Source organism: Phyllostomus hastatus, unplaced genomic scaffold (genome assembly GCF_019186645.2).
Source record: "Phyllostomus hastatus isolate PE091 unplaced genomic scaffold, TTU_PhHast_1.1 phas_scaffold_1066, whole genome shotgun sequence".
In the NCBI taxonomy this organism is placed as follows: domain Eukaryota; kingdom Metazoa; phylum Chordata; class Mammalia; order Chiroptera; family Phyllostomidae; genus Phyllostomus; species Phyllostomus hastatus.
In genome coordinates this window covers 12343618-12880086 of record NW_025334004.1, presented here as the reverse complement: position 1 = coordinate 12880086, position 536469 = coordinate 12343618, and the positions used below count along the sequence as shown (strand labels likewise).

Below are 536469 nucleotides of genomic sequence, written 5' to 3'. Positions count from 1 at the left end.
CACCAAAAGAGGAGATGGAATGAATGGAAGCTTTTAGAACATGAAGATGAGAAAGGCTGGTGGTTTCAGTTTCTTGGGACACCCCCAAACAGATAGTCAAGAAGGTCACCTAGTAGGTATTCATTAAATAATTACTTATGCAGTTAAATGGAGGCGCTTCTTTCATTGCCTCACCCCCACCCTTTAACTTCTACACCCCCACTTGTCCAAATCAGGCCTTCTTATTTTCCAAGGTCACCTGAGAGAGTCTAGTCTAAACATCCAAAGGCTTTTATCAGAACCCTTGACCTTTTACCGCCAATTGATACTGACAGTTACCATCCCTTTCTTAAACCACTTCTCCGATTTTGTGTCTTGAAAATCTTTGCTCCTCTTCTTACTATGACGCTTTCTCTCCCTTTCTAGCTCCTCTTCCTTCCCCCAACTCCTTCTTTTCTGTCTTTATTCAATCCTTTGGCCATCTCAGCTGTTCCTGTGGCCCCAATAAATACTTCTGGCTACACAATCCCCACCTCACTCTCCCCAGTCTTTATTACTCTCTCAAGCTCTAGCTCATCATCTGAGTTAGTCCCATTAACACTTGAGACTCAAAGATGCCTAAAGCTGAACTTACCAGCTTCCTTCTGAAACCTGATCCTTTTCCCTTACCTCCTTTTCCTAGTATCACTGTCCTTCCAGTTGTCCAGGTCTGAGGCCTTAGATCTACCTTGGCTTTCTCTCCCTTGCACCACACGTCCAATCAGGTGCTCATCCCAGCAGGTTTTGCCTATGAGGTGTTTCATATGACTTCCCATTCATTCCTATTCTTATTTCCCCACCATAATTCAGATGGTCATTTTCTGTCCCTAAACCAGCACAACAACCAGCTGATTTCCTTGCTTCCGATTTCCTCCCAAGCCAGCCCATTCTATTGTCAGACAATTTTTCATAAAACATTGCTTTGATTTTGTTTTCTTCAGGAGACTTCTTTGTCTTTCTGTTGCTTAATGAATTAAATGTCTGGCACTGAAGCCTTTCATATTTGCTTCTGACCCTGTTTCCAGGCTTACCTATTCTCTAGCTACAGTGGGAGTATCCACCCAAAAGAGCACGCAGTGTTCCCACCTGCCTGCCTACCCGCATGCTACTGTCTTTGTAGGTGACACAGAGGAAGTTGTTGTCCCTGTAGTCAGACAGATCTATTTTGGAAGTCTGACTTCACCCTAAGTTAACTCCGTGATCCTCAGTTTCTTCACTTGTAGATGGAAATAATAAAAATCTACCCCATAGGATGGTGTGAGAATTAGCTGAGATAATACAGTGTTTGGCGTGGGAGTGGTTAATAAATGGCAGCTATCCTTTATTTCCATCTCTACAATATTATCCATCCTTCAAAGTTCATCTCAATCAATGCCGTTCCCTTCAAAATTCCTTTTGTGACTGTCCCTCTTCCAAACCCACTCATCTTCCTTCCTCTGAACCTCTGTTAGATGCTGTACTTCTCCTGGCAGCTGTTTTCATGTTGTTTTCACATTTCATCCTTATTCTTCCCCACATGTAATCGTCAAGGAAGTGGCAACTAATGCAACGTCTTGGAGCAAGCAGATGATAGGTAAATCCTTTGCATAAATGGCTTCCAGGTCAAGAAATGAACCATGCTGATCTCTTGCTGACATGGGGATCCAGTGTGGTGGGAGTAACTAGCCACGAGGGTTCTCTGAGTCTGAGATGAAACTGAACCTCAAGTCCTTATGAAGACTTGACTCTGACCACTGGCTTTTAAAAAATAATTATTTTTCTGAACATAAAAGTACTCATAACCATAGAAAAATACGAACAACATAAAAAGCATCTGTAATCACACCACCCAGAGATACTACTACTGAATTTTATAATCTTTAATACCAGTCTCTTCTTCTGTGCTTCTACATGTAATATACACATAAAATTTGGATTCTGTAGATGTATATGCCAGAATTTTTCACATCACATGTGGGGAGCATTTTCTCATGACATTAAATATTATTTTAAAATGTTAATTTCTGCACACTAACCCATCATGTGAATGTATCCTAATTTACTTATTTTTCATTGTTGTATACTCAAGCTCCTTCTCGTTTAGCTTTTTAATACACTGTTATCAATTATGCTGATAGACATATCCAGATAAATTTCTAGATTTAGGATTAAAGGGCTGATGGAATTTTAAAAAGAAAGCTCTTTGATCTGAATTTCTGTTCGTGAAATTAAATTTTTTTTCTGAAGTATGGTTGACCTTTATGGCAGTATGATTGACATACAAAAGGTTGTATATATTTAATGTGTGAAACTTGAGTTTGGAGATAAGTTCATGTGCAAAACCATCACCCCAGGAAATTTTTAATCAATGTGGCTTCTCACTTGCTACGCCAGCTCTCTTACTAATTTCTCTCTCTTTTCCAGGCATTGAAGAGGTAACTAATTTCAGGAGTAAAAATGTGGTTGAATTCCATTTCTTAAAAAAGAATCTAATGCTGCCCTGGTCAGTGTGGCTCGGTTGGTTGGGCTTTGTCTTGCAAAGTGAAAGATTGCCAGTTCGATTCCTGGCTGGGACACATGTCTGGGTTGTGGGTTTGTTTGGTCCCCTTGGGTCAGGGAGGCAGCCCACTGATGTTTCTCTCCCTCTGTTTCTTCCTCCCTTTTCCTCTTTTTAAAAAATAAATGAATAATTTTTGGAAAAAAAAGAATCTAATGCAAGAAAGAGTTCAAGCTTAGTTCAATTCACATTTCAGGGACCATTACTTAAGTCTTAACATGTTTTTCAGTGTTGTAACTTTCTCCTTGTTTGGTCTTTTAACTCGATCTGTTTCCTTCTGCATATCAGCAGTCAGACATTTTTGAATCTCAGAAAAACTTGTTCACTGCAAGGACAAGAAGGGGGAAGAGAGGCAGAAGTGATTATTTCGTTCCTCATTAGCCCCCCAAATTCAGGTTTTCCTGCTGCACATCCTTGTACGCCCTGTTCTTCTCCCTTGAGGAACTTCTTATGATTATAAATTATGTCTGTATGTGTTTAGTGCCAATCTTCTTTAGCAGAATGCAAATTTATGATGGTTTTATTTGCCGTTTCACCCCTGGAGGTAAGCATAGTCCCAACCATATAGTTGGCATACAATAAATATCAATGGAATGAAGACTCAGGGTAGAAAAATATGTGTCTCCCATAATGAGGCCCTCAGAGGCTGGGCGAAGGAGGTGTCTCAGGCCCTTGTCCTGAGACCCTGACGGGGTGCTGGAAGGGTGAATGCCAGAGGGTCTGCCCTGGTGCTCCAATCTCCCCCCTTCACAGGGTCATTCAGTCAACCATGCCTCATGCGAAATTTGGCGAGTGGCTCTGAGGGAAAGAATCTCATTTTCTCAGGTCCTCTTCCCCAAGCCTGCCTGTCATCTCCTTTCCTCCCTCTTTCTTTCTAGCCCCATGTCTCAAACTCACTGGAGCTCTTCCTTCCCCACACCACCTCCTCCAGCAGGTGGCCTGACTTAACACTCAACAGGGGCTACAGACTCTGACTGCCACAGCTGCAGCTTTGCTGAGGGATTACTTCAGGACCACATGCTTACTCCAGTCTGGACTACACTCAGCAAGGGAACACGGTCATGGCCTCTGACCCACATTTCCGGGCCACTGAAGACGAACGTCTTCATTTTTTGTTGATGCATTGTTGGTCTCCCACCACCAGGGTTTGATTGGTTTCCTTTATCTGTCCAATCTTCTGTAGGAGGCATAGATAGATGGACATAGATGTCCAGGAGGGTCTTCCAGAAATGGGAGGAAAGCTGAGGGTCTCATTCAGAGAGGTTCTCTTTGGAGAGATGGAAGATGCAAATAGTATCCTAGCAGGACTTGTGAAATTGGTGAAGGAAGTAAAAGGCTCAAGTGAGTCATCTTGATTGGGGGTGAGTGGGTTACCTACAGTCTCTCTTTGAGGTGCCCAGTGAAATAGAACAAGAGGCCATTTTCTTGGCTTCCTGGGTCGGAACAGCTATAGTAGGACTTCATTTACTCAAGTTTTCTGGTGGATCTTTTTTGTCCATTCCTGTGCATTGAGAAGCAAGGGCTTGTGCAGGCCCCTGGTGCAGTGCTGGGGTTTCTGTTACAAGACAAGTAGCGGAGGACTCTCTTGGGCTTAGCCAACTTGGGTCTGCTTGCTTGGTCCACCATGCTTGTTGCTGAAAACTTGAGCTGCTCAAATTTCAGAATGTTTGCTATGCAGGTGACTCTGGTAGTATGTTAGTGAAGGTTAAGCTCTTATATGTAGGGTTCTTTCTTCTGGATAAATGATTTCCATTGCCTTTCCTTGAGAATCGTGGCCAAAGTGAGCCTTTATTACTTATAGAGTGTGTCCTGTTCTTTATGTTTATTGCTGTGAAAAAGGTCGAGAGTCCCCAGGTGGAATACAGAGAGTGGTTTGCAGCTTGCTTCTCCTCATAGAATCTGGACTGTAAATTACTCCAAGATTTCTTCCTCTATTAGGGATGTCCAACTTTTTGGCATCTCTAGGCCACACTGGAAGAAGAAGAGTCGTCTTGGGCCACACATTATATACACAAACACTAACAAGAACCAATGAGAAAAAAAGGTTTTAAGTAATTACGATTTTGTGTTGGGCCACATTCATAGCCATCCTGGGCCGTATGCGGCCTGCAGGCTGCGGGATGGACACCTCTGCTAGAATATGGGAGGTGACTTATCCCAGGGAAACTTATATGGTGAATTTACAGGGAGACAAACCACAGATTTTCATCCTACAGACTCTGATATCTCTGTACTCTTTGCCAGGGCTTGGTAGATCTGAATAGCACTGCAGAATCTGGCTGGGACGAGCATTGTGTGACAAGGGAGTGCACTGGTGGCCGAAATGGGGTAATTCTCTTCTCGGTGTATGAACTAGGATAGCACTAGGACCAAAAAATGTGTCCCGAAGAAACAAAGTGATCAAGACACCAAGTGGGATAACAGTCATCATGATTAAGAGGTCTTTTTGTTTTGATGGGCAACAAGGCTGGTTATGTGGTTATAAAACTCTTCTTGGAGGTGCTATCCTGCCAGGACTTACATAATACTCTCTGGCTGAAATGCCCTCCTTCCATTTCTCTGATGTCAGCTGAAGTGGGACAGGAGTGGGTGCAGAGGGTCCTGGGACTCTTGTGCCTCTGGGAAAAAAACAACGGAGTGCTGGATGAAGGTATATACCTTAAACCTGAACTGCTGTGCGTGAGAGGAATGCACAAGGATGGATGCTATGGTAAGAGAAATTTGTTTTGTGCTTTTTAGTACACTGTTTATAAAGACTTCCATGTTCTACTGTTTTAATCCTAAAACAGTCCTTAAGGTCAGCAGGGAAGGCCTTATCATCAACACTTTGCAGAGGGGTAAACTAAGCCTCAAAAGGGACTTGGCCAGAAACATACAGTCAGTAAAGTGCTAAGCCAAGAGTTACACCCCGAAGTTTTGGTTTCAAGTTCAAGCCTCTTGGGGTTCGCTGAACTGGTGAAAGGCAGCCTGAATCATTGGATTCCTCTGAAATCAGTTGTCGTCTCTAACAGGGTCTGGTCACACAAAAAAAGTCAAGCGCCAGGAGAAGCTTGACCTGGAGAACTGCCGGATACAAAATCATCAGGAGACCCCCACTTGGTTACAACATTAACAACTTCTTGAGTAAGACTAAACACGCTAGACATAAAGAGTGCCTTTTGAGAATATTTCTCAAGCCTTGTTATATGACCTGTGCTCCCAGGGGCATTGTGGGTTGATCTACCCACATGGAGAGTGCTCAAGACTGAGCAGAGAAAAGCAACATTGTCCAGGTGGGTGACCGTAAATTAAAGCAGTCCAGCTCTGGCCATCAGCTCTCAGGAGTACGGGACCTGTCACGTGTTGAACCTGTCACAGGACGAGTTCACCGAAAGCCCCCCTGATCACAGACCTCCCTCAGAATACAAAATACCCCAAAGATACCAGAAACCATCTCCTGTTCCTCTCCCCACTTCTGTGGACTACACTGCTAGCTCCCTCCCCTGTCCATTACCCCTGTCCCAATGTTCAGTTTTGCAGGCCAGGGGTCCTTTTGCAATTGTTGAACAGCTTGTGGGTAAGAGGCACAAAAATTAGCTGATATTACACAAAGTGGTCAATACTGGCACAGTTCCTTTTTTCCCCCCCGTCTTTTCAAAGAAAACAAGCACCATGGAATGTGTCTTACTAGCCAGTAAAGTGGAGAGATGGGAACTCCTCCATCTTGGAAGGCCCACAGAGAGGACTTCGCTGCCCCTCAGGCACAGCGTTAGTTCTCTTCACAGTGTCTGGGCTGTGGCAGGAGACCCAGACAGCAGACCCAGTGGGAGGACAGCGCTGCTTTTTCAGCCCTGTCTCAGATGTTGGGGGGCACTTATTCACCAAGGAGCTGAGCCCAGCCCTGGGTTGTCTGGCATCGGGATCTCTTTATGAGGACATTCAAGACTGGTGACTTGCACCAGACTGACATTATACTGAGTGTGAAACTGGAGGGCTCCAGGCCAGTGCACAGATGGGGAGCCAGGAACTGGAGAAAGGGCAGCCCCTGCTCCAGCCATCAAGACAGAGGTAACCACCTGCCCTTGTGGGGCCAGCCCCATTCTGGGCCACAGCCCACACCAGTTCAGTTCGTGAAGCAGGGCAGGTTATCAGAGGCCAGAGCTGGGCATAGTCAGACATGTGCCTGAGGGCTTATGCCAGGGTTTAAATTCATAGACCTGAGACTAGAAAGAGTGCATATCAGTCCTAATATCTCTCGTATTTCTGTTTTGTTCTCATGCTTGTGGTTCCAGGTCCAGTACTAAGCAGAGCCCCAAGACAAGGTTGTCAGCTGAGCTGGGTCCAGAAATCCCCTCCCCTTAAGGAGTCCCAAGTCACCCTGTCCTTGCCCTTTGCTCTCTGATCTGTCCCTCCCATCAGGCTCAGCCTCTTCCCCAGGTTGAGCCCCACACCCGCGAGGAGGACCTTTCTACTGGTATAGCTCAATCCAAGCCATGAACATAGCTGGGAAATGGGAACTTTATATCGTGACCTCAGAAGAAAGGATACAGGTCTGAAACTGTAGACCTTCTCCCCCCTCATCAGCAGTTGGAGAGCCTGCCCCTTAGGTATCTGAAACAGGGGGTCCTCCTGCCACTATTCTTTCCCCCAGCAATGGAGTGAAGTGAGGGAGGGGAGGTCTCCTTCTGCATCCCCCAAGGGTCAGCTCAAGGTGAGACAGTAAAGCTGCCCCAGACACCACGCCACCCGCTGAGCCTGGTAGGGAGGCAGCACTTTTCAGGCTCCCTGGCCTCCCTCCCCACCCCAATCTATGTCGGCCCTTTCAGGGGCTTTTAGTGGAAATGAGCTCAGACCAGCGATGGAGTCTGCCAGCCTCCTCTCCCCCCAGCTCCTCCCATTGCTCTTTTATCACCTCTTCAGTCTCACTTGACTCAGGACCATCCCTCCATCAGGCTGTGTCTGCAAGCAGCTCTCTCCTCCCTGCCGCACTCACCTCTTTCACCCCTCCTTCCTCCCCCGCCCCCACCTCTCCACAGTGTCCTCATTTCCCCCTTTTCCCCTTTCTCCCTGCTCAAACCCCTGCCTCACAGTGCCATCCCACCCCTTTCTTCTTGTCTCCACAGCAGAAGGGAGAGAAAGAGAGGCCCTTGGCAGGATTGATGGTCATCCCCACCTCCTCCTCCTCATCTGTTCCCTCCCCCAAGCGGCCAGAGTCCCCTACAAAAGGCAGGAGCAGAGGCCCTGCAAGACCAGCTGCTCTCAGACTCCCTTTGCCCTCTGCTGGTTTGGCTGGACTGGGCCTTTGCTTCCTCTTTCTCCAGGTGAGAGTGGGTACCTGAGGTGTCAGGTCCCCCACCTTATTCCCCATGAGCACTGTGGAAAGTCCCGAGGGGCAGGAACTGCAAAATCTGGGGAGAGAAGCCTGGGACAACCCTGCTTACAGTGGCCCTCCCTCTCCACATGGGACGCTGAGGATCTGCACCATCTCCAGTGCGGTGCGCCCCCAGCCCCAGCCCAAGAAGCCTGAAGACGGACCCCAGGAGAAGGCACACAGGATCCTGGTGTCCAGCTGCTGCCTCCAGATTTTTCGAGGCATCAGAGGTAGCTTGTGGGGGTGGGGGAGTAGGAGGAGGGCTCTCCTAGGATACTGGAGTCAGGAGAAGGAATCACCAAAAGCTGGCTTTTTTTGGTGGGGATGGGGGAATGTGATCTGAAGAAGAGGTGGCATCTCAGTGTCTCTTTGGGGTGTGTGAACCACCTGTGTAGAGCTGCAGGCCCTGGTACACAGAAGCCAGTCTGTGTTGCCCAGAGGGGAAGCCTGGCAAGGTCATCGCTTGGGAGCCCAGAGGGGTATGCAGGAGCTAGTTTGAGGAAAGATATGGATGTGATGATGCTTTAGACGGCCCCATCTGGAACAAGAACCTCCTTTCCATGCCTCCATCCATGCCTTTGATGGAGGAGGGGAGGCATGGTTAGAGTAGCTAGATTCAGCCAAGAGATAAGGTGATGGGTAAGGAACGGGGCTGGAGTGGAAGAGAGTAAAATCTAGGGACTGATGGGTGGGGAGAACTGGGAGGGACCCTGCTATTGGAGATCTTGGGCAACTCTCCAATGCTTCTTAGGACTTTGGGGAACAACCCTGACGGAGAACACAGCTGAGAACCGAGAACTTTATGTCAAGACCACCCTGCGGGAGCTTTTGGTGTACATAGTGTTCCTGGTGGACATCTGCCTCTGTGAGTAACAACTGTCTCTGTGTACAGTAACATCTGTCCGTCAGAAGCATCTACATGTGCAACATCTGTGCACATACTTCTGCAGGCAACATCTGTATGAGCAGACTGTGTCCTGGGACCTTGATATCAGTAATAAAATTCTATTTATTACCTATTAGAAAGGTGTTAGTAGAAGTCGCTTTGTCCAGAGTTACAAGGGGAGCCCAGTTTTTAAATTCAAGCTCCTGACACCTATTCACCAGCCACTGTTTTCTATTGGCAGGTGGAAGTTTTTACCCTTCTGTAAAGAGTGGATGACCACTCCTTTCTGTTTGGAAAAATATACTTTGGTGGGTTTCACATAGTAATTATACTATGTCTGTTCCATGTATTTCTTCAGAGGCAGAAAGAAAAAGATTCAGCAGGTCTTAGGGCTCATACCCCTGAAAAAAAAAAGGGGTTGGAGATGTAAATGACATGGTGATGGTCAATGCAGGTAAAGTTCTCCCCTGTGAGGGACAGCCGTGCCACAGGCATTGAGGGAAAATGTGAAGCTTTAGCTACAGACAACAGACTTGGAAGACTTGGTCTCCAAGCTGAGAGAAGCCCGCAAAAAGATAGAATGGTAAACCATGAGAAGATACAAACAAGGAACTGTAGATAATAATAAAGTTGGACCTAACAGATTCTATAGGGCCTATAGATAGATAAGGGTGCTTTGTACTCAGGTAGTTCTTCAAAAACTTGCACAACAGGTGCAGTTTGGCTAGTTTCATAGAATTGTGTGTACGTGTGCAGGTTGATTCAAAGCTGCAGTTTGGATCATATGACTAAGGTAGCTCCCTTACTAGGTGGACTTATGCCCCACAGAAGGCTCTGTTTTTAGGATGCATGATTCTTTCGAAAGTGGAATCTGAAGGTCTGGTAACTGGTCTTGATGGAAAATTTTATCTTTGTGAGCCACCCACATTTGTGTTTTCCCTGTAGGAAAGTTGAGCAGAAAGCACTTGCATCTGACTGAACTCTGTTGAAACGCACTGCATGGGGACAGAGGGGACAATTCTGAGTGTTTACCATGGGCCATCAGTGTGGACTGACAAGAGACAGCGCATGTGGGGAACAACAGTCAACCCAGTGTGCATTTTATGGGGCCCATTTGATTCCTTTCAGCAAACGACTGTCAGAAATGTATTTGTTGACATATTCATTTTTTGTTTTCACCATCTGCTAGGAGTGCTCCTCTTCTTTTTCAGATCTCATGACAGCAGCTGAAACCCACAGGCTGAGCCTTCTCTATAAATGATTCGAAGGTCTATATCTCCAAATTAGCCTTTGGAGCACAATTGGGAGGTTTCTAGCCCCCCAGAGTTCCAGTGAACCACTTTTGACTCCTCTGTAAGGGGCTGGAAGGGGTAGACGTGTGGGTTCTGAAAGCCTGGAGGTCCCATATACCCATGTTCTCCACTTTTGAAGATCTTAATGCACTGCTGAATGTGAGATTATCTGTGATTTCCCAAAGCCTGAGTCAGAGACTCAGTCTCATAATTACAGAATCCTTGAGATTTAGAGGTCACCAAGTTTAAGGATGCAAAATTCCCATCTCTATGATCCTGCCTATAGTGCTCTACCAAGTGTCAAACCAGCTCTGTTCTGGAGAGTATCCATGGGGATCTCACTGATTCATGGGGAATCCATTTCACTGCTGGGAAGCTCTATTTCCATTCATCCATAGAGCCCCATCCAAGTTTTGCACAGTGGCAGTATCGTAGCCAATGAGGTTTATCTGAGGCGTGATTATTGCTAATTGAAAACTTTTCCCATAGAGCCCCATCCTCTGTGCCAGATTTTGGACTGAGGGATATGGAGATACTGATTCTTTAGACTATTCAGGGGCCTGCCTACCTTCTCCTTTTAGAACTTTCTTTCTCAAGCCATTTACTTCCATGTTACTCTCTGAAGCCCTAGTGGGTTCAAGGTCTGGTGCTTCCAATTGTCAGCTATGTGATCTGGGGCAAGTTTGCTAACCTTGCTTAGGCTTGGATAATAATCATACCCACCTAACAGTATTGTTGTAAAGGTTAAATAAAATGGCTCACTTATATGCTTAGTGCAGTACCCAGCACATGATAAATAATACCTATTATTATTTTCAACTCACAACAAACACTATAAAGCTATCGTGTTTATAACACTATAAATGCAGTGTCATGAACCCAACAAGTAATGGAGGGTGATGGAGAATTAACCTGATACCTCTAAACCTCTGAAAACCTCCAGTTCCTATGGAGTTGGGCTCTTAGTAAAGACCTTGAAACCATTAAATTACCTGAAAATGTGCCATTCACTGCTTTTGACATTGAATGCCCACAAAGTGTCAGCCCTCTCAAGAAATTTCTTATACAAAAGAAATTGGAGGCTTTCACATCCTGATGGTTCCATTAGTACAAGAGAACGAATAGTAGTTTCCTAGCCCCAGCCTCTGCAAGCCTTTTCCTTCTTTGAGGAAAATCAGACAACATCCAGTCTTGGACATGGTCACAGTAGGGCTACTTTGGCGCTCTCCAAGGTCCTGACCACACATCGCTGGCATCCTATCACCTTGTCAGCCTCTCTGAACTTGGGCCATCTGCAAGTTAACTATGCATTCTAGAGGATGATATAGCCTCTAAAGAGGATGAAAATAGGTTCCTCAAGAGAAACAAACAAACAGACAAACAAACAAACAAACAAAACCCCTTAGGTTTTATAATAGTTTTTGGCCAAAGTTTTTTACAATGCTTCTAGACTGGCTGTAAAAAATACCTTTCAAGAAAGAAGCCAACGTGAAAAGGCTACATACTGAATGATTCTAACTATATGACATTCTGGAAAAGGCAAAACTATGAAGACAGCCATTGCCATGGGTCAAAGGAGGGAGAGATGGATAAACGGATCATAGAAGATTTTTAGGGTAGTGAAATTACTTGTGTGACACTATGATGATGGATACAGGTTGAACTTTTGTCAAAACCCATAAGATGTTCAACATTAAGAGTGAACCCCGATTTAAAAATTATGGACTCCAGGTGATAATGATGTAGGTTCATGGACTGTAACAAATGTGTCCCTCTGGTGTGGAGTTTGAACATTGGAGGAGGTTGTGTTATGTAGGGGCAAAGGGTATATAGGAAATCTCTACAACTCCCACTAAATTTTGCCTTGAACCAAAACTGTTGAAAAGGTAAAGTCTATTTTAAAAATACCTCCCAAAGTTTGTAGTTAGCTCCACATATAGGGGTCATGCCATTTGAGCAGTATCCACTTCTGACATTAGACCTTTATGTTAAGGCATTTCTTCCAGAAAACCTCAGTTCATCACCACAACCACCACTATTATTAACAGCACAAACAACAAAGCTTTAGTGAATGAGTTTTCAATGTGCCTAGCACTATACTACCTACATTATCTCATCAATTACTCCTGATGATTCTATGAAATTGGTTCTATTGTCACTCGCATTTTCCAAATCAGGAAAAGTTTAGATATGTCAAATAGCTTGCCAAAGGCCACACAGCAAATACATGGCAGAAGCACGAATCCAACTCAGTGATTGTTGGCTTAACTCAAAATCTGAGGCTTTGATCTGCTGAAGTCTCCTACAGCCTCTCTGCATCAAGATATGTTTGTTACACATTAATTTTCAACAACCATCAAAATCTTAACAAGAACAACTCCCTGCCCTACCCTACCAGAAGCAGAATCTTGATAGAATTCTACTAGCTGATTACTTTCCTGTCTTTGTATTGCTGTATTTAAAAGCTGATATAAACATTAAAGAACATCTTGAAATATAATCCACCTATAATTCACCACAACACCAAAGATATTTTATGTGTATTTTTTCCATTACCACTCTTTATTCATATATTTACATATTTCATCTAGCTGTATATTTTACACTTTCACTTACAATTATATCACAAACATTTTTCATGTTTGGAAGTAGTTTTTATATTTTCATTTTAATGATTACAGTCACACCACAATTAACTAAAACATTTCTCTTGTTATTTCAATATTTGCCTATTATTGGTTAATATCTTTATCCTTGATACTCTCCCCCCACTTTTGTTGAATTATTTCCTTGAAAATTTCTAGGAAGAGAGATTATTAGGCCAAAAGATAGAAATATCTTCTCAGTGCTTTCCATGTGTTGTCATTTTACCTCCGTAAGGGATCACACAAATTCATTATGCTGCTAGCACTGTAAGACCAAACCAATTTAGTCACAACCTCACCAACATTGGATATTCTCATTTATAATTTTAATTGTTAAATAGGCATAAAATGGTACAATTTGCTTTAATTTACTTGTGCTGATCACTACCAAGGATAGAAACTTCCCTCATGTTTTAATTTATTATGTGTATTTATTCTTTTTTTAATTGCATAAAAAAGATTTTTTTATTGCTGTTGTTCAGTTACAGTTTTCTTGACTTCTTCTACCCCCGTTGCTATCCCCTGCCCCGTCCAACCCTCACTCCCAAAGACAATCCCCATCCCATTGTCCTTGACCATGGGTCCTTTGTACATATTCTTTGATTTGACCCTTCCCCTTCTTTACCCAGTTATCCCCCTCCCCTCTCCCCTCTGGTCACTGTCAGTTTATTCCTTATTTCCAAGTCTCTGGGGGGTTTTTTCTCATTTGTTTTGTTGATTAGATTCCACTTATAGGTGAGATCATATGGTATTTGTCTTTCACCACCTGGCTTATTTCACTTAGCATAATAGTTTCCAATTCTAACCATGCTCTTGTGAAGGGTAGGAGTTCCTTCTTTCTTTCTGCTGCAAAAAATGTTTTAAGATGGGCAAGGGGGCAGTTGGGGGATGAAGATTGGAGCTTTAGACCCTAGGTGAAGGATCAACTGCTAGGGTCATTTTCAGGTTCTGGATTCCTGGGGCTGAAAAGAACACCTGTGCAAGGGATGGGCCCTTGAAAACTATAGTGGTCAGCTATACTGCCCACATTTCCTTTCCCATATGCTTTATTCAGGAACTGGGTGGACTTAGACACCAGGGCTATTTGGAGTCTCATCTAGCCCAAACAGCACTATCTTTTTTAACACAGGCAGGGTGGGTGAATCATCAATCTTCTCATAATAACCATATCAGTCGTGCAACCCTTTAAACCTTACGAAGAGCTTTCACACCTTTTATCTGATTTGATCCTGACAGTAGTCCTGTAAGGGATAGATATTATTATTATTTTTGTTCCACAGATTAGGAAGCTGTTATTATGGTTACTATGAATACCTGAGAAATGATCAGTAATTCAGAATGGCCCCTGAAGGGTGGAGCTGCTCCTATTCCTAGGCAGAGAAAGTGCTGGAGATGATCTTTCTGCCTCCATCCCTCCCCTCTCACCATCATGATATTTATAAAACAGCTTCCAGCCTTTTGTCTTCTTGGCAGGATGGCTGTAGCCTTTTGTTGATGGAGGAAACATTGAAGGTCTTTGTGTGGAAACAATAGTTGTTTGTTTTAGGAGACAGTATTGTTATCTCAAAGGTGCACCTGGGACCGGCCCTGTATAGGAGAGGCCGTGAGCCAGGACAAGGCTGGGTCTGGTCATCTTGGAGTTGGGGGAGGAAGGCAGAGACCCTTGGCCTTTGGTGACTTGTGTCTACATGCCAATTTATATTAATTGGATGCTCTTTATCCATCACTGGTTATGAGGAAATGCCTGGTTCTGATCACTCTGCTTTCTTTTAGTGGATTTTAAGGTTTTGTCTATAGATTGGTGGAATCTTGCATTAACAGGAGAGGTTGAAGTAAGCTAAGAGATTGGGAAAAAATATCTTTCTTTTTTTATTGAGCTATAATTGACATATAATACTGTATTAGTTTTAGGTGTACAATATAACTTAACATAAGTGGGTATTGCAAAATTATTACCATAATAAGTTAATGTCTATCAGCATGCATAATTACAAATTTTTGTCATGAGAACTTTTAAGATTTATTCTCTTGGCCCTGGCTGCTGTGTCTCAGAGGACTGAGAGCTGGCCTACAGACTGAAAGGTTGCCAGTTCAATTCCTGGTCAGGGCACATGCCTGGGCTGCAGGCTGGTCCCCAGTTGGGGGCCTGCAAGAGGTTGATCAATGTTTCTCTCGCACATCCATGTTTCTTTCCTCCTCTTTCTCCCTCCTTTCCCATCTCTCTGAAAAAGTAATAAACAAAATCTTTTTGAAAAATTTACTCTCTTAGCAACTTTCAAATATACAATGCAGTATTGTTAACAGTAGTCACCATGATGTATGTTACATCCCCAGGACTTATTCATCTTATAGCTGGAAGTTTGTACCTTTGGGCCATCTTCACTGCTTCACCCACCCACCTCACCCTCAGCCTTTGACAACCATCAATCTGATCTCTGCATCTAGGGGTTTTGTGTGTGTTTAGATTCCACATGTAAGTGAAATCATACAGTATCTGTCTTTCTCTGACTTACTTTACTTAACACAACACCCTCAGGATCCATCCATGTTGTTGAAAATGGCAAGATTTCCTTTTCTGATGGCTGAATAATATTCCATTGCATTTATATACAGCATATTTTCTTTATCCATTCATGTGTGGATGGATACATAGGTGGTTTCCTTGTCTTAGTTATTGTAAAAAAATGCTGCAGTGAACATAGGCATACAGATATCAAGATAGTGATTTTATTTTCTTTGAATAACTACCCAGCAGTAGAATTGATGGATCATATTAGTTCTCTTTTTAATTTTTGAGGAACCTTCATAGAAGTTGTCTTTCTCAATTGAGAACTTGACAAGGGAGTAGAACAGAAGTATATTGGAAGTTCAGGAAACAGCAGGAGAGCTCCTGTTTCTTATGAGGTATGGCTACATAATGATGCTAGAAAATAATTGGTCACATAGAACTATGACATTAATGAAGGCACAATGGTGATGGAGAGAGCATGGAACCTGGAATAAGATGGCTTGGTTTATTTGACAGTAAAACTAGTTGTTAGCCATGTGCCTTCAGCATGATGGGTCAAGATACTTAAATCTCTGGAAGCCTTTATTTCTTTATCTATCAAATGAGGAAAATCTCTGCCTTTGTGAGATATGTGGAAAACAAATACGGCACTTAGTACAGTGCCTGGCATACAGTGGGCTTTCAATAAGTATCAGTTGTCATTCCACATCAAGGTAGAAATTTTAAAAATATTAAAATATAAAGTTTAACCCACTGGAAGACAGATCTATTTGAAAGCATCTGGATAACATTTATCAAGGGTCAGAAAAACTAGGCCTCTAGAAGGGGTTGCCAGAGATTAAGAATGGCCATAAGATGATGATTTCATGCCTTTCCTGGCATCCTCAGTTACCTGTGGCCCATCCAAACACAGAGAGTTACAAAGTCTTTTTGGTACCAGTATGAAGTGATCTGAGCCAGCTCCACCTCAATAATAGGGATTTAATGGATGGTACCATAGACACAATTACTTAGACTATATTCTATTTAATACTGACATATTTTATATATTTTCAGAAGGAAATAGTAATGTGATTCCACTTGATCATCAGTTGATGCTACTATGTTTTTACTCCCAGTATGTGTCTGAAATAATAGGGTTGATTTTTGCTTCCTTAAATACCTGTGAGCTCTTGTATATTAAGTGAGTGACTCTCATATCTACTTTTCCATGGAAAATGGAGGAGGTTGCAATGCACAATCTATAAAGAAAATCTAAATGGAGATGTTGTTTGTGGTTGACTTACAATGTTGTATGTCACCATGAAGGGCTTCTGTTTTTTGCATTAGTGTAATATGGTGAACTACTATGAATTTTGGCTACTTTTACCATTTACTTTTTAAGAAACATATGGTGGCAGTTTATTAAATTCCTGATGTATCTTCATAGTAGACATAGCTAAAAGTGATGAACATTACTTGATGTGGTTGAAATAAAAGAGTGATGAGAAATATCTGAGGAAGTACAGGCAACTCATTTCTAAGAACATAAAATTCTTGTACATCTGTGTTTGTAAAATCACTAGCCTCCATTGTGGAACAAAGAAAACATAGCTATTAGATCACTATATCACAAACAGGAACACTTATTGAATATTTGTAATGTATATTTTGACAAATGGTCACATAGGATTTGTCATGCTTTATTTAGACCATGTGTGAACTTAATATTATTTTCATGAATAAAGGTGAATGAATTTGAAAAAATAATAAGGATTTAGGCCACATGAGCCCACTTGTCATATATTTTCTGTAGCACAATTTCCTGGTGTCCCAGAATTCCCAGGGCCTTGGATTGTCCAATGCTAAGTGATAGTCTGATGTTTAGTTTTCTCCCATGCAGGGCTGTCACTGGTCTCTAGAATTACAGTGGTACATTTAAGTGCTAGGTGTTGGTATCAGGGAAAAAGTTTTTACCAAGAACTATGCTTTGTTCAAGTACAGAAGAACAGGCTGCATTAGGTGACAAAATTTAGATAGTCTAGATTCTTGTAGATGAGATCAGGCTGGGGCACTGCCAGTGTAAGTGGCCAAGGAAAGGACACGTAGCTCCTCCTATTCATAAGGTGTGAGTCTGAGTGCTGACTCTGCCTCTGGCCAGCTGAATGACTCTGAGCCAATCAAGTACACTCTGAACTTTGTGATTATAGGAAACTACTCATGGGTAAGGTGGAACAATTAAGCCATACTGGACAGGCTACTGGAAAACATTGTATGCAAAAGCTCTTTGAATACCATGAACTGTGATAAAAGGTAAGGAAGGGATTATGATAATACTGGCAACAATCTCTTATGAGATTGGGTGGTGGGAGTAGAAAGTGAGGGCTTTCAGTTCGGGTAGATCCTCAGAAATGGGCAGAGTTTCCAGTCCCAGAAATAAGGCATAGGGCAATGGTTCTCAAAGGTAAGGTCCAAGGGCTCCTGGAGCTCCTGATACTGATTTAGGGTGTTTCTGAGACTCTCCCTTACCCAACTACATATTTTGACAGGTCATTATTTTTTTTTGTAAGATTTTATTTATTTATTTTCAGAGAACAGAAGGGAGGGAGAAGGGAGGGAGAAAGAGAGTGAGAGAAACATCAATGTGTGGTTGTCCCTCATGTGTCCCCAACCGGGGACCTGGCCTACAACCCAGGCATGTGCCCTGACTGGGAATCAAACCTGTGACTATTTGGTTCACAGGCCGGCACTCAATCCATGGAGCCACACCAGCCAGGGTTCATTATTTCTTAATATACTTCAACCAAAACAATATATCGCAACAGATTGCTAAAACAGATATGAAAATCTAGCTGTCTTCTATTAAAGCCAGACATTAAAGAGACTTGTAAAAATATAAACAATGCCACTTTTCTCACTAACTTGTTTTGCTTTGTTTTAGAAAATATAGCTGTATTTCATAAAAACACTATTTATATTGCCCTGGCTGGTGTGGCCCAGTGGATTGAACTCGGGCCTGCAAACCAAAGGGTCACCAGTTTGATTCCCTGCCAGGGCACATGCCAGGGTTGTGGGCCAGGTCCCCAGCTGGGGGAATGTGAGAGGCAACCACACATTGATATTTCTCTTTCTTTCTTTCTCCTTCCCTTCCTCTCTCTCTAAATAAATAAAAATAATTTTTAAAAATGCTATTTATGTTTACATGTATTGGGTTTGTTATGGTAATTATTTGTAAGAGGTACAAAGGGGTTCTGAGGACAAAATGTTTTAAGAACCACTGGCTTTGATAATGAGTCTGATCTGATCCAATCAGATTATTTCACAGCATGGAAGAAAAGGACAGATAAGATGATAAGAGTTTATTAGCAAAAGGTTCAAACTAAGTGCAGGATTCTGAGTATTCCCAGGTTTATTCACTCAAACATGTATGAAGTCCCACTGTGTGTCAGACCCTAAGCCAACTATTAGAGGCTATGAAATACATAAGACACAATGCCTTCAAGGAGCAAAGGAGGCCGCCATGTAAAACCGGTGACATGCAGCATTGACATTTGCTTATGGTGGAGGGGTGCTCTGGGACCATGGCAATATGTGGGGAACAAAATGGTCAGGGAGACAACCATTCAAGTGTAAGGAGGCCAAAAGTCATTGTCATTTGCTTGCTTGCTTTAACATCATTGGCTGTCAGCCTGAAGGAGGCAGGGATTGGAGTTAGCAGGCATCAGGGCTTTGCCAGAATCAGAGTCTTGAAGGTCAAGTATGAGGGAAAAATACAAAAGAGAATATCCCCTTATTCCACTAGAAAACAATTCTACCTCTTCCCCGCAAAACCCTGGGGTTATCTTTAATTACAATTTTAACTAATACATAGTCCTTGTTTTTTAAAAAAATCTAAATAATTTAGAGAATGTTAAAGGTCACTGCTAAGCACTGTTCATACTTTGGTGTATATCATTTAGCCATTTTTAGGCACATATAAATATATATGAATTTTAGAGAGGAGCTGTTGGACAGTTTTCACAAGAAAGTTGTGTGAAGTCACACGAATACTGTCTAAGACACGAAGAGTCCCCTGATGGGAACACAACCAGTGTAGGATGGCCGATGGAACAAAGTCAGTGGGAGGACGTCTTGGATCCCTGTGTGGGAAATAACTCATCCATCAAAACAGTTGCAAGGAACTGCCTACGGGCTGTGGCAAAGGCAGGCTGGGCTCTGAGACAATGCGTCTTCCAGATGCTTCCACCTAGGCCTTCTGCCCTACCCCTGCTGGCACTTCCTTTCTCTCCTCCTCCACCTCCGGTACTTCGCTGTCTTTTCACCTGCACCTGCCCACAGGTTTGGACTCTTCTTTCCCCTATGGTCCACTGTCTCATAGCCTTTCTGTCAAGAACAACGACAAACAATTTCTTAACTGGGGACTTCTATGAAGAAAAACAAAGGGGTCCTGTGTAACCACTACGTGGTTTTAGCCAAGAGATCTGTGATTAGATTCGACCGTGCTTAAGATAGGAATTTCGTGTTATGGGTTTGTTGGCTTTGACTTTTATTTCCCTCTATGCCTATTTTAATTTTCTTAGAAAAGTGCCTTTTGCAACTTACCCATCTGATAACAGATACAGTCACATGAAATGCTTCAGTTGGGATAATGATTTACCTGCTATCACAGTGATATTTAGAATAACAGTGATAAAACTTTATTTCTCTTTCACGTAACAATCTGAGGTCTGGGTATAAGAAGTCCTGAACTAACAAGGGGCTCCACAGTCAGGGTCCTTCTACCCTATTGTTTTGCTATCTTCAACGGTTGGCTTCTATTTCAGGTTTCAGGTCCTGCTCTTACATCCGTACACCAGCTCACGGAAGTAGGAAAGTAGAAGGGAAAGCATGTTCCTTCCTTTTAAGGACAGGAGCCAGAAGTTGTAAGTGGAAGCGTATCACTCCACTCATATTTCATTGGCCAAAATTTACTCAAGGGGTCACTGTACCTAGTTGCAGGGGATGCTGGGTAATGTGATTTTTAGTTGAGCAGAAACGTCATCTCCAATAAAATTACATTGTTTTGTAAAGACAGAAGGAGAGATATTGAAGAATAACCAGCAGTCTGTATCAGAGAGAAGGATAAAAAATCTTGTTCATAGTTGGGATCAGGTGCAGCAAAAATTAATAGAACTCAGAGAAATCAAGTCGCTTATAACTTCCCTGACACAAAATCATCAGGGAAGCTGATGAGACCTGATTCTTTTCCACCAGGAGTATTAAAGTGTGTAGCTAGGCTATTGTGAAACCATCATCGGAGGCTGTCAAAGAGACATAAGAAGGGACAGTTTCAGGGCATTGTATTCTGTTTAACTAGAAAGTAGAATTGTCTTGCAGAGATACCTCTAGAACTTCCCTTCCTCCTCAAATTCTTTATATGACCAAAGCCAAACTGGCTCACGTGTCGAGAAATAGGTAGAGATGTTTCAGAAAGCTTCTCAGCAAGCCAGGCAATAAAAGGAGCTCAGGAAGAGGCTGTTACATTTCCAGACTTGGTAAAGGCAGGGAACCTCCCCCTCTTCGATAGGTGGAGGATTGGTGGGACAGGGGAAGTTCTGTTCACAGAATGGCTGCCAGGGCTGCGCCTGGGGGTTAAAGAGACCATACTTTCTAATGAAACATCCTCATTCCCTTTTCTTAGATCTGTCAATCTTAGGAAGGAGCAATTGGCTTCTGAATGAAAAAAAAACTGGACGGCAGAGTTTCCCTCAGAGGAATGGTATAGACACGTGAAGGAATTACACGCTTGCTGGCAGAAGCACTCCACCTTTCCAAGGTTCTTTGTCAGTTAGTGGGGAGAAGAAACCTCATTCCTGTCTAAGGACTGTTAGAAATGAACTCCTATGTTCCATTAAATAGTAGTTAAGAAGAGGGAAGGGGCTCAGTAGCACATGATGGCCTACATCACCTGGGGAAGGAGACACACAAAACAACTGCTGACTTCTTGTTATAGCTCTGATCTGGGAAGGCTCTCCAGCAGTTCAAAAGACAGGATGACAATATTCAATCATTACTTAACATTGGAAAGGATAAAATCAAGTAATTATCCAAGCCTGTGATGATGATGATTAAAAAAACTATTATAGTCATACTTCTTTAATAACAATATATTTGAGCACCACCTATGTAAAGAGACCTGAGCCAATTTACTTTAAAAAGCCCAGGTACAGTAAAATATAGCCCATTAAACTATAATAAAAAGACACAGCAAAAGAAGGTGGAAAAGATAGTGCAGGAAGATAAATTACAACAGAAAACTTAAGATAAACAAAAGCATTGCCAATGAGAACAAAAGCCCGAGGTTTCTGGCAGCCAAAGCAAAGAGGAGAACACAGATCACACGTGTCTCCTCGAGAGAGAGAAAAAGCAGACTAGTTAATAAGGAGATGCTAACTCTGGGAAGAATTGGCCTTCTTGGGTTTTGTGTAAAAGACATGAAGTATCATATGGGTAAAAGCAAAGCCAAAAAATTGAAGCTCTTTTTCTTTGGACTGTTTCTTATATCTGCCTCCCTTAAAATCCACATTAATCCTCATTCTATAAGGGAAAATTTTAGGAGTAGAGACACAAAAGTTTATTAATACATAGATACATACCTAGCTGCAATATGTGAATGTATATATGTATATATTCTAGAATATACATTTCATTATATCCTAGAGATCTGCTTTATCCAGAAATAAAGCTTGGAGAGCCTTGAAGAATTAATGGTAGATATGTTCCTATAATATTATATCATCATCATTTGGCTTGGTCACCAAGCTCCCTTTAATATAGGGTAATAATGTTAATTATAGAGTGATAATTTAATATATGGTGATAACTTTAATTAATGTAGACTTTGGCACACATACTAAAGTTATCCACTGCCCTCTGGAGATGTACAGGCAGTAGCAGAAGCTTTTTTAGCTCCATTTTCCTTAGAAATAATGCAATCTTTTTGAAAATGTCATGGCTTCCATATAACTGAGAGCCATGTTACAATGAAGTAAAATTCAGTGAAAACTGGCTTAAACAATAATAGATTTATTGTCTAGGTCAGCGATTTTCAACTGATGTGCCGTGGCACACTGGTGGATCACAAGAATTCTTAAAACATGCAATACCTGACTATCTAATCAAGAGCACTGACCTCTTTTCCCTTAGACTGTCAAATTAAAAAAGAAATGACAACAGCCAACACTATAATAGACATCCAGTGTGAAGGAATAAAAATTATAGCTAAATTTTTGTCAGACTGGCAAAAAATGTATTTTTGGCAAAGCCATAGAATTTTAGTAACTTTATGAGCCAGGAGATGAGAAGGGTCGAAACTCGCAGCCTGGGTGATGGAAGTCCAAGGAGCCCAGTGCTCAGGGCTGATCAACCCAGGGGCTTAGCCACATCACAAAAGACTGGGCTGTTTGTTACCATGTTCTGCCAGCTGCACTATCACCTTCATCCTAAGGCTGATCCTCTGGGGCTTTCTTTTTTCTGTGTTGCTCAAGTACAGTTGTCTCCATTTCCGCCCCTTGACTCTTCCCCTGCTCCGCCCACCCCCACCTCCCACTCTCAATCCTACCCCCCTTAGGCTTTGTCCATGGGTCCTTTATATGTGTTCCTCCACAACCCTTCCCCTTCAGTCCCCATCATCCCTGTGCCCCCTCTCCTCTGGTTTCATATCTGAGAGAAAAGATCCTAAAAGGTCCCAGAAATCTCTTCGTGACTCCTTGTTCTGAAATGGCTTATATACACACTCCTGTAATGGTGTCAAGGGAGGGGCTTTTGTGGATTAGTGAAGCCAGGTTGGAGTCAGCTTCTAGCAACATACCTGAGATGATCCACAGAGGAGCAACACCTCAAATAAAACCTCGGGATTAGTCCAGAGAGGATCTTAGACAAGCAGTGACAAAGTTCAGTGCAGCATTCAGCACCTGGAAATTTCAGCCTGTAACTTGGAAACAAATAGGTAGAAAGATTTTTTAAATGATTTTATTACTTTTATATTATTATTATTATAGAATTAATTGAACTCCATGGCAATGAAGAGAAATAAAATCTACTTATTATAATACTAGTTGACAAGTTTATTTTTTTCCTTCAAGTTTTTACATTCTTAGTATTTGAAAAAATACTTAATTGTAACAATAGTGTTGGAACAATTTTGCATTCTGTTTTTATAGCCATTTCAATGGCTGTATCATAGTCCATTAAGTGGCTCAATGATATCATAGTTTATTTAACCATTGCCTCTCTGTAGGATATTTAGGCTATTTGCAATTTTTTGATGTTATAAATGACCTACATACCACTTTTGTGCATGTGACATTTTTTCCTCCTTTGGGACTCATCTGTGTCTGAATATGATTCTTGATACAGATTTCTATACAATTATCCATTTACACCCAGAATAAACAAATTGAAACTTCTTTAAGATGGTGATCTTCTAAATTCACCAAGTGCTGTTGCAATTCAGATATTAAACACTTCAAGCAGAGTTTTCTTTTTTTTTTAAGATTTTATTTAATTATTTTTAGACAGAGAAGAAGGGAGGGAGAAAGAGAGGGAGAGAAATGTCAGTGTGTGTTTGCCTCTTGCATGCCCCCAACTGGGGACCTGGCTCACAACCCAGGCATGTGCCCTGACTAGGAATTGAACTGACCACCATTTGGTTCACAGGCCAGTGCTCAATCCACTGAGCCACACCAGCCAAGGTCCAAGTAGAGTTTTCTTATAAGAACATCTTATAAACTTGCATGATCCTGACCATTCAGATTGATTTTTCTGAAGGAGAGCCAAAGTCCCTACTCAAAGTGATACATGGGTATAATGGAGAGTGGTGGCTAAATTCAGCCCTTAGAGGAAGGCGGACCTGAGTTTGAAATCAACTTTACTTGCTGCTATATGATCTTTGGACAAGTTATTTAGCAACATTCTGGATGTCAGTTATCTGCACAAAATGCAAATAGCAGTTCCTACTTTATGAGAGTTTTTTTTCCCCTCAGGATTGTGAGAGACAATGTATGCAAAACCTGGTGAATAGTAAGTATCAATAAATAGTAAATAATTGTTATTATTCAGTAACTGTCAATGTGATGTGAGGCCAAGGTTAAAAGGCATGCTTTGGTGTGTCTAGGAGAACTCAACTTCTGTCCAAGAGGAGAGAAAAAAGCAGATGCTCTGTGTTGGATGGTGACACCATCACCTGATCTCTGAGTCCCCCTCAGAGCACCCCCATGCAGTCATTGCCCAGTGTCTGGGCATGTCCTGGAGTGAGGCCCTAAGTACATACACGAGGTAGAAATATACAGACAGACAGACATCTCACATGGTGACTCAAATTCTAACTCTTTCCAGCTCCCACCCATTCTCCGGTCTAGTGTCACATTTTGAAATACGAAGAGCAATTCCACTCCTTCACTGGATCTGAAAGGAAGGAACCAGGAAGGCCAGCCACTGCCCATTGCAGGAACCCCCTCCATGCGCTCCTCAGTCCTTTGATGAGACTCTCAGAAGTGAGGTGGATGTCTGTGAGGGGTCTGTTTCATAATCAAAAGCACGAGTGCTCAGGAAGTTCAGTTATCTGAGACTGGAAAATGGAATGATAATAGTAGCATCTAACACACAGGATTAAACAAAATAGGCATGTCAAGCATGCAATAGGTCTTCTGCATGCCAGTGGGCATTTGACCAGGTGATTCATAGCCTTTACTGTCTTGGGTAATAATCAGAGATGTTATGCCTCCATAAAGGGTTGACAGGCAGTTTAGACCCATGTTAATTCTGAGCAGTAACAGGTTTGGAGAATTAGAGGAGAGAAAAAGCTATGGCGATGGGTACCACCTAGTGGACACCCAGAAGTGCAACAATGTAACTAGATTAGGTCATCAGGGAAAGTTCAGATCACTGACCTTCACCTCTAACTGTAACAAAATGGCTCTTAGCATACAGAAATTTGTTTTCCTGGCCATTTTCCAGAACCAGAAAAGTTGAATCTGAGTCTTCCCAATACTTAGGATAGGTAACCACCAATTTGGGTTAAAGAGAAGTAAAGCCGTTGGTTGCACTTCCTTGACCGGAAATGGGGAAATTGAAGGAACAAGCTTTCTCCTTGGCTGATTTCCCCCTGGAGAGAGTGATGTGGCTTGTGTCTGACGTGAGGTCCCCGTGGCCCTCTTTTCCTACAAGTCATGCCCTTTCCAGATGGGGTGCTGGGAAAAAGTACAGCCTAAGATTTGAAAAGAAAAATTCTTAAAGGGAATTGCTTGTAAGAGGCCAAACAAACCCTGCTTAAAGTTTTCCTGATGGAATTACAGACTTACAGAAAAGTTGCAAGAGCAATACAAAGAATTCTTATACACCTTCACCCAGATTTCCCAAATAAGAACATTTTTACCATGCTTGCTTTTCTTTTTTCCTTCTCTGTATCTACACACACATACAACTGTTTGTCAGTAAATTGCAGACAAAATACCCCCTTATTCTTATACTTTAATGTGTATTTTCTGAAAATAAGAACATCCTTTTATCAAAGTCAAAAAATTATCACTGATTCAGTACTATCATATAATGGGAAGATATTATTACAATTTCACCAATTATTCCACTAATAGTTTTTATAGCAAAAGGAAAAAATTATGGTCTGGGATATAATCCTAAGTGTACATACTGCATTTATGTTTCATGTTTTTAAATCTCTTTTAATCTACAACAATTCTCTAGTCTTTCATTGTCTTTCATGACCTAGCAAAAATATTTAGTAATAAATCACAATATTAGCAAATTATAAACTACAGAAGAAAAGAATCCACAAGTTTATACTGACATGCGTAAGTGAATAAATAAATGAGGAATAAGGGAAAACCCTGTTGGGAGTGCCAACCAATCAGTGCAGGAAGGATGATGAAATGAGCAAATCCCAACGTGACGCCCATAAGGCAAAAGCCATCAGTGGGTGCTAACACTAGTAGGATGAAGGCTGGTGAGTAACAGGACATTTGCATAGTTTCAAAGTGTCTTCCCACAACATGTGTATTAATTACAAAGAGAACAAACAATGATTTTACACTGAAGACAGCTGGAAGACCCTGCCCTAACAGGAGTCAAAATTAATGTTAAATATTAGTGCCTTTGATATTCCTCACAAAAATGCATAATCTGGATTGAAACACAAGGAAACATCAGACGAATCTAAATTGAGGGACAGTCTATAAAATAAATGGCTTATAATCTTCAAATTCTGCCTTTGAGCTAGAGAACTTATACCTTCCCTTGCCAGCCCTACTTTAGACTCTGGGTGTCTGTTTTAGGAAGGTTGAGGGAGATCCAGTTCTTCAGGGCAAAGGCCAGGTCTTCTTTGATCTGGGGATGCTTTGAGTTCCTCTCTCAGGAGACACCTGTGCCCGTCAGGATGCACCGGGGCCAGAGGTACCATGCTTTCCTCCTACTCCCGTGACTGCAGCGTCACTGACTCCAGGGTCTGGGAAACCACATTTCTGCTATGAGGTGTGTGGCCAGGGCCTCGGAGTGCCCTAGAATTTGGAGGCACTTCCCAAGGGCATAAATATAAGGCAAATAAAAGGAAGCACTACCTGACATAGAAGGTGAAATTTTCTTGGCTCTGGGGGGTAAGAACTAGGAAGTTAAGCTGGCTCAGGAAGAGAAAAGTGAATTTTCAGAATGACAATGTCAAGAGACAATTACTGAGTGGAGTTCAATCTTTCTGAGGTGAGTTGGAAGGAAAGGAGACCTGATAGCCACAACTCTTCCTTAATGCAGTCCCTGGTTTCCCTAATGCCACCATCATCCTCCCCATAAACTCCAGGGGGTGGGTCCGATGGGCTCCCATCTAGATAGCATCTCTAGCCCCAGGGCAATGGGATTTCTGGGGGGGGGGTTTCCTGGAGAATGGAGATGGGAACAATGAGCAAGACACAGCCTCTTGGGTTGGTTTCTAGTGACCTACGGAATGACAAGCTCCAGCGCCTATTACTACACCAAAGTGATGTCTGAGCTCTTCTTACATACCTCATCAGATACCAGAGTCTCCTTCCAGGCCATCAGCAGCATGGCAGACTTCTGGAACGTGAGTATGAGGCCACCTCTGCCCTTCCCCTGTCCTTCTCAATGGCCTGAAGGATGGGGCCACAGGCCAGGGTTCAGGGATGTCAGACAGTGGATCAGGTCATATCCAGAGACCAGGTCATTCTAGGATTAGGCTGAGTTAAAGGGTCAGGAAAGAATTAATGGGTCACACTAGAGTTAGGGTGGAGTTAGGCAAGAGACCAGGATGATGATCAGAGTGTCAAGCCAGCAGTTAGACCAGTATTGGAAGTCAGGGGTAGGATTGAACTAAATACATTTTAAATAAAGAGTAGGTCAAGATCTGTCAAGGTTCATGGGTCACCTGAAGAATCCAACAGAAGCAACCCGGAGACAAGCTGGGAGGGGTGGCCAGGGAGTAAGAGCAAAGGTCATTCTGAGGGTAGGGGTCAGGATGAGGCAGGGTCAAGCCCAATTCTGCTTGTGGTCTAGTTTGCCCAGGGCCCACTACTGGACAGTTTGTATTGGACCAAATGGTACAACAATCAGAGCCTGGGCCACGGCTCCCACTCCTTCATCTACTATGAGAACATGCTGCTGGGGGTTCCAAGGCTGCGGCAGCTGAGGGTCCGCAATGACTCCTGTGTGGTACACAAGGACTTCCGCGAGGACATTTTGAGCTGCTATGACGTCTACTCTCCGGACAAGGAAGAGCAGCTCCCCTTCGGGCCCCTCAATGGCACAGCGTGAGTGAACCCCCAGTACAATCACGGAGCTTGCCCCTCCAGCCTGACACCATCCCAAGGTTTGGAAACTGCTTCTACAGAGCCTTAGGGAGAAGTAGAGGAGAGCCTGAGGGGCTCAGGGGCAGTGGGGTGATGGTCTGGGTCATTCAGGAGCAGAGAAGGTCCATTAACAGACAGAGCCATGGCCTCAGGACTGGTTTTCACACACAGGCCACAAGCCCTCTGTTCTACTCTGGAGGCAGTCCTGCCAGAGAAAGCATTTTTCTCTTGCCCAGCAGTCCCTTGGGGCTGGGAGCATTGATGATGCATCAACACTGCTGGGAGTCATGGTTGGAAGTCTAACCCTTGGGACGGATAGGAGAGCAGCAAGGGGTCCAGTGTGAATGACGTTAGGGAGGAAAGGGGAAAAGGATGGCTAGGATGCACTAGGATGGGAGAGAAGGGGAAAAAAGGGCCCAGGGCAGAAAGTTTGTGGTCAGAACAGTGATGGGGCTGCGTAGCCTGGTGCACGGCCTCAAGAGCAGAAAGGGTCTTTGCTGGGTTGTATGGGCCAGGTGCTTCCCTTATGGGGACTACTCAGGCTGGGGTCAAAAGTGGGGCTTGGGCTTGTCATCCATAGTCTTGTCTGACATCATGAAAAATGAGATTTACATTTGAGTTTCAGTTTGGCCACTAACAAGCTGGAGAATCTCACGTATCTCTGAGTCTTGGTTTCCTCACTTGCAAAATGTGGATAATGGTCACTTGTAGTTCCCAAACAATTGTTAACATTAAATAAGATAATATATATGAAATATACATATATGTGATATGTATATATAATGCATGTGAAACTGTAAAGCCCAGATAATCATCAAGTATTGCTATTGCCTTGGGCCATCAGCTTTAGGTTGGCTCAGACCTCTGCTCAGAAGGCTTCTTCCTTGGCAGGTGGACATACCACTCACAGAATGAACTGGGGGGCTCCTCTCACTGGGGCCAGCTCACAAGCTACAGTGGAGGTGGCTACTACCTGGACCTTCCGGGATCCCGACAGGGCAGTGCAGAGGCACTCCGGGAACTTCAGGAGGCCCTGTGGCTAGACAGGGGCACTCGGGTGGTTTTCATCGACTTCTCAGTCTACAATGCCAACATCAATCTTTTCTGTGTTCTGAGGTGGGTCCCCTTTTCCTACTGCATCCCTCCATCCATGGTTCTTGGTTTCCTTCTCCTCTGCTTGAGACCCTTTCCTAAACATGTACCCTGTGGTGGGGATGGGGAGAGATGGGGATGGGAGGAAGTGTCCCAGCCCAGGCCCTACCAAACATCCGCCCCTCCTCCCACAGACTGGTGGTGGAGTTTCCAGCTACAGGAGGTGCCATCCCATCCTGGCAAATTCGCACAGTTAAGCTGATTCGCTATGTCAGCAACTGGGACTTCTTTATTGTTGGCTGTGAGATCATCTTCTGCATCTTCATCTTCTACTATGTGGTGGAGGAGATCCTGGAGCTCCATATCCACCGACTTCGCTACCTCAGCAGCATCTGGAACATTCTGGACCTGGTGGTCATCTTGGTGAGGAACAGATTATCTTGGACTTGGCACGTATTTGGAGGAGATGGGGGAATCTACCCTCATAGGCGCTCCGAGCTATTCCTTTCAGAGTCCCAAGTCCACCTTTTGACATCTAGTCAAATCCCTGTATCAGCCTCTCTAAGCAAGAGGCTGATATTTCCCTGGCTCAGCACTGGGAAAGCCTTATCTCCCATGTCCCTTCTCCCTCTAGTCTGTGACCCAGGCTCTGCTCCTTTCTTTATGTACTTGACGCTTTGTTCCTCCTCTGTCTCTTGCCCTTATGATCTCTCTATCTCTTTGAAGTTCCTGTCTTTTCTCTTGTATTAAAATAACCTGCCTTTTAATCTTTGTCTCCTTCCCATTAAAAGGACACACTAATTTCCTGACCAAGGCTGGGAAGTGGTGGGGGAAATAAAATTACTTGGCTCCAGTTCTCTATGGCCCTTTACAACCCAGCTATTTACAACTGGCCCCAGAGCCTTCTCTTGGGCTTTAAGACATTGCCCAATAATCCCACCGAGTTCCATCTGAACCTGGATAGTCAACAACTCAGCAGCTAAGGAGGTTTTTTTCCCCCACCTGTCTTACCTACCCCTGTGACTTCACTGTTGAACTTCCCTTGGGATCCCCTTGACTCCTCTGACCCCTCAACTCCTGTGATGACAGCTCTCCATTTTGGCTGTGGGCTTCCACATATTCCGGACCCTGGAGGTGAATCGGCTGATGGGGAAGCTCCTGCAGCAGCCAAACACGTATGCTGACTTCGAGTTCCTCGCCTTCTGGCAGACGCAGTACAATAACATGAACGCTGTCAACCTGTTCTTTGCCTGGATCAAGGTACTCTGGGACTCCTCGCTCCCAGCTTCTCCTCGGGCACTCATTCTCCCTTCCTCAAAACTTGCCTCATTTTCCTTGTCTGGTTTGGCAACCCTGGGGCTTCCATAGTCTGGAGCAGACTGTTTAAAGTTTTCCTGTTTTCTTCCTTAATTGCCCGGTTCAACATGGTCCTGCCAGATCTTCAAGTACATCAGCTTCAACAAAACCATGACTCAGCTCTCCTCCACGCTGGCCCGCTGTGCCAAGGACATCCTGGGCTTCGCTGTCATGTTCTTCATTGTTTTTTTCGCCTACGCCCAGCTTGGCTACCTGCTTTTTGGGACCCAAGTGGAAAACTTTAGCACTTTCATCAAGTGCATGTGTGTGTCCTGTCCCTTTCACTCCTCCCTGGCCCCTTACCCTCCAGCTCCATGGGTGTAGGTATCCTTGGGGTACATTCATATGGGCGCATCTGTGCTTAGAGCATCTGTGTGAGAGTCTTTGGAGGCCCTGATGTGTGTGCTCAAGCATCTGTGCATCCTGCTCTGTCTCTATCAGATGGGCTGGAGGTGCAGTGAGGGGTCTTTCTGAGTCCATGAAAAAGCAGTTAAGAAAGTGGGATCAGGGTGTGGGCTGGGGTTGGGGTTACGGTTAGGCTCTGGGTGAAGCCCAGTCCCCGGTCTCTCAGTTTCACTCAGTTCCGGATCATCCTTGGGGACTTCGACTACAATGCTATCGACAATGCCAACCGCATCCTGGGCCCTGCCTACTTTGTCACCTACGTCTTTTTTGTCTTCTTTGTGCTCTTGGTAAGGGTCTTTCTGAGAAGTGGGAATTTGGAATCTGAGGGGAGAGATGTAGAGGGCCTTCAGGGTGGGTTCTTTACACCCCAACCCTGTTCTTCATTCAGGATTACAATGGGTTTCTTAAATCAAGGATGGGGAGTGTGTGTGTGGCGGGGGTGTGGATCTTCTGAGAGCCAGCTAATATGGTTGGTCAGTGTGGTCAGCACAGTCAAGTATTTTGCACAGTATAAGGGACTCTGCAGGCTCCCTCACTAACATCAAACCCCTCTCCTCCAAGGGTGGAAAGGGAGAGAAAAATGCCTCATGAGAAGTGGCTGCCCCTGGAAGCTTCTATGTCTGTCCTTCAAACCTCCCCTTCCTCTGGGGAATGATGGCTATTTATACAACCACTGCTTTGTATTTATTCTCTCTTCCTGTCAACCATGAGAGATCAGGGTTTCATTTCTATTAACAAAGTAGCAGGTTTCTTTATTTGATTAATGAATGGGGGCATAAATATAGATTAGAGATAGATGATTAAGAGAGCACAATTATATTAACACCTTGAAAAAGTTTCTGGCTTCAGTGCTTGGTGGGCCCTTATATGAAAGGGATCTGCGACATATGCCGAGGTATTTTTCTGATCAGGTTACTATAGCAAATGAGTGAGGACACCAGGTTGATGAGTAAGCATGGTCCATCACTAACAGAACTGTGCTGAAAGGCAGGGCTCTGGGGACCCTGAGATATAGGAGTTAGTGGGCTGCAGGTCTGGGCTTGAAAGCTTTGACCCCTTTAGAACATGTGTCTAGAATATTAATAGCATCAGTGGGCTCGGTGCTGTGGATCTGGGGGTGAGGACCCAAATCCCCACATTATCTTCTAGAATATGTTCCTTGCCATCATCAATGACACATATTCAGAGGTCAAAGAGGAGTTGGCTGGACAGAAGGATGAGTTACAGATTTCTGACCTCCTGAAGCAGGTAACTACTCAATCTCCTTGAGCTGCATATTTACATCAGGGCCCAGTTCCAAGGCTCTGTGTCCTGGTCTGTTCCTGACTAGCACAGGGGACTGTGTCCTTGTGTACCTTCAATTTACCCCTGGAAGCCTGGCATCCTGGGGGTGGAGGTGGGGGTAAGGGATGATGAGGAGGCTGTGGGACTTGTGCTTGTTTCCTTTCCCCTTCCAGGGCTACAACAAGACCCTAATGAGGCTGCGTCTCAGGAAGGAACAGGTTTCGGATGTGCAGAAGGTCCTGCAGGGTGGGGAGCAGGAGGTCCAGTTTGAGGATTTCACCAACACCTTAAGGGAGTGAGCAATCAGAGATCTAAATTTCTCTGATTTTAGTCTATAAGTCCTTGATCTTCAACCACGCAGACATCCTTTATCTATAAGCCTCTGATTTTGACCTATGAACCTCTGACTTTGGCTAATAGGCCTTTAGCCTTCACCTATAGGTCTCTGATCCTGTCTTTCAGAATCATGCCTGTAGTTTAAAGGTCTCTGACCATTGTGGGGGGGCACTCCACCCGCACAGCCCCCAGCCTACCATGGATGAGAATAAATCTACCAAGACATGATCTGCTTGGGGATGAAAGGTGGACAACCTCTCAAAGGAGAAGGGCCTTGAACCTGTTCCTCAATGGGTTTTTATTGGGTTTAATCTGCATAGGAATACAGAGTGTATACATAAATCTCATTAATCATTGTCAGGTAGTAACGATCAAACAATAGATAACATTCCAATAACTATGAGGGCTTATTCTGAGTCAGGGTCAGATAGCTAAAGGGCTATAAAACTTTGGGAAACAAACTCATTTTATGCTTGGACCCTTATCATTTAAATTGAGGGCATTCTTAGCAAAGCACGTTTCACAAAACTTTATGCCTGATTGTCCCAGGGAATGCCCATTCCAGCACAGGGCCACACCCACCTCCAGCATTGTTTCAGGCTTAAGTAAGGCCGCCAAAATATTAGGAGACGTTTTGCAGATAGAATGAGAACTCAGGCCCTTGAAAAGCCAAGGGGTGAGGATCCATCACTCCTTTTCTATAGTCCCCTAAGTCCTTCCCTGAGGGCCCCTTTATGACTGTGCCCGTCTTAGGTCATCCCTCCCTTGAGGAATCTTACCCATCATTGGCTAACCAGTCATCTGTCCAGGGCCAAACAAGGTGAAGCAAAGGGGGCAGAGGCTGCACCCCTGCCAGGAGGATAAGCTTTGTCTCCTTAGTGGCTTATGGTCCCAAGGTCTTTTTACTCAGCCTTAGCCATGGGGGGTTACAGCTGCTGACACCAGGCAGGGTGGTACCCAACAGACCATGTTCTATAATGTTCTGGACCTTGTTTAACCAACTTTTAGGACTAATAATATAATTCCCTGATCTTTGTATACATCCCTCACACCCACAAAATTCTGATCTTGGTTCTTTGCTCCCCCCAAACACTGGTCTATTTCCTTAGCTATTCTCTTCCAGCTTCCCAATTAAATAAACGCTGAAGAAATATATTGTAAACACCGGCTGCGGGCCAAACACTGAGTAATAAATAGTTTATCATTGCTAAGGTATCCAGTGAAAGGTGGGACATAGCAGGAGATATGGCCACACAAATAAGCAAGGACCATGGTGGGAATAGCCTCAAACACCATTACTCTATCCAAAGAACAAGGTACCCAGGAAGCACTTTAAGCAGAGAAGGGGTATTGTATATTTAGACCTGCACTTTAGAAAGATTAATTACTCTAGTTGCATTGTAGAAAATGGATTTCAGGTAAGGAGTAAAAGGGACGCTGAGGGGCTAGGGGGCAGGTTATTTAGAGGCAAAGAGATTTTGCACTAACCCCTGTAGGAGATCACATGGGCCAAACCTAGTCAGCAAGAGACAGGGATGAAAGAAATAGATTCACGTGGTTTCTTGGGGGTAAAATTGCTAGACCCTAGAGATCCTGGCTCTCCTATGTGGTCTCCTTCTTCCCCAGAGAATGAGAGTCTTGCCAGAGTCTGGCTAAAAGAGTAGGGAGTCCATAATCAAGACATCACAGTCACAGCATGTCAGAAGGTGTTTCATCATCCTGTTCTCCTCAGACTGGGGCACGCAGAGCATGAGATCACTGAGCTCACAGCCACCTTCACCAGGTTTGACCAAGATGGGAATCGTGTCCTAGATGAGAAGGAGCAGGAACAAATGCGACAGGACCTGGAAGAGCAGAGGGTGAGCCCAGCTGGTTGGTGGAGAGGTAGTATAAGGAAATTGCTTATGCTGCCCCCATGTTAACATGCCCAGAACACAAACCCAAACTGCAAACCCTTCAACAGATGGGCAGGAAAGAGCTCTCTAGAATGGTGGTTCTCAAATTGCTGCACATTAGAATACCTGGGAGCTTTCACAAATCCTCATACTCGGGCCATAGCCCCTAGACCAGAATCTCTCTGTGGAAGGGCGGGACATGGGGTGCTAGAAATCAGTACTTTTTAAAACTCCCCAGGTGATTCCAATGTACAGCCAAGATCCCAACTGCTCTAAAACAGTTTTTAGGGCAATTTCCTTAAGAGAATTTTTTTAGAAGAGAAAGGACCAATTGCTCAAGAACCCCTGACAATTCCTTCTCCTTGGGATTTTCCAACTCTGATCCTCAGCTGCCCCTGATATGCCTGCTTTATCCCTATCTAGTGTAGACCAAAAAGTCAAGGGCAGGAGAGACAGTGCAAGGACTAGTGTCCAAGAGCAAGAACTAGTGTCCAAGAGCAAGAACTAGTGTCCAAGGCCTGTTCCCGAGAACCCATTAGAACCAGAGCTGATGGCTTCCCAGAGTTGTCTTCTCCTCTCGGAGTTCTGACTTCCTGATCAGGTGGCCCTCAATGCTGAGATTGAGAACCTGGGCCGATCCATTGTGAAGAATCCACCAGGCAAGTCGGGTCCAGAGGCTACTGGAGCAGGTGGCTGGGTTTCCGGAGAAGAATTCTACATGTAAGTGCAGCCAGGGGGCCAGGGCTATGTTTAAATCTCCTTCCTTGAGCTTCTTTCCATAATTTTCTAATCCCTTGTCCTAGCCCAGGAAGAACTTCTGTTCCCCTTTAATTCTGCCTAAAGGCTGGATCTTACCTTCCTCACTTCCATCCAGGCACACACCATCCTGTCCCCCTCCCCCCTGTAGACACTTGGTACCCCAAACACATCTTTCTGCTTCCTCGGTCTCTCTCAAAACCTGTGCAGACTCACAAGGAGAGTTCTGCAGCTGGAGACTGTCCTGGAAGGAGTCATGGCCCAGGTTGATGCTGTGGGCTCAAAGCTAAAAATGCTGGAGAGGAAGGGACAGCTGGCTCCCTCCCCAGGCAGGGTAAGTGGCTCTTCACCTGAGTCCTCGTGGCTCTCAAAAGCTGAACTCTACCATATGCTCCACTCAGTGCATGGAGGCAAAACCTTTTTGAGAGATCTGTTTTCAGGCTATTGGGGCCACACATTCTTCACAATAGTCAGTGTATAAGGGAAGGTGGGGTAGGTGGGAATGCCTAAAGGTGGTTGCTCTGGCCTGAAGGCTGCCTTGGCCTGTAAGAGATGGTCTGGGCTTGGACAGTCAGATCCAGATAGGCGGGAATTGGGACACAAAGTCCTCTTTCTAATAACCTGTCTGTCCCTTTTTCTTCCAACAGGGGGAACAGGCATTGGGGACCACCTGCAGCCAGCCTCAGCCATGACTCCAGCCCCCTGGGGATTCCAGGGTGGGCAGAACAGTGGTTGCGGAGGGGTCCTAAAGCACAAGACAGCAGGCCTCTCTCTCACTGCCTCCCCAGAGGCCCCCTCTGCATGTACCCTCCACTTCTAGGGCAACAGTTCCCACCACTGCCGTTGCTGAGTACTTCCCTGTGTTTGGCCTATCAAGCCAATGTTTTTGTGTATAACTGGGCATCATGCTTAGGCTTGTGATTCAGTGTTTCTGTGTGTAGCTATGTAACTCTGCATAGCTCTGTGAAATAATATCCCCCCCAGGCCTCTCACTCCTTGTGCTTCCAATCTCTACTGTAGTGATTAAACAAACAAAAAGGACAATAACAAACAGAATAAAGGAAGGAAGGGTAATGACTTCCTCAAGCATCTGGACAGCCATGATTTGTGAAAGAAAAGTAGAAGCCAAGAGTAGCAAAATCTAGATGTTTTCCTATTTGCCAGTGAATGTTATCCTTTGTACATCTAGAGATCAGCTGCTAGAACCTATTGGGTTTTTGTCTTCCCCATAGAGTTTTTCTGTAGAAGAGAAGGGGAAACCATATAGGAGAGGAGAGCTTCTCATGTAGGGAGATTGTAATGTTGCAGAGGAATTGGAGTGATGACCTTTCCAACCTGAAGGCTCAGTGGAGAAGCCTCCCCCCAACATTCTGCAGAACACTGGGGACTGACGAGGCTGTAAACCAAGATGAAGATGGAGCCTGAGGAGGATATGGCAGAGAAATGATCTCAGAATTCATAGATCTTTGAACTAATGTGTGTTGGGCTCTGACTCTATTCTTCTGGTGACTACGAATAAAAATCCTTAGGAAAATCAGGATGTTGCACTTTCTTCTGGGATTGTAAGGGGAAGAAGAGAGGTGGAACTGAGCCATCCTTGTACTTGGGCTAGGGAGAGCTCATCCCTGCTGGGAGGTCAGGAATGAAGGCAGTGACAATGTGAAGAGCTGACCTGCCCTAGGAGTCCTGAAATAAGAACTTCTGGCCCACAGGAATGGTTAGAACCACTGGACACTCTGATTATACCATTAGGAACTAGAGACGCTGCCCTAAGGAAATCTGGTTCTCAGGATGAAGTGAGTAAGGTCATGCCCTTACTCTGAGGTAGAGGACAGCTGGTGTGTATGGGAGCAGGAGAGGGTACAGGTGGAGGATAACCAGGAAGCGATAAGATAAAAAACCTCACCTGATTTTGGGTGTACAGGTCTACATTACAAGACCTGCTAGCTATATTCCCTTTCCTTCCTCTGTGATCTTTATCCCTTCCTCATTATGCACCTTCCATTGTTTCCCAGTTGCTTTTTCTCGCCTATTCCCTTCACCCACCCCTGTTCTTCCATCCCATCAAGTACACTCTATACACCCAGAGGACTTGTGAAATAGCTAAATGCAGTTAAGATAACCAGTGTATCCTCAGCCCTGAAAAAGTTATGATCCAAGCTTTCTTATAGAAAGGCTGTATCAACAGAAGAAAAGTAGGTGCCAGCCTACAGCTAAGAAACAGGGGCGGAAGTGTGGGGGTTAGTCCAGGACAGGAAGGGAGAGTTTTCAGCCTACGGAATCAATGCCTGAAGATTCCCCTATGTTTGAATAAGACTACTTTCAAAAGCGTGGATTCCCTGAGTAGATTCTGGCGACTTAGCTTGGGTGCAGAGTCCCTGGGGAGGGGGTAAAAACTGTCTCCTGTGCCTTTGGTCAGCAGACCAACCCCAGATAGGTCCTGAGTCCTACTAGACTAGTGACCCCCTCTAGGGCAGCGATCCTCAACTTTTTTGGCACCAGGGACTGGTTTCGTGGGAGACAATTTTTCTATGGGGGTGGGAGGGATGGTTTTGGGATGATTTAGGCACATTTCATTCAAGCTCACCTCCTGCTGTGAGTCCCTGTTCCTAACAAGCCCTGACCAGAACTGGTTCTCGGCCCAGAGTTTGGGGACCCTTGCTTTAGGGGATGGCTACAGGGATGAGTGCATCCTCAGTACCAGACGCCGCGACTCTTGGCAGTGGATCGTCTCTCTACAACCTTTCTTAGCTTCAACTTCGGCTCCTTACTTACACTTTATCACTCTGTATTGAGCGGCAAGACAGAGGAACTACAGCGTCAGGAACCTAAACTGTGGTCGGGAAGAGTAGGGGGCGCACTCCTGGTGCGCATGCGCACCCATCGCAGAACCGGAAGCAGTGCGGGGCCGAGCATGGCGGCGGCGGCGGCGGCTGAAAGTGTGCTGGCGAGCCAACGAGAGGAGCCAGTTAGAGGTACGCGGAGTGGATGGAGTAGAAGTGTCCAGAGGGAAGCCCGGGGCTCCGGCTGGGACCCAGGATGCCGGGGCTTGCCTGACAGGAGCGGGCCTGTGGGAGGGGCGTACCTGTGTTTGTGCAAGTGTTCATTCTGTCCCGGCGAGTGAGATGGCTTGGCCGCGGACTCTGGCGTGAGCTGAAGCCAGTAGAGGCGAGCAGAGGTGCTGTGTCAGGTGGGGCAAGGACGACGTGAGGGACTTGAAATTATGATACGTGGAGAATTCAGCCGACTTGATCGAATGAAGACAGGTGGAGGGTTGTGGGGAGCAGATGCTGTGGCTGGATTAGGACCGGGTGTGGGGCAGGACACTTAACTCATTCTCCTCTGATCCAGACGATGCCGCGGTGGAAACAGCTGAGGAAGCAAAGGAGCCCGCTGAGGCTGACATCACTGAGCTCTGCCGGGACATGTTCTCTAAAATGGCAACTTACCTGACTGGGGAACTGACGGGTGAGGCGGGGTCTGGGTTGATTCGGGTAATTGGGTGCACCCCTCGCTGGAGCTGTGGTTCGGCTTGGGAAGACCCGGGAGGTGCTCCCTAACCCCGCCTGCCCAGAAACTTGCCTGTTGGAAGTTTGGAACCATCCTGAATGGGAAGGAAAAAGGTCCATTTCTTCCCTGGAGAGGATCACGAACTACCTTAATACATAAGAATACTTAATACAACTCTACAGGCCTCCGTATTGCAGACTAATGTTGAGAAAACAAAACATAATTTATCAAAAAGTTTTTCCTTGGGAGAGGTGTACTTTGAGTAGGGTTGTGAAGAGAATGATGGGCCACAAGGGAGAGAAACGACTAGTAAGTGAAGTGGTATGTATAAGCGAGTAGTTTGTTTGGCTGAAACAGCAGTATTTACTGGTGCAAAGAGAAAAGGGATTGGGGGAGGGAGAGAGACCTGCAGATTTAGCGACCTGTTAGGTTGGTCTCAGGATTTGGTGACTCACTCCTTGGGAGATGATTAAGTGTTTGGTTCATGCTGTATTTCCAGGTGAACGCATGATGTGTGTGTGTGTGTGTGTGTGTGTGTGTGTGTGTGTGGAGGAGGGTCCAGAAGGTGAAGTCTGGTCCAGTGTGGCCTCTCATAAGCAGTTATTGTATTGTTTTACTTCCACAGGAGATTGCTGTGAGCTAGATTTGGGAGACAGTATCTATGAGAACAGGCTTGATGTACAATAGAAGAGCTTGTGAGTCTCTCTCAGTCTGATTTGTTGTCTATCTCTGAGCAAGAGAGACCAAGTAACGGAATCTAAATTTTTTGGCTTTTCTTTAAAAATTCCAAAGATTTGGCAATACCAGTCCCGCATTCTTATTAGCCTGTGATTCTTTGGAGCTGAACAGCTGTATCCTTTAAATGGACTAGTCCTCTGCAGTTTGTCCCTGTCACTCTGTTTTCTCCCTTTTACTGAGACCTAGGCTCGGTTGCCATTTACCACTGTTCTTACACTGTTGTATTTTTAGTAATGGGTTTCTGCACTAATATCTCTATAAAAATTGCTAAACTAAATGATAAACTAAGAGGACCACATATTCCGAGAAGTGGGAGAGAGCATATTTCTTTGTGAAAGTTGAGTTATCGTATGTGTTTAATATGCAAACACCTGACTTGCTTCACTCATTGACACATTCTGGCCCGCTTCCAAGTATTTGAGTGTCTGTTTTAAAGACACTCATTTGGTAGTAGAGAATATAGGTATGGAGGAAAGAAAGATCAATGAACAGCATTCCAGATGAAAAGTAATGGTGGTCTGTGATGGTATCAGAAAAAGGAATGGAAAGGAGGGCATGGCACAAGAACATTACAGAAGTGGAATTTATGGGACTTAAAGTGAGTATTGAGGGATGGGAGCAGCCTGAGATGGATGTGTTTGGGCCATTAAGCCTGGGTTGTACCAGCAGCCAACATAGGGAAGTTGGAAAGAGGAACCATGTTTAGTGTGAAAACAGTATTTTCAGTTTTGGCTTGGTTGATTTTAGATTTTAAGAGGACACTCAGTTGACAGTTATTAAGACACTCAGGTGAGTTGCATGCGAGTCCAGAGCTCAAAGAGTGGTGAGAGCAGGAGAAACAGACTTGGGAGTTTAACCTGTATGGTGCTGTGAACTGGGGCTATGCAAGATGAGATTGGGAAGGAAGAGCTTAGAGGTAGATAAGAGGGCCTTGGCTAAAATCTCAGGGAATGCTGGTATGGGGCAATTAATTTCTTTTTAATAACAGTATTTGAAGCACCTAGGCTTCCAAATGATTAGTTAATAAAATTAATTTCAGGCAGGTTGTAATTCCCCCTAATTGTTATTCTTACTTGCACAAATGCTCTTGTGAGTTTGAAAGGGAATGCCGCTGTTGAGAAAAGTTGAGAAGTGATAGGTAAGGAGGTTGGATGAAAAAAGATCTGTCATAGAAACCTAAAAAGAACAGTTAGAAGGAGATTAAAAAATCAGTGTAATGCAGTATACAGTGCTATAGCAGCCAAGGGAGAATTGCATAAAAAGAGGGAGATCACAGTGTCGGATACTATAGAGAGGTTCAGGAGAATAACTATGGATTTCATATGGTTAGGAGAGCACTGGTAACCTTGGAGCATATAATTTCTCTGGATGGTGGGGACAGAGGGCAGACTGCAAGTGTTCACATGAGTGAACAGTGAGGACAAGAAAGCAGTGAGTGTAACCTACTCCTTCAAGAGGGTTATCAGTGAAAGTCCTTTGCTTTTCTGAGCAAATGAGGGTGAGTGGAGGGTGTGCTTTTGGGCTGGAGGAAACCTGAATCTGTTTCTAGATAGAGTGTTTGGAAATGCAAAAGGAGATGATTGAAGAGAGGCTTTGAAAAGGTAGAAGGTTTGGGGATCCAGAGCACAAAAGGAGGAGTTGCCTTGGCAGGAGTAAGAGCAGCTTATGTCAGTGGGCTTGGCTTTCGGGAAAAGTGGAGTAGGAGCCATGTGCTTTGAGTAGGGGTGGGGAAGGGAATTGAGGATATGAGAAGGAGGCAAATGGTTTTGAAAAGTCAGTGCATAAAATGCAATATAGAATCAATCATACAGTAATAAATGAGTTACTAAGGAGCAGGGAGATCCTAGTTGATTTTATATATACTTATGATGCAATCCCTAATTTACATGTTTTCACACTGTAAGAATACCAAGACTATTTCACTTCCCTTTTCTTTGGGCAGGGGTGTCAAACTCCATTTCACCCGGGGGTCACATCAGCCTCAAGGTTGCCTTCAAAGTGCTGAATGTAACTTTAGGACTGTATAAAAGTAACTATTCCTTAACTAGGGGCAAGGAGCTGACACTGCTGCTGGGTAGAAACAAGGTGCTGGGCTCGGTAGAAACAAGGTGCTGGGCCGGGTAAAACAAGGTGGAGGCTGGAGACAGCCCGAGGGCCTTGTGTTTGCCACCTGTGTCTTAGGGCATAAGTTTATTATATCCCTTTCTAACCCAGGTCCTGAAGTTTCTGGATCTTAATTGGTTTAAATACTTTGCTGATTGTTGCCTGAGTTTCTACTTAGACATTCAGAACACACAACCTGAGTATAAATGTCTTGCTCTGTTGACATTCCCTAGATCCTGCCTTGAACACATTTCTGTGATATAAGACAAACATTAAAGGCATTGTTTTCTTCTGTTTGTTTTAAAGCCACCAGTGAGGATTATAAGCTCCTGGAAAATATGAATAAGTTAACCAGCCTGAAGTATCTTGAAATGAAAGATATTGCTATAAACATTAGTAGAAACTTAAAGGACTTAAACCAGAAGTGTAAGTAATAACCCTTATAATCAAACATGTTTATAATAAATGTTCTTTTGTGCTTGGGGCCATGGAGAAGGGGAGGGAAAAGGCCCCTGTACTCAGGGAGCTCATTTTCTGAAAGCGAATTAAGTCAAGGTGGACTTCTTTCATTCTGAGGTGTAGCATGTTCTGGTGATACAGTTATTTTGGCTTCTGAATCTTGATTTGATCAGTTTATTCCTGGAAAGGGGTGGGAGACTGACAGGGTGGCCAGATTCTGATTTAACAATGAAATCAATGAGTTGATTTAACAGTGAAATCCATAAGGGACTACTGTAGACCCTGGCTGGGTAGTCCAGTTGATTAGAGGGTTGTCCGCATATGTCAAGGTTGCAGATTGGTCCCCTGGTCAGGGCACATACAAGGATCAACCAATGAATCCATCAATAAGTGGATCAACACATTTCCCTCTCTCTCTCCACTCCCCTCTAAAATCAATAAATTAAAAAAAGAAGAAAAAGGACTACTCGATAAACAGAAAATCCAGAACATTTATAAATGGAAAATGCTAATTTAGACTGGTAGAATATATTTTTCTAGTAACATATTTGTGTTCCCTGTCTCCTTGGTCTGGGAGACCAAGAAATGGAATCACTAATGGAAAGATTGCTTGAAGAGCAAGGAATTTAAAAGAGACAGAGTTAATGGATGAGAGAAGACCTGCTTTGTCTAGGTCACAGTCATGCCTGATCAGCTAAAGATCTGCTTGTCCTGTTCATGACCAGAATCATGCACCCCTCCCCATGTGTCTTAGGCAGAGCTGGAGAGAAACCGGCAGGCTTAATTTTTCACTCTTTTCTATTCAACTTGTTGAGGCCATATAATCATGTGGTCTGTTTCTGTTTTTAAAGATGCTGAACTACAGCCTTATCTGGATCAAATCAATGTTATTGAGGAGCAAGTAGCAGCTCTTGAGCAGGCAGCCTACAAGTTGGATGCATATTCAAAAAAACTGGGTAACCATTTTTATTTCTGTCTTGATTTAATCAGAGTACCTGCCAGTATGACTGTAGTTAATATAATTAACATTTATGATTTGCCCACAATGATCTATTTTAATCTTCACAAAAATGTAGTGAGAATAATTTTTTTATTAGTAGTAGTAATAAAAAGAACATTTCCCATGTACTTGATCTATCAGGAGCTGTTCTTAGTGCTTTACCTACATTATGTTTTTTATCCTCCCAATAACCTATGAGGTAAGTACATGGTTTTAATCTCCTTTCTATAGAGGAAGTATTCCAAACCAGGTCTGACTGATTACAAAGCTTAAGCTCTTAATTGTGGTTCTGCAGGCGAAAGCATCTTTAATAATATAGCTACAAATGTCTTAAAAAACAGAATAGTCAGTTAAAGGGCTTCATGAAGGATTACTTTTTCTTTAAGGGAGAAACTGTACTTTTAGTTTTGATAGCTTGCTAACTAGTTCTGGCTCATATATCCACAACTAAAAATAACAAAACTGTTTTTATCCTAAATATAATTTACAGGTTATTTTATTTTTGTTGTTGACAGTTGACTACTTCAAGAGAGTAGTTTGTAGCAGATGGAATTTTGATGTGGGTGGTGATTAACAGTTTCATTGACCACAATTTTTTTTAATTCTTCTTTGTTTTTTAAAGATTTTATTTATTTATTTTTAGAGAGAGGGGAAGGGAGGGAGAAAGAGAAGGAAAGAAACATCAATGTGTGGTTGCCTCCCATACTGGGAACCTGGCCAGCAACCCAGGCAGGTGCCCTGGACTAGAAATCAAACCTGTGACATTTTGGTTCACAGGCTGGCACTCAATCCACTGAGCCACACCGGCCAGGGCTCACTGACCACAATTTAATTTACTGAATAGTCACTGTGAGCCTTACTATGTAGAAGGCATTGTACCAAGGTGTTTACAAGGTATTAAAGAAAAAGGGAATCCATTCCATTAAGAGGCCCATTTGATGGTCTTTTTAAATCTTTGTGCCTTTCAAAATTGCTTTCCAGGGATAAGGAAATAAAAGGTGAAATATACCTTTATACTCCCTGAGAGCTCCAGCCTCGCTCCCAGAGGGGGCTGGCACAGTGCCTGGAGAGGCAATTTCCTGTGCTCCCGGTGGCTCAGGGGCCAGTAGATCTGCTTACTCCTCCTGGTGGAGCTATCTGAGCAGGCGCTGTTGGCAGGGTTAGAACATAGTGAACTTGTGTTAGGTTCTCTATTCTGTGTGTGTGTTTCACTTCTTACCTTAGGCTGTGCCTATCAGTGAGATTCGGACAGATATCCAAATATGTCCTTAGCCAATGTGGTGGTTAACCTTCATGGTGTGCCTACAGTTTGCACAGTTTGGACAGTTGATGAAATTGAAACTGATGTATTTTAAAGAAATGCAATAGATATTTTTGAATTTGTTTGGAAATGCTAACTAAGAATATCTTTGTAAGAGCCAGTTTTAAATACTACTCCTTCTCCCTCTCCCCGCCCCCTACAGAAGCCAAGTACAAGAAGCTGGAGAAGCGATGAAAACTTGATTCCTGTGGGATAAAGTCTTGTTTAATGTGGAAGAATGTTTTATAAGACCTGAGTCTGAGGCTGATGAGTTGTCAAAACTTCTTAAAAGGAAACCATGTTGGCCATCCCAGAAACATCCTACCGTTGGAGTTAAACTGGGGAATTGTGGCTACTCCTGAATTTCTCTTGGGGCAGTATCCCTCAGAAACTCACACTTATAACCTCTTACCTTTTACTTGAATGCTTAATTATCCATTTAGGACACAGAGTCTCTCCAAGTTCAGGATAAACCTGGGCTTTTCAGTCGAAAATGAGAGGGCTTATTTTCTCTACATTATTTTCTTAAGTGGCTGGATTTTGAGTTACTGTGTAAATGGTTTTTTCTATTGATGCTAATGTATTGCTAACAAGATTCTCAAATAAAAAAGGAAAACAAAACAAAGTTCTCTACAGTCTGTCATCTTGTAAGTCAGTAATTTACTTTTCCATAACATTGCAAATAATAAAAAATCTGACAGTAATTTCAGGCCGAGTCTTCTCGATTGAACAGAAACACTGAGAGGAGTATTGCGATAGCTGGGTATACGTGATGGGCCCTCCTGTCCCTTCTTCATGAGAGTCATGTCAGAGGATGGATGGCATCTCACCGTGTACTCCCTTTTGGAAATGTGATAAAGACAGGATGTGTATGTGTGAGGTGGGGAGGTGGGCCGCCGCTCATACAATAAAGCATTTTATAAAATATCTTTCTACTTGTGTCTGCAGGGTCAGGGGCGTTCTGGGCTCTATTTGTTTTCCTTGCAGACCAAAGACATCAGTGGATGGAAGATACTGACTGACCAGTTTAGTTTAGAAGGCACACAGCCTTACCCAGAGTTGGGTGTTAGCAGCTAGAAAGGTACCTGAAGTCCCCAGTTCCATCTCTAAATTAACTTTGTTTCTGTCATTTCCCACTGTCTCTGCTCCAGACCCCAACTGTTTACCCTGTCTTCCTCTTGATTATTTCATTTATTTCTGCTTTAATTTTCATTATTCCCTGCCTTCTGACTTTGGGATTAGTTTGCTCTTTTTCTGGTTCACGGAGGTGTGCTGTTCCTTGATATAATTTTCTGTTATAATGAAATTATTACTTTGTTCTTGATAATTCTTTTAGAAGTTTTTATAGTTTGTCTACCATTGAATAACAGTCCTCTGTTAATAATAGTTTCTTCAGGTCAGAAATAAGTCTGCTTTGAGAGTATATAATTTCTCTTGCAAAGATATTCCCTTGGTTTTGGAGTTCTTTTTTTTATAGTTTTTTTAAAGATTTTATTTATTTATTTTTAGAGAGAGAAGGGAGGGAAAAAGAGAGGGAGAGAGAAACATCAATGCGCGGTTGCCGGGGCCTGTGGCCTGCAAACCCAGGCATGTGCCCTTACTGGGAATTGAACCTGCGGTATTTTGGTTTGCAGCCTGCGCTCAATCCACTGAGCTACGCCAGCCAGAGCGGTTTTGAAGTTCTTAAGACCCAAGATATATTTTTTTAAGATTTTATGCATTTACTTTTAGAGAGAGAAGGGAGGGAGCAAGAGAGGGATAGAAACATCAATGTGTAAGAGATACATTGATAGGTTGCCTCTCCCATACCCCTAACTGGGGAACCAACCTGCAACCCAGGCTTGTTCCCTGACTGGGAATCAAACCTGTGACCTTTGGGTTTACAGGCTGGCACTTAATCCACTGAACCATACCAGCCAGGGTGAGAGATACTTTTTTTTAATACAGACATGTATAGCTATAAACTTCCTTTTTAGAACTGCTTTTGCTACATCCACAAGTTTTGGTATGTTGTGTTTCCATTTCCATTTGTCTCAAGATATTTTTTTACTTTCTTTTTTACATTTCTTTTTTGGTACATTGGTTGTTCAGGAGTGTGTTGTTTAATTTCCACATATCCATCAATTTTACAGTTTTCCTCCTGGTTTTGAATTCTAGTTTCACACCATTGCAGTTGGAAAAGATACTTGATACAATTTCTATTTTCTTGAATTTGTTGAGGCTTGTTTTGTGGCCTAACATATGACCATCCCAGAGAACGTTCCATGTGCACTTGAGAAGAATGTATTCTAAAGCCAGACTGGCATGCGTGTAAGTTTTCTGTGTTTTCCTTTTTTTCAGTTTCCTTTTTTGTTACTCTGACACGTGGTGTTCAGCTATCTTGATCTACCTTAATTCTCATGGATGAGTTTTCATAAACTTTCTACTTTAGAATAGTTACAGGTTTGCATAAAAGTCTTAAAGATAGTACAGAATTCCATGGATGAATTTCATTTCTTACTGTTTTTCCCTCTTCCTGAAATTATTACCCATCTTTTCCACTGTTCTTCAAGGTTCAGTCTTGATCTGTTTCCACTCCTGTGCTGTGTTGTATTACCTCAAAGTGGAAAAACACATGCTTAGTTTGCCAGCAAAGGAGGGCATCAATATTCATGAGGCAGGGAACACGATACTTACCAAAAAAGTACTGCAGAAGTTGTAAGGAAAACAACTTTTTTGTTCTCCCTTACACTTATTTTTAGTTAATTTTGAGTTGCTTGGGGTGTTTTCCATGCCCCTCAGTTGCCAGGAACTCCGGCACTCATCTTTGTTTCAATTTCTGTAAACACTGTTGTCTCCTACCAACTGGCCTGAACTCTCCAAAAAGTCAATGTCATGAAAAATAAAACCAAAAACGCAGGTGGGCTCTTGTAGATTAAAAGCAACTAGAGAGAATCGAATGCAAGTGTGAAACTTGTTTGGATTCCGAATGAAAGCCAATGAAGATATAAAATTGAGGGAGGAGGGACCAAGGAGATGTATGTTGTTAGGTGGTATTTCTGAAGTAATGTCAGTTTTCTTAGGTGTGTGAATGGTGTTATGGTTATGTCCTTATTTCTAAGAATAAGGAGGGTGGTCTTTATTTTTAGGGAATGCACTCAGAGGTATTCTCGATGTCTCCACATTACTTTGAAATGATTCAGAATAAAAGTGATTGTGCACCTTGAAGGCAACAGCCATTTTTAAAAAACTTTTGACAGGTTCAACACCTATAAAAATGACGTGTGGAGGAAGTGTCTTGCTTACTAGCATAATGTTGTTAGGCTTTAGGATAGGCCCAACATTGTGCTGGGAACTTTCTAGCAACTCAGTCACTTCAGTTGTCCCGAGATAAAAAATCAAAATGGGATTCTTTTTTGTCATTTCTCCTTTCCACTTAATTCCGCCTTGAGAAGAAACTGATTGCGAGAGGCTGCGGGCCCTCGGCGCTCTCCGTAGATAACTAAGCCTTCGTTGGTCGAGGTGTGCTGACGTCTTCATTGTGCTGCGGGCGCATCTTTCGGAGGAGTGCGGCTTCGGCGTCCTAGTTTTCGGTGGTGGTCGCAAACGTGTTTCGGGGTTACCGATGGCTGAGAAACCGCTGCGCCTGTGAGTGACTCCGAATCGGAAGCCTCTGTGTGTGCGCCTGCGTCTACCCATCGGGCGTTTTCTCCAGACGGGAAGGGAGCGGGGAAGGGCGGGGGTGGGAGCGCGGCGGAGGCTTGAGAGCTCGGTTCGCATCTTTGCGGGCTGCGGTGTCCGATCACATCTTCACCTGGCCGGGCCGGCCTCTGTCCCCTGCCGTTTTTTCGCTCCCGAGCGGGGACTCGCGGAGATACTCGCTGAGGGAAGCGGAAGTTCCCGGTGTTAGGCCTCTTCCCTGTCAAGCCATGCTGGGTTCTGCCCTGACCCATCCTTTACCCTTCTTTTCTTCCTGCACCCCATTTACCTAACCAGAGTTTCTAGGCGCGGGGCCGATTGGTAGGCCCCGGGCAGAGGGAGACGGGGTGGATGAATAGGGCCTCCGCCTTGACGCACACTTGTGGAGGGAGGAGGGAGGGGAGGCGTTAGGATCGCGGAGATGACTTCCATTCATCCGACAAGTATTGAACAATTGCGGCGTGCGAGACCTTGCATCGGTGGAGTTCCTGCCTCAGTGGAGCTTATAGTGAAGAAAAACACAGTAATCAGATAACCCAGATATGTGTAAAATTACAGTAATGATGAATATCAGGAAGAAAAAGTTAACAGTGCTGAGTGGGTGTACGGTAGGAGTATTTGGCCTAATGCGAGAAGTGAGGATTGAGCCTTACATAATATTTTTGTCTTTATCCTAAAAAAAAGTCATTGAAATGTTTAATATCAGCTTGGCATGATCAACTTTTTGTTTTGGAAAGTGATTCTGACTGCAATGTGGAGAACACATTAGAGCCAAAGTAGCGGACAGCTAGGATTAGATAGAGTGATGACAGAAGAAAAGTGCAGGGATTCATGTTTTTTTTTTTCCTTTCTTAAAAAATATTTATTTTAGAGGGGAGAGGAAAAAGCGAAACATCAATGTGTGGTTGCCCGTCGCGTGCCCCCTACTGGGGACCTGCCTCCTAACCCAGGCATGTGCCCTGACTGGGAATCAAACCCTGGATCCTTTGGTTCACAGGCAGGCACTCAATCCACTGAGCCACACCTGCCAGAGAGATTCATGGTTTATTAAGGAGATGAACTCAACAAGGCTTGAAATATTTTGGTTCATAAGAAGAGGTCAGCACTGCTGGGGTCCAAGATTTCTTCTTTCTTCAGTGGAATAGGAAACACCGGAAAAAGGGCCCAGATGAGATGATGAATTTTGAGGTGTCTTGTGATGTCACAAACTGAACCATTGGCTCACCCAGAAATAATTGTAATTCCATGTGAGAACTACTATGATAGAGGAAGAGCAGGATTCTGTGGGAGCACCAGAAATTGGTGACTGATAGGGACTGGAGGGCTTCCTAAAAGAGGTAGTGCTCAACAGATAAAAAATGCTTACTAGGTTATTACAGAGCTTGCTCTGAAATGCTGTATAGGTTTCTGAAGTTTTGAGAGTGACTTCTGCCCCAGCCAGGAAGACTTGAGAGATGTGCCGGGATTTGAAACATGGGAAAAATTTAGACTCAGGATGGGTAGGGTGGGACTGATAGAAGAAGTAACTACCCCAGGGAATGGCAGAGACAGAAGTGATCAGATCGACAGGAAGGCATCTCGGAGGGAAACTTGGAGAAACTCTGGGAAGAGATTAGGGGATTTGTGGAAGGCTGTGCCTCTGCACACAGTAGAGTGAGTTCTCTTAATGTTTTTGAGGAAGGAACATTGTTGGCTTTATGTAAGATGGACAGGAAGAAGAGAAGGCATTCGAGGAGATGTGAGTGGATTCTGTACTTTGTATCCAGTACCAGATTCATTATATTTCTCGCCCCTGCCTTATTTCTCGCCCTTTTCTCATTATATTTCTGCCCCTGCCTTATCACAGGGCTGTCTGTCACTCAGCCTTGCAGCTCTCCTCCATTCCTCCTCCTCCATTTCCCATCCTCCTCTGCCATTTGTATTCAGGCCTTCAGAATTCTAAATTTCCCATGTGTCCTTTTCTTCCCCAATGGCATTTGACATTGCCCTTTTCACTGATAACTTTGCTTATAGGCAGTCGTTCCTCCAGACCACCTTTCACTCTGTTACTAAAACGATCTTTCTAGAACAGATGTGCTCACGCCACTACCCAGCTTGAAAATGTTTGGTGATGTGGACAATAAAAGCACACCAGAAAGACATAATGACAAAACAATAAGAAATATGTTTCAAGATGAGTTAAAAGACATTAAGAAAACAGTATAGGTGGAAAAACAATATAAATCAGAATTAGTAAAACTCAGAAATGAAATAATAGGACAAGTTACTTCACAACTTAGTGCCAGTCTGCCTCATGAACCTTAGCTCTTGCCACTTCCTCCCTCCCTGCCCGATAACACTTTACACATACCTCCTATTTATAGCCATTTTTAAGCAAGATGAGGTAAAACTAGGTTTACAGTTGTGAGTTTGCAAAGCACAGAGTAACATTCTTGTAATATTATTTATTAATTATTGCATTATTTTCCATACCAACAACTATAAACCTACTTTTGCCCCACCCTGTATAAATTTATGATGATCAGAATACCTCCCCTTCCTTGATTGTAAACTCTGAGGCTTGAACTGTTTTCCTCCTCTTTGTACTCCTGACACATTCTTAGCACAGTGCTTGGCTTACTGCACATAGCATATGTCAGAGTTCAGGATGTGTTTGTTCAGTGGATGATTGAAGCCCTGTACTAAGGTAATGACAGTGGAAATAAAGAGAACAGAGGGGATGTGTATGATGTTTGGACAAAGGGATCCATGGGATTTGGTAACTGGAGGGGAGAGTTTTGACTGTCTGTGACCATGTTGGTGATAGACCAATCCACAAAACTGGGGAAGTGAGAGGAGGATGCTGGTTCAACTTTGGGGGAAATGATAAGGTACATTTTAGATATGATAGGTTGAAGGTCTTGGTGAGATCTTTAGGTGAAGTGCCCAGTGGTCAGGAGCGGTTCACACGCACTGTACCTCTCAGGTAACATAAGAGAGACTGGATCACGTATCTGCGTGACCCAGGAAGGCCTGGCAGGCTCGTTCACGTTTCCTGAATTGCCTTAATGTTTATCTCTTGTTTGCAGCTTGGCTTGTGGAGATGTTGAAGGAAAGTTTGATGTTTTATTCAATAGAGTTCGAGCAATTCAGAAGAAAAGTGGAAACTTTGACGTAAGATGTTTCCTTTTTCTGAATTTAATTTTATTGTCAGCATATTAAAATAAAATTGGGCTCCTTTTTTCATTTCTTGATTGAACACATAACTCTTTTTTTGTTGTTGTTAGATTGGGTACCTTTTGTGAGCATAGGAACTTAGCAGCTGCAGAGTAGTGGGGTAAGGGAGACCTGTTTACCTTTTTATACTTTTAAAATTTCAATCTTGTTACATTAATACTGTAGACAAATGTGAAAGCAGACTAGCAGAACATCCCTAAGTGATTCTCACCACTGGGTTTGAGAAGCACAGGTGTATTTCATGAGTGTCTGGTGTAGATTAGATTAAGTCTGATGACATGAACAAATGCTTCACAAACCAAAGCACCTTAAATGTTGTGTGTGGTTGCCACCTAGACTGTAAACTCCTAGAGTACAGAAGAATATTCTAAGTATGGGGATCATGTGTTCCCTGGGTTAAAGGTTGAATACAGACAATAGGCAGGAAATGTTTTTTTATGCCCTGTATTTCTCAAGGTATCTAATATTTAAAGTTTTATATTTCACAGAGGGCTTCTTCAAGGTTGATTTCTCCATCTTTCCCTGGACCCCCCTTGTCCCCACCCCAACTTGAATTTGACAGTCACTGAGACAAAATTTAGTAATTTCTACAATTGTTACTAAAGAATTATGCAAACTGATTAAGGAAAAAACTTGGTTTGAGACCATTACTTAGGATAATTAGTTGAATAATGTTACTATGAATTATGCACTATTTGATATAAATGAATCTCATATATCTGTTTAAAAAACTCATTTTAGCTGCTGTTGTGTGTAGGAAATTTCTTTGGCTCTGCTCCAGATGCTGAATGGGAGGAATATAAAACTGGCATCAAAAAAGGTATAGAAATTATTTTTGTTTAACAAATGATTTCTAATACAGTTTCAAGACTACACAGTTTTTTCTGGGTTGTTTTCACATGTGTTAGTCATTTAACAATTTCCCTTTGAGCTCTGCATTGGTCTCAGAAGGATGCATACGCATCTAAATGTTCACCTTTTGAATTTGGTTGGAATTAGTTCCAGAAAACTCATTATTTTGTAAGTAGGCAGGAATTGAAAAAAATGAAACCATATACAAGGTCTGTCCAGAAAAATTCCAGCCATTGTCAATATAATGAGAGCAGTTTTGCGCAACATCTATGTAACCTGGCAGCCAAGGAGAGTGGACTGGAATGTGCATGCAGAAACAATGGCGACCCCACTGTACTAGTTAGTGGGGGCGGTAGACACCACTGAGTAAGCATGTGTACTGTGTGGCCATCCCATTCAAAATGATCAAGTAGGGCAACAAATCTGCATTCGATTTTGTGTTAAGCTTAAACATTCCTCTGTGGAAACAATTCAGATGATTCAGAAGACTGCAGCTATGGGCAACAGGTGATTGACAGCTTCTTCATGACAGTGCACTCACTCGTGCATCACATCTCGTGTAGAGTTTTTGATACAAAACATCAAATCACCCAGGTGACTCAGCCCCCATACAGGCCAGATTTGTAACCGTGAGACTTCTGGCTTTTCCAAAAACTAAAATCACCATTGAAAGGGAAGAGATTTCAGACCATTGAGATTCAGGAAAATATAACAGGGCAGCTGAGGTGACTGAGAGAACTGGGTGAGATCCCAGTGTCCTACTTTGAAGGGGACTGAGGCGTCATTGTCCTGTATATAGTGTTTCTTGTATCTTGTATCTTCACTAAATGTCTGTATTTTTCAAATTACATGGCTGGTTACCTTCTAGACAGACCTTGTATGTTCTTTCATTTTTCCAGTATTAGTGTTTTTTTTTAATTAAACTTTTTAGGGTCTATGTTTTCGTAATTATACATTGACTATCCTTTTTAAGGTGTCACTTCATCATCTTGGTGATATCATTTAATAATCAGACCATAAGGTTGGGTGTAGGATATCCTAACAGGTGATCATATTCCAGTTTTTCCTATGATTATTTTTCCTATGGGGAAGCATTTCTCAAGTTCCTAAGCAAATCTGGTAACTCTGGTGTCATGTCTGCTTCTCTCATTAGCTCCTATTCAGACATATGTGCTGGGTGCCAATAACCAGGAGACAGTAAAGTATTTCCAAGATGCTGATGGGTGTGAATTAGCTGAAAACATTACTTACCTAGGTAAGTTGATATTTTTGGTGTTTTTAATGAATATAATCAAAGCTCTTAGGAAACTTGTGGCTGGATTCTCCTGCCATTACTACCTGAGAGAATGGGGGTCAGGAGGGTTCTTTCCCAAAGTCTGTGCCTATACCCTTAAGACCACAGCATTTTTTCCCTTTGTGGTCTGGCCTTCCTCCTTCCAGCCTCCTTGTGTTCCCACAACCAGATGTATACTCTTTCAGCCAAACAGAGGAATAAATTGACTTGACTACAGGGTATATATAATTTAAGGTATAAATTATGTTTAAAAAGATCTATGTCTGTGGTCTCACCATATAACATGCAGCTTACTTACTAGGTTCCTAACTAGCTGTAGCTGTAGGTCTCACTGAGCTTTTGCAAACCGACATTTTTTGTGCTGATCCTTGAGTTTTTCACTCCCTTGTCCTTTTCCTATTCCAGGTCTGCTCTTCTAATTCCAGATTAAAGTTGTTCCCTCCCACCTGCCCTGCATCTCTCTCAGTGGTTTTTCTCATCATTTTGCCATTTCGTTTTCCCTTTACCCGTTGTCAGCCTGCGGCCTCTTGGATCACTCAGCTCACTTTTCCCTAAAATGGCTCCACCGCTCTCATATTTCCCCCTTTCTGGCCTCTCAGTTCTCTGGAAAGCTCTTACATTTTCTCTGTTGTAAGTGTTCTCCTTCTCCCTCCCTGCCCTAGTCTGTCTTTGCCTTTATTGGATTCTCTTCGTCTGACTGTGGCCATCCTATAAGCATTTTCATCGTATTTCAGTTGTCTTGGGCTCTTCTAGGCAAAAAATTGAGGACAGATTTTTGTTTTTAACCACAGTAGTGAGATACACATTTGGAAATCCCTTTGCTGTAGCTTAACATGGGCGTGACTGACTGCAGCTCTCGCTGTAATTACTAGATTTGGATTGAGACCACTGCTGTAGATATTTGCGACAGCCGTTTTCCCATGCAGATTTAGTGCCAGGAGTGGAAAGGGCGGCTGAGGTATTTGGGTTATTTCTGGGAAAGATTTTTTGGGATCCAGTAGGAGGAGTGAACAATGAACTTAATAGTGAATGTGTAATACTGAGCTTGAAGTGCTGGCAGAACATCCAGCATATAGTGGGACGTGGTCTCCCCAGAGTGTATAAACAAGTTGGTGCTGAAGAGTGTAGATTTTTGGGAACCGGTCTCATAAGGAGGAGAAAAGAAGCTGAGAAGAGGATTGGGTTGTTGAGTAAGAAACATGAGAAGGGAAGCAGGCAGATGATAGCATCTTGTGGTGGGGGCATATATCTTCACCTAGGAGCAGGCAGGGAGGTGACAGTAATTCGAGGAGGCTTGGGAGAGGTAAAGATTCTATCTAGTTCATAGACTAAGTTAGGAGAGAACAGTTCCCTGAATAGAGAGACCACTGGTGATTAGTGGCCTTTAAGAGAATGATGGGAGAGGGAAACTCTTAGATTGCAGGGGGTTAAGGAGCTAAGAGGTAAACACTTAGGACAGACTACTCTTGAAACTGAAGATTTGAAACTGAAGAGGAGGACGTTTCATTATAGTTAGTATGTGTGTTCCTTTATTAGTATGTATGTTTATTAATCAGCATGTGCCTTTATTAGTATGTATATTAATTAGTATGTTTAATATTCTATTTCCTGAATGGAAAGAAGCAGTTGCAGAGACTCTGTAGATGACAGGAAGGCGAAAATTGATGGAGCAAGGTCTTGAAGGCACAAGCCGGGAATGAATTTAGAAAAGGGTAGAGTCTCTGATTTTTCCCTTTGAAATGTTCTCCTTCAGTTGGTAGCTGCTGCCTGCATGAAGAGCATACCTATTCTAGACTCTACCTTCCTCCGAACTGCAGTCATTATTTTCTTTTAATTGCCTCTCCCTATATCCAGGTGTCTGGGTTTCTTTTAATCCGTGTAGAATCTCCTCTAGAAGGCAGAAAGCCTTTCTCTTAATCAGTGCTTTCCAGCTGTTTCCATTAGCACCGGGGTAAATAGGCCAGCTCGGGGCTCCAGCTGTCTCCGAGTGAGGGCTGCTGTACTGAGCAGGAATACTGCTGTAGCCTCCAACACAGGGCCTAGCAGCCAGAAGGGGGATCTGGGAGTTTCCACGCATTCAGACACATAGGGAGGCATGGAGGTGGGAGAGTCCTGGCCTGCAGAGAGATGTTCACCACCATATTGACATTTCCTTTTGCAGTTTTGACTAAAACTTGTCCATTTTTCTTTGAACCCAGGTCGGAAAGGTGTCTTTACTGGAAGCTCGGGGCTGCAGATTGTGTACCTGAGCGGAACAGAGTCCTCAAATGAGCCCGTTCCAGGTTACAGTTTCAGTCCCAAGGATGTGTCTTCTCTGAGAACAATGCTGTGTGCCATACCCCAGTTTAAGGGTGTTGATATCTTGCTCACCTCCCCTTGGCCCAAGTATGTGGGGAACTTTGGGAATTCTTCTGTGAGTAGTACTTGTTCAGCTGGCACTTTTACAAGCAAATTGCACTGGCTTAATTTGAGCTTTTTTGTTCTTTGTATTAAGTATTTCAGCTCTTAAAACTTTTCAGTAGAAATATTTTTGTGAATTTTTTCAAGATATTTAAAGCTATATTAACTGATCAAAGCAAAAGTCGATCTTATAAAAGCTTGATTCACAGCTGAGATTGCTGAAATCTTAATTATAAATTAATGGTTCTTTAAATTATATTTTCTGCTTCAGGTTCCCTTGCTCATGCCTCCTGTCAATATGTTTTGAGGTTCACTAATTTTCAACAAAAAGATTTATATCATGTGGCAGCTCTGCAGTTGTATTTTCTTTCCTTCCATTCCAGATTATAACTTTTTGGCTATTAAAGTATTTTTTTACATGGAATCATTATGGGATCAAAGAATGTGATCTAAAAACCTAAAGATAGGAAATGAGATGTTGAAAACTTGGTACTTCTCTAATGTGAAACCTTTAATGTGAAACCCAGTGAGCATTGGGGCTCACTGTAGCATTTGATCTTAATATTTAAAAAAAAATTTTATATCTTTTTATTTATTTGTAGAGAGAGAGGAAGGGAGGGAGAAAGAGAGGGAGAGAAACATCAATGTGTGGTTGCCTCTCACGTGGCCTCCACTGGGGACCTGACCTGCAACCCAGGCATGTGCCCTGACTGGGAATTGAACTGGCGATCCTTTGGTTCGCAGCCCATGCTCAATCCACTGAGCTACACCAACCAGGGCTTGATCTTAACATTTTTATAAGCAGTGTAGAAGAGGGTGTACCCCAGGTTGGTGAGTAATAGCTATCATGAGTTAGAAAATACTGTATCGGTGGAAAGAAGCCTAAGGAAGACCTGGAATGGTTTGTGTGTGGGGCGGAAATCATCAGCTGACCTTCAGTGAAGGGAAATGTCAGAACGCATTTAGAGGCGAATACCAGTCAATGGATGCAGAGTTCTCAGTGATGATCCAGAAAAGGGTCTTGTAGAGCACTCCCTGCCACTTCAGCACAGTGTGTCTATGACCAAACAGGCCGGGAAGATTCCAGGCATTGTCAGGAAGGATGTTGTAAGGAAAAAGGACAAAGTTCTCTCCCCCTTCCACAAACCCAGGGTTATTCTTCACCTAGAACACGAGGGACAGTGCTGATTGCAGCACAAAGAACAGACAGCGAAGCTAGGGAAGATCCAGAAGACTGCTTAGCTGATGATGGAAGGGAGAAAGACATGTGATGCTCTGTAAGGAAGGAGGAGAAGAAAGAGCCTCCTTTATTTTGGGGGTGCTAAAAAAGATTTTGTTCAAAGTTTATAAGTAACCTTACAAGACACTTAATAGGGAAAAGAAAACAGTATAGTTCACCACTACATAAGATAACACAACTAATCTCAAGGCCCAATTTCTTGGCCTTCAGAATCCAGAAGGAGGCAAGTTAAGGCACAAGGGAGTTCTTGCTTTGCTTAGTGGAAAGTTAACCTTGGTAATTGATTTCCAGCTAGTACCTTCTCTTAGAGTCCATGATTAACATTATGGATGAGAGATCACATAATTGATTGTTCATGGAAGCTGGAGATGGTCTGGAAACAAGCCTAACTTTTGGCAGACTTTATAACAAGGGCATGGTGTGCCCTTCCACAAACCTCAGCTTCTTGAACTGAAGCAAAATAAAGGATTGCATGCTTATGTGATAAAGGCCTTGACTATTCCACACCAAGTATTCTGTAGGTCCTAGGGGCTCTGAAAGCTAGCTTTAAGTTCTGTTTTGTGCATTGACAATCTGCATTGTACAAACTGGAGGTGCACAACAAAGCATATTATAGAAGCACAGTCTCTGGGCTTCAGAAAGAGAGCTTATTTTCCAAAAAGCATTGTAATGGGTTTAATAAACCCCATTTTGGGTATTAGTATGGAGGACTGGCCTTTTAACCTCTGGCTTCTGGCCGTTGTTCCTATTTTTGCATTCACAATAGCCCAGTTTTCCTGTATGTTTGAGATTCTCCGACTGCCATAGTGTGGAACCTGCTGTGCAAATTCTGCCCATGTTTGTATCCACATACAGATTTTGAAGACATTTCAAAGTGTCTTTTTTTTTTCCCCATTTCTTGGTTACTCTTAGGTTTGTTAGGATGACTTTTGTTTGTTAAGAGTTTCTCTTTACTAGGGAGAAGTAGATACCAAAAAATGTGGCTCTGCTTTGGTCTCCAGTCTTGCCACAGGCTTGAAACCAAGATACCATTTTGCTGCTTTGGAAAAGACATACTATGAAAGGCTTCCATATCGGTGAGTAGCACTGTGTTCTTTTTGACTTTTTGAAGAATTTGCATTGAATCTTCTGTGGTAACTTCTCATGTTCATTTTGGCCATATACCATCTTGGTTCTTTTTAGTTATTCAGGCCTGAAATGAGTGACTCTCAAATCATTCAACTTCTCTTAGATTATTTTTCCTAATTTGAAATATAAGGGATCGCACTATGTAGAGCCCCTTAAAGGTTTGAGGGTCTGAAGTAGCAATGCTGTTTAATCATCATAGCTTGATGTAACACAGTAACTCTTGCTTTGTTCAGGTCAAAAAGTACTCTGTATAGTCTTAATCTCAGTATAATCATTTTAGAAGTATTTCAATTTGAGAATCAAGAACTTGTATTGATTGATACTTTTTTTAGTTTGAGTTTGAAGGTGGAGTTTTAAAGGATGTATTGCAGAAAAATAAAACCAGTGACTTATAAGTGATAGAGTTAAGTTAAATAATTTATAAAAAAAATTTTGATACAGCTCAGTGGATTGAGCACGGGCTGTGAACTAAAGGGACGCTAGTTAATTCCCAGTCAGGGCACATGCCTGGGTTGCAGGCCACGTCTCCAGTAGGGGCCACATGAGAGGCAACCACATATTGATGTTTCTCTCCCTCTCTTTCTCCCTCCCTACTCCTCTTCCTAAAAATGAATAAATAAAATCTTAAAAACATTTTTTTGACACAAAAGTAATGTATGTGTTGTTGAAAGTTCAAAAAATATAGCTGAGCAAAAAGAAAATAATATGCCCTTTTCCCATAGTACCACAGTGTAAGATATAACTATAGGTAATACGGATTTTTCTGTTATCTCCATATGTGTGTTCCAGAAAAATCTTCTTGTCCTCTGAAAACCATGCACAAAAAACAGAGGTTATGGGAACAAACCACTAAAAACCTATTCAGCTTTTAAGGATCTGAATACACATTTCTCTGCAGGACATGTACCAGTGGCCAGTGGACACGTAAAAAGATGCTCATGTCATTGGCTCTTAGGGTAATCCAAATCAGAACCACTTCACGTCCACTAGGATGACTGTAATCAAAGAGGCAAATAATAACAAGTGATGGCAAGGCACAGTGGCGGAATTGAACCCTCCTCATACATTGCTGGTGGGAATGTAAAATGGTGCAGCTGCTTTGCAGAACTCTTCGGCACTTTCTTAAAAGGTTAAGCATAGCGTTACCATAGATCCAGAAATTCCACTCCTATTCCTAGCAAAATGAAAACACAAAAGTTACACACCAGTGACTATAACAGCATTACTCATAATTATTTTTTTAAAGATTTATTTATTTATTTTAGAGAGGGAAGGGAGGGAGAAAGAGAGAGAGAGAGAAACATGAATGTGCGGTTGCTGGGGGCCGTGGCCTGCAACCCTGGCATGTGTCCTGGCTGGGAATCGAACCTGTGATAATTTGGTTTGCAGCCCATGCTCAATCCACTGAGCTATGCCAGCCAGGGCCCATAATTATTCATAGCAGCCAAAAAGTGGCAACAACCCAAATGTCCATCACTAATGAATGGGTAAATACAAAGAGGGACTCCATACTAATGGGGAGTTGCTCAGGAAGAAAAAGGAATGGAATATTGATATATGCTATAGCATGAGTGAACCTTGAAAACATTACTCTGAGTGAAAGAAGCCAGACACAGAAGATCACATATGATTCCATTGAAATGTAATGTCCAGGATAGGCAGATCCGTAGAGAGAGTAGGTAAGTGGTCACGAGGGGATAGTTGGAGGGAAATGGTGAGTGACTGCTAATAGGTACAGGGTTCCTTCTTTAGTAATGAAAATGTCCTAAAACTAGATTGGTGATGTTGATAGCTTTGTGAATATGCTAAAAACTATTGAATTGCATACTTTAAATGTGTGAATTGTACTTGAATTAACTCTTAATAAAGCTGTTTAAAAAAAAACAAAAACAAAAAACCCTGTATAATTTTTAACCAGAGCTATACCAAAACCCCATATATTTATAATAATAAAAATATAGTTAAACCTCCACTAACATTTGCACCTAGAATTATGTCAGTCCATGATTTATATTCCTGTATTTTTTTTTTTTTTAGATTTTATTTATCTTGAGAGACGGGAAGAGAGGGAGTAACATAGATGTGTGAGAGATACATCTATCAGTCGCCTCTCACATGCCCTGGCCCACAACCCAGGTCTGTACCCTGACTGGGAAGTGAACTGGTGACCCTTTGGTTTGCAGGCCAGCACTCAGTCCACTGAGCCACACCAGCCAGACCTGTATTGTGAGTCTTATGCTTCTTTGAGGAGCTACTTACCATGATTAAAAACATCAGAGGTAGCATCCTGCATCAACCATTTTTATTTGAAAATAATGAGGGAAACATCTTCCCAACTTTTTTATCTGTACTTGTAGTTTCCCTGTGGTATTAGTTTTCTATTGCTGCTCTAACAAACTACCACAAACTTCGTAGCTTAAAACAATACAGATTCACTATCCTGCAGGTCAGAAGTTTGGCACAGAAATCATTGGCCGGTTCGTGTTTGTTTCTGGAGGTTCTAGGGGATAGTCAGTTTCCTTGCCTTTTTCAGCATCTAGAAACCACCTACCTTGGCTCATGGCCCCCCCTGCTCCATCTTAAAGCCAGCAACTCTGGTTGAATCCTTCTTACCTTCTTCTATAGCCATTTCCCTCTGACTGTCTTCTGTTCCCCTCTTCCACTGTTAACGACCTGTGTGGTTATGCTGGGTCTACCCAGGTAATCCAGGGTCACCTCCCTATCTTAAGCTCAGTTCATTAGCAAGTGACTAAATCTGTCATCTTAATTTCCCTTTGCTGTATAAGCTAACATTCATAGGCTGTGGGATTAGGACATGGACTTTTTGGCAGGGGTGGGGGGGGGTGTCATTATTTTGCCTACTACATCTGTATGTAGCTTAATAGTGGAAAGTGTTAGCAGTTCTTGAGGTCACTGCACTAGTCACTGCTTGCACTAAGAAAGACATTTGCAGGATATTCCTTACTGTCTTTTATGTATTGTTAAAGATTCCATTTCATTATGAATAAACGTGTTTGAACCATTTTGAAAGTGGGAGAAAGTTACACATGAGACAGCATGATGCTCACTGTATATTGACATTCCCATTTACCAAATATGAATGTGCTTATTCTCTTTAAAACAAGTTGTCACAGACAGACTGTATTTTGGTTTATTTCTTTCAATAATGTGAGCATAAAACATGTATCTGTGTATTTATATAAAGTGGTGTACGTGATTTTAAAATAAAGTTATATTATGTGATAGATTCAGGAAATATCTACAATATGAAGAAAGAACTCTTAAGCATTGGCATTTATATTAATGGTCACCTCATGAAAAAGAAAAAATATGTATGTCATAATTTTTAAAAAATTAAAAATAATAAATTGATTAATGTAGAATACTTATAAACATACAAAAGATCAAAAAAATTTTGGTATGCCCTAGCTGGTGTAGCTCAGTGGATTGTGTGCCGACCTGCAAACCTGGGGTCACGAGTTCAATTCCCCTTCCACTCACATGCCTGGGTTGCGGGCCAGGTCCACAGTAGGGGGTGCTCAAGAGGAAACCACACATTGTCTTTCTCCTTCCCTCCTGCTCTCTCTAAAAGTAAATAAATAAAATCTTTAAAAAGATATATTTTGGCATATGCAGTACTGATATTTTTTCAATGAAAAATAAACACTCATACTTTCATATTTCTCCTAGAAAAATAAAATCCTACATGTGACTATTTGAAATGTGTTTTTTATAACTTTTTATTGCACAAAAGAAGAGAGAACAGTATAATGAACCTTCCTGTACCTATCACCTAGCCTTAGCAATTATCAACATGATGCCAGTTTTACAACTCTTTTAAAATCAAAAGTTGGAGTTCTTACTCTTTTCAGATTTTTGATGTCATTTTCCCCTAACAACAGCTCTGGGAGGTAGGGATGATTACCCTGTTGGATGGACAAGTAACATCTGAGATTATGTTACTGGTGGTGATGGACCCAGGACCCTTTCACAGCCCCATGGAGTCCACACAGTTTATCATTGTGAGAAGTAAAGTTTGTTGGTAACCTGTTACCTCTCAACTGTATTGCAGAAACCACATCGTTCTGCAAGAAAATGCACAGCATGCAACCAGGTTCATAGCTTTGGCAAATGTTGGAAATCCAGAAAAGAAAAAGGTAAAAGATTTGAATATTTAGGGGTAGATTGATAATCATTGCCTGCTTGGTAGATGTTTCTCTTTCCCAGTTTAGCATTCAGATCTCTTCTCAGCCGCAGTGCCGCGGCTCCTCTGTAAAGATGTGGTAGTAAAAGGTCAGGTTTTCTTGGGTTCTTTGTAGGAGATTTTAGACAAGTGTTTGGAAAAATAGGCCCAGTGGAACAAAGGCAAAATTTCAAATGAATGATATTTTTTCCCATGTCCATGTGGTTGTCTCTGCAGGTGTTCATGAGTTTGCCCTCAGAAGGTAATCTTACATTGCTTATTTTAGCAACTTTATTTAGCAGAAATAATAAAATCCTCCCAAGGATTCACTTAAGCCCTCCTTGGCTTTGAGATATCTTAGTGATACCTGGAATCTTGTCTTTGTCCTGGAAAACAGTACAGGTGAATGAAAGAGACTATTACCAAAAAAGTGCACTGTTTTTCTTACTTCACTGAGAGTGCCTCTGATTTCTGTAGGGCCCAAAGCAGGATATTGTGGATTAAGACAGCTAATAAGATCAGAACAATTGGTCAAGCAGGAAAATGGATAAATAATCTGGAGATTTTTTTCACTGTAACATGCCATAAGCAATGTACATGCAAAAGATAAGCAAATACATATTTTGTCTTTTCCATAGTATCTTAAGCTTTTAACCCCAAAGCATTCTTAGCAAGTTTAGGTTTCTATTTTTTTTTTTTTTACTGCCTTTTAAAGACTGAATATCACTTATAGTATTTGCAGTCTTGCCTTACTTTCAGGGATGTGTTGGCCTCAGCCCTAAGCAATTTATATACTTCAGTCAGAGAATATGCACATTTTGAACTATGGGAAGCATTATTAAATTCATCTCGAAATTTTGTTCCAGTGTACATCCCCACCAGCAGTGTATGTATGAGTTTGTTTTCTATCCACATTCTCACTAGGTGGTGTAAAATTTTTGTTAGAGTGATAGATGAAGATGGTGTATCATTCTCAGTTAGTTGCATTTCCTTGATCAATAGTGAGGTTAAGCATCTTTACATTTCATCTAAAGTTCTCAATTACTATATAATTAGTCTGAGATTATAGGTATTCATATAACCACTTACCTCTTTGCTACCAGTCCCTAAGAAAATTTACCAGCATAGACAGCAGAAATTGTATCATGCCAGAGGGAAATGCTAAGTTGTCCGGTGTAGGTTTCATTAGAAAAAGGAATGGCAGTGCCGTGATTCTGCTGACGAAGTACAGGAAGGTACCGGACTCAGAGTCGGAGCAGTTTGTCTTCAAAGCTTATGGAGCAGTTCCTTCTGGGCTTTGTGGTGATGGTTGTTTTGTGGAAGGGTGGGAACTTTGGTTTGTTGCTTATTACTTGCCAGCCCTTGGTTAGCTCCTGCAGAGATCACTGAATTGGCATTTGATTTACTAGGAATTCTCTGAGCCACAGATGGCCAGTTGCTGCTTTTTAAATTTTGCTTAGTTTCAGAAGCTTCTGTGAAATCTTTACAATAAAATAGATCTACATTTGGATAAACAGTATTTCCATTAATGTTATTGTATTGTTTTTTTTTCCAAAGTACCTTTATGCATTTAGTATTGTCCCCATGAAACTAATGGATGCCGCAGAACTGGTAAAACAGCCTCCAGATGTCACTGAAAACCCTTACAGAAAATCTGGGAAGGAAGCATTTGTGGGAAGACAAACTCCTGCCCCCGAGGTATGTTGTGATTGAGAGGTGGCAGTTCTGGGCAGGACTGCTCCTTACATGTGTTATAGTTTAATTTGTGAGACAAGTTTAATTCCTAGAATCTAAATACTCCCCGCCCTACCCCCCGGGAAATCATGGTGGTGTTTAGAAAGCCTTAAATTTTAAGTAAGCTCAGTATTTTGTTGTTACTGTTTTTAATTGTAGTTTGGGCTTAACAGTTTTATAGTTTGTCTTTTTTTATTTTTTAAATCCAAAGTTGATTCTCTATTTCTAGCTTTTCAGTCAGGGATCCAGATTCACAGATTCAGGGATCCAGGGATCACAGATTCAACTGCTTGGCAGCAGTGTAATCTGCGATTTTACAGGGAGTGCTAGTAGGTGAAGAGGGTTCACTCTGAAGAAATTTCTGAATAGCACACTTTCCTGAAATTAATTTCCCCCTCACTACTACAAGGGATGTCAAATGAGGGGGAAATTAGTGTGCTTTCTGAGACTTTTTCTCTTTATGAGCAATCTTCTTATCTTTTAATTAAATCTCAGTTAGAGTTCTTTGAGCTGTGAAGCATAGGACTGCATTGAGAGAGAAAGGGAAAGGAATTTGGATGAATTGATACTGTTGTTTTAGGCAAGAATTGCTCTATAACTTGGACTTTAACTTGCTTTTCCAAAGAGATGATTTTGGTGGCAGTTCGGATAAGTGTTGAGAAGTATGACTGAGAATCCAGACATCTTTGCCAAAATAGGCAGAAACGGCTGGGAGAAAAGATAGACATTACATTGGCCGGAATGTTCCTTTGGATGTGAATGTTTTGTACTTGTCTAGAGGTTAGTTTAGTAACATCTACTCTTCTACCTTTGGCCATTCCAGGAAGAGTCAGCCTGTCAATTTTTCTTTGACTTAAATGAAAGGCAGGGGAGGAAGCGTTCATCCACAGGCAGAGAGAGCAAGTCTTCCCCTCACCCAAAGCAGCCTCGCAAACCTCGTAAGTACCCCGGCTCCAGGGTTCTCCTGTGTCAGCGACCACTCTCATTTTGGGTCTTGTTTGGGAAGCAGCATCACTAAGAGAGCCTCTTCTGGCAGTGGGAATTGTGCAGCGAGTCATTAGGACAGTAACAACAATGAAATAATACAAAGACAACTTGATTTTGAGGCTGTCTGAGACTGTTCTATGAGAATTACGGGCCCAGCTCCTTTCATGTCTGTAAAACGTGAGCTAAAGAGCCTATGAAAACTAATGTAGGTTCATAAAGTAATAGCATAATCAAAATGGTGGAAAAGACTTTAAGACTATTTCATTGAGATTTTTTTTATCCACCCCCTCATTTCAAAGATGAAGGAGCTGACCTTGGGGAAACTTACTACCCAGTCATGCGGCTAGCTAGTGGCAAAGCTGAGACTAAGATTGGGGTTCCTGACACCCAGTTCAGTGTTCTTTCATTGCAGCCTGTTGCCAGTTACGTGCTACTTCAGTCAATGTGTGGTTGTCACTTGTGGATCACCTACATGTGGAATGGTTACAAATTCAAGATTTTTCTAACGAAGGTTTAGTTTCATCGATAGTGTTAATGGGGTAGGAGGTGTAGTGGGAGCACAGCAGGCCCAGCCCCCTGCGACTGTGCTGTACTGGTATACAGTCTTTGCAGGGCAAGAAGATCAGACCAGGGTGGTTATATGCTGGAGTGTTTGGACTGTAATAACATCTGGCTTTCTTCCATCTGAAGCTCAGCCTCCAGGACCCTGCTGGTTTTGCCTTGCCAGCCCTGAAGTGGAAAAGCATTTGGTGGTCAACATTGGCACACACGTAAGTTACTTTCATGGATCTTTTACAGAGGAGGAGACACCGTTTGTTTTCTGTGACTTTATCAAGTCAGTATACATATTGTGAAATTTACCCACTGTAAGTGTACGATTCAGTAGTTGTCAGTGAGCTCACCAAGGTGTGCACCCATCACAGTTTCAGAACAGGCCTCTCACTCCCGTAAGTTCCCACGTGTCCTTTTCCAGTTACTCCCCATTTCAGCCCCAGGTGACCACTAGTCTGCGCTCTGTTTCCATGGGTGTACCTTGTTCAGACAGTTCATACAAGTGGAATTGTATAATACGTGATCTTTGTGTCTGGCTTCTTTACGTAATATTCTTGCGGCTCATCCATGTTGTAGCATCTATCAGTATTCCATTCCTTTTTACTGTTAAGTAATATTCCATCATGTAGACATATGCTACTTTTTGTCTGTATATTTCTCAGTAAGTGGACATTTGGCTTATTTCCACCTTATGGCCGGTAGGAATAACGCTGCCACGAACATTTGCATGCATGTCTTTGTGTGGACGTTCATATTCATTTCTCTTGAAGGGAAACCTAGGAATGGAATTAAGTTTTAATCTTTTACGATACTGCCATGCTATTTTCCAAAGTGATTGTTCCACCTTATATTCACACCAGCAGGTATATATGGGGTCCTGTTTTTCCGTCTTCTCACCAGTTGTTGTTATCCGTCTTTTTCATTATGGCAGTTCTGTGGTTTATAGTGCCAGTTTCACAAGGCTGCTCCCCGCCTTCCTCCCTGTCTGATAAATAGGTGTGGATCTCCGAAGGTGATGCTTTTAGATACTTTTGAACTCTATATTTTTATTACATACTACTAAAAAGCAAGAAATTCTCACTGTTGCCTAGTAGTAGCAGATACAGCTTCCTAGTGACAGGAATCCCCGTATCCACGTTCCTGGTGTGAGTGTCTGGGAACCAAGTAATAATTACAAGGTTGCTCGGTAAGCATTGAGTCAGACTATGAGAACTGGGTGATCTTGAGGATAATCTTACTTAGGCTGTGGACTTGGATGAAGCGTGCATGTCTCACAGTAAAGTTATTCTATTTCAGATTTCTCTAGGTACTTTTCCTTGAGCAGACCTCAGTTTGGTACTGAATTTAATGCTAGTCTTTGATCCACATTCCACTGGGATCCATACAGACTTAGGTCCCCTTTCATTCGCTTAGAATGAAAAAGGCTTGATTTTCAGGGTTACAGTTACACCCGTCACTCATGGCCAGAATTAACTGTTTGCTGAGGCTCCTGAGGTGGATATTTACAACCAGTTCTCAGTGCGTGGTGCTTCGACAGACAGAAACTTTAGTCCGTTTTTGGTTGATTTATTTTAATTTTGGTCTCTGAGTGTGACCTTTTCCTCAACTTACCCTGACAGTCTGAGGGTCCTTTATTGTGTGTGGCCTTCTATATATACTGACCAACTAGAATCTCAGTTTCATCTTACACTTTAGGTCACATCCCTTTCCTGCCTTTGTTGTTTGAGATTGAATAGCCCCAGTCTTTTACTTTTAATTTTTATGTTGTTACTGGCACACTTCTGTCTCCTGGGGGAGCGCTGATGGGCTGACACAGTTGGACAGTGGAAACTGTGGATGAACTCTTCAGTGAGAAGAGCAGACTTGAAAGCTCTTGCTTTTATAAGAATGCCCTTTTTGGGTTCTCTCTTTTGGCCCTTGTTTTCCTCTGTGGATTAGTTTATGCCATTCTTCTCTTCCTCACACATTGAATGGTAAGTCAGGCTCAAGACCGCCTTCTCTTTTGGAAGCTTCAGTAGGTTCAAAATGCCATGCAGGGTAAAAGAGGTGCTTGCTTTAGGCCTTGGGGAGAAATGACCTTTCTCTTCCCGTCACCTTTCTGCCACCCAGGACATGAGCCTAGGGGATAATGGAGGAAACCTGTTTGTTTCTCACCTAGCCCTGAAGCTAGAGGAGCAGAAAGCATCCTAGGTCTTAATTGTGGCCCAGCCCAGCCCCCCCAAGTAGGAGGCCACATGAGTATTTTACCACCTACCTAGTAATCCAGTCTACACTTCCCTACACTGTCCTTTGTCTGGGGGAAACCTGTTGGGAACCTCTGGTGATCTTTGGTGTCTGGCAGAGGACTTGGAGTCCTCTCTCTACATCCATTCCTCTTCATCTCCTTTCATTACTTTCCCCCTCTGGCGTTCCTCAAGGGACACACATTAGAACTATGCCAATGGCCTGTGGCCACAAATGGGTAAAAGGAGGGGAAGGCTGCTAAGAGTCCAAAGTAACTTTTTCCGAGTCCACACATTTTAGTATAGTGGAAGCATTCATTCAGGGCCTATTCATACATTTGAGATGACAGAGATAATTCAAGTACAGAACAGATTAGGTGAGAGTTTGAAAGGGAGGAAGGAGATTGCTAGTTAGTCTAGACCAGAAAGCTTCAGTTACCTCAATGTATATCATAAAAACTGCTGTTTATGGCGGTGACCCTCTGACATAAAGAAAAGTCTAGAAGACACAGGCTTCCTAGAGTAAGCTTTTAAAAGAAACAATAAAAAATGGTTGTTGTAAAAATTAAGAAAATGCTTTAGTGCTTACGAAGTTTAGATGAACTTTAGTCATCTGGAAAATTAGCTTTGTGGATGTGCTCAATCCTTTCTGCCAAGCAGGGCACAGGTGGTCCTGCCTTCATTCGTTCCCATGCCTGTGCTGTCGTTCTGTTGAACTTTTTCAGTGCAGATAAAAAATAAATGGCTCTTTCCTTCAGCCTTAACTTGGCACCCACCACACTAATAGTATATTTCAGATTGTTCTTTCGGAAGCTCTGGTACCTTCACGGGCCCGAATTGGTGTACATTGGCTTTTCTCTACTTACCGTGTTTTTTCCTTCAACGAATGTCTGAGGGTAGAGCAGTCTTACATGTTTGGGTTTTAACAGAAATGATTTTAGTTGCTATTTAGCTGCCACCATGGTTCCACTGTTGGAACCATAATTATCTACCTTATTGGATATACTTGAGTTTGAGGTTTCTCTTTCTTGAAGTTTGGTATGTTGCTTCCACTTTGTAGAGGTTAGTCAGCAGGTTAAGGTGTAGGGACGTTGTATGCCAGTCATGTCACCTTAGTCCTTTTTGTGAGTTGGGGATGTATTTGGGGTTAGACTGGATGTTACTGTAGGGAGAGTGGTCATTTTGAAATCAGAATTGATATCTTTCTGTGGCTGACGGTAATAGTAACTGAAAAACTGTTTTCAAGTTCAGAGTCTGTTTGTTGTCTTGGTCCCTTTCAGCTCTGGTGTTTGAAGCCAAAAGGCTATTTTTCATTTGCTCCCAAATCATTTGATGCTCATAAAGAAATTTGTTGCATCTAATCTCATTCTTCAGCAGGTACTTGAGAACACTGTTGTGGTAATCTTTAAATCAGACTTTTAAAAGTTGGAGAATTTCTATTAATGGCCTCTTCAGCTCTTCTCCACTCCCCCTCCCCCTAACTTGTTCTTTGTATAAGCTTCTCGCCTTGAAGGATCACATGTGCAGTATTGATGTTTCGCTGCTGTGTGCTCCATCTTCAGTGCTACCTTGCCCTGGCCAAAGGAGGCCTGTCTGATGACCATGTCCTTATCCTGCCCATTGGACACTACCAGTCAGTGGTGGACCTTTCAGCAGAGGTGGTGGAAGAGGTGGAGAAATACAAAGCTACACTGAGGAGGTTCTTTAAGAGCCGAGGGAAACGGTGTATTCTATTTGAGAGAAATTATAAGAGCCATCACCTCCAGCTCCAGGTAGGTGGTCTCTGCTGAAGAACTTGGAAAGGGCCCTAGGGGGGGCCTACATAATGTTAATTTCAGTAATTTGATTAATATTTGAGTGTTTGATTCCAATAAAAAACTAAATATTTTACTTACTTTTTAAAAAAGTATTTTATTGTTCAATTATAGTTGTCTGCATTTATGCCCACCACTCCCCCCAAAACTAAATATTTTATATTTTAAAATTTTAACATGAATTTTCATGTTAGTATTTAAACAATGTTTGTTTAAAAGGTTAGAGCATCTAGTGGTAACTCCGGAGATTTCACAGGAACGTGTGTTGTCAGTATAAGTGAACTGCGCATACAGTAAGTGCTTTGTTTTAGAAAAGGAATGGGTAGTTGAGGAGGGTTTCAAGAAAGATTTAGGCCTTGATAGGTAGAGTTTGGAAGAGATTGGGTGTTCTGTGTGAAGCCCAGCGTCAGTGAATGGGGCTAGCAGCTCAGCCATTTGGAGGTTGTTATGGTTAATTTGTTGTGATTGTGGTGGTTTTCTTTTGGCACATTTGTTAAGTTTTCAAATGGGCCTGACTCTGCCACAGATATTGTACAGGAGCCGGCAGAGGCTTGATGACCAAGCGACCGCTCTCTAGCCTTCCCGGCGTGTGGAAGTTGGCTCCCACATGTGGCAGGCTGTCTCATAAGTTTAAGTCCTTACAGACAGGCTGACGGGGCCTGTCTGGCCTGAGGAGAGTCTCTGCTGAGGGGTATTTCTCCACCCCTGTGATGGATTTGCTCCTTCTCAGGAACTACAGGAGGCACGACCTCCCTGGGACCTGCATGAAGAATTTCTCTCATCTCCCCCCCCACCCCGCCCCCCAGGTCATTCCTGTGCCACTCAGCCGCTGCGCCACTGATGACATTAAGGACGCCTTCATTACCCAGGCACAGGAGCAACAGATAGAATTGCTGGAGATCCCAGAGCACTCTGACATCAAGCAGGTAAAACAGGAGGGCAGGGATGTTCAGGGAGAAGTGAAAACCTGCTTTCTGACCCGTGAGCCTGAGGTACTGTCAAGGCATTCCAAAAATGTTGAATAGACAGGTGACAATTTGGAACAAGAGCTTGGAGTATTGATTATATTGGAGACAAAGATGGCGTTATAGCAATGCCTCAGTGTTGTCTGGGGAAGAGCAAGAAATTAGACACTTCCTAAGGCAGGAACTTAGAAGGACGGGTGCCACTGGGAGGGCCTTTGTAGTATCTGCCAGTCGGCTTCTTAAACTCTAGTTCCCCTGAGTGGCTTGGGGCCTATAGCTACCGGTGTCCTCTGTGTTTCTACTCTGAATTCTTTACCAAATTGAGGCTTTTAAGAGATGGGCAGGATTTTAGATTTTTAAAGCACTATCGTGTGTCCTCATGCAGCTCTGTTTACTTTAGATTGCACAGCCAGGAGCAGCATACTTTTATGTTGAACTTGACACAGGAGAGAAGCTTTTCCACAGAATTAAAAAGAATTTTCCTTTGCAGTTTGGAAGGTTTGTATAGTTTTCTTATTTTGTTTTTATTTATTATTATTATTTATCCTCACCTGAGGACATGATTATCGATTTTAGAGAGAAGGGAAGGGAGGGAGAAAGAGAGGGAAGGAAACATAGATGTGGGAGAGAAACATTGATCGGTTGCCTCTCGTACATGTCCGGATGGGGGACCAAACCCACAACCTAGGCATGTGCCCTGACCTGGAATCGAGCCTTTGACCTTTTGATTTTCAGGATGATGCTCCAGTCAACTGAGTCACACTGGCCAGGGTGTAGTTTTCTTATTTTAAATATATTTGTACTAGACCTTCTCTGAACAAAATAGTGGGCTGAGTGGACAGTTAAATAAAAAGCCAAATAAGAAACAGTTTTTGCCCCAAGGAAGCAATAGTCTTAGGGCAAGTCAGATATTTACATATATGACAGTAATGTGAAAAGTACCCTAACAGTTTTGAGGAGCAGTGTATTTTGGAAATTCAGAGAAGGAAGATCTTATGTCGGATAGATGAAAGGCTTCAGGTTGGCCTGAGAGAGAGATTTAGAGGGCAGACATTGGACTGTCGGAGTAGTATCCTGGGGAATGGAGAGCTACCCTTAAACAGATGTTCTGTGTCTGACACTGTGCCAAGAACTTCCTATGCATTGCCTCATCCAATCTCCCCGCTCTGTAAGGTAGGTACTGTCATCTCAGTTTACCAGTATGGAAGATGAGGCTTTAGAACAGTACCCAACAGAACTTTCCCCAGTGATGGAAATGCCCCATGAATCTGCACTGTCCTGTGCAGTAATCACTAGCCACAAGTGGCCACTAAGCACTTGAAATGTGGCTAATGTGAGTGAGGAACTGAATTTTTAATTTATATTAATTTGGATTAAAATGTAAATGTCTGTATATGAGTACTGGCTCCTAGAGCATGGCTTGAGAGTGGTTAGGTAGTTTGTCCATGGTCACACAGTGGTGGGTGCAAATCCAGGACTGTTGGACCACAAAATGTGAGGCCTTACCATCATTGTTTTGGATGCGTATTCATTTCTTCTCCTATCAGGCAGAACGTAACAGCAACACCATACAGGGAGTGGTATGAACTAGGCAAAGACTGAAGACAGGAATTTGGTGACTAGAAGAGATTGAGTATTGAAGGGAATCAAAATACTGTAGAGCAGATTATCTGATGCTGGTGTCTGTGGTCTGCAGCTATTTTTTCACCCTAGTTGGAACTGAGCTTTGAGTCAACCTTGCGCCCTTTTCTTGGTCTAATTTGGAAAGCCTCCAAGAGATTCCCACCGTTGGATAAGTCCAATAGATGTAGTTATCTACATTTTCAGAAAGATAATTGACAAACGAACAACTGTATTGAAAGCTTCAAACATTTGACATTATCTTTGCTGTTGCCTCAGCAACAGATGCAGACGTGAACACTGATGATAGGCAGGTGATAACAGATACACACAGGCACATAAGCCTGCAAAAGAGAGATTCTTTGATACTATGCTCAGGATGGCTGAGTGTTTTTGTAAATGTGCTAACTTACAGTTAGTATTTTGTAGTTAACAAAATACATGAAAAGACTCCCCCTGCTGCTGTACAAGAAAGGTAGTTCTGTCTTCATTTTACAGGCAAAGAAGTAGGTTCAAGCCTTGCCCAGGCAGCTAGAAATTACACTCAGGTCCTATGACTTTAGAAAACTCATGTGATTTGTTTTCAGCTCTTCTATTTATTGTAGCTGTAAAGTGGGAAATGATCCATATAGATGTGCAAACAGTTACATCTAATATAGCAGAATAAGTAAAAATTAATAAATATAAAGCAGTGGCAATTAAAAGCTAGCTTGTATATGTGTCTGTATGTAACTTCTTGTTTTTGTTTCTCTCTCTTTTTTTTATACTGAGCCTGTGCTGTTGTGCCTGTGTAGCCCTAAATTCCCTAAAAGTAGAGGCAGAAAGTCGGTGGATTATGGTACTAGATGCCTGACTGCACTACGCCCTTAGCTAACTCATGCTCTAATTGGGATGATGAAACTAGAGTTAAGGCAGGATGTAATCACAGCTGATTGGTGCTTTGTGTTATCTCCATATCTCACAAAACTGTTCTTTTGTATTTCATAAGCAAGACTCAGATGTAATCACCTATGCTAGTCATAGACAGCTAGTGGCAGAGCTAGGAATGGAATCATCTCTGATCATTCTGTCCCGGGGCCTGTCCTCATTCTCCCGAGCCACGTTGCCTCTCTAAGTACCAATAAATGTAGTTTCAGGTTGTTCAGAGAAGTAACTGGGATGTAGGGGGTTAAGAAGAAGTAGGCCCTGACTGTCAGGTGTGGCTCAGTGGGTTGTGAGTGTGTTGTCCCACAAACCAAAAGGGTTTGTAGGCTAGGTCCTTGGTTGGGGGCATGAAGCAGCAACCATTCTATGTTTATCTTGCATGTTGATGTTTCTCTCTCTTTTTCCTTCCCTTCCCCTCTCTCTAAAAACAAATAAATACAATCTTTAAAAAAAAAAAAAGAAACAGAGGTAGGATCTGAGCTGGTCACTTAAAATGGGTATGATCTTGATAGAATGGCAGAGATGGCACTCAGGGAAGAGAAGATGGTATGAGTAGAGGTGGAGGAAGTCGCATGCCTTCTTCGGGTGACATTGAGGAGAGCTCTCTGAAGAGGACGGCACGAGAGGGTGGTTTCAGACTAATGCTGTCCATGTTGACTTCCTCGTGTTTTTTCCGCAGGGAGGTCCTGGCAAGTGAAGCCATCCTCAATATTCCTGACAAGTCTGACTGGCGGCAGTGCCAGACCAGTAAGGAAGAGGAGGAGGCCCTGGCTCGCCGCTTCCGGAAAGACTTTGAGCCCTTTGACTTCACTGTGGATGAGTGAAGTTTTTTAAAGAAATTACAGTCTCCTGTGGGGACTGTTTTCCTGCCTCTTTTTGGTACATTCCCATGGAACCTGTCTGCACCAAGAGGCCTAAAGCTGAATGTTTTTCAGAAAAAGTCACATTCTAGGATGGAAATCCTACGTTAAAAGCATGTTTGTCATCTAGCTCCTAGTATCGCTTTTGTTTATCCACATTTTCAAAAACATTTAAATTATCAAATAAAATCTACATGCTTTTCCATGGTTGGGAGGTGCCTTATCTTTATGTTGCCTATAACCATCAAAATGAAGTAGTGTGTGTGTGTGGTAGGAGGAACCAGGGCTTTAGGCCCAGCCGTTATCCAAGCATCTCACAGGTGCCTTCCCCCTAGGCAACTTAAGATGGAGAAGGGACCCAGGACCTTTGCCATTTTTATAGCATTCAACTTATTGATACATAAAAAAGCTCATTCAGTCTTTCAGCAAATATTTAACTCCTACTTGCCAGGGCTTTTTTCAGACTCCAGGAGTATAGCTATGTCCCAACATGGTTTCTATTGTCCCAGTTTACAGAATTGGGAAGAAAAGGGATGGATTTAAGAGATTTCTGCTTTAGATATGTTGAGTTTTAGTGTGCTGTTGGATTGTTAAACTCTTGGAGATCTGGATTGGTGATAGGGTTTGGGGGATTGTCAGGGTATTGGCCATAGGTGAAATTATGAGAATGAATGAAAATAAGATAGAGTGAATACAGTCATAAGCCAAAGATGACTCTTTTGGAAATAGAGTGATCATGCATGTATATGGAGGAGCAGAAAGAGACATCACGGGAGAATGCCATATCTTGGAAGCCAAAAGAAAAATAATTGCTCCTACATATTGGGCACTTGTGGCCCAGACACTTATTTCATTTAATCCTCACAAAATATCTATGAGGTAGGCATTGCTACCTCCATTTTACACATGAAAAAACAGACTGGCAAACTTAAAGATTATGGAGCCTGGGGTCGACCAGCCCAGATTTAAAAAAAAAACAAACTATGCAATGTTCATGTGAATGGGGAGCAATGAGAAACAACCAGTTTCCTGCAAAGGTGGCCATACAGAGTCAGCCAGTCATCAGAATCCTGAGGTCTTCAGCATGTCTCCAAGAGAGAATTAGATTTCAGTCCCATCTGTGGAGGTCAGACACTCGAGCACTAGCTATGCTGTACACCCTAGCAAGTGAGGGCTTCTTCATACTATTAGTATAATCCGCGTGCCAATCATCACTGCAGTCTGCCCAGCTCTAAGGGATGTGTTCTTGGAGGTACTGTTTACAATCACCTCCAAGTCTGACACTCCAGTTCCATGGTATGGGAAACCAGAATTTCCAATACTGCACACATTACCAGTGACCTATAGCATGACTCGCTTTTTATCATGCATGGTTAACAATCTGATTGCAGTATTCAAGGAGGTGACAATAGATGTATTTGCTCTGCCAAGAGCAGGTACAGTGCTTTCAAAGCAGCCAGAGACATTGCTGTGGTGCAGACACTATCGATTTTTAAACGGCTTACATGTTACATCTGAGGTGGCACAGTGTTAGTAGGAATTCCGAGTACTGACTTCACAACCTGAGCTGGTCCAAGTTCTCACAATCTCAAAGGAGACGCCAATGAATCTGCTTAACGAGACTGACACACTTCTTCAGAGAATTTGATTCCGTGGTGATTGAGGAGATCCCCCAATTCTGATGAAAATGTATGACTGACTCAAAGGGAAACCAGGTGAGCTGGTTCCCCTGTGCTAGGCAATCTGCCACTGGAATTACTTTAAAAAAAAAATATTTTCAGAGAGGAGAAGGGAGGGAAGTAAGAGAGAAAGAGAAACATCGATGTGCGAGAGAAACATCAGTTGATTGCCTCTGGCAAACTCCAAACCTGAGCCCCACCCCTGCCTCCTGAAAACCAGGACTGTGCCCTGAGGGAATCAGCACCGACCAGCCGGCTGACGCTCAATCCACTGAGCCACACCAGCCAAGGCTGGAAGCACTTGATGTATCAACAGTATTCCCCAAGCTTGCCTCCGTAGCCCTGCATCACCCATGAGACGATTCCCATAATGAGGAAACCCGTAACTAGGTTTCCCCATCGCCAGTGCGATGAGATAGGAAACTAGCTTTCCTACCACGCTGGCAAACCCATAACTCGACCACTTGTCAGCAAGCTCTGAAACTTTTGGGGAAAAGCTCCTGAAGTCTGGGGGAACATTACTTACTCTTGAACAGCATCACATCCTTGAGTCGTTTGGGAAAATAGGGGATGTCCTGAAACAGGTGTATAGGAAGTCAAACAAAAGAAGAGCTGAGCCTGACTCGTCCATGGAAGATGATTAATCACTTAAGGGGAAAAAAAGTGAACTATGAAGGCCAATTAATGCATCAGTGGGCCTGTTAGCGCAGGATTCTTTCTAGTTCTTTACATTCTGCAATATTTAAATCATTGATGGCCTTTGGCAGTGCCAGCTCAGTGGGTGGTGAGGTTGGCGCGTAGATGGTAGAGGTCTGGAGGTGAGGTGGAGATAGGGGTGGAGACGTTTGAAGCTTAGAGAAGACCAATACGGGACAGACCGGTTTTGAAAGTGATCTGGAGAGAATGTGCGGCCTGGGGAGATCTTTCATTTTTGAAGGCTGGAAAAAACATGTGAGTTCTCAGCTAGGAAAATGCCCACGGTACTTTGCAGATTGAAAGCGCCCTCCTTCTTTTCCCCCACCTTCGCGGCCACTGGGCCACTGCGGCCCCCAGGGAAAACTTGGGGCGGGGCTTTTCCTGGGACAGTCATCGGAAGTGACGCATCCGTATCGCGAGAAGAAAGACGCGCGATCCTCGACGGCCCGGAACCGGCCTTGGGTCGGTGGTGGAACTTGAGAACGCTTGCCCTCCCGCCCAATGGAGCGGCCCCCGGGGCTGCGGCCGGGCGAGGGCGGGCCCTGGGAAATGCGTGAGCGCCTGGGCACCGGCGGCTTCGGGAACGTCTGCCTGTACCAGCATCGGGTGAGGCGGGGCGCGAGGGGGAGCGGTGCTGGGTGTTTGTCGGAGCGCCTGTGGAGTACAGCGACTGTCAGTCTGTGAAACACTGTTGGTGAGATCGTGGGCAGTATTGTGGACCAGTGAGCCTCTGTGTATGTGCGTGTGTGTATGTGTGTGTCTGAGAGAGCGAGAGAGATCCTGGCAATCGAGGTCCTAGGTCAGTGTGTGTGAGATAGAGTTATTAAGGAGAACTAGTATTATGTCAAGATGTGACAAAGTGTTCACCGAGTGTGACAGTGCCTGTGTGACCCAGTGAATGTAGAGTGTCAGGGGGTGTGAAGCAGGTGCACATCAGAGTGTGTATTGTGAGTACGAGTGGGTGAGAAAATGGGCTGAAGAGGGGGCTTCCTGTTGGAATCTGTGTGTACTTGTGTGTGCTTCGAAACCATGTGATGTCAATGGGGCTGGGGTAGGCAGCGACGGTTTAGTGGTGGGTCTGCTGCTAAGCTTTTGGAAACGTTGGAGAGGCTTTGGATTTGGGAATTGGTTCCAGGTAGGAAACAGTATGAAGATCCGCTGTTGAAAATGATCATGGCTTCACAAGGGAAGGAGATAGATGGGGTGTGGGTGTCGGGCGGGGGTGAGGTCCTCTAGTCTTGGAAGACAGCTAACATCCTACTCAGGAATTTTGTGTAGGTTTAATTAAAAATGTTTAAATAGTGTAGTGGAAGTTAATAATGTTAACTTATTAACTTAAATGTTTGAGCTATGCACTCCTTTATATAAATGCTATGAACCCTTTCCCCAGGAAAATTCACGGAGGCACATCCTTGCAACCTCATGCATTGCCATTTGAGGAAGTTCTTGCTTTCTTGAAGGATGCTCACCGACCTTTTTTAGATGTATGGACTCTGGACCAATAACCCCTGCAGTATAGCCTTTGTTTTGGCATCTGTAAAATGGCTGTAATAATGTATATGAGTCTGTTTGACAATTAAATAAGATCATGTGTGTAGCTAAGTACAATACCTGGTCCCAGGGGTGTCCAACCTGTGGCCTGCAGGCCACATGTGACTCAGGATGGCTATGAATGCAGCCCAACAGAAAATCGTACGTTTACTTAAAACATGATGAGATTTTTTTTGTGATTACATGTCGCAGTGTATCTAATGCGTCACCCAAGACAACTCTTCTTCCACTGTGGCCCAGAGATGCCAAAAGGTTGGACACCCCTGGTCCAACCTGGTAAGATCCAACCAGGACCTGATCCTGGCCCATAGTAAGCCCTCAGATGTTAGCTCCTGCTGTTGCTGTGTTGTTGGTATTATCATCATCATTAATTGATTTTAAAAAAGGAAATGCCAAGATAAAAGTGATGTTCTTGTAAGAATTTTTTGTGAAAGATAAATCTGAGTGGTAAACATAGGGGACAAGGTGAACAGTTAAGATAATACTAAAATGCTTGCAATTGGCCTGTGAATTGAGAAGTGAATTCAAGAGGACAAATCATGATTTGCTGTCTCAAGATATACAGGTGTGGGTAGAGAGCCCATAATATAGGGTGGGAGGTAGGGGAGATGGGATTGTACCTGGAATAGGCATGTTTGTGTGGCAATTAACAATGACTAACATCACTGATAGAACTGAGGAAATTTGTGAGGTAGATTTTCAGATAGAGCATAGGAGGAAATCTTGGACAGAAGGAGAATGGAAGGTGAGGACTAAGGCATTAAGTACTTTGACTGCCAGACAAATAGTAAATTTAGTAATTCTCACCATCAGAGAGGACAGAAAATCTCTCTAAAGAGAAAGAGGGGGAGCCGAATACTTCCAGCAGATGTTGCCTGTGCCTTTTTATCTAAGCCTGACCATCAGCCTGGTCATAAGAACAAAAAGTATGCATGCTGGCATGCTTTTGTGACTTTTCTTGGTCCTTGGCTGGGGATGCATGAGTATATCACTTTTAAAAAACTGTGGTAAGATATATATGTATATGTATATGTATGTGTATATATATGTATATAAAATTTACCATTTTAACCATTTTGAGTGTACAGCTCAGTGGCATTTAGTCTATTCACATTGTCATGCAACCATCACCATTCATTTCCAGAACGTTTTCATCTTCTGAAACTGAAACTCTATACCCATTAAACAGTAACTCCTCATTTCCTCTTCCCAGGAGCCTCTGTCAACCACTGTTCTACTTTCTGTTTCTATCAAATTTATCACTTTTTAAATGGAAGAGGTTTGGGTTCTCTAAAATCTCAGAACTCTTTCAGGAGCTTTCCAGGTATCCAGAGTGGACTTCCCCAAGACTGGGACGTTTGACAGCTGGACCCATACTGAGAAGAGAAGAAATACCCTTGTCATAAGACTTGGAGAGAGCATCCTTACTCTTCCAAGCCTGACTTGGTGTTTGCATTTACAGCCTTCAAGATCCTTGTGTTTTAGTGGAAGGCATGTCCCAATATTTCATTTACACCTCTTTAGTCATAATGAGGAAGAGAAAAGGACATGAGGTGGTTTATTTAGCTGGTTACTATGCTGGGGGTTGATGGTCCCAAGTCAACGAAAACAGTATTTTCTGTGGTCAAGGAGATTTCAAGTCTAGTGGGAGAGGTACACACAGAAACACTTTCTTTTTTTTTTTAAGATTTGATTTATTTATTTTTAGAGAGAGGGGGAGGGAGGGAGAAAGAAAGGGAGAGAAACATCACTGTGTGGTTGCCTCTTGCACACCCTCTATGGGACCTGGCCTGCAACCCAGGCATGTGCCCTGATTGGGAATCAAACCGGCAACCTTTTGGTTTGCAGGCCAGCACTCAATCCACTGAGCCACACCAGCAGGGCACAGAAACATTTTTAAGTATAATCTGGTAACCTATTAATGATTGTATTTCTAAAGTAAGGTGGAAGCATGGCAAAATAACCAAAAAACTCTTCCTAGAGGACAGGGTAACACTTCTCTAAGTGTGTTCTCTAATCCAGTGAAACATTTTTAAAAAAGGATACTATGGTCAAATACATTGGGTAAATGCTGCATACATAACCTTCTTTCATTTGAAGAGTCATAACCCACATTAGCATAATAAAAGCTCTGAGAACTCCTATAGTAAAGAAACTAATTGAACTTAATATTTTTTATTGTGGTAAAATATACATAACATTTATCATTTTAATTATTTTTCAAGATTTTATATATTTATTTATTTATTTATTTATTTTTAGATAGAGGGAAAGAGAGAGAGAAAAAGGAGAGAAACATTGGTCAGTTGCCTCTCATATGTGCCCCTACCAGGGACCAAATCCACAACCTAGGCATGTGCCCTGACAGGGAATTGAACCGGCAACCTTTTGCTTTGCTGGATGACACTCAACCAACTGAGCCACACTGGTCAGGGCCATTTTAACTATTTTTAAGTGTACAGTTCTGTGGCATTAAGTACATTTACATTGTTGTATAACCATCACTCTCCATCTCTAGAATGTTCCTTCTTTTAAATCCTCACTTGAGGGTATTGTTATTGATTTTGAGAGAGAGAGAGAGAGAAACATTGATCTGTTGCCTCCAGTACATGCTCTGACCAGGGATTGAACCAGCAACCTAGGTATGTGCCCTCACTGGGAATTGAACCTGCAACCTTTTGGTGTATGGGACGACACTCCAACCAACCCAGCTTCCAGGGCTATTGCCGTTTTTTCAACATAGAACTTAAAAAAAATTTTTTTTTGCTGAACATCTACAGGCTTTCCACAGAGCATTCTTTGTGAAAAGGTAGAGTGAGGAAGGCCTTTAGGAGTAGGTAAAATAGAAACTGAGGAGCTGAAGGATCACACAGAATGGGGTCTTTTTGATATAGCTTCCTGCCTTATCACATGAGATTTTGGGTTTAATGTTCATGGATATACCAGATTATTTCCGTGGTGGTAAAAGCTTACTTGGGACCTAACTAAATGAGGTACCTGCTGTAAAACAAAAGAAAGGTCGAAAGGTGTGAGGACTCTGGTTAGACTAGTTTGTAGTCATAGTTCCTTTCTTTTCTGTCTCTATATCTACTCTCTTATCTCTTATCTTCTTCCTCCCACCTTCCATCCCCACTCCATTTAGACTATCCCATACAAATTATGTTTTGCTTCCTCATTTCAGTCAGAATTGGGTAAATTACTAGTCATAGGTGAAATGCGTTAGGTTCATTTTTATAGATATGGAAACAAGTACAATTATTGTAGGATTTTATGTCATTTGAAATGTAAAGAAATCAGGACTAATTTGGAGTTTTTTGTATTAGGTTTGGTCACATTATAACTATTTCTTGCTATTGAGGCCAGGGAGCCCTGAGTTATCCTCTTCATTCTAGTTCTACTAGAGGCTGGTACCTTTGTTAGCTTTCTTGCTCAAAAAGGGGTTTCTTGGGGCTTTTCATAAAGACGACTGCCAAAGCAAAGAAGGAAGGACCTGCTCCTCCCAAAGTTGAAGCCAAGGCAAAGGCTTTGAAGGCAAAGAAAGCAGTGCTAAAACGTGTCCACAGTGACACACACAAAGAAGATCCGCAGGTCAGCCACCTTCCGGAGGCCTAAGACTGTGCGGCTCCTAAGGCAGCCTAAATATCCTCAGAAGAGCGCCCCCAGGAAAAACAAACTTGACCACTATGCTAACATCAGGTTTCCCCTGAGTACCGAGTCAGCCATGAAGAAGATGGAAGACAGCAATACACTTGTGTTCATTGTGGATGTCAGGGCCAACAAGCACCAGATCAAACAGGGTGTGAAGAAGCTCTGTGGCTTTGATGTGGCCAAGGTCAACGCCCTGATCAGGCCTGATGGAGAGAAGGCCTGTGTTCAGCTGGCTCCAGGCTATGATGCTTTGAATGTTGTGAACAAAATTGAGATCATTTAAACCGAATCCAGCTGGCTAATTCTAAACATGAAAATTTTATACTATAAAAAATGAGGGGGGTTATTGGGGAGATAGGGTCTTTGTATTTTCCAGCAGTGTATTATGAGACAGTGTTCTGAAGAGACCTGTTGTTATAGGATTAGCCTCAGTCACTTTTTGTTTGTGTGCTTTGAGGTGTTCAGTCAGTTTAAAAGCATTGGTTCTCGTGGTTTACCTAGCCAAAGCATTGGTTCAGGAGAGCTGTGATAAATGTTCATTGGTAGAGCTAACGAGTTTTGTTTTTGCAGGTTGACATTTCTTTGATAGCAAGTAAATCTGCGCAAGAACCTAATTTATATTTTTTTCTGTTGATTTTCTGTTTTGGTAGGAACTTGATCTCAAAATAGCAATTAAGTCTTGTCGCCTAGAGCTGAGTACCAAAAACAGAGAACGATGGTGCCATGAAATCCAGATCATGAAAAAGTAAGTCCTTGACTTGTTGCCCAAGTCTGCAGCCCATCCTGATGTCATCATGAAGGTGGAGGCTAGGAATCCATTCTTTTTAGCATCTTTCTGGGATTTTATTTTTCTCTTTGTCACTAAGTAGATGTGTTCCATTTCAGATACCAACATCACATTATGATTAATTAGGTTTAGTTTAAAATGTCAGCTAGGTGTTACCAAATTCAGCTCTATGAGGGCCAGATCTGTTTCTTCTGAATCTTGGCCCATGCTCATCTACTTATTTTCTAGTTAAATAGCAGTAACTATGTATTCTCATTTCTAACTTTCACCTACTTTTGTTAAATAGTATATCTAGTGCTTTGTAAAATATTACTCCAACACTCAATTGGCTTAAAACAACAAACATTTAGAATCTCACAGTTTCTGTGGTTTGAGAATTTGGGGATGACTTACCTGGGTGCTTTTAATGCCGATCTCTCCTGAAACATCTCAGAACATTGACTGGAGCTGTAGTCTTTCAGAGGCTTTAGTGGGACACTCATTTAAATGGCCGTTGGCTAGAGGTGTCAGTTTGTCATCTGGACCTTTTTATAGGGAGCTTGAATGTCTTCATGTCATGGCAGCTAGCTTTCTTCAGAGTGAGTGAGCTGAGAGAGAAATCAAGATGAAAACTGATGTATCTTTTATGATCTTTCTTGGAAGTTGTACTCCATCCTTTCTGCCGCATTCTACTTGTTAGAAATGAGACAGTTAGTACAGCCATACTCAAGGGGAGGAGAATTCAGTTTTTTAAAGATGTTATTCATTTATTTTTAGAGAGGATGCAGGAGAAGGGAAAAGATAAGGAGAGAATCATCAGTGTGTAGTTGTCTCGCATGCACCTACCTCCAGCTGGGGACCTGGTCTGCATCCCATGCAGGTGCCCTGACTGGGAATCGAACCGGCAATCCTTCTTTCACAGGCCAGTGCTCAATCAACAGAGGAACACCAGGCAGGGCTATGTTAACCCACAGTGGGAGAATTCAGTTCTTGATGGGAGAAGTGAACATATTTTAAAACCTCCACGGGTAGTGTGCTAAGTGTGTTACAGGTAATTCTTCTGGTTTACACAGCAACCCTGTGTTTAGGTATCATTCCTATTTTATAGATGAATTTATAGGAAGTTGAAGCTGACCGAGTCATAAAATTGGTAGGTGAAGGAGCCTGGCTTTGAAATAAACACTTTTTGACTTCAGTATCTGTTTTCAGTTCACTTTAAAGTTTCTCAAACTTGGCTTTATGGCAGAATCACCAGGAAAGCTTGACAACAATGTAAATTTTCAGGTCCTACATGAGAGATTATGTTTCTGTAGGTCCCTAAGTCCTGGGAATCTACACCAGTTTTGAGATCTACTGCATAGTGATGATGATGATGATGTTTGGGATGGTACATTTTAAGTTTAAAAAGATGTTAGAAAACAATATATAGCATGATGTAGTATTTATTGAGAAGTATATTTGTGCACAGATTAAAAGGTGGAAGGAAATACGCCAAAATTTTAAAAGTATTTACCTCTGGGTAATTCTGTGATTATGGGTGGGGCAGTATGATACAGGCTTTGGAGCAAGACTGCCAGATTTTAATCCTTAATTGACCACCTGCTTGCTGTGTGATCTTATGTTACTTAACCAATTTGTGTTTCAATTTCCTCCTGTGTGATGAGACTTTTAAGCTACATATAGTAGGGTTATTTTAACAAGTAAGTGAGTTAATGTATAGAAGGTGGTTATTGTGTGGCATACAGAAATATAATTGTAGTAATGATGATAGTATTTTTGTTTGTATTTTCTTTTTAAAAATTATTACTTTTTAATTATACAAACAAGAAATTAGAATATTACAAATAATGCCAGCCTTTCTTCTCTAACTGCCCCTCAATTAACTACTATTCCCAACCTAGTCCCTTTTCATTGGGAACTTTTTTTTTTAAATTTGTATTGTTGTTCAAGTACAGTTTTCTGCCTCCCCCTCCCCTACTCCTCCCCACCACCCCAGCCTTCCGGGAAAAATTTTTTTCATTATAATGTTTTCTCTTTTTTGTTAGGTTGAACCACTCCAATGTTGTAAAGGCCTGCGATGTTCCTGAGGAACTGAATTGTTTGATTAACGATGTGCCTCTTCTAGCAATGGAATATTGTTCTGGTGGAGATCTCCGGAAGGTAGTGTGGATGTTTGAGATGATGAGATAGTAAATCATGAACTTTAACAGAGTTTGGGTCACGTTCAATACGATAATCTAGAATCACGGTCATTAAACTGTAGCCTATTAACTGTTTTTATGGCTGCTTTTTTACCACAGCGGCAGCATTGAGTAGTTAGTTGTGACAGACACGATAATGGCCTGGAAAGCCTAAAGTATTTATTTTCTGTCTCTTCACAGGGAACATTCACTGACCCCTGATTTAGACCGTGCGTTCTTTTGTTGGTGGTGGTGTTTGCAGGAGGGGACTGTATTGGTAGCGTTAGATAAAAATACCAATGTGTAATGTGTTTATTAAACAGCTTTTTCGATTATAGTTTACTTTCAATATTATTTTGTTTGGTTTTAGGTGTACAGCATAGTGGTTAGACAGTTGTATACTTTTCGTAGTGATTCCCTAGATATTTCCAGCACCCAACTGGCACAGTACATAGTCATTACAATATTATTGTCTGTATTCCCTATACTTTACATCCCTGTGACTGTTTTGTAACTGCCAATTTTTACTTCTTAATCCTTTCACCTCTTTTTCCAAATCCTCCAACCCCCTCCCCAAAAAGTATTTTTCTGTCTTGCAAATCTGTCCCATCTTATTTTGAATCTGCTATATGGATTTTACACACACACGCACACATACACACACACATGCATGCATGCCTTTTCAACCTTTTTCAATGACAAATACTTTCTCCATTCACCTTGTGTAAGCCTTGTCGTGAAATTTACACATTCTCTGAGTGGACTTGGTAATTTTAAGTTTGACTATTGTCATAAGGTTTAGTGATTAATGTGTGGCTGTTACTGCCCAGCAACATTAAGAGTATACTTTTTTTTCTTTTAGCTACTCAACAAACCAGAAAATTGCTGTGGACTTAAAGAAAGCCAGATACTTTCTTTACTGAGTGATATAGGTATGTAATCAATATGAAAAAACCCATCATAATTTAATGCCCCCTTGGTCTGTAGAAGATTCTGTATACTACTATAAAGCATAGATTTTTAGCCCCTATAAGAAATCGTCAGAAAAATTTAACTGTTATTGTTGGTGCTAAGTTAAACTAGGATATTCTGTTATTTTTTGGTTTTGGCTAGAAGTCAGTTTTTGGCTAATAGATGCTCCAGTTGCTGACCAAAAAAAAGGGGTGGTGGTGTTAAATGACCTGATTTAATTTTATTCTTCTTTCCTCCTTGATTAGTACAGTAGTTTTATTTAACAGTGGCATTGCATCTGCTGAATAGGTTCTCAAGTCAACTGTAAGAGTGAAATCTCTTTTTACTCAGAATAACTCCTGAAAACTCCTTGAAATAATCCTTATGTGGATGCCTGGAGCGAGCTGAAATCCAAGAGTGTGTTTCCCTATGCATGTGGCTTTGCTGCTTTTCCGGGGTCGTGGAGGCCAAAGCCTAGTTGAAGGGGGAGAGAAAGGCTACAAGCATAAATATGGGTTTTTTCTAAAATGTTGTTCCATTTCTTTTTAATGTTAATTCTCTTTCATTAAATAGGCATATATTATTATTCTGCAGTATTTGTTAAATGTTATTGGATTTTCTGTGGAGAAAACTTGAACTGCTGTAATATAAGTTGAGTAGTTATGATAGTCCATGTAAATCTGAACATTAGAGAAGTATAAAATGTGAAGTGAAATTTAAAAAAAAATTCACTGCTTTCTCTTACCTCAAAACGCCTTTTAAATTTTATTTAGGGTCTGGGATCCGATATTTGCATGAAAACAAAATTATACATCGTGACCTAAAGCCAGAAAACATAGTTCTTCAGGATGTTGGTGGAAAGGTAGGTGAAAACTGAAGAAATGCTCCGTGCTGGCTGAACACAGTATCCCTGAGCTGGTCAGTCTGTGCGGTTTGGTGCCCCTCGTAGCGCTCTTCCTTTTTCTGCACAGCCCTCCCTACCCTGAGCTGGTTTTGTGTTTGGTTTTCTGTCTCCTCTGCCAACACGGTAGCTCTGTTGTAGAAGGAGTTGCTTCTGTCTTGTTCACTTCTGTTTTCCCAGCATAATATCTAGCAGAAATAGTAGGCAGTGAGTAAATAATCTGTCCTTATGAAGCACATTAAAAAAAAACCACACATGCATCCTGGGTGTGCTATACTTCAAGGAAAAAAAGTACATTTACTTAAGTATTGGGTTGGCCAAAAAGTATTGGGTTAGCCAAAAAGTTCATTTGATGTTTTGCTTAAGATGGTTTTAGTGGTGCTTAGTTATATTTAACTTCATTTGAAACAATTTTGTTAGATTGTATGGTGACGGCTGTCACATCAGCATGCATTTAAAAAAAATTACCAAAATTGGTGAACTTTTGTGTAGCCATTTTAATATTGAAGTTGGAAGAAAATTTGCAATATTTTCAGTGTACTATACTTTATTATTTCAAGAAAGGTCAAAACTCAAGTGAAATGCAAAAAATGATTTGTGCAATGTATGGAGAAAGTGCTATGAGTGATTGAATGTGTCAAAAGTGGTTTGCAAAGATTCGTGCTGGAGATTTCTTACTGGACGATGCTCCACGGTCGGGTAGACCCATTGAAGTTGATAGCAATGAAATTGAGACTTTAGTTGAGATCAGTCAACATTATACCACACAAGAGATAGCCAACATACTCAGAATATCCAAATCAGTAAACTTATTGGTGGAAATGAAAAATGTGTCTATTTTACAGAAAAAACCATATAGACTTTTTGGCCAACCCCATATATTTTATATTAAAAACAAACCTCATTCTCCTCCACAAAGGTCTTAAGTTCTATATTTAATTAAGATTCAAAACCTTGATTTCTTAGATTCTTAAATGAGTCATCTTGAGAAGAACCAGAAATCATGAATTGACTCCTAAAGTATTTGTTTTTATCAGAATAATTTGAGTGCTTTTCTTGCTTTTAGCACTGAAGTTCCATCCCAACAAAGACATACAGCCCAGACTCTGAACTTTGTGTTGGATTATGTGGTCTTGTGGTTAGTTAAGATGCTGGTCAGTTGGAAGCGATGAAACCTTGATGATGCTTCTTAGGAGGCTTTCATGTGTGCTTAACTTCAACTTCTCTCCCCCTTTTTATATCCAAAGACTTCAGCATATTTCTTTTTATTTATTTATTTTAAAGATTTTATTAATTTATTTTTAGACAGAGGGGTACAGAAAGAAAAAGAGAGGGAGAGAAACATGAGTGTGTGGTTGCCTCTCACGTGCCCCCCCACACTGGGGATCTGGCTTGCTACCCAGGCATGTGCCCTGACCAGGAATTGAACCAGTGACCCTTTGGTTCACAGGCCAGCGCTCAATTCACTGAGCCACACTGGCCAGGGCAACTTCAGGATATTTCTGAAGTCAGATAGGTATTTACTCACATCGATACCCTGTAACAAGATATGCTGCTGCTTCAAATTTGGGAGTCACCTTTACCTTTGCCTTTCAGTATAATGGATCGAGTTTATTCTGAATATACCAAAATAAAATTAATAACCAAATTATATTTAGTTTTTAGCATATACCAGGCATTGTGTTAAATCCTTTTCTTTGGCTGTTTGCCAGTAGCAGTTCTGTGAAGTAGGTATTGTTAATAATTTCATTATATGGGAAACCAAGCGAAGTTAAGTAACTTGATCAAGAGCACAAGGCTAGTTAAGTGGTGGAGGTCAGGACTGAATCACATTTGTGTTATGACAGAGCCCAGGTCTTTGCCACCACCCTCTTCAGATCCTTGCTGGAACACTGTTGCCTTTCCATTTCAAATTTCTCAACCATCTAATGCTTATTATTTTGTAGATTATACATAAAATAATTGATCTGGGATATGCCAAAGATGTTGACCAAGGAAGTCTGTGTACATCTTTTGTGGGAACATTGCAGTATCTGGTAAGACATGTATTGTTTCTTTGAATTTAAGTGTACAAGACTCTCTTTATTTCTGAAGGTCATGATATACAGGGGTGGGCAAAAGTAGGTTTATAGTTGTGAGTATGCAAAATAGTTTATTATTGTATTGTATTATTATTTATTAATTGTATTTTTGTATTATTTCCATACGAATAACTGTAAAACCTGCTTTCGATCACCCCCGTAATAGCTCAAAAATAAAGTAGCTTTTCTCTTTATTGTATGACATTTAAAGCATTTTTTCTTTTTAAGGCCCCAGAGCTCTTTGAGAATAAGCCTTACACAGCCACTGTTGATTATTGGAGCTTTGGGACCATGGTGTTTGAATGTATTGCTGGATATAGGCCTTTTTTACATCATCTCCAGCCATTTACCTGGTAAGAAATGGAAGAGAACTTTGGTATGCCCAATGGGAATGAAAAATTTCAGTTGCCTGCTTTGTCTCCCCTTTTTTCCCTCTCTTTTTAAGGGGTGTAATTGCCTTTTAAACACATAATAGAATTAATTTTTTCCAGTTATATGACTTTTTTTAGTATATTTTATTGATTATGCTATTATAGTTGTCCCAATTTTTCCCCCTTTGTCCCCCTTCACCCGGTAACTGCCTTCACTCCAGTGATCCAGTTCATGTCCGTGGGTCATGCGTATAGGTTCTTTGGCTTCTTTCCTTTCCCTAAACGGTTCTTAACATCCCCCTATCTATTTTGTAATTATGCTGCTGCTCTGGTTGTGGTTCCCAGAGTGAGTGGGTTTGCATACGTTCCGGGCTCTCCTGAGAAACTGGCAGTTTCTTCTGCCACCTCAACCCCGCTGGATTTTACCGCCAGAAGTTGAGGCTTAATTTTCCTGGCACTAGAACCTGGGGCTTCACAGTCTGGCCAGGGGCTGGGATTACTTGCTCACAAGGTATCCCCTGATTTTTATCCACTACATTTGCATGTGGGACCCCATGTTCCACCAGCCACCGCCACACCGTGTCCTCTCTGCCCTGACTCTGTCCCTCCTACCCATCTGGATGAATGTAGCTTCTTTAAATTCTTGGTTTGTTGGACTTCCGTACAGTTCAGTTTGGGGGCAGTTTTGTGTAGTTTTCATTTTGAAATCAGTTGTGATCCTTCTTATGGTTGTGTAGTGAGGTAAAGTATATCTACCTATGCCTTCATCTTGACCTGAAGTCCATAACTGAATGAAATTAAATGGCAAAAATCTTTAGAATTATTTGTGAGTCAGGTTGCCTACTGAGGTAGCTTTTGTTTTTTATAGGCATGAGAAGATTAAGAAGAAGGATCCCAAGTGTATATTTGCCTGTGAAGAGATGACAGGAGAAGTTCGGTTCAGTAGTCATTTACCTCAACCAAATAACCTTTGTAGGTAAGAGTATTTCAGTGCAGGAAGTTCACCTCCGTTTCTTCAGGGCTCTAAAAGGACGATAGGGTTGTTGCCTGTTTTAAGTAGCATCATCCAGTAGAACTTTCTGTGGTGATGGAAATGTCTTTTATCTGCTGAGCACATGTGGCTGTTGAGCACTGAAAGGTGAGTAGTGTGACGGAAGCTAAATTTTAAATTTAATTTTAATTAAATTAAGTGTAAATTCAAATAGCCACTTGTGACTAGTGGCTCCCATGTTGGACAGCACAAGTCTAGTGGAAACAGTAGCTGCTGCCATTCAGCTGATTGACTTCGGTGCTGAGAAGGCTCTTAGGTTCCTTGGAGAATGGAATTGGACTTGGCTCTTGGAGTTGCCAGTAACTAACTTACATGTGTGGGTTTTGGGTTGTTTTTAATGGAAGTTTGTCCCCTATCATTTTATGAATTATTTGAAAGTAAGATACAAAATGGTACAGATAAGTAATGAGAAAGGAAATGGACAGCCTATAAAATTACCTTTTTTACAGTACTAAAGAAAAATTGGAATAAGTGTTTTCACCCTATTTTTATGTGTTTTTTAGTTTAATAGTAGAACCCATGGAAAACTGGCTACAATTAATGCTGAATTGGGATCCTCAGCAGAGAGGAGGACCTGTTGATCTTACTTTGAAGCAGCCAAGATGTTTTGTCTTAATGGATCACATTCTGAATTTGAAGGTTGGTTTCTTATGAATGAGGTTTATTTCATAAGACTTGCATTGGGGTTAACAATTTATTTGGAAAATTAGCATAAATATATTTTAATAATCTTTTCCTGATGCTTATTTGAAAAAGAAAATTATATTTTTAGAGTAGATATGTTTTTATTTTTTATTTTTTAATAGCATGTGAAAAAAAGATTTTATTTATTTATTCAAGGTGGGGAGGGAGAAGGAGAGGGAGAGAAACATTGATTGGTTGCCTCTTTCACACCCCACACTGGGGACCTGGCCTGCAACCCAGGCATGTGCCCTGACTGGGAATTGAACTGGTGACCTTTTGGTTCTCAGGCCGGCACTCAGTCCACTGAGCCAAACTAGCCAGGGATGTTTTTATTTTTTTAGTAACCCTTCTCAGTTTTACTTTTAACTAATCTCTGTTGATTATTCCTCTGAAGCATCTTTTGCATTTTCTCCTTCCTCAGATTGGTGCCATTATCACCTCATTCATTTAGGTGTGGATTTTGTTTGGTGAGAAAGGTTTCTACTGCCTTTCATGTCCCTGTAGTTCAACTCATCTCATCTTCTGAAAATACTTTTTTATTTCCCTCTCCAAGAAACCAACATAGTTCTTCTTGCCTACCAAGTCAAGTCTAAACTGATCTCCCTTGCTTTTGGGGGTCTTTCTTAATGTAGGTCCATCCCAACCAGTAAAGGGCTTTTCTTACCCTTTACTTCATTCAGGACCAGCTTGTGACTGCTTCTTAGACCATCAAGTTCGTTTTCCATTCTGTGCTTTACAGCTGCTATCGTTCTGCTCAGAATGATCTCTATCTCTGTGTACCTCCTCACCTACACTGGCACATATTCAACTCTCCTTTCTCTTAACGGTCTCTGCCACAGTTTGTCATTTAATCATACTTACCATATTCTCTCATTGTTTCTTGTCTTCCACTGACTCCTCTCCTTATAGATTGTTTTCTTCTTTAATACTGGGATTGTGCTACTAATTTTATTAACAATGCCCACTCTACCACCATGCCATCCCTACCCCGGCATTCTGCATAAAGCAGGGGATGTGTCAGGCTCTCAGTAAATCTCCAGTGACATCATTGAGAGGTTCTTTTATGCTGTATCCCCAGAAACGACTCCCATCTGCAAGGTGCAGTTTTTCCGTATTTGCTGGTTGCCTGTAGTAGATAGGGTTTCTAAAATAAAATGAGAAAATATAATCATAAGGTTTTTATGCTAGTCTTGGAATACTTTTTCTAAAAAAAATAATGTATTATTTATTTTTGGAGGGAGTGTAAGAGAGAGAGAGAGAGAGAGAGAGAAACATCAATCGGTTACCTCTTGCCCGCACCTGAACTGGTGACCAGGCCTGCAACCCAGGCATGTGCCCTGATAGGGAATCAAACTGGTGGCCTTGCACTTTGCGGGACGATGCTCAACCAAGTGAGCCATGCAGGTCAGGGCTTGGAATGCTTTTTTAAAATAGGGACTTCAGGCCATGTTGATGTCACTTATGACTAACATTGAAAAGATATTTGGCTGCTTGATTTGGTTTTCTTCTACTGTGCCAAGGAATAATTCGTCCTTCCATATGTTAGCCAAGCAGGACTTGGTGATACCTTTTAGTTCTCTGTGGCCTCCAGTAAATTTTGGTTTTTATCTCAGACTTTTTTCAGCCTTGTCATGGTAATTGTAACATCATTTCTATTGTACTTTGGAGGGGGTCTGTGCTCATTTGCTTGTCACAGAGTGTGGGAAAGGGTCCTCCCTATGTGTTTTGTGGTCTGTAAACTTTAGTGCAGTTTTTAGCACCACTGCCCTGGCTGGGTGGCTTGGTTGGTTGGAGCATCATCCGGTATACTAAAAAAGGTTGTGGGTTTGATCCCCCATCTGGACACATTCCTAAGTTACAGGTTCGATCCCTGGTTGGGGCACATCCAGGAGGCCGATCCATGTTTCTCTCTCCCTTCCTTTCTCTCTAAAAAGCAATTAAAAAAAATAGCCTCAGGTGAAGATTGCAAAAAGAGAAAAATTTGTAGCACCATTATTTATCTATTTGTGAATTTATTTACTTACTTGTTTATTTATTTAAGCTTGCATTCAGTAATACCTTCTTTAAAGGATCAGTGTTATTGTGAGGTTGTGCAGGGTACTAAGGTATGCATAGGGTACTATTCATAGTAGTTCAGGCATGCTTCTAGACATGATAATAGGACTGAATTTTGAAGGACAAGGAAGAGATAAGCAGGGGAATGGGCAGGGGACTATCATGGACTGCAAAATAGCTTGATGTTATTGTAGGGCATTCTTCTAAGGTGTTTATTATATTGTTTAACGAGGGAATGATGTCTCTTTGATTTTTGCTCAAAAATAAACCAACAAAACAGTTACTCAGATATTTCTTTTTCTTTAAAAAATAGTTTAGAGCCATGGCTGGTGTGGCTCAGTGGATTGAGTGCTGGCCTGTGAATCAAAGGGTCACCAATTTGATTCCCAGTCAGGGAGCATGCCTGGGTTGCAGGCCAGGTCCCCAGTTAGGGGCATGCAAGAGGCAACCAATCAATGTTTCTCTCCCTCTATTTCTCCCTCCTTTCCCCTCTTTCTAAGAATAAATAAATCTTTAAAAAATAAAAAATAGTTTATAGAGGCCGATTGCATATTTTCCAACTATTCTGCAAAAGTTGATATTTGTAGAAAAGTTTTTAAAAGTATACTGAACTTGCCACTGAAGATAAGGTGAAACAGAAGTATTTAATTATTCCTTCTTTACCTCCTCTTATTATGCCTCTAACTATATCCTAAGAGTCTCTTCTTGGTTTTATCTTTTTCCACATTACTTTTTCTTCCTTTCCTTTGGAAATTTCTCCAGTTATGTAACTTTAACTATAAACCGAATATGCATAACTCCCAAATTTTCTCCTCAGTTAGGATTTTTCTGCAGAGTACTTATAACTGCTATATCTCTATACCTAGTGGTACCACTGGCACCCAAGACTTAATTTTTTTTTAAATGGAACACAATTTGGCTTCATTAAATCTATTTCTACATCTTTTCCTGTGCCTCTTGTTTTCACTATCTCCTTTTGAGTTACCTTGTTTGGAAACTTTGTCTGTCTGAATATTCCTTCTTTTTCAATCTGCATATTCAGTTATTTTATCAGATTTATCTTTTGAATATCTTAACAATTCTGAACTTGTCAGGTGAATTTAGAAAGTTTTTCTGTAGTTTACCCTGGCTGGTGTGGCACCGTTGGTTGGAGTCTTGTCCCTTGCAGTTGCGGGTTCTCTTCTCGGTCAGGGCACGCACCTAGGTTGTAGGTGCCTTCCCCGGTGTGGGTGCAGGTGTGTATGATCCCGGGTCTGGGCACACACACTCCCAGTGCTGGTGGGTACAGGAGGCAGCTGGTTGATGCCTCTCTCTCTGTCTCTCCAATTGATGTTTCTCTTTCTCCCATCTTCTCTCTCTAAGAAAAGCAATGAAAAATTGTCCTCTGATGAGGATAAAAAAAAGAAAGTTTTCTACAGTTCTTTTTCACTTATTGAATGAAGTCCAAACCCTTACATTGGTATTCAGAATCTATCTTGGTCTCACTTCATCCTGTACTTCCAGTCATAGTTCATATTAGGCCCTAAGGGGGCATTGTTTCAGGTGCCATTAAACTGGATTATTTATATTCTGTGATTACGCTTATCATTTCCTATTCTCTGCCTACCTTATTTTCTGCCTAAAGGAACCTTTCTTTTTTCAGTTATTTCTCATTTTAATCTTTCTTCCTTTTGAAAGTTTAGCTCAAATAGTGCCTCTTTTATAAAGCATCCCTTTCATCCTTACCAAGTAATCTCCTTTGGAATCTGCATAATACTTTATTATAGTACTTATCGCATTTTGCCTTGTATTTTAGTTCTGTTAACATTTCTTAATATATTCTGTTTTACTGTTACCCTATTGAGGGCAAAGTTCATATGTTACTCTATTTGCATATCCACTGTCACCACAACACACTTAATACTGTATACTGTAGTAGGCACTCATTAAAGTATTTGAGTGAGCAGAAGGGTAAATTTAAGTTATATTTCTGTTCCCTTTCTTTTGCTGTCTTCTGCCTCAGCTTTGGTAGTGGGATTCTGTGATCACTTACCCTAGTTTAACACATACCCTGTATAAAAGTAAATGTTCACCTTAGGATTTTTATAATTGTATTGTATGTACATCCATGTCAACTTGGAAGATTTCCTTCTCTTCTCCCCACCTTTTTTAAACATAAAATTTATTATGTGTTAAAGCAAAGTTAATGCTTTACCTCTGTACTAAGCATTTTCAGTAGAGATAATTTTAATCATTTGTATACACAGGTGGACAAAATTAGGTTTACAGTTGGGAGTATGCAAAGTTTATTCTTTTATTATTTATTAGTTACTGTATTATTATTTTTTAAAAATATTTTTTTATTGATTATGCTATTACAGTTGTCCCATTTGTTTTCTCCCTTCTATTACCCTCTGCTCTGCACCCCCACCAGCATTCCCCACCCTTTAGTTCATGTCCATGGGTCATACATACAAGTTCTTTGGCTTCTCTGTTTCCTATACTATTCTTAACCTCCTCCTTTCTATTTTGTACCTACTATTTGTGCTTCTTATTTCATGTACCTTCCCCCATTTCCCCTCTCCCCCTCCCTGCTGATAACCCTCCATGTGATGTCCATTACTGTGATTCTGTTCCTGTTCTAGTTGTTTGCTTAGATTGATTTTGATTTTGTTGTAGTTTTTTATTTTAGGTTCAGCTGTTGATAGTTGTGAATTTGTTATCATTTTACTGTACATAGTTTTGATCATCTTCTTTTTCTTACATAAGTCCCTTTAACATTTCATAGAATAAGGGCTTGGTGATGTGATGATGAACTCCTTTAACTTGACCTTATCTGAGAAGCACTTTATCTGCCCTTCCATTCTAAATGATAGCTTTGAGGGATAGAGTAATCTTGGATGGAGGTCCTTGCTTTTCATTACTTTGAATACTTCTTTCCAGCCCCTTCTTACCCTCAAAGTTTCTTTTGAGAAATCAGCTGATAGTCTTATGGGAACTCCTTTGTCGGCAACTGTCTCCTTTTCTGTTGCTGCTTTTAAGATTCTCTCCTTATCTTTATTCTTGGGTAATGCAGTTATGATGTGCTATGGTGTGTCCTTCCTTAGGTCCAAATTCTTGGGGACTCTCTGGGCTTCCTAGACTTCCTCGAAGTTTATTTCCTTTGCCAGATTGGGGGAATTCTCCTTCATTATTTTTTCAAATAAGTTTTCAATTTGTTGCTCTTCCTCTTCGCCTTCTGGCACCCCTGTGATTCGGATGTCAGAAGGTTTAAAGTTGTCCCAGAGGTTCCCAAGCCTCTCCTCATATTTTTGAAATCTTGTTTCTTCCTTTTGTTCCAGTTAAACATTTATTTCTTTCTTCTGTTCCAAACCATTGGTTTGAGTCACCATTTCCTTACCTTCAGTGTTGGCTTCTTGTATATTTTCCTTTATTTCGCTTTGTATAACCTTCACTTCTTCCTTTATTTTGCATCCATACAGCCAGAGGTTTTGAGGCTTTATTTCCCCTGGCTGGAACCCTGAGTAGTGTGGTCTGTCTCACTCCCCAGTTGTACCTCCCTGTTTATCCGCCTGCCAGTGTGGGACTGCCCGGTCCTCCAGCCGCTGCCTTGCAGTGCATCCTCTCTGCCTCGCCTGCCCCTCTCTGCCCCTCCTGCCCGTCTGGATGAATGTTTCTTCTTTAACTCCTTGGTTGTTGGAATTCCATACAACCATACAATTTGATTTTCTGGCATTTCTGGTAACTTCTTGTTTTTAAATTTGCTGTTGTACTTCTTTTGGTTGTGTGAGGAGGCAGAGTGTATCTACCTACACCTCCGTCTTGGCTGAATGTCCAATTATTGTATTATTTACTATTATTATTATTAACCTACTCTGCCCATTCCTGTCCTCTGTCAACGTGAGACACTGGAGAAACATAGCTTATTCATTTTGTATAGCTTATCCAAGCTGTAGTGGAGGGGAGGAGAATTTAAAATCATGTTATTCAAAAGACTGACCATTAACTGAGTGGCCATCTGTAGTTATCTGTGTAGAGCCCCACCTAACTCAGTTTCACACTTAAGTTGGCCTGTATTAGACTGCCTACTTTCTGTGGGTCTTTAGGTAAAACTAATACAACTATTTATTTTCTTAACTAACTTTGGGCCCTTAGGCAGATCACTGCTCTGGGATTTGGTTTTGTTATCTGAAAAATGAGGATAACAATGCTACTTCCTGTTTAAAGAGAGGCCTAGCTCTTCTATCATGATTATTTTTTGGAACAATGTAAGGTAGTTAGACAGACTGGAGTTCAGATCTAAGCTTTACCAGTTATCAGCTATGTGATCCCTCAGAGCTCTGAATTTTTTTTGCTAAAATGGAGATTAGAAGATCTGATTACAGGGTGTTATGTTAAATATAACTAAACTATTTAAGGGGATGTTACATTATACTTAAAGCACTTAACTCTGTAGTTGGCATCTACTAGGCACTTCATGAATGGGAATGTTTCCTTCCAGGTCTGAGATATGCTTCTCAGAATAAATGTGTTGGGTTTGTTTGTTTATTTGTTTTTGTTTTGATTTTTTAATATATTTTTCATTTATCCCCCTTATACCATCTTCCACCTCTACCCACCCACTTCTCGTTTTGTTTTTTAATTGGGGTTTTTGTGCATCCCTAGAACTTCAAAATTTTACTTCTTGGAATTAACATCTCTTGTAGTAGGAAAGTAAACTTTTCCATTTCCAGATGTCATTTTATAATTATAAAAGGAGATTTCAATTTGGAAAATGATTGAACCTGTATAGTACAGAGATAATGCCTTTTGCTCATAATCCATTTGGTATCTAACATTGAATCTTTTTATGTAGCAGATGGTTAATATCATGTCTCTTTTTTTCTTGTTTATACAGATAGTACACATCCTAAATATGACTTCTGCAAAGATAATTTCTTTTCTTTTACCACCTGATGAAAGTCTTCATTCACTGCAGTCTCGTATTGAGCGTGAAACTGGAATAAACACTGCTTCCCAAGAGCTTCTTTCAGAGACGGGAATTTCTCTTGATCCTCGGAAACCAGCCTCTCAATGTGTACTAGATGGAGTAGTAAGAAAATTCTAGTATACTTAGAAGAATATAAGAAATCTGTTTGCATGGAGGGGTTGCATACTCTGCATGTTTGGATGTACATTTGGAATTCTTTGGGGGGTGATACACATCTTATAATTCTTTTAGTTTTATTCTACTCATTTCTCTTAACTGCTTTACCAGGTGAACAAAATAGAAGTGAAACATTTGTTATTTTAAACTTGGTATGACTTTCTCTTTGGTGCTAGTTCTCTCCTTCCTCTTTTTTTCCCTTTTTGTAGTTGAAGCCTAAAATCTTGAAATTAGATCAGCGGTCTCATAGGCTTTGCCAGAGGATAGATGGATGGTAAAATATGACTGTGGTCGACTCATTTTTTTATTTGACTTTATTGAGTCGTATTTTGTATGTTATATAATTTACCCATTTCAAGTGTACAATTCGGTGTTTTGTTTTAGTAAATTTACCTACTTGTGTGTCCATCACCATAAATCAGTTTTAAAACATTTCCATCTCAGTAAGGTTGTTCATGTCCTTTAACTATTAATCTCCACTCCACCCACCCTGCCTTAAATCAGGCAGTCACTGATTTACTTTCCATATCTGTAGATTTTCCTTTTCTGAACATTTCCTATAAATGACCCTTATAGCCTGTAGTCCCTTGTGTCAGACTGTCTGCACGCAGGGTTATGTTTCTGAGGTTCATCCTTGTCGTAGCGTGTATCTATACTTCATTCCTTCGGATTACTGAGTGTGTTCCCATTGTGTGCATATACATTGTTACGACTTTTTTTGGTTTTGTCCTCTTGCATCTGGTGATTGTTTTTCATTTTAGCCCATATCAAAGTTATTTATTTTTTCTAAACAAAAGCTTAGACCTTAAATCTGTAAGAGGTAGGCTGATGAACATTGACTTTGTTCATTTGCATTTCAGAGAAGGAAATTTGGTACTTAACTACTTGGGGAATTTTCAAGGATGTTTTTAAAAGTTGTTTCTTTCTTTTTTAGAGAGGCTGTGATAGCTATATGGTTTATTTGTTTGATAAAAGTAAGACTGTGTATGAAGGACCATTTGCTTCCAGAAGTTTATCTGATTGTGTAAATTATATTGGTAAGTCTACTCCATTACTGACCGAGATTTAACCTGAAGTAATATAATTTGATTTAACATGATTAGTGGAAATGGTCCTTGGTGGTTTTTTTTTTCTATATCTCATACTTCAGCTATTTGTGGTGAAAAATGGATTTCTATAGTTTGAAAGGTGAAAAGGTAGGTTTTAAATTACCACCAGATCCCACATGTGGGAAAAGACAGCTTTCTTGAGGATAGGCCTCTCACAGATAAAAGAATGAGTCTCCATTATTCATTAAGCCTACTTTTTAGTTTCTCCTCCATTATTTAAGCATGTTCAAGTATTTCATTTTATCCTATGAATACTGCTTCATGTTCAAGTGTTTTCATTTATCCTGTGAGAATTATTCTTTTCTTTTGAAGAAGGTAGTGGTCAGTCTCTGTCTACCTCAAACTAAAATCAGGCATAAAATTGTAAAATCAAGAACAAAATTGTGTATAAGGGCTAAAATTATTTAATCTTTTCTCTGTTACCTTTTTGTTAGTTTTTTTTTAGGACAGATTTACAGAAAAAATGAGCAAGGGTAATGCAGAGTTCTCATGTTATCCTCTCGCCCACACACATAGTTTTCCCCATTTCTAACATACTAGTATAGTACATTTTGTTACCATACATAAACCGCTACTTACTATTAACTGCAGTCTGTCCTTTATTCAGATCTCCTTAGTTTTCCCCTGGTGGTGTGTTTTTTGTTCCAGGATCTCATCCTAGGTACCACATTGCATTTAGTTGTCGTGTCTCCGTAGGCTTCTCTCCACTGTGACAGTTTCTCAGACTTTGCTTGTTTTTGATTACTTTGACTGTTTTGAGGAGTACCGGTCAAGTATTTTGTAGCAACACCCCACTGTTGCAGTTTATCTGATTTTTTTCCCCTCATGATGAGATGAGGATTATGGGTTTTTGAGAGAAAGATCACGGAAGCGCCATTTTCGTTACATTTTATGAAGGGTGCGCACTGTCGGCATGGCGCATGACTGCTGGTGTGGTCCTCGACTGCTTGTCAGGTTTCTCCGCCATGCAGGTTAGTCTCCCTGCCCTTCCCCGTCCATGCCGTACTCCTTGCAAGGAGGTCACTATGTCAAAGCCACAATGAAGGAGTGGGAAGTGATGCTTCCCTTCTGTTAAGATGTTCCTTTGAACATCTACATAATTTATTTGGAATTCTTGTGCACATGAGATTTGTCTCTTGTCTTTCACGTATTAACTTATTCAATTATTATATCAGTATAGATTCATGGATTTTATTTTATATTTTGGATTATAATCCAATACTAGTTTATTTATTTTGTTCAAACTGTTGCAGCTTTGGCCATTAGGAGATCTTTTATTTGGCTTCCTGTGCCTCTTACTCGCCTCATCAATGTGGGTTTTCTTTTTTTAGCACTTCCTTACTTCATAGCACTACAATGTACTCCAGGCCCATCTTGTATATTTCCTGCCCAGTCCTAAAATCAGCCCTTTTTCTAAGGCTCTGGTTCCTTTATCGGAGAACAGTATTAGAAACCAAGATCTGGACAGTAGGTGTGCTTCTTGCTACTGTGATATAATTTCTTAGGCCCTTTCAGACTTCATTTTTTCAGAGTGTGTTTGTGTATTTTGGTCAGGCTTCCCTCCCAGACTCTTTTTAAAAAGTGTTTTATGTTTTTGTTTTGGCTATTGTAGGAAGCTTCAGGAGCAAGTGTGGATATATAAAAAGAAAATTAATTGACGCTATTAATAATTATTAGAGGAGGCAAAGATTTTTCTAGATATGTATGTAACTTTATATTTTTGAAGTCTGCTTCAAATAATTTGTTTTCTCATTATGACCCCTACTTTACCAACCTTTCTCTGAAGGTTTGCATTGGAAAAGAATAACAATATAATTGCCTCCTTAAAGTACAGGATGACTCTCTTTCATTCTTGGAGAAAATCCACATAATTTCATAATTACTGAAATTTTAATCATATTAAAATGGGATTTCATTGCACTTAACATATATACGTGTCATGATTTTAGACAGTAGCATTCTCTTTACCAAAGAAAGAGCAAGAAAATCATAAATAGATAATTTTATAAGTTTGGCATTGAAAGAAGCATATCTTATTAAAATGCTGTTTACCTCTTATGCTTTCCTGAAGTTTGGCTGGTAGTGCAGGAGATAAAATTTATTATTCAGAATCAGCAGAGGCTGTAGTAGATTGTGGAAGAGATGGGACTTGATTTAAAAATGGAAATACATAAATAATTTATATTAGAGAGATAAAAAACAGTGTTCCACGTTGGAGGAAAGCAGGACAAAAAAAGACAGATACAGGAATAATCCCAGCTTTGTGATTATGTGGTGATTATGTCTTACTCATTTTTATTTCCCCTTGTATCTGGAACAGAGTTAATGTATTGCAGGAGCTCAGTAAATGTGTATTGAACTGAATAAAACTGTAACAAGTGGTTTTTCTAGCATCTGTGGGAATGGTATTTGCAAGGACTGGAAATCACAAGAGTGATTATTGAACTCTAAAATCTTAAAAATAACTCCTGTCTTTTTTCCATCTTCCTACATATAGTACGAGACAGCAAAATACAGCTTCCAGTTATACAGCTGCGTAAAGTATGGGCTGAAGCAGTGCACTATGTGTCTGGGCTGAAAGAAGACTACAGCAGACTCTTTCAGGGGCAGAGAGCAGCAATGTAAGCTGATTCTGTTGTTTACAGGGGCAGTGTCATGCACGTTAATGTTCAGGAATTTGTTTTGCCAGTTTACACTAATCAGTGTTCCATGCAATACTAAAATATCAGAACAATTTGAAATATAATATTCTGGTCCGACTTGTAGAATTCTTATTAATGGTCTGAAACTACCCAATTCCAATGGCTTGAAAGTAGTTCCTGAGCAGAACATCCTATTATAAAGGAAATTGTTACCACAGGCAGAAAGCCTTTAGGGACCAGGTTCTAGAGATCAGCCCTTTCTCATAGATTGATAATAGAAACTTAGGCTTTGGGCCAATGTCAACTTAAGTTTTTAAATTTTTGTCCAGTGTTTATGAAATGTTGATTTTTGTTTGTTTGTTTGTGGTTTAGGTTAAGTCTTCTGAGATATAATACTAACTTGACAAAAATGAAGAATGCTTTGATCTCAGCATCTCAGCAACTGAAGGCTAAACTGGAGTTTTTTCACAAAAGCATTCAGCTTGACTTGGAAAGATACAGTGAGCAGATGACTTACGGGATATGTAAGTTTCTGGGTAATGTGTTTGAAAGAAGTATCTAGTCTTTTGAAGCCACCTGCTACTTTACCTTCTGCCTCACAGCCTGTCGTTTCTCTATGTTCAACATGAGAACAAGAGACAGGGCACCTCAAATCTTCATAAACCATGTTTGTTTTGAATGTCAGCTTTTTTTTTAACCTTTACCTGAGCAACTTTACAGGGTCTTCACCCCTGCACACCCCACCCCCCCGCAATTGGACTAAAGCTGGTTAGCTCCAGAAAATTACAAAAATGATTTAAGAATTTGTGATTTTCTTCCTTTTTTTTTTTAAACATATTTTTAGAGAAAGAGGACAGGAGGGAGGGAGAAAGGTAGAGAAACATCGATGTGCAAAGACAAATGTTGCTTGGTTGCCTCTCGCGTGCCCCCAAGTGGGGATCTGGTCCGTAACCCAGGCATGCGCCCTAACTGGGACTCAAACTGGTGACCTTCTGGTTTGCAGGCCGGCATTCAATCCACTGAACTGCACCAGCTAGGACAGAACATGTGATTTTCAAGCTACTAGAAAAACAGATACAAAATCCATATTGGGATGACTTCATAGCCAGGGAAATACCAAACTACTTACCTTTTTGTAAATAATAACACAAATAATTCTGTGTTTTTTTTTCCCAAACCACCTACTGTGTAGTCCCACTACTTATTGTACACAGCCTCCAGTTTTTCATATTTCACTTCAAGCTATCTCCTTTCAGATATACTAAACAAATGTAAAAAGCAGACCTAAAATCAAATAAACTGAAGAGGTCACCACAAACATTTCTGATTTTTTTCATTGAAATAAATCCTTTTGGGGGGGAAACAAATCCTGTTTGTATACTTGTCTTGAACAGGGTACATTTATCTTAGAACAAATGATCAGCAGTGTCCAGTTGTGTGAGTAAAGTTACCTATTAAACCTGGTTGTGATTAGTGTTTTATGTCTAGTTGTGTATATTATGGGCATTCTGGTGAATGGCAAAACATAATTATTTCAGCAAATTATCTTTCACTTGTTAATTGTATATATTATATGGCTGTTTAAAAAGACTGAAGTTAGATCATCTGGATTTTCAGTGGCAGTGATGTTTTAAGTTGGGAAAGAAAGAAAGGTAAGTATAGATGGTCTCATTTCTGAAGGAAAGGGTATGTGTCTTTATAACAGATGATTAAACAAGATCCCATAGGGTGGAGAGGAGGAAGAGAGGGTTTTCTTTTTATATCCTTTCATACTGTTTGATTTTTTAAAAATATCATTTTCATGTGTCACTTGAATAATTTTCTTTTTTAAAAAGGGAAAACCATCTGTGTTAGTGTCCTAGGGCTGCCATAACAATTTACTGTAAACTGGGTGGTTTAATATAACAGAAATTTATCATTTCACAGTTCCATAGGCTAAAAGTCTAATATCAAGGTGTGTGCAAGGCCATGATTCCTCTGAACCTGTGGAGAGGAATCCTCCCTTGCTTCTTCCTGGCCTCTTGGTGGTTTATTAGCAGTCCTTGCCATTTCCTGGCTTGCAGCTGTAGCACCTTACCCCCTGCCTCTGTTGTCGAATGGAGCTCTGCCTTCATATGTCTGTGTCCCTGTGTCTCTTCTGGGGACACTAGTCCTACTGGACTAAGGGTCCACCTACTCCAGAATGACCTCATCTTAATACAGCCAACTATCTGCACTGACCCTATTTCCAAATAAGGGCACATTCTGATGCACTTACTGCTTTAGGACTTCAACATAACTTTTGGGGAGAACAATTCAACCCATAACACTATTTTTTGATGTCGGTATGGCAAGGAGGTGGGTAGGTCGTAATTAAAATTATGACTGTTTCTGAGGTAACTAATTAGGACTTTTTTTTTCAGCTTCAGAAAAAATGTTAAAAGCATGGAAGGAAATGGAAGAAAAGGCTATCCACTATGCTGAGGTAAAGTTACTAAGTTCATTCTACGTGTTTGTTTATTTCTGAAGTCTCCCTTAGAAACTTCCTTTGGCTTTGGTATGTAGAGTATTTTTCATGTCATTTCAGTATCAGACAAATATCTAGTAGATGTTTTGTGTATCTGGAGGGAAGTACCATAGTGGGTAAAAATAAGGGTGTTGGACAAATGAGAGTGAACTGAAACCTCAGTGAGCTTCATTTTCTTATTATATTATGAGGACTCTACCTTTTTATAGTAAGGGGTGCAGATTAAATGGGGATAAATAATAAACGGCAATTATCATTGATATTTTTATGTCTGGTTTAGATAGTATGGCCCCACATCCTGGTTTACCTAGGAAAGTGTGTTTATACCTGTCTTCATAATTATCAACAGTACTATCCTTCACTCTCAAAATTATGCAGGTTTGACAATAAACATATAGTCGTGCTAGGTAGAGGTTATTCTCTCTAACAAATTCCTTCCTTACATCTGTCCCACTAAATTGTTCCTGTCCTTGGTGTCAGAACTTACTCTGAGGACACAGGTGGGGCAATTGGTATCCTGGGGTGGGAAATCCAGTATCTTTATCTTTCTGCATCTGTATTTCAAGGCAGTCAGGAACAGGAGGCAACGAAAATCACAGAACTGAGATGCCGTGGTTTTATGGCCATTTTTTCCTTAGTCTTGTTAGTGACACATATCTTTTTGCTTCTCAGGAGGAAAAAGCAAATGCTAGTAGTCTTATCATGAGAGAAAAGTGAGAAGCATAGGAATAAGTATGTTCTCATGTGAAAGATTATAGAATCTGAAAGATAAAAAAGGCTTGAACAAAGTCACTGTTTTGTATTAAATTATTTAGTTCTCCTCCTGCAGCAGCAAGTCGTTCTTTGTCTGAGTTCTTCTCTGTGTCGTATGATGGCGAGCCTGTCATTTCTGTTATGTTTCATCATTTTGTAGATAGGTGTCATTGGATATCTGGAGGATCAGATCATGTGCCTGCACACTGAAATCATGGAGCTACAGAAAAGCCCTTACGGAAGACGTCAGGGAGACTTGATGGAAACTTTGTAAGGGCATATTCATGTCGTTGGTATTGGTCTTTATAATTTTTTGCAGCAGAGTGTTCTTTCTGTGTACATCTGGCACATCAAGCCTATATGTAGTTATAGTCTGTAGTTCTCCTTTTCTCAAATACTTAAAAAGGAAGGCCCTGGCTGGTGTGGCTCAGTGGTTTGAGCGCTGGACTATGAACCGAAGGGTCGCCAGTTTGATTCCCAGTCAGGGCACATGCCTGGGTTGCAGGCCAGGTCCCCAGTAGGGGGCGCAGGAGAGGCAGCCACACATTGAATTTTCTCTCCCTCTTTCTGTCCCTTCCCTTCTCTCTAAAAATAAATAAAATCTTAAAAAATAATAATAATAAAAAAATAAAAACTAAATAAAAAGGAAGTATTTTCTTAGTCACCAGCAATCTTAGAAATAACTCTTTGAGTTAACCTTTGCTGTTTTAATCAAAGAATTTTCATGTGTGTGTTAAGAATGTTTTAAGTATTCTAACTTATAAACTGTTTCCCTACTTCTGGCCTAAGGTATTGTCTGGTAAATGCTCTAAATGAGTAAGTGAGGTTAACTTCCTAAATGTTTGGATTAGAAATTTCAGATTTTTTTATCCAATCGCAGGCCATAATTTTTGTCTTAGTTTCTGGTGCAAGCATCAGATAGGATTTGTGGTGGTAGACCACAGCAGATAAGAAGTATACTAAATTTTGCATTTTAAGATCTTGCTTATTATTCAATGAAATTCTGTGTTAAATATTCATTGGCAATGTGTACTTGCTTTAAAATTGGATCATTACTCTCTTCAAATAATATTGTTCAAGTTGTGGATTATTGGAGTCATTAAATTATCTTCACATAGAAACATGTTTTCTCTTTTGTCCAGGGAACAGAGCGCCATTGATCTATATAAGCAGTTAAAGCACAGACCTTCAGGTAAGACACTTCCATCGCAGTACTCAAAGGCATTTTAGGAAACCATCATTAGCCTCACAGATCCTGGGGACTGGATTTTTTTATTTATTTAATCTTTATTGTATTTTTTTCCAATTACCATTTAGTTCTTTTATACTCCCGTCTGCCCCTAGGGATTAGATTTTAAACAAGCTGCAGAAGAAATTCCAGTTTTGGTATTTCCATTGAGATGTTTATGGTCTGACAGCTTTTAGTTTGTGAGAATTTAAGAGATTAGGAAGGCAAAGTTGCAAGAAAATTGAGATGGAAAATATTTTGAAGAGAAATGAAAGGAAGGAATGAAACAGAAAAAAAAAGAACTCAAAGAAGGGGAAGGGGAAGCAAGAAAATGTGTGGAAAGGTGGAAAAAAATAACTGCTGCTTAAGATTAGAGAGGTTGGTAGGAAGGAAGGTGATGCTACAGGTTCAGGTGTGGAATGGTCAAAGAGAAGGCCCATGTGCTAGGCTGAAGCAGCTTACCTTGAAAATGTTGCTTTCATCTACACCTGGTCACTGATTGCTTATGTCTTTGGCAAAACAATTCCTTTTGAACATCTGCTAAATATAGAGCATGGTCAGCCGAAAAGAGCACTGGATTGAGAATTGAAAGGCTTGACTTCCAGACTGGGCATTTTACTGTCCAAGTGACTTTGGCAAATTACCTAATCTCTTTCCATCTCCTTTCTATTTTCTGCAAAGTGGGGTTGAAATCTAGCTTTCTTAACTCAGTGAACGCATGTGGAATTGTATTTGAGAGGATGTTTATGAAAATGCTTTATAAACTATAAAGTATTATGTACCTGCAAGATTATCCTTCAGTTAAAAACTGATTTGTTTTGGAGCACCAACTTACACCTTATGCAAAAATAAATTCAAGATAGATAAAAGACTTAAATATGAAACGTGACACCATTAAAGTCTTAGAGGAGAACGTAGGTAGGAAAATCTCAGATATTTCACGCAGAAACTTTTTTACTGACCTGTCCCATAGAGCAAGGGACATAAAGGAAAGAATAAACAAACGGGACCTCATCAAAATAAAAAGCTTCTGCACAGCTAAAGAAAACAGTATCAAAATAAAAAGAGAACCAACTGTATGGGAAAACATATTTGCCAATGATACCTCAGACAAGGGTTTAATCTCCAAAATATATAAAGAACTTACACGACTGCACTCTAAGAAGACAAGGAACCCAATTAAAAAATGGGCAAAGGACTTGAACAGATACTTCTCCAAGGAGGACATACAGAAAATCCAAAGACACATGAAACGATGTTCAATATCGCTAGCTATCAGAGAGATGCAAATTAAAACCACAATGAGATATCACTTCACACCAGTCAGAATGGCCATCATAAACAAAGCAACAAACAACAAGTGTTGGAGAGCTTGTGGAGAAAAGGGGACCCTAGTGCACTGTTGGTGGGACTGCAGACTGGTACAACCACTATGGAAAGCAGTATGGAACTTCCTCAGAAAACTAAAAATGGATCTGCCTTCTAACCCAGCAATTCCACTGCTGGGACTATATCCTAAGAACACTAAAACACCAATCCAAAAGAACCTATGCACCCCAAAATGTTCATAGCAGCACAATTTACAATAGCTAGGTGCTGGAAGCAACCTAGATGCCCATCAGTAAATGAATGGATCAAAAAACTATGGTACATTTACACAATGGAATTCTATGCAGCAGAAAGAAAGAAGGAGCTCCTACCCTTTGTAACAGCATGGATGGATCTGGAGAGCATTATGCTAAGCAAAATAAGCCAGGCAGTGAAAGACAAATACCACATGATCTCACCTTTAACAGGAACCTAAACAACAAAACAAAGAAACAAGCGAAATATAACCAAAGACACTGAAATAGAGGACAGGCTGATAGTGACCAGAGGGGAGAGAAGAGGGAATTTCAGGGGAGAATGGGAAGGGTTTAGAGGAACAAATTTAAAGGACACATGGACAAAAACTAGGGGGGGGGTGGTAATGGGAGGGAAGTGGGGAGGGTTGGTGGGTGGACTGGATTGGGAGTAAAAGGGAGAAAACTGTACTTGAACAATGATTAGAATAAAATTAAAAAAAAGAAAAAATTACCATATCTCAAAAAAAACCTGATTTGATTTGAAGGGTTATAGGAAAAAAAATAATAAAAGGGGAAGTCTGTGCCCTAATTTGTTATATATTTAAATTGTAAAAACAAAACAAAACCCACAATAATTTATGCTTTAAAATTTACAAACATACAAATATATATATGAAGTTATATTTAACAAGTAACATGATCTTTTCTACATAGTTTTTATTGTAGGGGAGTTTGTTCAATTTATTTCTACAAACATTTATGAAGTACATGCAAACTAGGCACCTCTCCCCCGACTAGGGTGAGGGATGGTTAGAGGAGATGTCCTGTAGGAGATGAAGTATGAGATGAGCCTTGAAGGCCTTAAAGGATCAGTCGTAGTGGCTAGGTGAAAGGAGGTCAGCTCTTGATATACAAGTATAACAGATGAGGACACGCACGTGTAGCACTTAGTGTGTTTGAGGAAGCGCCTTGTGACTGGATTGTAGTTTCATGAGGAGAAAGATATGGCTGGATCATAAAGGATCCGGTGTGTCATGGTAGTGAGTTTGGATTTCATCATGATGGTAAAGAGAACCCTTAAAAAATTTTAAAGCAAGGGAATGGCATGATCAGATCAGCATTTTAGAAATACTTCTCTGGTAGCGTGTTGATAATGGATTAAACTGTGGTTAAATTAGGCTAGAGACGGGAGCATTGGTTACAAGGTGATGAAATAATCATAGCTCAGTATAGAATCGGCCATGAGCTAAGGCAGAAAGGCTACACTGTGACAGTGGGGCAAAGAGGATGGTAAGGGCAAGAGATATTTAGGAGGTAGAACTGATAGTGTGGGTTGATGGTTTGAACATAGGTGCTGCAGATGGAGTTAAGGAGTCATGGATGCCCCCTAAGGTTCTGGATAGGGTAGCTGGGTGCGTGGTAGGGCCACTTACCATAATAGGAAGTAAAGGAAGGGTGGCAGACTTGATGGGGAAAGATGAGTTCATTTTCATACATGTTGATATTAAGGTGTCAGTGGAACATTTAAGTGTGATGTCTAATAAACAGTATCAGATACATAGATGTATATATGTACAGGAAAGCCTCAATGTCATCAGTAGGTTCTGTGACTTTAAGCAAAATGACATATAATGAAACCTATTTTACCATAGGCTGCTTGACTGAAACAAAAGTTAATTTTCTATGGCATCTTAATCAACTTTATAATGAAATGATGTTGAATGAAACTACATTATTTAAGGACCTGCACACACACACACATATATACACACATATATATGTATGCATGTGGATTTAGTAGAGTAGTCCGAGCTAGATATTTAGCTATTATGAGAGTAATTAGCCATAGAAATAAAGTCATCATCCTGAAAAAGTAGGTTGAATAAGAAAGACAAGAATGAATGGAATCCTAGGGAATACCAACATTCAAGAAATGGATAGAAGCAGAGAGCCTTCAAAGAAGATTGAGAAATGTCAGACTATGTAGAGGGAATGGATGATATTATAGGAATAAGACGGTTTCAAAAAGAAGGTAATCAGTAGGATGAAATGCTACAGAAGTGTAGGTAATAAAAATGATAATTAAAATATTTATTGGTCTAAGCAGTTTGGACATCATTGTGATTTTGGTGAAATATATGTGATCTTGGCCTATTGGTAACAGAAACCAGATTGTAGTGAGCTCAGGAGGAAATGGAGAAGTCATTCTAGACCAACAGTTCACAAAGTATGGCTCATGATCTCTGAAACCTTTTCTTGGAGTCAGTGATGTCAAAACTGTTTTCATAATACTACAGTGTTTTTTGCCTTTTTCACTATGTTGACATTTTCACTGATGCTGCAAAGCATTTGATGGGTAAATGGCTTGCACCTTAATTGTCATGAATCAAGGCGCTAGCACCAAACTATGCTAGAAGTTATTATACTTTTCACAACCAAGCAGTTACAGTTTTTAAAAAATGCCAGTTTCATTTAAGTGTCCTTGATAAAGCATTAAAAATTTTATTTAACTCTCAGCCCTTGAGTACATGTCTTTTTAATCTTCTGTGTGATGAAATGGAAGGTTTCGTAAGTGCTTCTGCTACATACTGAGGTATGATGGTTGTCTTAAGGAAAAGCACTTCAGCAATTGTTTACATTGCTGATGGACTGACTTTAATAGAACACCATTTTTACTTAAACAAATGACTGTCAGACAAACTGGTTATTCAGATTTAGGTATGAGGCAGATATTTTCTCAAAAATTAATGAAACATAACTGTCACTTTAAGGAAAGAAAGTGGCAGTGTTAGCTATCAATGATAAAATTCCATGTTTCAAGCAAAGAATCAGAATTTAAGAAAACTCATATCCATAACTAAAATTTGTCAGCTTCTGAATGCTTAAGACTTTTCTGGTGAGATCAGTAGTGACACTAAAATAATTTGAAAAAATGTAAAACAATGCCAGTATTCTCACTAGTTATTTTTTTTTAGGAAACTAGTTATTTTTAATGAAAATGTTAATAGTTTGTTCTTATTTTTAAATGAATAAATGTTTGAAAAAGGTTTCTCAGCTTAATTCCTGAAAAGCACTTTGGTGTTACTAAGAATTTTTTAGTGTAAAGGGGTCCTGAGATCAAAAGTGTAAGAACTGTTTATCTAGGCTATTCTGTAGAAGCCTGGCTGTTAAAGAACAGAGGTGATGAGGAGCTATGTATGGGGAGACATAGAATCAAGAAAGGTCACTTTTCATAAGGAATACTTGAGCATATTTATGTGCTTTGGGCCAAAAGCCTGTGAACATGGAGTTCCCTGAACAAGCTTGAGGGTCTGACTCCAGAGAATAGTGGAGGGATTCGGCTTACTGCCACTGGTATTAGAGGGAGGATGGGTGTGAATACAGACACTTGTGTGCGTATAGGGGTTGGGAGGTGAGGGTCTGATGGCCGCCTATCCTGAATGAGAAGTGGGGTTAACTGTAACATAAGAGGTGATGACCTCATAGATTTGAAGAGTATGCTAAAGATTTTTAAAAACTGGTATGTGCAATGGAAGACGTTGCCGACCCAGAATACTTATGAAGAATCTATAGCAGAAATGAAAACCTGTGAATTAGTAGTTGACAACAGAGGGAATGGTAGTATAATTTTCTTGTTGGTAGTGTTTAGTGGCTTGGATACAGCAACTGATAGAGCAAATGGTCAGATCAATCCAGGGCTAGAATTGTACTGATAGAATAAGAGGACAAAGAAGTTGAAGATATTGACAAAAAGTGATGTAAGTGATAGAAATTGCGGTTAGAGTAAAATATTGAAATTTAAGATATCAAATAGAGAACTCTGAATCTCCTTTCTTTAATCATTACTCATTGCTCCCAGTCTTCTGGCCAATGAATTAGATATTATAAATAAAGAGATATAAAATTCCATTAATTGACTCAGGCAAATTAACTTTCCTGTCAGTGATAGCATTTATTTTTCTTTAAAAAAAAAACTTAACAGAACCCATATAAGCATATCAGCATAGGGCTGAGAAATAAAAGTACAATCCAAGTAGTTTCTTTGAACTAATGGTCCCCTTGAGTGACAAACTAGGTAGCTGCAACAAGTTTTGTCTACTGTTGTGGATTATATAATCATACTTGATATATATTCTGGTGTACTTTCTAGCTTAGAATTGACTTGAGACTCATGTTCAGCGGAGAATAGTCAAAACCAACTTTCTTCCTTGTCTACATTGGAGAAGGTTAAAGCTCTGAGGTCTTTGACCATCTGAAAGAATTCGTTCTATGAGAAAGCTGTTGGGCTTCATCTGTGGGGTTGAGAAAGGAGTGCTGTCTGGAGAGGAGCCTTTATGGAGCCTCCATATCGAGCTGTTGGTGAGGGAGAGACAGGGATGTGTGGGGAATAAAGCTGAACTATGGGGGAGGTCTTTGCAGTGATGACAAAGGACACTGAACTTTTTTAAACCTCTTTTAATACCCACATAGTAAAATGTGGGTAGCAGTAGTAGCCATCTCACAGGAGTCCTGTGAGAGTTAAATGAGAAGATTGTACGTAGCTGAGAGCAAATAATAATATTTTTGTATTTGAGATTAATTATTGTTTAAGGAAATACCAGCATGATCCATGAGCAGCCTTCCAATTTTTTAAAACTTAGCCATTTTGAGGCACTTCTGCTCCTGATGCCAGAGGAACTGGAAGATGTTTCTGACCTGGAAAAGTATTGTGAGACCCAAAGTCACACCAGCATCACAACTGAAGGAAAAACTGACCAGGCTAAGATGACTCATTTGCTTGAGGCAGAGCAGGAAAAGACTGCTGAACAAGTCGCTGGTTTCAAGAAAGTAAAGAGTAAGCTAGATGCTGAGATTGACACATAGGATGATACAAGCAGTGATGTAATTGTTCTGGCTAAGAAGATGTGTATGATCATGATAGACATGACAGTCTTCACAGGGAATAAACAATTGGTGATAATCTGTGTCCCAAACCAATAGTCCAGTGAGTTTAAAAATAACCAATTTTAAAAAAAGAAGTAGAGAATGATGTCAGAGGAATGGCAGCATGAAAGATTCCCTCGGTCTGTTCAGCCCACAAACATTTCTGAGAGATTGGCGAATAGTAACATCTAAAGATGGTTAAGTGAGAAGAAACAGGGGAGACGAGAAGGGAAAAGAGCTAAAATGATTCATAGATTCAGCCCTGCAGTCAGGAGCTCACAGCAGGCTCAGCTGGGAAACGGGTGGAATCTGGTTGTAGCCTGCACTCCCTTCACCTGGGCATTCCCACAAGCGTGAGCATCGAGCGCTGCAGCTGAGCACAGAGATCTGGACAAGGACACAGCATGGTGATGCCCCCACAGTTGTTGGGTGGTCAGCATTCCAGACAGAGAAACAAAGCCACAGAACCCTGCCACCCCATAGCCTTCCTTTGCCTTGGGTGTTGGATGTGGAGCACATTATCTGCAAACCTGAGAACTGGTATTACAGAATCACACTTTTCCCTGAGCAAAGGGTAAACTCTGTGACTGGTCCTGGGGTCAGGACACACAGTGGACCCTGTGGATATCTGAGATCACCATTTCCTTGAGGGCAAAACAACAAAGAAGCCAGCGGGTTCCCCCAGGCTGCCCCACCCCTAAGCATTGCAGGTACACTGGGCAGCACTGCTGGGAACCCCTGGGATTTCACAGAACTAAAAAATTCATGATTCAGTGCCACATATGGGAAAAGAATAGAAAGACCTTTTTGTATTAATCTGCTAGAGAAGTGCCACTCATACATAGATCCTTAGGCAGAGAAGGAACCTTCAAATACCATGAATAACAAGGTAGTGAGGCATTTCAGGAAGAAAATGCATCTCCAGCAAACATACTTAAAGGCATGGAAATATATGCTATAAATGACAGAAAAGTCAAGATTGCAGTTCTGAAAATGCTCAACGAGGTACAGAAATACAGATGGGTAATTTAATGAGCTCAGAAAACAAATCAACGAACAAAATGACTACTTTACCAAAGAGATTGGAACTTTAAAAAAGAACCAAACAGAAACTCTGGAGATAAAGAACTCAGTACAAGAGATCAAGAATGAACCAGTGAGCATAGCAAATAGAGCTGACCAAGTGGAGGAACAAAGATAGTGATGTCGAAGACAGACATCTAGAAATGATGCAGAGGGAAGGAGAGAGAGGCTTGAGCATTAAAAAAATGAAAGTACTTTACAAGAACTATCTGATTTCATCAGAAAGAGCAATATAAGGATAATAGGCATAACAGAAGAAGAAGAAGAGAGGGATAAGGGAATGGAGAGCCTATTCAAACAAATAGTTAATAAGAACTTCACAAACCTATGGAAAGAAATAGATCCTTGAATCCAAGAAGCAAACAGAACACCTATTTTCCTCAATCCAAAGGTGTCTTTTCCAAGGCACATTGTATTAAAACTGTCAAAATTTAATGACAGAGAAAGAATTCTCATCCTGACTGGTGTGGCTCAGTTGTTGGGCATCATCCCATAGAGCGAGAGGTCATTGGTTCAATTCCCTGTCAGGGCACATGGCTGGGTTGTGTGTTTGGTTCCTGATTGGGGCTCACAGAGAGGCAACTGATGGATGTTTCTCACATCAGTGTTTCTCTCCATCTCTCCCTCCTTTCCCCTCTCTTTCTAAAAATAAATAATTCTTTTAAAAAACGAAAGAATTCTCAAGGCAGCCAGGGAAAAGAAGAAAGTAACCTATAAAGGAAAGCCCATTAGGTTGTCATTGGGCTTCTCAGCAGAAACACTGCAAGCCAGAAGAGAGTGGAACCAAATATTCAGACCACTGAAAGAGAGAAATCACCAGCCAAGAAAACTGTACCCAGCAAAGTTATCCTTTAGATGTGAAAGAGAAGTAAAGACTTTTCCAGACATACAGAAGCTGAGGGAATTTATCACCAGAAGACCTCTATTGCAAGAAATACTCAAGGGGCTTATACTTTCTGACACAAAAAGCAAAAGTCACGAAACTATGAGTAAGATCACCAAAAAACAGCATAAAAAGGGATAATTTTGTGACAATGAAAACATAAAAGGGGTGGGAGTAAAGGCCTGAATTTGCAAAGAAGGATGGAGATCAGATGCATTCAAATGAAAAAACACTACTGTATATATGAAACTTTCTTTTTCATAAACCTAATGGTAACCACAGCAAAACAAACAAACAAACAAATCCCCAGACACATAGTTTTTTAAAAAAAGAGGAAATAGAAGAAAGAAGATTGGAATACCACCAAACAAAAACAACAGACGGAACATAAAGGAATAGAACCAACAGAGTCACAGAGCTACTAGAAAACAAAAGATAAAAGGGTTATAAGAAATCTTCACACATCAAAAATTACCCTACGTGTAAATGGACTAAATTCACCAATAAGGAAACACAGAGTAGCAAATTAGATAAAAAACCAAACCTAATCATATGCTGCCTTTAGGAGACACATCTAAGCTGCAAAAACAAAGAAAGTGAAAGGGTGGAAAATGATTCTCCAAGAAAATAACACCCACAGAAAAGCAGGTATAGCCATACTTACATGTGACAAAATAGATCTCAAAATAACAAAGGTAATGAGACAAAGATGGACATTTTATAGTAAAAAAGGCAATAAAATACATCCAGGAAACAGAACACTTCTTAATATATATGCACCCAACTAGGGAGCACTGAAATCTGTAAAGCAACTAAAGAACTAAAGGGAGAAACAGACAAAAACACAATCATAGTTGGGGAACCTTAATACTACATTGATTGCTCTAGATATATCATCCAAACAAAATCAGTAAAGAAATATTGGCCTTAAATGGCACATTAGACCAAATGGACATTAGCATCTACAGAGCCTTTTATCCCAGAATATCAGATTATACACTCCTATCCAGTGCACATGGAATATTCTCAAGGTTCAACCAGATGTTGAATCACAAGACCAGCCTCAACAAATTCAGGAAGACTGAAATCATATCAAGCATATTCTCTGACCACTGTGCTTTGAAATTATGAATCAACTGCAAAAAGTAAAGAAACCTATAAACATGTGGAGATTAAACAACATATTACTAAAAAAGAATGACTGTCAAAGAAGAAATAAAAAGTGAGATCAAAAGATATATATAGGCCCTGGCTGGTGTAGCTCAGTGGATTGAGCGCAGGCCTGTGAACCAAAGCATTGCCGGTTTGATTCCCAGTCAGGGCACATGCCTGGGTTGCAGGCCAGGTCCCCAGTATGGGGTGTGCTAGAGGCAACCATACATTGGTGTTCCACTCCCTCTCTTTCTCCCTCCCTTCCCCATCTCTCTAAAATAAGTAAAATCTTTAAAAAAATTTTTAAAAACACATATAGACAAATGAGAGTAACAATACAACATATCAAAACTTCTGGGAAGCGGCAAAAGCAATAATAAGAGGAAAGTTTATATCATTACAGGCCTATCTCAGGAAACAAGAGAGTGCCCTTGGTGGTCCCCAGGATCTGTCTCTTGCTTCAACAGGGTTTGGACAGAACAGATTCAGGGATGTCCCTTTGTTCAGCCTTCGACCACCCTCCAACCTCTTTTCTAGTCACCACCTCAGACATCATCAGCCTGAGACCAGCCAACACCATTTTTTGACCTTGACTCCTCATTGCTGAACAATCATGAGCTCCCAGATTTGTCAGAATGATTCCACTGAGGTGGAGGCTGCTGTCAGCCATCTGGCCAACCTGCATCTGTGGGCCTCCTACACCTACCTCTCTCTGGGCTTCTATTTTGACATTGATGATGTGGCTCTGCAGGGCATTGGCCACTTCTGAGAACTGGCTGAGAAGAAGTGCAAGGGCACTAAGCATCTCTTAAATCTGCAAAACCAGCATGGTGGCCACATTCTCTTCCAGGATGTGCTAAATACTTCTCAAGATGAGTGGGGTAAAACTCAGGACACCATGGAAGCCACCTTGGCCTTGGAGAAGAACCTGAACCAGGCCCTTTTGAATCTGCATGCCCTGGGTTCAACCCGCACAGACGCTCATCCCTGTGACTTCCTCGGAGAACCACTTCCTCAGTGAGGGGGTAAAACTCATTAAGACATGGGTAACCACTTGACTAACATCTGCAGTCTGGCCAGCCCCAAGGCTGAGCTGGGTGAGTATTTCATTGAAAGGCTCACCTTCAATCACGTTTAGGAACCCTTGGAACTCAGAGGCCTTTGAGGGTCCCCTCTGCATTTCCTTGCTGTCTGGCTTTTGCTTGAACCTCTCCCTAAAACCACTAGGCATCCTTTTAACCACCCGGGAGCCCTCTTCCATTCCTTGGAGCAAATGGAAACAATAAAGTTTTTTGCAGCAAAAAGGAAGGAAAGAAGGAAAAGAAACAAGAAATTCCAAGTAAATAATCTAACATTACATCTTAAAGAACTAGAGAAAAAAAAACAAAAGCAATCCAAAGTCAGCAGAAGAAAGGAAGTAATAAAAATTAGAGAATTGAATGAGATAGAAAACAAAAAGACTATACACTAAATGAATACAACAAAGAGCTGGTTTTTTAAAACGATTAATGAAATAGACACGCCCCTGGCTAGACTCACTAGGGAAAAAAGACAAAAGACTCTAATGAACAAAATTAGAAATGAAGGTTACCACAGACATCACAGATATACAGAGTATTATACCAGAATACTATGAAAGACTGTATGCCACCAAATTCAATGACTGAGAAGAAAAGAGTAAGTTCCTAGAAATATATAACCTTTCTAGACTGAATCATGAAGAACTAGAAGATCTAAACGGACTGATAAACAGTGAGGAAATTGAAAAAACCATCAAAAACCCATTCAAAAAATAAAGTCCAGGACCAGATGACTTCATCGGTGGATTATACCAAGCATTTAAAGAAGACTTGATACCTATCCTTCTCAAACTCTTCTGAAAAAATGAACAAGAGACAGTATTTCCTAACATATTTTATGAGGCCAACATAACCCTATACCAAAACCTGTCAAGGATAACACACACACACACACACACACACAGAACTACAGATTAATATCTCTGATGAATATAGATGTACACATACTAAACAAAATACTAGCAAATCAAATACAACAACACATTAAAAAAATAACACATCATAATCAAGTGGAATTCATTCCAGGGGCACAAGGATGGTTCAACATATGCAAATCAATCAATGTAATACACCACATTAAAAAACTAAAAGTCATATCAATAGACAGAAAAAGCATTTAAAAAGATACAACATCCATTTATGATTAAAACATTTAACTAAAATGGGTACAGAAGTAAGGGACCTAAACATGATAAAGGCCATATATAACAAACCTTCAGCCAATATACTCAATGGTGAAAAACTGAAAGCTTTTCTTCTAAAATCAGGAACACAACAAGGATGCCCACTCCACCACTTTTACTCAGCATAGTTCTGGAAGTCCTAGCTAGAGCAGTCAGGCAAGAGAAAGAAATAAAAGGCATCCAAATAGGGAAGAGAGAAGTAAAAGTGTCACTTTCTGCAGATGACATGATTACCCTAAAAAACCCTAGAAATACATAGAAAACCCTAAAGACTTCACAAAAAAAAACTTTAGAAACAATAAACAGATATATATACTAAAGTTGCAAGATACAAAATGTATAAAAATACACTGTTTTCCTGTATACTAATGATGAAAGTTCAGAAAAAGAATGGGAAAAAAACCTATTCAGTTTGTAATTGCAACCAAATGAATAAAATACCTAGGAATAAGCTTAACAAAGGATGTGAAGGACCTGTGAACTGAAAATGACAAAGCATTATTTTTTGGAAAGATTTTATTTTTAGAGAGAGGGGAAGGGAGAGAGGAAGAGGTAGAGAAACATCAGTGTGTGGTTGCCCCTCACACCCCCTACTGGGGATCTGGCCTGCAACCCAGGTATGTGCCTTGATTGAGAATCGAACTGGCGACCCTTTGGTTCACAGGCCGGCACTCAATCCACTGAGACACACTAGCCAGGGCTACAAAGCATTATTAAAAGAGATAGAAAAAGACACAATGAAATGGAAAGATATTCTTTGTTCATGAATTGGAAGAATGAACATAGTTAAAATGACCATATTACCATTACCCAAAGCAATATACTGATTTAATGCAATCTCCATCAAAAGTCCAGTGTCAGTTTTTAAAGAAATAGAACAAAAAACATCAGATTTGTATAGAACTGCAAAAGACCCCAAATAGCCAAAGCAGTTGTGAGACAAAAGGGCAAAGCCAAATGCATCACAGTACCTGATTTCAAAGTATACGTCAGAGCTACAATAATTAAACAGCATAATATTGGAAGAAGAACAGATACACAAGCTGGTGGAACAGAATTGAGACCTCAGAAATAAAACCACAGGTATATGGGCAAATATTTTTTGACAAAGGAGCCACCAGAAACACAATGGAAAAAAGAAAGCCTCTTCAATAAATGAGGTGCTGGGAAAATGGGAAAGCCACATGCAAAAGTGTGAAACTAGATTACAGGTTGTCTCCATATACAAAAAGTAATTGAAAATGATTCAAAGAGCTAAATATAAGATCTGAAACAATAATATTACATAGAAGAAAATACAGGTACTAAACTTAGGGACCTTGGCCATAGAGAACATTTTATGAATTTGACCCCAAAGGCAAGGGAAGTAAAGGAAAAATAAATGAATGGGACTATATCAAACCAAAAGCTTCTGCACAGCAAAAGAAACTGACAGCAAAATAAAAAGGCAGCCAACTGAATGGAAGATGTTAACTGCAAACAGCAGCTCTGATAGGGGGTTAATATCTAAAATATATAAATAACTCCTACAACTCACACAAACAGTCCAATGAAGAAATAGGCAGAGGACCTGAACAGACACCTCTCCTAAGAGATACAAAAGGCCAACAGATAGATGAAAAGGTGTTTAACTTCACTATTAGGAAATTGCAAATCAAAGCTACAGTGAGATACCATTTCATACCTGTTAGAATGGCTATTATCAACAAGACAGGTAACAAATGTTGGAGGGGTTGTGGAAAAAAAGGAACCCTCATTCATTGCTGGTGGGAATGTAAACTGGTACAGCCACTATGGAAAACAGTATGATGGTTCCTCAAAAAATGAATAGAGTTACCATATGACCCAGCAATCCTTCTTCTCGCTATCTATCCCCAAAACTCAAAGACATTTATGCACAAAGATATATGCACCCCTATGTTCATTGCGGCACTGTTCATGGTGGCCAAGACATGGAAACAACCAAGGTGTTTTCAACAGAGAATCGAATAAAGAAGATATGGCACATACATACCATGGAATACTACTTAGCCATACGAAAAGATGAAATACTGCCATTTGTGACAACGTGGATGGACCTTGAGAATATTATCCTGAACAAAGTCAGAGAAAACAAAGAACCATATAGTTTCACTTATATGTGGGATATAAAGCTGAAACTCATATGCACTGATAGCAGTATGGCGGTTACCACAGAGAAGGAGGTTAGGGGGTAGTAAAGAGTAAAGGGGGCCAAATATATGGTGATGGAAGATGATTTTTGACTTTGGGTGGTGGACACACAATGCAGTATTAGATTATTTGTCATGGAAATGCACACTTGAAACCTATATGGCCATCTTGACCAGTGTCACCCCCAATTCATTTAATTAAAAAATAAAAATAGAATTTTGCCATTTTCTGAAATACAACAATTAATACTAGTTATTTTTTAATTGAGGTAACATTTCCTAAAAACTGAAGAACTCACTGTGACCACATAACCATCCATTTGAGGACATTTGTTAGCTACCAGTTTGCTTTAAGATGTCATACTATCCTCAAACTGCACTTTCAGAGTGTCTACAGGTTCTTTTATTAGTGTATAAGATTTGGCTTAAGTCTATCGGCTTTTTCGAAGGTTTTATGGGGTGTGAACAGATAGACAAACGTGAAATTCCAAACAACGTAGTTGGAGCAAGGGCCTCCTTTAAGGCAGTGAAAGGTTGATGAATTGTCCTATTGTTTCTAAATAAATAATGTTACTCATCTGAGGACAATTGATTTCTTAGCTAAGAGGGTGCATATATGTCTGGGGATTAGGTTAGTATGGGTTAAAGATAGCTAAAGCTGTTCTCAAAACAGGCAACTAAGGTTTCTGAAGTTACAATGATAAATATCAGTATATATAATATATGCAAACACATACTTTCAGTATATAATTAGAGATATAGAATCTTAAAGTTTTAAGTGAAGATGTCATTAATTAAAACTAGTTTCAAAAAACAAGCAATCAGAACAACAAGAAGAAAAAACAGCCCTGGCTGGTGTGGCTCAGTGGATTGAACACCTGCCTGTGAACCAAAAAAAGGTTGCTGGTTTGATTCCCAGTCAGGGCATGAGCCTGGGTTGCATGCCAGGTCCCCCGCTGAGGGTATGCAAGAGGCAAACGATTGATGTATCTCTTGCACAGTGATGTTTCTCTCCCTCCTTTCCCCTCTCTAAAAGTAAATAAATAAATAAAATTTTAAAAGGAAAGAAAAAAACCCCAAAATGAACATAGTGTAAGCAGCCTCTGGGACATCTTCAAGTGTATTAACATTCACATCTTAGGGGTAAGCAACAGGAGAAGAGAAACAGCAAGAAATTGGAAATCTATTTGAAAAAATAATGAAGGAAAAATTCTCTAATTTGGTGAAGGAAATAGTCCAGGAAGCACAGAGAGCCCCAAACAAGATGGATGCAAAGAGGCCCACTCCAAGACACATGATAATTAAAATGCCAACGTTTACAGGTGAAAGAATCTTAAAAGCAGCAAGAGAAGGGGAGCTCCCATAAGACTGTCAGCTGATTTCCCAAAAGAAACTTTGCAAGCTAGAAGGGATTGGCAAGAAATATTCAAAGTGATGAAAAGCAAGGACCTACAGCTAAGATGGCTCTACCCAGCAAGGCCATCATTTAGAATCAAAGGGCAGATAAAGCTTCCCAGATAAGAAAAAACTAGAGGAGTTCATCATCACCAAATCATTATTATATGAAATGTTAAAAGGACTTATTTAAGAAAAAGAAGATGTTCAAAACTATGAACAATAAAATGGCAAAAAATACAAATCTAGCAACAATTGAATCTAAAAAAACAAGCAAACTAGAACAGAAGCAGCTGAATCATGGATTCGGAGAGTGTTTCGATGGTTGCCAGATGGGAGGGGGTTGTGGAGGAATGGGTGAAGAGGTGAGGGGATTAAGAAGAATAGGTGGTTACAGAGTAGCCATGGGGATGTAAAGTCCAGTATAGGAAATGGAGTAGCCAAAGAACTTATACACATGACCCATGGACATAAACAATGGTGTGGGGATGGCCTGAGGGAGTGGCCTGTACAGGAGAGGGGTAAAGGGGCAAAATTGGGATAATCAATAAAATACAATTTTTAAAAGAACTAGTTTCAGATTTTCAGTGCTTTTTTGTTTGGAGGCTGACATGTTTGTGGAGAAGAGGTTATGCCCACTGACTGAGGTTCTTTTGTAGATCACTCCTACGGTGACAGCACGGAGATGGTGAAGACCATTGTGCATACTGTGCAGAGTCAGGACCGGGTTCTGAAGGAGCTTTTTGGTCATCTGAGGTAAAAAAAAAAAAAAAAAAAGTTACTTTATTTCCTATTGAAAAGCCAGAGTATTTTTATCATCTTCCTTTCAAAATGTACTACCCCTTTTTGGTAAACATAACAGAACTAGGAAGAGTTCTGGCAGAACCTTGAGTAGCTTGACCACAGCTGTATGCCTGTAGGTGTCCTGTTCGTGTGCACTGCTTTGGAGAGCAGTCATTAAATCTGGCTCTGAGTGTGGGTTATTTCCCCAGCTGGGTTTGAGCGTATGGTGTATGTTCTTGTGGGTTGTCTAAGTGCCTGACACTGATTTCATCTCTCCAGCAAGTTGTTGGGCTGTAAGCAGAAGATTATTGACCTACTGCCCAAGGTGGAAATAGCACTCAGTAACATCAAAGAAGCTGACAGTGCTGTCATGTTTATGCAGGGAAAGAGGCAGAAAGAAATATGGCATCTTCTTAAAATTGCTTGTGTAAGTAACTTTTAATGAATTATTTTTATTTTTATCCTCACCCAGGGACTTGCTTATTGATTTTACAAAGAGGGGGAGGGAGGGAGAGAAACATTGATCAGTTGCCACTCATACGCCACCTGGCCAGGGATAGAACTTGCAATCTAGGCATATGCCCTCACCAGGAATCAAACCCATGACTTTTCAGTCTACAGGACAACAGTCCAACCAAAAGGGCTACACTGGCCAGAGCATGAATTATTTCATGCGACACTGATTTGTTATTGTTACCTGTAAAAGGGATTTTTGTCAGCATGATCTGGGTCCTCTTGAAGAGAAGTATTTTTGCGTTGGGTTGATGCTTGCATTCTTTGCTGGGTGTCTGACTAGCAGTTCAGATGCAGGACTTCGTGATCACCCTTCATTATCTTTCCTTTCCAGTCTCCTGTTTTTATACTTTTCCCAGCTCTGGACCACTGTGGTATCCCACCCTGATTTGGGGATAGGTGTGCCTGACTAGTTAATAAAACCCTTTGTTCAAACGGGTTTTTTCCCTCCAACTAAAGTGGAAATAGATGGGTAGACATTTGGTTTTAGTCAATGAAGGAAGGGCCTGGGGATAGGTAATTAGTAGTGGTATGTAATACACACTACTGAGGAGTTTTGTGCAGAGATATTCTTGTTGTGCAAACAAGTTGTGATAAAAATATAAGTCTTAGGAATATGGTAGGAAATTGTATGAATCAGTGGAGATACTTGCCTGTAATTTTACTTTTATATTCCTTCAGACACAGAGTTCGGCTCGGTCCCCTGTAGGATCCAGTCTAGAAGGTGCAGTAACTACCCCTCAGGCATCAGCTTGGATGCCCCCAACTTCAGTAGAACGTGAACATCCTCTGTCATGCGTGGTAACTCCTCAAGATGGGTGGGTCCACTTTGTAACAACAGATAGTTGTTTTCTGTGAGCAGTGATAGGAATGAGGCAGTAGTACATGGTGGTTAAGGCATAGTCTTCAGTGCCCTATAGAATAGGGTTGAGTCCTAACTGTCCCTTTGTAATAACCTTGCACAATTAACTTGACTCTTTCCTGTTCACATTTCCTCATCTGTAAAATGGGAACTGCTGTGAATATTCAGTTAGTCAACATGTAAAGTACTGGGAAGTAAATATTCAGCAAATGTCACTTATTATTAGCTCAATCCAAGTTGTAAGTTTTCTTTCTATTATTGGCTTATCAGTTCTTTTACCCAAACTTTATTCTTTCCTTAACCATTTATCTCTGAGAAATTATGCTTTTTGTGTTTATCATTTTGGGGTCTTGATCACCCCTGTAATGAATTGTTGAGTTTAATCTATCACTTAGTATTTCTAATATCAGACTGTAATGCCTTAAATCATTTTTGCAAATAAGAACTGAAGTTTGAAGCCCTATATATTTTTTATTAATTCCTACTCTTCTGCTAAAAGCTGAATGACTATCCATTTCTGTTATTTTTCTCAGCATAAGATGTGCCGTATCCAGAGCCAGTGGCTCTTTGCTAGCTTGTGTCTTGTCTCTTTTCTCACAACTCGTGGAGACCTCTACAGAACCAACCTTTCCTGGAAGCTCTGCCCATAATTAGTTTTGCAGAAGTGCAGCCATGTTACATCACTGCTCAGGAGGTCGTGCAGTTTGCACACCCTGTACTCTGCTTTTATGAGAGAAAAGCACATGGCAGGAAGGCAAGCTGATAACAGGTATTTTATTGTTTTAAAGAAAGCAAGTTCCAGGTTATATCTTGGGGTCATTATAAATTTGGCCCAGTGTAATACATCCACGGCTACAGCACAGGCAATAATTAATTATATAGGCTTTAGGAAATAATTCCATTAATCAGAATTAAATCAAATAAAATTTAATACATTACTAACCTTTTTGCTTTCATTGAAAGGCATTTGGGTTTCTCAGGGGATGCAAATGCTTGCACACGTCACCTCTATACAGTTAATTTCCGATTTAAAGTTGTGGTTGTTTGTGAAAGTGTTTAAATGTTTTCCAGTAGGAATACATTATAAAGGAAAACTGATTTCAATTATTACGTACCTGTGATACCTAACTAGCAAGGATTGGGAACTGTTGGCTTCAATTTTTCTATCTGTTGACTAAGAGCTGAATTAGAATTAGTTCTAAGCTAAAGTGGCTATAAACCATGCCCAGAACTGATTCTAATAGGGTAGGGACTCAGAGGGGTGGTAAAAGGTGAGGACAGAGGCCGCACCGAAGAGGAAAGCGTGGAAGGCAGAAACCAGATCAGGATTTCCTTCAAACACAAATTTCCAGGACTCTTCCTGGTTCTGGGCAGCTCGCCGATCACACTGTTTTCTTCTGCTGTCTTTAGTAATCAGCTTGCTTGTTTCGTTTTTCATTGCTGCCATCTGTGGTTTCCAACCAGACTTTTTCACCTTTCTGATCTTCGCAGAACAAATTTTACTTTTGTATGTCCTCCCCTATATTTGTGTCTCTGAAAAGTAACCATGCTAGTGGTCTTACTACTTGTAAGGAAAGGGGAATATTTCAGAAACAAAAAGAGATCTTTTGTCTGTCTGTGTCACAAGGATCTCCCTCCCTCCCGCCCATCCAGTTAGCATTTTCAGGGGGAAGAAGTTATATATAAGTGCCAGTTTTATTTCCAAGAAAAATAAGATTGGAGTTATTATGGACTTATTAAGCTGGGCAGAGGCAACAGATGGAATGACAAGCAGCACTGTGCCTCTGGGTGGGAAGGATGAGGACACTGAAGACCACAGGAACCAGCTGATTGGGATACAGGGTTGCAGAAAGGGCAGTGATCATCTGACCCTTAAAACCAAAAACTAGAGGAAATTCATATGCCCCTTTGCTGAATTTGGAAAGGATATTTTTTTTTCCTTCTCACAGGGAGACTTTGGCACAAATGATAGAAGAAAATTTGAACTGTCTTGGCCATTTAAGCACTATTATTCATGAAGTAAATGAGGAACAGAGTGGTAGGATGATGGTAAGTTTTATATGGATATGGATGTGTGTTTTAGGTATACAGGGGCAAAGGGTTTAACTTTCCATGCTAGCCTTACCCGGCATTTGGGGTGTGTGTGGGGAATAGAAGAACTCAGAGGAAAGAGAAGGCTTTTGAGGAATATCCTTGACCTCAAATCCCCATCCTCTCTTACTCATGGATGTAGTAGGATTATGTCATCAGTAATCTTCAACAGTAGCACTTGTGGTCAAATTAAATGATTGGTGAGCTTTCTTTGTGACCACTGAAATTGAATGGTTTATACCTTTTTGCTTCGACAATCAATTTTCTCCAGTAAGATCAGGCAGGATTTATATCATAATTCCAATTCATTAACTGCTGTGTATAAAATGAATATTGTTAATATAGTTTTAATTAATTACTGTGAATTACCAATTTGTTAAAACTTGGAGAAACAACAAAATTAAAAAGCTGGATTAACTTCTCTACATTTAGTCTCAATGTCAACTCTTTGTATCTCCTTTTCCATTATTACTTCAAATATTTATGAAAACTCTTTGAAATATTTTTTAATTAGCAGAAAATAAGGTAAACTCAACTCTAATTGCAACTTACGCTCTTAATGGTTTAACTTTTGACTATAAAATGTCCAAACATACAGAAAACTTACAAAAATTAAGACTTACAAACCTACCACTTACAGTCAACATCTAATTGTAATCTTTTCATGCCTGGTTTTAGAATCTTGATTGGAGTTGGTTAACAGAATGACTTGCCACTTATTCACTGTCCCCAAACCAATGGAAGTTGTTGCTGTACATGTTCGAAATTTGTTTTCTCCCATGAAACCATTCTTCAGACACCATTCATTGGAAGAAATGGCTGTGATCAAAAACTACTCATGGTTTTACAATGGCAATATTTTGGCTTTGGGTAATTTTAACCCCTGAATAGATAGAATTTTATGTTTGTGAACTTGTTTAAATACTGCAGCTACTTAGGCAAATCATTGCAATTTATTTAACTTTAAACTTGGTTAAACATTACCTATTTAACTGACTAAAAATACCTTTTAACATTTAACTATGGCATAAGGCCAAAAGTAATATATATAGAGAAGAAAACATCCACTAACGTGTTCCAAGTAAATGTTGTCTGCCTGTGTTTCTGTGACGGAGACTGCTTGCGAGTAAAATTGTACCTCTTGAAGAATAAACCCTACCTCCTTGTATTGCACTCAGCAGTGCTCTTTCTAGCATCGTAAGGAGTTGGGTCAATCCCATTTTCAATTTCATTGCACATCTAACAGTGTTCCTTTCCTACAGAAGGGACTGTGCATCTTTGCTTTTAATACCGGTGGACTGTCAGAAGTGCACTATGTGTATATCTTAAGTGTGTTATGTGTATATGTATTTAAGATGTACATTTAGTAATATCAAAGAGAAGATGTCTGTTAATTTATAGTGTATTTGAGAGCATATATATGTCTTTTCATTTGTAAAAATGGCTCATTTGTTTCAGGAATCTTTCATGTCTCATGCAAATAATAAAGGTCTGCACTCTTACCTGTAGTTCCAAAATCCAAAAAGCTCTGAAAACAAAGTTTTTCATAAGCTTGGTGACAAAAGTCATCTGCCTGCAAATCTAATCTGAACTGACAATTCAATCTCTTTATCCCATTTAGTGTGAATATCCATTTATTTTGCTGTAGAAATATTAACATGTTTGATTATTTGGGGGCAGGAAAGGCTGCTGCCATAGACCCTGATGGGTGTTTATATAATTTGGTATATGCACTGAATTACCTTTGGGAAATCTGAAAATTTCATAATTCTGAAACATCTGGCTCTAACGATTTCACATAAAGGACTGTGGATCTGTCACCTATTAAGTAATTTAGAAGATACTTGTTTTTTAAAAATGTGAAATGCTTTTGTATTATAGTTTTTCACTTTGTGTATTAAATGATTTTTAAATTACTTTTGCCTCTCCAATCATTAAAATCAGATGAATGTAGTTGACCCTTAAACTACACAGGGGTTAGGGGCATCAACTCCCCACACAGTCAAAACTCTTTCTATCACTTTAGCCTCTATAGTTGGTCCTTCACGTCTGTAAGTTCAGCCAATGGAAGTTGGGAATGCAAAAATACTTTTTGTGGTTGGTTGAATCTGCAGACATGAAACTGCAAATAAGAAGGGCTGACAATTTTTCTTTAAAAACTATGTATAAGTAAGTGGACCTACACAGTTCAAACCTGTGTTATTCAAGAGCCACCTGTAGTTGAATGTGGTTTGGGAAAATGCGAAGGTTCCATGAAGTGGAATTGGAGCACAGAACAACACAATGACCTCCCACTGTACTTTCCTTAGGAGTTATACAGGACTTACAGTTAAGACAGTATTGGGCCTTTTTCACCTGAGATGTCCTGTCACCAATGTCCATGTCTAAAAGCCACGCTCATACCTTGCCCTAATAAACTAATGTCTTGGTCACACCATCTCCTTTTTGCTTGTAGTGTCATTTTCCTGTTCATCGAAGTTTGAAACCTTGGGCTTGTCTTCAAACTTTAGTCATCTGATACTACTGTTTAAATATAGAAATTTGACTGTCAATTGTTACAAAAGGCAGTCTCTTTCTTGCTTCTCTACTTCTAGATCATCTTAGACAAGAAACATTTATTGGGTACCTGTTGTTTGGAAGATACTGAACTACATGGCAAAATCAGAAGTAGTTAACACAGACAGTACAGTAAGAAAGAATATTTACCTGGGAGTCTGAACACAAAACTATCAAAGCATTTAAATTATTGTTAAAGGATTTTAAAAATTATGTATTTTCTAAACATTGTAACACCTGATAAAAAGGTTGGCTGTAGGGTGGGGTGACAGACAGCAAAGTAGTCTGATCAAGGTGGCATGGGCTGGTGGTGTGAGTCAGAACAGATTAGTACACTCAGATCACCTCAGACTTGCTTTTGATGCAGTAGTTGACCACTATTTTTGTTGGGTTACAGCTTTTTAGAGTTGAATGGCATTTGTGAGTTGTATACATGTCATTGTTTAAGTGAAGCAGTATGAAAAACTAAGAATCCATCCAGAGAATGGGCTAGAACAAGTTATTTTTCATTCTTTTTGCTTTTTGGAAGTTAAAATTGGTAAGCTCTGCAAATTATCATTTATGTGGAGCGGACAAGGTCCCAGACACTCCTAAGTAATAAAAGGCAAAGGTCAATACAGGTAAATGCATTTATTGAAGGCAGAGGGTAGGGTGGTCTGGGAGGGTTTGCTTTAATGAAGACAAAGCCAATTTACCACTTCCCATTTCCACAGTTTTGATGCCCATTAACCAGTTCCCATTGTAACCTTGGGCCTGCAGTTTCTAACCATTTGGCTTCTCTGCCTCTAATCTGTCTCCACTCTAAATCAGTTTGCAAAACCACTGGCCCTAAAGCACTGCTTTCCCATACTTCCCTGCCCAGGAGGTCAGAGCCCTCCAACCCTAGTCCACTTGTCCAGTCATGGTTCCACTGCTAGCCTTAGAAGGCTTCCAGTAACCATTACTGCCCAACCTACTCTAATATGCTGCCCTTATTTCCCTTGTATTCGTTCATCTCCAACCTCTACTCTTTAACTTTGTCCTTTTTGGCTTTGGTATTATTAAATGCACATGATGCATATTTTTAAAAAACATAAGAATACGCAATAAAAAAGTCTGTCTCTTCTCTAGCCATCTAGTACTCTACCTGCAGAAAAGATGCATTGAACCTTGCAGAACCTGGGCCTACTTTACCATTCCATTCTTTTCCAGCGTACCGGCTTCAGGGAAGCTCAAAAACGCTCATTGTTCTTTTTCGTTTTTCTAGAGGACCCGTTCCTGTTGCTTGGATGGCCCTCAGTAGATAAGCATTTCGACACATTAGTAGGTGCTCGGAACTTGATTGGATACCTTATTCTTTGAACTTCCACTTTACTTGGAACAATTCTAGCTGCTCCTGAAGCACATGCTTGCCACGTAGGCTTCAGTATAAACCACTAAAGCACACACACAAAAAAAATGGAACAGTTACCACAAAGTGAGGGAGTGAGTCTTTGAGCAAGAACAAATTGACCAGTCCCTTTTCCCCGGAGGCCCTCTCCTCCCTCTGCATGCCTGCTCACTCCAGATTAACGACTTCTCTTCCGGAACGGGAAACCACCAGTGCACAACTCGGAGCCCACTTACTTTCGCGGGAAGTTGCGCGTCAGGCAGCTGGGAGAATTTTGTCCCGTCTGCTCCCCGTCTCTTTAGTCGCGGAGCGAGCTCTGCGTCGGCGTGCGTGACCGCGCAGCCGCAGAGCCAGACGAGAGTGGGCAGGGCCGGCGGGTGTCCGTGGTTAGTGCGGCTGGGAGGTGGCCGCACGTGCCGGTGGGGGCGATGCGTCACTGATGTGTGCGGCGCGGCGGAGGGGTCGGCCTCCTTTCGGACCTGTAGCTGGCCCCGTTCTTAGTTAGTATCTTCTACCTGCGGGAATGGCCTTGGTGGGGGGCGCAGGTCACGACGCTTATCGAGCAGGGGTGACTTGCGGGCCTCCTCCGGTGGAGGGGTTTTCGAGGGGGAGAAGGGTTCGGCGAGGTGGAATGAAGGAGGGAAAAAGCGTATAGACTCCCCGGCTGGCGTGCGGAAGGGAGCCAGTTGTGCGGACTTAGAGGGTGGAAACCAGGGAGGGTAGGCCTGTCTCTCACGAGGTTGGGGGTCCTTTCCTCCCTTATTCAGGAGAAACAAGGATGAATATGACTCAAGTCCGGGTTCTGGTGGTTGCAGTGGTGGGTCTGGTGGTCATTCTTCTTTACGCCTCCATCCACAAGATAGAGGAAGGACACCTGGCCGTGTACTACAGGTGAGCAGCTTGTGCAGTCAGTTCAGGTTCTAGAACAGGTAGAAGGAAGACCGGTGGAATGGCGTCTGGGAAGTTGTTGCCTCTGTAGCCTTGGGGAGCCCTCTCCTAGGGAGTTTTTTTTTTCCCGTCCCAGCTCTAGGAAGAGTGCGGGGGGTTCAGACACGCTTTTGCAGGGCACCCTGCAGGTATTGGACAATTCTAGCGCTATGTATATTTTGTGCAGAGGTTGAGTCTCTGCAGTTATTTCTTGTAAACTCGATTATTTGTAGAGAAAAAAAATGAAGGAAGGCAGGCAGGCGGTGGTTCCTCCACCTGTAACTGAAGAGATAGATAAGTCGTTGTGTTCCATACAATGTACAGGGTTTCAGTTTGAGATTCATATGCTATTTAGAAACTTGGGTCATATTTGTGATGGTTCTCTAGATTTTTTTCCCCCCTTTGAAAGTACTTAGTGTTTGGGTTTGGATTATAAGACCAGGACATGATGGCCGTGACAGTTCTTATATCTCTGGACCTGGAAAAACACAGAAACAGCATTGATGGGCCACCCTTATTTTACCCTACACCAATTTTTCAGGTTGAGGAAAGGAAGGGTATGGAATGTGTTGCCCTCTAGTTGAGCTCAGATACCTTTTTCCTCATTATGGTGCCACCAGTTCCTTTTGACAGAGAGAGGACAGTCTGGAGAAATTGCTATAATGATGGAAGGGCCTCAGTTTTTAGCTTGTTTCCACCATCCCCCAAAAGTGATATTTCTACTTTTAAATCCACCCTGAATCTTAGAAACAGTCTTCTCCGTGAAACGTCAGTTTCAGATGCGATTTCAGTGACATGTGTTAGGAGATGGAGGTCTAGCAAAAAAAAATGACATATTAGTTCATATTTCCATCTAGTTCAGCATTGCCTAACAGGTAGTAAAACCAAGGAAAGAACTTTTCAAGGTAAGGATGGACCTCGAACAGTTTGTTTTTTGTTAGTTATTTGTTGTGAATACTTTGCAGACCCTTTTATATTTTCAAATACAAAACTTAAGTTCTATGAAATTACTCTTCAATAAGTAGAATAGGACTTCTTTTTAATATTTGCTCCCATAGTGCCTCTTTTTTTTTTTTTTATCACTTCCAAGATGTGCTGTCATAGTTCTTATGTTCCAGAATTTGGTGAAGAATCCATGATACTCTACTTACAGTCTTACTCTACTCCCTCCCCTCTCCCTTTATCTTTCCATGCTAATTTAAAAAATTTTTAAATATGCCCTCAGTATTTTAATTGCTTTATAGGTAGCTTAAAAGAATCTTGAACCTCAGGAATTTTCTCCTTCCTTGAAAGTTTGCGTTATCCTCTTTTAGTTTTATTTTTTATATATATTTTTTTATCGTTCAGTTACAGTTGTCCCGCCTTTTTCCCATTGGCTCTACCCTGCCCTGGTGTTATCTTCTTTTTTCAGTCTGGTGATTAAATGTATTAGGTTTTGAACTGGCTCAATTATGCACAATTAAAACACAGCGACTAAGAGCCATTAGAACTTTTTTTACAGGTATTTCTCAGACAGTTAAAGACCAACGAAAGTCCTTTGTGTTTGGAGACCCAGAGGTGAGGTTGGTCCAGCTTATGAAACAAGGTGTAACATCAGTTTAATGTGATTTTTTTTTTTTAACCTCCTTAGCTACAGCAGATATTTTGGGGATCAGCAATTGTTCATCATTAGTAATTCGTGTTAGGCTTTTATGGGTCAGTAGCATGAGTAAGAATGAATACTTATTATAGTATTTTAGATTTGAAAAGAGAATTTTTCTCCATATAATCTTGTCAAATTGAAACATCTTTTTGCAGGGGCGGAGCTTTACTAACTATCCCCAGTGGACCGGGCTATCATATCATGTTGCCTTTCATTACCACGTTCAGATCTGTGCAGGTGAGTGATTTCTAGGGAAGCCCCTACACTGGAAAGACAGGTGTGACAGGAACAGTTGCCCCATTTGTGGGTGGAGATAGATTTCCTTATTGCTTAAGGCAAAGGTGGTATTTACTTAAATGCAAGAGTTAAAGTACAGGGTACAGGTTACAATTTTGAACCACCTCACCCCCTTGAAATATATTAGAAATAAGAGCTACACAGCTTGGGAAAACTGATTTCTCACGTCTATATAGTGCTATGCAGCAAGGCTTCTGCTGTCAAAATGAAAGCAGGACTTCAGAACACAACAAGAAATACAAACCAGTGATTACTTGGTTTAGAATGGTGTTTGGTTTCCATAGAGGCAAGCTCCTGGACTACTGTGAATGTGGAGGATCTGAATTTTTATACACAGCTTTCCTGCCTCACGTTTTTGCCTGGGACATTAAGCACGATTTGATATGGACCCTTAGAGAATGGGTCCCATAGCATTCCAGAATTTTTAAAGTACCATCTTACTGAGAACAGTATTTTGGCCATGGGAGACACATAATAATTACCTGTTGACATAAGATGATGAAATAAGGTTAGGTTAAATTGTGACTACTTTTGTAAACTCAGTGTGGTCATAAATATCTGGATTTGGAGGTTTGTTTTCTATCTGCTAATTTTTCAGGACTGAGGAAAATTTAATATATTTAATCTTAAAATGTAAGTCTAGGCTTCTAAGTGAGAATTTTCGTTTCAATTTGTTTTTAGATGGTTTAGGGCAAGAATTTGTATCTTTTGAAGTGAAATGTGTTCTCCCTTTAGTCAGACTAATTTCCATATTGTTTTCCCGTATTTATTTTATCCACTCTTGCCTTGGTTCATGCTGCCACCTCTTCTCTCCCCACCTTTCCCTTCATTTCCTCTGTCCCGTCTCAATCTTTCCAGCCTTCTTAAGGCTCATTGCAAATCCCTCTTCTAATCTGTAGCTCCAAAGTCTATATTGTAAATTTTGGCCCTTGGTCTTATTCTTTCTTCTTTTAATGATGTTATCTTGTATTGTTCACTAAGTTTTTTTCATGTATTTTCTTTCCAGAAAATCTCCAAGCTTCTTGAAGGCAGGGATTGTAACCCATTTATAGTTCTGACCTTTCTAGTTGCGAGAGTTGTTAAATTGAGCTGATTTCTCAGGAAGCAGTATGGTGGAGTGAACTTGGGGCTGGAAACCTGGAGACTTAGGTCCTGGTTCTGACACCAATTAATTGCATGACTTTGCAAAAATCACTTCACTGCTGTAGACTTCAGTTATTCCTCTGTGAAAGAAGGAGTTTTAATTACATGATCTCACCAACAGCCCAAACAATTTATAATGATGTTACCAATGGCACCATCAGACCCTTAGAGATTAGGGGCTTTTTTAGATGTGTTCAGTGCCAGGCATATCTTCTCTGCCTTCTCGGAGCTTAGTATGTTAAGTCATGCTGATGCAGAGATACATAGAAGAGCTGTAGATGATAAACATTAAATAGGTTTTAGAGTTCAGTTGCACATATAACAAATATAATATATATGTACATACATATATTGTGATAAACTATAATACAAGAAATGGAAATGAAATTAGTAAAGAGTTTCAGTGTAAACAGATATACTTTGCATTTACAAAAAATTTGAATGGAGCCAGTCTGACTAAATAGGAGTATTCTTTTTTAATATGTGGAACAGTAACATTCTAGGAAAGAATTACATTAATAAGACAATTTTAAGAAATTGTTCTAATATGAATGAAACAAAAAATTTTATGTGAATTTTTGGAGCACATTAGAAGACATAGCCTTCTATGTTGTTGTAGAGTGCGGAAATTGAATTTTGTTGATGTTTCGAGGAACTGTGATAAAACGAACTCATCTCTTTGTCAGCTTCTCACTCTACCTAGAACCTGTCACTCTGTATGCCCCCACCCTAATCTCTCAACCCTAGAGTCAGAGTCTGTTTTCCTTCCTGGAATTTTATATGCAGCCAGTTATTAAATCATTTCTCTGTTATGTCTCCTGGATTGACAGCTTTTAATTTCCATGCACTTTACTAAATCAACCTAAATAAATTAATGCTTTAGCTTCCCAGCATGTTTTCTTGCCTCTTGATATGATGGGTACCGAGAAGAACACCACATATGAGCAAAGGCATTAAGGAAAAAAACATATTTTTGAAAGGTTTATTTTGTGGCTGTATACAGGATGGACTAGGGAGAGCCCAAGTTCCCTGCCCCACTCCCCCTTCCACCCACCAACATGCAGGGCCCTGTACATAATACCGTGTTGTGTGCTCAGGATTGCAACTTTATCTGTATTGTCCTTTCTGCCGTAGGCAAGCCAGCCTCCTTCCTGTCACTTGTACCAATACAGTTTATCCTCAACTTTGTGTATTTGGATAGGATATTCCTCTGCCTCATCTGTTTTTATTTCTCCTTCTCTAGACCTGGCTTATAAGTACTTCACTTCTGAGTGCTTTTCAACCTATCATTTTACATACCTAACAAATCACTTTATACTTTGTTATTTTATACCTGTTAGAGTTTGGTTTGTAAAGGTTTCATCTCCTGTGTTGGATAGTGAACTCTTTGGAAACAGGGACCATGCTTCCTTTCTCCTTTGGATTCCATAAGGTAATATGCTGCTGTGTTGCTTAATAAGGTGGTGTGTCTAGATATACTCATTAGGTATTTACCTGTTGGAGGCCTTAGAATGCAGTACAGAATCACTCTGGATCCAAACAAAGTGGCAGAGTAATTCAGTGCCAGATTGCGGGTTCACTATAAGGAAGCAGTGCTGTGGTGGCACTTCTGTTAAAAAGGAAATCGAGCAGACCATTTGGGACATCACTGGGGCCTATACTGAAATATTGACTATAACTTTTTGAGAAAAAGATTGCTATTCAGTCCAAGGTTATCTTTGAGTTGTAGGCTACTTGTATGCATTTAATACTTATCTTTTACCTTATCGTAAGCAATAATATTAGCAGTGGAATCAGAGTTCAGAGCACGGGTCTTTATAGTAGTATCCTTGTGGGTAAGCCTTGTAGTTTGTAACCCTAGGCCATCTCCAGGCAAATAAGGGACTCTGAGAGGTTGAACACTGAAACTTTCCAGCCTGAGTCAAGCATTAGCTATAAACTATTTTGTCTCAAAGCTTTCATGTCTGCCAGGATAAAAAGAAATTAACTTTGATAGCAGATCTTTGGTGACTAAAATTGTAATGGAGCTCTCCTGTACTTACCTCTGAGTAGTTCTCCAGAGGTTTTCCTCTGGGACCAGTAGTTCTTCCACACTGTGTGTCCGAAATATTGATGAGATGTTTTTTCCTCCCCAGACAACACTGCAAACCGATGAAGTTAAAAATGTGCCTTGTGGAACAAGGTAAGCTTTCCCCTCACTAACCATCCTCCCTTTAGTGCAGATGGAGTTTTTCTTCATAAGCTGTGGTCACTTTCAAAGAGACATGAAAGTATTGGGTTGACCAAAAAGTCCATTTAGGTTTCTCTGTAAAATAAAAGACACATTTTTCATTTTTCACCAATAACTTTATTGATATGGATATTTTGAGTATGTTGGCTATCTCCTGCCATTGGCTTCTAGTGGGTAGAGGCCAAGGGTGCTGCTAAACATCTTCCAATGCATAAGACAGCCCCACAGAATTATTTGGCTAGAATGTCAGTAGTACCAAGAAACTTCACAAACTACTTTTGACACATTTCATCAGTCATAACATCTTCTCTGTACACTGCACAAATCTTTTTTTAATGTTTCCATTGCATTTTTACCGTTCATAAAATAATAAAGCATAATATGCTTAAAATGTTGTGTTATCTTACGCCATCTTTGATATTAAAATGGCTGCACAAAAATTCACCAATTTTGATGGGGGCTTTTTTAAGTGCTGATGTGACAGCTGTCCCAGTACCATCTAATAAAATGTTTTTGAATGAAGTTAAAGACAGCTAAGCACTGTTAGAGCATTTGTATGGAAAAAATGTAACAAACTTTTTGGCCAACCCAATAACTCCAGGAGATTTCTCTCCTGAGCGTTATTTGAGGGAAGCCCTATATCCAAATAGGAGCTTTCCACTTTAGGAGCCATTAAGGTGTTACTGAAAAGAACCAGCAGGCCTAACTTTTTATATCAGTACTGCCACATCTGCTTTATTGAGTTTTTTTAACTGAGACTATTTTTTTTAGCACTTTTTAGGTTTATAGCTAAATTGAACAGAAATTGTAGAATTCCCATATATTCTTTGCTGCCATACATGCCTTTATTGACTTTGTTAAGCTTAGTTTCCTCCTTTGTAAATATTAGATAATAAAACCTGTCTTGCAGAGTTATTCTAAGGAATAGAATTATTCTATATAAAGTGCCTAACCCACCCAGCACTTGATCCAGAGTAAGTGCTCAGTAACTGATAGTTTGAAATGAAATGATCTCACCTGTCATCTGTAGCATTAAAAACCATCTAATTTACAGTTTCTGATTCAGTAGGTCTGGAATGAGACCTGTGAATTTGCATTTCTAGTGGAAATTCCCAGGTGATGATAATGCTACTAGTCTTAGGACCTAACTTTGAAAAGCATTGCCCTAAAGAATTTTAAGGAAGAAAGGCAAGCAAGGACCAAATTATTTCTAGAATATAATCAGTATGTTGAATTGTATCAAAACAGAATGTAAAATTGAAGGTATTTTTAAATGCTGTATTTTAAATGACTAAAGTATCTGTTATGTGTCTGTATAAAAGAGGCTTTGACATCAATGGAAGGATGGAAATGTTTTTTAAAAGGGAGCAAATTTCCTATGTTTTAAGTTAACATGTTTAATAAGTTCTCCCTGAATCTATCTATAACTCTCTTAGATGGATTCCCTTTAGAGGTGACTCAAAATTGGCAGCTGGCAAGATTTTAGGTAAATTTTACATTCATCTTCCTGCTTTCCAATTTTTTTCAGATTTTTTTTTTAAATTTAGTGAGCATGTATTACTCTTTTTTATCAGGGAAAAATGTCATTGTAAGTTGGTAGGAAGGCTTAGTTGTTCAGTTTCAAAACCTCTAACTTCATGTATCTGAAGTCAAAGTTCACATGCCCCTCAGGGTAGGCTAGGAGGTATAGGAAGCCGCTAATGAACAAGACCTGTCTTTCTAGAATGTCAGTTTGATTTCAGGGGGAAATTTTTTTAAAATTACTTTTTACTGATTATGCTATTGCTGTTGTCCCAATTTTTTCCCTTTGTCCTCTTCCATCCCCTCAGGCCATCCACACACTATTGTTCATGTCCATGGATCACACATATCAGTTCTTTGGCTTCTCCATTTCCTATACTGTACTTCGCGTGGCTATGCTGTAACCACCTATTTACACTTCCTAATCCCCTCACATTGTCACCCATTCCCTCACACCCCCTTCCCATCTGGCAGCCATCAAAACGCCTCTTGTTTCTATGATTCTGTCTCTGTTCTTGTTTGCTTAGTTTGTTTTTTAGATTCAATTTTTGATAGAATTCTATTTTTTGCCATTTTACTGTTCATAGTTTTGATCACCTTTTTCTTAAATAAGTCCCTTTAACATTTCATATAATAATGATTTGGTGATGATGAACTCTAGTTTTTTCTTGTCTGGGAAGCTTTATCTGCCCTTTGATTCTGTGGCCTTGCGGGTTAGAGCCATCTTGGCTGTAGGTCCTCACTTTTCATGACTTTGAATATTTCTTGCCAATCCTTTCTAGCCTGCAAAATTTCTGTTGAGAAATCAGCTGACAGTCCTATGGGAGCTCCCCTGTAGGTAACTAACTGCTTTTCTCTTGCTGCTTTATAAGATTCTCCCTTTATTTTTAACCTTTGGCATTTTATTTTTATTCTTTTAAAGATTTTATTTATTTTTAGACGGGGAAGGGAGGGGGAAAGAGAGGGAGAGAAACATCAGTTGTGGTCATCTCTTGTATACTTCCTGCTGGGGACCTGGCCCACGACCCAGGCATGTGCCCTGACTGGGAATCAAACTGGCGACCCTTTGATTCACAGGCCAGCACTCAACCACCGAGCCACACCAGCCAGGGCAACTTTTGGCATATTAATTATGGTGTGTCTTGAAGTGGGCCTCTGTGCATCCATCTTGTTTGGGATTCTCTGTGCTTCCTGGACTTGCATCTTTATTTCCTTCACCAAATTAGGGAAGTTTTCTTTCATTATTTTTTCAAATAGATTTCCAATTTTTTGCTCTTTTCTTCTGGCACCCCTATTACGTGAATGTTGGAATGCTTGAATTTGTCCCAGAGGCTGCTTGCACTATGCTCGTTTTAGGGGGTTCTTTTTTCTTATTCTGTTTGGTTGTTTTTGTTTCCTTATGTTTCGAATCATTGATTTGATTCTTGGCTTTATCCACTCTACTCTTGTTTCCCTGTAAATTGTTTTTTATTTCAATTAGTGTATCCTTTGTTTCTGACTGGATCTTTTTCATGTTGCTGAGGTCCTTGCTAAGTTCCTTGATCATCCTTATAACGGTGTTTTGAACTCTACATATGATAGATTACTTATCTCCATATCGTTTAGCTTTTTTCCTGGAGTTTTGATCTGTTCTTTCATGTGTGCCAGGTTTTTTTGTCTCCTTGTTTTGGCAGCCTCCCTGTGTTTCTATGTATAGGTGGAGCTACTTTGACTCCATTTCCTGGTAGTGTGGCCCAATGTAGTTAGGTGTCCTGTAGGGTCCAGTGGCACAGCCTTGCCTATTACCTAAGCTGCACCCTTTGTGTGAGTTGAGTACACCCTCCTCTTGTAGTTGATTGTTGTTGGCAGATCACTTAGAGACTTTCCCAGGCCAGTCAGCTATAGGGATTGGCTCTGACCACCTACCACCAGCCTCCAGCCTCCATAGAGGTTCATCTATGCAGGAGCAGGGTGGTGGTGCTCCATGTCTGTAGCTGCCCACAGGGTGTGCAGGCCCTGGGGTTTACTGGATGGTGCAGGCCAAGGTCAGCCCCTACCTGTGTTTTTTCCAGGGCCACCCTGCCTGAGTCATAAAGTAGTCTGAGATGGCTGCTTCCCCTGTTGGGCTTGGAGATTCCCAGGGGAAGCCAAACTGTGAATCTAGGCTGGATGCTGCTAGTCCTGGGTTTGGGGCTCACTGAGGCCAGCTGTTACTTGTTTGAGAGGATTTAAGAAAGTTGTGCAGTATGAGCTGAGACCAGCCATTCATATGGAAGAGCAGTTTGGTTGTACCCATAAGTTGGGTGGAATGGAGTCTGTGGGGATCTCCAAGGCGGGTCAAACAGTGTTAGCCAAGTTTGATGGAGTCTCAGATATGGCACCAGCTTGTCAGCTCTGTGGCTCTCGTGGGGGAGGGTTCAGAAAAGGGAAAATGGCTTCTGCTTGCCTTGATATCAGATACTTCAGCCTCTCCCAGTATACCACTGGTGCCTTCCAAGCTGCTACCCCAGTGCTGGAGCTCAGAGGGAGTAAGTCTGAGTAGATGAGTCCTGTGTGTGGGTTCTTTCAGAGGAACTGCTTGGGGCTCCAGCAGTTTCTTCCACCAGCTCAATCCCTGCTGGTTTTTGCAGCCAGAAGTTGAGAGAACTTAATCTTCCTGGCTCTGGAACCTTGGGCTGGGACTCCTCAATCCTGAGATAGCCCTCTTGAATTTTTATCCATCATATGTGGGTGAAGGACTGGCCTGTCCCACGTCTGCGCCCCTCCTACCAGTCTGGATGGATGTGGTTTCTTTAATTCTGTAGTTGTCAGACTTTCCATTCAACTCAATGTCTGATGGTGCTAAGTGATGGTTGTTCTGTGTTCTAGTTGTAGTTTTGATGTGGTTATACGAAGAGGCAAGCCATATTTGCCTATGCCTCCATCTTGACCAGAAGTCCAGAAAAATTTTCATACTAGAATAAATATGGACAAAACACAGCTAAAAGCTATGGATGAATTATTAAGATAAGACAGGAAACCAAAAGAATTTTAGACAGTGGCTTGGCTGTACCTCTTGAGGAACCATGTTCTTGGTTTCTTGAAGGGAGACTTTGAGAAGAGCACTGCTTTACCTATTGGCTTCAGTTAATAAGGGCAAAATGCTAAGTAGCTTTAGATTATAAGTTTAGTCTTCCAGTGAACAGGACAGAAGTGAACCTTTGTTACAAGAGGAACTAGGTGAGTATGCGTAGTTATTGGAGTAGTGGTTAGTGGAGTCATTTTAATCAGTATGTGCCTTAAGATTTTCCTTCTAAATTTTATCTTGTGTTATATATTTAATGTTCTGAGATTATAATAGATTTGTATTTGGCTTACACTGTTTCCTTTTTTTTTTTTTCTTTTTTAGTGGTGGGGTCATGATCTATATTGACCGAATAGAAGTGGTTAATATATTGGCTCCTTATGCAGGTAGAGTACCAATCTTTTGTTTTTTTTTTAAGTTATAATCAGAGTGTTTGTAACTTAAAACCTCATAAAGATTCCCTGGTGAATAGAAAGGTACTTTGAAAGTTTTATAATCTCATTTACTTCTGATATGTCTAAAAAAATAATCACTGGAATATTTTCCATTTCTAGGGAATGGTGGCAGAAATAGGTCACAAGTCTTGGCCAGAGATGACTTTGTGTAACTGTATGGGTTACTCTTTGTTTTTAAAGGGCAAGACAGTCAAGAATTTGTCAAAAGTAGCATTTTATGCATTCAGGATGAGATAATTTCCATGCATGCTAAAAATCTATAATTGATTAATTCCTGGTCACATTTATTTGTAACCATAGAAAAATCTTTTCTGGTTTAGATTTAGTATAATTTGTAAAGCAATCTGAAAGTTCTCGGTGTGGGGAAAACATTTTCAGGGTAGAAGATGAAAACCCACAGAGACGGAGTGAGTACTGTTAAAAAACTTAATTAGTGGTGAAGAAAATCTGCCTTTTGGTTGTTTGTTAGATTTTTCCCCCCAATTTTTTTGTGGCAAAATACACATAACTGTCTTAGCCATTTTTTAAATGTACAGTTCAGTGGTATTAATAAATGCATTTACATTGTTATGCAACTGTCACCAACTCCATCTTCATAACTCTTTTCATCTTGGCAAAACTGAAACTCTGTACCCATTGAACGGTAACTCCCCATCTCCCCTTTTCTCCAGCCCCTGGCAACCACCATGGTACTTTCTGTGTCTGAGTCTTAACTGCCCTGAGTACCTCATATAAGTGGAATCATACGGTATATGCCTTTTTGTGGCTGGCTTATTTCACTTAGCATAATGTTTTCAAGGTTCATCCATGTTGTAGCATGTATAAGAAAGTCCTTTTTAAGGCTGAAAAGTATTGCATTGTGTGTGTATACCACGTTTTATTTATCTATTCATCAGTGGGCACTTGGGTTGCCTCCACATTGTAGCTATTGTGAATAATGCTGCTCTGAACATGGGTATATGTGGGTCTCTTCAGGACCCTGTTTCCCCTGTTTATCGGCCACACATTAAACACATTGGGACACATAATCACACACAAAAAATCTCATAATATTTTAAGTAAATTTATGACTTTGTGTTGGGCCACATGCAGGCTGCGGGTTGGACACCCCTGTGGCCCTACGGGATTTTTATTTTACTTAAGATGTGATACCAAACATATACTGGAATGTAAGGTCATGCTGAATTTCATGTCACAGGACAGGCATGAAGAGCAAAAGGATTTCCGAGCAGAGAGCAAACTGTAGCATGGCCTAGTGGATCTGGATTATTTTTCAGTGATTATTTCCCTTGTCTTTTTTTATCTACTTTCCCTGGTAACAAATCAGGGGAATGGATTATGATGGAAAAATAGAAGACGGAGAGATTGCTGTTCTCTAGCCAGAGATAAAGAAGAAACTATTAGATCACCAGTTCATTTGGAAATGACCGAGCAAATGAATTAGCAACTATTTATTGATGTCTAGTCTCTCAGGGGATGGCCAGTGGAGAAAATCCTTGGGTCTAAAGGGAGAAAATAGCATGTTGTTTTTAATTTTTTACTTTTCAATTATAGCTAACGTGCAATAATTAGTTCTAGGTTTACAACCCAGTGATTAGACAGTTAGTTACATAAGTTACAAAGGGATCACCTCGATAAACCTAGGGCCCATTGACACCACACATATTACAGTCATTTCAGTATTATTGACTATTCTCCATGCTGTACTTTAAATCCTGATGACTGTTGCATAACTGCCAAGTTGTACTTAATCCCTTCACCTTTTCCAACCAACCTCCTAACCCCCATATTTTAATAGGTAAAGCACAGGTTCTGCTATGGTCCAGTATGTGCCCTTAGGCACATTTCTGAAATTCTCTGTTTCTCAGTTTCCTCAATTAGATTTTTTTGGTGAGAATTAAATGCTAATAAATGTAAATTGCCTGACACAAAGTGTGGACCAAAATATGTTAGCTTATTTCCATTTTAGCCTGATGTCTTTTTAATAGGCTTTAAAAACTGCCTTTTTGAAAATGGTCTTTTGCAGCCACTTCCTTCTTTCATTCCCACTGTTCCTCAGTTAGTTCAGGACCTCTTAGCTAATCTTTTGCTTTTTAGTGCAGTGGAACTTGCTTCATTCCAGAAGGCTGTTCAGAAGCCATTTGTTCAAAACCCGAATCTCCTTTGTTTGTCACCTGGGAGACACATGCTTGATCATGCAGACATCAGCATGAAAGGGTTGTTTAGTCGAGAACCGAAGTTTTGTTCGACAACAGGGACATTTTTTCCGTGAACATCTTGGTGGAGACTGAAGTGTTTGAGGTGTGAGATGCGTGAGAACCAAGGTTGGACTAATTGCCTCATGCATTCCTGTCTCTGGTCTCTGTGCCTCACAGTCCACCTTCACTTCGCCCCCAAAGTACAGATCTGATTGTGCCGTGCCCTTGCTTGAAAACGATCAGTTCCTTATTACCTCCAACATATGTAGACTCTTCTTAGTGTGGAAGTTGAAGCTTGCCTATTAGGATTGCAAATACAGTGATATATAGAAAATTGAGCACAAGGAACATACCAAGGTTTTTGAGTTGGGTTTCATGTCTTCACTGTTTTGTTGGCACTTTCCTGCATGTGTGTTATATCAGCATAACTTTTACCTTGGCTACATTAGAAGATACATAGCTAAACATGGATTGTACCTCTCCTTCAGTGTTGGATATCGTGAGGAACTACACTGCAGACTATGACAAGACCTTAATCTTCAATAAGATCCATCATGAACTGAACCAGTTTTGCAGCATCCACACACTTCAAGAAGTTTATATTGAATTGTTCGGTCAGTGTCTTATTTGTTTTAAATATGTAAAAACTAATTAGAAATCTTCTTCAACTCATTTATGGATGCTATAATTAGTAAACATTATGCTATTTGAACATATTTGTGAAGATTTTATTTTTTAGAGAGGGGAAGGGAGGAAGAAAGAGAGGAAGAAAAATATCAATGTGTGGTTGCCTCTCTCGAGCCCCCTACTGGGGACCTGACCCGCAACCCAGCCATGTGCCCTCACTGGGAATAGAACCAGCAACCCTTTGGTTCAAAGACGGGTGCTCAATCCATTGAGCCATACCAGCCAGGGCCTTTTTTTTTTTTTTTTTTTAATGAGAATCAGGATACATGTTAAGTAACAATACTGAGTTGGTATTCTCCAATGGAGATCTAGGAGATTCTAGGAGAATCGAAGTCAGTGAAGACCTAGATTCTCCATTTATTGGATCAACTTAATTTTTTTGATGATTCCTCATACTTTCTCCCACACAACAGGAAAAATGATATATAACATATATTTGTTTTCATATATATGTGGAGCACTTTAAGCTCTATAAAAGAACCGTGGAAATTTTAGATCTAACAATGACTGGTTTTGTTTCAGTATCAATACAGTGTAAAAATAATTTTTAAGTGTCATGAAAGCTGTTGTTTTTGGCTTCAAAAACAGATCAAATAGATGAAAACTTGAAGCAAGCTCTGCAGACAGATTTAAATGTCATGGCACCCGGCCTCACCATACAGGTAAGCCTTTTTCCTAGAGAAATTCTCTGGGTATTTGAGAGTTTTGAGTTTAATTGCCATTTCATCAGACTGTTTACTCAGCGGTTTTTTAATTAAAGTGCTGTGTGGTTTATAGAATACCTTACTCAGTTTAACTTTAGGTCTCTGCCAAAATAAAATACTCTTATACCTTATCTCAAACTCTTAGAGGGAACAGATAAGCTAAGGCTCTTAAACGGAAATAAAATCTACATACTGTGATGTGTTGAGGCATTACTGAAATACAGTGATGGTTATAAATCAGTGTAAGAGTATTCCTTGCCCTCAGTAAGATTATGAAAAAGGATTTCAAGTATAAGATTTAAACAATAGTAATTCTAGACAAAGGAAATGTCTTGAAGTATTAATTGACAAATCAGATGATTAGTGCTATAGGAGTTTGAAATTAGAGAACATTTCAAGAGGATCTGTCTAGAACAACTATGATTGAGTTGGGATTTTAGGTAGGTCTGGAATTAATAGAATGTACATGGGGGAAAGGAGTACAGGATGTATTTCAAGTGGATGGGATGGTCTGAGGAAAAGCAAGGTAGCAGATAGCAGTGGCAGTGGCGGCCGTAGCACTGGGAGATAGAACGGTGAGAGGTTATATATATCTGCTTTTTGGGGTCAGTAGTTTTTGAGATTGGCTTGAAATCCATTAGTGGATTCTAAAATCAGTTTTAGTGTCATAACCAGTGCTTTTGTAAAATGGAATTGAATAGGAAAAGAAGTTAGTGCATGCAATGTAGTAAGTTTTAAGTATCATTCTGTGAAACTTTTGTTTTATGTAAATACGAGAGTAGGTGTTTATACTGGGTGTCACTGTAAAATGTGTTTCTTACTGTGGTCATAGTCAGTAACATTTGAAAGCCATGGCTTCTCCAGTATGTTTCTCAGAGTTTCTAGATTAGTTGATGGTGGTGGTGAACATTACTGCAGCTAAAGATAAAGCTCTTTCGTGTCACATGTCTCAGTTGTCGCATTGCTACTGAAAGTGTGCATTCACTCTGAGTGATTGTGCATTATCTCATAAACAAGACTGGAAAGGCGAGTAGGGTTTTTCCTGTCCTCATTCATATTGTGCCATTGTCTCTGAAAGGTGCCTGAGGGGGAGCCTCCAAAGTTAAGGGGTCATTTGAAATATGTTCAGAGCTAACTTTGTAAAATTCTCTTGGTTGTATATTCAGCTGTGGCTGGAGTAGCTTTTCACGTTTAAATATAATAAATGTGAATGTCATCGATTCTTGGATTCTGCCATGTTGTTACTTAGAACTGTAGCTCATTCTTTTTAACAGCTGCCTAGAATCCCTTGAAAATCCCTTGCCTTTTATTTTGTAACGATTTCCCTATCAGTTTCCTTTTTTTATTTGCTGTTAGTAAACAATAATGTAGTTAACATTCCTGACACATCTCCTTTTATGTACAAATTATCTTTCAGAGTGGCTGTACAAATCTACATTTGAAGCAATCAGACATGTTAATTTTTGCTAAATAGATAGGTGTGAAGTTTTCTTTTTAATTTGCATTTCCTTAGTTATTATGTTAAGCACCTTTTCTCTTTTTTTTTCTTCACCATTTGTACTCTCTTTCAATTGTTTGCTCATATCCTTTGCCCTTTTATCTGCTGGTTTTTTTTTCTTACTGACTTGTAGTAATACTTTGTATATTCTGCATATTTTCATATACATGTTATATAGCATGTTGTAAAAAAAATTATAAGGGAGGGATGGGTGGGCGGGCTGGAATGGGAGTAAAAGGGAGAAAACCGTACTTGAACAACGATTAAAATAAAATAAAATAAAATAAACTTATTAAAAAGTTAGATATTTGGAAAAAGATGAATAACAAAGTGAAATTAACCTGTAATCTTTATATGTTTGTTTATAAGTACAATTAATGTTACAGTGTTAAACTAAAGTGGAATCATGCCATAGTCTCTTTTTTCACTAACAGTGTATGAGCATGTAAGCATCTTTTCAAGTCAAAAATACAGATTTGGGGTGTTGTCACTTTTAATGGTTTTATTTCATCTCTACGGCTTCCAGTTTTTACTGTTATGTTCATGTTGCAATGACCAAGCTTATTACAAACATCTTTTAAAATCCTTCCCTTAGGATAAATTCTTAAATGTGGGATTGATGTGTCAAAATGTATCCCCATTTGGGGACTTTTTGATGCATATTGCCAAATTGCCTTTCAGAAGAATTTGAACAGCTTATACTCGCCCATCAGCAGTGTTGGTGAACTGTAGCGTCCTACACGTTTGAGTGTGTGATTGGACCCAAATAATCAGCTGTTGCATACCTGCTCTCTTAACCATTTTGGAGAAAATTAATCTGGTCTTTTGTATTAATTACTGAGGTTGAATGCCTAGGCTATTTACTGGCTGTTTGTGTTTCATTTGTGACTTGTTTATTGTGTTTGCTCATTTTTTAGTCATTGACCTGTTTTTTCCCTTGATTTAAACAAGCTGTTTTTTTTTTTAAATGATATTTTCTACTTTAAAAAAAAATATTTTATTTAATTATTTTTGGAGAGGGAGGGGAGGGAGACAGCGAGAGAGAGAGAGAAACGTCAATGTGTGGTTGCTGGGGGTCATGGCCTGCAACCCAGGCATGTACCCTGACTGGGAGTCGAACCTGAGATACTTTGGTTCGCAGCCTGTGCTCAATCCACTGAGCTACGCCAGCCAGGGCTAAACAAGCTATTTTTAATAAGTTAATTATCACGACTCTTAAATGCATAGGAAGCGCTTTATGAAATTATTTTAGTATTTTTTTCTTTATGGGGTTTTGCACTGCTGGCATGCTTTAAGAGCTTTTCACCACTTTTAAAATACAGAACTTGAATAAAATCAGAAATTATATATTTCTTTACTTTTATAGTTGTATTTTTACCTTTAAATCTTGACTTCATCCAGAACCCATTTGAGGTCAATGGGGAGGCAGGGCTTTAATCACCCCTCCTCCAACACCATCAATTTGGTAACAACAGTAATTCTGAGTAATTTGTGCTTCTGTCTCCCCTGTGTTTGACGTGCCTTTGTGTTGTACGCCGAATTCCATTATATAGTTGGGGGGGGTTTGGACTTTATTCTGTTCCATTGATCTTTCTGTTTTCTATCCTTTGGTTAGTTATTGAGGCCTTGCTCTTTTCCCGTCAAATCTACTTATTCTCTCCCATTTTTTCCCTTCTTGTTAGTAAATGGCACCTTCTTCCCCTAAGACCAATCTAGATGCCTGGGAGGCATTTTTGACCCCCTTATCCTAACACCTGACCGGTCCCCATATCCTATCACAGGAATCCATCTAACACTGTTCACGGCTCCATCTTCAATGCCACCATCTTCACTGCCACCTCCTTAGGCTGAGTCCGTCTCCTGGACTTCTGCACTAGTCTCTCTTGTCCACACTTTCATTTCTACTCTTACCCATATCATTTTCTTCACAGCAGCAAGAAGGATCTCTTAAAGTTACATGTATTTGTTGTTTATGTAAAAAGTTATTGAGTGAGAAAAATATCACTTTATATAATACATTTTTAAACTGGTAAATCAAAGCCTTCATAGTTTTGGTTGCTTTAGTCTTGCTATAGTTTCTTATGATACTGGGAATGCATTTCTAGAACTTTTAAGCCTATTTTTCAGCCTTTCTATTTTTAACACATTACTCTATGGTTATGATAATGCAATGTTTTATTCACCTTTAAAATCCAGTAAGTTAGAGTATCTTTTTAAAACTAATGGTTGTTAATATTTCTGCCGGAAGAGTTTTCATTATTGATATTTTTAAGTTCTATCAGTTATCTCAACTGGTGTATAAATTTTAAAATTGGAAACATAGATAATGGCATTACTTAATCACATCATCATTTTTGTTTCTTTAAAAATATTTAACCCATGTGAGAAACTCCTCTCCCACATTAAATTAATATGCAAGGATTTAATGAGTTTTAATGCTGTTAAATATGTAGTAGTTTTTCTAAGCATTAAGGTATGCAAATGATTCTTGGGGAATTTATTGTATATGTACAAGTTTGCTGAATTCATTGTCTCTAATAATTTTTTGGTTAATTTCCTTAGCATGTGTTGGGGGGGCTGTTCGTGTGTGTTAAAAACACTTACTCTGCCTTCTTAACTAAGCGTATAATACATTGTCATTGACTATAGGTGAAATGTACAGCAGACCTCAAGAGCTATTTTTCTTGCTTAACTGAAACTTTGTGAATTGTCTCTGATTTTTTTTTAGTTATACAATTACACCAGAATAAAAATCTTGATTTCCCCTTCCATAGCCTAGTATTTCCCAGTCCCAAATCATCCTATTTTAATTCTTCACATAATATTTATAAGTATCTGAAATTCTCTTATTTAGTTGCTCTTTGTTGTTGTCTGATGTGTTTTCTCCCTCTTCAGTTTTAAATTCCATGACAGCAGTCTCGCCTTGTTCATTGACATATCCACAGAACAAACAGCACCTGGCACAGACTAGGCACCAATTCATATTTCTTGTTAAATGAATATTCTCTGTAACAACCATTATTTTCATTTTTCCCTTCTCTATAGCTGTACCCACGTTTTCTTGAACAACTGCTTTGGCAAATTAGAGTGGTAAAAACAGGCAATCTTGATATTTTTTTCCCATGTTATTTAGGGGAGAGACTAGATTATATGCTAGCTTTTGGTTTAAACTATATGCTTATTACTCAGGGATCAGTTTCAACAGATAAATTTATTTCATCAGCTTTTTTTTTATTCTTTCTCTAGTCACTTTGTGTGTGTGTTCATTTGGGCCATTGTTTGGGGTTTTTTAAATTTCTTACATTTCTTGTGATGCAACTTACTCATGGTATCTGTTTCCAGGTGTTTATAATTTCACATATTTGAAAATTATGAGACTTCCCAAGATTGGCAAGCATGCAGTATGTTCTTCAACCTAGTACAGCAGGATAGAAGTCTACAGAAAGCAGTTCTATTTTATGCTTCTTTTTATCCGACTAAAAAGTTAGATGGCTAGTGTCTTAAATGCAATGTGACAGTGCTTCCCTTTGAATCATATTAAAAGGTAATGGAAGTCATCTGTATTTCTTAGTCACATGGTGAAATCTGGCATTTCTCACAAATTCTGGCTCTGAATTTTTGTCTTCTGGGTATCTCCACAAGTGGTTCTTATAGTCTCACATGGTTGGCCTTCAGGGTGTAATGAGTCCCCACCTTGTGGCCCCCAGTTGCTTACTCCATTTCATTCTAATTTCTTGTATTTGTTGTAGTTATGACAGTCCTTGAAATTACATAGATTTGTTCTCTTTCATGTAGGGAAGGCTGTGTTTCTTAAACATTTTAAAAAGTCTTTTTTCAAGTGTCTTAAAACAAGGGTATATTTAAAGTCTTTGTTTCTTAAAAGTTTAGCCAGTTTTCAGAGGAAAATTAACTTTCTTCAGACCAGTAAAGTGTTTTGTGTATGTTTGCAGTACAGGAGGGGAGTAAGGGATGTTTAACTAGTAAAATCAAAAGGTTTTGAGAGATCAAATCCTAATGTACAAAAGTCAGCCTTCAAAAAAAAAATGTACTTTCAAAGGAGACAATGTAATTATTTCAAAGTTCACTGGTTAGGAAAACAAAGTTTCTAGTAAACAGTGTCTCCAAAGGGAAGTTGACTTTGCTCTTAAGTGAGATTCTAGAAAGAATATAAGTTCTTGGTTGATACTTATTTTCCTTCTGCCTTTGGCTGTTTGTTTATAGCGAGTCCTGAGTGATTGTTGGTTTAAAAAGTGGTAAATTCATTTACTGCTCACTATGTTAAGTTGCATAAAAGACCACTGTAAGTTGCATAGTGATCAGTCTGACACTGTGCAGCTGATCAGTAAGTTGCATTTACTGATCACTACGTTTAAGTTGCATATATGATTTTTGTTTTTACTGCTTTCTACTTGACAATTTAAATCTTAGAATTTTGTCTTTTATTTCTTTGGTTTGAAAATTGTAAAAGGAAACAAAAGTATCCAACTAAAGAGCTCTGCAAAGGTCTTAGAGGGGGTTGATTTCCTCCAGTGGTGGAGTGGCTTTTCCTGCAGCCAGGCTTGCTTTTGTTTTTTAGGAAACAAGAAGCAGCTTATCCTTGATTATTGGTGTAATGGCTGAAAAGTAGCTTTTCTCATGGGATCCCCATAGGCAGCTATGTCGTAGTTGTTTTGTTAGTTTAATTTGAGGAGCTCTTCTGTAGAAGATTTAGTTTGAAGATTTATTTTTCAAATATACTTTGGCTTTTTCACTTTTATTTTTTAGGCTGTGCGTGTTACAAAACCAAAAATCCCAGAAGCCATAAGAAGAAATTTTGAGTTAATGTGAGTAATATGCATGGGATCCCAATATTTTATTTAGGGCTGTCTACATAGTAATGCACCAGTCCAGAGGAAACGCATGTGAGATATTACACTCTGGGGTGTGTTGTATATCTTCTCCCATACTTTAGTTCTAGTAATACTGCCTATTCTAGTGTTGTATTTCCCACCAGACTCTTTGCTTTCTCTTTATATCATGGACATTTCAGGAGCAGCTTCAGTGGCTAAGGATGCAGCTTGCTGTAGAACTATTGTTGGAAGCCTAAGGAGCCATAATTTTGTTGTGAATAATACCTTGAATTAAATGCTAGTAGGCGAGAGAAACAGTCCTAGCTATTGAGGTTGAAGAGAGCGCCTGTATTCTATTAACTGTGTTACAGTGATAAGAAGAGACTCTTTATTGATATGACATTTGGTTTGTATGTGATTGTGTATCTAAATATAGATCTGGAGAAGCTTTTCCTGAGTTTACTCCTGGTGGTATTCTCTTTTATGTGTCCAGGGCTGACTGTATACGGGAAATTACTTGGGTGACATGTTTCTAAGTGCTTTGGAAGATCCCTGCTGGGAGAATACCTACTATAGTTCAAATGACAGTATTATTCTCATATGATAGACTGAGAAGAAACAAAAGCCTTTAGGAAATTTGATTGGCATGTTAAGAGGAAAAATGTGAAATGCTGAAAAGTAACTTTGCAAGATGTCTGAATACAAGGGGCCCAAGGTGTGATGATACTTTATGGAGTGATATACTTCTGAGTCCTGTTGTTCCCAAGTCTGTACCTTCTATTCCATTCCGTTTTATTTCCATTTTTTTTTCCTTGTAGAAAAGGAACTCTTTCGAAACTTTTAGGCACAGTGTCAGTTTGATCAGATCAGGGTCTCCTCTATTTGTAGAAAAAATACTTATTGAAGGCCATGTGTGGTCTTAGGCTTTCAATATGATGGCTTCTGGTGATGGCAAGATGAATGCTATGTGTTCTCTGCCCTCAAATTCCTCATCATATCCAGAATGTCACTTTAGATCTTTATGGATGTTGGAAGGAGGAAAGGGGAGAACTTCGGGTAAATGTTTTGGGGAAACCATTGGAGTTACTTTTCAGATAATTCTGGATCTTGCCTAGTTCTATACACTATTGGATTTCCAGAATTAAAGGCACCTTGGGATCATGGTGTCTAACCTGCCATGTGGTCATTCAGTTGCCACCTGTACATGCATAGTGCTAGGCCAGCCATTTCCATTATTAGAAAGCTCAGATTCTTAGAAAATTTTTTCTTACACTGAGCCCCAGTTCACCACCTAGTACCATAAACGGCCATCCAGTTACATCTTTTGTACAGCAAATAAGGCCACTGCACAGGGGTTTCTGTCTGAGGAGGGGCTGAAATCCAGCTTCTTTCTGCCTGTCAAACTGTGCGCCTAAGGGGGATGCATCTTCCCGGAGGTTGATACCTTTTACTAAGTGGCCCAGGTGTGCTGTATTAGCTAGCTGGAGGCCCAACAGCAAAGGAAGCATTGTATACTCCAGATACTTCCAAATCACAGGCCTTTCCATGATACAGTTAGAGGAAAAGTTCAGATTAAGATCACATGCACTAAATTTGATTCCTATCTCCGGGTGGCTTTGGGCAAATCATATAACCTTTCAAGCTCAGATTCATTATATGTAAAATAGAATAACACCCTGGTTACCCACTTAATGGGTCAAAAAGTTCTTTTTGGAGATGATTCTCTGACCCCCCCCCCCCCCCACATAGAGTCAGCATTAACTAACAGCCAATGACTGCATGTCATTTCTAATTTTTATAATATTTTGTCCACAGGGAGGCTGAGAAGACAAAACTTCTTATAGCTACCCAGAAACAGAAGGTGGTGGAGAAAGAAGCTGAGACAGAGAGGAAAAAGGCTATTATAGGTATTTGGATTTCTTTCTGAAAGGTTGTCTCTAAGTACAGGTATTGTGAGTTTGTCCTGTGCTTTGTCAGCTTCATGTTAGATATTACTAGGACTCAAATAAGATAGCATCATACATAGTTTAGAATTCTGGAAACTTCTTTATACAGTCAGGTGTCCTAAAGCCTTTAAAAGCAGAGGAGGCCAGTACCTGAGTGTTGAAGCTCTGCACCGAGTTGTGTCTTTGTCCAGGACAGGGGAAGTGGGTGGGGCTTGGGGGCAGCTCCAGCCTCTGTGGATTAGGGCTTTTGTGTATACAAATGAAGAATGGGGAAGTTTTGCGCTGAAGCCCATGATTACAATTTGCATCCTTGCTGTTGTCATGCACCTGGTTTTATCTGGATAAATAAATACAGTGATCTTGAAAGCAGCAGGATCGTTTTGAATCAGTGACTTCCCTGACACTCAGCAATGCTGTGTTACTAGACTGCCATCTTAGGCTCCCAGTTTTTTGTTCCTTGGATGCTGAAAGTTTAAGGAGTTTTTCATCAAATATTTCGGATATACAGAATGTACAGAGAACAGTATAATGAAGGCTTAACTTTTTGCCAAATTTCCTTCAGATCATACTTGCTTTAGGAAAAAATTTATCTGTTGGAAGCCTCCTCTGTACCCTTCCCTGGCCTTATTTCTTGACCTGTCCGCTCAGAGTAGCTTCCATTCTAAGGTTGATGTTTCTTTTTCTGCCCATGTTTTTACAGTTCCACTGTAAGTATGTAATAAACAATTCACAGATTATTTTAAACTGCAAAATGGCATTGAACTCTACCTTTTATTTCACAACTTGCCTTTTTAAACTCATGCTGCTTAAGTTTTATTCATATTGATACATGAAGATCTAGTTCATTTTTAACTACTGAGTATTTTCTACTATGAGCGAACCTCAAGTTTATTCTGATGGATTGATTACTAATGAAGAGTGAGGTAGTTTCTGGTTTTTCCTTATACAGAGAGTGCTGCAGCAATGCCCTTCCCAGCTCTCTGCACACACGCAGGGTTTTCGTGTTCCTGGAGTTGGGTTCCTCAGCACGTGGACGGGTCAGCGCCCTGTCACCAGCTTTTTGTTTCTGGTTCACAGCGAGAGGAGCACAGAAATGGAGAATGGGTGTTCAGAAGTTCTTAGGGAGCAGTTTTGGTGGTGGTTGTTTTTGTGTCTGTTGAACCTAATAATAAAAAACTGGAGCTTGTGCTTTTGTTATCAGACTTTTTTGAATTTATGCCAATTTGATGGTGGACATTGTATCACATTATTTCAGTTGAATTTCCCCCATTACTCTGAAGTTGAATATTGTTTATTGGTCTTTCAGGTTTCCCTCTTGTAGTGTGTGAGTTGCCTGTTAATGTCATTAGTCTATTATTTGATTACTTCTTTTGAATTGATTTGTAGAAGTTTTTTATGCTTTCTGGATATTAATCCTTTCCCAGGTTTAGGCACTGCAAATATCTTCTCTCAATTTGTGGCTTGACTTTGAACTTTATGTTTCTGACATACATGTATATTTAATTTTCAGGTAATCAGATTCATCAATTTTTTCCTTTCTCATCTGTGCTTCTCTTGTCTTGTTTAAGAATTCTTTCTTAGCCCCAAAGTAATAATTTTATTCTAAAAGTCTTATCATTTTGCTTTTCATATTTAAGTCTTGAATCAATCTGGACTTGATTTTAGTGTTCAGTGTGACATAGGAATTCAGTTTTATTTTTTTCCAGTGGCAAGCCAGCTGGCTTCATACTGTTTATTAAATAGTTCATTATTTCCTCTACTTCTTTTTTAAAATTTTTATTTATTGATTACAGAGCAGAAGGGGAGGAGAGAGAGATTTGTTGCTCCACTTATTTATGCATTCTTTGGTTGCTTCTAATATGTGCCCTGACTGGAGTTTGAACCTGAAACCTTGGTGTCTCGGGGTGACCAGCTGAACTACCCCAGGGCATTTCCTCTGTTTACATCTAGTGCCACCTTAGTTATATGACAAGATGCTGTGAATGATTTGTGCCGTTGCTCGGGTCTCTGTTTTGTTTCGATTTCTTGGTCTGTCTCCAGTATTACCTTGTTTTAATTATTGTAGCTTTTATCTTAGGTCTTACTATCTGGGAGAGCAAGTTCCTCCTTAACTATTTATCTTCATCGTTCCTAACTATTCCTAAAATTGGCTTGAACTATCCCAGGCCCATTATTCCTCCATGTACATTTTAGAACCAGCTCCTAAAGTTCTGTAAAATATGGATGTATTAAAGTTTTTATTGGAATTGCATTTTCTACATACATATTAACTTTTTGCTGTTATAAATATGCTCCTTTTTTTTAAAGATTTTATTTACTTATTTTTAGGGAGGGAGGGGGAGAGAGAGAGACAGAGGGAGAGAGAGAGAGAAAGAGAGAGAAAGAGACACATCAATGTGCAGTTGCTGGGAGTCATGGCCTGCAACCCACGCATGTACCCTGACTGGGAATCGAATCTGCGGCATTTTGGTTTGCAGCCCGCACTCAATCCACTGAGCTACACCAGCCAGGGCTTAAATATGCTCCTTTTTTGAAGAGACTTTTTCCTAACCTTTTGCTTTTGTATAAGGAATGCTGTTGTTTTTTGTTTTTTGTTGTTTTTTTGTTTTTTGTTTTTACTTAGCAGTCTTACTCAAAATGCTATTTCTAATAGTCTGTTGGATTTCCCATGTGAGCAAGCATGTTGCCTTCAGATCAGTTTTGTTTTTTTCTTCATAGTCCTATGCTTTTTAGTTCTGTCTTACTGCTTTAGGTTCTGCTTGTTGAAAAGAAAGATAGTGATTGGTATTCTTGGTTTCTTTTCTAACTTTACATAGTCCCAATGATGTTGGCTGCACTTAACTTTTGTTGAGTTAATGAAGTTTCCTTCTGCCTTTTGCTTGCCAAGGGCTGTTAAAACTTTTGCAGTGTTTTTTTATATTTGTTGAAATGACCATATGCTTTTTCTTATTAAAGCTGCTAATGTGGTGAATTATATTAATAGATTTTCTGTTACTGGATTATTTTGTCTTCCTGGGATAAACACACTTGATCATAATGTAGGAGGTTCTACCCAGTACATTTCTGTATGTAGTTTGCTGATGATTTCTGTAACATAATTTTTATTTTCATAAATGAGATTAGCTTATAAATTTTTTCTTCTACTCTTAATGTCAGAGGTATTTTTGTTTTCGTTTGTTTTGTTTTTTGTATCATGGTTACACTAGCTTTAAAATGACTTGAAGAACATTTTTTTTCTAGAACATTATGTATAAAATACATATTATTTCCTTTGTGTATATTTGGTGGAACTCACTTGTAAAAACCATTGTAGTCTCTTGGGGTTTGTGCTTTTTTTGTATGCTTGTTTTTTTTTTTATGGTAATAGTTAACCTACTGATTGATTTCTTCATTGCATTTATGTCCAGATTTGTTTTTAAGTCAGTTTTGATAGTTACGTTTTTCTAGAAAATTGTCTTTTTCATCTGCTGTTTTAAATGTGAGGACATAAATTTGTAGAGCTCTCTCTTGATTTTTAGAATCCGCTACCAAGTCTGTATGCTTCCTTTTTATTTTTAATGCTGTTTATTTGTGCCGTCTTTTTTCCTTAATCATTTTTGTCAGAGGCCTGTCTTACTCATCTTTTCAGAGAACCGGATTTTAATTTGGCTGATTCTGTTGTCACTTTCTTTTCAGTTATGTTATTTACACTGTTTTATTATTTCTTTCCTTCTACTTTTTTTGAGGTTACTTATTGGTTCTTTTATAGCTTCTTGAGTTACTTAATTCTTTAGTTTTCAGTCTCTCCTACTGTAAACATGACAGATTATGTATTTTCTTCTAAGTTCTGCTTTAGGTATATCTCAAGTTTTGAAATGTAGTTTATTACTGGTGTTCAGTTTTAATTTTTTAAAAAACATTTCCATTATGATTTCTTCTTTGACTCATGAATTATTGAAAGTATGTTTTTAATTTCTGATTGAATGAATTTTGAAGGGGCTCCATTTTAGTGTTGATTTCCATTGTTATTGCATTATAACAGAAAATATAATCTATTATATAGATCTTTAGGTATCTGTTGAAATTTGCTTTGTGGCGTATCAGTACCTGGTCTTTTTTGGTAAATGTTCTGTGTGATTAAAAAGATTGTATAGTCTCTCTGTGTTGAATGCAGGTTTCTCTATATAACCCATTAGGTCAGGTTGGCGGTGTTCACATCTTCTGTAGTCTTCTAATTTTTGCCTTCTTGGTCTGTCAGTTACTAAGAGAGGTGTGTTAAAATCTCCCACTTATGACCATGGATTTGTTCATTTATAATTTTTTTCTTGATATATTTTGGGGCTGTATCATTACAAGCATTCAGATGTAGGAGTGTTACATCTCCCTGGAAAATTGTACGTGTTATGTACTAACCCTCTTTATTTCAAACATGCTTTTTCACTTAAGGCTTATTTGATGATAATATAGCTATACCAGATTTCTCTTGATTAGTTATTTTCTTGATGTATCTTTTCACATCCTTTTACTTTCACCTTTTCTATGTCATTATGTTTTAGGTGTGTCTCTTGTAAACAGCATATAGCTGGATTTTGTTATCTTATCCAATGTGAGAATCTGTCTTTTAACTGGTGAGTTTAGTCTTTTTATATTTATTGTGGTTACTGCTATGTTTGGATTTGTTTATATCATTAATTTTGTGCTAATTACCATGCATCTTTTTCTCTGCTTATTTTTTACCTCTTTTGTGATTGGTATGGAATTGATTGAATTGTCTTTATTCTTCTTTTTACCTGATTGGAAGTTTTACATTCAATTTTGAGAATATGTAACTAGTCATGACCTGTAAAATGTTAACAAGCGTACCTTACTTGACAAAGTGTAAAGTTAATCATTCTTTCTCTCCTCTTCTTGAGTAATACCTTAGAATGCTGTAATTCTTATCACTGTTCCCCATTTTTCATACTACTAGTGTCTCATATTTTAATTTCATGTTTTTATTTTCCCATTATTATCATCATTAATTCTTACAGTAAACACTTATTTTAATTTACATGTGCTATCTCATTTTTTCTTCATTGTTTTTGGAAATCAGTTTTTTCCTGCTAGTTTTTTCAGCAGAGGCTAAATAAGGTGTGGAGACTTACCCAGTCTTCTTGATCTGAAATACTTTTGTTTCATTCTTGAATGGTAATTTAGCCTATAGTTCTAAGCCTAACTAAGTTCATTATTCTTTGTTACTTTGGCTATTTTCTGTTTTGTTTTGCCTCTTGTTTTTACTTTTAAGATTTTTCTTCTTGTCTTCAGGTGTTCTCCCGTTTCACTGTGATGTGTCTAGGTAGAGAAAAGCTTAACTTCTCACTAGGCTGGTAGGTAGTTTCTTAGTCTCACGGGAGCTGCAGCCCGTTGGCTGGCTCTGTTGTGTGCTGGAGTCTCAGTTCCCACATCTCAGGGCCTTGTCTGCTGGCCCTGCCTGCGCAGTGCCCCAAGTCCTTCTCCCGACTTGTCCATTGACCACCCCGAGGCTGCCACCATACAGGTTCTCAGCTTTTGCTTTGCTTAGGTTTCTTGAGGAGCTCCCATTCCTTCTTAGAATCTCAGCCATGCATTAAAAACAAATTCATTATATTTTATCTGTCACTTTAAAGGTAACTATTTTCAACTGATGTGCTGCAAAAATTTTTAAAACATGCATTACCTGACTGTTTAGTCAGGGGCACTGACCTCTTTCCCTTAGATCGGCAAATAAAAGAATGACAACAAACACAAACAGCTGTCCAGTATGAATGAATCAAATTTTTACCTATTTTTTGTCAGATCAGCAAAAAAATACAAGATATGTTTTGGTGTGCTGCAGAATTTTAGTAATTAGTTTTTGTGTGCCATGAGATGGAAAAGGTAGAAAATGCTGCTTGAATGTTTTGTAGTTGAAGAATTTTCTCATGAGCCTGCTCCACCATTTTTCTGAACTAGCGGTTTTGTCATGTTCTTTACTGGTTCATCCCCACACAGCAAAGAGTGGCGTGAAGTGGGGTCACAGCCCCAGTGCCTCTGTGTGAGGTACCGTTCTCTGGGTTCTAGCCGCAAGCACCAGGGCACTTCTCTTTTATCCCAGTTTTATCTTGAGTAGCTAAGTTTCTAGCCCAGTTGAGTGTAGTAGTCTTATTTTTAGGATGGTGTGGTATAGATTGATTTTATGCTGATGAGGAAATAGGGACGTATGCCCTGGAGTATAGTTGATAAAGGCTACTGTCTTCTAAAAAGAAGAAACCACTTGGAAATTTTTTTTTTTCGTTATGTACTTTCCCTACGGAAGTGCATAAAATGTGTTAAAACACTCACCCTCTTAAACTGAAAAGGAGAATTGAGAATGTTCTTCAAGAACTGCAGTGATTGAAAGTGATTGAAAGTGATCTTTCTTCCCTGGTTCTGGGTACTTTGGTTAGGCCAGAGGTTTACTAAGAGTGTTTCTTCTTTTATTTTCCTTGCCTGTCACAGCCCGCTGCAGCTAACTTGTTCACTCTCAACATTGTTTTTATATTCTCAGATATTAATTACCCTGCTTCCTCTTTTGTCTTCCACAGCAGTCAGAATGTTCCTTTTCTGATATTATTTTTGTTGTGTCATTTCCTTGATGGTAGTTTGACAGTTGATGATCCCTAATTATATTAAAGCTAAATTCCTTAGGCTGTCACTCAAGACAAGGCTCTTCTAGCCCACTTTCTATTCTTACTTTTTGTTGGATTCTCTAGTCAGCCAGCTCTGTATTACCTCTTCATTGTGACTTGTTCATTCGTACCTTCTTGTCTACCTGCTCCCGTGTCCTCCTAGGTCGTGTCCATTATTTTCTTTAAGGTTTCTTCTAGAAGGCCCTCCTCAGTGTAACTTACCTTTCTTATTCTTTCTTTCTCCTGCCATGTTATATAATTGTACCTTGCCATGCATTTATGTTGCTCTGTTTTTGTTCTGAGTATTTTCATGAAGTATCTTTTTTTCCCCCATTAGCTTAAGAACCATTGCTATTTAATCCCTTGAAGGATTGGAACTATTACTATTACCTTTTGTACTCCTCCTTCCCACAAAATTAGCGCTGTCAAAATAGAGCAGTAAAGTAGGAAAATATTCCCCCCCTTTTTTCTGTTGAGTTGTTTACAGTCTGGGTAGATAAAGCAAACAGGACACAACACCTCGTGTGGTTCAATGTTAGACTATGTGCTGCTGATTCCTATGGAACTAGAGAAGTGTTTTTGAGTGTATCTTTTTTGTATATGATTACAGAAGCAGAGAAGATGGCACAAGTGGCAAAAATTCGGTTTCAGCAGAAAGTAATGGAGAAAGAAACTGAAAAGCGCATTTCTGAAATTGAAGGTACATCAGGAAAAAAGAGGCTCTGACTACCCTATCTGCCTCTCCCCCAGGGATGGGGCTCTTGTGGGTGGGGAGGCCATAGACAATAGTCTGGAGGAAGTGGCTGACCTGATATTCCATACAAGTTTTTAAAAAACTGCCAGTACATATCTAGCTCTTGGTTTGGATTGTGATTGTTTCTAACTCAGCCTTTCCTTTTCCAACTTAGAATGGTGCATTCGCTCCCGTTTTGTTCTCAGGCAGTGTGACAATTACCCATAATCAATTGTAAAGAATGTATAAGCTGAGAAACTCCACCACAACCAGTTTTCCTACCTGTCAACAACAACAACAACAAAAAAAAAAGCTGGGGAAAAAGAAGCCCCAGAACAGAGGTTCTCAAATTCCTTGATTTCACATAGTGAGATATTGCTGTTCTTAGCTCATAGTCTTGAAGACCAAACATTGAACCCCTTAGGCTTACATACTGCTGCTTCCTATCACTCTACATTAACTGATTTTGGGTCAAATTTGGAGGGGATGGGGGGGGGCTCCACCCGCAGGCCACCCCCCCAGCTACCACAGATGAAAATAAGTCTACCAAGACATGATCTGCTTGAGGAGGAAAGGTGGCTGATCTCTCAAAAGAAGAGGGGCCAGGAAACACTTCCTCAGTGGGCTTTTATTGGGTTCATTTGCATAGAAATACAGGGCGTATATATATGTAAAGCTCATCAATCATTGTTAGGCAGTAAGGATCAAACAATAGGTAACATTCAAAGAACTGAGGGCTTATTCTGAGTCAGGGTCAGATAGCTAAAGGGCCATAAAACTTTGGGGAACAAACTCATTTCATGCTTGGGCCCTTATCATTTAAATGGAGAATATTAACAAAGTAGGTTTCAAAGGATTTTATGCATTCTTTGTTAGGCTTGATCATCCCAGGGAACCTGCCCTTTCCAGCACAGGGCTGCACCTTCCTCCAGCATTGTTTCAGGCTTAAGTCAGGCAGGGGAAATAAGGCAGCCAAGAGATTAGGAGACTTCTTCCAGACAAAATGAGGACTTAGGCTATGTCAGAGCCGAGGGGTGGGGGTCCATCATCCCCTTTTTCTATAGCCCCCCAAGTCCATCCCTGAAGGCCCCCTTGTGACCATGCCTGTCTTAGGTCATCCCTCCTTTGAGGAATCTTACCCGTCATTGGCTAACCGGTCACCCACTCTGGGCCAAGCAGGGTGAAGTAAAGGGGGCAGAGGTGGTGCCCCTGCCAGGGAGATAAGCTTTGTCTCCTTAGTGGCTTAGGGTCCCAAGGTCTCTCACTCAGCCTTAGCCATGGGGGGTTACAGCTTCTGAAACCAGGCAGGGCAGTTCCCAACAGGTGGAACCTGTGCAATAAATAGAACAGAGCTTTCATGTTTGGATGTAGTTACGTCACTCGGAGCCGACAGCCTGGGTGGGGTGTGATTGTAATACTTTGGGCGATGAGGGGTGGAAGAAAGAAAGGGCGGCATTAGGTGGAAAATGATATGGGGCAGATGAGCTGAGAGTCGTTTGACATTGACAAGAATATTCCCCTTTGAGAACAGACTGAGGACTAGGATTTAAAAACTGCTAGTATTGTAAGATGCCTTTACAGTAAAGTAAGCTGTCAAAATACCAGGCAGTGGAGAAAGGGACTACTCCTACTTAAGGTAGAGGCTGAACTTGTACCAAGCTGAGGAAATGTGTTACAGGTTTCCTTTGTTTTAAATATCCTGACTGTTGTGTTTGCTAGATGCTGCGTTCCTGGCCCGAGAGAAGGCGAAAGCAGATGCTGAGTATTATGCCGCGCAGAAATATGCCGCCTCAAACAAGGTGACCGGCTCTCCGTGCCACTCTCCCAGTAGTACAGCTTGGGGTTCTGTTTGCCCGTGTGGGGCAGCTCTGAATGTGACAGAGGTGATCTTACCCAGTGTCAGGGAGGTGTAGTTACCATCACACCCTCTACAGTCAGTCAGTTAGCAAGATACATGTCACACTTCATTGGATAGGGAATTTTACACATTTGCTTATAAAAATGGGGAGCTGTAACAAAGGCAAGCAGATTTATAAAAAGTGCCATGTAGCCATTAATTTATACTGCTATGAGCTCAACAATTAAAGTTGAGGGACTTCTGAAATGACAAGTGGGACAGGAGAGGAGTGAAGTTCACTTAGAATTGCTTCCCGCAGAAGGTAGTTTTTTTTGGGCGGTGGGGGGATTTGAGTAGTTGCTAAGCTTGTTTAAAGTGTATTTCTCATCAATCAGAGACATTCTGGGCATTTTGGAGTGAGATACTTTTTCATTGTTGAAGATAATCTTATGCATTATGGGATAATTTGGATCCCAGGCCCTTGCCTACTAAAGTCAATAGTGCCCGCCAGCTACTGTAACAGTCAACACCCCTCCTCCGACACGTTTCCAAATGCACCCAATTGAGTACTGCTTCTTTACTGGATTTGGAAAATGTTCTAGTCATGAGGAATTTCATGTGTAATAACTTGAGAAAGGAGGTTGGGTGTTACATGGGTGACCAATTTTTGTGTACAGACTTGGGTAAGTGTAGGTCTAGAGAATACATATCTAGTTAGCAGGAATTAAGAGGCAACTAGAACCCTTATGTTACTCTGAGAAGGGAAGGATATGACCAAGGTTTGTAAGGTTATTAGTTGTAGAGTCTGTTGGGATGGAGAAAGAAGATAGATGCTCAGGTATGTGATACAGTTGAAGGATTGGAATCAAGACTGAAGATGTAAACAGGGCTTAAACTTTTTTGACTTAGAAAGGAACATAATCTGTATGCAGAAGAAACTATAGGACCTGATAGGTGACAGAAAGAGGGTTGTTGGTTCTGTGAATTCCAGTATGAATTTAGAAATACACTTAACTAACGAATTGGAGGAGACAGCTCTATAGAAACAGAACATCTTTGGTCAAGATGAAGACAAGAGGAGAAACTTGAGCTTACAAAACTAACATTCCAAATCTGTCGTGGGAGAGGCTGGCCAGGCACAAATGTCCAGACCTGGTCACTGAGGTCAGTCTGATGCTGAACGGGCAGTGAGGAGCTTTAGGCCACTTTGAAAAATGCTGCTCAGAAACGGACCTATATTAATAAAGCTTTGGGAAGTGTTTGGTTGTGCACTGTGACCAGAGTTGATGCCAGTGCTGCAGCAGGGGTATGAGTCAGCTGGAAGTGGTGCAGGTCCAGGGGGTGGAAGATGTTAGAGAACTGCTAAGGACAACATGGGCTTTGGCCTGGAGGCTTGAGATGAGGAGAGAATCACTAGGAAAGGGTCTGAGGGGCCTTTGGAGTATATTTTAATGGACATTGGAAATGAATGAGTTTTAATCGAACCCAGAGAGATTGTGGTTGGATATATCATAGCATCATGATGTAAATAAAACATTGTTTATTTGTTTCATCATGAGAAAGATCTGATGATTGACAAACATCTGTCCATCATAAATAGTTTAAATACCCACCTTCTGGGTAGAGGCAAGAGGCCAGACCAGGTGATTTCTTGAGATCTTTTCCAGTTTTGGAATGTGGTCAAGAAAAGCAGAGTCACAGGTCGTTAATTATAAGGTTATGAGCCCTTCCTTTGAAGCTCTGCCACTCTCATCCATTAACCTGTTCACCTCTTAAGAGAGCCAGCACAAATTCTAAACTGATTCCAGGTTCAGTCAGCTGGATTAAATGAGAAAGTGTATATGAAAGTAACAGCCACAAGATACTATACAAACATTATTATCGTTACCTAGTGAGTTATATCATTCATTGTTCTCTAAAACAACCCCCACCCCCCCATAAAAAATGAACAGCTTCCTACCTCAGGGCAGAGCTTGTTGAGGGAACTTCAGGTCTGTAATATAGCTGTTAATGTGATAGCCACACTTCAAAGCAAGAGAGGGTCGTTGGCAACAATTCAGATACCAGTAATGATACTCACCAGAGCAACAGGGAAAACGTGTGTAAGGAAAGAGAGAGATGAATATTGCACCTGAGTGTCCTGACACCTTTGTTCTTGTTTGCACCCACACAGCACAAGCTGACCCCAGAGTACCTGGAGCTCAGAAGGTACCAGGCCATTGCTTCCAACAGTAAGATCTACTTTGGCAGCAACATTCCTAGCATGTTTGTGGACTCTTGCGCTCTGAAGTATTCAGATGTTAGGACTGGGAGGGAAAACTCTCCTCTCCTCCCTGAGGAGGCTGTCTCTGGAGAGAGCCCCGTCCAAAAGAAGGGGAACATAGGTTGATGCAAGAAGTGGAAATGTTCACCCATATCAAGATGCGGTCCAAGGGGTTCAGTGGGAACAATGGTGATACGACTCTTTGTGCTCCTGTGTTCTGCCTCTCCTGTGTAGTCCTGGCTTATCAGCCGACTGCAGGGTAGAGCCAGCTGTCTTGGCACCCCAGTGGTCTTTTCGGCTGCGGTGTTATCAAGTATTCAGTGTGTGAATTCCTTTCTAAACTGGTACTCATGAAAGAGGGAAAGCCTGATGCTAAGATACTGCCTGCACTGGAATGGTAAATACTAAATACATAACAAGCTGTGCTTTTTTAAGCTGAGATCTATTGAATAATGTTTACATTGGTCCCCGGGAAAATGTGTGCTCAGCCATTCAAGAGATAGAAGGCCAGAAAGAAGACCACCAGGATGTGGTAAGTGGAAAGAAGACTCAGTACACCTGGGACCCAGACTCTCTAGAGTCCATTCCCAGCTTTCATCCATGTGATTGGCTTCTAGTCTGCTGAAGTTCCCCAGGAAATGAGCTTCCATTGAGCAACCATTTACTTGATACGATTTATACCGTTTTGTTTTCCTACAGCCAAGTTGGTGGCCTGCTGAGACATGCCCCTTGCTACTCTACCAGATTCTTTTAGCGATTTCTAATCAGTAGTTAATTGCATTAGTAGGCTCAGAGATAGAGCTTGGTTTGAAGTTCTGGGTGAGCTGAAACCTATACTTTAAACGAGAGCTCTGGGACCTGCGTTCTCCTCCATCCGGTGGTGATGGTCTGTGTCACTGTCCCGGCTACCTGTGGCGAAGGGACCTGGTTTTTAGTCAGCTCCTTCACTGCACCTTCCAGCTCTGGCTGGCCAGGAGCAAGGCAGGGCTTTAACCAGAAACAAAAGCAGCGTACAGTTCCTAGCTGTTCACTGCATAGTATTATATCATAACTGCAGGAAGTTTTTACTTTTAAAACTGGATTTGGGGTACATTCATTTGCCCCAGTACCTCTGCCTAAAGGCTCTATTCTAGGCTGCCGTGGTTCCTGGCACGCTGATTCTCCCTCTCAGTATTGTTCATCAGGAGCCTACATAATGTTGAATGAAGAGTAACTTAGAAAGCAACCTGGGTTGTTTTTGTCTTCTTCCTTCTTGGCCCTGAGATGCTGAAATCGGAGTTGCTCTCCAGCGTCACCTTCCCTAGGAGATCAGGGTCCCACTGACTTCCTGGGCAGCCTGTGGATTTAACCTTCAGTGAGGACATCAGAGTCACTGTATTTTGCCATGTATAACGTGCACCCACAGTTTCGTGCACATCACACACGGGATTACTATGCCCTTTATGCCCACGGTGTGTAATCATTATACCCATGTATAATGTGCACCCTTATCTTCTCTCAAAGATTTGGGCAAAAGGTGTGCATTATACATGGCAAAATACGGTAGTAGCTTGTGGCTGTGGGAGACCTATTTCACCTGGACTTTTCTTCCTTTAGGGGTTAACTTTCCTGAAATAGTGTGCCTCCTAGTTAGACCTGAGTACATGCTGCTTGGTAAGACCTTTTGTGTGGACTTCGTTCCAGCCAGACAGAACAGTCAGGGGACCACGTCCGGCGAGCTTTCCGCTGACTGTCAGTCTCATGGCAGCGAGTGGGTTGTGCCAAACATGTCACATGGGAAAGGAGTCTCAGGCGTGAGTGGGTCTTCTCCCAGGGCCTTACCCTATAGAGGCGTTTGTAATCTGGAGAGAATCATTTTTTCATTTTTGCTCAATTAATTGTATACATCCTATATGAGTGAATTTTGTGTTCTCTAGCCCTCCTTGAAAGGACTTTGAAACTGTAACTCCTCACCTGTCAGAGTACTGTTGCTGCAGATAAATAATGATTGTTGTGGGAAATCTGGGTCATCGGTCTTTGCGCTCTTTCCTGGAGGTGTTTCCTGTTCCCGTGAGCTACAGAAAGCTGCTGCCCCGAGTGCGAGATGTGGGTTATTTTACAAGCCACAAGCCCCGGTGGCAGAGGTGGGGAACAGGGTGACCTCGTGAGGTGTTAAAGAAAAGACTCGTACTTGAACTCCCCCCATGGAGTGTGCTTCCCTGTGCCCACTTGAGCTGTAAGCCTGTCCCTCCTTTGGGGGTGTCCCTTTTGGCAAATATACACTGTAATCTTGAGTCTAAATTTATATGTGATATGCTACCTTTTTTAAAAAATACTAAATAAAATTATTTTATTATCAGTGACTTGTGTTTTCCTTATGTCTCCAATCTTTTATCTTAATATTCTCCCAAGGCTTCCTTGCCCGTTTCACTAAATAGCCACTTTATTTACTAGTTTTACTTAACTGTAAAGGCTTTTCTCATACTCTTCCTAGAACACCGCTTCCCTAGTATGAGAATTTTTTAATAATTTTTTTTCAATTACAGTTGACATATGTTGGTTTCAGGTGTACAACAGTGATTAGACATTTATAACTTCTGAAGTGATCACTAGTACCTGGCATAAGAATTTGGAAAGCACGGTTTCTATTCTTTTCTGACTCCGAATTTAACAAGGGATTTTCTGATTGTTTGTGGGTACAGCCAGCTTGCCGGGGAGGGAAGGGGGAGGATGGAGCAGTGTGCCCCGGAGGCTGCCTGTGAGCGGGAGGGAGGGGGCAGGCATTATCTTGCAGCAGCAGAAGGATCGGTTGTGTAAATTATAGCTGGTGATGGTATGGTATAACTACCTCACTAATTCAGTGTTAGCCCCAGAGCCAGGGTTGGATGTACCCTTCCCAGGCTCTCAACATTCCCTCCTGGGGACGATGTCACAGTGATGTGCGGGCAGCAGGGCTTGGTATTGGGAGTCTGGGGAAAGCGTGCTTTAGCTCACCTCCTGCAGTGGATGAGGCTGGGTAGGAGGAGATAGGAGGAGCTCAGGTGAGCTTCCCTGGCCCCACAGACCTACTGGTTATTTGGCCTGGAGTTTGGGGACCCCTGTCCTATAGGCTTTTGGTAGGTATTAAAATAAAGTGATTTAGAGCTAAGGGATTTTCTCTTGCTGTGGGGAAGGAATTTTGTGATTAGAAGTTGTGACCTACAATTGCTTTAGGATTAAGTCCCCCATGTGTGCATAGGAGGCTTTTTGTGATTTGCTGTCCCCACCTGACTTCTCCAGCCCAGATCCTTTGATCTGTGTATTTGCATGTGTTTTTCCATCTGCCTGGCGCACATTTTCTCCCCTGTAGCTCCATCCTTCCTTTGCTAACTCCTCCTGAGTCTTCACTTCTTCAGAGAGGCCGCGCTGCACTGCTTGCCCAGGTGAGCGCTGCACGATTCCCTGTGACTTTTCACATGCCTTGCGCTACCTGTATAATGTTTTTCCTCACAAATAACCCAGCTCTCTGGGGGCAGAGACTGACCATCGTCTTCCCCAAGGCAGTATCTATCACTCACGCCTAACGTGGTGCCTGGCCCATATGCCTTCATCATTTTTGCTGCATGAAAGAACAAAAGGATGAATGTGAAATGTAGGTTAGTGACTAGTGGGAAAAAAGAAGGATGCAGAATTTAGGCCAGAGTGTCCATGTCAGGATTTACTGTGACTTGGGCTGTCACCTATCATCTCGGACCTGTGTTTGCATCCTTGCAGGGCTCTGCAGTGGACTCAGCATCTAGCATAGTGGGGATTTGGGGGAGTGGTAGTGCACCCATCCTATATGAGTCGATACATGTTTCTGATGCTGGGTAGACTTTAAGTTCCTGTAGTGGAGAGAGCACAGGGCCTGACATATACGTGCCTCAAAGGGCACTGAATTGTAATTATATCTTTAGCAGCTGTGAGCTAAGCTACCTGGATTTTAAACCTCGACTGCAGCCATCCAGGAAAACCTCAGCAAGCTGGCCCGGCTTCTCAGCTTCCTCCTGGCCTCTCGTCCTTGAACGGGCATTTAGACGTGCAGTTGGCCCTCGAGCAACATGGGGGTTGGGGCACCAACCCTGCGTGGTCAAAAGTCTGCATATAGTTTTTGTCTCCCCAAAAGTCTTAGAGATAACAGTTAACACATGTTTTGTGTATTATATGTATTACTGTATTTCAAAAAGCTGGAGAAAAAAATGTTAAAATCATAAAGAAAATATATTGACAGTATTTATTTTTTTAAAAAATCCACATTGTACAAGGGGACCTACACAACTCAAACCCATGCTGTTCAGAGGTCAGCTGTGATTTACTGTTAATTTACTGCTTACTCCAATTGCCCGTTATTATATGGATTAAAACTCAAAGTGACATTTTACTTGTTTTCCTCACCTACCTTTCCATCGTTTATTCCTATTTTCTCTCCATTCTACTTCCCATCAGCAAAAGACTGAATGCGTCTTCCCAAAGCTCCCTCGCTGCAGCCCTGCTCCCCAGTGTGATGGTGTTTGGGGTGGGGCTTTGCGGAGGTAAACAGGTTGTGAGGGTGGAGCCCTCATAAATGGGATTGGTTCCCTACAAGATGGGCCACAAGAAAGATGCCTGTCTCTTGGCCATGTGAGGACACAGCAAGGAGGTGGCCGTCAGCAAACGAGGAAGAGGGCTCTCACCAGACAACCACATCAACGTGCTAGCGTTTTTGTCTTGCCTTCTCGGTCTCCAGAACTATGGGAAATAAGTTGTTTTAGGCCACCCCTTTTATGGTCTTTTGTTAAAACATCCTGAGCAGACTAAGGCACCATCTAATTCTATTTTTTTATCTTCAATTCTTTTTCTTTCCCTTCTTCCCATAGGTATTTATTGGGCATCTGGTATGTGCTAGTTTCTGAGGCAACGAAAAGGCGGATAGCCTTGTGTGTTGGGGATGAGGGCAAGGGTGGTGAGCGCATAAAAGGCATTTACAGTGTGGTAAGTGACTCGGCAGTGTATCCTGGATGCAAGGGGCACGAACGAGGGTCAGCCCAGCCTAGTGGTTCCTAAGAGGCAATGGAGCTTTGAGCCAGATTTTAAAGGATGGGCAGGAGTAGCCAGCCAGCTGAAGAGTGATGGGGCAATGTGTCCCAGGCAGTGGGAGCACCAGATGCTGTATCGGAATGCAGTTCACGGGTCCCCTCGCCTCAATAGTGCCACGCGTGCACTAAGCATTTTATGTTGCGCTGCAGGGATCACTCACCCTGTGGCAGCTGCAGTCCTTCTGCACATAACTCAGATGTGCACAAAACTGTCGCGGAACAGCCCTCAACTGGTGGGAGACAGGAGTGCAATGGTCAGAGAGGAGGTGGGCCCTCAAACCTTTTCAGTGGAGACAGCGACTCTCCTGACACAACAGGACAAACAGTGTGAATATCAAATTGAATACAATTCAGCAAGTGTTTGAGTGTGTGGAGTGTCCCAGGAAGCTTAAACCCATGGAAAGCAGCAGTCCTCAACTTTGGCATCAGGGACTGGTTTTGTGGAAGGCAAGTTTTCCAAGCATGGAGAGGGGTGGGCGGTGAAGGAAGATGGTTTTGGGGTGATTCAAATGCATTACATTTATTGTGTGCACTATTTCTGTTGTTATTACATTGTAATATATAACAAAATAATTATACAACTCACCATAATGCAGAATCAGTGAGAGCCCTGAGCTCGTTTTCTGCAACTAGACAGTCCCATCTGGGGGTGATGGGAGATAGTGACCCCTGAAGTGTGTTGCTTATGTCCAGTCTACTCTTCTTTTGGTTCCTGTCACTACAGAAAAAAAAAAACCCTGCCTCACAAAGACAGGATGCTGGACGTGGAAGCAGGCCTTTCAGTGCTTTCGTGGCAATCTCAGGATATTCCACCTTGACTTTTTTCCTTTTTCTTGACTACAGCAATCTTTTACTTTTTTCCTTTATGGTTACTGAAAATCTGCACTTAGACAAGGCAATTAATTCTCATAACAAATACCCCATCCACATAGCCACGGTCCCCTCCATCAGATTCCACAGTGAGCATGTGGTACATCACGCTCTGTCCCACAGGTGCATTTTTCTGTGAGTCTGTGGGGTATGATCAGTTCTTCCTGGAAACATTAGCTTCTCACAAACTGCCTCCTTGATCAGTAAATACTGTGCTACTTCACTGGGCTCCATGAGGAAGGAAGGCGAAAGATGCATTAAATGAGCAATTTCACTCTAGTGTGATGTATATTCTCGTAACATGTAGGTCTTGTCAGCCTCTGGTAAAGTTTCGTGTCATTCATTCTGATAAGCACTCCATCAATTCTCAGAAAAAACCTGCAACAGCCAGAAAAAGCTGGAAGGCGTTACTCGAATTTTCACACTTAGACTTGAAACTCCATGATCATGAAGTTGTTCATCCTCCAACAGATCTTCAAAAAACTAATCTCTTCTCTGGCTTTTAGTTTCTCTGTATCTATATGATTTGTTGTAGGTGCAACCTTTAAGTTGAGTGATTTTCTAAGTCATGTTCTTTTATAATCTGTTACATAGGTCCAGCCATACTGCTGATAACCTCCTGGGAGTGCTCACCCTCCTTCCTGCTTTCCTGCCTCTCTTGCGCACAGGCTACTTTGAGCCTCCCAAGGTAGTTGTTTACATGTCAAAGCATCTGGATCATTGAACTCGATCCCAAAGCCAGAACAGTGTTGGCTTCTTAAAACGTTGTCTCCAAGCATCACTTCAGGGAGGGATGGCATATGCAACTCGTCAGCTAACTTCTCTGCAGACTTCATGATGTGGGTCTTGGTAGCCATCAGCTTCCAGGGCCTGAAGGAGAAATCCTGGTGGCTACTCTGGAAGCCGTGAATCATCAAGGCCAGGGTGAGGTCCACGTGGTCCAGGCAGAACGGACTATAGCAGCAGCGGCAGCAGCAGAAGACACAGGTTCCCTTGCCTTGCTGGGCCCAGCACTCCCCCACCCCTCCTTGATGTTAACCCGCTCACCTCCTGCTGTGTGACCGCAGTTCCTGTACTGGTCTGTGGCCTGGGGTTGGGAACCCCTGGTGTAAAGCATTGGACCAACAGTGAATAAGACAGACACCAGCCCTGCTCTTTCAGAATCAACAGTCTCATGGGAAGGTAGACCTTAATCAAACAATTCCAACTATGTAAGCCTGTATAAATGAGAGGAATGTAGTGCTAGGTGTGTGTGAAAAAAAGGGCAGGGGGAGAAAGTATAAGAATGAGAAAGTATATTAGCCAGTTAAAGATAAGGGGATAACAATAATATAATAACAAGACAACCCAATTTTTAAATGATCAAAAGATGACGCTACTTATTCAGAAAAGATATATAAATGGCTAGCAATAACAAGAAAAATATTCAATATTATTAGTTATTAGTGAAACATCAATGAAAACTACAAGACACTTCATACCCAGTAGGATGTTTATAACAGAAAAATTCAGACTGTAACAAGTGTTGGCAAGAATGAAAAACTGGAATTCCCCTACCTTAACTATAGGAATATAAAATGGTGCAATCACTTGGAAATACATTTTTGATGGTTCCTCAAAATGTGAAACAGAGTTGCCACATGACCCAGGAATTCCACTTCTAGGCATATATGTAAAAGAATTAAAACATGTCCACAGAAACTGAACTGCATTCTTTAAAAGGCTGTATTGTATGGTATGTGAATTATATATCAATAAAGCTGTTAAAAATAAAAGCTCAGGTAATAGTGTGAAGACCTCAGTTCAAGAACCTTCCAAAAATGGAATAAAGTTTAGTACAGGCACAACATTACTCATACGAATGGGAGCATTGAAAGATGAAATGGGCAAAGTAGGTGTCAAGAAAGGTAGGCTTTCTGAGTCTTGTTACGTATCAGTGACTTCTTTTAAAAGTTAGAAACAGCCCTGGCTGGCGTAGCTCAGTGGATTGAGCGCAGGCTGCGAATCAAAGTGTCGCAGGTTTGATTCCCAGTCAGGGCACATGCCTGGGTTGCAGGCCATGACCCCCAGCAACCACACATTGATGTGTGCGTGTGTGTCTCTCCCTCCCTCCCTCCCCTCCTTTTCTAAAAATAAATAAATAAAATCTTTAAAAAAATGTTAGAAACAGACCTTTCAAGCAACAACTCTCAGAATTTAAAATTTAAAATGCAATGCCATTTACATTAGCATCCAAAAATATGAACTACTTAGGTGTAAGTCTAACAAAATACGTACAAGATTTATTTGAGAAAAACTAAAAAACTGATGAAAACAAATCAAAGAACTGGAAAAAGGGAGAGGTATTCCAAGTTCATGGATAGGAAGACTCAGTATTTTCAAGATGCTACTTCTTCCCAACTTGATTTATAGATTCTATGCAATGATCAAATCCCAATAAGTTACTTTGTAGATACCAACGAACTGATTTGAAAGTTTATATGGAGAGGCGAAAGACCCAGAATAGCCAACACAACAATGAAGGAAATAAAGTTGGAAAACTGACACCACCTCACTTCAAGACAATATACAATAGCAGTAATCAAGACAGTGTTAAACTGGGGGGTGGGGGGCGTGGGAATGGGAGGGAGACAGGGAGGGATGGGTGCGTGGGCTGGAATGGGAGTAAGGGACAGAAAACTGTACTTGAACAATGGTTAAAATTAAATTAAAAAAAAAAGAGAGACAGTGTTGTTTGGGCAAAAGAATATGCAAGTAGGTCAGTGGCTACCCTGGCTACTCAGAATAGATTGTCCAGAGAAAGAGCCACATAAATATAGTCAACTGAACTTTGACAAAGGAGCAAAGGCAATACAATGGGAAAAAGATAGTCTTTTCAACAACAGTGGTGGGAGAACTTGACATCCACTTGCAAAAAATGAATCTAAACACAGACCTTACACCCTTCACAAATATTAACTCAAAATGGATCTTAGACCTACATGTAAAACCCAAAATTAACTCCTAGAAGGTGAGGGGGGAGAAAATCTTGATGACCTTGGGTGTGGCTATGACTTTTTAGATACTTTTTTTGTTCTGCAAAAGACAATGCTAAGAGAATGAGAAGACAAGGATAGACTGTGAGAAAACATTTGCAGAAGACACATCTGAGAAAGGACTGTTACCCAAAATATACAAAGGACTTAACAATAAGAAAATAATCCAATAGAAAAACAAGCCAAAGACCTTAGGAGACACCTCACCAAAGAAGGTAACACAGACGGCAAGTAAGCACATGAAAAGATGCTCTGCATCATTGTACCAGAGCAGTGCAAATTAAAACAACAACGATTCTTATTCCCTGTATCTATTCTGCCCATTTTCCCCCTCTCCCTCCCCACTGATAACCCTCCATATGATCTCCATTTCTGTGATACTGTTCCTGTTCTAGTTGTCTGCTTAGAAGCATAATAGGTAGACATAAAATAGACTTGGGGAGGTTAAGAATAGTACAGGAAATGGAGAAGCCAAAGAACTTCTATGTATGACCCATGGGCATGAACTACGTGGGGGTGCTGCTGGGAGGGGGGGGTTGTGCAGGGCAGAGGAGGATAATGGAGAGAAAAAATTGGGACAACTGTAATAGCATAATCAATAAAATACACTTTAAAAAAATTTCTAGAGTGAAAAAACAACGAGATGACACCACACACCTATTATAGTGGCCCAAACCCAGGACGCTGACAACACCAAATACAGGTGAGGGTGCAGAGCAACAGGAACGCTCATTCATTGCTGGTGGGAATGCAGAAGGGCACAGCCACTTTACAACACAATTTTGTCTTACAGAACTACACATACGCTTACCATATGATCCAGCAAGTGTACTTGCCATTTGCTCTAATGAGTTGAAAACTTACATCTACACAGACCTGCACACAGATGCTTATAGTAGCTTTATTCATATTTGCCCAAACTTGAAAACAACTAAGATGTCCTGCAGTGAGTGAATGCATAACTAAACTGGAGTAGCTTCCAGACAATGGAATATTATTCGGTGCTAAAAAGAAAGGAGCTATCAAGCCATGAAATGACACGGAGAAACTTTAAATGCATATTACTAAGTGAAAGAAGTCAATCTGAAAAGGCCAAATGCTGTATGATTCCAACTCTGACATTGTGGAAAAGGCAAAACTATGAAAACAACAAAAAGATCAGTGGTTGTCAAGGGTTGAGTTTGGGGTTGGGATTGGGAGAGAATAAATAGGTAGAGTACAGGGGATTTTTAAGGCAGTGAAAATACTCCATAATGGGTGTCCAACCTTTTGACGTCTCTGGGCCACACTGGAAGAATTGTCTTGGGCCACACAGTAAATACACAAACACTAACGAAAACTGATAAAGAAAAAAAAAAGATTCATGATTTTGTGTTGGGCCACGTTCATAGCCATCCTGGGCCGCACGTGGCCCATGAGCTGCCACTTGGACACCCCTGCAACTATAGTGGTGCATACATGCCATTATACATTTATCAAAACCCATTGACTGTACAGCACCAGGAGTGAACAGTGATGCTGGCTGTGGACTTAGGTTCACATGTGTCTGTGCTGGTTCACTGACTGGAACAGCAACTCTGATGCAGGGTTTTGATGGTGGGGGTTGGGGGTGCATGGGAACTCCATCTTCCACTCAATTTTTCTATAAACCCAAAAGTACTCTAAAAAATGTAAAGTGTTGATAATGAAAGAAAAAGTCTTAAAAAAAATCCTTTCAAATTTTTAAGCAAGGGAATATGTTTATGTCACTTTAAATCTGTTCTCTCCCAACATGATTTTAATATCTCACTGTAGTTACTCACCTGCTTCCAAATCCAAAACTACATTAGAGCCCTAACTGTTTAAGCATTTCCAAGTCAATAATTTACCTTACTGAGAAATGTCTGCAAAAGAATCTTTGGAAACAGCAAAAACATCAGTGGACACTGGTTCCACAGAAGGTGCTGGAAGGAATACAGAAATCCACATGAGGTCTTTGAACTAATTACCGCTTCCCGGGTTCTCCAAGTGCAAACCCATCCTTGGCTGTGGCTCCATGCCAGCTTACAAGTTCTAAGGCACAGGCGGCAAACACAAGTCCCGAGGGCCAAATCCGGCCCTCCGCCTTGTTTTATCTGGCCCGGCCCCTTGTTTCTACCAGGTGGCAGCACCAAGCTCTTGAGTAGCTGTTAAGGAGTAGTTACATTTATACAGTCCTAAAATTACATTCGGCCCTTTTGAAGGCAACCCCAAGGCTGATGTGGCCCCTGGTGAAAATAAGTTTGACACCTCTGCTCTAAGGCTAATGGATACTTGAATGAAGGCTAAGAAGCAATTTTGTTTAATGGAAATAGTCTGCTGTGAGAAATGCGGAGAGAGGGCTCTGAAATCAGTGAAATAATATTTACTATAAAAAGTAATAGAGCCATGGCTAGTGTGGCTCAGTGGATTGAGTGCTGGCCTGCAGGCCAAAGGGTTGCTGGTTTGATTCCCAGTCAGGGCACATGCCTGGGTTGTGGGCTGGGTCCCCACTTGGGGGCATGTGAGAGGAGACCACACATTGATGTTTCTCTCCCTCTCCTTCTCCCTCCCTTCCCCTCTCTAAAAACAAATAAATTCTTTTTTAAAAAAGTAAGTAATAGAAAACCGCAATAGATTTCTTTTTTAAATTTTAGAAAAATATTATAGTAAAAATTTCCCATAAAATAATGTATAGACATTACTGTTAATAGTAAGACTTACCTCAAAGAATAAGTCAACAACCCTGGCTGGTGTGGCTCAGTGGACTGAGAGCCGACCTGTGAACCAAAGTGTTGTTGGTTCAATTCCCAGTCAGGGCACATGCCTGGGTTGTGGGCCAGGTCCCTGGTGGGGGGTGTGCGAGAGGCAACCACCCATTGGTGTTTTTCTCCCTCTCTTTCTCCCTCCTTTCCTCTCTTTCTCCCTCCTTTCCTCTCTCTCTAAAAATAAATAAATAAAAGCTTTTAAAAATTCTTTTAAAAAAGAATAAATCAACAAGAACATTAATTATCTTAAATGCAAATACAAATGAGAGAACATTTTTCAAATGCCACCTTAGTGAATGTTTCTTTTTCTTTACTGTAGTAAAATATACATAAAATTTACCACGTTAACAGTTTTGGGAGACAGGTCAGTGGTACCAAGGGCATTCACACTTTTGTGCAGCCATCATCATTATCCTTTTCCAGAACTTTTTCATCATCTCAAACATAAACTCTGTCCCTGTTAAACATTAACATCCCATTTCTTCCTCCCCCAGGGCCCTGGCAACCTTTGGTGTAATGTCTGCGTCCATGAACTTAACTTCTGTAGGTACCTCATTCAAGTGGAGTCACACGATGCTTGTACTTTTGTGTCTGGCTCGGTTCACTTCGTATCATGTCTTCAAAGTTCATTGATGTTGTAGCAAATATTAGAATTTCATTCCTTTTTAAAGGTAACTGATATTTTATTGTGTATATACATATACTCCCTTTTTACCCACTCATCTGCTGAGGGACACCACAGACTTCACTGATGAGAAACGTGATAAAAACTTAGGTTTGGGGAGGATGACTCTGACAGCTGTTTTTCCAAATAAGATCTCAGGATATATGATCTCTTTTTCTCAAATGTGTGAATTTAATGATTTGAACAGTTTCAGAAAGTTATGAAAACTAAAATGCAACTTTATAGTTAATAAATCATTAGTGCTGAAAGGGGAAAAGTACAATGCAATGGAGATGCTTAGAATATCAAAAGTTGCCGCTTTTGTGAATGAGAAGCTAGAAAACATGAGTCTTTCTTACCCTCAAGCTTCAGCACACTAAAGCCCAAACCAGTCCCAGGGTTTTGTTTATTTCTGAGGGTTTGTTTGTTTTTTTTTTTTTTTGCTTTTTTTTTTTTCAAACCCAAGAACTGGCAGGTCACACTCCTGCACAAGACTTTGCTTCCTAACAAGCACTCGGACATTCCTGACACCGGGAGGCTGAGATGGAGCTGCTGGAAATTATTACGCCAGTTCTTGCTATTTGTGTCATTTGCCTGGTTTTCCTTTTGGGGAGGAAAGAAAGTCACAAAGGAGAAAGCCTCCCCCTGGGCCCAACTCCCCTTCCCATCATTGGAAATCTGAGACACCTAAACTTGAAGAACATCCCTGCGTCTCTCTCCAAGGTGAGGGGGTTTCATTCTGGGGCTGGCCATCTCCACAGGAGGGGGCACTTTCCAGCTCTGCATCTGAGACCACTGCGGGCTGGCTGTCTCGCCTCCATCTTTCTTACTCTGACTCACCACTGAGGCGCGTGAGGGTGTCCATCTCTGTATCGCAAGACAGATGTCCTCTTTCTTTCTGGACTGGATCACTTTCTGATTTCTTTCTAGAGCAGGTAGGGTGAGGTATGTTGACCAGACCTGAGCTATAGGTTGCATTTTAGAGTACGAGAAAATTCTGGAATCAGAATACACTTTAGCTGAAAGGCTTCCAATCCTTTCAGCATAGAACACTTACCAAAAGGCAAGCCCAGCAAGTGTAAAAATGTGTCCAATGTCCTTCTGTATGGTTTATTATTATTACTACTACTTTATATGAGATGATCTATGGGATGCGTTGTGACCCTCACTCCCCTCCCCAACATCTTGCTCCAATATAACCCAGCTCTGCTGTCCTGATGGACATTCATTTCTTTGCAAATATGAGAAATTACCACCAGGAGTTCATTGTCCAATGACATATTCTCCAGAACAACCTAAATGTCCATCAATAGATAAATACAGAAAATGTGGGATATCTATCCCCTGTCTATCTATTTATCTGCCCATTCTCCCTCACACACTGGAATGTTATTTAGCCTTAAAAAAAAAAAAAGAAGTAAATCCTGCTATTTATAACATGGATGAATCTGGAAGACATTATCCTAAGTAATAAAAGTCAGACACAGAAAGACAAATACCGCATGATCTCATGTACATGTGGAATCTAAAATAGTCAAACTTACAGAAGTAGAAAGTAGAATGGTGTTCAAAAGCCATGCCCCAAGTGTTGGCTGTTTTAGTATTCTGTTTTTCCTCTTGGAACACCGCTATTATAAACATACAGTTTTCTTCCTTTTTTATACTTGCTTAGCAAGCTTCCCTCCAAGCCCTCGTCCTGGCTGCCCCCTTCTCATCTTTAGTTGAAACTTAAATCTTATCTCCTCATACATTCCTGACCTCTCTGCTTTATTGTTTTCCCGTCGGCATCCAACACAGCATGCTCTTTATCCCTTTCGTGGAGCTGTGCTAACTTGTACTTCAAATGCAGTTTGTTTGGCTGTTTGCTGCCCGTCACCTTCACTAGGCTCTAAGTTTGGGGGGCGCTTCTGGGCTGTGCAGGTCTGACACAGTACAGGTGCTTAGTAAACGTTCACTTAATGGTTGCCTATTACAAATGAAGGATAGAATAAATCCATGGCTGTACCCCAGGTTAAATTTCTAAAATGGCAAGGATGGGGTAAAGGCTAAGCTACATGTAAATTATTACTCAAGTCCTACCCAAGCCTCCAGTGGAGAGATTTTGCAATTGCTCTGACACAGCTGCTTGAATCTTTTTTCCAGTTAGCCCAAGAGTATGGCCCTGTTTACACGGTGTACATTGGACCCAGGCCCACCGTGGTCTTACATGGATATGAGGCGGTGAAGGAAGCTCTGATTGATCAGGGTGATACATTCCTTGGCAGAGGACCATTTCCAATTATTTCAGATATCCAAAACAGACATGGTATGTTCCAAATCAAAATATGGGTTAACTTAACAAATATAGGACTGGCTTAATAAATGTCTATTGTGCACCCAGCAACCGACCAGATGCTACAATACTGCAATGTAATTTTGATGCTATTACCCAGAGTTAGTGCAGACCCCATAGGTTAAATGCATCACCCCCAACAGCACTGCCCTTACTTCACTCGCCAGCCATATGTCCACGGGTCATCCATACTTCTAACCAACTGGAGAAAAATTCAGGGGGTTCCTGTGACCACCTCAGCTTTAATAATTGGTAGAATTATTCACAAAACTCAGGAAGAAAAGTGCTAACTTATAATTACAGTTTTATTATATAAAAGATGCAAATGAAGAGACACAGAGGGCAAGGTTTGAGGGGTCCCGGATGCAGAGCTTCTGCATCCTCTCCCTGGGAATCAGAATGTGTTACCCTCTCAGCACGTTGATACGTTTATCAACCAGGAAGCTCATCTGAGCTTCGAGTTACTCTATGGACATGATGGATTGAGTCATTGACCATACGAGTGAGCTCCATCTCTAGCTCCCTCTTCTCCCTGAAAGTTGAGAGATCAGTTGATATCCTTTGGCTCAAAGCCCCAACCTTCTAAATCCATATTTGGTCTTTCTGGCATAGCCAGACCTCTCTTTAGACTGTCTAGGGTCCCACCACAAGTCACCTCATTGTCATAAACTCAGGTGAGGTCCCAGAGGCTCACCCCAAATAACAAAGACTCTTGTAATACTTGGGAAACTCCAAGGATTTATAAGTACCCTCCCAGGAACCAAGAACCAGATACATTCTTTTATTATATAACAGATGCTCTGATAGCTCTATTGAGATGAACACCAAAAACAGTCCAGCTCTGGTCGGTGTGACTCAGTTGGTTGGAGCATCATCCATAACTGAAAGGTCGCAGGTTTGATTCCCAGTCAAGGCACTTGCCTAGGTTGCAGGTTTGATCTGTAGTCCCTGGTCCGGGTGCCTATGGGAGGCAACCAGTTGATCCTTCTCTCGCATCAATAGGTCTCTCTCTCCCCCTCCTCCCTCTAAAAACAATGAAAAAAATGTCCTCGTGTGAGGATTGAAAAAATAAACAACAGAGTCTAAGTTCTTTATAAGCTAAATATGCAAATATGATTGCGATAAAAGCAACCTGGGAAACTATTGAAATAAGTTTTCCCCTGGAAGTCTTAGGATTTAGGGAACTGGAGAAGCTATTCCTGGGGTGTCGTTTCACACATGACAAAGACTGCAGCAACAATGAACAAATGACTAGGTGCAGACATTACCGTGTTTTCCATCACAGCCTGGTTGGTGGGGGGAGGGGTGCCAGGGAGGTAGCACTCAGGGAGCCGTAATGGTCCTAGTCAGGCTCTAGGTCTTCACTTGGATTATAGGCTCACAGATATTTCTAACATAATTTATTTATTTTTTAAATACATCTTATTGATTATGCTATTATAATTGTCCCATTTTCTCTTCCCTTTATTCCCCTATGCCCTGCACCCCACCCCCCACCAGCATTCCCCCCCCCCTTAGTTCATGTTCATGGGTCATAATATGAGTTATTTGGCTTCTCCATTTCCTATACTATTCTTACCCTCCCCCTGTCTATTTTGCATCTACCATTTATGCTTCTTATTCCCTATACCTCTTCCCCCATTCTCTCCCTTCCCTCTCATTACTGATAACCCTTTTGTGTTCTCCATTTCTGTGATTCTGTTCCTGTTCTAGTTGTTTGCTTAGTTTTTATTTTTTAGGTTCGGTTGTTGATAGTTGTGTGTTGTCATTTTACTGTAGTTTTGATCATCTTCTTTTTCTTACATAAATCCCTTTAACATTTCATAGAATAAGGGCTTGGTGATAATGAACTCCTTTAATTTGACCTTATCTGGGAAGCACTTTATCTGCCCTTCCATTCTAAATGAAAGCTTTGCTGAATAGAGGAATCTTGGATGGAGGTCCTTGCCTTTCATGACTTCGAACACTTCTTTCCAGCCCCTTCTTGCCTGCAAGGTTTCTTTTGAGAAATCAGCTGACAGTCTTATGGGAACTCCTTTGTAGGCAACTGTCTCCTTTTCTCTTGCTGCTTTTTTTTTTTAAGATTTTTTTCATTTTTTTAATTTTATTTGTTTATTTTTAGAGGGCAAAGGAGGGAGATAGACAGAGAGAGACAGAAACATCAATGTGCGGTTGCTGGGGGTTATGGCCTGCAGCCCAGGCATGTGCCCTGACTGGGAATCGAACCTGGGACACTTTGGTTCCCAGTCCGTGCTCAATCCACTGAGCTACGCCAGCCAGGGCTTCTCTTGCTGCTTTTAAGATTCTCTCCTTAGCTTTAATCTTGGGTGATGTCATTATGACGTGCCTTGGTGTGTACTTCCTTGGGTACACCTTCTTTGGGACTCTCTGAGCTTCCTGGACTTCCTGGAAGTCTATTTCCTTTGCCAGATTGGGGACGTTCTCTTTCATTATTTTTTCAAATAAGTTTTCGATTTCTTGCTCTTCCTCTTCTTCTTCTGGCATCCCTATGATTCAGATGTTGGAACATTTAAAGTTGTCCCAGAGGTTCCTAAGTCTCTCCTCATGTTTTTGAATTCTTGTTTCTTCATTCTGTTTTGGTTGAATGTTTATTTCTTCTGTCTAGTCCAGACTGTTGATTTGAGTCCTGGTTTCCTTCCCTTCACTGTTGGTTCCCTGTACATTTTCCTTTATTTCACTTTTCATAGCCTTCCCTTTTTCCTCTATTTTGCGACCATACTCAACCATTTCTGTGAGCATCCTGACTACCAGTGCTTTGAACTGTGCATCTGACAGGTTGGGTATGTCTTCATCGTTTAGTTGTATTTTTGGAGCTTTGATCTGTTCTTTCATTTGGGCCATTTTTTTTTGTCTTGGCACGCCTGTTATGTAATGAGGGGCAGAGCCTTAGGCGTTTGCCAGGGTGGAACAACCCACATCACTATGTTTTGGAGCTGTATGTGGGGGAGGGGTCTGAGAGGGAACAATGTTGTTTGCTCTGCTCTTGGTTGGCTTTCAGTCACTTACCCTGTTACCCACAAACAAATTGGGCCCTTCTGGTGCTGATTCCCACATGGGTTGATTTGTGTACGTTCTAGGACCCTGTGAGTCTCTCCAACAAACTCTCCTGTGAGGCTGTGAGTTTCTCCTGCTGCCGCCTCAACCCTCACAGGTGTTTTCAGTCAGAGGTTTTGAGACTTTATTTCCCCAAGCTGGAACCCTGGGTTGCATGGTCTGTTTCCCTCCCCAGTTGTTCCTCCCAGTTTATCTGCACACAAATGTAGGACTTTCCAGTCTGCCAGCCACCACCTTGCCCACCCGGTCCTCCAGCTGCCACCTTCCATGTGTCCTCTCCACCTGGCTGCCCATTTCCACCCCTCCTTCTGGTCTGGATGAATGATTCTTCTTTAACTCCTTAATTGTCAGACTTCCATACAGTTTGACTTTTTGGCAGTTCTGGGTTTTTGTTTTTTAATTTGTTGTTGTCCTTCTTTTGGTTGCGCAAGGAGGCAAAGTGTATCTACCTACTCCTCCATCTTGGCTGGAAGTCAATTTATTTTATTATTATGTTTCAGAACTTAGGTATGGGTTACATATATTGCTTTATAGGTACAAAGGATTGTACACACACACACACACAACTACTTCAGAGAGACTGAGAAGCTCCTCCAAGCCACTTAAAATTGTAAAATTGCAAGTCCCAGGGAAATAGAAACTTAATTCTGTTAAAGAACAAAATTCAACTGAGTAAATTTGAATAAATAATTGGCTTTGTGAAGCGACTTATGAATCAGACAGCATCCCCTGTAGCAACTAGAAGAACCTCTGAGGGGTTGTGCAGAATGGAAGGTTTCACAGGCAGAAGGGTATGGTGGGGGAGCTGTTAGCAAAAGGAAATAATTATTTTTAGGCTAGATCCTCCACCTTTAGGGGAAAGGGAATAGCAGGAGTTTTACCATGCAGATTACATTGCTGGTGTAAATCCAGATTAATTGGCTTAAAATCCCACTCTTAGAAGAGGCCAACAGGTTAGTTATTAAGTGTAGGTTTGGTGATGTGGCTTAGCAAAAGTGACTCCATTTTGCCCCGTATTTCTTTTATTAACAGTTCCCCCCTTTTGATCAAACTCTGTCTAACTCAGAGATAAGATCAAATTTTAAAGCATTAGCACCACTCTCTGCTGCTGCTGCGGCTCTGTGGTTCCTGAAGATTTTGATGATCCTGTGTGATATTCACAGGTCATAGCTTTGGGTTCATAATCTTTAGACAGATGATTTTTTAAAAAAAATTTTGTAGAGAGAAGAGAAGGGAGGGACAAGGGAAGGGAAGAGAGGGAGAGAAACATGTCTGATCCCTCTCGCACGCCCCCAACTGGGGACCTGGGCTGCAACCCAGGCGTGTGCCCTGACCAGGAGTCAAACCTGCAACCAAACTGGCAACCAAAATGGCAAACTTTCGCTTCACAGGCCGGCACTCAATCCACCAAGCTGCACCAGCAAAGGCAAATATTTGTTTTCTTTTTAATGTTCCAGTCTTAGGGAGATCATTTGCTTGATGATTAACAGCAGCAAACATGTCATTGACTTTTGAGAGTCTACAACATGCTGATGGAACTGATGGTGCATTAAGAGCAATAGGAACTTCAGAATAAGTAATTGGCTTTGTACAGATGAAGAAATTAAAAGGCATTGATATGGAACATTGAGCTCCTTTGCTTCTTTTTTCTTCTTATTCAGAGGAGGCTAACATTCACTGTACTAAATTCACAGGAGAACAGAATCATAAACCCCATATTGATTCACTTTGCTTATCTTCTCACAGAAAAAAATCACAGCTAGAACTCAGCCACAAGTTAGAGGAATCTGAAGTGTAAAAACAGGCTCTCAGGAAAGGGGTTTGTGGGAACACAGGCCACTTTTGACCATTTTTAACAAAACCAGACAGAGGGCTTCCCACGCTTGGGAATATTTTCCACCCGCCAGTGATTGCCCTCCCTGCCGCATGCCATCACCTCTGCCCCCAGTTGACCAGAGCATGGGTTTTCTTCTCTTTGTGACAAGTATTTCACCCACACTCCAAAATAGGTTGTGCTCTTAAATTGCGATGTGCTGAGTCCCTGCTAAGGGGCACTGGAAACCTCTCGGGGTGGACACGAGAGAGCAGCTGTAGGAAAATCTGACTCCATGATACAAAATACTTTCCTGCTCCTCGTTTCTTTTCCTAGGAATCCTCTTCAGTAATGGAGAGACATGGAAGGAAATGCGGCGCTTCTCCCTCATGACCCTGAGGAACTTGGGGATGGGGAAGAGGAGCATTGAGGAGAGGGTCCAGGAGGAAGCTCAGTGCCTGGTGGAGGAGCTCAGAAGAACAGAGGGTGATGGCCAGTGTTCATCCCTTTGGGGGCAAGGGAACTTCCTACACACACCACCCCCAGTCAGAGCTCCTCCTTTGGGAATCACTCTGGTCCATGACCTGCTCTGTTAACCAGGGAGCTGACTAGGAAAAAAGGGTGGGAAGGAAATGATGCTTTATTTAGAACTCTCAAATCCTTTAGTTTGGGCTCACTTCTCAACTTTAGCACTTGCTAAAGTAAATTTGCCAAATGTAAATTTGGCCACGTTTTTTAAACTTCTCTAAGATGCAATTTCCACAGCTGAAAAATGGGGCTAAAAATCAAACCTCAGAGAGAGAGAGTTAAATAATATAGTTTGCAAGACTGTCACACAGTATCCAGTGTGTAGTAAATGCTCCATAATATCACCCGTTGCTCTTATGACAACTAAGTATTCATATTGATATAATCGATATTACTAGTTGCATAGTGCAAGCTGTCTAGGACCAGTATTATTAGAAGGTGCTTCCATCTTAATTTGGGGAAGGTTAAAGGAAGTACATTCTGTGTATAAATCAGAGCAGGAAGAAGGTGCCGTTAGGGTTGGAAGTTCTAAATGTTAAGAGTTATTCGTTTCTCACCTCAGCTCAGCCCTTTGATCCCTCTTCCATCCTCTCAAGTGCTGCCTGCAACGTGATCTGCTCCATCCTCTTCAAGGAGCGTTTTCAGTACCATGATGAGAAGTTCCTTTTCCTGATGGACTTGCTAAATACAAATTTTAGGGAAATAAACACTCTATGGATCCAGGTAAGGCTCAGGCATCTGCACTTGCTGTGGATGGACTAGACCCACTGGCCGCTTGCAGGCTGGGTGGAGGGCTCCCTCAGGAACAGAGTGTGACATGGACATTCATTGTCACCTTCCCTTCCACGCGTGTCGAGTGAGTGAGTGCAATGACAGTTACCCCAGCATCATTGGAAGGTTGCCCTCTGCTTGTCTCTCGGGGTCTACTCACACAAAAGAAGACAAAACATTCCTGGTTGCCTGTGTTTCTTTTAAGGCCCCCGTGCCCATGTTCCACCATATGACTGCGGGGTTGGCCAAAGCTGGGAGGAGCAAGGAGATGGGCAGGGGCCGCTCACCTCTATGTGACGGTCATCCTCCCTTCTCTTTTGCTTGGAAGTTGGAGGAAGGGATTCTACCAGGCCAGGCCACACACAGAGGTCAGGCACTCTATTCAGAAACTGTGGTTCCTCTTTACAAACTGAATTTCCAGTGTATTCTGCACCCCCTCTCCCATTTTTAGATTTACAATCTGTGGCCAAAATTCATAAAGCATCTCCCTGGAAAGCACAGATCATTTTTCAAAAAGGTTGTAGCCGTTAAACATTTCATTCTGCAAAAAGTGAAGGAGCATCAAGAATCCCTGGATCACAGTAACCCTCAAGACTACATCGATTGTTTCCTCACGAAGATGGAGCAGGTACGGTATGCACCGTCTCTCCCCGGTACCCTACCTCACCCTCGCACAGGAGTACATGAGCCTACAGTCACACCGTGGAGGTACTTCTTGATATTTCGATTTTTAGGGCAATGAGGTAGGTACACTATTATCATTACTAATAGAATTTCAAAGTGGTCCAAAGCTCACTTTTTCCTTTGTATTTCTATTTAGTTCCTACACTTGGACATTAGCCTTTGAAAGTTCTCGACACATATTTAGGCTGAACTCCATGATAGACACACATACATATAAATGCATGTTTCTGAGCATATATCTACCTTGGGATGGATAAAACACACTTGTGTTTTCTCTGCACATCCTTTAGACACACATAGTCAGCCCTTTTTTGCTACAGTGCTTTCCACATAGTCTGTTGTAGACTTCTACATTACAGAAAATGGATTGTGTTTTCTCATAGAAACAATTTCATTATTTGAAATGGGTGGTGGCTAAAGATTCTAAAGCAAAGATGCTATACATTAACCACGAATGGTATTAAAAACATTGAATAGCAACTACACATACAGCCAGCAATCCTCGGACTGTCCCGTAAAATACCGGCGTGGCTGTCCATGAGCACGTCAGGAGAGAAACAGCCAAGGTGGCGACCAGCACTGTATTGTTGGGAAAAAAAAAAAAAAAGACATTTCATGTATAAACACATATAATGACTGAAAATGTTAAAATTATCCTTTGAGTCCTATAAAACTAATAGCCTGGTTTCCTTAGAAAACATGCCCGAGAAAGGTGCGCTGAGGCCGCTGACTCAGAAGCAGCGTGGGAATGTGAGGGGTAGAAAGAAAGCCAGTGGGGCTGGGAGGGAGAGAGCGGGACAGAGCGTTGGGGGAGGGGCTGAAGCGGCGGGAGGTCAGCAGGCAGACCATTCACACAAGGCTGGTATGTTGTCATTTAGTTTACTTTTTATCCTAATGACACAATAAAAAGTGTTTCATTGTGGTACACAACGAAAATCGTGTAAGGAATGATCATATTTGTGATGTGAAGGACATACTGGAGGGGTCAATAGTAGATGTAGAGAAACCAGGAGTCGTCCAAGGGTCAGTTTCCTAGTAGCACAGCTTGAAATAGGGATTTATGTGAAAGTGATTTATTAAAGGAATTCCATTTAGAGAGACTTGTATGTGAATGAGAGAAACAGGAAGGGAATAGAAAAAAGTTAAACATTGACGCAGTTTCATGTTAAGTCTAATCTCTGCCAGATCCTACAGGGGGCGGTAGAGTATAAGTCACAGTGCAGAGTTTGTCAGACCCTGAGGGGAGAGAGCTGGGCTTTTGTACCCTTGCACCATTAGTCACTGGCGTGGCAAAGCCCCAAAGACGTGTTTGGGCTGATTAACTTGGCAATTTGCATTCCAACCAACAGAGCAGGAGGGATGCATTTTCTCCACATCCTAGCTGACACTTATTTGTTGATTTATTGATGGTAGCCATTCTGACAGGTGTGAAGTGGTATCTCATTGTGGTTTTAATGTGCATTTCTTTGATGATTAGTGATGTTGGACATTTTTTCGTATGTCTATTGGCCATCTGTACGTCCTCTGTCGAGAAGTGTCTATTCAGGTCCTTTGCCCATTTTTTAAAATGGATTGTATGTTTTTTTGCTGCTGAATTTTATAAGTTCTTTATACATTTTGGATATTAACCCCAGATCAGAAACATCAGCAAATACATTCTGCCATTCAGTGGGTTGTCTTTTTTATTTTGTTGATGGTTTCCTTTGCTGTGCAAAAACTTTTTATTTCTTTTTATTTAAAAAAAATATTTTATTGATTATGCTATTACAGGTATCCCATTTTCCTCACTTTATTCCCCTCCATCCTGCACACCCCCTCCCAACCACATTCCCCCTCTCCCTTAGTTCATGTCTGTGGGTCATACATATAAGTTCTTTGGCTTCTACATTTCCTGGACTACTCTTAACATCCCCTGTCTATTTTAACCCACCATTTATGCTTCTTATTCCCTGTACTTTTCCCCTATTCCCCCTTCCCCTTCCCCACTGATAACCCTCCATGTGATCTCCATTTCTGTGATTCTGTTCCTGTTCTAGTTGTTTGCTTTGTTCATTTTGGGTTTGTGTGTGTGTGTGTGTGTGTGTGTGTGTGTGTGTGTGTTTAGGCTCGGTTGTTGATAGTTGTGTGTTTGTTGTCATTCTACTGTTCATATTTTTTAAAGATAAGCCTCTTTAATATTTCATAGAATAAGGGCTTGGTGATGTGATGATGAATTCCTTTAACTTGACCTTATCTCGGAAGCACTTTATCTGCCCTTCCATTCTAAATGATAGTTTTGCTGAATAGAGGAATCTTGGATGGAGGTCCTTACCTTTCATGACTTGGAATACTTCTTTCCAGCCTCTTCTTGCCTGTAAGTTCTCTTTTGAGAAATCAGCTAGCAGTCTGATGGGAACTCCTTTGTAGGCAACTGTCTCCTTTTCTCTTGATGCTTTTAAGATTCTCTCCTTAGCTTTAATATTGGGTGATGTAATTATGATGTGCCTTGGTGTGTACTTCCTTGGGTACACCTTCTTTGGGACTCTCTGAGCTTCCTGGACTTCCTGGAAGTCTATTTCCTTTGCCAGATTGGGGACGTTCTCTTTCATTATTTTTTCAAGTAAGTTTTTGATTTCTTGCTCTTCCTCTTCTTCTTCTGGCATCCCTATGATTCAGATGTTGGAACATTTAAAGTTGTCCCAGAGGTTCCTAAGTCTCTCCTCATGTTTTTGAATTCTTGTTTCTTCATTCTGTTTTGGTTGAATGTTTATTTCTTCTGTCTAGTCCAGACTGTTGATTTGAGTCCTGGTTTCCTTCCCTTCACTGTTGGTTCCCTGTACATTTTCCTTTATTTCACTTTTCATAGCCTTCCCTTTTTCCTCTGTTTTGCGACCATACTCAACCATTTCTGTGAGCATCCTGACTACCAGTGCTTTGAACTGTGCATCTGACAGGTTGGGTATGTCTTCATCGTTTAGTTGTATTTTTGGAGCTTTGATCTGTTCTTTCATTTGGGCCATTTTTTTTTGTCTTGGTACCCCTGTTATGTAGTGAGGGGCAGAGCCTTAGGTGTTTGCCAGGGTGGAACAACCCACATCACTATGTTTTGGAGCTGTATGTGGGGGAGGGGTCTGAGAGGGAACAATGTTGCTTGTTCAGCTCTTGGCTGGTTTTCAGTCACTCCCCCCGCTACCCACAAGAAATTGAGCCCTTCTGGTGCTGATTCCCAGGTGGGTTGTTTTGTGTATATTCTAGGACCCTGTGAGTCTCTCCAATGAACTTTCCTGTGAGGCTGGGAGTTTATTCTTCTGCCACCTCAACCCCCAACAGGTGTTTTCAGTCAGAGTTTTTGAGACTTTATTTCCCTGTGCTGGAACCCTGGGTTGTGTGGTCTGTTTCCCTCCCCAGTTGTTCCTCCTGGTTTATCTGAACACCAGTGTGGGACCACCTGGTCTGCCAGCCACAGCCTTGCCACGAGTCCTTTTCACCCGGCTGCCCATCTTTGCTCCTCCTACCGGTCTGGGTGAATGTTTCTTCTTTAACTCCTTGGTTGTTGGACTTACATACAGTTCAATTTTCTGTCAGTTCTGGTTGTATTTTGATTTTTAAATGTGCTGTTGTCCCTCTTCTGGTTGTGTGAGGAGGCACAGTGTATCTGCTTAGGCCTGCATCTTGGCCACTGTCTGCTGTGCAAATCTTTTTAGCTGGATGTAATCCTATGGTTTAGTTTTTCTTGTTTTCCTTGCCTGAGGTGATATATCAGAAAAAATAGTGCTATAAGCAATGTCTGAGATTTTACTGGCTATGTTTTCTTCTAGGAATTTTATGGTTTTTTGTCTAACACTTACGTCATTAATCCATTTTGAATTTATTGTTGTGTGTGGCATTAGAAGGTGGTCTAGTTCCATTTTTCTGCACATATCTGTCCAATTTTCCCAACACCATTTGTTGAATAACCTGTCTTTAGCCCATTGTATGTGCTTGCTTCCTCTGTCAAATATTAATTGACTATAAAGGTGTGGATTTATTTATGGGCTCTCTATTCTGTTCCATTGATCTATGTGTCTGTTTTTATGCCAGTAACATGCTGTTTTGATTACTACGGCCTTGTAGTATAATTTAATATTAGGTGGCGTGATTTCTCCAACTTTGTTCTTCTTTCTCAAGATCACTGTTGCTATTTGGCAGCCTTTTATGGTTTGAGGGAGTTATTTTAAATGCTTAACATTCTTAATTCCCAATAAAGACAGTAAGGACTATAGGTAGGAAGTGATAATATGCCTAAAAATTTGGATTTCCACTTGCAGAAATAATTTTATTTTAAAATAAATAGGAGAGACATAATATAAAGAAATTGAGTAAAGAAAAACTTGATTTGGAGCTTTAAAAATGAAGCAATTTTTAAAAATGAATATCCCAATACTTTCCCCAAATTTAAAAACCACTAGGCAAGGGACATGTGTAAAGGACCCATGAACATGGACAAAAGGGTGAGGACTGAGTGCAGGAGCAGGGTAGGGGGTAGGGGTAGAGGTGGGCCAGGCAGGAGAGAGTAACCAGGGGAAAATTGGGACTAGTGTAGTAGAACAATAAAATAATAACAAAATAAAATAAAAAATTTAAAAATATAAAATAAAAATAAACCCAATAGTATTAAAAGCCCATAAAATAATTGGCAATGTACATAATTTAAATATAATAAAATCATTTAATCTATAAAATATAATTTTTTATTAATTAGTATAATCACATTAAATATTAATTATTTAAACAAGTGCTTAGTGCCCATTTTTATATCAGGTTCGGGGATACCTCAGCAAAGAAGACATCCCTGGCTGGTGAGGCTCAGTGGACTGAGTGCCAGCTTGTGAACCGAAGGGTCATCGGTTCGATTCCCAGTCAGGGCATATACCTGGGTTGCAGGCCAGGCCCCTGGCTGGGGGCGTGCAAAAGGCAACCAATCGATGATGTTTGTCTCCCTCTCTTTCTCCCTTCCTTCCCTTCTCTCTAAAAATAAATTTAAAAAACATTTTTTTAAAAAGAAGACAATCCCCATTATTCTTGGTGGAAGAATTTTAAAATAAAAAGCTCCCTCACTATTTTCAAGTTCTGGATCAATTTATTTTCTAAACACTTTGTAGACCTCATGTAAAAACTTACAAGTAAAAATGTCCTACAAGTACAGACTTCATATTAGAAACACCATTATAATGGTGAATGTCATGTGTGAGAGGGTGGGGCGAGAGCGTGTAAGCAGCTTATGTGAAGGAAACAGGCCAGTTATGAACCAGTGGTCTCTCTCCATGCTTGCAGAGAGTTCATCATCTGGCCTTTTTCCTTAAATGTAGTATAAGGAGATACTATTCACTGAGTATGTGTATATATACATTGTTCCATGAGCTTCCACCTGTTAACCGTTTCATCCTTGTAATAAGCCTATGGGGTGTGTTCTATTTCTTACCCCCATTTCACAGAAGATGAAACTGAGTTGAGACTAAAGTAACTAACCTGGGATTGAACCTAGGAGTATCAATTTCATGACTGACTTTTCTTTTTCAATCCACTACACTACAGTGCCCCAGATGAAGCCTGTTACTAGTCAAGGGGTGTGACTGTGGAGCATTGATAAGCTGTTGCCTTGTTTTTAACTCATGTAGCTTTTAACTCTACCATCTACAGGAGAAGCACAACCCAATGTCTGACTTTCACTTGGAGAATCTGGCTTTCTGCGGATCAAACTTGTTTGTGGGAGGAACAGAGACAATTTCGTCCACCCTGAGATACAGTATCCTGCTCCTAATGAAACACCCAGAGGTGCAAGGTACCACGATGTTCTAGTGACCAAGCAAAATGAGATCGGGCACCAGGCGAGGGTGGAAAGACACTGCATTCATTGGCTGCTTCCTTTCTCTGCACTGCCTTTTCCAGCATCATGCAAAGAGCCATCTGTGTGGTTTTGCTTTTGCAGATCAGAATTCTATCGATTCATGCTGATAAGGAAGAAACACCTTTAGGAACACGAAGGCTGTTGTTTAAGTTGAAAACAGAGGAGCTTCTGAATCCCAACTCTTCTACATGAGGTGTAATGCCAAAGAGTGAGCCCTGTTTAGACAAGGGGCCCAAGGGTCACCACGCTGCCTTCTTGTCCCAGGCCTGTCCGTTCCTGGCTGTGTGACCTCAGACAGATTATTTCATCTTTCAGGCCTCTGTTTTTCCATCCTAAAAATGGGCCACATTCTCCAAAGGGGATTTTTGGGCGTGATATAATTCAACATTCAAAAATGAAATTGTAGTAGCTCAATTTTCTCAAGCACATTCTCAGAGTACAGGTCTTACAAAGCCAATGTTTATTCTGCTGAACATAATGGCTTTACCATTCCCACAAAACGTCTAGGAACCTGGGTGAGGGTGACAAAGGAAGTGCTCCCACTAGAGAGGGTATTAAACATTTTCCCTCTACAGCTGCCTCACCAGGAATCATGGGATGAACCATAATCCCCACCGCAAAGGTCCAGCCTCACCTGTGCTTGAGAACAAACCAATGAAGCCAGGAGGCTGAGAACATGGTTAACCCAGCCTTTCTGTTTCCTTCAGCAAAGTCTCTGATATTTACAACAAAATTAAAAAAAAAAATCCATTAAGTGCAGAGGAGTGGGCTGTTTAGCAGCATCTCTTTGACCTTGGCAGCCTTTTATAGGCCGCTTTCTGTTGCACATTGTAAGCATTTCAAGTAATTTCCAGGTGTCCAGGGAACACGTCTCTGGAGTAACATTCATGATTCTTGCCTCTGCAGCCAAAGTTCATGAAGAGATCGACCGTGTGATTGGACGCAACCAGAGCCCCTCCATGACGGACAAGACGAAGATGCCTTACACAGAGGCTGTGTTGCATGAGATACAAAGATACAGCAAACTTCTTCCTTGTAGTATTCCCCATGCTGTGATCCGGGACACGAAATTCAGACAATACGTCATCCCCAAGGTCAGACGTGTTTGGGAAAACCGACTGGGATGGAAGGGGCAGCGCAATCCCTCCGCGGGTCTCTGTGGGCCTCCCAGTTCTGCTGCAGGAAGAGATGCAGTCGAACTTCAGGGATGGAAAGGCCAGAGTCAGGCGGTCTGGGAGGGTCGTGCTGGCACCTCTGTAGCCTTGTCTCTGCCTTCCTAGAGTTGGGGAGGCTGACCCGGGGCTTCCAAGGCCCCCTGCTGCTCTCACATGGAATGTATTCAGAGAGCAGTGATTTCCAATAATGAGGACCTTATGGAAACTGGAGTCTTGTTTTTCATGATCGATTATAAAAGGGGGAAATGGAAAATGTGTCTGTTCCTCTTAGGTAATCAAGCCAAATGTCAGCCTGGTTTAACTCAAATTCTCTCCTTCCAGGACTTTACCTACTAGGACATTTGAGACATTGGTGCCCCTAACAGTTAACATTTGTAGAACACATAGCATTTACCAAAACCTTTCCATGCACACTGGGGAGTCAGTCAGTCTTCTGTTGTGATTAGGGGCTTGGGTTTTACATTTAAGTAGTTCCAGAGGATAGAAGAGGAAGAAAAGGTGTCAAACCTCATCAAAATCTTTCAAAACAGAATCAAAATACTACAAAACAACACCAGTCTTACTTAAAAATAACAACACAAGTCTATTAGCACATGAGGTCTAGTATCACATGAAAAACACGATGCTACCAACAACGGGAAGTTAATTAAGAACACAGGAAAACTAACACCAAGGAATCTAGTTTAGTAACATGCACCATGTAATTAGAATTTAGGAGAAAATCACACAATAGTCTCATTTGTACAGAAGATGCATTTGATCATATTTAATGTCCATTTTTAATTAAAAATTTATTTTCTAATTACAGTTGACATTCAATATTATATTAGTTTCAGGTGTACAATATGGTGGTTAAACATTTCTGTAACTTACACAGCGATTTCCCCAATAAATCTAATGCCCACCTGGCACCACACATAGTTATTACTGCATTATTGACTATCTTCCCCATGCTGCACCTTGTACATCACTGTGTCTATTTTGTGACTGCACTCTCTATATTTAGTTTTTAATCTTTTTAACTTTAATAAAATAGAAATAGATAAATAACTCTTTAGCCAGAAAAAAACAAACTTCCCAAATGATGCTTATTGATGAATGACTAAAAGCTTTGCTAATATCAGGAATAAAGCAAGGCTATCTATCACTGCTAATATTATTCAAGTAGACTTAGAAAAAAGTAATGAGCAAAACATTTAAGAGAAAGAATCAACTTTTTAAATGATATAATTGTATCTGGAAAAATACAAGAAAATTAGCTGATATACGGTTGCAAAGATATAATTATTCAGTGGTTAGGTACAAATTTATTATTTAAAAAATCAATTGCCACTTATATAAAATAAAAACCATTTTAAAAATATAATGATGATAAGTTTTCATTGATTGATTAAAAAACAAAGATAAAATACTTAGGAATAAACTGAACAAAAAATTCAAGATCTATGGAAAGAAAGTTTTTAAATATTAATGAGACATAAAAAGTGTTTGAATAAATTACAAGACTTATTGTATGTTTGGGTAGAAAAATAGCAGTTATTCCAAAATCAATCTATACATTTATGAGATCTCAATAAAAATATCAACCAGAATTTTGGGGGAACTAAATAAACTAGCAGATCCTGAATTTGATATGGAAAAATTAAAAAAAAAATAGTCAGGGATAGTTTCAACAAATGTTAAAATATAATATAAAGTCACAGTTATTAAAGCAGTGTAATACAACTTCTTAAAAAGACAGATCAAATGAATAAAGTTGAGAAATAAACTTAATTTTACATGAAAACTTAGTATGTGGTAACGATGCCTTCCCTCTAGAGGAAAAATATGGATTATTCAATAGAGATTAGAAAATTTCTAGGGAGTTGAAAAATAATAACGGGTCCCTACTTCACACTTTCCATGAAAATTTATTCTCAGTGCCTCAAATAGATACACATAGAATATTAAACTGTAGAAATACTAGGAATAAAAGCAGTAACTTTTTGAGAATTTCAGAGTTTCAAAACACTTCTAACATCGACTCCCCCCAAAAAGGAATAAGAGGGCCATATATTTTAAAATTGATAAATTTAGCTATATGTAAATAGGAAAAATCTGCCTGGAAAATGAAACCAAATCAAAGATAAATGACAAACTGAGAGGAAATTTTGCACAGTTCATAAGAGCAAAGGGCTAATTACTGAAAAATAAAACAAACTCCTACAGTCAGTGTGAACAAACCCCAAAATGAACAGATGCAGTTAAAAAAAAAGCAAAATAAAAATTTGAGTAAAAATAATTGCAAATGTTTTTTAAATGTGTAAAAATATACTCACACAATGGAATATGATAAAAGTAAATATTATAAAGTTCTTTCACCACAATATGTTGGCAGGATATAAAAAACATAGTTTTGCTAAATTGATGTAACTTCTATGAAAGGCAATGTGATGATTTCTATCAAAATTCGAAGCACATATGCAATTTAAAGAGCAGTTCCATTACTAGGAATTTATCCTTTGTGTGTATTTTCTTCAAAATAAGAATATTTATTGAAGCAATATTTGTGACATTTGAAGAGTAGAAAATTCCCAAATGTTCATTTACAAAGGACTTTAAAAGTTCCTTTATTTCCATAAAGTGGCATACTAAGCAAGCTACAGCACACTACTTGTGTGAACATAGTGGAGGATGTGTATGCATGTCCTCTTTTTTAATCTGTAAGATATCTTCCAAAGGATATATCTTAAAATGGTAACAGTAATTACATTAAAAAAAAAAACAAAACTGGGGACTTGAGTATAAGAAGAAACTTATTTTCACTCATACCCCTTTGTACATTTTTTGATATTTTAATCCATGTGCATGTATTGCTTACTCCAATAATTCTAAAAGTAGTTTAAGAACATACAAAATAAAGTAAAAATGGAGAAAGGAAGCTTTTACTTAAATAAGGGTGTTTTATGATCACATAGAACTTGGTTCAAATTTGTAAACATGCCACTTGCTACAAGTACAACCTCAAGTCAGTTGTTTTTCCTCTCTGAATAGCAATTTCCTCACTGATACAGAGGACAGAAAGAGAGCCGACTGGATACAGCTTAAGTAAGAATTAAATACAATTCATGAGCAGCTAACTAAGCACAGTGTTAGGTAAACATAAAGCATCTAATGTAAATGGTAGTTATCAATATTACTTTGACATTTAAGCCTCACAAAAATCTTTTATAAATTAGGAAGAAAGCAAGCCTGTGTTTTTATTAGTCCCACCCTATTTTACAAGTGAGGGAAGTGAAGTCTCGTTCAATAGATTCAAGTGTTCACACCTCACTTTCTTCCAGTCACACCTGAATTTAGGAAAGAACAGGTTTCATGAACGAGGAGGCTCTTCCGCTTGAGGCGGCAGCTCCATCAACCGCATGCCTGGACCATGTGGGCCACAGGCCCCATTTACCATCAGTGACCGATCATTGCACACGGATCGTAACATCCCTTTTCCCAAAGAGAATCAGTTTATGGCTTTGATAAAATATATTGTGTGATAGCATGTGTGAAATAGCTGTAACTCGAGACAGTCACTCACCAGCCAAGCTTACAAATGTGCAGTCCTATTCAATTCACTACAATGAAGCGTCTTGGCGTCGTTTATGAAGCAAGGACAGGCATGGTGACGTACCACTCCTTCTTTCTTGGTTCCAGGGCACTACTGTGTTCCCGTTGTTGTCTTCGGTCTTGTATGATTGCAAGGAGTTCCCCAATCCAGAGAAGTTTGACCCAGGCCACTTTTTAGACGAAAATGGCGGGCTCAGGAAAACAGATCACTTCGTACCTTTCTCCCTTGGTAATACAAATAAATCCATTCAAACCATACACATGCTCATTTTGAACAACTTTTAGCTTCCCTGAATTCATGGCATAACTAAGTGATTCACTGATGATAGCCCAGGCAATCAAGTGAAACTGTTACAGTTCCGGATGTATTGTAACTCTTTGGAGCCATTTACATCCATATACCAGTAGGGTTAGGTAAGTAGCCCAGGGACTGCTTTGTTGTTGGGTGACTGAGTATAATGCCAGTTTTTATCTTTATTCATTTAAATATTTAAATATATTTCATTTCTATGCTATTACAGTTGTTCCAGTCCCCGCTCCGCGCCCCCCCGCCTTTGCCCCTCTCTGCTTGGTATTCCCATTCACTTTAGCAATCCCTGCCCCCTTAGTTCATGTCCATGGGTCATGCATGTAAATTCTTTGGCTGCTCCATTTCCTGTACTGTTCCTAACCTCCCCCTGCCTATTTTGTACCTACCAATTTGTGCTTCTCAATCCCTGCACCTTTTCCCCTGTCCTTCATCTTCCCTTTCCCCACCACCAATAACCCTCCAAATGATCTCCATATGTATGATTCTGTTTCTGTTCTGCTTGTTTCCTTAATTTCTTTTTACATTCACTTGTTGATAGTTGCGAATTTATTGCCATTTTAATGTTCATTGTTTTGATCTTCTTTTTCTTATATAATTCCCTTTAACATTTCATATAATAACTGGCTTGGTTATGATGAACTGCTTGAGTTTCACTTTATCTGGGAGGCACTTTATCTGTCCTTCCATTCTAAATGATAGCTTTTTTGGACAGAGCAATCTAGGTTGTAGGTCCTTGCTTTCTGTCACTCTGAATACTTCTTGACAATCCCTTCTAGCCTGCAAAGTTTCTTTTGAGAAATCAGTTGATAGTCTTGTGGGAACTCCTTTATAGGTAACTATCTGCTTTTCTCTCGCTGCTTTTAAGATTTTCTCTTTATCTTTATCTTTCAGCATTTTAATTATGATGTGTCTTGGTAATGCTAGTTTTTAAAGATACTAAAGTCAGTCAATCCAATCCAAATGTCCCATGTTACCAGATAACAAAGTTTGCAAACTCTTTTTCTGTTTATCTTTCCTTTGTAAAATTGACTTTTCCAAAACAAATGTACAACATTTTTTCCTTCTTTTAAAATTATCAACAATTATAAACTTTCTGATTCTTAGAGCCAGAAGCCATCAAAGAGACCTTGGCTACTTCATATTTTTTCTTACCCTCTGAAATATGAGCCCCACAAACCCTTGCCTGTTAACAAGAGCTGATTAGCTCCCAGTTACTATTTTCCATAAGGTCATAAAGACAGCTTAGGCCTGGTTAGCACACATTCTTTTTCCTTATCTTACTCAATCATTTAATAAGCACTTTCAAGAACAATAGTTAAGAGGGTTTGTTTCTAATTTCAATGATAAGTGTTCATCATAAAAGATGGAAAATGTAGAAAAGCAAAATAAAAAGAGAAATAAAAATCATCTGCAATTTCATCCTACAGAGATAATCACTGTTAATATTTTATTGTATAACTTCAAACAATTGTCTAAGTATACATAATAGATGTATATTTTTAAATGAAATTTGGTTCATTCTGGACAATCCTTTTTTTAAAAATGATTCTATTTATTTATTTTTAGAGAGGGAAGGGAGAGAGAAAGAGAGAGAGAGAAACATCAATGTGTGGTAGCTGGGGGCCATGGCCTGCAACCTAGGCATGTGCCCTGACTGGGAATCGAACCTGCAATGCCTGGCTTGCAGCCTGCACTTAATCCACTGAGCTACGCCAGCCAGGTGGACAATCCTATTTTTAAAAATTTTATTTATTTATTTATTTATTTTTAGAAAGAGGGGAAAGGAGGGAGAAAGAGAGGGAAAGAAACATTAGTGTGTGAGAGAAACATTGATCAGCTGCCTCTTGCACACCCCCAGGTGGGGACCTGGCCTGCAACCCAGGCATGTGCCCTGATGGGGAATCAAACTGGCAACCTTTTGGTCCATAGGCCAGCACTTAATCCACTGAGCCCCAACAGCCTGTATCATCTTTGAACATTTGTCTTCAAATTTTATTTTGTTGTGGTAAAAGACAGACTGTGGTATTAAATAATCTTTCACATAAACATATTTAGGTTGCATTGTATGGTAGATGCAGAAGAATTTATTTCATTAATTAATTATAGATAGATATACAGTTTGTATGTAACTCATCAATATCATAAATAACGATGCAAGTGACATCCTAATAGGTGAATCTCTCATTCCTACAGATAAATCCCCAGAAGGAGAATCACCCAATTAAGGAGTGAAAACTAGAGAGTTTAGATGTATACTGACAGATATCCCTGTGCGGACTGAGTGTCCTCCCACAGCTGATAAGCATTCCCTCTCTGAACAGCATTTTCAGTGTCTCTTAGGGGCATGTTGTTTCAGTTTTTTTTGCTGTTGTTTATTTGTTTTGGCACATTGTATTTGAATAGGAGCTACTGTATTTGAATTTGGAGTGAGCTAATGGAAATGTTTTCTCCTTCCAGGAAAACGGATCTGTATTGGGGAGGGCCTGGCCCGCATGGAGCTGTTCCTCTTCCTCACCACCATTCTGCAAAACTTTTCCCTGAAGCCCCTGGTGGAGCCCAAGGAACTACAGACCCAACCTGTTGTTACTGGGTTTCTCAACACTCCTCCACCTTTCAAACTGTGCTTTATTCCCAGATAAAAGAACTTTTCTCTTTTAACATCTTAAACCAACTGGCTGAGTAGCTCACTTTGTTAGAGACTTGTCTCCGTAGACAGGGTTGAGGGTTCAATCCCTGGGTTGGGCACATATGAGAATCAACCAATGAATGCATAAATAGGTGGAAGAAACTGATATTCCTCTTCTTCTCTTTCTCTTCCTTTCTCTAAAAATCAATCAATAAATTTGAATGAAGAAGTTCAAAGTAATTTCTTTTTCCTCTTACTCCTTGCACTCCACTCCCACCCCAATAGTCTTTCTCTTCATTTTAAGTATTTTGTAGGACAGAAACACTACTCACTATAACTTGATGGACATTTTGTAAATCTACAACTCCCTTGACAAAAAGGAGCCGGGTCCTGAAAACTCCAAGGAAACAAACAATGTATTTGCCCCCCATACAGTTCTTCCTAAGTCATGCTTTGTTGGGAACTGCCCTGCCTGGTATCAGGAGCTGTAACTGCCCGCCTCCAAGGCTAAGCCTGAGGGAATGACCTTAGACCATAAGCCACCAAGGAGACAAAGGCTTATCTCCCTGGCAGGAGCACCACTTCCGCTCCTTTTACTTCACCCTGCCTGGCTCCCAATGTTTAGTCGGTTTGCCAATGATGGGTAAGATTCCCCAAGGAGGGAATGACCTAAGACAGGCACGATCATGTGGGAGGCCCCCAAGAAAGGACTTTGGGGGCTACAGCAAAAGGGGGTGATGGACCCTCGCTCCTCAGCTTTGACATAGCCTGAGTCCTCATTGTCTGTGAGAAAATCTCCTAATCTCTTGGCTGCCTTACTTCCCTTGCTCCACCTAAGCCTGAAACAATGACAGAGGGAGTGCAGCCCTGTGCTGGAAAGGGAGGGTTCCCCGGGTGATCATGCCTAAGAAAGAATATGTAAAATCCTGTGAAACCTGCTTTGTTTAGAATGCTCTCAATTAACTGATAAGGGTCCAAGGAAGAAGTAAGTTTGTTCCTTAAAGTTTTTTACAGCTCTTTAGCCATCTGACCCTGACTCAAAATAGGCCCTCAGAGTTCCTTGCTATTTGATCCTTACTTCCCAGCAATGAGTAATGAGCTTTACCTGAATTCCTGTGTAAATGAACCCAATAAAAGCCATTGAGGAAAAGGCTCTTGGTCCTTCTTCTGTGCAAGATCGGCCACCCTTCCTCTGCAAGCAGATCATGTCTTGGTAGACTTATTCTCATCTGTGGTGGACGCGGGGCTCTGCGGACAAAGCTCCCCCATAGTGCTTCAGCAGAACAAGACCAGCCCACAGAGGGCCTTTGTCAGGGACAACCAGCAGTGTAGATGAATTTATATTCTTTATGTGGCTTTGGAGATATGCTGATTTTCTGTAGTTTTTCAAAAGAGAGAAACATAATAACCTATATGTATGATTTCTATTTCCAATTGAAAGCACCTAAGTGATTTGTGCCACATTCATAAAAGTAAATTTTTACGCCCACAATAGATTGTCTTTGTATGTTTAACTTTACATCACAAAAATGCCTTTCCTTGAGTTATGGGTTTTCTACAGTTAGGATATGATAAATAAGTGAAATTAAATGATAATCTCCTATCACAAATCTCTTTCTGTCCTACACCCTGGATTTGCAACAATTGATTTGCATGGATCTCAGAGAGCATTCTGGAGTAAGAAATCAAACCATGTCCACAGTTAGGATTCAGACACGCATAGTTGCATCTTATTCAGAAAGAGAGGAGAGGTGGGGATGGGGATTGAAGAGCAAGAGGAGTTGCAAGGGAAGAATGAGTGTTCCCAAGAAAATAGTGACCCAGAAAATAGCTGCAACTACCCCGGCAGTGGCCCAGCTGTTAGCAGCAGCTGTCACAGAAGGATGGCTCAGATACCAAGAGCCAGCCCAGCCTCCAGGGACAGTGGGAGGGAAAGGAGCTTTAAAAGTAGAGTTGAGCTTCTGGGTAAATATTCCAAATAACTGAATGCAGGGACTCAAAGAGATATTTCTACACCCATATACCTACAGCATTATTCATAAGAGCCAAAACATAGAAACAGCCCCAAAGTCTATTGATGGATGAACAGATAAACAAACTGTGACTATATTCAGGGGCCAGCATGAATAATGCCTCTTTTTTTTTTATTACAAAATCATAAAAATGTAAATCTGTAACATAATGATATCACACTGAAGCACAACATATGACATTTTAGGTCAAATGTTCAATTTAAAACTATAAATTATTACACCCATATTATCATCTTAGCAACCACACTCAAGCAGGCCTTACTTCTTCCAGACCCTAAAGTATATAACGCAATATTACTCAGCCTCAAAAAGAAAGGATATATATATATATTCTGACACATGCTACAATATGAATGAAACTTGAAAACACTGTATACTAGGTGAAAGAACCCAGACACAAAAGACTACATATTGCATGATTCCTTTATTTGAAATATTCAGAACAGGCAAATCCATTGAGACAGAACGTGGGTTAGTGGTTTCTTAGGGCTAGAAAGTGAATACAAATGAGCACACGTTTTTCTCCAGTCAGGGGCGGCGTGCTAAAAGTATTTGAAAATTAGATCACAGTGATGACTGCACACCACTGTATATTCTAAAAAAAATACTGAACTTTACCAGTAAGTGAATTTTATAGTATGTAAATTATCTTAATAAAGCTGTCCTTTCATTTTTATTTTTAATTATATTTTATTGATTATGCTATTACAGTTGTCCCATTTTTTCCCCTTTGCCCCCCTCCACCCAGCATCCTCTGTTCCCTCAGGCAATCCATACACTGTTGTCCATGTCCATTTGTCATGCATGTTAGTTCTTTGGCTACTCCATTTCCTCTATTGTACTTTACATCCCCATGGCTATTCTGTAACTACCTATTTGTGCTTCTTAATCCCCCCACCTTTTCACTCATTCCTCTACATCCCCCTTCCATCTGGCAACCATCAAAACACTCTCAGTATCTATGATTCTCTGTTCTTCTTCTTTGCTTAGTTTGTTTTTTAGACTCAATATTTGATAGATATGTGTTTATTGCCATTTTATTGTTCATAGTTTTGATCTTTTTCTTTTTCTTAAATAAGTCCCTTTAACATTTGTTAATAGTTTGGTGATGATGAACTCCTTTAGGTTGTTCTTGTCTGGGAAGCTCTGCATCTGCCCTTTGATTCTAAATGATAGCTTTGCTGGGTAGAGGAATCTTGGCTGTAGGTCCCTGCTTTTCATGACTTTGAATATTTCTTGCCAGTCTTTTCTAGCTTACGAAGTTTCTTTAGAGAAATCAGCTGACAGTCTTATGGGAACTCCTTTGTAGATAACTATCTGCTTTTCTCTTGCTGTTTTTAAGATTCTCTCTTATTTTTAACTTTTGGCATTTTAATTATGTGTCTTGGAGTGGGCTTCTTTGCATCCATATTGTTTGGGACTCTCTGTACTTCCTGGACTTGTATATCTATTTCTTTCACCAAATTAGGGAAGTTTTCTTTCATTATTTTTTCAAATAGATTTCTGATTTCTTGCTCTTTCTCTTCTCCTGCTGGTACCCCTAAGATGTGAATGTTGATACACTGTAAATTGTTCTAGAGGCTCCTTGCACTATCCCTGTTGTTTTGGATTCTTATTTCTTCTTGTTGGTTGGTTTTTGCTTCCTTATGTTCCAAATCCTTGTTTTGATTTTCAGCTTCATCCACTCTACTGTTGATTCCCTATAAATTGCTTTTTATTTCAATTAATGTATTCTTCCTTTATGCATGTATCTTTTTTATGCTGTTGCAGTCATCACTAAGTTCCTTGAGCATCCTTGTAACCAGTGTTTTGAACTCTGCATCTGGTAGATTACTTATCGCCATTTTGTTTAGCTCTTTTTTGGAGTTTTGATCTGTTCTCTCATTTGGGCCATGTTTCTTTGTCTCCTCATTTTGGTAGCCTCCCTGTGTTTGTTTCTATGTATTAGTTAGAGTTACTTTTACTCTCTGTCTTAGTCGGGTGGCCTAATGTAGTAGGTGTCCTGTAGGATTCAGTGGCACAGCTTCCTCTATCACCTAAGCTGATTACTTGAGGTACACCCTCTGTGTGGGCTGAGTACACCCTCCTTTTATAGTTGAGACTTTGTTGCTGTTGGCAGATCAATGGGAGGGATTTACCCAGGCCAGTCAGCTGCAAGGACTGGCTGTGAATACCACCAACCTCTGCCCTCTGTGGAGGGTCAGCAGTGCAGGGACAGGGTGGGGGGTTGCTCTGACATGGTCTGTAGCAGTCCACTGGGTGCATAGACTCCGGGGTTTCCTGGGTGGTGCAGGCCAAGGTCAGCTCTCACCTGTGTTCTTCCCTGGGCCATCCAGCATGAGCTACAAAACAATCTGCAGATGGCTGCTACTTGTGCTGGGCTTGGGGGATCACAGGTGAAGCCAAACTGTTATCCAAGGCTGGCTGCTTCTAGTGTTGGGCCTGGGGCCAATTGGCAAAAGGTATGGGATGTGGGGGCTCACTGAGGCTTGCTATGGCTTGTTTAAGAGGATTTAGGAAGATCTGAAGCATGAGCTGAGATAAGCCATTCATATGGAAAAGCTACTGTTACCAGCTTGGTTGGGCCCATAAGTTCAGCGGTGCAAAGCCTCAGGGAATCTCCGTGAGGGTCAAACAGTGTTAGCCAGGTTGATGGAATCAGATGTGGCACCTGCCTGTGGGCTCTGTGGCTCTGTGGGAGGAAGGCTCAGAAAAGAAATAATGGTCTCTGTCCATCTTTATGTCTGGGAGAACATTGACCCCCCAGTTCTCACTCTGATTCTGGACACTACTGTTCCTCCCTGTATGCCACTGGTGTCTTTCAAGGTGCTACTCCAGTGCTGGAGCTCAGAAGTAGTTAGTCTGAGTAAATCCATGTGTGGCCCATTTAAGAGACTGCTTGGGAATATAGTAGTTTCTTCCACAAGCTCAATCTCCACTGGTTTCTGCAGCCAGAAGTTATGGGGTCTTATTTTCCTGGCACTGGAACCCTGGGCTTGGGGGGATCTGATATAGAGCTGAGCCTGATACACAGCCCCTGCTTCCCTCCTCCCCCTCTCCCCCTTACCCCTTCCTGATTTATTCCTCCTGAATTTTTATCTACCATACATGGCTTTGGGACCAGCTCATTCCATGTCTCTACATTTCCGCCCCTCCTACAGTCTGGATGGATGTGGAAGGAAATTTAGTTCCACACTAAATTTCTAATAGTTGTTGAACTTTCATGCAACTCTGTTTCTGATTGTTCTGAGTGATGGTTGTTCTATAGTTTAGTTGTAATTTTGATGTGGTTGTGTGAGGAGGTAAGCCATGTTTACCTATGTCTCTATCTTGACTGGAACTACCTAAAGCTGTCCTTTCATTTTTTAAAAAGTATATACACAAACACAAAGTCATTAATAATTAGCACAAATTGTCCTGACAAGTAGAAACATAATGACTAGTGAGTACTTTATGATTAATAGGTATCTTTTAAACCCTGTCTCAGGGCATGCAACAGTCAAAACTCAGATTTTAGACAGCATCCCAGCTCAAGGAAATCTGGGACATCAGTATGGAAGTAGAACAGGTCAGTAAGGAGAAGGAGAAGATCATAGCACCAGGCATGACCAGAACCAGAGGGAACTGGGCCACTTATGTGGAGCAAACAACCCAATCTAGAGTTTCCAAAGGGGCTGGGCAAACTCAGGCTACATTGAGGCCAATGTTGAGATAGGAGAGAAAGAGAGGAGAGATGGATTGAGTTTCATGCGTAGGTCCTACCTGGTAAATAATAGGTATTTCCACAAATTTGCAATCACAGAAAGACAGGTTTGGAAGAAAATATCTTTAAATTAAAAAAATTATTGTTGACACTATTATAATTGGCCCCCATCTCTCCCCCTTTGCTTTCCTCCACACAGCCCTCGCCTCCCCCTCTTCCCCACCGCCTTCACTACATGGTTGTCTGTGTCCATGGACTATACATATATGTTTTTTAGCTAATCTCTTCCAGTCCCCCCTCCCTTCCCTCTGAGATTTGTCAGTTTGTTCCATGTTAGGACAAAATATCTTTGACTTCAGTGGTGTCAAATATCATCTCAAAGACCTTATTTAACATAGTCCAGTACAAAAAGTTATAAAGTATTCAGAGTGGTCAGTTTTAGCTCTAAATTTTTGGTGAAGTTGCATTCAACTTCAGATTTATAATCATTTGGGATGAAATAACCCCCATAAGTTTCCACTTGTCAGGGCTCTTACAGAGCAAGCCCAAGAAGTTTGCTCAGGCGTCTCTTTCCTATTACTCTTCTCAGGTAGTTTCTAACACATAAGAATGTGTTTGATCTTCTATGATGATCCAGTTGCCCCAAATGAAGAAAAAATTTTGGTCTTGGACAACAATTATTTCTATCTTCAGGGTCAGTGTTTGCTTCAGGGGCAAACATAGAAGAGAATAAAGCTACTAGGTTTTGAAGGCTGATTATATCTGACATTTTCTAGCTTTGTGACCTTGGGCAGGTCCAGGCTTTCTCTGATCTTCATCTAAAAAATGAAATTAATGATATTTACCATCTAGGGGTAGGGAGTTGAGGATGCATGTAGTTTCCCCAGCATTTAGGAGGGGCTCATAAATGATGCTTTTTTGTTATCAAGTCATTGAAAATTCTACCACAGTCAATGCAAATTCAATTTTTAATCTATTTATTGCTTTTTTTTAGTCTGCTTCATGGTTTAATGTGTAAAATCCCAGGCTTAGTCACTATTCAGTCAATTAATATTTGTTGTTATATTTCTCTGACACAATAGTGACACCATTGGATTTCTTTTATACTTCTTATTGTAACATTGTATTTCTCTGAATCTAAGATGCCATTTGTTTTAAGATACATTCCAGTTTCAGAGACATTAAAATGTGAAATAAACAGCACATTAGAATCAATGAAACATGGTTGCCCTTACTACATTAGGGCCTATAATCCACTAGTGGACCACTTCACAGGGCTGCTCAAAGTCTGAACCATGTTCATCCCTTCATTTCAGAAGACCAGATCCCTTTGAGTCAGACTCTTCTTTTCCATTAACCTTCTGCCTGATACCCTGATACCTACTGACATCACATCAGTAAACTTGATACCTTCTGATGTCATATCAGTAAACACTCGTTACATAAGTTTTTCAAAGTCAGAAGGAACCTCTTTACTCCCAACAAGGAGGATTACACAGGTACAGGCTATTTACAAATTAGGCAACACAGGTACACAGAATGGATTCAGAGTCCACACCGTTCATTCTTTCCATGGGCTAGAGGGCAATCTGAGTCAACATGCCACCAAACCAATGATTGCCCTGTTGGAAGTAGGGTTAGTGGGGACATGTGGAAGGGCCAGGGTTACTGGAATTCCATTTAATCATTTCCTGTCCTGTTCTAAAGTCAACAAAATGTTAATGCAGGGGAGATAGTTCATTATTTTTTATAGCTTTCAACATGTATTTAATAAATGTTATATACCAAGTACAGGAGAGACAGGGAGTCCACAAACAAATGAGATATTTCTCTGGCCTGAAGGGCCTTATATTTTAATCAGATTTCCAATGCTCTATATAAACAGGCTGTTCCTCCTGTCCAGATAAACTCATTTTAATCAGGGAAGACAGACAAACAAACAAACAAGCCAACAATTATAACACAATGCTGTGTTTGGAGAGAAGTATGTACACAGTTTTTTTGTGAAACACAACAGAGGAACACTGAAATCAGACCAGGGGTAAGTGATAGGAAAGGTTTAGACAAAATGATGCCTGAACTTAGTTTGGAAACACAAATAGAAGTTAGCTTCCAAATGGAAAGTTGGAGAAAACATGTACAGAGACTGTCAAAAGATGGCAAATTGTTTGGTGTGGGGAGCAGGAGGAAAAGAGGTTAGGAAAGAGAGGCGGTCTGGTGCTGGAGAGACCATAAACATCAGGTCATGAGGGTCTGTTGCCAGGGAGAAAAATCTGGTCTTAAGTAAGAAGAAAGGAGAACCAATAAAGAATCTGAACAGTGGAAGCGAAGGGCAAGCTGGAGACACAATGTGGCTGGCTGTGGCTGGCTGTGGCTGGCTGTGGCTGGCGCTGAAGGAAGAGCACACTGGCTGCTGTGTGGTGTGCGGTGGGAGAGGACTGAACCAAGCCAAGCAGGAACACAGATCCAGACAAGGATCAATGAGAGCAGAGCTGAGGCAGTGGCGGTGGAGTTGAGAAGGAAGGGGCAGTTATGACGATTGGCAAGAAAGGAAACTGAGCTGGCTTAGAGGCCGAGGGCATCTGGGTAATGAGTGACCAGAATTTAGAACGGCTCCCACGTTCTTGACTTGGGCAACAGGTGGTGCCATTTCCCAAGAAGAGCTGGTGGAGGGGAAGAGATGCTGCGTTTACATTCAGACAGGTTGCAGGTAAGGTCCCTGAGGAACAGGCCGAAGGAGGAACATCCTAGTCAAGGTAAGAAATAATAAATATGACTAATATATACATAGAACTCTACAGAGTGTCTGAAACTGTTATTGAAAAGTGAGGCATTTCCCTAGCTAGGGTGGCTCAGTTGGTTCATCATCCCAGCAAAGCAAATGTCACTGGTTCAATTCCAGTCAGGGCACATGCCTAGGCGGTGGTTTGGTCCTGGTTGGGGCGCGTAGAAGAGACAACCAATCCATGTTTCATTCCTTCTTTCTCTCCTTCACCTCCCCTCTCTCTAAGGGGTGGGGGGGAACAGAGAGAAGTTGTTCCATTTAAAAACAGAAAAGAAAAAGAAAAGTGAGGCATTATCAGTGAAGACAATGAGGGGGATGGTGCCCTCATGTTTCCAAAGAACTCTGCGCATACTTCTCTACAAACACAGCATTGTGCCATAATTGTTGGCTTGTTATTTTGTCTTCCCTGATTAAAATGAGTTTATCTGGACAGGAGGAGAAGTCTTCTTACAGAGAGCATTGAAAATCCAGTCCTAGAGGTTGATCTGGATTCAAGAAACAGAGAAAACCTCTGAAGGATTTACCTTCTTGGAAACCCCTGAAGGGCCGCACTCAGAGAAAAACATGTTTGAAAATATTTGTTCTGGTTGAAGATAGTGGGGATGAGGCATTTTGAATTGACTTCTAATTTAGAAACCAAGTAAAAGCAAAATAAAAGATCAAAAAAGAAAAACTTCCACCATCAACAAATAAGGAAAAAGTTATAAAAACAAAACTCTGAAGAATGACTGCCAAATGAAGATAATTTCGCCCTAAAACCTGTGGGAGCACAGAGCTGAGACAGCCCTGCACTGACCCTGGGACAGAGGTCAATTTAACCAGAGGTGGTTGTCATGCTGCTGAGCAGGAATGGAAAAATTATCCTCTAAAGATAAACTATGTGGTTGAAAAATATAGGAGCATAATAATCACCATCTCTTAATGAAATATATGCCTTTTTTAGGGCCATTAGTTGGCAATTATTATTACATCTTTTGAAGAGACATTTTTCTAAAGGTAATTACTTTAGCTTTCTTTCAACTTCTTTTTCTTCTGTTAAATATAAAAGTAATAGTTTAATTTTTATTTTAAAAGCATGAAGATGCTTTTCTGTAAAATTTTTAACCTAGCCTTCTATCTTCAAATTGATTCATTTAACAAACATTTATAGAACATCTAGTATGTGCTAAGCATTATTTTTTAAAATATTTTATTTATTTTAGAGAGGGGAAGTGAGGGAGAAAGAGAGGGAGAGAAACATCAATGTGTGGTTGCCTCTCATGTGCCCCACTGGGGACCTGGCCTGGAACCAAGGTGTGTGCCCTGACTGGGAATCAAACCAGTGACCCTTTGGTTCACAGGCCAGCCCCTAATCCACTGAGCCACACCAGCTAGGGCTGTGCTAAGTAAGCGTTATCCTAAGCATCAAGGACAAAGTAGTGGAAAAAAAACCATTGGCTTCATGCAACATACATTTTAGTGGTGAATACAAACCAACAAGAAGGAACTATACTATACTACAACAAGAAGTTCCTATACTATATAGGAACTATATAGTATAGTGAATAGAAATTATATAGTATGCCTGGAGGTAATGATAAGTGTTATGAAGAATGGGTAAAGGGTTAGAAAATGATAAGGGGTAGCAGCCAGGGACTAGTTTCGGTGGGGGAGTCTGTGCCAACCACGCTAAAATGGTAGTATTAGATTGGGGACTTAAATGACGTCAAGAGAAAAGTCACGCAAAGATTTAGAAGAGCACTTCAGGCAGGGAAAATAGCAAACGTCATGGCTTTGGAGCAGCTCTAAGCTTGGTAGGATCAAAGAATAGAAAGGACATTGTGACTACTGCTTCCCGGGCCTGTATGTCATTGCCAGAACTGTTTACTTTATTCCAAGTGTGGTGGGAAGTCACTGAAATGTTTCGAATGTGAAAGTAATTTGATTTAATGTTTTTAATTTTGCCTCAGATTGGATCAGCCGTGGTAATGATCTCTGCCAGTTTGGTAATAATCTCTGGTAGTCTGCCAGGTTTTCAGAGCCCTCCCAGTAGGACTGGTAAGAGCGGTTACTCCTAGCTGATGAGGTGTGGGGGTAATGCTACTTTTGTCCTTGCACTTCCCTCTGTTGTCTGCATTTTTACAACAAGCACCTCCATTTTTAAGTGGCACAGGAAGTCGTTTTTTAAAAGAATCATTTTTCAGGTAGCCTTAAGAATGGAAAGCCAGCCTGGAGGCAGTTTCCACGAAGTCCAGTGCGTGGGCCGAGAGACAGAGGCATGCTGGGGTAGTGGAAAGCACGCAAGCACTGGAGTCAGAAAGCTAATCTGATCTCCAGATTTACCAAATATAAATTGTATGATCTGTAAAATCCATTTACATTTTAGGGGTTCTCATAGATGTAAATCAAGAAAGATTGAGGTAAAGATAAAATGGGATTATGTGAGCAAGAGCACTTAATCATTCAGTCATCCACCACTCACCAAGTATTTATTGGTAACTTTGTGCCAGGCCCTGCTCCAGTTGCTGGAGACACATCAGAAAATAGAAGAGATCAATTCCCTACCCACGAGGTGCTTGTATGCTCAGGGGGAGAGGAGGTAATAAACAGGTAATTCAATATACGAGATGTCAGACGGTAGTAAGTGTTTTAGAGAAAGATTAAGCAGGGCAAGGTGAACAGGGAGGGCTGGGGACAGGACTGGTTTCTCCTCATCCAGTTGGCTCCTTGTCATTTGGTGCCATTTGTGGACACAGTTTGTCTCTGCACGGTTCTTTTCTGGCTCCGCGGAGGGACTGCAGGGGGATGGGTGGGTTTAGGCATGGATGCCTGTCGGACTTCCTGGTGGACATGTGACGTAGGCAGCTGGAAATACAGTTTTGGAGTTCAGAGAAGTAGAAGCAAAATAGAAAAATCTGAGGGTCATGTTATGGGTATAAGTGCAGAGAAAGAAGAAATCAAAGGCCAAAATTCTGGCAGACTCCATTAGAGTCAGTTCATATACTACTTCATTAAATTTTTAAATTTATCTAGCACACTGTACTGGGGTTAAGTGGTGAACAGTAAGATAAATTACCTTGGACTTCATTGAGTTTATCTTCTACTGGGAGGGACAGCCAATGAACGCATAAACATGAAAAGAAATAAACAAGATAATTACAGTCTGATAAGTCAAATACATACTCTGACTGAAATAAACAGGAGCTAAAATCGAGCATAACCAGGGGAGGCCTCTTTCGATGAGATGGTCCGGAAAGACCTCCATGTGTACTTGGCCATCGTGCTGACAGCGGAAGTGTAAAATGCGCTGGGAGGACCGCATTCCAGGCAGAGTTGGAAGGGGTCTGGTTTGTCCTGAGGACTGACTTTCTTTGCTCTTCCTGCTGGGCCAGGTTCCCTTTACCCTGCACACTTTCATGACACTTAAAACCCAAATGTCTCTCAGAGAGTAATTGGTGACTTGAATTGAGCTGGACTCTTGATTCATTTACAGCTCCAGTTAACTAATATTTATTAATCAGACTTAAATTACAACAAGAGTGTCCTGCAGAAACTCAGTCATTGCTGGAGGATAGAGAGAAATTTTAAAACTAAGGTAACTGGAGGTGTGGGTTGGTTCATTTGCCCAAGGGAGGCGCGCGCGCTCTCTCTCTCTCTCTCTCTCTCTCTCTCTCTCCCTCCCCACCCCCCTCCTTCCTTCTCCCTCCTTTGTCTTGGAAAGGAAGAAAGAAGATGATTATTTTCCACCTCCCTCTACCTCCTCCAACCCTTTCCAAGTTTTAAAGTACTCCCTTTTTGCTCACATTTGTCCCGAGGGTTCTTTCTCCTGCTCCATGCCTGTACTCACTAGAATTTGTTGAGTAAGATTTTGGGCTCACTGCACCAGGAGGCTCAGATTCCAGGCCCTCCTCCACTACTTACTAGTTATGTGACTCTGGGCTGTTGTGGGAGTAAATAACTAGAGCCAGCTGGTACCCTGTGAGGCACTGTGGAATTGTGAGGTATTATTCATGTTTGCCTGAGGCAGTTGGAGACTTGGTGTCCCAGGCAGAGGCAACTTTGAGGACACTGAGAAACCAGAAAGAAGGAAATGCCTAAAATTAGGGTGAGGAGAAACAGAGAAAGCCCTGAAGATGCCACTTGGCCTGAACTGATGGCCTGGTGAAGGGCTGGCTTCCCAGGATTTGAGTCAAGATCGGGGGAGGATATCAGACCAGTAAGCGTTCTGCTCTCACCTTTCCTCAAGACCCCCAGCTCTGTCCAAGACTTAAGGTATTGGGGGTGTATTGGTCTCCCATTGCTGTAGTAAAGAACTACCACAAACAACCCAAGTTCATTGTCTGATAGTGCTGGAGATCACAAGTTGGCCATGGGTCTCTCTGGACCCAGCTCTAGGTGTCGGCAGGGTTGCATTCCTTTCTGGGTGCTCCAGGGGAGAATGTGTTTCCTTGCTTTTTGCAGCTTCTAGAGGCTGCCTGCCCTTGGCTCCGTTCCTCCATCTTCGAAGCCAGCAAAGGCTGGTCAAGTCTCTCTCTCATCACTCTGACCCTCCTGCCTTCCTCTCTTACTTATAAGGACAATTGTGATTCCATTGGGCCCACCTGAATAATCCCTCCATCTCCAGATCAGCTGATTAACAAACTAAACTCCACCTACCAACTTCATTCCCCCTTGCCATGCCACATGCCATATTCACAGGTTCCAGGGATTAGGATGTGGGCATCTTTAGGGGGCCATTATTACACTTACCACAGGGAGAAGTCAGACTCTCTGGTATAGCTCTGCTCCCACATATCCTATAGCAAGCCCTCTTTGACACTCCAAAGCTTAGTCTGGGGACCCTGCTTGGTGGTCCCAAATGGTTACATCCTCTTCCCCCTGAGTTGTGCTTGTTCACTCATCTGTATCTTTGAGGATAGGAACTGCCTTTTCCACTCTTGATTGTCTGTCTCTTCACTAGAAAGTAAGCAGCACATGGGCAGGGGTCTTTATTAGTTTTATTATAGATAGAAAATAATAAAAGTAAAGGCTTTAACCTTTAGTGTGTATATATTTTTAAATATATAGTATATATATTTAGTGTGTATATATACACAATGAATTGTATATATGTATATACAGTGAATTGTATTTCCATCACCTAGCATGGTCTCTAACACAGAATAGATGCTTGATACTGCTGCTACTATTAATACTGCCAATAATATTTACTGAGCCCTTACTATGTACCAGGATCTGTGCAAAAGGCCTTACATGCATAATCTTATTTAATCCACATAACTCATGAAGAAGGAGCTGTTTTTTTCTTCATCTTATGCAAAAGGAAACTGATGTTTAAAGAAGTTAATTAATTTGTCCAAAATCAGACGACCTAAAAGGAAGTTGAACTTGTATCTAACATCATAACTCTCTGCATTATGTCAAGTGCAGTCAGTCAGACAGAGAAACACAAATACTGCATGATCTTACTTTTATGAATGGAATCCAAAAAATCAAACTCATTGAAACAGAGGTAGAATGGTGGCTGCCAAGGGCTGGGATGGGTGTGATGGGGAAATGAGACGTCTACAGACTCCCAGCTATAAGATGAGTAAGTTCTGGGTATCTCATGTACAACGTGGTGACTGTAGTTAGCAATACTGTATCATACACTTGAAAGTTGCTTAGAGAGTAGATCTTAGATGTTCTCACCACACACACACACACACACACACGCACCCCTATGTGAAGTGACACAGGTGTTGACTAGCATTATTGTTGTAATCATTTTGTAACACATACATGTGCCAAATCGTACATCGTACGATTTAATCGTACACCTTAAATGTATGTACACAATCTTATATATCAATTTTGTCTCAATGAAGCTATAATTTTTTTAAAAATATTGTATTCCTGCAACATTCAAGCTCCTCCTAGTTCTGGTTGCATTGAGAGGCATTGTGTGCCCTTGGGCTTCAGGGACATGCCCTGGTCCTCCAGGTGGAATCTGGGGAGGGAGTGCCAACCTCAGCCCTGTATACAGAAGGCACTCCCTGTTTCCAACAACTTGAAGTTCAAACAGGCAGGGAGGGTGTATTTTCCTAGGGAATGGGAGTCATCTGTTGGCATAAGCGAGGTCCTCATAAGGACTATAGGCACATTTGCCAGAGAAGTGGGAATTCTGCTAAGGAATGATTTGGGGGTTACCTGGGTTGTCTGGGGGCCACTAGGCCAAACCTTCAGGAGTGATGGTAGTAGCTGTTGTCCTAGATCAAGGTCTCATTGTGTGACAGCGTTAGTGCTGCTTTATCAGCCTTCTCTCTTGATCCTGCCTTCCCCACTGAGGGTGTCAGGATCTCATCAGCAAATTACGGGAATTTAGCAGTCGGTGTAAGCCAGTAGCCTGTGGTACTGCCAACTTGGTAGTTAGCCTCGACTGATCCTCTGGACCATCTGTGGACCAGATTGGCTTGGCTACAGAGAGTTCACCTAATATATCCAAGAGGGAATAGCTGGGTTTACTGACAGGTTATAAAAGCATAGGATTTCCTTGGGAAAGTTTGCTGAAGGTAGGGCAGCAGGATGCAAGAAGAAGCGCCACTAATGGGTTTCTTCATTCCCTCATTCAAAAAATGTGCACCTTTGCCAGGCTCTGTGCTAGAGACTGCAGATCGCCCTGGAGGGCAGGAGCAGTGCTGTCAGCAGGCTGCACTATCACTGTGCACCTGGCACGATGGCCAAGTGCATTACAGGCAAAGAAATGAGAATAGGAGATGCAAAGACTGCTTACAGCAGCAAATGCAAAAGGGTATGGGGAAGACCCAGGACTGGAGCTGGGGTAAGCTGCCTGGGCAAACAGCAGAAGCAATAGCAGGAAGGCAGGTGATGAGGGCATGTTCAGGAGACAGTAGGCGGTGAGGCAGGGCTGCACTGGAGTGAGGCGCAGAATGACAAGTCACAACTGGCCCTGGTAGAAGGACTTGGAGAGCAGGCTGAGTTTACATACCATAAAATTCACCCATTTTAAGTGCACAGTTCAATGATTTCTAGTGAATTTACCGAGTTGTGCAACCATCACCACCAGCCAGTTGTAGAACATCCTCATCACTGCACCAAGGTTCCTCATGCCCACTTATGGTGTATGTCCATCTCTACCCCCGGGCAATCACTAGTGCAGTTTGTCTCCGTGGCTTTACTTTTGCAGGAAATTTCATACAATATGTTTTGGCATCTTTCACTGAGCACAGTGTTTCTGAAGTCCATCCATGTTGTAGCTTCTTGGATTTGTATTTTATTCCTTTCTATTGCTGAACAGTGTCCAATTGTACTAATATGCCACCTTTTATTTATATACCGGTTGATGGGCATTTGGGTAGCTCCCACTTTTGGGCTATTATGAATAATGCTGCTGTGAATATTCTTGTGTAGAAGTGTTTGTGCTCTTGGGTAGGTACTCAGGAGAGAAATTGTTGTGTTGTACAATCAATTTCTAGTTAACTTTTAGGGGCTGTATTTAATTATTTTTATTTCTTTTTATAAAGTGGCTTTATTACAATATAATTAGTATGCCATAGAACTTACCTGCTCTATGTGTACAAGTCAGTGAATTCTGGTACATTGACAGAGGTGTACAGTCACCACAGTCTAACTTCAGAACATGTCTCTCATCCTGAGAAGAAACCTTGTGCTCATTCATAATGGCTCTACCTTTCCACTCCCAGCCCTTGGCAACCTCTAATTTACTTTCTGTCTCTACAGATTTGTCTTTTCTAAACATTTCATAGAAATAGGATCATATAATATGTGGTCTTTTGTATATGACTTCTTTCACTGAGCATAATATTTTGAAGGTTCATTCATATTGCACAATATATCAGTACTTCACTCCCTTTCCTGTCAATGAAATCCCGTTGTATAGATAGGCCACAGCTTCTTACTCATTCACCAGTTAATAGATATTTGGACTGGTTCCACTTTTGTCTAGTTGGAATAATATGCTATGGACATTCACAAATTTTTGTGTGGAAAACACAAATTTTGTGTTTTCACTACTTTTAGGTAGCTACCAGGAAGTGAAATTGCTGGGTTATAAAGTAAGTTTATATTTAACCTTTTAAGAAATCGCAAAACTGTTTTCCAAAGTGGCTGTACCATTTACATTCTCACTGGCAATGTATAGGGTGGGCAGAAGTAGATTTACAGCTGTAATACAAATAAATGCCAATAATTAATAAATAAAAAATACAAGAATAAGCTCTGTTTTGTGCACTCACAGCTGTGAACCGCCCTTTGCCTGCCCCTGTATGTGGGTTCCAGTTTCTCTCTATTCTCACCAGCACTTCTTATTGTATCATTTTGCTGATAGCTGTTCTAGTGGACGTGAAGTAATGTCTCATTGTGGTTTTAAGTTGCATTTCCTTAATGACCAGTGATGCTGAACATCTTTAAATGTGCTTATTAACTATTCATATATCTACTCTAATAAATTGTCTATTCAAATATTTTGCTCATTTTTAAATTGGGTTGTCTGTTTTATTGTTGTGTTGTAACGGTTCTTGATGCATTCCGGGTATGTTATCAGACACGTGATTTAAAATTGTTTACCCCCACCCTGTGGCTTCTCTTTTCGTTTTCACAGTGGTATCTGTTGAAAGATTTTTGAGGAGAAACAGGACAAGGCAGAGCTGTGCTTCAGAAAGACAAGGTCATGAGTTGGATTCCGGTCAGGGCACGTGCCTGGGTTGCAGGTCAGTCTAGGATGAGGCGTGAATGAGAGGCAACCAATTGATGTTTCTCCCTCACATTGGTGTTTATCTCCCCCTCTCTTTTTCCCTCTTTTCTGCTCTAAAGATAAATAAATACAATTAAAAACAAACAAAGAAGCCCTGGCTGGTGTAGCTCAGTGGATTGAGTGCGGGCTGCAAACCAAAGTGTCACAGGTTCAATTCCCAGTCAGGACACATGCCTGGGTTGCAGGCCATGGCCCCCAGCAACCGCGCATTGATGTTTCTCTCTCTCTCTCTGTCTCCCTCCCTTCCCTCTCTAAAAATAAATAAATAAAATCTAGAAAAACAAACAAACAAACAGAGTCTGCAGCAGTATGTGTGATGGATGGGAAGGGACAGAGAGCTCTATTTTAATACGTTTCTTTAACTTGTAACATAGGGAACAGGCATAGGCCAAGTTTCTCAAAATTCTTTGGGAATCAAAGGGTTATAAGCAGCTATTTATTGAAGCCTGTTTACAGTGCAGTTAATCAGTAAACCCGAATCAGTGAAATTACCCAATCTGGGGAAGTGCAAAAACCCTTCAAAAGGTTTTCCTGCATTCGGCAAGACAGAGAAATGAGGCAGGCAAGGTGGGCGACTATTCCAGAGCTGCATAAATAATCTCCAGCTTTGGATGGGACAGTTCCGAGCATCCTTCCCAGGTGCCATCACACCGGTGTTCACTGGCGTGAAACTGGGAAGAGCTGGTTCCCAGCCCTTGGATCTTGACTGGTGAAGAAGACAGGTTTAGGGGAGAGGCAGGACTCCTTTCAGTGGTTCTCTCTGTAAAAGCCCTGTGAGATGTCAGGCCTGCTCTCAGTCTTCCTCCACCTCCTCCTTCTCTTCAAGTTGGTTGCCGCCGTGACCTTTCGCCACCACCGCTATGAGGACCTCGTGCGGACGCTGTACAAGGTGCACAACGCGTGCCCCTACATCACGCGGCTCTACAGCATCGGGCGCAGCGTGGAGGGGAGGCACCTCTACGTGCTGGAATTCAGCGACCAGCCTGGATTCCACGAGCTCTGTAAGCCCCGAGCAGTTCTTGGAGTGTCTGGGGCAGGACCCTTGCCTACAAATGCAGGAATTGGGGTGGTTTGTGGGGAGGTCTGCGGACCCCTCCACCTGTAAAGTATCACCCCTTCCTCAGCCGGTGCCAACTAATTTTCCCCGCTTAGCTCTCCAACAGCCCTGCCTCTGGGGAGCTTCAGTCCCAATTCAGTCTCCAGTTCCTTCCCCTCTTTGGGGTTCTGGTTGCCCAAGACCTTAATGGTAGGATGAACTTCCTTCCCTGCTCCCAGCTGTCCCTTTCCTTTCCTCCCATTACCCTGTCCTTTACTAGCCTTGCTAGTCTTCTCTCTTTCTCTGCCCAAGGCCTCAGGAGACATGAACAGAAACCCTTAGCCCCTCTAATTCTGTCAGGAAACTTAGAAGGGTTTAGGAATATCTCTTTGGGGAATGACAGTGAGAAAGAGTACGGCATCTGGGAGAGGGTATTAGTTTTGTTCATTGGGTTATTTTTTGTTAGTTTGTTTCTATTATAAAAAGCATTGGATGTTTGGATTAAAGCTAGAAGTTAGAGATGGGAAAAAAACAAAAAAACTCACTCATAATCTCACCACTGACAGATGACTATTGTTAACATGTTGCTATATATTCTTCCATACTTTTTTCCTATAGTTAAACCCCGCCTTATACACAAATAATTTATTGTATAAAATTGGAGTCATACTATGACTGCATTTCTCATTTCACAGTCTTTTTTATTTATTGATTTTTTTTTTTTAGATAGAGAGAGGAAGGGGTTGGGGAGAGAGAGATTTGTTGTTCCACTTGTTTATGCATTCATTGGTTGCTTTTTGGATGTGCCCGGACCAGAGATCAAACCTGCAACCTTGGCATATCAGGATGATGCTCTAACCAACTGAGCTACTCAGTTAGGGTCCTCATTTCATAGTCTTGTACAAATGATGTCCATGTTTGTAAATGTAGATCTATATCACCATTGTTGGCTGTATAGCACTCCATTGCATGGTTGCATTTAACTGTGCATTTTTGCTGGACATTTGTTTCTAATTTCTTACTGCTTTACTTACAGCAATTGTGACATTGAAGTTATGTCAGTTCCTCCTTCAAACTGTCCACCTCAAATCTCTTCCCTGCTCCACTCCTATACCTTCCACCCTAGCCCAAACTTCATCACGACCTGCCTAACCTGGGAGTCCAACCTGCAGTCTGCCGGCCTCATGCAGCCCAGGGAGGCTGTGAATGTGGCCCAACACAAAATTGTAAATTTACTTAAAATATTATGAGATTTTTTGTGTGACTACATGTTGCAATGTATTTAATGTGTGGCCCAAGACAACTCTCCTTCCAGTGTGGTGCAGAGAAGCCAAAAGGTTAGACACCTCTGGAAACAATTGCACTAGGCTCCTAACTGACTTCCTAACTCCTACCTGCCACCACTCTAAGCCTTCCACTTAGCACAGAGATGCCAGGGTAATTTCTCTAAATACTGATATAATCTTCTTACCTCCCCCATCCCCCCACTTAAAAACCTTCAATGACAGTTCTACACGAGGTGGATTCTGTCCAAGACAGCTTCAGAATATCACATGGCCAGTGGGGAGAGAGGGAGGGTGGTGGGAAGTGGCTCAGGAAAGGCGGAGTCAGTGGTTAAGTGAGGATAAGGGCCCTGCTTTGAAGCCTTACCAGTATTGCAAGTGCCTGCTTTTACTCATGTTGTGTGTTCATTGTGGAAGGTGCTAATGGACATTGTGGGGTTAGCGCCTCCTTACTCCATGCCCCATTCTGGGAGCCCCCTCTACTTTCTAGCATTCGAACCTTTCTTGAGACTTTTTCGTTTAGGGTCGTCTTTCCTCTGATACCTATCACTTAGCCATTCATCCATTTATTCCTTTCATTTATTTGTTATTCATTCCACAAATATTATTGATTATCTACTATATGCAAGCACTTTTGTAGACTCTCAATATACAACAGAGAATAAATCAAAGACCTCGCCTTCAGGGCCTTAATTCCAGCTGGATAAGACTGGCAATAAATGGGTAAATAAGTAAATAAATATATTGTATTGATGAAAATAAGTGCTATAGGGAAAAAAAATAAACCAGGAAAGGAAGAGAACGTCATGGAGTACTGTGGATTGAATAGGGGAGAGGTCACTGCTACTTAGGAAAAGCTTCTTTGTCCAGGTGATATTTGAGCACATCATGGTCAAGAAGTTGATAATAGGAAGGAAAACGCTACAGGCAGAGAAAAGTGCAGGAGCTCAGCCTATGTGAGGAGTAGCGAGAGGGCCCCTGCAGCTCCAGCAGAATGGATGGAGGGAGAGAGAGCAAGAGACAGCTCAGGGCAGTACGGTCAGGGAAACCAGGAAGGAGAAGATGGAGTAGGGCCTTACAGGCTTTTGTAAAAATTTTGGCTTTTCCTCTGAGTGAAGTGAGAAACCACTGGAGGGTTTTAAGCAGAACAGTGACATGATCTGACACCAACAGCGTAAAGACCTCTCAGAGTGGGGTGAGCAGGCTACAGCCCTAGGGCCAGTTATCTGTTTTGGTAAGTGAAGTTGCTTTGAAACACAGTCCCGCCTCTTTGTTTTTGTACTGTCTATGGCTGCTTTTGCTTCAAGAGCTGGGTAGCTGTGACGGAGACAATACAACCCACAAATCCCAAGTATTTACTGTCTGGCCCTTTACAGAAAAAGTTTGCAGACCCCTGACTCGGGAGAATATACTTTAATGGGGCTGCACTGATGCAAGGAGTACAAGTAGGAAATGAAATAATCCTAGTGTGAGAGGGCGGGTCTTAAACCAAAATGACAGCTGTGGTTGTTATGAGAAGCAGTCATAGTCTGCAAATATTGAAAGTAGAGACAAAAGAATTTGACATTGAGCACCTACTAAGTGCAAAGCATTATGCTAGTTTCTATAGGGCAGTAGTTGCCAACTTTTGGATTCCACAGAAGTTAAAAAATATATTTTTAGTAAATAAGAGAGCTTGGAGGGGACTAAAATATATTTACCAAATTTTATTTTACTGAACAAGGATGTTGAAAATACTACCTGCCATCTGCTATCAACACCTTTTCCTACAAGAAGGGATATTTTAACACCAAGAAAAGTAAGAAAGACACAATCTAACACTAAAGACTCTACACTACAGAAAATTCACTACACGATTCTTGTGGGTTATAGGCATTTTATTGGGAAAGACTGCTGTAGGTATACTAAGATAAATAACAATGAATCATGTCCTAAGGAAAATTTAAAATTATATATAGTAAAAAAATAAAACATGCCAAATTGGGTAAAATTCAGAGTAGAAAGTGTTAAGTACCATAAAAGGGAAGTGCAATAGCAAGTTCACTCCCAGCAGGGGGAGCCCAGGATGGCTTCCCAGAGCCTACAAGGACGCAGAGGAGAATTTGGAATAGGGAGATGAAGACGTCCAGAATCAGAAAAATCATGGAGGCAGGACGGTGGGTAGAAGGGAAATCGCGGAGGGTGGAAGATAAATCACTTGGCCAGAGCTTTTCTCCTTTCTTTTAAAAGGGGGCAAATATGATTTTCTTGAAGTGGTTCCGGAGGCTCTTTTCATGACCTCAGTTCTTACTTGAACTGAGCGGTTAACACTGATTGCCGAAGATGAAGGAATGAGACATAGTTAGATTCCTTCCTACTGTGTGCCTCAAAACACAATATTCTCAGATATTAAGGAGAGATTTTAGTTTTCTAAGTAGCCGGAAAATTAAGTTTTCAATCAAGATGATTAGAAACTGTTGTGCTATAACCTAGAGAATTTTACGCGAGCAGGTGTTGGGAACATACCACCCTTCTAAAAAGATTGCCTCTGAGAAGCAGCGAACGACTGTAAACGCTCCCTGAGCTTTGGCTTCTATCGGATTAATTGGCTAGGTGACTTCTGACAAGTTAACCTCATCCCTCCCCAGTTCCCTCACCCTGAGGCTAATAATAACTACTGATTTTCGGTGAAGATTAGTAATGAGTATAAATACCTAGGACATGGTAGAGGTTCAATGAGTGGTAGTCATTACTATCCCTGGCATGGATTTTCATAGCATTCGTAATTGCAATTTTCTAAAGGGGCTCAGGGATTTTTGCAAAAGACCCAAATGAAGCATGAGATTTTCTTCGATTCCCTATTGAAAAAGAGGGAAAAGGCCCCTTTGCAAGGTTAGGAGTCAATGGCACTCGCAAGCTTTCCCCACTTTTTATCATTCTGCATGTCTTTCTCACGCTTGCAGTGGAACCTGAAGTCAAGTACGTGGGGAACATGCACGGCAACGAGGTGCTGGGCCGCGAGCTGCTGCTGCAGCTGTCGGAGTTCCTGTGCGAGGAGTTCCGGAACGGGAACCAGCGCATCGTCCAGCTGGTCCAGGGCATGCGCCTTCACATCCTGCCGTCCATGAACCCGGATGGCTACGAGGTGGCTGCCGCCCAGGTACTGAACCATACAGAGAATAAAGCCATCTTAAGGAATAAAATAAAGCCCAGTAGACAGTGTCCTCACTGTTCCACTGTAAGTATGAATTAGAAAAATAAATCCAATAGAAATATAATGAGGTAAGAAGACCCAACCCTGTACAATGAATGTGGGCTCTCTCTGAACTTCACTTCCCTCAGCATCTTTCTAGCTGAACTCCTGGTTTCATTGAGAAGGCCAGTGAGGCAGTATTTTGACAACACTTTGTAAACTGGGAAACCTATTCGTGTAGGAAGAGATATTGCAAAATAGAGCTCCTTCCCTGAACTTTCAGCCTCAATCCCTAAATGCTCCGCTTCCTCCCACAACACACTTACATTTGCATTTTGAAGCAGGAAGGAGATAGCGGAGAGATGAAGCTTCTTCCAGAACTGCAGAGTGAGGAACTCTAGATTCTTCGTACTATTTTTCTGTAGGTCTTTTTCCTTTGCTGCTATAGTTCTCTGCTACCCGGACTTTCAATTCTTTATTTTAGAGTTGCATGTGCAGGGGAGACAGAAAGAAACAAATGTCTATGGGCTTTTACTTTATTTATTAACATGAATTTAAAATGTCAGTGTGCCTAGCTCTAAAGCAGTGATTCTTTTGTGGCTGTGTGTTGGAATTGTAAGTGAATATTTTGAAATACACATTCCCAGATTCATTTTCTTCCCTTCTTGCAACTGAATTAGAATATTCAAGGGTGAAGCTTTACACAATGAATAGGTTCCTTTAAAAGGTATGTTTAAACCTGATTTGTTTTGGGGGGGAGGGGTATAAATTAAAGTATTTTTCCATTTAAAAATGTTTATTTGGGGTAGTCATTTTTTTAAATTTTTACAACTAGACTTCACTGCTGTAGTTAAAATATTTTTAATTTTACTGTGGTAAAAACACTCGAGATGAGATCTACCGTCTTGACAAAATTTTAGGTGCTCAATACAGCATAGTCAACTCCAGGTGCAATGTGGTACAGCAGGTCCCCAGCACTTACACCTCCCGCTCAGCCAAACGCCTGTCATTCAGCCGTTCCCCCTGCCTCCTCCCCATAGCCCCTGGCAGCCACCCTCCACTCTCTGATTCCATGGGTCTGACCACACTGTCTCTGTGCTTCCATGACCCAGGAGTATTTTAAACAGACTTGAGGGTAGGGTTGGGGGCTGAGTAGAGGCAGGGGTGGAATGGAGCCAAGATACTGAACTCAACACATATTTGACCCTTGCTAGCTCACAACTTCTGCTGACATGACTTAAAAAAATGAAGAAACAGAACTTCGTCCCTCTGCTGGAAATCAGAGAGGTGCCTGAAGGCTTGAGTTTCCAAAAGAGCTGGAAAATGTGAAATAGGTCAGGGGAGGGCACCCCAGCCTGCCGGCTCTCCTTCTCTGGCCTGTCCCTGTGTTGCAGTGGGGAAACTGCAGGAGCACGCAGACGTGTTCATATCTCTTGTGGGAGGAGGCAGGGGTGGGGGCAGGTGGGGAAACCCCTGCCAGCCCACTACATCCTATATGTAGCTCTGGGGAGCCAGTCCTTTCTGCTCACCTGCTCTGTGCTTGCTCAGAGGGAGCAGGTTTTGAACCTGAATCAAAGAGGACCCATCAGGTTCTCACACTCCCAGAACTACCCGCCACACCCAGAGGAAAGCTGTCTGCATGGTTACACGGGGAAGAGCCCGCCTAGCCATCCAACTTTAAAGCCAACTGGGGGTAAAGCAGAATAATGCCCCCTCCTGCTCCATCAAAGATGTCCAAGTCCTGACCCCTGGAACCTGTGAATATGTCATCATGTTACATGATGGCAAGGGGGAACTACGGTTGCAGGTGGAAGTAAGCTGCTAATCAACTGACTTTAACATATCCTGGGCTATTTGGGTGGGGCCGTTGTAATTGATCGAAAGTCCTTTCGATGTGTAAGAAGGAGGCAGAAGGTCGGAGTTGGAGAGATTTGAAGGTGTCGAGCTGCTGCCTTTGAAGATTAAAAGGATCATGAGCGAAGGAGTGTGAGCGGCCTCCAGATGCTGGAACAGATTCCTCTAAAACCTGTGGGAGAAACACAGCCGTCGTAACACCTTGATTTCAGTCCTGTGAGACCCATTTCAGTCTCCTGCTCTCCCAAACTCCAAAAGATAATGAACTTGTGCTGTTGTAAGCCACCCAGTTTGTGGTAATTTGTTACAGCAGTAATGGAAAACTAACACACCACCAACCCTGTTTATGGGAACCTTCTGTTGGGGAATTCCTTACCTGTCTGCCTAACTACTGACCCAGTGTAGGTGGTCATACTGATAGGTAAATTAAATATCTGTTAATATGAACAGGTAAGAGCTAGTTGATACAAATAGGCAAGTAGTGAAAAACCCCTAGAAGCGTAAGAAAAAGTCATTATCTCATAGAAGTGAAAAATCAAACTCCAAGCTAAAAAATCAGATAAGTGTTTTTCACTGGACAGAATTGATGTAGAAAATATAAGGTAACTTCAAAAATATTATGTCGTCAATGATATCTAAGAATACAATATGAGCAGGACCCCTTGACAAATGAGGAAATCTGAGAAAAATAAAGACTTCTTAGGGCCCTGGCTGGCGTAGCTCAGTGTCCCAGGTTCGATTCCCAGCCAGGGTACATTCCTGGGTTGCAGGCCAGAACCCCCAGCAACCGCACATTGATGTTTCTCTCTCTCTCTCTCTATCTCCCTCCCTTCCCTCTCTAAAAATAAATAAATAAAATCTTAAAAAAAAAGTAATGTTCTAAATTAAGGAAAAGACAAATTGAAAAAAAAAAAGGCTTCTTAGGAAAATATGAGACTGGTAGGATGTGTGAGTTTTTAGCCTCTCAGCATCAAACCAGCTGCCCTACTTCTGGGCACGGCCGCAGACGGGGCTCCACTCTCCCGGGGCACAGGGCTACGGAGGGCGCTGCTCCCCTGCTCCAGTGGAGCTTCCGTTTTGCAAGGGACTGTGAACATGTCTCTATTCCACTGCTTTATATATTTTACTTATTTATATAAGCATCTGTCTCCCTGTATATACTAGGAATTCTTAGAATGCTGGAATCATGTCTCATTATCTTTCCTCAGTGTCTGTCAGAGGCTCTATCGGAGATGGACTTGAGTAAATAAAAATGCTGGTTAACTAAATGGGCGAGTGAGTGAATGAATGAATGAATGAATGAATACATGGCCAAATAAATGGTAACAGTTGAAGTGTGAGCAGAGAAATTTGAAGTGTAAGCATGAGGTTGATATTACTCAGAAGAAAGATAAGCAAGGATACTAAGTTTTAAAAAGTGGCGGTGGGGTTTTCCTGGTGTAGCCACTTTGGAAAAAAGTTTAGCTATTTCTGAAAAAGTTAAACATAGGCTTACCTTATAACCCAGCAGTTCCACTACCAGGTGTCTACCCAAGAGAAATGAAAACATACGCCCACACAAAGACTTGTACGTGAATGTTCACAGCAGCATTATCCACAATAGCCAAAAAAGTGGAAGCAACTCAGATGTCCATGTACTGGGTTGAAATAGTATCCTCCCAAATTCATGTCTACCTGGAATCTGTGATTGTGACCGTATTTGGATATAGGGTTTTGCATATGTAATCAAGTTAAGATAAAGTCATACTGGATTAGGGTGGACCCTAAATCAAATATGCTTGTTGTCCTTATAAGAAGAAAGAAACTTATACAGAGATACAAACAGATGGAGGAGAAGGCCACACAAAGATGGAAGCGAAACTAGAGTGATTTATCTGCAAGCTAGGGAGCACCACGGATTTCTGGCAGCCACCAGAGGCTAGGAGAGATAAAGAAGGATCTTCCCTAGAATGTTTAATGAGCACGGACCTGCCAATACATTGATTTCGAGCTTCTAGCTTCCAGAATTGTGGGAGAACAAATTTCTGTTGTTACAAGCCATCTAGTTTGTGGTAACTTGTTACGGCAGCCCTAGAAACTAATAGTCTATTACCTGGAAAATGGATAAACAACATGGGATAAATTCATACAATGAAACTCTTCATCAATAAAAAGGAAGGAAGTGCTGATATTTGCTACAATGTGGAAGAACCCTGAAAACATTGTCAAAAAAGCCAAACACATACTATATGGTCCCACATATGTGACATGTCCAGAAAAGGCAAACCTACAGAGACCAGTGATTTCCTAGGGCTGGAGTAAAAATGAGGAGTGGCTGTAAGTGGGCCTGAGGTTTCTTTTTAGAGTGATAGAAATGTTCTCCAATTAGATTGTGGTGAAGGTTGTACAACTCTGTCGGCATCCCAGAATTCATTGAATCGTAGACTTCAAATGAGTGAATTTTATGGCATATAAGTTATATCTCAATAAAGTCATTTTAAAAAAATAGAGGTCCTCCTTATCCTGAAACACCCTATTCTTGTTAGAGCTTCTCCAGAATCTGTGCCTCCAGCACTTGGTCTACAGGAAACTTGAACCATACCACTGAGTCTTTGGATAAGTTAAAGAGAAAAATGCTGTATCATTGGATGATAGATTAAGCTAATACCTAAAAAGAACTATACAGTGTTCTTCAAATTTAGGATTCAGTCTGGAACTTTCACTTTTCATCTCTCCTTTCTTCCCCTAGGACTCAAACATTTCTAAAAACTTGGTTGGCAGGAACAACGCAAATGGAGTGGACCTGAACCGCAACTTCCCCGACCTCAATACCTACATCTACTACAATGAGAAGTACGGAGGCCCCAACCACCACCTGCCCCTTCCAGACAACTGGAAAAATCAGGTATGAAGAGAAATTTGCATAAAGAAATAGGAAAATTAGCATCTGGACTTTCTTCTGGCAATTTTCAGATCAACTACCTAAGCAAGAATTAGGCATCAACCCTACTCCATATCAATGTGTCCAGAGCAATAATAACTGTGTCTTATGCCTCCCTGTATTTATTCCCTCCCCCAGTGTAGGACCCCCCATGGGGCGCCTGCTCACAAGATGTTTGGTGTTCGTGGCCGTGGTAGTGAGGGAGGTGAAAGCAGTATCATACAGTTGCGCAGTATTTTGTAAAATTCTTTTTTAGCCAGCATTTCAGTTGATTATCAGTGCTATCTATCCTTGTTTTATAGATGCTATGCTTATAAAAATAACTTAAATTCACACAGCTATAATTGATGGAATCAGGGTTAAAACCCCGGTCTTCTGAATCCTAATCAATGTTCTTTCTGCTGCACTGAACTGTTGACAAAGACCTCCGGGATTCTATAGAGAAATCTCTCTTACATGCAAACTACATGCTCATCAATTAACTATAGAAAGTTCAGAGTCTCCCCCTTATGTACAGTTTTTCCTCTTCCGTTTCTACATGAGCTGAACTACTCTACCGTACTCTCATGTCCCTTACTCTCCCAGTCAGACGATCCTGTTCGCTGTTCCCCTGCCTTTCTCCTCGGGAGACCTCTAATGTCACCCCGGTAAGGTGACTGGTTTTGTCCTACCAGTGGGCCTGCTCCCGAGAATAACCACTGTCATCCTGAGAGCATCCCCACCACCCTGTTTTTCACACTGTGTGGGACAGTTTTAAACATTCTCTTTGTGAATATCTGGACTTACAGACGGGGGAGAGAAAGATAACACAGGTGTAAGGCTTTCTATTGGGAGTTTTCTAGACAGAATTGTCTCCGTTGGAAATGAAGCAAAAGTCACGCTGATGTGTTTAGGTTTCAGAGAGCAGCTATGCTCTTGGCTCAAGTACATACTAAATCAAAAGAACTTTGTACTAGTCAGCATAGCCGGTCAGAACGATGCTCTGATTTATTAATTTATTGAAGTAAAATAAGCTCAAAGAGCCAAAAATAATTAGACTCCTACTGCTCCTCTGTCTGAATCTTAGAAGATCAAAAAGAGAATGAGGAGTAAGTCTTCATTGCACCCGGTGGGACAGGCTTGAGGGAGAGGAATAGTGAGAAGCTGGCTTTGTTCGGATGGAGAGAGGCTTAGGACATGGAGAAAGGATTGCTTCAAAGGGGTGAGTCCTGGTCACAGAGTAGGACTGGTGTCTTTGGTGTTACACCCATTCTGACTGGGTACAACTCAACCATATTCATCGACTTCCTCTTGGGATGGAAAAGATGGGGCCATCACAGCTGACCCTTGGTCTGGGAGGAGCCATTAACACAGTAACACCACGCAACCTCCAAACACCCTAAGAGGAGGAAAAACACTGAAGACTGTAAATCGTTTACTTCTAATGCAAGTCCAAGTGGACTCATAGCTTTCCTGAAGCACCATCACTCACTAGCACTGTAATGTGAATCAAAATGGCGGAATTTCACTACTTAGCCAAAATTGACCCATATTATAGTATTTCTAATCCACAAAATGTGAGTATGGACACATATTGACATTGCAGTAGATGCGCTGGGGAAAGGAATAGGTTGAAAACTGTTACTGCAAAACAGCATTTTCCACAGTTATTTATCAGAGCTCTAAATTTCAGCAAAGGTGCCTCAGAAGCCACGGAAGCAGTGCAGTGGGTAAGTTGGAGAATGCTTTCCCAGGGGCCAGAGATGCCAAGCTTGGGCTTCTCTCTCTCTCTCTCTCTCTCTCTCTCTCTCTCTCTCTCTCTCTCTCTCTCTCTCTCCCCCCCTCTCTTCACTCCCCCCCATAGATCTTATTCCTTAGGTCAGTTTTGGGTTCACAACACAATTGAGTGGAAAGTACAGAGACTTCCCCTATACTGCCTGCTTCCCATCATCAACATCCAGCACCATAGTGGTGTGTTACAAGAGATGAACCTGCGTTGACTCATCCTTATTACACAAAGCCTGTCATTTACATTAGCGGTCATTCTATGGGCTTGGACAAATGTATCATGACATGTATCATGCACAATGGTTTCACTGTCCTCAATGCTCTCTTTTCATCTGTTTTATGCATTAGGATTACACATAAGATTTCATTTTGAAAAAGGGTTCCATCCCCTTAATTTTTAAAACCATCATGCAAAAGATAAAAATTTCCCCATCCACACTTCTCATGTCTGGTAAGACCTGTCTTATTCAGATGTGCTATCTCCTCAGGCCACTTCCCAACAAACTTTTTCTAGTGGCTCTCATCTCTCCTCAGGTGGAACCCGAGACCCGAGCCGTGATCCAGTGGATACGCTCCTTCAACTTTGTCCTGTCAGCCAACCTCCACGGAGGGGCAGTGGTGGCCAATTACCCATATGACAAGTCTCTGGAGCAGCGGGTCCGAGGTTCCCGCCGTGCTGCCAGCACCCCCACTCCTGACGACAAGCTTTTCCAGAAGGTATGCAGAATGGGGGCTCTTCCAGCTGGCAACTCGGGGCTCAGGAGAGGAACACGGGCCAAGTCAGTGATGCAGGACCCTGTTATGCACCAGTCCACAGAAAGTAATGGAAACACCGCTTGCTCATCAGGAGCTTACAGTCTAGTAAATGACATTTTGTTTTGAGTGATAAGCCAAAAATTCATGAAAAAGTAAATGTATAGAAAAACTTTTACAATCACCACAGTGTAAAAACGTTCTTAAGCTAATGACTAGCAAGAAATATGCCAAGAGACGGATTGTGCTGGTGGTAAGCAAGCGGCATTATATGTGATTTGGGGGGCTCTGATTTGCAATTTTATGGTGGTAAGGCTATGTTAGTGGAAAATGTACATACATACACATGCACATACAAATATTTACATGATAGGTCAAACAGCAATAGAATAAAATGAACAGATTATTTTATAGTTAATATATTATTAGCAACATGTAATTTATATAAATAATTACTACAATAACATTAATTATAAATTAACCACTAAATGAATTGCAGAGAGAATAATACCAGTTGTTGCTTTGCAAAGCATGCACATTTCATTTTGTTCACTGTTAAAAACAGTAATGACAGGGAATTAATAGACATTCTAAATATGTTCCTCTCTGCCCCACACACAACTCACACCCCCAAAACACAGTTCTTTCTCTAGTGAAGGCCTATTGCCCTTGCTCCTTTCTTTTACAAAACTTTGCTACAAAATATCCCACTTAGAAGAAGATTGAGAAGTACAAATTGCCAGTTATAAAAATAGTCACAGGGATGTACAGCATAGGGAATATGGTCAATAATATTTTAATAACCATGTGTGGGGTCAGATGAGTACTAGACTTACCAGGGTGTTCACTTCATAAGGTATATAAATGTCTCATCATTATGTTACATATTTTGTAATATATTATTACATATAATATAATAGATTATATTACATATAATATAATATATTGTTACCAATAATTATTATCAATATGTTAATAACCATTACATAATGATATATTAGTGATATTAATAGTATATTATAATATGACATGTAATTATATGTGATATAGTACATATATTATATGTAATATGTACTGTGTTATATATTATTTGAAATATAATATTGCATGTCAACTATAATTTAAAAATAAATTTGAATAATACAAATAAGTAAATTTTTTTAAAAAGAAGATGGTACACCTAACAAGGAGTTTATATATCATCTAGTGCCACCTCTCTATTTGTACTTAAAGAAATTTAGTCCCAAGACAGTGGAAAAATCAGAATACAGGTTTCTCAACTCTACTCTAGTACATACACACACACCCATCTCTGTCTTTGCTGGTATCTTCTTTCACTAAAGCAAATAATCAGTTGTTTACACCTAGTGGGGTTTCTTGGCTTTACCCTCCTTCTGAGTATGAACATTGCCATGAGTTGGGAACACACAAGGTCATTTCTGCCCACTTTCCCTACAGCTGGCCAAGGTCTACTCCTATGCACATGGATGGATGTACCATGGTGGGAACTGCGGGGACTACTTCCAGGACGGCATCACCAATGGGGCCTCCTGGTATTCTCTCAGCAAGGGTAAGGGGAGGTCTGGGCACACAGCACTGCTGCCTGAAGTAGGGTGGGGCTCATTTCTCCTTCTGAATTATCTTTTTTTCCTCAGAGAAATGACAAGAATACTATAGCATTTTGCATTCAAGTAGAGATCTGAAAATGACAGTCTTAAGCTAGTATTAATGGCATTTTGTAGTTTAAGAAAATGACAGGGACACCTTGTGGCCTTTTAGAACTGGTGGTTTACAAGGAATGTTGGGACATGGGAGGGAAATAATGTAGTCAAGTGGTTAAGTGTGGGCTTCAGGGGTACTTTGGGTTGAAACCCCGGCTTGCCCATTTACCAGCTATGTGGCTTCAGGCTAATTACATAACTTCTCTGAGCTTTGGTTTCCTTATCTGTACATTAAGAATAACAATACTTGCCCCATCAATTTGGTGTAAGTATTGGATAAAATAAAAAAGCATTTGAAGATGCCCGATATAAATGTTAGGTTGTTTTTAACCAGCATAGGGTTGTGCCTCACATAAAAACAGGTGAACAGAGGAGCTGGCCAGGACAAGAGCAGCTCTTCTGGTGTATGCTCTGTACCCTGCCTGCCCATCTCCCATAAGCAGGAGTTTGCCTGGATATTGGCCACTGATATTGGCCAACTTTTTGTAACAGGTGCTTGCACACATTAGCACAAACCTCCAGTAAGAGGCTTCTCTCTCTACTCCCTGGGCTCTCCCCATCACGGGGAGTTGATATAGAATCTCTGTTTATGAGGATACTATCAGTAGAGGAAACCTAAGATACAGAAGAGGCTGAAGCAGGAAGCTGGGATCTCTTAGGAATCCATTTTACCAGTTGTCTTTTCCTCTCCTCTCAGATCCGACCTGGCCAGAGCCCAGGCAGCAGAAAGCTTATATCCTAGTGAGGACTGAGCTGATAGCTGGCCCTGTAGAGACTGAGGGGGAGGAAGCTGGGGGAGTCACCATGGACAGGGAAAGTGGCTGAAAATTCACTTCAACACAAAGCAAGAGGATGTTGTTGAACTTCCTTTAGTTTGCCTTAAGAAAGCAATAGTTCTTTCCCCAAAATATAAAATATCAAATATACTTTTTCAAATTATACTTGTTCCTTCCTTTCTATCATCCTCTGGGAAAGCATGGCCCATGCCTCCACTGGGAATCATTGCCCCAAATTAAACTCATACAATTTCAAGGTCATTAAGTTCACTAAAACAATTGTTCCAACAGTGTGGTCCCTGGCCAGCATCATCAGCATTGCCTAGTACTCATTAGAAAAGCAAATTTGGGGGCCCCACCCCATACCTACTGAATCAGAAACTCTGGGGCTAAAGCCTAGTGACCTGTATTTGGCTGGAAGATGCAGCCTTCTAGATGATTCTGATGCTGAGAGAGAAGAGACATAACAGTGTGCAGTTGTTTTCCAACTTTTTGTAACAGGTGCTTGCACACATTAGCTCAGAGAGCAGGTGAAAGTTGAGTAAATAGGTATTTTTTCAAGTTACTGCCATTTTATTGTGGAGAGAATAAATATACATGGAAAACAATTACAGAACAACAAATAATGTACAAAATAGTGTCACATACTATGACTATGTGGTGGATCACTAAATAATCAGAGTTTTCTAAGTTTCCATCAGTTGCCAGAATTTTATTTATTTTTAAATATATTTTCTTGATTATGTTATTACAATTGTCTGATTCCCCCCGCCCCCTTTATTCCTCTCCACCCTGCACACTGCCTCCCACCTGCACTGCCCGCCTTTAGTTCATGTCCATGGGTCATACATATAAGCTATTTGGCTTCTACCTTTCCTATACTATTTTTACTTCCCTCTGTCTATTTTCTACCTACTATTTATGCTACTTATTCTCTATACCTTTTCTGCCTCTCTCCCCCTCCCACTCCCCTGATGATAACCCTCCTTGTGCTCTCTGTTTCTGTGATTCTATTCCTGTTCTAGTTATTTGCTTAGTTTGTTTTTGTTTTTGTTTTAGGTTCAGTTGTTAATAACTATGAGTTTGTTGTCATTTTACTGTTCATATTTTTTATCTTCTTTTTCTTCGATAAGTCCCTTGAATATTTCATAGAATAAGGGTTTGATGATGATGAATTCCTTTAATTTGGCCTTATCTGGGAAGCACTTTATCTGTCCTTCCATTCTAAATGATAGCTTTGCTGGATAGAGTAATCTTGGATATAGGTCCATGTTTTTCATGGTTTTGAATACTTCTTTCCAACCCCTTCTTGCCTGCAAGGTTTCTTTTGAGAAATCAGCTGACAGTCTGATGGGAACTCCTTTGTAGGTAACTGTCTCCTTATCTCTTGCTGGTTCTAGAATTCTCTCCTTCATTTTTATCTTGGGTAATGTAATTATGATGTGCCTTGGTGTGTTCCTCCTTGGGTCCAAGTTCTTTGGGACTCTCTGAGCTTCCTGGACTTCCTGGAAGTTTATTTCCTTTGCCAGATTGGGGAAGTTCTCCATTATTTTTTCAAATAAGTTTTCAATTTGTTGCTCTTCCTCTTCTCCTTCTGGTACCCCTATGAATCAGATGTTGGAACATTTAAAGATGTCCCAGAGGTTCCTAAGCCTCTCCTCATTTTTTTTGACTTCTTGTTTCTTCATTGTGTTCCGGTTGAATGTTATATCTTCCTTCTGGTCCAAACCGTTGGTTCGAGTCCCAGTTTCCTTCTCATCACTGTTGGTTCCCTGTACATTTTTTTTTTATTTCCCTTAGCATAGCCTTCATTTTTTTCCTCTATTTTACAACCATACTCAACCAGTTCTGTAAGCATCCTGATTGCCAGTGTTTTGAACTGTGCATCTGATAGGTTGGCTATTTCTTCATCGCTTAGTTGTATTTTTCCTGGAGCTTTGATCTGTTCTTTTATTTGGGCCATTTTTTTTGTTCAGTTGCCAGAATTTTAAAACTAAAAGATTTAACATAGAAGTGTGGATTTCCATCTTAACTTGATAAATTAGATATAGGGGTTTTCCTGTGACCCCTCACAGTAGGGGACCTGTTTTCCTACAGGGTATAAATGGATAATTTTTTTACCCAAATAAATTTGTGATATAAACACCATTCTAATAATCAGAAACACGCTTTAAAATAATTAACCCAATTGCATAATATAGGAGATAGAAGCAAGCCAGCATTTAATGGAGGCAAAATATAGCTGCCTTCTGCTTTATCAGGTTCCTGTGTCCTTGGATGACTATTTTTCAGGTTAGTGTTGTGTTCTTGAGTAGGAGGGATGTGAAAGCAAGATATTTGTCTCATCTCTAACCTCCCAGGCCTGAAGGACATCACGGTCCAAAAAGGAAATCTGCCCCCCAGAAAGCAGTGCGTGTGCATAGTCTAATGCTAAAGCATCACCAATGAGCAGACTTTGGACATGCTAATGGAGACAAGATGTGAATTTAAGTCATTAAATGAAAAAAAAAGTTGAGTGTAGAGATGACAAAAATGGGCATTTATGAAGAGAGAAAACTGGAACAATAGAAAGACATGTGATCTGGGATATTGGGGAAAGATGTCATGGAGGGGAAATAAGTGGAGATCAAGAGTAGAATAGAAGGTAATGAAGTGTGTATGGAGAAATTGTGATTAAAGAGAGTTGAGATGGGGCATCGATTGCATGGGAACCTGGCTGTAAAAATCAGCCACTGCTCTCTTTCCCCTAGGAATGCAAGACTTTAATTATCTCCATACCAACTGCTTTGAGATCACCTTGGAATTGAGTTGTGACAAATTTCCCAACGAAGACAGGTTACAGCATGAGTGGCTGGGTAATCGGGAGGCCCTAATCCAATTCTTGGAACAGGTAAAGTTGAATTCTTTAACCTTCATGGTTATAGAAGGAGAAGACTTGCCCAGTGGTAGGTAAGGTTTTCTGTGTGGCTCAGGTCTGACTTGTGCTCTGACCCATCAATCAATCTGGGCTGCTTCTACCAATGGCATGTGTGCATTCAACATTATCGAGCATAACTATCTGTCAGAAACTGGACAACATCCTGGGGATTATGAATATAAACAAATATCTGTCCATATGGAGTTTATATTCTAGTCCGAAAAGATAGACAGACAATAAACAAAGTAATAAATTGTATGAACTGTTAAATACTATGAAGAAGGCCAAACAGAGGAACTGATATTTAAACAGACTTAGAGGAGGTAAGGAAGAGAGCCATGCACATATCTAGAGAAAAGGTGTTCCTCATTGAGGACACAAAAGCAACTGCAAGGCCAACAACACACACATGAAAGATGCTCAACATCGCCAGTCATTAGGGAACCACAAATCAAAACCACAGTGAGATACCACCTCACACCGGTTAGGATGGCTGCTATTAAAAAACAAGCCCTGACTGCTGTGGCTCAGTTGGTTGGGCACCGTCCCACAAAGTGAAAGGTAGCTGGTACAATTCCTGGTTATGGTGCATGCCTGGGTTATGGGTTTAGTCCCCAGTTAGGGCACATGCAAAAGGCAACCAATTGATGTATCTCTCTCACTTCAATGTTTCTCTCCCTCTCTTTCTCCCTCCCTTCCCCTCTCCCTAAAAATAAATAAATGAAATATTTTAAAATGATAGAAAATAACAAATATTGGCAAGGATGTGGAGAATTGGAACCCTTGTACATTATTGGTGGAGATGTAAAATGGTACAGATGCTATGAAAAACAGTACTACAGTTCCTCAGAAAATTAAAAATAGAATTCTTGCATGAGCCAACAACCTACTTCTAGGTGTATACCCCCCAAACCGAAAGCAGAACTCCAAAGAGATATTTTTTTCATAGTGGCAGCATTCACAAAAGCCAACAGATGGAAACAATCCAAGTATTCAACAAGAGATAAATGGATAAACAAAATATAATATATATATATTATGGAATATTATTTTTTCTTTAAAAAGAAGGAAGTTCTGCCACATGCTACAATATAAATAAACCCCGTGGACATTACACCAAGTGAAATAAGCCAATCACAAAAGGAGAAATACCCTATAATTTTACTTATACAACGTACCAAGAGTACTCAGATTCATAGACAGAAAGTAGAATGGTAGTTGCCTGGGTCTGAGGAGAGAAGGAAATGAGACTTATATAACGGGTAGAGAGTTTTAGGTGTTTTTTTTTAATTTAATCTTTATTGTATTTTTAGAGTTTCAGTTTTGCAGGATGAGAAAGTTCTGGAGATTGGTTATACAACAATATGAATATACTGAACACTACTGAACTGTATACTTAAAATGGTTAAAATAGTACATTGCACATTGTGTGTATTTTATCACAGGACACCAGTGTGGCAGGAATACCCACAGGAGGATGGGACAGGGTAGCAGGCTGGGGCGAGCTCAGTCAGCTGAGCAAGGCTGTGGCTTTATAGACCATGGTAAAAAAACAAAAACAAATAAACTGTAGCTTTTGCTCTGAGTTGTGTTTTGAGTAGACCGATGACATGATTTGACTTAGATTTTAATAGGATCATTCTGGCCAATTCAGGGGTTATTAGGACAATCTGTGCGAAAATCAAATGTAAAAGCACATGAGACAGGGCTGTGGGGACCCTAATACACTGTGTACTGTTCTATGGTCATAGTTCCACTGTAACTTTTTTCCTACAGGTACACCATGGCATCAAGGGGATGGTGCTTGATGAGAATAATAATAATGTCCCTGAGGCTGTCATTTCTGTCAGTGGGATTAACCATGATGTCACTTCAAGTAGGTGGCCATTACCCAGTGGGGTAAGAAGGAAGCTTCCACTCCCTCTTCTTGTTCAGCCTAATCAGGAGGCCAAATCATAGCCAATGAGATTAGCAGGGACACCAAGGCCACTGCGGGGTCGGGGACTGGAGGGAGGAAGGGTAATAGAAATGGGAGCATCAAATGAAGAGGCAAGGACCAGGAAGATGCAAATGCAACATCCCTCTCAGCATTCAGGAGCCACTTCCTCATATCCCTTTGTTAGGGGTGTTTTCTGGGTTTAAAGTTACTATGAAGTTGGGTAGAAAGAAAGGGACTGTAAAACGGATGTTTAGACTTGTCCCTGCCCCAGCGCCTCACTATACCTGCATTCAGGGCCAGGTTAGCAAGATGCATTGTGTGAACTTGTTGCAGAGCAAGACTGACAGAACCTCTTAGAATGGTGCAGAATATCTCATGGCACAACGGTGCTGCAAACTGCCCCTGCCCAGTTTGATCATACATGATCGTAGGGGTTTCTGATTGTTTTGTTAAAGTAAAGCAGTAGCTACCAATGGTTAGGGGCAGTGAGATCTGCCTGCCTCCCTCCCACAACCTTGAGACCAGCATGGCTCAGCCCCGTTCGACCACACCAAGCAAGCATCTTACAGTTCAGTCTGTTTAAACTAGAGGAAATCTCAGCGTGAAGGAGATAACTTATGTTCAAGATGACCCCAACACATCTTGCATGAAAGATTCATTGAAGGCAAAGGCAGTGTATTCTAAAGGCAAAATTCTGTAGCCTCACAGTTAACTATCAGACTACTGGCTGGACCCAGGACTGTTGAGGGACCAAAACTCAGGCATCCCTAAGAGCTTCAGGGCTGCTAGATTCTTACCCCTTATTCACACAAGGATAGGGAATGACTCTGAAACATCTAGCCAATCAACATATATTGAATACCACTAATTTCACCAATAAGGGCCCATTTCTAATACCCATGTGCCAAATTAATAAATTGTTCATTTCCACATTGAAAAAACTCATTGCTAGCATTCATTATACCACCTAGCAAAGCATCTAGTGTTGATTAGAAATAAGGATAGCTGAAGCCCTCATAATAGCCGTATCCAGAATCGGGCCTTTCCGACACACCACTATGTACTACTCCTGCATGTGAGCCCAGTTAAGATAACGACAGCCCTGGGCTGTCCAACATATGCATAATAAGATACTGCTTTTGCTAAAGTATTTAAAGTGAATTACAGGCATTTCATAGGGGGCAGAAAAGAGACTTTCTCATGATGTATTGTCTGTCTTGCTCTTAATTGCATTTTATTTCAATTATTCATTGCTGTATACTTGAAAGAAATTTAAAGATACGATCACAGTTGATTCAAAAGAGATGTGATGTCATTAGCCAAAACACTCCATGCCTGCCACAGAGAAATGGGCCTCCTTTTGAATTTTATTTTCCCTTTTTGAAGGTGATGGAAGGAGTATTAAACATGGGATTCTCAAACTCAGACCTTTATCGGTCATTTAGCCCAGCCCTCCCACTCAGTGTAAGGTCACACCTATGCGACGCCCCTGGGACAGCAGGTTGTCCACCCCAGGGTTGCCACGCCCACTAGTGCAGGCGGGGCCGCTTCCCCAGGGCCCCTCGTTCACTCTCCACGCGAGGCCTCCCAGGGCTGTAAAGCAGCTGCCCATTTCTTCTTCAGAAGCTCTCTGTGCCACAGTAGTTTCTGTTTCTGTCGAGCAAAATCTTCCTCCTGGCAACTTAACCCAGAAGTTCTGATGCTTATTTCCTTAAGTACACTTTTCCTCACAGTAACTTTTCAAACATTGAAACAGCCGTCTCATGGATTCCCTTTACCAGGCAAAAACATTTATAGACAGTCAACCTTTTTCCTGGTGACCCTTCACTGGACATGAGTTTTAAAGGTACAGGGTCTAGAACTAAAGCAATATCCTCCGTGCAGAGCACTGTGAAACTCCTACTCCTCCGGAGCTGAGGCCCACTTTTCTGTCATGTAAAATAGCCTGTGATGGTTTTAGATCTTAGCCAGTTTCGTCACACTATTAAGAAAAATTAAGCGTGTGGTCAGCTAAACCCCCCGGGTTATTTTTCATATAAAGGTACTATTTGGGGCAGTTTCTAATCATATTCCTGTAACTTTTAGGTAACCAGGGCGATTACTTCCGGCTGCTGCTTCCGGGCACCTACACTGTCACTGCCTCAGCACCTGGGTTCGACCCAGAGACCGTGATTGTGACCGTGGATCCTGGGGAACCCAAACTGGTGAGTTAGGCTGACCTTTGCAATGAAGGTCACTTACACAAAGTCACAACCAGTTGCATAGTTCTCATCTTTGCCAGTTTTCCTTCTTTCATCATAAAAAAATTCATTGCTCTCATATGCTAATCTTTCTTTGTCACTTTCCTATTATATCCTTCACCACTTCCCTTTGACTTTTCGTTTTCTTCTGTTGAACATAGCATAGTGATTGCATAGCACCGTCTGCTTCTAAATCCAGCTCCTGTGTCCATGGACCATAGATAAATTACCCAACTGCTCTCATCCTCAGCTTCTTCCTCTGTAAACTGGTGATGACAGTACCTCCTGCACAAGAGGCTGAGATGAGAGAGTGCACAGAGAGCATGCAGTACAGCGACTGGTGCATAGAAAGCGCCCAACAAACATTTGTGACATCCCAGGGACCTTGTCCAGACACGCAGGCTCCCTCCCATGTGTTGCATTCTTCTGTGCCATCAGCAAGGGCTACCACCAGATGGCACTCTGCCCCCTCTGGTGCCCCATGTACCCAGACCGCTTACTTCCCACTCAGCTCAGCCAAGAACCAGCTGCTGTCCCATAATCAGCTCTCCACGGCTATCTTTACAGGAGAAGCAAAGAACTTTTTTCATCTACCACCTGGACCTTTTTTTTCTGATGAGGTTTTATTACTTGCAGAGGGGTGGGGTGCCATCCTTCTTGGCTGCTGCCGTCCTGATGGCTGCAAGGACATTGCTCTCTTCTGGGCATGGGTGTGTGTCCCCACTCTTTTCTGAATGAATTTCAGGGCCCTCTTGTCCTTAGAGACCTGGACTGGCTCCATGGCCTGTGGCTCATAGGGGAGAAAACTACACACCTCTCAGATCACCTCCCTCATGATCTTGGCGTGCTTGGTGAGGCTTGCTCATGTTCTCGGTCACCTCGGGGCTCTTGGTGAGGCCCAAGGCTGTGGGGCCGCACAGAGCGGGGCTGCTGCTCCTCCATGGCTGCCGCGGCGGAACCAGCCTGCACCTTTGGGGCTTTGGTCATATTAGATTAGCATCTCAGAGCTGAAGAGGCTCAGTGATTATAGGCTGTAATCCTCAGATTTCTCAAACAAGGAAAGGATAACAAGATAGTCCTGTGTAATGAGCATCTACAGACCTGCCTCCTTACAAGTCAGCTCTGCCCTAGGGCCACCTCACTCTGTCCGGCTTCTTCTCTGTACAACCCGAGAGCTTAGCAGACCCTCCCTCTTTCCCTGTTAACTCAATAAGGTCAAGTAGCTTGTCTTTACAAATACAGCTATAGGCAGGATTTTTAAATTTTTTATTATTACTTTTAAAGATTTTATTTATTTACTTTTAGAGAGAGGGAAGAGAGTGCGAAAGAAAAGGAGAGAAACCTGGGAGAGATACATTGATTGGTTGCCTCTCACACACCCGCAACCGTGGACCTGGCCCACAACCCAGTCACGTGCCCTGACTGGGAATCGAACCAGTGACCTTTCGATTCACAGGCTGGTGCTCAATCCACTGAGCCACACCAGGCAGGGCTAGGTAGGATTTTTTTAAAACTACTTATTGAACAGTTACTATGTATCAGACACTATATGAGAGCTTTCCAGAACTGCCTCATGTAACCTTTACCACAACCCTGTAAGGTAGACATAAGTATCCCATCTGTGGCTAAGGAAACTGAAATTTTGAGAAGGCTAGAAACTTGTCCACTATTACAGAGAGTAAGCGGTGGGAGCCACTATTCGAATCTGTCAGGATTTCAAGGCTGTCTCATTAGCCAGCGTGTCATAGGGTCTCGTGCTGAGCTTATAACCTGTGTTCATAACCTGCCCCTTTTAACACAAGGATCAGAGTAAAGAATTTTTTAAATCCTTTTTTTCTAGAGAGTTTCCGATTCTCCTCTCCCACTCCCTCCACTCCCATTTCCTGCACATTATAAATGACTTCCAGGAAGAGGCAGGAAGCAAAGGGTAACTCTTCCATTTGCAGCCCATGCCCTGGTCCCTGTTTCCCAACAACATATTCTCTTTCCCTTTCTTCTTGCGATGCCCCCTGTTCCTCATCTTCCCTAAAACCCAATGACGGTTAAGCAGCTGCATGCAGGAGTCTTGCATTAAAGGAAGTCTGTTCAGTGCCAAATGCAACCAACTCCAAATCTTCTAGCTTAACATACTCTGCTTCAAAGTATTTCAAGTCCTTTGTCATATAGCCTTTACACAAATTAACATAACCCATTAGTGTATCAAATATAGTTCAAGGGAGAGGAAAATCTGTCTTTTGGATACTATTCACAGATACTATAACAACTAAGATTTCATCTGCTCATCACAGTAGAGTCTCTCTTCTAATTTTAAAGCAGAGATCCACCTGGCTGGGTGAAGAGAAAAGAAAAAGATCATTGACTAGAGGTTTTCATGTTACAATTAAGACTCTCTCAGATGCCTCCCAGAGTCCAGGGCTCTCCCCTTTGGTTTCCCCACAGCCTTCCAGATGTCACGGTCCTTTCATTTGCCTCTGTCCTTCCCCCATTTTGTTCGTTCTCCCTCTCTCTCCACCCCCATCCCCTCTGTCTCTCTCTCCTAGTTCCCTGTGTTACTATAGGAGATAGTAATGCCAGCGCCATGGGCTCTGACTTCCCCTGCTTTAGGGAACTAGCAGAAAAGCTGGCTGTGGATTTTTCTGGAAGGGGCAAGAATAACCCCATGGAGAGCCCTCTTAGTGGCAGTTTTTTTAACTCCCAGCTGGCTTCAGCGGCTGGTACTGTTCCAAGGACTTGAAAGGCGAGGATGCCTCAGGGGAGTGTGGTTGGAACACGGAGCCGCTCCCTCTGTCTGTGCTTCCTGGGATGGTCCACGGCTCCCGCACCCCAGCCCACCCCAGCTTGTCTGTCGTTCAGTACCAGCTTTGCATCTGTGTGCCCCGCTGGAGGGAAAGTGGCAGTGTATTCCTGGAAATGATGCATTAATGCACACGGACATTTGGAACCTAAGAATCCACACGAATGATCAATGTCATCTCTCCCATCTATATGTCTGAATGATTATGAAAGAATGTTTAGTTCCAAGGGCCTGAGGCCGAAGCATGCCTGAGCATGACACCTGTGATTCACACAGTCAGCATCTGACAGATTGTTATGGCACCACAGTTCTTGTCCGAGGCAACGTTATTGGTGAAATCATGGTTTGAGGTGTAGATAATGTTTTTTTCTAATGCATGTAAAATAAATGGATATTAAGTTCCTCCAGACACACCCTATGTATCACCAGTGACTGTGCAGTACTTTTAGGGGAATATTGGCCAAGCCCATGTGCCACCAGCAGGGCTGCTCCGGGTCATTGCTGTGATCATTCTCCTCAGTCCCCAGCCCTCAGAACCTGCAACTCTGGTGAAACCGGGTCCAAACAGGTCTTCCCCGATTTCAACTGCAGGAAGTCGGAAACTGACTCCTCCACTCTCCTAGCTTCTTCTTCTTTTCTTCCAGGTTGATTTCCAACTCAAGAGAAGCACCCCTCAAGTAACTGAGTCCCCAAAACAGCACCTGGAGGCAGAGTCTGACCAAAGCAAGTACAGCCCTGGGTAGCCAGGTGAAAAGACAAGGAAATGGCAGCAGCAGAGTCGACAGCAATTCACGGCAGCCCAGGGAACACTTCGGAAAGGCTTTGGTCCTGCTCTCTGGTCAGATGAAGCTTTCTTTCTATTTTACTATCTGGGACATATTTAAATATAGACACATTCAGAACAATTCAGAATGGTCTCCATCTATTCCAGGGGTCAGCCCTCTCTGATAAAGTGGTACATAGCTTCAGCAGTGCTACAATTTTCTGATTGTGGGGAAACGGTGTAGGTGCTGAAGGCTCCATGCCAGTCCGAGCTGCATCCAGAGACTGCCTCCGACCAGCTGGCCACTCTGATGCCAATAGTCCAGCACAGAGTCTGAAATGCCATAGGTACTCAAGGAAGATTTCTGAATGAACAGCTGAAGTGCAGAGGTGACTCATTACTGACGTTGTCCCCATAGCAAGACCAGGTGACCACATTTGAAGTCCCAGAGGACCCTTTCAACAATAGCCAGTAGTTTCTTGATAAGAAAAGGCTTTCACACACAAACACGTAGTCCCACTGTTACCCATTTTTGTACATGGGCATTTTAAACAGCATGTGCCTTTTAACCCATTTTCTAGGTACGTAAGTGTAATGCAAATGCTCCCGTGGAATGCCTCTGCCCCACTCCATGTCAGCGATACACAGCGCCCTTGCTCAGTTCCCCAGAATGAACTCATTTGTTCTAAAAGTGTTAATGAGCACAGCACATGTTACTAACGGTTGTGAAGGGGTGTTTTACATCACACACCACAAAAATTCATAACCCCCTACTGGGGATGTTGGGGTTCCCAAGCCCCCTGTTCCCAGGGCTTGGTAGGGGTTTTTACCACACACCCTGTTTCAGGGCTTAGCCTCAGATAGGGTGGGATCCAGTTCCCCCTCTCGCTCTCACCTCCCCCAGCGCCCCAACCTCTAACTAACCCAGTCCTTTCCTAACATTGAGCAATTTAGCCTCTCTCAACAAATAGCCCTACCCATCGGAAAGCAGGTGCTCCACCAAGACAGCCTGCCCTCTGCGGGCAGCCGCCCAAGATTAGGATTAACACATGATTGATTTTTCTGTTACCTGAACAATCTGTCCAACTGTGGTCGAAAGGAAAGCAGATAGAAACATGTATTTCCCCCATTTGGAAAGGGTATTTTCTCCTGAGATAATTAACCCTTTCTCTACATTTTTTTTTCTTCCTTCCTAATTTGAATCCCATATTCCTTGATTCCTTTCTTCTTGTTACAAAGAAGCAGCTACTTGAGTGGGCTGTTTATAGTTCAGTGAAACTATCTGCCTAAGGCTGCCAGATACATTCGATTTTTCCAGATTGTCTGACTATCACTTATCTGTTTTCAGATCCCCTGGTACATAGTCACTTAGCAGAGCTAGTGCTTGCAAAGTATGGTCTGAGTGCTTTCCCTGGCACAGCCTCATTCATTCATCCATTCATTCCTACATTCTTCCATGGGACACTTACTGAGTCCTTGCTCTCAATAAATGCAGAGAATACAAAGAAAAGTAGATACAGCCAGTGATCTCAGGGCAGCTAGGGTCTATTTGGGAGGACAAATAGGTGGTTACACTCACTGTCGTAATTGCTATGATTCAGTAAACTCTGGGCGCGGAGGGGGGACAGGGAGCTCTTGGAAGGGCCCTGCTATCAGCTTGGGAAGACCAGGAAAGGCCTCTCAGAGCTAGTGAAGTCGAAGATGGGATACAGGAGGTCAGATAAAGAGGCTGTGGCCAGGTGGAAGGAAACAGGGGAGCAAGGGTTTGGCCGAGGAGACTGCAGGAGCAAGAGGTCTGCGCCTCCAAGGGCACGTGGGGCACTCAGGGCACTGAGGGGGAACTGAGCACTCAGGGCACTGAGGGGGAACTGAGCACGGCAGAAGGGAGTGACTGGGGGGAGCTGAGTGAGGCTCAGAACGCTGAGGCCGGTTCGCTAGGGAAGGACGTTTGAACCGTATTACAGAGTCTGGACTTTATCCCGAGAAGAACAAGGGGCCGTTAAAGGGTTCTCCCGAGGGGAGTGGCAGACTCAGATTTAGAATGAGCACCGTGGCTGCGGCCCGAAGAGCAGACTGGAGCGGGACCAGACAGAGTCCGTGAAGAGACTGCTGAAAGCCAGGTGAGAAGGTGGCCTGAAACCAGGCAGGACAGCACAGACGGGAAAACGCTAGGCAGCCCCTTCCTGGCAGCCCCCTAGGGCTTCCCTGCCCTGTGCAAGTCTTCCAGTCTCTCACTCAGGCGCCCCCTGCCGGCCCCCGAGGGTGTTAAGGACTAAAGGAGAGGCGGGTTTTCAACCAAACCCTAAAGCTATCCTGAGTAAAATTCACTCACGTTGGACGTGATTGTATAGGCAGAATATTATGTGGAAAATACAGGCTCTGGCCGTGACCATATAAGAATTTCTCATAGCACACTGAGGAAGAATGTGAACTCACAGTTGGGGGTGGGGGGAGGGCAGGATCCGAAGGGCACAAAGGAAGGTCCTCCAGCTTTAGTTCAGCGTTTTCCTGGCCATTGCCCTTTCTAGTTTATACCTAGGGTTTTATTTTAAAGAGGAAATTTTTGCACAGTTGCCAGCCTAAATAAATGGTGTTTCCTAAGGGATCAGAACACTATACTTAAGGGCATGGGTTTTAGACTCTGACAGACCTGGTTTTTAATCCTAGCTCTTTGTTTGCTGAATGACCTTGAAGAAGTAACTTACCTTCTCCTAGTCACAGTTACTCACATCTGGGAAAAAAAAAATTAAAGGTAATATCTACCTCCCTTGGAGTTTGTGGGGACTGAAGATAATACTCTTCTAAGTCAGTAATGAGGGGAGCACAGCTCTGCCTCAGACCCTCTCAGAGGACTATCACTTGTCCAGGTGGCTGATGGCAAGGCTGACAGGGACACCAAGGACTTTGAGGTGCAAAGGGGAGTTTGGAAGTAAGGGACCTGAGGGGCTGAACCAAGCCCACCCTCCCTTTTTAAAAAAATCTCATGTCCTGGATGGTTCTTATTAGTTCCTTATTCTTTCTGGCATTTTTCCTTCTAAACTAAAGATTCCATAACATAGTAATTCTTCTCCTCATATGAATAGAGAGGAAAGAATTTCTAGTTTTCAGATAGGATAATACATAATAACTTCTGGACCTGGTTCTGGTTCCCAAAGAGGTTTCTGCTCCGATAAACTGTAACTACACTATCTTTCCATTTTAGCAAAAAGATACTCAGCACTCAGAACAACACCTGGCATATATAAACTCATCACACATATTAGCTGAGTGAATGATCTCCAGGATTATTTTCACATTTTCCCTCTTCTTGTTTCCTCTTGCACTATTTTTCTTTTATCTAATACAAATAGCTTTGAGCATCTTTTTAAAAATTATTGCAAACTATGGTAGGCAGAATTACAAAGTGCCTCCCAATGGCCCTTGCCCAGTTAGTCCCTTCCCTCGAAGGGGCCGAGCCTGGGACAAGATGCGATATCCCTCCTGTGACTATGCTGCGGATGCAATCAAGGCGTCACGTCAGTGGATTCTGAGTTAATCAAAAGGGAGGTTATGGTGGGTGGGCCTGACCTAATCAGACGAATTCTTCATAAACAGAGAGTTTCTCTGGTGGCCTTGAAGGAAGAAAGCAGATGGCTAGGTTGTGAACTACCTATGAAGAGGAGCAGCCCCTAGGACCTGAGAATGGTCCCTACCAATGGCCAGCAAGAAAAATGGGGACCACTGTCATATGCCACAAGGCAATGAATTGTGCCAACAGTCAGAATCAACTCAGCCTGCACCTGAGTGCAGCCCATGAGAGCAGGGGCCCAGCTAAACGGCGCCCTGACTCTTGACCAACAGAGAAACTTCGAGGTAATACTTTTGTGCTGCTTTAAGCCTCTATATTTGGGTTAATTTGTTATGCAGCAATAGAAAATAGACATATAAACTATCCCAAATATTCTTGTCAATTGGGTGGGAGATAAATAAATAAAACCCAAGTAACCAGCTGTGACCATTGTAGTGCGTCACAGAGCTGCCACGTTCCTGCCTCGAGCGAGTATATGTTTAAAAAGGGCACAGAAAAAAATGAAACATAGAACTCTTTTTAAATAAGACGGCTGGTGTAGTCAACTTTACCCAGCAGGTAACAGTGACAACATTTTCTTTCTCTAAGGAACGTGTGTCTCTGACAGCAAGGGGTTCAGCCTTCGGATAACTGCAGTATCTTGCCTCAAATAATTCCCATTATTTGCACCAAATCACGTGTACCTGGGGCTGTGGACGGGCACCATCAGCACAAGTACTAAAATGAGAAAATGCAGAGCCTAAGGCTCTTCTCCCTCTCCCAAAGGATCAAAATCAGTAAACAGTGTGTAACATCCCAGCCTCTTCTATCCACCTTCAGGACACTTGTAAGGAAAAGCAGTACAGGAGCCCGCTTGAAGAGCCAAACACAGTTCCCCACAGTTTGAAATGGTATTGTAACAATAATAAGGTCCCAATGCAACAGTCTCACATTTTTACCTGTTAAGATCCAGGGTATGAATTCACAGCAGCTTGTGTATTGGTTCATTTGTCTAACAAATAGCCGGGTCCTATTTCTGAATCAAGTGCTGTGTTAAGAGCTGGGAGACAGTGGTAAACCAAAGAAATGAAGTCTCTATGTCTTTGGAGGGGGAGGGATATAGAGAGAGGTAAATAATAAAATGAAGTGATCAACAAATACATAAAAAGAACTAGTATCTGAGAAGCAGTACAGAGAGAGGAAAAGCCAGGGGATCTACTTGAGAGAGGATGGTTGAGGAAGATTTCTTTGAAGAAATGACATTTGGGCTGAGATGTAAAGGATGAGAACAAGGAAGGCTTGCAAAGAGTAGGAATAAAACTTCCAGGCAAGGGCTGGGTGGGTGGGTTGGGATGGGAGTAAAAGATAGAAAATTGTACTGCAACAACAATTAAAATTTTAAACAAAGTTCCAGGCAGAAGGAATAGCAAGCTCAAGTAATCTGTGGAGGGAAAGAGACTGGCTGGTTCTAGCAGCTGCATCTCTTGGGTCTAAGGGTGTGTGTGTGTGTGTGTGTGTGTGTGCACGCACTAAGCTTCATGATTTATGATCTAACATGCCAGAAGCCTAACCCAGCATAGGTCCAAGAATCAGGATAACATCCAAACCACATGGAGTCTAGTCTTAAGTGAGCCAATGAGATTCACTTTTTCCATGGCCACACGGAAAACGCCCCTAACCCGACCAGCCATTTCAAAACCAAGGATTGAGAAAGTGGGACAGCATGGCTTGGGATAAAGCTACCATCAGAATAGGAGGAGTCAAAGTTCAGGTGTCTGGAGCATCATCTTCACACCTGTGGTGCTGTGATTTGTCCAATACACACACCCTGCACTGACAGTCCATCACGCTCACCTCCTGCCTGGAAGATGACTTCATTTCTGCTTCAACACTGACCCCATTCTGGCTTATAAACCATGAGTAAACATTCCCCCTGGGCAAATGCCTAAACAAACATCAATTCTCCTCCTCCTTCCAAAAGTTAGGATCCACTATTTATAGGCTTTTTCCCCCCTCTCACTTTCCCTAATTCCTCCCCGTCGCCACTTACTGTTCCTCCCCGTGCCCCTTCCCCTCAGGATCTTTCCTTCTCTTACCTTCATTTCCTTCAATTTCCACCTGTTCCCTGCACCTCTTGTGCTCGCCCCATCAAGGCCCTGCTACCTGTGGGATGAAGCATCACCTAGAAGTGGGGGACCTTGACTCATGGTTGAAGAGATGTCCAGCAGTGGAGAACCCCTCAGGCATGGTGCTTATTTCTGTGGACACAGCGCTTCCTATTGCACGGTCCCAGGAAGGAGGCAAGTAACATCATTGCTTGGATCCATGTCTGCTCCCTGGGAGGAGGGAGGAGAGGCCTCCTCGACCTCCTTTTACATCATCGCACGAGGGGCCTTTGGAAGGAAGAGTTCATCCTGGGCATGGCATCAAAGGAGTCCAGTGAGCTTCCTGAAATCCTTTCTGGAATCAGATGAAATCTAAATAGACTAAAAAATAAAAGGATCACAATTTTATTACTTTTGTTTGTATATCCAGATAAAGCATTGTATACACACTGTCATTTATAGCAGACTTATTTTAGACCGATAAAACATTTTAATGGAGGGTGCTGTAGACTGAATGTTTGTGTGCCCCCAAATTTATACGTGGAGGCCCTAATGTGATGATGTTTGGAGGTGGAGGCTTCGGGAGGTAATGAGGTCATGGCAGTGGGGGAGCCCCCAGGATGACATTAATGTCCTTGTAAGAAGAAGACAGCTGCCGCTTCCCTCTGTCAGGTTAGGCTGCCACAAAGAGAAGGCCATCTACAAGCCTCACCAGAGCCTGACGGTGCTGGCATCCTGACCTCAGGCTTCCCAGTCTCCAGAGGTGTGAAAAATAAGTGCTTGTTGTTTAAGCTGCCTTATGGTGATTTGCGATAGCAGCTGGAGCAGACTGAGGCAGAGGGTTAGGTATAGGGTTCACTGACTTTCTATTTTGAACTTTCCAATTTTCTATTAAGGACAGTTGGAAAAATACAATTTCTATCTGCTATAGGCATCAATGCTAATGCTAAATGCTAATCAACTCTAATGCTAAAAATTAGGTAACATGTAATCTCAAAACAAGTCTCATAGATTGAGTTATTTTTCTCATTTTGCTGGGAACAGTAAATATTTCATCTCAGACTGGCATTTGTGAACCAGTACTTTAAAAATGGGACCCTTAGTGACTCAAATAAATGAAAATGTATAAGAGACGTTTCAGACACAAGTTGGATCTAGGTGCTCCAGTTAGTGGTCTGGAATCTTTTTCCATTCCTGGATTTTATTGTCTCTGGTGGTGACATCAGTCTCACACAGGCTCTCCCCATGAGGGGACTAGATGACCAATGGCATTTCTACCTTATATTCCACCAGTCTAGCAACAAACTATTGATTCTTAGGCCTGAATCCATAGCACAAATTGGGTCGTGTGCCCGTCCCTAAAACAATCACATTGACTGTGATTGGTTGGCCTGGGGTTATACACCCCCTCCTGGAAGGCAGAAAGACTGATAGTAAAGGAGAGTTGATTCCCATTTTTCCAAAAAAAGAAAACCCTCCTACTAAATAAAGGAGAATGGATGGTCATAGACGAAACCAACAAAATAACATTACAATTTTATTAAAATCCTACTGTGACTCTTAACTCAAACAAACTCAACCATTCAACATTTATTAGGCCCACCTATGTTCCAGGCACTTAACTAGGCAGTAGGGCTACGAAGATAAATTCACTTGTCCCTGAGAGATAGACAATTTTTGCCATAGTGTGTGGAGCAGCTGAGATCAGCCCTGCCACAGGCCATAGAATCATAATCCACGTCATCATTCAGTTCCCTACTTTGCTTGGCTAATGTAGATCTGACTTAGTATAGCAGGGAATTAACAACTCCTTCTGTGAAATACTATACACTAATTCCAAACAGATAATTATCATATGGGGATGGGGGTGGGTGGACCATGAACTTGACGGCAGTTCAACAAGAGACAGCAGTGTGGCCCAGCTGCTTCAGGAGGTAACACATTCCCAGACTGTGCTAGAGACCCATAGCATCTCATCCAAATAGCAGTCCTGCCAGGCGCCACAAGGAGGCGGCTTTCCTCTGGAGTGCACTATAGAGCTCTCGACACGTTTTCAGGAAGGACATTGAAGGTCACAATCTGTAAGAAAAGCCATGAGGATAAACACCATATAGTCTTTTAGAACTCAGAAGCTTCCTTATAGGGTTCTTCCACTTCTAGGAAAAGAACAAAACAAGAATTGGCTTTCCTCTTGTTGACTGGGGTCTATTCCTAAATGGACTCAAATGGCCTTTGTTGTCTTCATCAAGGAGTTGGCCTTGCCCTAGCACAAGTTCACTAGACAGATGCCCTCCTTCCAAGAGAACATGAGATTTTTCCTTCCCTTTTTTTCTCCATCCAACCTGACTCCTCTCCTTTCTGTCCCAGTACATTCTGGCACCATTTGATGAATAGTTAATAGTATTTCCAAGTGATGGCTCTTCCCTGACATCTTAGAATGCCGGATGTTATGCCTTCTATATTCTCCACTAAGTTGTTGAAATATCTCTTTAATAATGAAAATGAGAATATATTACTTTATCTGCATTCCTTTGTCTTTTAGAGGTGGATCCCTGGTTACTCCAGGATTAACAGCTAGCTAGCTTGTACCACCAGCAAGGTCAGCTTCGATTTATTTCAGCAGTTTGTTACTCTCAACATCTTGCCATTGCTAACAGCAGCTTATGGCAATGATGTGGTACATTCCAGAAGGAAGCTGGGGGAGTTGGCTTTGATTTGGGGCCACACCATGCCAAACTGTTAGTCAGTGATACAGTCCTGGATAACATTTTTGGACACTTTAGATGCAGTATGTACTGACAGATTGAATTTAGGTTCAGGTATGAGATCAAAGGATGATGACCCATCTAAATAGTTTTGATCAATGAGATTAAACAATATGCACAGAAATCAAACCAACTGTGTTTTAGTTCATTGAGGATTATATGGAGGGGGGAATCCACCTCCCTCCTTTACCTTTTTCATTTTAATATTACACATGTGGGTATTATCACTATTGCTAACAAAGCAGTTTAAACACACTTATCTTTCTTGATATTTTTCATTTCAATCCCTTCAAATGAAGATACTTTCTAAAGCATCCATGCATTGACTTAGAATGAAATCAAACTCCTTATCATGGTCCACCAGGCCCAGGATGGTCTTCACCTGTTTGTTTTCCAATATCATCTTATAAAAGATGAAGTTGCTCTCTTGCTAACACTGGCTTCCTTTCTGTTTCTGAAACTTACCGAGTTGCTTTCCATTTCATGGTTTTGCCTCTTCAGTTTCTCCTACCTGAAAGATACTTCCTCAGCTGATTCTTCCTCATCACTGAGATCTCAAGTAAATGTTATATCCCCACAGAATTCCCTGACCACCACTATATTCAAAGAAGGCTCTCACCCCTTACTTTCGCCCTTAGCAGGTCAGATCCTCATCTAAACCACAGAACACAGAAAATGTTTTGAATGATAACTTCTGTTACAGGGTGCAGCCAAGAGGGGGGACCCCAAATGGGCATTTGAAATGAGGTCCAGAACTTAAGGTGTCCAGGAGATTTTAAGATGTCTTCATCCCCCCCACCCAGGGTGTGGGTTGGGAGAAGGAACAAATGGAGCAGGGCCATTGAGAGCTGTTTTGCATAGCAACAGCCTTGCAGCTAAGCTCTGGCGTGGTCATTTAACATATCTATAGCCTTTGGCTGGTCGCTTAGATATGTTAAATAGCTGTGATCATCTCTGAGCCAGGAGAATGAAAGTAACTTCCCCACCAACACGTGACTGGGGGCAGATCCCCTAAGCTACAGTGCCTGTGTGGGAGCTCGGAGAATATTGGCTCCAAGACATGGGGCCACACCTGCCCAGACTCATGATGGCAGCCCAGTAAAGCTGGAAGGATACAAGTTCTGGCATGTGAAGCCGAGTGTGGGAGGAGTCGGAAATGAGGCTGCAGAGGAAGATTGGCCGCGGGGATTTAAAAGCCAGACTTGGCAGCCATTAAGAGAGAGAACCATGCTGCTTTAGGAGGGTGAGCCATGCGCAGCCCTGAGAAGAGAGAACCGTGGTGCTTTAGGAAGGAGAACCATGCTGCCTTGAGAGAGAGAGCCATGTGCAGCCCTGAGAGAGAGAGAACCATGCTGCTTTGAGAAGGAGAGCCATGTGCAGCCCTGAGAAGGAGAGAACTATGCGTCTTTAACAGAGTGGAGAACCATGCTGCCTTGAGAAGGAGAGCCATGCGCAGCCCTGAGGAGGAGAGAACCATGTGGCTTTAGCAGAATAGGGAGGACCTCAGCCATTGAGAGAGAGAACCATGCTGCTTTAGGAGGGTGAGCCATGCACAGCCCTGAGAAGAGAGAACCGTGGTGCTTTAGGAAGGAGAACCATGCTGTCTTGAGAGAGAGAGCCATGTGCAGTCCTGAGAGAGAGAGAACCATGCTGCTTTGAGAAGGAGAGCCATGCGCAGCCCTGAGAAGGAGAGAACTATGCGTCTTTAACAGAGTGGAGAACCATGCTGCCTTGAGAAGGAGAGCCATGCGCAGCCCTGAGGAGGAGAGAACCATGTGGCTTTAGCAGAATAGGGAGGACCTCAGCCATTGAGAGAGAGAACCATGCTGCTTTAGGAAGGTGAACCATGCACAGCCCTGAGAAGGAGAGCCATGCACAGCCCTGAGTAGGTGAGCCATGCGCATCCCAGAGGGAGAGAACCACACGGCTTTGACGGAGTGGAGACTCCTGCATCCGAGAGAGAACCGTGCTGCTTTAGGAGAGAGAAACACACGGCTTTGGCAGAGTGGGGACTCACCCCTTCCCGCAGCCCTGAGAGGGAGAACCACGAGGCCTGGACAGAGTGGGGACCCCCACAGCTTTAGAAGGGAGAACCACCACCTGGTTTTAGCAGAGATCCCGGCGACTCAGTGGAGGGTGCCGGGAACCCGGGGAGGTCTCCCAGTCGAGATGGAGGACTAACTAAGAACCAGAGGACTGCCTGAGCCATGGACTTCATTTTCCTTTCCTGAGATACGGTACTCTGGACTGGGCAAAGGGGGGAAGGAAGGAAGGACTGTGACTGTGTTTGTGGGTGTTTTAAGGGACTTTGGGATTTTTGATGAAGACATTAGGTCACTACTTGAAGTCTGTATAGCATTAAATAAACATTTCCTTTCCTTTTCACGAATCTCTGGCATTGAGAGACGTCTTTCCTAGGGCGGCGGACATAACGGACCCGGGGCCTTCTTTCAATAATAGTATATTGTCTCAGGCCCCCCTTGTCTGTTCTGTAACACTTCCACTTTCTCAGTTCTCTCAAGGACTGTATATAACCTCTGCCATTCTCCTTGTATAGGAGAGAAGTTAATTCATTCCAAACAGTGGGTACTCAGGGCATTAGGGTTTAATCCTCTACTGTGTAATCTATCATATCATCTGGTTTATTTTCTTCACAGTACTTACCAAGCACTGTATGATTTGTTTATTTATTGTCTGTCCTCCACTAGAATGTGAGCTGCATGAGAGCAGGGAGCATGGTGTGTCTTTGTCAGCCTGATACCCAGACCCCTGCAAAACACTGGCTGCATCACAAATGTACAGCAGAGCTTTGTTGATGAGCGAAAAACGTAGTTTTGCCTTTGATGATTTGCCTTAGGGCAGTGATTCTTAAAACTACTCACTGAAGAATCTACCCCTAAGGATTCAGACTCGAGAACCAGATCATTCTGAAGTGGATTCTGTAAGGTAAAAGGAAAAAAGTTCAGTTTGGGTTGGGTGTATGTTACAACATCCAAAGTCGTTTTGTTTTTTAAAACAAAATGCTTGATTATTATTTCATCTTGATTTCATATGGCATACTTTACTCTTTGCCCAAAACACATTAGAAAACTACATCCCCAGAACACAAACAAAATTGTCATTAGCTGACCTCAAAAATAAAGGCAATAGGCTTACAGTGTTAATTACTTACTATTGAGAGAAGTCGGTCACTGTTTTACAGGCAGATGAAGCATTTTCTAACAATTTTGTGAAAACCCAGAATGCTGATATTTTACTAGAAATGTTTCTGCCCACAATGTGCACATGCAGCAAAAAATAAAGGAGGGGCCTTTAATAAAGGGCCTCACATGAGGCCCTTCATCATGTGAGGACACAGTGAGGAGACGGCTGTCTGTGCACCAGGAAGTGGGGCCTCAGCAGACACCGAATCTGCTGGGCCTTGATCTTGGACTTCAGCGCCTCCAGAACTCTCCTGCACAGACCCACAAACTCTGCACCTGCACCGCACCCCATTCCTTAGTCATTCCTGTAGTTTAAGTTTATCGGCAGTCTGGTAGAAGACCAGAGCTTGCTTTTTCAAAATATTGAGATATAAGAAAACTTGTTTCTCTTAAAATATCTGTGATTTAGAGCAATTTGGTAAATTATACCTTCATAAGCAGTACTGAAACATTTATATTACTCTCCCTACCTGATCCCTCCAGAATTTGGAAACTTTTAATTAATGAGTATTATTATTTTCATAGCACATGGTTGTTTGCGTAAATTCAGTCAGAATCTTTACTTTTATAACAGGACACGACTGGTAACTGGTTTTATTAACCAAGAGTTTGTAATGTGATGTTTGAGAGACATACATAAAATTGGAGATGACCAGAAAGTTTTAATTAAGGAAGTAAGATCGACTTTTGGAGCAAATAAAAGTGCCTTAGAAAAAGAACCTAGTACCTTGCTTACATGTTTCACAGCAGTCCTTTCAGGCAAGAAGCAAAGTTTGTTGTCCTAGGAGCTGGCAAAGAAAGAACTTTAAGATTTTGGGGGACCTTAGAACCTGAGGAATTCACCCAAACCTGTAGGTACCGCAGGCAAAGGAATGGCAACTCTGTGGCTGGGCATCTTAGCCCTGAAAGGCTAAAGTTCGGTCTGGAGATTCCTTATGAAATATTTCAGCAAAGCAGATTTTTAAAAAAGCCTTTACGATCAATTGCTATTCTTGTTGTATTTATGCAAGTAATTAGACCAATTTCATTGAAACAAGATTTACATAATAAATTAGTCTTAATTTGGCTATCTTTGATAAAAATGAGGGTGATTTAAGAGAAAGAAATTGTGTTTCAATAGAAACTGCAATACATAGCTGTGGATATTAGATTCTAGATCAGCTAATTGTCTTTAAAGTTTTATTTTTCACCTGTAAACTGGACTGGATCCTGGAGTTTTCTAGTTTTATTACATATTTGGCTATAATCCTCTGAACCAATGTTTCATTTTTCTCCCATGCTTTGTCTTAGAATTACTGGAAACTAAAACTGTTTTTTTCCCCCCAAGCCTTGCAATTATAAACTGATGCTAAATGACCCAATATACACTTCAGAAAAAATCAGCACAACAGCTCACGGCCAATCTCAGTGACTAATGCAGTGTAAAGCAACACAGAGAATTGCCTGGAATGCCTGATGACATCATCAGAGACGTTCAAACTGACACCAGGGGAATCTATCAAATTGCCACTGCCTGACTTCATTCCAGCAGCAGAAGCTTTGAGCCTCACACCTATAGAAATCTTGTCTTCCAGACTCAGAAACTGGTTTCTAATTTGCTCTGGTCATTAAGCTTTGTTTTTCTTTTGTTTTCCTAGATGCACTTCTTATTAAATGCCTGATAGCTTCTTTACACAATACAAGCTTCACTTTGGGAACTCATCTACATCATTGCTCCCTGAAATGAGACAGAATCATTTAACTGAACTGACTTATTCTCAGCACCGAATGATTGGATCAGTAAATATGGGGCAATCTACCAATTTAGTTTCTGGAAGTGAAACTTAAAAAAAAAAAAAGATTTAGTTTATTTATTTTCAGAAAGAGGGGAAGGGAGGGAGAAAGAGAGGGAGGGACACATCCATGTGTGACAAACACCAATTGGTTGCCTCTCACACGCCCCCAACTGGGGGCCTGGCCTGCAACCCAGGAATGTCCCCTGACTGGAATTGGACCAGAGACCTTTTGATTCACAGTCTGGCACTCAATCCACTGAGCACACCAGCCAGACTAAACTTTTGTTTAAATTTTCAAAGGCAAGACTGAAAGAGACCAAAATTTTGCCACCCTGAAGCTGCCTTTTGGGATATTGATTTTAACCTGCTTATTAAGAAACAAAAGACTCAGGAAGAACCTTTGAGCCTCCCCACTTTCCTGCTCAAGAGATTCAGACAGAAAAACCTGCTTTAGGAAGGGAGCCTTCGCTTAATCATCTTAAGAATCTTTACCCTAGCATTAGTCAGGAGACTCCAGGCCAGCTAGCTAGATACCCTTTGTACCCCACTGTTTTTGAGCAGTTTGGCAAGAATATTTCTGCCAGTCCTGGCAGGGTGCCTCAGGTGGTTAGAGTGTCGGCCCATAAACCAAAAGACTGCAGGTTCCATCCCTGGTTGGGGCACATACGACAGGCAGCCCATTGATGTTTCTCTCTCACATTAACATTTCTCTCTCTCTCCCCCCCGCCCTTCCTCTCTATCAGAAATCAATAAACATCCTCGGGGGAGGATTTAAAGAAAAAGAATACTCTTACCATATACATTCAGCTCTTCATCCACCAACTGTAGATCGCCTATTCTCACTTCTGAAACCTAATCTCTCATCCACCTCCTTTTTCCTTTGTCCAAAATTGTCGTATACCCAAAGTTGCCTCAGTGTCTTTGGAATTTTCATGCTTATGTGAATTCCCATGTGCATGTAGTAAAAAATTGATTTTACTCTTTTTTTTTTTAAAGCAAAGGAGGAAAACAGTATCACGGTTCCTCAAAAAATAAAATACAGACTTAGCATGGGATCTGGCCATGCCATTTCTGGCTGTACACACGACTGAAAGCAGACATCCAAACCTATCTGTACACCCATGTTCACACCAGCACTCTTCATAATAGCCCAGAGGTGGAAGCAGATGTTGTGTGGGCAACATCCATTCACCCATGGATGGATAAATAAAATGCGGTATAGACATATAATGGAATATTTTTCCAACTTAAAAAGAAAGGACATTCTGACACATGCTACAATGTGGATGAACCTGGAGGCCATTATGCCAAGTGTAATAAGCCAATCTCAATAAGACAAATACCACCATATGATTCCACTTACATATGAAGTACCTGACAGTAAGTAGAATGGCGTTGCCAGGAGGCGCAAGAGAGAGAAATGAAGAGTTAGTGTTTAACTAATACTGTTTTGGCTTGGGGAGATAAAAACGTTCCCGAGATGAATAGTGGTGACGGTTGTACAATAGTGCAAAAGTACTTAATGCCACAGAACCATACACTAACAATGGTTAAAATGATAAATTTTATGGTACGTAAGTTTAATCACTTTTTTTTTTTTTAAGGAAAGGAGAAACGATAGCCCCGTGAAATTTTTGAAATAGAGGTTTATCCCTGTTATGCACACACAGGGATAGACTTCTTGAATTCGGAAGGTTCTCCTACGTAGATCTCAGAAACCTAAGGCACAGAAACTCAAGCAAGCGTGACTTTGTGGCCACTAATACACGGGGGAATTCACCAACGAGTTCACAGCGTTCTCTCAGCCCTGCCCAGTTCTTGCATTCTGTTTACTCTTTGCCTGTAAACTCTCAACGATGTCCTGACTTTCCCCAAGGAAAGAACAGGACAGACAGACGCAAACGCCAAGTGTTGCGTGCGGTGACAAAAGAAGCTGCCGGGGTAGCGTGGAGGACGCCCCACATGCGGGAGCCGAACGGGCCTCCCCTGCACAGAATTCCGACCGTTTCTAGGTCGGAGGGCGGTGTGGGGCCAGGGCGCTACAGGGGAGGGGAGGGACTAGCTATTCACAGCAGCTTCCCGCAGGACCGACGCCCCGCGGGAGGAGGGCGCGCGCACCGCCCCAGCGGCGTCTGGGCGGAGCAGCCCCGGGTGCCTCAGTTTCCCAGAGTAAAGGTCCTCGGAGCACCGCCCCCTCTGACGTCGAGGGGTGGGCGGGGCCGGGGGGTGGGCTTCGGGACGAAGTGTGGCGCCTCAGGCCGCGCGGGGCGGAAGCCTGGGATGGGGGCGGGAGGCGGGGCGGCCGCGCTGAGTCACATTGAATTGACCCGCCCGCCGCTTCCACGGGGGTGGTGACAGCGGCCCGGGACGGGCGGCCGCATCTGTCCGCCGCGCCGAGGGACCGCCAGGCGGCGAAGAGCAGGTCTGGGGCCCGGCAGGGCTGGGCGGGGAACCCGGATTGTTGTCGGGGGGCTGCAGGCGTAGGGGACCCGCACCCTGAGGGACGCGCCGCGCGGCGGGGCCTGCGCCGCCCCTTCCCCGCCGCGGCTGCTGCGCCGGCCGAGAGCGCCCAGAGGGCGGTGGGGCGCCGGGCCCGCCTCGGTGTCCACGGCCAGGTCGGGTCCTGCGAAGTCTCGGGGAGCTGGAGGGGCTGGGTGGCTCGCAGTCGGAGGGATGCGTACGTGGGCTTTCTAAAAGGTGTCAGGCCAGCCCAGGGCTCTTTTCACTGCACCGCCCTGCCACTCCGGCAAGAAGGCGGAATTTGAGACCTGGGCAAGAATTCTGCCTTAGCCCAGCCTCCTTACTTTACAGATGGAGACGTTCTTCTGGCGTGCTCAGAGTCGCATCCAGTCGGTATAATCTGTGTCAGGGAGGCTGGGAGGGATGGTTTCCAAAGCCAGAGTAAGACCTGTTTGGCTAGAGATGCTAGTTTGATTATGGTGGAGCTTTGCAGTTACCCGCAGACACCTACCTGCGTTCCTGCCACAGGTACTGATGTCCACGAGGCATCAGTTTCTCAAAGCGCATAACTCTGAAAAGGGTGACGGTGCTGTCAGTTGAAGAAAGAAATATGGGGGTTGCAAACAGGCCCGGTCTGCTGTAAACTACGCGCTGTGGAGGTGCTTGGGGTATAGAGTTAAAATTTAAATGCAAGCGAAACCTACCTCACTTTAAACGCAGTCTCATGAGTCTGAATTGTCTGTCTCATTTGCACATTAATGAAAGACACAAAATTAATCTGTAATATTGGTAATTTGCCTTTAGGTCTGTTGTACAGTAATAAGAACATTATGTATTGACACTTTTCATAATTAGTGATGCTGTGTTATGTGTCAAGCCATTGGTAGCACTAATATTTAGGGTGTGAGTGTAGTTTAGCTCCAACTGTCTGCGTAGCTGAGTTACAGGGGGAGAGTAGGACTGGTTAACCCATAGCTGTATTTTGCAAGACTGATGTACCTGTTTGCACACAGGTGTGGTTTCTCGGAGTTAGTGCTGTATTTATTACTCTCAACGTGAATAGACTCCAGATGGTGAGCAAGTTAGTTTATCCCCTAGTACCCATTTTTCTCTAAATTATTGAGTTAAAGGATCTCCAAGGCCTCCTTCTACCTCTAATGTTCCCTGGTTTTACGTGTTAATTGGAAACATATGTCACTCATTGTGACAACGCAAAGTTTTAAGAAAATGGGTTTAAAAAAATCTGCCCAGTGGATAGAGAATCTTGAAATTCATTATTATTCTCAACCCTCCCAGTTACTTTATCAGTGTGGGGCTAACATAAGTGAAACATGATTTTTCAATTTACAGATGTTCAGTATTAAATTCACTTAAATTCAGAGACTGGAATGGAGTGCTTTGTGCAGGGTAGAGAAGAGCTAAAAGGTGGCTTGGGAATAGGGCCTGTGCAGTGCACAGGTATCTTTAGCAGAAAGACCAGAACATTCTGCCTTGGAAAATGTGATAAGATGTCTTTTAAACAGTGTTCATATTGTGTGTATTTTCAGCCGAGATACAATAATAATCTTTAGAGACAAACTGTCCAAATATGCATGTTATTTATTTTGTCTTGCAGCCCCAAAGCAGAACCTTCCCCACCTCATGTTTCTTCTTTTCTGCCTCCTTTCTGCAGAGTGTCCCCCTTACGTACAGAGACCCCTGTCACATTCCTTTCACCCACATGGCAATATGCATAGCCTTCTTCAAGCACTGATTGAATTTACGTTACTTTATATCCACTAAAAGAATGGAAGTCATAATTCTTGAGTCACCATTTAAGATCTCCTGAAAACTAAGGATGGTTACTTATTTTTTGAACATAGTGCAAGACTCCATGAGGCTCTGGTTCTGAAGGTCAAGTAGACAGTGTTCAGGTTTTTATCTTCCCTGTGCTTAGAGGCTACAATCTAAAAAGCCTCCAGGGCCAATAAAAGTCATTTATCTCTGCCTTAGAGGGAAATCTTTTCTGCAAGATACATACTGAATTCTTCAAATTCATTATTACTCTCAGCCCTCCCAGTCACTTTATCAGTATTGGGCTAAAATAAGCTAAACATGATTTTTCAAGTTTACAGATGCTTTAGTGTTAAATTTGTATGGAGACATTTTTTAAATGATAAAAAATACAGTTAAAATTGAATGCAAGTGGAGGGTTGCATGCCTATTGCCAAGTATAAGGCTTAAATAATTTTTTAGGTTTATTATTTTGTTTCTTGAAGTCAATTAATGTATAACCTACAACATAGGATTATTACAAGATTATCTGCTGTGAACTTTTCAAGTGTGCTTGGTCTTCAGCTGAAGCTAAATACTTACAAAAAGTTTGATATCAATTAATATTAAATAGTTTCTTTATTATACCTAGCTCAGGAAAACCTCTGAGTAGACTGATTTTGAAAATTGAATAACTTCAGTCTTGTTGGTCAAGAGTTAATTATGAGGTATCAGTGTCTCACCTGGAAAGGTGAAAAAGTCTAATGTGGCAGCCATAAAATCAGGTCATAGAACAGCTCTGTAATGACAGAGACATTGAACAAACCAAGATGCTAACTTTTGGTTGGGTGCTTTATCCTCGATGCTACAGGTTAGCCATAGGAGGTAAAATAGACATAGAGTGGTGAAAATGTATTATTTCATTTTGAGGTTTGTAGGGTTTTCTAACATGAAGGATGTGACCACCAAGAACCAAGGCAGCACAGTGCAGCAAACAGGGCATTGTGCTAGGAGTCCGAAGTTTGAAGGCTTGGGTTTTGCTCCTGACTTGTTCATTCATTCACCAAATATTCACAGGGCACCTCTATGTGCCAGGCACTATTCTAGGGATACAGCTGTGAGTGAAACAGACAAAGCCCTGCCCTCTTGCAGTAGACATTCTAGCAGAGTGGAGGCAGACTGTCAATAACTATGTGAACAGATGCACAGTCACTTAATGCTAAGTGCAGTGGAGAACTTTAAAGAGGTGTAAGTGGGAAAGGGTATATGGGTGTGGATGTATGTATGGAGCAGGGTTCCTTTCTATACAAAGAGGTCCAAGTAGACCTCTGTTAAGATCACTCTTGACCTATAACATGAAGGGAGCAAGCAGGGGGCAGAAGGATGAGCAAGTTCCAAGCCTGGCTGCAGGAGCATGGTTGGCATGTGTGAGGGGTGGTGAGGTAGTGGTGGCCAAGCAGTGCCAATGTGGGCGAGGGGTAAGTGGCAGCAGATGAGAGGCGAGGGAGTGGGAAGGGGCATGTCATTGTAGGCCATTGTGAGGACTCTGGCCTTTACTCTGAGTGAGGGGGAAGCAAGCCATTCCAGGGTTTTGAACAGAGGAACTTGTGATGACTTAGGTTTGAACAGGATCGCTGCAGCTGCTGGGCAAAAATAGACAGAAGCAGGTCAAGGGACTCCCCTTTTATACTAGCTGTGTGACCCTAACCCATAGTCCAGAATTTTATGATTCTAAGTTGTCTGGAATATTTCCATGGAGAGGCTGAGGATGGCATGTGAAGGTGTTCTAAAAGCAAAGAGCTTCAGATGGCCTGAAAACGTGATGCTGACGCGCCTCTAGCTGAGTCACTCCAAACCGAGAGGTAACCAGGTCTTTTCAGTCAGTTTGTCAGGTCAGGAGAACAAAAACACGGTTTCGGGAATATCCTCTGCTGACCCCTTCAGTACTCTGCTTATTTATCCCTGAGTTTTCCCTTCCTGCCTGGAAAGGATGAAAAGCTGTTACTCATCAGCTGAGCTGGCAACCAAAGTAGTTTTGTTGTTAGGACAGTTGGAAACTTTGGGGAAGGAAACCTAATTTTGTATTTATCATAGTATTGTATTTATCATTTTGTATTTATCATTTTGAATTATCCATTCTTAACATGCAAGGAGTCCAAGAGATTTCTTTTGTGTTTAATTCCCGTATCCCCTTCCCACTCACCTTATGCCTCATAGGTACAACTTCTAGTGCATTTGCTGTATTTCTCTGTCTGTAGGATCTTGCAAAGTGGGGATGTTTGTTTTCTGTGTGTGTACTTACTTTACTTTATAATGTTGCATTTCATTTTGCTTTTTTCCCTAAGTACTGTTTTTAAGATCCGTCCCTGTTTCTACATGTACATCTAATTCTTTGTTTCTGAATGCTGTGTGTGCACAATAATTTCTTATATGCTCTCCTTGTGATAGACACTCAGGTTGTCCCTTCTCCCTAACGCTGTAAATGTTCTGCAGTGAGCATCCTTATAAAGCTGTATACTTTATCTGTGGGATATATACATAGAAGGGAATTGCTGGATTATAGGCCTGCATATACAGAATTTGAGTCAATAGTGCCAAATTGCTCTCCACAGTGGTTGCACTAGCCTCTCTCCCGCCAAAAGTGCTCGAGGTTCCTTGTCCTTCCTTCTGTCTCACCACCGCTCAGCTTTATCCAGTTCTTCATCTTTTCTAATCTCATAGATGCAAGGTGATATCTTGTTCTTTTCATTTGTATTTCTTTGATTACTAATGATTTTAAACATCTCTTATACATATAGCTTCGTATTTACATCTTTGCCCATTTTCCGTTGGAGTTGCTATCTGTGCTATTGCCGTGGACTTGTAGAAGTAGTTTTGTAATGCAGGTAGTCACGTCTTGTCACATTTGGACTTTGCAGCTGTCTTCTCATTGATCACCTATTACTTTTGTTTTTGTTGTCCTTTAATTAAGAAAAATTCTTAATTTTAATGTAATCAAATAAGTAAATTCTTGGACTGTTTTATGCTTGTTGACCTTTGTTCGAGAGTCCCTCCCCACCCATAGGTTACAGCTATATCTTTAATCCATCTTGAGCCCACATTGCATGGCGTTAGATAGTGGTGCAGTCCTCTTATTCTGCATTTAATGAGCCACTTTTTCTAGTAACATCTCCAAAGACATCCATGCTTTCCTCCAGTGAGCTGTGGTACCCTCTTTCTCATACATGGTTCCCATGTTATTCGCTGGTCTGTCTCTAGGGCTCTGTTTGGTTTCATTAATTTGTCAGTTATGGCTTTTTTTAAATTGCTCTGTTTATTACAGTGATTTTGTAATATGTCCTCATGACGAGCATAGCAAGTGCCCCATCTCTGGTCTTCATTTTTAAGTTTAATTAGCTCTCCTGAAATACATGAATTTTTTCATATAATGATTTTTCCATATAAAATTTGGAATAAGTTTGTCAAGTTCCCCCAAAATTACATTTTTGAAGAATTTTTATTGGGATTATATTGAATTTATAAATTATCTGGGAGAGGCGTGACACCTTTTTGATATTAACTCATTTCTTCCAAAAGCATGTAATGTGTCTCTCCATTTATTTCAGTTCAGATTTTTAAAATAACTTTTATTTGGAAAAGATTTAAAACTAACAGAAGAGTTCTAAGATTAGTATAAAGAGCTTCTGTATATTCCTCACTTATTTTGGCCAATGTTAGCATTTTGCCATATTTGCTTTATTACTCCTTCTCCACATTTCTATGCATGTTTTTTCCTTGACCCTTTTGAATTGCAGACATCATGCTTCTTTATCCCTACATACTTCATCAGCTCATTTTAAAGTTTTTTATTGGAACTTTAAAATTTTTCTCCATAATAGTCTAGGAGGGTATTCTTGGTTAAATTAATTTCTAAATACTTCATGGTTTTGTTGCTATTTTGAATCATGTCTCTGAGGCTGCATACCAAAATCCTAAGCCTATGCCAAGGTTAAGTTTCAAGTAAAAGAAGATTAATGTTTTCAGTATTTCTGAACCCTACATATATAAATTTATGGTAACATCTCATGATTCCAATGTAAGTTTATTTCACCATTAGATTAACTTGTTCCTCCTGCTATTAAGAGTCAGAATTTAAATAGCTGGTCTGAAGAATGAGAGACGGCCATATTCAGCATCGTAACTGTAGTTGTCGGCATGATTATAATATAAGAAATGCAAGATTATAGTTTTCTTACTCTGTGGATCCGTCTCTAATCTGGGCATAAATCTAACCTAAGTATATCTCAGGAAATATTGACTAGTTCAGCAGGTAGTTCTTCAGCCATCATAACCGTTAGGGTGTTGGGCAGTTCACTCTCATGGCCGTCTGTCTCTTTTGACCATCTCTCAAGCATCTCTATGTGGTTGAGTTGCTTTTTCCTAATTGTAAAAGTTATACCTTTTACATTGTAGAAAATTTGCAAAATACAGAGAAGCAAATTTTTCATCTTGCCTTTTAACACCAACCCCTGTTAAAATGTTTTTTCCCCCTCTTTCCCCGTCCCCCTCCCTCTGGTCTTTTTTTATGGTGGGGGGCGGCGTGTTTGTGGAGGAGGAGAATGCACTTAAAATTGAGCTGCATAATTTGTATCACCCCTCCTTTTTCAGGGGCAAGCCATTCGCTCTTATTTGTCTTGCTTTGAGTGATCCTCTGGGAAAAGAAAACAATAAGAAAGATATGATTAATTTATAGGAGTTGGATAATAGCTTGCTAATTACTTGGCAGTTCCCAACAGGCTATGCCTGAGGGAGCCACTGGGCATGACAGCCTGGCCTCATTGTCACAATATGGAGCAGTCATAGCACAAATGCCAACAAACCACACACTGGCTTAAGGGAGGAGAACGGGAGGGGAGATCCATTTGGTGTCAGTTTGGTTACTACCTTCCTTTTTAGGCCACGTTTGCTCTCATCTTTCAGAAAATAAAGAGTATGGAGAAAATAGTTAATTTATTTTCTTTTTGACTCCGAAATAAACCCAATACAATTGTCTTGTTTGCCTGATCACCTTTTGCTAGCGTGGTGAGTGGTGAGAGAGAATAGTGATAGAGAGCAATGGCAGAACGCAAAAGTTAACATTTCCATCAGTTGGTAGATTCAGTATCCAACTGCCCTCACCTCTTCACTCCCCACCTCTTCACCGTGTTCTGTTTTGTTCATTTTGCAGGAACACCTGTTACTTTCTAAAACACAGTTGTCTGCCTTACCCTTCCCTCAAGGAGGAAGTTCTTCAAGGGCAGGAGTCTTTGTTTTGTTCCCTGATAGACCCTAAGCATCATCAGCTGTGCCTGGCACATAGTGTGCCCTCAACAAAGGATCCATCAAACAAACAAATCAATCCTTAAAGAGGCAGCCCTGTGGTACAGAGAAGGGAAACCTAAGGGAGGGGTGAGGAAAGAGCTCGCCTAGCCTCCTTGAAATACATGAGTTCAATAAGTTAGAAGCCTCATTTCCACATTGGCGTTGTAAACGTAACTGTCAGCCCAGCCACAGGGCTCACCTCTCTGCGTCTGTTTCAGCCGCTCCTGTGGAGTCTATGGTTTCTGAAAGTGGTGTACAGCGAGCATCTGTTGCTGACAAGCACGTGGTGGGAGCAGGGCCGGGGAATGGTCAGTGCTGACGTTCTAGCCGTGGGTTCTGGGCCCAGCACACACTGCATTGTTTATATGAGGTGATTCTCTCAGGATAAACGATGTGCCCCATCAGCAGAAAAAGTTGCAATGGATGTGCCGAGTTGTGCTGAACTCCCCAGCCTCACGCCCCATGTCCTCCCCCTTTCTAGTTTATTCTTTCCCCCCAGTCCCAGCAATGCAGAAACATTTTGGCTTTTCTGTCGTTTCTGGATTGGGTTCAGGATTTCATGATGGACAGTCACGCCATGTGTACCCAGTCACTTTATTAGAAAGCAAGACCTCAGATCATATTAATAGTACTGTATAAAGTTCTAGAAAATACGGTTGCTACCGATACACCATAATGTTATCCTGTGTAGACAATTATCAGACTGCTTTCATTTCTTACTCTGTGGCTGGACGCTTGTTCCCTACCTTCCACTTCCCCCAGCAAATCTTAAACTCTGTTGCCTGGGCCTCAAGTCTGATCCCAGTCCACCCTGTGGACTAATTTACTTCCCTGTCCCCACTTTTTAGTCTAATCAAACGGGTCTTGTTTTCTTTCCTTCAACAATAACGATAGCAATAAGTATTTATGAATTAAAATTATGAGTATTTCTTTCCATTTTACTGGGTTTCATTAAAAAATGAATAAAGAATAATATAAATATCCATCTATCCAGCACAGAATTTAAGATCTGTAAAGCTGAGTTGGTTTTTATATTCCACCCCCTTTTGCTCTTCTATAGATCCTCTGGTTCTAATGACTTAAAAAAAGATTCCCTGTTATTTACATGTGACAACAATACCATGATTGTCACCTAAAAAAAGGAGCAGTAATTCCTTAATAGAATCAGGAATCTAGTTGATGTTCAGAGTTTTCCTATTTGTTGCAGTTTTTAAAAGCAGTTTGTTTGAACTGGGATCCAAGAAATGGACACACATTGCATTTAGCTAATGTGTTTGTTTCTTAAGTGGCTTTTAATTGATAAGTTCCCTTTTCTTCCTTTTTAATTTTAATATTTTGATTACGGTTTACTTGTTGAGGAAACTGGCCTTTTGTTTCCCACATTCTGGAATTTTTAAAATGGCTTTGAGCAAAACTTTATTGACCTTTGGTGAGTTAACTCACCCTTACGTCTGTCAGTCACTACGGGAGGTTCCAGGTCATTCAGCTGCTATAAATAGAAAGGATGGACTGACCCAGCGGAGCTGGGCCTGGCTCAGAGGTCTTTTCTGAGGAGTTTTCCAAAATCTTCCAGGGGTCAGGGAATGACATTATCAACAGCAAACCTTCTCTATTTCAAAGCAGTTTGCCTCTGAAGGAATTTTATAACTTCTATTTGGCAGGGCATTTTCATGTTCCCTTGCGTTAGGGGAAAGAGTTGAGAAGTGAGTGAGTAGTCTGTTTTTCTTCTCTTAGACAGCGCTTGTTGCTTTGTTGCTTTAAGGATTGCTGGGCGCAGGGCCAGAACCTCCTTGGGATATTATTGTCTTACAGTTTAGATCTGCTTATCAGGAAACAGAATCCCTGGAGGGTCAGGTAAGAGGAGAATGAGTTTACATTAAAACTAGACTTTTTTAGTGGCTGGTGGGGTCCTGTATTCTTGAGCAGCTAGCAGACTGTGGAGCATAATACTAATACATGTATTTTTCAAACTCATAGTTTTGATTATCTGTTCTTTTTGCTGCCACTGTCTAGATGTTGTTCAGTCATCGTAATATCTGGACCACTGTAGACATGGGGGAAAAACAATTTTTTTTATTTTTTAATGTTTTAGTTTTGCAAAAAAAACAATTTTCTAAAAAGTTTTTTAGTCTTGCTGCCTTCTGCTAGTCAGCTGTGATAGTTCTGCAGGGTAGTGAGTCAATATTAAAGTAAAAAGAATAAAAATTGTTGAAGTGTAAACCTGTGTTTATGTTTACTTATAGGAAGGTTGTAAGAATAAAGTATCTCAATGTCAGTATTTTCATCTAGTTTTAAAGCCAGGTGGTTAATAAGCCAAGGCTAAAGATCTAATGCAGAATAAGAAAGACATTTAGTAACCTCATTACAATCCTACTTCTACTTTTGTTATGAGGCTAATTGGTTATTTTAACTAAGACATTTGCTTTAAATAAAGGCACTGATAACAGGAAATTAATGAAAATCGTGTTAAATTTTACCAGTATGTCCATTCTGGTATTCTATCAGTGGGAGTCAGGATTGGTCAATCTTCTCTTCTGGTGACTCCGAATGCTTACAAGTTAAAATATAATTATTGTTCACAATAAGAGTATTAACCAGAGGTGATTTGCTGGCTTATTGATTACTCTCCTTGCAGTGATCAGTTAACAGTAAAAACAGGCACTTCATATTCACACCCAATCACATGTAGCAGCAACACACACACACACGAGATGTAAGGTGTCTGTAGATGCAGTCGTGCTGTGTCATAAGCTGTGCCTTGCAGAGCACTGCCAGTATTTTTGGTGAGGCTAGAGCTTAGGGTAGATGGTAGGTAGAGAGTGTTAAGGAATGAGGTAGGGGCCAGGCCATGATGAGCTGTGTATGATCTGCGAAGGAGGTTTAGGTGTACTTTCCTACAAGTAATGGATGGGAAGCCCGTGGAACTTCAAGCAGTAGAGAACTATGAGATTTTGTGCTTAAAAAGAGAATCCTATTTGCTGTGTGGAACAGAAGGAGATGAGACCAGTAGGTAACCACTTAGGAAGTTATCACAGTAGTCCCGAAGAAAAGATAGCGGGAATCCCTGGCAGAACACCGGCAGTCTCAAATTTGTAAATTTCAAGCCCCCCAAAACAATTTTTAAAAGGTCAGCACATTTGAAGGATTTAATAGCAGTGCTGATGGTTTTCCTAAAAATATAGGGTAACTTTTTAAGAAGAGTAAATCAATTTCATATCCCTCTTCCACCCCTGAAAGGCATTTGGCAAAGGTTTCCTTGGACCCATGTGCAGGGTTCTCGTTTGTAAACTGCTGCCAAAGAGTCTGTTGTGAATACACAGCTCATTTAGAGCTTGGAGCCAAGGGGGATGTCAATTGCTTTGTCCTTGTGTCCAGTAACCACAGAATCATTCCTCCCCCTTCCTCTCAAGAAGACAATAGCAGTTTTGAGCAGTTAGCCTGGACCCAGAAGTTGCTGCCTCATCTGCATTATTTGTGTTTCAATGAGTCTGGGTGATGAAGACAGGCCTCCCCCTCCTCCTCCTCCATCATCCTCAGACCTTTCTCATAACCAACATTTACTGAGTGCTTACTCTTTGCCAGGAACTGTATTAAATGCTTCACCGACATTATCACAATGAATCCTCATAACTGTCTATGAAGTAAATTACTATTATTTTCTTCAGTTTATAGGTGAGGAAACTAAGGTTCAGAAGGGTTTAAGTAACCTGCCCAAGGTTACAAAGCTTGAGAAAAGGCAGAGCCAGCAACTGCACCTAATTCTTTAGAGTCTGAGCTCTGAACTGTTATATAGTTATTACTTAGTACATTTTAATAGCAAATATGATTTCTTTTTTTAAGTTTGCCTTTTTACGTAGACCTGTCCAGTGAAAGTCCATGTAACCCCATACTGTGTTACCTACCCCTATTCCCAGCAGTATAAAACACAAGTGTGGGACATTTTTAAAACATGAAGTGCAGGAAAATGTCACATGGGGAAGGGTAGAATAGGGAAGCTATTTAGATTTCTAGCTTTTTTTCAAGGCAAAATATTCATGTATGCCTTTACTGTTTTGCTTGGAGTATAGCAATGTCTGAAATAGAGAAACTCCTTTTTAAAAATTGATATAATTCACATAGCATAAAATTCACCCTTTTAAAGAGTATGATTGAGTGAGGTTTTTTTTTTTTAGCTTACTCACAAAGTTGTGCAGCCATCACCACCTCTAGCTGAATCTAGAACATTTGCATCACCCTCAAAGGAAACCCATGTTCATTAACAGTCACTCCCCATTTCTCCCTGCTGAGACACTCATTTTCAAACCTCTTGTGTACCAAGACACAACCCTGGGCTATGAAAAATATTTTCAGAATATCTGTCCACAGCCCCCCTCTCTTTAGTGTAGATAATAACAACAATAACAGCATCTGTGTATATATTACTATGTGCAGGTACTGTTCTAAGTACTTTGCACATATTTACTCATTTAAATTTCACTATGATCTTATCAGGCAGGTTCTGTTATTGAGCCTATTTTGCAGATGGGGAAATTACGGCACAGATAAGTAAGTTTCCTCAAATCACTTAACTTCAAAAAAAGATGGAGCTAGCACGTATGCGTACATCTGAGCAGTCTGGCTTGGCAGTGTGTGCTCTCAGTCATTACATATGTGTTAAGCTGACCATATTCATATTTCAGAGTGGTGTGAAGACCTTGAAAACAGTATGCCAAGTGAGAGTAGCCAGTCACAAAAGACAACATAGTGTGTGATTTCATTTATATGAAATGTCCAGAAAAGGCGAATCTATTAAGACAGAAAGTAGATTAGTGGTTGCCTAGACCTGGAGGCGGGTGGGGGACTATTAGAGGAAATAGGAAGTGACTGCTAATGGAGATGGAGTTTCTTTTTTTTTTTTTAAGTTGTTTTATTGTTGTTCAAGTACAGTTGTCTGTGTTTACCTCCCTCTACTCCCTCCAAACCCCAGCCATCCCCACCTCCCTCCCCTGATTCTGTCCCCCCTTGGTTTTGTCCATGAGTCCTTTATAGTTGTTCCTGAAAACCCTTCCCCCCTTTCCCCCATTATCCCCTCCCACCTTTCAAGATGATGAAAATATTCTAAAGTTGATAATGCTGAAGGTTGTGAATATACTAAAACCCTGCGAATTGTACATTTTAAATGAATTGTATAGTATGTGCATTATAACTCAAGAAACCTGTTTTTAAAATATAATATGAAGAGTAACAATCAGAATGATTTTTTAAGACTATCTTTATCTTCATTTGAAAAAAGTTGTATGTGTATACATACATATAAACACACTTCCCTTTTTCCCTTTTTATTTAGGGTGCTTAGTCGCTGCAACCAGTTCTAATTCTAACCATTATACTTTCGTACTTAAACATTTCGGGGGCTTCCAAAGTACCTAAAAATCAAAGCCCAACATTTCTAACCTGGAAGTTAGGCCTGTGAGACCCTGTACAGCCCTATTGGAAAAAGTAGCATGATCATTGGGAATGTGAATATGTATTTTGATATATAACCTAAAGTAGTTCAGTGTGTTAAATCATTCATTCTGCAAATATTTATGGACGGCCTCCTATGTACCAGGCAGTTCTTTAGGTGCTTGATATACATCCGTGAATAAAATAGGCAAAAGAATCCCTGCCCTGTAGGGCATACAGGGGATAAGGACGACTCCTGTAGGTTTCATAGAAGACGTGTCTTTCAAATTGGATGTTAAAAGGTAATAGAAGTTTATCCAGATGAATTACGTGTGTTTGATGGACGAGTCAGGTGCTCAGCTGCTCCAGTCAAAACATCCAATACCTATATTGTTCTTTTTATTTTTTAATTTTTTGGCTATACAACAAATAACTATAAAATCTCAATAGCTTATTACTACAACCACTTACTTTCATTTTTATAGGTCTGAAAACTTGCTAGCTACAGTTTGGTTGATCTAGTCTGGGCCAGGCAGAACTTTATAGGCTTCCATTCAAGTTCAAATCTGTTTCCCCTTGTCTTCATTCTTCAGGCTGCGGGGCCAGTGACTTCCCATGGCATGCCCCTCTTATAGTGTGTTATACGAGCACAAGGGGACAGGCTAAACCATAAAATGTGGTTTGAAGTTCCTGCTCATGTCATTTCCACTGACACTTTCTCACATCACATGGCCAAGTCCAACAAAAAAGTCTCAGGGAAGTTCACTCTGCCCACAGTGGGAGGCACTACCTAACTATACAGTGAAGGGTACGGATACATAATTCCATTACAAGAAGGTGAAGATTTTGAGTAGCAATTTGACATACAGAGTATATATTATAAGCACAAGAAATAGCTAAACCTGGCATGAACACAGATGTGAATGAACACAGGTATAGGAATGACTAAAAATTGTCAGGGTATGTCAAGGATATTAGAGGATTGGGGGAAAATTGTGAATTATGGTGATTCACTGATTCTTGTCATATTTTAATTCAGTGTTGCCGGTATGAATTTGAATTCACTGTATAAAGCCATAAATATGTGTTGATTTGTATAAATCATATTTTACCTATTTAAAGCTCTCCTCCACCTGGCTGTTGGAAAGTTTAATTTTAGACATCGTAGGAACCCTTCTTCCTTCCCTGCATGTTACAGGGTGCAGCCAAGAGGGGGGACCCCAAGTGGGCATTTGAAATGGGGTTCAGAACTTAGGGTGTCCAGGAGATTTTAAGATGTCTCCACTGCCCCCCCCCCCCCCAGGGTGTGGGTTAGGGGAAGGGACAAATGGAGCAGGGCCATTGAGATCTGTTTTGCATAGCAATAGCCTTGCAGCTACCCTCTGGCGTGGTCATTTAACATATCTATAGCCTTTGGCTGTTCGCTTAGATATGTTAAATAGCTGTGATCATCTCTGAGCCAGGGGAATGGAAGTAACTTCCCCACCAAGCCTGGGAAGATCCCCCAAGCTACAGCGCCTGCATGGGAGCTCGGAGAAGATTGGCTCCAGGACATGGGGCCACACCTGCCCAGACTCATGATGGCAGCCCAGTAAAGCTGGAAGGATACAAGTTCTGGCATGTGAAGCCGAGTGTGGGAGGAGTCGGAAATGAGGCTGCAGAGGAAGATTGGCCTCGGGGATTTAAAACCCAGACTTGGCGGCCATTAGGAGAGAACCATGCTGCTTTAGGAGGGTGAGCCATGCGCAGCCCTGAGAAGAGAGAACCGTGGTGCTTTAGGAAGGAGAACCATGCTGCCTTGAGAGAGAGAGCCATGTGCAGCCCTGAGAGAGAGAGAACCATGCTGCTTTGAGAAGGAGAGCCATGCGCAGCCCTGAGAAGGAGAGCCATGCACAGCTTTAGAAGGGGGAACCACCACCTGGTTTTAGCAGAGATCCCGGCGACTCAGTGGAGGGTGTCGGAAACCCAGGGAGGTCTCCCAGTGGAGATGGAGGACTAACTGGGAAGAACCAGAGGACTGCCTGAGCCGTGGACTTCTATTTCCTTTCCTGAGATATGGTACTCTGGACTGGGCAAAGGGGGAAGGAAGGAAGGACTGTCTGTTTGTGGGTGTTTTAAGGGACTTTAGGATTTTTGATGAAGACATTAGGTCACTACTTGAAGTCTGTATAGCATTAAATAAACATTTCCTTTCCTTTTCACGAATCTCTGGCATTGAGAGATGTCTTTCCTAGGGCGGTGGACATAACGGACCCGGGGCCTTCTTTCAATAATAGTATATTGTCCCAGGCCCCCCTTGTCTGTTCTGTAACATGCATACAGTGGAATCAGAGAGATTCCTAGATTTGCAGGGTTCTAGAAAACTGGCGAAAGAGCTGTGTCTTTAGGCCACAGTGGCTGCATCCTAATATTATGGAAAAACCTATTATTCACTTACACAAAAGTTTTAATCTATGTACCCAAGAACTTTCATATGAAACATTTGCAAATAAAAAATGCTATGAGATGCTCTGTCTCTGATGGAATAACTGGTATCAGATTTACTACACGCTCAGGGTAAATTAGACAGCTAAGAAACTGGGAAAAATACGAGGCAGCTTTCCTCAGGCATCAGGCATCACAGGGATGTAACCCAGAGAGAGAGGGAATCCCGAAGAGCCCTCCTGTCATCCTGTCTCTGCCTGGAGGCACTTTCCCAACCAGAGCCCAGGGATGTGGAGCAAGTCAAAGCAACCATCTCACTGAACTGAGGAGGCAGATGTCAGAGTCTGGGCTACTGAGACGCCTGAGATTTGTAGGACAGCGTCAAGGAGCAGCAAATGGACAGGGCAGGGATTTGCTTGGGGATTTGCCTCAGGTCCTTGACCTATGGCTGGGCCAGGCCTGCATAGGGCAGACTGTGAGGCTGACACAGAGTGGCTGCTGTGGAGCTGAGAGCTGAGCAGAGATGCCTGAGGGTACACGGTGCTCAAAAATGGAGTTCCAGGCCAGCCAGAGTGAGAGACCTTAATGGGCTCTTAAGGCCCTTATCTGAGACTCCAGATAGGACAACTTTAGGAATAGTAATAACATCCTGGAATAAAGGCCACACCCTAAGATAAAACTGAAATAGACTCACCCTACATGGCGTAGAATCGAGCCTCATAGGATCAAGAGGATCTTCCAGTAATTTAATGGCTTGTCAAACCAAAAATTCAACACTCGTTAAAAGAACCAGCATAATCCAGACCTTCTACAACATAGTATCCACTTGTTTAACATACAATAAAAATTACTAGAATACAGAGAACTGAAGATATGGCAAATAAGCTAACATGTGGCCCATACTATAGTAGAAAAGCTACAACACATGATGTGATGGCCCAGGCGATGGATTTAGCACACAAGGAATTTAAAACAACTGATGTAAATATATTTAGATATTTAAAAGAAGAGATGAACATAAGGAATAAGTAGATGGGAACGTCAGTAGAGAAATGGAACCACTGTAATCAAAAGAGCTGAATGGAAATTCTAGGACTCAAAAGTACAATAGCTGAAAATAAAAATAACTGGAGGACCTTAACAGAGCAGGAGGGACACTGCAGAAGAAAGGGGCCAGCGAACTAGAAGACAGGTAACGAGAAGTTGCTCAACATGAAAAGCAGAGAGAAAACAGATTGAGGGCTGAGCAGAGCCACCCTGTAGTGACCTCGAGACAGTATCCAGTAGTGTAACCTACGTCTCGTTGGAGTAGCATAGAGAGAGGAAGAAATAATGTTGAAAGAAATGATGACCAAAGTTTCCCCAAATTTGGTGAAAAACGTCAGCCCACAGACCCAGAAAAGTTAGTGAACCTCCAAAAGGGTAAAAATATGAAGACAACCACTCCAGAGCACCTTGTAGACACCTGCTGGAAATCTAAGAGAAGTGGGGAGATGTCAGTCAAAGAGTCCAACCTTCAGTTACAGGATGAGTGAGTTCTGGGGTTCTAACATAGGCATGGTGACTATAGTTAACAATATGATATTATATTCTTGAAAGGTGCTAAGAGAATAAATCTTAAATGTTCTTGCCACCAAAAAAGTTGTAATTATATGAGGTAATGGATATGGTAACAAACCTTAATGTGGTCATCATTTCACAGTGTAGAAGTGTATTGAGTCATCACATTGTACACCTTAAAATGACACAGTGTCATATGCCCAATATAGAAAAAAAAAAAGATGCAACTTAAAAGGCATAGATATGTTGAAAGTTAAAAAAATAGAAAAAGATATACCATGTAAACAGTAAGCAAAAAAAGCTGGCATGCCTATATCAATGTCAGAAAAAGTAGACTTCAAGGTAAGGAGCATTAGCAGAAATAAAGAGGGAATTTTCTTATGATAAAAGGGTTAATTCATCAGGATTATATAAAAATTCTAGCCCTGGCTTGTATGGCTCAGTGGGTTGAATGCCACCCTGCAAACCAAAAGGTCGCAGGTTCAATTCTTGATCAAGGCACATGCTGGGTTGCTGGCCACATGCAAGAGGCAGCCAGTCAATGATGTTTCTTTCACACATGGATGTTTTTCTCCCTTTCTCACTCCCTTCCCCTCTCTCTGAAAAGTAAATTTAAAAAATTATCTAATTTAAAAAAATTCTAAATATGTGTTTAACCTAATAACAACTTCAAAATACATGAAGCAAAAATTGACAGAATTAAAGACAAAAACACACAAATCCCTATTTCAACTCTGCTTTCCTTTCTTTTAAGATTTTATGTATTTATTTTTAGAGAGAGGGGAAGGAGGAGAGAAAGAGAGGGAGAGAAACATTGATATGTGAGAGAAACATACATAGATTGGTTGCCTCTCACACACCCCCAACCGGGGACCTGGCCTGCAACTCAAGTATATGCCTTGGCTGTGAATCGAACCAGTGACCTTTCAGCTCACAGGCTGGTGGTCAACCCACTGAGCCACACCAGCCAGGGCTCAACACCTCTTTCTTAGTACTTACATAGATTTAAAAATCAGCAAGGATATATATGATCTGAATGATGCATCAATCACCTTAACCTAACTGATAATTATAAAACACTGTTTTCAACAACTGCACAATATACATTCTTTTCAAATGCACATAAAGCACTCACTAAGAGCACAAACAGTGCAATACGAAATTAAAATAATGTAAGGTATGTTTTCTGACCACAGCAGAATTAAACTGGAAATTAATAACAGAGCTCTGGATATTTGGAATATTTGCAGAGTAACACATTTCTAAATAACCCAGAATTAAAAAGAAGAAATCATGTGAGAAATTAGAAAATATTTTTAGTTGAATGAGATAGAAGGTACTACATAAAAATCTGTGGGATACAGCTAAAGCAGTGTTTAGAAGGAAATTCATAACTTCAGATGCTTCTATCAGAAAAGAAGAGTTTAAAAATCTGTTAATAAATATTTACAGGACTGAGAAAAAGAAAAATCAAACCTAATGTTGAAAGAAGAAATAATAAAAAATAATAGAAGAAGAAATCAGTGAAATAGAAATAGACAATAGGCATTTCAGAAAACTGCAAGTTGGTTCTTGGAAAAGATTACAAAATTGATAACCCCCTAGCAAGACTAAGACAAAAGAAGAGAAAATACACATTTCTGATATTATAGATTCGAAAGGGTGAATAAATAATATTGTGAGCGATGTTATGCCAGCAAATTTAAGCTTGGATTAAGTGTACAAATTTCTCAAAAAAAAAAATACAACTTATCAAAACTAAGACAAGAAGAAATGGGAAATTTGAATAGGCCTACATCTGACATCCACATACATATATTATTGGCTTCGCATCATACTGTCAGCACTCCTCTCTGCCAGACATATCTTTTATATCGGGTGAACGTTTTTATTGTTGAATGTTAGGGATGAACATCCTGATTTAGGACATTAAATCCTTCTCATGACACTAAGGAATCCACAATTCATTATATTTGCCTTGTCTTAGCATAACTCTCTTGTTCATTCTAATAGAAACTGGAAGATTCTGAATATACATTTTCTTTCCAAGTTCTTTCCTAGTTTCTATACATCGCGAGTTTCAGTCTATGTCAGTTGTTTGTATAAGCTGCGGTGCCTGTGTTCCATGGCACTTGGATGTTGGTGCTCCTTAAAATGACCTAAATCACCCACCCTGAGGATGAAGTTATTTTAAACTCCAACTGCAGTTGTTTTTTCCTCCTCCCTATTTTTCTTCCTCTGAATCTTTAGTTTTCTGAATTCCTTTCCTGATCCTTCTAAAACACTGGAAGATAGGCCAAAGTGTAGAGAAACTCCTTGTGTCCTTTACAACCTTCTTGAGCAGAAAGACTAGGTTGTACTTCAAACAGATAAGGAGAAGAAACAAGATGTCTATCTCCCTGCTCTCTGTAACATTTATCTTTATAGCTTGGACACTGGGTTAATGAATGTCCTTGGCCTTTCCTGGAAACTGCCCTAAACACTGCCTGTTTTCACATGTTCGTTGTGCCTCTTGCTGTATGCAGCCTCACCCTAATGTTTCATTTTAGAGTTTCACCTTAATCTGCACTTCTGCAGCTGCTATTGTATGTGTCATCTGGGCATTTATTTCATGCACAGCACAAGGGAGCTGTTAATTTTAATGTGTCACTAAGCTACTTAGCTTAGACATGCCCAATGTATTTACTTATGAGTCAGCGATTCTAAATTTCTTCCCATAATTGAGATTCGTGTATAAGAAATGTGAATCTGAGAGGGGTGTTGAGGAACTGTTAGGTTGACCTATTTGAAAATGTTTCTTTAATGTAAATTTCTTCAAATTTGGGAGGTCTTGGGAACTTAGTCTTGGAACTTTCCTCCAAAGTGCAGTTTTGTCAGAAAAGTCAAAAGCGATGTAGAGATTTATAAACAAAAAGTAGCTTAAAAACATCAGCTTAATGTAGGGATGGGAGGTGAGGGTGGAATCCTTAGGTAAGTTAAAACAATTATACCATAAAAGCCAGTCCTGAAACTTCCTTCATTTAAATGCATATGTATTTGAATGTTTTAGATAAGAGTTGTTTAGACTACATCCTGGAAAGGACTGAAGGGCCTTTCCATGAATGGCAGAAACTCTGATGTAGATCTTGTTTCTTCTGCTGAAATTACTGCCTTCCAACTTGGCATGTTTGGAAGAAGCAAAATCTAATGTAAGTTCTAACACAGTTTATGACAGCAGATTCCTTTCCTTTTCTTCCCTCATTTCTCTGATTGCCCCACCTAAGTCAGAACAGGCTTTTCATTTTTCCTGACAGTCCTACATTCCATAGCCTGTCACCTAAGTGCGTGTGTGAGTCAGTGCTGCTGGCATCAGCAGAGCACGAGTGGGCAGAAGAGGCTGCTGGAGGACCCCTGGGCCCAGGCTGCACCCCTCAGCCTCTGGGGTGGGTGGGGGGGCAGGACCTAGATGGGTTCTACTTTTCCTCCTTCCCCGTTGCTGGTGACTGCTGACCTTCTGTGCAAAATGAGTTCCAGTGACATAAACTAGAGGAGGAAATGCTGTTTTCCTCGCTTTTCTCATTTCCTTCCTGAAACAGATTTAGACTTCGTTTTCTGACACCTCTTATCCTTTCACACAAAGGAAAAACACTGTTCTTTTTAGTCCTGTATTGTCAAGAATAAGAAAACTACGCTGTTGCTTTTGAGGTTAAATATACTCATTGCTAGGTCTTGACATTTTAAAAATGGATTCCCATTCCCAAAAGATAATGTTTTCTGGAGATTTCAATTCCAAGACATGGAAATTTCCAGATGCTGGAGAAAGCACATTCCTCTGAAGGAACCTGTACTGCAGAGTCCCCACAAAGAGCACCCTCCTCCCCTGCCCTCCTCCAGTAGGTAGAGATGTTCCTGTGTGCTTCCGCCCCGGTCTGTAGAAGCAAACGAGAAAGCAGAGGCTGCAGTCTGTCGTCTTCTAGTTACGGAAACCCCTTCAGATGTGTTCTTCTGGGAGTCCAGAATTTACACTTGTGCTGCGAACTGGGTGACATTAGGAAGAATGCAGAAGGTGTTGTTACTGCTTTCTGAGAGTGTAATAAATTTGCAGAATTCTCACACATTGTGTCCTACTTTCCTAGTAGTAAAATGGATTGCTCAGCATTTCAAACTAAGAATCTAGAGTCTGGGTCCTGTGCACCAAATTCATCAAAAGTGGGCTAACTTTTGGGGGGTTGGGGTGGGGGCTGGGGAAACCCAGGCTTAAATATCTTTCTATACTTTTATTTTATTTTACTTTATTTTATTTAATTTCATTTTATTTTATTTATTTTTTTTGAAAGATTTTATTTATTTATTTTTACAGAGAGGGTAAGGGAGGGAGAAGAAGAGGGAGAGAAAAATCAATGTGTGGTTGCCTCCCATGCGCCCCTCAGTGGGGATCTGGCTGGCAACCCAGGCATGTTCCCTGACTGGGAATCGAACCAGCAACCCTTTGGCCGGCAGGCTAGCTAGCACTCAATCCACTGAGCCACACCAGCCAGGGCTCTACATACTTTTTAGAGCCTTTAAAATTTTTATCTGTAGCTCTTATCGCTCACCTGGATTTAGATTGGTAGATTTAGGGAACTAATTTTGTAGTTTCCTATATTCTCCTCATTTTTTTAATGTATAGTTCTCATAAATCCTAAGAATCCTTTTGGACATGTATCCATCAGGGACCCAGCAGAATGTAGAAGGCATACCAAAATTGGTTACTTTGAGGTGGTCCTACTTAATATGGAATGGTCAGGTTCAGGGAAAGTAACAAAGAATTGCACTGGCTAGCAGGAGAGCCACCCAGGCCTGAGGGGCAGGGGACTTGCCTGACTCGAGAGGAGGAGCTATTTTGTGGGGGCCTTCTGTGAATGTTGCCAATTCACAGCCCAGCAGGGAGGGAGCCAGGGGACTAAATACCCCAATCTCACCACCCTCTACCTTTAGATCTCCTGCTGGTATTAACCATTGGCTGAACCCAACTGGAAGCCAGAGGCAAGGGAGCCCCTGGGTGCAGTTCTTACCAACGGTCAGTCTCAGGGAGCACAGAGCAGGCAGGGTGGAGGGTGCAGGACAGACCTGGGAAGGGAAGTGGGAGACACAGCACATGCTTATTGTTTAGCGTCCTCAGTGTGTCCCGGGCTCAGATCTTTCCTCAGAAGTCTCCCTGGGAAATTATTCCTCGTGTTGTTTGATATCAGTATCTGTTGTTTGATAATGGGAAACGTTTATAGTTTGTGATCTCAGGAGGTTTTTTGGTAAAGTACGTCCAGACTTGTAGATACGCTGTTTACTAAAAATTACTGAAGTTTCCCAGGCCTTCTTTCACACTCTCACACCTTTTATGACATACATTTTTTTAAAAAATCTTTTTATTGTGATAAATATATATTCATACATAACATAGAATTTCCCATTTTAAGGGCACATTTCTGTGGCATTAAGTACACTCACATTAAGTGCAGCCATTACCAGCACCCGTCTGCAGAACTTGTTTCATCTTCTCAAACTGAAACTGTCGTACCCATTTCCCCCTCCCACACCCTCTGGCAACCACCCTTGATACCTCCTGTCAGTGATATTATACAGTATTTGTCTTTTTGGGGATAGGACTGCACTAAGGACTATTTATGGATAAATACGGTGGGATACAGTTTAAAAAAAGTTGAAGTTTGGCCTAAAAAAAGTGTACTGTGCCAGACAAGTTTAGACACGCTGTATTAAGAAGGGTTCTAGGCTAGCTTGTCTCAGTCTTTGATATACTAGTATATTTTATGCCCCTCCAAGACAGAATGTGACCTTCCTCAAGTCAGGCTCCCTCTTTAAGTCTCCAAGATTAGTGGTCAGCGGTCAGGTTATCTGCAGGGTTTTACTTTTTCCTATGTGGAATAGATACGATACTTTGGGATAAGAGTCCAGTTGCTTAGGACAATGGAGGAGAGAGTGTAAATGCTCTCGTCAGCCACCAACAGAACTAGGCAATAAATATTTAAAGAATGCTGAGTTAAAGGGTCATCAGATGATTAGCCTACCCAGTAGTGCCAAATTTTTAGCCCGCTTGGGAGTTTGACTGCATTTGGCTTGATGAATATTTGTTGAATATGTGAAAATAGGAAGACCTTGTAAATTCTTAAGCAACTGAGTAAAAATGGGCAGTTTAAAAGATTAACCAGCTTCACTGACAGATTAGTCAGGGGAAAGGAATTATATCTTTGGCCAAGAAGAGAGGAAAGCGGTACTTCAAAAAAAAAATCAACCCTATAAACAAATAATAAACTCTAGTTAAGATAAATATGGAAATGTCTGTGGTTTATTTTTCATTGCGTCAAAAATAAAATTAAAAATGTTTGCAATGCATCAGAAATAACACAGAGTGATAAATGGATAAAGAGATGGTAAGTGAGAAAGTGACTGCAGTAAGATGTTAATGGTAGAATCTAGGAGGTGGATGTAACATTTTTTTAACATCACCGAAACTTTTCATAATAAAATGTTGGAGAACCAGTGAGGGGAGAAGGAAAGCTGAGAAGCTTTTGAAGGAGGAATCAGTGAGATTTAAGAGAAGCAATGTTTACAGTGAAAAGAACATGGGCATTGGAGTCAAACAGACCAGAGTTCTGGTCTGGCTTAGCTGTTCGCTAGAGAGTTCAGCGAATTGCTCAGAGGTGGCCCTGGGATTTGAGCCCATGCACACTGGCCTCACTGCCTTAGTGCCGCGATGATACAAATGCCTAGCTCAGTGTCAGGAACAATAGGTTCTGAGATGGTAGCAGTTGCCATTAGTGTGCCGTCTGTGGGTTGCAAAGGAGGAAGTGAAGAAGTCTCAGATTTTAATGGCTGATCTGGAAGATTTATATGACACTTCTGCAAGTGGGAAGGTAAAACCATTTGTGGAGAAGAGATGGTTTAGGTTTAGTAAGTGGAAGTCGAGATTTTGATATGAATGGTTTCATGTATTTTCCTAAAGTTGAATAAATCGTTTGCTCACCAAATATTTGGGTGTCATATGTGCCAAGCACTGCCTCAGACCAGTGAACAAAACAGACAGCAATCTCTCTCCCGTTGGAGTTTTACATTAGACAAGGGTTCGGAGAATTAAGGATGTTTATGTGTCTAGTGCAGAATGACTCTGCAAACATGGACGTGCAGGCGTCCACCAGCACGAGGAGGGGAGTTTTCAGGGCAGGTTTCTGACATCCCTGACCCGTGCCGTGCTAGCGGTTATTTCCTCTGCTGTCTCTCAAGCACATCTGTGTTCTGATTTCCTCTGCAGTTCCTTTGACCTCCATCTGGAGTTGGCAGAATAGCTTATATAAGCTATTTCTGGTTGTTTCAAATTATATGTTCAGGCTTCTAAAATGGGCCAGATAGAAACAATTATAGTTGCTTTTCATAGTGTATTCTATGTATAGAGAAGACTGAGGTGAAATTCCTGACATTTCACTTGAAACAGAGGACAGTAAGATCTCCCTCCTGATCAGATGCCCGAATCCTGTGACTTAGCCAGGCTCTGACTTCAGCGCCCTTTCAGGGTGTGTATGCATCAGCAATTATGCACTCATTCCAATAGGGTAGGAGGTCAGTCAGTGAACGTATTTGTGGAGCCAGACCCTCCTCTGCCTCTGAGTCATTTTCTGGTAGAGCAAAGAAGTTCTCAGGGAGAAGCCTTAACTCTTTCGGATGGCAGAGGTTACTCCTCTGTGTGACAGGGCAGCTCTTTAAGTCATCCTGAAGGGCTTATACTAATTCTTCACTTGGTATTGACTATTTTAGATAATGGGGTATATATTTAGTCAGATAGACAGAATTTGAGAAAATGTAGTAGAAGGAAAATAATATCCACCTTGTTCCAATCCTGAGGAGTGGTTTTAATAACGTATAGATGGCTAAGAGGCTTGCGAAATACTATGTTTGTTTTAGAAAAAAATATTTATGACACCACCCTTGTGTGGAAATCTGACATCTGGCAACTTCAGCCCTTTGGAAGACAGCCAGAAACTAAGAACAGGGCCTCCGAGAACATAAAAAATAACTGCTAAAAAACTCCAGCACTAACACATATTTTACCACCGCAGAAGAGTTTGTTAACCTCTCATTTGGAGTTTGTTTACTTTTTATTTATCTGGGAATGTTTAATAATTTCGGCAGTGCCTGTGTGGTCCCCCTGCCCCTAGTAGATTATAAGCAACAATGTAGGAAAAGGTTGGAAAAGCTGACAGAGGAGATAAATCGATAGCAGAGGGGAGGCTGATGTCAAAAGAGAAAGACTTAGAAGCTAAACAGCACTGATATTATATGTTACAACACAGCACAGTAATGTGTGCTTTTCATAATGAACTTGCATCCATCAGCCACAGAATAGGTCATGTGCAGTGTCTTCTTTTGAAGAAGGTAGAGAGATACATAGTGTGTCTATTTTTAAACATGGTCCAAAGTTAACGAAGTTTTGACATGCTGAAATGGTGAATTCTGTAGTGTTTACACTTGAAGTAGCACATTCTTTAATGATGCTGTATCAGTGAGACAGATTTGAGCTTGTAGCTGATTATGGAAATGATGTTTAGTAACAATTGCTAACATTTATGGAGCACCTACTGTACCAGCCCTGTCCTAGGCTTTGGAGACAGGTAGATCTGGGTTCCCAGTTTCATCTCTTACTTACTGTGTGACCTTGGACAGATTACATCACCTCTTTGAGCCTGCGTCCTCACGTGTAAAATGAGAACCAATAATATATGATGGGGTTGTTGTGAAGACTCAGCGAAGGAAGTATGTAGTACAATGCATGGCATGTAGTAGTGCTCATTGAATATTAAGCATGGTTATAATTATTTTACATTATCGTCACCCTCTTAATGATTGTTATGACAGTATGATTACCTCCATTTTTCTGAACAAGGAAACTAAAGCCCAGAGGGTTTAAGGAATATGTCCAAGGTGAAATAGCTAATAAGCCGTGGACCTGGCATTTGAACGTTGGTCTCTCTGACTCCAGAAGCCTCATACTTTGCATTCACATTATGCTGCCTCCTCTGTGTATGATTGTAGTTAGATTTTTTTTTTTAATATTTAAAGAAAATGTGTGGTAGGGGAGGGCAGAGGATGTGGGAGATGTTACTAGCCACTTTTCCACTGTAGACTCAAATCATCTCATAGAAAAAAGTTCTAGTGACATAAAGATGTTAAGTTTTTACTCAGCAGTACAAATTAAACATGTAATGTTTAATTGTCTTTGCCAAATATGTACTATATAAGATTCATTAAAATCTCATTGGTATTCTGCATTAGTATACTGAACCATTTATCATATGCCTGACATGTTTGTCCATATCATTGTTTTCTTAGATTATAAACTTAGTAGAGCTATAACCATCTCTTACTTTTTTGTAATTAGGCACTTAGTGCTTTTTGATGTGATTATAGTTATACATGAGATGGAAGTTAGAATCCTCATCTCTACCAAAACCAAATAAATACTTGATAAATAAAGAAAAGAAAGAAACAAAGAAAAATAGACGTGGGTCCTGGACCCTTGGCTACTCCTTATAAAAGACCTAGGGAGAAATGTAGCTAATCATGGCTGATTGTTTACAGGTGGGCATATATGCCCGCTGTTTATTTCTTCAATTTCTATTGCTTAAACATGTACTTAAGGGCCTGGTTGGTGTGACTCAGTGGATTGAGCACTGACCTGCTAACAAAGTGGTCACTGATTCAATTCCCAGTCAGGGCACATAACCTGGGTTGCACATACCTGGACTGCAGGCCAGGTCCCCAGTTGGGGGCATGCAAGAGGCCCGCCGATGTTTCTCTTCATCTCTTTCTCCCTCCCTTCCCCTTTCTCTGAAAGTAAATAAATAAAATCTTAAAAAAAACACATATTCTTGAGCTGGTGTAGTGTACAAAATCTTGCTTGGCGATACCATCTACATAGCCCATCTTTGTCCTTTTTATGAATTTTTACTTTTTCAGTACATTTGAAATCTAAGCCATTGAGGTGTGGTCCTGCTGCCATTCTTCACGTCTCGTTAAACTTTTCTTACAGACACAGTCTCAGTAGTAGGAGCCAGAATACCCCTCAGTCTGACTCTTGGCCCTGCTGCTATGAACTAACTCTGTGAGCTTGGACAAATTAAGTATTCTAACTTACTGAGCCTCTGTATACTAATTTTTAAAATGGTTATGGGGAATAAATGAAGTGCCATATTTAAAATTTCTACTTTTCAAATACTGTATTTTTAAAATACCCTGTTGCCTGGTACTTGAAAAATGTTAATTTCCATCTTGTCCACTTGAAGCATATTTGAAAAGTCAGTATTTCATAACTTACATCTTTTCTATTACTCACAGGTATATCACTTTTTTTCTCCAGTTCCAGAATGACTTTAAGAATCACATGAAAAATGTATGAGGAAATTATTATTTTAAAAGAAGTAAATGAGCCCTGGCTGGTGTGGCTCAGTGGATTGAGTGCTGGCCTGTGAACCAAAGGGTCGCTGGTTCGATTCCCAGTCAGAGCACATAACCTGGGTTGCAGGCAAGGTCCCCAGTAGGAGGTGAGCGAGAGGCAACCACACATTGATGTTTCTCTCCCTCTCTGTCTCCCACTCTTCCCCTCTCTCTAAAAAATAAATAAAATCTTTAAAAAAAAGAGTAAATGAGACTACTTTGATATTTTTTATCCTCACCTGAGGACTTTTTTTTTTTTCCATTGCTTTTAGAGAGAAACTGGGAGAGAGAGAGAGAACATCAATATATGAGAAAAACATATATTGGCTGCCTCTTGTACACTCCCCAGCTGGGGACTGAGCTCACAACCTGGGTATGTGCCCTGACCAGGGACCAAATCAGCAACCTTTTGGTTTATGGGATGATGCTCCAACCCACTAAGCCATACCAGCAACAGCCTACTTTGATATTTTTAAGCATAAATTTTTTATTTGCTAGCTTTGACTTTATTATAAGTATCTTTATATCTTAAGCTTTATAAATTTCAGAATATAGATCTATATTACCGTGTTTTATGCTTTCCATTTCTTGTGACCTTTTTCTTCAGGTGTAAGACATGGAGGCCGGTTCAGTGGTCCGAGCCATCTTTGACTTCTGCCCTAGCGTATCAGAAGAATTGCCGCTCTTTGTGGGAGATATTATTGAGGTGTTGGCAGTGGTGGATGAATTTTGGCTTCTAGGAAAAAAGGAAGATGTTTCAGGTAAGAAGCTCATAACTCTTCATGTACAAAATGGACCACAAACCCCCCCTTCCTTCCCTGTTAAAAATAAAGCTTAAATGGGAAACCCGAGTCAATAAAAACTTGGGAATCCTTTCCTGATTTCCATATATATTTACTGTGACTTCTGCCGGCAAGGAGAGAATGTCTATTATCAGTCCATCCCTCCTGATTGGTTCCCTCAAAAGGTTCAAATGGTTAGATACCAGCTGCCCCCAGCCTAGTTTTCTATTCATTTCTTTCCCATCCCTTCCCAGGTTTTTATCCTTCGTATTCAGCATTGTTACTTCTTTTCTGAAAACATGCAGTACATTTTCAGAACCCCTCTGTCATTTGCTGTTGCTTTTCCCTGCTAGTTTTTATCTGTGATTTATGGAGCATAAGGTATTCTCCACCTGTTTTATCGGGCTGTCTTCTTTTAACATTTTCCACCCTTTCTTTCATTCTGTTAAAGGAACATGATGCATCCTGTTCACTTCTCCCTAGATCCATGGTTGACCTAAATTTATTAAAGCTGTCTTTTCCCTTGTGCACCTGCCTCCTGTTTTCCATGCACCTGGTTTCCTTTCTTTTGTTTTTTAAAACACACGTTAGCATGAATTTCTTTCATTAATTAGCTTAAGGAAGGGTGGAAGTCTTTCCCCACACTATGCCCCTATGTTAAATCCAATCCTTAACTTAAATATGTTTATGTAAGTCTGGGTTGGAGTATGTATGTTATACAGTCCTTAGAACAGACTTTGTTGTCACTTAACCCACATAGATATTATTATATTATTTCCCAGTACAAATGGTATCTAAGCTGACACAGAAATAATGAGTGGGAAGTAGCAAGGCAAAGAAGATAAGCAGAGAGAATTGCTTGCTCAGAGTCCCTGGAGCAAGAGAGAACACAGAGGGACTGAGAAATGTTCAGTACCGCATGGAGTGTGAGTGGTTGAGGAGGGGATGGTTCTCGGGAGATGCGCAGAAGCTAGATCGTGGAGGAGGGAGTATGCCATGTAAGGAGTTATGGGAAAAGGAAACCATTAAAGTGCTTTAAGATTTTTATCAGATTTTTAGGGGCTTCCCTGCCCCAGTGAGGAGACCCAGGGAGACCTTGGGGCAGGTGGCACTTGAGGCCTCCACCTTGATGTCTACCACCAAATTCAGAACTCCTGACCTGTAAAGTACATATCCTGAAAGACTGGAAACTGACAGAATGATAGAAGTATCTATGAATGATCTCAGTACTGCATTCACATGGAGCTTACAAAAGTGTTTTTTTAGCTTGTTAGAAGTACCTTGGAGGTAGAAGAGAATGTAGTGGGGGTGAATGGTGATGAAAGGAGACTTGACTTGTGGTAGTGAACACACAATACGATATACAAATAGAGAAACAATATACAGGTGATGTATCATACAGTTGTACACCTGAACCTATATATAATTGTATTAACCAATGTCACCCCAATACATTTAATAAAACATAAAATAAAATTATCTGAACCCTCTCCCCAAAAAAGAAGTTGCTCATTTATTGTGTTCTTTGGCAAAGCTGTGTCCATTCTGCCTGTTGCAGGAAGTACACGTTCACAGTTAAAGCCTAAACTTCCATCAAGAAATATAACTGCCCTTGCAGAAATTTTCAGGTCCCTATTGTTATGCCTTATATTGCTTTTAAAATCCAGTATTTCTTTTAATTATTTATAGAAAGAGTCTATATTTCCTGATGAGTTGTTGGAAAACTGTCCTATGAGCTTTGATAATTGTAACAAGTTGTACAGTAGCAGTGCGACATTAATATGCAGTGGTGGGATAAATATCTGAGGTCTCAGATGACTTCTGTGCCTTTGTAATAAAGGGTAAAATAAACTGTCAGAGTAAAAGCTGCATTGTGAATTGTGATACCCTATGAGAGTTTTATTCAGTGGAGTGCTTTGCCATTTAGTTTTTAAATGGTGTTTGTTTGGGATCCTTGGAATATGTAAATAAAAAGTTATTAGTGATTAAAAATATTTTTATCCGATTTTTAGAAAGCTCACAGCTGCAGATTGAAGGATGGTAGGAAGGAGCAAAACCAAGGGCTGGGAGGCGGGGTGGGAGGTTGCCGCAGTGATGTAGGTGAGGGATGGTGATGGTTTGGACCAGGGTGGTGGGTCTGGAGGTAAGTGGAGCACAGGCAGCAGAGGTGTTTAGAAGGTGGAATCAATTAAACCTTCTGATGCTTTCCAAATGGTACGCACTGTCTCTTTACTACTACCTATTAAAACCCTATCTATCTTTAGACTTAAATGCTAATTTTTTGGCATTCTTTAAAAAATTTTTTTAAAGATTTTATTTATTTTTTTAGAGAGGAAGGGAGGGAGTAGGAGAGAGAGAAACATTGATGTGTGAGAGAAACATTGATCAGCTGCCTTGCACCCTTGCGGGTTGCAGGTCCTGACCAGCAACCAGTCATGTGCCCTGACCTGGAATCGAACCAGCGACCTTTCAGTTTATTAGGCCGGCGCCCAACCCACTGTGTCACATCAGCCAGGGCTCAAATGCTATATCTTTTTCATAATTTTTTTCATAAATTTTTTCATATTCTTCCTGACCCATTCTCTCCTTTCTCTGAAATCCCATAGCAATTTATATACCTATGTTGGGACACTGGGTGTCAGAGTTGGATTTTTGTTTATGTCTGAACTAGATTTTCAGATCTTTGAGAACCAAGACTTACTCATTTTCCCTCTGCATAGAGTTATGCTCAATAAATGCTTATTGGACTGAATTGCATTCTCTGTGTTCTCACTGACTTTTTAATTGAGCCTTATAAATGGGCCCAGAAAACATGTTTTTTGTTCTGGTACACAGACATAAAAAGAAACTTCAGTGTTGGTAATGTTTGCTTTTATTTTCAGGACAGTTCCCCAGTAGTTTTGTGGAAATTGTGACCATTCCCAGCCTAAAAGAGGGAGAGAGGCTGTTTGTCTGCATCTGTGAATTTACATCTCAAGAATTCAACAGTCTTTCCCTTCATCGAGGTAAGCTGATCCTCAGGAGTAGACTTTAAAATAAGATTGATGAGGTTGGTGTATTCTGACAACTAGATCTTTTTTGGAATTTTTTTTTTAAAGTGTCTAATCTCTGGAAGGTCTTCAGCAACAACAAGATAGTGCTGACAATGACATTGCCTTATATTTTAATAGCATTTTATAATTTCCACAGTATTTTCTCACAGGTACATTCTCTTTTGGTCCACAACACAGACCTGGGAGGTAGCAGAGTAGGCATTATTAGCTGCATTTAATAAATGATGAAAATAAGATTCAAACAGTGTTACCCACAAATGAGTTTTGACCTCAGAATGTGGATCCTATCACCTAATTACAAATCCAGTATTCTTTTTCCACTGCCCCATGCTGTGGCCACACTTCAGACTATATTTATCTTTTTTCTCATAAAAACTGGTATGGCTTTGCTAACCACATTTACTAATTTATTATTTATTTACTAATGCATAATAATTACTAATGCATTTATTTACTAATTTATCCATTATTTACTAATGCATAATAGTAGGGTGGGAACTGTGGTATGGAAATAGAGAGATAGAGGCAAAAATAGCCCCATCTTACTACTCTGCAGTAAATAATGTTATTAAAGTTCTCATCAGAGCCAGTTTAATTGGAAACAGTTTAAAACAAATAGTCATAACCAGATCTTAATGATATTCCAAGTATTTCCCACTTCTTATGCTCTGATAGACATGTGAACTTCTAAAGATGGCCTGTGAGCTATTCCAACAAGTGTACTTGATGAAGTGCGTGCATTTCTGCATAAGCACAGACACCAGGAGTGTTTCACAGTGATGCTTAACAATCAATGTAATTTTGTGATGATTGAGAACAGTCATCAAAATGGTAGAATTTATTGGGTATGTTATTGATATTGTTACTTGCTCTTCTGAGTAATGCACGAAAGGGGTAGGCTTAGTTTCTTAAACCCTATGCTCATATGAGAGACATCTGAGAGAGGGAGAGAGAGAGAGGGAGGGAGGGAGAGATAAGAGGGAGAAACTTCACAAACCTCCTTAACCTTTGGTCAGTGAGAAGAAAGGAATATTGGATTTTGACCTTAATTTCAAAATCTATTTTGAGAGTTTCTTGCACTTCCTTCTACACTGAGACTTTGCCTGTGGTCTGTATACTTCCTTGCTATTCAGTGTTGGGAAGGCAGACAGAAATAGATCAAGATGTTATAGCAGGGAACCTTATCTGTGCCTACTCACCTTGCATTGGAGGGCTGTGGCCACATCAGGCCGGTCACAGGATGTGAAGAAAGGGCTTCCCCCAGAGCTGTGCAGAGGATGTAGATGGCATGGACTTGTCCTTTCCCACACCTGGCTCCTGGAACAAATCATGTATCTAAGAATATGCTATGTGTTGCCCTGGCTAGTGTGGCTCAGTGGATTGAGCACCAGCCTACGAACCAAAGGGTCACTAGTTCGATTCCTAGTCAGGGCACATGCCTGGGTTTAGGCCAGGTCCCTGGTTGGGGGGCATGGGAGAGGCAACCACACATTGATGTTTCTCTTCCTCTCTTTCTCCTTCCCTTCTTCCCCTTTCTCTAAAAATAAATAAAATCTTTAAAAAAAAAGTATGCTGTATGGACTTGGGGTGGTGAACACACAATACAATATATAGATGATGTATCACAGAATTGTACACCAGGAGCCTATATAATTTTATTAATCAATGTCACCCTAATACATTCAATTAAGTAAATAATACAAGAATTAAAAAGTATATACAGTATGTCTACAACATTTGAGGAATTTGAGGATGTGGCTTGTAGAAGTAGCTTTTTGCTTCATAGTATCTTATGCAATCAAGCCTTGGGTATTAGAAAGAAATTTTCTGCTGAATGCCTTCTATTGGAAGACTAGTCTCATGTGTTCTGAATGTGTTTTGCACCTTAGGGGATTCCCAGATTCTCAGGAAGACCCTGGTGTGAGTCATCTGTACTAAGGTTGTGTTGGGTCCTGGAATCTGTAGATCTTATCTTGACTAGCTTTTAACCAATTAAGCCTGGTCAGTTTAAAGATGTAAGTGGAGCCCAAGGGAAGAAGATTGGAGTGGGGGGGCAGGTTGGGAGGAGGATACATAGGAAAAGAGTTGAAAGATGTATACTAGTTATCAGTGGCTTTATCTTGTCTTCTCTGATACTCTGTTGCCAGCTAAATGCACTGACTATTCAGCCCTCTTCTGAGATTTTCATGTCTCTTTTGGCTCTACTTGTCTCCCAACCGGAATGCAGAAGCCTTTGAGGATGGGGAAGTTACATGTGCCTGTGTAATTTATCTTCCTCTGGGAAGTTTAGCATGAGGCACAGGAATGCTTTTAATTCTTGTTTTCTATACATGATGGTCCACATTAGCAGGTATTAATTTGAGTCCTGGCTGGTGTGGCTCAGTGTATTGAGTGCCAACCTGTGAACCAAAGGGTCAGTGGTTCCATTCCTACCTAGTCAGTGCACAATGCCTGGGTTGTGGGCCAGGTCCCCAGTAGGGGGCATGCAAGAGCAACCACATATTGATGTTTCTCTCCCTCCCTTTCTCCCTCCCATCCCCTCTGTCTAAAAATAAATAAACAAAATCTTTTAAAAAAACAGGTATTAATTTTACTAGTTGGAAATGAAATTACTAAAAGTGAAAGTGTTGTTTTATACCACATTTGGTTTATAAGATTCAAGTCTAGACTTCCTGACCTTCAAATTTAGTGCTTGGAATGGCCCTTTTACTTCTTAGACTGAAAATTTCCGGTTAGATCAGAGTCTCAGCTCATGAGTAGTAAACATTCCTTTATCTCTGTGCTATAGTATTGTTAATCCTGTTGTTTCTTGTTTCCTTAGTTCCATCAGTGAAGCTCCTCCTGTTCTAGGAAAGTAAACCTTTGGTGATTTAATACATGTCAGGAGGAGATCTGGAATCTTTAAGAGCATGTGTGATAATGTTTGAGATCTGTTTCGTTTTATCATACTGCCTTGAGTTAATTGTTATTTACTTATATTTTAGAAATATCATTGGAATTCATAAGAGAAAAAAATTATGTATTTTTACATACATATTTTTAATTCTAAAACTATATAAAAGTTATATCTACATAGAATTATAAATATGTATTTAAAGCAGACATTATAGCTCGGGGGATGAAAATTCTGATATCCCTAAATTTAAATCCAGCTCCACAACTAAATAGCTGTGACTTCGGGCTACATACTGGAGTTCTCTGGACCTGTTTCCTTATCTATAAAATGAGGATAATGATACCCTACCCTGGGGTAGTTGTGAGGATTAAATGAGTTTATACATGTAAAGCATCTGGCACAAGGTAAGCACGTAATAAAGATTAGCTGTTTCTATTATTTTTAACCAGGGATTCCTGCAGTTCATAGATGTGCCTGAGGGGATCTTGTGTCCCAGTAATTAGGTGAAGTTCTATGTGCACGTACGTTTCCCTGGGAGAGTCTAACTGGAATCAGAACCCCAGTGGTTCTTCCAGCAGGTGTCACCCTTTCTCCCTTTCCGGAAGGGATCCCACTGATCTGGACTGTTCCCTGTGTTTTAAGTTACATTTAACTCCAGAGAGAGCAACAAGCTCTCTCTTAGAAGGATCAGTGCAGCCAGGGCCACTGATGGTTCTGAAAAATAGAGGGGGGAGGAGACACCACCCCCCACCAATAAAACAAGAGTATGACAAGGAAAAGAAAGAGAAAGAAGAGAAAAATAACTAATGGGAGTGATGAAATATTACTTATCATTGCACTACATGACACAGAATGCTTGTCCCTTACCGATAACCTCATGTTTCTAGGCCACCTCCTCACCCCCCAAAAAAAGGACCAGTAAAAAAATGGACTGATCAATTTATTTATAAACTCATCAGTTTATTTACAACAAATAAATTGATAGATGATATTTATCAGCCAAATCTACGATGTGAGCTATCAGGATTAAGGTTCCATTGTGGCTCATTTATAAACCTGAGTAAAATATGCTTAATCCCCATAAAGCACATAGTCCCTGGCATTAGGATTCATTGAGGGACCTAATACTCCGAGTACTTATATTCGGGTTCTGAGAAGATATGCATTCGTTCTTATCATCTTATTCCTAATGCATTTCTTGTTCAAATGAAACATTCCAACCAGAAGAAACACGCAGTGTGGCGGCGGCTGGGATTCATTATGCATAAGTGAAAGGCGCAGGCTGACTTAAGAGTCACCACATTTCCTATTTCTCTGTTCTCGAAATCTGGTCACTGTTTCCGGGAGTTTCTCATGTTGTTGTTTCCGAAGTCTAGAAATGACCACCAGGAAGCCTCCATTCCTAAGGAATCACCTGGGACACCAGAGGAATAGCTGTGTGACTCTTTCAGATGAAATGAGAGACTCATGCAAAAAATTCAATATTGTAACTCTACAGCTTTAAGAAATCTGGTTCATTTCAAAGCCAGTAGAGTAGGAGGTATGGCACGCTTTTATCCTTATTCGCCAAAAGGCCTATTGTGTATGAACAGTAGTCACATCTCCACTGAGTTCCCTTTGTGGTCTTGGTGGAATGGCCTCAGAGCTAGTGGGGGTGGGGGGGGAATCACTTATAATTCTCAGGACCGCAAGCTCTGACCAATGGACTCTGAATCATAAATTAAAGGAATATAGAAATATAAGACCAAGACCCTATTTTTCAGGAATATCTATGAAAACAGTATCAAATCAGTGAAAATGTATTGGGTGTCCACCACTAAGTACACAAATTTTACATTAGGTGTTGTGTAGTATATAAAAATACAGGTGTCAAAATGAACGATGGAAGTGATTGCTTGACTCTAAAATGACTTGTATGGTTTTACTAGGTGCTTTGTGCTTTTGGTCTTATTTTATTTGAGCCAGTTGCATTGCACTCCTTGATGACCTCTAGTCATGAAAGTAAAGTTGATTTAGGTGTTGAGTAAGAGGAATGTTAAAACAAGATTAAAACTGATAATCTATAAAATGAATAGTTCATAATCAGATCACTACAAGTTTGCTATAAAACAGTTATAACAAACTAATTTTTTAACTGGGGTAAATCTTTTAAAACTGAACTTTAATTTTTCTTAAATCATTACAAACTTCTTATCTTTTTCTTTTAAAGATTTTATTTATTTATTTTAGACAGAGGGGAAGGTAGGGAGAAAGAGAGGGAGAGAAACATCAATGTGTGGTTGCCTCTCACGCACCCACTACTGGGGACCTGACTGGTCCGCAACTGAGGCATGTGCCCTGACTGGGAATTGAACCTGTGACTCTTTGGTTTGTAGGCCAGAGCTCAACCCACTGAGCCATACCAGCCAGGGCTTGACTTTCATTTTTTCTCCAGAAACAAAAACTGCCCCTATTCTTTCTTGACTTTAATTTTTTCAACTGTAAGACAGATGCTAATGTTTTAGCTTAGATTTTATGAAGGTAATCTGAAACACCAATATTGGTACTATAGGTTATTTTCCAAAACAAAAATTCTGTTTATTAGAACATTCTTGTAATATTTCATTATGATGTATTATCAAGATACATATAGTTCAGGAAGGCCCCTGGAGAAAATAAATGAAGAGTTTATTGCCTATACCGTGTGCCTCCAACAAAGAACCCTTTTCTGGAGATTTCTTTCTTTGTTCCATATTTGGTGTTGAATATAATTTAGTCTAAGAAATTAGATCCCTCTGTTCAAAGGACTGTAGTGAACATGAATATATTCTTTATCATTTATAAATTAATCTAGTGTTACAGACTGAGAACAGTGTTTATGTTAACATTTCTCAAACTTTTTGATACCGGGATCCCTTTACTCTTAAAAGTTATTGAGAACCTAAAAAGCTCTTGCTTATGTGGGTCTATTGATATTTTACCATATTAGCTATAAAAATGGAGAAATTTAAAATATTTATCAGTTCATTTTTTAAAACCCATGACATGCTAACATAAATAGCATATTTTATGGAAAATAACTAGTTTTATAAACAATGAACATTTGGTTCTCACAATATTGCTTTATACTTTTGTAAATCTCTTTAATATCTGGTTTAATGAAAGAAAGCTGGATTCTCATATTTGTCTCTGCTTTCAGTCTGCTGCAGATTGTTGTTTTGACTGAAGTGTATGAAGCAGATGTGATAGTTTTGACCTTACAGACCCTCTGAAAGGTACCCCCGCCCCCTCCTGGGTCACATAGACCACACCTCAAGAACCACTGGTTTACAGGAATTGTCAGTATATTGTCAGTAAATTGTCAAAATTCAGTAAGTTGTCAAAAATGTTTGTTTATCCCTTAAAACTCGAGGTGTATATATCCTTGAATTTGGTAGATGTTTAAAAGGATGATTTGCACTATCAGTTATAGTAATATTCTTCTGGGGTGATGACTGGGGTCACTCTCTTTGCTTCTTTTTCTTTAGGTGACCTAGTGATTCTCGATGGCACTCCCACTGGCAGCTGGCTGCAGGGCCAAAGCTGCTGGGGTACCCGCGGCTTCTTCCCGTCCTCCTGTGTACGGGAGCTCTGCCTCTCCTCGCAGAGCCGGCAGTGGCACTCACAGAGTGCTCTGCTCCAGATTCCGGACTACTCCATGGGCCAGGCCCGGGCGCTGATGGGGCTCTCTGCCCAACTGGACGAGGAGCTGGACTTCAGAGAAGGGGATGTGATCACTATTATCGGAGTTCCTGAACCAGGCTGGTTTGAAGGGGAACTAGAGGGTCGAAGAGGCATTTTTCCAGAAGGTTTCGTAGAGCTTTTGGGGCCCCTGAGGACTGTGGATGAGTCAGTAAGTTCTGGAAATCACGGTGACTGCATTGTAAATGGTGAAGTAGAGACCCCTACAAAAGGGGAAGAGAGGGGGCCAGAAGAGGAGGAGGAGCAGCCGGGGACCTATGGGATCGCCCTCTACAGATTCCAAGCCTTGGAGCCAAATGAGTTGGATTTCGATGTTGGCGATAGGATCCGAATTCTGGGGACTCTGGAAGATGGCTGGCTAGAAGGATCCCTGAAGGGCAGGACAGGCATCTTTCCCTACCGGTTTGTAAAGTTATGTCCTGAAACAAGGGTGGAGGAAACCGTGGACCTGTTGCAGGAAAGCAGCCTTACCGGGGCCCCCGAAACGTCTCTGGGTTGCTTGGAGAATTCCTTAGTAGTGGAGGAAAAAGGACAGCATGAATCTCATGAGTATGAAGCAGAGAAGTCCAACTGTATTTCTGAAACATCTCCCCCAGATCATCTGACCTCCGAGTATGAAGTAAACAAAATCTCTCCCTGGGACGAGGGCACCTCCAGGGGGCCCCCCAGAAGCCCAGGTGCAGGGCATGAACAACCTTTTGTCAAAGACTCCTCCACGAGGGGTCCTTCGGAAGGAGTCAACGGTGTTTCCTGCCAACCGCACATACCTTTTCATCCCCAGCTGCAGAAAAACCAGTATTATTCGAGAGTAGAAGGGAGCCACCCAAGCTCAGAGCAGTTCTCTGACCCTTTTCCTCTAGAGGCAAGGACTAGAGACTATTCCAGCCTGCCTTCCAGAAAAACATACTCCCAACAGAAAACCCTTACGAGGCCAGTGTCCCCTCTTCACAGCGGCTCTTCTCTTTCAGCCTCTAGGGTGGTCAGACCTAGCCAGCTGAGCCCTCAACTCCAGGGCATGGCAAAGTACGCCAAAAAGCACCACACACCCAAAGAAAACAACGCTTCCTGCTTTTGTTCTGAGATGAAGCCTGGTCTGCAAGACAGGGTGCCCGCTGTGGAAGCATTGGCCCCCCCACAGGGAGATGGCAACATTGACCTGGATTCTAAGTTGACACAACAGCTGCTAGAGTTTGAGAAGAGCTTGTCAGGGTCCGGCACAGAACCAGATAAGAGTTTGCGCCACTTTTCAATCATGGACTTTAACTCTGAGAAGGATGTTGTTCGAGGTTCCTCAAAGCTAATCACCCAGCAGGAGCGACCTGAGAGGAGAAAGGCCCTAAGGCCACCTCCACCCCGTCCCTGTACTCCAGTGTCCACGTCTCCCCATTTGCTGGTGGACCAGAACCTGAAACCTGACCCACCCTTGGCAGTGCGGCCCTCTCGCCCAGCTCCTCTGCCTCCCTCGGCACAGCAGAGAATGACTGCGGTGCCCCCCAAGCTCCTAACCTGTAACCGTCCTAGCTGTGAGACCCCGGAAAAAGAGGCCCCTGAGACTATGGAAAAGACTTTGGACCAAACTTCCCAGTGTCCCCTGGTATTGGTGAGGATTCAGGAAATGCAGCAGGACTTGGATATGGATAGCAGGGCTCGAGAAGAGCTAAAGTCAATGCTGGAAGAAAAGCGAGAGGAATCCTTAAGGGCAGAGACCCTTGAGAATCTTGAGCTGTATGAGAGCAACATCGAAAGTTTGAATATGGAACTCCAGCAACTTAGAGGTAAGTGATGGGGAAATAATATATACTTGTTTCTTGGAACCCATAAATCTAAGTAGCAGCCTACCCATGTTTTTTAGGGATATGTTACCATCTTTGATTGGCAATTAAAGAATGATTTCCTTTTTTATTACCTAGTTTCTTCTCTCACCACAATCAGACTTCTCAGTCTCTATGCATCCTGTGAGCACTGTGGCCTCCTGACTTTGTTGGAGGGTCAGGTAAAGAAACTCAGACCTCAGTGGCATTTATACCTCCTATATTGCTACGACGTCCATAGCAGCCATGCAGATGGGAAGCCCCCAAATGTAACTTTCTTTAACCAGGCTCTGCCAAGGACTGAAGGTGTTCAGGCTAAGACACTTGAGAAAACTACATCTGTGTCTTTGTAGTCTAGGGACTAGATTCCAATAATAATAATAACAATAATAAACGGCTAATATTTATTAACTTATTAATAAGCATTTGTTACCATTTACTTATACAAAGAAACTTCACAGCCACCCTGAAGGTACTGGGATAATTCATATGGCTATTATATAGATGGGGGAAATAAAAGTTATAGAGATTAAGTCACTTGCTGAGAGAGCGAGGATTTGAGCTCATGTTTTTAACCACTGCAGTTTACTGCTTCCCATCTTGCACATTCGGAAGTTCAAATGCTGCCCCTTAATTAGGGGCGACCAGCCTCTGGAGACTTTGTATTCGCCAGGCTACCAGGAGAAAGAATTTGAAAAGTAGGAAGAGTAAGAGAGTGAGACAACAGCAGTTGGTGGAAGCCCCAGGGAGAACATGAACTCACGCCCCTTTGGCACGTGTGCCTGAGAGCTCTGCACCGGCGTGCCATCAGCAGCATGATTCATAAAAAGTAATCCGTGGGTCTAGAAATTGCAGGGTACTAATAAGAGATAAAAGCATGAGACTGGTGGCCCAGAGACTGGATCAAGATGGCACAGGTACTTACTCCCCCTGTCCTTTAGATCTCTAAAAACATAATTAAAAATTGCAAGAAGAAAGTATTATTGGAAGGCTGGAAATTCAGTAATTTTCTGAAAGATGAAAAGCAGATGGTGTTACAGAGAGAGAGGAAACTTCTAGCTAAAATAGGCTCAGGAGAGGACTACTATGCGTGTGGGCACCCTTCTGAGGGAACTCCAAACTCATAGAGGCAGGAAGTGGGAGGGCGTCCTGTAGCAAGTTCAGTGTGATGAACTGGCGAATGGCTAGGCTACCCGGCCCCTGGGTCACGTGCACTAAACGGGCAGCGGCATTTGCCCTCAAGGTAAAGCACGAGGATGAGTCCTCAGAAAGGTGCTTATTTAATATGAATGCCTGAACTGCTGGAGGAGTGCCAGATACCTCTATGATTTCCGAACTTTGACTCAGCACTACAACCCAAAGCAAGCCCTGGGATTCTCTAGTGCCTTCCATACTTACACGTTTTGAGATATACTTGTAAATTATTCTTGATTCAGATATACAGGTGGCAGAACAAAAGTCTCTCACATTCCAGGTAGCAGGAATTTTTCAATAGTGATACTTTTGAGAATTAATAGTGTTCCACAGAAATATTATGTCTGCATTCCTTAAGAACACCGTGTAATGTTTTTTGATGGAATTGTGGATTAACAGACTGGTACTAAGTGATGAAATTGGTGTAATTTCAACTGGCCTTCTTTTTCAGGACTAATTTAATAACTCCATTAGTGTTCTTACTATGTGTTTTTTTTTTATTATAAAAGATTAATACTGTTAAAGACCAACAGTAGTTGGGTAGGGTCTTAATCAGAAAGACTTTTCTTTGTTTGAATATACCAAGTACCACACTCAGTGTATTAATGCTGACTTTAATTATTGTTGATTGTCAATAGGTATATTTTTATATCAATTGCTAATATGATGAAATTACTCCTTGCAATCAATCACTGACAGTGCCACTTACGGTCATCTTTTTCTGAATAAAAAGTCTATTCAACCATAAAATTAGTCCCTTGCAAGAAGAAGAAATTAATCAGTTTAAATACCAGGCTTTATCTCTTGAATGCAATCTTGTACAATTTCTAATCTTGAAATTCAAGGCCTAAGATTTAAAGAACTTTAGGTATAGCATTTATCTAATTCTGATTGGTATTATATTTAGTTGTTTCTATGCCTCCCAATGAAAATTTTAAGCATACTGAGAAGATGGATACTGTGTATTAATTAGTCAGTGTGTCATTTCCCACACACCGGCATAGTGTTGTACAGGTAGTACACCCATTAAATACTTGATGAATTGAATTTAGTTTAACTGAATGGAATGAAATTGACGTTGCCTGCTCTACATCCCAGAGCTGTCAAAGATTTCCTACCTTTGTTGTGATTGTGAACTTGGACTACCAGGGGGCTGCAGACTGTCAGTGCAGAGATGTCAGTAAGATATAGTTAATGGGTAGCAATATAGTCTAGTTCTGTGCCAGACCCAAAATGAAGTTCTTTATGGTAGCTATTCTTCCTCCTCCTCTTTCATCTCTTCCTCCTCCTTCTCCTTCTTCAAATAAGAAAATGTGTGGGCAAATGCTTAACTATGCTCAGCACATGATAGGCATTTAATAGGAGTTTGAGAAATTAGAATAACATAGTATTAAGAAGCACTTCTAATTTCAAGACTTAAGTATGAAACTAGCTACATCATCAGGGAGTAAATACACTGAATGAATTAAATTTAAGTATGGCGTGATATGCAGGTTGTCATAATATTTCATGCCTAAATCTACATAGCATTCGTACCATTCTACATAGTGCTCCTTCTTCAGACTATGGAATCAGGAAGTCATGAGGATTCATTTCCTAGAAGCTCTTTTTTTCTTCCCGAATCTGATGTGTTACCTTCTATAGTTTCCTGTTGGCTACAGATACCTTTCAGCTTTTTCTTTTTTAAATTTTCTTTATATAATGTGAGAATAGTTGTTTTATAGTATGTGTATGATAGTTCCAACATACTAAGTCTTAGTGGGACTGTTAGTGTGGTCTGCACTCCCTGTGTGTCTGCTGTCTTGTACTGTGTGTTAATCATAGTATTTGGAAAATTTTAAGACCTGAGAGGAAGGCACCTGACTCCAGAGGGGATTTGCATTTGTTTGCTTCTTTCAGTTGTTTGTGGTCAGCTGTTTCCAAATTCCTGAAGGATAGTAATCTTTGGAGTTCAGGAACAAGAAATTGGAATTCCTGGTAATTCCTAAAATTATAAATTAGTCTGTATTTTTAAAAAGTTTTTATTTACATGTTCTTAAATGATAATAGTAGTGACCATAATAATTAATGGTGAATAATTTTCCTGTGTTAGGAACATACTAAAAGTTTCAGAGATTTTTATACATGTATGTATGAGAAATATATGTGAAATAAATGCAGTTATTATTATTATGAACCAAAATATTATGACAAGATTATATATTTTATTATATGTAGAAGTGTTCTCTTTCTTATAATAGGCTTTTAAAATATTTTTTACTTTTGATTTTAAAATAATTTTAAATTGCCCTAGCTGGCGTAGCTCAGTGGATTGAGTGCAGGCTGTGAACCAAAGTGTCGCAGGTTCGATTCCCAGTCAGGGTAGATGCCTAGCTTGCAGGCCATGACCCCAAGCAACCACGCATTGATGTTTCTCTCTCTCTATCTCCCTCCCTTTCCTCTCTAAAAATAAATAAATAAAATCTTTTAAAAAAAACACGTATTAAAAAAAGTTTTTTAATTTACAGAAAAGTTACAAAAACAGTAGTTTCCATATACCCTTCACTGAGCTTCCCCTGACATCTTGCATAACTATAAAATATTTATCAAAATAAAAAATTAACATGATAGACACTTGTTAATATAAAACATTTAAAAGAAGGGAAAATTAACATACAATAATTGTTAATAACATTATTTTTAAATTATAAAATAATACCAGAAATATTTGGTATTTGAAAGTTATACTTTTTAAAAAATTATTGTTTATTCTATTACAGTTGTCCCAGTTTTTCCCCTTTTACCCTCCTCATCCCAGCCCACCCCCACTCCCACATTTAATTCCCACACAGTTGTCCGTGTCCACAGGTCATCCATATGTGTTCTTTGACTAGTCCCTCCCCCTTATTTCCACTATTCTCTCCCCCCTTTCACCTGGCAGCTGTCAGTCTGTTTCATGTTTCAATGCCTGTGGTTTTGTTTTGCTCATTAGTTTATTTTGTTCATTAGATTCCTCTTGTAAGTGAAATCATATGGTATTTGTTTTTCACTGACTGCCTTATTTCACTTAGCATAATAGTCTCCAGTTCCGTCCATGCAGTTTGCAAAGGGTAGGAATTCCTTCTCTTTCTGCTGAGTAGTATTCAGTTGTGTAAATGTACCATAGTTTTGTTTTACTTTATTTTTAAAGATTTTGTTTATTTTTAGAGAGGGGAATGGAAGGAGAAAGAGAGAAACATCAGTGTGTGGTTGCCTCTCACGTGGCCCCCACTGGGAACCTGGCCTGCAACCCAGGCATGTGCCCTGACTGGCAGTTGAACTGGCAACCCTTTGGTTTGCAACCCGTGCTCAATCCATTGAGCTATGCCAGCCAGGACGTAAATGTACCATAGTTTTATAATCCATTCATGTATTGGTGGATATTTAGGCTGTTTCCAACACGTGGCTATTATATACAGTGCTGCTGTGAATACAGGGGTGCATAATTTCTTTTGAATTGGTGTTTTGGTTCTATTCCCATTTTGCTGAGTGTTTTTATCAATAATGGGTGCTGGATTTTATCAAGTGGTTTTTCTGCATCGCTGAAGCGATCACCGACCGGCAGTGACCGCAGAACGCTGCAGATGGCTCATCAATACGCGAGAAAAACATACACAGAGACAACCAGGTCCTGTGGGGAAGTAGGAACAGAATGGCCACTCTCTCTGGTGGGGAGTGCGCCCCATCCCCCACTCTGGAGAGGCTTTTTATTGGTTTCATTTGCATAAAAATTCAGGTAAAGCTCATTACTCATTGCTAGAAAGTAAGGTTCAAACAATAGGTAACAAGGAAGTCTGAGTGCCTATTTTGGGTCAGGGTCAAAGAGCTGTAAAAAACTTTAAGGAACAAACTTACTTCTTCCTTGGACCCTTATCATTCAACTAAGAGCATTCTAAACAAAGCAGGTTTCACAGGATTTTACATACTCTTTCTTAGGCCTGATCACCTGGGGAACCTGCCCTTTCCAGCACAGGGCTGCACCACCCTCTGTCATTGTTTCAGGCTTAGGTGGAGCAAGGGAACTAAGGCAGCCGAGAGATAAGGAGATTTTTCTCCCAGACAATGAGGACTCAGGCTATGTCAAAGCTGAGGGGCAAGGAAGGGTCCATCACCCTCTTTTGCTGTAGCCCCCAAAGTCCTTTCTTGGGGGCCTCCCACGTGATTGTGCCTGTCTTAGGTTGTTCCCCCCTTGGGGAATCTTACCCATCTTTGGCTAACCGACCAAGCATTGGGGGTCAGTTATGAATGAAGCAGCAGAGGCAGTGCTCCTGCCATGGAGGTAAGCTTTTGTCTCCTTGGCTTATGGTCCAAGGTCACTTCCTCAGCCTTAGCTTTGGTGGGGGTTACAGCTTCTGATACCAGGCAGGGCGGTTCCCAACACATTTGGTGATACAATCATGTGATTTTTGTCTTTCACTTCATTTATATGATGTATCACATTTACTGATTTGTGAATATTGTACCATCCCTGGGATAAATCCCACTTGATCATGGTGTATGATTTTTTTAATGTATTGCTAGATCCGGACTGCTAGTATTTTGTTGAGGATTTTTGCATCTGTGGTCATCAGAGATAGTGGCCTGTAATTTTCTTTCTTTGTTGTGTTTACCTGGTTTTGGGATTAGGATAATACTGGCCTTATAAAAAGAGTTTGGGAGTCTTCCCATTTCTTGAATTTTTTGAAATAGTTTGAGAACGATAGGTGTTACTTCTTCTTTGAATGTTTGGTAAAATTTGCCTGTGAAGCCATCTGGTCCAGGCTTTTGTGTGTAGGTAGTTTTTTTTATTACTGCTTCAATTTCGTTAGTTGTTATTAGTCTGTTCAGGTTTTCTGCCTCTTCCTCATTCAGTTTTGGAATTTATCCATTTTGCCCAGGGTGTTGTTACTTCTCCTTTCATTTCTGATTTTATTTATTTGGGTCCTCTCTCTTTTTTCCTTAATCAGTCTGGTTAATGGTTTGTCAGTTTTGTTTATCTCTTCAAAGAATCAGCTCCTGGATTCATTGATCCTTTGAATTGTTTTTTTTAGTCTCTATGTCATTTAATTCTGCTCTGATCTTGATTATTTCCTTCCTTCTGCTTGCCTTGGGCTTTATTTGTTGTTGTTGCTCTAGTTCTTTTAGATGTAGGGTTAGGTTGTTTATTTCAGATTTTTCTGTCTTCTTTAGGTAGGCCTGTACTGCTATGAACTTCCCTCTCAGGACTGCCTTCGCTGTGTGTCACGCTTGGGTTTCGGGTTGTTGTGCGCTCATTTTCATTTGTTTCCAGATACTTTTTGATTTCTTCCTTGATCTCATTGTTAACCCATTCATTATTTAATAACATGTTATTCAGCCTCCCTGTAATTGAATGTTTTTGAGGGTTTGTTTTTTTGTTTTTGTGGTTGCTTAAAAAGTTATCCTTAAAATAAAATGGTAAATACACAGGGCACGAGTTGTCACATCTGATGGTGTTGCTCTTTGATTTGTGACTAATATTCCAGATAATAGAAAAAAGTTTCCATTTTGCGTGGATGTTGGTTGGATTGCTGAGTGTATACAAAAGCATTTTCAGGCGGGACCATTAGGGTGCATGCTGCTTCATATAAGCTCATTTTCTTTTTAAACAAAGAAAATATTTTGTCTACTTGCTCTGATTTTGGCTTCGCCATTGAAATGGATATTGTTTTTGCGGATTCAAATTTTAGACAATAAACTTGTGACAATATTCATATCTACTCTTTGCATCTCTTCTGTTAAAATATTTACAGAGAACTATAACCTACAGCAAATAAACACCAGAAAACACTGGGCAAACATTTGCAGGTAGTATTCAAATAATGGAACATATGCCTCTCTGAGCAAGATTTAGCAACGTTACATAGAATCATGTGTCAGAACTGCCCATTTAAGGACTTATTTTGCTTCTCAAACTTGATGTTCTTAGACCATCGCTTATAAGATTTGTGTAAAATATACTGTGGAAATGAGCTTATTAATATTTACTTTATTTGCAAGAATGACTCAGAGCTAGTGCACACACACATAACATAGCAACAGCTACAAGCAAAACTAACTGATTAGATTTTGATTACTTCTCCCCTATGTACCCTTATCCCAGTGAACCTTGACCTTTTAGTTTGTCTCAGTATTTTCTGCCCTTGCTTTCAACTTGACAACTGTGGATTCCTTCAAACTAGTAATGCTTCTATACTTGTTAAGCTTTATTCTCACGGGAATATTATAGCCTTTTCTCTGGGTTTCCAGGTTTCTCAGCTGATTCTTCTTAGGATTCAAAAAGATGTAAATTTCCCAAGAAATGCTGAGAAGGAATTCCGACATGGAAACACCAGGCATTCTCAGTCCAGCTCCACCTTAAATTGACTTCAAGCCTTAAAGTACCTTGGAGGACTAGGGACCCCAGCTGTAATTTTGCAAGAGAGCTAGTCCTTTGGAATATTAGCTTATTACATTAAAGGACTCCTTACCTTGCAGCTCTAGCTTTGGGTTCTCCCCTGAGAGCCACTGAACCAAAAGTTCCCTTTTCAGGGTTGGCAAGCACCCGGGGGCAATGCAGTTTCTGTGGTTATTCGCCTCTCTGGATTCTAGTTTTTCTTTTGGTTTTGGCCTGTACATTATCATCTTATCATCTTATCAGTGTGTTGATAGTTTTAAGATTTTTTTCTATTTCCTCTGATTTTTTAAGCTATTCTTTGGTGAGATGGTTGGTTCAAATAACCAACTTCACTTACTGGAAATAGAAAGCCCAGTATTAGTTTTAGATAAACCAGTGTTTGGCTCTGAGAATTAGGAATTTTAAATTTCTAATCATTATGTAGAGTCATAATGTAGAGTCAGTGTAGATTATCAGGAGGCATGTATGATGATAGTGTGTTGGGTAATGAAACGTCCCTTTGTTGGCTTCAGGGTGGTACTCGGTTCCACCACTCATTCATCCAGCAAGTGCTCGTTGAGTCTTTACCATGTGCCGGGCACTGTCTGGGGTCTCTCTCACAGTAATGAACATGGATGTGCTCTCTGCTTTCAAGGAGCTTCTGGTCAAATGAATTGCTACTTAATAAATTATGCCCATATCTAAAATACAATACCTTCAAATCTGATAAACAGATTGACTTCTGAAGCACTGGAAACTTATCAGGGTTAGGCCACACACTCAGATTTCTCAGCACATGTTGCTTTTTGGAAGCCCTGACTAGGACTACATACTGTACTGGGGGAATCTCATTTTAGCATATCATAGTCCTTTTCTGTCTGTAGGAGAGGTTCACATGCCTGAATCTGACAAATAAGGTTGTGCGTTCATTTCTCCACTCAGCAAATGTTTGAGTATATACTGTGAGCCAGCCACTAGCTGTACATTGATTAATAAACTAGGCACAGTCATAGTATCATTCATATTTGTGTGTCTTTGGAACTCTAGTGGTTACACTGATACTGACCTCTATTCAATCACTGTCTGTCTTGCTGCCTTTGAATCATGGCCGTAGTTACTTTTGGTGTGGGCAACGACACACGGTTATGAATCAGTGCACAGTAAACAGTGGACTGAGTCAACCTCTTCTGCATCAGGAAACTTGCCCCTAAACTTCTCTCTTTCTTTTAAAGTAATGCCAAGAGGAAGCATGACCAGAGACTCCAGGGACAATTTTTAATTTTAATTTTGAGTGACTATTGCAAATCACATCAGAATATGTTTTTCAGGAAATTAACTTTTTCAGCAAGATACTGGGTTGGACCTTAGGCCCATTAAAGAGCCATTAGATTAACAAATTGGAGAATTAATGATATGGAACAATGACATTTTTATACTAAAGTGATATATAATATTCTAAACATTTTTAAAATGTGAAAGTATGGAAGTATGGTTTTTCTACATATAGAAGCAAGTTGTTATTCTAAAGACTAAAATGCTTTGGGCATAAGAATTCTTTCTTAAACTAGTAAAAGATAATAATAGATTTAAATGGCTAGGTAATTTTATGGTCTTTCAAGATAAAAGTTTATGTAAAAGAAATAACCTTTCTTCCTAGTTTGTCAGTACATAAGAATAAAAGAACAAAACAAGTATCCTCGACTGTGTAACAGCTGGTTTGGGGTGTTGCCTCATACAAAATTAGCTCAGTTATGGCTGATGGGCTTTATCTTGGTATAAAACTGCAACCAAAGTCAGAAACCATTAGAGGACTGTTAATTCAGGACAGAAACTAGTTTTTATTTTAGGACAGATGGTTTAATGTATGTCAAGAAATGTAACTTGGAGTAGTTAGCTTAGTTATAATTAACCTGTGAAGCACTATTCTTTGCAGTTTGTAGTATGGCTTCAGAACATTTTCTTACTCCCAGCCCCAGGCCATGGGGTGGAGAGACTGGACCAGGTCCAGGACTTCAAGTATCGGTTTCAGATTTCACTGAGGCTCTGCAGTGGGACTGGTGTCTTGCTAGCACTGACTCCTCAGTCACAAGCATTCCTGCCACCAGGCCTGTATCTGAGTGCGCTGCCTCCTTCCACCGTTCGTGTTCCTAGATGCAGCGACCCAAAAGACTAAAAACTCTGGGCAGCCATTATTTATTCAGCAGATATTATTAAGCTCCTACTATGTTCCGGATGGTGTTCTGAAGTTAACTGCAGTGATCTCTGCCCTCACGGGGAGAGGGAAACAAGAAGTAAAAGTGGGTATATGTATCAGAAGGCAAAACAATCTACAGACTCAGGGAAGACCTGACAAAAAGTGACATTGGAGTGAAGATCTGAATGATTGTAGGCAGCCAGCCAGGCTGTTTGGGGATGGTGGGTAACTGTTCCAGGCAGATAGCAGTTAGCTATTTAGCAGCTAGACTGTTCTAGCAGTTTGATATGCAGGCCTAGAGTTCAGGAGGGAAGAGGTTAGGGCTGGTGACATAAATTTGGGACAAATAGATTTTGACAGTATATAGACAGGCATTATTTAAAGCCCCAACACTTAGTGAGATTACTTTAAAGAAAAAAAGTATACAAAGAGAGTGAGGACTGAGCCGCACCTGTGAGTCTGGAAGATAGGGTCTGAAAGGGTAGGGTAGTGATGGTAATTATGACTAATTGAGCGATTATTATTGTCAAACAGTGTGCCAGGTGCTTTTATATACTCTTTCTTATCCCCCAAAATGTCCACATTTGACAGATGAGAAAACTGAGATTTGCCCAAAGTCTCAGTAAGTGATTCAGATGCAGGTCTGTTTTGTCACATGGCCTTGTGTACTTTTTCAGTGTGCCACACTGTAATGTTAGTGTTGATTTAAAGAGGGACTGCTTGCTGTCTGAGCCTGGGCCGTAGGAAACAGCACTTGAAAAAAAACAGATCTATTAGTGCTCAAGGAGGAGGAACCCCAACTGACTCTTGGCCAACTTCTAAAACCTTATGCCAATCATAGTATTTATTTTGTTTTTAGTACTCTCATCTGTTGAAACTATTTGCTAGATTACAAATATCCATGAATTCAAGAGCATATATGTATGCATTGTTATATTTTTAAACTATTCAATTCTTCTTCACAGATATACTTTTGACTGCTAGCTGCTCATGAAGTTACTCAATTTTTCCAAAATGTTTAGCCACTCAAGCTAGTAACCTCTCCAAGCTGCTCACGGTTTCAATTTCTTTGTTTGAACCCTCACTTAACTCATATTTCTAACCATTTAAATTCATCTTAAGATTTAAACTCTAAAACGTCCTAAATGCTTCATATAGTGCTATTTCAGTTAGAACATTCATACCGTTGAGAGTGTATCAGATTTCCCCCAAATATCTCTTATTTTTCTGTATTCCACTCTCTATTTATTTATTTATTTAGCAATACTCCCATATTCTTTTCTCTGTGTTTCTTCCTTCCCTTCTCCTACTCACTCATCACTGCTTGGTCTCTTCCTCATTTGGGGCACCCACCTTTACATCTTAGGTGCCTTTCTTCTTCCTTATTTCCAGACCCTCTTTCTACACAACCAGAGGCTATAATAGTGTCTACACCTATGAGTAACTTTAGCCATAAAGACTGGTCTTCTTTATAACATCTCATTAACCCTTCAGCTGAGTGGCAGTTATATGAATATTTCTTGGATCCCTACTGTGCGCTCGCTGATTGGTATATAGGAGAAGCCCTGGGGCCGCCAGTGTTTAGGAGTGTGACTGGCAAGGGAGATGAACTAAGAAAGGAGAAGGAGCAGCCAGTCAAGGGAAGGAAGGGTTTCAAGAAAATGTTGGTGTCAAAAGCTGCTGAGAGGCCGAGTAAGACAAAGTCTTACTTGAAGAGAGATATTTGCACAGTGCTCTTCCTGCACTTTCAATTCCCACTGTTATGTTTTAAATTCACCAATAAAGAGTGAGCCTGCAGGACCTTAAGGGCTCCACTCTCACCCCCAATAACAGCAGAACCCCAGGCCCGCATCTCTCTCTGTCCTCAGTGACCTCCGTGGTCATCTAAATGACCATGGGACTCAGTGACCTTGTGAAAAGCAGTTTCAGTAAAGTAACGAAGAGACTAAAACGCCTTATAGGACTCCCTCCATTTTAACAGGAGGAAAGGCAGCGCATACGGTTACAGATTCGGATCAGATGGGAGATTTGATAATGACAAGATGAAGAAACAGGCTTAGAGAGTTTGTGACTTCCTCGAGATTATACACTTTTGTGTCAAAGTCAGGATTCAAAACCAAGGCTAGCAAAGCTCTGCCTCACATCTAGCACGTGCTCAGTAAGTGCTGCAAGCATCAACTCACTGAACATGAAAGAACCTCCTGTGTACCTCATGTACAGAGCTATGTTGGAGGTTGGAAGATAAGTTAGAAATGGCCCTTGCCCTCAAAGAGTTTTCACTATAATAAAAGGATATAAACAAGAGTAATGAGGTTCTGTGCCACATAAGTGATGTTTCAGTCAGTGACAGACCACATATATGTTGGTGGTCTCATAAGATTATAATGGAGCTGGAAAATTCCTGTTGCCTAGTGAGGTGGTAGCCATGGTAACGTCACAGTGCCAAGCATTACTGTCTCAGCCTATCCATAGTAATGTTGCTGGCTCAGAAATGTCAGGGGCACACACCTGGGACCTGATGAACTTCCCACAGACACCTCCCCTTTCTAAACCAATGTCATGACCAACTCTGTGGTTCTTTCATTATGATTGCATGATGCTGTTCAGCAATAACGAATGGAAACTTTGAAGGAAAAAGAAGGGTTTATTACAGGCCCTGCAGGGTACGAGGCATGCCAGTGGGCACACAGAGAGGTGGAGGGCAGAGAGACAGAGAGCTGGCCTAGGGTTCTGCCTTTATTGGTGTCAGAGGTGGGAGCCTTAGGCTCACTATTGGTGAATTTAAAACAAGAGTAGGAATGTAAAGTGAAGGGAGGGAAAAAAAGTGGCCCAAAGTATATCAACAAATATCTCTAAAACAAAGGGGTCTCAGTGGGGGAGGTAGCCTGGGCTTTATCTGGTCCCCGTGGCTGGCCATGGGTTTATTCCAGATAGCTGTCTTTGAAGTGGATGCCCCAGCAATCAAAGCTTAAGTCAGGCACTTACAGCACATCATAAAAAGAATAACCCACTGTCAGGGTTTCCACTACATTTCCTCACATGTTTGTGGTGATGCTGGTGTAAAGCGACCTTCTGGGCTGCCAGTCTTGAATAAAAAGCATAGCACATACAATTACAGTAGTGCCATCTAGGTGTGTGAAAGTGCAATCTAGGATGTTTGCCCCGGGACGAAATAGCCCTGTGATATATTTCTCAGAACGTATCCCCATACTTAAGAAGCCCATGGCTGTAAAGTAGCACAGATAAGGTAAGAGAGAGATTTGCAGTTCGCTGGAAAATGGCAAAAAGTCTAGGAATCACAGAGTGTCATTGGTCAGTCTTAGAAAGTGAGGAGGATGGATCATCAGACTGGAGGAAGGACGTGGACGTGTGGGGGAGGAGAAACTTTCCTTACTTTCAAAGTTCTTTTGTCTGGTGTAATAATCAAGTAGACACGAGACAGATTAGCAAGAGAAAATAACCAAATTTAATGCATATATAGTGTGTATGGGAACCCCATGTACGTAAGAGAGTCAGAGACCCCGTTTGCATGGGAGGTCCAGAGACAGAAAGGAAACGTGGGCACAGAAGACATTCCGAGCTAGGAATGAGGTAAGGTGCCTTGGGGGCTTCAAAAGGTCATTAAAGGACATTAGGAAGGGCAGGTGTTTAGTGAATGGAAGTTTGTTCCTCTCTGTAGACTTGTTAAAAGAGGGTATCTCTGATTCTCCTGTCATGGGCAAGGCCCCTCATTCAGGTTCTTCCAGGTAGCCAAGGGAGGGGCAGAAGTGTTTCTCCTGAACCCGCAGCTAAAGTTGCCTTTAGCTCAGAACAATCCACAGGAGCACAGCTTGGGGTGTCTAGCTCTGAACCGCCCCCTCCCCAGGCAATTACAGAGACATTAACAAGAATTTAGGGAATTACTTGTCCTGCTGGTTTTATTGTCTCCTGCCTTTTCTTCCTTAACTTTTCCTTTACCTTCTTTTCTCTCTCCCTCCAAATCCTGCCGCCCCGTCTTCACTTCTGGTATTATCTACAGCAGGGTTTCTATCTACTCTGGGAGTCTCATAGATACTCTTTATCACTGGGCACCCACCCTCTAGTGACAAATCACAAACATCAAGGGCGGAGTGCTGCTTTGGGGCTTTTGAAAGAGGGGAGGAGGTTACTGTGTGTCAGGTGAACGGGAGAGCTGAAGGTCTATAAGGCTGAATTTCACCAGTAATTCTGGTATTGAGAAAAGTAGAAAAGTTATTCTCTTCTCTTGGGCCTCATTTCTTTTCTCACAGATTTATCACTTGAAAAGAGCAACCCAGTCGTAGCTTTTGATTAGTTCTGGGTTGTAGTAATGTGGAGGTAAAGCTGAGGGAGTTTACATCTTTACGCAAACTCTACCTTTAATGCTCTAAAGGCAGTAGGACTTAGAAAAGGAGAAGGGGGGCACGGCACTGTGGCTCAGTGGCTCATTTGGTTGGAATGGTGTCTTATACACCAAAAGGTTGCGGGTTCAATCCCCAATCAGGGCATATACCTGGGTTGCGGGTTTGATCCCTAGCTGGGGGTTGGAGCACATGCTGGAGGCAACCGATTGATGTTTCTAACATCGCTGTTTCTCTTTTTCTCTCTCTCTCCCTCCTGCCCCCTTCCCCCCCATAATCTCTCTCTCACAAATCAATAAATATATCCTTGGGTGAGGATTTGAAAAAAAAAAAAAAGAACAGGATGGCAGGGTGAATCTCATATTATAACCAGGTGTTCATTCTTCACTTATTCAAAGGTCATTTCTTTTTTTTTTTAAAGATTTTATTTTATTTATTTTTGGAGAGAGGGGAAGGGAGGAAGAAAGAGAAGGAGAGAAATATCAATGTGTGGTCGTATCTCACACAACCCCTACTGGGGACCTGGCCCACAATCCAGACATGTGTGCTGACTGGGAATCGAACCAGCGACCTTTTGCTTCACAGTCCGGTGATCAATCCACTGAGTCATGACAGCCAGGGCCAAAGATCATTTCTTCTAGCTGCATGTAACTTCTTCTACTGGATCATTCTATAAGGAGCATCCTTCTTGCCTGTAATTTATCCTCTTTTTCTTTAGTTTCTTCTGATTATTGATTTACTAAGTGTGTTTCTAAGTTGCTAAGGAAACTTTGTTTTCTCTAACAGTTAGGGAAGGATTATTCTCTACTTTTAATCTTTACTCAGAAATAAGTAAGACCACAGAATTTTAGATTTAAAATGGCAGAGAAACCATTAGCTGCCTCGTTTTACACATAAGGAAACTGATAGCCAGAGAAGTTAACTGTGGCTACAAATTGTTTATTGGCAGAAATTAAGCTTACAGTGTCACTCTGTATAACAAATGGTGAAAGCTGTCCTCCAAATGATGTTGCCATCCAGTTGGTTTGGTGAACGAAATAAAAATCCTTATTGGGTTTAGGTTACAGGCAATAGGCAATAGGTTACAGATGTTTGAGTCAGTCGGCCCTGGACAGTCTTTCTGTTACAGTGCAGGTCCAGGTGGTGAGCAACGGAGAGGGGCAGGGGTGTGGCGAGCTTGCCTCAGCAGGTGGCCCACTTCTGAGTTAGACCATGATAGAGTGCATTTGAGAGTGTATTTGTTTACTTGCTTGAGGGAAATTATGGTTTTGAGATAGTTTATTGCTACAAAATCAAACAGATCTGGATTCACATTGTGGCCCTACCTTGTACTAGCTTTTGTGATCTTGGGCAGGTTATTCAAACTCTCCAAGATTCTTCATCTGTGATAAAATAAGGATAATGCAAGACCCTTCTTGCAGGATAGTGAAGAGCAAAGGAAATGTATGTTAACTTCCTAGCCCTCACCCTGGTCTTAGCATGTAACAGGCACTTACAGCATGGAAGCTGTTGCTGCTACTGCTGTTGGTTTGGAAGGTGTAAGGGAACAGGACAAAAGAACAAAAACTGAATGAAAATCAGATCTGACCACCTACAGGTCATTCATTAACTGTTAGTAGAGAATCCAATAGGTGTGCATAATAGCACATTAGGTATTTGAGGAACATGAACCACAAGATTTTTAAAACTGAAGGAATGAGGGACATCGTTGAAACCACTGCCTCATTTTATAGGCGGGCAATTGAGTCCCAGAGAGAATGAGTGGTTTATCCACGAGTGAACATCTAATTACCGACAAAGCACATAACCCTGGTCTCCTCAGGCTTCTTTATATTGACAAATGGGGATTAGGTAAAAGTTCAAGGAATCATTCCTGGACATGATGACCGGATAGCTAAAAGGGTGGTCTTACTAAAGGCTGTGCCTTGCTTGGCATGTTACTCTCCTACTCAGAAACCTTCAATGGCTCTCCATTCATTACCCATTGAATGAAGTAAATGTAATTCATTTACTTCAGGTCCCTTGGGATCCACTCTAACTTACCTTTCCATCCTTACCTCATTTCTTTTCCCACATGTTATATCCTTGAAACTGTTCTCCATGTGTAGGAAGTCTGTGGAAGGCACTGTGCAAAGGCCACCACTTCCGAGAACCCTCCAGTTGCCCCAGGGACTTTGCTTTGTTGCCTTTGCCAGTTGGTGTTTATTATAGTACTTATCACACTCAATCTTACTTTATAGTGTGTCGCTCCTGCAGTGTAAGAGGCAAGGACCAACCCGGTCATCGTTTTCTCTTCTGCAGTGTCTCACACATACTAATTATCTTGCTAATGTTAGTAAAGTTCAAATAGGTATTTTTATACCCCACTTTCCGATTCCTGGCCTCTAGGACCATCCAGGTCCTAAATATGCTGTATGAAGTAGTTGGAAAAGAGATTTAGGCAATGAATGGTCTTGATGCTTCTCTCTGGCGTGACAAGTATCAAGGGAAGTGTGAGCATACATAACTATTCTTCGGGCAGAGAATTCCACGCTATAGAGTTTCACTGGATCCTTCAGTGGGGTGTCCAGCATGTCTGCAGGCAGGAGCTGGAACAACCTGTGACTTGAGTGTACACTAACTGGCAACTTGAACCCTGTACAACAGAGCTCTCAAAGGAGGAAGGGCTCTGCCTCTAGCGAAAGGGAAGGGAGCCCCAGAGTTTCAGGTGTCCGAGGATTAGAAAGCTGAACTGGGAGGACAAAGATTGATAGTCCATTTTGAGCTGCCCATGAAAGCATTTATTTCTACCTCTGGTTGATTACTAAAGGATTAAAGAGGCAGATGAGACTGATAAATGATCTCACCTCGGGCTGTTACAGGGGGCTGTTTCTCTTTCCCACTGCTTTTTCTGCAAAACCTTTAGAGCAGCAGGATGTTTCTACCTTCAGTTCATAAAGCAGCCAAGCCAGTTTGACCAGCCTGAGGGAAACACCAGACAAGGCTGCCTACTCTGATCACATGAACACTAGTTACTAATTATCTCCCGGTCTCTGTGGGGAAAGATATAGGTGTTCAGTGATTGGATCCTGAGGTTGAAATAACTCCACACATATCCGTCCTCCAACCAGAGCAGCAAGAAGGGCGACTCCAACGCTCTGGGAGACATTTTAAGGAGGACAGATACAGCCTTAGGCTAAACTCCCTGGCCACACTTCAGCCCAACCCAGGCCCATGGAAGAGAGAAGTAAAACTTGCATCTTTAAACACACTGAATATGTGTGAAACCCATGAGATTAGAAAAGAAAGAGGAGCTGAGAAAAAGGGGCACTGGGGCCCCAGCTGGGAGTACGAAGACTGCGGGAGTCTGCAGAAAAGGGACCTTGCAGTGCCGGATGGACTTTACGGAGAAGATGACTTGGATTCCAGGTGCCAAGTTGCAAGGCGGAATCGGCCCTACAGAAAAAGGCATTGTGGCTACTGGGATTTTGAGCAGAGTGAGCTAAGCGGTATGGGCTATGAGGACGCGAAGGAAAATGGAAGGGACTGGATGCACCACCCAAGTGGGACTCGAGGCCATGACGGTTATTGGAATTCAGAAAACGTGGATTTGGGGACCTCGAGCCCTAGAACCAAGGATAATTGGCTTACAGGAAGCCCGGGTGTAACCTGGAAAGCTGGAGGGATTGGGGAGACGAACGGCCCCGCAGACTGTGACAATCTGAATGACATTCCTGAGGACCGTACAGAAACTGAACAATGGACTGGCTACAGGGGCTTGGATGACTCTCCAGGGACTTTTGGTCAACCTCAAACGTGGCATAAAGACCACAGGAATTTTAATTATAATCTTGGGGATTATAAAGAAACTAATATGTATTACAATGACCTCAGCAATTTATATCTTATCCCTGGGAATTATACTAACGGCCAGCCTGTGGATTTGAATGGGGTCAATGAAGGTAAGGAATTAGTTGTATACTATGAAGGGGACAGAAATATTTATCAAAATGATAAAATCTATCCCAAAGCAAAGACTCATGCCGTGGAACAGAATAATTTTGAGGCAGAAAATAAAGTCTGTGATACTTTATCTGCAAACTGTGAGCTTGAAGCTCAGAATTATAGGAGGACAGATTCTCTCCATCAGATGAAGAATTTGGAGTATAATGGCATTGACAAACCCGGAGTGACGGCACCTGGGAGAAGAGGGGTCACCCCTGATGTGCCGTGGAATCAGCGGACCATGGGAGACCAAGGAGAAGATCACTGCGGCATTCCTCAGGGCTCCTCATTAGAGAGTAATGCCCGGCGTTCAGAGGGACAGAGAACAGTAAATGGCCCAGAGACTTGGAAAAGGAATAGTTGCTTACGTCGCACAGCACCCAGCACCCTGAGACGCTCAGAATTTGTGCAAAACAGAAAGAGAACTCAAGGTAAGAATGCCATTAGCCAAAACAAAGCAAATCAAAACAACTAAACCCCCAAAACAATGCAGTTACTTTTCTTAGAAGTATAAATCATGAAAACAGATTAAAAGCGTGTTTATACCAGGTACCAGGAACACCTGTATACTTAAGGACCCTGGGCTCCCAGAGTTCTTATTAAGTGAATCTTGAGTGGCAACAACCTTAGAGATTTACTTCCTTTGGGAGGCACTTCGCAGGGCAAAAACATATGTGGTGCTATACACACGTAACATGGCTCTCAGAACCAGACAGTGTTCTCACAGGAGCGTTCCTTCTCCTGTCTTGATTCCATCAGGCACCTCTCATCCCAAGTATCTTCCCATTCTTACTGTACGATTTCTGTTTTATGGGGGATGGCAAATCCATTAACAGGCACCAAGCAAAATTTACTTTTCTGGCATGTTCTTTCTCTGAATCCCTATGCTTCTTTAGACATTGGTGGAAAAGAAGACTTGCTTTTGTTGTTGCTGCTGTTGTTTTAATTGTTGACACTATTACAAATCTCTCCCCTTCCCCCCAACCCCCACCCTTCTCCCCCTTCACCTTGTTTTATGGATTGCTCATTCCTTGACATTCAGGAATATTAAGTGAATGATGAGCACTGGAAACTTTTGTGGAATCCAGAAAATTATATTCTTCTTGGTGCTTTGTACAAGTTAGGTATTCAAATTATTTTCTCTCACTGAGCCTTAACTGTGTTATCTGTAAAATGGGGACATTGAGAGTCTTTCATTATGTAGAGGTTATTTCTCTCTTATCAGTTTGTCTTCTTTCTTCCAGTTCTCTGAAATAAATTATGTTTATTTCATTTATTTGTTTGTTTGTTTTTGCTGTCATTGGTTTTGTAATTACTGGACTCATTGTTAAACCTTTGCTTTTTAAAATAAATGTTACCCTCATGCCAAGCAGACAGACTTTCTGGTTCTGGCCAATTTGGGGTTGTCCAGTTTACGACCAGGGGATAAGGGTTAGGGTCAGAAAGAGTGAACCATCTGAAAAACCCATCTCACACCCTCCTCCTACACAGAAGGTTTCTCGTCTGGGTTTCCTACAGAATGGGCTCACTGGTTAGGCTGGTGATGGGGGTCATGGAAGACGAAAAAGCTAAGTCCTGGTGTGACCTTGGAACTGCCCATGGTTTACCCTATGGTCTTCCAACACAGGCTGGACTGCACTTGCATTTCCAGGGCACCATTGTGGACAAAGCAGGCTCTCTATCTTCATTTATACAGATAAAAATGAAACCCAAACCGGCTTTAGTTGCGAGGCCAGGTATTTAGCAGCTGGCCACTTTTTTTTTCAAGGTACATTTTTGCTCTGAAATGATAGGTATTGGATGATTTCCAAATTGCTTCCAGCTCAGAAAAAGTCTGATTCTGTGATTCCTGGTGTTGGTTTTTGTATTGTTCTGATTCCCTTCCCCCACAGCTGTTTCTTAGATGAACTTTGTGTCCCATCTTTATTTCCTTATTGTATTAAGCCTCCAAACTGTAACCACAGTGTGTTTATTCTATCTGACTTAACAGGAGTCAAGCCCTTCTCTCCAGAGTGTCGCAAGGTGCCCTATGATCTTGCTGAAACCAGCCCAGTTCCACCTATATCACTTCTATTTTACAACTTGCTCTCTACTTGAGGACTTAACTTTTGATAGTATGTTCATATTTAGCTCAATTGACACCCCTTTTTATATCTCTGATACCTTCCTTAACCTGTAAGGAAATCCTGACTTTTACCAGAATCTCTGTGCTCTCTCACGTTCTCTGCTAGCTGTAGCACAGCACATGCACCACTGCTGGTCCTGAACCTTACGCAGTCACAACCCGTCATTACAGAGCGGAAGTAAGTGTTGGAGTTGGTTGTCTGCCTGGTGTTCAGATCTCAGCTCCACCGTGTACTGACAGTGTAACGTTTGACGAACTACCGAACCTCTCCGAGCTTTGTATTCCTTATTTGTAAAGTAAAAAAAAAATACTATCTCATGGTAAAATCATCTGAAACAACAAATCACGTCTGGAACATAGTAGGAGCTCATAAATTATATTTCTTCATCTTTTATGACCCACTTTCCTTTCCACTTACAAGTTGCCCCACCAGTCTGTCCCTGCATGGTCCCCTCCTCAGATCTTCACGGAGCCCCAACTGGCCATCTGCCCTCTGACTCTGTGTTTGCAGGTGTAATTATCCAGGTGGTGTGGCCTGTCCCTTTCTTCTCTCTCATTCTCCCTCTCACTCCATCTGAGAAACAAAGGGCTGTTTTGTGGCTGCCCCCAGCCTGACTCCAGACTAGCAACCAGGTCTGTTCTACCAGAATTTGCCTTTTTCCTCCCGTGTCTCATCAGTTCATTCCCCCTGGGAATCCTTCTTAGACACTGTTAGAACAGATCTGTTGGGGTTTTGCCCTTCGTCCTGGGATGTGACCCCTAGCCCCGGGCAGAGATCCTTACTCCTAGGGGCTGCTCTCCTGGGGTCTCAGTGGAAAGTTGGCAGGGTTTGTTGAATCTCCTAACTTGGAGGGACTCAGATTTCACACTGTCTCCCAGCCCTAACAGTTGTGGATGGCTGCCAGGCCCCTCTGGCCTCCAGCTGTTACTGCTTTCTGCCCAGTTCCCTAAGCCTCATCGCCCTGCATGATTCAAGGATTTAAGGTGAGCTTCTACACACATTTTGAGGCTGTTCTTCCTTTGGCTTCCTCTTTTCCAGGATTTCTCTCAATATCTAGCCACTTTGGAGCTCCAGACTTGAGCCTTTGACTTCTCAGCCCAAGAAGACTGCTGGTGGTTTTCTCTTTATTCCTGATCACGCTAAAAGACGAGGGATTGCCAGTGGTGGGGGAGGAAATCAGAAGAATATGGGTCTCACCTAGTCTGCTTCCCTCGTTTCCAGCCTCCTCCAGTTTCTGCCTGCTTTTGGTTGTTTTCTTTAAATAGTTATTTCTAAAAACACCTTGTTCAGAGTTGCCAATAGAGGTTAGTACAATGTAAGCTACTATTCTCCATGGCCAGACCAAAAGTCGGCACTAAGGTTTCGCACTTGCTAATAACATAAACAGGTATGATGGGAAGGGAACCTGCTGCTTCAAATTCCATGTTAACTGGGTTGAAAGTGATGTTAGGATATCAAAATGAAGAACTCTTACAGACAGAAATGTGAAACTGGAATTCAGATGAGAGTTAAGGCCAGTGATTCAGGGTTGGGCGGCCTCCTCACAGAATCCTTTTGTATTATTGCTAGAAGGACTTTATATATCACCAAGACCAGTGTGTTATGAACAATGGATAACCACCCATGATTGGGTCTCAAAGTCTATTTACGGGGTTATGACTAGCATTTTTGAAAAATAAAATAGAGCTGAATGGAAAATTTGAAGCACATCTCAAGTAGTAAAAGTAAGCATGTAATACTTGTGTGTGTGTGTGTATGTACACATACATACATGTGTTATGTAAATGCATACACAGAGTCACAGTGTAATTTGTGGGTCATGGTAAAAAAAATGTTTGAAAAAAGCACTTAAATCCAACCCATTTACTTTATAAATGAAGAAACAGAGCTCAAGAGAAATTGAAATGTGTGTCCAAGGTAACCAGTCAGTCCTTAGATCAGAAATAGAATCTGTGTCTCTTGATTTAGTACATCCCAGAGCTGAAGCCAGAAGTGCAGCTGTGAGTTCATTCTGCACAGAGCTTGGAAGAGCAGCTCAGTATTGTATAGGGGAACCAGAGGAAGGGGTTCAAGTGGAGGGGATGCAACTGTGTCATGGGCAGCAGAGCTACAGAGAGGGTGTGGACTGAGGAAAGAGCTTTGCATTTGGTAGGTGGGATGAGGAACGAGTAACAGACACACAAAGTATATTACAGGGAGTTCGGAAGGGAAGTGGTGATGACGCGGTAACAGCAATTTCTTCAAAGCTTAGACGGTAATCACAGTGGGGCAGCAGAATCCAAGGAAATCTTCTGCTTTGCTGTTCTCCCAAGATAAGAAAACCCCAAATAGATGGGAAGGCACTTCTGCCAGGGTTACACAAATAGTTCAGAGTTTTTAGACCGATAGTCAAGGTTTCTTCTCTTTGCGGGCATGTGAACGTGGTAGCTCTGTATCTGCTGTGTATATTCAAACTACTGCAATAAAATACCTTCTAGTCAATCCAAGACATTAGCTTTTTATCCTGCGTAATTTCATATGCTGATTACTAGCCATGGGTATAGCAGATGCCACGAGGTCTCTGCCCTGTAGAGACAAGGGGGCATATTCATAGGCTTTAACTGGGCAGTGACAAATGGCCAGCAAAACAACTGTGGAATTTCATCATCATCATCATCATTATCATCATCATCATTGTCATCATTAGTGGTGGTGGTGGTAGTAGTACTGACTTAATTTATATGCTTTACTGTTTTCAGAGCACTTTTTGCAGCTCTTACCTAATTCTGTTCTAATAAATATGAGCCATTCATGTGTTTTTATCTAACAAAGTTATTGAGTGCCACACACTAGGTTACATTCTAGACAAAGATTACCTTACTAGCCTGAGGAGGGATGAGGCCATTGTTCCAGTGCAAGTGGACTGAAACCAGGTATCCTACAGACTAGCTGTTCATTTTCTCTTTCGTGGGCTTTCCCTTGACATTTTTGCTTTTCCCTGAGCTTCTGCTTTCGTTTCCTCTTACTACAGACCACCACTTTCTGTTTACTCATAGTTTCTACTCCCATTTCACTTTAGATTACACATAACCCTAGTTGTCCCATTAATATGTTGGGTGATTCTTGCTGCTTCTGCCTCTCTTCCTATCTGATATGCCTGATAGTTTTTAATTCAAATTCCCAGGGAAGCAAGAATTTCTTACTTAGGCTTCACCATAAGAATTAACCATACATGTCTGGGTTGTGGGCCAGGTCCCCAGTTGGGGGTGAGCGAGAGGCAACCACACATTGATGTTTCTCTCTGTCTCTTTCTCCTTCACTTCCCCTCTCTCTAAAAATAAGTTAATTAATTAAAAATAAAGAATTAACCATTCATTGATAAGGTACACATCCATGGTCAATGGAAGTCGTGAAGTCTGGGATAGGGGTCCTCTAATTCAAATCATAGCTTTAGGGACTACTAACTGATGGTGCCCACTCGGTACGTGGTGGACTCCAGGGTATGTGTGGGGGGGAAGGGGCAGGTGTTCCGACACTTGGCCAGCCCACATCGGCCCCAGCATTTTAAGTGGGTGAAGAAGGTGTCTCTGGTTGTCACAATGGCAGGGTACAGGGGACTACTTGTGTCTAGAAGGCAAGAACCAGGAACACTAAGTGTCGTAGGTGTTTCGGACCATCCCGCACACTGAAGAATTGTCTTGCCCCAAATGCCAGTTGTGTCCTCATGGGGACACTGCAGAAGATGAGTAAGACTTGTGCCTGACTTCAGGAACCCACAGTTTTCAACAGAAATGACATGTAAACCAATAATTAAAATACAATTTTATAAATGCTACAAGGGGAACAGTTAGATAACTTTCCCCAACTTGGCCCTACCACCTGTGTAACCCTGTTTAAATTATTTAACCTCTCTGTTCTGTAGTTTCCACATCAATAAACCAGATAATGTGCCTACATGATAGTATTATTATGAGACTTAAGTGAGTTTATAGGAAAACAAGTACTTGGAATAGTGCGGTAGTCTCACATACAGTGAATGCTAAGTAAACGTGAGCTGCCGTGATGATCGTCATCATCAGCAGACTGGCACTCAGATGCCATGTCCCCTCTGAATTGAGTTCACTAGGTATTTATTAACTCGTACTGTGCGAAGCATGGGGTTTCCTGAAAAGGATACCTGCCCCCCCTCACAGTAGTGTACAGATCAATCGAAGAGACAAAATATAAAAATATGAACAATTAAAGAAAGTACACAAGTCTATAACATAGACAGTAAATGCTATGGGCAATCATATGGGGGAAAGCCTAGTTTTTACCTGAGTTATTGGAAGAGTTTAGGAAGGTGTTTGAACTTAAGCTAAAACTTAAAGGAGTAATGGGGGGTTGATGTAGGCAGAGAGAAGCAGGAGAACAACTTCTTAATTCCTTCATCTTTTCATCCAGCCCTCCACCCTTCCCACCATATGGCAACCATCAAAATGTTCTCCATATCTATGAGTCTGTTTCTGGTTTGTTTGTTCATTTATATTGTTCTTTAGATTCCACGTGTAAGTGAAATCATATGGCATTTGTCTCTCTCTGACTTATTTCACTAGCATAATACCCTCTAGTTCCTTCCATGCTGTCACAAATGGTAAGACTCACTTTTATGGCCAAGCAATGTTCCGCTCTGTGTGTGTGTGTGTGTGTGTGTGTGCGCGCGCGCGCGCGCGCCACTTCTTTATCCATTTGTCTTTTGATTGGAGCATTTGATCTATTTACATTTAAAGTGATCATTGATAGGTATGTAGTTACTGCCATTTTATGAATTGTTTTCTGATTGTTTTTGTGATTCTCTGTTCATTATTATGTTGCTCTCTTCTCTTACATGTTGACACTCTGTTGTGTTGCTTTTGAATTCCTTTCACTTTATTTCTTGTGTATCTCTTGTATATTTTTGGTTTGCGGTTATCATGGGCTCAATATATACCAAGCTATGTTTCTAGCAGTCTGTTTTAAGTTGATGGTCACTCACATTTGAACACGTTGTATAATCACTACCATTTTTACTCTCCCTCTCCATCTTTATGTTTTTGTTATTATTTTTTTTCTTGTATATGTGCATTTGTGTGCATCCCTTAATTTCCTGTTGTAATTACACATAATTATCCTTTTGCCTTTTAACCTTTGTATTAGGTTTAATGTTGGTTGATCTACTGTTTTTATTATGTTTGCCCTTGTCAATGAGAATTTTTTTCTTTGTGATATTTTCTTATTCGTATTTTTATTTCCGCCTTCTCTCCTACCTCTTTTTCTTCTTCTTCAAGGACTCCCTTGGACTCCTTCAGCTTTCTTTTGTCTGGGAACCTTTTTATATCTGTCCTTCAATTCTAAATGATAGATTTGCTGGGTGGAGTAATCTTGGTTGTGAGTCCTTGTTTTTAATCACTTTGAAGTTTCTGGCCTGCAAAGTTCTGTTGAGAAATCAGTCAGACAATAGTCTAATGGGAGCTCCCTTGTAGATAACTGACTGCTCTTCTCTTGCTGCTTTTAAGATTCTCTCTTTGTCTGTAACATTTGACATTTTAATTATGATGTGTCTTGGTATGGGCCTCTTTGGGTTCCTCTTGTTCAGGACTCTCTGCATTTCCTGGGCTTGTATGTCTATTTCCTTTGCCAGATTAGGGAAGTTTTCAGTCATTATTTCTTCAAATAAATTTTTAGTTCCTTGCTCTTCTACTTGAGGTACCCCTATGATGCGACTGTTGTTATGCTTAATGTTGTCCCAGGGGTCCCTTAAACTAACCTCCTTTTTTAAAATTCTTTTTTTTTCTTTTTTCTGTTCTAATTGGGTATTTTCCACTAGCTTTTCTTCGAAATCACTAATGTTATCCTCTGCTTCCTGTAGTCTGATGTTGATTTCATCTAATGTATTCTTTATTTCAGTTATTGTAGTCTTCATTTCTGACAGGTACTTTTTTATGTTTTCTGTCTCCTTTTTAATGTTTCCTGTCTCTCTGTTGTAGTTCTCACTGAGATAATCAGTTTCCCCCCTAACTTCATTGAGCATACTTATAACCAGTGTTTTGAATTCTGCATCTGTTGGTAGCTCTCTCTTTAACATTTATACATATTTGTAATTAAAACTTCAAAGAGGATTGTAATTCAGATCAAGCTGATTTTTTTGGTGCACAGTTATAGAACATATATAAAATTATTTCAGAGCAAATGAAAGTAATAAAAGTAAACCACCTAATAGAAGCTGAAGGAAATCTGGTTTTATAGATTAGGATAGACAAATAGCCAGAGGGCCATGAAGATGAACAAATTTAAAACATCACTGTGGTGTTGTTATTTTTTCAAAAGTATATTTTATTTATTTATTTTTAGACAAAGGGGAAGGGAAGGAGAAAGAGAGGGAAACATCAATGTGTGGTTGCCTCTCACATGCCCCCTACTGGGGACCTGGCCCACAACCCAGGCATGTGCCCTGACTGGGAATCCAACCAGCAGCCTTTTGGTTCACAGACCAGCGCTCAATACACTGAGCCACACCAGCCAAGGCCACTGTGGTGTTGTTATTAAATAGGAAAATATAACCCGGGAAATGGTCATGCTGGTATGGAGGAAGCATATAACCCAGAACAGGACTTGGCATTTCATGGAAAGCGCTGGCTAGGGATGCTCATTTTTAATATGCAGCATTATTAGCTATGTGGTCTCAGGCAAGTCATTTCATTGTTTTGTGCCTGTTTCCTCATTTGTAAAATGAGAATAGTAATAATAGTTTCCCTCAAGAGATTTGTTATATATAGCATCAGGGATATATGTATGTGTTTAGAAAATAAAGCTTTTTATGTAAAGTGTTATTGGTTGATTATAATCAAATTTTGCTTATCAAGCAGTGATGATTTTTTTCTAATTAATTATTTTACAAAGACTGCCTGCCTTCTTGATAACATCCCTTTTGCTGTCTAAAGATGAAATAATAATAACTTCACAGTTCTAAGCACACCAACAGCACACCTCTCCAGGATTTATGTGTATGTGGTAAGTGTTCAAAAATGGTGTTGCAGTTGGTGCTAGTTTTAAACTTGTCGCAGCAGCATAAGAAATTGCAGACTCTTGTGTGCTCCGGGCACTTGACTCTCGTTTGCTCTGCTGACTAGCGCTTGGAAAAGGAAGAGGGACGTGAGAGGCTTTGAGCTAGGCTTCCCTGAGGTGGACACCCTCCCCACAGGGATCAGACTCCAGGCTACGTGCCAAGAGGCAGGGCAGTTCCTGAGCAAAAGCCACAGGGAAAGTTTTTTCAGTTGCTGCTGAGATTCAGGACCTGGTTTGGTGATCCTAGAACAGTCGCTGTGAGCCGTCTGTGAGCCTCAAAGGCAGGCACAGGCGAGCCAGGGACCACAGTGCTGAAAGTCTTACCTTGAGCAAACTTTCTCCGAAGAGAAGCTGTGTAGGTGCTAAGGGAAAAGGGGTGGTGGGGGCTGGGTGGGCTGGCCGGAGTGATGTGGTGAAATGGAAAACCGGGATTTACAATTCCTCCAGTTGGGCCTGGGGAGAGAGCACATTTTCAGATCGCCTTCTCTCAGGGTTCTAGACAGATTGTTCAGCAGGCAGTTGCATTTGGCTTTTCTCATAAGACTAGCAAATTGTCATTTCAACAGCATTTTATTACTCATTTTCTCCAGCACTGTGAAGGGATTAGGTCAGGAAAGAAACCTCAGATTATTAAAAAGTGAAGAAAGAATTTGAAATGGATTACCTAGGTAATTGGAAGCTGTAAGTATCAGAACATTCTCACTTACAGCAAGTGTTCTTTTTTTACTTGAGTATTCTTTGTTATTTCAGCCTTACATGTTCACCATAAAAAAACTAGGATACAGTAAATGAGAAGAAAGGAAAAATATCCAAATTTCTATCATCTTCAAGACTTTTTCATTTTCAGACATTTGCATTGAAAATATTTTCCCTTTTTAACAAAATTGATTTTATTTCATAAACTATTTTGTAATCTGCTTTTCACTTAATAATGGATAATGTTCCCTATTAATAAATGTAAATCTCTATCTCAATGGCTGTAATAATATTCTATTACACAGATATGCCATAATTTATTTAACCAGGCCCCTTTTGTTTAAAATTTAAACAAGAAATTTTGCTTGTTTCTGGTTGAGTTGTTTATAAATGTTTTATACATTGAAGGACATTCCTATATGTATGTCTTTGTGCACCTTTCCAATTATTTACATAGACTGAATTCCTAGAAGTAGACTCCTTGTTTAAAAGGCTTACCTTTATTTTCTAAAAAGTAGAAAAAGTACTAAAGGATTTTTCTTACTGCCCTATCGCTTTGGGCACCAAGTTTCTCAAGGTTACCAAGAAGGAGAAAGGTTTTGTGAAGGGGGCTCTCCTTGTCCCTGAGTAAAAAAGCTCTATCAAAGGACATGATTCTAAAAGAAGGCCTTTCCCTTTATTTCACATCATTTCTGCCATCAGTTATCTAGAAGACTATTAACTACTGTGCATGGTACTTACACAGATTCAATTCTGCTGAGGGATTATTTACATTATACCGAGTGGGGTTTTATAGCTATGATACTATGAACATATGCATATATGTTTAAATACATACTTGTTCCTAGTCTTAATGGTGGGTGAACTGTAACTCTACAGAGGTTAAGGTGTGCTTTGGACTCATACTGTGTTACCATTAGCTACCAGCTGGCCACAATACCCCCCCGGCCCCCTTAAAACTAGTGGAATTCCAGGTTACAACTGCTGGGATTTGCCTGGAGACAGACTTGTTATTGGTCAGCAGCACAGGACTCAAGTCCCGGTCTTCCACTTACCGGTCCAGTCACTGAACTTCTCTTCATCTCTCGTCAGTAAAATGGAGATGTTAGTAGGATTAAGTGGCTAATATCTGTAAAGTGCTTAGAACAGTCCTGACACACCGCCAGTGCCGTGTAAGATTTAAAGCTAAAAGGAGGGAGGGAAGCCACGGCACGGGGGTTTACCATCCAGGCAAGAAAGCTTCACAAGTTAATGCTGCGATTTCAGAAGCAGTGGGAAGGGGCGCTTCACCGCAAGTGGCCCTCTGTCAGACTGCTTAGAATTTCACCAACAGAGGTGTATCTTAGCCTGGCAGTTTGTTTTACATGACTGGCAATACATTAACAGGTTTTTGTGAGGTTAAAGATAATAATTCAGCTCAAGTCCCCTGTGGCCCTTCAGCCCCAAATCCCAGTTCCCTCCCTGAGGCCCTCTCTGATGAGCTGGGTGTGTTCTCCTCCCGGTCCTTTTTCTGTGCACTTACATAGTGTAGGTGTGGGAGGGGGCGGGGGGCAGAAGTGGGTTTGCAGTTATGAGTACCTGAGACACAGAGTTTAGTCTTGTGTTATTATTTGTTAATGATGGTATTACTCATTTGTACTACAACTGTGAACCTACCTTTGCTCACCCCTATATATTCAGTATATGGAAATATGGGGGAGAGGTGGGGGTTGCAGATTTTTTTTTCTCTCTTTTGTTCTCTTTTTCTCTCTCCAAAAATGGCATATTATCCTGCAACTTTCTTTTCTTCCGTTTCTTAATAAAATCTGTGAGCTGTGAGCATGGCTCCCAGCCCCTGTGAATCCTCTGTGCTGTCCCTGCTGCCCTGGGACCAGCCAGCCGAATCTGCATTCCGATGGCTGTAGGGTGAGGCACCTAAAGCAGTGGGTACAGTTCCCTTGGCAGAGCCAGGGCCAGGCCTGGCCTGGGGCGGGAGGCAGAGAGGTACTAGTGCAGACAAAGTAGACGTGTGCTGCCCGCTGTCCAGCTCTGCCTCTCTGGTATCATAAGAGATGAATGAACCTTTAGAATTTCCCCTAAAAAGCACCCCAAAAAGCAACATTTAGCAGGGTTTGGAAAAGTAAGAGATAAGACTTGTGGATTAAAAACTCCTGAAGGGGAATTGTGACTGCTGAGGACGAGGAAAGGAGAGCTAATAGGGCAAAGGTGTTGAGCCCGAGCAAAAAGCAGGGCCCCTCTTCTGCATCTCAGTCCAGTTAGCAGAGGAGTCCAGCTCCATCCTTTAGAGTCTGCCCTGCCCTGATAGCCTGGGGGACTCAGGGCGATTCATATGTAAATATGGGAAAGCCTAGGGGAATTTTAGGGTCTGGGAGGGCATTCCTGAGCTCTGGGAAGATTCTACTCTGCTTGCTAACTTTTCAATGCACTGTACCACTGAACACTGCGCTAGAGTTTGGCACTGTAGGTGCCTCCCGGGGCTGCTGGAGTCTACCCAAAAGCAGGTAGGACTCCTTTTTGCTCAAGTGCAGTGTGGGACCACGCTGGGAATTCCAAGATTTTCCTTATCAAAGACAGAGCCAACTTTCAGAGCAAGGGGAGAAGTGAGTGGCTTTTCTGTTTAACTCTACTTTAAAGTGTGGTTGTGAGGGCTGTGGGAAGCTGAGGGGTGACCGGATTCCTTCCTTAGCACACCGAGGCATGAGCCTGGTGAGAAAGGACTAACCTGGGAAGGCGGGAGCGTCTTGAGAAGGAGTGGAGTTGGACTGGGGGTGGGTGGAGAAGGAGCTGGAACGGGGAACAAAAAGGAAAAAAACCCCACCAAGAATTGTTTTATCACCACAAGTAAATTTGTGCCATCAGCCCCAGCCCCCCAACACCTGCAGGGCCCCCCTGAGAAGAAAGCGGTTCTGACTGCTCTACACGTTTTATTGATAGGCTGGTGCTGGGCCACAGCTTCCTCCTGTGCTTCCTCCTCCCCAGGTTTTATTGTTCTTAAAGAGAAGTGCAATTTTATGGCATCTGAACAGAGCATTTCTACGTGGCGCATTTTACCCTAACCTGGTGCAGATGGCATTTTCTGCCCCATCAAGGGAAATGGACTAAGTTGGCACTGAGTTATTACCTTATTCGGTTCCCTCAACAATTCTACAAGACTGATATTATTACTTCATTTTACAGATGAGAAAACTGGCCCAGAGGTAAAAATGGTCTTTCTTGGGAGCTTCCCAGCTAAAGAGTGGGGAAGTGTAAGATTCAAAGCTGCTTATCTCCCCTGCAGCTGGCTGAGGGTAGAGGCTGCCTCCTCGCACTTGGTCGTCCCAGATACTAAAATTTTAGATCAAGCTTTTTTCTTAGAATGTATTTGGAATAATGGAAAAAACAGTCTTATATTTGGAGTCTTTTCAAGTCAGATATTTCTAGTTTGACTTAATCTCGAAGTATTAATTAACACATGCGTGGGGCCTGCAGGTCACCTGCATTTCCAGAAACACCTAGGATTTTGTTAAAACTGCAGATATCCGGGCCCCACTCAGATCTGCTGACTCAGACTCTCAGGGCTGGTGCCCGGGAAACTGCGGTTTCACAAAAGCATCCCACTGCGGGTTTTACCATGCTAACGTGTGTTTGGTTTTGTTTTTTAAAGTCTATACAAGAGTTTATAAATTCATCTGCAAAATAAAAAGGGCATGCTGGTAGTTTAAAAGAATTGTTAACATATTTTTTCTTTTAATACAAATAAAAATCTGATTTGGTCTCTTAATGTAAGTTGCTGGCTTCTGACTGGTAAGTACTTGCTGGTGTTTTATGCTTTCAACCAGTATACTTAATAGAACTTTGATTTCTGGGAGATAATAGTTTCCAGGGAATTTTTTTTTCAATGGCTTAAAAAGACAAAAGTTTGTTTCTCTCTCATGTAATAGTCCAAGGAGAGTGCTCCAGGCCACTTAGGCACCCAGGCTCCTTCTGCCCTGTTTTTCTGCCATCCCCTGTGGTGTTTCCTCATCGGCATGGTTGAAGCTGGGTTGCAGGCAATTCCAGCTCTAGGGAAAGGGAAAGACCTTGGAGGAGCAGGTATGTAGTTTCTAGGGAATTTTTAAAATTCAAAGCAAATAAGCCCTTGACTTTTTTCTAGTTGAGATACCAGGATAGGGAGGGAAAATGGTACATGCTTAACTACATAGGATTTGGATTTAAATATTGTTAGCTTCAAATTCCAGACTGCCATTTTACTGACTGCATACCTGGGGTGAGGTGGTCAGTCTCTCAAAGCCTAGATTTGCTTATCTGTTCAATGGGAATGGTAATTCTACTTCAGAGTTCCGGTGTGACTATGGAGTGAGTTCAGGGAGGAGATATGTAAAGTGCATGGCACCTGGTCTCCCTTTGCAGAGCTTTTCAGTCCTGTGTTAAAAATGAGTTTCTTTTACAGATGCTGAACCACTATGTCATACACCTGAAACTAACACAATTTTTATGTCACTTATACCTCAGAAAAATAAAATAAATTTTAAAAAATGATTTCTTCTCAACTTGCCACTTAGGAAATCATATTTGGGACTGAGAATCTATTGCTTTGAAATTGCAAAGCAAATTTAAAGCAAGCTTATTGAAAATAAATTTTCATACACTAACAATTAATTTAGAATTATAATTTAGCGCTCTGATGAAATAAGAGTTATGTTTGAAATTTTGTCATTCTTTCTACCAAAAATAAGTTCAAGAAAGGTATTTTTCTTTATATCTCTTTAAGCCTCATTTTGAGTAATGGCAGATTTACAGAAAATTGCAGTAGTACAAAGAACCTCCTTTATTCAAATCTACCAGTGTTTACCACTTGCCGTGTTTTTGTTTTCATTCTCTCTCCTCATGTGTACACGCAGTTGTTTTCATCTCTGAACTGTTTGAGAGTAGGTTACATATATCATGCCTCTTACTAAGGTACAGTGTATATTTTGTACGAAAATGGATATTCTCATACATGACCACATAGATTTGCTGTTTGGGGACATTTTTATTGATTTAATCATTAATATGATCTAAGAGTTTATGTCATAGTTTCATCGGTTGCCCTAGTAGCATCCTTTGTAACAGTTTTCCGCCCTGATCAGGATCCAGCTCAGAATCACACTCAGAATCACACCTTGCATCGGTTTGTCGTCCCTTCCGTTGTCTCTGTTGGGAACTACCCCTCAGGCTTTCTCTCTTCCGTGATGTGATATTTTGAAGAATGCAGATCCTCTATTTGGGTCTGTCTGGTGTTTCCTCAAGGGTCCATTCAGATTATGCATTTTTGCCTGGGCTACTTCATCGGGGACATTGTGTTTGTTTCCACATGTCACGTGGAAACACATGATGGCTCTTGGTCCCTTATTGGTGATTTGAATTTTGATTACTCAGCTATGGTAGTATCCATTTCTCTACCACATAGCTACTACTTTCACTTTTGTGATTAATAAGTAATTTGTGATAATTAACTGAAACTATACAAATACTCTGATCACCATCAAACCCGACTGGCAGCACTGGAATCACTCTGACGACTTGTGCCTGAACCAGAGTTTATTCTGGTGGTTACAAAATGATGGGTTTTTTTAACTCCATTATTTTTCTATGTTTATTTTACCACAAGAGCGTTCTCTCCTCTCTCATTTATTTATGTACTTACCTATTACCAATATGAGCTCATGGATTCTTATTTTATTCACTGGAACAATCCAGTGCTTATTTCTTTCTTTATTTCGATACCTAAATTGTACCAGATTTGGCCAGTGGGATCCCCTCGTTTTGCTGAGCACTTTCTTACTTTCTGCCAGGAGACATCTCAGGCTCATTTACACCTTCCCCACCCAGCCCTGGAACTAGTCATTTCTCCGTAGAACTCTGGTGCTTTTTAGTGGAGAATGGTTTTTAGGAATCAGAATCTGGATTGCACTTTTTAAACATAGGTGTTCTTAAATTCTTAGAGAAGGGGCAGTGGGGAAGCAGATTTTTGGCAACTAAAATCTGCTGGGAAAGCCTAGTTTTTGAAAGTAGTTTGAATACTTGTATTTTTGCATCTTCGGGCTGGAGAAAAAATTCTTGTAACTATACTGAGACTTACTAATATTTTTACTTACCAAATCTGGAGTGAGGTGGTTCTTAAGGAATTTGAAATAAACAGAGATTGCTTCACTGTTGAAATTTTTTCAGTTGTTTATTTGAGTATTTAATGTTCATTTTAATGAACAAATGCCATCCCATCTATATAAATAACTCTTATCATATGTATCTAAGTAACGGGTAAGTAAAAAGCTAATACCAAGATGACTTACTTGTTTTCATTTTTAGGTCATGCAGTGTGGTTCTGCAGAGGATTTTTTCATTGGAAATACCATTAAGGAACTTAATGTTTATAGTCCATTTGTATCTTCTAGGACATTTGAAGTAACAAAACCTGCTCGTGAGGCTTTACTAATGTTTTGATAGGGAGAATCTAAATAATTTTTGTATATTTTATTTTGTATTGGTGTTAATTCACCATCACATGACTGGAAAACAGTGGGTTCTGCAGTCACCCCAGATCTCAGATGGATAATTTATACCTAATGCTTGTCTTGCACTTATTTGGTATTATTATGTTCCCCATAGTATTCTTTTTAATGTGCTATATCAGCAATTTTCAACTGGTGTGCCGCAAAAATTTTTAAAGTGGTCAGGGTGCTGACTTCTTTTTCCTTAGCATGCCAGATAAAAAAGTGATAACAGCCATCCTGGCTGGTGTAGCTCAGTGGATTGAGCGCAGGCTGTGAACCAAAGTGTTGCAGGTTCGATTCCGTCAGGGCACATACCTGGGTTGCAGGCCACGGCCCCCAGCAACCGCACATTGATGTTTCTCTCTCTATCTCCCTCCCTTCCCTCTCTAAAAATAAATAAATAAAATCTTTAAAAAAAATCCTTAAAAAAAAGTGATAACAGCCAATGCAACAATAGCCATCTGGTGTGAATGAATGAAAATTATACTTACTTTTTTTTTTTTATTTTATTTTAATCATTGTTCAAGTACAGTTTTCTCCCACTTACTCCCATTCCAGCCCACCCACCCAACCCTCCCCTCTTTCCCCCCATCACCCCCCACCCCTAGTTTTTGTCCATGTGTCCTCCAAATTTGTTCCTGTAAACCCTACCCATTCCCCCCTGAAATTCCCTCTTCTCTCCCCTCTGGTCACTGTCAGTCTGTCCCCTATTTCAGTGTCTTTGGTTATATTTTACTTGTTTCTTTGTTTTGTTGTTTAGGTTCCTGTTAAAAGTGATATCATGTGGTATTTCTCTTTCACTGCCTGGCTTGTTTCGCTTAGCATAAACTTTTTTTTGTTAGATTGTAAAAAATATATTTTTTTGGTGTACAACAGAATTTTGCTAATTAGTTTCTATTACTAATAGAAACTAATAATGAAATGCCATGAGATGAAAAAGGGTGAAAATTGCTGTGCTGTATCAATGTGTTTTTAAAAAGATTTTATTTATGTATTTTTTTAGAGAGAGGGGAGGGGAAGGAGAAAGAGACAGAGAGAAACATCGGTGTGTGGTTGCCTCTCATGTGCCACCTACTGGGGACCTGGCCCACAATCCAGGCATGTGCCCTGACTGGGAATTGAACCGGTGACCCTTTGGTTCTCAGGCACGCATATATCTGTTTTTAATTGACAGCTTTGTATTTTTACTGTTGAGATCATGGAATGGATTTTATACCTAATTAAATGAAAGCAATTCTTGATGGGAACAGCAGCTTTTTCGACCTCTTTGCTAAGGAAGTTGGGGACACTGATTTGTCCTCATAAAATGGGCCAGCTACTCTTTTTTTTTAGGACAAATTCTAAAAATGGTATCACACAGATGGGAGAGGTTCTTTCTGCAGTGATGGCCTTCTAAGCTCTTCATCAGTTCATGCGTAGAACTGGCCTGTGGGATCAGATTTCCTGATAGTTGACAACTGTGAGGCCTTTGGTCCTCAAGGACTGTGTTCCTTTCACATCAAACTGGTGAAGAGTCCTGCTGTAGCACACAGAGAGATACTGACCAGTTTTCTTTTCCCTTCTAGAAATGACGCTCCTCTCCTCTCAGTCTTCCTCACCAGTGGCCTCTTCTGGGTCTGTGTCCACGGAAAACCCAGAGCAGAGGATGCTGGAGAAGAGAGCCAAGGTGGTAGAAGAACTTCATCAGACGGAACGAGACTACATTCGGGACCTGGAGATGTGTATTGAGCGGATCATGGTACCCCTGCAGCAGGCACAGGTGGGAACTGTGGGAGCAAGTTAGCTCTACTTTGAGCACGGATCTCCAAGCCTCAAGTATCAGGACACGGGAGCTTTCACCACACGGATTTATTGTGTTTGAAGTAAAGGCTGTGGTTGCTGCTCTTAATTCAAGGGTCTCAACATATGTGTGTTAACTTAAGCCATTGGCATCCTGTCACTTCTCAAGTCCACTGTTAATTTACCGGACTTCGGACTTACTGCCGTAACACTCAGCACGTTTTGGCTCCTGAAAACAGTGCTAGGGAGTCTGGATTGTCACTTCACTGGAAAGGCTGTGTGATAACATAACAAAGGCTGGGGGTGACGGGTTGCTGGCTCTAGCACCTGATTGTATAAGGTTTAGTTAGAAAACTCTTATGTGCATATGTTAGGTATTTTCTAGATGCTGGAGTTGGAAAAAGAGGTTAACAGTTCTTGGGGATCTGCAGTCCTCACTGCCTGTTACTTGACCACCTGGATGGGGGTGGGTTCTTATCTGGACAGTCACTTCTGAAAACTTCTATAGGAAGTGGGTGGTGCCATCAGACTCTGGGTGCTGGGTGAGAATATGTATCCCAGTATAATTACAGACCAAATCGTTTTCACCGTCATTTTACTAAGGTCATGGGGACAATAGTTAGATCAAGGACAAAGGTGACACTAAAGCTGATGGTGGATGTTTCTATTCTGGAAACTTCGTGAGAGCGAGTGAAGATGACCTTGAATGGCTTGATCATCCCCTAAGAGGTGTTTCTAATATGAATGATAACGCTATTGATTTCACTTTCATGCATCTTTACATTTTGTTTCTCTCTCTCAGATACCAAACATTGATTTTGAGGGACTTTTTGGAAACATGCAGATGGTGATAAAGGTCTCAAAGCAATTACTGGCAGATCTGGAAATCAGCGATGCTGTAGGTATGCGCTCCTGCTGTTGTTTCAGACGCAGCTTTTTAACTTCATAGATAGGATGCAGGAGCAGGGCCTTGCTGGTACTGAGTAGTTCTACTAAGAAATGAAGTTTTAGTTACTTAGTTTAGAGGTTATTTGTGCATCAGCTTCTCTTTACAGCTGCCTTTGAGGTGATATTGGGTGTTCACAGTAGAAGAAATTTTAGCTATCAGTGTGGTGTTTTCCAGACTGACGGTGCAGCCCGATCAGGGGTCGCACCCAGGATATGTGTATTTTAATAAGATAGAAAATATCAGAATGTACTGTAAATAATAAAAATAACTACAGTTTCTTGAAACTCATTTCAGTTCCTACATACATGTGTAGTGAGTCATGATGTAAAATGTGTTTATTCATGTGGGTCATTGTCAAAAATGTTTTGAAAAACAATTATCTGTTTCTTTTAAACAAGGGAACTATATTAGTTATCTATTTCTAGGTAACAAGTTATATCTAAACTTAGCAACTTCGAACAGGAAACATGCACTATGTCGGAGTTTCTCTGTGTTGGGAATCCAGGAGTAGCTTAGCGGGTGGTGCTGGCTCAGGGTCTTTCATGAGCTTGGGGTCAAGAGTCAGGCTGCTGGCCTGGGCTACTGCCATCATCGTCTGGGGCTTGAGCATCCCCTTTCAAGGAAGCTCACTGCGCTCCCCAGGCCTCCGCTCCTCTCCATGGCTGTCCTCCCAACATGTCAGCTGGCTTTCCCCAAAGTGAGTGATCTGAGAAAGACAGAAAGCTCAAGATGGGAGCCACAGTGTCTTTCTAAGTCTGACCTTGGATATGACATACCATCACTTCTGCCACATTCCATTGGTCACAGAGCAGCCCTGGTACAATGTGGGAGGGAGCATCCTACCATTTTGCTGTTTTATTGGAATCATAGTCACACTATGCTACTACAGTTCTTGCTGTCCCACTAAGCATCCATCAGGAATAAAAGTGACCCTGTGTTATTTGAGTGAGCACGCCTTTTCCAGAGTTTCCCAGGCAGATTTCTCTTTATTTCTCATGGGCCAGAACTGGGTCACATGCGTACACGTGAACTGATCACTAGAAATGGGAATGGGATCATGATTTGGCTTAAATTGGGCAGTATTTAAGTGACTCACCCTGGAGAGAAATTGGGGAGCGGAGTCAGGGCTCTGGCCCCCGGAAGGAAGGAGTAAGGGCTCTGGGATGTTAGGGGACAGTGCAACATTGCTAACGTGTCCTGAGTGTTTGCCGTACACCACACACCCTTCAGAGATTGGTCAGGCTTGATCTCAGGTGTTCCTCACAACAGCCCTCTGAGGTGTAGGCGCTACTATTAGTCCTGCTTTCCAGATCAGGAACCCTGAGACTTAGAGGGGAAAGGAGTTTGCCCAAGGTCGCCTGGCTGGTGACTGATGGGACTGCCATTCAAGCTCATGTCTTTTTGTTGTCCTGTGCATGCCCTTCACTTCTATGCAGAGTAGCTGAATGTGTGATACTTTGCAGAAAGTAAGAGAAACTGAAGCCCAGGGTCTTGCTTTAACTGGAGAGGTCAGAGGTTGAGAATTCAGGATGGAAAGCATATACTGACTGACTAGAAGCAAGCCACAGTGATCTCGTGTTGTTAAGAGTGCTAAAGCAAAACAGCCAAATTATAAGATTTTATAAGGCATTTGAAATAAGTATCTGTAGATCCTTTATTTAAATTATAAAAGAAATGAGAGAAATTGATTGATATCTAAAAGATTGTTAATTCTTTTTTCTTCTAACTTATTTTATTACCCATATATTACAACAATAAAATCGGAATTAAAACAATATCCATAATCTCACCCCCAAAAGATGTCAACTGTGTTTATTTTTTACTTCTTCCCTTGCACTTCTTTTCCCAAGACAAACAGGAGTTGGGTAGCAGACTGAGGTGTGGAAGGTACACTGAGGATGGTCCTGGGAGCTGGAGGGTTCAGGACCCTGGCAGGAGTGTTAGCTTTACAACTGAGGGGCAACACTCAGTGGCCCCATGTGCCCGAGGTGGAGCCGAGACTGTGCGAGCACTAGGCCGGGTGGGGGTGGGGGTGGGGGGGATTCAGTGGGGAATTAATAAATGACTAGATTTGGAACGTTTGATAAGGGAAGGTGCTGAGAGGTCAGAGAATGGGAAATTAAAGCTTTATTGAGCCATTAGCAAACAGCAGATTGGCACGAATTGCATAAGCAATTTTTTAATTTTGTTTAAGTTCATTACTTTAATATACAGGGTCCACCACAAAAATGCCTCTTTTTTATTACAAAATCTTTTATTATAAAATCATAAGCACATAATTCTGTAACATAACAATATCACACTCAAGCACACCATATGACATTTTAGGTGAAATGTTCAAATTAAAACTAAATTATTACACCCATATTATTACTCCACCATCCACCCTCCAGCAGGTGTTATTTCTGCCAGACCCTGTGTTTTAAGTTTAACTTATTTTAATACATTCACATGTCTTGAAGTTAGGAAAGTACAAAGAACTAATGAAAAGTATGTTACACGTCCCCCAGCTACCCAGCTCTTCTTAACCAGAAGCAACCAGTGTCACCACTTTTCTTATATCTCCTTCCAGAGATAGTTTATCATGTATCAACGCTTACATATGTATTTTTCACTTCAGTCCACCACCCCATTTTTAAAAATCATACCAGTGGCGGCGTACTTCAGACTGTCCTGCACTAAGCCTTTTTCCCCCTCTCAACACTGTACCTTCCAAGCAGTTTTTATAACCCAGGGAAGAGGGATAACTCAGCAAAAAGTTGAGGGAATCCAGGGTGCTGCAGAGAGCAGCACTGAGTTAACTCACTCACCCTGAGTGGGGAAGGATTCAGTGCAGCCAGGACAGGGTCCCGCAGGGAAGGAAGGACGGCAGGTGTCCAGGGCTCAGATGAGTCGGAGGATGAGGAGGTGGAGGGGGAAAGAAGTACCGGGAGACTGTGTGTGGAGTAATACATTAAGGGACTGGCTTTTAACTTGTTTTAAACATACCCCACAGAAAAATACATTTTACATAAGGATACGTGTTTGTATGTATATGTTTGTGCTTACATTTACTGTGAGCAACGTTTTCTGATATGTTCTTTACTACTCTGTTTTATTTTCCCAAAAGAGTGCTGATCACAACCTGTGAAGTAGATTTCATGACCCATGTATGGGTTGTGACCCACAGTTTGAAAGGCTCTGGAAATGAAGGCGTAGCTTTGCTAGTCTGTAGTCGCTGTAGAACAGTCACTATCGGGAAGGCTGGAGAACAGCGAACGGGGGGTGGGGGGGGGAGTGTGAATAATCAATCAGCTGTGTGAGAGCTGAGCTTCTAGGGATGCTGGTAGGGAATGGATACAAAGGAGCAGTGAGGAGGAGGAAGCAGGCAACGATCAGATGTGAAACCAGATGACGAATCCGTGGCCCTGGGATTCCAGGGTGGCCTTGAAGGTTGGAAGGAATCAGCTCCACTCCTGCTGCTGGGCCCTTGGAGTCACAGGGTTAGACAGACGTGAGGCTGCCACTGAGGCAGGGCAGCATGGGTGTTATGTTTATGAACACAATCAAGTTTCTGTACAGGCAGGAGCTATGATTAAGGGAAGACATTTAATTTAAACAGAAATTGATCTTCACAAGACTAAGGAATTCCATGGGACACAACACAGAGGGAACAGAGGTGACATTGTAGAGCAAGGGCTGGGGTTCCCTGCGGGAGGGGCTTATGCCCAGAGCAGCTGGTAGAAATAGTCACGGGGGAGCACTGAGCAGGATTGTATTTTGAGAGAGGAGCACTGTTTGGGGGAGAGCAGTACAGGCTGAAGGAGGAAGGACCAAGTGTGCTGCGAGGAGGAAAGAAGGGCGAGAGGAAGAGCAGTTGTTTAACAAACGAGTCAGGGAATCGGCACAGTCAGGCCACAGCTCCAGATGAAACAGGAGCTGCACCTGTGCCTACTAGGCTGTGGGCCAGGGGTCTGTGGATGCCTCTCAAGGAGCCCATGAACTTGGGTCAAAAAAATAATTACGTCTTCATTTTCAGTAATTTCTAAGTGGAATTTAGCATGTTGTAAGGTATGCCTATATGGAACAAACCACACACTGTTAGCAGTACCTGTGACTTTATCGCCAGCTGGTCACATGCTCACGTCAATTAGGTTGCTGCGAATGTCAACCAGAAGCAGCCGCGATGACCAGTTTCGTGTGTCACTCATCGTACTTTGAAATTACAGTGACTATTGTTAGAGTCACTGCTACATTTTGCTGTTTAATACTTTATAACAAGTACATGTTATTATATCATATGTTTAGGAGCATATATGATAGATATTTTAATATAATAAATTTCATTTAAAGTTCGGCATATTTAATTTATGCTTGAAGAAGAGGTTGGAAACTGCTGCCAGAGTAGGACCTCTTCATTGATGTGGAGATCTTGGGGGCGCTCAGAGAGTGGGGGTCCTGGTCACATACTACATGGAGAATATTTGCAGACCCCTTACTGTGCCTGGTTGGAAAGGGGCTGGAGACTGTTTCAGGACCAGCTGCGTGAGTGTGTGCCCTGAAAAATACATAGATGGAAGACATGGTTCTCTTCAATTTTGCTTTAAATAAGTAGAATTTTAAGCCATTACATTGGAAATTTCTTACTAATTTGATGTATAGTCTTACTGTCATTTCTTGTGATAGGATTTAACTGATCTTCAAGTTGGCTTACATACCTTACATTTAGGCTGCTGAGAAGACAGTCTGAAAATACTGTATATCTGTGTGTGTTTCAAAGGTGCTGCATTTCTTGACCACCGGGATGAGCTCGAGGGGACATACAAGGTTTACTGCCAGAACCACGATGAGGCCATCTCTCTGCTGGAAATCTACGAGAAGGACGAGCGGATCCAGAGGCATCTTCAGGACTCCTTGGCAGATCTTAAGTAGGAGTTTTACCACTTCGTTCCTGTCATAGCTCTCTAGTTCTGCCTTCTGAACATCACTCCCATGTGCATGTCTAGACTTCTTATGATGCCCATCCATATTATTTTAAACATAAATGATATATTATTATAGGTCCTATTAGGTACCGTACTTTGCCATGTATAATGAACACTTTTTTGCCCAAATTTTTGAGGGGTAAATAAGGATGCACATTATACATGGGTATAATGATTACATACCATGGGTATAATAATGGGCATAATAATCCCATGTAAAATGCACATGAAACATGGGTATGCTTTATACACAGGAGTGCATTATATGTAGCAAAATGTGGTAACTTGCCTTTTCCCATCATATATCATGGAAACCTTAAGTGGCTTCCTGCTTGTAGTTTTGTCCATTTTAGTCATTATTATCTATACATACAAAGTATTAAGTGAGCATTTTCAGGTAAGAAGTAGCCACGAAGGTAGTTTGGTCCAAATAAACAAGAATATAGGTAAGAAGAGCAAATTCATTTATTCTTGACCATCAGGTGAGATTCTCCTAGTCTTAGGGAGGCAGGTTAATGTATATATCTAAGTAGATCAAAGTGAAGTTAGGGGCTTACTAATTTTTTAAAATAGACTACATGTGCTACCATGGACATTCATAATTTCTTTTTTATCCCATGTGATCTTTTGTCCACCCAACTACTAGGCATTAATGTTCAACTGACATGCTCTGAGAAGACTGTGAAAATCAGCATTGTCTCTAATCAGCTCTCTTTTCTTTTCATGCTCGCCACCCTGTAGGAGCCTGTACAACGAATGGTAAGTTTCCTCTCCACTTGCACAAACTCATTTCTCTATTTTCTTCTTTTATAGACAAACCTAGAAGTATTGTGGATTTACCTTGCTATATTTTTCTCCATAGCACTGAACACCAAGTGACGATTTAAATGCTATTTGTTTGTTTATCACCAGTCTCCTTCCATCAGGGTGGGGACTTTTTTATGGTCTACTAAATCCCCAGACCGGGCACAGTCCCTGGTATTTACCAGGTGTCCAGTAAATGTGAATGAATGAAAGCGGAAGTAGGGTGAAAGACAGGGCTATATCCAGGAATAACAAATACTATCTGTAGGCCCTGTGTTATTTATTGACAGTGGACTAAAGTTTCTGTTTTTCCTTCTCTTATAGGGGATGCACAAATTATATTAACCTGGGCTCCTTCCTCATCAAACCAGTGCAGAGAGTAATGCGTTACCCACTGCTGCTAATGGAGTTGCTGAATTCCACCCCCGAGTCCCACCCGGATAAAGTGCCTTTGACCAGCGCAGTCCTGGCCGTCAAGGAGATCAACGTCAACATTAACGAGTACAAACGTCGGAAGGATCTGGGTAAGACAAGCGTATTTGCTTCAAAGGAGGCATGCCCTTGAGAATGTTCTTCTCAACAGAAATTATTTTACCGGAGATGGGCAAGGCAGATTTTAGTTTATAGGACTGTGATGAAGAAACAGTAGTAGAATTGGGGGGAAATGTGATAGGAAGAAAGAGACAGTAATAATAAAAGTACAACCATGGAATATTGGAAACAGACGTCTCTGCTAAAGCTTATGGCAGCAAGAGTCTTTCCCAAGACACACGAAGACATTGGAAAGTGGCTCATCAGGGATTCCTTCGGGCACAGATGATTGCCTTCTCAGCCTGTGGAAGGCAGTCCTTCTCAATCCGCGCTTACATTCGTTTGCTTGGCACATCTGGTTGGCTGTTTTACCATCCCCACCTCAGTTAGGACTTCTGCTCTACTTTTAGAAAAGTCCGATGTGACCACGTCTCTCGACCCCATCAGTCCCGCCTCCGCCCAGTGACCTGCCTCTCCTGTCTGAGCTCCTTCCGTCCCCTCCCAACGCTGTGCAGTCAGTTGCCAGCCCACCCGCTCTTCCTTTATAATGGAGACTGAACTGAACCATTTCTTTTCTTTTTCATCAGTGTTTTGTCGAGGTTCTAATTAGAACACTCGAGTAGTACAGTGAACATGCTAAGCTGATGCATCCTCGGAGAATCTGTGACGCCGTATGACCTCTTTTCCCGTCACTCCACTCTTCTCCCTGCTTTACCTAAAACTTTTCTCTGCCTACCGTGTCACCCACATCCATAAGCCATGTTGCTCGTGGCTGCAGAAGCTTTCTGGCCATCGAGCCCTCTGTCTGGGCTCCTCTCTCCTGATGTAAGTTCGTCTTCCTCAAAGATGAATTGTCTTTTTGCTGCCCTCCAGCCTTCCCCTGGCAGCCCACCTGCTGTGATCTCCTGTCTTTTCTGCAGATTGTGCCTAATGTGTGACCCAGTGGTCAGCCATATAACTCCCGTACGGCATTTTCACCATGCGAGACAACTGGATAACTATCTGTCCATAAATGGTGATTTGGATTAATAATTTATCTTTACTCATTATAAGCTCATTGAAATCAGGCAGTAGCTCTAGTTTGGGTCGTTGGTCTTGCTTTGGGCTGGTTTTGTAGTCTGTGCTCAGGAAAGAGCTTCCCTAACTCAACGTGACTCACTCCCTAGTCCTCAAGTACCGGAAGGGCGATGAAGATAGCCTCATGGAGAAGATTTCGAAACTGAACATCCACTCCATCATCAAGAAGTCCAACCGAGTGAGCAGTCACCTGAAGCACCTCACTGGCTTTGCCCCACAGGTGAGGGTCCTGTGCTTGAAGGTTCAGCTTGTCTGTGGCAGCTTTTCAGGGCTCCATGGGGCAGCCTGCATGGCATCAACTGAGATGACTCCCCACTTAGTCCCTCCCCTGGTATTTGCTGGCTGGTGGATACAGGACGCTGCAGCTACTGGTGACGTCAGTCCACCCACCTAGCCCTCTCTCGGGGCCTTGGTGAGCTGCCAGTGTGCACAAAGGCAAATCAGAAGGCCAAAATCAATCACCTTATAATAATTGTGGCTTTAGACACCCATGAGATGCTTACAATTTATTTAGGGGACAAAATTAAAATTGCAGACGTATTAACCTAGAAGGGATTTAAGAGCTCACCCAAGTTCAACACCATATGTCACACATAAGGAAATACAAAGTCTGAGGGATGGAGTGATTTGAAAACCAATTTGTGGGCAGTCCTGAGGGTAGGTCCAAGGTCTCCGGTTTTCATGCACTGTACTGTATATACATGGTACCAGTAAGGAGAAATACAAGCTAGAAAAAAGTCGGTTGCTAAGTTTTGCAGTTTGTTCTCTACATGCTGTAGAGTACTGAAGAAAACAAGCTCAATGAGCATAAGCTTCATGTTGCCGAGAGACTTAATCTGAGCCTTTTAAGGAAGGGGGCCGGTTGGGCATAGGGAAAGCAGAGGGCACACCAGGCAAGGGAGCAGCACGGGGCGAAGGCCCAGAATCAACACATGTGGCAGGTGCCAGCGAGACTGGTGGAGGGAGCGGCCTGACTGACCAGAGCAAGGGTTCCCGTTGGGGGCGGAGGAGGTGAGGTCTGAAGGGGTGGGGTGGGGGTGGCTTATATAGTTGGGAGATCTTTCAAAGCTACATAGAGGTGTTTAAATTCAACTTAGTATGATTCAGGGATATATCAGAGGTTTAAAATTTAAACAAAAGATGTTCTTGAGAAAGATACTTGTGTCAATCAGATCGAGGGAGAGTTCCGATCTGCTAACAGTGCTTGTTCATTTTGAACAGATAAAAGATGAAGCATTTGAAGAAACAGAAAAGAGCTTCCGAATGCAAGAAAGACTGATCAAATCTTTCATCCGAGATCTGTCTCTCTACCTCCAGCACATCCGGGTGAGTGAAGACACCGCTGTAGTTTGGGTCACACACAGTGTCACTTGGTCCGCTTTCCTGTTCATCCAGCGTATTGTTGAATGTTGACTAATCTGGATTCAAATGAACGTTATGTCATGACATATTTTTAATTATATTGGGTTGGCCAAAAATTCCATTTAGTTTTTCCATTAAATTAAAGACACGTTTTTCATTTTCACTAATAACTTTACTGATTTGGATATTTTGACCGTTAGCTATCTCCCACTATTGGCTTCTAGTGGGTGGAGTCCAGGGCTGCTGCTGAACATTTTCCGATGTATGAGACAGCCCCACAGCAAAGAATTATTTGGCTAATGTCCATGGTACCAAGAAACTTCGCAAACCACTTTTGACATGTTCGATCAGTCACAGCACCTTCTCCAAACACTGCACAAATATTTTTTCTTTGCGTGTCAATTGCATTATTACATTTCTTGAAATAATAAAGCATAATATGCCAAAATGTTGTGTATTTTCTTCCCTCTTCAATATTAAAATGGCTGCACAAAAATTCACCAATTTCATAAGCATTTTTTTAAATGCACACTGATCTGATAGCTGTCACAATACAATCTAACAAAATTGTTTTGAATGAAGTTAAAGACAACTAAGCACTACTAGAACCATTGTACAGAAAAAACTAAACAGACTTTTTGGCCAACCCCATAGGTTATTTAAAAGTTAAATAACCTTTAGCCCTGACCGGTGTGGCTCAGTGGATTGGGTGCTGGCCTGCGAATCAAAGGGTTGCCATTTCGATTCCCAGTCAGGGCACATGCTTGGGTTGTGGGCCAGGTTCCCCCGTGTGGGGCACGCGAGAGGCAACCACACAGTGGTGTTTCTCTCCCTCTCTTATCCCCTCCCTTCCCCTCTGTCTAAAAATAAATAAATGAAATCTTTAAAAGAAGAGTTAAATAACTTTTAGAAGATCAGCACTTGTGTTAATTTTAAGTGGTCCAGCTCTCCCTCCCTCTCAGTCTCCCCTACCCCTGTTTTCACTGTCCCCAGTATCTGGTTATGTAAGGACCACTTACCAGTCCATTTTGTCACATCATTTTAAAGATAGAATAGTAAGAGAGTAGTCCTTAGAGAGGTCTTTCTAAGAATAATATTCACTTTCAGCTCATTCAGTTGCTATGTAGAAGGCGTTTGAGGTTGGCAGAGCCTCGGCTGGGTCTGGAGAGCTGGCGGAGCAGAGGAGCTGGGGCCTGGGGCAGCCCGCCCTGTCCCCGGGCAGCGTGTCCTCCACGCAGTCGGGACCAGGACTAGGCCCCTCCTCTTCGTATTTCTAGTTTCTCTGTTGGTTTCGTAGAATGGCGTTTACCTACACACATGACACACCCCTTTCCTTCACACGTGAAAATCCTGTCTTACAAAACAGTTTTCTTAAAATGATGTCCTTTGCTTTAAAAAATAACAACTTTCTTTTAACTAAGTAAAATGCATAACTTTCAAAAGGCACCAAAGGGATAAGTAAACAGTAAAAATAATGATTCTCCCTGCCTCTCCCTGTCTCCTAGTCTTCTTCTACAGAGGCAGGCACCTTTATGACATTCTTCTCTCCTCGTGTGTATATGTGTGTGTGTTTGTGAGAGAGAGAGAGAGAGAGTTACACGTTGTTGAACATCTTAGGTTTTGCACTTAATAGCATCATTTTGAAAGTCAGTCCGTACCTGTACACACAGAGCTCCTTGCTCATATTTTTAAATGCATAATATTTAATTGTATGGGATGCCAGGATATATTTAACTAGTCCCCTGCTGATAGTCATTTAAATTCTTTGTAGTTACAAAAGATTGGAAACATTGGCACAGGGATACCCTTGAAGATACATACTTTTCTGATTTGTGTGAGTGTATCTGAAAGCCCAGTGTACTAGATTCTCCGAGCCAAATCCTGACGGTGTAAATTTTGCTAGATTCTGTTAATGTGCATATAAAATGCATGTTAATGTATGAAATGATTTCCCCATCCCTTGCTAACACAGTGTTACCAAAATTAAACTGCCTTATCTTTATCTAAAAGGTAGGTAAAAACATGCTATTTTAATACAATTTAAATTTTCATTTCTTTGAAAGAAGTTGAGGATAAATTTTTTCTGTGGTTTATTTATATTTGGGGGCACTTATTTATTATTTGTCTTTTTCTTGTTGATTTGTGGAGCCTCTGTATATATCGGAGAAAACAGCCCTGTGTCGGAAATTTACAAATTTCCACCCCACTTTGTTACTTTTAAGTTTGCCTGAAGTGTTTTCTGTGTGTAGAAAAATTTCATTTTTGTTGAATCTAATTAGACTTTTATGGCTTCTTAGTTCTGTGACACACTTAAAAAAGACCTTTCCTGTTCTGAGATAAAAAAGACAAGTATCTCCCATGTTTTGGTACAATTATCATTTCATTTTTTAATATTAAAGTTATTGATTTAGCTGGAATTTAGTTTCGTATACAAAAGATTTGAGGTAGGGATTCAACTTTTATTTTTCATACCTGGTTACCTGATTGTCATCATTCACTGAGTAATCCCCATGGGTGTGAAATGCCCCCTAGAGCTCCTTTCAATATCAAACTCTCCCTGTTCGTGTTTGGAAATGTAATTAGGTAAAAATTAGGGTTTATGAAACTTTTAAGGAGCACATTGGCTTGCAGTGAAAGATTTGAGCAAAAAAATATTGGGCCAACCACTTCGTCTGAGGGCTTTACCTTACAGTTCCTCTATCTGGCTGTTTTTCTCCATGTTTTCTAAATGTGTAGCAAGAGGACACCTGAGCCCCCAACTCTTGAAAGACTCATTTCCATAGCAACAGCTGGAAGCATTCTGAGGCGGGATACATGGAACACTGACAGCCACTTGATGGGCAGGTCGATTTGGTTCTGATTGCTAACAGCAGGAGTTAAGGGAGGAAATGTTCAACGGTGGTTTTGTCACTGACACCAAATGAAAAAGCCCTGGTGACAATAACGTCAGATAATAGGCTGGCCTATAGAGCCAGCAAGCACATAAGCTGAGGGGCCGTGACTGAATGATTGGGTCTCCACATCAGCATGTGGACTGATACTTTGCAACTTCACGATGTTCCTTTAAAAGAATGTAAGAGGAAATCATGTTTTCCATTTCTTCTCCCACTCAGGTGGAATTAGAAAGATTCCCTACCTTATCTTCCCTACAAAACACTGGCTTTATTTATTTGTACAGATAGAGGACTTAAAGACAAGAGGTCTAAAAATGTGGTAAAATAAAATGTACGAGGCACTGATGTTTTTGCCTTAGGGATTTCATTTACCCTTGAAATACATTAATGGAGTTTTAGATTTCATTCAGGTTAGCATCAAAATAACAAGCTTTCTCTAACTTAAATAAAGAAGGCAGAAGCCCAGCATAGTTTCATGCAGCCAAAGAAAACCAGGCCTGGGCTTTAAAAGCTGTTGGGATCAGTTAGTAAGTGCTCATATACAATCACTTATTTCTTTCATTTTTTTCCCCCCAGCATCGCTATAATTGAGTCCTGCCTTCACATAAGTGATATTAGGTGTAAGGAAGTATTTTTGCAAGGGAAGAGCAGAGCAAGCGCGATCAGGAGCGCCAGAGTCTGAGTGCGAGGAGCAAGGCCACGCTTACCACCAGGGCATTGCGTGGTCAGTTGGGAGGTGGCAGCAGGAGCCAAGACTCGGGGAGGAGAGATGACCGTTGGTGATCATAAAGAACCCTTCAGGGGCTGACTCTCGTTTAATAATTTACTTCTCGATGCATTAAGAAACCCTCAAATTAGGGACACAGGGAAATGCTAAAGACAAGATAAAAGCCCTCACCAATGTTTCCATGATTCGAAGTCTCAGACTTTTTTCTCTGTGCCCATAGACCACAGTTTATGAGAGTATGCTTGTTTTAAAACTAAAATGTTACACTGTAGAGAAACAGTTTAATTCTGGAACCCTTTGCCCCAGGCTGCTTATCGGGGGTGAAGGATGAAGGCTAGAAAGCTGTTTGATCTTATTTGTGTCTGTTTCAAACCGGCCCCAGGAATCGGCCTGTGTGAAAGTGGTGGCTGCCGCGAGCATGTGGGACGTGTGCATGGAGAAGGGACACAAGGACTTGGAGCAGTTCGAGAAGGTGCATCGCTACATCAGTGACCAGCTCTTCACAAATTTTGTGAGTGACTGTCTTCAACACACTTTTCATGGGTTGGGCCCCTTCCTGGGTTCTTTTCCAACTTCTCACTCATGGAAACGTTAATTCCACAAAGGTGTGCCCTGTGCATTAGGAGTTCCGGCCGTCCTCCAGGGTAATTGTATCAGGATTTTATATTCAAAACATGATTTTCAGCCCTGGCCGGTGTGGCTCAGTGGATTGAGAGTCGGATTGCGAAGTAAAGGGTCGCTGGTTCAATTCCGAGTCAGGGCACATGCCTGGGTTGCAGGCCAGGTCCCCAGTGAGGCGTGCGTGAGAGGCAACCGCACATTGATGTTTTTCTCTCTCTCTCCCTTCCCCTCTTCTCTAATAATAAAGAAATAAAATCTTTTTTTTTAATGATTTTCAATAAGTTAAATGGACAGGTAGCACCTATATGTACTCACATAGATTTTTGTGGGGTGTGTATGTATGTACATAGGGTGTCGGGTAAGTAGGACACTTGGATCTGCATGGGTGTAGCTTGTGCACTAGGAGTGAAGCAGGTGTTACAGGACATAACAAAATCAGCCTGAAGAGTATTTTGGAAAGTAGCAAGTGTGGAATATTGAGCCACATGCCTTTCTTGTCCCTACAGAAGGAGAGGACAGAGCGGCTCGTCATCTCGCCCCTAAACCAGTTGCTGAGCATGTTTGCAGGGCCCCACAAGCTGGTACAGAAGCGCTTTGACAAGCTGCTGGACTTCTATAACTGCACAGAGCGGGCGGAGAAGCTCAAGGACAAGAAGACCCTGGAGGAGTTGCAGTCGGCCCGGAACAACTATGAGGCCCTGAATGCGCAGCTGCTGGACGAGCTGCCCAAGTTCCACCAGTATGCCCAGGGCCTCTTCACCAACTGCATCCACGGCTACGCCGAGGCCCACTGCGACTTCGTGCGCCAGGCGCTGGAGCAGTTGAAGCCGCTGCTTTCGGTGAGTCCCGTACTCCCTGCCATACAGAAGTCACCTCTGAAGTTCTGGTGTTTTTCTGGACATGCACAATGGGGTTGTTTGAGACCTTACTCAAACTACGTAGATTAAATATGTTATTAACATGTAGCGTGCCGCTCACGAGTTTTCTTGTGTTTCCCATGCCATCTGTTAAGGACTGCTCACGAGCTTTCTCGTGTTTTGCGCGCTGTTAAGTCAAGCCCGTTAGGAATTGGAGTTCTTGATTGTTTGATGGTGCCTATAAAAGCCATGGCTTTTAAATGGCTCTCTTTCCACCTTGCACAGTCCCAAGGGCAGCCAGCTACCTGCCTCGTCCCTGGCGTCGGGCCGCAGTGCTGGTAGCTTACACGGAGTGAATGCAGTTGAACTTTAGCTTCCAGTTGGGTTCATGAGACTGCCATTCCTGGGATCGTTCATCCGTGTTCTCTTCTTTCCTCTGTCTCTGTCTGCTCTGCCCACGGACTCCAGTTACTCAAAGTTGCCGGCAGAGAGGGAAACCTCATCGCCATCTTCCACGAAGAGCACAGCAGAGTTCTGCAGCAACTCCAGGTTTTCACCTTCTTCCCAGAGACTCTTCCATCTGCCAAGAGGCCGTTTGAGAGGAAGACTGTGGACCGCCAGTCTGCTCGAAAGCCGCTCCAGGGCCTGGTGAGTGGAGAACTAGAACAGGGATGTGCAGCTCAGTTAAAAGAATGTGAACTCTGGAACTAGACCCCCTGGGTTCAGATCCCGGTACAGACACTCAGCTCACTGTATGTCCACGAGCAAGTACCTTAACTTCTGTGCCTCGGTTTCTTCATCTGTAAAACACAGGTAATAACTGCAGCTGCATCATAGAGTCATTATGAGGTTTAAATGAGTTAGTATAGGTAAAGCATTTAGAAATTGCCTGGCAATTAATAAGCAGTATGTGATTGTTATTATTATTTTTTTAGATTTTATTTATTTCTCTATAGAGAGGGGGAGGGAGAGAGAAAAAGAAGGACAGAAACATTGATATGTGAGAGAGACATCAGTCAGTTGCTTTTCACACGCCCCCATCTGGGGACCTGGCCAGCAACCCAGGCGTGTGCCCTGACTTGGAATCAAACTGACGACCTTCCAGTTTGCAGGCCAGCACTCAATCCACTGAGCCACACCAGCTAGGCCATTGTTATTATATTTAATATTGATGGACCTAGCTCTCTCTCTACAGGTTAGCAATTTAATAGGAGTTTAAATACTTTATAACAAATGGAGAATAAAGGTTACTGAGTTCTCATTTATCAGGCTCATTCATTCATTTACTCACCATCGCCGAACGTCACAGGTGTGCCTGCTGGTACTTGATAGTGATACCTGTAGTCTTCTCACCCTTGATGTGTACTGCCAAATGCCCTCCGGAAAGCACCCTTGGATTTCAGTCTGTGCAGAGAAAGAGCTAGTAAAGTATTATTTCTTTGATCAGTTAATGAAGGGGACTGATTTAAGAGTATGCTAATTCTGCCAGGCCTCCCTAATTTTGATCATGTATTAGAAAAAATAATTATTTAATTTACTGCCAAACAGTTTGTGGTAGACTGCTTTTTTACCTGGAATTATTTTCTTTTTTAAACTTAATTGCTCCATATTTTGAAAGCTTTGGTTACGATATCCCAGATTACGTCAGGTCATAATCTGAAGACTGGACATTTGTCTTTGTTTATGTTTTTGCCCCATATCATCTCATAAACATTAATTTGTTAACTTAAAAGGGGAATCCAATGCATTACTACTTTTACTTTATCTTGTTTTTATGGATATTATTTGTTTTTATAGACGGGGAAGTCAGCATGAGGAAAGTCTCAGTTGTTTAGCTTCATAGAGCAAACTGTAAGAAGACCTAGGAATATTAGGTACCTTGAGTCCTTAGGTGGCATTCTAATCACATTGTTTTTGTCGCAAGATAACGGAGTATAAAACTGTGTTAAATTTCTGTGATAGCTGCAGAGGCACGGGAGCATGACAAGAGAGCACGGTTTTTACCTGGTCACGGGACCGACTCAGGCTCAAGCACAGCTGACGGGGTGGTGAGCGGCCGGCTCTCATCCACCCCTGTGTCCGAGACTCGGCATTGAACAACAACCAGGGAGAGCTTTGCTGATGGTATTTCTTGTGTTGCCTTCCAGCCAAGTTACATAATGCAGTCGGAGGAGCTCCGGGCCTCCCTCCTGGTGAGATACCCCCCCGAAAAGCTCTATCAAGCAGACAGGAACTTCAACGCTGCCCAGGACCTGGACGTCTCACTTCTGGAAGGTGACCTGGTGGGTGTGATCAAGAAAAAGGACCCCATGGGCAGTCAGAACCGCTGGCTGATCGACAACGGAGGTGAGAAGGTTGGACGGCAGATTACTGTAACTCTAAATGAGGATGGAGTGATTCGGGCTGTACCTGAACCCTGGCCAGGCCAGGACAAAATGGGAGAGTCTTTGATGAGAGGGAAAAATAACCTTAAAAGTTCTGTCCATCTCTAGAGAGTATAATGCCCAAGTTATCACTGAAACAAAACCTGTCCTCAGTTTTGGTTTTGTTATTTTACAAATTCCAGAAGAGATTCTGGTCCCCCCTGCAGGGCCTTGCTCTGTTTCACAGCCGACGGGCCCGAGCCTGGCAGCCTGTTCCCAGCAGACCGCAGCCTGGGCTGCCTCCCTCCCGGTTCCGTGAATGTGTTGTATGAGTGCGCGAGTTCAAAGCCTGTGAGAAAGAGGTTTTGTTTGCTTTTTGAGTTTTTCCTGGGAACAGTCCCACCTCATGACTATTTGTGGAATGACTTTAAAAATGGCTCACAGCTTTTTTTCCTGCCTGGGGTGGGATGGGGAAAGAGTACAGAATTAAAGAATAATACTAATCTGTAATTCTTTCCCCACAATCTCAAAATCTGAAACTCTGAAAAATCAAAGGTTTTTGTTTCTCAGAGATCATTTGCCAAAACCGGCCTGACCTGGACTCATTTGGTGGAAAAAGTGACCAAAGTGACGTGGGGCTCTTCATAACTGTCCCTCACGCCTCTGGGCTTGAACCCGGGCGCTGACCCAGAGGCTGCCCTTAATAAGAGGTTAATCTTAATAAACATCTACGTTCACATTGCCCCAAACTGAAAATTTTAACATTTCTCATTTTGTTAAAAGTACTTGTGGATTTTTTACCCCCCTACTCCTGCTTACCCAAAAAGAGAGATTGAAATGGGAACGGAAGGGACAAAGGCCAGGGCCTTCCAGGGTGGTGAGCAGGGAGAGGCCCTGATGGCTTCGTGGACAGATAAACCCCTTGTAAAGATCCAGGCTGTTGAAAGGGCTCCATCGTCCTCGGGGTTTGTAAAGTGGCAACAAGAAGGCTGCAGTATCGGGGTCAGCTGTGGGACCCTCTGCCCCTCGCGGCCTGCCCAGGGGACCCCTCCCCATTGCCAGCAGACGAGACCCATGGGTGCTGGCATTTTTTAGCAATGGGGAACACACTGAAGATCTAGACAGAAGTGGCTGTTGCCTCACGTAGGGGTTACGTACTCTGGGTCCCTGCCTGGGCAGATACTTCTTTCTTAATATTACAAAACATTTTCCTGTTGATTAGGGATCTCAATTCCTAATTTATGCTTCACAGTTTTAGCTGCAGCATCTTAGGCAACTTATCAACGTGAACATGTGCCGCACACATGGTGTGCGTGTATTCTAAGGAGTACAAACAGCTCGCCACTTCAGGCTGCTCTCACGGGGCTCCCACCGCATTTCTAAACTGGAGATGGGGATCCGAGTGTTGGGGGCGGAAAGAGGGCCGGGAGGAGGCATTTCTGAGGGCTCTGCCCCGATGACAGCGGTTTTTCAGATTTCTCTTTACCGTACGAGCCCATCCTTTGTTAAGCTGTCCCTTAGTCTTTTTTTCTAAGATCTAAAAATCATGTTAAGTTGTCTCCACGTGCTCACTGTCCAGCTTGTCCTTTGTGTCGCTCCCCCTCGACTCAGCACAAGGCCTCCAATGCTTCATCTGTCCTGAGGCCGTGACAGGAATGAGCTGGCAGGCAGGCACGGCGTCTCGTCCCCTACCCACGTCCCTACCCACACTGTGTCCTGGGACTGACGTCTAGTCTGCTTTGTCACTGGGCATCGTAGTTTGTGTCTCTCACTCTTAACCCAGCTTTTAAACCACGGTTTCTTCTCTGTTGACTCCCCTGTCCCTCCTTCCTTCTACTAGGGCCTCTCACGTGTGTTTTTCTTTCTCACAGTCACCAAAGGCTTTGTGTACAGCTCCTTCCTGAAGCCCTACAACGCCCGGCGCAGCCACTCGGACGTCTCCGTGGGCAGCCACTCCTCCACCGAGTCCGAGCACAGTGGTTCTTCCCCCAGGTTCCCTCGGCAGAACAGCAGCAGCGCCTTGACCCTCAACCCCAGCAACATGGCCGTGTCCTTTACCTCGGGGCCTTGCCAGAAACAGCCTCAGGATACATCTTCATCAAAGGAACTTGACCAAGGAACTCTCAATGCTTCCTTAAACGTGGGCAGTTCAGAGACCAGTCCCTCCAGCTGCCCTTCGGACCCACACTCCACCTCCCAGCCCAGGCCCTGGGACTCCGCAGATGCGGCCCGAGACGCCGACCAGCCCACCCCCACCCTTGCCCTGAGGAGCTACCGAAACTCTAGGCATCCAGAAATGGCTGGTTACTCTGTGCCAGGGCGAAATGGGCAGGGTAAAGACCTGGCGAAAGGGTGTGCGAGAACAGCCCAGTCTCTGGAAGACAGAAACGAAGAGCCAGAAAGCAGTGAGGCAGAAGGCAACCAGGTGAGTGCTCTCTGCTCACCGTTTGGAACAGGTGGCAGGTGTGTTGTGGGTACCGACGATGCTTTTCCAGGATGGGGCAGAGTCAGAGGCTTGCAGGGCCCGGGGTGTGGTCTGGAGATGGGCTCACAGACACACGCTGTGAAGCACACACAGAAACACGGTGCCCTGAGAGTGACCTTGGCACCACCCCTGGGCCCTTTCTCTGGCCGACTCCCCATAGGCGATTTCTGAGCCCCTTCTGTTAGTCGTTGGGCATTTACAAGGTGTTATGATGAAAACTGTTCCCACTCTTCCAGGCCACTAATTCCTTAGTTGTACCAAGTCTGCTGTTTAACCCATTACTTAGTTTTTTATTCAAATACTGGTTTTCATCCTAGAATTTAGAAATAAAATTCTGGCTCTGTTTCAGTTTTTCCTATTCCTTTTGTCATGGCTTGCTACTGTCTTGGGGATTTGAATACAGCCTTTGTATTTTGAACATTTAAACCTGCATATTTTAAAGCCACGTTCAGATTCACGGCTGAGACCTCCCTGGCTCACCCGCTTGTTTTCTCTGCTCAGCCCTGCAGCAGTGAGTTGCACGTCTGTTCTACAACGTTCGTCTGGGAGCTTATCTCCCGTGGGGGGTTGCCTTTGTTGAGAGACTCGGTCATGTCCTGGGTTGTGGGAGCATTTGCCTTTGTCGAGCTCTGGATGCCGAAACACCAGTTTTCACACGAGTTTCTCAGCTCAGACGCTCCACACCGCATTCCTCAGTCTGCAGATGGCCACAGTGCCTGCCTGTTTCTCTCTGACGGGTCTGTGACTCCCCACGGCCCAGGACAGACATCCCAGTTCTGGACCCATCAGTGGACAGTTTTTCTAGACACGCTGGGGGAGAAAATGGCCCTTTCTTAGACTCTGAATTTGTGTGGGGAGCTCAGTCCTGGCCTCCTCAACTCCCTCCCCTGACCAAGTCCTGAACGCCAGCCCTCGGCCGTGAGCTCACCCTCGTGCCCTGGTGGCCTCACGGCTTCTCCTTCTCACGAGTGCTGCCCTCTCTTTGCCTTATACCTTTGTCATTGTCACCTGCAGGTCATCCTTTTCAGCTTTGAAGTTAGTTGTGTGGTTTTGGTGGGGTTTTTTTTGAAATTCAGAATTCATATGTTTGGGTACAGAAGTGTATCCTTATATCCCATCCATCTTATGTATTGATTGAAGGTTTCTTCTTGCTCTGTTTGAGGCAACTCCGATGTGCATTTTGGTTTTCTCTGACTTTGTCCTGGCCATTGTGGTAACCATGAGCTATATGTAGCTAACAACAATATAATTTAAATTTACGTTAGTTAAAATTAAATAAAACTTAAAAGTTAAGTTCCTCTGGCTTACTGGCTATGTTCCAAGTGCTCAGTAGCCACGTGTGTCCAGGGGCCGCCGTACTGGATGGTGCGGCCATAGGCTGTCCGCCTCACTGCAGCACGCGCTGTGGGACAGCGTCACTCCCAGCAGCCTCCCATTGCCTGACTCGTTTTTTCTCCCTCACGCAGGTCTATTTTGCTGTCTATACCTTCAAAGCACGGAACCCAAATGAGCTGAGTGTGTTGGCCAATCAGAGACTCAAGATCCTGGACTTTAAAGATGTTACAGGAAATACAGAATGGTGGTTAGCCGAAGTTAATGGGAAGAAGGGCTATGTTCCATCCAATTATATTCGCAAGACGGAGTACACCTGAGCCTGTTCTGCTTCCCACTCATCGTCACTGCCCTCGCTTCCTTCTGCTGAGAGGCTCTCATGGTCCACTGAGAGGGCATCTGCTCCGGAGACACTGGCCCTGTCTGCATTGCTTACCCATGCCACAGGGGGGCGCAAGATGCATCTCGTTCTCCTCGATTGGGTTCTCAACCTTGATGCTTACTAGAATTGCTAGAATTTGCAATGAACCCTGGGGCTTGAAAATAATTCTGTGACCACAAGAAGAGCGGCAAGTCCTGGGGTCGGCCCATGGAAATGAGAAATTTCCAATCAGAAGACCGGTGTCCTACGTATGCTGGGAGCTATGCAGCGACATTAGGAGGCGTTGGTGTTGGTTGTACCATACTGAGTTTGGGGTGGCCTCGTGCTCCACGACCACCTGACTGAAACCAACGTGGATGAAAAGAACTCTCTGGAAGCCCTTTTTAGGCTGCGCCTCTGCCTATGGCAAGGGGTTTGCTGAGATTGTACCGGTTCTGGTGTTTCAGAACTTCAGTGCCTTGCACACATGCACACATATGTGCCTGCCCGATTTCTGAAAGTCCTTCAAACACTACCATGTGAAAACTTTCTTATTTCAGTGCATTTCCAGATTGGGTATGCAGCATTCAACTGCTTGCCTTGCCCTTTGGAAAAGCATCGAGCGTCTTTATTTTCCTTCAACTTTTATCTGAAAGGCTCTCACTTCTTTTAGGTGGTGCTTTTAGGTGCAGACATCTGCGCCTTTCTGACAGTCGCCTGTACTTCACACAGTCTGTGTGTGACAGTCTCTCCTGCGCTCTCTTCTGCAGCCCAGCAACTGACGGATTTTCTTAGGACGGGATCTGGCTCCAGCCAGGCCACTGCAGTGCTCGCTCTACAGTGAGCCGAAAGCAGTCCAGCCTGGTGGGAGACTGGAAACCTGTGTCCTTCGTCCAAGCACACTACTATGCACAGGTGCAGAAAATGAACACATGTGTCTTATTTAAATTCAGATAAGCAGCCCGGAAAGTAGCTTATCCTAGAGAAATAAGCATTTTCTGTCTTACCTCTAACCTCCATACTTCAGAGAGCACAGAGTCTAAGCCAAAAAGATTCTAAAGTGCCTGATAGCACCTCTCTCCGGCCTCAGGAACACGCTGGCTAATTTTCAGACAGAGACTCGCCCCTGCAAGTTTTCTTTGAGCAGTGCTCTCACTTAAGGGCTGCCCCGCATATGAAGCCTACGCTGGAACGGGACACTATGAAACAATTCGTAATTTCTTAAAGGGAGTTAAGAAGAGCCTTACAGCCCCTGTTCCTCCAAGTGCGCCTTTGGCTGGAACATCCTGATGACCAGGAGACACCTGTGGACCATGAGCCCCCACGCATCCACGGGTCGGTCAGAAGGCAGCGATGTGAGCCTCTTGTGAATAGTGTTTATAGTTAGAGATGTTTCTACTGAAGTAGTTATTTTATAAATAAAAGCATTTCTAAGGGCCATGAGTGTGTTTTCTTGATTTGCCTCCACATTTTGCCTGAACCTTCCTCTTGGATTTCTGAGGGTACTTTCCTGACAATTAAGTGATGCCCAAATTCCAGGAGATGGGAGAGGATAGCTGAAGAAATTCGAATCAAACACCATTTGTCAAATATAATATCAGTGGCATTACTGTATACTCAAGAGATGTCCACTGCAGGTGATTGCCTCTTCATTTTAAGGCATTTAATGTTATAAATTCCAGGCAGAACAGAAGGGCTGAATTCTCTAAGCTGGCATTCCTAAGAGTTAGTATTTTCCTGATATTGCAGTTCTGGAAATGAATGCCCTAGAGGTTAGCAAGGCCATTTGGCCGTAGCTGGGGCAAGATGGGGGGTTTGGGGGTGAGATGTAGCAGGAGGACAGCAAAGGTAGCACTGAGGACCACGGGTGGGTGACTCAAGCAATAGCATGTATTGCTAAGGGACAGAAATCATGGTTGACCATGTAGACTCCGTGGGAAAGAAACTTACAGGTCAACTCTTGTTTTGTGGATGAGGAAACTGGGGTCCAGCGACTTGTTCACATCAGGTTTCTGATGGACCCTGAATTTAAACTTGGGCCTCTGGCTCTCAATCTGAGTCTTTATGACTTATTCTGGAGCCAGACTATCTGACTTACTTCACTTAAGAGCTTTGTGACCTTGGCAACCTGCCTGACCCATGCTTCAGTTTCCTCAGCCCAAGTGGAGATGGCAGTCCTGCCCAGCTCGTGGCATGGGAAGAGGGAACTGGTCGGTGTGCGGAGACCGCCGGCATATCGCCCGACATACACTCGGCAATAAATCAGGCAGCTGTGAGGTCCAGGTCAAGGGGACAGATTTAATGAGTCTCGTAATAGACTCCTGTGGTTCTTCAGCGGCTTGCCCGTTGTAGGAAAGCTAAATGGCAACAGGGTGATTTGGAGGGAAGAAGAGCAAAGGCAAGAAAATGAACTGTTGGGGGAAGGGTGACAGATGTGGGCAGAAGATGGCTTAAGAATGGAAAAAAGCAGCATCCTGTAAAGAATACGAAACTGAAGACGTGATGGACTAACTGGCAAGACGGCGTCATTGAGATGAGAGCAAGTGTACGAAAAGGTGAGTTTTGTTTCAAAACACCGGAAGTCTTTCAAGTGTGGTCTTCAGCTGGGTACGTGCCCTGGGGGCTTGCTGGGATGCAGGCCCCACCTGTGGAGCCAGGTCCCTGGGTGGTCTCTGTGTCATTAAAGTTTGAGAAGCATCCATCTACGTAATTTTGTTTTGAGTTCACAGATGTATTTGCTCAATAAGAGCATTTCTTGTTGCAGAATTGAGGGAAAGCTAAATAGATTTCTGTGGGACTTCCCAGAACTCTTAAAATATGCTGTAATTTTTTTTCTTTATTTGTATTGTTGACACTATTGCAGATGTCCCCATTTTCCCCTGCTTTGCCCCCCTCCTCCCAGACCCTGCTCCCCACTCCCTCTGGCCACCACCACTTCTACTATCAAAAGGTGAGAATTACGAAAACCAAGGAGGGAAAGGGTGCCAGATGTTTCAGACACAACGGAAGGAAATGTGACTGAAGCAAATGTCCTAATCTGGCTGGCTTGCTTGCTTCCTCTCATGCATTCCGCCCTTTCTGACTGGCAGTAGCTCTTCAGTTGTGTTTTCATCCCAGTCCAGGAGGATGGGGTCGGGGGGTGGGAGAAATCTATTGTCATCTGCAAATGTTGACTTCTGGCCCCTTGAGATTATTGTGACAATCAAAATAAGATGAGGTCTGCGAGTTTTCGTGCACTGTGAGCTCTAGAAGTACACGGTTTTAATAAGAGCTGAATGCTGTGTCACCCTGTTTCAATTAGTTGCAAAGCTGAGTCTGTTTAGTGGGTTTCACTTCAGGGTCGGGAACATAAACAGGCCCCGGAAGAACACCATCGTGCTCGGAATTCTGTTCCATTTGCAGAACCTTAGGCCAAGAAACCTTGGGGTTTATATACAGCATTCCAAATCCTCTAGTCACCGAACACTGCTCACAGTTTTAAATTCTCCCATCTGCTAGCATGTTGTGTCGGTGTTTTTCCTGTTTCTACCGTGGCCAGGGTGGCAGCCACTCAGAGCCGCAACGCAGGGGAGTCATCTCTGATCGGGGCCCATGGGAGTTTCTTGCGATTGTGTGTGAAGATCGGTATTAGTGTTTTGCATACATCGAGAAGGGAGTTTTCCACAACAAATGGCAGACTTAGCAAGCTACTGAGGGCTCTCCATTTCTTACCACTACTTGGAGGTGACCCTCTGGGAGGAAGGAGAGGACTTCGTGCTTCCCCAGAGGCATGAAGGGCTGTGGTGGGGAGGTGGTGGGAGGGAGCGAGGATGCCGAAGGGCAGCAGCGGTGTGTTTGTGGAATGGGGGGGCACCCCCCAGGAAGTGGGGGAGGGGGTTGGGCTGTGCAGGTGTGGCTGGAGACCGCCCCTTGCTCAACACGGTGGCCAGAAGAAGGGCAAAGATGAACGTGGCCGACACGCCTTGACTGGTTGGAAGGCTGGGTGCTCCCACTGACTTTCGGCACACACGGGATTCTGGGAAAGGACTTTGAAATGGAGCACCCCAGAAAGCAAAACGTCTGTTGGTTCTTTCCCCTCCCCTAGTGGAGGGCATATCAATGGTCCCCAGCAAGCCTGCCAGCGGTGGCCAGTGTGGGCCTGGGAGCAGAAGCCTGGGGGCACAGGCTCCGAATGATGTCTGACGCTGGACAGCGACTGGAGACCAGCTGAGCCACCGACGTCTATGATGCCTTTGGGTGGGAGAAGAGGTTCCTGGCTCAACCTTGAACTGAGCTGGCAGAGGGTGACGGTGTGATTTTTCTTTGTGTGTCTTAGAGGGAACGGGCTTTGAGGCAAAAAAATAAAACTGTTATTTCCAAAGACCTTGGTGGTAACAGCACTGTGAACAGGTTTTTCTTGTGTTATTTCCAGTTCCTGAACCTACGTAGCAATTGTGATGACATATTTAAACAGCTGGTTTTGATGTCATACTCTGACTTTTCCTTTCCCCTTACTTTTGTTACCCAGATATTTTAGGCAGAAACTTGCCATTAAACAAAAGGTTCTTTTCCACCGAACTCCATCTTTGGAGATTTGCCTGGTAGGCGGCAAGCGGTAGGCCCCACCTGCTGGTTGGGTTCGGTAACAGTCATGCGAGAAAAAGTCACTGGCTGTGGGCAGAGGCACGTGTGGGCCCAGCAGCTGACTCTGCAGGACCGTGTGGCGGAGCTGCCTGTGCACCAGCACGCCCGGCCAGCCCGGGACGCCAGGGGAGTCTGGCTCCAAGCCTTTCTCCCGGCAGCCACTCCTCAGGTCCAGGCTCAGGGAAGCTAACAGTGACAGACCCCTGTCTGTCACAGCCTCCTCCAGTCCTAGGAGTCACCATGATGCACTTGAACCAGGGACCTTCCTACAGCCTCTCAGATGAGATCACCAAAAAGACTGAAACAGGACCAAGCTGACTAAGGCCTTTGCAACTTGAGAGAATAGTGACAGGAGAGTTGAAAGCCACTTTTAGCTGGGCTTAAAAGACGGTGTGGGCCTCTACAAATTCAAACTGCAGGGGGATTTAGTGAAGGTCAGTCATTGTCATACTGACCAGTAGAATATCAGCAATTTTATCAGCGATTCAGACTTATGGTATTGTGTTTCCTCTTGCTGCTGTAACAAATTACCACAAATGTGTGGCCTACAAGAACACAAATTTACAGTCTCACAGTTCTGGAAGTCAGAAGTTCAAAATCTGTTTCGCTGGGCAAAAGTCAAGGCGTCAGTATGGCTGGTTCCTTCTGGAGGCTCCAGGTGAGACCGCTTCCTTTTCCAGCTTCTAGAAGCTGCCTGTACCCCTTGGTTCGTGGCCTCTTCCTCCACCTTCAAAGCCAGCAACAGCATCTTCAAATCTCTCTGCTTCTCATCACACCGCCTTCATTCCGATTCTGACCCTCCTGACTCTCATAGGGTCCTTGTGACTGCACTGGGCCCGGCTGCATGGTCTCCCCACCACAATATCCTTACTCACGCCCCCAAGTCCCTTTCACCATGGAAGGTGAGCCTCGTGGATTCTGGGGATTAGGGCCTGGACATCTTCGGGAACCATTTTATCTGTCTGCCACAGGGATGGTCACGACACTCCTCAGGCCAGCTGTCTGTCTGGGAGTGGAAACGAGGCACCCACGCCATACCAGCGTTGCTGGGGCAGGGGTCGGCAAACCTTCTCTGTACAAGGCTGGACAGTGCACAGTCCAGGCTCTGCGGGCCGCTCAGTCCGCCACCACCCCGCAGCTCCACTGTGTAGCACAAAAGCCAGCAAAGATAACGCAGAAACAAGTGAGCATGGCCGTGTTCCAAAAAAACCTTTATTTACAAAAATAGTGGGACAGGTTTGGCCCTTGAGCCTTACTGCTGCCCTAGGTCCAGCTAACACAAAAGTATCCTGGTCAGCCATCAACACTGACGTCAATTATGCAGAAAACTAAACCTTTTGATGAAGGAAAATGAAGAGCTTGCCAAAGTGTAATTGGTTTACAGATAATTGTAAATAAAACTGTGTAATTGGTTCGCTAGAAAATGTATCAGGCAAATATTAATGGGACTAGTTTCTGTCTTTATGGTGCAACTAACAAACCAGACCACGACGTAGCAGGGCACGGGTGCTAATTAACGAAGAAGCCAGCAGGCAAGGGTGTTAGCCCCACCTGTGGGGAGAGACGTGTGTCCAGAGGTACAACCGGTGGACCACTGGACAGTCTCCGCGGATGGATACCAGCGGAGTGGCTGTCCGCAGAGAGAGAGAACACGCAGGTATGAGCATAGCGGCAGGTGAGCGTCCCGAGGGCTGCGCCGCAGAGCCTGTGGTTCCCAGTGGACGACGCTCTGGAGCAGAACAGCCGATGGGCCGTGTGGCGAAAGTGCCAAGGCGTCCCTCCGAGAGAGTATGGATGTGGCGACCCAGGCCTTCGTGGTTCGAGTTGAAGAGGAGCTGTGTGTTAGTCCACTTTTAAATTCTGTAAGGACCAAACTAGTTTTAAGTTGTTTTTCTTTTCTTCCCGTGATTCTTATTTTTATGCTTATTTTACCTAAAAGAAAATAGTGCCTTATATATGATCTTTTTTCTTTTTTCTACTTTTCCCCTAATTGCTTTTTACACTAGTTAAAACAGTCAAATTCTACAGCATAACCAATCACTTGCATATAAAGCAAAAAAGGAACACTATGAAAATGGAGTGCTTCTAATTTTTTATGCAATTTCATAATCTTTTGCTTGTGTCTTCAAACAGTGTGAAACCTTTAAAAAAACTGTTTAGTGTCTAATCTATGTAGAAGACTAAGTTCATGCTTATAATTGAATGTGGTCTTTGCTAACAATCTAAATTATAAAAGTTTAGAGATTTAAATGTTTCGCACAATATTGTTTGCTAATTTTAAATAAAGATATGACCGGTTAGCACTTGTGACTCAATGTATTCTCATCCTGTTACCTGAATGAAATGAATTTCCTCAGAGGGTATGCGAAAGGCACGCATACAGAACCGGCCTGCAAAAAACTGAGGTCCGACTGGTACGTTTATTTTTCCTGTTTGTGCCAGTGTGTCAGTGTGGAGTTACTTTGTTTTATTCAACTCTATTGCTGCATTCTTGGCATTCACTTTTCCTGTTCAGTTTTTTAAAGATTTTTTTGAAAAGTATGTGTATAGTTGCTATATTCTAGCCACTGAAAGATAGAAAAAAATGAGTAAGAAATTATTCCTATTTTCAAGAGGTTTGCAGCTTACTGAGGGAGACCCACACAGAAACATCCAATGAAGTCACTGCACTATCGCTGGGCCTCGCAGCTGGAACCACCACACAGCTACCCGTGGACAAGAGCCATGCCTGTCACAACTGCCATCACCTCTCCCAGGACAGATTCCCCTGCCCCTCTGTGTCACTGGTATCTGAATTAAAGTCTGGTGCTGGCACGGCTGATTAATGGGACCTGGTCACATGGCTGCTCCCTCGCCTCCCACCAAGAATCCTGAGTTTGGGAAGTCGCCAGACACAGAACTGTGGCTCAGATGCTGCAAAAGACTGAAATCCACGATGGCACTGAAAACTAGCTTGGGGTGTAAGAGGAGAGGGGACCAGGGAAGGCTTGTCTGAGAAGGGAACCTCTTGGTTGAGTCAGAATGAGTTAGAGGTAGCCAGGGTGTTCCAAGCAGAAGGGATAGAGAAGCAAAAGGCTAGAAGCAAAAGGTGAGTGTGAACCTAAAAGCACTTTACTGTCGCTGGAGCTTATGGGAGTTAGGAGCAACGAGATTGGATCAGATGTTGGGAGCTTCATTATATCGTACTAAGGAGTTTTAACTTTCCTCTGGATGGCCGTTGGATGAAGGGTGGAAGCAGAAGACAAAGAACATGTATGAATGACCCACGGACATGGACAACAGGGTGGGGACTGACTGTGGGAGAGGGGAGGCGGGCAGAGGGGGAAAATTGAGACAACTGTAATAGAACAACAATAAAAATTATTTTTAAAAGAGGAGAGTTTTGCATATTCGATCCCTGGTGGCCGTAGGTGGGGGGATCTGAGGAAACCCATACAGGAAGCAGGGATTCTTCTTGGACAGCTCAGGTTCACTCGGCCTCCGAGAATGTCCACAGAGAGAGTGCTAAGGAGAGTGAACAGCTTCTTGCAAGAATTCACAAGGCACACAAGGACATAAAGCACCATGAGTGAGAACCAGCAGGAACCTCCTATTGAAACCTCAGGCCGTGATCATGTAGTGGTTTGTACTCTACTCTGTGAAACCTCAACAGGAACCGGGTAAATATAAATGAAACCCTCACTGAGGTACCAATTCATACCCATCAGGCTGACAAAGTGCTTTATGTCGGCATTGCCAGTTTGGCTTTGGCATTACCGAATATATTCATGGAAACATGTGCACACCCCTACTCCCGCATTACACCCTAAGAAAGTCTTGCACATACATCTCAGGAATTACATATCAGAATGCTCATAGCAGTACAGTTCATCATAGAAAAAAAATAACCCTGCTGCTGACCAACATTAAAACGGGCACACTGCGTGCGTTCCCCCGCTGCTGTACTGCAGAGCAGTGAACATGGACTCACCCCTCTATGGGCGTGGACCGGATACACCTCAAAGGTAATATTGAGCCAGAGTCGAAAGTTGTAGAAGAATGCATGAGTATGAGCCAGGCTGTTTGCATAAGTTTTTTTTAAAAAAAGATACACATCATTTAAAGATACATACAAAGTGGTAAAACTAAAACGGAAAGCAAAGGGATAATTATCTTTCGGCACAGTGGCTGTCTCCGGGGGGAGCAAGGAGGGAGGGTCAGAGTGGGCTGGCCGGGGATCCTGATGGAGCGGCTGCTTCCATTTCCTTCACCTGGGCAGTGGGGACAAGGCTGATCCTTCTTTATAATTCACATTTTACACACATTTCTGTATGTATGATATAGTTCTCAAAAAATAAGGAATGATCCTTCTAGACCTTTCTGAGCCTCGGGGCCTGCTGTCACAAGGCTGTGCTGTTCCCACGTTCAATGCCAGCTTCTTTGGCCATAAAATAAAAGGGGCCAGATTTTTCCAGCAGTTCTTCAGGGCTGCCATACTCCACAATCTTCCCGTTGTCTAGCACCATCACCCTGAAACGCAGGAGAGGGAGACGCCAGCCTTAGAAAGCAGCACCTCGGACCACAGCATTTGTAACAGCCAGTGCTATGTCGTGGTGCAGGCATTCACACAAGGCTACAACGCAGCACAGTGAATAAACCACAGCTGTTTGCATCGACACGATGAAACCGTATGAAATGTTGAGCAAGAGAATCAGGTGGTAGAATATTTGCCAGCTGAGTCCATTTACGTAAGCTTTTTTTTTTTTTTTTAAAGATACACGTTGTTTAGGGCAGCCTGTTTGTAGGGTTGCTGACCTTACCCCCGTGTTCAGTGTGATCCGTCCGAGGAACAGAAAGCAGGTTACAGGGCAGCAGCTGAGACCGTGGGTGGCAGGACCGCAGTCAGCATCTGCCACTCACGGCCCGAGCCTCCACCTCCCCGGGCTCCGTTACGGTTACAGGGACACCCAGTTTTCCATCCCCGCCCCCCGCCCGCCCCGAGGTGGTTTCCTTAACCCTGTTGCCTTTCGTTAGCTTGATGTATATCATTGTGGGCAAATGAGTTGAAATTGCTCACTGTCCGTTTCTTCGTTAGTAAAATGACGGCGGTTAACCCATCCCCAGTGACCTACCTCACCGCAGACACTGCTGCCGTGGACACAGGGTTAAGCCTCCCCACCCGGCCCTGCCCCGCCCCGCCCACTCACTGGTCGCTGTCCATGATGGTGTGCAGCCTGTGGGCGATGGTGATGGTCGTGCAGTGGGAGAACTCCTTTTGGATGGTTATCTGGATGAGGCGATCGGTCTCCAGGTCCACCGCAGCCGTGGCCTCATCCATGATCAGAATCTTGGATTTCCGCAGCAGAGCCCTGGCCAGGCACAGTAGCTGCCTCTGCCCGATGCTGCAGACCCAGGAAGAAACCACGCCTTAGCCCCAGGGCCCAAGGAAGGACCTGGGCTGGGAGGTCGGCAACCACCCCCCTCCAGAAGGCTTCGGCCTCTTCCACCAGCTGTTCCTTGTTGCCACGGGCAATGTTTGCCAAACTTCCCCAGCAAATCAGAAGACCCAAGTACTTAATTTAAAAAAGTCACACTTGTGGGCCCCCCAGTACTCAGTTGGAATAGGAAGGAGCCAAGGAATGTGTATTTGTAACAAGCACCCCTGGGGATTTTCCTGTGTAGCAAGTTTGGGAAGCATTGGAGCAGCAATAACGCTTTGCACTTGGCTACGGCGCCATCCTGGCACAGCAGCAATTCCAAAGCAAGATGGATGCCCCAAGTTCATTTCTGCAGTGTCTGACCTGACACCATTAAGATAGGGCGACACTGCCTCAGAGTGCCTCAGTGGCATTTCTTAGTGGCCTTAGCAAATCCATCTGTTATTTTAATGTGTAATTCTAGTCTCAAGGCTAATTATTTGTTTGAGGCCTTCTGCCTCTATTAGAGATGTAGCTATCTTAATGAACATGATGTCTTGGTGTGAGATGCAATATATGTGGAACTTGAATATGCTTGTGAAATGCAAATCACTTTAATTTGCAAAGAGCTGGTAATGAAGGCTGGACCTCTTACTTACACAGAAAAGCTTTGGGAAATGATGTGGAGGAAATATTCCGTAATTAGCTGATTGCTCTTGCCTGCTGTGGCCATTAGGGAACATATTAAACAGAGTGTGGCTAGACTAAAAGTTCTGTAATTCTCTGGGAGAAAATTTCTGCAGATGAGAAGTCACCCAAGATGAGCTGCCAGTTTCTCTCTGTACTGTAAAAACAGAGGCGACTGCAAAACTAGTTCCTGAACTTATGCCCAACTGCTGCTGGTTCTGTTGGGCCTCACACCACAGGCTGCTGCCAAGCCGCCAGTTTGGCTCTCAGCTGCTGCCTCTCTCTCTCCCCCAGCTGATGGATCTCTGGGAAATTTACGTTTCAACACCACCAAACCAGGTCTGAGATCAAGGCACTGGGGATGCCGTCGAGGTGTCTCCCAGCACAGAGGAGGATGGTGCCATTTTTTGTTCTTACAAACCGGAAGTATCAAGGCCCCCCATCACATCCTGATGGAGGGTCACACACGGTCCCTTGCGTCTGCAGCATTTGCTGCCTGGCATTTCCTCACACAAAGCCTGTCTTCCCCATTGCGCCGCTGGTGCTGGGTGGCCAGCGGTTGGGTCTGTGTCCTCTCCCGCTCTATCTCCAGTGCCTGCATATGGTGGATGCTCAAGGTGTATCTGTCGACTGAATGTTTGAATGGTCTATTTCGTAGGCTACAGGCCCACTTAAGTCCTGCTGGTTCCCACACCCATTTCTGGGGGAAAACAAACGTGGCAGCCTTCTATCCCGAAGCCGCACACTGAAGTCACCTGGGCCCCTGAGTCAGCTGGTCTGGGGTGCAGCCTGGGCATTGAGATTTTTTTTAAAAAAGATTCCTAAGTGATTCTAGTGTGCAGCCTAGTTAAGAACCAGTGTTCTGGGCTGTGCTTCTCAAACTGTAATATACCTGAAAATCACCGAGGAATCTTACTAAACTGCAGATTCTGGTCAAGAGCCTAAGTATCTCCATCTACAAGTCCGAGGGGGAAGCCAGAGCTGCTGCTCCACTAGTCGAGTTACTGGGCCGCCCTTCGTTGATGAGCCTCACCTGCTAGTGGCCCTGGCCCTGCTGGCCACGCCCAGGGCCCCTGGGGCTGCGGGAAGGTCTGCGTCAGAGCAGTGGGCTCTGGCTGAGGGCTGAACGTCAGCGTGTGGAGGGAAACACCCAGTTGTCAAAGGGAAATTGCCAGGTCAACTTACTGACTGACAGCTAAGCACATAGTGAATGAAGGCTGTAAGTAAATGTGAATTGTCAGCATTCACAGAAAGCCTTTGGAAAGGCAGAAAGCACTGGGAAGCAGAGAGTCTGCCAGTTTCAGGTGTCTCGGGTGCCTGCGGACTGGGTGGATGCCACATCCCCGTCACCGAATGCCCTGTATACCTGTGCTGTCCGCCTGGGATGCCCACAGCGACCCCTGGGATCCTGTGGCACTCCCAGGTCCAGTGCGCCCCTCACACCGGTGAGATCAGACTTTCTGGGCTCCGACTAGGCTTCGGGATTGTTTTGTCCTGACTGCAGGGAGCAGCTAAGAGAAAAACTGCACAAAGGCGGACCTGGGAACTCCATTTAAAGTCTCATGAGGGCTCACGCACCAACAGTCAGCAGTTCCCATGCACATTTTCATCCGTCCTCTCATGTCATCTCCACAGCAGGTCCCCTTGACACATGAGGGGTCACACCTGGACCATGCCAGGCTCCCGCCAGCACACGGAGCCACGCAGTGGTCCCCCTCACTGCCTCTCACTGCCAGTGGGTCGGTGGGTTCGGAAACATTACCTGAGGTTGTCTCCAGCCTCTGTCAGCTCGTGGGACAAACCGAGTGGCAAGCTGTCCACAAAGGGTTTGAGGTGAGCCAGCTCCAGGGCCTTCCAGATCTCCTCATCTGAGTAGTTGTTGAAAGGGTCCAGATTCATCCTCAGGCTTCCAGAGAACAGGATGGGGTCCTGCGTGTCAAGGGACGAAGGGGCTGTTGGGGCTAATGGCAGAAAAGGGGCTCGCGGTGCTGGGTGGCTGGGAGACAGCGAGTCGGACTGGCCCAAGAGGGAAAGCTGGGTGGAAAGCCCCGCACTCCCACAGGAAAACGCATGGTGTGGAGTTGGAAGGGTCATGGGTGCTACAGTCACAGGAGAATTTATTACGCCTTTGAAGAGGCTGGAGAAAAGAGCGCATCAAACTGAACAAACCCTCAACAAACCAAACCCGCCCCCAGAGACTTGGCTGCAGGGAGCAGAGGAGGGGCGGTTCTAATGAGGACCCACAAGCCACCCAGAAGCCTCCAGGGCAGTCCTTACTCGGTGGGGTCCAGAGAGGAAGCGAAAGGGAAGCCTTTCTTGCCCACGCACTGAGTGTTGGCTTGCTGGCAGAAACCTGCAGCAAATTCCCTACTCTGCCTTTTAACCTTATCAAATGAGGAATATAAAGCTTAATGGTTTCAAGCTTCAGCGGCGAAACTGCTAATGCTGATTGCAAAAGGTTTCGCAAACCATGCTGGGCTATAGAAATGCTAAATAATCATCTGCTTTATTTGACTTCTGTTGTGTTGCTGCCACCTATTGGCTAGATACAGGCAGTCACATGAGCACATTGCCAAAAAAAAAAAAGAGAGAGAGAAGAGGAAAAGAAAAGAAAAGAAAAGAAAAGAAAAGAAAAGAAAAGACAAGACAGACCTTATTTTTGGAAGTTCGGAAACAGTGTGTCTTAGGGAGGGAAGTAGCCCAGGCGCCCTGGTAGACTGCAGAAATAACACTGCTCATGGAATCTGCATCAAGAAGATGCACAAGTTTCCTGCATCTGTCCCCTGCCGTGTGCGACAGAGCAAGTGCGAGAGCTCACCTGGGGGATGATGGTCAGTTTCTCTCGGAGGTCATGGAGCCCAATGGAAGCAATATCTACCCCATCAATGACGATCTGGCCGCCTGCAGCCTCCAGGATTCTGAAGAGGCAGTTTGTCAGGGATGACTTCCCAGCTCCGGTCCTGCCCACCACACCAATCTGTAAAGAGGTCCCCAGGTTAGGTCACCATGCAATTGTTGGTGGAGAAAAATGCAGCCTGGGGCAGTCAGAATCACAGGAGGAAAGAGGCAGTGATTAGCCTCTTGATCTCTAAGATGTTAAACTGCTTTGGGGTTCGGTGGGGAAAAATGGCTCAGATGTTGGAACAAGATGGCTGTCCCATCCCGCCCCTAAACTGTGGCTTGCCGAGAACCCCAGTGACTGTTGGAAATGGACACATCAGCAACTGTTGTTATAATTATTATTGGAAACTATAGATTTTTTAAAATCCTTGATTAGAAGTGAGGAGAAAGGAATGATCAGGCCTACCACTGTGACAGGACATAGCTGAACAGCAGCCATTCTCAGACAGCAGCCATTCCCATAAGCAGTTATCTCAAGGTCATACACTAACTCCCGCTTTCTGCTTCTGTATGCCCGCTTTCAGCAGCTGCACTCCTTCCCCCTCCTCCTTCTGCCTTTGTTACAAGAATATAAGCCAGCCCCAGCCTGAACTCGGAGCCCAGAATTTGGAATCTGTTTCCTCTGGGTCTGCATGCGTGAATAAAACTCCACTTTGCAAACCCGGAAGCCGTTTGAGTCGTCTTTTCTGTAACACCATCAGCTGAGAACCAGACCCTGACTTGGACCTCAGCATCCTTCCTCAGACACAGTTTCTGGTCCTGCATCAGACCCCAAGTCCTCAGAGAGCAAGGACACCAAAAGAGGGTGCAGGACTTTGCAAAACCTGAAGGAGAACTATTCTCACCAGTTCTTTCCCCAAACGAGGTGCTTCCTGACTTCCTCTTTACATTCTCTGGCCCTCTCGGGAAATAAGCCCTGGTCAGCTACAGGGAAATGAGCGCAAGGAGGCAGGGCAGGGCTGAGCAGAAAGGCCTCACAGTCCCAGTAAGTCCGATGGACCCCATGTGGATATCCTGCCCTCTGGTGGTGGCGCTGTGTTATTACATTTCCCAGCCGGGGAAGTGCCCAGATCCTGTCACTACGCAGGAAAGATCAAAGACTTGGGCTTGGTTGCTCACCACCTCTGTGTCCAGCTGCCCTTCCATCACAAGGACCCACATCCCAGCCTTTCTTCAGTCCCACCTACCTTCTCCTGGCTCTTGATGTCACAAGTGATCCCTTTCAGTACCAGATCCAGTTCAGGCCGGTACCGCACTTGGTAGTTGTTAAACTGAATCTCCCCTTTGCTGGGCCAGCCTGCCGGAGGCCTCTTATCAGTCACCCAGGGTGCCTGGCAAGGAGACGGGAAATGTTTTTACATGGAGTCAACTCGCTGAACAGTCTCTGTGGGACTCGAGTCGCAGAGCAATAGAGGGGTAGCAGTGTATCAGACGCCTGTGGGCATCTACGTTTAATAGACGGAACTAGACTAGAGCTTCCAGAGGTTCCTGCCTTATTCAGTCGAAAAAACCCTATCTCACAAGGCCTCCAGACGGAGCCACGATTTAACTTAGTACATTCGAAGATGTGACTTTCCCCAAACCATTTCCTATTCTAAGTTTAAAGAAATCGGGTCATTTGAGTTACAGCAAGGGGAACTCTTAGGAGAACCTTTATAAGCCCCCATGTGTGACCTCTGGACAAGGTGAGAATGCTCTGTCAGAGGAGTCCCATCGTTGTCTTTGCCTGGTCCCTTAGTCTCTCTGGTACGTCTTACCTCACTTTCCAGGTTTATGTACTCAGTTATCCGCTCAACGGCCACAATGTTGGTCTCAACTTCTGACGTCATCCTCACCAGCCAGTTCAGCGTTTGTGTGATCTACAGAAAAACCAGAAGACTAAAGATCGTCTCGGGCTCAGGAACCAATGCAACTTGTCAAACCACAAAATCGATCCGGTGCCTGCTCAGCACTCAGCATCGTGCTGAGCTCTCCTCTACCGGGGAGCAAGGAAAGCGTAAGTGTAATGTTTGCCCCCTTGAAGGAGGAAGTGCGTGAGGTGGGGGCATTGAATAGCTGGAGGACAACCAAATGCTCGACTGCGTGGTGCTCGCATGAACGACGATATGGGCCTGGAGTGTCTTGGGGCTAGAGCTGGGGCTGCAGGGGCTGGCAGGTGGTGGAGAGGAACCAGAACGTGGCTCTCCTGCCTGTGAGCCTCGAGTTCTTTGTGGAAGGGGTGGAGGGTGGCCTTCTACAAATGGGGAAAACATAAGGAAAGGCACCAGGTGGGAAAACACCTTCCAAAAGGCTGCCTCTTCTCTCTGCTCTCAATTAGCAACAGCTCTTTTGAGAACCCAGCCCTCAGGGTGGATCCTTGTCCTCCTTTACCCAGTAACTCCCGGTGCCTTGCTGCCGTTACAGAGATGCCTCTCACCACCAACAGGGGGTGGTCATGATCTGGAGCCTCGGGAAGCTTCTTCCAGGTAGAGACTCAGACCAGTTTTTGTTGAGTGAATGGTGGTTAGAAAGAGGGAGAGCACAGGATCAAGGGGACTAAGAGTTGAGCATTTTGTGTAGGTGGAAAACACATAAAATTGTTGATATTGAATGTTTTTGTTTTGGTTCACTCTAATAGTTCTCTAATTCTTTGTCCCCTCTCTCTTAGGTTAATAAGGCTGGAAAAGGGTGGACAAAGAACCAGTGGCACAGGGAACAGTGTGGCACTCTGGCGAACAACAGCATCCTTCCGGGTGTTGCCACAATCGCCTTGGGCCTCACTAATGTCTACTGAAGACAGCACCAGCTAGAGGGTGCTGTAGCTATGCAAATCCCAGTATTAGTGCAGAAAGACACCGGGAAAGATGACTGAAGGACCCATTAAATGGGTATCATTTATTGAACATTTACTATAGTGCCAGCCACTGTCTTCGGTGCTGGGGAATAATGTCTAACCTTTAGCCCCTTGTCACTCTGAGGATGCAGTATAGTCTTATTGAACTCTGTGTTCTTTATCAGAATTATCTTCCATTATTCTGTAATCTAAGAAAAATAAATGTAGAAGTTATTTGTTTAAAAGACCTTCTGGTTACTGCTATTATGGAAAAGAAACTAATATTTTCCCTCCTTTGACTAGAATCAAGCAAAAAGGCAAAAGGACAGGGAATTATTAGACTGACTCATTTGAAATTGCTTTCTTGCCCTGGCTGGTGTGGCTCAGTAGGTTGGGCGTTGTCCTGCAAACCTAAATGTTGCTGGTTCAGTGCCCGGTCAGGGCACATGGCTGAGTTGTGGGCCGGGTCCCCATTGGGGGTATGCGAGAAGACATTGATCAGTATTTCTCCCTTCCCTCCCACTTCTCTGAAAATAAATAAATAAAATATTTTAAAAAATTGCTTCCTTAACTCCCAAGAGCAACAACATTTATGTCCAGATGACGCTGGTACCTATTCAGAAAGAGGACGGAGCGTGTCTGCGAGTTACACAACTGGTAAGAGATGGAGCTGGGGTTTGAACCTCAGGCTCCCCAGTGCCTCTGGATCTCGAAAAGACTCAAGAGCTGGGCTCAGGGCACACTCTGGGCGCAGTTCAAGAATGAGCACAGTAATTTAACCGCAGTCCCACCCTTCAGACTCACATTGAGCGCATTGGACAGTACGAAGCCCACAATGTCCCCACTCAGCGTGTCTCTATAAATCACCATCATCAAGGACGAAAAGAAGACAATCAAATTCCCAACCAGCTCCAGACGCACGGCAAGCCACCTGCAGGACGACAGAACCAGAGCGAGGTGTCACAGGGAGGGACCCGCCTCCTCACCTGACCCAGCAGCGGAGAGAAGACGTGTTCGTAGAACATTCCAGGGGCTTGAGCTGGGAGAATGTGTTCCCAGCAGGAGCTTCAGTCTGACCCTACCATGTGCTCCTAAAGTCTTCCACGTTGGATTTTAGAAAAACCCTGCACCTTAAGGACACCAGTGGAGTTGTCTGAACTAAGGGGGTCCTGCTGGTTCAGTGTCTCCCAAAGTTATCGAATCATAAGGATTCGAAGTAGAAGTTATTTGTTTAAAAGACCTTCTGGTTACTGCTATTATGGAAAAGAAACTAATATTTTCCCTCCTTTGACTAGAATCAAGCAAAAAGGCAAAAGGACAGGGAATTATTAGACCGACTCATTTGAAATTTCTTTCTTGCCCTGGCTGGTGTGGCTCAGTAGGTTGGGCGTTGTCCTGCAAACCTAAATGTTGCTGGTTATCCAGTTAGGAGCAATCCGGTTAGGAGCAATTGTTAAAAATATACAAAATCATGCAAAAAAAAAAAGTTTGGACTCTTCTCCAGGAGATTCTGACTCAGGGGGCCTAGGGTGAGGTTCAGGAACCTGCGTTTAAACAAATGTTCCAGGTGATTCCTTCTGATTAGATGGGGAAATCGTGCCACACTCTCTGTGGCGTCCAAGCTTCCAGTGTCTCTGGGCCACCCTGGAAGAAGAGGACTTGTTATGGGCCATGCATTAAATACATTGCAACATGTAATAACAAAAAAGTATCATAATGTTTTAAGTAAATTTCCGATGTTGTATTGGGCCGTGTGCATGGCCATCCTGAGTCACTCGCGGCCTGTGGGCCGCAGGCCGGACGCCCCGGGAGAACCTGCGTGGGAGCGGCAGGGCGGAGTGCAGCGCGTCCTGTCTGAGCTCACGGTTTTGAAGAGGCAGAGAGGAGTCTGGGGGTGGGGAGAAGTTAGGCGTGACGTGACCACAGGGAGGTCAACTGTAGAGAAGCAAGTAGGATATAGACAGACATAGTTTACAAACATTGACTTCCCAAGTAAGGTGTGTTTAAATAAATTTGCACCAATAATTTGAGCATTGTACAAATAAATATGATCCATGTTTACAATGGGCATCCAATGGGGCTGATTTATATACCTGTTTCCCTTGTGAAAAGTACCTAAGAAATCAAATATCTTCACCGTCACATTCCTGGCCTCTCCATGTTCCAGATAACACTGAGACCACTGGCCTGCCCTTAGCGCCTCCAGACCATGTGGAAGGCGCTCAAGAGTTTCACTTCCTCTACAAGGCCTTTCTCCTTCAAGCACCCACCGCTTCTTGCCAGGGTCTAGTGATGCTGGAGAAGTGAAGAATGCTCACCCCCCTTAGCAACTCCCCCTCCCCAGGATGTGAGCTTTCCAATGTCATCGCTGTCTTTCCCTAACAACTCCCACATCCCCTCCCTCCAGCCTCTGCTTCTCTTGCCACCCACAGAGGGTTGTCCTCCCTGTGCAGAATCTCACATGTACTCCTGGGGAAGCAGACAGAGGATACCCAGGTCCCCCAACACCTGTGCAGGACCCGGGTCGCACTGTGCTCACAGACATTGTCTGACTTGCGCCATAAGCCTGGGCCCTGTCCGTTGTCGGAACAAACAGAGCGAGGTTTCCCTAGAGGGGCGGAGGCAGCTCCCCTCGCGTGGGGAGTGGCGGAGCGGACACTGGGCCTGGGTCTCTGATGCCGCAGCTCCTGCTGTCTCCTCTCTCCTTCCACTGCAGGCGCATTTGGCTAGAGTGACTTTCTTACCACTGGCCATGTCTGTTGTCCCATAGCTAATGTCACGTGCGCAGCACCCCAAAGCACACTTTTGGGTGAACGCCCAGGGAAGCCTCACCTGTTGGAGATGATCCAGGAAAAGACACATTTCTGGTTGGTGTCAATCAACATCTCATTGTGTTTCAGGAATCGCTGCTGGTGCTGAAACGCGCGGATGACAGGCAAGCCCGACACAGTCTCACTGAAGAAAGAGTAGAGTGGGGACCTGGTGACGGAGTCCAGACGTCTCAGCTGGCGGGAAGTGGCCACATAGAACATCTAGACCCCAAAAGTAGGGAGTCGGTTAGTCACACAGTTGTGTCACGTTGGCTGTACCTCTTCCTTCTTCACCTCGCTGGTCATGGCCCACACTGAACAGGACGGAAGCCTCCAGTCTCGCCCCCGGCCGGAAGAGTGATGAGAGGGGCTCAGAGGAAGAGGGTGGTGGGAAGAGCTGAGGTTGGTGGGGAACAGAAGAAGAGGGCAGTGAGGAGGCTCTCTCGCAGCCTCCGTGGTCTGAACTTCCAATCCACGTGAGCAGTTTTGTCAGCCTAGTCCATGCTCTCCCCAAGGATCTGCTCATATTGTCCAAATGACAGGTTTTTTTGTAACAGAAAAAAAATGGTCTCCAAAATGACTGTGTAAACGCAGATGGGACCCAAGGGCTGTGGAAAGTGGGGTGGTCAGGAAGTGGCCAGAGAAGGGCATTTGGAGGGAGGCGTGGATAACAGTTGAGTGGAGACAGGTGGTGGCCCAAACTGTGCCTCGGTGCTGTGGTGAGAGAGGGCCCAGAGGTGTGTGGACCGCTGAGGGTCCGAGAGCCAGAGCTGGGCGTGACAGAGAGTGTAGGCCGACTCTCTGAGCCCCCGGGGGCTGAAGGGTGAGGTCTGGTGGAGAGGGTTAGTGGTGCAGCTGGATTCTGTGAGGGTTTGTTGAAACCAGGAAAGAGCTCAGCATCTGAGAGCCAGAACTCAAAGCATGATGCCTGAAGGTTTTCTCTAATATCCTGCATCTTATTTATTGGTTTGTTATGAACAGTCAGAAGGCTGTTACCAAGATGACAATGTACCCGAGGAAGAACTCAGTACGAACACCAGGGGAAGACCCCTCACAACCTGCCCTTGACTTGCAAGGTCAGAATAGTTTTCCTGTTTGTCCTGAAGGTAACTGGCGGGACACGAGTTCTCTCCACAGCTCCCTCCCTGCATCGGTTTTCATTATGAGCATGGAGTCCCTTCCACTTGCTCCAGTTTTTCTGTGGAGCTTGGTTCTCAAGCTACCTGTTCCCTCAAGAACACACTGGAACTGAGCCTGAGCCACCCAAAGGACCCAGTGAAACTGGACCTGCCCTGAAGAGAAAAGAGACGGAGTTCCTGTGGAGAGAACTCCAAGTGGAACTGCAAGCGGATCAGCCAAGGAAGCAGCCATAGCAACCAATGACCTAACCCTTGTGGGGGGTCTTATAGAGCTTCACAACTTGGTCCAGGGACCCCCTCAGGGCAGTCTTGGATGTGAACATGAGATTGCCCCACTTAAGCTTCTTGGGGGACAGCAGTTAAGGTGAGATTTGCTGTGGGCCACGCACCAATTGGTGCTGCCACTTCAGCTCCAGATAGTGGCCTGTGGGCTCCTCAGCTTCTGATATGAGTGAATAACAAAGATGCTGAAGAGGAGTGAGTGACGAGCAATAAACAAAGGAGAAGATTCCCAGGAAGGAAGCTGGGCCTTATAAACAGAGAGGAAAGGAGACGCAGCCATTTCCGAGCCTACCTGGACAGACACGTAAATGACACCAAGAGGAATGATGATGATGATGAAGACTGGAGTGGCCGTGCAGATCATGACAAGGGTGCTGATGATCCCCAGGAAGCACAAAATCCAGCTGCGCAAGGACGTGGGGAGGGTGTCGTCCACCGTGGAAATATCCTAGGAACACAGTTAGGAAAGATGGTATACTGATGACTTCCTATGGCATTCTAGATTTTCCTGATTCCAGCGGGGAATGTGTTCAATTCTGAGTTCTCTGCGACTCCTTCATTTAATCACTTCATGATATTCATTTGCCATAGACTGTTCTGCTCACCCTGAAAAGCAATGTCATTTCTGTAATGTCTTTATTTTTCTAAATCACTCCAAACAGATATGGCAGTCACCCTTCAACAGATTTACTCTTTTTGGTGAAATTCCCATTTGTGAAATTTATTAAACCATTCATAACCATCCTAAGCTAATAAAGCCTTACAAGGTAAACCCTCCTCCAGCCAAGTCATTTCAATTATTCTAACTTTACACAGGCCCCAGTCCCGCTGAGTACCTTGAATAGAGCCTGGTGTATCACAGGCATTCAATAAACATGTGTTTGGTGGCTACAGGCAAGCAGCCCTGCCACACACCACCCCCCGACCTTGACTGAGGAACCTGGAAAGTTGTTTCCTCTGTCAAGCATAGAACTGCAAGGGGATAGGGAGGTGGGGTCTATTCTGGCTGGTGCTCTAACCAGAGATAATGAAGGGGTCTTGCTACCATATCACCTTTGTGGTATCACCGTCATGTTGAATAAATGAGCAAATGAGTGGATGGAAGGATGGATGGTTGAGTATATACAGAAAGCATAGATTATATTTTTGGATTTCCCTTGCCCATATTTCTTAGAATCTGTTGATTCAAAGATTAGTAATATGTAAGTATCAAACTGAGTCCATATTATCTCTGAAGTGTCCCAAACTGGGCAAGGGAGAGCAGTTTCCTAACAGAGTCCTGAAGAGTGGATGACTCCTGAGTATACATCAGGATGTGAATAATAATATGTCCAGGGTTGGCAGAAAAAAGAAATCTCACCAGCTCTCAGTTCACTGCACATTCCTTTTGACTCTAACCTGGCACAGATTCTCCTTCTTTCCTCCACCTCCTCATCCATCTCCTCTTAAGGGCCCAACCTTTAGTTCTAGAGGACCCTAGATCAAACTGTCCTTTATGGGCCTGAGCCACTTCCCCCATAAAACTCACTATATAATTAATCACAGCTTTTTTTTTCCTGCAAAAGCAGCCAAATACAACTGTTGCCTAAGTAACTCACAGTAAGATCTCTGTGTTCTCTCTTTCAGAAGATTAATTATGTATTACAATGTCAGGAACAGGTTGCAATTTTTTGCACCTGTGTGAAATCTCCCTGTTGAAAATGGTGTGCCGTTTAAGGTTCTTTTAAAGAGCAGAGAGCCCATTAAAGTTGTCTCCAGTGACATCAGGCCCACCATTTTTGTCCCAGAGGAAGGTGGTAAATGCCCACTCTTGAAGCAGTCACTGTGTCCCCAAACCTGGCAGTGGGCTATGAGCTAGCCTTTCTGTGTCTGCTCCAAGATCACACAAAAAAAGGGTCCAGAGCTGTTCAGACGTTTTAAAATATGTACTCACTCTTCTGCAAAGGACTGAAAACTGTGCTGGTGACCATTCAATACTATTCAGAATTGCCTAGTTTTTGCCTCTGTTCCTAAAAGTTCCATCTCATATGCATTAAGATTCAATGAGTTTGGCCCTAGCAAGGTAGCTCAGATAGTTGGAATGTTGTCCCATACACTGAAAAGCTGCAGGTTTGATTCCCAGTCAGGGCACACACCTAGGTTGCAGGTTTGGTCTCAGGTTGGAGCACCTATGAGAGACAACCTATCAATGTTTCCCTCTCACACTGATGTTTTTCTCCCTCCTCCCTCCCTCCCTTCCACTCTTTCTAAAATCAATAAGTGTATCTTTGGGCGAGGATATAAAAAAAAAAAAGAATCAATAAGTCTGGTCTGGCCCATGGAAGAGAGCCATCTATATAATCTTAACATTTATTGGGCATTCCAATGACTAGGACAGTCCTTGGCTTGTAGAAGGTGCTCAGTAAATGTCGTCAAATGAATAAATGAATGAATGATTTACAGTAGATAGAGACAATGTTTTAGAACCTCCGTAAAACCACAGGTGCCTCTCTCCCACAATCCAGATCTAATGTGCGTGTCTGAAAGCGCAGGCGGCGTTTCAGGAATGGAGGTGGAGACCAAGCAGAGGGTTACCCTGCTATTCCTTTGATTCATTGTCACAGTCAGTGATAATGCTGTTACTTGTGTTTTCCCTCTGCACGCAGTCTCACTCACCCTGCAGTTCTACTGCCGACCGGCACACACACCCATCTCCCTAGCTAGACATCATGTACAGTTAGGTCTCACCCTTTCATCATGTTCCCACCCTGTAATTTACAGGCTGAGCTCGCTCCTCTTTTCTCTGTCACTCATTTTGTACTCAGGACACCAGTGTACACATGCGTTACCTAGGACTTTACCATACGGCATTAGCGATCAGTTTATTTCCTTGGCTGTACTGGCGCACGCGATGCGAGAGCTACACCACAAGCCGTCAAGTGGAGGACTGTTCGGTTGGCTGGATGATGCGCCCAAGTATTCCTTGCAACCTCACCCAAAGTACTCAAGAAATCGTTTGCATGCTGATGGACAAAAGAACTACACAGTGTTGCCCACAGGGATGTGAGCATTCTTTCCCTGTCAGAAATAGAAAGATCCTCAGCATGAAAACACATAATCTCAAAGCCCTCGAGATACTTACACCAGCAAACCTGTTCACAATCCGGCCTATGGGTGTCATGTCACAGAGCAAACTCACGTGCTCGATACTGGATCAGCAGTTTGCATGTGACGCAGGTCTTGATGTCGGCAAGCCATGGACGCTCCAGAGATTTGCTGTGACCACAAATATCCCTAGAAATGGAAACAGTGCAGTCAGCGCGTCCACATAGGGATCCCTAACGAAGTCCTGCGCCAAGACACAATCGTGCAGTTCTTTGTTTGCGAGTCTAGGCAAACACGTTGACCAGGACAGTATTATGTCAAGGAAAGGTTGATTTATGAGCCCATCAGACATACCTTGTGCTAATCCCAGAGCTCCATAGACGCCAACTCTCATGTCCCTCTGAGAAGCTGGATAGTTGGTGGCATTGTAGGTTTTAGAGTCATTGGTCCAAGCGCTGAGCCAGAGATTGGATCCAATCAGAGCCACAAAATTAATTACATAAGCAAGGGTGATGAAGAAGATTGAATACCATCCTACTGCTCCCAGGTATTTCAGATAGATGGAGAACTTGACCTGCAAAGTCCGCATCTCAATGTTAGTAGAATTCATAATGGCTTTTGGTGGAGAATTACCTAAAATACCAATCACAAGGAGGAGAGTGGTCCCCAGAAAAAAAATGGATCACAAGTAGAAGACTTTGGTAGTCTGTGGTTATCATTTCTGCATTGGGCCAGGATAATAATCAGTGCTTAAATACAATGCAAGGTAAATGACCATCAGATTATTAATGAACTTCTAGAAGCAATTAAAAGGGGGCAGATAGACAAATGGAGTGTGACAAATGGGGTTAAACTGTATACCCTGGAATCTATTTCATTGATTTGGATTTAAGACCTTAAATTTAAGACCTTGGTTTTAAGTTAAGTTTTGTTCATCTGAATTGCGTACTCTGAGATGGACTAGTGGCCTCTGGCTTCCAGAATTGCATCTCAAAGCAGCTTTGGTGTTTGCCCCACAGATCAGCACAGAATCCAACACCCAGGAAGTGTGCCATGCAGACATTCGCAGGAAACATCATTCTTCGTGGAAATATGATTTGATAGAAAGGCCAGAGTCTCTACCAACATTTCAATAATGAATTTAAAGATTTACAAAGCAAGCATAAGACACAGCGCTGCCAGAGATGTGTTTTCAAGTCGTGAAACTTTGAAATGTTGGGATTCTGAGCCTTATATAACCTCTAATGGCACATTGTACTGCTGTGTTCACCTTTCCGGTTTGTACGAATTCCTTCTTAGTTAATTTTTGTCCTTTCACCAGTTCTTCCCCCTCCTTCTGGGCATTCACATTCCGAGTTTTCAAGGAGTTTTTCAGGGGCTTCAGAGGCCTGCTATTTGACCTAGATCTGAGAAATTGAAAAGGGTGGGGGGGGCTTTCCTGAGCATGCAGATGCATCCCGAGGGGCTTTTCACAAGCAGATGGCACAGTCTCTCTGACCGTATCCAAGTTCATTTCAAAGCAGGTAGCCTTGGGGAAACAAACTACCCCAACCCTCATCCCCATACAAGGAAACAAAGGAAGAGCAGCGAGTGTTCATGGGGTCCACTATGCACGTAGAAAAAGAGAATGACCAAGAGGAAATATGGGAGGAATGGGGGCTGCCAGCTGAAGAGATGACCAACCTGCGGCTAAGTGTCCGACGAAGGCTGTTTTCTCTATTCATGGTCAAGGAGGCCACATCCTCAGGGATTTCCTCCACACTGGGCACCAGCCCATAGTCATCTTCTTCTTCACTGTCCTCATGGACTAGGAGACACATCAAAGGTTAGAGAGACAGCTGCACAGAGCTCTCACAGCCCTGCGGACAAGGAGTGGGATGTCTTTTCTGGCACTGCCGGGCTCGCTAGAGATCCCGGACGTCCACACAGGCTGGAATCTTTCACTCCAGAAGTACTACCTATCGGTACATTTTCTCGTTGAGAAATACCATGATAAAGGAGAAATAAGTTAATATTCCACTGGAAGATAAAATGGTCAAAAGGAGAAAAATATTCCCAGAATCTTCTAAGTTGCTTTGGAGCAGGAAAGAATTTTAAGGGTTATAGTAGACAAACACAAGAGTCATGCCTTAGAACTGACTAAAGAGGTAAGCATAAATTTAAAATCCCCTTCTTGAAACTCCAATAATTTGACAAACTTTTCATAAATTTAAAGCATTTAAAAACATGCCCTGAAAATAAAATAAAATGCAAACATAACCTCGGCATCAGAATGGTAAAGTAAGGACATCCAGAAATTGGTACCTCCATAGAGCTGATGAGAATAGCAGAAAATTGTAAAAAACAACTTTTTCATAACTCTGAAGTTAGTCAAAAGCTTGCAACAATCCAAGGAACATTAATTTAAGAAAAATGACTAAATATTAGTAAGAATAGTAAGCTTTATGACCATTTAATTTACTCTACTCCCACTCCCCTCTCCTCATACCTGCTGCAGCCTAGAGAACCAACAGCCTCACAATCATATTAATGATAAAAACCAGCAGCCTAGCGGCTACTGGAGGCAACAGACTGGTTTGGATCCCCCACTCTCCACGCCTCACCCCTGGAGAATTTTCCTCATTTGGCCATTCCCAGGAAAACCTCATTCACAGGGCTGGTCTTTATTGGGCCTGACTTGGAACTAGCTAGCTCAGACAGTCAGCAGCAATTGTTCAACATCCCTGCTGCCTGAGGTTGTCATGACAGTTGGGTATATAACAAGCTGACCAAAAACTTCAAAGGAAAAGCTAGGAATGAGGTATTCATAAGGAGCCTTGATACATATTCCTGATCATCTAAAATGTCACATAGATGTGTAGGGCTATGCACATGCCCAAGAAAACTTGACAAGGCCCTATTTTCTCACCTCTGGCTAACCATCAGGCTCTGTATAAGCAGAAAAAAACAAACGCAAAAATAAACCCCCCCAGCTGAGGCAGAATTGTAAATTGCCCAGTGGAGTGTTAAAGACATGCCCTCACCTCTTAGAAAAGGCAGAATGACTTATGGGTTCCCAGCACTCCAGGAAATAATGTTCAGTTATTACCTGACCCCTCAGTCAACCAAGCATAGACTTCAGTTGCCACCGGTGACAAAGAATACAGATTTATCAGAATAGTTCAAGAAACTAAACAGGTGGGACAATACAACAAACCCTGGCAGAAGAGGGAGAAATCTTATTTCCAGAGTGTTGTGTTATGTTATTTCAAATGATCAGTTTTCAACAAAAAATTATGAGACATACAAAGAAGCAGGAAATTATGGGACCATATACAGGGGGAAATCACTCTGCAGAAACTGTACCTGAGGGAGCATGGACATTGAACTTATCAAACACTCTAAATCAGCTATTATAAATATGTTCAAAGAACAAAAGAAAATCATGTCTAAAGAGCTCCTGGGAAATATGAGAATAAGTTCTCACCAAGCAGAGAATATCAATAAGAAATAGAAATTATTTAAAGAGAAGAAAATACAAATTCTAGAGTTGAAAATTATAATAACTGGATAAAAAGTTTACTAGAAAAGCTCAACAGCAGATTTGCTAAAGACTTTAGGCATGTGACTTGATCCAATCAACCATCTTAACAAAGCGCTGCCAGCTGGGGCTGTAGGGGACAGAGAGGAGAAAAACTGAAGGGGCACTCCCGGAATTCTGGGATTCTGCGGGAAGAAAATAGGTCAATAGAGCCATCCAGCCACGAACATGTGTCATCCTTCAAGAAAAGGGGAAACTGTCTCTGAAGGCAATTCAGGGGTTGGCTGCTTCTCAGCTCCGGAGATCGGGACCCAAGGCTGGAGGGGAGGGCTAATCACACCAAACCTCCAGTCGGACCCTTCTAAAGAGTGCCCTGTGATTATGTGGCAAAGGCCAGACAAGCAGGGTGAACCTCCAGCTTCAGGCATTCATTCAGAGTTTCTATGTCTGGGTTTCTTTACAGAGACAAAACACAGGAGGAACAGATTTCGGATCTCTGGGTAATTCACACTCAAGTCTAGTTCACTGGATACTGAGCAGCCCAGGAGGTAAATGCCGGTTTACCACGCCCATGCCTTGCCCCATCCACATTCTATCCCGTTCCAATCATCCTTACGTACCTGTGGCTTCTCCTTCAGGCCCCGTGTCTTTATTAAATGTCTTCAGATTTTTAGCGAACGATCCCTTCTTGGCCAGCAGAGCTCTGTAGGACCCCTTCTCCGAGATGGTGCCATTCTCCAGAACCACAATCTCATCCACTTGGGGGAGAAAGTGAATGATATGTGTAACCAAGAGTCGAGTCTGTGAAGATAACAGTAAGTTGTGCTGGGAACCCTGTGTCCACCACCTTCCTTGCCCTACTCTGAAGAAGGAAGAGCCGATGCCTCAATTCACTGTGGGGTTTTGCTTCAAAATGTGGCCCTGACACCCGGCCTCTTTCACTTCCTCTTTCCTCCCTAGCACCTCATCCTGAAACCTGACCCACGGGCAAGATGAGATTATTGTCATTGTGGATGTACTCAAAGTCATTTTTTATAGTGACAATGAGGTGCGCCCTGTGCACACTCTTCTCCAGCTTCTTGGGTAGCCAGGAGTCAGGCTTAGGAATGTCACTTGACATAAGGAACGAAATAACCAGCTCACCAACTGCCCCTTTCACTAACCAGCTAACCATCTGAGCCAACAAGAACTACCCAGGTTCTTTCAGCATATTAGTGACATTGTAGGGCAAGAAACTTTGTCTTTGGCCCAGGCCTTTCCTGGTGTGGGATACACCTTCCTTGTATTCCTGTCTATTGATGAACCGTACTGACCACTGAAACAGGGACTCCACTCAGAAAGACAAGCACTCGTGGGTCAGTACTGAGGCTCAGATAGAAGCCACAGGGCTAAGAAGGGCTTCTGAAGAGACAACCCAAGCCACTGCCTCTGTCTACTCCACAGACCCGCAGGCACTAGGTCCCTCTTATCAGGAAGACCCAGGAGATGCTCATTCTCCAAGTGTCAGCTCAAAGCCAACTCTTCTGGGAGACTTTCTAGTCCCCAGGCAAAATGTGGGTCTTCCTCTAATGTTTCTGTTATAGTATATGTAGAATGCCATTAAAATAATTCTAAGCCCTGGCTGGCATAGCTCAGGGGATTGAGCACGGGCTGCAAACCAAAGTGTCGCAGGTTCGATTCCCAGTCAGGGTACATGCCTGGGTTGCAGGCCGTGACCCCCAGCAACCGCACATTGATGTCTCTCTCTCTCTGTCTCCCTCCCTTCCCTCTCTAAAAATAAATAAATAAAATCTTTAAAAAAAGATTTAACTTTAAAAAATATAATTCTTGTGTTATTATATTGTGTTTGTTTCTCTGTATATCTTCCCATTAGATTGTAAGTTCCTTGAGTTCAGGGACCAGATGTTTACCTATGCGTAAACATAGCCAGTCTTTGAAACAAACCAGGAACAGGGTGGGTATTCAGTTCATTAATAAATGCAGCCAAGAGACCTTAAGGACCAAAGTCAGGAGCAGGAGCAGGAGGGAGAGTGAGTTCCTGTTGACTACTCACTGATCCAGCAGAGAAGCAAAAGATCTCAGTAGAACAGCAGCCCAGTCAACCCTGCCATCCTGACTGGCCATGTTCAGGAAATCTTGACGGGAACAGGCCAAATACAGATCGAAGCTTATTTGGTGCTGAAGGAGATGTTGCCAGTGACAGCCCCCACTCTGTACTTGCTGCTGGTGAGGAGCATATTCAGACCCTCCAGGGGCTCTGTTGGCCCCTCCCCCACTTGGTCCACTGTATGAGGACGAATGTGCTAACTTGTCCATGGTGAGAAAAGGCTGGTCTCCATCTACCGCCAGCACTAATGACTTGTCCTGGCCACTTTATCTGTGCTATGTCACAGTGGCATTGTGAGAATCAAATGAGACTATGCAATCAAAGTGATTAGCACAGGCCTGGGATATAATAGTTATGAAAAAAGAAAGCCCTGGCTAGTGTGGCTCAGGATTGAGAGGTGGCATGTGTACCACAGGGTTGCCAGTTCGATTCCCAGTCAGGGCAAGGGCCAGGCCCCCAGTAGGGGGCATACGAGAGGTAACCACACATTGTTGTTCCTCCCTCTTTTTCTCCCTCCCTTCCTCTCCATCTAAAAATAAATAAGTAAATAAATACTTTTTAAAAAATGTTAAAAAATAGTTACAAAAAAATATCAGCTTTATTTCCATGTTCAGGTTGAGTCAACCTTTTCAGGCACAGTGTTCCTACATCCTGCAAAGGTTCCGGGAAAGTGTCTTTTTTGAGCACAGCTCTAACACCTGCAGGGTGACCCGTGTCCCACTGCAAGGTGAGCTGTCGTGTCCTCTGGGGAGGTTTGCTGATGGGGGTTTCCTGACACCAGTTCTCTGACTATGCTGGGTGTTCGACAATCCGATTCAGTTCTGACACTGATGACCCGGACTGAGCACAAACGCCACAGTTTCAGAGCTCAGCCCCACAGGGTGCCCTGACTTCAGATGCTACTAGCAAGGCTTGAGCCCCCCATACTTCTGGCCCACTAGCTATAAATCAGGGGTCCCCCAGACCCCCCTCAGGTGATAATATGCTAGAATGGCCCAGAGATGTTAGAAAACCACTTTACTTATGTTTATCAACTTATTATAAAGGACACTACTCAAGAGCAGTGAAATGGAGGAGATGCACAGGGCAAGGAGTGAGGGGTGTGTGTTGGGACTTCCATGCTCTCACCGGGTGCACTGCCCTCCCAGCACCTTAAAGGGTTCACCAGCCCAGAGGTCTCCAAATCTCCTTGTTAAAGAATTTTTGTAGCCCAATCTCCAGTCCCCCCCTCCCCAGCAGGCTCCCCCCCCCCCCGCACCCCCCCCGCCATCCCCAGAGGCCATTTGGGGGACTAAAGTTCCAACCCCCCACCACGTGGCTTTTCTGGTGCACGGCCTTGTCCTATCTGAGGGTTCCACCCTAACTCACTTAATAACACAGGCTCCTGTGGTGTGTAAAGGGCTCGTTATGAATAATAAAAGACACTCCTGGTATGGCTCAGGAAATTCCAAGGGTTAGCAGTTCAGTTCCAGGAAATGGAGACAAAGACCACATATATTTCTTATTATACCACAGGTCTCAAAGTATTATTTTTTATAATCAATCATCCTAACAGGCTCAATGTCCAAGCCACAGAGGAAGGCTGAATTTAGCCATGACCTCACGATGGAAGCCCTCACGGGGTCCGCTTCTGGAAGACCGGCCTGACCCTCTCTCCAGAGCAGCCCGGGGAGGCAGGCACACAAGGGACTCTGCTTCGGGACAGCAGGTGTCCTAGCAGGTGTGTGTGACCCCCTCTGCCCCTCTCCCACACACACACCTCATGTCTCTGTCACTTTAAATGGTTTCTTACCTTGCCTTTCAATAGGCCATTGGGGCCCAAGACCTTATCAAAAATGTGTTTTCCCACGTGAGCATCCACGGCCGACAGGGGGTCATCCAGAATGTAGATGTCTGAATTCTGGTAGGTAGCTCTTGCCAGGCTGATCCGCTGCTTCTGACCCCCACTGAGATTTATACCCTGGGGAGGAAAATCGTTTTTTACCCAGCACTTCACCATAGTCCTGCCTTCACAGAGAAGATTGAGGAAGGGTGAGAAAGAAATTTGCCTCAATAAGGTATCAAGGGCTTAAACATCTTACAAGTTCCTTTTTACAAATAAGTAACTTAGATTCAACTAAATTACTTCAGGCCCTATTACTCAAGGTGGGCCCACTGCACCATTTTCTACTGTGCAATTGATTTGTTTTTGTGGCTTCCTGTCCCGTGAGAATGTGACTGTGCCAGGCAGATTTTTCTCTGTGTCATTCATGGATGGAACTCCAGCACCTAAAATCGTGCCCGGCACAGAGGTCCTCCATAAACGTGTGTGGAATTAATGAACAAAATCACCCTAGAGCCGTATCTTCTTCACAAGCCTTCTAACACTTCAAGATCATTGTCCCCAAAGACTGCTGGAGGTAGTTTTTGTAATGGGGACAATGAAAGAGAAAAGCACAGGCCCAACATGGTGTCACTTGTGCTAAAGCCCAGGACACCAAACCTAGATTTGATGCCTGCGCTAATTTCTGTTTCAAACTCTCCCAGTCACACAGTCTTAACCGACCGGCGTGAAATTTTCCGGGTGAGGCCAGTGAGGCTGTCCGGTGGGCGGGCCTTCCCCGTCCTCCCCCCGCCCCACCCCAGAAGGAAGAGGCAGTCTGCAGGGCAAAGCCCTTCCCTGCTCTCTTTCCCTCAAAACAGAAACAACAACAACAAAAAACAGATGTCCAGGTGCCCTCCAAAATAATTTCTTTTTTTTCCTAATAGCTTCCCTTCCCCACTCTTCTTTTCTATTTCTGTCCAACCTTTGGGGCGCCCTTGGCGTTGTCAGATGGGACGCTGCCCCATTCACAAATCACTCAATAAAGCCAATCAGATCTACAAATTCACTTGGTTAATTTTTTTTTAACAGGAGGGAGGCTGAAAACAACCTAAATATGTGATAGTCAGGGGTTCCTAAGCAAATGATGCCAAATTCACATAATGGAAATGATCTACAATAGTCATCAAAAATCCATTTTTAAGGAAGGCATTTAATAACATGAGGAAATAAGTCGCACTCGACATCTAACTGTTCACAGCAGAGCACGAGGACCCTTCTCTGACTCGCACGAACACACAGAGCAGAGAACAGCCAGGCTCGGGCCCCGTGCTGTCCCCCCGCCGCACCCTCAACCTTGGGGCAGTCCTGGACACTTAACCTCCCGGGTCCCCGCCTCATCATGTTTCCTTGAGATGACATAACCCCCCTATTTGCTTCCAGGTACAAAATTTTAAATTTCTGAGTTATTTGTATATGATATTGGGCAAACTCATGTTTTTTGGTATTGGATCCAAACATGACCACCAAAATCGGTCAGTTATTGTATTCCCATGTATTTCTTCACCATCCTCACATTTTTCTTCGCTATTTCTCACCCTTTGAGGTTCTAAGTACCTTCTCTCCAATCTCAGCCAGGTCTCCTCCGGGCAGCACTTCCAAGTCTTGGAGGAGGGCGCAGGCCTCTAGGACTTGCTGGTATCTCTTTTCATCGAACTCGGATCCAAAAAGGATGTTGTCCTTTATGGTGCCATTCTGGATCCAGGACTGCTGGGGGACGTAGGCTATAGAGCCCTGCGTGGGAAAGGATCAGACCACACGACAGCTGTACCTCCAGAAATGCAGGGTTGAAGGAAGGGGGTGGGAGCCGGGAGGATCGAGTGAAACTTAGATTTGAAGAAATGTATGTCAGGTTGACTGAACATCTGATATTTATAAACGTGCTTGTATTTTTCACACCAGCCAATGAGAAAGAATTCAAAGTCCTGCTCGCCATGTAAAGTCTCATTTGTTTGACTCTCACCTTCCAGCCCTGATCCTGAAAACTGGAGAATGAATGCACGTGCTGCTGCTAGAACAGGATCCTAGCTGGACCCCATTGCGTTTCCTAGGGCCAGCAGAAGCTGGCACTGACGGGGGAATGGTACAGAGGACATGGGGAAGCAGGAACCAAGAGATTGGAAACAGGGGCTGGCTGATGCATGAAGCAGATCATGTCCGAAGATGAGCCTGACAGATGCCTGTGTTTGAGGAAAAACTCAGTTATGGGGTGGGAGAAGAAGCTTCCTCAAAGGAGTTAAGAGACAGGTTGAGGGCGCGGTGGGGGGACAGAGTGTAGACTCTGCACAGATGCAGAGATCAGACTGTTTATGGCGGTTGTCGGAGTGGAGGGGTGTCGGGGGCATGATGAGAAGGGTGAAGGGATTCAGAAGTACACATTGGTGGTCACAGAATAGTCACAGGGATGGAAAGCACAGCACAGGGGATATAGTCATAATACTGTAACAACTGTGTATGGTACCAGGTGGGTGCTAGAAATATGGGGGGAACACTTTATAAAAGTATATGATGGTCTAGCCACTATCCTGTACACCTGAAACTAACATAAAATAATATTGAATGTAAACTCTAATTGAAAAAAGTCTGTAGAGGCTGCTCTGCCACACTACGTGTTGATTTAATGCAAATTACCTCATTAGTGATTGGTAAACCAGGGAATAATGTCAGTACGAAGCAGAAGTTCTTACAAATGATCCAAGCACATCCATGAAAAGCAATCAGGGGTGAGCTTTCTCATAATTAAAAGAAGGCTTAGCAATATGCAAAGATCTTAAGGAAAACAGCTAAAAATCTATACGCATGCCCCTTTTTGGTGTAATTAATGGCTGGTTAAATGACTCAAAGTACCTATAGTTTCCCCTAAATGTAGCTCTCTGGGGAAGCTGTGAATGCTGATGAAGCTGCCGCGAAGACATTTTCTCTCTGTTAACAACATAATTGAGAGAGATGTCTCCACCTTACACCAAAGTTTTGTATTGGAAGCAAGTGCCCCCAAAAGAGGGGGTGGGAGGCTCAGGACTAATTGGGATGCTGGGTACAATTGCCAATGGGGATCTTACAACACCACTGTTTTTATTGTTATTGGTTATTAGGGGTTTTTTTGGTGCCCTAGTTACAAAGTGATATAAGTTTATGATCTGTTCCAACTCTTCTCCCAGGTCTGGTTATTTTTATTGCATAATTTTGTGGAACATGAAGTTTTCAGAAACACATACATCGTTGCAGCAGGGTTTTCCTATGCTCTGAAGGAAAACATCTCTCTTTTCAATGGTTTTCAAACTTTGGTGTGCATGTGGGAATCCCCCAGGTAGCTCATTAAACATGCGGATGCTTAGAATCTCCCCCTTGAGTGTGATTCTACATGCGAGATGGGGCAAAGAATCTGTAGGTCACAGGTCTACCAGATGTCTGCAAGACCTTCCACCCATACAACAACACGGTGGCAGTGACGGTCAGATTCCAGTCCCCAGTGTGTCCTGCCACATGAAGAGGCAGCACGGAGTGGCCTGCTTGCAAGTGTCAGGGCCTTCTCCTTGGCATTCCCTCTCACCTTGATGGAGATGTGCCCATGAACGTGTTCCATTTCCCCCAGCATGGCTGACATCAAGGAGGACTTCCCAGAGCCCACCGTGCCCACCACAGCCACCAGCTGGCCCGGCATAATGTCCAGGTTCACGCTGAAAGAGAGAAGTGTATTTGAAGGAGAGGAGGGGACTTATTCAAGAGGCATTTGAGCCACTTTCCAGACTCTCTGGGAAGTCTGGTGTTTGGAGATTGTTTCTCAGGACTAGAAAATTTGGCTTGGATATACAAGACTCCAAAGTGCTTCTTTAATGATTTATTTTTAAGCTCTCAGAGCCTAGTGACCCTAATACAAATACAAAGTTGGAACTTGAATACAAGGTGACCCCAACGTATTCAAGGCATCTATAAGCTGTTTGTGCCAAACTTGGGTTCACTGGACAAATTCTCTTAGAACCAACATGGTTCCAATGAACAAGAGCTTGGAGACCTGAGTTCAAGTCCCAACTTTGTCAGTGCTGAGCTGTGTGGTCTTGAAATGTCTCGTCCTCTGGACTCTCATTCTAAACTAATGGTCTTGGACTAGATTAATGTTTCCCAAGCTTGGCTGTTCAATGAGACTAGCCACTCAATGGAACAGTTACTACAAGCACAGGGTCCTGCCTCCTCCCCTGGAGATTTATTTGGCTGTGTCTGTCTGGGGAGGGTCCGCACTGGGCTCGACTCCTGGAACCTCCATGTGTCAGCTCTATTGTTGGCATTCCTGGGATATTAGGAACCCCAGGAACTTGTTCGTAGTCTTTCTGAACCTGCCCATTGAGCTCAACTTATATTAGCAAAGGGGGAGGTACATCCAGTCTTCTCTCTGCAATGACAGGCTTTTAGGTTGGGCAAGTTCAGAGGAGGAGGTTCTGGCCTGACACCTCCTGGGGCAAGCTCCAGAGTCCATGTTCAAGGCCACAGAAACAGCAGAGAGGGCGGAAAGGCCTGGCTGTAGCAGGGAGGTGATAAGCTGTGCTCGGTTGTGAAGAAGAAAGATTTGGTGTGGTGTGCACATGCTGTGCTCAGTGGATGAGCTGGATTTCTGTTATGTTATGTGCAATGCCATGGCAAGAAAGGGTTGGCTTAGGGCGGCCTCCAGGGTGGAAGGTAGGGATGGGTTATTTAGATGTAAAACTCCAGACCTGAAATTGAGTCTTACGGAGGCAGCTCCCATTGCCCACTTTGGGGAAGAAGCTCCAATGTTCTTAATCACATTCTTAAATGAATGAATGAATGAATTAATTAAATAGAGTTTAGGTTCTTGTGTGTATCCTCTACCATACCTGAACACCCAGACCACTGCCCACTGTGCACTGCCACCAGGCACAATCTGGAGAACAGATGTCTTTACGGGGTCTTAGCCAGACACGTGTGGCCCCGCGGTAGGAAAGCAGGTGGCAGATGCATTTAGGAGCAAAGAGGCTCAAGATCTTCACTGTCAGCTCACCCCTGTGGCGGCTGAGCCTGCCCTGGTGTCTAACTGAAGGTGCGCACACAGCTCATCTCCCCGTGTGTTCTACCACATGGAATTTTTCAATCACGGGACAGGTGAGGAGAATCCTAAAGAACAGCAGGATGGAAAGGAGGCAACTCACTCTCGAATTGTGGCTTCCGAATCCTGGTCCCAGGTGAAGGAGGCCTCAGAAAACTGCACGACTTTGTCTGTTGAGAAGAAAACTCCTCTTTTTAGTCAGACGTAGGTCCCCACCTGCCTGCCTGCTCTTTCTCAGCCCTCACGTGTCCCTCTCCGCTTACTCCAGCAATCCCTGAGATCACCTCTGTCAGGTGGTGGCTCCCATGCTAGTGAAAGCTCTTGGGGGAGACCAGACGTTGCCTGTGTATGAAGTCCTTTTTGGCTCGGGAGTCCAAGGCCTGTGATGAGCCTAGATTTCAGTCCTATAGACCCTCTGGGTACATTCCCAGGCCCTGTAGCTTAGTCTCCAGGTCAAGTTCCACCTGCATGTATACACCCAGTGACTCCCTACCCTGGATTCCAGACCCACGGCTCACCCTGGCTGTGGAGGCCCCCCAACCCTTGAACCTCCACAACCTGCATTTTCCATTGCTCCAGCCTGCTTTCCCAACTCCACAGGCTCAGCTCTACCCTGATTCCACTCTCTAGATCCTTCGCAGGATTCCCTGCTTATCCTCAGAACAACTGACTTAGCTTTGTTTAGCAATGTGGCCAAGCACTCTGTTCCAAGTGAAAACATAATTTAAGTAAAAATAGTATGCTTCTATGCAAATGCAGGTTCAAGATAGGGCCCCTCACTCTCCCTTTTGATGGATTTGCTGCTGCCAAGCCCCCGTAATTCAAAGCTCTGGTGCCAGCACTGTGAGCAAGTTGGGGAAACAACTTCCAAATTCACTTACCAACATCGCAGTCTTGTCGAATGGCAGATGTGTCCAAGTCATCCCCTCCCAAGTACTTCTCCAGACGCTCCATGGAAACAGTGGCCTAGAGGAGGACACAGAGGATCTCAAGAATAAAAATCCAATGACAAACACAAGAAGGGAGAGGATTTTGACTTCATCTTCAGCTTCCGGTGTGGAAGGAGGTCATCAATCTGCCATACTCCTCGCCTATGATTTGCCACCTGCTGCTGGAATCTCCTAAGCCCCACTACAGACTCAGCCTCACCTCAGCCCCGGGGGCCGGCCCACTCCTGTGCACAGGGGCAAAGGAAGATGCTCTGTGTCAACCCTTTAGAAACTGCAGGAGGGGGAGAGGGAGGGTAACTCCTGCTCTCTCCCTCATCTTTGTACCTAGTTCCAGAAACTGTCTGTTGCCCTTCTCTGAGAAAAAAACACTAACTCCTATCTGGTCTGGCAACTACGCCCTTGGTGTGCTCTTTTTCTTGATGACCCGTGCAGCGTCCTAAGCGAGCCCCTACTGGATTCTGCAGAGGAACTGGCCTTGGAACACTTGGACACGGGCCACATAGGTCCAGCTTAAATCGCAGCTGGTCCACGTGTCGGCAGAACACCCTGTGGTCCCCCTGGAACACGGGAACTTGGGAGGATTTCCACGGGCTTCTCCTGGACGTTTCTCTCCTGCCTCCCTGTCCCTCAGGGAGGCAGCTGTGAGCTGGTTTCCCATCACCATCTGGGCTCTGGTGAGGCCCGGGGCCTTCTGCCTTGCCCTCTCCTGAGGGCACAGCCACAGGCTGTAAACCTGCTCAGCTGCTGCCGGCACCGGCTCCTCAGAAACAGAGCGGCCCACTGCCCCACTACATCGCCCTCGGGCCGTTTTGTTTCAGTGCCATCTTATGGGACAGGGATCCTCAGGGAGCTGACACTTCTACTGATCTTGCTCCTACTGTCCATGTAACAAACTGAATCCCTTAAAAAGAGCATGCTGTTCCTTTATCGGCCTCACCTGTCAGCTTTCCTTAACATGCCTCCTCACCCCCAGGACAGGGAGGCCTTCTCCCAAACCCCGGCCCTTCCTATGGCCTGAGCTGTCTGCAGCCAGCCACCTCCGAGATGGCTGTAGGTCACCCTGGCTGCCTCACCAGTCTGCCACCTGCCCTATGGTCTTCCCCCGAGGTCTGGTCCCTCTCCCCGACTGGGCTCAGTTTGCAGGACCTAGATGCCCCCTCAGGCCCACCCAAGGCCTCCTGAACCCCAAACTCACTTTCTGACAGCTCAAAGTCTCCTGAGTTGCCTTTGGTGTCACCACCTCATGGCTTCAGGCAGAGAGAGGCTCTTCTCTCTCCCTGCATTCCGCAGTTCCCTAATGCTGACTAAATACCCCAAGAGCCTTGGGAAAATGTAGGGAAGACGAGGCTGGGGAAAGGGCTCAGACATGTTCCAGGCACCAGGGTTAATCACAAATGCTTTCACAAGCATGTCTTCCCTGTGAGGTAGATGAGAATCCTTGATTTACAGTTAGATAAGTAAGCTGAGAGAGCTTGTGATCTCATTAAGATCAAACCATTCTTCAGAGACCAAACAAGTCCCTCTAGCTGAAAGTTCACCAGCAGAAGCTAGACATGAGGTGGGACAGGCCATTCTAGAGTCTCAGGCTTTAGTCGGAGACAGTCAGCTCGCAGTGGGAGTCCCCGCCTACCTGGAGCACAGAGGAGATGACCATGGGAAGCATGCTCATGGGAAAGCGCAGGATATTGAAGAGGGTGATGGAGGTGAAGGCCTTTTGAGCATCCAAAATGTTGTTGCTATCCACCAGGACATAGACTGAAAATGTGGTCACAGACACCTGGAAAAGCAAGGTCACGAACCATGTAGTCCTAAAAGGCTCAAGCAGCTTTGTGCTAAGTCTCAGGAACACAATCGTTGCCGGAATCACAAGGAATATCTCAACCTTCCCACGCTACAGATGAGAACGCTGAGCCCAGAAGTGGAGGAAGCATCTGGCCTGAGTCATAACGTCACTGAACGGCGTTGCTGGGACCAGAGTTCGGGTCTCCTGGCTCCCGTATCGGTGTTTCTTCCACTATCAACCCCCACAGCCTCCCCAAGAAGACAAGAGACCCCCCTTTGCAAACCATCCCTGGATACCACATTCCTGCTGAACACTCTGGTAACTTGCTTGGGGCTCCCTGCCCGCCGAATTGCACACACGGGGGAAACTAGGCTTGGGGGCACGAGGCAGCGAGGGCAGCATGGGGAGCGGAGGAGGGCAGCGTTCCCTGGGTTTCTGGGCCAGGACTACAGGTTCTGGGCAGTCTGTCCAGGACGGACCTTCTCCTTTGGGAAGCTGACCCAGCCCGCAGACGTGTCACTCACCAGGACCGGAGTCAAGTACAAGATAAACATCATCATTGACTGCATCTGCCCGAATTGGAGCAGGTTCTTGAGCTCTTTCTTCCGAATGTCGTAGACTTGGTTTCTGAATGAAGGTTCCCAGGCAAAATATTTCAGGATCTAATAAGATAGAAAAGAGCACAGCTCACACCATTGCCCTCAGAGGACACCAGGTGTGTCTCATCTGCCCAGGTTTTAGGATATGGTCCCCAAAATTTGGGGAGGTGAGGAGGTGAGGAGGTGTAATCAAGTATGATTACAGAAAGGTAGCTTGTATTTGTTGACAAGTTACTATGTACAAACTTTTTAGAAAAGATTTTATTCAGGCCCTGGCTGGCATAGCTCAGTGGATCGAGCGCGGGCTGCGAACCAGTGTTGCAGGTTCGATTCCCAGTGAGGGTACATGCCTGGGTTGCAGGCCATGACCCCCAGCAACCACACATTGATGTTTCTCTCTCTCTCTCTTTCTCCCTCCATCCCCTCTCTAAAAATAAATGAATAAAATCTTTTTTTAAGATTTTATTTATTTATTTCCTCTCTGTCTAAAATAAATGAATAAAATCTTTTATAAGATCTAAAGATTTATAAGATCTAAATAAGATCTTATAAGATCTAAAGATCTAAAAATCTTTTATAAGATCTAAAGATTTATAAGATCTAAATAAGATCTTATAAGATCTTATAAGATCTAAAGATTTTATTCATTTATTTTAGACAGAGAGGAAGGGAGGGAAAAAAGGGAGAGAAACATCAATGTGTGGTTGCCCCTCGTGCGCCCCCCACTGGGGACTGCAACCCAGGCACCTGTCCTGACTGGGATCAAACTAGTGACCCTTTGGTTTGCAGGCTGGTGCTCAATCCACTGAGCCATGCCACCCAGGGCTATACGAACATTTTATACACATTACTTTACTTAATCCTTATAACAATCTGAGGGTGACCAACTCTTCCAGCCTGCCCAACTCTTCCAGCCTGCCTGAGACTAAGGGCTGCCCAGGACACAGGGCTTTCAGTGAGAAACCTGTGAAATTCTGGGCAAAGCCAGGCGAATTAGTCTCCTTCTCTTGTAGAATTATTGTATTCATTTTAATGACAAGGAAACAGGCTGAGAGAGGCTAAGTAACTTGTCCCCAGGCACAAGCTAGCTAGGAATAGAGCTGAGACTCAAAACCAGGCCTGTTCACTGTGCCACATGAGCAGGGAGGCCCCGCAGAGCTCCGTGTGGAGAAATGCGAGGGCATTGACAGGGGCTTCTGTTTCACCCTCAGGAACTCTGTGGTGATGTGAAATCCATGAATTCAAACAACATATGCGTTTCCAGAGGTCTCATTGGTTTCCTTTGGAGGATGGAACACATTATTTTGAAAACTGGTAAGCAGAGAAAAGAAGAAAGCATTTATCCTTCCTATCCTGTACAAATCTTATTTTAAGGTAGTCAACTGGTTGAATAAGATAATTCTTTTTTATAGAATTCCAGCTAATCAATGTCAAAGGAATAATAGAATTAAAATATTACCCTTTGTAACTCCTAAGGAAATAATAGATCAAGGCAATGACAGTGGCTTTTCAACCTTAGCTGCATATTAGAATTTCTTAGGGAGATTGTAAAATATAATATATGCCTGCAGCTTACCCCTAGAGAGTCCAGTTTAAATGGCTTGAAGTCAGGCCCAAGCCTCAGTGGGCTTTACACACGTACCAAGGGACCAAAAACTCGCTGCCAGGGCCCCAGATCAGCCCTCTAGGTGCCAGGATGGCAGGACATTTAATGAGGGAGGGACTTAGGCTGGCAGCGCCTGGACCCCGGTACGATCGTCACCTCTGATTTTGGAAGGACACAGTACAACCCGAAAGCATCCTTCCCACCCCCACCCCTAAATCACACCTGAACCTAATCAAGGTTTAGATCTAACTACCAATTTACAAGAAATACAGGAAACAAGGCAACTTGGTTTCTCCAATACAGCCCCCAAAAGGGGAGGTACAATTGTAGATTAAAAGCACCATCAACTAAACGCCGCGTGTGGATATTCTTTGGATCCTCATTCAAACTAACCAGCAGTTTTTTTAAAAGAGATGCATGAGGCAGTTGGGGAAGTTTAATGGTACCAAGAAATTATTTATATTTTTTAGGTGTGATAATATTTAGGTGTTTAGGTGTGATAATATTGTGGTTATATTTAAAAACCAAGTCTTCCCTTTAGAAATATATGCAAAGTATTCGCTAATGAAATGACGAGACCATCTGAGGTTTGCTTTAAAGTGACTGAGCAGGGAGTGAAGCGGGAGCAGAGCGTGTGGGTGAAACCAGTCGGGTCCGGCTGATCCCTGCTGGAGCGGGGCCATGTCCACGGGGTCGATGGCATCACTCTGTCTACTTCAGTGCGCGCGCGCCAATTGATAAGGTAACGTAAAAAAGCAAAACAAACCTTTTAGGGTAAATAAATAGAAATCAGGGTTGAAAAGAGGGCCTGAGAGGGGGAGGAGGAGGAGAAACAGGAGACTTGTGGGTAGATGAATCAGGAGTCACGTGACACCCCACAGGCCTAAAAGCAGGAGTCCACAATCTCTACCAGGGTTGCTAAGGCACCAACCCCCCGCCCCCAGCTGCTATCTTTGAGCGCGGAGGAGGGCCACCTACAGCCGGCTTCTCACCTTGATTCCATTGAGAATCTCGTTCATTATCTTCAAACGCTGGTCTTTCTTCTTCATATTTTTTACCTGCCAGAAAAAAGTAAAACAAAAACAAAACATATCCATGTGAGAGGGTCCGGATGTGCTGCAGACCATAGGTCGCGGTGGCACTTGGGGCCGTCACTTGGTAAGACCTTGAGGTGCCCAGTGGTGGGATGTGTCTCTCCCACTCTCCTCTTTGCCCGCTCTGCCCCTGCCACACCCACCTTCTTTCTGACCCCTGAGTGTGCCAGGTTCCTTTCTGCCCCCGCAGCATTGGCCTGACTATGCCCCCCTCCCAGGTTGTTTTTCTCCAGGCTCACTCGCTCCTTGGTGGTCAGGCCTGTGTTGTTCAGAGCCCAGCTCACGTAGCCCCTCCTCACAGGAGCCTTTCCTGGCCCTGCAATCTGAAACAACCACCACTCACTTGCTATCTCATCACCCTGTTAAATTCTCTGCATAGAACTTACCATGCCCTGATATTTTGTTCTTTGTTTTTGTTTGTTTATGGCCCAAGTAGAATGTAAGCTCCCCTAGAACAAGAGCCTTGTCTAACTTGCTGCTGTGTTTCCAGAAAAGTAGGATGCACAATACATATTTTCAAAATAATTTGTAACTAAATAAATGCAGAATGAATGAATGAATCATGTACACCGTTGAGTTCACCCATCCAACCTATGATTTCTGGCAGAGCTAAGGACCATCCACATGGAACCCTGCCGCCTAGTGGTAGCAAGGTTGATTGCTAGGGTTTAGGCTTAAAGTTTTGAGTCACTCATGTGGCTGCTCTGTGTGGTGGGTTTGTATTGCTATGATGAAGAAACAGGGCCAATAATCACTATTCTAAGAAGGGCCGGGTGGAGCAGGGTGGAAGAGTTATATTCATGGCCCCCATGTAGCTCTTTTCTCCCCAGTCAAGCTCTTCCCTCTAACATGAATGAAGATAGAGTATATAAACCCTGAAAGTAGTCAGAACATAAAAAGGGAAGGCAGAGAAAGCTAAGTCATTCGGGATGGTGGAAAGTCTTCCACCAGTCTCACCTTGCCCACACTGCCACCAAGAGTTAGAGTAAAACAAACAAACATCCTTAGACTTTGAAGAAGGTGTGTGCATCCCTAGGGTACCTCTATTTACCTGAATAGTCTTATTCTTGAAGGCGATTATCCCATTAACTGGGATTAGAAGCAACATCACCCCAACACCTGCTAAGACTGAGGGTCCCAGCTCGACCCATAGGAAGTAGATGGACAAGGTAATCTGTAGAACATTTGACCACAGCAGGTGGATGAAGCTGGTCACATCCATGAGCTTCTGGGCATCCACGGACATCAGGTTCACTGTTTCTCCAACGGTGTACTGCTTCTTCGCTCGGTTGGACAGTCTTAGCGCCTAAAGACAAATATTGGGATTGGGACCCAGGGACCAGGCCAACGAGCCTGGGAAGTAAAAGGGGAAACTTGGGGAGTGAGAACACAGCAGAAGCATGGGCTCCATTGGACACACTTTTTCAAGGGGCTGTGCATTCTTGCCTCCAAATTTTACCCAGTGTTCTCTCATTCTTTCCTGCTATTCTTACCTTCTCCAACCCCACTCCTCCTCCCCCGACACACACTTCTTTGCTCAGAAAATTCTTTTTTATCCTTTAGTGTCAGCTTACATAGAACATATTCTGAAAAGACTTCCCTGACTTTCAAGCCTGGGCTGGGTACCCGTACTGTGTACTCCCACAACATCCTGTGCTTACCTCTGTCATTGCATTCATCACACTGAGCTGAAATTTCGTCACTTTTCTACTTCCCCACCAGATGTAAACTCTGTGAGGACCAAGGCTACATCTGTGCATTTCACTACTCTATCACATGGCACACAGCACGGAGTCAAACACTGAAAGAGGGAGCAAACAGGAGGGGTGAAGAGGGGGAGCATGTGTTGAGTCTGGCCTTGCAGACTTCTGACATGGCAATGTTATTTGGAGCCGTACTCTTATGAGGAAGTTGCAACCATTCCCAAGAAGGACAGAGACCTTAAAATGGACAGAAAAGCTGCAGAGCTCACAGAGGTGAAACAAAATGCCTTAGTGCCAGAAATTTGCAGGCAATGTGTAGATCTCTAAATCTTGTAATATGGCCCTCCAGTCCTCATGTTAAAGGGATACCCACAGGTCTATCACTTACAACAAACAATGCCTGGCACCAATGCACCAGCTAAGGAGCTAGGGTGAGGGGTGGGGCTACTAAAACCAGCTTGCACTATGCTCACCATCTTCCTGGAGGAAGGAGAGCCTTCTTCCAATTCCCACAAAGATAGTGTATGGGCTACAAGTGGCCCTAGATAGTCACTTCAATGCTTCTCCTAGAAGTTCTATTGTCATCTTAATCCACCAATACATTCTTCTTTGGAACATACCAGGATTCTTTGTCATATAGTAGAAAGAGGGAAATTTCCTAAGATGTTAGGCTACCAAGGTTCTAGAGAAACCAGTCCATTTCTATGCCTCCCTTTTGGTATGGAAAAGGAAAAAAAGTAACATCTGATTACCCTTCATGGTTATCGCTACACTCCCCTTTTCTCAATAAATTTTAATGAAGTGGAAAAGTCATTGATTTAGTCTGAATAGCCTTTGTGCGGGGACAGGTCTTGACTATGTGACTGTAGGCATTGACTTGCCCTAAGCCTTATTTCTCTGCAAAATAGGGATAATGCAATTATTGCATAGGGCTATGGATTGATAATGGATGTGAAAAATGCTTCATAACATTTCATAAAGAAGCATTGTCTAAACATAAGAAATTAGCCAACTGAAAATTCTGTTTTAGTAGCAACACTTATTTCTCTTATTAAAAGCTCTATTTTATAAATTCCTCATGAATTGTAACAGTTGTAAAACCTGGGATATATTAATAATCAAAATAGAGAGAATGAGGATGGGTGGGGTAGGGGAGAGCAATGGGAGAAAATTGGGACAACTATAATAGAACAACAATAAAAAAATCTTCCTACGATTCACAAATTAGAGGAAGTTTACCCTTGTGCTATCAATGTGAGAAGTTCTAACTAATAAAATGATTAAGAATGTGTTAAAAAACAGAGGGAATGAATCACTACAATAGTAAAAAGTGTACATGCGTAGAAATCACAGAGACAGCGTAGTTGGCAACCTCATAACTTGAAAACCAGCAGAAATTCAATATCTTTAGAAGGAATAAGGGTATTAAAACATTAATTTAGGAGGAGCCAGGCACCAGTGTGAAGGTTTGTGGGAGGTTTCAGACTTCCGACCTAAAGATGTCTGGGGTACCTGCCTGGGTCTCTTGAAGAGGCAACATCTACTCAGGGGAGACAGAGGCCCGGGAATGTTGCAGGAGAGGAGAGCGAAGGAGAAACCCAGGAACTGTCCGAGAGAAGTCACGGCGATGGAGCTCTCCAGTGGCGGAGGAAAACCAGGAAGAAAGGGCACCTGTTTTGTATTCTGACCTATAAAAAGTCCTATCTCCTCATGTAAACAATTTCCCCACAGGTTTCCAGTCACCGATCATAACTATTCTATTTTCATTTCTTTTTAAAATTTATTTCTTCTTTATTGAGATACAAGAACTCCATTTTCATTTCTTAAAGGACAACATAAGACTTCACCTTGGTGGCTAGGATATAAGAAAAACACAGTTGCTCTGAGAAAGTTAAATGTTAAAAGCAACATCTCAGAGGGAAGATGGCTAAATCATCTTAAAGAGATGAAAAAGCTCCCAAGTCTGCAGAGCCCAGAAGGCAGACTGGATGTATTTACAAAGAAAAAAAGAAAAAAAAGAGGACTCAGGCAGTGGAGAGGTTGGTCGGCCACTAAAGACTTACTACAAAAAGAAGTCACTAAGGAGAAGCGGTCTGGGAGGTGGAACCCGGGGTCCACAGAGCGTTCTAGTCTACGGCAAAATTGTGATTTCATAGGGACGCGCCAGGCCTCCTGAATGCTGCTTCACGTAACATTGGACTTAAATGTTGGTGGTTTTAAGGGTCTGCGCTTGGCCAGCTGCTTTTCTGACTTCCCACCTTGTCAGGAGAGGTGGAGAGAAGGACGGATAAGAAAGCCTTTGAGGCTGAAAGGCAGATGCTTGGCAGAGAACAGCCAGCCTGTTTTTCCCTGGAATGTATCCCTCTCCCCCCAATACACACACACCTATGTCTATGTTCACATTTTTCACATTTTACTTTCCAAAGAAACATCTAAAGAAGGTTGTATGGTTAGTCAAAATCAAGTGTTAAGGTCAGTTATCATTTTCATCAAACTTTCCTCAGCCTCGGACTAAGCGCTCACGCTTGCAAAGGGGGATTTCTCTGGTGAAGCCTGACACAGTTCACTTACCTTTTTGTACACAGAGGCCATGACGGTTGTCCGCACTTTTACGCCCAGCGTGAAGCAAAGTTCAAAGTAATACTGAAGGCACAAAGACTGGATGAGGGCCACAGCGAAGAAGAGGATCGAACAGAGGTATCCCGTCCACGCATAACTGTCCGGATCATTTGCGAAGGCGATCAGCCACCTGCCAGAGCAAAACCGAGTAAGTGGCAGCCACCAAGCCTCCCAGGGCTCCACGCTCCTCGTGCGCAGCCAGCTACGCTACCCTACCCTACCCTGTAGGTAACACAGTGACCAGGGTTGTCAGTGCTCTTGGAAGACTGAGAGCCACGGTTGTGCCAGCTGTCTTGCTCTGGTGAGAAGATGAGTGGGAAGCGCTGGAGGCTGATGACCTGTTTGTGAGATGGGATCGCGAACAATCTGTGGAGCTGCCACTGCAACGCTTGGTCCCTGGTAGAGAGGCTCTGTGGGACAAGCTGCCTAATTCCTGGACAACGCAGGCCCAGAAAGGAGTTAGGACAGGTGTCCAGAATGACTTAGAAGGGCTCCCCCTGGAGGACAGTTCATGCCAGAGGTCCAGGCGGGCGTCTTGTCATGGCCAACCTGAACCTGTGGTCGAAGGCTGTGACTGTGGAGCAAGGAGGGTACAGACGCGAGGCACGAGGCTCTCCTGGGATCTGCTGCCCACCTCTTGGGCGTGGCTCAGCCCACAGCAGGTTTGTTTAACAGGGAAGAGTTCCTAACGTGTATCTGGCGTTCTATGCGGTGGGGGGTGGGGAGAAACGTGGAACAGAGGACGGCTGAAGAACACATCATCTTAGCTTTTGAGAGCTGCCTTGCACCCTTCACACACATTCACTGTACGGTGGATAACAATTGTGAGCATTTAAAAAATGAAAATTGAATGATAAGCTCCTTCCTGCAGACACAGGGCAGAAAGGAGAGTGGCAGGGGAGGCCCCGAGAGGGCCCAGGCGCAGACTCACTTCAGCAGCTGAGGATTCAGAAACATGAGCAGGTCGTGCACCACTTTCAGCAGGAACGACTTCAGGATGATGGTGTAGAAAGTTTTGAAGAGGGCCTTGATCAGCCAGGACTTAGGGAAGTCTTCCGTGGTCCCAGACTTCTTTTTCTTCTTTTTAGCTTCTTCCTAAGTGCAAAACCAACAACAGCAGTGTCCACAGAGCTGTGGAGGGTACGACTTTGTCCTGTCCTGTTGAGCCCCTGAGCCCTGCTGCCTCCTTTGTGCAGGCTTTGGTGACATGCGGTGGCACTCAATAGATATTTTTAAGTGAAAAAGTAAATGACTTAGCTGCTAATGCTTAAATCTGCCAAGGTACACGTTCTAGTCATGCTAAGGCATTATTTTATTTTACCCTTCTATTTTAAAGCCACTTTGTTATAGAAGATTTCAAATATACCCCAAAAGGAGAACAAATAGTACATTCCACCCCCATGTATCCACTACTAAGGTGTTATTAGTATTGTGAATACTAATAATAATATAAACTACACTGCAAAGTATAAAGTGTTATAAAAATATGAGGACGGAGTCACCATGACCCTGATGTCCTCTTGCCTGAGTCACACAGTACACTTGCACAGACCCTCATGGGAGAGTTACCAGGACGAGGACATCTTGGCTTTGACTCTGGTTCTTGCTTAGGCCAGGCAGCCTGGCTCCAGAGTCCCTCCGGGTGTTCTTCTGCTGCCGTTTCTGCAGTGCCCGCCGGGCCTTCAGCAGCTCTCTTGTCATGTGCGTTTCAAATTTGTTGGCTAGTGTCTCGGTTTTGCCCTGTTCATTGACATCCCAGATATCTTCAAGTGTCAGAGGTTGCTTGTAGCCTTTCAGAACAATGCTGGAATAAGAGGGACCCAGAGGTTGAGGCCCTGCGGGCTGGGTAGGAGGCTGTCTCCTGGATGCCTCTGTCAAACCCCACTGCCCACTTCTGGGATGGAGGGACAGGAAAATGAGACTTCCCCCTTCCCCCCTTCCCCATTACCCTACCTTCTGACCCTTTGCTCTTGACAGAAGAGTGGGAGGAGCAGGAAGGGACTGGTAGGGGGAACAGAAGGTGGTAGAAGACAAGAAAAAAGAAGGGGAGGGGCACTACAGAATTAAGAGCCAAAAAAGTATCATCTCCCCCTCCCCCTGCTCCTTCCTTTTCAAACACTAGCTGCCTCCGCTGTTCTGGCTACTCCCTGGGGGCCTTCACAATGCCCTTAAGGAACTGAGCAGACCTGGAGGCCACCTCCATATTGTCTTTCTAGATTAGAGCTTCTCAACCTAGGATTTGAAAAAACGGATGGAAAAAAAATCAAGTCTTTATTTTTAACAGCTTCTTACTGATATTTAGCTTTTCCTTCTAATAGAGGCAAAGGCAACCAACCAGAGTTGTCTAAGGGACTACCTGTGCCTTTGTCTCTAGGAGAAATCACAGATGTTTCCAAGGCCCGTTTACACTCATCACTACTTTGAAATTATGGTCATTATTAGGTCCATCACTAGATCTTTTTATTTAATGCATTCATAAAGAACCACTTGTATTACTACACCACACATTTGTGTTTTGTTTTGTTTTTTTATATGTATCCCTGGCTGGTGTAGCTCAGTGGATTGAGTCCTGGCCTGTGAACCAAAGGGTTGCTGGTTCAATTCCCAGTCAGGGCACGTGCCTGGATTGCAGACCAGGTCCCCAGTAGGGGGCATGCGAGAGGCAACTACACATTGATGTTTCTCTCCCTCTCTTTCTCCCTCCCTACTCCTCTCTCTAAAAATAAAAAAAATAAAATCTTTTTTTTTAAAAAAGAACCTTATGTTGGCTTTAAAAATAAATAACTAAAAGTAAAAAATATTTAGGTAACTATACTTCAATTATTTGTTTTCCTTTACAATCCTATATCTTTTATTTTATGCATTGAAAACAGTATCTAAGAAGGGATTTGTGGGCGTTACCAGACAAAAGGTTTTGTGGAACCACAAAGGACAAGAATGCCTGTTCCACGTCCAACAAATTCAGCCCTTATCCTCCAAGTTTGTGTGGCGCGACCGGTCCCCACGGCTCCTGTTCCTGTTCTGCTACCTCCTTTTCTTACAGCCCTTCCTTTTCTCCAAGGAACCCCCAGGCTACCAAGAGAAAATCTCCCTCCATCGTCTCCTTAGTGTCCCAGTCTGCTCAATAAAGAGACTGAACTAACATCCTCTGACTTTAAAGAGAGGAGAAATGGAGGCCACAGGAGAAATTTTGAAAAATTAAGATTTCCATTACTTTCAGAAGACTGAGGGGGTGAGAATAGAGACAACCCAATTTCCAGGCATTTCTTACCTGTCATACCAACTAAAGGTGATTCTACTCAGAAATGAAGCTGTGACTGATGGATTCTGCAAAACACACACGCACACAAATCAGAAAATAAATCAGTTGGAAACCGGAACTTCACAAGACTCTAAAATCAGAAACTGATGTAAGGTGCTAGAAACTACATATGCTACTAAAGCAGGATGGTCAATATGTATTTATTTGGAGATGCTAAGGTCACCAATTGAATTATAATTAGACCTTCTGGCATAGATATATGAATTAATTGTCTATGTTAAAGATTGGTGGGTCAATGTCAAAGTCATTATCTCTATACTCTCGTCACCTTCTGTTTCCTTATGTCATTAAATGGTCTATATTATTGTATTGCAGTCTCGGGGACCTAGACATCTCAGGGGACCCATATGACACCTAGACACCTAGATTTTGACACCTTACATTTGTCAAGGTGTCATCCAATGAAATAATCTATGAGGTGGGCCTATTTTGAGTCTCACCTCTGATGAGCCATCTCTTTCTGAAAATGCTGAAAGGATCAGGATAAGGATCTGGAATGCATAGCTGATGAAGAACAAGCAGGAGTAGGCTAGACTGGAAGTGCTGCCCTATGGCAAAACAACAACAACAAATAAAAAGAAATAGAAAATGAGCCTTTTATCCAAATTAAGTCTAAGCAGCCCACATATGTCAATATTTGTGATGAAAGCCTATATCAAATCCCCTAAATACAATTCTATCCTGGAGCTCAACTTACTTCATGCCACTGGCTCCGACCGAGAAGCTGCCCAGCAGGTTCCCCTCATCACACCCTCTCATTCCTCCTTACCTTTAAGAGCATCCGGATCAGAGTCTGAAACTGGAAAGTGCCACAAAGTATTGAGAGAATCCAGAACAGGGACAGGAACCAAGAGTCCTTCTGCACACACCATCGCCTGCTATATTGGATCAGCAGAACCAGGAGCTAGAGAGAAATTCACGTCAAGTTCTGAAAAATACTGGCACTAGCCAAGAATAAGAGGCAAAAAGAATGTCAGAAAAGAGAGGAAGAAAGGAAGGCTACAGGAGGAGATTGTTGCCCTTAATCTCACCAGGCAGAAAGCACACACAAGCCAAATTGTAGATTTCCTCCCTGATACTACCCAACTTCCTCTTTTCAGGTCCTCCACGCTCTCCCTGGGACCCTCCTTCCCACCCTATCTCTAGTCACCACAGTTGGGTGGGGAGTTAGCAAAGAAGGCAGAGGGTCACCAACTGCACTTGAATTGCTTTACTTTGGGAGCCAGAAAAATCTTTTCAAGAGATGAGGAAATCAACTTCAGGCACTACAGTAGTCAGGTGGTGCAGGAAGATTCTGCGGGATAGGTGCAAGGTGTCTGTATCATGATTTTCTAATAATATCCTAGACTAAGCAATTAATAAAAACTTCCCTTGTAACATCTCACTTAGATATAATTAATTAAATGTTGGTTTCCTAAACTCAGCAAATCAATATTCTGAGAATAGGGGTGGAAAACCATGATTTGTAGCAATTGCCAACTTCCATGGTGTAAATACTCCCACTGTAGTGGGTTTCAAGTTCCAGCATGATGTTGCTAGATGCAGCATAGCACTGCCTAGACCCTTCTTTGTTATTTTAAACAGCATTATCAAGCAATATGCCTGCAGGGGCCACACATAGCATGTTTCTGAGTGAAGTTTGGGAGACTGCACTGAGCATGTGCCTGGTCTAATGGGGGCAACTATCACTCAGTCCTAGTTGACCATTGCCCTATGGGAATGTAGGCCCATAGTTGCCAGACATTCTGATTTTTCAAGAAAGACTGGAAATCCAAATAAGTATGAGGCATCTTCCTCTTTAAAAATAAAGACATCGCCCTGGCTGGCGTAGCTCAGTGGATTGAGCGCGGGCTGGGAACCAAAGTGTCCCAGGTTCGATTTCCAGCCAGGGTACATGCCTGGGTTGCAGGCCATAACCCCCAGCAACCACACATTGATGTTTCTCTCTCTCTCTATCTCCCTCCCTTCCCTCTCTAAAAATAAATAAATAAAATCTTTAAAAAATAAAAAATAAAAAAAATAAAGACATCTAGTTCAATTGCCTTTAAAACACCAGATAGGCAGCCCCCCTCAAACATGCTTGCAGAAGAAACAATAATTTCTGTTATCAAGTTTATAAAATAACTCTAGACACAGTGATCCATTGATTATACTCTACAATCAATTTAAAAGTAATATTTATAGCATTTAAGAGAATTTTTTATCAATAAATCTGACTTTACATATGATTCTTAGATGGCAAGATATGAGAGCATAAGATACATATCTTAGTCATTAAAGCTAGTACTCATCCTAAGGAGCGGGGTCTATAAACTAGTGTTCAAAAGAGCTAAAAGAGGAAGAGCTAAAATCTGTTCCACCCCATTATAATTAAGCTTTGCCTCATCACAAGTCCCTTGAAAAAGGTAGATGAAATTGGACTCTGTTTCATTCCAAAGAGTAAATTTCAACTATATGACTATGAACAGAGATTTGATAAACAGGGCAGAAGTAGTGATGGCCCTTACCCATGTGCCCAGGTAGAGGCTTGGATTGGTATATCTGATGGCAGGGACAGTGGCTTGTCCAGAATCTTCTGTGAATACAAAGACCAGCTCTATGGCTGCCAGAATAAAAAGAAACCCAACAAGCACCTGAGAAGAAAAAAAAGACCGCTGTTAGGAGGATATCATTCTTTAGAATAAAGTGGTTCCAGTAATAGGTGGTGAAAACAGTATGCAGTGATTCATATAACACAATAAATATTTCTGGCATGAATAGAGACATGTAGTTCAAGCAATGGAATAAAGTTCAAAGTATGCTTTCGTAAGCTTTTTTGAAGAATTCTGAGTGTGATGGTTTTAAAATAAGTCCGCAAATTCTTTGATGTTCCTCCCTTCAAAGAAGCTTTCTTTTCTTTGAGTGTGAGCTGAACCTAGTGACTTGCTTCTAAGGAATAGAAGAATATGGTAGAAGTGACTGTGTGACTTCCAAAACTGGGTCCCAGAACACAGTTTGGCTTCCCCCTTGTGCTCTCTCTTAGATCACTGCAGGGAAAGCTGCTGGCCCCATCGTGAGGACATGTAAGTAGCTCCATGGAGAGATTCACTTAACAAGGAACTGAGACCTCCTGCCAACAGCCATGTGAGTGAGTTATCTGAGAATCAGATCCTCTAGCCACAACCAACACTTCAGCTGACCTTAGTCCCAGCATATTAATGATAACTTTGTGGGAGACACTGAAGCAGGACCCAGATAAGCTGCTAGCAAATTCTTGGTGCAAGGAAACTGTGTGATCAAAACTGTTTATTTTTAAGCTGCTAAGTTTTGGTGTAATTAGTTATACAGCAATAGATAACTAAGACAATAGATTTAAAGGGAGGATCCTTCACCCCAGTTGGAGTAGCACTATTACCTTTCTTTAGTTACTAGTCCCAACATTTTCCCCATATAATCTTCAAAGTTAATATTTCAAACAGCTGCTACTCTGTCATCCTAAGATGACTCCAAGCCAATCAATGTTTGTCCTATGAGCTCATGAGACATGATACACATTGTACTGTTATAAAAGACAATCCCCACCCATCAGGATAAAAAATTGCTACCTCTGCTGAGGAGGTCTACCAGCATCTTAGCTCTCAAAATGGAAATCTTTAATACTATCTCACCTACCCTTTCTACTCCCCATCCATCTATCCCTCCTCATTCCCATGTCTCATTCATTCAGAATGACTCAGGCAAAAAAACTGGGCCCTTTGTAATGAAAACCAGCCAGAGAGAGAGATGAATCACTTTTAGCTTTAGGACTAGTGCTACTATTTCAGAAGGCTAGCGTAAAAGACACATTAATGAGGGAATGTCTGTTTCTCAAGTACATAAGATGCTACACAATATTGTGCTTTCCTCACATGAGATTGAATTTGGGGGAAGAAAAAATACTTGCTTTTGAAGTGGTCAGTAATGTTTGACTTTAGGTAAATTAGGAGATAAAATAGAGCAAGCTGGAGCTAAAGCACACACCCTTGAGGATGACTAGGTAAAGAGAATACCAACCAGCACAATACGCCCTAGACTAAGAAAAAGGAGGAGGCCTTGCCACGAGCTTATGTATGTTAAACTCATACAAATTGATTAGAAACACATGAAGCAGACCAATCAAAAAGGACCAATTTACATTATAAAGAACTCCTAAAAGCAATTTTTAAAAACCAACAAACTAACAACCAACACAAAAAAGTAGAAGATAAATGGATCATTTAAAGAAGGGGACTTCTGGTCCCGTTGGAGGCATAGGTAAACATGCTTCACCTCCTCATGCAACCACAGAAGGAATTACAACTAGACCTCAAAACAACACCCAGAACTGTCAGAAAATTGAGCTGTATGGGAAGTCCAACAACAGAGGATTTAAAGAAGCCACATTCACCCAGGTGGGTAGGAGGGGTGGAGATGCAGAGGCAGGTGGAGAGGTGGAGAGACATGGTGTGGCACAGAGAGGCAGCAGCAAAACAGGCAATCCCACATTCACATGTGGTAGATAAAAATTGTGAGGGATACCTTGGGAGCAAGTAATCCCAGCCCCAGGCCAGACCACACATCCCAGGTTTCTAGTACCAGAAAGATAAATACCCATAACTTCTGGCTGTAAAAACCAATGGGGGTTGGGACCACAGAAGAAACTGCCAGATTTTCAGGAAAACATATGTAGATCCACCCACTCTGGGATTCAGCACTAGAGCAATAGCTGGAAAGGCACCAATCACACGGGGCAAGCACCTGGCAAACCTCCAGAAGCCAGGCAGTGACATTGTCCCCTCTCTGAGCCCTTCCCCCACACAGAGCCACAAAACAGTGAAGCAGGCTGCCCCCACCCTGGCAATTACCTAAGTCTCTGCCCCACACAATTTACAGGTGACTTTTCTATAATAGGCTACTAAGACAGGGAGTCAAAGCAGCTCTACCTAATACACAGAAACAAACACAGAGAACCTGTTGAATTGAGGAGACAAAGAAATATGGCCTAAATGAAAGAACAGAACAAAAACCCAGAAAAAGAACTAAACAAAATGGAGATAGCCAACCTATCAGATGTAGAGTTCAAAACACTGGTTATCAGGATGCTCAAAGAACTCATTGAGTATGGCAACAACATAAAAAAGATCCAGGAAAAAATAAAGGTTACACCAAGTGAAATAAAGAAAATCTACAAGGAACCAACAGTGGATGGGATGAAGCCAGGGTTCAAATCAACAATTTGGAACATAAGGAAGAAATAAGCATTCGACTGGAACAGCAAGAAGAAAAAAGAATTTTAAAAAATGAGGATAGTATAAGGTGCTTCTGGGACATCTCCAAATGTAACAACATCTGAATCATAGGGATGCCAGGAAGAGAAGAAGAGAAAAAAAAACCCTGAAAACTTATTTGAAAAAATAATGAAAGAAAATTTCCCTAATTTGGTAAAGGAAATAGACATACATGTCCAGGAAGCACAGAGAGTACCAAACATGATGGACATAAACAGGTCCACACCAAGACACATCATAATTAAAATTCCAAAGGTTAACGATAAAGAAAGAATCTTAAAAGCAACAAGGGAAAAGCAGAGAATTACCTACAAAGGAGTTCCCATAAGACTGTCAGCTGATTTCTCAAAAGAAACTTTATGGGCAAGAAGGGACTGACAAGAAGTATTCAAAGTGGTGAAAAGCATGATTCGAAAAGCATTTTAAATGATAGCTTTGCTAGATTACTCTATCCAGCAAAGCTATCATTTAGAATGGAAGGACAGTTGGTGCTTCCCAGACAAAGTAAAGCTAAAAAAGTTCATCATCACTAAGACATTATTATATGAAATGTTAAGTGGATTTCTTTTAAGAAAAAGAAGATAAAAACCATGAACATTAAAAAGGCAACAAATTCACAACTATCAATAACTACATCTAAAAAAACACAAACTAAGCAAACTAGCAGAACAGGAACAGAACCATAGATATGGAGATCATTTGGAGGGTTATCACCCGAGAGGGGGAAGGGGGAGAATGGGGGAAAAGGTGCAGGGATTAAGAAGCATAATTGGTAGGTACAAAATAGACATGGGGAGGTTAAGAATAGTATAGGAAATGGAGAAGCCAAAGAATTTATATGCATGGCCCATGGACATGAACTAAGGGGAGGATTGCTGGAAAGAATGGGGGTACCAGGCAGAGGGGAGCATAAGGGGAAAAATTGGGATAACTCTAATAGTATAATGAATAAAATATATTTTTAAATAATAAAGAAGAAGACCCTGGCTGGTGTAGCTCAGTGGATTAAGCACAGGCCTGAGAACCAAAAGGTTGCTTGTTCGATTCCCAGTCAGGGCACATGCCTAGGTTGTGGGCCAGATCCCCAGTAGGGGATGTGTGAGACACAGCCACACACTGATGTTTCTCTCCCTCTCTCCTTCCCTTCCCCCTCTATAAAACTAAAAATAAATAAAATTTAAAAAAAATAAAGAAGAAGAAACACAAAGGGCTTTTTAAAAAAAGATCTTTTGTTTTAGAACAGTTGTTGTTGTTTTCCTTAAGATTTTATTTATTTATTTATTTATTTTTAGAGAGAAGGGAAAGGAGGGAGAAAGAGAGGGAGAGAAACATTAATCTGTGGTTGCCTCTCATGTATCCCCTACTGGGGACCCGTCCTGCAACCTAGGCATGTGCCCTGACTGAGAATCAAACCAGCAACCCTTTGGTTCACAGGCCTGTGCTCAATCCACTGAGCTACACCAGCCAGGGCCACAAAGGGCTTTTAAGCATATGAAAAAATGTTTAATCTCACCAATAATGAGTATAATTTCAAATTGTGACATACCATTTTTCACTTAACTGATTAGCAAATATCAAAAAGTTTGGTAATAAAAAGTTGGTTAGACTAAGAAAAAATCTCAATTGAGAGAAATTTACACTATCTATAAAAATTTTCATTTCACATACCCTTAACTCAGTAATTTAATTTCTAAGAGTTTATTCTATAGACATACTCATATGTACAAAGCTATTCATTGCAGTATTGCCTATGATGGTGGAAGTTTCTACTATTATGGCACATAAATTATAGTACATCCAAAAAGAAGCATCTCAGGTAGCCAATAAAAAGAAAGAAGCAGCCCTGAAGTGTGGTTCAGTTGGTTGGAACATCATTTCATAAACCAAATGTTGTGGGATCAATTTCTGGTCAGGGCATATACCTAGGTTGCAGGTTCAGGGCATGAGCAAGAGGCAACCAACTAAGGACTTACGGCCAAGATATAGGCATAGGTAGATACTCTTTGCCTCTTCACACAACCAAAAGAAGGATAACAACAAATTTAAAAACAAAAAAATAATCAGAACGGCCAGAAAATCGAACTGTATGAAGTCCAATAACCAAGGAGTTAAAGAAGAAATATTCATTCAGACTGGTAGGAGGAGTGGAGACAGGCAGCCAGGGTAGAGAGGAAGTGTGGCAAGGCAGCAGTTGGTGGACCCAGTGGTCCTGCATTTGCATGGAGATAAACCAGGAGGAACAACTGGGGAGTGAGACAGACTGTGTAGCCTAGGATTCCAGTGTGTGAAATAAAGCTTCAAAATCTCTGGCTGTAAAAACCTGTGGGGGGTTGCAGGAGTGGGAGAAATTCCCAGCCTCACAGGAGAGTTTGTTGGAGAGACCCATGGGGTCCTAGAAGGTACACAAACACACCCACCTGGCAATCAGCATCAGAAGGGCCCAATTTGCTTGTGGGTAGTGGGGGAAATGACTAAAAGCTAGCAGAGAGCCGAGCAAGCGGCACTGTTCCCTCTAGGACTCCTCTCCCACATACAGCACCACAAGGCTGCAATGTGGGTTGCCCTGCCCTGGCAAATACCTAAGGCTCTTCCCCTTACAACATAACGGGTGAGCTGACACACACAAAAAAATATGGCCAAATGAAAGAACAGATCAAAGCTCCAAAAATAGAACTAAGTGATGAAGAGATAGCCAACCTATCAGATGCACAGTTCAAAACACTGGTAATCAAGATGCTCACAGAAATGGTTGAGTATGGTCACAAGATAGAGGAAAAAGTGAAGGCTATGCAAAGTGAAATAAAGAAAAATATGCAGGGAACCAACAGTGAAGGCAATGAAACCGGGACTCAAATCAACAGTTTGGACAAGAAGGAAGAAATAAATATTCAACCAGAACAGAATGAAGAAACAAGATTTCAAAAAAATGAGGAGAGGCTTAGGAACCTCTGGGACAACTTTAAATGTTCCAACATCTGAATCATAGTGATGCCAGAAGGAGAAAAGGAAGATCAAGAAATTGAAAACTTATTTGAAAAAGTAATGAAGGAGAACTTCCCCATTCTGGCAAAGGAAATGGACTTCCAGGAAGTTCAGGAAGCTCAGGAAGCTCAGAGAGTCCCAAAGAAGTTGGACTCAAGGAAGCACACACCAAGGCACATCATAATTTCATTACCCAAGATTAAAGATAAGGAGAGCATCTTAAAAGCAGCAAGAGAAAAGGAGACAGTTACCTACAAAGGAGTTCCCATAAGACTGTCAGCTGATTTCTCAGAAAAAACCTTGCAGGTAAGAAAGGGCTGGAAAAAAGTATTTGAAGTCACAAAAGGCAAGGACCTACATTCAAGATTACCCTATCCAGCAAAGCTCTCATTTAGAATGGAAGGGCAGATAAAGTGCTTCACAGATAAGGTCAAGTTAAAGGAGTTCGTCAACACCAAGCCCTTATTAGATGAAATGTTAAAAGGACTTATCTAAGAAAAAGAAGAAGATCAAAAATACAAACAGTAAAATGATAACAAACTCATAAATATCAACAACTGAACCTAAAAAAATAACAAAAACAGAAGAACTAGAACAGAATCACTGAAATGGAGATCACATGGAGGGTTATCAGCCAGGAAGGGGAGTGGGGAGAATGGAGAAAAGGTACAGGGAATAAGAAGCATAAATGGTAGGTACAAAATAAGTAGGAGGAGGTTAAGAATAGTATAGGAAATGGAGAAGCCAAAGAACTCATATATACAACCCATGGACATGAACTAAGGTGTGGGAATGCTGGTGGAAGTAGGGGGTTGCAGGAATAAAGGGGGGGGGAAATATGGGGCAACTGTAATAGAATAATTAATAAAATACATTTTAAAAAGCAAAAAATGGAGGCAACCAATTGATGTGTCTTTCTCACACTGATGTTTCTCTCCCTCACTGATACCCTCCCTTCCCCTCTCTCTAAAAAAATCAATAAGCATTTTCTCAGGTGAGGAATAATAATAATAAATAAAAAGCAGATTTTATGTGTCAAATGGAAAAATCTTCAAGACACAGATGTGGCATTAACATTTGTGTTAAAAGTATATGCAGGTAGTTATTTGCACAAGGATGCATTATCTCTGGAACTGGTATTGATGGTTGCCAACTCAAACAAGAATGAGTGGCTAGAGTGTCATGTACTATTTTGTACCTGTTAAATTTTGTAAACCTCTGTAAATTATCTCTTAAAGATACAAAAAGTTAGCCCTGGCTGGTGTGGCTCAGTGCATTGAGTGCTGGCCCGAGAACCAAAGGGTCACCAGTTATATGCCCAGTCTAGGGCACGTGCCTGAGGGACAGGTCCCCAGTTGGGGGCACACAAGAGGCAACCACACACTGATGCTTCTCTCCCTGCCTTCCTCCCTTCCTCTCTCTCTAAAAATAAATAAATAAAATCTCTTTAAAAAACTCTTTCAGAAAAAGATAAAAAGTTAAGTATATTAACCTCCCATTTTATTCAATGAGCAAGTGATATGAGTAGACAATTCACAAATGCAAATATATTCTTAACACATTTTGAAAAATCAATTGCATTAATACATATAGAAATGCAAAGTAAAACAATAGGATGCCACTTTACATAAAAAAGTAAAGAAAAATATATTTACAGAGTGCTAACAAGAATGCAGAGAAATGCGCTTTAATGCAATTTTGGTGAGACTGTAACTTGACAAAAATCTTCCTAGGGTATAAAAAGTTTCCCTTGTGTTTCAAAGGCCTTAAACTGCTCATTTATTTTGACATAGTAATTCTACTTCTAGAAATCTATTCTGAGAAAGTTAACCTGAATTGAACACAAATATTTATGCACAAGAATGTTAACTAGAGTCTCATTTTTAATGGTGAAGAACTTACAAAACCTATAATCACCTGAAAACAGTGGTGGAGAGGTTTGTTGGGAGGACTTAATGCTGCAAGAGTTGTTAAAATATGTTACGGTATACTCATGTGATTAATGATTTTAGTCATCAAAATTATATTTAAGAATAGTGTCAACAGAGGGAAATGCTTTTTACATCATGTGAAGTGAAAAAAGTGGACATCAAAATTGCATATACAATGGGTTCAATTATATTTTAAAAACATGTACAGAAAAAGACAAGAGTTTCCTGTCCAAGATGCCAGGTTTAGGACATATATCTCCCACCCTTCCCCAATCCATTGAAATGACAGCGGACTACCCAAGAAATAATCCATGGTAGCACTGAGAATATGCATGAAGAAGGCTGAGCTCGGCAGACCAGCTGAGTTTTAGAAGACAAAAAGCAAACCTGCCAGTACTTACAGGTGAAAGCAGAGAAAACCACGGCCCAAAGCACACACAAGAATAGGCAACACCAAAGGGCAGCTGAGATCGACACTGCTGGCTGCTATGCTTACATCCTCTGTCTGCCCCACCAGACTCACTCTCCACTCTTGTTCCTTCGAGCCCAGATGGGTAAGTTTGCAGCTTAAAGGCCCCAGGTCTGTCTGCAAATACAGCCACTTCCCATGATCCTGTTTTGCTTCAGCCGCCTGTTTCCTGTTGGGACCCCGACTGGTAGCGTTGCCTCCTCAAAGCTGTTCTCTTCCTAACAGAACTCCCCCTTTTGTAAAATATCTACCCTGCTCAGCTTGGTCATGTATTTGGATGCAAGCTGGGCCCATTTCCAACCCCATGAAGTGAAATAAAACCAGTCATGCTGGCCCCATTCCCCTGGCCTGTGGCTGCTTTTGCCATGGACATGTGACACAATTCTGGCCAAAGAGAAGTGGGGGACAGCTTGTGGGAACTAGCCTGTGGGGGCTTCTGGGAGTTGTTTTCTTCACCATTCAAAGTAATACATAGATCTAGAGGATAAAGAACTCTTTACAACTCAAAAATAAAAAGACACAAATAACTCAGTGAAAAAATGGGCAAAGGATTTAAGAATACATTTTTCCAAAGAGGGTGTACAAATGGCCAGAAGCATATGAGAAGATGCTCAACATTATTAGTCATTTGGGAAATGCAAATCAAACCCACAATGAAATACCACTTCACACCTAGGATAGTGACAATCACAAGGATGGACCATAGCAAGTATTGGTGTGGATGACACAGTAGTCCCCCTTTTCCTCAGGGGAATGCGTTCCAAGACCCCCAGTGGATGTCTAAGATGGCAGATAGTACTGAACGCTGTATATGCCATGTTTTTTTGTGCACATGCATAACCTTATGGTTTCTCTTTGGTCGATCTGAACTGCCAGCACCACTACTCTTGCACTTTGGGGCCATTATTAAGCAAACTAAGCATTACTCTACACAGGGCTCCAACACTGAGACATCTGATAATCCAGACAGCTGCCAAGTGACTAACGCATACATGTTATACGTAGTGTATACACATGGAGACAAATGATGATTCCCATCCAGGTGGAGTGGAGCTGGATGGTGGGATTTCATCGCACTACTCAGAACAGTACACAATTTAAAACTTATGAATTGTTTACTTCTGGAACTTTCCATAGCTGGACTGGAGGGACTCCTGTGTTGGAAACTCATACACTGCTGGCAGGAATATAAAAGGGTGCAGCCACTCGGAAAAAAGTGTGGCAGTTCCTCAAAATGTAGACTTTCCATAGAATCACCAAATGAATCAGCAATTCTACTCCTAAGTGTTATGTATACCCAAGAAAACTGAAAACCGGTGTCCATCCAAAAACTTGTACACAAATGTTCCCAACATCATTATTCAAAACAGACAAAAAACAGAAACAACCCAGATGTCCACCAACCAATGAATAGATACACAAAATATGGTGTACCCATACAATGGTGAATTATTCAGTCATAAAAAGAAATGAAATATTGATACAAGCTACAACCTGGATGAACCTTAAAAACATAATGGTAAATGAAAAACAGCCAGACACAAAAGGCCAATTTAGTTCATGTGTGAAACAAGCATATTAGGCATAGAGCCCAGAAGCAGAGTTGCGGTCCCAGGGGACGGGGAAGGAGGGAAGGAGAAGTGACTGTTTAACGGGCACGGGATTCCCACGCAGGGCACGAGAAAGTCCTGGGAGTGGATAGTGGTGACGACATTATGAATGCATTTAATGCCGCTGAACTGTGTACTTTAAAATGGCTAATTTTATCTTATGTGTATTCTACTACAATAAAAATAACTTTCAAAAATTGAACCGATTCATGCTACAACATGTATAAACCTTGAAAAACCATATGCTAAGTGAAATAAGTGAGACACTAATGGTTACATATTGCATAATTCCAAGTCTATGACATGCCCTGGATAGGCAAATTCACAGAGGCAGAAAATAGATTTATAGTTGCCAGGGACTGGAGTGTGGGGGCGGGGAATAGTGTGTTACTGCTTAACACACTATAGGCACAGAGTTTCATTTTGGAGTGAGGGAAATATTCTGGAACTAGTGGTCATAGTGACTGTACTAAAAGCCACTGAATTATACACTTTAAACAGCTGACTTTCATGGTATGTGCATTACATCTCAGTAAAGCTACTTTTTAAAGTGATACGTAAAGGCACCTAGCGGCCTCTTTATCCACCTCTGGACACTGACATAAGGGTGTGATGCCTGGAGCTGCTGCAACCATCTTGCAACCATGTGCTAGTTTGACAATTGGCTTGATATGCTGAGGTTGTCAGAAAAAAGATGAAAATAGTCAGCTACCTGTTGATGTTGTTGAGCTGCTACTAAGGTAGTGCAAATCCTGTACTTGCACTACCTCTGGACTGTTTGTTATATAAGATAATAAATTCTTTATTGTTTAAACCAACAGGTATGCCTTGCAGGTGAGAGAGTCTCAGCAGACAGAAATCTATTAGCTGTAGTCAGCCCTGGTGGTGAGTAAGAACAAGAAGTGCAAACTGACAACAATTATATTTACCATCACCACCCTCAAAAAGTCTAAAACAGAAGCACTCTCTAAAGAAATTGAATTCTTTCCCTGGAAAAGGCCCAGTGTGTGGTGTGGATAATGGTGTCCCAGAGTAACTTCATCCAGAGTAAATCCATTTGGCACAAGTAGGCGTAGAGAGGCACAGCCCAGGACCCTGCTCTTCGGGGAAGCCCAGAAGTCCAGACAGCCATCCGGGACTCGGAGCTCACAGGCAGCCCTCCCACTGACAAGAGGCCAGATGGGGAAGCAGACTTAAACAATGGCAAAGGGACCCACTCCAGCCACATGTACTCATTAATATGTAAGCATGTTTAGAAAACAGAACACGAATAACCACCAGAAAGTTGAGAAAAACCAATACTATCAAAGAAGATAACCAACATAATTAACCTGAACAACTGATTCTGGGAAGAAACAAATTATTAACTGAACAGAAAAGAATTTTTAACTATTTTAAAATTAATGTCCAATGGGAGATTTGAGAAGACACTGTGTCCATAAATAGGTTGCTGGGTTTTTAAAGGTTTATTCAAAAGTTAAGAAGAATTCTTAAAAGTCAAACCTGTGATTAATTAACTAAATAAAAGCTCTTTAGAATGACAGGAAGAGAAAAGTGGAGAAATCTCTCAGAACATAGGGGAAAAGATTTGAGAAGGAGGATCAATTCAGAGTCCGATACCCACTTAAAAGAAGTTTAGATGGAGAAACAGAATTTCAAAATTGGAGGGAAGAAAATGAAAGGAGTAACGTATGCAAATTTCCCAGAGGTAAGAGAGACATGGGTGCTTAGGAAGAGAGCGTAGAACACACTGAATAAAAAGGGACCCATGTAAACAGACGGTAAAATTTCAGGACATCAAGAATAAGTAGAATAAAAGATTCTAGAGAGGATAACAAGGAATGAGAAAAACCCTAGTTTGGTAGCTCAGGATTCTGGGGAACAATATAGTGACATCTTCAGAGGTAAGCATTCCATATGCAGACAAACATTTTCAGAAAGTGAATCCTTGGAGACTTTCTTTATCACTGCACTTCCTGAAATTTTTAGTGGAGGAATCCAAGAAATGTGCGGGCACTGATTCTGTCATCTTACACAAAGAAGCATCAGGATGTAGAGTCTAAAATTGATGGCAGATTATTTTTAGGTGTAAAAGCAACCACCAGAAGAACTGAACATAATCGTACAGAATTAAAAGACCAAGAGAAAGAGGAGGAGAGAAAAAGGAAGCTCAGAGGTGTGTTAATGAGAGCAGCAATAGATTTTTTAAATCGATAGATCAAGAAATACAGGTATAAATACATTATTTGCAAATATGGAGGTAGCCATCAAAATAATTTTAAATTGCAGTCTGGACAGTCGGACTTGGGAGGTGCTAGGGTGAGAGACTTTTTCTTTTCTTTTTTAAGAGAACAGAAGGGGACATACCAAAATGTTAACAAGAGTATATCAGAGTGACACAATTATCAACAGATTTAATTTTCTTCCTATTTCCCAAACTGTCTACAATAACCATGCATTATTTTTATAATCAGAAACATAGACACACTTTGCTTACATAGCATCAGGGGTATCTTGTGGTTAATGATTATCAAGTCCTTAACGGACTTTGCCCTTGATCTCTGATTTATTGGAAGAATTTCAAGCGCCCATGTTGTTTACTAAACTCCACTTCCTAAGGAGATACAAGCACATTGGTACTAAAAAAGAAAGGAGTGGTTTGGCTGAATTTAACACCGCTCCCTCTCTCCCCAATCCTCCTCTCACCTGCACTTTCTGAATGACACGGTGCTCTGGCGGAATCTTCCACCCACTGCAGAGCGTCAGCTTCCACCCCTTCCCTGGCAGACAGATGTTTCAGGGACCATATCCCCAGTAGTCCATTCTATTATCGGCTATTATTATTAGCAAGTTCTTTTGTATATTAGTCAAAGTCCACTCCCCTAGAACAACCTCCACCCATTTACCTTGATCTTGCTCTCTGAGACTTCAGAACTAGCTAGGCAATCTTCTATACTTCTGCAAATATCTGAAGGTGATTCTCACGTCTCACTGGCTATACATCACGTTCATTTGTGCCACACATTTTTCTCACACCTCAGCACTTCCACATCCTCCAGAACCAGATTCCTCTTCTGTTCCACTAGACTATGAGCTCATCCACTCATTCATTCATCTATTCATTCATTCACTCATTTTGTAATTCAATACATTCAGTTACCTACTGTGCATCAGGTCCTTTCAGTAAGGATGCACTTTTTTTTTTTTTTAATTCAGAGAGAGGGAAAGGGAGAGAGAGAACATCCATGTGAGAGAGAAGCATTGATTGGTTGCCTCCTACATGTGCCCAGGTTGGGAATAGAACCCACAGCTTTTCAGTTACCGGATGACGCTCCAACAAACTGGACCACAGCGGCCAGGGCAAGATGTACCTTTAAACAAATAAATTTGCAGAGCCTCTCACCGGCTTGGTCAAGCAAATGGACCAAGTTCAGATGAGGGGAATGCTGCATTAGTGACTAAACAAGAACGGCAGTAACAGCTGTTCAGGAGAGTGAGAGGAGCAAACAGCCCACAGGCAGGTAGAAGAGGAAGCAGAGGAATAAAAAACACAATCACGTTGAGGTGTTAAGAAGGTTCTTGCAGCAAGGCATAGTTTTGCTTTGTGGGGAATTAGACTTCTGACTTTTTCAGAAAAGAGACTTGTTATTTTTATTTTTAAGAGAAAGCTAATCTGTGTTTGTCACTCTCATGGTAGAGGGCAAAAAGTAAAGTATGAATTATAAGTGGAGCTCCTGAGACTTTGAGCAATGGTGAGTGGATTATTCTCTGTGGGAAAAAAAAACCTAATACATTGCTTTTCTTTTTCTCTCTAGAGATTTGTGTTTATGAAAGTTAAACAAAATGTGATATGTTTATGTAGTGGACTATTGTTCAGCCATAAAAAGGAATGAAGTGCGGCCCTGGCCAGGGGGCTCAGCCGGACAGTGTCACCCCGTACAGCAAAAGATTATGTGTTCACTCCTAGGTCAGGGCCCACACCTAGGTTCCATTTCTGCTTGGGGTGCATGTGGGAGGCAACCAATCAATGTTTCTCTCTCACAGCGATGTTTCTCTCTCTCCCTTCCTCTCTTTCTAAAATCAACAAATGTGTCCTCAGGTGAGGATTTGAAAAAAAAGAACAAAGGAGCCCTGACCAGTGTGGCTCAGTTGGTTGGGCGTCATCCTGCAAAGTGAAAGGTTGCTGGTTCTATTCCCGGTCAGGGGCACATGCCTGGGTCACAGGTTCATCCCTGGTCAGGCAGTGCACATAGGAGAGAGAACCAATCAATGTTTGTCTCTTACATCAATGTTTCTCTCCCTCTCCTTCTCCCTCCCTTCCCCTCTCTCTAAAAATAAATAAAATATTTTTAAAAGAAATGAATGAAGTCCTGATAAATATTACAATATAGACGAACCTTGAAAGCCTTATGCTAAGTGAAAGAAGCCAGTCATAAAAGACCACATATGATTCTACTCATATGAAAAGTCTAGAGTAGGGAAACTGTAGAGACGGAAAGTAGATTGATGGTTACGTGGAGCTAAGGGGGGCGAGGAGATAAGGGATTTCTTTATGGGGGAATGAAGGTGTTCTAAAACTGACTGGGGTGATGGTTGCTCCTATCTGTAAATATACTTGGAAAAATAGAATTGTTTTTGAACGGGAGAATTGTATTGAATTACATCTCAAGAAAGGTGTTTTTTAAAAGTTAACTAATAGCTGTGATTATGATGGAATACTGATCTACTCATTACCCGGGCTTTTTTTGGGCACCGCAGACTTGACTGATTGTATACAACAAGAACAGGGTGTACCTTTCAGACACTTTCAACAGTCCAGTGTGGAATTATGGTCAGCCATGACAGGTATGTCAAGTGCTATTCAAGACTGAAGTAACAGGCTATAACAGCAACATCCTTAGCAGGGGCCCAGAATGCCCAAACCACAAGTTTGGACACTTGGGTAAGGACCCCATCTGCACACCAATATCAGTGGGACCTCCACCTGTCATGGGTTATAAGAACTCAGAGCTCCCACCACCCCACCAACGATCAAACTTGGCTGTGCCATGGGTCATGCCCAGAGCCCGGCCAGACTTCAACTCCACTAGACATGTGTTGCCACTGCAGCCACTTGGCTTGAGACAGACACCTACCTCTCCACCTGCAGACACCACTAGTGACAGGGCCTTTATGCTAGGCGGTCACTCTGCTCACTTCTAACACATAAGCTCCCCCTCTCTGTGTGCAATCTGCATGTGACTTTATTGGTTTATTAGGGAGGACTCATCTAATAAACCCGGCATCGTGGGAAGACACAAATATGTCTGAGTGACTCCTTTTGGGTTGCTCCCTGGCTCACACACTGACTCTGACCAAAAGCTCTGACTCATTCCCAAGGGTATTGAAGCATGTTCAATGTTCAGAGTCTAAAACATTCTTGTCTCAACCCTTATTTCTAGAGTGCATTTAATACCAACGTTCAACGATGCCTACTAAGTGCTAGGCCCTGTGCTGTGCAGTTAGGTGACCCTGCCCCCAGCTCTCAGACACGGTTCTCCCCCCATGCAGAGCCCCACCAGCCCCATCTCAGTGTGTCAACACAAATCCCACTTCCTTTGGCCAAGTTCCTTTCTTCCTTCCTTTCTCAGTGCAGGTAGCCTGAGGTCACAGATGTGTGTGCTCACAGAACTCTGAGTCTAACTTGCCTTTCTAATCCTGTGTAAAGATCAGATGGAGGGGGTGTGGTGGGGGGGGAACCTAGTGAAAAGAAGAAGATGGTTAATCTTCTGAGGTAGCAACCTCAAATGAGGGTCTTTCATTTCCTACAAGACTCTCTACATTAATCAGTGCAGCTGGCTGAGGGGCTCCTCCCCTCATTGCTGCTGGGCTCTCTTCTGTGGGCCCTGCTCTTCCCATTGTCTCCTTACTCAGGCATGTCACTGTGAGCATGCCCTAGATCCTCCCTCTACTGTGAGTGATCACCTAGACTTATGGAAGACCGTGGGAGAATGAAAGCCGCATTTCAGACCCAAGTTGGGACAGGCAGACGGTGATGGCTGGATCGCCTGAACGGTGCAGAGGGCACACTACATAGTTCATTTTCACCTCGTGGTCGGTGCCAACTGATTTACAGTCTCCTGATACATTGAAATAGCTTAGAGATAGGAAAACCAGTGTTAGCTTCTCAGACACTGAAAAGGTAATACTTACATATTTTACTGATTGAGTACCCATTACTGGTGTTTAGGGTGTCCACTATCCATAAGATTTCTGAGTCATTATTCTTTTGCAAAAATCAAAAAGTCACTCTAAGTAGGAAATACAGCAAGGGACCAGAGAAGCATAGGGCAGGTGGAGGAGGGACACTCAGAACATGGCTCTACCTGAGACAACAGCTCCTGGAAAAGCTGGTTAAGGACAGAGAAGACACTTTAACCACCAGGAAGATGTCTCTACGGTGCACCACGGAATCAGTCAGAAAACAGTGGGATTTCCATACCTGCTTAGCAAGGTAGAGCTTGGTTACAGAAGATTTCTTGGTCCTGGATCTGTACACATGGAGAAGCTGCCAAGGGGCCAGGAGCCAGAGGAAGCCCAAGGGAATCCAGACCAGAACAGTTTGCTCAAAACAAATCGGCAGGTCCGCCTCCGGGCTATCCAGCAGTGAGGCATTCTGGGAGACCAAAATGTGGTGATTGGTGGTTACAAGGTTTTGAAGACAAAAGACCAGCCATAGCCCATACCCTCCATACCCAACCCATTTCAAAACAATTTTAACTCAGTTCTATGTCTATATCCAGCCTGACCCTTTAGTTAGCCATATTTTTCTATTCATTTCCATTGATATAAATTGACCATTTAATGACATTTAATGACTTTTTGACCAATTCAACCTCTAAAGACCTTTCTTTCCTGAGACTCTAAGCAAATTTCCCCACCAGTTGTTCTGACTAAACTTCACCATTGTGTTTGCCAAGTTGTGGGAAGAAGAGGGATGGTTCCTTAATCCAAAGAGGAAAATAGTTCCTTGGGATGTAAAAATTTCTTATTATAGTTTTTAGCACTGAATGAACTTGCTGGAAGACATTCAAACATACAGGAAGCCCTGGCCAGGTGGCTCAGTTGATTGGAGCATCGTCCCGCACACCAAAATTTTGCGGGTTTGATCTCTGGTCAGGGCACATGTTTCTCTCTCACATCCATGTTTCTCTTTCAAACTCTCTCTCTCTCCCTCCTTTCCTTTCCTTCCTGTCTCTCTCTCTCAAATCAATAAATACATCCTCCAGTGAGGGTAAAAAAGAGGGCAGGAGGCATGCTTGGTCATACTATGACATTTAGACTTCCAAAGGCTTATGTCAGAACCCCAGGGGGGCTTCAGCACAGAAGCAGCAATGATGCTAATGGCCAGAAGGTTCATTTCCAGCAAGTCCTGTACTGGTCTGCATTCCACAATAAAGAGAAGGGTCTTGTGAGTGGAGGTGGGGGCACTAGTTTTTATATCTGAGTCATGTGGGGTAGATTTTTCCTCCTAATAAATATTTTTGAATTGTTTTGTATGACTGTTTGCCCAGGCTCTTTAAGGAAAAGGTTGAGGTACTCTGACTGAGATGATCTGCCAGAGAATTCTCAGAGGTTGGACTATTAAGCCCTACCTTCCTGGGGTGCACGTTTCCTGGCCTTGAGGGCATGGGGGCCCAGGGTCTTTCTAAGATTGGGCAGTGCTGCCCATGTGCTCTGCTCTCTCATTCCTGTTCTTAACTCTCCTTGAGGTTATCCAACTTTAGAATTAAGACTTCTTACCTAAGATATTTAAACTATTTAACAATCTGGGTAACTCTGATGCTGATGCTAAGAGTTTGCAGAGCACACTTTCACAAGATCACTAAATGCAAGGTCCCTTCTCATTCTCTCCCACTAAACCATTTGATTTTGTCTCAGTGCTCATGATGCCCACATGTGCATCCCTGGACTCACCTTCCAGTCCATATCACTGACCGCCAGCTCCTCTAGAACAAAGCATTACCGCTTCAGCATGAACATATCTCAGCAGGGCTCAATCACAGACCTTCTCTTCTCCCTCCTACCCCACAAATTACTCAGTTCCCATTCCTAACATGGATGAAACTGGAAGCCATCTCCCTATTTCTATTTAGAGAGGCAATTTTGTAGATAGCTTGTCCAAGAAAAGAGTCAGGGATACCATAAATATATGCTATAAAAGAAATACATTACTTCTCCCATATAGAATGGCTTCTGGAGATATTATGACATTCTTTTATTTAAAAAATACCCTGAGCTTTACCCTGAAGGGAGAGAGAGAGAGTTACTTTAGAGCAAAGGCATATATAACTTCTCTAGTTCTTATTAGTGGCTGCTCTAGGCTAATCCACTACTTATTCTGAGTCTGAGAAGAGGATAAGTATAATTTCTCACCCAAAAAGTAGAGTTGCAGAACTTCTCCAGCATGATTCCTGGAGGTCTTCTGAAATGCGGACTCCCGTATGACTGTTGTTTCTTATTGACTCTTTTCCTCAGAGAAGGTGGAAGGTGAGTAGCGATGTGTCATCTCCCATTCTGATGTTCAATTCAAGGCAGGTCTCCTGACCTTTCATCTCAACAATTTAATTGTTAACCTCGCTGAAAGGTGTGTTTACATGATCCCAGTGGTGAGGCATGTGACTGAGGATACTTGGGACAAGTCCATGCACCAGGTCCCCAAGGACCAGAAGCCCGCCTAGCTGTGGTCATATCTAAAAGGAACAACCGAAAGGTGTCAGCAGAGCTGACTGACAGGTCAGGCATGGAGAAACCTTTCCTTCTGCTGAGGACACAGGATCTAAAGGGAGAAGCCTCCGTGGAGGGGTGTGTACCCCTAAACGTGCAGTTTCACTTCTGTTTAAGTGAAACATCCTAGAACACAGAACTTAAAATATGGTTTAAAGTAGTGTAAACTTTGCAAAAGTGAGGTTATGAAATAGCATATTCAGTGTGAACCTACACATGTATAATTTATATATTTATGCACAAAACATTAACCTTAGCTGTAGAATTATAGGTAATTTTTAATTTCTGTTTTGCTTGTCTGTGTTTTCTGGCTTTTCCATAATTATCAGGTATTATTAATGTAATAATATTTTAAAGCAAATTTTTGTATTGTGGTAAAAAAACACGATGTGAAATTTACACCATTTCTAAGTGTACAGTTCAGTAGTGCTAAATATACTCTCCCTGTTGTATGACCCCTCTCCAGAACTTTCTCATCTTGCAAAACTGAAACTCAATAACCATTAGACAACAATTCTTCATTACCCACTTCCCTTAGTAAAGCAAATGTTCTTTTAAAATTAATCAATCAATGAATCAATTAATTTAATTAAAACCAGTCATCTAGCCTTCACTGGTGCAGCTTCTAATGACTTTCCGGGCCACGTGTGGGGCTGGCCTAACAGAATCTAGAAGAGCCTCAGAAGTAGTCAAACTGCACTGTCCCCGGCTCTTTGCCACACTGGTTTTCACCAACTGCTGCTGAAGTTAGTGTTGCAATACTGCAGAATGGGAGGGAGCAGTCAGGAGAGCTGAGAGAAAACCCCTATGCACCCTGAGCTTTCACCTATGGAAGACTTAAAAAGAGCTGACAGGAAGCCTTCCAATGCAATTCCGGCCTTCACAGAGAGTAAGGCAGCCCGTCATTCTTGGAATTACCTTGGGAAGCAGTGGCAAAGGGCTGAATGAAATCCCCCAAGAAAATAGAAAGCAGGAGGCAGGACTCAGGACAAAGAGAGCTCCACAACTACCCAGACAATTTTATCAAGACTTTTCTCACCCGAGTCCTACCCCAAGAGAAACACGTAGCCTGAAGGTGCACCTGGTCCCAGCCTGGATCCCTCTGGTCCGCAGCTCACTTTCCCTGGCTCCTGTGGTGAGCGCTGCAGATAGTGATTGAGTTTTTTAGCTCTTACAAGCCAAGTCCTTTTTCAGATGTGCATTTAGTGAGTATTTTTGCCCTCTGGTGTCAGTGATGTGGGATTTTGGTCGTCTGACCATTGGCAGTGATTTCTACCAGTGGGACCTGTTCTGTGGCAGATGGCAGACAACAGGAAAAATGAGCTTGCTAATCTTGTTTGTTTATTTCTGTCTGTCTCAAAGATTCTGGTATTTCCTCATATTTATAATAGTAAGTTTGAGACATTAGTATCATGTCCTATCCAACTGATGATATTTGCTCAAAAGAAGAATGAAATCCTCATGCCTGAATCCATTCCTTTAGGAGCTAATTTTGACCAAAAGGGAGAATGAGAAATTCTGCTGAGAGAAATGAATGGGACTAACCTGGCTTACCTGAAGTGGGCGTGCGAGTGGCTCACGGAAAGCACCAGACAGCTTGTCAGACATGCTTCAAAGCCAAACTCCGAAGGCTTTTCAGAAAATTCACAAATATCTAAAATTGTCTTCCATGATGACTCAGTCAGCATACTCCACGCTGGCCTTCCATACTTTGCCTCTTTAATGCCCTCCAGCTAATCCACTTAATCAAGAAAAACCCTTATTTGTCCCAAACTCTATGTTTTCCTCCCTCCCATCTCTTTTATAAATCCTGGTTTTGCCTTTGTGTGTTGACAACAGTGTAATAACAATCTCCCTCGTGTATAAAAGAACCTGCATACAGATATCTAACTAAGTATCTGAGCTGTTCTTTGACAAGATGTGGGTCCTCTGCCTTGCCAATTGCCAGATGAAAGAGGATGTATTGACTGGGCTTGTATAGCAAGTAGTTGTTAGAGCAAACTGGCTGTGCTTGGAAACGTTCATTGGGCCTGAACGGAGGACCTGTGAGTGGTATGGTGTGAGCTGGGGTCAATTTCTAAAACTGAAGTGTAAGTCCCCTGTGATGTCTACGGGAAATAAGAGGAGCAAAAGGTGACTGATAGGAATTATAATCACATTTTAAAACAAGCAGGATTTGTACTTGTTTGTGCTTAAAACATTTTGAGTAGCCAAAAAAAGGAGAAGGTGAAGGATCTGAATAGTCATTAAAACAGATGTTTTGGTTACAGAATATCTACTGACATGGATAGTGACTAAAAACGTGCCCTAAATTAATGTCAGACACCAAAGTACAAATTCAGGAACCTCCAAGCACACCAAGCAGGATAAATGGAAAACAAACAAACAAACAAACAAACATCACACCTAGTCATATTATGTTTAAATTTCAGAAAATCAAAGATAAAGAAAAAATCCTGAAAGATGCCAGAGGAAATAATATCTTATCTATAGAGAAGCAAAGGTAAGAATTACATCTGATTTGTCCTTAAAGACCATACAAGCAAAAGAGAGTGGAGTATTTAAAATGTTGAGAGAAAAAAAACCCCTAGAATTCTGTATACTGCAAAACTATCCTTCAAAAGCGAAGGATAAATACTTTCTCAGACAAAAAATATTGAGAAAATTTGTTGCCAGTATACCTGCCATGCAATAATTGTTTTTAAAAAGTTTTTTTAAAGAGAAGGAACATTATAAAGGACTAACACTTGTGAAAAGAAAGGGAAAACAGCTATGTAATTTCAGGCAAAACAGATGTAAGACCAAGGAAAATGACCAGGGATAAAAAGGACATTACATAATGGTGAAGGGTCAATTATTCATGAAGACATAACAGGTCCCGTCCTCCCTCAGATAACTGAAATGCATATTGCTAAGTGAAAGCAGCCAATCAGAAAAGGCTATATACTGTATGATTCACACTTTATGACATTCTGGAAGAAAACTATGGAGACAATAAAAGGGTCAGTGGTTCCTCAGGGTTAGAGAGGAGGGAGGATTTTTTAGGGCAGTTAAACAATTCCACATGACACTGATGGGTTCCTGTCATTATAAATTTGCCCAAAACCAATGAATGTACAATGCCAAGAGTGAGTCCAAATATAAAGTGTGGCCACAGGTCATAATGTTGTGTCCACGTAGGTACAACTGTAACAAATGCACCACTCTATCGGGGAGTGTTAACTAAGTTGATAATAGGAGAGGCTCTGCATGCGTGGGTTCGGGAATATATGAGAAAGTTCTATGTTTAATTTTCCTGTGAACCTACAACTGCTCTAAAATATAGTCTATTTTTTAAAAAGCAAAAAATTAAAAAGCAACTGGCAGCATAGTATGTGTGATTCCATTTTGACATAAAATTTGTATACTTGTATGTATACATTTAAATAATATGTATTAATTCAAATGAACTATCAATATTGATTATTCCTGGAGCAAGGGACGGCAGGGGCTTTGCAGACCTCACTGTTTACATCATACATTGGCAAGGGTAGAGTCAATGTCAAAGAAGTTTCTGCAGGCCAGCATAGGCCCTGGGAAAACTTACGGAGAGAACTGCAGGACCATTATCTGAAATCTCTTTAAATCACTGAGAATAAGAAAAGTATCAAAAGACTAGATGGTTGCCCTGGCTGGTGTAACTCAATGGATTGAGTGCAGGCTATGAACCAAGGGGTCACTGGTTCAATTCCCAGCCAGGGCACATGCCTGGGTTGCGGGACAGGTCCCCAGTGGAGGCCACATGAGAAGCAACCACACATCGCTATTTCTCTCCCCCTCTTCCTCCCTCCCTTCCCCTCTTTCGAAAAATAAATAAATATAAAATCTTAAGAAAATACTGGATGGGGCAAATGCCTTGATTTTTCTAGTAGGAAGGTGCTAAAAATCAGACAAAGCCTGACATTAACCACTGGAAAGTTCTAGACAGTTTTGCTAAAGAACAAACATTTTTGGAATTTTGGAAGGAAAATGATCATTAAGAACCAGAATGAGCCCTGACTGGCGTAGCTCAGTGGATTGAGTGCAGGCTGCGAACCAGTGTCGCAGGTTTAATTCCCAGTCAGGGCACATGCCTAGGTTGCAGGTCACAGCCCCCAGCAACTGCACATTAATGTTTCTCTCTCTCTCTTTTTCTTCCCTCCTTCCCTCTCTAAAATTAAATAAATAAAATCTTTTAAAAGACATTTAAAAAAAAGAACCAGAATGAATACTTCAAGAAAAAACTAGGCAACCTAATTTAATTTCCTCTTTTGATGTGATTATTACATCGGCAGCTGGTATAGTGTATCCTGAACTCAGCAAGGTCTTTAGTTGTTTGAATAATTATACAGGGTCTGGCAGAAGTAAGGCCTGCTTGAGTGTGGTTGGTAGGGTAATAACATGGGTGTGATAATTTATGGTTTTAATTTGAACATTTCACCTAAAATGTCATAGATGTGCTTGAGTATGCTATTGTTATGTTAGAAAATTACATACTTATGATTTGTAATAAAAGAGTTTGTAATAAAAGGGGCATTATTTGTGCCAGACCCTGTATGTATCTAAAGAAATTAAAAGAATGATTTAACCCGAGAAAGACCTCTACCCACATTCCACAAGGGTCAGCAGGAGCTCCAGTGCCTTCAACATTTGTGTCAGTGACTGATGGGCCTTAAGGGAACTCACATTTAATGAACATCTATTACATATCAATTGAAACCTCACATAGGTTTCTTAAATAATGAATATATTTATACATCAAGCACTCTAAAATTTTCATCTCATTTAATCCTTACAATAACTTTATGAGGTAGGTATTTTTATTGCAATTTTCCCAGTTGGAAACTGAGGTTCAGGAAGGTTAAGAAAATCGAACACTGAAGAAAGAGTACATATGCTCTGCAGGGAAGATCTGGTTAGAAAAACTTGAAGATTTTATGATTTAATGTATATAATATTTAAACAAAAGACAAAATACTATGATGATTCCCTTTACCAAGAATACACCATAGGACCCTGGCCGGTGTGGCTTGTTTGGTTGGAGAGTCATCCCATAAACCGAAATGTTACGGGTTCGAGTCCCAGTCAGGGCACATGCCCAGGTTGGGGGTTTGGTCCCTGGTCAGATGTTTCCCTCCCACACTGATGTTTCTCTTCCTCCCTCTCTCACTCTACCTCTCTCTGAAATCAATATGCATGTCCTTGGGTGAGGATTTTAAAAAAGAAAAAAAAAAAAGGATGTACCACAGATTTCTTTCAATCACAAGCTCTCCTAGTGCCCTGAAAATGTGATCTGAGTGTGTCAAATACATGCAAGTTTTCAGGGATGGTCCTGTTCTGTTGGAGGAAGTGTTCTGTGATTTCCTTGCTTCGAAATATTATCGATATTTACAGACAGCACTAAGAAAGACTGCAAGATGTACAGGAGCCAGAAAACCTGGATTCTGGCCTTAGCTCTGCTGGTCTTGTGTAAAATGTTTTCTTCTCTTCTCAGTGGTCTCCACAAATCTCTTCTTAATGGTTCCACGTGTGCATGCTATAAGTAATTGATTGCAGAGAGATGAGTCAGTGGGAAGGAATGCTTGATCACAATGACTCAGGGAGAAAGTCTACTGTATCACTAGTACTTAGTAAGCACAGCTTTGAAAAATCTACAAAAGTTCAATGTTCACAAAAACCAGAGTTGTACACTTTTAGTTAATGATTACAAGTAGACTTAAAATGTTTCCTCTCTTGTGCAATATCTTAAAGCAGATGTCCAAATTTATGCTCTAACAATAAAAAGATTGTTTTTTTTTCCTTTACATTTTTTCTCATTCAACTTTGCTTTAATGGGTATCAAAATTCTGTGAAAGATTTTTGGTCAAGTCATTTCTCTTAAAAAGTAATGATTCTAAAAACTACTAACTTAGAAACTGCCACACAGAAGGTCCCCCGTGGTCCACAAACACTCTCCTTCCCTTCTGAAGATGTCACAGTATATCGTTATAATTAATCAGCCTTTTGCTCTTTAACCTAAATGGCCAATTGAGACAAATATTTCTGAGACCGTTCTTTCACCCCTGATTAATGCTGGGGTGGCAGGTATTGGGGATAATATTGATTTAGTCTTTGAGATTTCTGGGCAGGCTTGGTGACTTTGCCAGCTCCAGCTGCCTCCTTCTCCACGGCTCTGACGACACCAACAACTGTTTGCCACGTATCAAGAACAGCAAAATGGCCCAGGGGAGGACAGTCAGCAAAGCTCTCCACACACAGAGGCTCTCCAGAAACCACAGCAGTGATTCTATTTCAAAAAACTTTGGGCTATGCTCCAGCTTCTTTGCAGACAATGATCAGTCTCCTTCCGTTCAGCAAACTTGCAAGCAGTGTGAGCTGCGAGACAAGTCAGCACAGGTGCGTATCAAGCACCGTTTTGGCCTGGAGGGTTCAGTATAATTACCTGAGCTGTGAAGCCAGCTTCTTCCATTGGTGGGTCATTTTTGCGATCACCAGCTACATTGCCAAGATGAACATCTTTGACAGACATGTTTTTGACAGTGAAGCCCACACTGTCCCCAGGAAGTGCTTTGCTCTAAGCTTCATGGTGCATTTCAGCAGATTTTACTAACCATGCCAGGTGTGAGAACACCTGTCTCCATTCAGCCCACAGGGACAATACCAATACTTTGCAGACATCCTGGAGGGACAGACGCAGGGGCTTGTCAGTTGCACGAGTTGGTGACAGGATGCAATCCTGAGCTTCGAGCAGCAGGGTTCCACCAGCATTGCCATCTTTAGGCTGAATTTCCATCCCTTGAACCAAGCCATGTTAGCACTTGGCTCCAGCATGTTGTTGCCATTCCAACCAGAACCTGGCACAAAGGCTACTGTGTTGGGGTTGCAGCCAATTTTCTCAACGTGGGTGCTGACTTCCTTAACCATTTCCTCGTATCTCCTCTGGCTGTAGGGTGGCCCAGTGGAATCCAACACCTAGCTGTTTACGCCCAGTGTGAACGTCAGAAGAGCGTGCTTACCGGTCTGCCCATTCTTGGGGATGTCTGCTGCAAACTCACCAACACCGGCAGCAACAGTCAGGACAGCACAGTCAGCCTGAGATGTGCTTGTAATCGCGTTGTTGCTAAAATCTCTGCGTCCTGGGGCATCAGTGATGGTCCCATAATACTTGCTGGTCAATGGTGATACCACACTCACATTTAGCTTTCAGTTTATACAAGACCCAGGCTTACTGGAAGGAGCCCTTTCCCATCTCACCAGATTCCTTCATGACTTTTTTTATTGTTCCTCTGTCAGTCCCACTGCATTTGTAGATCAGATCTCCAGCAGTGGTAGACTTGTCCAAATCTACAGGTCCAGTGACGTGAATGTTAATGAGTCTCATTAATAAGTCTCATTAATAATAATTAATGTTAATTGGGCTTCCCATCAGTGACTGTATTAGCCAGCCCTCTTTTGGTTGCAAGTGACTGAGATCCAAATCAAAATGACCTAAATAAAAAGGGGAAATTAATTGACTCATTTAATAGAAAAGACTCTGAGTGGAATTAGCTTTAGGCACAGATGGTCCAGAGACTCAAATAATGTCCTCAGAACAGTTACCTTTGTGTTGATTTCATTCTCAAGTATGCTCTTTTCACCTGCTGGCGGAGAGCCACAGAAGCTCTAGGCTTACAGGGTTCTCTTGGCCAACAATTCTAATGTAAGCAGAGAGTCTATTTTCTGAGAGCTCCAGAAAAAAATCCTTGGTAGGATTCTGAATGCCCCTGTCTGTGTTGCGTTCCCATCTCTGGACCAATCAAATGTGGACAAAAGAATGAGGCATTCTGACCGCCTAGCCTGGGTTATGAGCTCTCTCCCGTGGGCAGGGAAGTGAAGCTCAGTGACTGACAATCCCATCAGGAAGGTATCATCTTCCAGGAAACTGTACAAAAAAAGAGGCAGACTTAAAAAAAAGTCTTATGTCACCCCCAAGAAATTTAATAAAGTCTTGATACTGACGTAATTCTATATACATAAAATAGACAAATCAATTGTTTAGAAGCCCAGTTACTCCTCAGGCTGACACTTAAGAAAACATGTTATCCTGGCAGAGTGGCTCAGTGGGTTGGAGCATCACCTCATACACTGAAAGATGGCAGGTCTGATCCTTAGTGGGGGCACATACCACTGTTGCAGGTTCAATCCCTGGTTGGGATGCATACAGAAGGCAACTGATGTTTTTTTCTCTCCCCCCATCCTCTCTCTTTAAAAAATCAATAAACATATCCTTGGGTGAGAATTAAAATATTTTTTAAAATGTCTCCCCTAGGTCCTCAATAACACACCTCTGTAAATATTTTATATAACTCTTTTCTATTACATCTCCAATATAAACCAGTGGCATAATACCAAGGTAATTTGATTTAAAAACAAACAAACAAACAAAAATCCCCAATGCTTTGAGGGACCAAAGCAATGCAATACAAACATACAACTATTTATTATTTTATCCAAGGATATTTAGTATCTATACAGCATGGGGCAAAAGTAGGTTTATAGTTGTTTGTATGGGAAATAACACAATAAATAAATAGTAATACAAGAACAAACTTTCACGTACAACTATAAACCTACTTTTGCTCCATCCTGTTATTCTTCAGGTGTCCTGGTCATAATTCTTGGTTGCAGGGAACAGAAATCCATTCAAATTAGTGTAGACAATTTATTGAAGCATGTAAACTAAACATAAAGCAAGAAATACTTTGCTTCCATCATTGTCTTCAATCATGCTATATCAAACCTCTTTCGTTGCCCTTGCCCACATCTCAGGCAGATCCTACACTCTTTTTCGTCTCTTTCAGGTATTAAAAGGTCCAGGCTAATTTAACCTAAAACATTCATTTTTTTAAAAAAGCTTTATTGATATGAATTCCATACGATCCACCAATTTAAAGTATAATTCAATGGTTTATAGCATATTCATAGTTGTATAATTTTGGAATATTTTTATCACCCACAAAACAAACTCACATCTAATTTAAAGTCCCTCCCCTTTCTTGGCTTAGGGAGAAAAGTCATTTTTATGATTTTCCTTGTTATTCCAGCTTCTCCTCCCAATTCTTAATTCCATCATTAGGGCAAGGAGGTGAGGACCAAGAGGCAAAGATAATATCATTGAGCTGGTAGGGTGGCCAAATTTCCCCAGTTTACCTGGCACTGAGCAGTTTCCCAGCATGTGGGAATTTCAAGGCTAACATCAGAAGAGTCCCAAGCAAACTGGATGGCTGGTCCCTCTGAGCTGGCACCGTTTGTATTTCACTCTTGCTTAATCAATGGCTAATCCTCACACTCCGTTACAACTCCTTCCCAACCCTTAGCTTTCCTAACATTGGAGACCTCCAAACTGCAATTTCCTAACACAGGTTATATACTCCGGATGACCTCTTCCTCTCTCAAATCCTGTCCTTCAGCAGCGTGGTCTTCCACCACTAGCAATATGTTACGGCGTTGAGGTGTTAACAAGATAGTTCCCTTATGAGGTTAAGTTCCTACTTTTATGACTAGCAAATAAACTAGAGGCCAATGTTTTGGCACCATGTGGATACTCAGCTCCTACTTTTTACCTAATAGTTTTAGTATTAGAGTGCAAAATGGTTATTCTCTAACTTGAAGAGATGAATAATGTTACTATGTATGTTCATGTACAAGTTTTTATATGGGCATGTTTCGATTCTCTTGGGTATAGACATACAAGTGGAATTGCTGGGTCATGTGACAACTGTTTAACTTTTTCAGAAGCTCCCAGACCATTTTACAGAGCAGCTCCACCATTTACATTCTCACCAGTGGTATAAGAAGATTTTACTTGCCCCACACTTGGTATGGTCAGTCTTTCAGGTTATAGTCTCATCCTTGTGGGTATAAAGTGGTATCTCATTGACTTGCATTTCCTAATAACTAATGTTGAGAGTCTTTTCGTGGCCAAATGTGTACCTTCTTTGGAGAAACATCTATTTAAATCCTTTGCCATTGGATTGTCTTTTTATTGTTGAATTGCAAGTAATCTCCACGTATTCTGAATACAAGCCCTCTCTCAAATGTGTGATTTGCAAATTTTATCCAATTTTCTGGGTTGTAGTTTCCCTTTCTTGATGTTATCCTCTAGAGCACAACTTTTTAATTTTGATAAAGTCCAATTTTTTTTTTCACTTGTGCTTCAGTGTCATATCTGAGGCTTTATCTAACCCAAGGTCACATATTTTATTCCTGTTTTCTTCTGAGTTCTATGTTTTAGCACTTTTTTTAGGTCTATCTTCCATTTGAGTTAATTTTTGTACATGACATTAAGCTTCAACTTCATTCTCTTGCATGTGGATGTCAAGTTTTCCCAGAGTCATTTGTTAAAAATACCATTCTTGCCCCAAGAGTTGTCTTGGCATTCTTGTCAGGAATCAACTGACATATTGATTGACATAATGTAAGTATTTCTGGATTCTCAATTCTACTGCATTGAGCTATACATTCATCTTTATGCCACTATGACATTGTCTTAATTACTGCACTTTGTGGTCAGTTTTGAAATCACGAAGTGTGAGTCCTTCAACTTTGTTCTTCTTTTCCAGATTGTTTGGCTATTCTGGGTCCCTTGTATTTCCAGATTATTTTAGATAAGCTTGTCCATTTGTTTAAAAAGGTAGTTGGGATTTTGATAGGAGTCGTATTGATTCTGTAGATCAATTGCAGAGTATTGCTATCTGAACAATACTCTTTCAATCTACAAACATGGGATGACTACTAATTGTTATATTTTTTAAAATTTCTTTCAGCGATGCTTTATAGTCTTCAGTGTACTGTCTTATACTTCTTTGGTTAAATTTACTCTTTAAGTAGTTTATCCTTTTGATGCTACTATAAATGGAATTGTTTTCTTAATTGCATTTTAGGGTTGCTAATTGCTAGTATATAACAATATAATCAATACTGTATATTCATTTTATAATCTGCAAACTTGCTGAACTCCTTTATTCATTTATTTGTGTGTGTGTGTCTATTCCTTAGGATATTCTATGTATAAGGTCATGTCACCTGTAAATGGAGCACTTTACCTCTCTTTCCAATCTGTGTGCTTTCTCACTTTTTTTTATTGTTGTTCAAGTACAGTTGTCTCCATTTCCCCACCACCACTCGCCCCACCCCAGCCATCCCAATCTGTGTGCTTTTTATGTCTTTTTCTTTCCTAATACCCTTGGCTAGAACCTCCAGTACAATGTTGAGTACAAGCGGTGAGAGTAGATATCTTGTTTTGTGTCTAATATTAGAGAGAAAGTATTAAGTATGATGTTAGCTGTGTAGGGTTTATTTTTGTTTTTGATAGATGCTCTTTATTAGGTTGAGGAAGTTCCTTTCTATTCCAACTTTGTTGAGTTTGTTTTTATTAAGAAAGGGTACTGGATTCTGTCAAATGCTTTTTCTGTGTTGATATGATCACGGGATTTTTGTACTTTATCAATATAGTGTTACACTGATTATTTGATGTTAAACCAGCTTTGCATTACTGGTACAGTATAAATCCTACTTGGTCACAGTGTATAATTTCTTTAATGTTGCTGGACTCAGTTTACAGAGCAAAGTGAAGAATGGATCTGGAGGGGCAAACAGAAGATATTTAGCATAATTACCAAAGACAATGCTCCTTTCCCACTGGCATCATAATCAGTGTGAGTATAAAATTTGATGGGTATAATGAGGCATATATAAAAATATGAAGACATTGTCCTCTAGCCTCAAAATACTTACAATACTCTTGAGAAGAAACTTATATACATGAAATAATCAGTAAATATTTTAAAACAGGACTAAGGTGTAGAAAAATAAAATCAAGGTAGGGATGCCCTTATGTTGCTTTTAATTTATACAGTAGAAGGCACAAAGTATTGGTTTCAATACTCAATTCCTGGCTTCCTGGGAAGGGCTTTTAAACTATCAAAGACTGATACTAGAAAGTTAACCTAGAAGAAAAGAACTAACATTTAATTGGTGCTTACTATGTACTTGGTGCTTTAATATATCATTTAACCAGAAGCCATGGTTTAGTTATTATTCCTGATTTACTAATGAGAAAATCCAAGTTCAAGGAATTCAGTTAACCTTCTCATGCTTAAACCTTGGAGCCAGGTTAGCACAGGTGTGTCTGATTTGCCCAGGAGTGTCGCTCTCTGTACATCAACGTTCCAGAAGCACCTTAATGCAGATGACTAGCGGTTAGTAGCCTAGTATTCAAACAATGTTAATTTGCTGTTAAACTTTGACCAATTTCCACCACTTCTCAAATCTCTAGCTAATCTGTTATAATAAAGTAGAGATGGTAGTAGACTAGAGATGGTCTGCTCTTTTCTTTAGGGTGCAGTGAAGCAAGCAGAGGGGAGGGTTAGGCCAAAATACTAAACATGAGTGTATGTGCAGGTGTGTATGATACTTACACCTCTGCCTCTATATTCCAAAGCCAATCATGACGACTGTTTTTGAAATATTTATTATCTTTAGTAGTAGTCTGAATAAGCAAGAAAAAAAACCCAGTGAAGTTACTGTTGATTTTTAAATAGTTTGCCTCTCATTTTTCATAAATTACTTAACAAATATTCAATTCTACATTGAAATTGTACCTGAAAAAGTGAAGAAAGGCACTAAGATTTGAAGGTGAGGGAAGGGACACATTTAAATGAAGGCAAGGCTCTTAGTGTATACATTCGTAAGTACCCAGATCTTTGCATGCTATCATAGAGGCTCCATTAACTAGCTTCCTAATGAAAGGCAGGCTCTTTATATTAAGCTTCAGTTACTCCCCTAATATAGAAACAACAGTTCTATTATTAGTGTGTTAGTATAAAATGATACTACAAGTATCAAAGTGACAGATAAAGCTAGTAATGAACTTCAGCATTCAGGACCTGCTCATCATTAGACTACATTCTCCCGATCTGTAGCCTCAATTGAAAGACTACAGGTCTTTGTCAGCTGTCAAATGAACGTTATGGTTAAGCCACTTCTCTACCTGGAAACAGAGGTAGAGGTAACCTGGTCAACATATCACTTCTGCCTTTTCAAGTTAGGGAACTTTTACACCCTGCTTCCCAAGTCTGGGGATTTTTATGATGTACCATTTTGCTCTGTATCCTTAGCATCCTGCTTAGGGTACCATATCCAATGAATACATAATAAAGAGAAAATGGAGGAAAAAAACAAAACAAAAATCTTCCCTTTCATACTTGGCTAGACTGTATTCAGGGTAAAAAATAAGAGACTCTGTCATTAATAGCATGGACATTTTTATTTTACAAAGCAAAAATACTCCTATGAAATTGACCCTGAAGTCACACTCTAAATTCATACCTTGCAGTTGAATTTTCTCAGTTCATCAATTAATCCAATGGAAACAGACTAAGCCTCTGTCTACAGAAGAAGCACAGACCAGATTAGTCATGGCAATGAGTCTGGGTGGCCAGACTAAGCAAAGGCAATGATTGTAGCTCTGCTTCAAGTTCTTTTTCTTCTTGGAAACGTTCCCCATAGCCATGTGAAACTTAAAGACTGTGACTGTCCTGGCCAGAGAAGCAGGCTACAGTTGTGTCGCAGAGAACTGTAAAGGACTCTTCTGTCTTCATCCTGTGATAGCCACGTCTCTCAGGAGGTCCAGCTAAACCACAATATTCTTTGCTATAGCATTCAAAGTCCTTACTAGAGTCACATCTGTTACCTTCAGAGAATACTCTGAGCTAGAAAGAGAGGCTCCCATGGCAACAGAGGAATTTCTGCAACAGAAACAATAAAGGCACAGATAATTATAGAAGTTATTAAATAGGCCCTCCTACTGGCACTTCATTTTATTGGCTACTTCATGGCCTAGAAGAAGGGTAAATCAAGGACCCTGGGCTGCTATAATTCATAATTTTTATTAATTAATTACTTGAAACATCTAGTAGCCAAATCTACCAAACAGTGCAATTGATTTTGTATCTAGAAATGTAAGTTCTAAGACTCTTGCTTCTTTTACATCACATTTTCCCCCAACTTATAATCAACCGCTAACCATTAAATTATAAGAGTCCTCTCAAGTCACATAACAGTTTCAATTCCTTAATGGTAATAAAATTTCAAAATTACTGAAAATGGAGCAAGGGTAAGGGAAGACTAAATATTAAAGGCAGGCGGGATGAAAATAACTATGACTCTCCATCCTCACCCCACAGCTATTACGTTTGCTAAAGGAAAGCCCCGGAGGAGGAGCACACTCATTTATCTAACTCATGTGAAGCTTAGCTGTGAAATTAGTTGACTATTAACTGGTCTAAGATGGACAATCACTTAAGGATTAAATGGTTCACCTATGTTCAGAAGAGCCCGCTTATTCAGAGCAGGGTAAGAATGACTGCAAGACTTATGTACTAATCACCACATTCCATTCATTCATTATGCTATTAACTACGGTTTCCTACGCGGGAAGTAAAGATTAATCTCATCCCTTCTTGTGCGCATCGAAGAATACACTTTTACCGAAACGTCATTCCTGAATCTCGAGCACACCGAGCAGAACAGTGGAATTCTGTAGCACCCGAACCCTCAAGGATTCTTTGTAGATTTCTGTCTGTTATACCACCCCCTGTTGGAAAAATAAGTAATACATTAAGTAGAATAGAATTTTGCATACAATTTAATGAATAATAATGACTGCTTGCTCTACCTACTCAGCTAGAATAAAGTTAGAAAAGAACGATGAAAGACAAACTACAAATTCTAAAGAACAACTGGTAAGGTCATTGAACATATGATGGAATCTTCTATGTCCACTGGTTTACATAACAATGTTAAATGCTACAGATTTTAAATCTAAGAAGGTTACTCGAGGGCAAGGAAAATCATCAAGAATTCTATCCCTGCTCCCCCTCAGTTAAAGAAAAAATCAAATTAAAACAAAGGAAGGATAGACTTGAGGGCAGAGCTACAAAAGCACAGCCTCAGAAACGTGTCTGAAAGAGAACCCACAAGACTCTGTCTGTGACCAGAATTCAAAGACCACACTGTCATTGGACACGGGAACAATGCCAAGTGTTATATAGTTGATTATCATAATATTGATTTTTTGTTTCATTTCACGAATCTACCTCTTCTTTATTAAAACTATACATTCAAATACTTTAAGATCATTCATTTGTTTTGATGAACAATCTCCTAAATATTTATATATAAAGAATCATATTCTCAACTGATACCAGATTATAAATATAAAATTAGTTTATTCATCTTTTTATCCTTATCTCCTAATGTATAGGAATATTCAATAAATATTTTTAATGACTGATAAAATATGTACTTGGTATCTCAAGCTGCTCAGGTTGCTGAAGTAACTTGACTTCACACACTTTCGGACTCATAGACTTTATTTTCTTAGTGGTATAGTAACATCACTGAACTCTAAGAAGTAAAAAGAATACAGACTGAGAAGTCAGATTTAGATTTGAATTCCGGCTTCACCACTTTAACTCTTCACAGTTATATGATCTCAGATAAATAACTTTAAACCACTGAGCCTCAATTTTTTTCACCAATAAGAGGGATAATTGCCTACCTCAGAGCTCGTTATAAGGGTTAAAATACAAACATGTTATTTCCTTCTAACAAACAACAAGATATCTGGCCATTGAAACCATGTTGCTCCAGTTACCAGCAATTTTAGGACATAGATAAAGCATTTTCCAAACACAGAGTGACACATCTTAACAGTCAGAACCTTAGAGGACAATTAGTTGAACATCCTCCCTTCACAGATGGGAAAACTGGTGCCTAACTTTGTTGGAAGCCTCATTATGAAAGTCCCTAGACACAGGGGTGTCCAGCCTTTCAGCGTCTCTACACCACACTGGAAGAAGAGTTGTCTTGGGCCACACATTAAATACTTTGAGACACGTAATCACAAAAATAATCTCATAATGTTTTAAGTAAGTTTAGGATTTTGTGTCAGGCCACATTCACAGCCATCCTGGGCTCATGCAGACCACAGGCTGCAGGTTGGACACCCCTGCAGGAAAACTACTGTGTTTTACTTATCTTTATATTTCTCAATAATGAATACTCATCAGGCATTTAGTTTCACTTACCTAGGAATTTTTACTTTTTGGTACTTATTTTATGAGACAGTAATAATTTATAGATCTATTCTGTGAGCTCCTCAAGTAGAAGGATTACTTTTTATTCATTCCTGTTTTTTCATATCTCCAAAGAACTTGGCATATAATTATCATTTGCTTGGTAAAGTTTGTTAAATGGCCACAAATATTTTCATATACAGCGTCTTCTCACCTAGGACTGTTAGGCCTCTTGAGGAAGTAGCTTCTTGTGTAACTCTGCATCCCAAGTAATGCCTTGCACATAGCAGGTAACTTAAATTAATTATATAATAAGCAAAGGCAATCTTAATATTAACAATGATCTAAGTCTGGCTATTAGTTATCAAGAGTACATATTTAGTCTTAAATGGAAACACATTACACTCAGTTAAGTCTCTTTAACATTCCTGGATTAATTAACAAAAGGTCTCAAATTTGACAGATAACATACACTTTCTATGTGCTCATGTTTCAGGGACTTGCTACAAGGAAAAATTTTCCTAAATTTGACACTATCCCTTTACATGGCCTCTTTTTAAAGTTGGCCTTTGTTTGGCTATCACCATTCTGACCCGGGGGCAGTCTTGGCATCACTGGTGGTGAGACAACCAGACACTGAATCACCTCTTCTGATGTGATGTAACATGATATACACAGAATCGCCCATCAAGCAGCCTTGCCGAAGTATTTAACCAGAATCCAACCAAGCCTTATGATCTAGCTACCAGTCTATAGGAAATGCAGAGGCTAGGACATACAAGCTAAACGATATCAAAAGGAAACAATCTGATAAATCCAGAAAGTAGGACATTTTACAGGGTAAATGCCCAAACTTTTTAAATGTCGTTTTTAAAAAAACAGGAAAAAGAAAAGGAAAACTTCTATATTAAAAAACAGTGGGATAACAACCAAGTGCAATACTGATTCCCCAATGGGCTCCTGATTTGAACATATCAGTTATAAAGAACACTCTGGGGGCAACTAGAGAAAGGAGAGTACTGCTGAGTATTAAATGGTATTAAAGAATCAGCATTTATTCTGATAAACATGACGGTATTGTGGTCACAGTAAAATGCTCTGATTTTTAAAGACGCACAAAGATAGAGTGTCATGGTGCCTTTAACTGAACTTTAAAACACCTCAGGATGATGAGACCAATGTTACAAAATGTTAAATCTATGAAATAAATATATGTTATTTTATACTGTCTTATATGTTTGAGAAATTAATAATAAAAAATTAAGACGCTCTTTATATTTGTTTCCCTCTGATTCTAGGTTGCCTATTTAATTCTTTAGAAACTTCATTTCTTATGAGCCAGTGTTTACTTTATCGACCTCACAGTTATCATCAGGAGTGTGTGATCTGAGTGTTCCGACTACAAGAAGAATTTGGCAATCAGAGATTTTTAGGACCTGAGTATTATATTTATCCAGGGTATTATCTGCACACACCTTGTTAACAGCTTGGACATTTGGCCCTAGCATAGTGTAGCAGCAAATGAGTGTGCCTTACCAGGGATGAATACCCACATTCACAAAATTCTACACCGTGGGAGAGCAAACATGGAGAAAGCCCAATCCTAATCTAGTTCTTCTCTTGTTTTTCTCTGAGTTTATCCCTTCTAGAGTGTTCTCTTTATCTAAAGCTTTAAATTCCAGCAGAGATCTTCCTATCTTAAGCATGTTAATCGAATGATATGTTCTTTCTGAACACCACACACTAACAATACTCTCTCCCATACCACCCTGCCTCCTTGCTCTCTCTCTGCTACAGTTCAGTGGTACACTGGGGAACGGATAGATAAATAAATACCTGGCATTACCACAATCCTGTCTTTTGCCTGAAAAAAAAAATAAACAAGTAAATTTTAATATCTTTCTCTAAATGAGATAATAAGGCAGTGAGAACAGAAACGTAAGTTAACTTTTAAAAATTACTATTAAGTGTTTAATTTTCAATAGATCTTTTCTGTTTCTTTGGGATCTTGGATAACTAAGATGTTCAACATAGTAACTCTTTCTATCCAGTTATTTTATTGCATTACATTAACAATGTGTACTATTATAAACACAAAGAATAGGAGAATACAATATAAATACTGAATAATCTCACCACCTTAAGAAAAGCCATTACTGAAAAATAACACTAATCTGAGTTCTTAGTATATGATGGGACAGAAGCAGCTGAACTTAAACAAGATTTCAGCAGGAGAGAAAGAGCATAGCCTTACGGTAAATTACTAGAAAAAATCTACTCACACTTTGAATCCTCAACTAAATTCCCTAGCTTATTATACCAATTAAATAAAACCATAGGTCCACTTAGCTAGGTTTTAAGTAATAATACTGGACTATATGGATTGATTTCATTAATGATAATTCTAGAAGTATTGAAATTTCCTTACTTTTATTCCAATCTCCATCACATTTCCTAAATAAATTTTGGTGATATATCACTGAAAGTCAAAAGGAAATCACCCCATTACAAATGCATGCTTAGTGGAACTACCAGTAGTGGAACTACTAGTAGTTAATTCCAACTAGTTAACTACAACTAGTAGTTAACCACTAACTAGTTAACTATTAGGAACAGGTAGATACCTGTTCAGAAAAAGAAGAGAAAAAAACGTATGTACTATGTCAGGCTTATAATAATTTGCAGAATAAAATCTTTACATTATACATAAATTGAAATTTTTCACATGTGGATTCCCTGAGATGGGTTTTTAACACTGGACAGCCAATCAGCCAAGCCGACACAACCCCAAGTCATCTGCCCCACTGTTCAGCCCACGCATGCACTCATCCTACACCCTGCCCAACTCAGGGTCCGGCAGGCAATCTTCCACCGAGGGCTGCGGAACAGTGGAAAAAATTCAATCAGGAACCACCCATAACTGAATTTCTTTTTCCATAAAACAATGAAACATTCAACTACTGTGTTCAATAAATATGATTAATGTTGAAAAAATACTTAATTCTATGTCACGTCCAGTCAGGACAAATGAGAAAACTGAAAGATGGGGTTAGTGTGGGGGAGACGAATGGGGAGAAGAGAAGAGGTCTCATGTCTGGTATGAGAAGGGGGCAGAAGGGAAAAGAAGAAAGAGGATACACGGGAACAGAAGAGAAGAGAAACCAAAAGAAGGGAATAAAGTAAAAACTGACCAACACCAGCAATCACAACTGCCAAAACAAGGAGGAGCGGCAGAAAGTCGTCTCAAAAGCAGTGACAGCATGGAAGTGCTGAAAAGGGAAGGGGAGACCTGCAGGAAGAGTCCAGCGATGGTGGTGAGGAGAGGGAGAACAACTTTCTCCTTACTTTCAAGACAATAGATACTTGAATGAGCTTTAAGTAACTAGCAGTGTACAGTTAAGGTGCACATTCAATATGACTGTTCCTTGAGGGATTTTATGCAGTGAGGCAACAAATTCTAAAGAGCTGGATATACTGTAGAAGCCTATGAAAAGGATTCCAAGTTTTTTTAGTTTAAAGAAAGTGAGGGTAAGGAGCCATCACGGTGAGGACCACGTGGCTTCCGAACACCCTGCTCACTGGTACACCAGGGGTAGGAAAAACCACGCGAGGCAAAGAACTTGCGTCGAGATCAGGACGGATATACATTAATGTGGGTGATTTAGCTCGAGAAGGGCAGTTATATGATGGCTATGAGGAAGAGTATGATTGTCTCATTTTGGATGAAGATAGAACAGTTGATGCGTTAGAAAACCAAGTGAGTGAAGGCGGTGTTACTGTTCATTACCACGGTTGTGATTTCTTCCCTGAATGCTGGTTTCATATCGTTTTTGTGCGGAAAACAGAAAACAGTGTTTGTACACAAGACTTGAAACAAGAGGTTATAATAGAAAGAAACTAAAAGATAATGTTGAGTGTGAAACTTTTCAAGTTCTTTATGAAGTATTAGCAGCCTATAAGAAAGAAATAGTGCATCAGCTGCCCGGCAATAAGCCAGAAGATCTAGAGCGTAACAGCACTCAGATACTGATGTGGACTGAGCAACGGATCAGAGCGCTTGACTTACAAGACTGGCCACTTTAGAATCATTCTTAATATTTCTCTGCCCATGTCATATAAATTGTCCAATTATCAGTAAAAACTTCGATTAAAATTGTGCTGCAGAACTAGTAGGTGGATAGTATAAATGTTTATGTTTGGGTTTCTTTTTTCTATGAGAAAGCTAAGCAATTTCAAGTATAATGCATATAACATTATTAAAGACAGAACAAAAACTGTCATCATTTAATACTTCAATTGCTAAAGAATAAATAAATCTGACTCCCCAAAAAAGTGAGGGTAAGAAATGATATGTGGGTGCAAAAGGAGAAACAGAAACCAGTAAATGACTTGGAAAGAGTGGTCATAGAAAAAAATGATGAATTGCTGCAAAACTGTTTTAGTTGCATATTACAATATTAAAGTATAAAAATCCCCATTCTTTTGTAGAGTATGAGCCAACAACAAATTATCTTCTACACCATGCAAAAACAGAACCCCAAGACCAGTATTTAAGTAACAGAGACTGATAGGGGAACCCAAGAGTTAAAGATTTTAGTTTCAAATATAGTTGATAGCCTTAAATGATTAATGCATGTGCAAAGCTGTTATTCCAGGAACTGGAACGCATGACCTGCACGACTCTAGGAGGCTGACAAGCAATTCAGCCTTCATGCCCCAGGCATCTGCAATTGATGGAGATGGTACCCATTGTGTTCTAGGGAGAGAACTGCTGTGATGCAGATAAAGAATTGTTGACGAACAAAGAAGTACTAGGAAAAATCACTGCTGGCCTGCAACTCATCCAATTACTGTATTTTGCCATTTATAACGTGTACTTTTTTGTCCAAATTTTTGAAGGAAAAATAAGGACGCACATTATAAATGGGTGGTGCCTGGAATACCTTGAGTCTGTTCTTGTGTTTTGTAATTATTTGTTACATAAATTTCTTGTACCATATGTTCACAAATAAATGTTAAAATTCCTTTATAATATAAAAAATGAGTACTTAAATATAAATAAATAACTGAATTAAAAAATTAAAGCGAGAGTTTTTTTTTTCCTGAAAGCTTGGGCCAAAGACGTCAGTGGGCATTATACACAGCAAAATATGGTAACCTTTTCCCTAAACCCCTTACCTACCCTTTCTTCTCCTTATAAAATGGTCAGCTTGAGATGAGATGTTAAGACAGTAAGTGGGGGCACATAACCTGCCTCTTCTCAGATCACCAGCATATGAATAAAGCACCCAGAAAGATTCAATCCTTGTCTCCACTTACTGATTCTGGTAGTGACAGGCAGCCCAAATGCTGACTTTTCCGGTTTCAGTAATAATAATAATAATAATAATAATGCCATAATTAATAGCACTGAAAATTTACTGACAAGATTACAGGTGTGCTACACACACACACACACACAGTAACTATATAAACAGATATGAGCTTGACTGTAATCCTTTTATTATATAATGTATATCAAAGTATGTTACATACCTTAAATCACACAATTTTTATTTTTTTTAAAGTTAGTGTATAAGAAAAGTTAACCCAACTCTTCCTGTCAAGCCATGATTAAACTACAAATCTCTTATATACCCAGAGAGATTTAAAATGCAGTATGTGACTATGGCAATTATTCTCTACTCCATGCTAAGCAACAATTTAAAAATGAAAACCTGATACATCAACTCTTCTATTTTAAAACCCTGCAGGCTTCCCCAGTACACAAGGGATAAAATACAAACTCTTAAATAGTTTTCAAGACTCTGGACAGTTTCTTCTCCTCATATTCAATATTATAGTAATTCTTCAATGTCTTAAGTTATGTTCACTTTTGTTTCCACTTCCTTGCATAAACCATTTATTCCACGCGGAGCATTCCCCCACTCTCCCTCTCCTCCACCCCCTTTCACATGGATAACTCCTAATCGTCTTTCAAATGAGCAAAACCTCACAGTGCAGACATCTTTTCTTCTGAGAAGCTAACTACTTCCAGCTCCCATCCCTCAAATCTGGAGTTAATTCCTGTCTCATGTGTTCCCACAGTACCTTTATTTATAGAATTCCATGAATATTGTTTGCTCTATTAAAAGTGCCTGTTGTGCACTAGACTGTAACAACAGTGGTTACACACACACACACCCCCTTTGTCATCACCATAATCAAATGCCCTGCTCCCACTATATACTTAATAAATATTTGTAAAATCAACAAGTTCCAGATTAGCAAGGTCATATCAGATTGTTATGTCAAATTTCCAAAACTTGTTTTCATGGCTATAGAAAAGCAAACATAAACAAATGTCTACCCGGGAACACTAAATAATATTACTAATAATACCAGTAGTAATAAAAATAGAAACTAACATGTATTAAAATGTATTATATGTCAAACCCCGTGCTAAGGCTTTTAGATAGCTTGTCTCTACCAATCCTTAGAGCAACCCTACACAGGAAGAATTAAACTTATCTCAGTTTCACACTTGAGGAAACAGAGGTTTATTTTTTTAAAATAAATTTTTCTATGTTTTTTTTATTTTGGTTATTTATTCTTTTTTAAGTATATTGTATTGATTATGCTATTACAGTTGTCCCATTTTTTCCTCCCCTTGTCCCCCTCCTCCCCCACTACCCTCCAGCATCCCCCACCCCACACAGTTCACGTCCATGGGTGGTACGTATAAATTCTTTGGCTTCTCCATTTCCTGTACTATTCTTAACTTCCCACTGACTATTTTGTGCCTACCTATTCTGCTTCTTATTCCCTGTACCTTTTCCTCCCATTGTCCCCCTCTCCCTCCCCACTGACAACCCTCCATGTGATCTTCATTTCTGTGATTCTGTTCCTGTTCTAGTTGTTTGCTTAGTTTTTGTTTTTTAGGTTCAGGTATTGATAGTTGTGAGTTTGTTGTCATTTTACTGTTCATAGTTTTTGATCTTCTATTTCTTAGATAAGTCCTTTTAATGGTTCATATAATAAAGGCAGAGGTTTAAAGGTTAGTAATCTATTCAATATTACACAGCAAATAAATTTCACACCTGAGTCTCAAATCCAAAACTCTCTCTTCTCAAAGTCCATACTCGCTAACTTAGAATGCCTCTGGACTGATGTCAGAAAAACACAAACACACCCCAATTACAAAACCACCTTCCAACTGCTCTACAATGATGCTAACACACCAAGGCGTACAGGAGAAAAATATTATATTTCCTCCTATCTTGATACATAGAAAGAGACAGGAGAAGAACATAGTTTTAGTTTCAGAATTCACCTAAAAACAAGAATTATTTCAAATTTTATATGGGATCCCCTGAGTATACATAGATTGCCAGTGAGAAGATGTGGATTAAAACTATGCAATGCTGATGGCAGAGAAAAAGTAAAATTTGCTCTGCTTACCCAAATTAGGTAAGATCCTTAGGCACTGTCTATAATCTGATCCTAAGAGCCTTAGTTACTAAAAACGCTCACATGAAAGAAATAAGAATTACATAAATATATTACTACATGCTTGCTTTTTGCAGATAGTACACGTGAAGTCAGTAATATCTAGTTTCACAACCTAGCTGAACAACAGAATATCAGGAGTAACCACAGTAGTCTTAGGAAAAAAGAAAGAAATTGTGTGTACCTGATCTACGAGCCGCTTTATTAGAGGTAGCCCTTCTAGAGCCGAACTGTCACATCCACTGGTCAATACTCGTTCAAATCCCAGGGTTAAAAGAGTCTCTAGAGCTGCCATTGGATCATGAACCATGTCAAAGGCTGAAATAAATAAAACTGATTTGCATTCTGAACAGACATCACTGACACAGTGCTTTCTAAAATGTAGTGTATACACAGTGGTGAGCTGGACTTGGCTTGTGCTGGCTTGCAAGAGCCAATTTTTAAATATTCAGAAATTTTGCAAATATGATCATTAATTCATTGGCAGCTTGAAATCACTGAAGGTGAGAGCATTTAAACCACAACAATCAACACATGCCACTGATTGAGGCTTTTTTCCCCCCAAGAGCCAGTTTACCGGCACACCACAATGTGCACACCACTGGTGGTGTGCACGATCATTTAGGTGGTACACATTTGAATAGATGCATTTATTAAATGAAGTGCAGATGAGTGAGAAGTTTCCAGTTTTCATTAATTATAAATGTTTCTCTTTAAAATAAATTTATTTAGGATTTACTTTAAGAAAATTATTAAATAAATTTGCACAGGTAGCAATCAGGTATGATAAAATTGTAAATATAATAAGCAAGTGACACAGAATTGGTAAAGTGTACCTTAAGGCTCAGACAAACAAAACAAGTAGAATTAAACATTACTCACCAGTTCTAAACAAGGCATTGATTCATACACTATTTCATTTAAATACATGAGTGAACCCAGGCCAACATAAAATTTTGAGAACGTGAAAATATTTTTGCTGAACTTACTGAAAAATTTAATAAACTTATATAAAATAAGTTAGTGTCTGCAGGTGCGACTGAAAAGTTAGTTTTGTGATTGCAAAAGAACAGAACAGAAATTTGGGATGATTTTCTTAGTTTTAGAACAAAAAATACATTCAATATGATGGGTTTACTTTGAATTATTTAGCATGTCAAATTTTAAACTGTGTTTTTCAGATATTTATTCATTAAAATTACTCATCATATTTCAAAATTTTTTTGACTAGCCTCAAGGTTCTGACTTTTAAGCAATCGAACATCTTTTAGTTATTGTTAGTCAATGAGAAGCACAGCTAAATAGCAAGTCAAGAAAACAGTTTTCTGGGTGGTATTACTCATTTAAAGAAAAACAGGGTAATAAATGCTTTGTCTCTAGATTATATAAATGGATGCAAGTGTTGGTGTCTACTCATATCCTAATCTCTGAATCCTTACTCAAAGGTCAGAAAAACATTCAACAATTTCTCAAGCATACTATCAAATCAAAAAAAAATTGACTGAAGACCTTCCTTCTTTTCTTGTGCAATAGCAGTGCCCTCTGAAGGCAAAACTGATGCTTGTTCCTTCATTTTACCAAAATTTGGCAAGTGTATGGAAATTATAACTATCTGATTTATAGACAGGAAGTATTTTCATATGAAATTAGATTCATTTCCGAAATTACTCTCATGAAGATAAGCTCCATCAGAAGCTTATAATGTGAGCCTGAAATTGCTTTACATTATTGTGAAGCAATTCTGTGCACTATAGTGAACATTCACCTGTTCACTGACTGTCCAGCATCTGTATCCTCTTTCTTCCTTCCTGACAGAATCTCATTCTTCAGATATCCATGCCCTCTCTGCCCGTGAACCATATATTCTCCTGGGAAAGCTGACCTCACTTCTAGCTTCAGGAATGGTGTCGTCTAGCTTAAGCCAGGCAGTAAATTTCACTTCACTGGCCACAGTAAATTTATTCCTTTGGGGGTTACGTATGACCTAAGGCAATCTAATAAAAATGAGTCCAGGATTCTTGCTTGGAATGCTGTGACAAGTACATATACTTGTAGGCCATGCTTTCTCTCTCCCTCTATTGTTTATACCCCACACCACAGCCATCTATTTTTTTCACCACCGTGTATTTTGAACAACATTTTACAACTAAGACTTCATACATCTAGAAGTTGTGCATTTCTAAATTTACAACTGTTAGTCCCAAGATCAGTATAAAGAAAGCAATTGGTAACACTGTAACACTATAGAATTTTGTTCCAAAAAAAGGTTGTAGCATTTGGTGAAATCAGATAAGTGACACTATTCAAGAGAACTTCTAAAATGGAAATGACTCACCTCGGTGGAAAGTGACTGGCAGAGGACGGCACATAGCTATGAAAGAGTCACAGAACAACATGAATGAAGAGATCATCACTGACCGCTACATACAGCATTCTGCATGTTACATGGGACTCATACAGCTTCCTGTCCCGAGTGAACCGAAATAATAATAAAACGGCAGCCCTCTAAATTCAGAAGTCCTATGTTTCCATTAATCTAATTATTATATTTTAACAAAGGATCACCCTCTCCTTAGAAGCACCAAACTAAAGTTATAAAATCTGGCAACTATAAGGGCAGCATTCATTATATTTATTACTCACTCTTCTGAGAATCTTCAATACTTTGACCTAGTAACAGATAGTTTACTTCTGTCCTCCCCACATCTCCCCATCCTCACCAAATGCAACAGCTTTTGTGGTTTTTGGTGCAATAATTAAAGGAATCAAGGTAAACTCTCCTTTAACAGATCAGGAATAGCAGTAGCAAAACCAGATCTATAGCAACTGAAAAGAATCAGGAAGGCTATGCCACACACGCCCTCTGCCCAAACATCTCAATAACTATTGTGTATTGTGTATAGGTGACTATAAGTGCCTGCAGACGTGACTGAAAAGTCAGTTTTGTGACTGTGGTTTTCTGCATCAGGAATATTAAATGCAATCATCATTCAAAGCTGTTTGGTCCCAGACACAAATTCTTACCCACAAGGGATGTACACAGTTCTTTGTCAACGTGTCCATCTTCAGTCAGTGCCCCAAACACCAAACCATCAGCACCATAAAGCTTGGCAAGACGAATGTCAGCTTTCATCACCTCAACTTCGCGATCTGAATACAAAAAATCACCTCCGCGTGGCCGGATCATCACAAAAACTGGGATCTGGACACATTGCTTCACTACTTGAAGAACACCTACAGGAACAGGAACCAGACTAATTAAAACGCAAATGCGAGCTAAAAGCTCAAGGAAGTCAGTAAAATATTATTGGTCTTTTAAGTATGCTCTTATGATAGTATCACTTCTGTAAGGAAAGGAAGAGTTGAATGAGGAAACCAGAGAAAAGTGGACCTAAAAAGAAGGAGGATACTGAGAAGAAAAAAGTAGACACAGAATAAGCTAAGTAAAAAATCAAAGGTAAAAAAAAGAGCAACTTGGAAAACAGAAAGAAGTTACTGCCTTTTAAAAGTACTTGTCAGTTGACTCCACAAAAACCCTTTCACTGGTACGGAACGTCTGAAAATGTAATAACCAGCCGGCTCAGTGCTCTGCCGGTGTGCTCCCTAAGATCGGTTTCTCCTTCCTAACCGATGACAGCCTTATTTAAAACCTCCTCCAGTCATGGTCACACAGTGTTAAAGTTTATGACCCTCTAATGGACAAAGACATTTTAGCAAAACCCTTTTTGAGAGAGAGATACATAAAAGGGAACAAAATTCTACTTATGTGTGATTTTACACAGAGATCTATGAATAAAAGTACCTAAGTGTGACACAATTCAGAACTCTTCAACAGTTATGATTTCTGGCTAGCACCATTAGTGTTTACCCAACATGAATTGATTTCTTTCTCTTTGCTAAAAGAATCCCAACTTTGCACAGGATGTCAACATGCCCAACACCAAGCACTGATTTATGGTAGCTGTTGCAAAAAACAGACTGCAGTCAAAGTTACAGATACGTTCTAGAAATTTCATAAGATGGCTATGGAATACCCTCCTTCAGTGAGATTTCAAAGGGCTATTGCATATATATTTACACTAAAAAATGCTATCATCAACCTCAAAGTAACATATTGTATTCAATAAAAAATCATCAGGCAGGAAAATAAGATGCATCATGAGGTGATAAATGAATCAAACAAAACCAACCTAGAACTGATAGATGTTAGAATTAGCAGCCGAGTCACTAAACAAGCTATTATTTATTCCATTTGTTCAAAAAAGTTAACAAGGTACTTGGGAGATATAACAACAGACTCAAACTTCTAGAGATGAAAATCTATGTGTGAGATGAAAAACACATGAGGTGGGATTAACAGCGATTAGACATTGCAGAGAAAATATTAGTAAACTTGAAATCAAAGCAATAGAATGTGCAAAATGAAACACAAAGAAAAAGGAGACGTAAAAAAATTGAGTAGTTCATCAGTGAATTGTAGAACAAATATAATCAAATATTTAATTGAAAATAATCAATTATAAGAATAATTGAATTATCATAACTGAGTAACTTGAGTTGAAGTCTCTGAAGGAGGGAGTAGAGGACATTGAATGCTGAAAATTTTCCAAATGTGATAAAAAATATAAATGCACAGATCTAAAAAACATGAAGAAAATTACACTCAGGTACATCATACTAAGAATAAAGAACAAGCCAAAAATAAAGAACAACCACCAAAAAAACCTTAAAAGAAACCAGAGAAAAGTGACACATTACACAGAAAAGTACAAAGGTATGGATGACAGTGGATTTCTTATCAGAGACAATACAAGCAAGAAGAGAGTGAAGAAACATCTTCAAAGTACTGAGAGAAAAAAACTGTCAACCTAGCATTCTACTCTAAGCAAAAATATCTTTTAAAAAATAAGAAAAGATGTTTTCAGACATTCAAAAACTGAATTCATCACTAGCACACTTGCATTATAAAAAAGTGATAGAAGAATTACTTCAGGCAGAAGGAAAATAAAACCAGACAGAGATATAGATCACACAAAGGAATTAAGAACACCAGAAATGGTAACTATGTATGCATAAATGTGATTGTTCTCTTATTATTTCAGACTCTTGAAACAAAAACCACAGCTGTAAAACTGTTGTGAACTGCATGGGCAAGTTAAACAAGCGTGGAGTGGTCAGCCTCAGGTCTGATGTGCAACTCAAAGACGTACAAAGTGGCAGACCAACCTGCTCCCGGCCTGTCAGTCTGGTTTCACTGCACTGACGTTGGCGGGCATTACAGGCCGTGAAGAAGCAAGACCAAAACACATGGGAGGGAAAATCCTGGGACTCCTTGTCTAGGGATGTGATACATAAATGTGCAAATAAAATGCCTCAGTGGAAATAACAACAACACAGTGTGGAGTTTTTAACATATGTAGAAGTAAAACACAAGACAACAACACAAAGACCAGAAGGGGAGAAATGAAGACAAAAATCAATAAACCGAGGATGCCAAAATGGAAAGATAAATTACTGCACAGCAACTAAACCAATATTAAGAGCAATTACCTATCTCTCAACTTTTTGATGCATAAGGAAAAAAAATCAACTTGATCACATCTTTGATACACAAGCTTATTTACAACCATAAGCACTTCTGATACAATATCCATAGCATAGTTAACGTGGTAGTAGCATCAGTAAAGTATTCCAATGAAACAGATGGTCAACTGTCTCTTGGCAATCCAAAAAATGGTTGTTTACCCATGCTGGGTGTGGTTCCTCCTTCCAATAAACCTGAACATAATTCAATCCGACCAGCACCTGTAATTAAAAAAACAAAAAGCATTGCTCAGCAAAAAAATTTTTTTAAATGAAAAAAAAAAGTTAACATGTATAATTCACATACCATAAAATGCAGCCATTTAAAGTGTTTAATTCAATGATTTTCAGTATATTCACAGGGTTCTGCAACCATTTCCATGACCATTTTTAGAACATTTTCATCAACCCCCTAGAAAACCTGGCGTCCTTCCAGCAGCCACTTCCCCGTCCCCAGGTTCCTAAGCCCTAGGCAACTACTAATCTATTTTCTGTCTCCATAAATTTGCCTATTCTGGATACTTCATACAAGTGGAATCATACAATATATACTTTTTACTGTTTTGTCCCACTTAGAATAATCTTTCAAGATTCATCTATGATGGAGCATGTATCAGTACTTCATTGTTTTTTATTGCCAAACTAAGAATGGCATTTACATTTTCAAAGGATTTAAAAAAAAATGAAGATGCAACAAAGACCAAACATGTCCAGGAAAGCTGAAAATATATTGTATATTATGTTGCTCTTTACAAAGAAGTTTGCTGATATCCCCAACATGGAGGAAAGATTGGCCATGTACTGAAAATGAGTGAAAATGAGTAATGGGTACGTGGGGATTCATTATACTATTCTATTTTTGTACATGTTTGAATTTTTCCATAATAAAAAGTTAAACAATTTTTCTTATCCTGAGATGATGGGAATTTTTATTACAGCAGGTTCACAGTGCAAAAGTAACCTTGACATAAAAATAATGTAAAAAAGATAAGATAGAAGTCCTAATAATAAAAATCTCTAAAATCATCTTTTTAAGTCAATGGTTGGAAAAACATTAAATCTTTGCTAAATTCAATAAAAATATGAAGTTGGTGAGTAAGCACTATTGTGGACACTGACTCAAAATGTGACCTAATAGGGGAGTACGACTAGAAGATCATAATTTTCAAGTAGGTTTTCTAGTTGGTCGGTTGTTTTCAGCAGGATTACTAGGATCCTTCCAAATCACGAAGGCTTGCAAGATCAGTTCACAGGATTCATTTTCAGACTCTCAAAAGGACTATAAACTGTCATTCGTTCTCTAATTTCTCTTACCTCCTCTTTCGGCATTTACAGCTGACTCCACTGAATCAACACACACTTCCATGAGACATCCATTTGTTGTTCCTAAAATACATGAAAAACAATGCAATACCATAATAGGACTATTCATCCAGAACAATCTATCACTAACATTTTATACTTGGCTGCCAAAACCCAAATGTCCAATAATAGGAAAGTAGATAAGTACACTAGGGCCCATGAGTGAGTGCAATAAAATATTAATTATAAAATTGATGTCTGTGGACTACAAAATAAGAACACACACATATGTATAAGAAATTATACTGAGAAAAATATACACTGAATGCCAAGCCAATCTTCCTAAAACACAGACCTCATCATCCATTTCAGGTCACGACTCTTTCAATACTCCTCAATGATTGCCTGCAGACTGCGTTTAAACTTCTTTACAAGGAATGTATGAGAGCTGGGATGGACTTCAAATCCTAGCCCTGAACCACATACTTGTTTGATTCTAGACAAATTACTTAGCCTAAATTTCCTATGAAACAGAGGGAGTTTTACTACCTACCTCAGAGCAGTAAGCATAGAGATCATTCATGGGAAGTGGATACTATCGACTAAATGTATAAGAAGTGTTAGTTTCATTGACCACACAGTATTTTCTCTGTATGCCTCGTTCTCCCTAATCCCCATCCCTGTTCTTGCCAATGCCACCTCCTCAATCCACAAAGTCCTTCCAGCTTCATCTTTGACTTCTAAACTCTTCCAAGATTCATGTTAAGTCATACAGTATTTCCATACTTCCATTCCCAAAGTAGGACATTGTATCTCCCTTTTTTGAACTCATTAACTCTTTATATGTTATATGTTCTTCTTTAAAACACTACTTGTATCTATTCAAAATACTAATTATTTTCTAGCTATTATTTTTATTTCTGCAGATAAGTGTCTGATCACTCTTACTCATTTTAAAGTTCTCAAGGCCTGTATGTGAGATCTTTATCACTCACAGCAAAGCACACTGTCTACCATGGTACACAACAGTCAGGCAAAGATTTATTAAAGACTGAATAATTACAAATTCATAAATTTTTTAAAGGATTTTTTTCATTTATTTTCAGAGAGGGGGGAAGGAGAGAGGAAGACAGGGAGAGAAACATCAGTTGGTTGCCTCTCGTATGGCCCCCAAGGGGAACCTGGCCATCAACCCAGACATGTGCTCTCACAGGGAATCCAAACAGCAACCTCTCAGTTTGCAGGCTGGCACTCAATCCACTGAGCCACAGCAGCCAGAGCTTAAAAAAGATTTTTGAATGCACACTTAATGTAATAATACCCACAAGAATGGTTAGCACATACTGATAGATTTACAACTAGGTGCTGGGATTTGGAACGCCTTTATTCTCTTCTTTTTTACTTTCCTACATTGCTTGATTTTTTCTACCCAATACTGCTTTTATTATTTTTTAAAAAGCAATTTTTAATTTGAAAAGCAAAAATCTATCACTTACTAATGTCAAGTTGCAACTGCCTCATTTATTTAAGAGAAAACTATCAGCCTCAAACTGTGAGGGAGTTGAGTGCCGCCCTTTGCTCTCACCCAACAGTGCTGCATTAACTCCGTGAGCTCCCTGACAGAGCCAACCGCACCAGCCGTCAGCCTAATCCAATTGGACAGCGCTGCAGGGGGACCATTTGCCTCTCGTGCAAGAAAGAGCCTTGGACAGCAGAGAGTGGGGATGCACACGAAAGATTGGAGAGAAGGCAGAATAAGGCAATTGTCCTAAAAAAGAAGTTACTTGTAGAAAACCAAGACAAAGATACTTCTTTGGAGCAGCAGTTCTCGAAGTGTGGTAGGTCAGTTAGCTCTGGGGACCTTAGGAATCTTAGGATTGTCTAAGATCCTTTTCAATCAGTGCAATGAAAATTTTCATAATGACATTAAAACTTTATTTGCTTTTTTTACTGTCATTATTTCAAAACAAGTGGAGTTTTGGGTAGGCCACCAGATGTGTCAGGTTGAATGCAGAAGCAGGTATAAGAAAACAGGTATGAGAATTCCATTAAGCCAGATAGTAAAGAGATCTACAAAAATACAAAACATTGGCACTATACTATTTTGTTTAGGAAAATATTTTTCATAAAAAATGTTACTTGCGTTAACATGTATTAGGTTTATTACGGTCACCTTCTAGTTAATATTTTTAAAATGTTTTAATTTCGAATACAGTTATCAATAGATTTAACCTATATAAACAAGAGGTCTTTGAGGTTCTCAATTTTTAGGAGTGTAAAGGGCTCCTCAAAATTGAGGACCACTGGTTCATGGGGGAGGGATCTGCCAAATCCCTAGCACCTGCCATGATATCCTACCCCGGCGTGACGGAAGAACTCGGGACTTGGTGGCAGCCACAAGCTTTGCCACTTGGTAGTTGTGTGTCTTTGGGAACAACCCCCCTCGCTACTGAGCGGTCACCACAGGTTAGTCACTGTGCTCCGCACTCGACGTTTAACTATCACAGCGAAGCCGCGAAGAGAGGACAGAGATCCCCCGTGTGGCGACTGGAAACGTGAGGCTAAGAGAGGTTAACCAACTGGAACACGGCGGCACGACGACACACGCGGGCGCCGGGATTCAAACCCACACATCTGGCTCCAGTGCTGGGCCACTTTCGCTACATGCCCCTGCTCAGGCTACCGGTTCCCACGCGTTTAAAGCCGAATGACAGAACGTGTCGCGCAGGGAGCTCTTAGGCAAATCGCGATTAACCCTCGGGTCAGAACCCAAGCCGGCCCGCCCCGGGAGCGGTTGGGTCCGCGATCCCCTCCCCTCCCCTCCCTCTTCCGCACCGGCCTTCCCAGACGCAGTCCGCGCCAGTTTCCGCTCCGAGAAGGACCCCTGCCTCTTCATCTTCCAGGCGCTCCTCCCACGCGCGTCTTCGGTTTCCACTAAGAGTCCCGGTTCGGCGCGCGCGACCAGAAAAGCGCGTTCTCACAGCTGCTGCGCGCCCCTGCACACCCGGACCTGCACGCCCCAGCAGCCCGGGAGAAAAACCTAGTCGCCAGCGCAGGCGCAGTCGCGGCTTACCCCGGCCGTTTGAGGAGGAGGGGCTTGCTCTGTGACTCGGAAGTGCTTCTTTCCGCTGCAAGAAAAGGAGATTGCAGAGATTGCTGGGGTTTGGAGTTGGCGGCTGTTCGCTGTGCTCAGAATGCAGCGATTACTGTTTCCGCCCTTGAAGGCCTTGATGGGGAGCCCATGCCTCCGACTCCTGGTTCCGAGGGCAGCGCCTAGAACGCAGGTACCGCACCGCAGCGGACTCTGTGTCGCGGAAGCGGGCGTAGGGGAAAGAGCTTGGAGGAAGCTAATAGATAGAGTTCAAAACGTATTTCCTTGTTTCCAGAGCCTCTGACTCCTGAACTGGACCTGTCAGTTACTAGCTGTTTGGTGTTAGCCAAGTTAGCTAACCTTTCTGTGCCTCAATTTTCCCATCTGTAAAAATGGGGATAACAGCAACACTTAGTTCATAAGATTGCTGGAAGGATTAAATGTAATATACATCAAGCACTTAGCACAAAGTGATGCTCAGTAAATTTTACCCAAATATTTATTTTTTGCCAGAAGTCCCCAGGTAGTCAGATTAGTTATAATTCCCTTCTACAAAGAAGGAAAATGAGGCTTAAGTTGTCTAAAATTACTTAATTAGAAGCAGGAAACCAAAATGGGTCTTCTGAATTTTAGGGATAGAGTGAGAAGAGGGTGTGTATCCACTCAACGAATAACTGTATTGAATGATTGTGTTAGGAACTGGGAAGTGAAAGTTAAGCACCAAAAGGTTACTGCCCTGGAGGAAGCCACAGTTTATTTATTTATAATTCACTTATTAAATCTTTATTAAGCTGTTATGTACGGGAACTGTGTTTGAAACAAAGGAAGCAGGAGGGAAAGAACTCGGCTGACCAGACACACCCCTTGTCCCATAGCTCATAGTTCAGTGGGAGATGGAGAGGAACCAGAAGTATATTAAGGATCGACAGGGGAGGTAAAGTGTACTGAAAGTGACCTGTTGCACACCTAGAATAGTCTGGGAATACTTCCCAGAGGAGGTGACATCTAAGCCGAGGTCTGCAAGTAGGTACTACAGGCATACCTCAAAGATATCGTAGGTCGGGTTCCAGAGTGCTTCAATAAAGCGAATATTGCAAAAAAGCAAGTTGCGTGAATTAAGTGTGCAATAGCATTATGTCTAAAAAAACAATGTACATACCTTAATTTAAAAATACTTTATTGCTAAAAATACGGTGACCATCATCTGAGCCTTTAGTGAGTCATAATCTTTTTGCTGTTGGAGAGTCTTGCCTTGGTATTTATTGAAGGCTGCTGACTGATCAGGGTGGTGGTTACTGGAGGCTGCGGTGGCTACAGCAATTATTTAAAATAAGATAACAATGAAATTCACTCCATTGATTGACTTTCTTTCATGAGAATGATTCTCTGTGGCATGTTGTTTGGTAGCATTTTGCCCACAGCGGAACTTCTTTCAAAATTGGAATCAGTCCACCAAAACCCTGTCACTACTTTTCCAACTAAGTTTACATAATATTCTAAATCCTTTGTTACAATCTTTTTAAAAAAGATTTCACTTATTTATTCATTTTTAGAGAGAGGGGAAGGGAAGGAGAAAGAGGGAGAGAAACATCAATGTGTGGTTGCCTCTTGCGTGCCTCCTACTGAGGACCTGGCCCACAACCCAGGCATGTGCCCTGACTGGGAATTGAACCAGTAACTCTTGGGTTCATAGGCCTGTGCTCAATCCACTGAGCTACACCAGCCAGGCTTTGTTACAATCTTCACAGTATCTTCAGCAGTAGATTCCACCTCAAGAAACCACTTTCTTCACTCATCCATGAGAAGCAATTCCTCATCTGTTAAAGTTTTATCATGAGGTTACAGCAACTTAGTCATATTTTCAGGCTCCATTTGCTGCCACGTCTGTAGTTATTTCTTTCACTAGAGGCTTGAGTTCCTCAATGTCATCCATGAGGGTTGGAGTCAACTTCTTCCAAATTCCTGTTTAATGTTGATATCTTCCACTTCTTCCCAGGAATCAGGAATGTTGATAGCATCTAGAAAAGTGAATCCTTTCCAGGAGGTTTTCTATGTGCTCAATGCAGGGTTGCCACAAACCTTCAATTAAAAAACAAACAAACAAACAAAACAAAACAATGCAATATCTGCAAAGCATAATAATTGAAGCACAATAAAATGAGGTATGCCTGTGTTTTACATCAGAGGACAGGTAGTGTCCCAACCAGAGAGAAATCTTGGTTGGAAGACCTACAGAAGAAGAAAATGACCCATATGTAGGTGTGGAGTTAAGCCTGGAGAAGTAGGCAGAGACCAGAAAGTTCTTGTCGTGTGGAAATGGATTGGGATGAGGCCAAGACTAGCGGCAGGAAAACTAGTTGGAAGGTAGATGCAGTGATCCAATGAAGAGAAGATTTGCTGGAGCAGTGGAGATGTTGCCATATAGGGAACATGCCATATAGGGAAGGGCACTCAGACTCCAGAGGGACAGTGTGAGTAGCAGCAGAGTGACGTCTTATCCTCTTTCTTTAGCTGTAATTTATCTGTCTTGATCCTTAGTGTGGTTGCAGCTGTGGGATCAGGCGCCCCTTGAGGCCAGGGCAGTACAGCACCATCTCTGAAGTAGCTTTACAGTCTGGAAAGGGTACAGTGTCCCTTCCCTCAAAGGCTGCTGAGCGGGTGGTGGGCCGATGGCTCCTGGTCTGCAGTGGAACAGTGGCTGGAGCAGTTATTCTCGGTGGAGTAACTAGGTGAGTAATTTGCTCATAGTGTTTGGGTCATCAGTAGAGGCACAGGATGACCAAGGGGGGAAGGGACCCCAGGAATCATGTAGTCTGGCTCCTTGATTTTACAAACGCAGAAACTGAGGCCCAGAGAGGGAACATGTCTGATGGTTTGCCTGACATAGAACAGTTCCAGGCTTTTTTAGTAGGAGCTCTTCACAAACACTGGTTTAGATCTTAACTCTTATCTTAGCTGTACATGCTTTGTGTATATTCCCCTACAGCCAGAGTTCAAATTTGTCTCAACATTTGTTATATAGTTACTTAGAAGAAAACCCAGATAAGTTCCATATATCACAGTTCATATGCCTCTTAGGTCTCTTAAACCTCCTCCCACCCCCATATTTGCAGGGGGTTTTGTTGAAGAAACCCAAATCATTTGTCCTGCGGAGTTTCCCAGTCTGGATTGTCCTGATTGCATTCTGTGGTGGTGCTCAACAAGTGCCACTGTCCCCTGTATTTCCTGGAAACTGGTTATTGCTTAATCAGATTCTGGTTGGGGTGGTGGGGGGAGGGGGCAAAATACTTCGTAGGTAACTATAACGTTTATAGGTTTATAGGTATCTGATGTCTAGTACAGATGTCAGCCACCATTCATGATCATTGCCTACATTCATTATTTCATTAGAGTTGCAAATTTGTAACATTCTGTTAGCTCAGTTCTAAAGAGAAAGGCTTCCTCATCAATACTTAGGCTATCCTAAGATACAGTGTATACAGGAAAGGTAGGGTAAATACTTGATTCTTTCCCTTTATTTACCAATTTTAAAAATAATAAATTGGTTCCCAAGCATCCTCCAAAAGTAACCAGTAAAGTGCTTGAGTTTTTAAGTATCATTCTGAGCTCATGGGTTTAAACGTACTTGGTGCGTTTCAGTCCATCATACTTGGTGTTTTGCTCAAATTGTCCCATCTTCAGTCAGTGAAAACCTTCTCAAATTGGCTCCAGAGTTGTTCTGGACAGGACCCTAGTAACCTTTAATCCTTGCTTTCTGGATGGTAAGATATTCCAGGCTCTTGTACATTTCTTGCCTCAAGCCAAAAATAAACCTTTTACTGTAGGAATCCTAATTCATTTTCATGAAAACACTTTTAGTTTTAATGAAGTACGTATTCTCAGATTCTCTCCACATTTCCTGTGCCCTTATTTCAAAATACTGTGCGTACATAGGCTGTTATGGGAAACTGACAAATTTGAGTTTTAGTGTCTTTAAATTCATTCAAGAACCTAAAATGTTTTATACCCATATCAAATATCTTTTCCTTGTATAATGTTGTTTATGCATTTAGGGTAAACTTCTTTGGTCTAAGGGTTGATTTTGCTGTTTCTGTCAAAATTCTAAGCAGTAGGAGAAGAGGAACGGGTCAGAGAGGAAACAGTGAAATGGCGTGTTTGCCTTTGGAGGTGTGATGTTTAGATCCACTCATTGCTGTAAACCATTTATGAGTAACCCAGCACTGCGTGCACGCACGCACACACTCACTCACTCACTCTCACTCAAATTTCTTTCCTTCCCTCAGGTTGACAGAGTCTGGCCTCTCGATGGTAGACTGGCATTTAATAAAGGAGATGAAGCCACCGACCAGCCAAGAGGAGTGGGAAGCAGAATTCCAAAAATACCAGCAATTTCCAGAATTTAAAATGTAAGTATTAGAGAAAATCAGGCCAACACCCCACAAGGTCCACTCAGTCTTTTGCTTATTTAAACATGTCAGAATGATTAGATTCCATCATTTCTTGATACGTGGCTCAATTATGTTCAGTGAGCTTCCTACTTTAAACGTCCAATCCCAAGCGATCCTAAGGTCACTGATGAGGAAGAGGGCAGACCTGTCAAGCTTCAAGACTCAGAATGTCCCTGCATTCCACTGAGAAATAAAAGCCAGGTGGACGTTTCTGCTTTCTTATTTTTTGACTTCCCTTTTCACCCAGATTGAATCATGATATGACATTGGCAGAATTCAAGTTCATCTGGTACATGGAGTACTCACACCGAATGTGGGGTCGCCTGGTAGGCCTCGCATACATCCTGCCTGCTGCCTACTTTTGGAGAAAGGGCTGGCTCAGCCGCGGCATGAAAGGACGTGTTCTTGCCCTCTGTGGGTTAGTGTGCTTCCAGGTGAGATTTATTCAAGTATGGGAAACCAGAGATGCTTCCACGTTTCCTAGTTGGTATTGTTTTTAAGGAACTGATTTTATAACAGAGTAGGGGAGAATGTGGATTTTGGTGTCACATGCCTGGCTTCAAGGCCCAGCTCTACCACTTAGGAGGGCAAGTTCTAACCTAAGTAGACTCTGTTTTCCTTACCTGTAAACAGAGATGATAAGAGTGCCTGCTATTTACCTTGCATGAGTATTACATGAGATCATGCATGTAAAGTACTTAGGTTAGTGCCTAGAATCAGTAAGCGCTCAGTAAATATATTTTTGTGTCACAAGAATTAGAGTTCTTTCCCCACCATGGCTCTTCTCCTGCATTCTCATGTCCTCCCTTTTTCTAACTTGACTGTTCAGTGTGAAACTGGGATTGCTGTGGTAGAATGGTTACGGAAGCAAATGGGAAAATTCCAAAGGAGAGAAACAGTTTTTGGGGTGAGGTATCTTAAAATATAGATGGGAGATAGTCAAGTACTGTATAAATGGTGGCTCAAATCACGTAAGTTGAACTCCTATTAAGGAAAAGAACATGGAATGACTCTCGCAATTAAGGAGTTAGGTAAGGCTGAGAGCCAAGAAAAGGAATATTAGAGAAGACACATGAGTGTTTGGGTCCAAATGTACAAACCCTAAGGGAAGAGAATCAGAGCATCAGAGAAATATCAAAAATCAATCAGGAGGAAGTGAGGTGGTTAATTTAACCTATAAGTGGGGAGACGAACCAAATAGAAGGAATTAAGAAGAGAGATGGAAGAGATGTAACAGAGGCAATAGAAGCAGATAATAAGGAATTAGACATTAATAAAAGTCTGTTAGAAATTGGGGGCAGGGGGCAAAACAAAATGAAAGTTTGTTTTAGAGTGGGAAGTAAAATCCCACTGAAGACAGACCACCGGGGAGGCAGAAGATGAACGATGGCAGATAGGCTATGGAAGGAAGGCAGTCGGGGCTGGTAGATGGCACTGTCTACTCCTTCATCTTCCAGTGTAGCTTCATCTAGCAGATGAAGTCAAGATGATTAGAACTTCCAGTCATGAAGGGGGGGAATGCCCAGAAAAGTTTTCCTGAGGAGCATGTATTTAAAAGAGGTGGAGCCCTGGCCAAGGTAGCTCAGCTGGTTGGAGAGTTGCCCCATATGCCAAGGTTGTGGGTTCAGTCCCCAGTCAGGGCACAAACAAAAAGCAACCAGTGAATGCATAAATAAGTGGAATAACAAATTGAAGACTCTCTTTCTCTCTCTTCCCCCTCCCTACCTCTCCCTTCCTCTGTCTCTCCAAAATCAATAAATGAATTTAAAACAAATTTTTTTAAGCCATGGCCAGTGTGGCTCAGTTGCTTGGAGAGTCATCTCTTACTAGAAAGGTCGTGGGTTTGATTCCCAGTTGGGCCACAAACCTAGGTGGCGGGGTTTGATCTGGGAGGCAGCAAATCCATGCTTCTCTCTTACATTGATGTTTTCCTCTCTCTCTGAAAGCAATGAAACACATGTCCTCAGGTGAGGATTAAAAAATGAAAAGAAGAGGAGCAGGTGGGAAAAATCCCTCCTTTTGACAGGATCGTATTGGATTGGCAGGGTGGGGGATGAAAGGTCCATATCTCATCTGATATGATCGGAACTGAGGTTTGTTTGGGTTACTTGAAAAAGTTGGTAAAAGCAGGGATTCATAGAATAATAATACATACCTTAAACTTTTAAACATGTACTTTTACTATCTTTTTTTTAAATGAAGAGTCAAGGCCTGTTCTTTAGTCCTCTGATTGTAGCTCAACCTCAGATCTCCTGCACCCCCATAAACTATCATTTTGTTTCACATTCTCCTCAAAGCGGAGTGAGAACTTAGATACTTGTAAAGCAATCTAACTGCAGAGCCTTACAGATTTTAATGACTTTCCCCCACAAAACTTTCCTTATTTTCTGTTTCCATCTAACTTGACAGTGGTTGTCTCTAAGCTTTCTCAAGCTTTCCAAAACATCCAGTCTGGTTTTTATAGAAACAGCTCTCTTTTCTCTTATTTCACTGGTTTACATAATGTTAAGTCAGATCAAGAATAGGTAGAGTTTTGCCCACAGATAAACTTTTGTATACTTTATTTGACTCATTTCAATAAATGTTAATCTAATCAGTGGTTAAACGTTCATGGCGCTGTGTGTGGAAATGCGGAGAGGCCCGGGTTCTGGGACACGGAGGATACAGAGGGGTAAGGGCAGGAGGAGTCAGGCAGAAAGTGTGTCTGATGATTGATAACTCTCTTGTTGAAGTCAACAGACAGTTTCAGCCTTGTTTTATTTGCCTCTCATCTTTTGGGTTCTAGGGTCTGTTGGGATGGTACATGGTGAAAAGTGGATTGGAAGAAAAACCAGATTCTCATGACATCCCTCGGGTCAGTCAGTACCGCCTGGCCGCCCACCTGGGGTCCGCCCTCGTTCTTTATTGCGCCAGCCTGTGGACCTCGCTCTCCCTGCTGCTTCCTCGGCACAAGGTAAAAGCCAGTCTGTGTTCTTACCACACCTGCACGGAGGCTGACAAGGCCAGAGACACAGTGATTCTGGTTCTGATAGGAAGTTAGGTCAGAATGCACACATTCCCTTGGTGACATCTGCCAATTTGCCAGAAACTAGATATAACCAAAGTTTAGAGGAACATTGAACTTTGGGACTGCAGAGTAAAATGTGCAATTACTCTTTGGAGCTGGAGCAATTCATTCAAAGGAGAAATAGTATAGGAGCCAAGTAATTTGTCAGCGTTTCCTGTTGGGAAAGGTGAAAACATGAATTTTAGAAAAAGTAGGAAAGTGTACAAACAACAAGAGATACCCCAACCACCCTACTTCTGGCTCCCAGAGGAATGGTGGGTGGCGGGGTGAGGAAGGCCGAACGAGAGTGATTTCAGGCCCTGTGGCGGCGCAGGAGCGTGCTGGTTAGTTTGTCCTGCGGAGGGCGACCTCCCATTCATCAGGTCGAACAATACAGTAGACCTGAGTGATCTTGCCTGAGAGTATTTTCTCAGTAGGCTGATTAAAGGTTTTTCTAGTTTTTTTCTTAATAATACTTTAGATATGGAAGTCATGGTAGGCCTGAATAACCTGTTCATGGAGTGGTTTTTGATATGATAAGACTTTTTTTTAAAGATTTTATTTATTTATTTTAGAGAGGGGAAGGGAGGGAGAAAGAGAGGAACATTATCAATGAGTTGCCTCTCACACGCCCCCAACTGGGGACCCAGCTCACAACCAAAGCATGTGCCCTGACTGGGAATTGAACTGGCAACCCTTTGGTTTGTAGGTCAGCACTCAATCCACTGAGCCACACCAGCCGGGGCTGATAATAGGACTTTTAAGTAGAATTATCCAATAGGTACTTGGAGCCAGTGGCCTGGGTCCCAGTAAGGACAGGAGATGTTGACTTGACGGTCACCCCACAGGGAAGCCAGACGGAGGTGAAATGTTGGTGTGGTAGACAAGTCCGCATCTGAATAGTTCTCCCGACTTTCAGAGCCGAAATTCTGAGATGAATTGCCTGTGTCTGTAGATGTTCATCCTGACAAATCATTGCTCCTCTTCAGTTCTTGTCATCGACTTCCCCACCCACCCCACACATGTGCACACACACATTGCCACTCCACTGGAGTGGTACTCTTAAAGGTTAGCAGTGAGCTTTTACTTATCAGTTGATTGTTTCTGTCTTTTTAAAATGTATTTATGTTCCGCTAACTACAGAAAGGCCTTTGAGGTGATCATCACACATAGTGGACTGTGCTGTCCAACACAGCGGCTCACTGACTACGTGTGGCTATTTAAATTTTAATTAATTAATATTAAATAAAATTAATGTAAAAACTTGTGATTTACTTCAACTGTAAATAAAATTAACTTTTTGTTTAGTTTTCAGTTGCCCCAGCGTTGCGTTAAGTCCTCATTACCCACACGCTGGGCAGCACAGGAAGTTCTGTTTGACAGCTCTGACGTGGTGCGCTGCAGAATCTCAGTGACGGCACCCGATTCTGCACGTACTAGACTGTAAAGCATTTTTGTATCTTTATGGTTATCTGTTCATAAAGTTCTTAATAAATATTTGTTGATTCATTGGTTAGTAGCAGAAGTGGGCTATAGTGAAAATAAAAACAAATTTTGACTTTACCAAAAACACTAAATATAAGAATCTCCACGTTAGGCATTTTATGCAGTTTTGATCCTGACTATATTTGTTAAGCACTAAACATCTCACACGAACTGAAAATCCAGTCCTGTATCTTAGGCCACACCATTTCAGCCATGGTGACGCGGTTTCCCCTGAACACAGCAAACGCCAAGCCCTGGGCTGGTACTACTGCTGGACAGATGGCAGTTCCTGCCTTCACAGTGCTTACAGGATAGCAGCGGAGACAGACAGTAAATGTATTCATTTAATAAGATGTGATGCATTCGTCAGAACAGAATATCACTGGGAGTACCTAACCTAGTTTTGGGGTCAGACAAGATCTGACCTCAAATTGTGCCTTAGATTTAGCCTTGGAGATCTTTGCTGCCTCTTATAGTTTCTGAAGTACAGTTAACCTGAGCCATTTTCTTATTTAGTTGCCTGAAACCCGTCAGCTCCTGTGGTTGAGACGATTTGCTCATGGAACAACAGGCCTAGTGTTCCTTACAGCTCTCTCAGGTAGGACTCCTCAAGATGGCCTATTTTTATCTCGCTCTCAGGTAGGACCTCTTGCCTAATGCTTTTCCCTTTCTTCCTGTATCTTCGTATTTCCCTTTCACACCTGCCTCTCTCATACCCATCATCTTTACCGTTCCTTCCTCCCTTCCACCAATCCTGCTTTCTAGTCAGTTGAACAAAAATATTGAGCATCTGCCTGGATCCAAACTGTCTAGGCTCAAATCCCAGATTTACCACCTGTGAGCTCTATGACCTTGGACATGCTATGACCTTGGACTTGCTAGAGACCCTCTTTAGGCCTCAGTGGCCTCTTCTGTGAAACAGGGATGATGATCATAGTATGAGTAGAATATATGAAGTGCTTACAGTAGTGCTTAGTGTGTAGCAAAAACTGTGTGTTAGCTGTTATTATGTAGGCATTATTGTTATTATTATTATTTTCATTATTGTTATTATTACATATACCATGATGGGTCAGACAGAAGGCCTTCCTTCAAAAACCATCCAACGTAGGGAGTTCTTTGGGGCAGAGACCCACACAGATATTTCTCATTCTTTAAATCATACCTCTACCTCTCTGAATCTAAACTCTGCTACCCAGTACAATAGTCACTAGTCACATGTGACTTACTTAAACTTAAATTATTTAAAATGAAATAAAAATTAAAACTTAGTTTCTCAGTCATGCTAGCCACATTTAAAGGGCTCAGTAGCCACATGTGGCTAGCACCTGTTGTATTGAGTGGCAGATACAGAACATTTTTATCATCCCAGAAACTTCTTAAGCAGAACTGCTTTAATTATTTACTTGAGCAGTTACCTCTCGTACATGCCCCAACCTGGAACTAAACATGCAACCCAGGCATGTGCCCTGACTAGGAATTGAACTGGTGACCTTCACTATGCAGAATGACACCTAGTCAACACTGGTCAGGGCTGGACAGCACTGCTTTAATCTATAACCATCAGCCCTGGCTCGTGAGGCTGGGCACCATCCCACAAACCGAAGGTTGCAGGTTTGATTGCCAGTCGGCGCACATTGCCCCAGTTGCAGCTTCCGTCCCCAGCTGGGGCCTGTGCTAGAGGCAACTGATTGATGTTTCTGTCTCACATCGAGTTTCTCTCCCTCTCCTCCTCCCTTCCCCTCTCTCTAGAATCAATTAAAGTTGCTTTTAAATAAAACCATCAAACCAGTGACCTACGCAACCCTCACTCTTCCCCTTTTATGGTGAAAGAAAATGGATTTTGACTTGATAAATGGCATTTACAAAATAAGGAATGTGACCTAAACATCCCTGAATTCCCTGAAACATCCATAAATAATGGAATCAGAACAACAATTTGATCATAATAATAATTATTTGTAAATACCCTGTTTAAGTGTTTATCCAGGATTTAGTTTATAAGGTTTTTCATTTTTTTGTGCGTTCAATGAACATTTTTTGGCCTGAGGAAGAGGGAATAAATTACGCCGAGTCTGGGGGAAGAACACTTCCAGAACAAATCGGTGGTTCTCAGTGGAGGAATCACTAAGGGAGGTTTCCCAGACTAGTGTGCTTCTCTCGGAACTCCCAGCTCACTTCTCCAGGGGAGGCGTGCCGGAATCTTGGGGTGGGAGCAAGTGAGGATACAGTTGTTTTTCATTTAAGTTCTTGTGGTGATTGTGATGTATATTCCCTGTTTGAGAACCCCGACTGTAAACATTTCTGTTTGTTATTCTCTGGCACTTCCTTTTACGTAACTCTGGACAATAAACTTTTTCTGTGGCAGGACAGTATGTGGCCTCTTCTTTTTCTCATCTTAATGCATACCATTTACCTCGGCCTACAGGGGCTTTTGTAGCAGGACTGGATGCCGGGCTTGTTTACAACTCCTTCCCCAAGATGGGAGAATCCTGGATCCCAGAAGACCTCTTCACCTTCTCCCCCGTCCTGAGGAACGTTTTTGAGAATCCCACTATGGTGCAGTTTGATCACCGGGTTCTGGTAAGCCCAGCTGGTGGTTACTGGCTACTAAGCAACAGGGAGCCTCTCACAGGTTTTGGGGTGTTGGAAGCACTGATGGCAACAGTGAGGGTAGAATGGGCACTAGGTTTCTTTCTCTTTTTAGAAGAAATTGAGTACCAGCTCTCTGTCGTGATGTTTTTTTCCCACTTGCCCATACACCCTCCATTCAGATTCTAGCTTTCAGGATACTGCCAGCTTCTCAAAAGTTTGAATCTGCTTTTACCAGGTAGCAAAGGACAACCTCTCTCAATGCTGCACACATTTTAGCAGGTAGAAGGCTGAGGAGAGAAGACAGTGCAAAGACAGTGGTAGCCGAGCACATGGCTGCTGGAGCTAAACCACAACTCCAAGGGGCCAGGAGCACCAAACTTATTTTTTATTTGATTTAAGTTAATGTTTATTAAGGGCCTGCCATGGGTCGTGTTAAGACTGGCCTGGTAGCCTGGGCATGATAAATTGGAGCAAGGAGAGATCAGCAGCAAGGAGACCAGTGAGAAGCAATATTGCCATCGCAGTAACGCAAGTGAGAGTGAGGGGGTTCAAGGTGGGAGTGGGTTTAAGAAGAATGATGAATCTGAGAGAGTGGTAAGGAATAGGGGATTGGCTGTAGAAAGGAAGGTGAGGAAAGATACAGGGAGATCCCGAAGTTCCTTCTCGGGCGTGCTTCAGACATGACCAACAAGAATGGGACTGCTGGAGTGCGTGCTGAACTAGACGTGGGAGGATGTCGTCGGGGTGGGTGTATTGAATGTGAGAGGACAGAGGACACCAAACAGAGGGGCCCGGAGGACTCAGACGTCCGCAGGTGATGCTGGGGCTGCACCCGTTACCGGGCGGTGGGCTCAGTCCCCACCGCCGCACACTTTAGAATTAGCAAAGTCTGGTTGAAATTGTCACGGACAGCTCTGAAGAGGAAAAGAAGTGAAATAGATGTGCAAATATGACAGAAAAACATTCTCCTTGATATCAGAGAAGGGGCATGGAGACCTTATTGTCAGTCCCAGACCCTCGTTCATGAGGGACGAGAATGAAAACGAGACTTTGAATTTTTTTAGCACTAGCTGGCAACACTATCACCTCCTCTGCTCACAGCCCAGGAAAATAATATAACCCCTGAGGGCTGGGGTTATCCCTGCTGTAACAATAGAGGATTAGAATAGAGGGGAAAGGGTGCAAAGAATGATTTGAAATGTTAGAGCCATGCCTGGGGGACACCTGCAGTGGAAGGTGGATGAGATCAGTGGGAGTGTGGTGATAGGCACAGAAACTTCGGGAGGCGCCCCAGGGAACACCGACATTTAAGTGGCAAGCAGAAGAGGAGCAGGAAAGGGGCCGAGGGGCAGTCATCAGAGGTGGAACTGCAGGTGGTCTCTGCCTGGGACAGGGAAATGCCTAGTGGTAACTCACCGGTTCTGGAGCGGGTACGTGTGAAGTGAGTGGAAATCAAGAGGGTGGAATGCTTCTTCCTGGCGCTTGATGAGACTCTTTCCCCCTCGCAGGGAATCACTTCAGTTACTGCCGTCACAGCGCTCTACTTCCTGTCCCGGAGAATTCCCCTGCCTCGAAGGACCAAGATGGCAGCAGCGACTCTGCTGGCTTTGGCGTATACACAGGTACAAACCACTTCTTTTTGGCCTGAGGGTGTCCCCAAAACAAGGTTAAAAAGGAAAGGTAACAGGCTAGGAGAAAATATTTTCAATACTTAAAATAGACCAGAAAATTAATAACCAGAAAATAAAATAAGAGTTATCAATCACAGTTCTCACAAGAGGAATGATAAATGGCCAATAAATATGAAAAGCTGTTTAGTCTCACTTATGATCACAGAGGAGTGAATTAAAACAATGCATGTCATTTTGTGCTTGTCAGATTGGAAAATAATAAAGAAGTAAAAAGATGACCAGGTATTGGCACAGGCATAGGAAAATGGATGCTTCCTATATTTTTGGTGAAAGCGTGAGTTTGGCATTTTTCAGAGGGCGTTTAAAATGTTAAATGTGTATGTCCTTGGCCCAGCAAATTGACTTACTTATCAATGCCTGCCCTAGAGATATTCTAATGTACAAAGAGCTATGTCTATAAAGAAATTCATTATAGAATTGCTGTGATGCCCTGACTGGTGTGGCTCAGTGGATTGAGTGGCCAGCCTGTGAACAGAAGAGTCGCTGATTTGATTCCCAGGCAGGGCACATGCCTGTGTTACAGCCAGGTCCTCAGTAGGAGGTGTGCAAGAGGCAATCACACATTAATGTTTCTCTCCCTCTCTCCCTCCTTTTCCATCTCTTTAAAATAAATACATAAAATCTCTAAAAAATTAAAAGAATTGCTGTGAAAAATTGGAAACAATTTAAGTAGTTAAATAAACAACTATGGTAAATTTATACTGTGGAATACTTACAAGAGTTTAAAATAATAAGATCTCATGATCTGTATTAAGTGAAAAAAAGCAAGAGACAGAACAATGTATTTTTTAAAGCACAAAACTGTTTTTCTAAAAACATTTACACAAAAGTACAAGTGTGCAGTAGCTGGTAATAGTGACTACTTTTGGTGAGGGGAACTGGGATGGGGTAAAGGATAATTAAGGGAAATTTAATTTTTTTTGTTTTGTTAGAATTTACTTTGTTGTAAGTATACTTGTGAAATTAAAAATATATTTTTAATGTTCTGATGGAAGAATATAGAGGCTCGTGTGTCTGGTTGTTGGTGCCCGCTCATTGCAGCTCTGAATTTGTGGTTCCTCCTTTGCTCACTGCTGTCTTTCCTCCGTAACAGGTGGGCTTGGGCATCAGCACGCTGCTGATGTACGTGCCGACTCCTCTGGCCGCCACTCACCAGTCAGGCTCCTTGGCTCTGCTCAGTGTTGCCCTTTGGCTCATGAACGAACTCCGAAGAGTCCCAAAATAATTCTAAGAGGAGCAGCTGCACAGGACTGAAACTGTGCTCTTGAAAGCTCATGAGAGAGCACGGGAACCTGGGTTTTGCTAAGAGGGATGACCTTGGCTTATCAAGTGGTTTCCAAATTTGTTAAGTATTAAAAATGTTTTTGTTGGCCCTGAATCAAGGCCAGCAGTTTGCTGAAGCTGCTGGTTTCAAGCAGGAGCTTAAAGCATTGTCCTTCTGTGGTCTGTTGGCCATTTCAGAACTTAGGAAATGTAATGGTCAATTCATTAGAAAGAAACATCTGGAAAAAGGAAAAAAAAAGTTTTTGCCCGTTTTTGAAATAGTCACTGGATGGAGAATGTCATTAGGTATGGTTACACTAAAGGTTCCTTTTTAAATCTGTTACTTTTAACGTTGAAAATTGGGTTTAGTGTAGAAGAAATATTTGCTGCTTCCTGGTAGATTTCTGTCTCAGGTTTGGAATGTTGGCAAGCCCTGGGTTCTACATGCGTCATCTCCCTCAGCCTCCTGAGTCCTGCATTCTGCCTACATAGAAGTGCTTTACGATCTTCACTTCTACCCAGTGAAAATTCAAAGGGAGAGATCTGCACCCCTGGAAGTAGCCAGATACCCTTTGACAAGCTTCATATCTATGTGCAGCAGAATGGTGTGGAGGTACTTAGGGAACAGGAGATAGTCACTAGTAACCCCCTCGGCTTCATCAAGCTCAAACGTGCATAGTGCCGTTGTGTTGCTAGCTCAGGTGAATGGATTAGATTGTGTAAATCAGTTCCTGAAAGGGTTTCCTCATGGACGAAAAAAAATGTGGCCTTAATGGGGGACATGCACAATTTAAACAAATGCTGACTAATGAATTGCTGTGATTTTGGTCTCTATTAATATTTCACAGGGCTCTCTGTCCTGTTCAACCTTATTTTTTAAATCAGTGTCTGGATGAAGGCCTTAGATTTGAGTGTGGAGCAACCTAACATTGCTAATGTAATAGATGACAGTCACAGCTCAAAGCTTCCAAGAGTGACATGATAAAGTTGAAATTAATTATAAATATAATACCCTCATTGCAATTAAATAGGTTGTGTAGGTATGGGGTGGAGAAACCTAGCTTCATTATGATTTCACATTGAAAAGACGGGGATTTTATTTGGCCACATACTCAGCACGAACCAACAATGTGATGACTCCAATAAAAATTAGTGCTGGTTTAGATTTTGTCAATATAAATGTCATAGCTGTAGACATTTATATTGATAAGATCTTCTATATTCTGACTGAGGTCAGAATACCTCAATGCAAGGGCCGCACTTCACTAGGGGTACCAAATTTAAGGACATTGACCACGAAGTATGTATCAAGAGGACGGGGCCAGGTTGGTGAGGAGTCCAGAACCCATACCACTGGAAACACTTGAAGGAACTCTGGGTATTTGACTGGAGGATAAAGAATATCTGGAGAGAACCAAAGTTCTGTCCTTGACAAGTTGAAGCCTTCTCATGCAGAAGCAACGAGCTCCCTTTGTGCTGCAAAACTGGAGCCGTGGGGGGAAATTGCAAAAAGCTAGTTTTTAGTTTTGTAGAAGGCAAAAGAAAGTTGGACCAAATCCAATGCCCACTAAGGCCAGTCTGGCTGAAACAGTGGCGGACTGTTGAGCAAGTACCCCAGCTAACAGGTTAAACCACTGCTGAGCTCTGCCCTGTTGCTGCTATGTATGTCCAGGGTCGTCAGATCTGATTTTTTAAAGAAGCCAAACATCTAGATTTTTGTGTGAAAACTCTCAATTAAGTGCTGGCAACTAATTTCAAATTCTTTAGAACATTATGCAGGTGGAACACATTTGGGAGCCATATATAACCTAAGTTTTGCCCATATACAGTCTCTGCACTAGATGGTCTCGGTTTCCTTTCAACTTCAATATTCTGAGAGTTTCAGTGACCTCAGTATACCATTCTTAAGTGGTTCTTAGTAAGACATAAATGGACAGTTTGTCTTCGATTTTTAGAAGATCTCAGACCCTGGGACTTAATGGCCAGCCCAACTTCTCTCACATTAGAATCTTTAAAAATTCTACAGCCCAGGCCACCCAAGACCAAATCAAATTATAATCTCTGGATGCAGTAATAGGCATATTTTTAAGGTCCACAAATGATTCCAATTACAGACAAGTTTGGGAACCACAGGCCTGGGCTCTAATAACCTAATTACCTTAGAAAGTTCTGACCACTTATTCCCATTCCCTCTGAATCTCCATCCCCACTATATCTCATTAAATCTGCTTTGTTGATCCTGTTAATGGGATATTACCTCTTCTAGACATTCTTTTGTAAGGGGAACTTTGGTCACCAGGGTAGGTTCCCATACTGTTACCTCCTCATCCCCAAACTAAGGGTGTCCTTAGTTGAGAAGTCAGCAGAGGGCAGTACAATCCAAGCCAAAGAACCATGTGCTAATGCTTCTACAGTTCCCTCCAACAAAGTAGCAACAAATGAGTAAGGTCAAGTTTCAGATGTTTTACTTCATTTTTATTTTATTAAAGATGATAAGCTTAGAAAAACAGATCAGGTTACATTTAGCAATGTAACTGCATTCAATGCCTATCCACCAGCTCCTAGTGCGTGGAGATTATCTGAAATGTTTTTTTGTTTGCATTATTCCCAGCATCAGACACATCAGAAACATGCAGAATGAGTGTAAGATGATTACAGATACCACAGACAGCGCTTTCAAAATGTCATTACATACCTAGAAGATTAAATGAATTTCTCATAATATTTTCAAAGGTCTCTCAACAATTCTGTCAATTGTTTTTAAAACATCAAAGGCAATTAAAACACCTGCCTTTCTTAATCGACCTGGAATAGTTTTGTCTTTAACGTACAGTGACAAATGATGCACACGTGGCAAGGGGAACAATTTGCTACCGTTGCAAAGACATCAGTGATGATCACGATACTAGGATAACCTGTGTACCTGCAGCAGTCCTTCTGGTCCTTCTGGTGGGTTATATATTAGCATGTGTAATGCATATACCCACGGCCTGGCGTAAGGGCGAGTGCTTCCCTCTCTGACATGCCTTACGTATTTTGCTCAACGATTTAACAGTATTTATCAGTGAGAATTACAAGACCTGTTCATCAAAATTATTAATCTGTAGCTTTAGAACAACTTAACAGTCTTGAAGTAACCCTAAAAGTGATGCAATACAGGCAGCCTTTGGTTTTATAAAGCAAGAAGGGAGTGTCTATTGTGGATCATACAGAAAAGATGCCCTTCAACACTGCAGTCCATCGCTCATGGCAGAAACAATGAAGGACACAAGGCATACACTACATGGCATCAACTAAAGAGGAATCGTACGGTAAAAATGTCAAACACAACATAATAATAGAAATACCAGAGAGCAAAGTATTTGGGATCCTTGCGGAGAAAGACTTACATGGAGCTAATAAAAGGCAGAGCCTTCAGCACCGGTAGTCATAACAGGCCATACTCTGGCAAGTGCTCTGCAGGAAGGGCTGCTTAGGAACGCATCAGGGCGAGCCCGAAGTGCAGTGGGGCAGCGTGGAGGAGTGGGGCAGGCCGCCAGAGGTGCGAGTGGCTGCACGGCTTACAAAGAGGCTCAGATGCAGACCTGTCTTCAGGCTTGCCTGAGTCATACATGCATGGCTATAAACATCCTGTGATTCATAACTGTGTTTCAACTTTGGTTTTTTTAAAAAATGGCAAGCAATGATTGAATTTTAAAAGTAGAAAGCCCTTATAGTATGAGTAATAATTTGATTTTACAAATAAAAGGATCTCCTTATTGCTCAGACTTCCAGAGAAACAAAATAGTCAACAGATGTGTTTCTCCTGTCCTTCCAATAAAAGTCCTGAGAAATAATATTAGAGCAAAGGAAGCACTTGGGTAACACTACAAAGGAAGTCTATTACAATATTTTTTAAAGTCCTCATTTTTTAACAAATATGATTTGTAACACCAACGAAATCCTCACCAGTCTGAGAGAGCATATGGCCCTGTAGCAGGACTCTGAAGCCGGCCTAGCTGAAAAGACTGGGGAGAATTTGAAACATCCACTGCTACTTTTACCTCAATTCCTGATCCCAACTGAAGTGACATCACACACCAACAAACACACAGCAAAAAGAGAAATTAGATACCAGTTCTGAATTAACTTGAGAAGAAGTTTAGTTTAAAGACAGCAAAGAGAAACAGCACTGTTTCTAGAAGGGAGTCTGGACACTGCCCAAGAATTACAACCAAGGTCCTTAATGAGGTAGATCTAATAGGCAATTTACCTTAAATAATCTGGATTGTAACCATCACGTGAACTGCTTGGATGCTGTGCTTATGGAAATTGTATAAAATTAAGCAAATTGTGTAAAAGACATTTAAAGTTTTGAAGTATTAAATACAGAAGCTAGAATAGATGTAGTAAAGACTTGGTACTGCTTCTGGCAAAGTCATATTTATTCCTAAATACGAGCAAATCAATCACAAATGAATATCAGAAGCAGTTACAAAGACTGGGTATGATTAGTTGCAGCCAGCTAATTATACAGAGTTGATTCTATCAAAATACAGTTTGTGGGAAGATCTGTCCATGAGCATTTCATGGCAGCTGTCACTACTGCTGGTGTAGCAACAGCACATGTTGCTACTGCTCTGGGACTCACTTTCAAGGGACCTCTAAAGTTCCTTTTAAAATCTCATGTCTGAAATGCATGTATAACAATCGCTATTGGAGATGCCCTTCCCATCAGGGAATGTCAGGGCTCATGGGTAAAGTAGAAGATGACCGTGGCTCTTGGACAGCCTGGTCTTCTAAACCGAAGACCAAAATCTTCTTCCTGAAACCATATCCCTTTTCTAGCTTCTCTCCTGCTTTTAGTGCCTTAGGTCAATGGGTCTCCCTTTAGAATTAACCTCAGCTAGAAACAGCCTAAGTGCCCATCAGTAAATGAGTGAATCAAGAAACTGGTACATTTATGCAATGGAATACTATGCAGCAGAAAGAAGGAATTCCTACCCCTTGTTACAGCATGGATGGAACTGGAGAGTATCATGCTAAGTGAAATAAGCCAGTCAGTGAAAGACAAATACCATATGATCTCACCTATTAGAGGAATCTAATGAACAAAATAAACGAACAATATAGAACCACATGCATGGAAACATGGAATAGACTGACAACGACCAGAGGGGAGGTGGGAGGGGATAATGTGTAAAGAAGGGAAAAGGACTAGTCAAATACCATGTATGAATGACCCATGGACATGGACAACAGTGTAGGAATTGACTGACAGTGGGGGCTAAGATGGGCAGAGGAGGGCAAAGGGGGAAAATTGGGATAACTGTAATAGAATAACAATTTTCAAAATGTTGGGGAAAAAAAGAACTTCAGATCGTCTTGTCTAGCCACCCTGTTTTATAGATGAAAAATGAACCAGAGTGGGCAAGTGACTTGCCTGGAGAACCAGAGCTAGTTAATGGCAAAACCAGGACTAGAACCCAAGTCTGCTGTGCATGAAGTCTGATGTTCCTTCCCCTAAATCGTACCACCCACCCGTCTCACTCCTGACAAAAAACAAAACACACAACTGTGAGAACAGGGATGGAGGGGCATCTATTTAGGTAATACCAGTCAGAAGTGTAAGTTATTTTATTTCAAAAACGTAAATATGGATGTGAAAATGTTAATGCCTAAAAAACTAGCTTAGCAATGGGTGGCAGATTCCAACCACCTTTTAATAAGCACTGCCTTTGGAGTTAAAGGAAGCTCTTAGGTTGTGGAGGGGAAAGTCAAAATACTTCAGATGACAGTAGAAGAATAAATACAAGGCTAGTGGAAAGTGATTAAAATTTCCTTGACCAAAGAAAATCAATTCAAGGAGCTAAGTAACGGAAATGGTATAATTTTGCTTAGAATTAGTTGCAACTTAAGTGAATGTAATGCCATATAAATATTACACATATTTTCCTTACGTCCTAGTGACAGGAATTTAGAGAAAAGTGAGGGGCTGTGCCATCGTGAGACTCATGAAACACTACCCTTAAAGCCACTGACTCTGGTTCTGACATCTGTGACCTGTTTCAGTAATAATGAAAGTACTAAACCAGTTCAGGTTCATTGTCACTATCATCAAAAAGTCTGGTTCGTAGGATTCAAAGGAACTGGTGGAATGTGAATTTTACAAAAACGAGGATTATATTCATAGGAGAACCACTCAAAATGCAGAAATGCAAATAGAAATATTTAAAAATCTTTAGAAAATGAGGGCTAAAAGAGTTAAAAGCAAGAAAAATTGACTCTATAAGCAAGAATATTTCATTAACAGAAAACCGTATACAGTGGCGCCTCAGTACTCATCGTGAATTCATTCCAGAACTCCTGATGAGTGCTGAAACTGACGAGTGCCGAGTAAGCGAGGAATGAGGAAACTTTTTTTTTTTTGGTCAAAAAGCAACAAGTATGGGATTTGATGAGTCCTGAAGCTGACAACTGTATATAAGTAGTTGTCCCTCACCCTCAGCAAGGAATAAATTGCTTCTGTTTCTAGCTAATGAGATTTCATTTAAGATCATTAATTGGGAGTAATGGAGAAGCACTGGAACCAATACTAAGAGCATCTATTCAGTTTGTCTGAGGGGTGTGATAAAAATTTTCCATATTTTTAAACCATGGAACTCTGAGAAATTTTACTCGTGGTAATAAAGACAAGCCTACATCCTATAATAGTAAAATACTATTCAGGATATAGCACACTAAACAAAAAATCAGACTAATCAAATTAAGAATATGAAAAACATTTGCAGTGAAAAAGTGATGATTAGAGGTATCCTGAGTCTCTCAAGTATGAAGAGAACACAGTAATATCAATCTGAAAGGTGATCATAATGATTGACACATAAGGTTCTTAGCAGAGTGTCTGGCACACAACAAGTGTTTAACGAACGGTGGCTGTGCTGTTACGACCAGGACGAAGAATGACTTCATAGGAGCTGTCAAGTTGGACTGATCACCACCTGCTGTCTGCTCCAACTTCACTTTGAGACATGAAAGGTGTAACGGTTAGCCAACCTCGAAGCTTTTGACTAGACCACTGACTAGATCTACAGTAAAAACACAAACAGTACTTGGAAATCAAGGTGAGGGGGAAAGAGTCACCCAAGTAGGCAATGGCTGGCAAAAAAAACCATTTTGATATCCTTCATAAGCAGCAGCATTCATAAGGTGAGGCTCACTCACAGTGACAAAGATAAGAAGTCAAAATCAAGGCAATTTAGAAGTCTTAAAATTTTGTGGAAATTGCTGTGATGAGTTTTAAAAAAATTTCAAAAGGGCACTATAAGACATTTTGTTAGACCCATCATTAACTAATTTGGAAACAATTCAAGATTTGTTCATTTTCACCTACCAACCGAGAGTCCGCATACTCAATTTCCTGTGTTTATTTCTAAGAGGATCTTGATTTCTTTTACTCCTTTTGCTCCCAATATGAAATTTACATTTTAAGAATTTTACTTTTTTTTCCCCTTTAAAGTCAGGGCCCATAACCCTATTTATCTAATTTTAGAAATCACAGAAGACAAAAAAAGAAAAGCAACCTCTTCCAACTCTGGGAGCATGTTCCTGGGCAGGACGCTCCAAGCTACACACAGGAAGGGGTAGAGTATAAAGAAGATTCCGTGAGGGAAGGTGGAAGTCGATGAATCAGAAATGCTCATGCAGTTTAAAGGCTAAGTGAGAAGGAGGAGCAAAGCTCCTGGAGTGTCGTGGATGGAAATGTAATTATTATGGCTTTTCCTCTCCTTGTTAATGGAAATGCTGTTTGGGACTAAGCAATCTCTTAACAAAGGTTCTGAAAGTTTCCAACTGGCTTATTAACAAATTTATCTATTTATTGCAAAGTTTAGAATTTGCTTCTTTTAAGACATTCTAAGAGTCAAATTGAAAATTTTTCTATTTCTCAGAAAGACTTAATAAATAAGAGTTTGGATTTCATTTTGCCTACTATCCTAGAATTGTTCCTTCCTTGAAAGACATCCCAAATATATCCCTTCCCAAAGTATATATTGATCTTAGCAGTGAAATAAAGAAACTCCTGAATCTTCCTGTATATGGACTCATAGAAACAGGCCTAGAGACTAGGGCTGGTGAACACACAATACAATATACAGATGATGTGCACCTGAAACCTATATAATTTTATTAACCAATATCACCCCAATAAATTCAATAAAAAATAAAAACAGGCCTAGAGGACAATGACCTGGAGCCAGACCCAGGGCTCCGGTCCCCATCAGTCTCTCCGCCCTACAAGGCTCAAAAAGAAAAATTAATGCCCAGGCTCTGAGGCACATAGACACGGAAAAATTTTCTATCCTGATCATACAAGACATCAGATAAGAGTGAGTCAAATCTTCAATGGACCATCCATTTAGAAGGGGTTCTAACCCTTTAAAATCACATACTAACATGAGCAACAGTAAGTCAAAAACCTTGGACCATGTTCAAAATGGCTTTGTCAAGGAAGCAAGAAAGTTGTGTTATTTTGGTTGCTTGGAAATTCATATCTGTTCCACTGAATTGCAAATTATCTTGGATCTCTTGTAAAGGTTGTGGATCTCCACATAAACGATATCTCTGTTACAGAGAAAGAAGGGGATGCTGCACTTGCTAGAATGTCTTCGACTTTGTATCAGATGCTCCAAGTTTGGTTTCAGCCTGGCTTCTAGTGTGCCCAATGCCAAACTTCATGCTTGAGCAACGGGAGGAAAGTCTAAATCCCAGGAACACACCAGATCTTCCAGATAAAGGAGCAGATCGATTGGACTAAGGTTGGTCATCTTTGTTAGCACCAATCTCTCATTAGTTCTTCACAGACTAAGTTACAGCTTTTCGTAGATAAGAGGACCTGGAGATTGAGAAGGAATTAAAGAAGATATTAAAATAGAAATTCCAAGGCCAAAAATCCACAAGGTCAGGCAAAGCAGCATCTGAAGCCAGTACAAGAAAGTGGTGGAATCCGATGAGCAGCAGCTTTGGGGTAGTCAAGCTTCCGTAGCCCTTGCCCAACTCATGGCTCCACCTGTACCCCCATCATGGGCACCACCTCTTCAATCCACAGAAAGTTCAATGGAGCTGAGGCTCGAGTTTGTCGATGGTGAATTCGGCGCAGCCGCAGAAGGTACAGGATGATGGCCAATAGCACCACCAGGATACAGGCAAAGAAGAGATAGTGGTTGTAGACAAAAGAGAGACGGAACCAGCTACTATGGGCCTGCCGGACGCCTTCCTGCCGTAGATCCCTAAGGAACAGTTTGAAGATGAAAAGAAATGTTAGTTTCAGAGAAAACACTTTAAGCTGATTTAAAAGGCCCAGTGATGTTAGTCCATTTATTCCATTCATGCAAACATTCTATGACACCAGCTCCATAGAGCAAGCAAAGCTGAAGCATGTCCCCAGCCCCAGGGCTGCTGTGTGATTCTTCTTGAACCCTTCTTTCCAAGCCTGAAGAGGAAGCCTCACAGACTTACACCCTCCAGAATCTGGGGACAAATCAGATGCCAAAAAACTGAACAGTTAGGCAAGGCTGGTCATCTGTCACATTAGTCTCAAGAGTGGCCCCATAACACTCTGGCCTATATACAGTTTATAAATATAGTACTAGTGAGAATAGGTGGCCCCTGAATCCAATAAAAAAACATCAGAGTATGTCTAAATCTTTAAAAAAATGTTGCTGTGCTTTTTGAGGATTTAGGTTATAGCTAAAGAAAGCTGACACCTGATCAATTCTATTGTAACCCACACAAAAATGAAGAGGCACGTAAAGCTAAGTGCAATGGTCTGCCTGTCTAGAACAGAAGCCACTCTCTGGTGGTCTAGATACCAGACCAGTGTCTGTTTGGTTTGACCTGCAGATGTTTTGTTGTGTTTTTAATGTGACTCTCCAAACAAAGACTGCAGGTGAAATATGGACTCTGGCTTTTCTTGGCAAATGAGAATGGGCAAATGCTGGGACAGCACTTCTGCGTGGCAGCTGTCAGCCCGTGGGGGCTTCTGACAGTACTGAGTGTAGTACCCGCGCCCCGCCCCCCCAAATAAGAATTCATTTTACTTTACTGGAAATAATCCAGGGGAGAGAATACCTAAAGATTATCCTAAACATCTCATGATTCTCACAGCAAGACATCAGGCTACCATCACTTGATGAAAATACCCCACTAGGAGCACCTCACATCCTTTGCCCATTTGGGCCCACAAGAAGCCCTCCAAGGCAATGACACCACCTCTGGAGGGGGGCTTCCCATCAGGAGAGATGGCTCCACACAGACAGCCTACCGCATTTCTCTAGTCAGATAGGTTTTCCAGGGTAAATTAAGAATGAATGACATTTTAGTTTATCAGTCAGTATCTTGGAAGTAGTTAGTGAGAGCTCAATCCTAAAGGTTTATTCGTTGTGGATCAACAAATAAAACTGAATTTATGAAATTTCAAAGCTAAGGAACAGACTCCAGACCCATAATGCTTAACCTTCTTTCTGTTGCAACATGCCTAGTTAGGAACAACAGTTCACCTGGTAGTAATAAAGGGAATTTTTTTTGCTTGTTTGTTTTCGGGTTATCGCTTAAGAAACCTATTCTGACACACTATCATCTTCTAAGCTCAAGATGCCAGCTTGGTCAGTCCACCTCACCTGAGTGGTAGGAATCGTGTCTTATACAGAATGGCTCCCAGTGTCCACTGAACCTCTCGGTCATACACCAGCTGGGCTGTCTGTAGGTGTGGGTAGTCATAAGGGAAGTGGAATCCTTCATGAAGAACTTGGTACATCCAAGCCGATTTAAAACACTGGTATCTATGTGACAAAAAATAAATAATTTAAAAAATTTTAAAGATTTAGAAAAAAAATTTTAATGCTTTCCTTTGCATACTCCCACTGGATGTCAAAAAATTCTCTACCGGCTTTCCCTTCCTCACCTCTAGGTGGAGGTGTCTACTTTTGAGTCTACTTTATCTTAACATTTACTACATATGGGAAGAGCACCTTTATGCAGTGATAATATTATGGCTATGTTTTCTTTTCTTTTTTTAAAAGAGATCTTATTTTGAGAGAATATGCTAGAATATCTATATATGTAATTATGAAGTCTGGGACTTTTTTTCAGGGTTTTTTTTTAATTGTTGTCTTTTAAATTAAGTACAGTTGTTTCCATTTCCACCTGCCCCCCACTCCCCTCCGCCCCAGCCACCCCCACCTCCCACCCTCAGTCCTACCACCTTTGGCTTTGTCCACGTGTCCTTTATACATGTTCCTTGATGACCATTCCCCTTTTCCCCTGTTATCCCCTCACTCGCCCCCTCCCCCTCCCCTCTGGTTACTGTCATTTTGTTCTTTATTTCAATGTTCCTGGTTATATTTGCTTGCTTATTTGTTTTGTTGATTAGGTTCCACTTATAGGTGAGATCATATGGTATGTGTCTTTCACCTACTGACTTATTTCACTTAGCATAATGCTCTCCAGTTCCATCTATGCTCTTGCAAAGGGTAGGAGCTCCTTCCTTCGTTCTGCTGCATAGAATTCCATTGTGTAAATGTACCATAGTTTTTCATCCATTCATTTACTGATGGGCACTTAGGCTGCTTCCAGCACTTGACTATTGTAAACTGTGCTGCTATGAATATTGGGGTGCACAGGTTCTCTTGAATTGGTTTTTCAGGATTCTTAGGATATAATCCCAGCAGTGGACTTGCCAGGTCAAAAGGCAGTTCCATTTTTAGTTTTCTGAGGAAATTTCATACTGTTTTCTACAGTGGCTGCACCAGTCTGCATTCCCACCAACAGTACACTAGGGTTCCCTTTTCTCCACAACCTCTTTAGCACTTGTTTGTTGATTTGGTTATGATGGCCATTCTGACCCGTGTGAAATGGTATCTCATTGTGGTTTTAATTTTCATCTCTCTGATAGCCAGTGATGCTGAGCATGCCCTCTGTATGTCCTCCTTGGAGAAGTGTCTGTTCAGGTTCTTTGCCCATTTTTTAATTGTTTTTTTTTGTCTCCCTGCAATGGAGTTGCATGAGTTCTTTATATAATTTGGAGATCAAATCCTTGTCTGAGGTATCATTTGCAAATATATTTTCCCATTCAGTTGGTTCCCTTTTCATTTTGCTGATGTTTTCTTTAGCTGTGCAGAAGCTTTTTATTTTGAGGAAGTCCCATTTGTTTATTCTTTTCTTTATGTCCCTTGTTCTAAGGGACATATCAGTGAAAATACTGCTGCGTGGAATATCTGAGATTTCCCTGCCTATGTTCTCCTTTAGGTGAAGTCTAGGATTTGTTTTAAAATAACCCAGCCATGATCAGAGGGGAGTTGTAGGTGGGAAAATAGACAAGACATGACTGGCCAGGAGTTGACAACTGTTACCAGAGAAGCTGGCTGATAGGTACACAGAAGTTCATTATTTTTATGTTTTCAAATTTTAAAACTAAAATGTTTATAAAATAGGACCAATGAACCAAACTGACAAAATACTGATACCTGTTGAAGCTGAGTGATAGCTACATGAGTGTTTATGTTATTTCTACTTTTCTGTATGTTTGATATTTTAATAAAAAGTTTTTTGTTTTCTTGTTAAAATGCCACCACTTTTGGTTTCAAGCCACTTGGGGAGAACTCTGTAACCAGTGGTTTTCTTTGGCTTCACTAAAACTGGCACATTATTTGGCCCCTATCACTTAGAAAAATCAAAGTCTGATATAATCAAATTCTCATTCCACGTGAAATCCAGTCAGTGCTGCTGCTTGTTCCCTCTGCTTATACTCCACCCACATTTTAAGGTCACGTCTGAGGGGGATAAGGAAGTAACTTACTTGAGTCGATGCTCATCTGCATGTGGTGAATAAAGGCCATTCTTGAATCTCTGCGTCAGTACTGACCAAGTCATGCCACAGTAATCCTGGGAAAACCACAGAGAAAAGGTGCAACATGAGATTAGACGCAAACTCTATAACTCCCTCCGCAGTCACAACTGTTCCATTTCTACAGTGAGCTGAGGGCTACTAGTTGACAAAGGAAAACAGAAATGGCATATTCATTCACTCAGTACTGTGTCATGTGCTGTGCAAGGCAAGTCCCAGACATCAGGCTTCTGCGAGCATTGAGCGGACTGGAAATACTGCTTTTTACTCCTAGCACCTCCAGGTCCAGCACAAAGCCAGCCTGAGCCTCTCAGGCTACAGAGATGGGTAAGTTTAGGACCAGGAATATCAACATCAAAATCCAAAGACAGCTTCACTCCACTCTACAAAGGCCCGACACGAGCAGGTGAGGCAGATGGAACAGAATGGCCCAAAACCTGGCACTGGCCTGCCTCCAAGTGGTCATTCTCACCAAAGGAAGCATTCCTCTCAGTGTGTTCGGTAAACTAGCATTTCGTGAATGTTCACTATGTGCCAGGTGCTGTTCCACATGCCGGGGATACCAGCAGTAAATACAATAAAGATTTCTGTTGAGTTTTCTCCATTTCTCGGAAGCTTATGTTCTAGTGGTGGGGGCAGAGGATAACCAAATACACACACATACACACACATGTAGTATGTGTTAAATGACCTAACTGCTCACAGAAAAATAAAGCAGGAAAGGGAAAGAGGTAAGAATGGGGAGGGCTGCAATTTTGGGTAGCATGGCCAGGGAAGGAGCCCCTGGAAAGATAAAATAAGAGTCAAAGTGACAAAAAAAAAAGTAAGGGAAGGAAATCATTTACCTGGGAAAGAGAACATATTAAGCCACTACCAACTTGGGCAAGGAATAATTTGAGCTCTTTGGTATTCAAGGGAGTAGAATTTGAAACAGTTTTAAAATGAGAGAAAGATTCAAGCCATGAACAGTCAGGGAGCCTGGGACACAGGAAAACGAAAGGGAATATGAGGGTATTCCTGGAGGCTGGAGAGGAAAAAGCAAACACAAACCCGGTTTTCCTCAATATTCCTTAGGGACTGCCTTCAGGGAACAGAGTAGTACACATACTGCAGATATTATTCTACTGGAAGTCTTCCACCAAGAGAACCCTAGAGAATTATAACAAAGCAAAGAATAAAAAATGTAAGAGAACAGATTCTTCCTGGAAGTTTCTCTGATAAAAGAACGAGATCAGAGAGATACATACAAAAGTTCAAAGTGATGAATCCAAATTGAAGGAGGATCTATAGAAAGCTAATTGAACTTTCACCTGTCCAGGTAACTAATGATTTAAGACTATAGGATGCTTAAGTCTTACAGATGTTCAAAATGAATTTTTACCTCTTCTGCATTTTAAATTTAAAAAATTCTTCCACCATCATTGCACATTTTTGCATCTTTCTAATATTCTGAGTGATCCTCTACTACTCCAACTTTTTAAACAGCTCAAACCAAGAAAATGAAAATGGATTCGCCCACGTGTGTGACATCATCTCCAAAAGCACAGTACAACTGGGGACACCAGCAAGGGGAAAAGCCCCTGCAGGTGACACTACTTGGCCACAAACATGAAACAGGACTGTTGGTAAGCTGGAGGAAAAACTACTAGCTGCCACAACAATGTTAGACCTGGGTGACACTGTGGGTGACAAGACACCCTGGAAAGCTAAGCTTAATCTACTGAAGGCAGTATAGCATAGCAGGTCCTTAAGTTCTCTAAATGCTATACTTCCTCGTCTGTAAAACATGAGCTGATACAGCTCTTGCAAAGAGTCAAGTGAAACCATGCATGCAGAGCTCTGTGCACTGTGCCTTGTTAGGCATCTCATAAATAGCCACTGATGGTATGAGTCGTCCTTTTTATTAATAATTTACCTGCGCAGCCTTGGCAAATGTTGGCCCATGGTAGCGGCCACCGATGCGCAACACATCCTCTGTACAGTAAAAAAACTCGGAGAAACCATAGAACTCGCTGTTGTTGAAGTCGATTGGAGATTGGTAGATGCCATTCAGCGAGGCCTGGCTGGTGTTGGGGCGGGCAAGCAGGGGGCTCAGCCTTGCCCCACAAGTCTCCCAGTCTCCCTTTCCGCGGACATGCAGGACCTGGTTGTTCCTCTCCACCACATCGGTGAGTCCCACAGGCAGGCAAGGATCCAGAAACGGATTGTCAGTACTCAGACCTGTCTTCTCGCCCAGCAACCTATCACGGTGTTGAGAACAAAATACATCAACTACTGTGCTCCATCTACTCTAAGAAACACCTGATGGAAGCAACCCCGTCTAAGAATGTGCTTCACAGACACCTTGTTACTGTTTTACATGACACCCCTAGAAACAAGGGTGGAGTATGACCATCTCATTAAGCAAATTCAATTTAGCAAAAAAGAAAAAGAGAGAAATATGGCAGTGATCAATTTTGTTCAACCTTTTAGTCAACGTGTATATTTCTCAGTGTAAGGTACAATTGGAGATGTGAATCAGCTATTCTGTATCAGGGGTTCATTCACACTTGCCTCTTAAAAGTGCAAAGATCTCACCCTGCTGAGTGTGGTTCTAATGTTTAAAATAACCTCTGGGAGGAGGTGAAGTGGGAGGGGCTGGGGGCATTTCCTGAGGAGGGCACCGTGGCTGTGTCACAGGCACAGGGAGGTTCATGTGCCTGGCTCTGAGGTGCGAGGGAAGGGACAGATCTGAGTGAGTCCCACCACAGCCATGACACAGCTCTGGGAGTGCAAGTCTGCACTAGCCTAGCAGCAGGACTCTCATTCCTAAAGAGACTGATGTGCAGACCTTGCCAAGAACGAAAGCTAACTGGAGGTCAAATAGCTTTGCCCACTGCAGTTAACCATGCCTCAGTTCTTAAAGAGATAGACATCGAAGAGTGGACTCCTGGGATGAGACTGCACACACGAGGACAGAGACAGAAGAGGGGATGGGAGTGTGGCAACACGACAAAATGCTGGGGCACACCAGGACCTATTTGAAGGAGGTGACAGTGGCTACAAGGAAAACTTATAAAGTCATCATTAAGAGAGAACCAGTTTTGACATCTCAGGAAGCACAGGTTTCTCTAGTAGATCAGCAACTACACAAGATGAGCAGTCACTCCTCTGAATTACGTGACTTACATTCATGGCAAGAAAATGCCGATGCCCGGGAGGAAGATGGCACAGCCTGGCAAGGTCTGACCGGGGCTGCAGAAAACAGCAGCCGGAGAAAAAAGAGCAGCAGAACGACAAAGGAAGAAAATGGAAAAGGGAACAGAGTGGCCAATGAAGAAGGAACAAAGTTGGTGTGAAACTGTCACAAAAACTGTTTGGATGTCACAGTGTTAGCAGGAGGGACTGAAGCCCCACTGCCCAAGCAACACTTGTATGGATTTGAGAGCATTTTCAAATACAAACACACGGCCCAATTTTAATGCATTTATCAATTATCCAGGATAACAGTATTCTCCCAAAATTTCTTAAACTCTTACTTACAAAAACAAAAAAGACTTATGAGACAGTATTTTTTAACATGGTCCCAACATATGATAATTGAGTTCTGTAGAGAACTGAGATATACCAGCACCCCTACCAGGGGGATATAGCAATACCTTTTCAAACTAGTATTTCTAGCTAAACAAATAGGGGTAAATAATTATAGGGTGGAAAGAACTCTACCATCTATTATGCTTTCCTTCAATATACATGATGATAAAATAATTTTAAATACTAAAAAAACCCCACGACTGTTTGTACTTTATGGTCTGCTTTATCTGACACTCAAATAAAAAAAAACCAGTGATCTGGTCCTGGCTGGTGTAGCTCAGTGGATTGAGTGCAGGCCTGTGAACCAAAGCATCGCCAGTTTGATTCCCAGTCAGGACACATGCCTGGGTTGCAGGCCATATCCCCAGTATGGGGTGTGCTAGAGGCAAGCACACATTGATGTTTCACTCCCTCTCTTCCCCATCTCCCTAAAATAAATAAATAAATAAAATCTAAAAAAAAAAAAAATCAGTGATCTGGTCCATGCTGGAGGAAAAACTGGTGATTCTGAAAGTAACGATAGAACAATTTAAAAATTAATTTTGCCCTGGCCAATTGTGGCTCAGTTGGTTGGAGCATCATCCCATAAACTGAAAGGTCACAGGTTTGATTCTAGGTCAGGGTACTTGCCTAGGTTGTAGGTTCAGTCCCCAGTCAGGATACGTACAAGGAGCAACCGCCTGATGTTTCTCTCTCACATCAATGTTCCTCTCCCATTCTCTTCCCCTCCTATCCCCTTCCTCTAAATCAATAAGCATGTCCTTGGGTCAGGATTAAAAAAAAAAGGGTAATTTTGACTACATGCTTTTTACCCTTTAAATGCACTTTGGAACATAACTCCTGCATAAAATGCAATTCTGCTCTACTAATAACTCAACAAGCCTGTCACGAGCACTTCCATGTAGAAGGAACTGCTCGAGTCTACGTTATACTGCACATTTAAAAATGACAACTAATAATCTAATTAACTAATCTCACCTTATGCTGTGATGTCTGAAGTGGGACCCAGCAAGCAGTCACCACAGTGAGCCGCTATACTTTTTTATGAATCCTCATAACAAAGATTAGAACACACTCTCATCTCAGTCAGCTAATGGAGGGTCTCTGAGAGATGCTCCCCCATTGGCAGGGCTGCTCAGGAAGAAGAAAGCAAGGATGTGCCTCAGTAGAACACGAATATTTCCAGTATCTGCAACCTGACAACATTCTATTTCAGAAGCACAGATCCCATGTCAAACGTACCTGTTTTTGTTAAGAGTTTCATTCAGCACAAGGTCTTCATAGCGCTGTCGGGCAAAGTTGCCCCCAAAACCCAGGAAGGTGGTGACGTAAACCCTATACACGTGTTCGGTGTGCTGCACATCACAACCCAGGTTGAACTCAGCCAGCAGGATCTTTGCAGCTTCTTCCTGTCACACCATGCAAAGAGAAAAAAGGGAATTTCAGTTTAGGTTGATTTCTAGAAAGCTATGACATTGCTAATATACCAGGCTTCATTCATTATGACTACTCTTTAAAATATCTTTCATCCTCATAGCATTATTTTAAACAAACACCTAAAATGACAAGACTATACAAGAAAGCACAAATCAGAAGCTGAACACCAAGGTGAAGATTAAAACACTGTTTGTAGTTTTACAGAATAAGGTAGGATCATTACAGGTGTTGCATTTTCTCACACGTGTGGTACTTTTCTCATTGCCCAGTTCGCCAAAATGGGAATGTACTGTTTTTATAATTAGAATAAAACATCTTTGATAAAAATGAACTAAAAGAATTTGGGAGATCATCATGAGATCTATTCTATGACCTTTTCTAAAACTATTCAAGAAGTCCTAATGTTCCCTGTGGCAGATCTGGAATTGGAAAAGTTCGATTTTATTGTACCTCCAATGAAAATGTTTTCTTTCTTCTTTCTCTTTCTTTCTTTCTCTCTCTCTCTCCCTCCCTCCCTCCCTCCCTCCCTCCTTCCTTCCTTCCTTCCTTCTCTCTCTCTTTCTCTCTTTCTTTTTTATTTTTAACTGGTAATGAGTAAGAGGTTTCTTTTTGGAGTGATGAAAACATTCTGGAATTCAACAATGGTGGTTGCGTAATTTTATGAATGTGCACAATTTTATGAATTGTACAAAAGTACATCAGACATTTAGGATTATTTAAGTTTTAGAAGTGCTACTGTGTGATGCCTCATTGTTTTTACCTTTTTTTTATCACACACTAAGATTCATCTTTACAATCCATTATACTGTTATATGTACAACCATTTGTTGTTAGAGTCCATTTCTGTATCAGTGCTGCTTTCTAAACCTCACACACAAAATGCCCTGTGGGACATGCAGACACATGTGCTCATCAGATATTTCAAACTCCACACACCCAAAACTGAACTCAGTGGTTGTAGGAGTTCAGCTAGAAACCAAACAGACGCCCTCACCCAAACCACCTGGACATCCTGGTTTGCTCAGCATCAAGCCTGCCCTTTCCCCCGTGGTCTGTCTCAGTGACTGGGCTCCTCCCACTGCCAGTTACTCTCTGAGCTGGACCCTCAGAATTACTGGCCAACCCCCCTGCCCTACCCATACCACCACATTACACTGGTTTTTCACTCCAAAATGTCCTGAATTTGTCCCTTTCCTTCCATTTCCACTTACATTGTCTAGTTCAGCCCCTTATTACTTCTCAACCAAGGTTCCCTGACCTATATTGCTCTAACACCAAAATTATTTTCCTAAAAAATACATTGATTGGATCACAGCCATACAATTAACATAGCCACAAAGTTCAGAGCTGGGAAGGGCCTTCAGGGCCTAATTATTTCATAGATGATGAAACTGAGGCCCATACGAATGCCCTGCTCAAAACCTTTGCTGGTTCCCCACTACCTGTAGATATGAAAGCCAAATCCCAGCATGGCACCCAAGACTCCTCACGATTTAACTTCATCTTCTCTCCCTGGCCTCACCTTTTACCACAATTGCAAATCCTGTGCTTCAACAGGCTATTCACCAGTCCCTGGATATTCTGGGTGCTTTGCTTTGTCTGTGCCTTTGTGCACTTTGTTCACTCCATACAGATGGCCTTCCTCCAACCTCCACTATGCAAAACCCTATCATCACCCAAGGCCCAGGTAAACGGGAAGTGGTGGAAGCTGGCATGACTCCTATTCAAGCCTTGCAAATGCAGTCCACCCTGCCAGTGCACACACTACCACAGCTTTATTTAGACCAGAGGTTCTCAGCCAGGGTGATTTTGTAACCCCAAGGGACATTTGGCAACATGTGGAGATACTTTTGATTGTTAAAACTGAGAGTTGGGGGTAGGCAGTGTTACTAGCATGTAGCAGAGGCCAGGGATGCTGCTAAATATCATACGAGGAACCCTGTAAGCCGAGAAACCCTGGCTTACATCATATCACAGCACTGTCATGGCTGGCCCGCTATTGCAGGTGTCTCCACTAACGGATTACAAGCTTTGGGGGCCAGTGTAATATGTCTCATTCCCGACACAGAATAGGTGCTCACAAGTGTATTTTTTCCCTCTCTATGATAAAATATCTTCCTCAAAGTGCATTCTTTACATTCTAGTCAGGTAAGGGATATTGTAAGAATGGAATACTTGGTAAGGAAAAGGGAATAAACTTAATGAACAAGTATGCATCAAGTATGCTATGCTCTAGGATTTACATGTATTACCATGTTTAAATCTCAGGCAACCCAGGGATATAGGTAGTATATTTATAATTGCTAAAATGTATTAAACATTTATTATATGCTTGGTAGTTTGCTTAGCACTTTACACACTTGGTGGTATTTCATCCTCACAACTTTGGGACATAAATACTGTTATTACTCTCTTTCTACATACAAGGAAACTGATGCTCAGAGAGATAGAATAAGCTAGCAAGGTCTGAACAAGTATTTGTCCCCAGGCAAGTTGGTCTGTATCTAAAGACAGTGCCCTTCTTTTTCAAATACTGGCATCCCTAGCGACTTTCCCCAAAGGGGGAAATACCTCTTTTGGAGGAAGGGCAGAGGTTGAGGTAGGAACTTCATAAGCAATCTGAAGAGAGGCTCCTCCCATGTCCAGTATCCCCACTGTTCTTCTGCGCCCTGTTGCCAGTTCCTGGGGAGCTCCAGCATCTGATTCTGAAATAAACAAGGGGACAGAAGGGGTCCAGTCATCTAAAACCAAGATTAGGTCAAAAAGGAAAAAAAAAAAACAAAAAACAGCAACACCTTAAAAAAATTGAAAGCAAACTGAAAGAAATGAACTGTATTAACTGTGTATTACATTGAGAATTATTTCAAGTGACTTAAAACATGGTATTTTAATAATATTCCTTGTAGAATATATTTAATGACAAAAGAAACAAGTAAATATCTTAAACCAGTCTAGTAGTCTTACTGGTAATATTATTCATATTATTGATATAATTTTAAAACCATTAAACATATATTATGGAATAAAGCAAATATTTATGTTAACATCTTTAGGAACAAATATTCAGCATAAGAGAAAAAGGATAAAAGTATAAAATCAAAGAAATTAAATAATAACTTTATAACCTTAAATATGAGTTGGAGATGTCACTCTGAACTCATGGTTTATTTTTTTACTTTCTAAAAAATACATATTTCCTCGGACTAGAAATGATAATCCAGGAGAAATGAGCATCCCTGGTATTTAGACCACAGCCTCTAGATACCATTTTCCACTAAAACAAACCAGGGCTCCTTTAAAAAAAAAAGCCTGATAACCAGGTCTAGGGTAAACGAGGTAAGCATGGAATCCCCTGGTGTGCCGACAGCACAGGAAATACAAAACTACTGAGATCTTGTTAAAAAGAGCGAACTTAAATGTGCTCCTACTCATCAATGATGGTGTATTTTGGGTACCAAAGCACCAAAAAAATAGTGACATGGTGGACAGTAATACATCAACTACTTTAAAAATCTGTAAGTTCATAATAATACTGAAAATAAACTTCACTGGTTACCTTTGGAAGCTGCTGGGATATTGACTCATTATTTTGATAAATAAAGGGAAAGAATCAAAGATTTATTCTGTCTTTCCCATAAAGAAAGAATTTCTCAGAATTTGGTATTTCAAGATAACCAAATAGTTGATGAAGAAGATTTCATTTTATAAAAACTCCAGCCCTGGCTGGTGTGGCTCAGTGGATTGGGTGCCATCCTGTGAAACAGGGTCATGGGTTCAATTCCCAGTAGGAGCATAGGCCTGGGTTGCGGGCTAGGTTCCCCAGTTGGAGGCATGAGAGAGGCAACCAATAGATGTATCTCTCACACATAATGTTTCTTTCCCTCTCTTCTCCCTCTCTACCCCTCTCTCAAAACATAAATAAATAAAATCTTTCTTAAAAATTCCAGCTGTTAAATGCAGAAGGAATGACAGAATTAGCAAAATCATCATTTTGCAACTTCCAGTAAAAAAACAGATCCAAGCAACAGATCATAATTGGCTACTAAACCATTAGGTGAAAAGTGAATGGGGAATTTTTAGAATAGATTAGATCAGGCTGACAATACCTGAACCATGAATACCTGATCAGTCTTAACATGGCTACAAGTGAGACAACCATACGTCACAGCCAGACTCTTGATGTGATGGAGGAAGAAACACTTAGCACCACCTATGCTTTATTCTTGGGAAAAGAATTGAATTGGAGTCTAATAAAGCCTCTGTATCTCATCTCCAGTTTGTAGGACGTTGAAGGCCCCAAAAAGATGCGGTTGGCCAAATTTAGAACATGGCACATTCATTCATTCTATCAAGCAACTAGTTTTTGGGTTTTTTTTTTTAAATGAATGATTTGGAAAAAAGAGATAGGGAGAAAGTCAACTGTTATGAATTAGAAGAGACATATCAATCAAATGAAATTTGTGATCTTTGTTCAGGTTCTGATTTAAGAAGACAGATACAAATAAATATTCTTGAGACAATCAGGGAAGTCTCTACTTGGGTACCAGATGGGTATTACCTATTAGGAATTGTTAGTTTTGTTAAATATAAAAATGGCACAGTGGGTACGTGTTTGTTTTGAAACTCCTTATCTGTTAGAGATATATACAAAAGTATGTGAAGGTAAAATATGTCTGGAGTTCGCTTTTTAAAATCCTATAGGAGAGCTCTTCTCAGCTGGTGCTGAGCTATGGTCATCTCTCAGAACAAATGGCGTAAGCTCCACAAGACAGGCAAGAGAAAGCCCAGCCATAAGCGAACACAAAAGCTGGGACGCCCCCCCCAATGCATACACACAGTCTGCCTGTGTGCCAGGCCCTATGCCGGACGTGGGCAACTAACTGCTCCTGGGGCTCAGAGCGTTGTACACACAGAACAAGGAGATTGATGCTGTCTGCAGTGCATCCAACAATGATCCTCCCTAAGAGCCCGGTAAAGAACAGCATTGTTGGAAAAATACAATAAAAATAAATTAAAAAAAAAAAAGAACTGCACCGTGTCCACTGACAGCACACGACACCCACTGAAGTGATCTGAGCCCTGCTGGGCACTGCCTCTGGGCCACAAGAAGTGGCCCAAGCTGACTCCTGAGGAGGAAGACATTTTAAACAAAAACGAATAAAGAAAATTCAGAAGAAGTGCAATGAAAGGAAAAAGAATACCAAAATCAGGAGTCTTCTAAAGGGGTAATCCCCGAGGGGCAAGCTTCCCGCATGCATCCTCCATGGCCAGGCTGGTGTGGCCGGTGTGGCCGAGCAGGTGGCTGTGCGCTGGAGGGGAGGGAGCTGGGGTTCTGAGGGAGATCAAGGCCCAGAAAGGCAAACATATGCTCCTCCCTCCCATCTTAGCTCATGTAATAAAGGTGTTTGTTGTCCTAAAAAAAAAGCCAATAGGAAAAAAATCCTTGTGTGGAGGGAGTGTAGGGACTGAAAAATGGCAAAATGTTAGTAAGTGTTGAGTCTGGGTAACAGATTCCTAGAGGTTCATTTTATTATTTGCTCTACTTTTGTGATAGTTTGAAACTTTCCATACTAAAAAGTGAAAAATAAATGAAAGACGTCAGGCTAGAAAACGAAGCAAGTTAAGTTTTAAAAAAGAACAAAATAAAATGCTACTAATAGGGTATGACTTAACCTTTCAGCCCTTAATTAAAGAACTTCATAAGAAGACCACATCACTCACCATCCTCATGGTCAAATCTTCCCAAAACAAAGTTGATTCCAATCCACGCATAAACCCCTAAGAGAGAAATACATGAGTAAAAGCCCTCACTTAGTTCTCTGCTGCCACACCACATGCACACCTCTCTCCACAGGACTGCTCTTATCCTCCTTTTGCTTGGAAAAGGTGCTAACAGTTTTTTACTCCACACACTCAGCATATGAATTTAAATTTTTTATCTTGTGATGTTTTTCCTTTTAAAACCATCTGCCTTTCTAAATTTCCTACAATGAGTAGGAATTACTATGTAGAAACAAATGTTAAATGAGGTAAATCTTGGAGTTCTCGTCCTGGATGAGACAGAGTAAACACATCCTACCCAGCCTCTCCACTGAATGTAAGTGTAAGTGTAAAGGCACAGCTTTCTGAGGACTCGGAGAGTGAGTGATAGTAGACACGCTGAGACAGACATCAGAATTTAAAGGACCACAAAACCGGTAATGAGCTTTCCATTTTTTCCCCACTTATATTGCCTGGCCTGGACTCTAAAGCAGCTTGATTGGAACAAAAGTACACACGGGGTGTAGATAGAAGGAACTTGCTTGCCTTCTGTTCCAAGCAGCCGGAAAGAGGACTCCAAAGGTTTAGTGAGAGTGGGGAAAATCCCCTACTCTTTTTTCTTTGTTTTGTTCTCTCCTACCTGGTAGTCCTGCAGCAGCAGAAGTGAACACTGGGCAAGTACCTAAAACTCGGAGGGATGCGAATCCTCCTCTCTGACCAGTGGAGCTGTGCCTCAAGGGTTGCAGCGAACCCCTAATGCTTAATTTTTCTCCCCTCTGTCCTCTCCCACTTGGCCCTGGATGCAGACACAATCACACCAATGCATGACAGAGGGCACAAATTAAAACTCTAGCTCTCTGACTTTTATGGAAGACCATAAAAGTAAGCCCTGGGGAACCAGAGAGTGTCGGGAGATTGTGGAGAGAAGGGAATAAAGTGGTGTATGAACTCCTGGGCTCATCTCCAAGCGACAGATGCATGGATCTGACTGTAAGCAATATATCGAAGATTTTGAGAGCTGAGGTAGGGGCCAGACAACCAATTTGTATGGGCTATTGGCCAATGGCTGGGGCACGCAGGGGACAAATACAAATAGCAGTGCCATGGCTTTGAAAAAATGAATGAATAGGGATTTCCACCCAAGATGGAGGCATAGGTGGATGCATTGTGCCTCCTCACACACCCAAGATAGGGACAACAACAATTTAGAAACAGAATAACAACCAGAACTGGCAGAAAATTGATCTGAATGGAAGTTGGACAACCAAGAAGTTGAAATTGACCCGTTCATCCAGACCGGTAGGAGGGGCGGAGTTGGGCAGCTGGAGTGGGGCACAGCACGGAGAGCACAAAGTGCGGGGACTGGCACATAAGGCATCCAAGGCACGCAAGACTGCAGTGGGTGGATCCTGAGTGCGCAACCAACAGCTGGCAGACCCCGGCCAGGGGTGGCAACTGGCAGTCCCAGTGAGGCCGCGATTTCGAAGCAAAGCACTGTGCACAACCCAGGATCCCAATGCTGGGAAATAGAGCCTCGGGACACTGATTGAGGACACCTGTGGGAGTTGAGGCACACGGAGAGACACCCAGCCTCACAAGAGAGGTTCCTAGAGGGTCTCACAGTGTGCACAAGCCCACCCACATGGGAATTGGCACCAGAGGGGACCAGTTTGCTTGGGGGAAGCAGCAGAAGGGACTGAGGTCCCACGGAGAACAGAGCAAGCGCCATTGTTCCCTCTCGACCCCGCCCCCACATACAACATCACAACCCAGCGACTGGGGTGCCCAGCCCTGGTTAACACCTAAGGCTCCGCCCCTCACCATAACAGGTGCAACCAGACCAAAAAAAAAAAAAAAAGAGAGAGAGAGAGAGATGGCTCAAACAGAAGACCAAATAAAAGCCCCAAAACCCATCCTTTTAAGCGACCGAGAGATAGCCAACCTATCAGATGCATGGTTCAAAACACTGGTGATCAGGAATCTCACAGAATTGGTTGATTTTGGTCACAAATTAGATGAACAAATACAGGCTACAATAAGTGAAATGAATAAAAATACAAAGGGAACCAATAGTGATGGAGAGAAAGCTGGGTCTCACATCAATGGAGTGGACCAAAAGGAAGAAAGATACAACCACACAGAAAAGAATGAACAAATAAGAATTCAAAAAAATGAGGAGAGGCTTAGGAACCCCCAGGACATCTTTAAACATTCCAACATCTGAATTATAGAGGTACCAGAAGGAGAAGAGGAAGAGCAACATATGGAAAAGTTATTTGAACAAATAATAAAGGAGAACTTCCCCAATCTGGTAAAGGAAATGGACTTTCAGGAAGTCCAGAAAGCTCAGAGAGTCCCAAAGAAGTTGGACCCAAGGAGGAATACACCAAGGCACATAATAATTACATAAACCAAGATAAAAATGAAGGAGAGAATCCTAGAAGCAGCAAGAGATAAGGAAGCAGTTACCTACAAAGGAGTTCCCATCAGACTGTCAGCTGATTTCTCAAAAGAGACCTTATAAGCCAGAAGGGGCTAGAAAGAAGTATTCCAAGTCCTGAAAGGCAAGGAAAGACCTAAATCCAAGATTGCTCTATCCAGCAAAGCTTTCATTTAGAATGGAAGGGCAGATAAAGTACTTCTCAGATAAGGTCAAGTTAAAGGAGTTTATCATCACCAAGCCCTTATTATATGAAATGTTAAAGGGACTTATCTAAGAAAAAGAAGATTAAAAAAAACATGTATAGTAAAAGGACAGCAAACTCACAATTATTAACAACCACACCTAAAACAAAACCAAAAAAAAAACTAAGCAAACAACTAGAACAGGAACAGAACCACAGAAATGGAGATCACATGGAGGGTTAGCAACAAGGGAGTGGGAGAAGGAGAGAGGGGGAAAAGGTATGGAGAATAAGTATCATAGATGGCAGGTAGAAAATAGATAGGGGGAGGGCAAGAATAGTATGGGAAATGTAGAAGCCAAAGAAATTATGACACATGGACATGAACTAAAGGAGGGGAATGTGGGTGGGAGAGGGTGTGCAGGGTGGAGGGGAGTAAAGGGGGGAAATCAGACAACTATAATAGCATAATCAATAAAATATATTAAAAAAAAGAAAAAAAAAGAAAAAATGAATGAATAGAATCACAGCCCGTAGAAGGCAGGACAGAACTTGAGGCCTGAACCTAGCCAGGTCAACTGTCTGCTCAAACAAACAAACAAACAGACAGACAAACATCAATATTCTTCTTATGATTGAAACAAGACACAAAGCCTCATAATGTAATATTCAAAATGTCCAGATTGCCATATAAAATTACTTGGTGTACAAAGAACTAGGAAAATCTCAACCCATAAGGGAAAAGATGGTCAAAAGATGTTGACCCTGGTGTGACAATGATGTCAGAATTTTTAGGCAAAGATATTAAAGCAGCTACAATAACCAAGAAATAAAAGCAGTCTTATAGTGAATGGAAAGACAGAAAGTCTCAATAAAAAAATTGAAAATAAAAAGAATTAAATGAAAATTTGGGGACTGAAAAATGCAATGTTAAAATTGAAAAAAGGCAAATCTTTTCCTCTGTGTAGATGGCAACTAGAAGACATAAAAGATCCTCTTTTCCAAGAAATGAAAACATAATTCATCACGCAGGCCACGTTTGGGCTACCTGAGGACACTCACTCTCCTCCACCCCAAAACTACAAACCCAACAGTGTGGGGTTTCAGGGAGGCACCAATACTAGAAAGTGTGATAATGGGAGAGCCCAACAGAAGGAACTCATCCTGCCTGATCAGTCCCTGGCATTAAAGTTTCTCCTTGCTGTAATTATTTGCTTTACACTTGAATTTGACAAACTCAGTACAATTCCTGAATGTATGTATGTTTTCAAAACTATCATTAGCTAACCAAAGATCCATTTGGAATCACCATTAAATACTAATATATTCTTAGAAACACAGTCCTTAGCATAAAGTTAAAAACATAAATTTATGTCTTCTAGAAGCAGCATTCTAAAGCAGATACCAATGCATAATATGCAAATAATCAAATAAACTAGACAGCAGAATCAAGAAAATTATTGTGAGAAAACCAAAAATCAGATCTACAAAGTAATCTAGACACCCGTTGGAGAGACTGTGCCAGGACTGGCTGGGAGGGGAACCAGTGCGCCCCCGCAAGGCCCAGTACCTTCCTGCTTCCCAGAGATCACTTCGGCCTGAGACTGTGAAAAGAGGAAGTCAAACTCCAGTGGTAAATCTTTCACTAGATCAGACAAGATAGCCAACTGCTTCCTGCAAGAAAGAACCAAAAGTTAATTGTTAAATTCTCTCCTCAACTTGACCTTCTACTTAGCCTTGTTATATGACCTCACTGTTCACCTACCTCATCCCTTGTCAAGCCCTGCTTTTCTTCCTCCTTTCATTTCAAAGGTTTAAACTGCCTTCAAAATATAGCCTCCTACTTAAAAGGCAATATGGTAATAGTAATACTTTTCCTTTCTATGATGTTACCATTCAAATGGTGTTAAAAGACAAGACTATGGTTCTGTGCCTCTCACAGGCTGCATAAGCCACAGGAAGTTGAAGCACAGTTTCGCAACCTATTAAAATAGGTTTATTACATTTTTCCTAACTGCTGTGAAAGTAAGCTGCTAAATTGAGGAGCACAATCCTCAGAAACAACGCCTCACTCCACCACACAAGAAGCGCTGTCAGGTTCACAGGTGTTTCATAATCCTTTACGTAAGCTTACAGTAAACTTTTACATCTCCTTTTCCATATTCCACAGTTAAATTTTCTCATAAAAATCTTATCATTTGAAAATCCCAGATCCGGATCAAAATCTAAAGGTCAGAACAATTTGGGAATAACGTCGGAAGCTTAGTGTCTACAGGGTTGTTTCTTCCTCTAAAGTTTTATGTTGTCAGTATTATCAGGCAAAGAAAAGCAAAGAAACAAAGCTAGAAGTAATACGATGAATCTAGAGAAAATGTTGGTTAAAAACAAGACCAATGAGCTTGGATTTTTAACATTACTGATCACAAAAATACTTGACCAGTTCAGACAGTTGTCAGCGTGACTCAGTGAGGAAGGCAGCTGGCACTTCAAAGTGAAGAATTACATTTAATGAAATAACTTCCAATTTAATGTCACGTACAGTCTGTAAAAAAGTTCATTGTTATACATGTAGAATTCATGCAGTATGAGTTTCATGTGGGGAACAGGAGCAGCTATTTTTCCCTCCCTAGTGGATCTGCTTAACTTCCCAAACAAGAGGGCTTTGCTGGTTTTAGTTACAATATGGAAGAATGGGCATCGTCATACACTGCTGTTTGGAATGTAAATTACTCGTGCAATCTTTCTAACGCGCAATCCAGAACTATGCATCAAAAATTTTAATGTGGTTAACCTTTGACCCAGCTATTATGCTTTTGGAAATTTACTGCAAGGAAATCATCTAATAAAAATACAAAGAGGAAGGATACTGCAGCATTATTTATAACAATGAAAAACTAGAAATAGCCTAAAACACATAAATAGGCACTGGTTAAATAATTTATGGTGGTACATCCTCACAATGTAATACTATAAATATGTTATAAAAAATGAGGACAATTTATATCTGTATGTATTGACGTGCAAATTTATCCAATATATTTTGAGTTCTAATAGGTTACAAAACAACATATATTATGATCCCAATTTATGTTAAAAAACACTAACTTTCATTTTGTAAAATACTGTTGTTTTTTTTAAAAGATTTAATGGCAAAACATTAACTACTGAGGCTGGGTGGTGGGTGAATGGGGATTCAGTACACTGTTCTCTCTACTTTTATATGCATTTGAAATTTCCATAATAAAAAGGGTTTTTTCCCCTTAAATATCACAATGTATTTGGTATTTTTTGGTATTTCATTAAGAGTTCTTCCATTACAAAATAAAAAAGAGGTAGAACAAATTTTGTTAATCCAAATTATTGTCCAATAAATAAAACCTAGTGCCAATAAATTCAAAATACAGTCCAGCTGATTTAAATCCATTTTGAATATTGCTCACAAATGATAATAATACATTAGCAAAATATTATTTCTACAAGACAGGTTTTTGCAGTGATAGTTACACTAAATCAACAACCACAGTTGCCATAGAGGTAGCAATGGTTTCATAAGCCTAGGATAGATAGAGCTGGGCATTAGACAGGTGATCAGAAAACAAGGTAAAAGAAAAGGAGAGTTCTTTACAAATCCTTAAGACAAAATAAATAGTAATATTCAGAGCTTCCAGGCTAACAATGAACATTCAGACAAATGGGGTGGAGCTACACCAGTGGGATTGGTGTGAAGAGGATTTCTCTGACAGACAGAGGCGGTGCTGAGCAAGCAGTGCCAGATGAGGCAAGCCTCTCCTTTGCTCCCGACACGCAAAGGCTGGCCAAACCATTGCCCTGCTGGACTGATTTTTGACCTCCGACATCTTGTCCACAGTCCCTCCTACCCTGCCCCTCCTTCGCTGCGAGTCATCAGGATACTCACAGACTTGTGATGTGGCACTACCTGTGTCATCTATACTCTTCCCTGGCTTTCTAAAATTTTGAACAATGTAAATATTACTTATGTCAAAAGCAAAAATTCTAAACCAAATGTGCGGTATGATTGCAACGTTGTAGAAATTACACACAGATGTTACAGAGAGAAAGGGGATATGGCAAAATGAAGTAGTTTTGGTAGAATAGTAGGATTATAAATTTTTTATTTGAGTTTTTTTTGCTTTGTTTTGTTTTGTTTTTCACTTATAAGATTTCCTTTAAAGCCCTGGCTGGTGTGGCTCAGCGAATTGATTGCTAGCCTGCAAACCAAGGGGTCACCGGTTCAATTCTCAGTTTAGGGCACATGCCTGGGTTGTAGGCCAGATCCCCAGGCCGGGGCACGTGAAAGGCAACCACACACTGATCTTCTCCCCCTCTTTCTCTCCACCCCCTGACTGTGAAAACAACTGATTGTGAAATCACTGGGTGTAGGGGTAGGATCTGCTCTATTTTTGAGCAAAGAGTCTTTCAGTGCCACCTGTCTGCTCTGTGGTGAACCCACATCCCGTCTTCAGACCAGGGGACCACAGAGGACCTGCATGGAATTGGTCTCCCAACTCTTAGGCCAGCCATTCCCCTGTGTTTCTCAGACCCTGCATCTCACCTCTCAGGAAGGAGCCTCATGCCCGCTGTGCAAAGAATGTAAAGGGGGGTCTCCTTGTGCTTCTTCACAGGCACATGAGCAGCAGCAAAGCTCAGCAGAGGGCGAAGGTAATCGCTGGCATGTTCAGGAGTATCTGCCATTGCAGAGATTCCTTAAGAAAGATAAAGTACCTTTTTTAAAAAATAGATCACATACACTCAGAAAACTGATACCCACGAGGCTCTGCTTAAGGTCCTAAACATTTATTTATTTGAGAGAGGGAGGCAATGAATGAGAGACCCCCCCCATTATCCAGAATCTCCAGAGAAAAGGGCAGCTTGCCTTCCCCTTCCCTCTTCTCTCCTCTCCTCTCCTCTCTCATGCCTATAGCTGATAAAAGAGATCAAAAAGGAACAAATTCCAGTTCGTACCTGGCTTGATTTTTTTAACCACTGGTTGGCTATTTCGGTCTCTCATCTGTTTGATGTCTAGCAAGTCGTGGGGGTTCCCATTATGTCTCGGCCAAAAATAAACAAAAATCCGGGAGCCACTGCTGCCACAGTCCACAACAAGTCCGTAATTCAGATTTGGGTCTTCGGTGTTGGTAGCTTCAAGATCCCCTACTCGAGCCAGATACCTAAGCCAGAAAGGAAAAAATTCAGCGTGAAGAAAAAGCCAGGTCCACAAAAGGCACTGCCATCGAATCCATTGTTTATGAATCTTCATTCAGCGTCTAATGTGCCAGGCACCTGGGGCCATGGGCCCCGACAAAGGAGTGAAACAACTGTGACCACGTGCACTGATGTATACGAGGCAACTGCAGGTCTGTTTGCCTAGAGGACAATGAAGTTAGGTAACTAAGACTCCTCCAAATTTGGGGGAAGTTCTGGAACTGGCTGTGGTAACAAATCTTTTACCAAGCATTAAAGATCTTCTAGGCCCAGGGAAATAACTGGTTTTTGTTGTTATAAGCCACTAACTTCTGGGGTGGTTTGTTATATACTCTAAATAACTAAAACAATCCTAGTAATTTCTTTTCTATCTATTTATCCTGTTTCTAGATAAACATAAGAATACTATGGAATGATATACCACACTTAATATGTATTTCTGTGTGGTGACATTTTTATGAGGCTTTTTGGTTTGCATTTTAAATTGCTATAATTACATCGATACACATGTATTTCATGAAAAGAATAATTATTCTTTTCTACAGTCTTTTAGAAGTTTTGTAATTGTAAAAAGAATGTTCATAAAATATGTAGTATAGAGTATAAAGAAAACTAATGAAACAATGCCTGCATGCCTAACACCCAGATTAAAAACAAAACATTGCACTGTAACACAATAAGAGCTTCTAGGCCGTAAGGCAGTACTTTGTGTTGAGATTTTCTTAGATTCTCATCCCAAGACATCTGACTGACAGCAGGAAGATGAATCAAGTAGAAAATGTTGCCAGCAACACCGAGGTCTGTGTCAGCTCCAGTATTCTCCGTGCTGTGGACCTCAACAATTTACTCAACTTCTCTCGGACTGTGTCCTCATCGGCAGCGCTAGGAGAGCAGAGTCTCCGCCCTCAGGGAGACTGTGCCTGCCCCGCAGTCAGCACAGTGCTGTGCTGCTGTGGCCCTGCTCTTACCACATGACAGTACTGGGGAGAAAATAACAGAAGACTCTCTGGAGAAAGGGGCTGAAAAATCCAGAAAGAAAAGGTTAAGAGTTGGTAAATACTTCTGAGCCCTGAGGCTTTAGATAATATTAAAATTCCCTCAGAGCCTGAGGGTCTGAAAAGTACAAACACTGCCTCCTCCTCAAAGTTTCACTTGAAAAGGAGCCCTGTGAGAATGGCTTTTAGCTTGTTATTCAGAAAAGAAGAGCTTTTCCTTGGTGCTGAGAATATATGAGGTCTGAGGCCTTCCGACCAAGATGGAGGCATAGATGGACACACTGTGCCTCCTCACCCAACCAAAAGAAGGACAACAACAAATTTAAAAACAAAAAACAACCAGGACTGACAGAAAACCGAACTGTATGGAAGTCCAACAACCAAGGAGTTAAAGACAACGTATTTATCCAGACCAGAAGGAGGGGTTGAGAAGGGCAGCCGGGCGGAGAGGACTGGCAGCGGCTGGTGGACCTGGCAAGATGGCAACTGATGGAGTGGCCGGTCCCACGTTTGCGGGCAGATAAACCGGGAGGAACAACTGGGGGGCGAAACAAACCTCGCAACCCAGGGTTCCAGTGGGGAAATAAAGCCTCAAACCTCTGATTGAAAATACCTGTGGGGGTTGAGGTGGCAGCGTGAGAAACTCCCAGCCTCACAGGAGAGTTCACTGGAGAGACCCACAGGGTCCTAGAACACACACAAACCCACCCACCCAGGGAATCAGCACCAGAAGGGTCCAATTTGCTTGTGGGCAGTGGGAGAGGTGACTGAAAACCATCAGAGAGCAGAGCAAGCACCACTGTTCCCTCTCAGACCCCTCCCCCACAGACAGCATCACAACGCAGCCATGTAGATTGCCCTGCCCTGGTAAACACCTAAGGCTCTGCCCCTTACTATGTATGTAACAGGTGCACCAAGACAAAAAAAAAATGGCCCAAATGAAGGAACAGATCAAAGGTCCAGAAAAAATACAACTAAGCGACAAACAGTTAGCCAACCGATCAGATGCACAGCTTAAAACAGTGGTTATCAGGATGCTCACAAAATTGGTTGAACTTGGTTGCAAATTAGATGAAAAAATGAAGGCTACCCTAAGTGAAATGAAGGAAAATGTACAGGGAACCAATAGTGATGGGAAGGAAACTAGGACTCAAATCAACAGTGTAGACCAGAAGGAAGGAAGAAACATCCAACCAAAAAAGAATAAAGAAACAAGAATTCAAGAAAATGGGAGAGGCTTAGGAACCTCCAGGATAACTTTAAACATTCCAACATCTAAATTATAGAAATATCAGAAGGAGAAGAAGAAGAGCAACAAATTGAAAACTTATTTGAAAAAATAATAAAGGAGAACTTCCCTAATCTGGTAAAGGAAACAGACTTCCAGGAAGTCCAGGAAGCTCAGATAGTCCCAAAGAAGTTGGACCCATGGAGGAACATCCCAAGGCACATCATAATTACATTACCCAAGATTAAAATGAAGGAGAGAATCTTGGAAGCAACAAGAGAAAAGGAGGCAGTTACCTACAAAGGGGTTCCCATAAGACTGTCAGCTGATTCCTCAAAAGAAACCTTACAGGCAAGAAGGGGCTGGAAAAAAGTATTTGAAGTCACAAAAGGCAAGAATCTACATCCAAGATTGCTCCATCCAGCAAAGCTTTCATTTAGAATGGAAGGGCAGATAAGTGCTTCTTAGATAAGATCAAGTTAAAGGAGTTCATCTCACCAAGCCCTTATTATATGAAATGTTAAAGGGATTTATCTACGAAAAAGAAGATAAAAAACATGTATAGTAAAATGACAACAAACTCAGTTATTAACAACCACGCCTAAAACAAAAACAAAAACAAAAGCAAACTAAGCAAACAACTAGAACAGGAATAGAACCACAGAAATAGAGATCACATGGAAGGTTAGCAACAGGGGAGTGGGAGGGGGAGAGAGGGGGAAAAGGTATAGAGAATAAGTAGCATAAATGGTAGGTAGAAAAGAGACAGGGGTAGGGTAAGAACAGACTAGGAAATGTAGAAGCCAAAGAACTTATATGTATGACCCATGGACATGAACTAAAGAGGGGGAATGTGGGTGGGAGGGGTATGCAGGGCAGAGGGGAGTGAAGGAGGGGAAATGGGACAACTGTAATAGCAGAATCAATAAAATATATATTATATTATATTATATATATTTATATATAAATATGTATTATATTATGTATTTTTATATCTATTATATACATATAAAAGGATATATGAGGTCTGTCCAGAAGGTATCCAGCCATGTAATATGGAAAATAGAGATTTACTGAAGAAGACACAAGATATAAGTGACACTGTACATAGGACAACACCTCAGTCCCCTTCAAAGTAGGCATTGTGGGACCTCAAGCAGTTCTCCCTCCATATCTTCCTGAATCTCATCAATGGCCTGAAATCTCTTCCCTTTCAAAGGTGATTTTAGTTTTGGGAAAAGCCAGAAGCCACAGGATACCAAATCTGGGCTGTAGCAGGGCTGAGTCACCTGGGTGATTTGATGTTTCACCAAGAAAACTGCACGAGATGAGATGCAGGAGTGGATGCACTGATATGATGAACCTGCCAATCACCAGTGCCCATAGCTGTGGCCTTCTGAATCATCCCAATAGTTTCCTTGGAGGAATGTTCAAGCTTAATGCAAAATTTGATGCAGATTCCTTGCTCTACTTGCTCAATCATTTTGAATGTGATGACCACACAGTACATAAGCTCACTCAACGGTGTCTATTGCCCCCATTGACTAGTAAAATGAAGTTGTCATTGTTCACACATGTGCATTCCAGTCCACTCTTCTTGGCTGCCAGGTTACATAACGGTCGCACAAACCGTTCTCATTATATTAACAATGGCTGCACTTTTTTCCAGACGGACCTTGTATACTGCATGTCAAACAAATTAAAATGTTGTCTTCTAAGTAAATGAGCTAATAATTGAATAAATGCCCTGAAAGCAGTGCTGTGGATTATTTCAGGTATTATGGATAAGTAAGCTCCCTTCCTTATAGATATGTGTCCTACTCACCTCCAAGACCCTTACACAGAACTCCTCAGGACTAAGTTTTGTGAAGCCTGGAGCTAATACAATGGGTGGGGCGGGGGGAAGTCTTTTAAAAAAAGACTCAACATTACAAATACAAAAGGGGCCTATGCAAGTGAGGGGCCTTAAAATGGAGGCATCAGTAGCTTTGTAGTGAGTCCACCTTTGTTCAGGGCACTAAGCCTCGTGCTGTGCCCCTCAGGACTGTGTTTACTGGTGACTTCACATTGCTATACAGACCACAGAGGTTTTCTGTCCTTACTTTGGACAGAAAAGCAAACCTGTTCAAAGAACATGTAGAAACTGTTCTAAAATCAAAAGGTAAGTACCTTTCCTATTCTCCAACGCAATGTGCATTTCATAAAAAGAGGAGATAGCAATGTCTCTAGGGAGTGTAACTGCGCCCTTCCCCACCCCTCCCCCGGGTGCGTTTTCCTTGTGTCTCTCTCTCCCCTAAGCTCCAAAGGCCTTTCCTTTGCCTCTGTAACTTGTTTCCCGAGCCCATTTCTCCTATGACTCATTTCTTCCACCTCTGTAACTTCCTAAATAAACTATCTCATATAGTTTGAAAAAAAAAAAAAGAACATATATTTGAGCTTCACTATAATGCTGTAAATTATTGCATAGCATACAGTCAGGTAGAACAACTTTTTTCTGGATTTGATATGAGAGCAAGTTATGGGAAATGAAACAGGTGGTAAGAGTCTACCACACAACAGAAAGTCGACAGTCCTAAAGATTCCGTTGCACTACGTCCTTTCCCATGCCAGTCAAATTACTGCTGAACTGGGCTCACAATCCACCAATCAACTCAAGACAGCTCACTTCTATCACATGAAACCTGGGCGGGGGCCTGGGTTCACTACAGAACTCGTGCAAATACTGACCTTGAAAGGTACCGTAGATAGAAAAGAAATAGGCAAGACAATCCATCTCCAACCCAAAGTGACTTTTCATTTCCCATCTGAGTAACCTTTGTACTTCAGTGCTTCCCAGATCTTTCTCTGCTTCTCTGAAAGCCACCCTTTCTGCTTCTCTCACACAACATTCCAGATCCCATCACCTCCCGCTGAATGAGTAACTTTTCTCTAGTACACTAGTTTTCAAACTTTTGGGGCCAAGGACCCCTTTATTTTCTTAAAAAGTAATGAACCCCAAAGAGCATGTGTGTACTTGGGTTACATCTATCTGTATTTACCTTATTAGAAAATAAAACAGAAAATTTTAAATATTTATTAATTTAGATATAACAATAGTAAGTCTGTCTATATTAACATATTTTATGAAAGATAACTATCATAAACAATAAAAGAGTGGTGATATTTTATAGTTCTGCAAATCTCTCTAGTGTCTGGATTAGTAGAAGACAGCTAGGTTCTCCTATTTGCTTCACTACTCAATCTGTTATGATATGTTCTGGTTGAAGTTTATGAAGAAAATAAAGCCTCCCATAGACATGTTGCTGGAAAAGAGAAGAGTGTTTCAACAGCTTTTTTAGATCATTGTGGATCTTCTTTGATACCACACTAAAACTCAACAAGTGGACTTTCTTAAAGGTTAGCTGCAATGTGGAATCTAAAACCCTATCTAGGGGCTTTTCATGCTCTGTAACATAAAAATCCATTGGTTATCTTGAGTTTTGAATGGCTTTTACCCATGCATAATTTTGTAAAATCATGTATTGGAAAATACTGGTTCAATGAGCTGTGCAAATCTTCCTAATGTCCACACATTTCATTATACAGTATTTAAAAAACACATTAACATCACCACCAATCTTATCAAAAAAAAGTGTTTTATATATTGGGAAGCTATCAAATTCACAGTGGCAGATACACATTTTTCAAGCTTCTGATTTTCACTTGAAAACTCAAATCTTATCATTGGCAATAAATACTAACAGTTGCTTTCTTTAAAATGACAGGCTTTTACTTCATTCATTTTCAAGAAAGTGTCTATGAAATACCGAATAGTGAAAACCACAGTTTTTTTGGCAGTCATTCTTTTAAATAAAAATAACATTGCATGATGAAGTAGCTAGGTTTAGCTCATCACTCGAACAATCACCTAAGACCTTTTCCTCAAGACAACTTAAGTATTCAACGGAAATGCTGAATGTACATTTCCCATTTTGTCACACAGAATATTGATATTCTTAAGTGAAACTGTACTTTCTCCCCCATTGCAATGGTGTGACAATGACAACTACACTGACTAGTACAATCTGGGACTTGTAATCATGATTTGCCTTAAGGTGTCCCAGTCTTCCTGAACATTGCTTATACATTGTCCGTGTAAACATCAACTCAGTGGAAAGGCCAAGTAACATCACAACAGCCAAGAGGTAGAAGCAATTCAAAGGTCAGTTGACAGATGAAGAGATAAACAAAATGTGGTATGTACACACAATGGGAAATTATTCAAATCCTGCCACATGCTACAACGTGGATGAACCTTGAAAACTATGCTAAGTGAAATAAGCCAGTCACTAAGATAAATACTGTATAATTCCACTTCTTTGAGGTATGTAGAAACAGAAAAGTGAATAATGGTTACCAGGGGTGGGGTAGGGAGGAAAACAGGGGGAGTTATTTAGTGGATACAAAGTTTCAGATTTGCAAAATGAAAAACTTCTGGAGATTATTTGTGTGAATGTGAATATACTTCACTGGACATTTAAAAATGGTTAAGATGGTAAATTTTACATGTTTTTAACACAATTTTTAAAGGGGCAAATATCTTAGTATTATTATGAGAACAGTTTTGGCCTCCCAGACCCACTGAAAGGGCCTCAGACACTCTAAAGGGTCAGTGAACACTTTGAGAACCAAGGCTCCAACGAGACCTCTTTTCTTAACATCCATTTGCTTCTCTTCCTGTTCACTCCCCTTTCCCTTCTTGGATATGGCTTTGTGCTCCTTAAGGAGCCTCCGCCCACGGTGCTGAGTCCTAGCAGCCACAGTGATCTGAAAAGGCCTCCTCCTCCTTCCGCTGTAACCCCTGGCGTGGCGTTACTCCCTGTGAGCACTGAGATCTCGTTGTGAACCCTCAGCCGTCTTTCGCGCGTGTTCCTCCACTTCTCCGTTTAGGCCATCAGGGACTCAAGAGTAGGTGTCTTATCTGCAGTACCTCGATATTGTCACAGTGTTCCTCACATTTATGTGATATGTATCAATCGATCCTGATTAGTCTGGTCCTAGAGCTCACCATGTGGAACTGTTGGTTTGTTACTAACTCCTCAGTGTCTTCGTATTGCTATATTCAGAATCGAATGGTCTCCTTACAAAGTTCCAATGGCTTCCCAAAGCATTCTGTCATCCTCTTTGGTTCCTGTCAAGATAAACAACTTTACAGCTCTAATTTGGGTGCAACGCAACTTCTCTTTCTCTTCCCTCAGAAGTCTTCCTGTACGCATTGGCAGAAAATGTCAGCTGGCACCAGAACACAGGGGAGAAAGACAGGACCAGAGGTGTTGGTTACACTTCCCATTTGAGCCTTTGGTCAGTGCTGCAGGCGCAGACAGTCTCCATTTTTCTCCTCTGGCATACAAATGAGTAACTGAAGAACGATTTTCTACCCTGGGAAGTAATAATGCCACCTCTTTCTGGAACTCTGACACCCTGTGACCTAATCAGGCTCCTTACATTTATCTACGACCTGAAGGTCTTCCTCTGGCAAGGCTCCTAACACGCATGGATCACTGGTCCTTCTTGGATGTCTTCGTTTGTAATTTGCAGTCCTGGACTTCACCATCGTGGTCAATTACTTACATGGATGGACCCTCCTGCTTTGCTGATGCTGCACTAAATTAGTCCCTAGAGAGGAACTTAAAGCCCAAGAAAAAAATTCTGAAAGCCTTGGAATCCCTCACATTCACCTTCCTAGGAGAGATCTGATTCACCACCACACACTTACCTCCCCCCGCCTCACACAAACATTGTCTCTATCTGAGACACATGATTTCCCTCTGGTCACTGCTGGGTCAATGAAAAGAAAGTTACCCACAACATCACCCAAGGTAGAAGTGAAAGCCACTTGTCACTGCCATTATCCTGAAAACAGTAACAGCATTAGAGTGGTAACTGACCAAACCATTACCTAGCTTACAGAATCAAAACTAATTATACCACTTCTAGAGTTCAACTAGAACTCAATAATGCGCCAGAGGTCAATTAAAGTGGCCCTCATCAGCACGGGGCTGCCAGCTCTGTGCTGAATGTCACATACTCTTCTACTCCTTTCAAGACTCAGAACCAAATATAATCACATTATAGCCAAAGCAGCTGTGGATGACTGATCTTAGTAACACATGCCCAGAAAAGCATCTCATAAGGTTACTCTGCATCTCCTAACAAGATTAATCAGAGCAGTGAGGAACATTTATGAGCTAAAGTTCTGCTTATAAGTACTAGTAAGGACAAGTAAGGAAATAAATGAATAAATAAGAACAAATGTCTTCAATTTCACCAACAAAAATCTCTGAATTATTCTATTGTATGTCATAACACTTAACGTATACATATATCCTAAAGTTAATAATTTTTTTCTAACCCCAAATAATGCATCTTTATGACTTGCTTTAAACAGAATTCAAACTCCTAAGGAAGGCCAGCTCTGGCCTACATGTGGCCAGCGAGCACTTGAAATGTGACTGGTTCAAGTGAGGAATGAAATTTATTTCATTAATGTTTAAGTTTAAAATAGCCACCTGTGTGTAGTGGCTACCTTATTTCGATACCACATTGTGGTCACTCAATATTATTTGTTGAGTGAGTGAGTAGGTAGGTGAATGAATCAATGAATATAAAATACTTATTAAGTCTGGAGAAGTTGCTGGTGCACCTCTTATAACATATGGCACACGCCAGATAAGTTAATGAAAACACACATCTAACCAAAATTATTCTTAAAAACAGTTTTGCTGTGCATGAGGAAGGTGGTATATAGGGGATACATGGGGGATCTCTGTACTTTCTGCTCCATTAGCTATGAATCTAAAACTGCTAAAAAAATAACATCTATTAAAACAAAACAAAATAGCTCTGGATTCAATCCTTACTGACATTCCATCACTCTCTAAATTTACCTTTCCCTAAATTCTAGTTGTAATGCAAACCTTTTTCTCTCCCTTCAGAAGCAGTGTGGGTGCGTGTCCATAATAAGAAAACAAAAAATGTGACTCTTTAGTTTTCAAACTACTGAGGGAAAAGCCCCCCCACAGGCTTCTGAAGTTCTGGGACATTATCACTTCTGAAGCGATAATCTAAGTCCCATGAATGGCTGAAAAAACTAGACTTACAATGTTTTTCAACATAAAAACAAATGAAAATAGTTTTTAAACATCAGACACTTTCATACATACATGTATTAAAACACAAAGACGTAACGTAAGCCACATTATGACTTCTAACTACAGCAATTCCTCATTTACCAAGACCACAGGATGAGTTCAGTGTTCTGGTGGGCACAGTTTCCTGATCGAGGGCTTCCAGACTTGCTCCCTAGAAGGCACCTGTAAGTCAGTGTGCTCCCGGCAACACAGCCCAGGAAGTCCTCACTTAACGTCATCAGCAGGTTCTCGGAAACAGACTTTAAGCAAGGCGACATAGAACAAAACCAATTTTACCATAGGCTCATGATATAAGCAAGAGTTAAGTTCCTGATGCATATTCCTGGTCACCAAACCATCATCAACTTCTAAATAAGTCCCAAAACAGTTCTAATATTAAACACTGAAATAAATGTGAACTATACACACATTTAAGAAAAATTAATAAAAACAAGTGACAGATGATCACTTTCCAACCTGCTGATTCTGGTTCAGGGTCCCAGGTGGCTGGAATCCACCTGGCAGCTCAGGGCACAAGGCAGGAACCCACCTGCTCAGGACACGTCCCATGCCGGCACACGCCCACACTCACTCAAACTGGGACCACTGAGAGACGCCAGTTCACCTCGTGTGCGTGTCTTTGGGATGTGGGGGAAACCACAATACTAGGAGAAAACCCACACAGACATGGGAGGACCCACGAACCGCATGCAGACAGTGGCTCCAGCCGGGATTCAGTCATTTTTCTCATCAGCGTTTGTTGGGGTCTGCCCTGCCTGGTGTCAGGAAGCTGTAACCCCCTCCCCCAACCGTGCCCTCTGGCTAAGGCTGAGTGAGAGACCTCAGACCAGGAGTCACTAAGGAGATAAGTTTATCTCCCTGGCATGAGCACTGCTTCTGCTCCTTGCCTGGCCCTCAATGCTTGATCAGTTAGCCAATGACGGATAAGATTCCCCAAGGGGGGAATCACTTAAGACAGGCATGATCATGTAGATGCCCCAGGGAAGAGACTCAGGGTGCTGTGGAAACGAGGGGGTAATTGACATCGACCCCTGCCCCCTTGGCTTTGACAAAGCCTGAGTCCCTGTTCTGCCTGTGAGAAATCCAAGTCTCCTGGCTGCTTTTGTCTCCTCTGCCCGACTCAGCCCTGTGGAAATAACAGGGGCAGTGCAGTCCAGACCAGAGTCGGCAGACCCCCAGGATAATTAGACCTGAGGCATAGGATATGCAAGATCCTGTGAGACCTGCTCGCTGAGGATGCCCTTGAATATGAAGGCATGGGCAAGAAATGAAACTAGCCTTGTAGCTCTTAGGTGATAAAACCCCAAACTCAGCATGAGCTCTGTCAACTCTTTGATAGGTACCTACTCATTCGATCTTCCCTGCCAGACTATAATCCACAGACTGTATCCATACCCCTACCCAGTATTGCCTAATAAAAAGCCTGTTCAGGCGGCGACTGGGCAGGCACTCTCCAATAGAGAGTGTGGCCATGCCATACTATTCCTCCACAGGACTCGGTAGTCTGTGTGTATTTTCCTCGTATCCCAAGCATCTGGAGCCAGGATGGATACTGCTGGCCGGTATCCGGCACAGCTGGCGCCCAACGTGGGGCATTTCAACCCAGTGGCTCTGAGCCATGGCTGTAGACAACACACCAACCCAGACAGTGGATTTCGCAAGCTTCTGGCTACCTAAGTATAAGGTACACCCCGAACACTTTTTGGGTATGTCGTAGGGAGTGCTGGATTCAGGGGAATAGGTACTCTCTTCCTGGTTGCACTCTCTCGCAACCACTTTGAAACTGCAAGCAGGAACCTTGCTCCCTACCCCAAGCATGCGCCGAGCAGCCCAGGCTTGGGAGAAAGAGCAAAGACTTTCCCTTTAATTAGCCTTAGGAATGGCAACTCGATACAGGGCTATTTACAAGAATGGCCATGCTTGCAGTGGGAGGAATTTCAGAAAAAGGTGCTTTTATTTGTTAAGGAATTTCTTTAAAGATTTCTAAGTATCCTCAACCATGGGGAAATGTTTTAAATTAGTTCAACAGCTATGGGATTGTTGAATGGAAGTATGAAAGAGAATGGACCAATGCGCGAGTTTTTCTGGCACCTCGACAATCCGGGTCAGCTCCCGCAGGTACTCGGTCTAGTGGCTGGGATTTGGCGCTTTCACCGCCACAGCAGAGCTGTGGCGCACTGCTGCTAAAGCAACAGCTCCATTTTCCGGCTCGTCCCCACTGCTGTTGCCACACCTGTTTTTGCAGCCGCCTTTACCGTTTTTGGGACTGGGCATCTTGGGAGTGTCCCCGTGCCCGGCGTCAGCAAAGGCAGCTCCCTGCCCCCAGCGGCCGCTGGGGACCCCACACGCTGTCGCCTCCCGGGCGGAAAAAATGGAGGCAATGGAGGCATGGAGGGTGCGGGCAGGCGCAGACTACACACCAACTCGGATCTTTTTTGTGGTTAGCACCTACTGCCATCAGTCTCACAGCCCTCCCTGGTATACTCAGCATGGGTGCGGGTATGGGCGCGTGTTCATAGCACAGCTGTAGCAGCCCACGCGAGCACCCTCCCTCGAGGAGTCGAGTGGGGGCTGCGCCTCTCTGCCTGGAATGGGTGGTGGTGCAGAGGGGAGATTAGTTTCCCTCGCCACTCCCCGGCGCGCACTGGGTGCAGTCCCAGACATGCCACCTGCCAGTCGCGATAGCACCCGCTTGTAGCCCCAGCTACTCGGGAGGCTAAGGCAGGAAGGTAGCACTCCTGGGAGTTCTGGGCTGCAGTACGTTATATCAATAGGGCACCTGCACTCCCCAACCCGAAACGGGAGTGCCAGAGGCCCAGCGGCCCTCGATGTTCTCTCTGCATCGCCCGCTGCTGCCGGAGGCTGAGCGAAGCATGGATAAAGAGGCCTAGGCCTGGGTGGCTGCGTCGCCAAGTTGCCTAAAAAGAGGCGAACCAACCCAGATCGGAAACGGAGCAGGTCAAAACTACTATTTAAAATGCATTTGCCAGTAGAGAAAAAAACTTTCTGAAAGTTGTGTATGTGTTCATAAATTTATCAATCTAAAGCATGCTATAAGTGAGATGAAGGGTGTGATGTGTTAAAAATATATTAAGAATCATCTTTGTTTATGCTAGAGCTGTGACCTTTTATTATAAAAATGAAATGTAGGTACACTGTCTCCAGGAGAGAATTAGTCCTCCACGGAAGAAAAAAATACCACTTTTTAACTCAGTACTTGTGAACGCTGATCGTTTTCTTGGGGAGAGCTGCTACCCTCCCAAAGAAAATAGTTAATCATGTCACAAAAGGCCCTTGGCACATAACCTTTTTGGTCTAAAACATATTTAAGCCAGCACCTCCCTCCCTCATCTTCCTTGAAAACTCTAAACCTAGGAACCACCAAGTCTTGAGAACAACTTGCTTCTTAAAACTCATTGCAGCTTTCAGAAACAGCAGGGGGCCTGTCTTTCCAAACTAAGCAAATTATTAAAGTATGTCCTAATTGCTAAGCCCTTAGCAAGGGACCCCCCATTTACAGGAGTTAATCCTTAAGGACTAAATTCTCATATAATTTAGCAAACACATGTCACCCTTTATGCTCCTTTTGGAAGATTCAAATATATCCATATTTCTATTAATACTTACTCTGGTGCCCTACATGCATCTGCTTTAACAGGAATACCTTACAATCCAATAGGTCAGCCAATTGTAGAATGGGCTCACCTCTTAACTTGGGGAAGAGGGTATGCTTATGTTTACTCTCCAGGACGACCTTTGGAACTGCCAGAGAAGACAGTGAGACCATATCACAGAAAAGGCTTCCCCGGCTGTGACCCACCTCCACCCATTGGAGTCTCCCCATCCAGACTTCTCCAAGCTATGTGTCATCCCCCTGAGACAGAATTCCAGCCAGCACTTCTGGAGCAATATTTATCACCTAAGAGAGACTTTTTCTACCAACTTAAAGGAACAAATTGATAAATTGCAGCTAGAGTTGCATCAACAGCTGCAGGACATTCAACATTTAACCAAACAGGATGTTTTTTGGGCCCTTAATGAAAATATTAGTTGGCTGAATCCCAGAACATGGTTTGATGGGCCTGATTTGAGAATTTGGGTTTTTGGAGCAGCTGGTTGTTTACTGATTATATTGCTTTGTGTACTTCGGTGTATCTGCAAATTGTTTTCCCAGGGTCGTATAAGAGACCAGCAAGTAGCAACCTTTATGGGACCTTTAGCAGTCCTAACAAAGAACAAGGGAGGAGATATGAAAAACCACTCTGCCAGACGTGGAAATGTAACTCAACACCCACGTAAGAAACCAGTGGGGGATGGATGAGTCCGTGCGCAGAACCGCACGGGTATAAAAGGTCCTCCCGTAGGAAGTCAGGCCTGCATTATACTCAGGCTGCCTTGTGATTTGCCCTTCCTAAAATCTATGTAATTTCTCCCAAAGACTGAAATGTAATCAGACCTGTTACTCTTGTTATTCCCTTGTATCTGTAATATGTTTTCTTAGACTGAATTTAGGAGCCTGGGTTTTGACAACCCCTAGGCCCCCTCTTCTGCTTTAATCTTTACTTGTGCCTTATGATGTATATAGATGTTGCTCTTCTTGTGATTTGCATTCAGAAACAGCAAATAGTAGGTTTCACAGGCTTAACAACAACAATTCAGTTTTTAATAACAAAAAGGGGGAGGTGTTGGGGTCCGCCCTGCCTGGTCTCAGAAAGCTGTGACACGCACCCACCCCCACAAGCGTTGGGTAAATAAATGTTGGAATAAAATAACGTTATTCGAGGACCTGCTGTACACTGTACACGCCTGTGGAACACCACAAAGTACTGACAATTCATCGTGTAAATTAGGAACAATTTAAATAAGAATAAATATGACTATATTACATGTCTGTAATAAAAAAACCACAACTGCAAGCATTATCTTAAACATTTTTTATAAGCTGTTGAACTAAAATGATAGGTGTTGCCATCAATTCCTAGTTATTTGCTTAATGATTTTATCATCAGCTAGTAGTCACCTGTGTTTAAGCAGTAGCTGCTGCCACAAAAAAAGAAATTCTGGAAGGAAAATTTTAAATGGAGAAAACGCTGCCTATTGTCTTCAGTGTATATTTGCAGGGCAGGAAAGAGAATTAGAGAACAAAAAAAAAAAACCCCAAAGTGTCAAATAATATTATAAGACTAACATCCATGATGCAACAGGCTTTTTCTCTTTTAATCCAAAGGACAAGACTACCTCACTTTATACATAAAGAAAATGGCACCCCTGGCTGGCATAGCTCAGTGGATTGAGCACGGGCTGCGAACCAGAGTGTCCCAGGTTTGATTCCCAGCCAGGGTACATGTCTGGGTTGCAGGCCATAACCCCCAGCAACCGCACATTGATTTTTCTTTCTCTCTCTCTATCTCCCTCCCTTCCCTCTCTAAAGATAAATAAATAAAATCTTAAAAAAAATGGCATTCCACAATCCGACACCTGCCTAAGGCACCTAACCAGCAAGTGATGGGCTGATTAATTCTAAAATCAATCCCTTTTTCCCTGCACCATAACATCTCCTCAAAGAGGTAAACCCTAGAGCAGTGATTTTCAGCTTTTTTCATCTCATGGCACACATCAATTGACTACCAAAATTCTGGGGCACACCAAAAAATGTATTTTTTGCCCATATGACAGCTATGGTGTATTGGCTGTTGTCATTTCTTTATATGACAATCTCAGGGAAATGCCCCTGAATAGTTAGGTATCACACATTTTTAAAACTCTTGCGGGGCACCAGTGAAAATCACTTCCTTAGAGCAATGGCTCTCGACTCAGGCTGCACGAAAAGGCCCTATGATTTGCATTTTTAAAGGTCCCCAAGTGATTCAGATGCACAGAAGCTGAAAACCACTGATTTCAGGTCATTGTTACATAACTGTTAGGCTGTGTAATGAAAGTTTTAACAGAAATACGTAGACTTGTTTACCACTAAAAAAATGATCTATAGAAATTTTGAGTAAGTCCACATTTAATAAATTTCCTCTTTTGCCTTGCCATCAAGATGCCAAATATACATATTTTTTAATCCTTACCAGAGGATATATGTATTGATTTGAGAGAGAGGGGAAGGGGAGCAAGTGGTGGGGGGTGGCAGAAGGGGATGAGAGGGTGAGGGTGAGAGAATGAGAGGGAGAAACATCAATCGGTTGCCTCCTGTATGTGTCCCAACTGGGTATGTGATCTGACCGAGGATCAAACCTGTAATGTTTTGGTGAACAGACAACATTCCAACCAACTGAGCCACCTGGCCAGGGCAAGATGCCAGATATTATTAATCATTGTTATCAGTGTGCATACAGCTCACGACCAACACACACTCTCTACCACCACCATTCTAATCTGCTGTTACCTGCTGTGCACTGAGATAACAGAACCCAGCTAATTAGAACTGTATGTAAATAAAAGTGAACAGGCTCTAGACGAGAGGCTATCTTATCTGTAAAGTACATGAACTTCAGGTACATGAAATTCGCGATATCAAATTTGGTTGCTCATGGGCTTCGTCTGATTATTTCTGATTCTTAACTTTGTTCCTGATTCTTGACAGTAGAAATCCTGGTTCTCTCTATTCCTGATTCTACACAGCTATACATAAACTGTTTTCTCATTGGGAAATTATGAACTCCATGAGTTCAGGGGCCACATTTTATTCACCTTTATACCCCAGTGTCTAGCAAAGTCACACACACAGCAAGCTCTCAACAAACATTTGCTTCCTAAGTGGCTCATGGAGGCTACCATGAGTAGTTTAACAATATATGGTAATTTGTAGCAATATACACAAACATTTTTATTAAAGAATAAGATTTATTAGCACCATTAAAATGGCCCTACTACCTAATTTAATTTATAGATTCAATGCAATTCCTATTAAAATATCAATGGCATATTTCACAGGCCTAGAACAAATATTTCAAAAATTTATATGGAACCAAAAAAGACCCCAAATAGACACGAAAATCGAGAAAAAAAGAACAAAGTTGGGGGGGGCACAATACCTGATATCAAACTACACTATAAGGCCACTGAAATCAAAACAGTCTGGTACTGGCATAAAAAAGACACATAGATCAATGGAACCGAATAGAGAGCCCAGAAATAAACCCATGTCTCTACGGTCAGTTAATATTTGACAAGGGGGCATGAGCATACAATGGAGTAAAAACAGCTTCTTCAATAAATGGTGTTAAGAGAAGTATACTGGTACATGTGAAAAAATGAAACTAGACCACCAACTTATACCATACACCAGAATAAATTCAAAATGGATAAAAGACTTAAATATAAGTCATGATGCCATAAAAGTCCTAGGGGAAAACATAGGCAGAAAATTTTCAGATATCCCACGTAGCAATTTTGTTGCCAATATATCACCTAGGGCAAGGAAAATAAAGGAAAAAAAATAAACAAATGGGACTACATCAAATTAAAAAGCTTCTGTACAGCTAAAGAAACCATCATCAAAAAGAAAAGGGAACCAACCATATGCGAGAATATATTTGCCAATGATACATCAGACAAGGGTTTAATCTCCAACATATATACAGAACTCATACAACTCAACACCAGGAAGACAAACAGCCCAATTTAAAAAATGGGCAAAGGACCTGAACAGATATTTCTCTAAGGAGGCCATACAGGGGGCCCATAGGCATATGAAAGAATGCACTACATCACTAGCCATCAGAGAAATGCAAATTAAAACCACAATGAGATATCACCTCATACTTCTCAGAATGTCTATCTTTAATAAATCAACAAACAACAAGTGCTGGTGAGGGTGTGGAGAGAAGGGAACCCTAATGCAAAGTTGGTGGGAATGCAGACTGGTGCAGCCAAGTGGAAAACAGCATGGAATCTCCTCAAAAAATTAAAAATGGATGTGCCTTTTGACCCAGCAATTCCATTGATGGGAATACCTTAAGAATCCCCAAACACTAATTCAAAAGAACTTATGCACCCCTGTATTCATAGCAGCACAATTTACAATAGCCAAGTGCTAGAAACAGCCTAAGTGCCCATCAATAGAGTAAATGGATTAAAAAACTTTGGTATATTTACACAATGGAATACTACACAGCAGAAAGAAAGAAGGAATTCCTACCTTTGGGGATAGCATGGAAGGATCTAGAGAACATTATGCTAAGTGAAATAAGCCAGTCAGTGAAAAACAAATACCATATGACCTCACTTATAAGAGGAACTAATGATCAAAATAAACTAATGAGCAAAACAGAACCACAAGCATGGAAACATGGAACAGACTGACAGCTACCAGAGGAAAGTGGGGAGAGGGGAATGCTGGAAATAAGGGGAAGGGATTAGACAATGAACATGTATGAATGATCCATAGACATGGACAACTGTGTGGGAATTGACTGTGGGAGTGGGGGTGGGCTGGGATGAGGAAGGCAAAGGGGGGGGGGGCGTGGAATTGGGACAACTGTAGTAGAATAAACGAGAAAAAGAGAAGAGCCCTGGCTGGTGTGGCTCAGTGGATTGAGGGCCAGTCTGCGAACCAAAGGGTTGCCAGTTTGATTCCCAGTCAGGGCACATACCTGGGCGGTGGGTCAGGTCCCCAGTGGGAGGCATGGGAGAGGCAACCATACATTGATGCTTCTCTCCCTCTCTTTCTCCTTCCCTTCCCCCTCTTTTAAAAATAAATAAATAAAATCTTTAAAAAAAAGAATAGGAAACTTTAGGTTACATGGCTGCTGGCTGCTCAGTGAAAGTATTATACAGTGTCAAGACTTTGGTAAGGTCACGACAGCAGCACAGTCTGTGTGTTCCTTAGCACTATAGCTAACTTGTGTCAATTAATTCAACTTAACAAGTATTTATTAGATCTGCCCACTTGGGGTACAGTGACAGACAAGAGCTGCTAGATCACTGCCACGTATCCCTGAAATCCATTTACTGCTCTACATTGTCATTGCTGCCTCCCAAGTTCAGGCCACCATCATCTCTCTATTGGAGTATTCCAATTCATCTCCCTTTCATTTTTATTCCCCATCCGTTCTATTCTCTACAATGCCACCAAAATAAGCTTTCCTTAAAAAGCATTTCAGACCATGTCTTCTTCAAAGCCTTAATGTCTAAACTCCCTAAAATGGCTTAGCAATCTCAGCCTGATCTGCCTTTCCAGTTACACAGCTCACTGCTAACTCCCTAATAGTCTTCACTCTAGCCGTATCAACCTACATAGCATACAATAAGTAGACCACGCTGTCTTCCAGTGGGAAACTATGCTCAGGTCTGTCAAAAAAAAATCCCAATAAGCATTAAGAAAACTCAAATTATGGATTTAGTTCTCCAAAGCCAACAAGCTTAAGGCCAATTATTGACAACTGTGGTTATCTAAACAAGTATTACCTCTTATGGAAAGGCAGAGTCAAAAATACGACAGCACTGCTAGAGAAGTAAACGTTAAAAACAAACTTCTTGAGAAAAGGTACCAAAGTCACCATGTCCTCATGCTATTATCACCTGGCACATAGTGGCTACTCAATAAATATTTGTCCAATGAATGGATGAACAACCAAGTAAATAGGAAATAGAAAATTATGGAGACAAAACAACCCAGAAATATTAAGGGGAGTAACCATGTGTCCCAATTCTAACAGAAAAAGACTCAAGGAAAAAGTGACTAAAGGTTTCTGGAAGGGTCGTCTTCATTCTTATAAGTGAGCACAGAATACCTGTGTCGCTCCTACAGGACATGAATGAGGATGCACGCAGCCCCTGTCGCTACTGGCTGCTATTTTGCAATAATTAAGTAAGCTGACATATGGACAATCGAGACAGAAACTCCCATCCTGCCACCAAGTGTTGAACTTATGGTTCTGTTACCTCTAGACTTCTAGTTATGTAAGCCAATAAACTTTCTTGTTATTTAAGTCAGTTTGACTGTTACTTGCAGCCCAAGGCCTCCTAACCGATATATATCTGAGAAGCAACAGAGAAAAAATCATGTTGCAGATGATGAACACGACATGTCATTGTTTCATTTTATAGTCTAATCAGAAACTAAGCTTAAAAAATAGCAAAATGAATCACCGTTATAAAGGAATATAGATGTTCTAAGCAACTGGCAAGACATTAAAACTATATCAAATAATTCAGATGTATTTTCTGTGAAAAAAGGTATTATTCAGATCTCAGTGGATGGAACTAACAGATTAGACTTTACAGAAGAAAATAATTAACTAGAAGACACAGCAACATAAAATATCAAGAAAGAAACACAGAAAAGGAGACTGAAAAAAAAATGAATACAGCATTGGTATGCTGTGAAAAAACTTCAACATGGCTCATCCTGGCTGGTGTGGCTTAGTGGACAGAGTGCCAGCCTGAGAACCAAAAGGTCACTGGTCCAATTCGTAGTCAGGGCAGATGCCTGGGTTGTGGGCCAGGACAGTTGGAGGCTTGCAAGAGGCAACTGATCCATGTATCTCTCACACATTAGCACTTCTCTCCCTCTTTCTCCATCCCTTCCTATAGGGAACCGTTTTTGCGTGGCGTGGGAATGTAGCCCAGCTCCCACTCGGAAAGGCCAGTGAGGAGCAAGGTTCAGCACACAGGAGCCACACCCACAGATAGGTTCTCCCTGAGGGAATCAGGCCTGCATTGTACTTAGGCTCCTATGAGACTTACTTTTGCTAAAATTCCCTCACCCTGGACTGAGGCTGCAAATGTTTACTGTATGTCTTTAACTTCCTAAAGTCTGTGCTAAACCTCCCAAGTATGGAGTGTAACCAGTTCAACCACTTTTCCCCTTGATCTATAACATCCTTCTCTTTGAAGTAATAAGCAACATTTTCCTTTGTTATCTGTAAAAGGTTCACCTACAGTGAACCTGTGTACAGTAAATGAGGGCCATCCTCGATGTAATGTATCAAGAAAAGCAATAAAAGCCTGTCCAGGCCGGGGTCGGGGCCCTCTCTCTCTCTCTCTCTTTCTCTCTCTCTCTTAGAGAGTGGCCATGCCGTCCCTTTTTCTCCACAGGACTTCTGTAGTCTGTGTGAATTTGTCTCTCATGGCCACAACACACGGATCCTGCCGGCCAGGGTCTACATCACCTTCCCCTCTCTCTAAATAAGTAAAATTAAAAAAAAAACAAAAAACCTTCAACATGGCTCAATATATATGTGTTTGGAGATGTCAAAGATGAAATGGGAGAGCACAGAAAAAGTTTCTAAAAAAAAAATGGTCAAAATTTGTCCAAATTTGATTAAAAACTATAAATCCGTGTATTTAAGATTCAACAAATCACAAGCCCACGAATCATGAAGAAAACTCTACAAATGAACAGCAAAAGCAAATTGCTTAAAGCCTGTGACAAAGAGAAAATCTTAAGAGCCAGGGGAAAAGGACACATGTACGGAGAGAACAAAGATAAAAATGACAGCAGACTTCTCCTCAGAAAGAATTCGAGCCAAAAGATAGGGCAGCAGCATCTTTAAAGTAATAAAAGAAAACTAATCAACCCAATGAGCATTTATTTTAAAAGGAAAGCAAAATAAATACTTTTTTCAATAATACAAAATTGAAAGAATTCACCAATCACAGACTCACACTACTAGACACATTAAAGGAAATCCTTTAGGTAAAAGAAAAATGGTACCAGGTGGAAATATGAATCTACACAAAGGGATGAAGAGTCCCAGATATAGTAAATATATAACCCTTTTTTTCTTATTTTTAAAATTTCTTTAAAAGATAATTGAACATTTAAAGGAAAAATAAAAAAACAATGTATAGTGGCATTATAACATACAGAGAAGTAAAGTATATGACAGCAACAGCACAAAGGCCAAGGGCACAGGTTCTCACACTGCGTGTGAAGAGGTGTGATATCACTTGAATGTAGACTACGATTGGTTACAGATGTGTAGTATAAAGTATAAAGATGTGTAGTATAAATCCTAAAACAATCACTAAAAAAGTAAAAACAAAGTTATATCTAATAAGCCACAAAAGAGACAAGATGGAATCATAAAACACATACTCAATTCAAAAAAAAAAAGAGGAAAAAAAAGAACAGATATGACAAGCAGAAAAGAAATAGCAAGAGATTTAAATATAAACATAACTGATAATCACATTAAATACAAATGGCTTAAGCACCCCAGATAAAAGGCAGACATTGTCAGATGGGATAAAAAGCAAGACTCAACTAAATGATGCCTACAACAAGCCCACTTTGAATGTAAAGACACAAATAGGCTTAAACTAAAAGGATGGAAAACGATCTGTCATGCTAACACTCACCCGAAGAAAGCTCAAGTTCCTGTTTGAATAACAGACCAGTTAGATGTCAGAGTAAAGAATATAATCAAGGATAAAGATAGTAATTTAATAATGATAAAAAGGGCCAATTCATCAAGAGTACATAACAACCCTAAAATTTATGTACCCAATAAGTTAGCCCACCAAAACAAGAAAAAAGAAAGATGCAAAACACAGCAGCATCATTCCTGATTCAAAACTGAAAATTGTCAAGATGTTTATGTAATAAGTAGCATGCAATTTTACTAATAGAAGTGCAGTATTCCCCAAAAGGGTCAAAGGTGGTAAGGTGTTAATAAACAGCTTGTCAAAATACTTATGACTTCAATGAAAAGCTAATCAAAATTATCTAAAGCTGACTCACCTTTCATATTGCCTATCTCGTGGTAATGAAGCACCCCAATGTCGAAAGTCCATGATTAACATAAGTAAAAGGAGACAGGATATGCAGAAGAGTCCTAGGAATGCCGCCCGCTGACGGGGAAATGGGCTCACTGTGGGCACAGTAAAGTACCAGGAGGCTGGGCAGAGGTAGGAAAAACTGATCCTGAAATGATACAAACATTAGTAAGGAAAGTCTCTACAACTGAGTATAAAAAACAGCTTTTAAACTCGAGTACAGCCTTCCTAATAAAGGCAAAAATTCATGCCACCAGAATTTTAAATGTTCTTTTAGTCTCAAATTTGAAAAAAAAAGACCTATATAGTTCATGGCACTTCTACTATATAAATCAGAAAAGCTTGGGAAATCTTTTTTCAAGTCTGTACTTTGAGGTGCAATTCAAAAAATTAATCTTATTTTAATGAAAGGATCATCAGTCTCCCTGAGCAACCTCCTAACACTGAGGAATCAGAGTACTACAACAGTGCCATCAAGAATGCTGTCAAAAACTGGATAGTTAGAAAGTTTATTCAACTGATTTTTAAAATACTTAAATGGTAATATATGCACATTGTTTTAAAAAAATCAGTTTAAAAGGATATATAGTGGGAAGTGTGTCTTTTGCCTTAATGCAACCATTTCCCTCTTAGAGGCAACCATTACTACCAAGTTTGTGTGTTTTTCCAGGGATATTTTATATATACACAATCACAGAGATATGTCACATGTGGTAACAGATCCATGTGTGTGTGTGTCTCTCCATTCCTTTGGTTTTACACCACACACATTGCTCTGTGCCTTTCCCTACTTACTCTATTTGACAACTGTCCCATATCCACAGAACCACATTAATATTTTCTGAAAGCTTCAGAGTATTATCACAATGTATGGATAAGTGTATTCAACTGTGAAGGTCACTTTCTATATTGATTCATAAGGACCGCAGTCTGTTTTCAAAGTTCATTGCAAAAAAGAAAAAAATCTTTGTTTAATCTCAAGGAGATCAAACAGCCTCCACTCAGGTGGAAATACGTCAAGAACATTACAATCTAGCCCTTTGCGACCTGAGCCCGCGGTTATGGGCTGGAAACTTTTGTCTCTGCCCTCGAAAGAATGCAACTTTGATCTTTGCAACCATATGTTCAGATGCAAAGTCCAGATGCAGTCCTATCTTCACTCACGTCTCAAGGCCCCTCAACCTGCCTGCCACCCCCAATGAGCGCCAGCTGAAAAGAAAGTATATAGCCTTACCTAGCCATGGGGTCCCTTCAGCGGTCCCGCCTGTCACCTCCTTTTCCTTTTGCCCTGAGAAGGTGGTCTCCTTGTCCCAGGCATTTCCTGAGCCTGAAAAGAGTTGGTTGGGTTTCAGGCTCACCTTCAATACCTATGAGAACAGACCTCGAGAAGGCCACGGTGGCTACACACTCCCCAAACTCCCATTCCAGGTACGCCCGCTGTCGTTCCTGGCACCCAGAGGACCCTAACCCGGCTTCCCTGGAGAGAGGGGTTCTCGAAGGCCAGCAATGTCCCGAGGGAAAGACAGTACCCAGGGGGCGGGGTTGAGGTACCCCCTTCCCGTCCCTCCTGGCTATCGTTTCTGGCGCCCAGAGGACCCTAACCCGGCTTCCCTGGAGAGAGGGGTTCTCAAGGGCCAGCGATGTCCCGAGGGAAAGGCAGTACTCAGGTGGCGGGGTTGAGGTACCCCCTTCCCTTCCCGTCCCTCCTGGCTCCACAGCCCTCTAGCACTTACACTCACCGGTTGAGCGGCCCTCTGGCCCCTCCGCCACCTCTGGGCTCGGTCCACCGCAAAACCCCGCAGTCTCTAGCTCTGCCGGAAAAAGGCCTGCGCCCTCGGCGGCGCCACGTCCCCAAGGAAACCACTAGTAGCCAATGACTGACAGGGGACCCGCGGATAGGAACCCGCCCTCCATCGACCATCAAACCAGTTTCGTTGGTCGCACGTCTGTCAACCAGAGTGACCAATACCCAAGAGGGGTTTGCCCGCCCCAAGATCTTGAGTGCACCCAATCCGGAAGGGCGTCGTGCATTGGCCCCGCCTGGAGGGGCTGGCAGAGAGCGTACAGGTGAGTGGTGCGGTGACACTCTGGGGTCCACGGGAGAGGGGCGGGCCTCGGAGTGCACTGCCCCTCTCTGCTGTGCGAATTCTCCACTGGCTGTTTTCTCCGTGGCTCCCCTGGTTGGTGGGTCTTGGGGTGTCTGCGTCAATAGTGCAACCTTGTCCACAACCTATCGGAGGTTTTGTGTCCACCAACCCTGCCCGGCAGAATGGCAGTTCTACCACCTCAAACCTTTCTTATTGCTTCCCAAACTGATACCTCGGCCTCATTGTCTTGTCCCGTGAGAAAAACATAAAAATTCGGCACAATGACGTCTACACCAAAGCGTTTAGATCCATTTATTCAACATTAATTGAATGTCTACTGTGTGCCAGACATTGTGAGCAGCTGTTCTTCCCCACCCGGACCTTACAGTAATACATACAACCGTAATACTTCCTTAATGCTATTTTCTTGCTTACACAAACTGTTTCATTTCCAGGGGGAAGCCAGTTGGAAAGGGTCAAGTCCGAGTCCCTACAAACGTGGCACATACGTGGCCATGTACGAGCCGAGCCGTCAGTGCAGCATATTTTGCCTGCTCCTTACCTACGTTATTCTGCTCCAGCACCGCACCTCTGGTTTCCACCCTCCTAGGTTTTGCTCGTTGTGTCCGCCGACCCCCCAACCCCTCCAATTGCCTTGGATATTCTTCCCTAACTTTTAGCCAGGCCAACTCACAATTCATCCCTGAGCACTCCGCTTCAGCGTCACCTCTTCTAAAAAGCCTTACTTGATCTACACCCCCTTTATACATGCCTATTGTTTTGTTCACCACATTAAATTACAAGTATATTTATGTGCCTTTCTGTCCAAATGACAGAATATCCTTGAGGGCAGGGACTGTCTGCTTCCATATCAATGCTGGGCACCACCTGGCACATAAAACCACTAATATATGTGAACTAATAACTGCGGAATTAAATGAAGACAAGCTGAATGATAACAAAAAGAGGCTATTTATTCCATGCCTGCTATAACAAGGCAGTCAGCTGCTATCACTTGTGCCCGGCAGACTCAAAGGGTGTTAGGGGAGTGGAAAAACTAAAAATGAAAAAAAAAATGGGAGAGGAAGGGGGTTTTAATGTGTGCTCTGATTTGAGAGAATGAGCTTGAGGAAACTAGAGGCAGACTAACCAGGAGCAGAGCATCTTGTGTAATTGTGTTGGGGGAGCATATTTGGCTCTCTCTAATTGGTCCTGAGTCGGAAGGGGAGGGGCAAAAAATAGGGAAGCAGACAGTTATTAACCAGTCGAGAATTCTGGGCTGATAGCTGCAGAGTTTGTGGGTCGGAGTTCTAATCATCACATACGGTCTGGCCATTGTCTGGTTTCTACATTCACTCTCTCATGACCACAGCTGACCCTTGAACATGGGTTGAACTGCATGAGTCCACTCATACATGGATTCTTTTCAACAGATATGTGCCATATTGTAAATGTATTTTCTCTTACAATTTGTTAAGTAGTTTCCTTTCCTCTAGTTACTTTATTGTAAGAAAACAGTATTTATTCATATAGCATACAAAAAAATTATTAATGGACTATTTATGTTATCTGTAAGACTTCTGGTCAACAGTAGGCTATTAGTTGTTAAGTTTTGAGGGAGTCAAAAATTATATGCAAATTTCTGATGCAGCAGGGTCAATGTCCCTAAAGCCCGTGTTACTCAAGGATCACCTGTATTGTCTTTTCCTTCCATGATCCTCCCAACCTAACTGGCTCTCCAACTTGCCTTTCTCCCTCAATTCTCAGTGTCAGTGTTCTTCTTTGTCCCTCAGTCCCTCCTGTTCTTCAAGGGGTACATTTTATCTGGACCCCCAAAAGCCACATTGAGTAAAACAGTTGCATAAAGTTAGGATGAACCACAAAATGATACAAATATCAAGTATTTTTATTATTCCAGAGCCCAACTTAGTGCCTGGAACACATAGACATGAAAAACACTCAACAAATATTTTAGCTTTTAAAAAAAATTCTTGTAGTCGTCTGCCAACTATGTAGTTCTAAGTCTAACCTATGTGTATTTCAAACTTCAGTGTTCCACCACATGGGAGATTTTTTAATGGAAATAGAATTCCTATTTATGTTTTAAACAGTACTTAATTCAGATAGTTTATGAACTATATTAACTTAGAACTTGAAGGTACATTGAAACATCTTCTAATTTACACAGGAGCCTACATTTTAATATCAACACTTTCTTTTTTAATATTGTGTTCTTTAAATATTTCACTTTGGATTTTAGAGAGAGGGTACAGGAGGGAGAAAAGAGGACAAGAAACATTGATGTGAGAGAAAAATGTGAAAAACATCAATTAGCTACCTTCCATATGTGCCCCCAAGGGACCGAACCCTCAACCCAGGCATGTGCCCCAACTGGGAATCAAACTGGTGACCCTCTGGTTCGCAAGAGGGTGCCCAAAGTGCCCAGAGTTCGGCACTTTGTCCTTATGCTATTTTTGTCAGCCTGGTTTGGACAATGCTTCCTTCGAAAAGTCCACATGCCCGCAGGTATTTGTAAAACATAATTCTTTACAAAAGCCTGCAGTGTTTATCTGATTAACGGCTCACAGGGCTAAGTTCTGACATTTCTAGTCAGATGGCTAAAAATATATATATAAATGGGCTGAGATCATTTCTCCATCTCATTTGCTGTAACTCAACATGTTGAAACAAATTACAGAAATCCGTATTTCAAAACAGGTTTTTAACTGCTTTTTAAAGGCTTGTCTACAATCATATTTGCAATTTTCTCTGCAAGTCCTTGATTCTACCTAGCCCTGAACAAAATCTGCCAAACCAGTCCTACACTAGACGTCACTCGTCTGCATTGCTTTATTTCTGTCATTAATTTTCCTTCTTTCCACACTCCATCAAGCCCTTACCTCTGAAGGAGTTTAAGTCATGTGGTCTTCACTCTCCCTTGCAAGTTTACTCGTCTCTATTCGTGTGTCTTAAAGGCACCTCATTGTCCAAGACCAACCTCATTTTCTCTTTACTTTCACCTTATCTACCCAAACCTCTTCTATACACATTACCAACTTTGATTAATACCCTGTGATTCACTCACGCGGGAATCTGCAAGTCATTCTAGAATCTCCTCCTTCTATTTCCTTTCACCATTCTATCCGATTAGTCACTAGGTGTTCTTAATTCAAGTTTCTAAAATCCTTGTTAATATCTTCTGATGAAGCCTGTTAACTTGCAGTCCTGCCTCCAGACCCATGCCCCGCCTAAGTACCCCTCCATTCTGATAACACTGGTGAAATGTAATTATACAGCTTCCTGTTTTAAAATCTTTCTGTGGTTCTCCATCCCAATGGGATATAGTCCAAATTCCTTGGCGTGGCATGGCAGATTTTGCTGACTACCAACCCAAAAAGCCAACAATCTCTCTTCCACCTTGTTAACATAATCCCAGTTTCACTTGAGTAACTACACTCCTACACTTGGCCATGTGCTTAAAGAGTGCTGGGCTCCAACCCCAGCCCCAAACTACGATTGGTCTGAGTCAACCATGGTGGCCCATTCCCTCACCTAATATTAAGCCTGGACATAGCATGCAATTCTAGGCAATGATATTAAAGGGAAGTCAGCTGTTGGGATGAATGAGAGGAGGAGAGAAGACATTTCTGGGAAGGGATTTCTCCATCCTGAAAAGAGTATAAGTCTTAAAAAGTTTACATACAAGAGAGAACAGAAGACCCCTTTTCTTCCTCCACAAGCAATTTTTAAAGATATGATGCCTGGAGCTGCTACAGCCTCTGACAACTACAGTGGGGGCACCAGCCTGGGAATAACAAGAGAAATACAGGAGAAACCTGGGTCCTTGAGAACGTCATTAAGCTGCTAAGTTAACCAACATGGGAGCAGTCCTATCTATGCACTTACTATCTGAGATACTAAATTCATTATTGTTCTTATTTTTAAGTCACTGGATTCAGGGAATTGTTGCCTGTGGTCTTCTAACTGATACATGTGGCTTATAATGCCTGATATAACCTAGTACCCAATATCTTCCAAGCACCCCAACAGGTATTCTTACCCACATCCCTGACATGTTTACAGTTCTCAGAATTATGCCTCTTCTCACCTCTGAGCCCTTGTGATTGCTGTTATTTCTGCGTAGAAGACTTTCTTTCATTTATCTACCGAATGAACTCCTGCTTATGCTTCACAACTCAGCTCAGAGACAACTCTTCGGTGAGCTCCCCCAGGCAGCTTAGGCACTTTGCTGCCTTTGCTCTTCAAGCACTTTGCTCACGTATACTTCCATCAGGGCAAGAATAATTGTTTCATAAGCTGTCAGCTGTGTGAGTGGGCCTGCTACCAGTTGGCCTGGTAGGAGGACAGAACATTTAGATTTTAGACCTCAGTCAGTATGTCTGGTCAGAGAAAGCAGCATCCCTTGGACTTAGCCAAAATGAGAGAGGTTTAGACTAAGGTACTTAAATTACTCTGCATAGTAAAATACAATAATTCTGAGCATTCCCTCTAGAGGCTGGATTTGGGGAGCTCTGGTAAGCAAAAGAGAAAAAAAAAGATAAAGGAAAAGAAAAGGGACCTGTGCAAAGCAGTGGCAGGCAGAACTGAAGAGCAGGGCCTATGACAGATTCCCTGTATTATCTGTCTATAGCTGTGTCACAAATTACACCAACACATGGTGGCCTGCACAAACAAGCACTGTTATCTCTCACAGTTTTCGTGGGTCAGGAATTTGAGAGCAGCTGGCTCACAGTCTCTTATAGGCTGCAGTCAAAATGTCAGCTAGCACTATAATTGTCTGAAGTCTTAACTGGGACTCAAAGACATACTCGTACTTCCAAGGTGGCATACTGCATGGCTTGCAAGTTGATGCTGGCTGTCAGGGGAGGCCTCAGTTCCTTTTTGCATGGGACACTTCCAGGGATGTCTGAGTGTCTTCATGACGTGGCACATGGTTCTCCCAGAGCAATATGGGGGGGGGGGGACGAGAACCTGGTGGAAAGTTCTATCCTTTTTATGACCTAGCCTCAGAAGTCACATATTGCTCTTTCTGTTGTCATAATGGTGCACATTTAAGTCCTGGCTGATGCTCTCCAGGGCATCAACAATACCAAAAAGAGAAGAAAATGCCAGAATCTCATTAGGCCATCCTGTCTGTTTGGTCTCGTTATACTGACAACCTAAGTGGGCACAATGGACTACAAGGAAGCAAGACAAAAACACACAGGAGGGAAAATCCCGGGATTCTTTTTCTAGGGATGTAATACATACATGCAAATAAAATGCCTCAGTGGGAAAAAAGTCACATATCTTTACTTCTGCCACATATTATTTGTTAAAAGCTAGTCACTAACTCTCAGCCCATATTTAAGGGGAGGGCAATTAGGCTCTACCTTTTGAAGGGAGGAGTAACAAAACAGTTTGTAGACATTTTACAGTCACCACAGTCGCCAAGACAAAATGGTCAAAGAAATTTCAAATAATAGTGTTGACATCTAGGGTTTAATTCTGAGTTTTGTGCTATGTCATAATCCTTTCCGTGACCCCAGAATTTTTTAAAAAGTTTGATAACACTACAGCCATGTGCTAGAGAACATTGAGGAATGAAGGGTAGCAGCACAAAAAGATGACAACAGCTGTGGGAAGTGAATTAACAAGTAGCATGATGGAAAATTTGACAATCACAGGAAATCAGTAGTCATTCAGAGAAGTGAAAGGCCATGCTTTGGGGGTGCCAGCAGGGGAGGCAAGGTGCAGTATGGGGAACTCTAAAATGCTCATAGTACAGGGACGCAGGCATGGGAGAAAGATGCTGACCTCTTCTCCTATTTTATTTGGGTTTATGTGGACACTGTCCCCATGAGTGCTCCTGTGCATTTGAGGATACCGACTCTGCCCCGCCTCCAGGAGTGAGAAACAGAAGCCAGGCCCCACACAGACAAACCTCTGTCCAGTGGCCACATCTGGTTTTCTAGCAGCACATGTATAGCTCAATTCCAAATAAAGAGGCATTTGCTAGGGCAAATGAGAAGTTCATTCGCTTTTGTTAGAGAGTGTATTAGGAAGCAACTTCCTCTCTCTTCCCCCCTCCACTCCCTAGATTCTTAACAACATGATTAAGCAAGCTACTGAGTCAGACCAAACCTGAATTTCATTTTATGTCTGGGCATCCAATTATTTGAGCTAATATCTTTTATTAAGTACATATGAAATGAGTACTAGTCTTTCGACTGTTTATATGTTTGACAATTTTCACAATCAAAATGTAGGAGGGGAAAACTAACATTTAATACTATCTTTCAACTACCAGGCTGGAAAAATTAAACTGTTTGATAATGTACTATGTTAGCAAAGAGATAAAAAGCACTCTGTTCTTCCAGATGCTC

At 41.9% G+C, this 536469-nt stretch overlaps 12 protein-coding genes, 3 non-coding genes and 2 pseudogenes across 23 annotated transcripts; 13 read left to right on the top strand and 4 right to left on the bottom strand.

Annotated features, from left to right (window-relative positions):
• Positions 1–7899: 7899 nt before the first annotated feature.
• Positions 7900–36004, top strand: PKD2L1 (polycystin 2 like 1, transient receptor potential cation channel). The gene is made up of 15 exons (XM_045854525.1): positions 7900–8134; positions 8656–8769; positions 27191–27318; positions 27768–28021; positions 28952–29176; positions 29347–29575; positions 30242–30412; positions 30590–30771; positions 31080–31200; positions 32063–32161; positions 32371–32492; positions 34266–34392; positions 35030–35148; positions 35395–35522; positions 35832–36004. The coding sequence occupies exons 1-15, from the start codon at positions 7900–7902 to the stop codon at positions 36002–36004; spliced, it is 2427 nt and encodes an 808-aa protein (XP_045710481.1).
• LOC123829166 lies at positions 10492–10629 on the top strand. Its single transcript, XR_006787554.1, has one exon. It is a non-coding gene; the product is annotated as a U4 spliceosomal RNA (small nuclear RNA).
• A 971-nt stretch (positions 36005–36975) lies between the features above and the next one.
• BLOC1S2 (biogenesis of lysosomal organelles complex 1 subunit 2) lies at positions 36976–44919 on the top strand. Its single transcript, XM_045854516.1, has 6 exons — positions 36976–36980; positions 37981–38159; positions 38536–38652; positions 41842–41961; positions 42846–42950; positions 44458–44919. The coding sequence occupies exons 1-6, from the start codon at positions 36976–36978 to the stop codon at positions 44487–44489; spliced, it is 558 nt and encodes a 185-aa protein (XP_045710472.1). The 3' UTR covers positions 44490–44919.
• Positions 44920–47811: 2892 nt separating this feature from the next.
• Positions 47812–74170, top strand: CWF19L1 (CWF19 like cell cycle control factor 1). 3 transcript variants are annotated; one of them, XM_045854114.1, is made up of 14 exons: positions 47812–47921; positions 51041–51125; positions 51946–52007; positions 53192–53295; positions 55533–55747; positions 57932–58050; positions 62175–62259; positions 63843–63983; positions 64843–64957; positions 65697–65776; positions 69343–69552; positions 70401–70520; positions 70960–71057; positions 73783–74170. In XM_045854114.1, exons 1-14 carry the CDS (start codon positions 47899–47901, stop codon positions 73925–73927), a joined length of 1602 nt encoding a protein of 533 aa, XP_045710070.1. In that variant the 5' UTR covers positions 47812–47898; the 3' UTR covers positions 73928–74170. The 3 variants fall into 3 exon arrangements, with proteins under 3 accessions (XP_045710070.1, XP_045710071.1, XP_045710069.1); XM_045854115.1 differs by having other exon boundaries at positions 51930–52008; positions 53194–53295; positions 55533–55719; positions 57976–58050; XM_045854113.1 differs by having other exon boundaries at positions 51930–52008; positions 53194–53295.
• LOC123829190 lies at positions 70058–70205 on the top strand. The gene has a single exon (XR_006787576.1). It is a non-coding gene; the product is annotated as a small nucleolar RNA SNORA12 (small nucleolar RNA).
• A 2606-nt stretch (positions 74171–76776) lies between the features above and the next one.
• On the top strand, positions 76777–128061 carry CHUK (component of inhibitor of nuclear factor kappa B kinase complex). 3 transcript variants are annotated; one of them, XM_045853735.1, is made up of 21 exons: positions 76777–76944; positions 82188–82282; positions 84349–84463; positions 85346–85415; positions 86208–86296; positions 88282–88371; positions 88645–88769; positions 89656–89763; positions 90342–90477; positions 97454–97633; positions 98637–98739; positions 101309–101432; positions 101826–101977; positions 103856–103917; positions 104873–104982; positions 105855–105904; positions 122035–122131; positions 122438–122585; positions 123353–123489; positions 125483–125582; positions 126303–128061. In XM_045853735.1, exons 1-21 carry the CDS (start codon positions 76840–76842, stop codon positions 126330–126332), a joined length of 2226 nt encoding a protein of 741 aa, XP_045709691.1. In that variant the 5' UTR covers positions 76777–76839; the 3' UTR covers positions 126333–128061. The 3 variants fall into 3 exon arrangements, with proteins under 3 accessions (XP_045709691.1, XP_045709692.1, XP_045709690.1); XM_045853736.1 differs by having other exon boundaries at positions 97454–97648; positions 123353–123472; XM_045853734.1 differs by having other exon boundaries at positions 97454–97648.
• Positions 128062–129888: 1827 nt separating this feature from the next.
• Positions 129889–166488, top strand: ERLIN1 (ER lipid raft associated 1). Its single transcript, XM_045853737.1, has 12 exons — positions 129889–130049; positions 130317–130440; positions 132274–132355; positions 135694–135740; positions 140677–140738; positions 143494–143619; positions 144281–144354; positions 150659–150717; positions 152539–152630; positions 159924–160013; positions 161766–161845; positions 164057–166488. Exons 1-12 carry the CDS (start codon positions 129989–129991, stop codon positions 164270–164272), a joined length of 1113 nt encoding a protein of 370 aa, XP_045709693.1. The 5' UTR covers positions 129889–129988; the 3' UTR covers positions 164273–166488.
• A 3616-nt stretch (positions 166489–170104) lies between these two features.
• LOC123829033 lies at positions 170105–171002 on the bottom strand (annotated as a pseudogene).
• Positions 171003–177024: 6022 nt separating this feature from the next.
• On the top strand, positions 177025–199367 carry LOC123828810 (cytochrome P450 2C44-like). Of its 2 annotated transcripts, XM_045854164.1 has the most exons (9): positions 177025–177275; positions 178695–178857; positions 184109–184258; positions 184863–185023; positions 185523–185699; positions 191414–191555; positions 192528–192715; positions 196478–196619; positions 199158–199367. In XM_045854164.1, the coding sequence occupies exons 1-9, from the start codon at positions 177096–177098 to the stop codon at positions 199337–199339; spliced, it is 1485 nt and encodes a 494-aa protein (XP_045710120.1). In that variant the 5' UTR covers positions 177025–177095; the 3' UTR covers positions 199340–199367. The 2 variants fall into 2 exon arrangements, with proteins under 2 accessions (XP_045710120.1, XP_045710121.1); XM_045854165.1 differs by lacking the exon at positions 184109–184258.
• Positions 199368–217128: 17761 nt separating this feature from the next.
• Positions 217129–242683, top strand: CPN1 (carboxypeptidase N subunit 1). The gene is made up of 9 exons (XM_045854380.1): positions 217129–217600; positions 221861–222057; positions 226673–226828; positions 229166–229348; positions 230843–230954; positions 234632–234771; positions 236575–236674; positions 238823–238941; positions 242416–242683. Exons 1-9 carry the CDS (start codon positions 217378–217380, stop codon positions 242512–242514), a joined length of 1329 nt encoding a protein of 442 aa, XP_045710336.1. The 5' UTR covers positions 217129–217377; the 3' UTR covers positions 242515–242683.
• Positions 242684–258230: 15547 nt separating this feature from the next.
• On the top strand, positions 258231–356670 carry LOC123828773 (dynamin binding protein). Of its 2 annotated transcripts, XM_045854071.1 has the most exons (17): positions 258231–258351; positions 285955–286108; positions 289012–289134; positions 295585–297573; positions 333692–333885; positions 334708–334807; positions 339614–339761; positions 340560–340577; positions 340947–341146; positions 342320–342450; positions 343452–343556; positions 347596–347724; positions 348341–348673; positions 349160–349339; positions 350839–351037; positions 352926–353479; positions 355006–356670. In XM_045854071.1, exons 2-17 carry the CDS (start codon positions 285964–285966, stop codon positions 355189–355191), a joined length of 4734 nt encoding a protein of 1577 aa, XP_045710027.1. In that variant the 5' UTR covers positions 258231–258351; positions 285955–285963; the 3' UTR covers positions 355192–356670. The 2 variants fall into 2 exon arrangements, with proteins under 2 accessions (XP_045710027.1, XP_045710028.1); XM_045854072.1 differs by lacking the exons at positions 258231–258351; positions 285955–286108; positions 289012–289134; positions 295585–297573 and adding an exon at positions 314868–316161.
• Positions 356671–363914: 7244 nt separating this feature from the next.
• ABCC2 (ATP binding cassette subfamily C member 2) lies at positions 363915–426035 on the bottom strand. The gene is given in 32 exon segments (XM_045854551.1): positions 363915–364364; positions 365042–365236; positions 367701–367867; positions 368757–368915; positions 370027–370170; positions 370597–370698; positions 372456–372582; positions 374484–374683; positions 376175–376330; positions 379004–379155; positions 379321–379540; positions 380237–380372; positions 380650–380773; positions 383107–383287; positions 386386–386553; positions 388012–388188; positions 390005–390131; positions 391614–391680; positions 392392–392476; positions 394091–394237; positions 394768–394905; positions 397441–397506; positions 398594–398848; positions 401817–401994; positions 402796–402959; positions 403434–403668; positions 405136–405191; positions 405627–405734; positions 405956–406090; positions 407694–407819; positions 423945–424118; positions 425879–426035. Coding segments are annotated over 32 exon segments (4632 nt in total). The 5' UTR covers positions 425912–426035; the 3' UTR covers positions 363915–364234.
• Positions 426036–439573: 13538 nt separating this feature from the next.
• CUTC (cutC copper transporter) lies at positions 439574–459781 on the bottom strand. The gene is made up of 9 exons (XM_045853832.1): positions 459574–459781; positions 456751–456822; positions 455599–455658; positions 452878–453087; positions 452189–452224; positions 450038–450171; positions 444202–444229; positions 440777–440882; positions 439574–440034 (listed from the first exon to the last, which is right to left on the bottom strand). The coding sequence occupies exons 1-9, from the start codon at positions 459632–459634 to the stop codon at positions 439920–439922; spliced, it is 822 nt and encodes a 273-aa protein (XP_045709788.1). The 5' UTR covers positions 459635–459781; the 3' UTR covers positions 439574–439919.
• Positions 445456–446448, top strand: LOC123828996 (annotated as a pseudogene).
• Positions 459782–459853: 72 nt separating the features above from the next.
• Positions 459854–474693, top strand: LOC123828716 (cytochrome c oxidase assembly protein COX15 homolog). Its single transcript, XM_045853831.1, has 9 exons — positions 459854–460022; positions 462368–462558; positions 464113–464235; positions 464525–464711; positions 467063–467230; positions 469325–469406; positions 471237–471391; positions 472912–473025; positions 474188–474693. The coding sequence occupies exons 1-9, from the start codon at positions 459933–459935 to the stop codon at positions 474317–474319; spliced, it is 1242 nt and encodes a 413-aa protein (XP_045709787.1). The 5' UTR covers positions 459854–459932; the 3' UTR covers positions 474320–474693.
• Positions 474462–474598, top strand: LOC123829184. The gene has a single exon (XR_006787570.1). It is a non-coding gene; the product is annotated as a small nucleolar RNA SNORA2/SNORA34 family (small nucleolar RNA).
• Positions 474694–479489: 4796 nt separating the features above from the next.
• ENTPD7 (ectonucleoside triphosphate diphosphohydrolase 7) lies at positions 479490–529849 on the bottom strand. Of its 3 annotated transcripts, none has more exons than XM_045854343.1 (13): positions 529730–529849; positions 529231–529323; positions 527962–528144; positions 505615–505820; positions 505205–505355; positions 502202–502305; positions 497969–498025; positions 494819–494952; positions 492053–492219; positions 489153–489477; positions 487190–487275; positions 485013–485174; positions 479490–483623 (listed from the first exon to the last, which is right to left on the bottom strand). In XM_045854343.1, the coding sequence occupies exons 2-13, from the start codon at positions 529236–529238 to the stop codon at positions 483392–483394; spliced, it is 1815 nt and encodes a 604-aa protein (XP_045710299.1). In that variant the 5' UTR covers positions 529239–529323; positions 529730–529849; the 3' UTR covers positions 479490–483391. The 3 variants fall into 3 exon arrangements, with proteins under 3 accessions (XP_045710299.1, XP_045710298.1, XP_045710300.1); XM_045854342.1 differs by having other exon boundaries at positions 529736–529849; XM_045854344.1 differs by having other exon boundaries at positions 529231–529363; positions 529736–529788.
• Between the last annotated feature and the right edge of the window lie 6620 nt (positions 529850–536469).

Coding starts and splice junctions, on each gene's coding strand:
- PKD2L1 (XM_045854525.1), top strand. CDS start 7,900: ATGAGCACTGTGGAAAGTCCCGAGGGGCAGGAACTGCAAAATCTGGGG. Junction 29,576..30,241: donor TGGACCTGGTGGTCATCTTG/GTGAGGAACAGA, acceptor CTGTGATGACAG/CTCTCCATTTTGGCTGTGGG. Junction 30,413..30,589: donor TGTTCTTTGCCTGGATCAAG/GTACTCTGGGAC, acceptor TGGTCCTGCCAG/ATCTTCAAGTACATCAGCTT.
- BLOC1S2 (XM_045854516.1), top strand. Junction 38,653..41,841: donor CCTGACTGGGGAACTGACGG/GTGAGGCGGGGT, acceptor TTTGTTTTAAAG/CCACCAGTGAGGATTATAAG. Junction 41,962..42,845: donor AAAGGACTTAAACCAGAAGT/GTAAGTAATAAC, acceptor CTGTTTTTAAAG/ATGCTGAACTACAGCCTTAT.
- CWF19L1 (XM_045854113.1), top strand. CDS start 47,899: ATGGCTGAGAAACCGCTGCGCCT. Junction 55,748..57,931: donor GGAACTTTGGGAATTCTTCT/GTGAGTAGTACT, acceptor TCTCTTTACTAG/GGAGAAGTAGATACCAAAAA. Junction 63,984..64,842: donor GACAAACTCCTGCCCCCGAG/GTATGTTGTGAT, acceptor TGGCCATTCCAG/GAAGAGTCAGCCTGTCAATT.
- CHUK (XM_045853734.1), top strand. CDS start 76,840: ATGGAGCGGCCCCCGGGGCTGCGGCCGGGCGAGGGCGGGCCCTGGGAA. Junction 98,740..101,308: donor TGATTGTGTAAATTATATTG/GTAAGTCTACTC, acceptor TCCTACATATAG/TACGAGACAGCAAAATACAG. Junction 123,490..125,482: donor GTGGTAACTCCTCAAGATGG/GTGGGTCCACTT, acceptor TCCTTCTCACAG/GGAGACTTTGGCACAAATGA.
- ERLIN1 (XM_045853737.1), top strand. CDS start 129,989: ATGTGTGCGGCGCGGCGGAGGGGTCGGCCTCCTTTCGGACCTGTAGCT. Junction 144,355..150,658: donor CACCCGGCCTCACCATACAG/GTAAGCCTTTTT, acceptor TTTATTTTTTAG/GCTGTGCGTGTTACAAAACC. Junction 160,014..161,765: donor GCGCATTTCTGAAATTGAAG/GTACATCAGGAA, acceptor TGTGTTTGCTAG/ATGCTGCGTTCCTGGCCCGA.
- LOC123828810 (XM_045854164.1), top strand. CDS start 177,096: ATGGAGCTGCTGGAAATTATTACGCCAGTTCTTGCTATTTGTGTCATT. Junction 178,858..184,108: donor AGATATCCAAAACAGACATG/GTATGTTCCAAA, acceptor TTCTTTTCCTAG/GAATCCTCTTCAGTAATGGA. Junction 185,024..185,522: donor TAAACACTCTATGGATCCAG/GTAAGGCTCAGG, acceptor TCCCATTTTTAG/ATTTACAATCTGTGGCCAAA.
- CPN1 (XM_045854380.1), top strand. CDS start 217,378: ATGTCAGGCCTGCTCTCAGTCTTCCTCCACCTCCTCCTTCTCTTCAAG. Junction 226,829..229,165: donor CAGACAACTGGAAAAATCAG/GTATGAAGAGAA, acceptor ATCTCTCCTCAG/GTGGAACCCGAGACCCGAGC. Junction 238,942..242,415: donor ATCCTGGGGAACCCAAACTG/GTGAGTTAGGCT, acceptor CTTTTCTTCCAG/GTTGATTTCCAACTCAAGAG.
- LOC123828773 (XM_045854071.1), top strand. CDS start 285,964: ATGGAGGCCGGTTCAGTGGTCCGAGCCATCTTTGACTTCTGCCCTAGC. Junction 343,557..347,595: donor TCTACCTCCAGCACATCCGG/GTGAGTGAAGAC, acceptor AACCGGCCCCAG/GAATCGGCCTGTGTGAAAGT. Junction 349,340..350,838: donor GAAAGCCGCTCCAGGGCCTG/GTGAGTGGAGAA, acceptor GTTGCCTTCCAG/CCAAGTTACATAATGCAGTC.
- CUTC (XM_045853832.1), bottom strand. CDS start 459,634: ATGAAGAGGCAGGGGTCCTTCTCGGAGCGGAAACTGGCGCGGACTGCG. Junction 444,230..450,037: donor TAAAGCGGCTCGTAGATCAG/GTACACACAATT, acceptor TTTTTTTTTCAG/GCAAAAGACAGGATTGTGGT. Junction 440,883..444,201: donor CAGGATTGTGGTAATGCCAG/GTATTTATTTAT, acceptor TTTTTCCAACAG/GGGGTGGTATAACAGACAGA.
- LOC123828716 (XM_045853831.1), top strand. CDS start 459,933: ATGCAGCGATTACTGTTTCCGCCCTTGAAGGCCTTGATGGGGAGCCCA. Junction 469,407..471,236: donor GTTCCTTACAGCTCTCTCAG/GTAGGACTCCTC, acceptor CTCGGCCTACAG/GGGCTTTTGTAGCAGGACTG. Junction 473,026..474,187: donor TGGCTTTGGCGTATACACAG/GTACAAACCACT, acceptor CCTCCGTAACAG/GTGGGCTTGGGCATCAGCAC.
- ENTPD7 (XM_045854343.1), bottom strand. Junction 487,276..489,152: donor CATTTGCCAAGGCTGCGCAG/GTAAATTATTAA, acceptor TGGTTTTCCCAG/GATTACTGTGGCATGACTTG. Junction 483,624..485,012: donor ACACGATTCCTACCACTCAG/GTGAGGTGGACT, acceptor ACTGTTCCTTAG/GGATCTACGGCAGGAAGGCG.